We start from the raw sequence: 498,986 nt of genomic DNA, 5'->3' as shown, positions 1-498,986 counted from the left end.
AGATTTCACACTGTCCTAAGTGAGGAAGTCAGGACCACCACCAGAGCTCTGATTCAGAATCATCTCCCATCTCTATGTGCCAGCCACCCCCTGGGCACTTTCTTATAGGCATTGCCAGTGACTCTTGAACCCCAGTCTGTGTGCTAAGTAAGTGCTGAGTGATGTGGGAGATTGGAGTAAGCAGCTAGAAAGCAATAAGACTGGCAATTAGTATGATGTTTTAAGTGAAAAGATGTCTAGTTCATCAAAAACAAAACTATATAGAATTCAGTATTACTTCTAATACAGATTTCTAGACCATATAAGCAATGCATGGTCATTGTTAGAAGTTTGGAAAATATAATAGGCAAAGAAAATAAAAATCACCCACTCAGATATAAATACTGTTTTCTTTTTAAAAAAAAGCTTGTTCAAATGAACAATTTTAGTGTGTTAAAATATATGAAAGAAACCCAAGCATACTCATTGTGCAGCTTAAGAACAAGTCATTTTTAAAACTGCAGTTGATCCCCTCTGTAGCTTCTTTATTCTCTCCCTCTCTCCAGAGGTAATCAGTATCCAAATTTTGTGTTTATAAAATTCCCTGCATATCCTAATGTCTAGTACATATGAATATACTCATAAAAATATATAGCATTATTGTTCATGTTTTCAAATTTTATTTAATTGGCACCATGCTATATGAACCTTTAGAAACTTGTACATTTTTCTCTGAGCATTATGTTTCTGAGAGTTATCCAGGTTGACACAAGTAGCCCAAGCTCATTTGCTTAACTGCACAGCACATCACTTCTCAAACTTTTATTGGCATACAAATCGCCAGGGAATCTTATTAAAATATCAATTCTGGGTGAGTAGGTCTGGAGGTCTGAGGAGCCAAACTCGGACAGGCTGGTCAGGAATCACATTTTGGGGGACAAGGGTGTATGAGGCAGATTTAATTATTTGATCAGCCAAAGAACCTTGAGAATAGAGGAAAATTTCTTCCACAACAGACTTTTAGGTTATTTGTAAAATTTTTGCCATTATAAACAACATGACAGTGCGCATTCTTTTGCATATCTCTTGGTACAACTGTGCAAGAGTTCTCTAAGTTATAGATCTAGAAATGCAATTGTTGGGTCATAGGGTCTGCAACTCTTCAATTTTACTAAGTACTCCTAAGTTGCTCTCCAAAATGGTAGTTCCCATTGGTCCTTTTACCTGCCGTTCAGAATCCCTTTATTTCTGCATCCTTGCTGCACCTGGTATTTCCAGTGGTGGGTTTTCTTCTTATCTATTTAGTGGATATTTGACTTCTTTAGTCTTTTTCCTAATCTTATGTGATGAGTACTAATCTCAGTACATAACCCAAAAATATAACCTTTCTTCACTTTACCACAATGCAAATTAATTTTGAACTTGTATTTTGCTTGACCGATAGCAATGAATCTTGAGTAGTTTGGGTTTCTCTCACCACTGCTTCCGTAATGAAGTTCCAGAAGGTTTCTGTAGGTCTAAGGTGTTAGGCGGCAGCCCTGGGGTCTTCACCTCTGCACGACTCTGAGGGTCCCCTCACTCCTGCCAACCTGGCCCTTGTGTGTCAGCCCGGAGTGCTCTTCTTGCCACACTGGGTGAGAAAATGTCTGCAAGACTCTCTCAATAAAGCCCTTTTCAGGAAAAGCACGCTGTCCATCCAACAACCAACTGCCTCCTGGGACCCAGTAACTGCAGCCTTGTGTCTCCTTTCCAGCCCTGGAGGAAACTTTTCTTTGTGTGATGGAGGATGGGGTGGAGCAGAGTGAGGCACTGTCCCTCTCTACTCTCTTTTTGTGTCATTAAAACCTTTACTGGTCCCCTCAGGGTGTAGGCTTCTGGAAATAAAAGTCAGGAACATTCCTTTGTTTCTTCTTTCTTCCAGTCTCATCCTTCCTCTGAGGCAATGCACAAAGAAAGGCTTGGCTGCTTGAATGGAGGGGAGGGGTGAGCGTGGCAATATGAAATGGTGCAGCCAATTTGGAAAACAGTTTTGTAGTTTCACAAATGGTTAAACATAGTTACCATAGCAATTCTACTCCTGCATATAAAAACACATGTCCACACAAAAATGTTCATAGCAGCATTATTCATTGTAGCCAAAAGTGAAAATAACCTAGATGTCCATCAACTGATAAATGGATAAAATACTTTATATCCATACAATGAAGTGTTATTTGGCAATAAAAATGTATGGCATGCTGGTACATGCTACAATATGGATGAACCTTGAAAGCATTATACCAAGTAAAGGAAGCTTGACACATAAGACCACATATTGTATGATTCCATGTATATAAATGTTCAGAATAGGCAAATCTATAGAGACAGAAAATATATTAGTGGTTGCCTAGGTCTAGGGGAAAAGGGATTAGGAAGGAATGGGGAGTGACTGCTAATGGGTATGGGGTTTCCGTTTAGGGTGATGAATATTCTAAAACTGATTGTAAGGTTGGTTGCATAACTCTGTGACTATACTGAGAAACATTGTATTGTACACTTTAAAAGGGTGTATTGTATGGTATATGATTTATATCACAATATATCTGCTAAAAGAAGTGAGCCAATTGAAAAAATGCTGGTTACTCCCCATCAAACTATTTTCCAACTACATGCATATCATATATATTACAGATATTTGAAAAATTGGAAGCAGATCCTCTACACAAGTTATTCTACTTTCCATCCTAAATATGTATTAGGCACCTACTTTGATCAAAGTACATGGTGGATGGTGTGGAAATACAAAGATGGATAAGGCATGTTGTCCCTTCCTTTGAGAAGCTTACAATATGATTGTTTCCATCCGCTTGACTGCTAGCTGTTGTGGTCTGCAGGTGGTATCAATTATTCTTTTCACCTGTCCAAATTAACATCACAAACTTTAGTGAGCTGAGAGCAGCAGTTAAAATAATCAAAAGGATAGAAGGATTCTGTAAGAAGTCATATTAAAAAGATTTAAACTTTTCAGTCAGTAAGGACATGTGGAGAAGGGCTAAGTTGGCTTGAACTGAAATGTATGCTTGAAGTCTAGAGATTCTCAACTTTGAGACCTTTGAAGAATCCCTGTTGTACCTACATCTGTTAAGCCAGACTCTGGGGTTGAGACGTGGGCATAGGAAGATTTTTAAACCATCCCGGTTGATTCCAATGTGCAGGTTGGAAACTAATAGATTAGACACTTGAACCAAGTAGTTTGTTTTGAATAAGGAAATACGTTACATTATAAAGGGGAGAAGCTGTTAACCTAAGGAATGTTACCTATCAAAGAGTCTGTCTGGAAGGTTAGGCTGAACTCATTCTGATCTGCCTGGGTGAGGTGGTGATCCTAATACAGGAGGAGGTGGCTCTCAACATTCTGTCTAGGATAAAGAGCTCTCAGAGGGACATAGGACTTTACAAACCAAGAAATGGAACCTTGGGTTGGAATCCAGAAGAAGCAGTCATCAGTACATTAAAATGAAGAGGCTAAGCCAAAAAAATGTGTTAAGGATGTCTAAGGACAATTGAAAAGGAGGAAGTTAGAGTAGCAGAAAGTTCAGGAGTTAACTCCTTGACTACTGTGGGCAAAAAAGTTCTGTAGAAAGTAATCTCAAGGGTGATCTGATCATAAATTCCTCACTGGACAGGTCATAGTGGGTAGTCATGCCCCAGGCATATAACCTCTTTAGTAAAAGGTTTATCTTTGCCTTAAGCAAGCTCTGTCCATTGATTCTATGCATCTAGGTTAACACACTTTTGAAATGTCTCTTCTCAGACCCCTCCGGAATAAAAACAAAACAAAAAACCAACCACCCTCAAGAGAGCACATAATCTTGCTGAATGTCTTATATCTCAACCCCCACTCCCACCTTCATGTAATCTCCCCTTTGTTCCCTTCTTAATTCCAAATACACAAAAGAAGCTGCAAACTATCATTCTAGGGAGTATTTGAGACCTTGTTTCCTAGCAATGGTTGTCAGTTTTGGCTCAAATGAACTCATAAGAATTCTCTACAGGTTTAGATGTTTCTTACATTGACAAGGCTGAGTAATGACTTTTTATGCATGACCCAGTCTATTTGGCTGGGTTCAAGGTGGAAGTGTTATATGACTGAGTTAGGCTTCTCAGAACTTCTAGGCTACAATTATGGGAAATTAAAGATATTTGGGGGCCATAGATAGATTTTGGGCTTTATATCATGAAGGGAAATTATACTATTCCTTAAAACATTCATTAGTTTCCACTCTCAGAAGCAAACTATTGGGCTGAATGAATTGCCTTCAGGTCTGGCTCAGCGGCTCCAATGTTCTAATGTCTTATTTTTTCTTTTCTTTTCTCTTCTTTTCTTTTCTCTTTTTTTCCTTTCTTTTCTTTTCTTTTCTTTTCTTTTCTTTTCTTGGGATTAACTTCTCAAGAATGAGAAAAGAGTTATGACTGGGAGTCTTTGTCCACCATACAGCACAAGCAGGGACAAGGGTTTCTGTGTTAGCTCAAGGCTCTATGCCGAACAGGATGCACTTCAGATATCACCTTTTTTTTACAAAGCATTATTCCTTTGGTAGGAGTGGAATTAAACACAGAATGTCAGACTCCGTATGATCGTGGTGTTGGCATCGGAGTTATAGTCTTGGCACTAGGAGCTATTTCCTGGTACAGGAACCTAGAGGAACTGCTTTCCTGTTATGTTTCAACTGCCCAATTTGACTATCTTCTGTTCCAGAGAATCCATAGGTGCAGGCTAGCTCAGCTGTGGGGAAACCCCACCCAAGTTTTTTTGACTAATGGGCAGTACTTCCCATGGCAGAGAGGCTGTCTGCAAAGCAGGAGCAGAGCATGCACTGGAAGGGTCCAAGAGAGGATCAAGGCATAGTGCTACAGCGTACCCTCACATTCAGTGTGGAGGCACTCAGGGATCTGCTTTAGAATCAAGTCAGAAGCTACTCAGCATCTCTGAAACAACCCTCAAGTGCATTATCTGAGGCTGACTTACAGGGGAGCCATTTGATAGTTCATTTCCTTTTTTTTTAACTTGTTAAAAAGATTTTATTTATTTATTTATTTATTTATTTATAGGGAGAGGGGATGGGACGGAGAAGGAAAGAGAAAGAAACATTGATGTGGAAGAGAATCATTGATCAGTTGCCTCTCACATGCCCCTAACCAGGAACCTGGCCCGCAATCCAGGCCAGTGCCCTCACCAGGAATTGAACCAGCAACTTTTAAGTTTGTGGGATGATGCCCAACCCACTGCGCCATACCAGTCAGGGCCAATTTTCTTCTTTAATTACATTTTTAAAAGCACATTTTTACCCGTTTCAATTGTTTATAGAATTTAGCCCTGGTGCTTTGAAACGTCAGGGCATTTGAAATTTTAAAACCCATGTGCTGAGAAAGATAAAATGTTCTAGACTTTTACTTCTGCTATCACAAGAGAGGGTTGTAGTTTTTGTAAATGAAAGTGGGTTTTTGGTTGGTTTGATTTTTATTTTGATAGAATGGATGGATTATTGATATAAAAGTTGGAGAAATGGGTGAGATTTTTATATGAAAGACCCTGAACTTGTGTTATTTATTTTAATATTTTTTTATTTGCCTACTGGTCAAATTTCTGAATTGGAAAAGCAAAGTTGTTAAGGGTTGGAATTGTCTCAATTTTGTTTTTACTTTTATATGTCGACACTGTTTGATTAAAGCAGTTGCACATTCAGTTTATTTTCTTAAAGTTTGTTATAGAAGCCACCAAAGTTCTGTAGATTTGTAAATAAATTAAATCTAACTGTACATAACCTGGGTTACATTCTTGGGTGAATCATATCAACACTGGCAGAATGTTCAAATAAACATTCTAGAGAAGGTTAAACAGAGGTTAAACAGTTTATTCTCCCCTTCATACCAAGTTCCTTAGGCATTTGAATTCACCCTTAAAATTTCTATTTTATTCAACAGAAATTTCAAGAACAAAAAATTTCATGGTCCATCTTAGTAAAAACTATTAATATTCCTTGATATGAAAGCATGTTAGTATTTTTTACTTATCATTCACTTAAAAGAAACAAATTTTTAAAAAAAACCACTGCTCTCCAATGACAAAATATTAAAAAATGTTTGCTGAAGAGATTTTTCTCACTATAACACCAACAGGAGTTTTAACTTTTAACACAGTTTATGGGTGGAATAAGAAGGATAAATAAATTAGAGCATTGGAATTCCTTTCTGTTACTAGTGGAGCCCAGCACCCCTGACTGCTTTCTATGATGGAACTTATTTCTTTGAATACAAAGGTTGACATATGACTGAAGTTGGATCTTGTCTTCTTGGCCCCAGTGATTGGTCCAGGATCGACATGTTATCCAAGCTTGACCAATGTTAGTCCTTCTTTGAAAATTTTCAGCCTGGATTTGAAAGTAAATTTTTTTTTTTCCTCTCTGATCAGGGAGCTGTTGGGATGTGAGTCTGTCATCATAGGCATCCAGATTCCTCTTCACATGGAGAGTGAACTTTGGGAGTATGAGAGGGTGAAAGCAGCAGGTAAACAGAAAATCCAAGAGAAAGAAAGATTGCTGCAGTCATAGGGAATTATGAAAAATAGAAGACACTACAGTTACTGAAGTCCAGATTGTTTCTTGGTAGTAGTGTTAGCAATGGCAGGACACTCTTGTGTTTATTCTTTGGATGCTTTGGAGAAGCTCACCCAGTATATTCTTTGTAAGGGAGTAGATTCCCTACTCTTCCTGTTTCTTTGTGGAGAGAGATCCCTACCTTCACATTCTTGGCACCTTTTACCATTTCCCATTCCTCCCCATGGCAAGAGAGTGCCTGGTTTAATTTATTGTGTGGAGAAAGAAACTGGGCATGCTCAGCTAACCTTCTCTCTTTTTTCTCTCTTTAGGGATCTGCCTGCCACCAAAGAGTCTGTGTTCTGGCTGGTTTAATGATATGCATGCTGAAGTACTTGGGGAAAGAAAAAAAGTAAGAGGCTTCATGGATAGATAGGCTATATTGATGCATTATTGTAGAAAACAAAAGAGTAGTAAAATATTAATATAGAATTTAGGCAATGAGCATATGGAGAATTTAGGCAGTGAGTACATGGGTGTTAATAGTAAAATTCTTTTAATTCTAATGTATGTTTGATGTATTTTATAATAAAATATTGGAAAAAAAACACTGCATTATGATGGTCTAAGTTGACACAGGCATTTGATATATACTGGGAAGCATACAGAGGTATATTCCTTAAAAAGGGCCTGGTATCAGATATTGAGTTTAGCAGATCACATTGGAAGTACAACCAAGTGTAAGTCTAGCTGTACAGCTTCAAAAACTAACCAAACAGGTTATACTAGTGATTGTCTAGGAGCGGATTCTTCCTCACTTGTGAAAGCTGTTGCTCTATTCACGGGCAGGAATTTTGAAATGCTACTCTCCTTACCAAAGGCAAACTAATGGAAACTGGATATTTCAATAGTTGATGGGAGGTGGAGGGGTTGGGTAGGGAAAAGACATTTTGAAACTTAATTGAGATAATGCTTGTGAAATGCTGAACTTGATGCCTCAATAAATGTTAGCTATGATTATAATTAGCTCCTTATCTAAAAAGTAAGTCAGATATAAGTTGAATTGTGTCTCCGCCAAAGATATATCCAAATTCTAATCCCTACTACCTGTGAATGTGACCTTATTTAGAAGTAGGTTCTTTGAAGATGTAATTAAATTAAAGATCTCTTGGTAAGAGCATGCTGGCTTAAGGATGGTTTCCAAATTCAATGGCAGATGTCCACGAAAGAGAAAGGAGGAGATCTGAAACATGGAGGTGGAGGGGCCAAAAGGTCATGTGAAACTCCAGGTAGAGATTGGAGCTCTGCTGCCCCAAGCCAAGGAATGCCAGGAGCCTCTGGAAAGGAAGAGGCCAGAAAAGATTCTCCGCTAGACTATCAGAGGGAGCATGGCTCTCCTGACACCTCGATTTTGGGTTTTTGGCTTCCAGAATTCTGAAAGAATAGATCTCTGTTGTTTGAAGGCTCCACATTTGTGGTGATTCGTTACAGCAGTCCTAGGAAACTAATATAGATAAAACCAAGAAAAAGGATATGTCACGGTATTATGTGGTTTGTTACAACTGAAGAGTACAGATTAGGCTGTGAGTGTCTGGGGGAGATTTATGAGAATCACCTGCAGGAGGTGTCAAGTCTGCAAGTGTCTCTTTTCCAGGGAGGAGGCTACACAATGGGGAGCAGGTTCTGCTTTACAAATTACAGCCTTGTTGTTGGGAGTACATGGAATTGGCAATGGGCTGGCTCTGAATAAAAGTAGGTGACCCAGTAGTACAGATAATAGCTGTGATATATTGGATGGAGAGCAGATAATTCTCACCTTAAAGACCTGTTTCTTCATATTTTGTTGTGTAGGTCACATAAGAAAAGAAAAATAAATGATTGGCATTTAAGCTATGCACACGAGATAAAAACATTAAGATACTGGCTCTCATATTAATTCTCAAGACCTCTCAGTACCTGCTAAGAGAAATAACTCAGTCACTTGTACAGTTGTGCTATTTACTGAAATGTTGAAAAAATGCCTTTGTCATATACGAGGCATAACAAATGTCGGTCTTAGAGCTTATGATCTGAACCCTAAGAGCCTTTCCATTTCTCACTCTTATCATTCATCCAGGTCATGGTATGTTTTGGCTATCCTCAACTACTTTTTCTTTAAAAATAAAATAAAATTAAGAAAATAGTAACACAAATAATCCATGTCCATTGCAATAGTTAGAAAATATGGAGAATCAGTGGCTGGTAAAAATTCTGTATTCTGTGAGCTCATACATGACTGAGTTTTCGAGTCTATGTTTTACTCTTTAGGAAGCTGGCAAACCATGAATTGAAGGCAGGAATTGTGGGTGTGAGTGTCTCAGAGGCCAAGCTACTGCTACTGAATGAAGCTGGCACATGGGACCAGGTTAGGAGTGACAAGGATTGTGGCAACTGGGAGAGCCACACCCCTCCCAGGGGGCCTCTGCTACTGACCTTTGACAATGCAGGATTGGAGAGCCAGCCACATCTTCCAAGTTTTCAAGAGAAGTTGGAAATCTAGAAGGTTTTTTAAAAAAATTTTTATGGAGTTTTCTAATTTGTAGAAGTTGGCAACTAATTCAAGCATTGTTTCTAAAACACAGTACAGGCCAAAAAAACCATGTCTACAGGTCAGAGCTGATTTGCAGGTCACCAGCTTGTGACTTTTGATTCAAGATATCATTAACATTTTCAAGAAGCTCATAGAAATGTGGTCAATTTCAGAGTTTAAAGGGATGATGAAAACATTACACAAACTTTGTCCAGTGTAATGTGAACTGCTTTTAATATCCCATCTAGTCAATTTGCATTAAACATTGGTTAATTTTTTTTTTTTTTAAAGCTCACATGGTATATTTTAACTCCTTTCATCCTTCAGCAAATTCAGCACTGAGGTTCGATTAGATCTGTTTTCAATCATGACCTCCTGTGGAAACAGCCCAGAGAGTTCCTGAGCAAACTTCACTCTCCTAACAGGCCTCTGCATGATATTAGCTGGAGGAAGCCCTGTAGCTCAACAGGCAGATGGCAGTAAGAAATTAACTTGAACTTCAGCAAGGCTGAGGTTTCCATGGGAACAGAGGAAGCGCCATACTGCCTGGCATTTCAACTGAATAGGAAAAGGCTCCCGATCAGCATAGTTTTAGAAATGACCCCACTATTCCACCCCTCTCCCCACATATATTTAGTTTTCCCTCCTAAAGTGCTTTCACTTTAGTTAATAACAGGATAATAAATTATACTCAGGTACATACTTAAATAGGTTAATGTGTATATATCAGAAACTACAAAGGGCTAGCACCTAATTGCTGAAATCTGAAAATCATTAATAAGCTTTAGTTATCTCCATCACAAAAACCATATTCTTTACTAACTGAGCCCTTAAAATGCAGAATTTATTGCTTTAATCTTCTTTTGCTATCATGAATAGTCATTCAAATAAATTTGATTTTTTTCTGTCAATGTGTTCCTTTTTAAGGAATAAAATATATCACTATTATAGATATCTGCCTGAACTTCCAGGCACTCAACATGTGAGGGATAAGCAACCCTGGAGAGTGTTATGCTTTTCTAAATTAGTGGCTGAAGAGAATTCATCTCACTTGTGTCTGCCTCTCACCCAGAGGCAGATCAACCAGGAAGCTAAACTCCACATCCCTTCGCTCCCATTGACCTCTCCCAAGGCCCTGGGGCAAGCTTTCAGAATGTTTACACGATCATATATTTTTGTAAAAATGTTGTAATGTTTGTATATAAAAGATACTTTAACTGCAGTGGTTAAGACAGCCATCTCTCTCCACTCACCCCATCACAATTCCCTCCTCTTGAGTGGTGACGAAATAGCTGCAGTCATCTTTGGGGTCCAGGTAAGGGGAGGTTGAGTTGGGGATATGTTAAGCATGGATTTCATGGGTATATTTATATACTTATGTGGGTCACAGTTTTGTGAATGGATATGTTACTGTCAGTTGTCCTGTCATAGGAATAACTTCTAGTAATATTCCTCCTGCCCGCAATGTCAGTCCACTCAGCACCACGACACAAAGGTGCTGGACCAGAGATGAACTGAGATGTGACCATGGCCTCTGGTGCCTGGAATGTGGGTGTGGGCAAATAACCAAAATTAAGGTGGAGCCAGGAACTACTCTATGGAAAATTCTTTCCATCATCAGATGTGTAAAATTATAAAGTGGGAATTTGGTTCTCAGTGAGTTCTAGTCAAATTGGAAGTTCTAGGCGATCAGAAATAGTCTCAATGCAGTATATGTACGTAGTTATAAACATAGTGTGTAATTTATATAGGAATTATGTGATTCAGAATTTATCCAAATTCCTATGATTAATTTTCCAGCTGAGTTAACATGAAATACTCATGACAAATGTAACATAAAATTCAATACATAAACTACCAGAGGAATGTTGATGACAAAATGGTTAATGAGAACTGTCAATTCAAAGGGTACTTAAAATGGGTAAAAACCATGATAGAGGTTTTTTGAAATTTGATCACAATCTTAAAAATGTATACCATGTTATCAACAATAAGCTGTGCAGCTCAAAGAAAGTTTTGAACTATCAATAACAAAAATCAAGATTTTAATATTGTCATGTGCTAGCATCCCTCCCTCATCGTTAGTGATAGTATATCTCTCGCTCACAAAAACTTCTGTTGGTCTCAGTTCAAAACAAACTACTAATGTTACTTTGAGATTTTATTAACACAATATATGTGTAAGGTTTAAATTAGTCCATTTTTATTACTCATAATTTAATAAGCTTTGAATTTCATATGGGAGTTAAGTTTGATAAACTTGGTTTTTTGAGAGTAAGTTCATAATGGTTCTGAATCACTTTAGTTGCTTTCAAGAACAGGTGTATCTCTTATCCTTGTGATCATATGGAACCTGTATTTCAACAATAACCTCTAAATAAACAACAATAGTATAGTGATTATAAAAATGAAGGAACAGAACTTGAATTACTTCAATTCTATTATTACTAGTGCAAATCAACGTCTGAAGTTTGCAGAGCTTCTTTCTGGAAACTATTTTTTATGTCCCCTTCCTTCCATTTTAAAGAATATAGTAATGTAACTAAAAATATTAATCCACCCATTATTTTTGTCTTTTTGTATTGTTGTTGACAGTGTGATTTTTATTATTTTATTTTTCCTGAGTATGTACAGTCTAATAAAGGAACATTCAAGTGGATAAAAAAGACACAGATGTCAGTTTACCATGCCAGAGATGATACCGAATAATCTTTCTCATTCTCTCAGTAGAAAATGATACAAAATGTTGCCATATGAAGAGGTAATCAAAGTGGATGCAACCTCAAAAATGGTAGGAAAAAGAATTACAGAGATGTGTCAGGCAGTTAATTAACAAAAATAATTTTGTTATTTTTCTGAGTTTTGTAAAGGTTATGGTATTTGACAACTTGTTAAAATGTGTAATTTGTTTTATTTCTTTTATCATTCTAAATAAATATTCATTTTCAAACCCAATTTTGTATTTGTAATTTGTAAAAGCTTCAGGCCCAGCAAAACCCAGACTTGTTCTCATTCCTTCTATAATAGCAAAGCCAGTTTTTTTTTTTGTTTTTTTTTTTTTTTATGGTAGAATTTACAGACAGCAAAATGCAGGAATCTTAAATGTATAGCTCATTGAATATTTATATAACAGTATAACCACCAGCCAAACAGTCCATCACCCATAAGAGAAATATTTTAAACTTCTAAGATACTCAGTTTTAAGAAGTTAATATATCCACAAAACAAGAATATTTTGCTAAACAAAAGCAATACTCAAAGAGCATAAACTCCTAGTGATAAAATTACGGTTACTGAAATAAAAAATTCATTAGAAAGACCAGAAAATAAGGTTAAGGAAGTTATTCAGAACATTGAGCAAAAGGACAAAGAGATGAAAAATACCAGAGAAAAGGTGAGACATTGAGAACTGCCAATAGGAATGACTCCAACAAACAGGACTCCTAGAAGAAGAAAAAACAGAAGGGAGGAAACTTTGAAAGAAATAAGAATTTTTAAATTTAAAGAATGACATGACTTCATATTTTAAGGAGTCACTTATTGTAGAACCCAGAAAAATCAAAAGTTTAGACATGTTATCTCACTATAATTTTTACATGTATTTCTCTTAGGAAATCTCCTTACAATTTGGTAAAACAAATACAATTTAAAATTTTTAAATATTAAGAATAAATATGTTAGAAATGAATTTGACCTGTACTATAGATTGGCTCAAACGATTTGCTCTAGATTACATTTCGCCATTGTCATTCGTTCATTCACCCGTTCCACATTTACTTGGTGATAAGCCATGGCAGTGCCAGTCTCTATGAAAAGGATGGATTTCCACTATATATCTAACCACAGTACAGTATTACAGAGGTATAAATACACAGTTATCTCAGTGTTTTTCATTGTCATTAAATAATATCTTTTAAAAATAAGTAAATTACTTTATCCTGGACTCATGCTTTCTGAATGTAATGATTTGTGTATTTCATTATGTCTAAACAATTCTAGCCATTATCTTTTGAAACATTGCCTCTCCTCATTTTCTCCATTCTCTCCTTCTATAATTCCTGGAAACTGTTTTGTGGGGTGTTCATATTCTCTTAACCCCTCTTTAATATTTCTGCACTCTGTATCATTTCCAAAGATCTATCTTCCAGTTCAAAAATTCTCTCTTCACATGTGTCAACCTATACTTTAAGTCATTCTTTAAGTTTTAAACCTATGATTACACTTTTTTTAGTTCTTTATACTTTTTCATATCTGTATTTTTTTTTACTGTATGCTGTTATTTCTTCTGTTTTGATTCATTATTTGATGGCATCTTTAATCTTTTAAAAATTTATTTTATAACCCTTATAAAAGTGATATTCCTGTTAAATAAATTTCTGGGGAATCTAATATGGTTCTTTGTTGTGTGTCCTGAATTTTAAGTTGTATGGTTTTGCATGAATTTTGTACCTTTGTATTATACACTCATTGGCAGCAAGTTTGTCTGTGTGAGTTCTGTGAGGCTTAGATGGAGGGCATGTCTTCCAAAGGGATTTTATATTTGTTTCTTCTGCTCAAGAGGTCCTAGACCAAATTTTAAGTTAATTTCTTAGCTTGGGAGGCGGGGGCTGAATCGTGTGTATGTTTTTATAAAGAAGATCAGGCTTTTGTTTACATATTCTCAAGGGAGGTTCACTTATTACTAACCCCCACCCCCCCGCCCCCCAATCTAGAGTTGAGGTCAAGACAATGAAGCTTCCTGGTTGTCCTTATTATCTCCTTCTATAGTGGTGGTGGAATATTTTTTGTACATTCTTTCAGTGTGGGAGGTGTGTGTGTGTGTGTGTGTGTGTGTGTGTGTGTGTGTGTGTGTGGTGTGTGTTGCTGCTGCTCAGTTTCAGTTCTCCATATGGCATAGGCCCAGGGCCTGGACTTCTTGTATTAAAACCCTAGCTCTTAGTTTCTGAGTGTAGTAGCCACTACACTCAGAAATTCATGGGTCAATTCATGAGCTTACTGCTCTAGTTTTATGTTTCCTCCCCATCTTGCCTCCTGGGGGATTTCTGTTAATGTCTTTTGAACTCAGCTATGCATGCAAAAGATATTTTTTATATTTGTGTGGCATTTATAGGAGTTTTATAGCAGGAAAGTTATTTAGTTTGTCATAGTCTGGGAAACTAAAATTGTTATTTGCATTATTTTTAAATGGCTCTAAAACTCAAAGTAATGCTGAATTCAAAACCCTTCCTAAAGATTCTTATACCTACTCTGTTATGTTGAGAATCACAATGTTATGGTAACAGAGAAGAGGTGACTAATTTTGATTTGGTTGCTAAGGAAGTCACCCGAAATGTGACATTTCAGTCAGACTTGGAGGATGACAAATTTAGTATGCTTATCTACCATCAACCATAAGTCATCAAAGTATTACATACAATGAAATTTAAAGTTAGTCTTTGTGCAATTGATGTATCTCATGTTATACATTAAAAGATATAAATATTTTAATACACAATGTCATCAAGGTTATTTATAACCACTGATTACTAAGGTCCAGACACTTAGGAAAAACAGGTGCTTTATCAATTAAACTGAGATGCAGAGAGCTTAAATAACATTTTCCTTCATGCAATGTAATGAGTGATAGGGCTGGATTCAAACTTAAGTGTAGCAACCATGAAATGAACCCATTAGGGAGCTTAACTAACCAAGGGCCCCAAAGTCCATTGCCATGTTTGCATTGAGCTGTATGTACTTTCCTGATGGCTCCCAGCCAGTTACTAAATATAGCAGAGACCCAAAGCCAAGCTCCTTCTTTTGAGACCTGGGACATCTCTGGTGGCCTATTGCTCATGAACCTCCCAAAGGCCTTGCTGAATCTTCCTTGGACTGAAGGGCACCCTACATGCATCTACCTAATCTTCCTTCCCTTGCTTCACTACAGGTCAGACTTGCATCGTGTTCTGACTGCTTTCCTAGCATAATCTGGCTCCATCTGCATTTCTCTCATGGTCATTTCCCTAATGAAATTCTTGCATTTCTAAAATTTCGTCTTTCTCAAGAGACCCAGACTATCACACTACATTTGTCTGACTTCAAAACTTATGCTTTTACAAAAAATGACTAAAAATGGATTAAATATCTAAATGTAAGAGTGACCAACTATAGAACTGTTAGAAGAAAACAGGCATAAATCTTCCTGACCTTGGATTAGGCAGTGCTTTCTTAGATATGACACTAAAAGCATAAGCAACAAAAGAAATATATATATATATATATCATCAAAATTAAAAACTTTTGTTCTTCAAAGGACAGTATCAAGAAAGTGAAAAGTCAACACACAGAGTAGGAGATTATACTTGCAAATCATATATCCAATAAGGGATTCCTATCTAGAATGTAAAAGGAACTTTTATAACTCAATGATAAGAAATGACAATTAAAAATGGACAAAGGATATGAACAGACATTTCTCCCAAGAAGATGTACAAATGACCAATATGTATATAAAAAATGCCCAACATCATTAGTCATCAGGGAAATGTAAATTAAAACCACTATGAGATGCCATGAGGATAGTTATAATAAAAAAGTCAGACAATAACAAGTGTTAGCAAGGATGTGGAGAAATTGAAACCCCTATACTGCTGGTAGGAGTGTAACATGGTGCCGCCACTTTGAAAAATATTCTGGCAGTTTATCAAAAGGTTAAACATAGAGCTATCATATGACCTAGCAATTCTTCTTGGCATAATCCCAGGAGAAATGAAAACATATGTCAACACAAAATACATGTATGCGAGTATTTATTGAAGTACTATTCACAATAACCAAAAAGTTGAAACAACTCAAATGTCTATCAACTGATGAATGAATATACAAAATGTAGTATATTCATCAATGGCATATTATTTGTCCATAAAAAGGGATGAAGTCCTGAAAATTGCTGCAACATGGTTGAAAACATTATACCATGTGACAGAAGCCACACACAAAGGACTACATATCGCACGATTCCATTTATATGAAATGCCCCAAATAGGCAAATTTAGGAGATAGAAAGTAGGAATTCTGGTCAAGATGGCAGTGTAGGAAGACATGGCTCACCTCCTTGCATACCCACATCAAAATTACAACTAAAATATAGAACAACCATCAGCCAGAATAATCAGAAATCAAGTTGGAGGGAAGTCTGACAACTATGGAATTAAAGAAACCATATCCATCCAGACTGATAGGAGGGGCACAGATGCAGAATGGGTTGGTCCCACACCCACGTGTGATGGGTAAAAATTCAGGAGGAATATCTAGGGAACAAGGAATCCCAGCCCTACACCAGGGCCCCCATCCCATGGTTCCAGTACCAGGAAGATAAATCCCCACAACTTCTGGTTGCAAAAACCAGTGGGGATTGAGGCGGGGAAAGAAACTACTGGAGCCCCAAGCAGTTCCTCTTAAAGAACCCACACACAGACTTTCCTACTCAGACTTACTCCCTCTAAGCTCCAGCACTGGGGTAGCAGCTTGAAAGGGACCAGTGATATACAGGGAGAATCTGAAGTGTCTGACATCAAGCGTCTGGCAGAGGCCACTGTCCCTTTTCTAAACCCTGCCTCCACAGAGCCAAAGAGCCAGCTAGCTGGTGCCATATCTGAGACTCTATCAACCTAGCTAACACTGTTTGATCCAAGTTGTAGCTCCCCAGAGACTCTGCCCCATCCAACTTATTGCTAAGTTGCTTTTCCATATGAATAGCTGGTCTTGGCTCATGCTACACAACTTCATAAATCCTTTCAAACAAGCAACAGCTGACCTCAGTGAGCCCCAGGCCCAGCACTAGCAGCAGCCAGCTTAGATTCACAGCTTACTTTCATCCAGCAATCCCCAAGCCCAGCACAAGTAGCAGCCATCTCAGATTGCTTTAATGCCTCAGGCAGGGTGGCATAGGGCAAAACATAGGTTGGGGCTGACCTTGGCCTGCACCATCTGGGAAGCCCTAGGGCCAGTGCACCAACTGGACATCTACAGATCATGTTGGAGAACCACCATCCTGCCCCTGCACAGCTCATCCTCCAGACATGGCGGAAGTTGGTGGTAACTGGTCACAGTCAATCCTTGCAGCTGACTGGCCTGGGGAAATCTTTCCCATTGATCTGCCAACAGCAACCAAGCCTTAACTACAAGAGGAGAGTGTACTCAGTTCACACAAAAGGTGCATCTCAAATACCCAGCTTGGATAATAGGGGAGGCTATGCCACTGGTCCCTACAAGACACTTACTACATGCGGCCACACTACCAAGACACAGGGAAGCTGCTAAAATGAGGAGACAAAGAAATGTGGCCCAAATGAAAGAACAGCTCAAAACTCCAGAAAAAGAGCTAAAAAAGATAGAGATAAGCAATCTATCAGATGCAGAGTTCAAGAAACTGGTTATCAGGATGCTCAAAGAACTTAGTGAGGACCTCAACAGCATTAAAAAAATCCAAACAGAATTGAAGGCTACACTAATTGACATAAAGAACAATTTACAGGGGAACAACAGTACAACAGTAGAGTGGATGAAGCCAAGAATCAAATCAATGATTGGAACATAACGAAGCAAAAAACAACCTATGAGAACAACAAGAAAAAAAAACAAAACAAAAAAATGAGAATAGTATAAGCGGCTTCTGGGACAACTTCAAGAGGTCCAACATTTGCATTATAGGGGTACCAGGAGAAGAGAAAGAGCAAGAAATCGAAAACGTATTTGAAAAAATAATGAAAGAAACTGCCCTAAATTGGTGAAGGAATAGACATACACGTTGAGGAAGCACAGAGAGTCCCAAACAAGTTGGATCCAAAGAGACCCACACCAAGACACCTTATACAAAAAATGCTAAAGGTTAAAGATAAAAAGAGGATTTTAAAAGCAGCAAGAGACAGCGCGTGCGGTGGTTGGGTTGTAGGCTGTTCGGCCCTGGGATCCGCAGGGTCTCCGCGAGCAGTGGGCTCTGAGCCACGAGCCGCCGTGAGCTCTCGGGTTCGAACCGACACCTACGAGCCCGGGGGCACCGCCCGCAGCGGCCAAGCTCATGGACGGCTGAGCGGGACGCCGTCTCCGCCTCCGCCTCCGCCACCGCCGCCGCTGCCCCCGCTGCCGCCGCCTCCTCCTCAGCCGGCGGTGGCCCGGGCCCAACAGCCATGGCTGAAGACTACTGGGACGGGCGCCTGCGGCGTACAGGAGGAGGAGAAGGAGGTCGCGCGGTCTCATTCCGGGCCGCCGCCCCAGGCGCCTCCGCGCCGGCCCCGAGGCGCTGAGGCTGCTCGCGCGCCCCCGCCGGTCGCCATGGATCGGATGAAGAAGATCAAACGGCAGCTGTCGATGACACTCCGAGGGGGCCGAGGTGTAGACAAGACCAATAGTGCCCCTAAACAGATAGGCCTGGATGAGAGTGGCGGCGGCAATGACCTTGTTGAGGCCCCCACCCGTGCTGCCCCTGGGGAACCTTGCTCTGGACGCGGACTACTCAGCTCTGCACCAGAGATTGTACATGAGGACTTGAAGACAGGATCTGACTTGAAGATGGGGTCTGACGGGGAAAGTGACCAGGCTTCAGCCACATCCTCGGACAAGGTGCAGTCGCCTGTGAGGGTGCGGATGCGCAACCATCCCCCACGCAAGATCTCCACTGAGAACATCAACAAGCTCCTATCACTATCAGCTGACATCCGGCTGCCCGAGGGCTACCTTGAGAAGCTGACCCTCAATAGCCCCATCTTTGACAAGCCCCTCAGCCGCCGCCTCCGCCGTGTCAGCCTGTCTGAGATTGGCTTTGGGAAACTGGAGACCTACATCAAGCTGGACAAGCTAGGCGAGGGTACCTATGCCACTGTTTACAAAGGCAAAAGCAAGCTCACAGACAACCTGGTGGCACTCAAGGAGATCAGACTAGAACATGAAGAGGGGGCACCTTGCACCGCCATCCGGGAAGTGTCCCTGCTTAAGGACCTCAAACATGCCAACATCGTCACGCTACATGACATTATCCATACGGAGAAGTCCCTCACCCTTGTCTTTGAGTACCTGGACAAGGACCTGAAGCAGTACCTGGATGACTGTGGGAATGTCATCAACATGCACAACGTGAAACTGTTCCTGTTCCAGCTTCTCCGTGGCCTGGCCTATTGCCACCAGCAGAAGGTGCTACACCGAGACCTCAAGCCCCAGAACTTGCTCATTAACGAGAGGGGAGAGCTCAAGTTGGCTGATTTTGGTCTGGCCCGGGCCAAGTCAATTCCAACCAAGAGCTACTCCAATGAGGTGGTGACACTGTGGTACCGGCCCCCCGACATCCTGCTCGGGTCCACAGACTACTCCACCCAGATCGACATGTGGGGTGTGGGCTGCATTTTCTATGAGGTGGCCATGGGCCGGCCCCTCTTCCCAGGCTCCACAGTGGAGGAGCAGCTGCACTTCATCTTCCGCATCTTAGGAACCCCAACTGAGGAGACATGGCCAGGCATCCTGTCCAATGAAGAGTTTAAAGCACACAACTACCCCAAGTATCGTGCTGAAGCTCTTTTGAGCCATGCACCCCGACTTGATAGCGATGGAGCTGATCTCCTCAACAAGCTGCTGCAGTTTGAAGGTCGCAATCGGATCTCCGCAGAAGACGCCATGAAACATCCATTCTTCCTCAGTCTTGGGGAGAGGATCCACAAACTTCCTGACACTACTTCCATATTTGCACTAAAGGAGATCCAGCTACAAAAGGAGGCCAGCCTTCGCTCTTCGTCGATGCCTGACTCAGGCAGGCCAGCTTTCCATGTGGTGGACACCGAGTTCTAAGCCAAGTTCTAAGCCACAGACCCAGGCCCCAGCAGGCAGCAGCTGGAGGGATGCCACACCCCTCACAGGGCAGCCCCCAATTGCATCCTCCCTGCTTGCTGCCTGCCTACCTGCCTGATTCACTGATTCATGCTCACCTGCCCACATGTTCGCTGCTGCCCATCCAAACATCCAACCATTGGCCTGTCTGCTGGGTGCTAACAAAGCTCTCATTGCTCCTTCACCTGGTCTGTCTTGTCTCTCTTTCTCTGTGTCTTAGTAGTTGCCGGCGGACAGCATGGCCGTGCCAGCCTCCCACACTGAGGCCAGGCCTATACCCCTCCCCATAAAAAATAAAAATAAAAATAAAAATAAAAATAAAATAAAAGCAGCAAGAGAAAAGAAGTCAGTTACCTACAGGGGTGTTCCCATTCTACTGTCAGCTGATTTCACGAAAGAAATTTTGCAGTCTAGAGGGGATTGGCCAGACATATTCAAAGTCATGAAAAACAGAAATTTACAGCCAAGATTGCTCCACACAGCAAAGCTATCATTTAGAAGTGAAGGCAAATAAAGAGCTTCCCAGACAAGAAAAAACTAAAGGAGTTCATTGTCACCAAACCATTATTATATGAAATGTTAAAGGGACTTATTTAAGAAAAAGAAGATCAAAACTATGAATAAGAAAATGGCAAAAATACATATATGTCAACAATTGAATCTAAAAATCAAACTAAGCAAACAAGAAGAACGGAGATAGAATCATGGATACGGAGAGTGTTTTTGATGGTTGCCAGATGGGAGGGGGTGTGGGGGAATGGGTGAGGAGGTGAGGCGATTAAGATGTACAGATAGGTAGTTACAGAATAGCCATGGTACACTATAGGAAATGGAGTAACCAAAGAGCTTATACTCATGACCCACACACATGAACAATCATGGGGGATTGCCTGAGGGAGTGGGGGGTGCTGGTTGTAGGTGGCAAAGCGGGAATAATTCGGACAACTGTAATAGCATAATCAAGAAAATATAAGTTTTAAAAAAATGTAAAAATAAAAAAAGAGCTCATAGTATGGAAGTGATAATCTGTGAAAACGAAAGTAGGCATTTGGAAAATAGCCAATGTATTCATCTAGGTTTATTAAAGTAAAATATGTTTGACTGTTTACAGGACAGAAAAAAAAAAAGAAAGTAGATTAGCAGTTGCGAGTGCTTGGGCGCAAGGGAGGTTTGGGGGATGAGTACTAGAATGCATGGGATTTCTTTTTGGAAAGATGAAAATATACCAAATTAATTGTGGTGATGCTTGCGCAAATCTGGGAATATACTAAAAAGCACTAAATTATACACTTTAAATGAGTGGATTGTATGGTATGTAAATATCTCAATAAATCTGTTACAAAAAATCCATGCTCTTTGACTACACTGTATCTTCCATTTGGCATTTATCATAGAGTACCTTGTCTTATGGCTATTTTTTTCCCCAGTTAAAATGTTTCTTCATACTTCCCAAATAGTGATGATACTTGAATTGTGGGTTTTCTTCTGGATTTGTTTTCTTCATTACATATTTCAAATTTTCTCCAATGGATATATACATTACATTCATATCTGAAAACTGCATTATACAGAAATGAAAATATCATTTCACAAACAAAATTATTAGCTCTGAATGGGTAAAGTCTGTGTACCTTTGTGGATTCTTCTGATGCTATACAGTCCCTTACACTTAGTAGGTGCTTAACAATGCCATGTAAAATATATTGATGATGGCATTAGGGTTGAATTCTCTTATGGTTGTAAGTCTTTTGGTTGGTAACCTACATGAATTTGTTATTGGTTATAGGGTTCAGAAAAAGCAGATGTTACTCTGTGATTATAAACCTTAAAAGACATAAGTATTTTCACTGAAAGCAAAAAAATGTTTTAGTTTGAATGCCAATTTTGATAGCAGATATTTTCGAGATATCATAGATTTAATCTTAATGCTCATTTTCAAATGGATTCAGGTACGTCATTGAGATCACCTGGCTTCCCTCTCCTAGTTACTGCATGTGCCGGAACTTGCGTTAGTGCAGCCTCCTGTGCTAGTGTGCTGGAGTCAATCTGTGGATTACTTACTCTGCCATGTTTCTTCTTGAAGACAAGGTCATCTTCTGACTATATATTATTAGCCCTTTTCCTCCACTTGCCTTCTTTAGCTTTCTTTTTAACTTCTCCGTCCCCTCTTTTTTGGAAGGCAGGACAGAAGGGATGGTCATCTGACCTGCACTGGGCACTAACCATTTCCCAGGCCCAGCTTTCGTCCATCCACGTTCAGAAATACTGTTTCCTTCTTGCAATGATAATGCTGAAATGTTGCCATTTCAACCTTATGTGAGATGAGGAAACTGAGGCACAAATTGTAAGTGGCAGAGTCTGGACCGGGACTGGTGAGGCAGCTTGGTGTGAGGTTAAGAGCAGAGCTGGCGCCAGGCTGTCTGGGCTTGGATCCGGGCTTCACTGCTCACCAGCTGTGTGACACCCCTCTCTGCCTCCTGGTTTCCTCACAGGGATGATAATAGTCTATCTTACAGGGCTGGAATAAGGAATGAGTTAGTCAATGATCTGTAATGCACTTAGAATAGTGCCTGGCACCATGCAAGTGCCATATAAGTGTTTTAAAAGTAAATAAACTGAAGGCTGTCTGACTCCAAAGCCGGTAATGGTGGAATTTCAGGTCTGTTTTTTGTTCCATCCCCTTATTAAAGCAGCAGAATTGGACAAAGGCTGAACTCAGATTGTGAACAGGAACAGAGACTTCACTGCTGAGGCACCCATGGGACTTCCTGCCCTGTCCTACCCATCTTGCCAACAGCCATTCTAAAATGTGAATCCATTTGCTTTAAGTTAGCTGAGAGTACTGAGCCAGCGCTGGGCTCAGCAGAGGATGCCCACGCAATAAATTCTCACGGTGGTCTCACAAAACAGCCCCCCGCTCTCACCTTTCTGCGGACCTGGCCTGCCTCTCCCAGGCTATCATTCCCACCTGCTTCTTTGCTTTGTGAGCTCCAGCTTGTGGGGTCCCTGATCCCCCACCAAGTTCATTCCTACCTGAAGGCTTTCCCACCCATCTGGAAATGCTTCCCCAGATTGTTACATGGTTAACTTCTCTCCCATTCATGTCATCTCATCCCATCATCTTGTCAGAAAAACCCCCCTTGACCATCATTTGGGCTCTCATGCAAAACAGAAGGCGTGCTCAAATAGGGGCAGCTAGGAAGAGTTATTAAGCGACCATTAGGAGGAAGTGGGCAGGGTGGAAAAACCAGAATGGGATGGGGAAGCCTTTACCCCTGCCAGGATTGGGGAAGTGGGCTGTGACAAGAGGAGACAGGGAGCCACCATGGAACCCAAAAAGGCCCCAAACAGAGCTGTGTGCAACCTTGACCTGAATGGGGATTGTCTAATCCCCTGACTTTTGCAGTAAGGGGTGGGGGGTGGGGTGGGCAGCATAAATACCCACTTCCCTCTTCTCCACGCCCCCCCGCCCCATCTCCTTCCTGCCTCCCTCTACTTAAGGGAACTTGGACACACAGATTAGTCTCCCAGGACGTTAGCCAACATTCTCTCTTCCCAGGTCATACTTCTCTTCTATAGTCTTAATATGTACCACTCTCCACAATTACCTTCTTTTACATGTTGATTACCTGACCTCCCCCCTCCAATTCCCTCTAGAATGTAATTATTTTAAAGGCTAGGACTTGAAGTTGTTCTCTTTTCTTTCTTTTCTTATCACTGGGTTCTCAGTAACCACCTCAGTGCACAATACATATGGGTGGAATGCATTACTAGGCTGGGACGCACGCAACTTGCCTAGAGAGAGAAAGGCTTGTAAGGGTCGTTTTTCTTACAAAACGATCGGGTGACCGAACACTCCCTGGTGCCCGGTTAGAGGGCTGCCTTCTTGCCCCCGTTTCTGCAGTCGGAGGGACAGCAGGTGCGGCGCGGCCACTGCCCGCGCGACCTCTCGCCTCGCTGCGGCAGTGCCGGCTCCCCCGGGACGTGTGCGTCCGGCTCGGCGCGCATCTCCCAGGTGCTGCCGGTTTCACCCGGCCCTCCGCAAGCAGCGCGGCGCGGGGACGTGCGGGGCAGCTGACTGAGTCCTTCTCCCGCTCCCGATCCAGTTGTGGGCAGGGAGGGAGACACCCAGAGCTCCCTCTGCGTTATTTTTAGTCGGTAGCTGACACCCCACTCCTCCCGCCCCCAGCGGAGGCGGAGCGGCCGGAGAAGGTGGGGAGCAGGGGGAGCTCCCGGCGCCTCCGCGCTCGCTCCCGCGGGGGACTCACGGCGCGGCAGAGCCCGGGCGGCGCTGGGAACAGCTGCCTCGGCGTCCTCCAGCAGCGAGCGCCGCTCACCCAGGAGACCTGCGCCGGCGGGGGAGGGGCGCGCCGGGGACGGGGACAGCGAGCGAGCCGGCGGGCGGGAAGGGGCGGGGAGCGAGCTCCTGCGGCGGCGGCGGCGGCGGTTCTCATCCAAGCGGCCCAGCGCTCGAGTGGACGCGGGGCTTCGCAAATGGCTTGTCCCGCTCTCGGTCTGGAAGCTCTTCAGCCCCTGCAGCCTGAACCGCCTCCCGAGCCCGCCTTCTCCGAGGCGCAGAAGTGGATCGAGGTAGGTGCCCGCGGCTGGTGGGCGGCCTGGCAGGGGCTCCCAGAGTCAGCGACCCCCCCCACAGCCCCCCACAACACACACACAGACGACAGGTCCAGCCTCGCCTCCTCCTGTGCTTTCTTTTGCCAGCTGCTTCGGGTCGCCCCGCAGGGCCTCGGGCTAGCTTCATCCCCTGGCGCTTTGGCACTGGAGTCTCTGGCGAGAGTGGGCGCGAATAGGGGACACTGCAGTCTAGCTGTGCGTGTTGCGGGCAGGAAGCGGTCCCCTGCACCTCCATCCCTCCTGTCCGCCAGCCGCACAAATCTCAGCTCCCGCCGCTTCCAGGCGCTGCCACGGGAAGCGCAATTCGAGCAGAAGCGCCGCAAAGGCGCAGGAAACGAGAGCCCCCAGAGTCCTTGAGGACGCTGCATTTCGGGGTTCCTGCCCCAGGTCCTACCTTCCGCCTTTTGGCCCCCTACCATACCCTTCCGGAGCGGAGTTGCCAGTGTCTCCACGGAAGCGCATACCCACCGGGGCCTCTGGCTGTGTTCCTGGCACCGGGTCAGGTGTGAGGGTGGCACAGGGGACTGGGCCAGAGAACCTGCAAGACCCACCTTCGAGCCTGCCATCCGCATAGACGTTGCCCAGCCATTGACAGCCCCCGCTCCAGCCCAGAGGGAGCAGGCTCCCAGGTGCCGGGTACCTGGCCCCGTTGGCATATTTTACTTCTTAAATGACTGGGTGGCAGGCCAGGGAAATCACTGGAGCTCTCAGCTCAGTCCAGGAAGCAAGCACTAGCTAGCTGGGTGATCCTGATTCTCGATGGCTATCTGTAGATGCAGCTTGATGGCCCTGCGCTCCCGAAATGACATGTGTGTGTATGTGTGTGGGGGGTCGGGATGCTTGGAGGGCACGAGAGGGTAAAGGTGACCCCCCTGGGGATCTGTGCAATGAGCCAGTTTCTCTGGGCAGCCAATTTGGCCCTCTCCTCCTCAGTGGCAGACAACCCTCCTCGACTGGTAATTCAAAGGAAGAAATGTACCGCTAAGTCGTGACCCAGCAATGGCGAAGCCTGTCAGTGCTCAGACTGTCACTTAGTGATATCCCCCCACCCCGTGGCACTGCGGATGCTGCTGGGATAACGGAGCTACCATGGTACAGATTTAAACCTGTTCATCTGCCTGGGGAAACCACACTCCCTGAATGCTGCTCTAATGCTCCACCAAAGGCCTGCCCCTTAAAGGGTTAACCTGCTTCATGCAAGCAGGAGTGTTAGGCAGAGTTTAGAAACATCTATTTAAAAATAGGGTTAAATAAACAGAAGAATAAATCCGAGACCCTATTGCTAAAAGCCCTAACCATGTCCCTCATAATTTGATAGCTCATGACCAGATGAGAAAAAGACCTTGGCTTTTTATTTTTGATATGTGGCTGGAATGGCTTGGGGTGTGACAGGTGCTCTCTCTGTGCTGCATACTTGGGCTTACAGGACACACAAGAGACATTTGTAGTCACTGGCTTAGCTAAGAATTGGGGAACTGTATTTTTCATGTTCTTGAACTTGAAAATTCTCAGGAGAGATTTTGGGTGTGGATGATAGCGAGGGGAGGGTACAAGAGCTGAGCAATTTTATACTTCTAGAAGGCAAGTGGTTTATTTCCAATACCCTTAATTGTCAGTGACATTGGCACACTGCTTTAAAAAATGTATTGTGGTATAAGTTACATACGGGAAGGTGCACAAATCTCAAGTGCACATGTCCTATTGAATTTTGACATGTCTATATTACTCTAGCCCCCACCTAGATCAAACTCTAAAACATCTCCTTCAGCTCAGAAGATCACAGTCTGTTTTTAAGTGGTGGTATATTTCAAGCTAAACATTCAGTACAGATTATCAGCTTTTGTCCTGATTCTGTGGGTTAAAACTTCCTTAAGGGCCCCTCATGCCCTAGAGACAGTTTGGCATTATTCTTAATAATTTACAATTGGAGCATGTGAAAACCTGAAAACCGGAATGGGATGTGTGTGGCTTTAGGATAGGGGCCGTGGCGATCTGCTCTGCCTGTGCATTATTGAAGTGGCCTATCTGCTTTCAATTGAGGAGTTCAGTTTCACGGAAAGGAGAGCTTCCCCTCCCAGGCTGTATAAAAAGGTATTTGCTCCAGGGAGAGATAGAGACCTTCCCCCCTTGCTTCCCTGAGGTTCCTCTTGAAATGCAAATGCTGTGTCTGCAAATGGGGGGAACCCAGGAGCAGTAACAGATGGTCTGGCGGGCAGTTGCCGGGTGAACAGAGATTCCTGGGCTAATATGGCAATAATGTAGGACTTAGTGCGAGCTGCCTTCCCTCGGGGATTGTTATCTGGAGACAATTGCATCTCCTTTAGGGGCCCCATTGTCTTCGGCAACATCCTCATTGGCAGGGCTTTGTTTTCCACTTTTGTTCAGTTGGTGATTAAATTTCCCACAGGCCCTTTCTTTTTTCTTTTGAGTAGTCAAGAATTTCACCATTTCAGAAAAATGTACCCTTGGGTGCAGCAGGTTAATCAACAAACTTGGCCACTTGTCTCTCCTCGTTGGGCCTGAGTCTTCCTTGAGTCATGGGTTTTTGGGCTGGTGAGAAAACTAAAGGAACAAGCTCTGGGAGAGAACTTCTTAGTGAGGAATTTCTCAGCCTGCAGCCTTGGCTATTTGATGGCTGTGCTACTGGGCAGGAAATGGTGACCTGGGAACCTTGCTTGCACCTCACTCCTCCCCCACCCCCAGCTTCTGCCTTAACCGGCAAAGGTGAAAGCCCTAATGGAGGTCACAGACCATGTGGGAACAGTTCAGTAACACTTGCAGTGACTTTTTTATAGCTGTAGGAGCAGGCTGCTTGTCTTAATGTGGGTTTGGGGAGACTCCTAAAGGAAATAGCAAACTTCAAGTATTAACTCTGACACCGGCAGGCGGGGGCCTAACTTCCGTCCACATTCCTGTTCTAGAAGGGCTTCCTGAGCAAAGGGCCAGTGTACTTACAGTGTCCAGCACAGTGGTTAGGAGGACAGACTTTGTGGCTGGACAACCTGGGTTTGAATGCTGGATCTGTTGCCTTCTAGCTGTGTGACCTTGGAGGGGCGGCGTTTCCTCTCCTTTTAGTTCTAAATATTTTCTTTGAAAGCTAACTCTAGTTGTTAACAACAACAGAAGTAATAAAGAGATATTGTTGAAAGCATCTGTTAAAACAGGAATACTAATAATAGCTTATCTACCTCATAGGAGTGACAGAAGGATTAAATAAATTAATACTATATTTAATACTATATTTAAAATATTTGAATAGTACCTAGTACTTAGGAAGTACTGCATGATTAATGGTTAGTATTACTCTTACCATTAATATTACGGCTGCTATTATTTTCCTACAACCATTGTAAGTATTAGTACTACTACCATACTACCACCATCACCATGCCTATCATTGTTAATACTACTATTACTGCTATTGTTAATAATAACCAGAGCTGGCTTTGAAAGAAAAAATTCAGAACCCTAAGTTTCTAGTGTAAAGAAGATAATTTAATTACCCACTGATATCATTTTATTATCTTTCCCTTTTTAACTCTGGATGCCTGCACTAGAAGTTACATACATGCTATGTGTTACTCTAACTTGCATTAGAACAGAATTAGGAATCAAGGGAAAGCCTCTAATATCTACTCATAAAATAATCATGATAGTCCAGTGAGGCTTAGAAAATGGTGCCTTGATACTTGGTGTTGAATATTCAAGCTTAATGCATAGCCTTTGTTACCAAAGTTCCAGCAGAATGCTCCCTGTCTCTCTTGCAGACAATCCAATATGCAGCAGTGTATTGTTCACTGAAGTCTCAATTCCTGCAGGAAAAAGAATAATTCCCCCGTTTATTTTCATTCCTCTTCCCTCCTTCCTTCTCCTTCCCTTCTTTTTCTCTGATGGTATTTCCTGAGTTACAGGAGTTTGGAGACAGGTAGATGATTCTAGTTTTCTTGGTCCCCCCTCCCATCCACAACAATATTTATCTCCAAGCTGTCATTCTTCTCAGCAATGCCAAACACATAGAAACAGATGTTCTTTCCACTTGGTTTCAGTTGTGATTTGGAACAGGTTGCCAAGTCTTTAGGGAGGGGTTGGAAATTTCAACCCAACTCAGTCTTAGTTCTCAACTTGAGTTTCTGGACTCCTTTAACTTAATCATAGCATACTTGTGGGGCTTGGTGATGAATATAATCTTATTTGTGACCTAATCCATATTTCACATGAGTGGGAACTGGTTGCACTTTATCATTTTGGGTCATTTCCCCTGCCCACGTAGAACTGTTTTCTTATTCAACTGGGACCTGATTTTGAAGATTAAAAGCACTAAGGGTACCTAAACTTTCCAAGGTGAAAAATATCGTATTGTTTGGCAGTAGGGAGAATTTATGAGTAGGCTTTGAGAGAATCTAGCATTTAGTGGCCAGCAGCATATGACATTTGTGACGCGATGATGAGTGAGCGTATGCCATGAGTTATGTAGTCATTCTAATTCTCTATCTCTGTAGGAACTTGATGATTCATGTCTTTATACTACAACAGAAATATAACTTTGCATATGGTTCTCCAGCTCTGCATGGAGAGTCAAGGAAAAGGAAGAAAACTTTTTCTGGCAAGATCAAGAAAGGAGTAGCAATCTGAATAGATATGTAAATTAGCATAGGCAGCATCTCTCTCACAATGACATTTAAATAGTCTGGCTTGTTTGTATACAAGGGCTGCTGTGACACAATGCTGTCACGTGGTAGGAGAACAGTGAGGTCCCACAGATTTGGGGAAAGGGGAAATGAAATGGGAGGTGGAGCTGGCACTTCTTGCTCCACCATCTCCCTGGAAACCAAATTTGCATCAAGTGAGCTCCAAATGGCCAGACTGAGCTCTGGCCACCAGGAAGGGTTAGGGTGGGGCATGTGTTCCCAGCAACTACATCTCTCTGTCCCCTGCTCTTTGCCAACAGATGACAATGGAGCCATGATGCAGACATCTGGCTATGATTCTGAGGGTGGCAGTCAGTGAGGGGTGGGACCAGGCAGCTCCTGGAAATTGTCCTGGCAGCTTCTCTTTTTGCTTTGGACCATAGTTATGGGTAACAAGATAATGATAATGATGGCAATGAGGTTAATGATCATAGACAAAAGCTGTTATGTATTTTTAAAATTAAATTTATTGGGGTGACATCAGTTAATAGGGTTATATAGGTTTCAAGTGAAAAGCTGATATGTATTGAATTCTTACTATGTGACAGTCACTGGGCTAAAAAGTCTGTGTATGCATTAATCCCTTATAAATAAATATTATTATTTATCCCCTTCTACAGCTGAGAAAATGGAGGCTCTGAGCAATTTAATGTCTTGCCCAAAGTCACGTGCAAGTGGCAGAACTAGGACTTTAATTTAAAGCATTCTTCTACAAATATAGCCAAGATATCCAAAGTTTATAGTTGAGAAAACCGGACTTTTCAGGAGTTAGGAGACTGTCCAGGCTCATCTAGTCAGTAAGTACTTGTTAGAGTCAGGATTTGAACCCAGGCAGTCTTTGCAGTCTTTGCAATCCTTGATCTGAGCCCTTATATTGCTCCCCATATTTAAGACTGTGTGTAAACATTCCTGTAAGGACTGAATCTCAAATCCTGTCACTGTGCAGAAGTGCTTCCCTGCCCCCATATGTGGAGGCAGGATGTGGGTTTCAGAAGCTGTAGCTCCCTAAACTATTTCCCATAGTCCATCTCTTTCAGCTGCAGGACTGAGGGGCTCTCCTCACTTGGGCAGACCACCTCAGTGCTACATGGGGTGGGGAGCAGGAGACCAAGTAGGTGGTGCCACCCAGGCTCTCAGGCAAGAAGAATCAGGTTCCTCAGCTTTGCAGCCTTCAGATTTCACGTTGCTCAGGCGGATTGGGCACTGGGGTTGTCTGTAGTCCGGGGTTGCTAGAATCTGGCTTCTGTCTCCTGTTGTTACTGCCACGGCCCTCAATCACTCCACTGAGGTTTTATGAGGGCAAAGTAATTAGTTTTTAAATTTTTAAAGTTTGCTGATTTGTTAATATATGATTTCTTTAGAGGACAGATATTCTAGCATATTGTATGTTTATGGTATTAGAGACCATGACTCTCTTGTTATATATAGTTTTATCTCTAGAGCCTGTTTCATATGAGGATGAGTAAATGCATAGTCCATGTGTGCTTTTAAGATGTTCTAACAGAGAAGGTGAATTACTCTGTATTTTACATTCCCCAGAGAGTTTGAGTAAAGACCTAATACCTGTGTGGTCTGTTTTGTTCTGCAAATATGGGTGTGAAGGGATATCTCTTCTCAGTGCTGATGTGTTTGAGCATTGTTGGCACATCTGTCCGAGGCCTTTACCACAGCTCTGTCACCTTTACCTGAGAGTTCTCCCATCTGGACAAGATCACACCTGGGAACAGTTCTGTTGTTGAGTTCAGCCAAGAGGCAGGTTCTTTGCTCAGAGGAGCTTGGCAGCCTCCTCTGCAGGTCCCCAGGTCCCATCTGTAATACTGAAGGGTCTGAACAAAGCAGCTCTGTGACTTCTGGGAATCTTGGCTTGTAGGCGGCATCCCTATCACCTACATTCCAGTCTATCCCTAATCATTTTGGCCTTCATTTGCATGGTTGAGGACTGACTCACTTAACACTGTTTGATTTTTGGCTAAACTACTCTAATTGGAATTAGATTTTTTTAAAGCCCAGTTTATTACTCTGTGGTTTAGAAAAATGTATAATACAGTTTTATAATATTTCCCCTCATCTGTTCCTCAGGGTGTGTGTGTGTGTGTGTGTGTGTGTGTGTGTGTTTACATTTAAAGTAAAAGAAAGGTATCAGATATGATCTGTTTTTGGGCGGGAGAGTAGGGTGGGAAAAAGGATGGCTTCACTGTGATGACATGAGAGGAAGCGATAATAGACCGTTGTTTTTGATGACAGAGAAATATAAAAATAGCCTACACTAGGGGGTTACTAAATAATACAGGGAAAAAATAAAAAGGACGGCAGAATAACAGAGGGACTTCTGCCTGGACGGGAGGAGATGTTATATCTTTCTCTACAAGGAAGAATGATGTCATGGGTACAGTTCTGCTGTGGTAAGATTCCATGTGTCCAGCACTGAAAACAACACTCCCAAAGAGATGTCCTCATGCGGCGAATTGTGATGGGATGGCTGCCCAATCTCAGGGAATTATCTTTGGCATAAGGGGAAAAAATGAGGTGATGTAGTTTGATAATATGTACCTAAAGAATATCTTGGCTGACACCTTTTCCACTAAACTTATACCACTGGCTAAACTGTATCCTTATATTTTTACTGGGACCTTAAGAGTAAAATGTTGGGTAGGCTGAGAAAGCTCCATGTTGCCACAGCTCTGCATTCTGCCCGGGACGGTTACTCTGGCACCGTTATTGTAGAATGCAGCTTGGCCTCCTGGTCAACCTTAGACGTTCGGGCTGTACCCCACCCTTCCATCCCTAAATAACCCATTAGGAGGCCATGTAAGAATAGGCCTGCACTTATTTTTTTAAAATAAAGGTCAACGGCAGAAGGGCTTGTGGCTTTTTTTATTTTCATGATCCAATACTATTATAAAAAAAACCTTCTGTCTTCTATTTTACCAAGTGGGTGCACCAAGTAATTAATTAAAATTACATTTATTGTGATGAATACATAGCTCTCTTTTTCTCCCCAAGAGACATTTAAAAAAATGATATTTATACAATTATTTATTCTAATGGGTAACTGAATGAAGGCTAAGATAGGCTTAGTGAAATGGTTTAAAATATGAAAATTATTATGTGGGATGCTTGGCTACCACTTATTTGCTAACTCACTTTAGTGTAAACACTAAAAATAAGCATTAGTGGTGTAAATAATCATTAATATGTTAATTGTTTTAAGCAAATTTAAAAATTCATTTCCTGAAAAGTGTTTACGAAGCTGCAGCAATGTGCCAGGCATGCTATAAGAACCAGGTTTAGATGGTGAACAAAATTAACATAATTCTTGCCCACATGAAATGCACAATGTAGTGGGGGGCGGGGAGGCAGAGAGCTTAAATGATCAATGTGTAATTACAAATTGGGATAAGTACTATGAAGACAAAAATGGGGGAGGGGATTAAGAGAAAAGTACTTAGGCAGACAAGGACTGAGAGAAAATAATATCTGAGCTAGGACCACTGAAGCGTGCTGAGCAGGAAAATAAGATTGGTATTAGTTTATTGAGATAAGGGCTTTTGTGTGCATGCAACACATGCTTTTATCATGGTCATGCTTTGAGAAAAAGTGGAAACACTCCTGAAGTTCTCCAGGTGTGTTAAAGGTGTGTGTGGGGGAGGGGAGGAGGTGGGAAGGGAGCTGAGTCAGAAGTTCTCAAATATTCGTGCAGGCCAGTAGAAAAGGGTTTGCATGATGATCCACAGCACCTCTCAGGACAAAGGTGCAGAGAAATCAACAATTCTAGGAGAAAAGGTAGAGAGAACTCTGGGGTGAAAATTTTTATACAATGTAGGGCTGTAGAGAGTGCATTCCATTCTGAGGTAAGAAGGGGCTATAAGAAACCTGCCTGCTTCTCAGTGAGTGAGTAGAGCAATTTTGTGTGAGACTTTAGGGGGACCCACAGATGTCCTCTGATTGGAGAACTTGCCCCCGAATTCCTCTAAAAGAAGGAGCTTTATAAGTTAATAAAGTCATATGCCATCTGGGGGCCCGTAAGTTGTAACTTCTGGAGGTTTGTGATTTAGGTTTCTTTCAACACTCAGACTCATCATCTCTAGACCCCACTTCCTCATGGTCCAGCATGGCTGCTAGAGATTCATCGTCGCATCACCATTCCAGGAAGCAGGACGGAGGAATGGAAAATTAAGGGCCTGCCCTTCCCCTTTAAGAGGCCTTCTAGAAAATTCTAACAGACACTTCTGTTTCCATTTTATTGCCCGGAATTTTTAGTAACATGGTCACTCCTGAATGCAGGGGAGGCTGCCATGTCCCCAGGTAATAGTCTGGGTTCTGTTCCTCATGAGTCAGGATGTCAAGGTAGGGATACCTTGGTGTGTCCCTTCTCTACTTCTCCAGACACAGATCCTTTCGAGACAGAGATTAAATATGACTGCTTTTGAGGTGGACCCCTGCTTGCTAGCTAGGCCCATTAATCCTTCCTTCTCTGTGCACGCCTGCCATTTAGCGTTAACCTCAGTTAGAAAAGTCGTCACATTGCCCTGGGACACATGTATGTTTGTGTAGCATCTGCCTCCTTTGATACAGCTCAGAGCTCTTGTGGCCGAGGGCTGGGTCTTAGTCACAGTCCCCCTCATCCTTGCTTTAGTCCCCCTGCTCCCTCTCAGGGCGCCAGGGCCATCCTACCCACTGCCGGAGAGATTTCTTGGTGAGCCTGTGCCTGGCTATAATTGCCTGATTGGCACTTGGACTCCCTGTGGCAGAGAAAATAGACTCTGTTGCTGCCCTGACAGGAAGCTAAGTGTTGTTTTTTTTAAAGACTGATTATAAAAAGCCGTTTACCCAAAGTTGCCTGGAGATAGTCAGTGATTGGACAGTGCACTGTTGGCTCTTAGGTAGGTGTTATTAGTTGAGGGAATTATGGAGGAGGCCAACCTTCCTCTCAGGCTGGATGCACATAGGGCTCACTGCACCTGGAGGTCCCTTCTGCAGGGTGGGGGAGCAAACAGCTCTGTTTTGTAAATAAACATGCTGCAGGACTCCCACCTTCCCTTCCTCTCCTCACCTCACAGCAGCCAGTGAGCCTCCTCTTTCTCAGCTGCGGTGGGAGTTCAGGGAATTCCCATATATTAATAGGAGTGAAGGATCAGAGTACTTCCAGTTATAGGATATCTAAAAAGAAAAAAAAATGAAGAATTTTTACTATAGTGGTTACCTAGATGGGTTCTCATGAGGCATTTTTAGAAAGAAAACACCCCACCCAAACTACTGACTAGAAGCTGGTATTCATAAGTGACCATTAGCTGTCATGACCCAATGGAAACACTGAGAAGTAGCATCCTCTCTGCCTTTCTCACAGAAAATAAAAAAAGGGGCTTGTGGAGCTGAATGTTGTCATCCACCAACAGATGTGGTTGCCGCCTGTTTCCTCAGGAACTTTGCAAGATGTCATAAGGGGGGCGGTGACAAGTGGAAGCCTGATTCATCATGTCTCGAGAGTTGACAGAATGCGATAATATAAAGCAATAACATGGTTAGTTCACTGCCAAATAAAATAATAATAGTTATTATTACACATTTCTTGTGGGTCAGTGCTAGTCTAGGTGCTTGTTTGAGTGAATGACATGATATAAATATACATATACACACACATATAATTAAAAAAATATATATATAGTGATGATATATATCTGTGTATCTGTCTATCACTTGGTACACTGCCTGGCATAGGAGGTGCTTCTCCGATAAGCACCATTTTATGCCCATTTTACAGATGGGAAAAGTGGAGCACAGAAATGTTAACTGATTTGCCTGAAGTTCCATAGCCAATAAATGGCAGAGCTGAGATCTAAACCCAGGCAGACGTGTTCCAGAGTTTAAACTTTGGCTGGTGACTGCAATGCTCTAGAAGTAAATGCAAAACTTCTAAAAATATCATGATCCCAACCTAACTATCTAACTAAGCAGAAGACCTACCACCCTTTCTCTCCCTCCTCTTTCTCTTAACAGGAGTTTATTGAGCATCTTTTTTTGTGGTACCTCCTGGCTGCAGCTCCACTCTCACCTGGGATAGGCCCCTGGTGCTCTGAGCAGATACAGCTGGCTCTGCTATAATTTATTTTTCTGCAGTGTGATTATTGCGTATGCAATTAGAGAATAGGGAATGATGCTTTCTTTGTAAGGCACAGGTTGCAATGATTCACATGAGATCTTTCTCAGCACCTTAATATTTTTCATCAACTCACTTTGTCATGCATAGAATGTCTAATCACTGTGTTGTTCACCTCAAACTAATATACTGCTGTGTGTCAATTATAATGGAAAACAATGCATTTTGCATCACCAAATAGCAGCAGTTGAAGCAAAGCAGGCTGGTGCAGGTGAACCAGGGAAATGATCATTCAATGTTCTTGTTCTGGGCTCCATTTGGCTTTGTGCTGATTCCAAGGTCTAATCGTCCCAGATCTTTCTACATTTTTCTCTTTTCTTTGTAACGCAACAACCTGTCTTTCCTTGCACACTTTTCACCCTGCCCTCTTCCCACCATCCCACCTTTTTGGTAAAAGTCCCATATTTATTCTGTAATAGGAAAAGAGAAAAGATCTTTTTATCCATGCTAGTCATTTTCAGTGTTCTTGGTGTTTTTGTTAATGTTCTGGTTACAAACTTGAGCGGGATTTGCGCTTTCTGCCTCAACTCTGTGTTTTCCCTAAGCCCTGTTATTTTTTAGTGTGTGATTTTGCAAAATATGAGGTTTTTGGTTACTTGTCTTACTTGGAGACATTATTAATTTCTTTTCAGGCATGTACATGTTGTTTTATAGTAAATATACTTGGCTATTCATGTTTTGTGCAGACTTACTATCTCTCACTTACATGCTCATATGCACAAATGCATAGAACAACAGCTTGAAGATCCCTGACACTGGAGTCTGGGATCTTGAGTAATAAGGAAACTTTTTTTTTAAAGGAACTTCACATTTTCTATCTACTATCAGAAGACCTTGGACAACCTTTCCAAAAGAACTCCTACTGCCTTTGGAGAGATAGTGGAATATTGTCCTTTACTTTGCCTGTTCCCATAAAGTTTTTTCCTAAGGCATTTTTCTTTGAGATTTTGTGCTTTAGTAGTACTTAAAACAGCAGACTTCTCCAAAAGGAAACTAACTACAGCAGTTATCTGTTGTGGGTGAGACCCTCTTGGGAGGTGGGTTGGACAAGAGGAAACAGACTTGATGATAAATCATTGGTCTGAGGCTCACTCATTTCCAGGCAGTTGATGGTCGCTGTGGCCTCCCTCCACCAGTGTATGTGCATTGGCAGCTTTTCTCGGTTTGTGACATTCTTCATTCATTCATGTTTTTGTTGAGCACATGCTAGGAACTCAGTAGTATATGACACAAATGTGGCTTCCACCCTGGTGGGGTTACATCCCACCAAAAATCACAGATCCCGGACATCAAATTCTGTGTGTGCTGCCTGCTCAGAAAGGGGGGAGCAGGTTGTGTGGAATATGGAGGGGCCAGGACTGCCTTTGGTTTAGGGGCTTTGGGCACATCTCTCTGAGAAAGTGCTGTTTAAGCAGACACCCAAAGGATAAGCAGGGACTGTTGGTGTAAAGAGACTAAAGAAAGAGTCAGTGGAAGGTAAGAGCTTTGGGAGTCAGGGTGAGGGAGGTGCAGAATGAAGCTGGAGTGGGTAGCAGGAGGGCAGCTCAGTCCTCAGAAGGTCAGGGTCCCAGTGCTGCCTGGCCTGTGCCCAGGGCCATGGCTGGCCCTCACCTAAAGGAGAGCAATCAGATTTTCTCTAAACTCCTTTAAGTTACCATAAATCATGACAAAAATTTATAAGGGCTGATAGCTTGGCTGACCCTGTTCTAAACGTTTAACTTCTCAACCATCCTGTGAGCTAGGTACAAGCTCCTATTAGTCCCATTTTGCGGAGTGGTAAATAAATGGCCAAAGTCATATAGTCATTAGATGATGGAACATATCTTCAAATGCAGGCAGTCTGCCTGCATTTACCTGTGTGAGTAACCACCATGCTATGGGGCATGATACAGGCTCTTCACTAGAGGCATCCTTGAAGGGTATTATTGAGGGGGAGCAAGAGTTTGGGGATAGGGTTGGGAGTAGCCTAAGGATCCTGCAGATCACTGTTGATTTTCAATATGTTTCAGTGTTTAGAAAGGAACCCGCAGACTTGGGGTAGCGAACACACAATGCATTGTACAGATGCTGTGTTGTAGAGTTGTGCACCTGAAACCTGTAATATTTTGTTAACCAGTGTCACCCCTATAAATTCAGTAAAAAAGAAACCCCCCAAGTGAATCTCTTCACCCAATATATTGCTTGATAGCTGCTGCCACCTGGAAAGGAGAGAGATCTTCTCCAAAGGAGGCTCCAGGCACCTCTCCAACCCCACCTTCTGATGCATAGGGGGACTTGGGTTCCCAAGGGGGGCCTTAGGTTGCTCTGACATGATGAGCCAGTGACTTTACACTTCCATTAAGAGTTGTACATTGTATGTTGTGTTAACATTTTTTTTTATTCATTTAGTTTTAGGTGAGCATCTGTGCAATAATGTCTTTCATTCAAAATATGTGTGTGTGTGTTTTAGTATTTGATGATTAACAAATTCAATTCAAACTGGCTTTAGGAAAAAAATAAACATAACTCATTGACAGTCTGGCTGGCGGTAGATCCCCACTTCAGACAAGGCTGACTCAGCAGCTCAATGATATCAATAAGGACCTGATTTTTTCTCAGCTTTTCAACTGCATATTGTGTGGCTTTATGCCAGGCTTTCTGTAGTGTAGCCACACCTGTCCTATGCCATCCCAGAAAGTCCAGGAGTATCCCCTTGATGGCTGCCTTGGCAAGAACAAGTTTGGTCTTCATATTCTTTTTACATTCTCTGGCCAGAGAAAGGGGACACATCCCTCATTCATGATCCATGGGAGAATAGACAAGTTGATAAGTTTAAGCCAGCTAGGGTCCACCCTGGTCCATCCCTAACAAAGGTTCTGGCCGCTACCCAATGGAGAAGCAGTGAATTCCCTAAAGGAAAATGTGGGAGAGGTGGATGCTAAGGAGGCCACGAACATATGTTACCAGTTTTTAATTAAAATGTGATAACATATAGGAAAACATACATGGGTGGTAAGACTGTAGAGGAAAAAAAACCAAAGAAATAATTAAAATAAAAACTCAGAACGATGGCTACTTCTTTGAGTTGAGCATGGAGTTATAATCTGGGATTGGGTAAAAAGACATTAATAGATCATTTTATTCCTATTATTATATGACTAGAAAAGAGTCAGTGTTAGAGGCATGATTGAATGTCAGTTGTCCAATCCTGTACTGATTTTGGTATGTCTATTGATTTCTAGGTGTAAAAAAAATGTGATTGAGTGAATCAAGTTGACTTTAAAGTGCTAATTTAAAAATAGTGTAACTTATACAGTTAAATAGCAGAAAAATCAAACAATCTGATTAAAGGATGGGCAGAGGAACTGAGTAGACATTTTTCCAAAGAAGACATAGAAATGACCAACAGGAACATGAAAAGGTGCTCAATGTCACTAATCATTAGGGAAACACAAATCAGAGCTACAATGAGATATCACTTCTGTTATAATGGCTATCGCCAAAAAGCCAAGTTACAAGTGGCGAGGTTGTGGAGAAAAGGGAACTCTTGTGCACTGTTGGCAGAAAACAGTATGGAGGCTCCTCAAAAAATTAAAAATAGAACTACCGTATGGTCCAGCAGTCTCACTTTTGGGTATTTAGCCAAAGAAATTAAACAGGATCTCAAAGAGATATTAGCACTCCCATGCTTATTGCAGCATTACTCACAATAGCCAAGACATAGAAACAACCTAACTGTCTGTCAACAGATGAATGGATAAAGAAAATGCAACACACACACACACACACACAGAGGAATATTATTCAGCCATGAGAAGGAAGGAAATTCTGCTGCTTGCAACAGCATAGGTGGATCTTAAGGGCATTATGCTAAGTAAAATACTGTATGATATCACTTACATGAAGAAGCTTAAAAAACACCGTCAAACTTGGGGAAACAGAAAGTAGAAAAGTGGTTTGCCTAGGGCTGGGGTGGGGGAAAATAGGGAGAAGTTGGTAAGAGAACACAAACTTTCAGTTATAAGGTGAATAAAGCCTTAGGATCTAAGGTAAAGTGTGGTGACAATAGTTGATAACACTGTTCTGTATAATTGAAATTTGCTGAGAAAGTACAACTAAAATATCCTCTGCTCCACTAAAAAAAAAAAAAAAGTGAGGTGATGGGTTGATATGTTAATTAACTAGATGGAAAGAATCCTTCCACGATGTATATGTATATCAAATTACGGCACTGTACACTTTAAATATCTAACCATTTTGTCAATAAAGCTGGAAAAATATAAAAAGGTTTGTCTGGGTATTACAACTCTCCTTTCTTCCCAAGAAATGCACCTTCTTACTGAATTATAAAATAGCGGCTCTTAAAACATGTTAGACATGAAAGTACCCAGTACTAGAATCTGATTTGCTTTCCCTGTTGAATTTCATATTCCTCAGGTAAGGATGTAGTTTTTTGGAGCCTCATGCCTAGAAATAACAGCACCATGTAGTTGCTGCTCGCTGGCCACTGTGGGGCTGGAGAATGCTGGGCGCGGTGCCTGCACACTCCCCAGGCATGTGGGGCCCTTCTAAAAGTAGACAGGGCGGCTGTCACCCACTGATCCTCTGGTTGAGTGACCCAGATTGGCACAGCGCAGCTGGGTCCTGCACAGAGCCTGTACGGGAAGAGGGAGGTAAAAATAAAACGTGGTTGAATAGCTAGCTGGGTGGTGTTGGGATACTTGGAAGCTCCCTTGTTATTTTGCTAGTTTTTGGTCCGATTTTCACTTATTTTTTTGAAGAGGATAGTGGTGGTTAGGATAACAGTTTTCTAGATTTCTTAGACATGGTAAAATAGTTTCATACAGCACAGCAGAACAAAGTTCTGGGATGTTTTTTCTATATGTAGAAATTACGTTTTGTGAGCTTTTAGACGATTTTGCCCTCGATCTGAGTTCTTATTTTTCTCATTATACATTGTTTATGTCCTGACTTTCTGAAACAAGACAATTTCTCTTTCTCTTCAACCATTAATAGAATGAAATGAGCTTGTTATTATAGTTCTTTTGCAAAATATATTTTTCTTTGTTATCTCAAAAAAATAAGTAACAGGGTTTAAGTATGATACTAATTATCCAATGAGAATAGTTTTTCAATCCTGCCATTTTGGGAGATTTTAACATTTGTGTTTTAAAAGTGTGCGTTTTCTAATTTTTGAAGCCCTGGTCCATATTAATGGCAACTGAGATCTTATATTTGGTACTTGGCCAAGAGGTTTTTCTTTTCTTTTCTTTAAGGGAAGATCCTTTATCACATTTTCTTCAGTTGCTGATAGCTTTGAACTATGTGAGATTTTTTTCCCTCCCTGAATGCTTTGTGGCTTCTAATGTAAGCATCTCGCTGCAGTCTGTAGACAGAAAATTAAATCCCCAAAGGGCCTTTGTCTTGTAATATCAATTAAAAATAATAGTAAATGTTAATATTTCAAGTATATGGGAATGTCCATATAACATATTTTTAAAATAAAATGATTTTAAAATGCCTAGTGGAGATATATTTCTAAAAACTTTTTTTCTTCAACATTTACATTAGCACACTAGTTCTGATAAGAGTTCAAAGAATTTTCTTTCATTTTCATTCATTAAGTTACTCATTTACAAAAAAATCAACTAAGAGACTGCTAGTGGCAATGGGTTTCTTTTGAGGGTGAGGGAAATATTTTAGAATTAGGTAGTCATGATGGTACTTAATGAAAGTATTAAAAACGTGAAGTATATACTTCAAAAGGCTGAATTATGGTATGTGAATTATATCTTAGCAACAACAACAACAAAAATCTGTTAACAGCTCTTAATGCTCCAAGTATCATTCTTAGCCCTGAAGATATCTAAATGAACATATGAAATGAAAACTTCTGGGTATATATTAGTCAGCTCTTGGTACAATAGTACAGTGTAACGAACTGCTCCAAAAATGCAGTGGCAGATAGCAGTAATGTTTTTTTCCCCTTGCTCACAATTCAACGTTGGCTGGGGCAGTTCTGCTTCCGGCTCTGGGTTGGCTGTGGTTGGCTCAAAGTTGGGCATTGGGTTCAGGTCTGTTTCATGGGTCTTTGTTCTCCTGGACAAGAGGCTACCTGAGGGTGTTGTCTTCATGGCAAAGGAATGACAGGTGCCCCAGAGCCCAGCCAAATCATGCCACAGATTTCAAGTCTCCACTTACATCACATCTATCACATTCCACTGCCAAAGCAAGTAATGTGGCCAAGTCTAAAGTCAGTGGGACAGAGAAAGGCATTCTGCTTATAGTGGGAGGAGAGGGGAGTGAGGAGTGACTAGTTTTCAAACAATACTCCAGTCTGTCACAAAGCACTAGGGAACAGGTCTGTGCGGAGTTCCTGGGAAGAGTGAACATTTTTCCTTGGGGAGGGATCAGCATCTTTGAGGAGATAGACATTGGGTTGAGTCTTGAAAAACGAGCAAGTGTTTTAAGTTGGCTGGGGAAGATAAAGGTGAGGAGAGCCAGGGCTGGAGAAGCGCTCTGTGAATTGTGAGCGCAGCTGAGCAGAGGCATGGAGGTTTGCAGGAGCAGGTACCTTTAGGAAGCAGCAGGGCTGGCACAAAGCATTTGGAGAGGGCCACTGGGAGAAAAGGCTCTGGGGAGGCCTTGTGCCTTGGGGTGTGGTGCCAGAACTAAAAGGGCAGGACTCCGGAGTCAGGCAGCTTGATTCAAAACTTGACTGTGGGCAGCTTTGCTTAGCCTCTCTGCACCTTAAGTATTTTACAAATTTAAAAATGGTAAGGGTATATTCAGTAGCTACCTCATGAATTGTGTTTGGGATTAAAAAGTTAATACCCATCACCAAGTATAGCCCACACTCATATTTCAAAGGGAGGATCATCAAATAATTTGTGGATATCATTTAAAACCACTGTAAGTGGCTACAGAATCAACATGTACTTAGAACTGTATCTGCTCATGTATTATGTTTTGTATATAAGGGATTCAATAGTAGATATTCTGATCTATAATAATAATTTGTCCTAATCCAGTCTACTTGCACAAATAGTGAGTTTAAGGTGTTCTCTCTAGATATATTTTCCAAAAAAGATCTACTCTTTTAACTTATAAGATTCTAAACAACAATAATAATAGCAAACAATATAGGATTAAAGAGCCACCAAACCTCACTTGATACAGGCAGTCACTGGTAATGTGCACCTTTTATATCGAAACCCATCTTGCTCAAAATTTTACTCAATTCTGGAGCCTTTTGCTGAAGCAAAATCTTACAGAGATTTGGGATCTTCTCCAATTTTATTATTTATTTATTTTTAAAAGTAATCTTTACCTGAGGATATATGTTTATTGATTTTTAGAGATAGAGAAGAAGGCGGGGGAGGGGGAGGGTGCAGGGGGGGGTGGGGGGGTGGTTGGTGGAGAGAGAGAGAAAGAGAAACATCAATGTGAGAGAGAAACATTGGTCAGTTGGCTCCCGTACACACCCTATACCCTGACTGGAGATCAAACGCGTACCCTTTTGGTGTACGGGACAACACTCTAACCAACGGAACCACTGGCCAGGGCTGAAATTTTATTTTTTTTAAATAAGCATTCAGTAATCATTTCTGCCTCCCGCTAGTGGAGAGCTGCAGCTAAGCAGTGCTCAACCCTTGCTGCGCGCTTAAATCACTTGGGAGTTTTTGGTTTAAAATGATCTGGATCAAGGCCTGGGTATTATTATTCATAAAAGTTTCCCCCAAGTGATTGCAGTGTGTGGCCAGGGTGGAGAGCCGAGCAGATGACAAAACAAGTGAGTCGCACAGGATGATATTAGCAGATGTAAAATTTAAAACTTACTTTAATGATTACTTTCTGTGGGTGCGTGTGAAAGGATGTGCATCTAGGGAATATAATTATATTTTCTGCCAACAACATCATTCCTAGTACATATGATGGAATAAATATTCAATATTGGATGGTGGAATCTGAAGAACAGTATGAAATTCCAGATATCTGAGCAAATTTCACAAGTTTCTTTAGGAGAATCTTCCTATTTTTTATGTTGAAACACAGATGTCCTAGAGTATAAGTTCACATCATAGCCACTGTCCTTTTCATGAATGCCTTCATTTATTCAACACACAGTTCTTGAACACCTACAATGTGCCAGCTACTGTGCCAGGCACTGAATGCCCAAGGAAGACTCAAGTGATTATTCTCCATCTAGAGCGGGAGACCAGCAGGCACACAAATAAGATGAGGCATAGATATCAAAATGTTAAGAACTATTATTAAAACAGCTCAGCCCTGGCTGGTGTGGCTCAGTGGCTTGAGCGCCTGGTTCAGTTCCCAGTCAGGGCACATGATTTAGATGGATGAGGGAAAGGATGCAGATGGGGTTTGGTTATGTTGAGTTTGATGCTCTTTTTTCTGGTCATTCTGCAAATAGAGCATTATTTTCAAAATCCATTCTAAATACAACCAGGGATTACTTGCATTTGGCCAAAACTGGGGTTTCCCTTCAAATTTATAAGCTTGGGAATGTGATAGCTTAAATTTTAAAAAGTCATAAATCTAGGAATTTAAGAAAAAAAGGAATGACAAATTCTGTGTGTAAATGAATTAGAACCAGTGGAAGGGGGAACACATCCTCTTTGGATGAACAAGTTGAACTGCCTTTGTTATGGTATTTTCAAATTGCACAGTTGATTTTTCAATGCATTTGACTTCTCTTTCCTTTTGAAATCGGGAAAATTCAGTTGTACTCTGACCCAATGGGTAATTGTGATCTGGCTCTGTTCCACTTGGGCAAGCTTTGCTTCCTTAATGAATGCACTTCCTTCATCTGTTAGTGATAAGCAGGCAAGTGAAGAATTCTTATCAGCATATATGGGTTGAACATCTGTTTCTCTTCCACTGTGCTTCAGTTTAGACTTCTTTGCTAAGAAATTATTGCAAACAAGTAAGCCCTCTTTACATAAAGCCATTTTGGATTGAGAGTATTTGGTATCTGAACACCTTCTATGGATGAAATTGATCATTCAGAATTCTTTTTCTGATACTTGAGTGATGCTAAAATTATTGCCATGTGACAAATTTTTTAAAAATGTAGTTTTATGGATGATGACTACCAAGTTTATACTATGGATGTTAGAATAAATATGTTAGAGTGCTATAACACACTTTTGTTCTGCATATAAGGAATACTCCAAAAAGGAAAGCAAAAAATGACCATGGAAATGTGGTAGAACACCTTTATTTGTTTTTTGGAAAGGAAAACTATAAAACTGGGTAATGAGGTATAAAAAGAGCAGTGCAGACTGTGTAGCTGGCTTCTAGGAAGTGAGCTCAAAAAAGAATGGATTTCGTGCCCTGTGTGGATCATTATTAGTTAGCATCTCATGAGGAAGAGCTCTGAAAAGGTCCAGCAAATAGCCTGATGAATTTTTCTGTGTAATGCAACCTTTTGGGAGCTACCTGCAAATATCAGGGTCAAGGGTGAATGGAGAGCTGCAGAGATTGAAGAGAAATCTTAAGGTGCCATTAAACAATTTTTGGCATCTTGAACACTGAACTAGCGCTACCAGTGTGAGTTTGATTAGAGTGATTTTGAGAAGGGAAGATAAATGTCAAAAAAGAAACAACAGTAGTTAAGTATGCAGGACATGGAAAATTACATTTTTCACGAACTGTCCACAGAGTGCCTTTACCTTTCATAGTACAATGAAGAATACATTCTAAGGTAATAAAATTAAAGTTTTATAAAGAAAATTCAAAGTAGTTTTCAATTTATAGTGATTTTATGTAATCACAAAATTCAAGCGCATATTTCAAAAAACCTCCGGCTCCCATCATCATGTGTCGGCAAAAAACGCCCACATACAATGTGTTAAGGAACTGATGCATTGATGAATAAGAACTAAAATATAGAATAATCCCTGGAACCATTTTTGTAGAAAGACTGGTAGGCAAGACAATTGTCAATATGGCATACGGTGGCAACACCAAGTTGGTCATCTCAGTGCCTGACCTCCAACAAAAGGCTGCTACACTGGAACTGCTGTGACCCCTCTTGAGGAAGCACCTTCAGTCCTATAGGGGCATCAGTGCATGCATTCAATAGAGCAGGGATGAAATGTTCAGATGGAGAGCCCAACTCACCAGGTGGGAGTCCCAGGTTCACTATTAGTAGTGGGGGAAGCTTGGGAAAGTTACTTAACTTCTGCAAACTTCAGAGTCTTTACTGAATGGTTATGAGAATAGCACTTACTTCATAGTGCTGTTTTGAGAACTAAATCAGTTAGTATATAAGAAGCATTAAGAGAAATGTCTGGAACATAGTAAGTACCCATTATTAGCTCTGATTATTTGAAAATCCACAAGTAATGCTTTTTTTGGCTGTGACTTGTTTTTCTTTTTCCTTTCTTTTCTTTTTTTTTTTTTTTTTTTTTTTGAGTTGGATATATTTACAAAATGGCCACCCAAGAAATTACTTCTTGTTGTTGTTTTTTAGCAATTGCTTTTATTTATTTATTTTTTTTTAGAGAGAGGGGAAAGGAGAAAGAGAGGGAGAGAAGCATCACTGTGTGGTTGCCTCTCACTCATGCCCCCAACTGGGGACCTGACGTGCAACCTAGTCATGTGCCCTGACTGGGAATTGAACCAGTGACACTTGGCTTGCAGGCCAACAGTCAGTCCACTGAGCCACAGCAGCCAGGGAAGCAATTGCTTTTTGATGAGTTAAAATGGGATGAATAGAAATTAAGAGAGGAGATACTGAAATCCTGTTTTTATCATGCAGAACATGTGGCATCATGTGTAATGCTGGGATATACGTAGTTGACACAGAACATCCTAGTCTTAAGGATTTAGGAAAAGTGTGGCTGTTAGCAGAGATATGGCAAAGAGACAGTCTGGATAACCATCAGTTCAAGGGTGGGATTTCTGATGTGCATCATACTTAGGGGTGGGTCTTTTGGTGTGCACTAGGAAAATGAATTGTATACCTTTTCTTTTTTTTAAGCTAAAATGGCTGTTATAGTTCTGTGCTATTGTGGACTTTGCAGCTTTTGGTCCAAAAGAGACTTTTGAATTATCTGGGCTCTCATTTCTCCAAGTTCTGGTGAGTGATGAAGAACATCTATCAGAAGGTGCAAAAAGAATAAAACAGTATTTTACTTCTGAGACATAAATTTTTATCTGTGACAAACACGTATTCATGCATATTGTATTCTTTTTTAAAAGTTTAACAAATTTTATTTTAATTTGTCTTATTACAAATAGGTGGAAATACAGAAAATCAGAAACTATATATAAGTACAAAGAAGAAAAAGTGTTCATAATTCCTTTCACATGGAAATATACTTACCTAACCATTTTCTAGGTACATATACACACTTTTATTTAAAAGGGGCTCATATATATTTAAAGTAAATTGTAAACACATTTTTACAATCAGTATACATCTACAGTATCATTGAGCAATTCATAAAAAATAAAAAGGTAGACCAATAAAATTATTTGTTACTTATTATCAACATATGGGTTGTTTCCAGTTTCTACAAACATATTGTTAAATAACCAGGACTGGCAACTCACTCCTTTAACTTAAAGGGTTATTTACTTTAATAGAACAAAAGAAGCAGCAGCCCTCTGTGTATGTACCTTAGCTGGGCATGGTTAGTGTTCAGTATGTCAGTGTTCAGGGAGGATATAAGTGATGAACAAGTAAGAGAAGATAATTACCTTGGAAATCTACTCTACTCCAGGTAACTGTTTTACAACATTTTCCAATTACAACTTGATGTTTAGTTTTTAAAAAAACTTAACTACAGACCTAGCTATTCTCCTCCTAGTTATCTATAGAATAGAATTGAGAACAAATATTCACACAAAAACATGTGCATGAATGTTCATAGCAGCATAATTCATAATAGCCCCAAAGTGGAAACAGCCCAGGGGTCTATGAATTAGAAAGTGGATAAAGAAAGGTTGTATTGCCATGGAATGAATGCTATGCTATTTAGAAATAAGAAGCAGTGAACTACTGATATGTGCTACAACCTGGATGAATCTCAAAAACATGCTAAGGGAAAAAAAAAGTTGCAAAATACTGTATATTGTACTATGTCTTCTGTATGAAATGTCTAACAAAGGCAGATCTACAGAGACAGAAATTAAATCAGCAGCTGTCTGGGGCTAGAGTTGGGATTAACTGCAAGTGGGAGTGTGGAAGCTTTTTGGGGTGATGGAAATGTTCTAAAACTGGTTGTTAGTGTTGGTTATACAACTCTATAAATGTCCTAAAAATTACTGAATTAGGTATTTAATATGGGTGAATTTTATAGTATGTAAATAATTTGTCCATAAAGCTGTTTAAAAAAAGCTTGATGCTTAATGCTTGATTATCAATAGTTTAAAAAGGAAATTGATAAAACATCTTCAGCAGAAGTTCCCAACCTGTCTGCTTATCATGGTCTTTGGGGAAATTAAAAAAAAAAAAAAAAAAAGGCTCTGGGCCTACTTCCAGCCCTGCTTTCTATGGCCTTCCTAGGTCATGGTCATGGCCAGCTGGGTTGGAAATCACTGCTCTGTGGCTTGAGATCCTGAGCCGTTATAAAAATACAAAGACATGCATAGTCAATCCATGTTAAATAGAGGTCCCATCCCAAGCTCAGATTCCCAAGGTTTGCCTTGCAGCCTTTCTTGTACCTAAAGCAGATTTGGTGAATCTTTGGTTCACCACAGGGAATTGACTCACCTTAGAAGAATCAATGTCATGGGTTTATTTCTGGAAAGAAAGACAGAAAAGAAATATTAGCCACAGCGCAAACAACAATTCTGTTCCTCCTAACTCCTGGGTATCCTTTTCCTGTGGCCCTTCTGCCAATGTGTTACCATACTCTTCTCACTCCACTACCTTCCTGCTCCACCAGCTTCTCTTGGAGGGGGAAGGCCCCCCAGGCTGGGCAGCCTCTCTGCCTCCCTGGAATTCTGAAGAATATAGGTTTTCTTTATTTTGTTGACTCGTTGTTGCTTGTTCCTTTTGTCTGCATGTGTCCTGCTTAGTTCATCTCATGCCATCACAGAGCTGCAGAGGGCATGTGAGAGGTAGGGGGCTCTGTGTGTCACGGGGCGTGGTGCTGCCGTGCTGCGGGCTATCGGATGCTATGAAGGTAGCCGCACTTTGGTGTCTGACCAGGGTTGCCAGATTTAGCAAATAAAAATACAAGGTGCCCAGTTTCATTTGAGTTTTGAATAAATAACACATAAAAAAAAAGATTTTATTTAGTTTTATACAGAGGGGAAGAAAGGGAGAAAGAAAGGGAGAGAAACATCAATACGAGAGATACAGGGATTGGTTGCCCCTTGCACATGACCCAGTTGGGGACCAAATCCGCAACCCAGGCATGTGCCCTGACTGGAAATTGAACCAGCAACCTTTCACTTTGTGATACAACAGTCAACAACCTGAGCCACACTGCTCAGGACAATAACAATTTTTTTTGTATTTATATGTCCCTTTATCTGAAATTTAAATCTAGCTTTGTATCCTGTATTTTATTGGGCAGCCCTAACATCTCCATCAGACCTGGCTTCACTCAATTAATTAGGAATTCAGCCATTTACCTGACATTTTTAAACCTTGATTTCTTTAAAAAAAAATTATTTATTTATTTTATTTTTAGAGAGAGGGGAAAGGAGAAAGAGGGGAAACATCACTGTGGTTGCCTCTCACTCGCACCTCCAACTGGGGACCTGACATGCAACCTAGTCATGTGCCCTGACTGGGAATCGAACCAGCAACACTTGGCTCGCAGGTTGACGCTCAATCCACTGAGCCACAGCAGCCAGGCTTTAAACATTGATTTCTTTATCTGAAAATTAGGGTAATATTATCTACAAGAGTGGGCACTCTTCCTTCTCAATGGGCGCTAAGCTCATGGCGACAGTGTGGTTAGCTTTAGGTGCTGAGTTTAGAACTTCTGTCTATATTTTATTGTCTGGAACTTAATCAGATGACCACAGCTAGCTCCAAGGGTGGCTTGGATATGGTCTTCCTTCTGGGAAACCCATGTGCCTAAGCTACAGATTGAGGATTCTATTAATATTGCAGGAAGAACTTGGCCACGTACTTTGTTTTCTCTCTGCAATACTATTAAATAAATACTATCCATTACACACAATTAGTAGAACAAAGAGTATTACCCAGTTATAACAAACAAGAAATTGTTTGGATCATTGCCAAGGATACAGAATAGTGGATTTTTCTGGGATTCAACTCACTTGTGGTTTTATCCTGCCGTATCAGGAAACTATTTTAATCCTTTTATTTTTTAATTAATTTATTTTTTTGTTTCTCTGTTACAGTTGTCCCACTTTTTCCCCCATTGCTCCGCCCCCCCAGTCCACCCTATTTTAATCCTTAAATGCTCTACTTTTTCCACTTGTGTGGTCATATTATTATTTTCACCCTGGCTGGTTTGGCTCAGTGGATTGAGCGTCGGCCTGCGAGCTAAGTGTCGCTGGTTCGATCTTCCAGTCAGGGCACATCAGAGAAGGAAAACTCTGACTCCAAAAAACCTCCGCTGCCTTGCGGCATACCTCTTCAGGGGAAAGGCTAAGGGAGTAAACCCCGACAGAAAATCCGGAGCCGGAGTCCCTAAGGCGGTTTGACGTTGTAGTCAACACCGGCAACTCCTGCGGCGCACCTGAAGCCAAGCTGTATTGACTCCGTCTTTCCCTTGGACCCTTCAGCTGCGAAGAGAGGGGGGGTCTGCTGCATGGGCAACAGCAGACCCTCCATATCACCCTGCCCAGGCTCTGTAGCTTCAGCTTCACTGGAGAGGACACTCCAGCGTCATCACAAGATGTCGATTCAACACGGGAGGAGACAGATACCGTGTCACTCCTGAGTTGGACTGCACAGTCATTCTCGGCGGTGCAGATAGACTCTTAAGAAGCTACACCATCGTCTCTCGAGACGGACGGCTGCCGACGACGACGACGGTCATATTATGTCAAAAAGAAAAGCAAAGTCTATATTGATTTAGTCCACAGAAATAATCATACTATATGATCGAACATTGATTTGTTTTTGGCACATCACCCACATTTTATAGAGACCTCATCTTCACTGGTGACTGAGTGCATGCAAGTGGAGATGCATTTCGCAGGTATTAGATTCTAAACTCAGTACATAAAGCAAACATCATGTGTAGTTAAAGGCAGGCCTGAGTGTAGGCTGACCTAGTCATTCACTTCCAATGAATAGGATATCAAAAGGGAAAAACAGTAGCTTTATAGTGGAGAAAGCTGGCAGCACCAACTTCACCAACTATTCAAGGTTAATGTCACCAGTAACAATAATAATAATAATCATTAATAATAATCATGGTTGAATTCATATGCCCTCTGATATGATGCATTGAGGATACTTCATCTCTGTGTTATTTTTCTCCCAAATCCATATCCCAGATTAATCATGATCAGGCATCAGACAAATCCAAATTGAGGAGCATTCTACAAAATATATGCCAAGTACTTTCCAAAAGCATCAAGATGGTGAAAAACAAGAGTGTCACTAATTGGAGGAGACTAAGGGGTCGTGATGAATAAATACAGTAAGGACATTAATGGAAAAACTGGCAACTGTTAATAAACTCTGTAGTTCAGTTAACAGTATTGTACTGATGTTAATTTTTGAGTTTTGATAAATGCACCATGGTTAGATATTAGATATTAACATTAGGGAAAGCATGTGGAACTTCTTAAAAATTTTATTTTTTTCCATCACCATTAATCCCCCTATACTCTCTTCCACCTCCGCCCACCCGCTCTCCCCACAATCCCCACATGTTGTCTGTGTCCATGAGTTCTCTCTCTCTTTTCTTTTTGGTTCAGTCCCTCTACCCTAAAGTTATTTTTTGAACTTTGAAATTAATTTTATTTCTGAACTGTTTAAAAACTGATATCATACTACATCTTTTTTCAGTAGCATATTTTAAAATGAAACATTTTAAACATGTGCAGACCCGAGAACGTAGTATAATGATTTCTCAGGCACACTTTGGCAAGCCTCAGTTATTATTTTGCTGACCTTGTCCCATCCATCTCACACATTTTCCTATTCTCTGTCTCTTTATTCCTCTTTCTCTCTTCTTGGCTTTTGCCCGTTGTGGTTAGATTATTTTAAAGTAGCTGCAACCCTAACCAAGGAATTTTATTTTTTCTATAAGCACTACGTAATTCATCGGCAGCCGTCTGTCTCGAGAGACGATGGTGTAGCTTCTTAAGAGTCTATCTGCACCGCCGAGAATGGCTGTGCAGTCCGACTCGGGAGTGACACGGTATCTGTCTCCTCCCGTGTTGAATCGACATCTTGCGATGACGCTGGAGTGTCCTCTCCAGTGAAGCTGAAGCTACAGAGCCTGGGCAGGGTGATATGGAGGGTCTGCTGTTGCCCATGCAGCAGACACCCCCCTCTCCTCGCAGCTGAAGGGTCCAAGGGAAAGACGGAGTCAATACAGCTTGGCTTCAGGTGCGCCGCAGGAGTTGCCGGTGTTGACTACAACGTCAAACCGCCTTAGGGACTCCGGCTCCGGATTTTCTGTCGGGGTTTACTCCCTTAGCCTTTCCCCTGAAGAGGTATGCCGCAAGGCAGCGGAGGTTTTTTGGAGTCAGAGTTTTCCTTCTCTGATGTGCCCTGACTGGAAGATCGAACCAGCGACACTTAGCTCGCAGTCCGACGCTCAATCCACTGAGCCAAACCAGCCAGGGTAACTATGTAATTAATGCAACAAAATTAGCAATATTTCCTAAATGTAAGCTATGGTTTCCTAATTTTCTTGATTATCTTAAATATATATTTTTTGAATTATTTAGTAAGAATCATTATTTCAACAATATCTACACACAGCATTGATGTATATATGTTTCTTATGTCTCTGTAACATATAATCATTAATCCATTTCCCCCTTTTTGCTTGTTTATATTATGAATTAAGGTTTTAAAAAAATTATTTTGTTAACATTTCTTTTCTTTAAAGATTTCATTTATTTATTTTTAGACAGAGAGGAGGGGAGGGAGAAAGAGAGGGAGAGAAACATCAATGTGTGGTTGTGTCTCATGCCCCCAACTGGGGACCTGGCCTGCAACCCAGGCATGTGCCCTGACTGGGAATTGAACCAGTGACACTTTTGTTCACAGGCTGGTGCTCAATCCACTGAGCCACACCAGCCAGGGTTTAAGGTTATTTTTAATGCTTAAAAAAAATACTTCTGAAATTCTTTTGAAAATGTCCCACCTTGTGAATGAGATCCATGTGCTACCTTGAAAGATTTGTATGTCTGTTTTTCTTCCAGTATTAGAGCAGATTACTGTTTGATCAGTAGATAGTTAACATACCCCTTTCCCCATACTGAATACAAAGCAGTGAATAAAACAGTAAAAAAACATACAAGCAAGCAAACAAACAGACAAATAAAAATTAAAAAAATAGAAAAAGCACCTTTGCCCTCAGAGCTTGCATTCTAGTAGGGGGTGAAATAAGCAAAATGCATAGTACTCTATGTTAAATAGTTTTGAGTGCTACGGGAGAAAAATAAAGCAGAGAAGGAAGAAATAAAGCGTTGGAGGGTTGATAAAAGTTTAGATTTAAAGATCAAAGAAGACCTCACTGAGAAGATGACTTTAATATCAAGACATAAAGTGAGGAAATGAGCCAGGTAGACCATATAGATATTTTGGGGAAAAAAGCCTCCCAGAGAGAGCAAATAGCATGTGCAAGTGTCCTAAGGTATCGTATTCTTGTTATATTTGATGAACAGCAAGGAATGCAGTTTGCTTGTTTCAGCCTCAGAGTAACTGGTTTTCATTTGGGGGCATGTTGTAGAAAGAAATGCATATCCTGAACTCTTGAAATCACACTCAGCTTGGTGAGATGCTCTATTATGAAAGGCATATGGGAACTCAGCCTGACTGAAGGGGCAGTCTTCTTCAAATCTTATCCAGTGCTACATGCTTATCCAGTAAAATGTCCATACCATTCAAAATGTTATTTTTCTCTCTCTCATTTTTGGTCAAGCACATATGGTTTATATTGAATTTGTTCAAGGCAAGTTGGATGTGACGACATAGTACATTCATCATCAAGACGTTGAACGTTGCCAGAGAAGTATGACTTTCTCTTTGATGGCTACCAACCTCCTCTGACTTTCCTCACCTAGTGCCCACTCCCCTACCCTGCTTGTGAGAGAAGTGGCCGGGAGGAGGGTGCTCGGTCTTCATTCCCTTTGGTAGAGGCCGGGAGTGTGGCAGCTGCTGCAGGCAGTGAATTACGATGATTCTGCTCTGCTCTCTGTGAGTGTCGCTCTCGTTGGCAGTCACGTGTACATTAGTAGAGTCCATGGGATTGTTGCAGCTGGTTTTTGGTGTGCACTTTGATAAAGGATTGCTTTATTATAGGGTCCTAAAAAGCAGCCTCTTTAAACATGAGAAGTACTGGGCCAGTTATACAAATGTGTGTTCTAGTTACTCACTCATATCTAGCTAGTTTGTCCTATGAGGGAGGCTGACTGGCTAAAAACTTTGCTGGAAATAAAAGAAAATGAGAGTTTCTCCTATGGAAGAGAGAACCATTGTTTCATTTAGAGCTTTAATACTGTATAACAAATACCATGGCTCTAATACCATATAAGAAAAAGAAAAAACACTTTTATCTTGACCATGTCAACCAATAAACATGGGTCCCTTTCTGAGTCATCTAGACTTGTATGTGTGAATATAAACTTTAAACTTGGAGAGGCCTGAAGATGCTTGTACAAAAAGAAATAACTTCTTTTATTCAAAATGTATTTTTTTATCATCTGGCTCAGACTTTTTCATTTTTAGAAGCTGTATAAAGTGGAACCCTTTCAGCTGAATTATCTCAGCAACTATTTTTACTATGTCTTGCCCTGGCTGGTTTAGCTCAGTGGATTGAGCGTCGGCCTGCGAGCTAAGTGTCGCTGGTTCGATCTTCCAGTCAGGGTACATCAGAGAAGGAAAACTCTGACTCCAAAAAACCTCCGCTGCCTTGCGGCATACCTCTTCAGGGGAAAGGCTAAGGGAGTAAACCCCGACAGAAAATCCGGAGCCGGAGTCCCTAAGGCGGTTTGACGTTGTAGTCAACACCGGCAACTCCTGCGGCGCACCTGAAGCCAAGCTGTATTGACTCCGTCTTTCCCTTGGACCCTTCAGCTGCGAAGAGAGGGGGGGTCTGCTGCATGGGCAACAACAGACCCTCCATATCACCCTGCCCAGGCTCTGTAGCTTCAGCTTCACTGGAGAGGACACTCCAGCGTCATCACAAGATGTCGATTCAACACGGGAGGAGACAGATACCGTGTCACTCCCGAGTCGGACTGCACAGCCATTCTCGGCGGTGCAGATAGACTCTTAAGAAGCTACACCATCGTCTCTCGAGACGGACGGCTGCCAACGAACGAACGATTTTTACTATGTCATTAGGAAAAAAACAATGGCTTTGGAATAACATGAAATGTTCTCAACTCTGAAATACATGGGCTTAAATAGAAACTTTATATCTGAGGGCAGCTTTTTATTCTTGCTTTTGGGACTATATTCCTTGTCTATGTAAACTTAGTTCATGTCATTTTAATGTAACTACATAAAGAATTTTCTCCCTATTTTCAAAGTGTACTGCACCAGAGTGGGTTCTGTTTTATGCATTATTGACAGTTCGCGATTGAGTCCCAAGAACACTGGCAGGAGAGGGTTGGTGAGTCCCTTGTGTGGCTCATTAAGGAATGAACACTTTCAATAGGACCCTGATCGTGGCTTGCTGATAGAACCAGAAGAGGGATTCTTGGGTTACACTTAAACCCTCCCAGTGAAAAGACTTTTTTTAATACTATGAAATGAGAATGAAATATTCATTGGCTTGGAACCTGTTAAATTCTTAAATTTCATATAGGAGGTACAGAATAAAGACCTATTGTGGATTAACCTAATCTGAGAATCTCTGTCATACTCCCTGCAAGCTGGAAACGCCGTGCAGGTGCTCTGGGTCCAGGCATATAAAATCTTTGAATTTCCTGTGATGGGTAGTGGATGTGAAAATGCCAAGGAAATTACTGCGCTTCTCAATCTGCAATTGTTGAGGCTTCTGTGACCTTTAATTCAAGATTTTCTGTTATGAGTCACCTTCATATTGCCCTGGAAATCACCTGTGTCGGGGAACCCCTAAATAGTTTTCATTGGTCCTGTAATTGTGAGGTATTCAGGGCAGGGCAGATGATTCGGGGAGCATCTTTCGTGGCTGCAGGAATCTGAGCGCTTGAAGACCAGGAAGCAGGATGTGGTGTTGGTGTGCAGTGCTCAGAGCAGGGGCACTGCCTGAGTCCATGTCAAGAAAGAAATTAAGGACCTAGCATGAGTCCTCCTTAAAGTCTGTGTAGAATGAGCCATTAAACCTTCGTTAACACCCTTCTTCCTTCTCTGGACAAAGGGATAAGGACATTCTGCTGGACATCTGAGAAACCGAATGGCAAATGTATTGAAAGATCATATTAGAAAGCTGTCAGCATGAGACAAGAAATATCAGAAATGAATTCTTCAGTACCATTGCCATTCTAAACTAGTTTTCTGGGGGTGGGGTGGTGGAGGAGGGAGGAGGAGGAGAGAGGTGGGGTGACAAAGAGAGAGAGAGAGAGAGAGAGAGAGAGAGAGAGAGAGAGAGAGAGAGAGAGAGAGATCAGAGGTATGTGCTATGGAGAAAAAGAAAGCAAGGCAGCCAGGACAGTGAATATTTAGAATGGGAATATGCGGTGTATATAAGGTGGTCTCCCTGGGAGGTGACATGCAAGCATGGACCTGAAAGGAACCAAGGAGAAAGCCATAGCAACACCTGAGAAAAGAGCCCCCGTGATAATGGGAACAAGAAGGAAGCCAGAGTGGAGGGAGTGGAGGAAGCAATAAATAGGAGACCCCCTTAGAGAGGTCATGGGCCCAGATCTATAGGATCTCACAGGCCAACGGCAAGATATATCTTAATGTGATCACTGGCATGTCTTCTGCCCACTTTTCTGTCTTCTTTCTATATGATCCCCCATTGTTTCACCATCCAGACATGTCAAGGTTAAAAAATACCTGAATTCAACAAAAGCAACCTGAAGAACAATGTGTTCAATGCAAGCAATTGAAATCTAGGTATTTCGGTTAAAACCCTCTTCTTTATATGTATCATTGGCTGGGAAAAGCAACATTTGCTACTCCCCTACTTAAAATGCTGAGCTTGTGCTCTTGCCAGTCCAACCAAGTATACTTAACCTCTGCAGGGATAAAAGGCTGATGTATTATTTGTTTCATGATGGAATTGTGTGTGTTCTTGTTTGTGTGTCTGGCTTTGATGTTCACCTGCATCAGGACATTTTCAAAAAGTAAGCTCTGGGAAGACAAGTATGTTTTTAGTAAAATGGTTATTATGGTTGGCTCACCCCATCATGGTCACTGTGGTTGAGTCGCGTATGTCCAGTCCCTCCTGTTCTCCTTGCCAGGTATTGGTTAAGGAATGGTCTGGGGAGTCAGTCATGGTCAAGGCCAAAGTGGGAGGGACTTCTATGAAGGGTTTCTGTGCCTCTGAGAAAGACATAAAGGTTGCCCTTCTTACTCTGGCTGTTGCTGTGTCTGTATGTGATGCCCCGAACCACTGCAGCCATGATACTACCAGCCAGAGGAAGGAGTCTGTAGTTTTCTGAGCGATGGTGATATCCAACTCTGGAACCCACCCATGTTGGGCTTTTTATGGTGGGAGATATAATATATTCTTATTGCTTGAGGCAAGTTTGTTTCATTTATAGCTGAAAGCATCCTAAGGGGTAAAGATTTGTTAATTTCCTCCCTCAGCCCTTCTCAGAATATGTTATATGGTTTTACACTTAGTGTTTTCCAGCAATACCCAGCTTCCTGGACCTTCAAGTTACTGAAATGATTTAGAAGATTGCAATGGAAACTGTCTTTGTATAATATCTGGAGTTTGGTATACATGAAAGGGCTATGATAATTTTCTGTATTTGAAGAGCTGAAAGTACTCTTTAGGCAATATTAATTTATTTTAATGATCATCACTCTGCTCTTTAACAACATTGGAAATGACAATAATTAAAAAGAGAGGTCAATTTTAAGATACAAACCCATGCCCATAGGCCAGATTCACTGGGGGCTATTCTTGCATAAACCCAGATACTTTAAGAACTTAAAAATATCATTTATGGACTTTGGATTTATCCCTTTGTCCCATTCATTTATTAAGAGTAGTCATGAGCGCAGGTGGTACTGGCACATTGAGGCATCAGTATACAAGGGTTTTAAAGTGGCAGGAAGTGAAGTCTCATCAATGTCTGTACTTTTCCATCATCCAACTGAGTTTAGTGGGTTAAGGACATGGCCGCTTCCTTTCTTTTGAACCAATATTTTTGGTGTTTTGTCTTAACTCACATATCTCTTTTAATAGTTATACAGACTTGCAGTGGAAGCTGGTTTCTCAAAAGAGGAGTGAGAAGTGAGCAGGTAAAATAAAAAAGGTTTGGCCGAGACCCTGGGAAAATGCTAACAGTGAGTGTCTTTTCTGCATCAGAACTGAAATCTGAGAGGTTCAGAGGTTCTGCACAAGGTAGCTTTGTGCATATTTCTCGGATTGCTGAGTCTGGACTGAGCTACCTGACAGGCCTCTGATAATCAATCCCAAAGGACACACTGTTCTTCAAAATGTTCTAGGGAAGGAGGGACAAAAGAGTGTGAAATAAGTATTCTCTTCCCAAGTTCCCCATCCCAAGCATAGCATTGCTGTGGGATTCTGACAGATTTAAGATTACTAATCTCTCTTGTTCCTTCCCACCTGAGGATAACAACAAGCAAACAACAGCAAATGCCTCACAGAAAGATGGTTCCTTTCTTATTTTGGCAAAATCTAGGAACTGCTTTTGTATGGTGTCCAGAACATATAAGGAGAATTCTTTGAAAAGATTTCAGCTAATGAACATTTACAGGGTGCTCATTGCTATACTACTGGGTATATTACTTAAGCTTTGCAGAGATCAACTGAAATTTGTCTTTTGTCTCCTTGCCTGCTTAAAGGGAAAGCAGAAAGTAAGCAGATTGATTTTCATGGGGGGATTAGTACAATTCAGTCTCATTACTTTGTCTCATTGTTTATTCTGCAAATCATGCTGTTTTATGCATTACAGGTTTATTTCTTTGCTTGTTTCTTATAGTAAGACTGCTCAGTAGGGCAAATAAGAAAAAAAACATAAAAATAGAGATGATGAAGGGGGTAGAGAAGAAGGGAGGAAATTTAGAAGGAGAAGAAATAACATGACTTGCCTGAAGGATGCTGGGAAGTAAGGAGATGGAAAAAGTGGAGATGTGTTCAATTAAAATAAATAAATAGTTGATAGAAGCAGGAGGCCCTAGCACAAGATCTTCATGTAGTTGGTCAAATATGGTAGATTCTACACATACCTTTCAAGAAAAGAGGTAATTATAATAGGAGCAGTGGCTAATGGTTAATGAATACTCATCATGTATGTGCCCATATTGGTGGGAAGTAAGACTTCATATATGTTTTTCAGCTAATTTTACTCTTAATTATTCAATGAGGTAGGTACAGTTTTCATTTCCTTTTTTTTTTTTTTTTTTGAGGAGAGAATTGAAGATTAGAGAGATTAACTATCCTAAAGTCTCAGTTGATAGGTAATAAAACCAAGGCCGTGTCATTAAGGGCTACCCTATACTGCCTTTGAATACTTGAGAAAATAAAACAAAATGTACAACCACAATTATTTTGCATGTTTTTTAAAAAACAGTAGCAATAGAAACTATAATAGCATTTTTATTTCTATGACCTCTTTAGAGGTCAGTTTATAGGTGAGTAAGCTGAAGTCCAGGGAGAGTGTCTCAAAGTTCTTAAACTGGTCATGTGATACCTTGGAAGAACTTCCACCCTATATTTTGACTCTCTAGAAAGGATAAAATGCATCTTCTTCTGTGTCAATTTTTCCCTCCAGCTTGTTCATTATGAACATCAGGGCAGATATCTATTTTAAATTGGACTCTGTCATGAGTAATGCTTAAAGAATTACATGTACTTGGCAATTCATACTGAATGCAAAGCTGGGATATAGGACATTTTCTGTCTTGTATTATCTTTCTTATGCATAGGAGGAGAAGGACAGAGTGCTAATGTAGTTTATTTAGCACATGTAGTATACTAACAGTAATTAAAATTGTTATTATGCTATAATGCCAGAGGCTCTAGAATATAGTTTAAACATTACTTGGTGTTTTGTACCTAGATAGTAAAATAGATACCAATATAAAACAAATTGGGGTACAGAAAATTGATCCTAGAATATCAATTCTGGGACATATTTTGGTGAGAATGTGAGAAATTAGACACAAAATCGCACTTTATACCTTGAAATTTGTAATAGGAATTTTGAAGCAAGGTATGTTTAAGGTGTTCTTTGAGCCCACTTTTTGTTTTATTAAAAAAGACCTATCCAAATGTTGAAATGAGTAGGAATTATATAAAGATAAAATATTTTACATTGATGATTTTACATAATTATCATAACCTAAATATTTTTCAAGTCCAAAATCAAATAAACCTAGTGAATCAGATCTAGGAAAATAGACTGGATGCTGTAAAAATGCCTCAACTGCTTATTAGACATTTTATTACTGAATTTTCTCCTGGGGTGAGGGTGGGAGATGGAATTTCCTATGTGATTTATAACATGAAATTTAAGATGTAAAGAACTGTGCTGCTTTCTCTACTTTAAAAGACCCACCAGAGTTTTTTGTTTGGTTCCTCTCTAGTAGTAACCCTATAATTGCCACCTCGCTCCTGCATTTGATCATATATAGTTTTCAACCCAATACATTTCTTTTGACCTACCTGTATGTTGAATTCCCATGGCACACTTCATTGATGTCATAAATTCCATGCCCTTGTCAACTGCTGAGAAGAAAAGTTAGACTTGGGATGAATTCTTTTGGATGACAAGATGAAATAGTGGTAAGCTCCTCTTCTTTTCTTTCCCCTTACCTCCCCTCCCCTGTCCTCTCGCTCCCAAAATACTTTACTGTAAGGGAATATTATTATAAAAATAAATTGAATTTTCAGTTTAGTAGCCAGATTACTGACCAAGTTTCCATTTCAATAAACTCATTCAAACAAACTTATAAGAACAGTTTATAAACAGATTATAAATAATGTATTTTCTAGAAAAAAAAGTCTCTGCTTCAAGAATTAAGATGATTAGGTGATACGTGTCTCTTGGGTTTAGACTGAAAAGAAAAAGTGTATTGTAGTGTGAAATAAGTGGTTGGAAGATTAACACATGACTGAGCTAAGGTGAATTTAGCAACTATCATTTTCATTTGAATTGTAAATTTACCATATCAATAAGAATAGAAAAGACAGAATGATTATTGTGACACATTCCATAAGCCTACTTAATAAAATAATTTATGACAAAAAATTGACTTTAAATATTTGAGCTTTAATGCCTTGGGAGAACTAAGGAGTGTTTGATATGGGGTATAGGTACAGGGGAAATGAGAATGGTTTTTAGGTGTTTAGTAGTGTGAGCTCGAGTCAGGATAGGCTACATTATATCTCAGTGACAAATAACCCCAAGATCTCAATGGCTGGCATAATGCAAGTTTCTTCTCACTCATGCTATATATCCGATACGGGTTGGCATTCAGACTGACAGGGACTTCCTCTATATCTCCTACCATGATTGCCCTTACAATGGGAAGGGAAAGTAACTTTCTGCCAGTAAGTGATTCACTGGCCAAAGCAATCCTATAGGATGCCTGAATACAGAGGGGCCAGGTAAGAGCCATCCAACCACGTGTCTGAATGGAAAGCCAGAAACCAATGACAGGTAATACTTACTGCTCCCTGCCTTTTCCCAAGAAAGAGCAAGAGCAATAAAGTTGAAGTTGGATGCAGTGCCAACCACTTGAGTCAGGTTCCGCCCCTCTCAGAATCTTCTTTTTCAAAAGCTATGGACAGAATTTGATAAACCAATATTACATATGGAGGCAATGGTCAAATAAGTGATTCCAGGGTGTGTTTGTCTATTCATTCTTTTCTTCATTCTTTGTTCCTTTCATCCCTTCAATAAATATTTATTGAACTATCATATATCAAGTGCATAATGTAAGCCTTGATTTATTTATTTTCTTGATTTTCATTTTACTTGTATAATCTTTGGTGTTTGTTTCTTTAACACATTTTTTACTGTCTCGTCAATCTCTTGTATGTGTGTTTATTTTGAGTCTATTATTTTTTAACTTTCTTGGGGTATGAATCTGATCTGTTTTCTTTACCAGACTAACCAGATGTGTTCTTACTAAATATTTGAAAACCAGGGAGTAAGCATAGTGTATTGATTGTACTTTTTCTCAATATTTCTACGAAGCCATTTCAATTAAAAAAAAAAACTGTCCTAGTTTATTAACATTTTAATTAACATCTTAAAATTTTACCTATAATATTAGGATAATTTTTCCCATGCTGTTTTAGTTGAAAAGTCAAATGACTCTATTATATGTCATTCAGGTGACTCCAAAAACCTCTGAATAATGGGTAAAATTATTCTAAAGGACGGATATCATTTAGACGGTGAAACATGGCATGGTCCTGGAGTGCAACTAAAAATATATTTTTCAGTGATTACTGTCCCCTGGGTTAATCCTTGCTTTATCATCTACATTTCCACTGTGCATTCTGACTTGTAATGTGGTCCTCCAATTTCTTCTTCTTTAGAACCAGGCAAGCACAGGAAGTGCCTTATTTATCTTTCTAGCCTGCCTGCTACCCTTTAAGCCTCCCATTATACCTTGCACATAGCAGCAGTTCAATAAAAGCTTGCCAAATGAATTTGATTTTTATTCTCCATAATGATTGAACTTTTGAAGTGATACAGTGCTAAAAACGAAGCCATAATCATTAAATACAGAAAGTGGTTGTGGAACTAAGTCTGAGGAGAGATGAAACAAGAGAGACTACATTGAAGGTTCTTTGTATGAAATGTTCTAGCCTATTCAGATCATCTTGACATGTATTAAGGGAGCAATTTGTTTCACTTTGCCTATATAAAATTACTGTTTGGGAAATTTAAAATAAAGAAAGAAAGAAAGAAAGAGAGAGAGAAAGAAAGAAATAAAGCTTTCTGACGTAACAAAGCCTCCTTCAATCACTTGTATTGTACTTTCTTCTTACTAACTTTAGTATCTTCCTTTCAGGAAGGTTGTTGAAGCAAATTCTTCTGGGACCAACTCCAGTGTTTCTGCCTTGAAGAAAAATAATTAACTGACATTTTAAAAGCTACTTTATAGTCCTGTCCCGAGTCTGGGCAAAGATTATTACTTGATTTATAGTTTATGTAAAGTCTCCTTTCAGAATTTGGGTGTATGTTATGGTAGCTTTTTTAGCTGATTGCTTTCATTTTTATTCAGTAAATTATCTAGAACTGCTATGTGATGCTATCAGAAGCTTGACTTTTACTTCACTGTACTTGGAAGGCTGAACACAAGAAAATATTTCGCAATGAATGGGAAGGTTATGCTTATGTGCACAAGGAGAAGGGAACTGGGGGTGATAGCTACCAGTAATTGATTTCCCTCCTACTCAAAGCTTTGGGTATTATTGAGAAAAATTATTGAAACCTCAAGAATTTTGTTTTGTGACTTAGATTCTCTGAAGCCTTGCCCTAAGAGTCTAAAAATGGAGTACAGTGTAACATGCTAAAGATGTTGACAAGATTTTTGTCATAAAAATATTGTAACAAAGTACTGGGTAATCATACCTTTCTTTGGTACGCACGGTAATAATTATTCAAGCAAACTGAGGCAGCATATATATTCATTATAAAAGATCCCAACAAAGGTATTTTTTTTCTTTTTCAAGTGTCCCATCTAATGTTTTCACCCCTGTACTTCCAATCTACATTGTACAAAGTGATAAGGATATTATGTTTCCAAGAAAAGATTCTCCCAAAGTTACCATGCTTCAGAAAATATGATTAAGAGTTGGTGACATTTGTTCACAAGTCACAGGCATGCTTGGCAGTTTGAGAGCCTAGGCATGTGCTATCTCCATCGTTCCAAGCATATGTGACTGTCCCTGTTGGCTGTTCTAAGGTATTCAAGTCAACGTGCTGGTGGCTTTAGGATCCTTCAGTGGAGCCCAGCCCCACTTTCATGAAAACGGGTCCCTCCAGCTCTCTAATGAAGAGGCTTTGTGTTGGCCCTTGTGTTGGCTCTTGGGACTTAGGTAAAAGGAAAAAATGCTTTTGTGAGTTTGGATTCCATACTGGGTGCTTCCTGTGGTTCTTATCCTCCACCCCAGGAGTCCTGGAGGGACCAGTCAGTGTCAATAGGTGAGAGGCACACTGTTGTCATTTGGCCTATTATGCCCTCTGAGCAAGGTGATCAGCTAAGAAAAACAAAACAACATAAAACCAAACAGCCCCAGTCTAGACTTGAATATGTGAGTATTTAAAGGCATTAGCCAATTGCAGCTATTGAATACTTTCCCAGGTCCTTGTGATTCAAACTCCAGGCTACTTACTAGTGTTTTGAATATTTCAATCTGTCACTCAACAGATCTGCTAAGTACCTATTGCTGGGCTTAGTTTTTGTAGGTGTCATTTTAAAAGTTCCTGGGAACAATGCAGACCAGAATATTTATAAAGTTATCGGCCTGGTTTCATTTCATACTTTCCCTCACTCAGTGTCTTGTCTATAATTGGTGCTCAAAACGCCAGGTTGAATGGATGAGGAAGGAGTTCCAAGCAGATTTATTAATAGAAGGCAATGACGTGAACAAGGTACAAGTGGACAGGAGTAGGGGGACTAGCCTGGGAGTGCTTGAGGGAGTTAAGGAGAATAAAAGGCTCTCTGGGCTGGTGAGGTCAGAGAAGGCTGAACAGAGATGGCCGGGTTGGAGAAAGAAGTATATCTGAGGAGACAGAAGCATATCTGATATTCTTAAAGCTATCATTCTGTGAAATCTTCAGAACACAGCAATGCTGTGGAAAGGATAGGGTTTTGCTGTGCAACAGAATTGGGCTTTGTCCAGCCCTGTCACTTACTGGCTATGATCTCGAGCTGGCCACATGGTGTCTTTGAGCCTTATGTACAAGTTTAATAATTGAGATAAGATTATGTTTTTCTCAGCATTATCTTGAGAATTAATAATGCATGTGAAAGTGAGTAACAATGTGTGTTTATAGATAGATATAGATATATGTATATACATATGTGATTTCATTTTATAATTTATAAATGCTGCTTGGGGCTGGACAGTGTTCACAATACTTCCCAAGTATTAACTGATTTTGTCCCTGCAATAACATGTTAGGTTGGTGTTATTTTTCTTGCTTTTTAGATTAATACAGCTAATAGACTGTTTCCATTATGACCTTTCATATTTGAGTGATATACCATTTAGGTGAGTTAGAAAATGTATCCAGTGATAGCTAGTGATATCTTGATATTGGGTAAATATTGACTGATTTGATTAATCTTCTAAAAATTTGGACTTCTTTGCTATCATTAAAAAGCTATAATTTATACCTAAATGATACTTAGATGTTTTCTTGCTTGGCCAGCATCATGACATGCCCATCCAGCTAGTGAACGGTGGAGCTGGACTGTGAACTCGGGCAGTGTAAGAGGAGCCAGTACTCCAGATGCTCATAGCCCAACAGGACTCTCCACTGCAGTTCCTACCATGGGTATCAGTGTTGGTTAGACATTAGGGCAGAACTACCACAGTTACTGAGTCACTTTCATTTTAGTCAAAGCTGGCATCTATCCCCGCCCCCCCACCCCCTCTTTAAAAAAATACTTAGAGCATTTTGAGGGTTAAATTGTTAGTATTTACTAGCTATATTGCTATATTAGTCACTTAGCCTATTAGCCTTAATTTCTTTAAAATAAAATAGAAATGCGTCTCTCAGCAGATAGCTGGAACAGATAAATGAGAAAATGTGCATGAAAACAGTAAACTGTAAGACATCATGAAAATGAAGGGCACTACCACAGTGTTTAATGCCCTGGCTGTGATCAAATGCACCCTGATTTCCCTAGAGACAGCATATAAGAATAATTACATTGGCTAATGCTTGTTAAACATCTATGATGTCCTCAAGCACTTGTGATATTTTAAATTTACTTTCAAGTCTCACCTTACACAGGGATTAAGTTTTAAACTTGAAGTCAATAAATAAGATGAAAAACATATATAGTATCAATTATCCTTAAAACACCTTAATATCCACCCTTCCTCAGTTGAAGTTTAGAATGTTAACTCCAAGGTCTTTTTTGCTTTTGTCCCCTGCTGCATCCCAGGGCCTGAAACAGTGATCAGAACATATTTGTTGAATGAATTAACATTTGATTTGCACTGAAGGGCTCATTGTATAAAAAAGGTGATTCCTTTTAATGCTTGTATCCCATTCCTCATGGGAACTCCTTTTATGGAATCTGGATAGTTGGATTTCTCAAATTTAATGCAAATATAACACAACCCCACTGTGTATATTTTGTGCTTATGACAAGCTTCACAACAGCTATTACTATCCCATTTCAGAAATGAGGAAGCAGAGACTCACAAGAGTCAAGAAATTTGTCCACATTCTCACAGCCAGAACCTCCCTGCCAGCACTCATAACATGTATGTTCTCATGTTCAAAATGTTGGGTTTTCCCATCTTCCTCCTGCAGTCAGCTGTATAGTGTCTATTTGCCCTGAGCAAAAGTAGGGAGCAGATGAGCAGTAAGAACTGAGTAGAGCTGTTTCTTGTGCGATTCTGTGGAGTCAGAAAGAGTAGTCAAATCAATAGGTGTTGTTTCTGTCTGAAGTAACGTCTTCATTTTGTTTAGCCCTGCCTTAAACAACTGTGATGGTTTGACCTTTTGGGAGTTCAACTGGATTGTTACTGAGGGTAAGCTTCCAAGAAGGGACAATTATTGGCCCCAACAACTATTCCCATGAAATCTTCTAGTACTTAAATTGGTCCTGATGTTCTAATAAATTCCAAGGGCAATCAACGATTTGGTCTTGGAATTAAGGTGCTTTAGCTGCAGAAACCAATGACTCAGAATAATTTGTTGGCATCTGTATCCTGATTAACAGTATTTTACAATATTTACTAGCCCTGAGTTGGTCAGCACATGGGTTGTGTGCAGGTCAGTGTGGGAGAATGTGCTTACTTTATTTTGAGGACTTTTTATTATATAAGCTTGGAAACTGGCCTTGAAATTCTATGATATGACTGTGTATTCCTGAAGTGAGGCCAGGACTAGACCTGTTTTTTCATGCCAAATTAAAAATTTTTTTGTTTGTAAGCAATTGTATTTGACTCATTATTACTCACAAGCACCTGATGTCAGTGGCTTGCATTTTGAGTCAGCTCATTAGGAAATACTCAGCAAACAGCATTCCTTGAGGCTCTTCTGGGCATGGAGTATCGAGAAGATTAAAACAGTTAATAGACTGTTTCCATTTTGACATTTCAGATTTCAGTGATATACCATTTAGGTGAGTCAGAAAGTGTACCCAGCGGTAACTAGTGATATCTTGATATTGGGTTAATATTGACTGATTTGACTAATCTTCTGAAAATCTGGACATCTTTGCTGTCATTAGAAAGCTATCATTTATACCTAAATGGGGAAAGGTGATGATTTGATAGCTGTAAGCTGGTCTGATCTTTATTCAGAAATTGTGTTGAAATTAACTTATGGGTGGTTCTTATAAATGATGTCACAATACAGTAACACTGTATTAATCTTTTAGAAGTCCATTCTTGGCTCTTTTACTCTAATAATGTTGCCAAATTTTACAGCTGCAGTATAATTTGAAACTATGAGAAAACTTCCCTGTTTACCAAGCAGAAGAGCTAATGATAAATTAGTTTTCAGGTTACAAGTTGATGGAATTGAGGAATAGCCAACTTTATTCACTCTTCTCTGATCCTTTTAATTAAAGCCTTTCCTCAGTGCAATCATTCTGATTTGAGTGCTTTAAAAACAAAAGAGGAAAAAAATTCTAAAACTTACTTCTTTATTCTTTAGTTGCCTCAGAAGAGCAAAGGAAGAGTACTGTGGTAGGAATTCCCAAAAACGAAGTCATAAAAGGGCTCTCTTATGCTACCACAATCCTTTTATGTAAACTGGGAGGGAAAAAAGTCCATCAGATTCTGAATGAAATCCCAGGGGGAAAAAAAAAAAAAAAAAAAAAAGGTTGGACCTGATTTTAGCAGAATTACTAGAAAATGAATGCATTTTCATGGAATTACCTTCTAGAAATGAGGGAAGTGGTGATTCAAGGCCCACTTGACACCTGTATACCTTCCCAGGAGGCTGGGCTTCTGATTCCCAGGACCTGTAGATTGCATCCTTCCCAATCTCCTGTCTTGGTGAACCCAGTCTTCATATCTTCACTACAGCTCTTTGGCTCCACTGAAGATTTGCACGCATCTCAGTTTACTTCTCCTCCTCCCTTGGGGCCTGTGTTGCTGGTGCTGTACGAAAATGATTTCTTCCTGTCCCAGTACTGCTGTTTTTATCAATGGTCCTTCTTTGCCTCTCCCTGAAGAACCTGCTCTCAAACCACTTTACATCTCAACCTGGATGGGAGAGCTCTGCCTGGGTGCACTTAAATAAAATGTGGTGGAAATCAGCGCTCCTTGAGTCCCTGCAAAAACAGCCCCTCTGCCCCGTGTTGTCACTGCAGCAGTCCCCTCTCTCATCCTCGGCCATCTGTGAGAGGTATTTGGGCCCCACACATTTCTGGGGTTAAGTCATGTGCTGCTATTTCTGTTACACAATGGGTTCATTAGCCCACCTTCTGGCGTTAGTCAGCTCATCCCTGGGTTTGTTATTAGGTTTTCTGAATTTTTCCTTACTTGCTGCAAAAATTAAGAGTTACTATCATCTTGTTGTTGGAGCACATATATCTGAAAACAAAACAAACAAAACAAAAAACTTGATTTTTTTCTGCTCTGTAGGAACTGTCTTACAGCCCAGGTCCCTTAACCTGTTTTGTGCCCCGGGCCCCTTTGACTGTCTGGTGAAGTCTATAACCTTCTCTGACAATAATGTTTTAAATGTATCAAATTAGATATATAGTGTTACAGAAAAGCCAATTATGTTGCATTAAGTTATAAAAATATTAAACTTACAGTCATATATGTAGTTCTTTTTTTAAAATGACAAGATTCAGCAGTGAGTCTAAGCACTACCATGACTTTAAAGTATTGGTGACAGTAAAAGATGTTTTTGATATCTAAAGTTGTAATGGGACAAAAAAAATCTCTGATTTCTTTTGGTGACAAAGTCACAGATTCTGCGAATACTACTCTGGTTTAATTGGAAGAAATGTTGGCTTTCAATTAATTTAGTGAAATAAAATGTATTTTTTTCTTTCAAGTTCATGAACACTCTCAGTGTGATCCACAGACTCTTACCCGTTAATGTATGGTGCCCACTTGACCTTTTGCTTTAATTGACTTCCCTGTACCACAACCCTTATCTTCTTTGGACAATGGTATCACCTTGTCTGTTCATCTGTTTTCCTGGTCCTTGCTCTTCCCTGGCCTGACCATGCCCTGACCCTGGGGTCAGACAAATTAACCCCATTCTTTAGTCTTGCCTATTGTGGTTGTAGATGTTTATACAGCCCAAGAAATTCTTTGACACCTTTAGGTTATTTCTTTTCCCTTCTGTTCATTTAAGACGCCCAGTCTTCTCAAACTCAACCACAGAATAATAGCTTACAGTTGTAAAGCATTTTTACAGTGTGTAATTTCTCCTCGATGTCTCACTTGACCTTAAAAGGGAGGAAAGATATACATTATTATCTCATCCATCCATCCAGTATTTATTGAGAATCAACTATGTGCCAGGTATAGATACAGGTGCTTGGACATGATGGAGACATGCTATGTGACTGTACAGCCTGGAGACCTAGCATAGAGGGCCAGAGGCTGAGAGCTTTAAGAGAAGATCTGTATGATCTGGTGAAAGTGGTTGGGGGAGGAAAAGAAGGGAGTGTTCTAGGTAGAGTCAACAGTAGATACTTTTCTACAGACGAGAAAGGAAACTGTTTCTCAGAGTTAAATGGCTTGTCAAAGCCACATCACCTGGAACCTGGGGACTCTTCTCTCTTCACTCTGTGCCTTCCAGGATTACAAATGATATTATCCTCTGTATTGTTCTGCTTCTGTTGACTATTTCAGTTCATAGCTATATGGAATTAGCCAACCTGATATATCTGTTTCTTGTCTTTTCCTCTCGAGTTGGATATTCATTGAAGAAACTTATGTATGTGTATTTAAAACAAAACAAAACAACAAATCAGTTAAAATTTTCTAAACTCAATTGGCACCCAGGGAATATTTAACAATATATAATAAGTATAATGATGATAATATGAAATGGTAATAGTTAACATTTACTGAGCCTTCTGTATGTACCAGGCACTCTTTTATATACTTTATATATATTTATTACTTAATTCTCAGAACACCCCTCTGAGTACTGAAGTACACGGGGGTTAAGTGGCTGGAGCTTACAAATGTATCTAGGACAGTCAGGCTGGGATCTGAACCCAGATAATCTGGTTCCAGAGCCTATCTTTTAAAATTACTAAGTTTTATACTTGAGATAATAGGGTGATAAGAACTTGCACAAAATCCTTTGCTTGCATGACATTCAAACTCGTGATGGTAAAAATTATCATGGAAACTTACCAGCCAGAAATTACTATGTTGCTATTTTGCATTTGCTCAGTGAGTTGCCTTGGAAGTTGAAGAGATCGACCAGCCTCACTTTTCCTCTCTCCCTGCTTTGGCCACAATGGGATACATTGCCTGGTTGGCACATTCACCGCCTACCACCTGCCAATGAGCTCGGCTCCCAGAGAAGGAAAGGGTACCCCTCAGGCAGGGTGAAATACTTGAAAAATAAAATAAAATAAAACAAGCAAGCAAATTAATTAAAAAGTAGATTGCAGGGAATGTGCCTCTAAGAAAAACAACTCTACTGGCAGAGGTTATTAGCTATATTCAAATTAAATTCTTAAAAAAATTTTTTTTTCTTCTTTTCTTTCGAGGCTGTGATCCACAGCTCGCCTCACAGTTGCACAGTGGAGATGGTGCAGTGGGCCGCGATTCATTAGGCACAAACTGGCAATTTCATATGGAGCTTAGTTTTCCTCCTGCCCCATGTAGCCAAATATTTTTAATTGTGCCCAAGAAAGGGTCCAGTTGAAAATTAGAGGATATTAATATATGAAATATAATCATGTAGTGAAGATATCCAACAGCGGTTGTTCTAGGTGCTGAATTGCCTATCTCAATCCACATTTTTCCTCCTCTTTCTTAAATTTGAAGACTTTTAGATAATCCCAGGATATATAGAGGTTATTTAAGGATACTAAGGAACTTGAGGCTTTATAGTCATAGGGGGAAATAGAGGTAAAATGAGAAACTCTAAAATATTAATATGTAGGGCAGTATTTAAAAAAAGAATATGGTAATTGGGTCAGTTCTATATGTATGTGTATGTATGAGAAAGACTCATGCATTGGGAAAAGGAAAATTTTTTTTAATAGTCTAATACTGTCACATATTGTTTTTTTTTCAAGCACAGAAATACTCCAGTATTTATTTATTTAATTTATTTTTAATTGCTGTTCTATTACAGTTGTCCCATTTTTACCCTGTTGCTTTCCCCTGCCCTGCCCCTCCCCCCCAGTCAATCCCCACCCTGTTGTTCATGTCCATGGGTCATTTAAACTAGTTCCTTGACTAGACCCTTTCCCTTCTTTCCCCCCTCCCCTTCCCCCTCCCCCCTACCCTCTGGTCACTGTCAGTCTGTTCCTTGTTTCTATCTGTGGCTGGAGAAATGAGCCTTAGAGAGGTTAAATGAGTCGACCAAGAGGCTAGCAAGGAGTGAGGGCAGAGCCAGGATTGAAACACGTGCTTCTGGCTTCAAGTACACTTGGCCTTTGCCTTCTGGCTAAACAGATGGCAAGAAGGTTCTCCTATGTCAGGAGAAAAAAATTGAAAGAGTAGGTCTGCATCTTGGGGCTAATGTAGTACAGTTGATTCTGGATTTAAAAGTCTAGTACAACACTGGCATTACCAACTTTGTAAGCTGTATAAATTACTGGACCTGGAGCCTTGAGTTTGGAGCTCCTCACATCTAACCTGAAAGGTTTTTTGAGGATGAGCTTACCTACCACCTCTGAGATGAATTAAAATCATGTACATGATAATATCTGGTGCTTGATAAGTGTAAAATTCTCTTTCCTTCCTTTACATATTGATCTATAAGTTGTCTGATTTTTTCCTGATGACATTTGTTTCCTGATGAGTCCTCTTTGTTTTATAAACCTTATAGAGAACCATTTTGTTTTATGTAGCATCAGCATGTAGACATAATAAGTAAAACCCAACCAACCAAACAAAAACAAAACAGAGCTTTTGCGTGTTGTATGATGACTTCCAAGAGATTATTATCTGGTCAAATGGTTTGAAGTCTTGTGGAATCACGAAGATGCTCTCTACACGTTAACTTTTAAGGAAACAGCAAAGATGTACTGTACATACCAAGAGAAACAATGAAATGTTAACATCTTATACCATTTATACTTGTGGCTGTGGATATTTATGTAGCGTGGTTGAGATTTGTGTGTGGAGTGGTTAATGGAAAGCTGACCTCACAGAGAATGAGGATAAATGGGTTAGAGAAAAAAAGATTCGTAGAGATTGCTGTGGTTTATAAAAAGGAAGAGGCTGGGGCAGGAGATGGATGGCCGAGGATTAATAGACCAGCGAGAGCTGGTACCGGGTTTTGATGCAGACCTTGAGGGCAAGGGGTGATGGGGATGTGCCTCCCTCCTTCTTAGTAGAATGGGAAATATCATTAGAGGGTAATAAATATATTTAGTTTAAACTTCAGGTCTCTATGTTTATGTGAGGAAAGATTAGATTCCAGATTTATTATAATTCCTTCCCCCCAAATATCTGGGAGTAAATAAAAAACTGAATAATCCTCAATAACTCATATTAACAGGATGGGGGAGGCAGGAAGAGGGTGTGTGTGGATGATATAGAACAGTGAATAATATAAAAACCACTGATTGCTGACAGACTCCCACAGTATCTTCTCCTCTATCTTCTGCCTGACCTTGGCTGACAACTGTGGACACAGCTGAATCCTCAGCGTGAGGAAAGGAGATGGGAGGAGGAGACACCTCACATACTACTGATAGTGGATGATCTTAAATTTTAAGAAAACATTACTTCAACTTCCCCCTTAAAAACTATTTTCCTCTCAACTTCCCACACTCAGTGAAATATACTTATAAGCCTCTAATGCCTGACTTGATCCTCACTGTAATGATTAGAGTCAGATGTTTAGACACACTAGGCTAATGTGCTTTGACTTGGCCACGGCCAAGACTATAAATCCCTATGACAGATACTGGTCTGTTGCCATTTTTGTTATGAACATAAATTATGTGGGACCTGAAGCCCAGAGTAAAATTATTCATTATGGTGCTATGTCAACTAATCATCACGGAAGCCTTGTTTGATGTAGGTCCTGATTGTCTAATTTCAGGAGTATGAAATGCAATAAAGGGTGCTAATTTCAAATTCAGATGTCAGCCAGCCATGATGATAAGGTTTTATAAAGGTGTGTCTTAAAGGAACTTTAATTTTACAAATGATTCTCGATATATAAAGAATAATCTTGTTCAATGCTTTAAAGAGTGTTGTTTACTTATTGTACTCACAGTATAAAAAAAAAGAAAATGTCATTGATAAAATGGAGAGTGAACATAATAGAGTGATCAGGAACATGGGATTTGGAAGAAAACCTTAGTTTGAGTCTTGGTCCAGGCACTTATTAGTTGTTTAATCTCTGTCAACCTCATTTTCCCCATTTATAGTGGGGATAGCATAGTACCTGTCTCATAGAGATCGTGTGACAGTTAATTGAGATGATGCATGTACAGTTGTTAGCCTACTATGTAATGAGTGCTCGAGAAATGCTAGCTGTAATTAATAATGATAAACATAAATAATAAAATTATCACTGTTAACATCTTGAATTTATAGTACCTTCCTGAAAATACAGAGGGATTAATGTCTGTTATTGTTACTGATGTTGTCGAACATATTGATTTTTGTCTTTAGTGCTCTTTAAAGCAATGTGCAGAATGTTAATTGTGTGGCTGGAAGGTTTATTATTGGGAGGTGACCTGATACTGATGTTTTTTAAACATCTAGTTGACGTGAAATGTTCTTTAAGTTTTCCATCCCCACCTTTGCCCCCTTCCCTCCTTGAAAAGAATTTGGTAGCAATAGTGTGTACATGATTTTTCATTTTTGCTGGCATAAATGATCTAAATTCTTTGAGTTCGTGACACAGCATGCTGCCGGAGAAAGGAACAGTACTGGAGTGGGAAGTCTGAGACCCACCCTGGCCCAAGCATCTGTCTCGACCTTTGGCTCCAGTTAGTCTTTGCCCCCTTGGTCTTCATGTCTGGTATTGAATTTGTGCGCATATCTGCTCTCATGCTTGGAGCACCATATGGTTATTTTTGAAAAATTAGTAACTGCCTACCCACTAGACTGTGAGTTCTTAGAGGATATTTTATAAATCTTTACGTTCCCAGTGCCCATCATAGAGCCTGGCGCTAAATACTGATTCAGCAAAGATTTGTCAAATGAGCACACAGCCAGGTCAAGGCATGACTTCAGGCTTCTTCCTGGGTGGGCTTGAGCAATTGACTCACTTTTTAAACACACAGTTTCTTTGTCTCACAAATGAGCATTGCACCTGATTTGTCTCCTACAAATCATTGATGTGAGCTCAAATGAACAAATGTTTTCTGTGAATTTCAAAATGTTGGATAAGAGAAGATCATTAAAGAATCTAGTCATAATATTGTAACCTAAGCTATAATCTTCGTCGTGGTGTGGTTTCTAATGGTGAGAACTAGACACAACTGAAACTTCTATCACTGGGGCATTTATTGAATACGATGCTACATAGACACACAACCTAATAGTGGGCAGCTGATAATGCTATTGATTGAATTCTTTATTATGTGCCAGGTCCTATTGTAAGGATTTAAGAAATTCTGTCTCATTTAATCCTTACAGCATTCCTTTCAAATCTGGATGCCATTATTCTCAATTTGCAGGTGAAGTAGAACTATATGATCAGCATAGAAAGAACAAAACATTTTGGAAATGAACAGAGTAAGTTGAAGGGCAGTGTGTAGCATGTTGCGTACATTTATTAAGCAGTGAAGAAACAGCCCCGAGAGGCCATCCACCAAAGAATTAACAGTGTCGGTCACTGGGGACTTTTACTTCCTCTGAGTACTTTTCCATTTAATTGGAAAAAACTTTTTTACAAGCATGTATATTTTATAGTTAATAAAACAACGCAATAAAGCAATAAATGACAGTTCTAAACAAAATAATCTTCTAAAATTCAAAACAAAAGATACCCAAGAGTGCTTTTCTTTTTCTTCCCCTTTCCCCACCATTTTCCTTGTTCCTGGGTCTCAGCAGTTCACTTGCTTTGGACTTTCATCTGCGATCTTTGTGAGGGAGAGTGAAGTTTAAGCTAGTAAATAATATAGATTGAAACCTCAGTCACTGTGAGAAGGATTACAGCTTTCTAGCCAGCAAATGCCTCTTTCCATTAGGGAACAGACTCTTGAACTTTCAAAAATTTAATATACCAAACGATGCTATCCTAGCTTACATGGACGTTGTAAAACTTAATTAAATCTGCCTTCTCCATACCCAAGGTCTGAGATGGTCCTCATCTTGGGTGAGCCCCTGAGCAGCTGGTCACCCATGAACGTATGTAGACTGTAATAAAGTCCAGGTGTGCTACAGGAACGTGTCACTACATGTGTATGTGCCAGTGACTTCCCCGGGCTGCCAAGAGCCACACCAGCGCAGTGTAGCCATGGCTCCTGCAGTCGGGTTGGCCACTTTTCTAAGCATGTCACCTGTACATTGCTGCCCATGAGATTCTAACTCTTTTTTTTGCCTCTATTGCCGCAGAACTTTCTCACACTTACTGACCCAGATGTTCGTCGAACTCCGGGGTTAGTGCATGTGGTAAAGCAGCCAAATTCCAGTTTTAGAATGCTGCTTACAACCATGAAACCCTGTTAACTTAGGCTTTTAAAGGGCTGGAAGTGTGTGTGTGTGTGTTTGTGTGTGTGTGTGTGTTTGGGGAAGGGACAGTAATGAAAATCAATCAACATGCAATTATGACTGGAGAACAAATGTATATATTGGTTTACAGAGGTCTTGAGTGTTAGCAGTGAAAAACAAAGGTTTTTGAAAGGTCGAATGGCCATAGAATTTTAAGTTATCCGTATTTTACAAAGGATTGCAGTTAACTGTTGGTTTTTTTTTTTTCTCCCTGAAAGATATAGTGCTCACTTCACTTCTGAATTTTCAGTTACTTCACCACTTTCTTCAGTAATGTCTCAGAATTTGACATCATTTCTAAGTCACCAAGATTTTTTTTCTAATGTCTAAAATAAGCTTTTCTCCTTCTAAAATATAAGGAGGCATCTGTCTTCCCTCCCTCCCATGCTTAAGTGCCTGTTCTTTGATAGGTATTGTAATTGGCATTGAGGCTACAACCTTGAACCAGATGGATGAGTTCTCTTGCTCTTAGAAGCTGACCTTGTACTAGGGACAGACAATAAATAAGTTAGATAAGAATTTCAGATAATATTAAGTGCTATGAGTAAAATTCAACAAGATCATATAATAGAGAGGGTGTCTGGGGAGTGGGCTAGGGAGAGGTCTTGCTCTTTTAGATTGGGTGGTCTGGGAAAGCTTCTCTGTGGAGCTGACCTTTCAGGTGAGACCTGAAGGATGAGAAGTTATGGGAGAGACTGTGGTCGGATCAGGGGCTCTGTGTTCCCTGTGCATAAATGGTGGCAGGTGCGGCGGGATGATGATATCTCCCTCCTAGGTTGATCAGGATTAGCTGAGGTAACATGCAAGAGTACCCAGCAGTGTGCTTTGGTACATAATAGTCTTGAATTATAGTAATAATTGGGATTTAAAAAATACCCCCCATACCACTTTGCATGTCTATTAGTTGAAATAGTCATAATATTATCTCTATAAAAATCTGTTGGCCATAGAGCCAGAATAAAAGGTCTACCATAGCCATGCTTTGAATTTAGGGTGTAGGACCAAACAAGATGGTGCCTGACCTCTTGAGATTCCCAGAGGGGTTAATTTTGTCCCATTTTTTTGCCAACTTTACTTCAAGAGTTGGCTAGAACAGAGTTATTTGATAGATGAGTTGGACATGGGGCTTCACAATATGAACCACGCCTTAGGTTTACTTAACTAGATTTCTCCTCCCCAGGGAGGTGAGTTGCAGGAAGCCCTGAAGGCAGGGCCAGCATGCTAGCCTCAGGAGGCTCCTGAGATATGCTCAACTCTTGGCAGATCCACCACTGAAATTCCCCAGTTCTGCAGCGCAGAGCATGGAAGACATGGCTTTGGCCTGGGAAGATTGGACGGCAGGTGTTACATTGTGGCTGCCAAGTGATAGATGATAGAGATTTCTCATTGCAAGAATGCTGGAGAAAGCACATTTTACTGGACATGAGCCAATTTGAATTTATTCCTACTAGTTCATAATTTTTGTAGACTTTATTTCGAAAGCTGCATTCAAGTTTACTGAAATAACACAATAACTAGTGCTCACATTTTTATAGCATATACACTTCGGGTGGTGTGGCACATATCAACGAGGGCTGTTGATGCTGTGAGGCCAGATTCCTGGGGGCTGCGTCTGGGTTCTACCACCAGCTGTGAGACCCTAGTTGACTTATTTACTCTGTGGCTTAATTCTTTTTTAAAGTATATTTTATTGATTATGCTATTACAGTTGTCCCAACTTTGACCCCTCTACCCCTTTTCCCCATTCTCTGCAGCAATCCCCTACTTTAGTTCATGTTCATGGGTCATGCATATAAGCTCTTTGACTTCTCCATTTCCTAAACTGTTCTTAACACCCTCTGTTTATTTTATACCTATCAATTTGTAGTTCTTAATCCCTGTACCTTTTCCCCCATTCTCCCCCTTCCACCTCCCAGCTGATAACCCTCCAAATGATCTCCATATCTATGATTCTTTTCCTGTTCTGCTTGTTTGCCTAGTTTTTTTTTTTTTTAGAATCATTTGTCGATAGTTGTGAATTTGTTGCCATTATAATGTTCATAGTTTTGACCTTCTTTTTCTTATATAGTTCACTTTAACATTTCATATAATAATGGTGTGGTGATGATGAACTCCTTTAGTTTTACCTTGTTTGGGTAGCATTTTATCTGCCCTTTTATTCTAAATAAGAGCTTTGCTGGATAGAGTAATCTTGGTTGTAGGTCCTTGCTTTTATCACTTTGAATACTTCTTGCTGGTCCCTTCTTGCCTGCAAAGTTGCTTTTGAGAAGTCAGCTGACAGTCTTGTGGGAGCTCCTTTGTAGGTAACTCTCTGCTTTTCTCTTGCTGCTTTTAAGATTCTCTCTTTATCTTTAAGCTTTGGCATTTTACTTATGATGTGTCTTGGTGTGGTCCTCTTTGGGCCCAACTTCTTTGGGACTCTGTGTTTCCTGGACTTGTATGTTGGTTTCCTTCTCCAAATTAGGGAAGTTTTCTTTCCTTATTTTTTCCACTGAGTTTTCAATTTCTTGTTCTTACTTTTCTCCTTTTGGCACCCCTATGAATTGGATGTTGGTACGTTTGTAGATGTCCCAGAGCTGCTTATTCTATCCTCATTTCTTTGGATTATTATTTTTTCTTCTTCTTGCTTTTCTATTTGAATGTTTTTTTCTTCCTTATGTTCCAAATTATTGATTCTAATTTTGATTGCCTGTGGGTTTTTTTTTTAATTTCACTTAATGCAACTTTCATTTCTGCCTGTGTCTTTTTTATGCTGTTGCAGTACCCAGTGATTTCTTTGAGCATCGTGATTACCAGTGTTTTGAACTCTTCATAATATAGGTTGCTTATCTCTATTTCATTTAGTTCTTTTCCTGGAGTTTTGATCTATAATTTCATTTGGGCCATATTTCTTTGTTTCCTCAATGTGGCAGCCTCCCTGTGTTTATTTCTGTGTATTATGTAGAGCTTCTTTGACTCCCTGTCTTAGTAGGCACCTGTAAATTGTGTGGGGTGGAGCCTTAGGTAACCGCCAGGGTGGGACCATCCGTTTCACTGCTTTGTGGCCCTGTGTCAGGGAGAACTCAGAGAGGGGTCATTGCTGCTGCCCGGCCTGTGGAGATTGCCTGGGAGGAAGCTGTCTCCCAGCACTTGCCCTGTCGCCAGTCACTTTACTTTTCTCCCCTTCTCCCCATATGCCACTTGTGCCCTTCCAGGTGTTGCCCTGGTGCTGAATCCCAGAGGAGGTGGGTCTGCGTGAGTCCTAAGTCTGTTACAGGCCCTTTAAGAGGAATGTCTTGTAAATCCTGAAGTTTCTTCCACCCTCCCACCCCCCACTGATTTTTACAGCCAGAAGTTATGGGAACTTATCTTCTTGGTGCTGGAACCCTGGGCTAGGTGGTCTGCACTGGGGCTGGGATCACTCGCTCCCAAGGTATTCCTCCCGATTTTTACTCACCACATGTGAATGTGGGACCATCCATTCCACTGCCTCTCTGCACCTCTTCACATCTCTGTGCCTCTTCGTGCCTCTCTGCATGCCTCCACCCCTCCTACCCTTCTGGATGAATGTGACTTCTTTAAATTGGACTTCCATACAGCTCAATTTTCTGATAAATCTGGGTGATATTTGTTTTGTAGCCTAGTTATAATTTTTGCTGTAGTTGTGCATGGAGGCGACGGGTGTTTACCTATGCCTCCATCTTGACCAGAAGTACCTTAATTTTCATTGTAAAGTGAGGATTGTAGTACTCATCTCAGTGGAGTGCTGTGATGATTTAAGTCAATGTATGTAATCCCCTTAGAGTAGTGCTAGGTGTGAACCAAGACTCTATATGGAGGGAGACAGAGAGTCCAGAGGTCACTTTGCTGGTTCGAGTGAGCAGATTTACAGAGCTGGGACCCAACGTGAATCCCATGACTCTAAATCTAGTGTTCTGCCTACTTTTTCTTGTGTTGAACAGTTATTGGTTATCATTTTTAACACATAAACTCAGAAAATAGTATATTAAGGTATTAAGGTTATAGTAATAAAATAGCACACCATTAGCAGTAGTGGTGCTATTAACTCTGCTTTATATACAGAGGTACATAGTAGTTATTCTGAAATGACTTAATGTTACTTTTGTTGATATTTTTCCTATGCCACCAGTATTTACATATGTTGTTCCAAATTTTATAACGAATGTGAAAAACATAAGACTAAAAATGATATTTCCAATATTAAATGAACTTTCCTGTGAGGCAAAACTATAAAAAAAGTGATTTAAAAGATGAAGTAGAAATGTATCCATCACGATAAGCATTTTCCTTTCTAAAATGAGGTTATAGACTTTTCTCAGCGATTCTGTCATTCCTCAAATATGTCTCGAGTGTCTCTTTGGAAAGTGCCTGGACAATCAACATTGCCTTATTTTAAATACAACTTTAAGGATAATATTAATTTTTTATTTCGTCGGCAGCCGTCCGTCTCGAGAGACGATGGTGTAGCTTCTTAAGAGTATCTGCACCGCCAAGAATGGTTGTGCAGTCCGACTCGGGAGTGACACGGTATCTGTCTCCTCCCGTGTTGAATCGACATCTTGCGATGATGCTGGAGTGTCCTCTCCAGTGAAGCTGAAGCTACAGAGCCTGGGCAGGGTGATATGGAGGGTCTGCTGTTGCCCATGCAGCAGACCCCCCCTCACTTCGCAGCTGAAGGATCCAAGGGAAAGACGGAGTCAATACAGCTTGGCTTCAGGTGCGCCGCAGGAGTTGCCGGTGTTGACTACAACGTCAAACCGCCTTAGGGACTCCGGCTCCAGATTTTCTGTCGGGGTTTACTCCCTTAGCCTTTCCCCTGAAGAGGTATGCCGCAAGGCAGCGGAGGTTTTTTGGAATCAGAGTTTTCCTTCTCTGATGTGCCCTGACTGGAAGATCGAACCAGCGACACTTAGCTCGCAGGCCGACGCTCAATCCACTGAGCCAAACCAGCCAGGGTTGAATTTTTTATTTAAGGACACATTTAATAAGAAAAAAATGGAGAAAATCATTCAATAGTTATTTTTTTTTCTAGAAGCAGAAAGTGGCTCCAAAAGTAAAATAAAAAAAATAATAGGCGAGTAATCAATTTGGGGTTAAAAGTGGAAGATGTGGCAGGGTTGTGATTTTCCTATGTGGTTATTATAGTGGGTAGAGGAGGTTTTCAGTTGGTGTTCTCTGTCACTATGGCAGCCTCTGCAGGAAATGAGTCCCTTCCTCAGAGGACCGCTCTGAAAGCTAGTATTCATGGGGATGCTTGATAAACCTCATGAGAAACACTCTGTGTGATATGAAGAAGTAACAAAGAATCAGCAAATGTATCATCGGGCCTGAAGGAATAACCTTTCTTTCCAAGGATTATTGCTTAAGGGAAAGCCTTTTGGGTTTTTGACTATAGCCATCATGAAGTCTGGGGGAGAAGAGTTTTGGGTGGGATGTGTACTGATGTGGTCAAGAGGCTGTTAAAATGAATTTTTCAAAGGAGCAGGAAATGATTTGAATCACATGCAAGTATGTTGTCTGGGGGTGAGAATGAATCCCGCAGAGCTCTGATGACAGCACTGGCGTATTGATTTGGGAGTGCAGTGGGAGGTCAGGTGGTCTGTTGGGAGACACAGAGGAATGGATAGGTGGGGGCCTTCTAGAGAATTTCCTGAAAGAGGGAAGAGGCAGAACTAGCCAAGGGGGGGATGTCCTAAGAGTGCCTCCAGACCAGCTTGATGTAATTACCCAATTGTCTTCAGGTGGACCCACGGAGACGTGGACCCACGGAGACAGGAAGACAGGAGGTTGTCTATTTGGAGTTACAGACTGGGCAGGCACTTCCCTGCTTCAGTAGAAACTTATACAAAGTCACCCATTTTCATTAGCTATTCAGGACTGAACGCTGTCACTTAATTCACCTGAACCAGGAGACTGTGGACTTAGCAAATGTCTTATACCTTCTGCTAAAACTTTTATATACAAGTCCGGTGTTTGTTTTATAGCTGACTTAATCTAGGATTTCCAGTCATAGTTGGGACATTGGTTAACTTTGACGATAACTTATATTGTTTACATTTTAAAAATTGAGTCCAAGGCAATAATTTTTGCAAACATGAAATATGTGAATGCATGGTCGTGTTCAGGAAATTTCAGCATCAGGAGACAATTTTAACTTGGTTTGAGATGAGAATAAGTTGCTGTTTCAAGGTTGACATAATCCTGGAGAATACAAGCCAGGAAAATGTTACACAAACATCTAAATGGAAAAGACTCTTCCAGGTACCTGTTCTACTTGGGAAAGAGCATTCTTCCATCCAGGAAAAAATCGAGGAGCGTCATTCTTTCTCACTTAGACTGTAGCCTTAGCTGGGATGTGAGAAGGAAAAAGATCTCTGTGCCCTTCAGTTAGTACTCCGTTGCTCTAAGCTTTAATCTCCTCGTATCTGAAGTGAGGTTAATAACCATATTTATTTCATTGGTTTTTGTGTGAGAATTAAACAAAACATGTATAGCACCTGGCATATGTGCTCAGTGAACACATTTTTTAAAAAGTAATGCAAAGTGCTGTTCTCACAGTCTAGTGAAGAAAGTGGCAGTCACCCTCGTTTCCTCTGGGGAAGTGACAAATCCGAGTTCAAGTCCTGTTCTCATGGCCACATGTGTATGTAATGGCGGGGCTGGGATTCAGACCAGATGCCTTATGGCTGCAGAAGTGCATATTCTTCCGAATGAACTTATTTTTTTCTGATTATTAACCTCTGTTCAGTATCACTCGGCAAATAGTAATTTTAATTTCATGAGATTTTATTGAATATCATGCTCTGGGTGCACTGTTAGCTTGTGTTAGCTGAGTGAGCTTACACAAGTTATTTCACCTTTCTGTACTTCACTTTCCTCATCTGCAAAATGGGAGTAAGACTGGTTTCCACACATGGGATTGTGTGAGCTTTAAATAGTCAGAATACGTAAAGTGTTTACACCATGCCCCGCATACAGTGTATGCTCAAGAAATGCTGATTATTATCAACTTTATTCTCAGCACTGTTGTCCTTATTGGTTTAGTGTTGGCTCATGTACTCTGTTTTTACTTTCAGCTTCCAATACTAAATTTGATTTCTGCTTTGGTGGAGGGATCACACCCCCCTTTTCTGCTATCAGCCACCAGAATTGCAAAGTGAATGCTTGTGAAGAGCAGGCCAACATATTCACTTATGTCATATAGGTATATGCACTATATTAAATGTTTAAAGTCTCGAAAATCGTGAAAGATGAAACATATCTGGTCCCAGGGGTTTCAAACAAGGCTCTGTGGCCATGTACCTGGAGCGATTACTTTAAGCAGCCAATAAGAATCTTTGAAGCAGGACTCAGGATATTTTTTTGGACACAATTGTTAAATTAAGTACAAGACAGAAACCATGTTTGGTGAAGCAATGAGTAATGAAGTTTACCAATACACTGTATCTCATTTTTACTCAAGTTCTTTAATTCATTCAGCCAACATTTTTAAAAAGGCTCCACTATGTGCCAGATGCAGTGTTAGACACAGAGGTCCAAAGTTCCTGCCTTCCCAAAGCATATAGCCTGGGATTGAGTGAGCGAGAAAAAGAGAGAAAGAGAGAGAGAGAGAGAGTCTGTGTGTGTGTGCGTGTGTGTGTGTGTGTGTGTGTTTCTGTGTACAAGTCAGTCTTATAAACAGATATATTCCAATATATCCTGGTGGTGGCTGTAATCACCCCAAACTGGAAGTTGTGGTTGAAGGCTAAGGATTCAGAAGTTACGTTTTAAGCCAAAGTTAGCATATAGAGTTTGGTGGCGAGAAGGCGGAGGTAGGTTGGAGAAAAACTGTGAAGTAGCATGGTGATGTTTCCGGTTGTCAGGACCAGTCAGTGGATTACTCTAACCCTGTGAGTGATGTTCAGAGCCTCAGAATAATTAGGGTAGAGTCTGCCAGTAGTGCTGTTCTCTCTTTCCATCTCTCCCTCCCTCTCCCTTCCTCCCTCCTCCCTTTCATTCATGTCTTTCTCTTCCTACAAACTTGGAACTCTGTTAATAATTTAAGCAGCTATAGTGATGTTTATTCCTGATCTTGTTTTACATATAAGACAAAAATAAAATTGAGGCCTTTTGGAAACAGACCAATACCCAGTTTCAGGCACATAGCAAGTGCTTTAAAATGTTGGTTGAATGAAAGAACCTAGGTCAAAGTTAAAAACTCTTTCATACATTCTCATTGGCAGCCTAAAGTAAGCTCACCATGCACAGACCCACACATACTTACCCGAAACTCTTGGAGCCAAATATGTTTTGTATTTCATTTTAAGAAGTTAATACAGTGCATATAATATATGTTATGAAACATCTCCAGTAGCCACACCCTATATTTAAACACATTAATATTTTGTTTCTAATGAAATGTATGAATGTTTACATTGAATAAATAAAGGCAATTACGTGGTTTCAAAGAAGTTTAAGTCTGATATTATCACTAATTGAGTTTTTACCACACTTACATACTTTTGGTTTTCAGAGGTTTGGCGATTCTGGAATTGGAGATAAGGAACTGTGGGCCACAGTAGCTCTCTGCAGCTACTTCCTGCTTATGCTGCTGCACTGTCTGCCTTTAAAAAATTGTATTCCCCTGGGTCACTCAGAGTGGCTATCAGTATCATTTATCTTCTGTTTCCTGCAGGAAATCTGTATTTCTTTTATGCTCCACTGTCAAAGAGAAAATCAGAGGAAAACTTGTCCTTGGTCATCTCTCTGGGTGTCTGTGTTAGATCCTGATTAGCTAACTCTGTGGCTCAATTATGAAAATATTCTTCTTGGCCACCAAGTTTCTTAGTCACCCTCCTGGTCTCTCTCTTATCAGTGCTCGAAGAATATGACATTGTTCATTGCTTTTAACAACCTGGGTTTGGCCAGGTATAAATGGTTTCTTAAATTGAGAAGAGCATATCTGTTTTTCTTCTGAACCTTTAAAAAGATTTTTAACATGAAACAGATTGAAAAGAATAATTTACTTGTTTTCATAGAGAGAGATACGGACTTCTAATGGCTTCATGTCTGTAAAGGGTTGTGATCTCATGAACTGGTCCAGCATCATCCGTTTCTGCCTTGTTCCCCTTTCCGTGGGCTCAGTTCCCACCTTCAGTTTTCAGTACTTTCAGGAGGTCTTTTTCCTACCATCCCACCTCTGTTCCTTTTACCTGCTACTTTTTAACCAGTTATGTCAACCTTTAGTTATTTTCCCCTACAGACCTGGTGTCTGTGAGCATTGGATTGGAAAATCGTTTTCCACTGTCTACAAACAGTTGCCTAACAAGCCTGTTGCCTCTAACTTACTGCTGATGTCAGAGGCTTTTCTGGGACTCGGCTCACATAGGTAGACACTTAAACTTCAAGCTTCCCGGCTGCTTTGGAGACCTGCACAGAAAGAGGCATCCAGTTCACATTGGGTGAATCAATGAATGCCTGACCATCAGTACTTCTGGCTTCCATCGGATAATCAGAGAAAGAGCCCAGACCTAAGTTATTTGACATCAGAGCATAACCTGGGAAGTTTGCAGAGGGGCATGTTTTGAAACTGATGGCTTGACATAATTTGAATTTTTGGAGAATTTCCGTTGCTCCTCCTGCTCCTTTCCTCTTTCCACTATAAACTGTCCAGGGTCTCCCAGGCAGGACATCCTATTCATTTCTTCCCACTCGGAAGGTGCTATATCGTGTGTGCTTTAAGTACCACATGAAGTTTGCCTTCCAAGTAAAGCTTCCTTTGCCAAGCTCACAAATGATGGATTTTGTTTTTCTTCTGCCTGAGGGTCAAGAGAGTGGGCAGTTTTGTATTTATCAGGCACCATGGTCATTTCCTCCTTCCTACCCCGATGTCCCCCTCTCTGTCTTATGCAACCAATCAGTTGGTCCCGTGCAGTGACCTCCACTCAGTCAGACGCAATTCTGGAAGCCTTTGTGCACTCATTTCCTTAAATAAGTGGAAGGTAAAATGTTTGAAAGTAGGGCAGCTGTGGGGCTGTTCCAAAACATCAGTGTTGGCTGTTTGTTTTTCTGGATTTTAACAAAGGAGCTTTTTCCAGAAGACCTTTGCACTCTTGCTCATACACCACCACCCCCACCTCGGATTACAAAAATACATAACAAAAATAAAACAGAAGCCATACTTAAGGTTATCTTACCAAAACAGGACTCCTTCCTTTTGATTATACAAACAACTGAGCCCCCCAGTTAAGCTTCAATCAATCATTCCTGATGAATTCAGTGTACGTTTTGCTTTATCTTTAGCTTATACCACACTGTCTAGTCCTCAGGGCTTCGGTCCATTTCCTCACCTTGTTTACCCACTAAATGGCGAGTCTGTTTGGAAAAAAAGTTTATTGGTTTTTTTTTTTCCCTCTCCACATGTTCAGCAATTATAGAATTGTCCAAAATTTGCACTGGGGAATAAGCAGTTTCCCTTGGGTGGTCTTACATGTATTCTTTCTCTCCTGTCTCAAGCATTTGGTCCCTTTTCCTTTTCTGACTCTTTCTCAAGAAGCTAGGGTCATAGCCCCAGGCTTCTTGTCTGCTTTCTAAGCTGCAAGTGAAAGGGCCTTGTTGTCTGAAATCTCTCTCCTTGGGAAGGAAGTGGTATGCCTAAGACACAAGCAGCAACGTAAATAGCAGGTGCAAATATTCCGGATGAGCTCCAGCAGAGGGAGAGTGCTTAAATTGCTGGCTGAATTCTTTCTATGATAGTGTATTTTTGATTTGGTAGTCCATCTGGGCTTTAACTATTTCTATTCTATAAAGCAGCATTTTTTTTTTCTTTCCTCCAGTGCTCTGACCCCTGGGTTACTTGGATTTACCATGTTTAGCCATTGGATACTCATGTCTGAAAAACAAACCTGTTATTCTGGTCTAAGATACATTGAACAGACTGTTCTCTATAGATTTTAGTATCTTTGAGAGGTGTTGCCATCACCTTCCAAAGGTATTTGGCCACATGATGCTCTATTCAAACAAACATTCAACTTGGTTGTATTCCTGTTTGTATCAGGCTGTGGTAAGCTCAGTGTTCTCAAATTTGAACCTGGAAAGAAGAAAAAAGGACAATGAAAGACAATGAATTCAATGGGAATGGTCATTTTGCCTATAACCTTCAAGTTTTCCTTTCTTGATTTCTCTTCAGTTAAGTTCCATTCAGAGGTTTTCTTTGTTTGTTTGTTTTTATCAGTCAGGCTGGGCTAGGCTATGCTGCAGTAACAACTCAAATCTCAGTTGCATAAAATGAGAAGTTTTCACTATTGTTTATATTACATATCCATGTAGAGCTCATTCAGGGATGCAGGTTGATGGAGTCTTCCCCCATCTGGACTGTTGCAAGTTACCATAGTGAAGGAAGGATACACAATGAATTATATATCACATTTTGTGGGATTTGGCTTAGAAGTAATATTAATTCCACTCAAATTTCATTAGCCAGCAAGCAAGGGCATGTGAAGACAAGTCAAATGGCCATCCCTAACTTCAAGTGGGTAGGAAAGCATAATCTCGTGTCCTTGGAGGGAGGAGACTCAGAAATTTTAGCCAGATACTGTAATGAATGCTAGGGACACAAAAATGAATGGAGTGTGTCCTCATCCTAGAGAAATTATATTTTGGGCAAACAGCTTTATATGAGATTTCAAAATTATGATGAAGCTAAAATAGTTTTTAAATGATCTTTGTGTCAGAAGAGATTCAAAATGTCTTCTTTATCATCCCATTTCTCCAGTTTTCATATTTTCCAAAAGTTACAAATAGCTATGAAATAATCCTCAAAACTTAGAATCTGGTTAAGAAAAATTGGTTTTGTTTAATTTTCTATAGTTTAGGGTCCTCCTTTGAACCATTATGAAGCACACAGTTTTTGTGGTTTTACCATGCTTTTTCTGCAGTCTAAAAATTAAAATGTGCCTAAGGAGAATAACTTCTTTATTACATGCTGGCTGAAAACTCAGACAAAATTCCATTGAAAGCCTATTGGTTTTTTTTTTCCCTGTGTCCTTCAGTGCTGAAATTGGAAATAAACCAGCATTATGGCTTCATAACTCAAAGCGTAGCAATTCTACACAATGCACAAGCAAATTTGTCATTTAAAATATCAGACATCTGTCTGAAGTTGGTGCTGACCTTCTAAACTGCAACTGAAAGTCCAGACTGTTATTTCTTCATCCTCGTCAGAGGCATTTTCAAAGCTGGGTTCATAGCCCCATGCTTCTTGTCTGCTTCCTAGTGGGTTATGGGTTGTTTCCTAGAGTCTAGACATGAAATGAAAAAAAAAAAAAAGATTGCGTAATCTATTTCCCGTTTGTCTCTGCGAAATTCAGAGGAAGGTCTCAAAGCTTGGAGACAGACCACCTCCTCTTACTCGGTGGAAAGAGCAGACGTTTGGACTCTAGAGACTTGAGTTGAAATCTTGGCCTGCCTCTTGCTACCTGTAGAACCCTGGGCGAGTTGCTTAATCTCTTTAAGTCTCAGTTTCCTTCTTTGTAAAATGAGGAAATAAGAACTTTTTCAAAGGGTTGTGGGAGTTAAGAATATGGTTTATATAAAATGCCAACAATGTCTGACATGTAATAAGCACCCGATAAATATTCCCTGTTGGCACAGGGCTTACTGGTTTTCAAAGGATTTCATTGCACTTTATCTCATGGGACTAAATCAAGGAGGCGAAAGGCATATACCTGAATTGGTTTTCTATTAACTTGCCAAAAAAATAAATAAATAAATGAAAGACTTTGAATTCTCTTGGAGTCACAGCCACTGCTGACTTAGCAAAGATCTTATTTAATTATGACACGTGTCTGATTTCTCCTCTGTTCCCATTTCTCTTTATTTATCTTGTTGTATTCCATATAGACTGAGCTCCTTTAACTATCTTTCTTAACTTACAAATTTTTTCCTCATACGCTTTTGAGTTTTGAGTGATTACTTTAGTGAGCAATGATTAAGGGCTGAGGGATTGATGCCCATACTATAGGAAAAGAAAACAAAAACTTTGATAGTTTTAATAATAACTAACACTAATTGAATCTGTACCCAGCTTGTAATTAAAGTTTTCTTTTCTCATATGAAATCACAGTTAATGCTCCCTGTAAGGTGGCTCTGGGTACTCTTTGTATATTACAGATGAAGAAACTCAGTCCCGAAAGCTAAGTGATTTGCCCTAGGCAACATACTTAGTAAATGCTTGTAACAAGCACTGTTTCTGGAATTCGAATGCAGGACAGTTTAACTTCTAAATAGCCTGTTTTTCCTCCCTGAGCTCTATTGTACAGAGAAGTTTGAGTTCAAAACAGGGAGGTTATATTTCTGGCTGACGAAGGTTGTGTGAACACTACTTGAGTAGATGAATTGTGGAAACTAAAAATAACAGGGTGTACAGTACTGTTGCCTTGCTGTACGGTTGAAACTTGCTTGTCTGGGAGACTTTAAAATATAAGCATGGTTGCTGCTCTGGATTCCGGACAGGGAGTTTTCAGACCTAAAGCCTGTCTTTCGTGCAACTGTCCGTATGTAACCTCAGAGTTTGTGTTAGTGTGGGCCCCTCCTCTGCATCTCTAGTGGAAGGGTTGGTAATGAGCAGGAGACAGAGTAAAAATGGAAACCAGAAAAACTAATAGGCTGCACCTGCCTGTCCCGAGTGACTCTGTCATTCTTACCCCTGACAACTTTCTAAACAAGTTGGCCTGGTAAGTAAATCCAGGGGCTCTTCTTATTGTTTGCAACAGTATCGTTTGTGCATGGATGCAGTTTTCCATTTAGAAACATTTCCTTAGGTAAATGTTAAGAATTAGGTGACAGCTGTCAGTCGAGATTTTTAGTTTGAACAATGAGGCTGACTTGGTTGGATCTCATTCTTAAATGATAGTGGTCTCTCATGACTTAAAACCTGTTTGCTAACACACAGGACATTTGGCAGATCTTAAAAGGATCAAGGTTTTTATTATAATGCTTATTTTTTAAGTAGGCAGGGGAGGAGGCTGGTGCATAATTTTCTAATCTCATTTCATGGTCCTTTTGATCAACCCCAAATAAAATGAAACCAGACAGCATCTCTCAAAGGGTTAATACCCTGGAAGTTCACACTTAACAATTGGCACTATGTCCTCTGCATTCTTGAGGCATTTTCTCACTGATGTCAAAAGACTTTGGTTTGTTATGCAAGACAGTGGCCCAGTGATTTTGCATATCACATTCTCTTCAGGAGGGAAATCTCTGCATGCTAGTTGGGGAAGAAAAAAAGTAGTGTAAGTGGTTCTTTAGCTACAGGTGAATTAAATGAGTGCATTTAGTTAAAAAAATAAAGCACAACAAAACTCTTGCAAATGAGTGGGCATTCTGTGGAAATGGCTGCTTACCATATTTTTGTCATTACTATGCCACTGTTGACTGCATTTTTTTAGGAAACACTTTAATATATTTGTGTAGATTGTTTTTCTATTTTTATGACTGTGTTTGTTACCTATTACTGGGTGAGAAACCACTCCAAACTTCCTGGCTTAAAATACAACAATTTATTATTTATTAAGATTCTCTGAGTTTATTCTCAGGATGGTATTTCTGCTCCATGGGGTGTTGGCAGGTCATTGTATTCAGCGGGTGTCAAGGCTGGGCTGGGAGGTCCCACATGTCTGATACCTTCTTGTCATGGTCTCTTAACCTGACTGGTTCAGGGTTCCCTGATAGCACAGTGGTCTCTGGGTACTTGAAATTTCCTCAGGTAGTTGGCTTCCAGGAGAGCGAGAGCAGATGCTGCCAGGTTAAAGCATGCAAGTCCAAGAACATTATTCCTGTCATATCCTATTGGTCAAAGGGAATTATGACTCAAGTCCAGATTCAAGGGGAAAGGAAGTAGTAGACCCCATCTCCTGATGGATGGAAGGGAAGGAAGGAATTGACCAAATATAGATAGATAGGAGTAGTGAGGGCAGAGTGTCTTGTCTTGATGGAAACGCCAAAGATAGAGGCAAGTTTTGTACCACTTCCTGTTAGAGTTCTGGGTGGAGAATGTTACCTAGAGTAACATTAGGACAACGGGGAAGGGGTACACAGCACCATCAGAAGGCAGAATGGTAAGGTCAGGTGGAGTGAGTCCTCAGGTGCTCTCACAGTACTCTGCGAGCTCCTGTGTGGTGGCAGAAGGAGCCAGAAGTTCTTGAATTTATTCAAGAGAGGACTTAGGAGGTAGCTGAATTAAGAGGCAGAGGGTTTAATCCAGGAACTGGGTGGAGCATGAGGCCCAGAGCTGAGGGTCACCCTCCTGGAGACCAGCTACTGTCAACTCAAGGCCCTGACCAGAAGCTGTGGTGGGCAACAGTGGATGCCCACGGAAATATCCACGGCTGGAGCTCTAGCCAGTCTCATCTCCATAGTTCCCAGTCCCGGCGGCAGCCCAGATCAGCCGCTTTGCAGCAGTAGGCAGCCAGGACCCAGACAGCACCCCTGATTTTTGTTCTGGGCCTCCCATGTCACACCATAATGGAGACATGGCCCCTCTTTCCACGGACCTAGTTATTACCTTGGAGATAAGCAGGAAGAGGATGAGAAGTCTGAGCAATGAGTCATGATGCCTAAACATTTATTGTATTGGACTAAATATTTGCCAGATTTATCTACAATTAGGTCTCCCTCCTTCTGGCAGTCTGAAAAATGGGGCCCCTGATATGCTCACATCCTAATCCTAGGAACCTTTGAGTATGTTATCTCATATGGCCAAAGAGACTTTGCAGATGTGATTAAGTTAAGCATCTTGAGTTGGGGAGATTATCATAGATTATCTGAATGGGTCCAGTACAATCTCGGGGTCCATATAAAAGGGAAATAGAATACTAGAATTAGAAAAAGAAGATATGATGCCGGAGCCAGATGTTGGAGTGATGCACTTTGAAGATGGAGGAAGGGGCATGAGCTAAGTGATACAGGTGGCCTCTGAAAGCTGGACAAGGCAAGACGAGATCCTATAAAGCTTGGAGACAGAGTGAAGCCCTGCCAAGCCCTTGATATTAGGCTTCTGACCTTCAGAACCACACTAGAATAAATCTGTGTTGTTGTAAACCACTACACTTAAGGTGGTCATTTGTTCTAGCAGCAATAGGAAACCCTCACCCTTCCCACACCCAGGCAAAGTCACTTAGAAACACTGACACTGCAATTCCTTTGTCCTTGTGAGTGCAAAATAAAGCTAAAATTAGTTTTATTCTTTCCCCCCATTTATCCTCCTAGTAAGATATTATTTCTGTCTATTTGAGAAATAAGAACATCGAGGGGTCGGGAGTGAAGTTCAGTAAATTTGTCCAGATTGAGCGGTTAATGATTAAACCAAGATTAGAACTCATTTCTTTCAGAGCCATAGAAAAGCTCTCCTGATCACTCAAGAGCATGGTCTTGTATCAAAATATATCAAATATCATGTATCAAATAGAAATGTATACACAGAGTAAGCTTTCAGAGTCTCCAAATCCTATCTTAAAAGCTCTATATTGAGGCAGCTGACTGACATGATGCCTGCTAGAAATAATATGAAAGCAACTGTATGTATCTACGTGATTAAATGATCCATCCAGTCACCCTTACTTTTGAAGACTTTAACTGTCTCCTTAAGAAATAACCCGTTTACCATGTTTATTGTACTCTTAATAGTATAGGCAGTCTTCCATTCATTTACAGATTTTTACAAATTCAGTTGTTCTAATTTCCCTTGGTGGGGATGGTCATAGAGCCACAAGAAAACCTCTTCAAATTTTGTTTTTCTACTAAACAAAAAATGCATTCTGACTTCTAAATTAGGCTGCCGGGAATCCTTGCTTCATCTTTGGAGGTGACATTGGTGGTTGTGGTTTAAGCCTCTCATCTCTCAGCTTGAGCTGGATACCTGGGCACCAGGTTCCTTCCCTCTGCATTTCTCCACCTGTGTGGTACCACTGAACAGCTGCCTGAATGTGGGCACCCCTCCACTTCACTTGTCTCTGAGCTTTTCTGATTTAGGAAAGGTAGGCAGTTGCCCCCACTGGTGGATTGGGATTGTGGGTTTACTCAGGGCCTGCTCCTGAGTCTGCGTCATTCAGAAATACTATCCATATGTTGGGATAGCTTGTGTTAAGAATAATCTCTGTGAGCCAGTTAATACAGCGAGATTTTTTCCTCACATTGTCATTGTGCTATTTGCAGCACAAGTTCCAGCACAATAGCTTTTCCATTTTATCTTCGGGATTATGGAGGCAGTATGTAGAGTAATTAAAATGACGGCGCCAGGGCAAGCTGTGTGAGAGATGCTGTCAGAACTGGAAATGGAAGTCAGACATTTCTAAATTTTGGGGCATAAGCTTTAGTCATGCTCAGGGAACTTTAATATGTGTTTCAGTGCTTTGTTTGGGGAGGACGGGAAATTCAGATTTGGTCAGTATCCAGGTAGATATTGGAAGTGTGCAGCTGGTAGGAAAAAATCCATTAAGGAGATATAAAGTGGAAAATTAGGGTACAAATACATGATTTCTGTCTGGTCTTCTGCACTCCCTATCTGAAAAGTGAATTCTTTAATCTAAAAATGAAATCCATGTCCAGAGTCCCCTAGGTAACATGTCAAATACTGTCATGGGGCTTAGAGCCCTTTATTTATTTTGCTCTTTGTTATTTCTGAACATGAGCCTGACTTAAAAATCTTCCTTTAAGAAGGATTTCCAGAAGGGCTCTGGTAGCTGTGTGCATGCTTTAGAATAGAAGTAAATCCATTTCTCACTTAAAAACAAAAAACCAAAAACCCTAGTTTGTGTTCATAAAAAAATATCTTTGCATGTCTAGACAGTAGGGCCGATCAGTTGCTTTTCATAAGGAAGCGATACAGAAAAAGCATTATTCTCCCCAGAAACCTTGTAAGGTCCTATGTGACCCAGGTGACCTCTCCCTCAAGCAGTGAAACAGGAGCCAGGAGTGTGCAAAGAGCCTGAGCTGACGACTGAGTTAGAAATCAATCCGGGCATTCTGGAACTTGCCTGTTTTTAACCAGCAGCCTCTCAAGAACTCCTGCTGATTGTCCTGCAGATTGAGCATGAAAAAGTTTCAGAACCGGTGTGAGTAGTGTCAGAGGTATATTGTTAGGTTTCCATCCAGATGGCATTGATAACAAATAGAAAGGAAACTGTAATGATATTAAATTAAGGAAAGGAATGAAGAATGAAAGCATAATTTTACAGGCAAAAATTGCACAGAAGGGTCAAAAGGGAACATTTATTTGCTATCTGCTTTAGCCAGATATTGTACTTGGGGAATTGGGCTTCACAATAATGAGAAAAGGTTTTGGCTTTTCATTTATCAAGTGGCCAGAATGGCCTTACACATGCTAGTTAGAAGTTATCTGTGTGTTTCTCTTTATTTTCCACATAAGTTATATTTTTCCCTCTTGTTCTCCTGGACAGTTTCTTCAACGTTTGTGACTATAAGTCATTAAAGCCATTCCGGAAAGCTGTTCTTAGGTCTTCAGCTGTTGTTGGATGGGGTTGAGAAATTTTTGCTTTGACAATGGCCCAGGGTGAATTGTCACATGTGGTTAAGTCTGAACCCCGCAGTGACCACAGGATTATCATACCCACACCCAGTTCATTGTGCATAGAGTTTGTTGCCAAAACGTCTTCTACCTGGGGTATGAGAAAATGCTGGGCCACTCACCATATTATTGTAGGAGAGCCGATGCCCAGAACAGCTATCGGTTTGTTCACACAGCTGTGGAACAAACCACATCTGAAGCCTCTTTATGTGTGTGATTGACTCTGGAAGGAACATATTGAAATTGTAGTCCATTTCACGACATGGGGAGGAAGTGGCTCATTTAACAGAGACACGGCCTCCAACATCCAGATCTGCTCAGATAAAAGGACCCAGGTTCAGTGTGGTTAAGTAACCTATTCAGGTCACAGAGTCTGATGAGTGGTAGAGCAGGAGGACTCATTTTGGGGTCTGTCTGACTCCAATGCCTGTACTCTTTATTGCAGGGCTTCTCACACTTCTGTAGAGAAAGACACATTTTTTTGTTTTGTTTTAAACATTATTGTAATACCCTACACATTGTATTACACATTGTAATCCTGGCCATACAATTAGTATACAACTTGCATTTCCCACAACTCACCCAGGCCAGTTGGCCAACGTGTTTCTAAATGCTTGTTCTCAGTTTCTATAATTGTTGATGCCTTGGACTGGAGATGATCAATGCACAGATCACTCTTTGGGTAGGGCTGCTTTGGTGTAAGGGTGAGGGGAACATGGCAGGGAAAGGCTAGGCTGATGGAAGAGGAACATTGGGAGTAAAGCTTAGGGTGTGGGAGATCGGCCCTTCTGCTGGCAGATGGTGTGGTTTCCCTCATTCTCCCACAGGTCATGCTGTCTAATCAGAGAGGAAAACATTGCCACCTCCTCTGCAGGAGAAACACCAAGTGATTTCTAATACCTAGGACAACATTTAAATGTGGGGGTGAGAAGGGGCAATTCATAAGGGGAAAACATCAGAACACTATTTTTTGCAGTACTTGCTCCTAAAGTCCTGTGTGACTTGTTCAACTGATGTATGGAACATCTCCTGTATGCTAGGCACCTTGGTAGAAGCTTCCTGATTATAGTAGTGTTTCTATATTGTACTTTACTGCTGGTGGAGGAAGGGAAGAAGCAAGAAGACACTTCAAAAAATATAATTATCCCTGGCTGGTGTGGCTTAGTGGATTGAGTGCTGGCCTGTGAATCAAAGGGTCGCCAGTTTGATTCCCAGTCAGGGCACATGCCTGGGTTGTGGGCCAGGCCCCTGGTTGGTGGCATGCCAGAGGCAGCCACACATTGATGTTTCTCTCCCTCTCTTTCTCCCTTCCCCTCTCTCTAAAAATAAATAAATAATTAATTAAAAAATCTAATAAAAATAGAATTAAATAAACTTTAGTATTAATTTTATTATTAATTGGTCCAATATAAATAACAGTTTTAAGGTGATTGTGAGATGCAGGGGAGAAGAATGGGTGGAGATGGAAGAGGATAAGGGAGGATAAATGGTAATGGAAAAAATACAATAAAAATAAAATGTTTAATGCTTAATTCTATCCTTTATAGGTGATTAAAATGGTATTTGTGGTAGTAATTTTTTTTAAGGGTATTAGTCAGGAAAGTAACATCTGATTAGAACAGTATTTCTGTGGGCAACATCACATCTTGCTGAAATATTTTTGACTTTTACACTTTCCTCAAGAATAAAACCTGTCAGACAGAAGTGTGAAAACAGCCTGGATGTAGCAGAATAATTTATGTGAGCCAGTACTGGTTAAATAATGCAATATGGTTCCATTTGGGTTGCTTTGGCCCATGACGTTATAAATAATCTCCTAAAATTTTAGTGCCTACAAAATAAAGGAAAAATATTACTGTCTATCTTTAATAATATGAGCAGATCTAATGCTACCGTGACTAAGTCTAAAAAAATATTTAATGAAGTTTTTAAAAGCCTTTATAATGATATTGGATATGAAGTGGTAGAACAGTAAGTTTGATTTGAAGTCTTTGACTCTCATTGTTCACAAATTGTTTTCGTGCATATGAGCGGTCGCCCCGGCCTCGTGGGTGAGGGGTGTGTTTCACTGGGTGCTGCATGTGTAGGTGTTAATGACTTCAGTCCCTATTCCCACCACTTTTTGTCTTGGAAAGGCAAGGATGACACAGGCTGCTAGGTATTCTTGATTCAGCTGACTTTTTGAATTGAAATTAATTTACCAGGAGAAAATATGGAAAGGCATATCTGAATTCTTATAGAAATCAATGAAAATGAAGTTTGCTTCTGCTTTAATGAAAAATGAAAATTGAACAGCTTCTTCATGAATAAAATCATTAGTAATATCTTAAATAAAGATCTAATTAACATATATATTTTTAAATACTGGTATTTGTTTTGATTCTTTGGCTTAGTTCTTTCTCTTGCTCTTTCTGTTTTTGAGTTTCTGTAGAGAAAGACTTAAAAACTTAGGGTGTACTGTCTCTCAAATCTGTTACTTTTTTCCTACTTTGATAAAGGCATCATTGTGCCTTGGTTTTAATATGAGGGAAAATGAAGGTGGGGGCGGAATTTGTATTAAATATTTGGATATTTTCTGCCTCCCCACCCCCAATATCTAAAATGTGAATGCGGTTTGGAAAACAAATTAGAAATAGGCTCTTTCACAGATATTTAAAAAAAATATTTTTAAATGCTCAAGAGTTCTTATTTTTAAGTAGTGCTATTTTATTGAGGAGCTGCGGTTGCTGCACTGTATGTAATAATCTCTGTTTTTCTTTTCTTTGGGTTTTATTTTGACGTCCGAAAGAATTAACAGTATTTGATTAAAAATTAATATTAAATATCCACTTTGCTAATTTAAACTCACTTGCTAGTGTAAACTTATAATACTGTAAGCTAAAAATATATTAATATTACATTTTTTTAGGACCTCTGCTAAGGAAATAGAAAGAAGTTAGAATCAGAGATAGTTTTGCTTTGTTGTTTCTCTCTGTCCCTAAACTCTTGGATTAGCAGGAACGTGGATACCATACATGAAACAAGAGATGTGAGTCCTTCTCAAAGACATTAGTTTCAAAATAAAAGAGGACAGGTGGGTCAGAAACAGAAACCCGAAACAGTATTTTACAAAAGATACGAGTTTGGCCACTTAAGGTCAGTGTCTCTATTTGCTCACTATTATGTGCATGCCTAGCCTATTCCCTAGCACATCCGTGGCTCTCAGTATATATTTGTGGAGTGAATGAGTGAAGAAAGAAACTGGGTAGATAACTGACCAATTAACTAACCGACTTTAACGACAGTTGGGAACTTCATTTGTGTGGCTCAACATTGTGGGTCGAAATCACCCGTATTTCCCAAACAAGCTTCCTCTGTACTTATTTTGGTTGACTATGCCAATGAGGGAAGAGACTCTCTAAAACCCAGAAGTCCAAATATAGCTTTTCACAAAAGCACTCCTGTTATAGATGCAATATGGAAGTAGAAACAGAATGAGTTTTAATCATGTAAGCAGCACATGTCTCCTTTCCCTCCTTCCTCTTATTATTTCATTATGTTATTAGACATCAATGGTTTAAACAATAATTGCTGGAAAACTTCAGTTTTGAATTTGAAGAAAGGAACTGTTCCATAAATGAAAGAGGAAAACACAAATGTGTTGTGTTTAGCCATTCTTTTTGTGTAACTGTATGTTTAGCAATTCAGGAAGTGACTTAAATTTTGCCTGCAAATGTTGGATGCTAGATTTTTATCAAAGGAAGGTTCATATCATTTTTCCTGTGTGTTTAGTTAGAGATCTGTTTAAATGGAAACATAAGCTAGAAAGCAACAGTCTCGCTTTTGAGGGACGAGTCCTTTTATGAAAGCTTTGTGTCCTGTGCTCCAATATAAAGAAAAAAAAAATCACATTGGATGTCTTTTTCTTTATGCTCTGGAGAGTACATCAAATGTGACCAACATAGTGAGTTCAGACCACCTGTGAGACTCCAAATTGCTTTTCCTGAATCTATGTTGAATTAAATAACAATGTTTGATTATAGTATTTAAAGCAAATCAAGGACTATGTAGATGAATCAGTGGATAAACACATTTAATAGTAGTATGGACCTTGTTCATATTGCAGCTGGATTATTACCCAATGAAACCACGCTTCTTTCATGTAGTAAAGCTTTCCAGATTTCAGGAAGCCAAGGGTAGCTGTATATTTTGAAACCTCATACATGATCCAAAAGCACCATTTCCTAGGAGAAATGAAGATTTGTTAATGTACAGAAAGTAATGTGCTTAAAGTATTTGTAAGCAATGGCTAAACTCTTTTCTGGAAACATCAGAAATGCACCTGGTGGAGGAAAGCTCTCCTGCCAGATAAAACTGAATGTTTTTTATTAACCAAGGGAGCAGTTTAGAGGGGAAAGACTCACGGAGCAGGTGCTGCTGGACCTCTAATTCCAGTATGCAAAGGATGTGAGGAGATTTGTCTGGCCTCCAGGGTTGAGAACTATTAATATAAGCAATTCAGCAATTTCCTTCTACGTTGCTTGCTTTTTCTTGAAGGATGGGCCTACAGAAAACTCATTGACTCAAGGAAATGCAAGCTGACTAGACCTACTAAAGCTGTGATTAATAGAACAGGCTGCATCTGCCAGAGAAAACCCTGCAATCAGAGACAGTGCAGATATTTCTATGTGGATAGCAATCGTCAGTGGGACTGCAGGCAGTTGAAATGTGTGCAGGAGATGACTAAGAGACTAAAGAGCTCCTTCAGTTTGTGTGAGTCTGAATCGTTTCCAAAACCTAGACACGACACTCATTTACTTCAAGTTTAAGTTCTGGCAGGTTTTTTTTTTTTCGACGAAATTCTACTTGAGACTCCTAAAGAGCCACAGGGTGACTTTTTAGAAATACATATATATGCACATGTACATATACACACATATATATATATTCCTATTGTTCAGGGCATAGCGTTATATTTTTGGAGTTGAGAAGTGGCAATGATGACACACAATTATAGTTTGGGGGAAGATCTATATTAATGCATTTGGTTGGTGTCAGTCCAGTTCAGAGCTTGGGCTTGTGGCGCTTGCTTCATTGCCCACCACCATGCTGTCTTTGCCTGGCAATCTCTACCTCTCACCAGAGCAGTCAACATATCACAGCAACTCTTCCCTCCTCAAATAACCCCGGGAACAGAGGAGCTGACACAGCCATCGACCCCTTCCAAGTACAACAACATGAGGTCCCGTCTGCCCTAAGGAAGGTCACCCCTAGAAACCTCAGTGCCCTCAAGCCAGCCATTAGAGCAAAGGGATTTTCATTCTTGCTCAACACTGGAGATTTAAGTATCTCTTAGGATAATCTTCTCTTCCCTGGTGGTTAGGGTTACCATCCCCATAAAAGAAATCTTCTTGTGGACTATATTTTGCCTAAATCTTCCCATCCACAGTCTCTGATGTGATGACCAGACTACCAGACTGAGGTTAAAGTGCTGGGTGATTTATTGGTGTTGTTGCCAGTTTCTTCTGGCTCAAAGCGGCTTGCTCAGTAACCACTCTGTGCTTCTGCAGGCACATATTAGAGACTCTTCACCATTTTCCCATTCTCTTGACTTGTAAGGAGCATATTTAGACCTCAGGCCCCTGGGTGACCATCGGTTGATTGGCTGTGGAAGGCGGACTCATCGCATCCGGTGTTCCCTGACACAGTGTAGGTAGACAATGAGAGCAGTCTCCTGACATGAGAGTCCCTGTAAGGTAACCACAAAGCAGGGAGGTCGGCAGCACCTGTGAAGTTTGTATCCTCAAGTTTTTGGCAATAAAAATTGTGATTGAAGTACTTTTAATATTTTTAAGAAAAACAGGAGTAGATTTTTACAATTAGTTCCTTGAATTAGGTATTTAAGGACAGTGTAAAAGTATGTTAAAGTTTCCTTATCTGTTTGTCTGCTGACCTGCATCTTTCCACAATGCATTTCAAATGGAATTTATTTAGCTTAAAAATGGATATTAATTTTTCACCAATGGCCTCAGATTAGAGTTTTTGTGCATTCTGGAGATGGGCAGGTACTGACCTTTATATCTTGCTTTGCTGTCTGTTGGTCTTGGCAGTACCTATCTCTTCCAGGACACATTCCGGAATGGTTTGGTAGAACACATGCCATCTTTGGAGGACTTTGGCTTTTTGTGGCTGAGATAAACATATATCAACTAAGAGTGGGTTTTATTCTCCTCAATGAATGACTTCTTAGAGAAGTGCAATTGTGGAAAGAATTAGGAGTTCAAAAATAATAGAACAAAAGTTTCCCTGAAGAATTATGGTTTGAAGCCTCAGTCCATTGAGTACTTGTTCTAAAATAGGTGTTTCTTTTCCAACGGTTTGAGGGTTGCTGCCAGGCCATTTTCCAAACTGAAGATGAGGGGAACAATTCTAAACTGCAGCTTCAATTGGAATATAGTAAGCGGGAAAAGTTGCCATTCTGTCTGTCATTACTTGTTTGTTTTTTTATCTTCACCCAAGGACATTTTTTTTTTTTTCATTGCTTTTGGAGAGAGAGCAATGAGGGAAGGAGGGAGGGAGAGAGAGAGAGAGAGAGAGAGAGAGAGAGAGAGAGAGAGAGAGAGAGAGAGAGAGAGAGAGAGAGAGAGAAAGAAAGAAACATCGATTGGTTGCCTCCTGTACCTGCCCCAACTGGGGAACTGGGGATTACATGTGCCAGGACTGAAACCCAGGCATATGCTCTGACCAGGAATTGAACCTACCACCCTTTGGTTATGGGACAATGCTCCTACCAACTGAGCCACACCTGCCAGGGCTATCATTACTTGTTTGAAGGACAGATGGGACCTGTGAGATTTGGGCGCTATGGGGTAGGTGGTACAGCCTGGGTCTAGAGCATTTAGACTAGCATTCCTATTCCTGTTGCACTTTTGGAACCTCTGAGTCTATTAATGCCCCTTACCATGTATGTTAAAGTAGATAAAAGACTATATCCTTAGTCAATAGGGAAGGGAAGACTATACTAAGAGATTCCCAAATACACATACTTAATAGGCCTGTAAGTGTTGGAAGTCAGTATTTAGAGAACAGCATGGGAATAGCTGGGATGAAGTGAGTTTTGAATGCTGATTGTTTTATTTTCATACCAGCTCGTGAGTTAATGTGCCACACATCCTCTAACCTCCCTGGAATGGTGAGCAAATGGAGAGATGTGCTGAGTAAGTGCTGGACGACAACACGGGCCCCAAGGCAATTAGTGGGAAGTTAGAGGACTCAACCATGCGTTTATGATTAAACTAGTAAAAGCCTGTATATAAATCCGATTGGCAACACATTATATACAGACAAGTGATAAATTCCCTAATGCTTTCCTTGATCGTTCAAAGTTTCTTTAAAAATGGAAAGTGACTTCAGAAATTGAATCAGCCTGAGAGGAAAAGGAAGAATGACTTAAGGGCGTATGTGTGTGTTTCCGAGTTAAAGATTGTGATGTGGATCGGTGTAATGAAAACATCAGAGACAAATGTGAAGGTTAAGTTCATTCACTGTGTTTCAAGAGGAGCGAGGATTGTGAGAGAAGGGTACTGGGTCTTTGTAATTGGGGTTCTGCACCGACTTCTGCTTCTTTTGTGTCTATTTCTGGAAATGAGTGAGATGATTCTTATGCAGCAGATACTGTTTTTATTATTATTACAGGGATGTCAATCCAAACTGGATGAATATGATTCATGGAATCTTCAAGGAAAACCAGATATTCTTTTTTAATAAAGTCATGGAGTTGGGATTTGAACATCTGTTCTCAAAAATCTGTTTTTTATAATATGGAACATATGTTAATAGCTACATCTTTTGTTAAACTGAGGGAAAGTTCTTGTCAAGTGGATTAATTCTAGATCCTGGGAATGTGGAAAAATGAAGAGCCTATTGAGACACATACCTGTTTGTTTCACCTCTTCCCCATAGAGCAGTGGCTTTCAGATTGCTGGTTGTGACCCTTGTATGGATATAGAAAGGTTGTCACTAGCATTAAAAGAAATGAAATAGAACAGAAAATAGAGTATATAGAATATAGTACAGGGTAATACTGTTCTGTGAACTTTGAATCAGTGTTGTGTGCGTGTGTACACACAGGTGTGGGCAGTCATGATATAAGATGCATTTTCCCCCCTGTATTCTAGAGCTTTCGTTTGGGAGGCTGCTTTAGGTTTGGCTAGATCAGAAAATCCCACCCCTGATAGGAGAGGTCCGGCTGACTGGTCCAAGCTTGGGTGATGTCTGATTCTGAGGGCTGAAAGACTAAACCACAGCTTCTGAGTTTCCTATTCTGAAGCGACATAATACCTGCAAGCTCAGCTGCCTGTGCTGGTCTGTTCCTCCACAGGAGAAAAAATTCTCCCATTTATCATAGTGTTCCTTGCTGCCCCTGCTCTCTCCTTGGTCTGCACTGACCCAGAAACTAGATGCAATGTTTGAAATGTATAAAGAAGAAAAATTCATTAAGTTTTAAAAGATCTTTTTGGTAACAGCTTTATTGATAAATAATTCATATACCATGCCATACAATTCATCCATTTAAAGTATGCAAATTGTGTTTTTTAAAGTATATTCACAGAGTTGCACAAGCATCACCACCATCAGTTTTGGACATTTTTACCCCCAGCCAAAAGGAAATCTCCTGCCTCTGCAGAAACCTTGAGGGAAAAGATTAATTTCCACATCTAGGCTAACACAGTGGTCTCCAAACTTTTTCAATCACTTACCTATTCAGTAAAAGAAGTTTTTGAGTACATACTCCCAATTTATGTACATAGAAAGAAATTTATAAATGATATATGCCACTATTATAATATTGTATTATCAAACACATGAATGAATTAGGCATGAAGTAGAGAAGATGATATTTTCACACGCACCCCCATGGATCAATTGATACACCCCACCCTATTTCAATGCCCTCAGTTTAGCATACCCAGCCCAGTCTGGTTAGGCTCAGAAGACCTCTTAGCCTCTTTTTCTGCCTTCCAGCATCCTCCAGCCTTCTTCTCACAAACTCCAGGCAGCTTTTCTAGATGCTGAGTTTTTTCACAATGCCAACGTAGTGTCTTAGCTGTTCCTTGTGCCTTGAGTGGTCTCCCCCCACCCCACCCCCATTCACCTTTCTAGAGAACTCTTTCTAATTCATGAAGAATTTGCCTGGTTTATCTCCTCTACTGGTCTTCCTTAATAATCTCCTAAGCAGTTAGGTGTCCCAGCTCTACCTTCCCTTAACAGCCTGTGCCTATTTATTACTAAATAAATTTATTGGTCTGTGTCCCATGCTAGGATTAGAATTGTAGATTGCTTTTTTTGTCTGTTTACTATTATAAATGTTATTGTGAAGGACAGCTTTCCTTGTACGTGAATATTTCCTTTTTTCGCTTGTCTTCTGATGGATTCCTAGATTGTTGATGTCATTTTTTTGGGTCATAGTTTAAAAAAACAAACAAAAAAATAGGTTGGAATTAGATTGTGGAATGACTTGAATATCAGATTGGAACAATTTCAAGCATCAGAGCTTGCTTATAGCGATATTGCTGATACTAGTTTTCTAGGGCTGCTATAACAAAGTACTCCAAACTGAGTGGCTTTAACAACAGGAATTTATTGACCTACAGTTCTGGAGACAAGAAGTCCAAAGTCAGGATGTTGTCCTGGTTCCATTTGAGGGATTTGAGGCCCTCAAATCTTTGGTTTGTTCTAGGTCTTTCTCTTTGGCTGTGTTCATGGCATTCTGCATGGGTGTCTGTGTATGGATTCCCCCTTTCATAAGGACACCGGTCGTATTAGATTAGGATCCCACCCTACTCCAGTTTGACCTCATCTTAACTAATTACATCTATAATGAACCTATTTCCGAAAAAGGTCACGTTCTGAGGTCCTAGTGGGGAGGACTTCAACATGTGAATTTTGGAGGTAACAATTTAACTCACAACATTGATTGATACGAAATCAAATTTGTATTTTATCTAGGGAGATTTGATATATTTATGATGTTCAATTTTTCTAATGAGAAATAAGATATATTTTTTCTTTTAGTTAAGGCCTATTTATACCTATTTTATCAAATTTATAGATTTATTAGATTTGGGGCACTTGGAAAGTTACAATATTTGGAAAGTAACATCAGAATAGGAATATTGGGTAAACTGTATCAGGGAAATTAGGAAGTTATGAGAATGGAGTAGGGTACCTGGCATATAGTTGGCACTTCTTAAATGTTTGTGGAGTAAATCAGTTTAATAACTAGAGGCAAAAATTTAATTTTGCAAAGTAAAAGTTGTCACAGATATTGCTGTATAGTTTGGGAGTACTTGCATATTTGAATTCATCTAAAATTGTCCTTTTTCAGGATGGATTGGGTTTTAAACATGGTAACTCACTTTGTGTGTATACCCTATCACAGAGGAAGTATAGAAACTGAAATACTATTATGAGAAAAGAGTTTGCATAAAATAAACTTGTTACTATGAAGTTCTCCTTTTCCTCTTATAGTCCTCAGAAATATAGATGACTCAAAATTATTCACATTACATGAAAAAATAGGAAACGCCCTCAAAGAGGTAAGTAATTACTTAAAACATTTGTTCTTATGGTCAGTAGAAAACCCAGAGTCCACCTCCTGCTGGACCCTGTTGCATTTGCAGTTTTCCTTCTCCTGGGCCATTCCCTCCCTAGGTGAGCACTGGCTCAGGGACACTTGAGGATGGGCCTATTGTGTCCACACTCAACATTTCATCTCAGATCCTATAGATGAAAGCAGAAATATTTTAACTATTGACAGCATGGGAAGCCTTTGCAATTCACATATCTGCAGTTCCTGGTTTCAAAGAGTTGCTTGATGTTCCTGTCTTGTTACAGTGCTCAGTTAAAACATCAGCCTTCAGGGCAGTGCTCCATATTCAGTTATTGCATCCACCTTTTGGGAAGCCTCTACTGGCTTAGGGCCTGTTTCTGAAGGGAGGCTCCGCTTGTCACTCTGCTTCCTCATTAGCCTGAGGACACACTTTCTGGATGAAGTCCTTTCTTCTCAGGATCAAACAACCCAGACCCTGTTTGGTGCTTCCTCTGGGCTCAGGCACCAGTCCTCAGAAGCTCCCGCCCCCACCCAAGAACTGAAGAAAAGGCAAAAGTGTGCTTCTGCTACTATGGCAACCACTGCCTGCCCCATCTTCGCTTCCTTTTGAAGTTGTTTTCGTAGTTGTGAGGGTGAATTTGTATAGCTATCCCATAGCTGATAAATGCATATAACTGTTCTAATCCTCATTTGAGGGCAAGGCCTTGCTTCCTTGCGCAGCCCTTTGTTATAGCTGTCCGGCGCATGGATTCTCCACTGCACACGCCTAGGCTATTTTCCCAGCCAATGGCTACTAGAGCATTTCATTGTCTCTAGACCTGCAAGGGCCTGTGTGTGAGGTGGGCATCAGCTTGGTAGCACTCTCAGCTGGAAACTTATCCTCTGGCAGACTGGTGGATGGTGAATTGGCTGTAAACCTAAGACAGGGTGGTCCCTTCAAAAGTGCGGTCTTAACAGCACGTGATAGCTCACTTTGGGCCATTGTGAAAGTGAAAATTCTTTACTTGTCCTAACAATGGGTGGCCTACCAAGAGCTCTCAGGTACTGCTTTAATTTCTACCATTTGTGTGGGTGAAGATGTCCAGAAGATTGTGGGAAAACACAGAATTGAGTGCAGGCAATGAAGGAGAGCACACAGATGGCTTCTAATGACTTGATTAGGAATTTGAGGTCACTTCTTTTGGGTGATTATCGAAGCAAAAATCCTTAAGTCTTTGAGGTCACATGATTCCTGAATCCCTTTTGTATCTTTTGTGCCAAGGAGACTTCTCACTCCCCTACAAATACCTTCAGGGTCTGGAAAGTCCCTCTTTGTTAGGGGATCCCATTCTGTTTCTGGCAGTTTTCTACTAGGCATCTCTTTTGTATTAAAACTGTCTTTCTAAGATCTCTCATTGTGTCAGCTTAAATTCCCTGGGAAGTATGCAAACATTTGCGTTGTTGTTGTGTAGCTGGAAGAAACAGTTGAAAGGAATGATGTGGATAAGCAATGCATAGAGGCGAGCCTCTAAGTAACGCTCTGATGAAATGTTGACTTGTCAACTTACTCAACGGACTTTTGAGGACTGGATAGCTTGTAGGGCATACTGCTGGTTACTGAGGACTAAGCAATTAGTATTGCCCTGGCTTCAGGAGCTTCCAGTTTGCTCAGGGAAGGAAGTACATACAATACAGGGTGGGGCAAAAGTAGATTTACAGTTGTTCATATGAAAATAATACAACAAACAGTAAATAATAATACAGGAATAAACTGTTTTGTGGACTCACAACTGTAAACCTACTTTTGCCCCACCCTGCATATATTTGACGCCTACTCTATACCCCTCCCTAAGTCTATCCTCTTTCCATACTTAGAAGCAACCACTAGCCTGATTTGGGATTTTATCATTCCGTGTATGCTTTTATATTTTTTACCACACATGTATGTATCCATAAATTATGTATATGTTGTTCTGCATGTTTTCGAACTTTCTGGAAGTGGTAACACTAATTAGTAACTTTCTTTGCCTTTGAGTTTTATTCATATAATTTCTAATTCATAATTTTTGATATTGTGTTTTATTGTGTGAAAATTCCATTATTTATGCATGCCATCTGTTAATAAGTCTTTAACGTGTTTCAGTTTTTTTGCTGTAGCAAACCTTGATGGATTGAGCAGTTTTGCATGTGTCCCTATGCAAGAATTTCTTTAGTTCTATTTATGTACTTGTTGCCTCATATGATCTGTGTCACCCTCAGCCTTTCTAAATTTTGATCAGTTAGTTGCTCTTTAAAGTAATATGCCAACCTACTCTCTCACCAGTGTTGTATATGAGTTTCAGTTCGTTAGAGGCTCACTAACACTGGGTTATGTTGTCTTTTTTGGTAGTTTCCTTTATGATATTCTCATAACTCCCTGAAATGTTTTCTTCTTATCACACTTGTTTAATGTCTTTGCCAAATTATAGTCTCAAAGAAGCTGCTTATTCACCATTTCACTCTCAGGAGTTACTTAAATCCAGCTCTTTCTCCCTCTTGTACCACAAGGCCAATTTAAGATGTCATATTTTCCACAAAGCCTTCCTTGGTCCCTCAAAATCAGATGGCTCTTACTTCTTCAGGGATGAGCCTAAAGCACATTGTTTGTACCTATAACACTTTTGTTTGTACCCCTTTCATGTGTACCATTGCCTGCCATGTCTCGTACTTAAATGTGAAATTTTCTGTTGTCCCCAACGGACTAACTAGTTCTTTTTCTTTTTCTTTTTTTATTGATGAGAGAGAGAGAGAGAGAGAGAGAGAGAGAGAGAGAGAGAGAGGAAGGGAGAGAGAGAAACAGTGATTTGTTGTTCCACTAACTTATGCATTAATTGGTTGATTCTTGTATGTGCCCTGACTGGGGATCGAACCAGCAACCTTGGTGTATCAGGACAATGCTCCAGCCAACTGAGCTGCCCAGCCAGGGTGGCAATAGACTAACTAGTTCTTAAGGATAGAGAAGTTCTTACTCATCTTTGCAGCACCCACAACACCTATATCTTATATGTTTTTGGTGCTTGGTAAATATTTGTGCAAATACTTTAATGCGTGGTTTGTTCTGGGAAATCATCACACACTTTTCACTTTGTGATATTCAGTGGGCTTGCTGATAAAAGATATCCACTTATTGTAGGCCATTGATCTGTGACCAGAAGGTGGTCTAGAAGGACTGTAGAGACAAGAAAACTTTTCACCCCACACCTGACCTGGGGCTGGGATTACCAGTCTCTTCATATTTGTTAGTAGGACAGGGATAAATGGTATCTCTTCAACTTACTTTGAACATTAGTTAAGTTGGAAGTGTCACAAATAGTAGCACATATATATTTCCTTTTGTAAGATTTCTGTTCATGTCCTTTGTCCTTTTCTCTTTTGGGGTATTGTTTTATTGCTTTTTTGCCTGAGTGCCTCCACTTATATTGTTTTTCTGGAAGGATCTCTCTTCCTTTTTCCACAATTCTCTTCCTCTTCCACTCTTCTCTCCTTGCCCCAGCCCCTCTAACATTCTTAACCTGGCCAATTCCTACTCACCCTTCATAGCTAAATTTAAATACCACTGACACGAAGGCACATATTCCACCCTGCTCCCTTCCTCATGTAAGCCAACTCTCCCCCCATTAACCACGTCCATAATTGCCAGCATGCTCCCTTATGGACCCCAGCATCATGTGCAATGACATGCATGCTTCCTGTCTTTATCCATCACTGCCATGTAGACCTTGTCTTCAAGGGCTGGGTTAGAACCTGTATGGTAAATAAGGGAATGAGTAAATTAAACAGACAAATGCTTCTCTTTGATCGCTATTTTATTAACTCAAACTAAAATTTAATTTGTATTTCATCAATTGGTTTAAAGACTTTCATTCTGAAAAATACTTATATATGCTAAATGGAAATTAATTAAAATGGAGCTATTTCAAGTGGGTGGATGATCAAGAGAGAGAATGTGCATCTGGGAGCCAAACAGCTGCCTATCTGGGAGTAGGTGTGGCCAGCTGCTCACCCTGTGCCAGGATGCCACGCCCCTCCTGGTTTGTCTGCCCACGCAGGCTCTGGAGAAATCCACAGCATCCAAACAGCCCTCTGAGTGTGTGTCTCAAGGTGGTGTCTCTAGTGGCAGTGCACATTTTATAGCTCTTTCTAAAAGATAAGGCAGAGAAGGCAGTTATGCAAGGCACGGCAACATTCACAGCAGGCTATATTTTCTCAAGAGCACTTGTGAATCTGATCTGATTATTAGGCCATTTTCACACATGGTAGGTGTGTTTTAAGGGCAATTTCATGCACATGGTGTAAAAATGAGAGATGTAAATCTTGACCCTCTCTGATTCTGCATGAAATGTTTTGGTAGCACAGAAATGGATTTCTTAGGGTGTTACAGCTGTGTGAGTACACATACATGGTTGTGTACATATGTGTATGCATGTGTGCACATGTCTGTGGTCAAATTTAATGCAAACCTGCTACTTTGATTAATTGGGGTTACTGACATGAATACTATAGATATAGCCCTGAGATATACTATTTTCTCTGAGGGTTTGACTGTTATAAATATTTATGTGTAGTTTCCTTTCTAGAATACAATTTTCCCAAATTAGCAGGAAAACAATAGCTGAGTATTCCGAAAGATGAAGAAGGGGAGGCTGCTATCAATTATAGTGTTTAAAAACATGGCTTTAGATAAAAGGATAACTTGTTATTTAACATATCAGACAATATTGTGAGAAAATTCTGGTTGACCCCCTCTGGGTGTGTTCCCCTTGACCCTAAGAAAAGAGGAGGGAGTCAGGAGTGATGTGGTTGGAACCGGTCCTTGGGCAGAGCAGGTGGGGCTGGATTTCACAGAGCAGAGAGCAGCGCTGCTTGGATTGGTCCTTATAACCGAGCATGGTATTTGTGTCCAGCTGTGTGCAAGGTTGAAGCACCTGATCTTGAGTTGTTTCTTCAAGTCAGCTTCTAAGAATGTGGCTTAAACTCTCAGCTATTTCCAGGTGGTTGGTAGCATCCATTTAGTTATTTTTTTTTTTTTTAAAGATTTATTTCATACAAAGCCCAAAATGATTTTTTAAAAACAGCCATACTCTAAATGTGCTGATACGGACTTTTGTATTTGGTTGCTTTGACTCAGCACACAGATATATTTAATACTCTGAGTTTGGTGAATTACTGCTGTGGTTAGTTTATAACAGCAAGAGTTTTGTTGATCATTTTGGCTGCATTTACCTTTGCTCAGAAGGAACTCTTAGGCTTCAGACAAGATATCCAATGGTAGTGCCATCTCATTTGGTGCTGAAACATAGAAATTCCTTGTTCCCTTAGATCTACTAGCATCATACTTATCCAGTTAGTGAGTTCATATTTTAATATTCCTTTATTTCTAATTTTATTTAGCTACTAGATCAAAGACACCAGCTTTTCTTTGCTTTTCTTTTTTTTGGCCTGCATGGGTTCTTATAATATCAGTGAAACAGCTAGATCAATATCTTTTATTATGATAATAACGATTTTGTCCATGAGAATATTTGGTCTGTGGGAGTTTATAAAACTTATGACTCAATAGCAGCATGACCTTTATCAGCTATATTTTGAAACATGGGTTTTTGATCCACTCATGTACTGAAGGGCACTTGGGCTGTTGCCGGATCTTGGCTATTGTAAATAACACTGCAGAGAACATAACGATGCATATATGTTTTGAATTAGTGTTTTGGGTTTCTTTGAATGTATACCCAGAAGTGGAATCATTGCATCATAAGGCAGTTCCCATTTTTAATTTTTTGAGGAAACTCCATACTACTTTCCACAGTAGCTGCACCACTATGAGAAAATAAATAATCCAATTAGATTCTCTGCCTTTGTAGTTTTTGGAAATCTGTACCATTTTTAAATGCACTTTTTCATTTCTCTTGTTATGTTTACTTGATCTTTTTTTGTGATGTTTTCTTGGCTAAAAGAGCAACCGCAAATTCTCAGGTTCAGCAAGTGATATGCCTTGTCTTAAGCAATTAATTAGACAAGTAGTTTTAGCTAATTTTAGCTAAAAATGAGCTTTATTATCAGATTGTTGTAGCTTTAAAACCATACTGTGTGTCTTGGACCATCTTCTTGGACCAGGGTTGCAGTTTTGAGGGAGATACACCAAGGCAGAGGCAGGTAGAAGGTACTGCCTTTATCAGTTACCTATCGCTGCATAACAAACCCTCTGCTCTGGTTACTATGCCTGCTGAACAGATCACCCCAAAATTTAGTGGCTGAAAAGAATGACTGAATTTATTTCACTCAGAAACCTGCAGTTTGGTCAGAACTTGCCGAGATAGCTTGTCCCTGCTCCATTCAGCGTCAGCTGTATCAGCTCATAGGCTGGGGGCTAGAACTGTGTGATACTCACTTGCTTGCACGTCTCATGGTTGATGCTGGAGGTCAGCTGAGACCTTAGCTAGGACTGTCGCCATAGTACTACATGTGGCCTCTCCATGGGGCTTGGGCTTCCTCATGATATGGGACTGGGTTTCAAGGACAAGGACAATATTCTGTTACTATGTAAGAAGAGGAGGCCAGCCAGCACTCTGTTGCTGATGCTAAGACCATCCGAGCTAGAACACACGAAGGGTCAGTACTCCTTGGAAACTGGGTATAGCAAACGTAAAAGTCCAGAATCCATGCATTGCTTAGGTATAAAGAAACTACATATGTACTCTCTACAATAGGCATCATGCAACAAATCTGTTGGTTTTATTGGACACATAACTCTCCACTTATGGATGTTTTATAAAATATTCTAACTTCTCAATGGCCAATTAAGTTTATCTTGCTTTCCCAGGTTTATTGACATCATTCTGCTTACAATCAATTTGATTATCTCGTTTAACAGTATAGACTGTTTGTTTGCTGGAGACCAGAATGAGACTTCGAGGGTGATTATGAATCTGAGATTTTTAGTTCCATGACTTTGGGAATTATGTGCATTTTAACTAGGTTCATCGTACCACTGATTTGAGAGGTGATGTTATATTCATGAGAACTTACATTTATTGGGCACTTGGTATGTTCCGGGCACTGGATGCTGCATCTGTGAAGAGTTATATCAATGAATTGAACAAATATTTGCAAATCATCTAAGAGTGATTTCTGAAAGTCACTCAGATGCTAGTGGGAGATTTTTTAAAAAGTCTTTAAAACTCCATCTTTTCCCTCAAGGACTTTACAATTTAGTAAAGATATTAAAACAAGAGCATGACTAGAAAACAAGCCAAACAATGGCTAAATGAATGAGAAATTATGCAATGGTGAACCTCAGAGAAAGGCAAGAGGACAAAGTTTTGGAAACAGTAGGCAGTTAGTTAATATTTATTATGCTGAAATTTCATCAGATTTTGAGTAGGTCCTGAGAAGCATCTGAGACATAGAATAGAGGTGGGAAGACACTAATCAGTTATGTGAGGGAAAGAGCATACAGTCAATCTGGATATGGGTTAGGACGAAGTAGGGCCAAGGCTGGAGAGCCGAGTTTAAAGCCAGCTTGCCGAGAGTCCTTTTGGAGATCAGGCTGAGGAAGTTGAAATTATCCTGAGACAATGGGCAGTAATTGACAGTTTCTGAACAGTGTACTAGAGTGGAAGGAGTTTGCATGAACTTGCATGAACTTGGAGGCATGCTGAGTCACCTAGTTGCTGTTTAACCAGTGTAAGTTGCTCTCTAAGCCTCATTATTCTCAGTTATAAAGTGGGGATAAAAATACTGGCCTCATAAGGTTTTATAAGAAACGAAGAACTATGATATGTAAAACTCCCACTGTAATGCTTAGCATGTGCAAGCACTGCAGAAAGGAGGCTTTTGTACTTTTGTATCATATCCTATTTTAATGGTGAAAGTGATGGTAATGTCTGGCCTGGCCTCGTGGCAGCAATTTTCAGGATGAGTTAGAGTTACAGAGGAAATGCCAATTAGGATGGGGTATCAGTTAGTTTTCAGTGTGGAAAACAAAAGTTGTACTAGATATTTCAGTGGAGGGGATTTAATAGAGAGAATTGGTTACAGGGATGCTTTAATGGCTAAGAAGCCAAATGCAACATCCCAGAGATGAACAATGACAACTACCACTCCTCTTAGAGCTGAAGTGACACAGGGAGAAGATAGGGTCACTTGAGCCCAGAGATGAAGGCCACTCAGGGGAACTGTCAGTGTGGAAGAAGGGGCTGACCTGTACAAACTGGAGGTAAGGAGGGGAGGTGGTCACTCTTGGCAATGCCACCTGAGGCAAAGCTCCCTGGCTTTTTCCTTCCTCCTGGTCTTTACCGCAGCCTCTGGCTGATTGAACTTGGCTGGAAGGCAGTTGTCAAGAGAGCCTGGGAACTGGAAGTCTCCTGTGATATAAAGCTGATAAGAGGTGTGGGCAATAGAGAATGGAGCTGAGAGCAAACAAATGACTGGTACAAATGACATTATACTTGGCTTTCTCTGTGCTTTCCAATATGAGAGCCACTGGCCCTATGTACAATAGCTCTTTAAGTTACAATTTAAAGTATGTTAAATTCAGTTATGCTGGCTATATTTTAACTGCTCAGTGGTCACATGAACGTTCCCATCATCGCAGAAAGTTCTGTGAGACAGTGCTGGTCAATACACTGTCATGAGGATGCATTAGGGTTGTATAAATGGAAAGGTAGATTCAGATTCAGATTTGAGAGGCAGTGGAGAAGATGAACAGACCTTATAAAGTTATGGGGGTGGTAGTTGGACTAAAGAGAAGACAGGTACTGGAGTTTGTTTCTGTGGCAAATGCATTGGTAGTAGTTTTAGGAACAGCAGGGAAACTGGGAGAGGAATCTGGGGAGATACTAAGTATGCTTTGGGCCATGGTGGGTTTGAGGACCCAGCAAAGCTGTATGTTGTGAAACAACCTAGGTAGTTGTGTCTTTGGCTGTGGTTACAGATTGGGCTAGAAATATACATTTGAAAGTTGCTCCCATAGAAATGATAGTTGAATGTTTGGGAAGAGAGCCACCACTAAGGATCTGTGACTTTGTTTCAGGGTATAGATGCAGGCAATGTAGACCATGTGGTCCATGCCTTGGTGGATCAGAAGATGGTGATTCCACCTGAAGTTGTCAGTCGTGCAGTCCAGGTGTACAGGATGGGCATCAAAGCTAAAAGAGAAGTGACATTAGGAAAATGAGGTGATTGGAGATCTTGATGGAAATGAAAAGTTGATACATTAGGTAGGTGTGAGGTAGTGTCAAGAGTGAAAGGATGGTGGGGAAGCAGATACTGCCATTAGGAAACCTTCTGAGTTGAAGATAATTCAGGAGATGCTGCAGGGCAGGTTGCAGATGAGGCTTGAGGCGAGGCAGACAGGGAATGGAGGGACCTCTCACTTACAAAAAAGATGTGAAGAACTAGGTTCCTTCAGAAGTTGAAACTGCTGTGGATTTGTCCATTAAATAAATGTTTTTGAGCATGTACTGAGTGCGCAGCACTGTGATAGGCACTGGACATAGCATGGAAAAGATACAGCCCCACCACTTCAAGGGGTGCATAGTCTGAACTAGACCAAGAATCTTCTGGGGAAGGGGAGGTCTTGTTTAAACTGTGGGGGCTGGTCCCATCCGTAGAGTCTGAGAGATGTGGTGGTTGGAGGAAAGAGGGCGTGGAGTGTGGGCTGAAGCAGAACGGAGAGCAGCAGTGATGCTGGTCCTGAGCGCAGACGGTTGCCGACCCATGCCTAGGCCACAGAGGTGGTTAAGAAGGAGGTAGGAAAGAGACAGCAGGCAGGTCCTTCACCCATGTGAAGGCAGGAAGAATTCCCAGGAGGCAGGTTTTTGTTTCTGGGGGAGTTTACAGAACCACCCAGCCCTAAAATCCTATGCATCCTTTTTCTACCCATACTTTGAGCTAATATTTAATAAAGTTAAATATTTCAATCTACAGAATAGATGTAAGGTGAATTGATCATGGCACTCAAAAAATGAGTTGGCTGTCCTTGTAGGTTGGTCATGATGTTGTAGCTGTGACTAGCAGGCTTGGTGTTCCTCCTAAACAGGCTGCCAGTTTTGATGCCCTGTGTGCCCAGCTAGGTTGGACCCATCCCACCATATACTCCTGCTCAACTCTGTCCTGGGAACAAGCTATCTACTTTGGTCACAAGTGCCTCTGCCCACTGGCCCTCCCTTGATTTATTTGTGTGCTGTTACAAGTGGTTAAAAAGGTGTGTCCTTTGGGCTTTTCCCTTTGTAGATAAGACGTTTATTTCAGTTTGTGACTGATGTTTAGAACCAAAGTGACAGGCGTGGTGGCAAGGAAATGCCTGCTCAGATGAACTTCCTGCTGTCCTCAGTTCCCCCAGGACCGGTGTGTGGCAGGCCATGCACACTGGCCATTTGGAAGTTGCTTGGTTTTTGTTGTTGTTGTTTTAAACAAACAAAAAAATCATTTCTGAGTGGCCGTCTTATTCCTAATTCACTTCTATTTGTTCCTGACCAAGACATAATAGTCTGTTTTGATTTTAGTTTTGTGGAAATAGGAAGAGCAAACATTTATATAGTGGTTTTCCTATGTCACGCTCTCTTCTAAACACTCGTACCTGCTAAGCACTGCAAATTCATTGAATCGTCACAAAAAAACATGATGATAACATTATTGTTATCTCCAATTTACAGATGAGGAAATTGAGGCAAAGCATGTTTAAGGATAACAGCTAGAAAGTGGGTGAACGGGGTTCCAAACCCCGGCAGCCTGGCTGCAGGACCCATGCTCTTGGCCACATCTCTCACTGGAGGCCTAACGATGCTACATGCGGTTTGTTTGGACTTCTCTCTCTGACTGCTTAAAATGACTACAGATATTTTGCCTCACTTGATGTACAGTTCTTTCATGAGTTGCAATATTTTTTTTTATTGCCTTTTGCTTAAAAAAGACAAAGATGAAAAGCGTAAAAGAAAATAACAGATGGTTTTTGAGAAGCTGAGGGTCCGTGGTTCTATTTCATTGTATTGGTACCTAATCTCTGCCTCAAATCACAAGAGCAAGAAAGTACAGTCAGAGCTTACAGACATACTCCCTTCAGCTCTGACAAACTTAGCGCAATAATAACAGAAACGGGAAGCAGACTTTGCTGGGGTTGCTTTGGGGGCCAGTGCCTGATTTCTGTTAGGTTCTTGAAAGCCTGGCAATGTCTTAAGGCCTCGGAGGCCTTTAACATAATCTAGATTTTTTTTAGAATCTTGAAAGCCATCAGCAAAACATTAGCCCAAGTGGCATTTCCCCTCACATGCTGTCCCTTCGCTTTGCATGGAAATGATTACCTTAGTTTAAAAACATAAAGGAGAAACATCCTCAGACATAAGGAAGATCCTAATAAAATGAACATGTGCAGACCCCGGCTCTTCAGCGGGGCCTAGACCATGATTGATTGTTCTGCAGAACTGTCTAAATCAGTAGCATGTTTTTGGACAGCTAGCAGAAGACCAACTTATTTAGCATTTTGGCCAGTAAGCCAAGGGGGTTGCTGCTATGGGTCTGTGCAATTCTCTTTGTATGATAAATAATTATAAAGAGAACTGTCAACTTGAGCATCTGGATGGAAAGACTGACTTGAAAGCATGTTGAACTTTGGGTATGTATGCAGCCCCAACATCTGGTGTGGGGACTCAATGGGTTTGGGAAGGGGGCAGTATCTTTGGCATCTGTGTAGTAGGTCCTCGGATGTTTTTTTCAAGTTGTTTGTGCTGGTCCCAGTTGACTTGTACCCTGTAGGCAACTGCAAAAAGGATTAATTAGGTTCTGTATCTCTAGGAAAAAAATCTTTGTTGGTAACTTAAAGTTTGAGATGGGAGTTTTCAATGCTGATGTAACTTCTCATGGGTTTGACCTCCTCTGTGGTAGATTATAATCCAGGAGAGAGGTTCAAGCAGAAAAAAATTCCTAACATCGCAAAGGTAAAAAGACAGAAGAGAGAAAAAGAATCCCACAGGAATCATGAAAGCATTTGGCACAGTAAAAACAGAAGTAATTCAAACATAAACTTTAAAAAAATGCTTTGAATCACATGGAAAAACATAAGTAAGTCATCAGTTTGTGCTGGATGCATCTTGAAATTTTGAACTTTTGTATATAACATAAACTAAAAAGAATACAAGTTTTATACCAGTGACCCAAAACCACGGAGTAATTTACTTTTATTAACATTGGAATAAATACCAGTGTTTGCTGGCTTGTGGCTTGGATGTGAAAAAAGAGGAAAAGTGTGTTTGGCTTTTTTTCCCCCCCAAAAATGAATACAGCTGGCAAAGGCAACATTTTACCTCACTTGTAATTGCCCGGAAATTTAAAATAGACCTTTTTTACTTTTTCAGAGTTTATATTGAAATTCCATCTTTACATGAAGTCAGTGAACATAGATTTAATAGCACACACTGGTCTCTCCTGTGTAGTTTGTATTATGTGAAAGGCCAGAGCAATTTTGAGCACCAACATGGTGTAACTCAATTCTCTGGGGACGAGGCTGCTTGGAGAGCATCCAGGATCTTGAACCCCCCGAATGCTGAACCAAATACTGAACCAACTGAATGCTGTCTTCTGTGTGGCTACAATCATTTACCCCCTGGAAGGTCTCAAAGGAACTTATACATACAGAGTAGGAGTTGAGGAAAATTCATACGTTTTTTTTTTTTTTTTTTTTTTTTACTCTTAAGTTCTTTCCCCCAATCCCAAAGGCCCTCTGAAGATCTTGGGCAGGTTGACCCAACTGTCAATTGTTTAAGATAGAGACACAATTGACTTCGTAGAGATCACTTTTTCTTTTTATGATAAACCCACATTTATGTTACCAACGATAGCCTAGAACAAAGGCTATATTACAGGTACCCCCACTTTTCAAAAGTTTGCGTTAGCCCCTTTTATGAAAGACCTGTATTAGTGCCTATTTTCACTAAGTGAAAGAAATCCAAAGAGGATGTTTGCTTTTACAAAAAAAAAGATGGGGGGGCAAAAAGTGAAAATAGCATTCAGCATGTTTTGCAGTGAGCTGTTGCAGAGGTGGCAGTACCCTGGGCAGTGGGAGGGGCCCCGCCGAGCTCCTGCCCCGGGAACAACACTCAGCATCTCGGCATCAGGCCGCCAGGACTGCGAACGGTGTCTGTGAGCATCTGCGCTTTATCTCCGTTCATTTTGTGCAACCTCAGCAAGCTGTGTCCTGAGGCAACGGCTTCTTCGCTTTCGCCACTTAAGTTAGGCAAGGTTTCATAGGAACGCTCTGCTTTTGGGTAGCGAGAAGGGGCAGCGGAACCTGTACCTGTTTTTAGGGCTCAGACAGCGCAAGAGAGAACAAGAGAGGCTACATGTTACCTTTGCCAGTAAACCTTTGATATATGTCTAGAATCTAGGTCCCGGGCATTTTGAGTTTGTCGAAATCTGCCGCTATTGTGTTCATCACGGCATGGTTTCTGGTTAGGGGTCTACAACTGAAGCATCCCCGCGCTGTTCTGTGTCCTCTCCCCACTCCCGTTCTCTCAATCCTTTCTCTTCACAATGGGATCTTCCTGAGACACTAATCTGACCTGTTAACCCTTTTCCCAACTCTGCTTAATGTGGGTCCATGCTGCCTGTCATTCCCACGCTCAGCTGACATGTCGTCAGTGGCCCCGCAAGACTTTGTGCTGGTCCTGTTCAGCCCGCGTCTCAGCCCAGGTGTTGGCTCTGCTCGCCTTGCTCCACGAGCTCCTGCTAGAATTTTCCTCCTGAGTCTTACTCTTGCCAGGTCCCCCACCCCCACCCCAGGCTGTGCCCATGCCATTTCCCTCTCTCTTTCCTTCATTACCGCCTCCTTATTCTTTCCATCTCAGCTCAGGAGTCATTTTCTTGCGTAGGTCGCCTCCTCATCCAAAGCTATTTTAACACCATGTGTTTGTCCTTTCTAGAACTTGGAGCGGTTGGAATTTTACATGTGTGCAGTTCAACAGACTGTCTTCTCCCCTCTACATGCCTCATCAGTGTCTTTCCCATATCTAGCACAATGTCTCTCTCACAGTAGGTACACACAGTTATTGTTGACTCAGTGAATATTCTGCAGGGTAATGTCACTCCCAGATCACAGTGATCAGAAGCGTATTCATCTAGGTGAAGACTTTAGAAATTCACAGTGGTGGCACCTCTCAATTCTGCATTTTCTGGGATCTCAGTCTACCCTTTGGTACATGTTCTGTATGTTCAAACCTCAAACTTCCAAACTTTTCTCTTGGACTGCTACATTCATGGAACCCAGGACGAAGTTGAGCAGGCTACTCCCAATTTAGAGGGACTTCTCCAAGAGGCTTGCCCTGGCTGGTTTAGCTCAGTGGATTGAGCGTCGGCCTGCGAGCTAAGTGTCGCTGGTTCGATCTTCCAGTCAGGGTACATCAGAGAAGGAAAACTCTGACTCCAAAAAACCTCCGCTGCCTTGCGGCATACCTCTTCAGGGGAAAGGCTAAGGGAGTAAACCCCGACAGAAAATCCGGAGCCGGAGTCCCTAAGGCGGTTTGACGTTGTAGTCAACACCGGCAACTCCTGCGGCGCACCTGAACCCAAGCTGTATCGACTCCGTCTTTCCCTTGGACCCTTCAGCTGCGAAGAGAGGGGGGGTCTGCTGCATGGGCAACAGCAGACCCTCCATATTACCCTGCCCAGGCTCTGTAGCTTCAGCGTCATCACAAGATGTCGATTCAACACGGGAGGAGACAGATACCATGTCACTCCCGAGTCGGACTGCACAGCCATTCTCGGCGGTGCAGATAGACTCTTAAGAAGCTACACCATCGTCTCTCGAGACGGACGGCTGCCGACGATCTCCAAGAGGCATTTCACACCATCCTTCCTCCGGCTCATTTCCCTGTTTTCATTCTCAGCAGACTCCCCAAGCTTTCCTATGCCAGGGCTGCCATTTGTTTCTTCCTCTTTGGAACTCGGACACCTGTGAGCCAGTCTCCTGGGGGTGCTTCCTACCTGCCCCACATTTGCTCCCATCTGATAAATTAGCTTGTTGGGTTTCTGAACTGGTGGTGCTCTCGGTAGAGATTCCTATGTCACTGCTGCCAGCACACCAGTGAGGTCCAAAATGTCCTCAGCCAAATGGTCACTCTCCAAGGCTTGCCTTTCATCTGACGTTATGCCCGTCTATGACCTTCTCTGCAGCCTGGACCGTAACTCCTCTTCTTCCCGTGCTCCATGTCTGTTTTCCTCTGTAGCACTCTCTTTTAAAGAAGGACACAAAATTCCCACCTGATTCTTAGGTTACTTTGTTCCCATCTACGTGTCACATGTGGAACTGGGTCAGCATGGTTTCCTCCCTTTTTATTTTCTTCCCCACAGTTTGTTATTAACTTCAAAACTAGTGTTTTATATGGACCCTACTCCTCTTTGTGTTTGAGACTCTCTTTCCAAAGCCCACATGATAGTTTTCTCCACTTCGAATATCTGAAGACATTTTCCCCTATAAAGCAGAGATCAGCAAATTATGGCCCACTTCCTGGTTTTTATAAATAAAGTTTTATTGGAACACAACCATGCCTATTTTTTAATATTTGTCTAAGGCAGTTGATAGGTGTGACAGAGATAATAGTGGCTCACAAAGTCTAAAAGATTTACCTTCCTGCCCCTTACACAAAAGCTTTGCAGACTTGCTTGAGATTAATGGTTATCCACCCTGTCTGCACATCAGAATTACCTGAGAAGCTTAGAGAAAAAGTCACCGACCAGGCCCTGCTGTGGAACAATTAAATTAGCGTCTCTGGCTGGGGCAGTGTTTCCAGTGATTGTAGAGTACAATCAGATTGAGAAGCACTGCTAATAGGTTCCCCTTTCTTCCTTCTTGGTTACTTGATGAACTCTGCTTCTGGGGCCTCCCAAATTTATGATCCTTATCAAGGCTTAGAAACAGTTCAGTTGCTTAGCCTAAGCTAAGAGAGAGAATGGGCCCATGCTGCACATCAGATTGAAAGCCACCAACCTGCACACTAAAGGTCACGGCAAATTCCCAAGATAATTTATTCAGAGGCAAACAATTCAGTCTTTTCTTCCTAGCCTTCTGCATAGCTTTCTGATTTGTCACTGTACTCTTTTCCTTGTAATTTTGAACTCTTTTGGCTGCTTCTTGTATAGTTCTTGTGTCACTGTTTTCAGAATATGCCTTCTTTTACTAGTGAATTCATCATCATCCTCACCATCATTATTATTATTTTTAATTGTAGTATAATATACATAACACAAAATTTACTGCTTTGACCATTTTAAGTGTAGAGTTCTGTGGCATTCAGTGTATTTATAGTGTTGTACAAACATCCATCTCCAGAGTCCTTTTCATCCTGCAAGACCGAAACTCTGTCCTCATGAAACAATAACTCCATCTTGCCCTCTCCCTCAGCCCCAAGTAACCACTGTTCTACTTTCTGTCTCTTAAGAATTTGACAATTCTAGGGATCTCATATAAGTGATATCATGCCATGTTTGCCCTTTTGTGATTGGCTTATTTCACTTAGCATTATGTCCTCAATGTTCCTCCATTTAATAACATGTAACAGGATTGCCTTCCTTTTTAAGGCTGAATAGTATTCCATTGTATGTATGTGCCACATTTTGTTTATCCATTTATCTTTTGATGGACACTTTGGCTACTGTGACTAATGCTGCTATGAACATGAGTATGTAAGTATCTCTTCGAGTCTATGAAATTCTTTTTTTAACTTGGTATATCTGATCCTGTCTATGGAGAATTTGGATCTGACCCATGGTCCTTATTATTCTCACATAAGAGATGATGTTCGGGGAAGGTCAGTGGTCAATAAGCAGTTTACATCTTACAGCTCTACAAACAAAAAATCGAGTATCAACATCATGTGTACAGGTACCATTGAACCCAGAGGCCAAATACTGTTTAGCAGTGTCCATCACAAGACACTCAGAAGCACTGACACATGCTGGGCTCTATTCATACAGTGTCACAGATCATACTCTGAAGATGGTGCTTGCCTGGTGGTATCCAACAATTTGATAATCTCCATTTTTTAAAATTTACTTTTCATGTGGTAAGTGATAGCCCTTTAGGAGCCTGGTAGTCCAATGTAGCAAACTTACAGGCCAAAGCTTGCATATTTGCTTTTATTCTTACAAGTCCACAATCATTCTGGGCCCAATTACAAAACCAAAAATCTTTGAGTAGTGGAAGTTCTCTTTTTAATTTTAGGTTCTTAATTTTGGGAGTTTTTCTTCCTTTCTTCTTCCCTCGCTCCCTTTCTTTCTTCATTTTGTAACTCATTTAATAGCAAAACTTTGACCTGATCTGCAATGACTTCAGGTTATTCATTATTTTTATTTGTTCCCTTTGATGTGACATTTCAAACATTTTACCACATAAATATTGTGTTTGATTACAGGGTAGTTCCCTAGACCCCTTGGAAGTGTTACATAATAAACAATGCATATATTTTATTACTGTTCTGAAGTCTAAAAAAATTATAAATTCAGAAGTTTTTGGTAAGGCTTGTAGCCTGGCAGTGTAAGGTATCTTTTTTCCTCTCATTCAGATAAGATCAAAGTTGGCAACCACACTCCAGCTAACTTTTGGAGTCTGTTTACTTTTATACACTGTCTGTGATCTGGCCAGTGTGGCACGTAGGTAGCAGCTCAGATTGCTAACTCTGGGCTTTTGTCTGTGGGGAATGTGCATGAAGCTCACTTGTGGAGAGACTCTTATTTTTAAGAAGCTACAAAGTTGTCATATTGCCCTAGGAAACCCAGGCCAAGGTATATATCTTAGTGATTTTCAAACCTTTCTTCCCAAGACTCAGCAGAGGATTTCACAACATGGGTCCACTTAAATATAGTCAAATAGGCAGCTTTCACCATAACATTTGTAAGAATGTCAAAGGGTCATCTTATTATTCCATTTGGCTGAAGACCATGAAACTTCTTAGGAGGTGGAAATTAGCAAGCTGTACATTTTGGTAGCTGGGCATTGATAATTTTAAATCTCCTCCCTCCCAACAACAACAGCTGACATGAAGCTGACCACATGTGGCTGAGAGTCATGCACCTCTCTTAATTCTGCTTCTTCATCAGGAGAAACAGGATCCTTTATATTACTCCAAAATGTACATGTGTGGTCACAACCAAAAATCATACCGTGCTGGTTTATTTCCTGCCTCTTCTAAGTCAGTATAAATTTCCCAAGTCTTCAAAGTGTTGGTCCTCTGGAATTTTCCACTCATCAGTGACTTCCATGTACTTGTCAAAATGAGAGACGAAGGTGACTCTAAATGTGGGCTGCAGGCCACGCTTCTGTCCTAGGCTTTTTTTCATAGTGTCCAAGGCATAGCTGGCTACACATATTTCAGAAAAAACTTTTCTTTTAGTTTTAATATCCTTTTTCAGGATAATATCATTCCTAGTTTTGGAAAACTTGCAAAAAAATCTCCTGGCTTTGAGTTTCTTTTGGCTTTCGGGTTTTGAGTTTCTCAGAGAAGTTAGGCTCATCTTTAAGCACAAGGCCCAGGATTCTGTGCTATGGATAATGGCTGCAAAGCTGTAGACATTCTTGAAGGAGAGCCGAAGGAGGGGATGAGGGAGGAATGGACCATCAAATGGTAGCCCACACTTTTTCACCACCCATTTATCAGTTTACTTCCCCCCTTCACGTTTTTCTTTCCTAAACCTCCACCATCACTCTCCTTTTCTCGTCCTCTACTGATGGCTTCTAAAATGCAATCTGAAGAGAACTGCTGATCTTCCCACCATCCAACCTAGCATCTACCCTACATCTGTACCCAATTATGATATATGATCTCTCTCTAGGGTCATTCCTTACCCTTGTGATCTACATCCCCTCACATACTCAAAGATTTACTCTTTGCTCCCTCAGTGGTCATCCCTCTCTTTTCTACATCATTGACTTCACTTTTTTTGGTGGATAAATCCATTAGCATGTGCCTTTTTTATGCTGCATATCCATTTCTGTCTACTTCTCCATATCTACTCATTCAAAGAGTTGACTATGTTTTCCTTCCTTTATCCACACAGTGTACTTGTATCCTCACCATTCTATGGAGGTTACTCATGTCGAAGTCACCTGTGTCTGTCATTGCCGACATCCAACAGACAATTCACAGTTCTTATATAACCTCTCAACATTATTGGGCCATTAGCCACTCTTTCCCTTTTCAAACATTTTTTCCTTCCTTGGCTTCCATAACATCCTCATTGGCGTCCTAACTCATTAGCCTTTCCTTCTTGTTCTCCTCTGCTGGAGTCTCCTCTTTATTCTGACTTTTAATTGTTGGCTGGCCCAGGGTTCAGTCCTTAGACCTGCTATCTTGCACAGTCATTGGGTGATTTTATCTTGTGGTCTACATCCAAATATGTATCTTTAGCTCTGTCCTTTCTTTTGAGCTCTCATATATCTGTTTCTCCAGGATATCACACAGTCCTCTCAACCTTAGTAGGAACAAAATACAGCTCTTGATTTCCCCCAAAGTTGCCTCTCTTCAAGTCTTCCCTATCTCAATAGCTGTACTACTATGTAACCAATTGCTCAAGGTCAAAATGTACCAACATTCCCAACTCTTCTCCTTTACTGATACCTCACATTTGGTTAGTCTAACAGCAAACAATTTAGCTTCTACCCTCAAAATAAACTAGGACCGACCATGTCTCAGCGTCCCTTCAGCCACTACCCTAGTCCAAGTTACCATCTTTTTCACTTAGGCTATGCAATTGTGTCCTCAATGGTCTTCCTGTCCCCAGTCCCACCTGCTCCCCCCAAGTCAATTCTTCATTCAATGGCCAGAATGGTATTTTAAAGTGTTAGTCAAATCACATCAATTTCCCAGCTCAAAACTCTTTTCAGCGGCTTTGAACAGCACTGAGAAGAACTTCCAAGGTCCTGATTACTGCCCATAAAACTATTAGCTGCCTCGCTGCCCTCATCTTGTCATCCTGTCACTCTTGGCTCCATTTCAGCTCCACTTGCCTTTTTCTTTACCAGACAGTCCATGCTCACATCCATCTGTGAAGCTTTCCCCATAGAAATGAGCATCGCTCACTACCCTCTTCATTCAGCTCTGATTGTGTGTCACCTTCTTGCATAAGCCTTTCCAATCTAAAATATCTCAAGTGGCAACCTATTCTTTGCCACTTTTTATCCCCTTGTTTTGCTTTATTTTTCTTCATTGCTGTCATCACTATCATATTATGTGTCATATTGTTTATTATCTATCTTATCTAATAAGTGGGTCCACAATCCTTGATGCTTAGAACATTATTAGGGACAAAACATGTGTTCTGTAAATAATTGTTGAATGAATTAATCTCAGGGACACAGGGACAAAACGTACAGATATTAATAATAATTCAAGGTAAATTACATTAATAATTTTCATGTGCGCTCAATATACATAATCTCATTTAATCTCTACCTAAGATCAGTGTTATCATTTTCCCTCTTTTACAGGTAAGGAAAGAGCTACATTGCTAGTTAGTGGTGGGGGCAGGACTTAAGTCCAGATCTTCTATTTCAGACAATAAGTGCTTTGGGAGTTGGAGAGAAATTTGGGTTATTAAGAGATATAGAGGCTAGTGGGTGCTTTGGGGAAATCTTATCGTATTTGTATCTTGAGATTTGAACATGGGATTGGACATATAAGTAAATAGTGAAGGCATTCCAGATATGGCAGTGGCATGAGCAAATGCAAAGAGGCATAGATACATGCGGTCACTTCACACATGAGTTGACCCATATAGTAGATTCCTTGATCAGCAGTCTTAAGGAGTTAGGACTTGAGCTCAAGGATGCAGGAAACCTTTAAAAATATTAGAATCTAGACTGCCATATGCAAAGGGATATTCTGAAGATCGCCCAGCTTGATCAGCAGTGCAAAGAGGAGAAGGGGTGGAGATCGGAGGAAGGGGAAGCAGGAGCAAGGTTCTGGCTTGGAAGGATTTGCTCAGGAAGAAAGAGAGGCAGTTTTTGCTTAGAAGTGGGAAAAAAAAGAGTGCTGAAATTGGGGAAGATTCTGGTAGTTCCCAAGATTTTAGAGAGTAATCTTTTTTTGTGTCTGAAGATGCCAAACTTTTCAAAGCAAGGCATTATTTTGAGAATATAGATAGAAGATTGATCAAGTCTGAGGGTTTGGATTTTGAGTTCTTAGTAGGAATCTTGGAAGAGTCATTATGTGAAAAGTAACAAATTACAGAACAGCAACAGTTTAACATTAACTCAGATTAAGAACCATGTTTTTGAGCTCCTACCATAGTTAAATCTAACCTCTCACTATGAAAATATTATTTACTGTTTGTTTTTTTAGAACATGCTAATCACATTGCGGTGAAGTTAAACAGCTACGCATCATGACTTCAGGCAAGGTGAAGCTTTATTTTAGAAGCTGACTCACTTGGAACTAGTTTTTAATAAATGTTCTAGGATGTTGGAAATATATGGGTGGAACAATACTTAATATTTCAAAGCGAGCACTTGAAAATCTATTTCTGCTTCTTAGTAATAGGATCTCTGAGGTTTCAGAATTATTTTTGAACTGGTTTACTGGTTCTTGGAAGCCCCGCTATTACAGGTCTGTGGAACCGGTGAGGATTTAGATGTAATTCCTTTCACACCTGGCATCTGATGGAAATTGTTTTGGGAATTACTTCGTCATATCGCTAAGAAATATCTAGTGTTTATCCTCTTAGAGATTATATGTAACAGCCAAATGGCTTGACTTGTCCTTATCTATGGCTCAGAGCTACTTAATTGTTAAAATTCCTAACTGCTATATTCCTCAATTAAATTGGAAATTTAAATCAGACATGTTTGTGTCTGTTTCAAAGCAGCCTATGATTTATTTCTGACATTGATTCCAGCCTGTGCTTGTGTTCTTGGAGCTTCCTTTAGCTCTGCACGCATCCCTCCTTTCTCCCTGCCAATCAGAGCTCACCCCACCTGTTCAGAAGGCCTCTTACTATCCGACTCCCACTTGCCTTGTTTCACATCTCTGAACATTTACACACAAGTAAGTGCACTTGTAATTGTTCTTTCCATAACTTTACTATAACCTAGATGCCTTATGTGGTTTGTTTTTGAATTTCTTTATGGTTTAAAATAATCTACACAAAGAAGGCAAATCTCTGAGCACAATGTGCCCCATTACTCTGCTTTTTTTAAAAGATAAACTATAAAAAAAAGTGTTGTTGTTTAAATATTAGTTTTCTGATTTTTAAATTGTGGTAGCTTATTAAAATTATTGACAGTGCGAGGTGATCCCGTCGATAAAAGCCAAACAACATGTGTGAGGACCTATTAGTCCCCCCCAAGCAAGGAGTTAACCAGCTCTGCAAAAAGCCAGCATTTCCTAATGCAGGTTTCCCTGAACACTGTTCCCACTCACCAGAGACTTTCCTTGAAAATAGGTCTTGGTTAGACACACCAGGAAACACTATTTTATCCCCCACTGGAGAACCTCAGTGTACAACGGCATATTACTGGCTCTGAGTAGCTCCAAGTTGAGAGAAAAAAAACACACACCATATTTTTAGAAAAAACACACAGCATTCTCCAAACTTACTTGACCATGGAGCCTGTTTTTCACATCACATCTCTTAACATCCTGTGGAACTAAGATTCTATGGGACACTTTAGGAAATGCTTCTGAATTTCCTCTCTTGGGTGGGCCAAAGAGTAAATATGAAGGGCAATTCCCATTAAACAATAATTTAATCCTCGAAGGACATAATCAGAAGAACAAGTATTGTCTTTGCATTTTCACTGCTCCCAGTGCCATAAAGTGGTGACTCAATAAATTCCGATGTGAGTGAATCTTTGGAGGACCTGCCCCCACCCAGAGTGGGAAGAGGAAATGTATCAGCCATTTCCTGCCTGTTCCCTGAGATTTGTGTCTGCTCCTTTGTCTTTCCTCAGGTTTGTCATTGTGTGCAATGGCATATCCCGGTCCCATCACCACCACTATGTGGCATAATGGATGAGGCTGAAGAGACTGAGGCAGCAGGTGTCCTAGCAATTAAAAAAAAAAAAAAAAAAAAAAAAACAGAGCCTTTGATTGTTGCAAACAGCATTAGTCTTCCCTCTCTTCCTTTTGCAAACAACAGCTCTCTGTGTCAATCAGTGGTAAAAAAGCAACTGGTCTGCCTTGCTAGTTCTGTGTACTTATTACCTTCTCAACAGTGCAGTCAACACTCCGGTTTGGACAGCTTTGTGTCCTTATGTTAAAAGTAGACTGTGTTTTGTTTTTTTTTTAAATGGGTGTTGTACTTTATCAAATGCTTTTTCTGCATCTATTGATATGATCATGTGGTTTTTGTCTTTCATTTTGTATATGTGTTGTATTATGTTTATTGATTTGTGAATATTAAACCATCCTTGCATCCCTGGGATGAATCCCACTTGATCATGGTGTATGATCTTTCTAATGTGTTGCTGGATCTGGTTTGCCAATATTTTGTTGAGGATTTTAGCATCTATGTTCATCAGTGGTATTGACCTGTAGTTTTCTTTCTTTGTTGTGTCTTGACCTGGTTTTGGAATTAGGGTAATACTGGCTTCATAGAATGAGTTTGGGAGTCTTCCCTCTTATTGGATTTTTTAGAATAATCTGAGGAGGATAGGAGTTAGTTCTATCCTAAACGTTTTGTAGAATTCACCTGTGAAGCCATTTGTTCCAGGGCTTTTGTGTGCCGGGAGTTTTTTGATTACTGCTTTAGTTTCACTAGTTGTTGGACTGTGTTTTTCTCTTGTCCTCTAAAAGGCTATTACAGCCTGGTTAATTGCCTACAAACTTACTTAGTTAAAAATTATATCACTGCACACTAGAATGCATTAGGGACAATTGTAAGCTTTGCTATACATAATTCTTGGCTCCCCTCTAAAGGGAGGAAAAAGCAGTATGTTTTCAAATTGAGGACTAGAGAGGGTACAGTCTTTTGAGAACCTGAGCATATCCTATAGCTAGGAAGTATTTACTTCAGGAGGACAAAAGTTTTTACATTTGATTTTAAGTGCTTGAGAAAGACCTCTCCTTTAGATTGTTGTTACTGCTCCAATTTTCAGGAATTTAGTAGAGACCTTTTGCTTCCTTAGCCAGGAAATTGGAAAAAGCAATCTGAAAGCATCACAGGTTTATATTATCATATTAGCTATGTCTTTCTGTAAGATGTTAACTGTTTATAAACAAGAGTACATGAATGTTTAGAAACCTTTAACTGTTTACATAGTTGCATGCTTTGTTTTCAATTATTTGATAAATTCTCCATGTCATGGATATTTAGAAATTGTAATACACTTGAAACACTGCATTTAAGATGTAAGCCTCATAATGTATAGCAAGTCCTCACTTCCTATGCTGGGTAGGTTCTGCCACTCTAGGCAAAACAATATACAGTGAAACTATTTTTACCATAGGCTAATTGATATAAACAAAAGTTAAGTATAAGGTTGGTGCAAAAATAATGTCCGATTTCTACGTCTATTTTAAAAATAAAAAAGCCCATGATTATGAAAATATTTATTCATTAACATAACCTCCTTTGCTTTCTAGAACCTCATTCCATCTGTCAACTAGCTTATAAATGCCACGCTAGTAAAAATCTTTAGGTTTTGAAGCAGAATATGAATCCAACTCATTTTCAACCTCTTCGCTTGATGTCAACCTAAGACCATCAAAATGGTTCTGTAGTCCCCGAAACAAGTGATAATCAGAAGGAGCAAGGTCAGGAGAATATAGAGGATGAAGCAATATTTCTCAACCAAGCACTTTCAAGAAATTTTGGGTCAGTCGATCTGTGTGAGGATGAGCATTATTGTGATGAAAGATGACACCCTTTCTGTTGACTAAGGAGGGTCGCTTTCGGTTCAAAGCTGCTTTCAAATGACGAAGTTGTTCACGGTAAAGATGAGCAGTAATTGTTTGATTGTTGTCCAACAGTTCATAATGGACAATTCCTTCCATACCCCTTCATACACTCAACATGATCTTCTTTGGATTAAGGCCTTCTTCCTGGTTGTTGAACTCTTTTTCCTCCTTGACTGATCCACGATTGGTGACAGTTAACGTTATGGTAAAAGATCCACTTCTCAGCACCTGTAACAAGCCTACCTAAAAATGATACCTGGAGGTGTCGTGAAAGCAATGATTCACAACAATCAACATGCTGTTGCAGATTCTCTGGAGACAGTTCGTGTGAGACCCATTTTCCAACTACTGAAACCTTTCCAATCCTTTACAGTTGGTGTAGCACGGTTGAATGGGCTACGTTAAATTATTCTGCAAGTTCCTTAGAGGTAATGGTTGGGTTTTCTGTGACAACAGCTTCCAACACTTCGGAATCAAGTTTTTTTGGACGACCCTCTTTTGGCTCGTTTTCCAAACTGAAATCCCCACTTCAGAAATGGGATAACCACCTCCTGTAACTTCTTTCAGTCACTGCATTATCCCCATAAGTGCTCTGAATAGACTTTGCTGCTGTATTTGCATTGGCACCTTTATGAAACTCATAGAGTAAAACATTTCTAATGTGGTCTTTAGATGGGACAAACATGGGTGCAAATATTGTGGACGATTATGAACAATACTTTGATAATCTGAAAAAATAAGGTATAAATTAGTCACTGTGACATCAAAAAATTATAAGAGGCACAAATTTAATAAATACTATCTAAAACTTCCTTTTTAAAAAGTCAGACATTACGTTTGCACCAACCTGATATCTACAGCATGTCATCATGTCATCAATGTTTTAATGAAATGATACTGAACAACACAAGACACAATATTATTCAAGGATCTGATGTATATGTAACACAGATTGCAAGTCTACAGTGGTATTTTGGAGTCAGTTTATGGCTCAGGAGAAACATGGGTGCACATCTCCTCCTCATTCTGGGCTTAGTGACATCTGGGTGAGCTTGAAATCGCCAGCAGTGGAGTTTTTACACCACAAAGATTCTCAAATGACACGTCAGGGTTCCCCTCCCCCCATCACTGAGAATTGATTGTTAAGCATTTAGCAGAACCTTTGGTTTACGCCATCTTGCAAGATGACTTGATTATAAATGCTTTTAAAAATAACCAAGGACCTATTAGAATGCAACACTTGTTCTAACAACAACAGTTACCTTTTCAACCTTTTTCCTTTCTTTCTCTCCCCTATCTTTTCGCTAACAAGGTGTTTCAACATGATGGGTGGGCAGAAGAGTCCCGCTGTTGGTTTGGTTTGGTGTACCGTGGCACACACCTATTAGGTTTATAAAGACTCGCCTTCCTGCTTTTTCTTTTTGTGTAGTCCAGGGTTACACTGTTCTTTGTAGCACCCAGAAGACTGGACTCCTTCTTTGCTGATGTGCACATTGCGCAGGGAGAGGTAAGGAGAGTTAAGTATTCAATAGAAGGCTGAGCTATGTTCCACCGGGGCAGGCCAAGATGGCGGCCACGTCCTCAGTGTGGGGAGGAGGGAGAAGCAAGGGGAGCGGGGAAGGGCGAGAGGAGGTGGGGGTTGGGGCAGCCACCACGCTGCAGCGATGAGGCCCAGTGAATGGCATTTCAGTGCGCTGGTATTACCACCCGCTGTCTTCGTTACAGACCAGCCAAAAGAATCAGAGGAAAATAGGTCGGGAACTACTTTGTTGTAGAAATGCCTGTGGCCTTATGAGACATGGTGTCTTCCTTTCTTTTTGTCTCCTTCACTCCCCATTACGGGACATTTAGTTTTCATTCCACAGATGGTCAGGTTGTATGTAGGATTATTTTAATTTGGATTGTTTGGATATTTGTGATGATTATTAAAATATAGAGATAAAATCCAGTGACATCACAAAGATTTTTAGTATTTCACCCCCATGGTATTGAGTGAATTGATAATAAATGTATAGACATTTTGTCATATTTCTGGAGTTGGGGGTTTATTTTCTATTCCTCAGTTTAAGGAAAAGACTCATTGAAGAGAGCGTGGCACAGGCAGTGGGAAGTCAGGTTTTTATTTACAATTCAGCCAATAATAGGGGGAAAATCAATAGGGACACAGATGTATTTGGCAGCATAGCATATTGGTTAAGAATGTAGGTCAGGAGCCAGACTGTCCAGCTTAGAGTCCTGGTTTTGCCACCTAGTAGCTATATGAAATTGGGCAAATTACTTAATGGTCTGTATTTCAGTTTATCTGGTAACCAAGAATAATAACTGTACTTACATCATGGCCTCTGATAGCCCACTGAGCACCTTTGCATAAACTGAAAAAGACATCTAAAGTGGCTTTATGGGCATGAGTGCAGAATGGGGAGAGTGGTTTTTTGTGAATTAGGGAAACAGAACTCTTTCTTTAGGAGTCTTCATGGTTTGACAAAGGGAACTCAGGTTGGCTTTTAGCCATAACTGGCAGCGAGACGTGGACCACCTACGCAAGGCACGAAAGGAAACTCAACAGCTTCCACATGAGGTGCCTGCGACGCGTCCTGCATGTCGCCTGGCAGGATAAGGTCCCCAACACCGAGGTGCTGAAGCGAGCCAATATGAGCAGTTTGCATGCAGTTCTTAGCGAGAGACGCCTCAGGTGGCTCGGCCATGTCAAAAGAATGGATGCAGGCCGTATCCCCAAAGACCTCCTCTACGGCGAGCTAGCAGAAGGCAAGAGGATGACAGGGCGCCCAAAACTGCGGTTCAAAGACATCTGCAAAAAGGACATGACACAATGCTCCATCAATCTCAACACATGGGAAGTTCAAGCAGACGACCGCCTAGCCTGGAGGCTCGCGGTCAGGCAAGGTACATCACGCGCGGAGGCTGCGCGCAACGAGGAGGCGGTCCAGAAAAGATCGAGGCGGAAGCAGCGTCAACAGCAGCAACAACGGCCATCTGCCTTCACCTGTAACAAGTGTGGCAGGGATTGTCACTCCCGAGTCGGACTGCACAGCCATTCTCGGCGGTGCAGATAGACTCTCAAGAAGCTACGCCATCGTCTCTCGAGACGGACGGCTGCCGATTCGATTTGTCTCCTTGGCTGGGGGGCCTTGTCCAGGGCACAATCTGTGTGACCAGCTGTGGTAGCTTGACTACCACGTTGGGGAACTGAAAAGTAAATGAGTCGATTAAGGTTCAATAAAGATGCTAGGGTGGAAAGGGTTCAGAAAGAGTCTAGTTTTGAGTGGAGCTATCTCAGACTTAGAGTGAAGTGATTTGCTGGAAGCCCTTGGTTATTAGCAGAAATGTGACTAGAACCCAGTTATCTCGACTTTTGGCCTCTTACCAGTCCTAACAAAGTGTCACTAGACAACTGTGTGATTCAAACCAAAGAACTGTTGATAGAAGATGGGGGTGAAGGGGCACTCTGACCATTCCCAGTCCCTACCTAGAGCCACTTAAGTGACAAACTCTCTGAAGACTACAGTTCTTTTAGACAATAGGTTCCTGTGTTCAATATTCAAATGTTTGTTTTAAAATATACTAGACAGTGGGCATATGTGGATCCCAGCTACCACTTTAATTGTGGACGTGAGGAATATTATTAGATGGAAGTATATTTTACATTTGAATGAAAAACCTTTTAAAAGTGTAGTGTTCTCACTACAAAGTCTTTTCTGAGTAAAACAAATGGAAATGGCTTTAATTACTAATGAGAGAAAAAAAGTGACGTTGAGCCACTGTGGAAGTTAACCTATGTATTTACCTCCCTCCCTTTAAAATCTTTTTAACTATAAAATATAACGCAGTTATAGAAAGCCACATAAAGCAAATACATTCCTCAATTTATTATTTAAGGTGAACAGTCTTGGAATCACTATATCAAGAAGTAGATACAGAAGTAAAATTTTGCCGCCCTGGAACCCCATCCTTGGCCCAATCATAATTCCTTCCCCCCTTCTGAAAGTCACTCTCCTCATCTTATGTTAATCACTTCCTTGTTTTCCTTCCTGGCTGTGTTGCCCAAGTCATACAACTGTTGAAAGGATACGCTGTCTAAAATGTCATTGTCCTATCTGTATCGTAAGCATTTTACCATGGTTTATTTTTGTTTGGTAATGCAATAACTTGTTTGGGTGAATTCTGGTAGTTTTCTAATTTGATTTTGATGCCTTTTAAATGCCAAGTACTGGTGAAGTACAGTGGTTTTGTGGTTACTTTGGATTCTTAGCTAAAAATTATTTAGTTATTAGAATATCAAATGGTGAAATTGATCAGTTCTTAAGACAGCTCTCCTGTTGTCACTGGACTGTGTGTACTTGGCAGAGCCTCTAGTTCCAGTTCTTTGCCCAAAATCAGGAAGCCAAGGGGCTTGACCCTTCCTTCCTTCCCACCCTCAGTGCTAACGTCATGCTGATCTGATGGCTGGCAAGTGCCATTTGTGTGTAGTAAGAAGTTGACGGAATGGGTTGAATATAAATGAAATGACCGATAGTGAACTGGTAAGTGACTGTCATCAGTGAAAACAAATATGAGCAGATGCTCCTAGAAATAAATGAGGAGGAACTGGACAGGTTGACTTGAGTACTTTATCTGGGCAGCTGAATGACCTTCAGCCCTAGCCCCAGCCAACATTTTATTATGAAGATTTTGGAATATTTAAAAGGAAGGGTGGGAGGAAGGAATTGAATCAAGGAAATCCACATACCTACCACCTAGTTTCAATAATTGCTAACAGTTTCTGTATTTACTTCTTACACACACATACACACACACTCACACATCCCCCAGGATTTTTGCAACCATTTAAAAATAAATTACAGACATAAGACTCCTTTCCCTCTGTATACTTTGGTGTGTATTTCCAAAAAGCATTCTCCCACATAAGCATCATGTCATTGTCACCGTTAATAAAGTGAAGCCCTAATATTATCAAATGACTAGTGTGTATTCAGATTCTACAATTGTACCCAAATTGTCCTCTGTAAAGTTTCTTTTAAGCTAAGATTTTATTAAGGAAAATCCAGTGCAGTTGGTTGTTATATCTCTTTTTTTAATTATATTTTATTGATTATGATATTTACATTGTCCCAATTTTTCCCCATTCACCCCCCTCCACCCAGCACCTCGCACTCCCTCAGGCAATCCTCACACCTTTGTTCATGTCCATGGGACATGCATATATGTTCTTTGGCTTCTTCATTTCCTATCCTATACTTTATATCTCCATGATTATCCTATAACTACCAATGTGTGCTTTTTAATCCCTTCACCTTTTCACCTATTCCCCCAAAACCCCCTCCCGTCTGGCTGTCATCAACCTGTTCTCCATCTGTTCTGTTTCTATTCTGCTTATTGCTTAGTTTGTTTTTTAGATTCAATTGTTGATAGATACGTATTTATTGTCATTTTATTGTTCATAGTTTTGATCTTTTTCTTAAATAAGTTCCTTTAACATTTCATATAATAATTGTTTGGTGATGATGAACTCTTTTAGCTTTTTCTTGTCTGGGAAGCTCTTTTTCTACCCTTCCATTCTAAGTGATAGCTTTGCTGGGTAGAGCAATCTTGACTGTAGTTTGCTGCTTTTCATGACTTTGAATATTCCTTGCCAGTCTCTTCTTGCCTGCAAAGTTTTTTTTTTTTTTTGAGAACTTATCTGACAATTGTATGGGAACTCCCTTGGAGGTAACTACCTGCTTTTCTCTTGCTTCTTTTAAGATTCTCTCTTTACCTTTAACCTTTGGCATTTTGATTATGATGTGTCTTGGTATAGGCCCCTTTGTGTCCATCTTGTTTGGGACTCTCAGTGTGTCCTGGACTTGTATGTCTATTTCTTTCATCAAATTAGGGGAATTTTCTTTCATTTATTTTTTCAAATGGATTTCCAATTTCTTGCTCTTCTCCTTCTAGCACCCCATATGATGCAAATGTTGGTATGCTTGAAGTTGTTCCAGATACTCCTTATATTATCCTTGTTTTTTTGTATTCTTTTTCTTCTTGCTGTCTTTCGCTTGGTTGTTTTTTGCTTCCTTATGTTTCATATCATTGTTTTGATTCTCAGCTTCATCCACTCTACTGTTGATTCCCTGTAAATTTTTTTTTTATTTCAATAAGTGTACCCTTCATTTCTGATTGGATCATTTTATGTTGTTGAGGTTCTCATTAAGTTCCTGGAGTATCCTAATAACCGGTGTTTTAAACTCTGCCTCTGATAGATTGCTTATCTCCTTTTGTTTAGCTTTTTTTTCCTGGACTTTTGATCTGTTCTTTCATTTGGGCCATGTTTCTTTGTCTCCTCATTTTGGCAGCCTCCCTGGGTTTGTTTCTATGTATGAGGTAGAGTTGCTATGACTCCGTGTATTGGTAGTGTTGCCTAATATAGTAGGTGTCCTGTAGGGTCCCACAACTTCCTCTATCACCCAAGCTGGGTATTTGAGCTGCGCCCTCTGTGTGGGCTGAGTATACCTTCCTCTTGTAGTTGAGCCTTGGTTGCCATTGTTAGGTCAATGGGAGGGATTTCCCCAGGCCAGTCAGCTGCAAGGACTGGTTGTGACCATTGAACACCAACCTCTGTGCTCTGTGCAGGGCCCCACTCCACAGAGCAGGACTTACTTCTGCAGGACTCTAGTGCCCACTTGTGTTCTGTCTGGAACCACTTGGCATAAGCTATAAAGCAATCTTAAGCTGGATGCTTCTTGTGCTGGGCTTAGAGGTGACCTCGTGAGGCCAGGCTGTGAACCAAGACCAGCTACTGCTAGTGCCGGGCCTGGTGCCTCTTAGCAAGGTACAGGGGCTCACTGAGGCCAGCTGCTGCTTGTTTGAGAGGATTTAGGAAGATCAGAAGCATGGGCCAAGACAAGTTGTTCAAAGGATAAGCCACTGTTAACCACTTGGGTGGGCCTGTAAATTGGGTAGGGCGCAGTCTCAGGGAATCACCAGGGCAGATCAAACAGTGTGAGCCAGATTGATGGAGTCTCATACATGGTGCCTACTATGCTCTGTGGCTGTGTTTGGGGAGGGCTCAGAAGAGGAGCAGTGGCCTCTGCCAGCAGTTCTGTCTTGGAGAAAGCTGTCCCCCAGCTCACGCCCTGATGCCAGACACTTCAGTTCTTCCTCATATACCTCTGGTGCCTTTCAAGCTGCTGCCCCAGTGCTGGAGCTCAGCGGGAGTGAGTATGAGTAAGTTAATGTGTGGGTCTTTTCAGAGGAACTGCCTGGGAATCCAGCAGTGTCTTCCACCAACTCAGTCTCCACTGGTTTTTATGGCACTAGAACCCTGGACTGGGGGGCCTGGTGTGGGACTGGGAACCTTTCTGCTTTTTATCCATCACATATGGTATCAGACCAGCCCATTCTGTGTCTCCACATCTCCATGTCTCTGCCCCAGCTACCAGTCTGGATGGCTGTGGTTTCTTCTTTAGTTCTGTGGTTGCAGGATGCCCGGTCAACTTGATTTCTGCTGGTTCTGAATGATTGTTGTTCTATAGTGTAGTTGTAATTTTGATGTGGTTGTGCCAGGAGGTGAGCCATATTTACCTAGGCCACCACATTAGAGGTAGCATCTTGGGTGAAATCACAGCCCCCAGCTTCTACATCACTCATTTGAAGGGAGACTATTCCAGGTATAGGCACCAGCAAGCCCAGAGGTCCTGAGGAGGGAGTGTGGTGGAGCAAGCGGGTGGGGGGCGGTGTTTCCCTCTACTCTCCAGCCTCCCGTGCTCCATGAGGGTGAGCATGCGGGGTATCCCTGGTTGTTATATCTCTTAGGTCTCTTATTATAGAATAGCAACCCTCCCCCTTTTGTTACATTGGCATTTTGAAGGCCAATTTTCTTCTAAAATGTATTATATTCTGAAGATGCTCAGTTGTTTCCTCGTGGTCTCATTTAACCTGGACAGTGTGTAGGATTCTGTACCCAGCACTCACAGGCCCGGATCCATTGTGCAGCAGCAAACCTGCCTCAGCTCTGCTCTCTTCGTCTCGAGCAGCATTTCTGAAGAAAAATGGCAACTGTGAAGCTTGGGGGAAAAAAAGTAATAGGTGTTCCAATCAGTAGTGAGTGTCTTACTAGGTGTTTCCAGTCATGATTCCTAACCTCTAACCTCATAAAACAGACTCGTGCAACCAGCTTCTGAAGATGAGGGAGCAGGCTCAGAGAAATGAAGCCATTTGCCGGTGCCACATAGCTTCTCGGTGTCAGACCTGAAATTTGGATCCACATTGGCCTAATTCAAAGGTTTTATATCTCACTGTGCTGAGGACTAGATGGCAGTTGCATAGGCTGATCTGCCAAAACTATCCCAGAACTGAAATGTGTATGGAGCTACATGACACCCAGGTAAAAACCACACCATCGCTGATGCATGTGTCTGCTCCTTGAATTGGAGAAAACACACTTAGCCCAGAACTACTCCGCTGGATCATTTTCTTTCTGGACCCTTCTTTCTCTTTGCTCTCATATCAGTTGCTAACACTTTATGTTGTGTTAAAGCTCACTTTGCGTGTTGTCGGTCCCTGCAGCTTCTGTGCTGTCTCTTTGTGAGGCGAGAACAGCTTGAGGATGTGCAACCACAGTTCCTGCGAAACCCACTCACATGCTGCTGGGCTGACCCACTTTCTGTGTCTAGCGCATACAATGGCTGGATCAGAGGATTTACTGCTCCCAGGGTGCTTTTGAGCCTTGCCTGTATTCTTAATTAGATTTTTTTTTCTTTTTTAGTGGAGTCTGTCAATGTGTGGCTATAAACAGTGCCTTCTGGTTTTCTGATGACATGATGAAAATATAAATGGATTCTGCAGATTGCATTCTATTATCCTCGCTATTAAGCACTCAGAGCTAGTGCTGGATAGGATCATGGTCCGATAACGTTGATTAAGAAACCTCAGGCCTGGACTTCTGTGCTGTTTGTCAGGCCAAACCGAATAGATGTAAGGGGCTGTTGTTGTTAAACAGAGAGAGTGTCGCAGTAGAAGTGCCACCAGAAGACAGGCCTTCAGAAGGCAATGTTGAGGGGCAATGAAACCCTGGCATAGGTGGAGGGAGACCTGATTTTTGTCTTGCTGATAGCTAGCTGCATGACCTTGAGAAAATCTCTTAATTTGCAGGACATTATTTATCTCATTTATAAAGTCAAGAGTTTGAGAATATACTTGGACTTATTGTGGTGTAGTGAGAAGGGACACGAGATGGATCGGTAGAAAGATTCCTGGATGCCATGTGAGAGACAACTTGGGGGGGGGGGGCTGGCATGAAAGCAGGGCCACCACGAAGGTGGCTGCTGCGGTTGTTCCTCTGAGAAGTGATGGAGGCTGGACTAGTGTGGTCATGTTGGGACAGAGGAAAAAGGACAGATCTCAGATACATTTGGGAGGGAGGAGCGTTGCTCTTCTTGATGGTTTGAATGCATCTCTGTGCTATTGGGGATGGAAATGGTGATGCCCGTCATTGATATAAAGAAGACCAGGGAAGTGGAACAATATGTTGGGTCAGGGGACAGAAATCATGAATTTTGTTTTGCTCTTAAACGGGAAATATTTATTAGGTACCCAAATGGAGCTGTTGAGTAAGAAATTGGATATTTGATTCTGGACTCCAGGGAAGAAGGATCAGAGCCATATAAAAAATGTGTGAGTTATTATATGCAAGGTATTTAAAGGCAAGAGATTTAAATTCATAAAAATGTATGAGTTATCATATATGAGATATTTAAGGGTATGGGACTACGCAGGGAAGGGGAATGTGTACTTGGAGAGAGAACAAAGGAAAAATGAAGAAAGGAGAAAAAAGAATCATGTTTTACATTAGGAAATGAATGAGGTATAGGAACCTCAGGCAGCAGGGAAAGGAGTATTTATTGAATGAGGTCAGAGGAAAGCCAGGAGTGTCTAGGGGTGGTGGTGGAGGAGGCCTAGGAGAGGCACGTGATTGAAAAATAAGGAGTGGTTGACTCTCCTGCTGCTGAGACCTTGATTCAAGTCAGGGGAGAAAATGTCTTTTAGGTCAGGCAGTATGGTGATACTGGAATTTAAGAGGAGAGCCAGTAAAGCATGGCATTAGGGAGGAAAGGCCTGCAGAGAATCTTGGAAAGAGAAAAATCAAGGGTGAAATCTATGACAATTCTAGTATTGTTGCCAATATTGACATGGAAATTTACTGAGCTCTTACTGTGGGTCAGGTATTGTGGGAAGGGTTTGACATACACCAATTCATTTACTCTTCATGCAAACCTGGAGTAGAGACAGTTACCATTTTGTAAGTAGGGAAGCTGAGGACTGGTAGAAGTTCATTAATCTACTTATGACTTAGCTTATGCTGGTGGAGCTAAGAGTCAAAATCACACATCTCAACTCTTAACCCTTTAAGAATTTTCAGTGAATTAAAAGAGGACAGCTTGTAGGTGGCTGGGCTATGAAGATAAGGGTAATGGGTACCAGATACTCACAGAGGGAGTTCAGACTGTGAAAGGAAGGATAGAGGTTAAAGGAGTTGGATTGAATGAGGGTTTTTAGGAAAAGAAGGGACTCATTCTACCAGCAGAAAGATGAAGGATGCTATGAACCAAGAGGTAAGGTTGAGATAAAGGCAGCACCTGAATAGAGGAAAGAGAAGGTATATTTTTTCCTTTTGAGATGGCAGGAAAAAATGAAAAGATAGGTGTAGATATGGTAGATAGAACGATGTGTGCAGGGATGGGCGTGGTGATGCTAATGGAAAGCCGGGCCAGATGGTTTCAGTCTCATTGTGATCCCAACAGTGAGGTCATTGGCTATGTTACGGGGCTGGGAAAGCCCAGGAGAAAGTAATTGTGAGCACCAAGCAAAAGTCATTTTGGGATTTCTCTTTAGAAATGGGGAAATAGTGGAAAATGGGGAGAATGATTGGAAGAATCCTTCTCTTACCCGCATCTTTTGGGAGACCTGTTTTGTTTCAGGATCAAGTACAAGCCATAGTTCTAACACACAGGTTCTTTTTTTGTCTGGGCCATGCCTAGTTGGCACTTCATTTCCTACCGCCCTCCTGCCCCTCCCTGCCTGCTCCCCATGCTCAGCCCTTAGAACTTTTCCTCTTTGCTCAAAGAAACCTTTGTACAGGTCTTTGTGTCTGCCTGGAGTGCCCTACTTTATCTCCTTCCTTTGGGGAATCCCTTCTTATCCTCCAGAATCAACTCAAATGTCAGCCCCTCAGAGGCTTTCCTTGACTCTCTTGGGCAGAGAGTTCATTCCTTTGCTCAGACGCTGCACAGAATCATGTTTAGGAGCAAGAACTCTGCAGTCACACTGTCTGGGGTTAAGTCCAGATTCTGCTATTCACTTGCTTTGTGTCGTTGCACAAGTTACTTAGTCTCTTTGTGTCCAGGTTTCCTTGACTTTAGAGTGGATATAATAATAATCTGACCCACCTCATTGGGTTTTTATGAGGATTAAATAAATTAAAATGCAGCAAGCATTTAGAAGAACAGAGAGGGCATATGGTATGAATATTCATATGGCGTATGAATGTGAACTGTTATCATTCAACTATTTCTTCAGTTATGCAACTTGTGTTAATTGCTTCCTCCATACTCTTGTAGATCTCTGTCCATATTTCTCTATCAACACCTACTGTATTACAGTGTTTTATCTTTCCCTTGGATTGTGGATTCTTACAGGGTAGGCTCCAGATCTTGTTATTTTGGCTTTACATCTATTACACTGCCTGGCATGAAATAGGTATTCAGTAGATGATTGATTGGTTGATTGCTAATTCTGGCTCAGATGCATATGATTTATAATTCTTTACAAAAAGTTTCAATAGAATCTTGATTTGATTTTTCTAGAAACCCCATAAAGGAGACAGAAATAGCAGTGAATTTATTCTCAATAAATGTGAAAATTAAGAGCAATTCTGTTCTGTTTTACTTTACAATTTAGGTTAAAAAAAACATGCAGAAATGTTCTTGTTAGGTAAACCAAATATGATCAGGAGATACATGAACATGATAAGCTACAAATAATTGTCTCCAGTGAATTAAAGAGGTGTTATGTTCATTTACTGTTTATAGGAAGAAACCACAACCTTCTGAAAAATGTACCTGTTGTTGTACAATTGAGAGAAAATATCCATGTCTTTCAGAAGTTAAGTAAAAAATCTACTAACCTTTGTATTTTTTCAATTGTTTGAATCCAGGGACCAGTATTTTGTCAGCCTATAGAATCTCCTCTTAAGATCATTATAATAAGTTTTCCAAAATTTATATAGTTAAAATATTCTTCAAGCCTTCAGTTTATTAGTAGACTGTAGTTTATCCACCAGATTGCTTTCCAAAAAAAAAAAAGGAAGAAAGAAAGAAAGAAAAGAAACTAAGCTTAATGAAAACATATCTAAAATACAATTTGTTTAAATGGTAATTATCAGGCTGAGACTGATTCTTGGCAGTCTTTGCCTGTTCATGGCAATTACATAACAATGGTAACAAAATAATTAGTGAAGTATAGCATTGTGATATACAATGTGTTACATTATAAACACATCATAAAGATGTTATCATAAGTTGTGTGGTTTTATTAGAAAGAAAGTAGATTTTTTTTATTAGTCCTTCATATTTCAATTATTTGAATGGTTCAGAGCAGCGCCATTAACATACACAAACTCAGAAACATAATAATCTTTTAGTTCTATGGGAAAAAAATTAAAACACAGATGAGCTTACTCGGTAATTACTTGCATAAAATAGTGTGAGAAGACATCATAATGTCCTCTTGTTTCTGCTTTTGGTTTAATTGCTAAACTACATGAAATTTTTTTTTTCCTTTAAAAACAGTCAAGGTTTTGATAACTCATCCATTCATTGAATATTTTAATCTGACAAATGTCCCTTCAACAAACATATTGGTAGTCAAGAAAAGGAATTAACCCTAACCCATAGGCAGAAAAAAAAATCTGAAAGGCACACAGGACATAGTTGGTGACATAACTGCCACCGTAAGTACTTCTGAGGATCCCCTTGAATGGCGAGATGTTCACAAGCAGGTTCATTATGCCCGCCCTTCAAATCATGGTGTTATTGAATAGTCTGGTCCATGCGCTTAGTTAGTTTTTTGGTGTTTTCTTGTTGCTGTTTGGGTTTTGCTTGTTTTTATGTTGAATACTTTTAGGGAACTTCAGGACCTTTGGCTTTTGCTGCATGAGATGGAAAGGCATTGGGGGGTTTGGGTGCAGTGGTGGCAAGATATAACTTTCCAGGATCACCCTGGCTGCTGTGTTGAGGATAGAAGGGAGACAAGGTTAGAAGCAGTGAGGCCAGCTAAGAGACTTACCCAGGTCTGAGATGGTGGAGTAAGGCACTAGCTTGGAGGCAGTGAGAAGAGGTTGTGTTCTGGCTAAATTCTGAAGGGATAATCAACAGGATTTGTGGGTGTGTATGCTTGGGATAGATCAAGGTCAAGCAGGACTAAGCTGAACAATTGCAAGGCTAGAGTTGCAAGCATTAATTGATCAGATGCGCGAGGATCAGCAAGGCATGGAGAGCAGAATTTGGGCAAATGACATAGTGCTCCTGACATTTCATGCTGCTTGCTCTTCCCTGCTAGCCCCTGAATGCTCCTGAACCTGCACTCTCTCCCCACCATGTCCTGTCCCAGCTACCCATCTCAGGCTCCTTTTAAGAGCTCTGCTAATTTTCCCATCCTGCTCTGTGTCCTTGGAGAGTGATCCCAAAGTGATGGCTTGGCCAGTGTCTTGTCTGAAAGGTTCCCGAGAGTCCTCCATCAGTCGGGATTCAGGTGGGAAGGTTAGTGAGAGTTTGGGGAGTCATTTTTCACTTCCCCTGCTCATGAACTTGGATAATGATGGTTGATTCTTGGCAGCTATTTTCTTTTTTATAGTAATGGATTATACTGTCACAAAGGGAACAGTAATTAGCAGTCTTTATAGATAAATATACAATGTGTAATACTGTAAACACATAATGAAGATGTTGCTGAGAGGGGTTGATGAGACAGGTCATCCAAACTCCCAATTCGAAAGGAAGGTCCTGCCTTTCTGATTTGCAAATGCTGGCTTAGTTTAAGCATGCTATAGGTCAGGGCTTTGGAAAATTTACTGCACCTGTGAATCACGTGGGACTCTATTTTAAATGCTGGTTCTGATTAAGTTGGTCTTGAAGAGGGTGGGAGGAATGAAAGTTTGTTTTTTAACACCAGTTTTATGTAAAGATGCTGCTCTTGCTGATCTAAGGACTGAGATTTTAGTGGCAGGGTCCTCGTTGAGTTCTGGAGTGTATTCAGCTGTTGACCTTCCTAACAAAGATCCATGTGCCTCTATACTCAGTAATTTGGACTTGGAAGAATGGATGGCATTTGATCAGTGACAGCAATGTGAAGGCTGTGCTGGGACCTAATTCAACACAGGAGAGAGGGGAAGGAAGAAAAGGATGGGGGACAGGCACAGAAATGAGCACCTTCCTCCAAATGCATGGTACCTATTTCTGTCTCCAGAATTGGGAGTCTAGGAAAGTGAATTTAATCAAACTGCATCTTGGAGGATCTTGATGAGCACGCTGACATTGGATTATTAATAAACTCTACTTGAAATTTTTTACTGCCTATGCATCATATGCAAGATAATCTTAAATGGTTCATGGGCCTTCTAGGTGGTCTATGGGCCACCAATATTTTCTTATAATCTCAATAGTTATGTTACCTTCGATTTATGGTAGGATTTTAGATATCTGCTTTCTTCACCAGTCTGTGAGCTTTCTGCATGCAATAGTCATGTCTCATTTGAGTTTCTATCACTAGGCCTTGTTCATCATTGCTACTTAATAAATGGAGATGGGCCTGTGATAACCTAGCCAGAGATTCTGTAAAAAATGGAACTGAACTGTCTTGGGTTCTCAATGTTAGCACCATTTGCATTAAACATAATACTTTTAACAAAAATGTAAAGAGCTGAGGGGGAAATGTTTTAAAAACTTTCTAATCACTTCTTGGTGAATGAGGTTAGTTTTACAGAAAATGTTAGTGATATTTTGAGAATATAAGTAGGACTAATAGATTCATGACAGGTGTATAAAGTCTATGTTTAAAATCTTAGCTTTTAAAGGGCATCTTTCTTAATGTCTTTATTTTGGGAATAAGCTAGATATTTGTAAATAGTAAACTATTTTAAAAAAAAATTTTCTCACCTTCTCTCAAATAAGCAAAAGAGGATATTAACAAAGGGATTTCCTTCCTTTCTCCCTCCCTCCCATCTACCCTCCCTCCCTCCCTCTCATCTCCCCTCCTTCCCTCCCTCTCTTCCTTCCTTCCTTTTCCAGGGAGTAGGTATATTGGCTTGTGAATTGCATTTCTGGTATGAGTGGTAATGAGAATGTTTTGTAACAGAACTGGAACTCTGGTTTACAAGGAAGATTGGGACCACTTAGTTTCCTTATACTGTTCTTTAGAAAACAAACAAACAAAAAAAAACTGTTTCATTAAAGTAACATGTATTAATTGTAGAAAGCTTTAGGAAAATAGAAAATTTTTATTATTTTTAAAAAAGATTTTATTTATTTTCAGAGAGAGGTGAAGGGAGGGAGAAAGAGAGGGAGAAAAGCATCAATGTGTATCAGTTGCCTCTCACACACCCCCAACTGGGAACCTGGCCTGCAACCCAGGCATGTGCCCTGATAAGGAATCCAACCAGTGACCTTTCAGTTCTCGGGCTGGTGCTCAACCCATTGAGCCACACTAGCCAGGGTGAAAATAGATAAAATTATAAAGAAGAAAATAAAAATCACATCTGATTCCCACCATGAAGTTGTAACATGTTGACATATTTCCTGTGTGTGTGTGTGTGTGTGTGTGTGTGTGTGTGTGTGTGTCTGTGTCTGATAATGTCTTTGTCTGGTTTTGGAAGCAAGGTGATGTTGGCCTAATAGAATGAATTGGTGAGTATTCTTTCCTCAATAGATGTCTGGAAGAGTTTGTGTAGAATTGCCTTATTTCTTCCTTAAATATTCAGTATGTTTTACCAGGCAAGCCTTCTGGGCCTGGCATTTTTGGAGGGGCTGGGACGGAGATGATATATTTCTTTGTTGAGTGAACTTTCATTGTTTGTATCAAGGAATTTATCCTATTCATCTAAGTTGGTGAATTTGTTACAGATGACAGGAGAAAGAAACTCAGGTCAAGAGGCTCCTCTGCCCCCCACCTCGCCTCAGTTCTTGTCTCACTTGCAAGAGAATGATTCAAGTGACAGACGAACACCTATAGTGGAAATGAGATAGCTAGTTTATTTATGAAACACATACAAGCACGGAGCTGCAAGCAGGCACCCAACAAGTCTAAATGCCCCACAAATAGAGGAAAGGAAATTGTTAGTAAGTTTTTTCTATACACTTGAGCCGAGGCTACAAGTGGGTACCTAGCTAATCTAAGTATGCCAACTATTGGGGTCCAAGGGGTATATACCTTACTCAACTTCTAGGTTCTTCCCTGCCCCCTTCTAAATCTTGGGAATAATCTTAGTTAGTGAAATTGTTATAGAGGCTCCCTTTCCCCGCATAGAATCTCAAGGACCCCCCTATCCCCTCCAGTGCTATTTTGTTGCCTTTATTCCCCATCTGGTTGCACATTCCTAGCTGCTACCTAACAAATTTATTGTCACAAATTTATTTATGCTATTTTATTGTTATCCTTTTAATGTCTGTGAAATATGAAATGATGTCATCTCTGTCATTCCTGATGTTGATAATTTGTGTCTTTCTTTTTTTGGCTAAAAAACAAAGGTTATCAATTTTATTAGCTAATGGTTTATCAGCCTGGCTGAAGAGTTATCATTTTATTGCTCTCAAAGAAACAGCTTTTGATACCATTGATTTTTCTATTTGATTGACTTCAATTCTAATATAAAGTTTTTTTTTTCCTTTTCCTGCTTAATTTGGGCTTAATTTACTTAAGGTGGAAGCAAAATTCACTGAGTTGAGATTTTTTTCTGATATAGATGTTTTGTGTTATACATTTTCCACAAATACTACTATAGTGTCTCTCTATACATTTTTATATTGCCACATTATTTCACTAAAAAATACATTATAATTTCTTTTGATTCCTTTTTTAATCAAAGGGTTGTGTAGAATTATGCTGCTTAGTTTAAAATTATTTGCGGATTATTCCAGAGATATTTCTGTTGTTAGTTTCTAATTTAATTCCATTGTGGTCAGTCAGATAAAATACTTTTTAGGAACTGAATTCTTTTAAGTTCCACGGTGGAAACTTGTTTTCTAACCCAGGAATTGATCTATTTCAATCAATGTTCATTGTGAACTTAAGAAGAAAAATGTGTATTCTGCTGTTATAGGTTGGAGTATTCTAGAAATGTCAATTAAATCAACTTAGTGCATAGCGTTGTTCAACTCTTCTTTATCCTTATTGATTCTCTGTCTGCTCACTTTATCCGATTTCAAAGAGAGATATTAAATATTTGACTCTAGTTGTGAATTTGTCTATTTCTCCTTGCAAGTCCATCTGTTTTGGCTTATGTATTTTGAAGCTCTTGATTTTCTGCCTGCTTATTCTGTTTTCAAAGAGAGAAATTAAATCTTTGACTCTAGTGGTGAATTTGTTATTTCTCCTTACAAGTTCATCTATTTTGGCCTATATATTCTGAAGCTTTTAAAAAATAATTAGGTGCAAAAGTGGTTAGGATTGTTTTGTCTTCCTGATGAGTTAAACCCTTTGTCGTTATGAAATGACTTTCTCTGTCCTTGAATTATTTTTTGTTCTAAAAGTTCCTTTGTCTGACATCAACGTAACTACTCAACTTTCTTTTGATTAGTGTTAGCATGGTGTATCTTATTCTATTCTTCTATTTTTAACCTATTTCTATCTTTATATTTGAAGTGTAATTTTCATAAGCATCACATTGTTGAATCTTGCTTTTTTTAATCCAATCTGACAATCTCTGTCTTTTAATTAGGGACGTTTGGGCCACTTATATTTAATACACTTACTGATATGCTTAGATTTAAGTCTACAGCATTGCTATTTCCTTTCTATTTATTCCGTCTGTTCTGTATTCCTTTCTCTGTTTTTGTTCTTTTTGCCTTTCTTAATTGTTAGAGTGTTTTATGATTTCTTTTTATCTCTTTCTTGGTCTGTAATTTTTTAAAACTTTGCTGTTTTAAGAAGTTGCTTTAGAGTTTATAGTGTGCATATTTACATGGCATTTTGTAGATGATCAAACAACATGTATTGAATGAGTGAATGAATGCCCTAGAGCCTAGGCCAGAGGGCTGCTGAGAGGCATTAGGATAGGCCCATGGACCTGTGCTGTGAAAGTTCATTCTTCCCCAGCCATTATTTTCCTCTCCTACATCATGTTACTGTGGATATTAGCTTTAACCTTTCTGCTTTAATATTAGTCTCTCAAGGTTAGGGGTCTGCCTTCCTTTCCCTCCTGCCCCCTTAACATTTTAACAAATAGATACTTGATCCATAACTGGTATTTCCTACAGGCTTTTTTGAAAGTGTATGGATGAAAGAGGCTGTCGTCTTGACTTATGGCCAAACCCAAAAAGTAATATTCTTATCAGGAAGAACAGATATTTTTAACAGTAATAGATAGGGAAAAAACCTTCAAAAAAATGGTCTAAATTTAATATTAGCTGATCTAAGCAAAACTACACATGGAAAGGAAATTCAGAGCTGATTTTTCCCATTCTTAAAATGCCACCAGTTATTTCAAAGCTCTTAAGTATATATAAATATATGATCACTGCACTTCCCGATTAAAAAAAGAAAAACTTATGCTCTGTTTTTTTCTTCTTTTTCTTTTCCAGCAAGTAACCGGCAGGAGCTTTGGTGATAAAGATTTTCGGACAGGGTTGGAAAACGGAATCCTTCTCTGCGAGTAAGTATAGCCTGTATCCAGTTGGTTTTCATTTTAAAAAGTTATTATTGCTATTCAGTTCGTAGGTAAAACTTCCAGTATTTTGTTTTGAACTTAATCAGTTTGAATCTGAAGTTAAAAAAAAAAATCACGGGGCTAAGCAGTAAACACAAGTAGGTGAGGGAGTCAGCGGTCAAAGGGGTGTGGCAGGCACCGTGGCAGTTGCAGGCCAGATGTGGAAGGAGTGTCTGGTAGCTGCTACTTCTTTCACTAGGTAAAAGTTCGAGCCCAGGTAGTTGGAAGGATGTGGACTGAATTGTTGTAAAAGTAGCAACTTTTCTCCCCTTGTGCCCCCCCCCCACACCGCCCAACAAAAGCAGCTTGTGCCAAGTGCAAACAGTGCTTCTATTTACTCACAAGCGTGTCACGTAATGTTCCTCACTGGGCCTGCTTCCCTGAACTGGTTTTATAGACTTAATTTGTGCTGTTGGCAAAATTCAAGTATGAATATTAACTGCAGTGTTTAATTTTTATGTTTTGAACCTGGGCTTTGTCATAGACTGCCACTTGTTCAAGAGCTTTCTGTGAAGTGGTTCTGGACACAAAATAAACTAGAACCTTGATACTTATAGGTGGATAGATATAAACTTCAAATCAATATTTCAAATTTTGAATTTATTTAATAGGTTCTTTAATTGCAGTACTGATTTCTTGTTTTCTTGAAGTGAAATGTCTATACATGAAATCTATAGCTCCAAAATTTATGATCTAAATTGTTTTGGAAACAGTGTACATGCATGTAACCTACATCCTGGTCAAGATATAGAACAGAAAGTTCCCCCATGTCCTTCCCCAGTCAGTCTCAACCACCTGTAGAAAGCATTGTTCTGATTTCTGTCATCATAACATCTATTTTATATTTTCTTAAACTTTATGTAAATGGAATCACATAAAATGCACTCTAATTTTAGTGATTTTCAGAATGTTTTTTGGGACCCACCCACCGATGTAGCTGAAAGAGCATGGGCTTTGTAGCCTGAGAACTAGATAGTCAGGTCCCTACTTCACCCCTTAAGTAAGTTAACTTCCTCTAGTTTCTTTTTTCCCCTTTCTAAAATGATAATAGCCCTGGCTGGTGTGGCTCAGTGGACTGAACACCGGCCTCTAAACCAAAAGGCAGCTGATTCGATTCCCAGTCAAGAGTACATGCCTGGGTTACAGGCCAGGTCCCCAGTTGGGGGTGTGCGAGAGGGAAACACACATTGATGTTTCTCTCCCTTTCTTTCGCCCTCCTTTCCCCTCTAAAAATAAATAAATAAAATCTTTAAAAATATGTTTAAAAAAATGATAAAACGTTTGTACCTATTGCCTATTCCATACACCTTTTTTTTGTTTGTGTGAATTTCAACAAGATCCTGTGGCTAATGCCCTAAAATGTACATTCATGTACAGATGTTGATTTTTATGCAGCATCTTTCAACACATTTCATGTCAGCCTTTTTTTTTTGTTTTGCCCCCTGCTCCCATTTGGCCCCTGCTGTCAACCAACTGCACCCCTGGAACCGTGCAAGTCCCCCTCCTGGCCAGATTGGTCTCTGGAGACAAGTCCCAGAAAGTGCACCTGCTAATCTCAGTCTGTAGCAGCCCAATGTGCTCAGATCAAACCTAGCTATGCCCCAACCAAAAAGGAGATGGAAAATCTCCTTTTTGAGAGAAGTTTATATCCCCTGCTAGCTGATTTCATGCTTTCCTTCTTATGAAGTCTTCTCCTATTTATGTCTCTCACCAGATCTTTTTTCTTTATTAAATCTAAGTCAGATCTCATCTCATAGGTGAATCATAACTGGTTTAGCATCCCACCAGAGACAAGTCTGGACAGACTCCGACCACTTCACTTGTATTCTAGCACCTGCTTCTCCAATGATTCTGGGCTTAGCCCTCTCCCGGTGATAACAGACTAGCCAGAATATAATCTCATATATTCCCCTAATGCTTAATCTGTGGAAGTGGGTCTTTGATACCAATTTTTGTTTACCTAACAATTACTCCAAAGATTCTTGTAGGCCTCTGCTTTTCCACTACATCCCCACGAATAGATCTATCGGGGGTAATGCCTGACTTTGGATTGAGTAGGCTCATCTGAAGGTAAGGCTCTTGATGTAAAGACATTTGCACACACAGAATTTGATTTTTATCTAAATGAAGATGTTGAGGTAGGAGATGGATTCTGTCAGGTGTGCAGTGCTGCTATCTTTTGGCCTTTTGCAAACACATAAATGAATGTTAGGGCTGTATCAGAGCAGAGGGATAGGGTTTAAGTCCAGCCCATGATTAGGAAGTAGTATGGTCAGAAAACACAGAGGCACAGATTATAGCAGAGGTCTCTTTAGATAAAGGGCATGGACAGCAGACAGCCTGGTGATAAAACTGAGAGAACCGGCCAATACAGGATGTGGGCATGTGTTACTGTCTGGATAGGCAGGATACAACCCAAGATAAATGAGTTATGGTCTAAGTGCTGTAAATATGGGGGATTTGAAGGAGTCTGAGGACCAGGGTCAAGTCCAGTGGGCAGCCCTGGCACAGAGTTTGCTAAGGTGAAATGAACTGCCTTGGCAGCCAGAGACAAGGAAAGCCAGTAGCATGATTCCAGCCAGAGCCTTGGAGAGAAGGCTGGGTCAACAGCCAGAGAAACCAGATGAAAACAAACTCATAAGCTCAAGACCCACAGAGCAATGAGACACAAAAACATGGCCCAGGAGCTGCCTGCACTGAAGGCTGGTAACAACGGAGGAAGATTTTCCCTCACCTTTTTGGTCAGGGCATAGCTAGGTTTGATCTGAGCATATTGGGCTGCTGCGTTTTCTGGGAATTGTCTCCAGAGACCAATCTGGCCAGGAGGGGGACTTGCACTGTTTCAGGTGTGTGGTTGGTTGGTGGCAGGGACCCAACGACAGGAAACTCAGCTAGGAGGGTCTCAGGAAAGGGAGGGTTCCCAGACAGTGGATCCATGCAGGTTTTAAACACCTGTCTTTGGAAAGTAGAGTACACTTGAAACCTATATAATTTTGTTAATGTCACTCCAATAAATTTGATAAAATTTTAAAAAATGCTCAAGGCTGTGCCACTCTCTAGAATCAGAGAGTTTCATGGATGCTGGTGATTAAGGAGTTCTAACTCATAGACACCATTCATGTAGCCTCATTAAAAATATAGGACCCTAGCTGAAAACTATTCCTCCTTTTATTCAACAAAGTCCTATCTCCTTGTCTGAGTTGGACTGGCTCTAAATGTTGGTTGCAACTGTGGAGGGACACCATGCTTTTTGTTCACTAAAAATTTCCTGAGTTTTTAATGAGCATGGAATAAATTAATAGTTCTTGTCAAACTAAATAAAGGCACCATCAGGGGCTGGGGCCTAGTTTTCTTCTTACCAGCCTGGTTCTAAACCTAACCACAGCCTGTGAGGACTATTACCACACCCATTTTACAGTGCAAGTAGCTGAGGCACAAAGGATTACCTAACTTGGCTAAGGTTATACAGGTAAGAAAGATTTGAATGCAGAAGTCTGATTTCTTAGCTTTTGCTGTTCCCTACTGCCCTGTGTCTAGAAATGGGATTTTAGTGGGAGAGAAAAACAAGATATTACGGGGTAGTGTTGGAATGAAATTGGGGCCAGGAAACCTGGAGCGCAGGGAAAAGGGTAGTGCAGAGAATAACTGCTGGGTCTCACTGGGTTGGCTGTCTTGGAAGATGTAAGCATCAAGGGCCCGGTTGTTCTTAAGATACAAAGGCAAGTCCAATAAGAGTGAGGGCATGAAAGGACAGGAAGCCGTGGTCAGTGGAGGATGTAGGTTTCAGTGTTCTTAGGTGGAGCCATCAAAACTAGGCGCAGATAATGGAAGTGGTGGACCTGCACTAAAAATAAAAACTACGTCAACAGGAGAGGAGAAAAGACTGGCACCTACAGGCAGCACAGCAGATGGAAACTGACTAGCCTCCAAATCACCCTGGGAGCTCTATTACTTCCCCTCTGAAGTGCAATGCCTGTGACTTCGCATATGCACCCCCGCATATACAGTAATACTTATGCATAAATGCATAACTTACAGTAATAGCAAGTATAAAAGAGAGTGCATATGCCAAATAGAATTGTCGTGGATGCGTTCTCTTCCTCTGTTACTTTTGCCAAGTTTGAGAGGTTAATGCTCAAATGACATGAGCCCTCCACTGAGTATTAAAGATCTGGGGTCAAAGTGTGACAAAGCTGCAAATGTGTGACAGTTGTCATGCTGTTAGAAATGTTAATTGAATGAGGCATTGTGTCCTTGAGGACTCCAAGGTTCAAAAGGAAGGCTACAAAAAAAAAAAAAAAAAAAAAAAAAAAACGTTCCCTAAGGAAGCTCTTCTCCCTACAGAGTCCCTGATGATGGTCATTCACTTTTCTGTACCTGGATCAGACTGTCTTGAAATCATTCCAGAAAGCAAAGTTTCTGACTTGTGTTCCTGACTAGGACTGTACTATTTAGCTAGAACTCTATGAAATTCCATCTGTATCAGGGGTTGGCAGATCATGACCCTTGGTCTGTTTTTGTACTGGCCTTCCTTCTTGCAAAAAATGGCTTTTACGTTTTTAAAGGATTGTAAATAAAACATAACTAGAGTTTGCACGGGGATCATAGAGCCTCTTTACTATCTAGTCTTCCACAGAAAAAGTTGGCCAGCCCATAGTGCTATGGAATTAATTTTAGATGTAAATTGTTTATTCTCATAAAGGAAAGTAATTGTGTTTGGGCAGTGCAAAAATGCTCTCTGGGTAAATGAAGTAATTTTTACCAAAAGTTTTCTCAGGAATTTCTTTATAATTCCACCCCCATCCCCAAGCCCTGACTTTTTACTTTGAAATTTTCAAACTTATAAAAAAATGTTACAAGAATAATGCAAGGATTACCCATATACCCTGCAACTAAAAGCCATTATTATTATTATTTCACCACACTTGCTTTACATATGTTACATATATAACCAAAGCCAGTGCAAATCCGTTGATGAGAGAGCATAGTGAAAAGTGAATGGATTTGGGGAACCTTAGGTTGAATTCCGTGAAAATGTATTAGTGGACCAAATCAGTCAGAAAAATGTGATTTTTATATGGTTCAACCTCGTGAACAGTCCAGAACTTGAATTTGCCCTCCTGTATGTCCTTGGGCAAGTTACATAACCTCCCTGAGCACCATTTTCCTCACCTATGAAAACAGATATTATTGTACCTAATTCATAGGGGTGTTCTGGGGATTAAATGAATTGAAAATATGTATAAAACTTTTTGTTTAGTGCTGGGAACCTAGCAGACATTCAAATGGTAACTTTTCCCCCTCTGTCTGTGAAATGGGGAAGTTACTGCCTCTTATGGTCCCTGCAAGATTCCAGTGAGAGAATACCATGAAGCGCTCAGCAGTGTCTGGCTCTTGTTGGCACTTTGGATCACTAGCTATTCTCATTATTATTGTTAGGAATAGGCCCAAAATCAATTACAGATATGAAACAGTCAGTGGAACTCAGTGTCACTGTGTGCCCATCAGCTCTCTGCCTAGAGCTGCCAACAAGCCACAGGATGAACGAATGGAGATTTTACTTTCTGGCTTCTCGTGCCCAACCTATGATCAAAAACTGGGCAAGACAGTTTGGGTCCCTTACAGACTTGATCATCTGTATGTAATGAGCTTTGGCTGGCAGAGCTGGAGGCCTAGAGGGATTGTTTTGAAAATAGTAACCTTGACCTCTGTGGTGATGTCATTTCCTCCTGCCCCCCACCCCCCAAGTCTGTTGCAGTCTCTGTCTTTAAGAAGCTGTTCCAGAATGCTCCAGGCAGAGTTAGTGGGTTCCTCTCTGGCTTCTGAGCACCTCTACTGCTGGCACTGAACTTCAGCTCTTTGTCCCACATCTGCTTCCTGTCCCAGGTGGAAAACTTCCTGAAGACTCCTTCTGTTTCCCTTTGAGTTTTCCTCACTGGACACACATGTAGCACATAGTACATCTGTTACTAACACGTATTGACTAGCAGTAAGATTTCTACCTAGGTTATCTAATCATAACTGACCTTAACTTTCTCCCAGTCTTAACTGTCATCCTCAATATTATCTGCTGTCTCTGTCCCCTCTCTTCTTCTGTCTTCCCCTTCCTCTCCCCGTCCCTCCCCTTCTCCTTCACACACACACACACACACACACACACACACACACGCGTGCACACGCGCACACACACACACACACACACACACACTTTTACTCATCTCTGAAAACTTGGAGGTCAAGGGCTGGAAATACCTGCTTTCTTTATGTGTAAGATGCTCCTTGACAGCGCCATCTTCTTTGGAGTCACAGAGGTGAACTTATGGGTTTGTTCTGCAGACATGTTTTCATGGAGTGCGGTGTCTGAGTATGTTACTCTGCAAATAAGTAACCAATAAAGAATGCCTTAGTGGGTTTTTGTCTCAGTTCTTATGTTGCTGAAATGATTTTCTGAAGATAAGAAATCTATTGGCAAACACTTGTTTATATCATCGTTGATGAATGAGCTGCTTATTCTCAGAAGGAGGGTTTGTCTTGGATTCTTGTCCTGATTTCAGCATAAGATGTGGTGTGCACAGATATGTACAAGTCTCTAGGACAGGCTGGGAGTGAATGGTGTAGCTTTCCATGGATACATTTTGTCATTTGGAGAAGGTTTTGTTGGATATCGACCATGTTCCGCACAGCCCCAGATTAGGCACTTGGGGGCGTAAGAAGGAAATACAAGGCTTTATCCTTGATCTTCAAGAGTTTTATAATGTGCCGATTGAACACACACACAAAGCAGTGATTGAAGTGTCAACTTGTGTATGACTAAATGCAAAAGTTACTAAGATTTAACTCCCCAAATTTAATAATTTAAACAAGGGGAGAATTTTATAATTTGGGAGATAGTTATTGGGGAAAATGTTACATCAAGTGAATTTTACATTAGGTGAAAATAGAGTAAGGGAGAAACAAGGATATCCTGCCCAGGAACACATGCAGGAGGAGAGGTTAGGCTATCATCAATAAATCAACAAAAAACAAATGTTGGCAAGAATGTGGAGAAAAGGGAACCTTAGTTGGTGGGAGTGAAGATTGGTGTAGACATTATGGAAAGCAGCCTGGAGGTTCCTCAAAAAAATTAAAAATGGATCTGCCTTAGACCCAACAATTCCACCTCTGGGAATATATTCAAAGAAGCCTAGAACATTGATTTGAAAGAATATATGCACGCCTATGTTCACTGCATTATTGTTTACAATAGGCAAGATTTGGAAGCAGCCCAAGTGTCCCTCAGTAGATGAGTGGATAAAAAAGCCATGGTACATTTACACACTGGTATACCACTATGCCATAAAAAAGAAGGAAATCTTACCTTTTGCAACAGCATGGATGGAATTGGAGACTATTATGCTAGGTGAAGTAAGCCGGTCAGAGAAAGACACATACCATATGATTTTACTTATATGTGAAATCCAATGAACAAAATAAACTAACAAATAAAATAGAAACAAATGCATAGGTACAGAGAACAGACTGACAGCTGTTAGAGAAGAGGGGCCTGGAGGCTAAATGAAAAAGATGAAGGGATTAAGAAAAAAACAAACAAATTTATAGTCAAACAACAGTATGGTAATTACCAGAGGGAAAGGGGGGTGAGGGGAGGTAAGAGAGGGTAAAGGAGGACTAAATGGTGATGAGAGCAGACTTGACTTTGGGTGGTGAATACACAATACAATATACAAATGATGTATTATAGAACTGAAACTTATGTAATTTTATTAACCAATATCACCCCAATAAATTCAATTAAAAATAAAAAATTAAATTAAATTTGAAAAAGAAAGAACAGTAGAACAAGGTCTTAGTTTGAGGAAGTCCCAACCCTGGGTGAGAGGTGAAAGAGAAGCTCGTGAAGAGTTATCAGAGAGAGGAGAAGAAACCAGGAAGTGTGGTGTCATGGAAACCAAGGGATCTAAGTAGAGCTTTGAGAAGCTTGAGGTCACCTGTATTTCATAGCCCTGGTAGAGGAAGGCACTAGAGACCTTAATAACCATCTCTGGAAACTGCCAGTCAACTGATCATGATCTAACCTAATGATTTCAGGTCTGGTCATGCTTTTGCATCATTTCAACAGGCTATTGTTAAGAGGCCTTATCTAATATAAACTACACAAGCAATATTTTCCTTAACTGTTGAAAAAGAAATGAGATTAGTCTGACCCAGTGACCTATAATAGTTTGTCATTCAAATAAGACTCTTTTGAGAGTGAGTGGGGGAATGAACCAGCCAAGATGCTGCAACAACAAATGAAATCTGTGACTGTCCTTGGCTAACCGGGCTGTATGGTCATTACAGTTATTGGCGACTCCAGACTGGTGCCTTTGAATCAGCATTGCTTTCTTCAGTATTCAGAAATCCCTTTTTTACTTCTCTCAGCAACCCTGAGGGGTGAACAATCTGGATCCCATCTTCCCACCTACCTTTGCAGGTGATTAGATGAAGACCCAAGATGGTAGATCTCAGTGTGTCTAGAGCTCTTTGTTGAGAGCTCCTTCTCTAACCCTGGTGCTCACTCAAATCTCAGCAAACTTGGGCCCTTTTGCTTACTGATTTTGGCCTTAGCAGGCTGCGAAGAATTTGATAGGCCTTCTATGTAGGATTCTCCCTTGTCTTTCTGCCAAATCACAATTGGCCTCCCTGACTTGGCCTGTCTCCAGCTCTTTGGCACCAAGGCTCATTAAGCTTTTAAGTTCAAGTGAGGACATTTCAACCCACTCCTTTTTTTTAGAGGTCTCCAGTGAAAAGTTGCTTTTTGTTTGAAGATTGACCTGGCTTAGGCGGGAACTTAGGCAAGAACTGAGTATCCTATCCTCGACAGCCTTCTGTTAGGAAAGATGAAACAGATGAAGAACATGGAAGGCAAATCGGTGGGACTCAGAATGAACAGAATGGACTCCCAATGTTACCCCTTTAAAAAAATCCTCACCAAATAAAGAGCCCTTGCTTCCTATTCAAAAGGACTCTTAGCACAGTGTGTGTGGGGTTACTGTTCCCATTCAAACTGCACTTTAGCATCAATTAGAAGAGACTACACAAGACTCTGTGTGCATTTGAGCATTGTGCATTTGAAACATTCTCAAGTTCATCCATCTTTGCAAATATTTTATCTATTTAAAAGTATGTAATTTTTGTTACAACTTCTTTTCGCCTAACACATAGTTTTACATGGCCTAGACCAAGTAGAGCTATTACAGAGCATGTTTTGATGCTTCCAAAGAAATGTGTTTGAAATTTATTTTAGCAAAATTATCATTCAGAAACCACTTCCCTCAAAATGTGCAGTAAAACCACTTCCTTCAAAATAGGTGATTTCCTTCCATTAATCTGTGCCATAATAAATATTAAACTTCTGCTTATTAAAATCACAGGCCTAATCTCTTTTCTCCCGAACAAATTTATTGCACATTTATTAGAATGACTGATTGAGTTTTAAAAATGTAACAGCAGGTTTAAATATGGGCTGCTTGAGTGGTGGAGGAGAAACTGGCCTATCCCATTGCCTGCCTGTGGGGTTACATGTGGGATTAGGATTTGCTCGCATTTGAGAGGATTTGGTACCTCCTTAACTGTATTTCTTTAATGATCCATTTTTTAATTGTGTCTGCTGGGCTGTCAGGCTAGGTGGGCTGGCTTCCCACAGAGAAGTGTGCAAAATTCCTGTCTCAGGTGCTCCATTCCAAACGTTTCCTTTGGTTATCCATAGGAGAGGATCTTTCCTTTTCTTTTTAAAGTATATTTTATTATGTTGTTACAGTAGTCCCAATTTTTCCCCCTTTGCTCCCCTCTGCCCAGTAACCCCCTTCCCTCCAGCAATCCCACCCCCCCTTAGTTCATGTCCATGGGTCGTACATATAAGTTCTTTGCCTTCACCCTTTCCTATATTATTCTTAACACCCCCCTGTCTATTTCATACCAACCAATTATGCTTCTTAGTTCCTGCACCATTTTCCCATTTCTCCCCCTCCCCCCTCCTAGCTGATAACCCTCCAAATGATCCCCATACCTATGATTCTGTTCTTATTCTGATTTGCTTAGTTGGACTTTGTTTTTATTTCTTAGATTCAGTTGTTGATAGTTGTGAGTTTGTTGTCATTCTTGTTTTCATTGTTTTGATCTTTTTCTTAAGTAAGTCCCTTTCATATAATAATGGCTTGATGATGATGAACTCCTTTAGCTTCACCTTGTCTGGGAAGCACTTCATCTGCCCTTCCATTCCAAATGATAGCTTTGCTGGATAGAGTAATCCTGGTTGCAGGTTGCCTTTCATCACATTGAATACTGCTTGCCAGTACCTTCCTGCCTGCAAAGTGTCCTCTGAGAAATCAGCTGATAGTCCTATAGGCACCCCCCTGTAGACAACTCTCCACCTCTCTCTTGCTGTCCACAGGACTGTCTTTATCTTTCACCTTTGGCATCTCAGTCATGATGTATCCTGGTGTGGTCCCCTGTGGATCCAGCTTGCCTGGGACCCTCCGTGCTTCCTGGACCTGTATGTCTATTTTCTTTGTAAAATTTGAGTTTTCCTCATTTTTTTTCAATTCTTGCTTCCTCATTCTGCACTGGTTGACTGCTTTTTTCTTCCTTACATTCCAAATCATTGATTTGAACCCTGGTTTCCTTCCCTTCACCATTGGTTTTGTGTGGATTTTCCTTCGTTTCACTTAGCATAGCCTTCACTTCTTCTCTTATGCATTTACCATACTCAAGCATATCTGTCAAGCCTGTGAGCATCTTTATTACCAGTGTTTTGAATTCTGCATCTGTTAGGTTGTCTTATCTCCTCATCTGTGAGGTTGGCTATCCTTTGTCACTTAATTCTCCCACTGGAACCTTCATCCATTTCCCCTTTTGGGCCATACTTCTCTGTCTCCTCATTCTTAGAGGCTCCTGTGTTTGTTTGCCTCTGCCTCCCAGGTAGAGCTGTCGCTCCTGTCTAGATGAGTATTTCTTCTTTATATCTTTGTTTGCTGGATTTCCATGTAGTTTGATTTTCTGGGACTTCTGGCTGTTTTTAGTTTTGAGGTAATTGTATTCCTTCTTAGTTGTGGAGGGAGATGCAGTGTGTCTGTCTACGCTTCCATCTTGGCCGGAAGTGAGGATCTTTTCTTAAATATCCCATCAAGGACCCAGTTTATAAAATATTTCTTTTACCAGTTAATTGTGCAGAAATAGACTTCCCTCTTTACATTAAGGGGAAGAAGAATTAGTGACTGAAAGGCACATAGACGGTTGAGACTTTATGGCTGAATGATTAGCTCTGTACCTGCCTCTCCATAAGCCACTGTAGACTCCGCCACGGGGCTAACGTTCCCAAACATGCTTCATTGTTCCTGGTGCCCCTGTTCACAAGACAGGATATAACTAAAGTTCCTTTGCATAGCCCTCACTGTCTGGGAGCAGTGTTTCTATGTGGCTTATCTGAACCACCCCTTCGCACTGCCCACAGAGAATGATTATTGTTCCTGTGATTCTCTTTGCATTGCCCCACTTGTGCTCTAGCCATTTGAGTGCTCGCTTCCCTGTCCATTTCCACCATTCTAAATCCTAAACCCGCACATTGGGCACCTTTTCTTCTATTAAGGTGTCCACTACCTGCAGCCTGAATTCAGTGCTTCCTTCTTTTTCTTTGTGCACATGGCAGTGATAACAGAACATCTTGGGGTGGAGGTGACACTGTAATTTCAAGTCCTCCCTCTTTTTTCTGATTTAAAAGTATTTTGGCTTTGTCTAGAGCAAGTAATTTGTCTCACACATGGCACTACTCATGAGGTTGTCTGTTTTAACTCTCTATTAGATTATAAATTCCTTGACATAGTGACAGTGACTCATACAATTTTCCATGCTTGATGGTACTTGTACATGGCAGGAATGCAGTAAGTTGGAGGAGAATGGAAGAAGAAAGATTATTCCAAATTTTTTAAAAAATTGAAATTATTAACATGTTTATAATCAATCATTGTGTATTCAGACAATGCTGTATTAACTCAAAATGGACTGTAAACCTAAAAGTAAGAACTAAAATGGTACCATTCTTAGAATAAAATACAGGAGTATATTTTTGTTACCTTGGATTAGACAATGATTTCCTGCATATAACATCAAAAGTACAAACCAGAAAAGAAAAAGTAGATAAATAGGACTCTATCAAAATTAAATGCTTTTATCCTGCAAATGATATCATATCCCAGCCCACAGAATGGGAGAAAATATGCTATTTGCAAATCATATACCTGACAAGGAACTTATAGATAGAATACATAAAGAACCCTTACAACTTAATAATAAAAACAGAAGCAACCAAATTAAAATGGGAAAAGATATCTGAATAAATATCTCTCCAAAGGAGACATAAAAATGGCCAATAAATATATGACAAGATGCTCAACCTCATTAGTCTTCAGAAAAATGCAAATCAAATCTACTATGAGATACTATCACACCCACTGAAATAGCTATAATTAAAAAAGACAGTAAATCTGTCATGGATGTGGAGAAGTTGGAATCTTCATATATTGCTGGTGGGAATGTGAAGTGGCATAACCACTTTGGTAAACAATTTGGCTGCTCCTCAAAGCTTTAAATGTTAAGTTACCATATGACCCAGCAATTATACTTCTAGGTTCATATCCAAGAGAACTGAAAGCATATGATCAAACGAAAACTTGTACACAAATATTCATGACAGCATTATTCACAATAGTCAAATGATGGAACCAACCCAAATGCCCTTCAACTGCTGAATGGATAGATAAAATGTGGTATAGTCATACAATGCAATATTATTTGGCCCCCCAAAAGAATTAACTACCAATACATGCTACAATGTGGATGGAACAAAACCATTAAAGCAGTCACAAAAGACTGCATATTATATGATACCATTTATGTGACATGTCTAGAATGGGCAAATCTACAGAGACAGAAAGTGAAATCTGGGTTGTTATGGCTACAGGCTTGGATGGGTGGGATAGGGGGTTAGAGTTAATGGGTATGGGTTTCTTTTAGGGGGAAGGGAAACTAAGATGAGTTTGTAGTGATGGCTGCATAATCCTGTGAATGTACAAAGAAAAATCAGATTCTGGTTTCAGTGGGTGAGCACTATGTTCTATCTCAAGCTGTTAAAGCGCGCACACACACTCACATTATGATATTTAAAATTTCACTTCAAGATGTTTACTATGCCCTTTGGGAAACTCATTCCAAATGGCATCTCAGTGCATTTCTAGATGTGCTAGTATCACATTGTAACATGCTGCCAGATGTAAAGGAAATAACACAATTAAATCTAAAAATCAAAGGCACACTCATTAAAATCGGGAAGCATAACAGATCAAGAAAGGACACAGAATGGTGAAGTGAGACTTTACTGCTTAAATACTGCAATTGTCCTTTACTTAAAGCCCCTATTCTGCCACAGATGAAAAGGCTTTGCTTTTAGTCTTAGTCCTTCCCTGTCCAAGCTTCTGGCCTCAAGAACACATTCTGCATTCCTCTGAATAAGACTGCATTTTGTATTTCTGCTGCCGCAAGTAGAATGATGTGTGCTGCTGAAGAGGAAGCAGCCATGGTGCCTACGACCCCCCTGCCCCCCCCTTCTCATTTATGTGTCCTGTGCTACATCAAAGAGAAGAACCCAGAGACATCACTGCCTCCTTTGGAGCCAGTCTGCTCACAACCGTCCTTCAAAGAGGAACACAGTGACTCAATTAATTCCCATCCACCCCCCATCCCCCAGACTGGCAGGAACTTAATGAAATGACAGTAATTGGTAGGAAGGACCTGGAAGCCTGTCAGATGATCCTTATGTGGTTACCTGAACCCACCTTTAGTCTTGGTGCTGAGAAAATGTTTCAGATGTGATTCACAATCACAACAGTTGCAAAATGGCCAAGGAACCTGAAGTCCATTGCAGTTTCAAGACTGATGTTTTCGGCTTCCCAATACTTTGTGATTGTTGTTTATTCTATTATCAATGTATTCACCAAATGCAAGTTTAGGCCCTACCAAAGACTGGCCTTTACAGGAGAACTGGGCCTACGGAGAGGACTAACCCTTTGTCTGGTGGGGAATTGGGACAGTTTCAGTGATGTATGATAAACAGAGAAGCCAAAGAATGTTGGGACTTACAGGGGGGAGATATACTACCTTCCTAGGAAATGGTCCCAAGACAAGGGTAATATTTAAGCTCAGTTTTGAAGGATGAGTAGGAGTTTGCTAGGCCACAAAGGGGTGGGGAGAGGCTTGTGGGAAAGGCAAGTTAGACGGAGGGAGCAGCAAGCTTGTGAAAGTGCTCAGCAATTTGCATACTCAAGGGAAGAATTGTGGCCAGAGCCTAGGATGAAATGGACATGAAAGATGAGTGTCAGTCTGAGAAAAGTCAGTTTGAGAAAGACCTTGAATAGCATGCTGAAAAGTTTCAACAGCATCCAGAAAACAACAGGCAGCTAGCACAGTCTCTGTACGTAAGGGCAATGGGATTAAGTTTACTTTTGAGGAAATGACGTTTGTTGGCAGCAGAGACTTTTGATTATCTTTTGCTGTGCACCAAACGCAAATATTTGAGTAAAATGCCATGGCAAGGAGAAACAGAAATGCTTCTTACACTTGTTGTGCTACGTCTGTCCTTAATTTACAACCTTACTATGCAGAGCCTGTGTTTCCAAAGTTCTTTTCCAAGACACTTGTTTAGAACCTGGACGTTATCTCCCCGTAGAACTGGTATTCTTCACAAAGCCTGAGGTAACCCATACCACAGCTGAGATTGTGTCACTCCCACTGTAGAAGCCAGTCCCCGGAGAGGGTGAGGGCGTAGCGCGGCGCCCAGTGGGGTGTGTGATAGCAATATGTGAAATGGATAGGAACTCAGTCTAAAACTCCAACTAGCCACGTTAGAAGCTGGCTTACCCTTTCTAGGATAGCCAAGGGTCTCTTAACCTTTCCCTGTCACCTTCAGGATGGCAGGTTAGGTAGGGAGCCAGGACCCTTGGCGAGGGATAAAGCTAGATTTTGGCAGGGAAGCAGGACCAGAGGTAGTGCGGGCACAGCTGCAATGTGGCGGAGATGGTCCTTGGAGCTTCTTGCTGTGTTTGCTACATCCCTGTGAGCCTGTCCTCCAACAGGACTAACGTTATCTCATTTCCTCATTTCCGTTCTTTCACCTCTCCCAACTCCCAGCCTAGGGAGAGCCACAGACAGGATGCTTAGGAGGAGACGTGAGCCAGTAGTTGACACATCGGATTTCCACCTGTGGGCAGGGCTGGGGTTGAAACCTTCCTGGAGGGGAAGAGAGGATAACAATGGCTGCCATTTATGAAGTGTGTGCTCACCCCAAGCCTTGCCAAGTGCATTCCCTGAACGCGTCACACTCTCATGCCGTGGCTTGGAGATGTTACTGTCTGCACTTTACAGAGGAAGGGACTGAGGCTCACAGATGTTGAATACTTCTACATAACGTGCCTAGTGAGTGGCAGAGTTCGAGTCAAACCCAGGTCTTTCTGTATCAGGAGGCTCTTATTACTCTTGAGATTTTATGGGTCCCAATTCTGGAACTCTTGGCTTTGAGCACTTGCTCAAGGAGTATGGAGAGTGAGGGGCTGACTGCTTACCCCTCTCATGTCTGGATAAAGAAGTGTTCAGAGCCACGTGACTGCAATTTCACTTTCCAAGATATCTGTCCACCCTCCTGACAGTAAACTCAGCAACACCATGTTTTAGCTGTGCAAAAAGAAATACTAATTACAATAATTTATCTGTAATTACCACATAGCACAATGATGATTGCACGTATCATTGCCTGTGTCACAGTAACTTGAGTCTCCAGTTTTTTGGGTTCTTCTTTGTTTGTTTGTTATACTAAATTCTGTTTTCATGGTTCATGGATCTTGTGTCATCTTAAACTTGTAGCTTATAAGGGTGGGAGGCCCAGTGGGAAAGGCAGTTTGGGGGTGATGGGGCTTGCTCACCAGGTGAAGGCATCAGGAGGACCGCCATGGAAGTCATTGGGCAGGAGCTGCGTGGGTGGGTGGAGGGAGCAGCACAGCCTAAGAGGTGGGTTAGGTGGGGTCAGTTTGTGTGTGGTGGGCAGGTCGATGAAGGTGACAGAGACTGGTGGCTGGAGATGAGTTATTGAAATGCAAAAAGTTAAGCATCATGGGAAAGCCCCCTTCTCAAACATAGAAACCTCAGATGTGTGCCTGGAGACAGGTTCCTTATCTAGATTATTTTATTAATTTTTAGGCTTCTAATCCAAAAATCCTATAATTTCCAGACAGCAAGAATAGTCATGCAAAGATTGGCCTGTGACACAGATTAAAAATGAAGCAAAAAGGACTCCAAGATATCAGATAATTGCTGTAGGTGCCCTTCCATGCTTAGAGATTATTTAGTTAGTGTTAGGGTTTTTTTTGTTTTTTTTTTTTTGTTTTGTTTTAGTATAAAAAAACAAGTGGTATGTAAGAAGGACAATAAAATTGGGTCCATTTTTCTGTAATGTCCTAAATTTTTCCTCCTCTCTCTCCTGCTGCCTTCCCAGCAAGACCCAGGGGAAAAGGCTGGGCCCAGGTGTTTAATTTTGCACTTGGGAACAGGGGTTTTATGGGAAAAGACCATATGGAGAACTCTAATAATTAAGGTAATGCTGGGTGCTATGTATCTCCTTATCTCTCAGTGGATTGATACAATAGAAGTGTACTGCTCATTCTCCTGTAGCCCAGCTTTGGCAGCAGGGAAAGGTGGCAATGACTCTGCTCTAGACAGTTGTTCAGGGACCCCAGCTAACAGAGTCGCCATCCTCAACACCTGACTTCTGAGGTCTCCCTTGGTGCCAGTGGAGGAGGAAAAAGAGAATGAAGAATTGCCTGGGAAAGATTTTAGGGGCAGGCCTGGGTGAAATTTATTACTCTGCCCACACCCCATTAGCCAGAAATCTCAGTTATATGGCTACGGAAAATTGCAAAGGAGGCTGGGAAATGTCGCCTACCTGTGTGCTCAGGACAGAAGGGAAAGTTTGGTAAGTAGTCTCTGCTGCAAGAGCTATATTGAATAATAACAGCACTGCTGAGCCCTAGAACTCACAAGAGTTAGGCCCAGTTTCTTGTAGTTTCAAGTCTGCAAAAGCCTTTTAAAGCTCTTACATCTCTTCTTTAGGTATGTTCAAGGCAAGTGGCTTAAATAGAACTATACTTCACACATTCTGGACAATGCGTAGCAGCCCTCAAACATTTGGTAGATATTAATGATGGCAATTTGCATTCCATCGCTATTTTGTTCCAGGTTTTTACTTTTGGTCCAGGTTTCACTTTTCCCCTTATTTTAGTCAATTTTTTCTTGACCTCAAAAGGTTTATTAAGTTTTCTGCTTTTGCCAAGGCAACTCTAAAAAGAAAGCTTTAAAAATGACATCTGTAACAGGTTTATGGTCAAGGTTAAATTGATCTCATGCTTAGGTTAAAAAATAGTTGCCATGTTAGATTATATGTAAGAGTATATACATTTGTCTAAGATACCTAGTCAAACCCAGAAAGTGATCAAGGAAACCACATAGAAAAACACCATTGAGCCAAATTAAAAGGGATACAAAGTAGGTAATTTTGTGATCACAGTTGCCTATTGCAGCTGTATAAACCAAGCTAAATGACATGATGATGTAATCTTTTGTTGCAAAGAATAAAGTGCTTTCCCATGAGATTAAGCATGAATTCCCCACCCTGTGTTCAAGGTCCAGATAGTATCTCTGCTCTCCCCAAACTCTAGAATAGTTATTAGACTTGAATTTCTGAATTGAATGACTTCAAGAATAAGCTGAATTTTGCAGTCCTTTAAAAAAATATACCTTTAATATGTATATTACCGTCCAATAACAAATAAGCTGATTGTTGGTATAATGCCTACTATCTGGATGGTCTTGTAACATACCCTTTGTAGTGGTATTCTCAATGTTGTGCCCTTTGAAAAGCTATTATATTGGCTGCTGGAAGAGTCCGTTTGAAACAGAGCCACTCTGTTCCAGAACAGGCATCTGAGACTTTTAAAAATTGCAAATAGAAACAAATGTCTTTAGTTTGTATTTTATAACCATTAACGAATGATTGAGAGGCAACCACGATGCGTTCCAAAGAGTTATCAAATGCAGCCTGTGGTCTAGTCAGAACATCAGCTTCATTCCTGGATGTCTCAACAATTGTTTCTTTAAGGAATCTAGTCTTTAATCTTTTAAGAACTGTATTCCATAAAATGCGTTCAGAGCATGTCTTTAATTCGCCTTCTGAGAAACTCAAGATGGCTGTGCAGTAGGTGGTAGGACAATGAGCCATGTGTGTGCACAGTTCTGGTCTTCCTGTGGGTTTTGAATCTGTTAGTGAGCGTGCCCCACGAGGGAGAGAGCTGGGGTCTGCCTGCCTCCCCTTGGGTCCCCCATACACAACTTCGGGCCAGAACATTATGCAAGCTCGATAAATATTTGTGGAGCACATGAAGGAACATATGGGATAGCCTTTTTGGAAACAGGTCACAGTATGTTTTAGATTTAGAAGATTTAGAGTATAAGAGTTTAGAAGACACCATTTAATTTGTATCGTATAAGAAACACATGTATTTTTGCTTACCTTGAATGCCATTACCTTTTTTCATAATCAAAGCTTATCCAAGATCATAACATTTTTTTCCTGTTTCTAGATGTTTCTCACCAGACATATTAGGCAAACTATATGGTTTGTTGAGGTGATTCATTTATGTGAGATTTTTATCCAAAAGTGGCCAGAAAAAGAAAATAAGGGAAACTTATTTTAGTCTTTGGCAGCTGGCCAATGGAAAAGTTGGAATTAAAATAACTTGCACTTACCTAGCAAAAAGGGACATGCTCAGTATAGTAAATGAGTGTGAGTATGCAAGTTTCCGTTTACCAAACGCCAGCAACATTGTCCCACTCTCTTCTCACCACAGTCCTAGATGGAAGATGGTGTTTTTTTTTTTTTTTTTTTTTTTTTTTTTTCAGATTTAATGTGTTTTATTGATTAAAATATTACATTTGTGCCAATTTCCCTTCCCTCTGCTCCCCTCCACCCGGTGGCCCCCCTCCCTCCAGTTGTCCCCCCCTTTTAGATTATGTCCATTAGTTGTGCATACAGTTCCTCCCAACCTCTCTCCGTCTATTCCATTCCCTCCTACCTTGATCCCCAATTCCTATATCATCTCCCTCCCTTTCCCCATTCCCCCTCCCTGTTGACCTCCCCCCAATATGCTTCCCGTACCCACAGCTCCTTTTCCGCTCTCGTTGCCTATTTAGTTTGCCTTTGTTTCATCTCCCTAGCTTCTGTTTTTTTTTTTAAACCAGTCCCTTTAACATCTCATATAACAGTGGTTTGGATCTAATGAACTCTTTCAGTTTTATTTTGTCCTGGAAACACTTTCTCTGTCCTTCTATTCTGAATGACAGCTTCGCTGGATAGAGTATTCGTGGTTGTAGGTTTTGGATTTTCATTACTTTGAATATTTCTTGCCAGTCTCTTCTTGCCTGTAGGGTTTCCCTTGAGAAGTCAGCTGATAGTCTAATTGGGACCCCTTTGTACATAATTCTTTTCTTCTCTCTTGCTGCTTTTAAGATTCTCTCTTTATCTTTAATTTTTGACATTTTGATTATAATGTGTCTTGGAGTGGTTCTCCCTGGGTCCAGTCTCTTGGGAACTCTCCTTGCTTCCTGGACCTGCAAGTCTATTCCCTTCCCTAAGTCTGGGAAGTTCTCCTTTATTATATTTTCACTCAATTTTTCAAGTTCTAGTTCATCTTCCTCATTCTCTGGCAAACCAATGATTCTTATGTTGGGCCTTTTATGGCTGTCCCAGAGGTTTCTGATCCTTTCATTGTTGCTTCCCATTTCCTCTCGCTGCATTGGTTGACTGCTTGTTCCTTCTCCATATTCCAGTTTGTTGAAATGAACTCTGGATTTTATTTCCTTTCCTTCTGTCTCGTATGCAGTTTTGTTCCTTTCGTTATGAAAGTTTTTCACTTCTTTCATATCTTTTTCCTGCTCTTTTGTGAATTCTGTAAGCCATCTGATAACAATGGCCCAGAACTGAGCCTCTGACAGGTTTCTTATCTGTTCATCTGTCAGGTTCTTTATCTGCTGTCTGGTGAGTTGTGTCACCGGAATCTCTATAGTTGTCTGCCTCATTTTGACAGATGCGTTTTGTTTTCTTGGGCCGGCTGTCGGCTGTCGGGGGCAGTGCCTGTGTACGCGTCACAAATCGGCGACCGGCCGGCGCCTGTCCGCGACCTATTTCGCAGCCCTGTGGTGCTTTCTTTGGGGGCGGGGGTCCAAGATGGATTCACACAGTTATTCAGCTAGGAGACCGGGATCCGTCCTCCCGCCCCCCTGGGCCTCACTGTTCAAGGCGATGCGGGGGCCGCTCTCCCCAGCGCCGGAGTCGCGCACCGGCAGGGGCTTGGCCGCAGCCTGGATTCCCCGCCGGGGTTGCGCACCGCCAGGGGCTTGACGGATCCGGGATTCCTCGCCGCCCGCCGCTGTCCCAGGTGCGACCGCAAACAGCACTGCCCTCTTTAACTCTTACCTGCCCAAATGGCACCGCTGGTTTATAACTTCATATGTTGGACTTCCGTGTAGTTTTATTTTCTGGAATTTCTAGTTATCCTTTGTTTTGAAGTAGTTGTATTCCTCTCTAGTTGTAGAGGGAGACCTAGCGTGTCCGTCTAAGCCTCCATCTTGGCCGGAAGTCCTGGTGTTTTGTTTTTTAATCTTCATTTTATTCAAGGGAAAACTGTGGCTCTGATCAAGCTGCATCCCAGTACAGTAGCTTATAATTAATGTATGTTGAACTTACCTGTTAAAACCGTGACCACTTAATCCAAATTCACTGCACCTTCCTCTTCATTAAGCTGTTATAAGTTATTTGTGATATTTCCTTTATCTATGTTTTCTGATAACCCTATTTTTTATTTTAATTTTTTTTATATTTTCAACATCTTTTTAAAGCATATTTCATTGATTATGTTGTTACAGTGGTCCCAATTTTTTCCCCTTTGCTCCTTTCCACCTAGTACCCACCCCTTCCCTCCAGTAATCCCACCCCTCCTTAGTTCATGTCCTTGGGTTGTGCATATAAGTTCTTTGGCTTCCCCCTTTCCTATATTATTCTAAATATTTTAAAAGTTTATTTATTTTCTGAGAGAGGAGAAGGGAGGGAGAACGAGAGGTAGAGAAACATCAATTTGAGAGAAAAACATCAGTTGGCTGCCTCTCGCACGCCCCCATCTGGAGACCTGACTGGCAACCCAGGCATGTTCCCTGACTGGGATTTGATCCCTGGACCTTTCAGTTCACAGGCTGGCGCTCAATCTACTATGCCACACCAGCCAGGGCTAACCATATTTTAATAAGCAAAAACTTCCTACAGAAATCTAATTGTAAATTTATGTTTGATCTGTTTGCATATAGTGGTGATTTAAAGTGATAAATCAGAGTATCTTGATCTCTGTCTTAAAAATCTTTACATGTGCTTCTGAGTGCATTGTATTTAGGAAATAATTAGACACCTTACTTAGCCCTGGATTTTGCTTACACCTTGGCTCTCATGCCATATGTCTCTTCCTTTCGCTCTCTCTGCTTGGCTACATCGGCCCTTGAGTGTACCGAGCCCACTCCTTCCTTCAGGCCTTTCTACTAATATTCAGTCCACCAGAAACTCTTGCCTTCGATCTCTCCTTGGTTAAGACCTTTGTATCATTCCATTTTTTCTCAAATGTTACCTCCCAGAGCAGCCTTCTGACCACCCAGTTGAAGTATCACCTGCCTGATCTTTGCTATGCTTGTCTTCCCCAGTGCTTATGCTATCTGAAACTTTCTTCAAAGATAAGCTGTTAACAGATGGAAAGAGCAAACTACTCCTTCAGGCCTCCTAGCTATAGGTTTTGGGGAGCACAGACCACAGGTGGGAAATTGGTGTGGGGTTCTACTCAGTGGGAAGTGAATGGCCATCTTGTATTCTCTGAAATCCCTTATGATGAGGTAGATCATCCATAGCCAAAACTTGGATCTGATGTGTCTTATACTTAACTGTCTCCCAGCGGGCACCCTCTTCCATTTTCTTTTACTGTTGACATTATCCCTTTATATTAAGACAGTTTTTGTTTGGGTGTTTGTTTTTTGTTTGGGGTGTGTGTGTGTGTGTGTGTTGATTTATCTTTTGATTGCATACTAAAGCTGATTTTCTAAAGAACCAAGTTACAGGTTTAAACGACCAGCCTAAGACTTGAAGACTGTCTCTATGTGCTGTACACTAGCTGTGCACGTCTCTGGGAAAGTCTTCACATCCGATCAGGGCTTGGTCTTTTCTTCTGTAAAAATGAATACATGACCTGTCTGCATAGGACAGGGCAGTTAAGGACAGTGTATCTCAAAGGGTTCATAAATATAAAATATCATTGCTTCAAAGTGTGTTATCATTAAGTATTTATTAAAAATATTTATACTTTAAGTTGCACAGGAAGGCAATAGTGGTTTTAACTAAAATTGCAAGTGAGTAGCCTTGACTCTTACTCATAGCTGTTTTGTTAAGCTTTCTCACTTGACTCCCATTATATATGGGAAATGCCCTCAGTTTAATGCAGACTGCAAGACAAGCAGGTGTTGGACATTTCTGCAAATGTGAATTCAATGTACCTTTTATTGTTGTGTATTGTAAACTATGTGTGAAACTGGGGCAATGTTTATATGAGAATTACAGCTGTCTTGATCTTGAAAGTATTCCAAATATTTAAGAACACTTAGGCTTTTTTTTTTAATTTGTGCTTAAAATTTTTGACAGATATCATAGATTTCTGTTGCTCTTTTAATTACAGTCTAGCATTATAGTTGTTTGATTTTTTTTTTTTTTTTTACAACTTCATGTGACGGGAAAGATTTCTGCCATATAAGAATAATTCTACAAAGGATGAATATAATGAAATATTTAAGACTACTTAAACTAAAAACATGTATAAAAGAGGACTTGGTGGAGCCATCATACTCAAAATTCTAATACAGTTTTAGATACAGATGACCAAACTAGTGCCTCTTTAAAAGGCGATTTTTGACTTACTATTATTATTTTTTTGGTAGAGTGTTATTTTTTCTACTTTGGTTCATTAGCAAAAAGCTTGGGAATATCTGGTGGCAGTGGATTAGAGTTTGCTGATCCCTGAATTATAATAAATCCCTGCTCTAAGATAAGTTACCCGATTGTCTGTCCTCGGATTCCTGAATGTGGGAATAAATGCTTTCATTCTGCAACCCCTTCGTTACCTTTATGAATAGCCTAGTTTGCCAATGCTACATTCCACCACGTCACCCAGATGCCAACCCTGTTTTAGTTTTACAAGTTGCCCTTTCTTCTTTCTCTTCACTCTGAATCTATATTTGCTGAAGACAGGTAATTATAATTTTTTCTCTTGCATTCCCCTTGCTATTACCATTTTTACGTGATTTCAACCTTTATCCCGAAAATGTTTTTCTCACATATCTTTTGTACTTAGGGATTTGTGGTCAGCCTTGTTTAAAATCTTCAGGACACGATTGGTTAACCTCTTACTAAATGTATTCTTCCCTTTCTTAAGGGAGGCTCAGCCACATTTAACAAGCTACTTTCCTCAAAGAGCAAGAGTGTCTAGAGATAGAATTAGTATTGGCAAATTATTTGGGAAGATAGATGTCAGTCTCTGAACTCAGTGCATCCCTGGAGAGATCTGCCTTAGCCAGGAGAATTGGGAACAAGCCTTGCCTGTATAGTAATACCTGGTACCAGTCCTAGCCAATTCCCTCCCAACCTCCACCCAGCTCCATGTTTGTCCTTCCCCTTGAAACATCTCCCAGCCTCCATATTTTCTTCTCTCTCAACGTTTGCAAATTCCAAAACTTCACCTGCCATGGACAAACTTGATATTGGCAAAGCTCTTCACTTGTATGCACTAAGGCTCATAGGTTATTGAGATTTACCACATGCTTTAAATTCTCTGCTTTTCCTATTCAGCAATTTAACTGTAACCCCAGATAAAGGTGATTTGTGGGATCCATCTTGCTTTATGTCTCCTTTGACATTCTGCCTTTTCCATGACAGGTTGCTGAATGCTATAAAGCCCGGACTTGTTAAAAAGATCAATAGATTGCCTACCCCCATTGCAGGATTGGTGAGTATTCAGAATGGAGATTTATTCTCCAATATTCTTTTGCTCTAACCTAAGGGTCATGACAGTGCCATTTATTACAATTCTCTCCTGCAATATATATTACACTTGAATGAGAATACATTGAAGCCATTAAACTAAGAGGTCACTTAAAAATGAAAGGTTGCAGTTATGCCTAAATGTCATCTTAATCTTTGTGTGTATTTTTCCCATGAGTGATAAGGGCCTTTATTTTTAAAGAAGTAAATTTGTTTTGGGTTGAGAGGTGGATAATTAGATTGACCCCAGGGCAGGAATGTGATTGTAATTATGGTTTCTTATTTCAGTGTTTCACTGCATTCCCCTGGAATTGGGGGCTGGAGAGGTAGAGAGAAGGAGAATTTCATGATTAACCAGCAGCACTTTCATGATAAGTTGCTGTTTTCAGTCTTAAAAATTTACTTGTGTTTGAATACCACACTTGTGAACCAAGTCTTTTAAAGACATAGTGGACACTAAGATGATCCTAATGTCATCTGGAGAGTTGTTGAAGCAAAGCTGTTGCCCTTCTGAACCTCTCCATCCAAAACAGAGAAATGCGTGTGTTCACATATGGTCAGAAGCAGGATTGTTTTTTATGCATTGACATGTTTCAGAATTCTTGGCAACTAATTTTAAATATTTAATTGATATTGCCTTTTGTGTAAAAGAAGGGGAAAAGGTGGAAGATCAAGAAGACAAACACATCTTAGTTCTGGAAGGAACTTGGCATATGCACATGTAAACGCACGTGCACACACGTGTTCACAAAAAGCTGAGAATGTATGTGCCCTCCTAACAACTCACTGACTGTTTCGACTGTGACCGCTTCCTATGTGTGTGGTTTTGCAGAAAACAATTAGAAGAATGTCAAGAATTTAGGCAGGCTCCTACATAGACCTTACTGATTGTTGTTAAAAAGTTTTGTAGCCATATCATGATGACTAATTGAAAATAGATGTTAAAAAAAAACAATTGTGTTTGAGAACTGTGAGGGTCACGGTAATAAGTACATGGTTTTAACAGATTGAATGAAATGGATTTTTTTTTTCTATTGTAAGAATTTCTTTTTCTGTGAATACATTTTATTTTCCATACTGGCTAGTAGTAAGTTAATGATTCATCATTAAAAATCCTTCCAACTCTGTGTGTCAGAATCATGTAACCAAATAAGTTAATAGATAGGTAGATAAATTTGAAAGGAAGGAATTTGAAACTTTTATGAATAACCCATCTATACATGTGTATTATATGCTGCATGTATTAATATATAATATATAATTTAAAAACCTTATATTAAATCCTTCTCTTCCAAATGTTAAGGCCATAGTCTTAATGATACTAACAAACTTCTGTTTGGCCCCAGGCCTGTGATGGCTCCAGACCTTGGAGCGCTGTGATTTAGTGCTACAGTAGCAAAGCCTGAAGGGTGAAGTCAGGAAAGGGGCCTGTAAAATCCATGTGGACAGAAAGAAGCAAACTGCTCTGAAAGCAGAAGCTGTGGGGGAAAGGATTTTGAACCCTAACTTTAAAAAGTGAATCGTAAATAATTTTAGTGAGACTAAGGGTTTGGGACATGCGCATTGACCTTTATATAATTTCTTATTGTAGATCCAATGTTGTTTTTTACGTATTGCCTCTACTTTGGAGCGGCAGGCAATTTGATTCAAGATTATAAGGGGGCCTCGGTTGCTTACCTCCATTTATATCCTTCACTTTTATTCTCCCTCTTTCCTTCTTCATTTGAATTTCCTTTCCATCATTTTTCCTTTTCTTTGCCCTTTTCCAGCTAACACTTTCCCACATACCTTCATCTTTATATTCTCCATACCAGTTTGTTAATGTGATGCTGTGATTTATAATGAGAAATATATATTTGCTCTTTGTTCACTCCTGGCTCTTAAAAGCCTTGGATTTCCTAAGCAATAGGAGCAATGGGAGCTTTTTCTAATAATATTTATTTTTTTGTCATTGGTTCCTGAAGTAGCTTCAGTTACATGAATGTTGAAGGCATGTCTTTTTTATTCATAGCGAACCACATTCAACCACACCTGAGTTTATGTTAATGAGATGACTTTTGGAAAGCCCTCCATCCCCCAAGGCTGAGGGCTGGTTGCCAGGGAAACCAACCAGCTGACTAGCGAGTTGGAACTGTCAGTCCCACCCGACACCCCATCTCCAGGAAGGGGGTCACTGGAACCTCTGATTAATAGTCAGCTGGTCAGAAGCACAGGTGACAATCTGTACTTATAACTGCTGTTTGAAGTGGGGGCAGTCTTGTGGGACTGAGCCCTTAATTTGTACAATCTGATACTATCCCCAGGTAAATGGTGTAAGAATTGGGTTAATTGCTTGATGTTGCTTAAAAAAACACACAATGAAATTATCTTTAGTCTAAAAAATCCTTACCTAAGTATAGTTAATTACTGCCCATATACTGATGTCCTGAATCTGCAAATCTGGTCAAACCTTCTCCTGTCTTTCAATTACCTTCAGATCAACGTCTCCAAAAATGAGTGCACTAGTTGGGGTCTTGGCAAGAAACAGACTTATCCCCCTTCTCCTCATATCCCATTCTGTTAATGCTCTTCCAAACTTCTCTCTTCAAACCTATTGACTGTCTTCTTTCTACATTCGTATTCTTGTCTGTCTTCATGACTTCAACTCATCATAGCATTGACCCAAATCATTATTTCTCACCAAGTTTTTTTCTCCTGAACTCCAGACCTCTTGTTCTGTGCTTTGGACAGCTCCATCTGAATGTCCTACCAGCACATCAAACTTAACATAATGACCGCTCCTGTCCCTCCTACTTTCCTGTATCAGTAAAGGCATCATAGACATGCAGTTGTCCTAGTTCAGCTGTCAGAGACTTTGGCAGCTTTCCCTTATGTGTCCACATGTCTTTGGCCACTAGACAAGGCCCAGAGCAGGATGTTCTCATCTCTCGCCTGATTGACTATAGTCAGCTCACATTTTTTTCAAACATTATTTACTCTCACGTATGATGCCTTTCTCATGATACTTCTTATCAATATAATACTGGGCCCCCTGCTCTTCTTCGCAAAATCTTATTTATTTATTTATCAAGATCCAATGCAGAACCACCTTTTTGGTAAAGCCTTTAGTGTTTAAGGTTCATGTGATCTTTTATTATAGAATGGAGTTAGCACTTCTGGGTTTTGGAGAAAATGAGTTAATATGTTAGCGAGATAAAAGAGCTGTGTTGAGTATGCTATCAGGGAGTAAGAGTTTGAATAATTGTTTGCAGTTTAAAATAAAGGTTTGCAAATGGCTTAGTACTCATGTTAAAACATTATAGCTTTAAGCAGTAAATTTGCCATGATCAAACTTGTCAACACCCTTAATGGGTGCAAATGATGCGAAGTGTCCTAGTGATACACTAAGAGGTCACAGCATCACCTTGATAGAATGTCTGCCAAAACAGTTAGCCTAAATCCAATGCTGAGGAAAGAGACAAATCTAAATAGAAGGACATACTGTAAAACAGCTGGCCATCATTCTTTAGCAGTGTCAGTGTCGTTAAAGATACCTTCCCATCCCTAAAAGTCTAGAGTGACTAAGGAGATAAAGAGGTAGGACAGCCAAAGGCCATGTGTGATCCCTGACTGAGAAAGAACATCTGTAATAGACATTATTGGGTCAATGGGGACATTTGAGTGTGGATTGAATACTAAATAATAGTATTTTCTCATTGTTGAATTTCCTTCATGTGATAATAATCTTGTCAAAAATAGTTGCCCAGGCTGGTGTGGCTCAGTGGATTGAGTGCCAACCTGCAAACCAAAGGGTCACTGGTTCAATTCCCAGTCAGGTCACATGCCTAGGTTGCAGGCCAGGTCCCCAGATGGGGATGTGCGAGAGACAACCACACATCAATGTTTCTTTTCCTCTCTTTCTCCCTCTCTTCCCCTCTCTCTAAAAATAAATAAATAAAATCCTTTTTAAAAAGTTGCATATATAGGGGAATACCTTTAATGTTGGGAGATGTGCAAACTGGAGAATTTAGAGACAAAGTGTCACAGTACATCGGAAGATAGCAGAGACCACCTTGTGTTAGTAGAGATGCAGCCTTTTATGTGAGTGTGTTCTTCACATGACATTTTCTTCCTCCTGCATTTGTAACTGTCAGGACCTAGGTTGGTTGCTACTTTGTCAGGGGGTTGGCAGGCCACTGGCCATACACTGATCAAGAGTCCTCAGTAGCAGGGACCATGGAGAGCTAAGAAGCATCATCAAAGGGTTTTTCATGCCTGGAATCCACACCCATGTGTCCTAATGGCCTGGTGTTGAGAAGAATCCATTAAGGTGGCCCAGCCGCTTGACTTAAAGATAAGTAGAAAAGTGTGTTTTCACATAGACATCCCAAATTATAAACATGTGTAGATTTTACAAAGGCCTGAATAGGTGTATTTTAGCCCCTGAGTTGAGCTGTGGTTACAAAGAATTCAGGGGTGAAGGTGTTAAAACAAAGTAGTTGAAAATCATTTCCTGGCAAGAATGCGAAGACGCTGGATCCGGGTCTGCATTTCTTCTGTAACGATTGCTGACATATGAAGCCGTGTGGTGACTGCCTGCAGATGCTTGCATTCTTTTTTAGGTGTTAGTGATACTCTTAGCTATTGCCAGAGAGAAAGACCTCAAATTTAGGGTTTGGCATACCAAAGACTTTAAAAAATGCTGCCTGCCCTTTAGTCTGCCAGTTCGTTAGTATTGCACAATCAAGCCACATCCTGAAATTCAATTTAATGGTCATCGGAGATCATACTAAACTGCTTCATTCCAGAAACGTTAGACGCTGTGCAAGAAACATAAATGTCTGAAATTCTTGCTTACAATATGAATTTTGAAATTAAGCTTGCTTTTGCCCAGATTTTAATTGTAATAGCCATTGTATGTGTATGTGTTTGTGCACACACGTGTAAAGTATAATTGGAAATAGATGATATTTAGGGATTCTGCCCTCGGGGGCTGAATCTTCCTAGAGCTATCATTAAATATTTGCTTGATCTTTCATGTGAGTCCAGGAGCATAAAAGCAATCTGAGAAAAAGAGGATGCTACAGCTAAAAGGGCATCTTAGATACAGTCATAAACAGGAATTATTTGCTCAACACCATAGGAATCGTAAAAGCTAAGATAGCTCCCAAGCCCTGGCCACCCTTCTCCTTGGTTGTGTTACTCACAAGCGTTCCCAGTTGACAGTGGAACATGTGTAAATGACAGATTATTTTACCTCTTGCGAGAAAGAGGGGGAAACAGACTCACTTTTTTAGTTCATCACTTTCTTTTTTCCTTTTGGCCAATACCTTCAAAATATCTCTCCAAGCTCTGTGAAAGGCCTCCCTTCATGGAATGTCTCTTTGCCTGATGAATTTTGGAAATCTGATTCTAGCTGAAGTTCAGCAGGATGTAGCCGGAATGTATCTGGTAGAATTATCCTACTATTTAGTTACTCTAACCCACGCAAAAGCATCTTCTTTAGAAAAAAGCTGTATTTTTCTTTCATCGAAAGATAAGATTTCAAATATTTTTAGAGATGAGCTTCCTGAAATGGATTAAAAAAAAAAAAAAAGTTAACTTGTTATAAACTCTGCAGATTTTAGGAAGCTTTCAAAAGGTATCTGCTTTATTTTATGAAACGGATACCAGAACAGTTTATGTTTCCTTGTTTGAGGGTGATCTGAGGAGGGAAAATGATGAAAAGGCAGTAGAGATTTCCACATATGAAAAGATAAAATATATTGTCTGGATAAAAGGCAAATATATGAAGCTGTTGAAAACCGAGTAGCAGGAGCAAAAAGCCTTTATGCAAACTTTATGATTTTAGGAAGGTAGCAACACAGTGCGTTTGAGTCCCATGTGTTTGGGGTATCTCCCTGCTAAGAAGTGGCTTCATGTAGATCCTAACTGGGGATTGGCACTGGTGTGTCTGAGCTCACACTTATCAGTGTGTTATATTTTAGGGTTACAGCCTACAAATTCCTTTAAAATTTCTAGATCATTTATCTTTCCTTCAACAGTTTATCTTATAGGTTCTCTTAGAAAAAGCTGGTCCAGAGTTCTGCTCTCTGCCTCTGTATCTCTTCTAGTTAAAGCTATTGTTTTAGGCCAGGAGGGAGTTCAGAGCTTTTTGTCATCATTACGTTACCATAATGATGACTATGATGTTTTAAATACCTACCATGTATCAGAATCAGTAGATTATCCTTATAATCTTTACCATTGCCCTGTGATGTAGTTACTGCTATGCCTTTACTCTATTTCAGGAAACAAAGGTATAAAGAAATAAGTTACCAGTTTTCAAAAAATAAGAGACAGAATTGAGATTTGGACCCAGGTTTGCTCAGCTCTGGAGTCTGTGCCTTTCCTGCTGAGTTACACTGTCTCCATTGGCCGCTTAATGCATTGAACCTTAAACTCCTGAACATCTGTTCGGAGGGGTCGGCCTCTAAGGAGTTCGCATATGCCTTTTAGAAGGCAACCTCACCCCCCTCTCAGTTAAAATCTATTGCTTTCACTAAATTGGCCGATTTTAAAAGGCAGTAGAATGGTAATATTTCTATTGTCATCCCTATAAAATTAGTCTCCATGTGGCCACATCTCAGCATCACAAGCAGGGATGTACCAGTTCAACAACCACAGTAATAGGAGGACATTAGAAATCTTTCCTGCGGTCTTTCAAATATCATAGAGTGGGTCCTTTCATAACATGGAGCAAAACTTCCTAAAATGCACTCCTCTCTCTCTCTCTCTCTTCTCTCTTTCTTTATTCTCTCTTTAATCTCTCTCTGTCTCTCTGTCTCTCTCTCTCGCTCGCTCGCTCTCTCTCTCTCAGGAGTCTCACACTTGCAGGCTCCTTTCAATCCCCCCTTTACCGGTAATGCTGATTCAAGACAACAAAGACTTGGGAAGAAGCAGATAAGGAATTCTCCTTCATTGGCAGACTGTCCCTCCCAGTGTATTTTCCTGCCACACTCTGCTCCTTGTAATAACTGCATGGACAATCAGGGACCTCTGGAGGTGGTCTTGCTCTTCTTTGAGAGACAAATAAAAACCAGTAGCTGCGTGATGTTCTGTGTGAAGGAGGTACATTTCACTGAGGGAACTGAATGGACCTTGGGAAGAATCTCATCCAAAATTGAACTTAATGACACGCTTTCCTTTATCCTCATCCTGGCACAGTGAGAAAAGCCTCGGTTGTGTTCCCACACCACACACAGGAGAAATGCTCAATTTGCTGCTCTAGAGTTTGGTGCCGAAGCTGAGACAAAGTAGGGATGGTGATTAGCATTTTAGTAGGCTGAGATGCACAAGAGCACAGACTGTGGGGAAAAACAACAACAAAACACGTGAGGTCTTGAGGACACTCAATCTTGCATTTGGTGGAATGGGGGAAGATGGACCTGGATGGTGCTGAGTGTACCTGATGCCTGTTAAGTCAGAGCAGTTTGTGCGCTGCTGGTTGTAACAGTTTTCATGGGTAGTTCCTAAAAGTCCAGACTATCTCATGTCCATCATCTTTACATGGCTGCCCAACACCTATGGAAAACAATCCAAACACCTCAGAAATGCATTTACAGCTTTCCCTGAGATAAGGTTACATTCTAGGTTTATCTCCCACTACATATATCACTCTTAGGAAAGAGGACTGTAGTTCGCTTACGACCTAAACTGAAAGATTTGGCCATATAATGAATACAAAGATAACAGTGTGCCGTTTGGTGAGAGCCATTCTCACAGTGGGGCGGACCAGGTTTGAAGGGGAATTCTGATGCCCACTGTAGCCAGCAAGAAGACTCTTGAGTTTTTGGTCCTTCCCACATGTCCTGTGTTTATTATCTCCCCTCGGATTTTCTACTTTAGTGAGTGTATTCATTATCGATTGCTGTGTAACAAATTAGCCCAAAACTTAGTGGCTTAAAACAACATTTATTGTCTCATGGTTCCAGTAGGTTGAGAATCTGGGCATGACTTACTTAGCTGGGTCCCTAATTCAGGGTCTCTCACAAGGCTGCCATTGAGATATTGGCCAGTGTCACCTCAAGACTTGAATAGGGAAGAACCTGACTTTAAGTTCACTCATGTAGATGTTGGCAGGATTCATTGCCTTGCAGGATGTAGCTGAAGCCACCCTTGGGTCCTTGCCATGCAGGCCCATCCACAGAGAACAGTTCACAGTGTGGCAGCTTGCTTCATCAGGAATGAGCAAGCAAGAACCCCGGAGAGAGAACAAACAAGTTGCAAGTCCCTGTCTTATATAAGCTAATCTCAGAAGTGACATTCCATCACTTTTGCCATAATCTACTAATTAACAGCAAGTCCTAAGTCCAGCCCCACTTAAGGGGTAGAGATTTCACAAGGGCCTGAACAGGAAGAAGAGATCAGTGAGAGCTATTCAGAAGCTGCCTACCACAGCGAATGAAATGGTTATGCTAATCTGAAAATGTGTCCCTTATAGTTATAGGACATTAAAGATAAGACAGTTTTCCTTGGACCTCCTCTTTTGCATGACACTAAGGTCTGTTTCCCAGTTTTCTTTTGCGCATATGCACTAAAAAAGAGATATATGTTCTCTCTTGCTTTCCAAGTGAAAGTCTACTTACAACTCGACACAAGTCCTGCCTTTCAGAGGATCACCTTCTAGGGGACCAATATACAAATAAGATCTAATAATGGTAGCCTGTGAAATGTTGATGAAATATAATATGCAGGGAAGAAATGTCTATGAGATGAAAACTTTGGATGGTGTGAGCTCTGCACTGGGCATCCACAAAGAGTGAAGACCACTGGATTTGGGGGAAGGACGTGCAAGCCTCACGGGATGGTATGGGAAAGGCTCTGAGCCCCCAGAACCTGGGTCTTGTCTGGGAGCAGCTGTTACTTGCATATGGCTGCAGCTGGAGCCCCAGGGTCCCTGCGAGAAATCAGTGGTGTGGAACGTGGACCAGGGATAGTAAGTTGAGACCAGAAATGCCATCTGGGGGTGTTTGGACTAATTTTGTATGCAGTCAGAGCCACTGAAAACAAAGGCATCTTGTGTTCCAGATAACTCTGGTGCCCATATGGAAAGCAGATTGTGGGAAAAGACCAGCAAAAGTCAATTAGCAGACAAGTAGTCCAAATAAGAGATGATGAACATCTAAACCTTGGTATAAGCATTGGAAATAGAGATGAGGAAACAAGATTTTTGTTTCTATGTTTTTAACTGAATATAATATTCTATCAATTATAAGACACCATTTTTTAAAGTATAACTAATGAAAAAAAGTTGCCAATTAAGTTATGGCACCAGCAATGGAAAGATGTGTTTTTATTTCAGAGGTTAAAAATGTACATTGTAGAATTAATGAAATATTATAAATAACCATAGGAAGGTGACACCTACATTTTGGACTTGAGCAATTTGGAGGATAGTGGTGCCATTAATAGGCGTCATGGGAACAGCAGATGAGACATGGGTTCCAGGAGAAATGATGAATTCTCCTTTGGACACATTTAAGAGATATTCATGTACAGATGTCTGGCAGGCAATTGGAAATGTTGGTTTGGAACTCAGGGAAAATATTATAAAAAATTGGAGTAGGTTAATGAATGGATAATTTTGAAGTTAAATCCTTATGCTTAAGGATATAGAGAGACAAATTATTTCTCTTTCTATAAGCACTAGCTTTAAAACTCTGCTCCCCACCCCCCCCCCCACACACACAAAAATTGTAGTCTTGCCTTTGCTGTGTTTGATCGGCACTGGTGGGGATGGGGTAGTGGGTGATGGGAACGGGCAGGTGATGGAAAGAATCTGAGGCGTCATTTCCAACTGCGCTTCGATATGAAAATCATGACAGATAAAGACTTAGAAAGATCTTCATAAAATTGACAATTGATTGAGATATAATATTCAACTAATCTCTTACCCTCTAGTCTCTTTTATACTCCTTGTTACTTTACTGTTACTATGATACTAAGTAAGTGTATTAGTTTGCTAGGGCTGCCATGACAAAGTATTGCAGATAGGGTGGTTTAAGCAACAGAAATTTAATTTCTCAGAGTTTTGGAGGCTAGAAGTCGAGAAGAAGGTATGAGCAAGTTTGGTTTCTTCTGAGGCCTCTGTCCTTGGCTTGCAGGTGGCCATCTTCTCCCTGTGTCTTCACATGGTCTTCCCTCTGTGTGTGTATCCTTGTTGTAATCTCCTCTTCTTATAAGGAGTCCAGTCACATCAGATTAGGGCCCACTCTAATGACCCCCTTTAATATGATTACCTCTTTAAACACTCTCTCTCCAATATAGTCTCATTTCTGAGTTACTGGGGGTTCTGACTTCCACATATTAGTTGTGGGGAGCAGGGGGCCACAATTCAGTGGGAGAGCCAGCCAAGCACAAATTCTTATTCACATGTGTTATGAATGCCTAGATTTGCTAGCTGAAGTCTAATATCCTCTTCATGCACTACAAATTATTTTTCCCAGCTTGTTGCCATAATTATTTTGCATCTCTGCAGAGGTGGAAGGTTATATATAGCAGTGCTGTAAAACTTTTTTTTCCTAGCTTTTTTTTTTTCCTTCCTGTCCTGGGGGGTGGGGAGGAAAGAAAACATTCTTTGAAGAAATAAATGACTTGTTCTCCCTTATCTTTCACTGAACAGCATTCAAGAGTTTGTGACATTACATCAGTTCCTTACTTTTTTCCCCATAGGAACAGACCTTCAATTAGGAAGTGTGAGGAAAAAAAATATATAATAGCAGGAAATACATATTTCAGTTTAAGTCTCACTTCTTTCTTTTTTATAGTCATAGCTTACCTAAGGAAGAATTTTCTGTAAAACTAATTTTTAGTGTGTACTGCAAACCCAGGGTTATAAGAGTTCTGTTGTCTGGCAATGTGAAAAAATTTCACCAAATATCTGAAAGCATTATATGAAAGAGTAATACCATGCTAGGATGAACCAGTACTTCTGTTAAAATGTACTATAATCTGAGATTGTTTTTGTAGGAAATTTGTCTTGGCAAGCATTTCAAAAGCAGTTGCTAGACACCTTTCTTGTAATTAGCTGGCTTCCTGCTAGAATCTTAGGCCTCCCCTCATCTCAGTGGGTACAAAAATTAGTTTCCCTCTCTATCATTCTCTCCACAAAATAAAACATTACATTTCTGAGTAAATTAGTATTTAATCTACCTTTTTATAAAATTTAACTTTATTCAGTTTAAAGTTCTGATTTGACAGATATTTTCCTTATTTTATTTTATTTTTTTAAGGATTATTGATAGGATGTTATGAAAATAGTACTTTGCCTCAATGGTCTTCCTTCCAAAAACCCACAATGCTAGTCTAACGATGAAGAAAATATCAGATAAACCCAAAATCCCTGACCAGTATGCCTCAAAACTTTCAAGATCATCAAAAACAAGGAAACTCTGAGAAATAGGGGAAGTCCATATAATACCATATCCTGGATGAGATCTTGGAACAGAAAAAGTGCACTAGGGAAAAACTAATGAAATCCAAATAAAAGATGGCGTTTAGTAATAGTAGTACACCAGTATTTATCCATTAGTTGTGATAAATGTGCCATAATAATGTAAAATGTGAGATGTGAGTTATACCAGAACTCCTTGTACTATCTTTGCAATTTTCTGTAACCTAAAAAGTATTCTGAAATGAAAATTTTACTTATAAAATAGAATGATTAGAGATAAAGATAAAAGAGAGCCATAATGCAAGGAAACGATAACATAGGTGAAGAAACAGAAGTTATTAATAAATATTAAATGTCAGCCTACCAGTTGATGTATTGGTATCAATAAATGGCAGGATACCAGTGAGTTAGTTGGCATGTCGATCTAATAAACTCTTCTAAATGATGAATTGATTGTAAACACTGTTTTATAGCATTTGGAAATTCCAAACAGTAAATCCAGCCACGAGGTTTCTGCACACATATTTCAGGATCCCCGTGTTTAGAATTTGCACAAAGAAATATTTCATGTCCTTTAGGGAGGTTTAATAAAAAACAACAGGTGGGAAATGGGTCTTGCAGTAGCATGAACGGTCATAACCATAAATACTAGTACCTCAGAATTATACCGGCAGAGGGTTGTAAACACATTAATCACCCCACAGTGCAGAAATTCCATCCGCAGATATCATCTCAGTTTCAGGCACAGAGTCCAAGAGCCTCCATTTAAATTCAAAACACTGAACGGATATGATGATTTTTTTATTTTCATGAGGATTCATAGAGGGAGTTCACCAGTTTCCTCATCTCTAAGATAGGGTAGATAAACCTCATCTCAGTATTGTGAATTAAATGAGATCATATATGGAAAATGCCTAATATGGCAGATAGTACATAATATTTTTCAACCAGTTATAGATGTGCTTATTATTTACTTATTCATGATTATTATGATGGCTTTAGCATTTCAGAACTAGGAGCTCTTCAGAGATCAATTTCTGAGACACCATCATTTTATAATTAAGGAAACTGAGCCTCAGCAGGCAGTAACTTGTCTGGGGCCATGAAGCCACTTTGTTTCAGAGTTGGGACTTGAATTCTTGTCCCTCAGGTCCTACTGGGTGGCTATTCCAGGTCCAGACTTAGCTATAATATGTAGGACCTGTCTTGCACCAGCAGCTGTCCCAAAGCTCTCCTGCAGAATTACATTTGGACGTCTCTTCCTCCCAGGGATTCTGTTCCCCTTTCTCAGAGGGAGCAGAATTCTCCGCCTCCCTCCCCAATAGGTGTGGCAATACGCTCTTTTCCAGTGAGTGTTCTTTCACTGCATCAGCATTTCAGGCTGCTGCAGCCTGCTGCTGGGCAGAGCAGGCTTTGCTGCGCTGAGGACCGCTTGGACAAGGGAATGTAAGGCAGTGTTCCAGCTGCTGTGCGGGGCTGCCTATTGGCGCACACAGGAGAGATGCCCCACCCACCTGCCGGCAAGGGGATGCTGGAGTGTAATGCTGAATATGAGGATGTGTAGGGGTAAGTCAAATCCATCATGAAAACATACATGTTTATAGGTGTCTATGAGGGAAGGAAGGACACTACTGAGATGTTAATACTTTTTTTGTTTATAGTTACTTTTTATATACTCATGGTATGGCTAAAATAATCTCGAAATTACTTTCCTATGGAATTCACCTTGTCCTCTGATATTTCTACCACCTGTTGCTTTTACTGTTCTCTTTTATTCTCTAAGAAAATGATTTTTTTTCTTTGGGGGTGTGTCTTGGAAGACACATTAGTTTAGTCAAAAGAAAGAGGATTTTCAAGAATTTTATGAGTTATTCCAACACTCCTCTGTTCTTCAGAAGTCATGGGAAATGTGATGGCATCCTTCTGAAGTAGTTTCACCTGAGCCCCTCTGTCTCCTTTGTTTCCACCACCTCCTTTACTTCCTAAAGACAAAAATCAAACAAACAAGACCCCCCTCCCATTTATTCAGGTGAGAAGGGGAAGAATTGAGGGGAACATTGGGGAGAGAATGAGGAAGCAGTGAGTCTGGGTTCAAGGGCTGCATCCCCCAGCGCAGCCTGCTTAACGGAACAGTGTCCTTCAGAGTCAGTATTTATTGCAGGCAGGGGAAGGAACGGAGGTTAGTTCTGGGCTATCCCCTAATAAAACTCTGTCAGACCTGTCCAAATGCTAAAGGCCTCATGGCACTGGTTATCTAGAAGAAGGAAATTTTCCTTAGTCAAATTTATGAGGCTGGGTTGAAAACCAAGCTGAAACCGAACCTAGCAGATCCCTGTGGCAAAATGATTCATCTTCGTAGAGTCAGAAAATCTATTTTTATCGCCTTTATTCCGCCAGCTCCTCATTTTTATTCCCTCCCTGAACGACTGCTATTTCCTTCATGGTGCTGAACAAACCAAGTGGCTCGGGAGTCTGACACTTCCCTTTGCGCTGTTCCCAGTGCGGCTGTCTCTGCATGGGTGGGCACTGCGCAGTGAAGGTCACAGCAAACAGGGGCTGCGCCCTTCAGCAAGCAGCCTGCCTTTCATTCATGACTTCTGCCTGGGGCTACGTGCTGCCCTGCTCTCCTGACTTTTGTGTCCGGTGTGGAGAGGGTCACGGGGTGACCGTAAGTTACTCCTGTAGCCTGCAGGACCTTGACGAGGGTGGAAAGAAGGGGCAACGGTACTCTCCGTATGGCTGGCCTTTTTCGCTGTTTAAGCAGGGCATGGACCAGTTGCCAGTGCACCTCCTCAAGCTAATTAGAGAGCAGAGAGGGACTCCCAGAACATTTATCCATTTCCTTTGTTCCCCTGTTCCACTGGGGTCTAGATCTATGGGGTTTTGGGTTGCTGCATATCGCCACGGCCTCTTGTTAAGAGTCCCATGGAATACTGAGAGGAGTGGTAATTATTTTCTACTAGGAAATAAAAAAAAAAAAAGTTAAGGAAGAGAACCCATTTTCATTGAATTTCCTTGTCTAACAGATTCAGCATGCTTACTGATTGGTAGATATGGCTACACAACTAGGAAAGCAACAGGAACGTTACATACATAGCAACAGTCAGTGTTCATGGCATCTGGTATATGATAAGCACTTAATTGATATTTTATTAAATAAATGGCCAGAATACCATTCCTCATAGCTCCCAGAAAATCTTCTTAATGACTATCCTTCAGGAGGAAGTGTACTGTGGGGGTGAGGAGCTGGCATTGTAGAATCAGGTGGCCTCAATTCCAACCCTGGATTTGCAACTTTTTAGCTGTGCATCCTTTGGAAAGTTAATCATCTGAGTCCCCTATTTCCTTATCTGCAAAGTGGGAATAATACAGTAACTACCTTATATGTTTTTTTGTGGAGAGTAAATTAGTTAATATAGGTAAAGACCCTATAGTTTTTCCTGTAATGTGGTTCAAGATATAGAGGTGGAGGAGGAGGGGCATTGGTTATTGGAATGAATTTGGGAACTTTTGACTGCCTTTCAGTGTAATGATTCCCTTAAAACCATGATTCCAGTGAGTTACAAATCTTCCTTTGTTCAGTAGAGAGAATAATTTAAGAATAAAAGAATAAGATGGAACTTAGGGAAAAAATTACTTCCAATCTCTCAACAAATAGTTACTGAGCACCACTCCATGCCAGATCCTAAACTAAACAAGGAGTGTTTAGTGTTGAAACAAACAGTCATAGCCATAGCCTTAATGGACGTTACAGTCTCAACTCTGCTGAGCACTATGAATTCACTGGTTCAGTGAACACAGCTGCTACGTTCCTTTTTCTCTATTAAAAAGGTATTTGAGTAGATCGAAAGGATATTGCTTTCAAACTAAGCTTCCATCAGTGTGAATGAGGGGTGAGGAAGTCGGAGGAAGTTGTATGTGTGTGCAGTGGCATACGAAGCCCAACTCTGCAGCAATATATAGGCAGTGGAAGATATGTTGAGCTGGGCATTGGATTGACCCATGAAACTGGAGAGGGATCCAAAGCAAGAATGTGTATAATCAACCTCTGCAACACAAAGGAGCATGGGTAGATAGTATTAGAATGAGAGAACCAAAACAGTTGTTATAATGCTATGGTGTAAGAGCCATTAGACCCTGAGAGTCCCCAAGTGCAGCTTTGAGACTATAGATTGAAAAAGGCTGGATATTTTTGAAGCCTTCCCCTCTTTTCAGTTCCAGGTACTACATTGGCAGGTAGGCTTCTGTTTGATCCTTTTCAGAGCCCAGAGCCTCACATCTTTTGGAAATACAAAGATGTATGTGAGCTACTGATCTTCATCGGTTTTGCTGATTTGTAGAACATTCTGATATATTAATTTGGTGAGTCCTTTTTGTCTTTGGAGAACTTCAACAGTGACATGTAGCTGCCCTTGCCACCATTCACTCATCTTTGCCAGCTCTGTTTTTGAGTGGCAGTTTTGTCCTTAGATATCTTCTAGGCCAGACCCTATAAGTCACCAGTGTGAATTGTGAAATGGAGTAATTAATAAATTTTTACTTTCCTTTCATCCCAGTGGCTGGATTAACTCCTGGGGGCTCTGTTTTCTATAAGCAGTCATTTCTTCCACAGCAGCCATCTGTGAAGAAACAGAGCTTACGAAATGACTGGGGCATGTTTTACATGGCTACATTCAGTTCCTTCTGTTTAATTCCCATGTAAGCTTTGGCAGTGATTTCTCTAAGTGTTTCTCTGGGTGGTGCTGGGTAATAACTTTAGTAAACAGCCCCCTGGCTGTTGTTGGCCGGTCCCTGAAAATACCATAAAGGATACAACTTGAAAAGTCACTGAGGTTTCCTTGCCCTTCCTAGAGTTGACCCCAGGACTGACATCTGAAAACTTGACCTCAGCCATATTGCGGTCTGAGCAGCGGCTGGGAACTGGTCTGTTTGCTGGCTTCTGCTTGGTTGCCCTGTGCTGGAGTGGACTTCTGACTGCATCGAATTTCCTCTCCTCTTATTACGCATCCTGGTATTTACACCTGAGACCTAAATCTGCTGGAGTCTTTTTTTCATAGACTTTCATTTCATCTTCCTCATTTCTGTTTCAATTTTTTCCCTTTTTTTTTTTTTTTACTCCCAGAATAATTCACCAGCCTTAGAAGTTCCAAATTTATTGATTTCCATCTAGGCTGCTGCTGCTTCATTTTGCTTTTAGGATGGTGGACAGCTTAGGAAATTCTTGGATATATATTTTCCCTGTCTCTCTCTTCTTCCATTTCTGTAAAACAAATATTTGTATTGCATGTCCATTGCCACAGTTGTATCTAGAAATCCATGCCCTCACAGTAGCTTGCACTCTGTTATACTGGGAGCAAACCTGACCTCAGTGCTGTCTTAAGTCAGAGGCCAATCAGAATTAGTGCAGGTGTTCACAATAAGAGACAAAAACTCGCCACAGTGTACATATATAAATTACCTCAAACTTACTGAAAATAGGACTAAAAGATTATAAAATATTCCTCACATTATTGCTAAACAATTAATCCTTTTAAAAATGCTTTTTCAATTAGTGTATTTTGATGCTGGCAAAACTGACTACTAGATATAATGGTCAAGTGATCAGTTAATTTTCTTTGGTACCATCAACATGGTTTTTGATAAATGGTGTATTGGTCCAATGAAAGCTAAAATTTGTGATTTGTGAGGGAGAAAGTAACATGTGAAACTGCCTAAGAAATGCAGCTGTTAATTTATTTGGTGGATCCAGCACTGTCCCTAAAGCACCTGTTGTCCTTGTTCAAGGCATAGAATGTCTAAGTCGGCTCAAATTTTTACTGAGTCATATTACATATTTTTATGAATTTTAATAGGACTATGTTAACTTACATTTATAGATTTAAATATAAAAATAAAACATATGGAATAGGTTTGAGTGTGGTATTAGGGACTTCGTTGAACTACTGCATAGACAGTGTTTAGTCCCTATAAGAACTTGGATTTGAGAAAGTTGGATGTTTTCATGAAATTTACTCAAGGACAAGAGCATGCCAGGTTTACTATATATGTAAATTATACTTTTGGTCCATTCTGTCCCAGATTGAAGCTTTCTTTTGCTTTGAGTACAGGCATCAAGGCTAGCCAGCTCTCCAGTAGACTGAAATGTACCCTTGTGTCATTCTGTCTGCATTGTAAGCATGATTGATTGGATGACATATGAAGGAATGTTGTCATCATCTTAACTTTCCTGTCCAGGAATCGGTTCCCCCAGCAGGGCCTCTGAGACCCACAGCACTGCTCCAGTCTGAGGTCCTGACGTCTTGGCCAGGTTTTCGACGAAAAAACAAAGGCGCTTCTGTGTCATGTGTTTATAGAAAGCATGTGGTATGTAATTTTTGTGATGGGTTTTTATCACTTGGTAGAAAGATGTTGCTGTGTCTTAAGTGAATGATCCTAGTTGTGTCTTTTTTTTTTTCTCGCACGAGTGACAGATTTAGGGGACATGTCGACAGGGCTGCTGTGGAAATACTCCTTCTCCAGATGTTTACTTCTATATTGTAATCCAAAATCCCACCTCTTAACCGAGGGACTTGCTTTCCTACAGGAAATAACACGGTGAACTGTTGGGCTTGTATCTTTGACTCCTCAGCCGTGCCCCTCTGCCCTCTCAGCTCAAACCCATGATCATACTGGATGCTTCTGTGTTCTGCTTTGGCTTGAAGTCGGCCAACTGGAAGATAAGCTGCTATTAAGTAAATCTACGACCCTTTTGAGAACAAATAGAACTGCTGAAAGAGTTTAAGAACATAGTGAGTCCTTAAAAGACTGTCAACATTCTTGAGCCCTTTGACTGAAAATGAATTTTCTTCTGTTTGTGTGTGTGTGTGTGTGTACTGAGACTTAGAAATAGGAACCGCAATAACAAGACATCTGAAGCCTTTTTATGTTTTTAATCTTGCAAAGTTTTTCTTGGCAGGACTTGAGTAAAACTTTGCTGCTCCCGTTGAGGGGTGCATTTGGGACTGGGAGACTGGGGTGGCAGGGAGAAGCCCGCAGAGGAGAGATTAGCCCAGGCTCTGCTGGGTGTCAAGTGCTTACCTAGTTATTCCATTGCATTCACCCTGTTCCCCAAGGCCGAGCCCTTTCTTTTCTTTTTCTCTTTTCTCATGTGTCTCCACTGCTTTGAGCCTGGAACATTGGAGCCTACCCTGGACCACACACATCTTCTATTGCCACCAGGTTCATCTCTGGACACTAGATCAGCCCTACAGCCATTAGGATGGTTATGCTTCCTAGGGGACCTTGTTTATATGTGCTGGGGCAGCTGATTAGGACTATGCAGGCTTTGCTGTCATGCATTTAATTATTCTTGTGAGACTCTCCAACTTAACTTAGTTACCTCTTGGGTCCTTGATCTAATCGCTGGTTGCCAGGTAACAAATATGTAGTGATTTTAATTGGTCTCTTTTCCTCTTTTGTCTTTCTTGTTTACATCTTGAAAACAAATGCTCTGAACTGGCAAATGCCTATGCGGACTTTTACTATCATAATAGGACAGGTTATTTTACCCCTTCTTATAACCTCAGAGTTTCTGCCAATATAAGGTGAAACAGATTTTATTTATTATCCTGAATTACAGTGTGATGCGAATTGGAATGTGAAGACCAACTTAGAGATATTTTTAGCAAAATGAAATATTTTGATGCATATCTCTCACCTGAAATTTTTCCCAGATTTGCTATTTCTAGATTCTTAGAAACTTCACAAAGGGGTATTGTATTTGAGTAGGAAGAGAAAAATATTTTTATTTCCTGCCCTTGACGTTTAGTAGAATTGATAAAAAGCATCAAGGCCCTTTGAGTTCTGGATCTCCCACACACACAGAGAAATAATACAAACACATTATGTAAGAAAGAACTTGAGTGGTTTTTTCCTGTTTGTCAGTATGAGGGGAGATTTACTGTGGAAAGTGAGGGGTAGTCATCAGAAGGAGTGGAAAGCAAAGAGCTTTGCAAAGAAAATCATAGCAAGCGTGATTGGGCAGCTACCATGTCATCTGGCTCTAAACTTAACATTGACCTTGACAAATGGCTCCGACTTTCCATCCCCAGGCTAATTCAAAGGTTCCTTTACTCATGTATATTCCCAAAAAGAAACTGTTGCACCTTGAGTTGCAGGGTGTTGGGGCTACACTATGTTTTATTAAATAATGATAGTCTCTTACAGTTGATCAGAAAAGATTCATTTAAAAAGTCATGAGTTTGACTTCACAAAAAGTTAAGTAAACACAGAGCTTATGTACTTAAGCAGTTGGAAGACAAAAATGCATTCAGTCAAAAATATCCATTTCATTGCATACTTATTTGGCATTTAAAATTTTTTGGCCATAGTTTAGATGGTTAAATTTGCCAGCATGAAGTAATAACCATTAACTGAGTGCTTTACAAAAACCAAGAAATGATTCTTGCTTGGCTACCTATTTTTTCATTCACCGAGGTTTCCCAGACTTTGTCAATAGATTTCTAAGCAGACATTTGGTCATATATTGTTATCAGTGCTTAGAAGACTGCCTTCTCTGTAGAGAAGAAAGAAGCCCTTGCCCATCTCTGTTTTCTTTTTAATTAAAAATAAATCCTTGGAGACATTGTTTATGTTCTTCTATTACACTTGTCTGTCCATGAAAGGAAACAATGTATTGATCTTGTTTATCTCTCAGCTCTCTTCATTCTTACTCCTCTTTCTTTAACTCCTCTAATTCAGGTTTTTGTTTGTTTGTTTTTTGTTTTTTTAATTCCTAAGTCTTTTAGGCACACTCTTTTCTTGCCTGATTTACTGTTCACTTAACATGGCATTCCAGGCAATGAAGGTATTGCTTTTCCTGTGACAGATCATGGTACTAAAATAGTTGTGAGCTTTAGTACAATTGGCCCCATTTTTCCTCTAGCTCAGCTCTGTCCTCTGTTAGCCAGAACTGCCAAGGGTTTCCCCTCTACCCATTTTTGGGAATTCCTTAAGATCTTCACTGTATTTATATCCCCCTATCAACTTGGATCTTTACCACTGGAAGAGTCCAAAGATTTTCAAATGGAATTTTTCTTTGCAATGTCTCCTTTGTATTAGTCTTGAAGATGTTAAGGACAGAGGCCCAGGTTCATCTCCTGGCTTAGCCATGTTCCAGCTAGGTGACCTTGGGCCGGTTTTATAACTTTATGCTTTAGCTTAGTCATCTGTAAAATGAGGGTTAACTATAGTACCTATCTCATAAGACTGTTGTAAGGGTTAGATAAGCTAATGCAGGTAAAGCAACAAGAATGTATACCTGGTGTATAGCATGGTGCGTGCTCAGAAAAAGGTAGGAATGGTAATGGTGCAGATGCAAGTGGTAATGTCACTCACACCCTTCCTGAAACCTCTAGTTCCTCATCTGTAAAATGGCATAATAATAGTACCTAACTCATTGATTTGTGAGGAATAGAGATATATGGGTCAACTTAGTGTGCCGTCTGGCATCTGATAAGCTCTAAGTGATAGTGGAGACTCCTGCAGTGCTGTTGGTTCATTACACTTCTCTTTATCTCCACTGTTTGTTTAAGGCTTCAGCAGTAAGCCATTAACCTATCCATGAGGCTTTAAACTAATCAAGTCACTTTGAGTATGCCACTTGCCCGTTCTGTTTCTCTCCCTCCTTGGAATATAGTAGTGTTGAACTAAATGCTCTGAATAGTCCCTTCCTTTCAAGTATTTATAGCAATGATCACCCCCTCACTCAACTGAATTTTGAAAATGCATGTTAATGAGAAACTCATCCAAAATAATTTCTTTGCCCTCTACCACTAATGGCCTTATTAAATTAGTCTTTTAGTCCATTTCCTCTTATTTAAACTACCAGGTTGTTTATATGAGTAATGATTCCATCAACCAGCCCTATCCCAAAGTGTAACTGATTAGTCTATAATTCCCCAAAGCCATTCTTATTTCCCATAGTTATATTTTTAATCTATAAACCCCTTAGCCTGTTTCACCAAAAATTAAATCCTGAAGCCTTCCAGATACGTATGTCCCATATTGAGGAAGAGTATTCTATCTTATCTATTTGCCAGTGGCTGCTTTCACTTTATCTGCCAGGTCCCCAACCAGTTTTTTTCCCTTTGGAGAAGAGAGATGAAAAACTGGTTTCCATTACAATCTCATCACCCTGAGGCAGGAAGACTCGGTATGCAGTGTGGTGTCAGGCCAAGAACAGTGGGCTAGAACTCCAAGAGTTATAGTACAGGCTTTATCCCCAGAGTTGAGGGACTTTGGACAGGACACTTACTGTTGCTTTAGTCCTTAGTTTTCCTATCTGTCAAGTGAAATATAGACTGATTCCTAAGACCTTTCTACCTTTGAAGGCTTGTTGTCCCCATTTCTTTCTCTGTGTCGAACACTTTTAACATTAACTACCACTTATTTAGTACCGACAGTATTTCAGACATTATTCTGATAAGTTAACTTTAGTGCTCATTGTATGCTAAGCCCTTTACATCTGTTATTTACTCCCTACAGTAACCCAACAAGGTAGAAGCAACTAGTTACCCTCCTCTTATAGACAAGGAAACTGAGACACAGGAATGTCAGGTGCCTGCTTAAGGTAAATGATGGATCGAGCTGGAATTGGAATCCGAGAGTCTCATGCCATATCCTTGTCCTTAGTCATTTTATTATTCAATGTTCCTAAGCACTTTATTTTTTCTCTTTTTCTTCATATAACGACACTGGGAAGGATATAACAGTACCATCATTTTATACATGAAAGAACTAAATACAGAGAGATTAAATGTTTTGCTAGAGTAACCAAGCTAGAGTGGCACAGGGCTGGTTTCAAACCCAAGCCTGCCTCTTAATCACCACATGCCATGACCAGAGTGGATTTCTCACGACTCTAATAGGTACCTTGGTGCTTAGTGATAAAACTAAGTTATGCTACATTTTTAAAAGAAGGATACTTTTGTTTTTGGTTTTTATTTTCTTAAACATGTAAGGTAGAGGATGTTAAGCATGTAAATTTTTTTAAGCACATAATCTAGAGGCCAGATTTACTTGAAGAATCAGATCCAAAACACTTGTAATCAATGCATTACTTATTTACAAATAGATTATTTTGGTTTAGTAAGATATTACACTTTAATCTAGCTCCTGTATAATTTGTTTTAGATTCCAAATAATGGTATCTGAAGTAAAAAAACTTCACCACATACTCAAATTGTAAGAGATGGCAGGCTTCACCCCGAACATCCTCAGTGAAGCTCTAATTACTAATGTCCTCTGTTCTTCACTTTGCTGTTTAAAATCCATTTTCTGTTTATTGGAAGATGAGAACAAAAATTTGATGTCGAGTGTAACTGGTTAATTTTTGTTGTATGTCTGACATATAATAGGTGTTCAATTAATGTCTGTTCACTGGACCAATAAGGAAAAATCATTTGATATCTTTATTTCATTTTACTCTCCCAGGCAGTAAAAAAAACGAGTCTTCTACTTTCCAAGTGACCTGGAGCAAACAGCTCAAGGCCACCACATCTCACCACCCCTGGGTGCATCAAGTTGGAATCAATCACACACCACTCAGCCTGACATGCTAAGAGTTGACAGGAAGTGGGCAGAAATTGTTACTTTGCTTTTTTATTGTTTGTATAAATATTAAGTGCCATGGCAACAAAAAACTAATAGCCAGATGAAGAACAGAAACATATGGGGAAGTGGAAGACAGTCTTGAAAAGGAGGATATTTGAAAGAAATGCTTCATTTGGCTTATCCTCATATGAATGTATTGCCAGCATGCTTTATTCCATTCCTGAGGGAAATGAACATATCTTGGGGATGGGGAGCAGAAGTGTTGACCATGGAAAATTTCAGTATAAGAATAAATATCTTATTTAATTTTTATAATTGGAGCACAAACTTGACTTTGAATTTCCTGGCAGCCACAATAAAAAGGAAAATGTCATTAGTTATAAAGGTTTTTAATTCCTTGGGACATAGTTATATTAATTTCTTTTGAGGAACAAGGCTATTTTTAACATCTATATTTAAAAGAAATTTCATTTATAAGTCTACATATAGAAGGCTAATACTATGATTCCAAAAACTCAAAGTGTTCTATCATTCTACCTTCATGATAGTAAGATGAGAAGTATAATTCTAAGTCATTGTCAGGTCAGTTGTATAATTACATAAGAATAAGATGGCCTGGGGGGGGTTGGGGGAGGAATATAGGAATATGTATCTTTCATCCCTATTGCACTGTCTGCAGAGTTCATGATTTCAGCTGAATTTTTATAAACATGGTTATTTATAACAACTTTATCTTAATTGCTTGCCCCGGCTGGTTTAGCTCAGTGGATTGAGCGTCGGCCTGCGAGCTAAGTGTCGCTGGTTCGATCTTCCAGTCAGGGTACATCAGAGAAGGAAAACTCTGACTCCAAAAAACCTCCGCTGCCTTGCGGCATACCTCTTCAGAGGAAAGGCTAAGGGAGTAAACCCCGACAGAAAATCCGGAGCCGGAGTCCCTAAGGCGGTTTGACGTTGTAGTCAACACCGGCAACTCCTGCGGCGCACCTGAAGCCAAGCTGTATTGACTCCGTCTTTCCCTTGGACCCTTCAGCTGCGAAGAGAGGGGGTGTCTGCTGCATGGGCAACAGCAGACCCTCCATATCACCCTGCCCAGGCTCTGTAGCTTCATCGCAAGATGTCGATTCAACACGGGAGGAGACAGATACCATGTCACTCCCGAGTCGGACTGCACAGCCATTCTCGGCGGTGCAGATAGACTCTTAAGAAGCTACACCATCGTCTCTCGAGACGGACGGCTGCCGACGACGACGACGATCTTAATTGCCAAGCTCATTAGAAACTGTGTAAAACAGCACTTGATCCTTGAAATTTCCTAAAGGAGTTGCTTGGAACAAAGTAATCCTCCTAAGATTTGCTTTTCTTTATGCAGCTGTATCATGAAATTAAAAGTTGTTTTTATCAAATCAAAATGGGAATCTCCTGGAGCAGTCTGTGTCACTCCATTGGGTAGTAGGAGTGCTCGTTCTCAAACAGCAGGGGTCAGCAAACTCTGGCCTCAAGGCCAAAGCTAGTACATTGCCTTTTTCCCCCATGGCCTACAAGCTAAGAATGGTTTTTACATCTTTAAATGGTTAAAAAAAAATAAAAGAGGAATATTTTATAACACATGAAATTAAGTGAAATTTTCATTTCAGTGTCTATAAACTTACAGTGGAATATAGCCAAGTGCATTCATTTAGGTAATATCTGTGGCTACATATGGCCCACAAAGCCTAAACTAGGTACTTCTAAGAAAAAGTTTGCTGACTCCTATTGTAGTGAAGAGGGTACTTTCTGTGTGTTCATGAGCTGTGTGAAGAGTCTGTAAACCAAAGAGCTGTTCTCTCTAGGGGAACCGATCTGATTTTTAAAACATGGCATCTGCTAAGCCTTCATCAGGATCCACCAGAGGGGAAGCATGCTCAGAAGGCTTGAATCACGAGCCCAAAATCCAATATGTTTAAAAATACCATTACCTTGGCCCTGGCCAGGTGGCTCAGTTTATTGGAGTATCGTCCCATAACCTAAAGCAGTGGTTCTCAACCTGGGGGTCGAACGACCCTTTCACAGGGGTCGCTTAAGACCATTAGAAAACACGTATATAATTACATATTGTTTTTGTGATTAATCACTATGCTTTAGTTATGGTTGGGGGTCACCACAACATGAGGAACTGTATTAAAGGGTCGCGGCATTAGGAAGGTTGAGAACCACTGCCCTAAAGGTTGTGCATTGGATCCCCGGTCAAGGCACATACTTAGGTTTTGAGTTCAATCCTGGTCAGGGCGTGTACAGGAGGCAACCAATCGATGTTTCTCTCTCGCATCAATGTTTCTTTCTCTCTCCCATCCTCTCTCTTAAAAAACAAACAAACAAAAAACATATCCTTGGGTGAGGATTTAAAAAACATATACCATCACCTTGTTCTTGAAGCCTTTCTTTGCCAGCTCAGTGCCTTTCCCTTGTCCCTTGCTTCTTGTTCTCCTAGGGTGCTTCTCACTAATCTGTAAAAATTATAAACATCAATATTTTAGAGTAGAGTTTTGGGTCACAAAATATTCAATTCTACCTCCCCTAGATGCTCAGCCTGTTCTTTATTACTTCCATTCCTTTTCTCAGGAGCTGGAAAAAAAATAGCTTTTATAAATATTTTCTAAATATTTGGTTAGATTTATGCGGCTTTTAGACTCACTTTTAGCAACTTACTCTCTTGGATTCAGGGACTAGGGTCCAACCTTGCTCTCCTCCATTCATTTTTGGTTTAACAAATATCTACTGAATGCCTACTATGTGCTAGATCCTGTGTTATTACCTGAATGTGCACAGGAGAAAACAAAACAGATAAGGTCTCTGACCCAGCTGAGTTCTCAAGCTCTCTAATATTTAGCCAGGGCAGGCCAGATCCAGCAGCCTGGGCCTGGTAGAGCTGTAATGGGGTGGTCAGCTTTGCTGGTTTCCAAGTTCAAATTCGGTAAAGCCTATTCATTAAAGGGATGGCTACAATCCTTATAAAGATCCTATTTCCTAAAAGCCAAAGTTTTCTTCTTGAGAGACACTAAGGATTTAAATCAACTCTTCTATTCTTATCTTTGAAGGAAATAGAATGTTTGCTTCCTCTTACATATGATAGACCTCCCACTATTTCTCTGTGTATTAGTTATGTGTTGTTGCAATTAAGCCTTGTAATAAATTATCACAAAACATCAGAAGGGTAAAGTAAGTGTTTATTGCTCATGCATCTATGATGGTCAGGTTTGGTGGGTCTGCCGAGGTTGATGGGGTCCTCCTGAGTGTCAGGACAGTGACCTGCTATCAGCCAAGGTGACAGGGAGGTGATCCAGTGCTGCCCACTTGCCTTTCTTGCTCTAGTTGAGTACCTAGGCATGTTCTCACACTCCCCAACTCCCTCCACTGTTACGTCTGAGACTTAGTTCCTGGAGTACTACTAGTCAGAATTTTTCTTAAAATGTGTATCCAGACCTGGGCAACTCTTTTCCAAGTGGGGTTTGACCAGTTAAAAATGCAGGAGAACCATTATTTTTTATCCTCTGGACACATGGCTTCTGTTAATTATTAATTTGGGCTCAAATGGCATTACGTAGCTTATTTAACAAGTTAGTTGCACGTTGGTCCTCATCTCATGTCTGCCTTGAAAAAAAACACAACCTCTCAGACCTATTTTTATATATATATTGCTGCCAAATCTCATCCATCCCGTTGAACAAAATCTTTGTCTTTAATCTCTAGTCCCTGAGTCTAGTAAAGGGGCTTTAAAATATGTATTGAATTAACTAAGTTCATTCATTCAGGACGTATTTATTGTTTGCTATTAGGTGCCAGGCACTGTGCAGGGAACAAGATATTGACATAGTCCTTGCTCTTGTGAGATTTATGATTGTAATTGCAGCTGGGTAAGGTGGATGCTAAAGACAGAGCAGTCAGGATTAAAAGCCATCATCAACTTTGTAGCATCTTTTTTGCTATGGAAGCCTCTCCATTCTATTTGAGAACTGCTGTAGTCTATTAAAATTCCAGTCATTGCTCTTTGATTGATATTTTGGTGCGAAGCTGACACATCTGCTTGAACAAGGCTCGAATAGTTAGCGGATGTGGAAACTGTTCACAAATTACAAAAAAAGCAGGTTTCTGCTGCACATTGTGAACTTGATCGACATCACACTGATGGTGATGTTGATTTAGCAACAGTTTCCTACTGTTTCCATGGGAAGCTCCGACATTGTTCCTTTGTGCAGCTTGATGGGCTTAACGTGTGAAGGATTCCAGGCGAGGGAGTACATTGTGAATACTGAAGCTGATCTCAGGAAAGCTCTCCGTTGCTCACACAGCTCAGCGTTCTGTGCTAGAGCCAGTTAAATGCCTCCCTTTTTCTCCGGGAGCCCAGTTAGCAGCGCCCTCAGACTTGCCCTAACTCTGACCTGAGAAGTGAGTTGTACTGTGAGCAACCATTACTCCTCTTTGACGGGCCCGGCATTCAAAGACAAAACAAACCCAAGCAAAGTTCTTTCATTCCTTTAACAAATATCAAGAACCACTAAGTGCCGGAAATGCATCAGTAGGCCAAACAGACAGAACTCCTGCCCTTGAGGGGTTTATGTTCTAATGGGAAAACAGATAATAATAACAACAACTAATACATAAGAAAATTATAGTGCATGTTAGGTGACCATGAAATGTTGGGGGGAACACTATAGATTGTCCTGTTAAATATAGTGAGTGAATGGTAAGTGTAGGGCTCTTTGAGAAGGTAATATTTGAGCAAAGATATGAAAAAAGTAAGAAGATAGTCACGTAGCTTTGGGAAAATAACATAAGGTGCAGAGATAACAGCCAGCATCAAAATCCCTGGTTCCACTTTTTTTATAGTTAACTGATCTCTCAGTAGCTGATAATATTAGCCACGACTTTTTCAGTGCCCATGATCTGCCCAGGCGTTGGGCAATTCATATTTATTGTTTGCAGTCTGCCTAGGAGGTAGGTTATATTATCAATCCCCATTTATATTTAAGGAAACTGAGACTCAGAAAAAATTAAGTAGAGTCCCATATCGTAAGTATCACCTGAGATGGGATTACAGTCCATATGACTTTGAACTCTGACTTCCCAAGCCTGAGCATTTCCCCTTTGCCATGTGGTTCTCCTCATGTATATAACCCTGGTGGGAACAGACTGGGAAATTACCCTTTGAGTAAAGCAATTTTGAGAGTTTCCTTGAAACTAAGAGATCAGGTTTCTAAGAGATACAATTACATCCCTCACGCATTCTGCAAAATTCGTCTTAGGACCCACTTTTTCCAGGAAACCTCCCTTGAATAAGGCGAAGTGTTTGTTTTGATCATCCATCTAGGTTAGTAGAGCCCTTTGTACAACCCGTCTGCCATAATCCCTTAGAGGCTTCTGTTTGCCTGTCATTTATAACTATTGTTGGCGTCGATCTCTGACTAGTGATTGCTTGGCAGTCTTGACACATGATAAACACAGAACTTCCTTGTGCTCTAACGTCACAAACTGTCTCATCATGTGGACTGTTGTCAAGTGGTTCTCATTTTTTCTGTCAATGTGAGGACGGACAACTTGAGGACAGAGGAGTCACCTACATTTACAAGGACTAGGCACTGAGTTGCCGTTCATGACCACCAGCGTCCTGAAAGGAAAGACAAATGTACAATTATGTTCCAAGCCCTAAAAAGAGGGGTTATACGTGTGTGTCCCACGTACTACTTAGTTTACTTCTAACACATTATAAAATACAGCTCCAGTTTCTCATACGTTTAAAATTTATAAGAGTCTGGGAGAATGATTTGGAAAACCCAGGCCTCTTTTTAAAAAATATCCAAGGACATTTAAAGTGATGCTTTTGTTTTTTCAATAAGTAGCCCTAAATCAAGCAAAAATCATTAAAATATTTATATAATATTTTATATTTATATAATATTTATAATAAAAATTTATAGCTGTTCTGTGTTGTGTGTGTGTATGTGAAATGGTGGTCAGCTCCTTAATAAGACGTGATCCACTGGGCAGAAGCAATACAATTTTAGCTTCCAAGGTGCTAAAGTACCTCTGGAAATGTCCAGCAATAAAAAAAAACTTGGTTTAGTGGAATTCTCTCCAGGGACTTCATGCTTGGAAGTGATCCTTAGGGAAGCCCCATTGGGAGAAGATGGAGTGGCAAATTGAAACCCCCAAGAGAGGTGCTAAACTACACCCTAGTGACAGTGACTCAACCTGTGGGAGGCTTTTGTGGGGGCTTCCATTGTGAGCTTAAGAACTGAACAGGAACCCGGAGAGCTGAACTTGGTGTCAGCATGTACCCCTTTTTAACTCTGTCCATGTTGAACTTAACCTCTGCTACAAATTGATGTTCACCAGATAGGTTTCAAGGGTTGCAGATTCCTAGCCTGATCGTGGTGCCTGCATGTGCCAACTTGATGGTTTGAGTTCCTCCGGGACTCCTCACAAGCTTATTTAAAGCTTTAGCATAGCTGCTACATACACACTGACCAAACAGAAGCCACCCTTGTCCTGGCCAGTGTGGCTCAGTTGGTTGGAGTGTCGTACTGTAACTGAAAGGTTGCAGGTTTGATTACCAGTCAGGGCACATACCTAGGTTGCAGGTTCTGTCCCCAGTCTGGGTGCCAATCTCTTATGGGAGGCAACCAATCAATGCTTCTCTTTTGCATCGATGTTTTTCTCTCTCCCTTATTCTCTTCTCTCCCCTCTCTCTAAAATCAATGAAAATATGTCCTTGGGTGAGGATTTTTTAAAAAGCCAGCCTTGTGCCATATATGTTTTTAGGGTACTCTCTGACACTCTGGTGACAACTCTCAGGCCATTCCACTCTTCTATAAAGAGTCAAAAAAAGGAATAGCAGCATTTTAAAAAATAAAAGAATTTCAAAAACCAGCTTTCAGAGTTGTAAAGGCAGGAATGAGATGGAATTGTCTTGCCTTAAATCTTGTAAGAAGACCCTAAAGAAAAGAGGGGGAGGTGCTTAGGCAGGTTTCAGTTAAACCAAATCAGAGTTATTTCTGATGATGCTCCTTTTCAGGTCAACTTCTTTTAGTAGTCCTGTCCCTGGCAGGATACAATTCATATTCTTTCCATGGCTCCCTTTCCTGCCCCTTCATTCCCACTTTCCCACCATCCAATGCCATTCCCCATCACGCCCCATCCTCCTTCAAAGAGGCAAACGTAAGTCAGCCTTGGAGACCCCGCTCACATCACTTCCAGGTGGGTTCCCGTACCCTGTTCACAGTTCTCTATGATAGCATCGACTACAGCTTGTGGAAAGATGTTTTTGTGTTTCTCCTCCTTGAGACATTAAATTCTATTGATTCAGGGACCACTTTCAGAGTGTGGCGTAATTAATTCTAACCCATGAATGATTGAATTAATATTATACATGCTGTAAAGAGGAGGCTTCCTGTATACAATCTCAGTGCAAGCAGCACTTCTTTCTTTATTAAAATTACTGGATTTTTTAAAACTTTAATACCCATTTCAACAAACATGTCTTTGCCATCTGAAATTATGATAAACATTTGCCTCACCAAACTAGAAATTCAAATTTGTCAAACACACATAGGCTTTTTGGATTTTTTTCTTTTCTTTCTTTCTTTTATTTTTATTTTTTTTGTATTAACCCCAAAGCACCATCTTTCTAGATGAAGAAAAGTAACTCTTCTGCCTTGTTTGGCAGGCTAATTTTACAAGGCATGGAGAAGGTTATGACAGTATGTGCTGGAAGACAGGGTTTTTAAAAAATTTACCTTTTGAATACAGTCCTCTAAGAATAGCAGATTTTTAAGTAAAACACTTCCTATTATTGCCACTAAAACATAACAAAAACAAATCGTAAATCCAGCCTGAAGTTATTTTACAGAAACACCTGCAATGTTCTTCCTCTCTCAGATGTTCCTTGGAGACTATATCTGTTCTCCTTCCCCCAATCCTGTCTTGATCGTGCTTCCTCCCAGAACCTTCCTGAGCCAAGCCGCACTACTGTAGCCCATCCTGCCACATTTCCCATCCTTCATGTCACCACCAGCTCCTTCCCTTGAGTCTACATACCTACATCTACATCATCCATTTTCCCAGCGTATTCGAACGTCTTCAACCTTTACTGACTTTGCCCCCACCTCTGCCTTTTCTGGGTCACTAGAGGTCACCAGTTAGCTACTTTCCACATGACCGACACCATGGATTCATCCCAACTTGGAGTTCCCTTTCCTCTCGATGCTGCAGCACTACAGCTTCGCGTTCTTCCTTATCTCTTTCCCTTGTCCCCTGCCCCCACCCAGTGCAGGCATCTCCTCAGATCCCTTCCTTGTCCTTTTTGCACCTCTCTCTACCTCCTTTCCCTCGATGGCTCTGGTTCCTGCCTTCATTTCAACCACTGTCTCCCTGCTGAGCTCCATAGGCCAAGAGTCCCAAGTATGTATTGGTCACCCCAACCTCTTTCCAAAGCTTCATCGCCTTATTCTCTGTGATTCTGACAATGTCCCGATTTCATTCTGTTGCCAATATAACTGATCTCACAACCGGTCCCTACCTCAACAGCCTTATTTCCCTTAATAATATTCTTCCCTTTATGACAACACGGTCTCTTCAGCCATTGTGCTTAAACGCATTCCTAACACTCGCCCTTCCATCCAGTCATTCCAAAGTCCTATCGTGCTACCTAAATCCTCTTTCTCACGTCCATCTCTTCCTTTCTGTTCCTCCTGGCTTGTGTCAAAGCTCCTGTCATACAGTCGGGGTTACGTTCCTCTCCTGCCCCTTCAGTACAACACTGAAAGATTTCACATTCCTATACAAGACTTTCAAGATCACACAGGTCTGACTGGAATTTATCTTCTATACTTAAAAGGGCACAATGGAAGGCAAGAGCCTGTTAAGGATAAAAGTCCAGGCTTCTGAGGCAGAGAGACAAGGATGAAAACCTTGGTGCTCCCCTCCCTCAAATCTAGTTACTTTCTGCCAAGCTTCATCCTCGCGTACTTCCCTCTCTACTGTCTCTCCTGGGTTTGAGTACAAAACTATCCTGACTCTTTTCTACCCCAGGATATTTCAGAGTCCTGAGAAGACCCAAGTGGTGAGCTGGATCTGGAGAAGTTGCCAGGCTCTTCCTGACCCTGGATTGCTTAATCCAGCCAACGCAAATGCGAAAGGAAAAGAAACAATACTGTCCTAACACATACTTAACTCCTTTGTAAGTTGTTCTCCCTTCCTGTCTCTCTCGCTGGTTTGGAAATGCTACACTTAAATTTAGTCTTGCTTCCTTGGCTGTATTTTTCTTTTTTAGAACTGCATGGATTTTTTTGTAGGTGTCAGAAAAATCTAGATTCCAATTAACTTTGCCACTGATTGCTTTGTAAATCTTGGTGAGTCAGGGCTTGTTTGTGAATGACGATGAAAAATTTAAAGTTCCTTGAGCGTGGCAAGGCGTGAGCAGAATACAGATAAACTAATTAGAATGTAGAGTCACTGCTGTTGTATGTGTGGTTTTGAGAAGAAGACTGTAAATAAATGTGGGGCTTTCAAGTCTGGTGTATGGATTTCAAGGGGAGGTTTATGTGTTTTATCCTGGATGACAAACTAGTCTATAAAGTTCTCTAAACCTCTCCTAATTTTAATTCATGTTCTTGGGCATTAAAATATGGAAAATGCATCACAAACAAAAGAGAAAAAAAAAAGGATATTCTTTAAAAACTTCACTGGTACTGGCTAACTAAGCTCCTACCAGAAATTTGATCAACAAGAGACTAAAGGCATAGTAGAATCGGGAAAGTACTCAACAATTCTATTCTTTATGCCTCCTAATTATACAGTGAGTATCTAGAAAGATGTCACAAGAGCATGCTCATCAATACACATTTGCTTGAAATGGTATTTAAGAATCCTCAGAAATGTCCCCAAAGGCCTCTAAAAAGCCTTCTGTCTGGAGAGAATCTTGATTATAAAACATTTTCTGAATGCCTCATCCTCTTTTATAGGCAATATTGCTTGTGGGTTTGGGGTTTGATTTTGCTTTTGCTTCTGTTGGGAGCCTTGAAGCAGCACTGAGTGGTAGCCAGAGTGCTCTTTTCTGGGCCTGGGCACAGAAGAATCAGAGTCCAATCTCATTTCCTTTGAATAAGAGGCCCTAAACACCCCCCTTCACTTTGCATGGTGGTTAATAAAGCACTTCCTTACTTTTTGGCCAGAACTTTCCAAAAACTCTTTGCTTCCCTTTAAAATTTTTCTTATCTTCACCGCAGGTTGAATGATTGGGATATGTGGGGTGTTCTCTCTTTTTCAATGTGGTGAGAGTGAGTCAGGCTTTCGGAGTTGTTATGTCAGCAACTGTACTTTTTCTCTAGTCACATGCAAAGAAGTCAGCAGAATGTCCTTAGCAAAGGTTCTATTCAAAAGTGAAAGTGTGGTAGTAGAATAATAGTTTTGGTGAAATGCTTACATTTTAAAAAGGAAGTATTTTTTGACCTGTCATGGAAATTAGCATGGGTTCAGTCATTCTGTCCTAAAAGGAATTAATTTAGACTGAAAATAATTTTTGCAACCAGAAGTCAAATCTCTAGCAAAATTTATGATCATTACCTGAGTATCCAGACTGTTCCATATTACACTATAGCCGTGATTATTGGTGTGGGAACGTTTAAAATTGGAAAGTTCAGTCTAGAACCTGGCAATGAGTGTTGATCCCTTCTGTAGGGCTAAGTGTTTGACAACAATTACATGCTTATTAGATAGATACCTGAGTACCTGGACCAGGGAGAAAAGATCTCTCTCTGTGGGCCATTGGCGGGTTTTGTTGCTTTCCCTTTTACCAGAACTGATAGACATTTGATAGAAAAGACCTTCAAAAATGACATGGGCAGTGATATTACTCTACTAGAGTATTAGGAAAGAGTTTAATTGCTTAATTACTGTATTCTTAACCAGATTAAATCGAAGAGCGCCAATTCTCACGAGGATGGATCGTTTTTCCTCTCCAAATGGAACACTGGAAAGGATTGTCTTGTAAACCTCAAACAGTGTGTTTAAGTTGGGAAGGTCATCTTCCACCTTTAGTAGTTGAAGGTATATAGCATGATCTATGGACCATAGAGACCTTGCATCAAATCTTAGTGCCACCATCTGGGACAGCATGCAAGTCATGTAGCTCACCAACACTCAGTGCTCCTGATCTGTGAAATTTAGTAGTATTACATTCAAGGGACTATTGTGTGGATAAAATATGATATATATAAGGTGGCCAGCACGATGTGGACACATAGTTCAGTATCCCGATGTCCATATTCCATGTATGTGATTCCCTTCCAGGGATTTGTTGGGAGCGTAGATAATCATGGTCCACAAATAGCTTGTAAAGTGAAGGGAGTATCTCTCAAAATCAAGTAACCAGCCCAGATATTAGCAGATGGATTTTACTGTTTTTCCTATACTAAGCGGCAGAATAAAATTATTTGTAGTGATTTTACCAAGAAGAGCGTGATTTTTTTTTTTTTTTTTTATTGTCCTGAATCTATATAGTTTACTGAGAAATTCTGGGAAAGACAACAAGCCAATGGCTTAAAAAGCAGCTGTGCTTTGGAGAGTAGCACCGCCCTCTATCCCATCCTGCAAAAATGCATGAACATCGCATGGGAATGCCTTGGATAGCAGCGCTCCAACTTTCTTCCTTAGAAACCACCCAACTCCCAGTCAGGTTTAATACATAGCAGCTTTCCTCATACCAGCCAGTTATCATCAGATTTTATGACTTAAATCCTAGGATAGCTGTATTAAAGACGAAAACATTCTTGAACCAACACTTGGAAACTTTTCAATCAGGGGCCTCCTGCCAATTCCCTCCAGGTCAGGAGTGAACGGAGGGGCCTCCTGCCAATTCCCTCCAGGTCAGGAGTGAACAGTGTTTATACTCTTTGTGTTACACATGAGGACATGGTGAGGCAGCCTGGCTAAGTGCTTGCCCCAGGCTCTTTGACCTTCACATGATAAAACAATAGCTGACATACTGAGTGCTCATTATAGGCCCAAAGCTCTCCTTATACTTTATATATTATTTCAGTTACTTATCATGACAAGCCTAGGAGGTATAGATAATATTATCATCCCCATTTTACAGAGAACGAAGGAGTACAGCGAGCTCAGATAACTTCCTCAAGATGGTAGAGCTGAAATTAGAACACGTGTGGCTGACTCCAGACACTTTTCTCACCCACGTGCTCTGCTGGAAGAGCTGGGAAGAGCATTCAGACCAAGACTATTTCTAGCTCTCTGTTGAGAGGACTCCTGGTTTCTACATAAGCCTTAGTGCTCAAAATTATTATAATGGAAAAAAAAAATGGCCTGTGTCTCTGAAGTTCAGAAACACTTATTCAGAAAATATTGAGTACATAATATGGCTAAGGGGGAGGATCCAAATAGAGAGAGTACCCCTGCTTTGTCCTCAAAGAAATTAAAGTATTCTCTTCCTGAAATGTCCCAGTGACTTCAGTAAAGTTAGCACAGCTGTTGTCAGTTTCTACTCTAAGCCTTTGAGTCTTCAGGGAATCTGAATTACTTACAGGGTAAATTGTTCCTATTAAAGACAATGAAGAGAATAATACGTGAATAAAGAATGTCCCCACACAGGGGGTGCTGTGTTGCCGGTGCCTAATGCAATGACTGTTTTTGAGTTGTCACCATTCTGTTGGTGCCGAGATCCCCGTGGTCTCTGCATCAGGGTTTGAATGCTCTTCGTCATGGGTTGACATCTGAGGAAAAAAGGTTAGAAGTGACTGAAGTCCCAGAAGGAATTCAGTCATTCTGCAATGTTTTTTCTGAGCTGGTAGTTGTCTGGTGTCTGTTTTAACTGTACCAAATGGAGTCCTGGTTTTCAGAATTTCACTTGTCTCCCAGTAAAAAATATCACTTAGCTTTATATCTTTCACTAAAAAGAATTCCATGATGTTTTACAAGATCCATATATCTGTTACTACTCGTATACTGGGAGTGGTAAACTATTAGATTCTCCAAATCCCAGAGAATTAAGGCTGAGAAAAGGAGAAGCAGGAGTTTTGGCTCTCATTGCTGGGAATGGAGTTATGACTTGTGTTGTGGGAGCTTGACAATCAGAGTGTCTTTCCAGGTCTGCCTGTATTGTGCTGCCTCTGCACTAGAGTAGCTGTCACATGGCCATCTGTGTCCCCACACTCTCCCAACATCCAAGATGAGGATGACAACCACCTACCACAAACAACCAACATTTGTGGACATGTATAGTAGGTGCACTAAGTTCTTGGGAATTTCTTATTTAATCCTCACAGCTTGTCATTTAGATATGCTTATTCCTGTTTCACAGGTGGAAACTTATCTAATGTCACAAAATTAGTGAGACAAAGCCAGGGTTCAAACTGACGTCTGTCTCATGCCATCCCTGCACTCCTAACCACAAAAGTAGTGATGGATCTGTGGTGCTGTATGGATGGAAATGATTGTGAGGCTTTGTTTATTTTTAAATATTTTATTTATTTATTTTTAGAGAGAGGGAAAGGGATGGAGTAAGAGAGGGAGAGAAGCATCAATGTGAGAGAGAAACATTGAGTGGTTGCCTCTCGCATGCACCATGACCAGGGACCGAACCCGCAACCCAGGCATGTACCCTGAACAGGAATCAAACTGGTGGCAGTTCATTTGCTGAACGATGCCCAGCACTGAGCCACACTGGTCTGGGTGCTGTTGTGAGGCTTTGAGTGTAGGAGAGAGGAGCCTGAGGAGAGGCATGAGGAAATAACAAAATATTGAAGGACAGTTGTGTGTGGATGGCAGCCTCAGCATGATGTAGGCAGTTTCATGAAGGTGAAATTAGAAGCAATAAGTAGAAAGATTTCGGATCACCATGTTGATGTAATATAAGAAAAGAGATTTCTGTCACATTCAAAGTTATCCAAAAACAACCTGAAATGCATCAGAAATCCATCTCTTCCTCATCACTGAGGCCTTTCAAGCTCAGGCTGGACAGCTCCCTGGTGAGGACACAACCATTGTCAACTCTGCCATTCATTCTCTGGTTTCAACAAGTAATGATCTTAGAAGTGCCCCCAAAGTGCCCATCAGAATAGTTGCACAATCTTCTATCTACTCAGACTCCTCTGTTCTTAAATCTGTTCTTTCTTTCACCAAGTTCAGGCAACTGCCAAAGTCTCTGTGAAGTGATCTGTCATGGCACAGTACAAGACTGGTAGGTAGGTATGCAGGGAGGCAGAAGGGAGAACGCTGAGGGTAAGGGTGGGGCCTGCCTGGGTTTGGACCCCGGCTCAGCCACATGCTGTGTGTACATGGTGAAGTTACTAAACCTCTCTGTGCTTTGGTTTTCTCATATATTGTGCTGCAAATAGGATAATATTAAGATGGTCCTGGGTGGTGTGGCTCAGTGGATTGAATGCCAGCATGAGACCCAAAGGGTCACTGCTTCGACTGCCAGCCAGGGCACATGCCTGGGTTGTGGGCCAGGTCCCCAGTTGGGAGTGTGTGAAGGGCAACCATACATTGATTGTTGTTTCTCTCCCTCTCTTTCTCCATTCCTTCCTCTCTCTCTCTCTAAAAATAAATACACAAAATCTTTAATTTTTTTTTTAATATTTAAATGAAGGCTTTTCAAAATTAATGAGTTTACATTTAAAGTCCTCAGAACAGTGCCTGGCATGTTCAGGGTGCTCAGGGTTAGTGTTAGCTTTATAAATGAGGTGTGCTTTTGACTTGCTTTTAGCCAAGTAAGTGAAACATTTATTCAATAATAATCATGACAAGCTCAACAGTGGTGGCCACAGTAGTTATATGCTATAGTTATAAGCCAGAATTAAATTCCAGAGCCCACATTTTTAACTATCTATTCAGTATTGGGTACTAAATTAAGTGCTGTGCCTGAATTATCTATTTATTCCTCAGAAAAACCTGGTAGATACATTTTATTGCATTTTACAGGAACCTGGGACTTAAAGAAATTATGTAGCTTGCCCAGTATTATCAGAAAGTGGGAAAGGTGTGATTAGAACCCAAGTCTTTTTATGTCTGTTTTTGGACATATTCTAACCCTGGGTGGTAGTAGTAAGACATTGCCCTTTTTAAGAACTTTATAATTGAGTGACATCAGAAATGATTACAAGTTTGTTTCACTTCATAGGTAATGTTCTTAAGATTTTGAGGTCTGACATCTACTTAATAGAGGCAGTATAATGGCATTTGACAATAATGGTCAATATGATCCAGTATTTACAACTAAAAATGATAGTAGAATTACAGACTCAGCACAAAGCAGGCTTTCTTATCACTTTACAGTAAATCATGAGATCTGAAAATAATTTTTTAAAAAGATTATTAAGACCTAGCCTTGGGCCTGCTAAGGTTACACGCGACTTGAAGCACCAGAATGACAGGACAAGAAGAATTTCACAGTCCCTTGCAATGGAGTGTCATGGAATTTGACCCATACGAACACTGAGTTTGTGGATTCAAAACTGTGGTAACATAATGTTCTACTTTATTTTTGGATCTAAATTTCTTCAAACACCAATGCTAGAAAAATAGTCTAAAATGGATTATTTCTTCTGGCTTTCCTTCAGAAAGACTGAGTAAGGAAAATATGCTGCTAAAATGGGCCAAAATGTTGATGAAATGTCTATGGATGTTGTAAGACATAACCAAATGTAAATTATCTTCTTTGTCAGAAAATAGAGCCAGGCAACATAGTCTAGGTGCTGGCACTTCCTATGAATAGTGACGAATTGTTGAAAGAAGATGCTTGACTTTGAAATTGATTGCAAGGATAAACATCTTAAAAGCATTTCCCCACATTCTAGGTCTTTTAGACATGTTATTTACTTCCCTCCTCAGATTACCCTGCCTGTCTTTGCTCATTGGCAATCTCGCTAAATTTTTCTTCGCTTTTTGTCTATTTGTATTTTGCAGTTCCAGTTTTCCATCCCGCCGCCCTTCCAGATATGGGTGTAATGAAAATACACACTGAATGTAATAGAGAAATGTTCTGAGTCATTAAAAAAACAATTTTGTGCTTCTTAACATTGGACCATAAAAGAAAAGAATTATCTACCAGGGAAAATAGAGAAGAATTGACTATATAAAAGTCTAAGCCCAAACTAGCATAGGTGTTGTTTCATAATTGGTCTTGTTTGTCATGATTCTTGATGCCCTGTCACTTATTAGCTCACTTGAGAGATGCAGGAGTTAGACACATAAAAATCGAAATGCTCACTTTCCTACTGATTAAAGCTAGGTCAAAGACCATGGCTTTGGTCTGGCAAGTGTGCTTGCTACTGTTTGAGCCCTGATTGAGCAAGATTTACCCAGCCAGCCTTAGGGAGAACTCTCAATGCCAGCCTCCGCTGTAGGAGCTGTGCCTGTAAAACTTACAGTACGGAATGGGAGAGAAAGCGCACTTCTTGCCAGCAGCTGCACGAAGAGGCTGGGCTGAAAAGACTGAGTGGCTTTACTCAGCACTCAGATAACTTATGAGCAGCAGGCAGAGAAATACCCAGGAGCATTGCTCTAATGGGACTCCCTCTACCTGGAAATATAAAGCAAAGAAATAAGAGGTTCTGCTCTCAAAGATAAATTATGAAATAAGGTGCAGCTAAAATCTAAGACATTTTTTAAAACCCTGGCTGAACAATTAACTACAGTACATTGTGCATACTGAGCATTATAATTAATATATCATATGCACCCGAGTTACTAGAGGTGGGTTGTCAGGGTAACAAAGTCCAGAGCCATATTCAATACCAAGACAGTTTCAGATATAATGGTCCATAATAAGAAATCCAGTAATGCCACTAAAAACAGATTCCTACTTCTGGCTGTGCATTTAAGTCACCATTGTAAAAAAAAAAATCTGTTACCTAGAGCAAAGTCTTGTTCCTCCTCATCGTCAGGAAAGGGTTCATGCATAGAAGTCCCTACACCATTTAATCTGTTTAGCATTTCTCTCACTGTGGTGACAGAATCTCTCTTTGATGAGGAAAGAAGAGTAAAAGCAGCCATCAGAGCATCGTGGTTGAGAGCACAGTCAAGGGTCACATAGCATTAGTGATATATTTGCAGAATGGTGGAGTGGCATTAGGTCCCAGTGTGGGATATTAGGCAAAGGAGTCACGGTGTGTCTCAGGAACACGCAGCAGTGCCCTTGACAACAACATACTCTGTGACCCTGGGAGACATTAGATAAGCTGTATCAGCCTGAACACTGGAAAACGGTAAGCCTGCCTGGCACTCCCATACTGTAGCCTATTCCACGCTTTAAGCAGTAGTCCTAAAGCAAAACTCTTAGGTGATGCATTCTGCTTATAACTCTAACAAAACTTTGTCTCCCAAAAGGTTTAGTAAATGATCTCAATACATATGACCTCACCTCTGCTTAGTTTGTGTAGGGAATCCATAGTTTCAATAGGAGCTGTTGAATCTGAAATTTGAGACCTCTTTTGTTCCATTCAGACCTTTTATTCTTAGGTGATATGGTTCGCATTGGTGTTGCAGTGGAGTAGATATAAACCCATGTTAATTTTTGTTTGTGTGCTTATGCTTTGTCTGAGGTGTTCATGTTTGAGACAGACTGAATCATGATTTTGGACCCAAGCACCAAGGCACCACCTATCACAGTGGTCATTCTCTGGTCATTTTGTGACATAAAAATGTCCTGTAGGCAGTTCTGGACAATCTGGAAGGATTCATGAACCACAAATGTTTAGGCAGAGGTTAAAACCACAGGATGAATGGCATTGCCCATTATAGGAATAGAATGGGAAGAGTAATCAGCCATGAGGTATGACTTGGGGAAGCTGTCATTAAAGAAACAGGGAAGAAAGAGGAACTCAGGAAGAAGATTGAGAAAAGGAGGCAAAGAAATATTGGGAAGGGGAACATTATAGCATCAATGAGAAGCAGACTGTCTCAAGGAAAAAAAAGTAATGAACTGTGTTAAATGAAGGTAGAGAGTTGGCCCTTTGTACAAACTGAAAAGCCCCGCTTGGATTGGCAGGTAGGGGAGGATTGTTGATAAGAACATTTGTACCAGATGGTATGGTGAGAACTGAAGTCAAATTGTGAATAGGATCAAACAGAAGGAGAGAAATACAGACTATGGGTGGGAATAACTCAGGGAGCAAATGGGTGTGGACCTGAGGGTGACATATGGTCCCTGGAGGACTTTTCAGTAGACTGGGAACATTGTTTATCTTGATTATAGGACAAGAAGAAATACTGGTGAGAAAAAGATGAAGAGCTAGCGGGAGGATGAAATGGGTAGAGTGAGGTCTTGGGAGACAGGAATGGATGACCTCGACAGGAATGTCTTGATCTCAGACCAGGTGAAAGGAGGTGAACCTGAGGTATGTAAGTGAGGACTGGAGTGTTGATAGTGTCATTCTTGAAGGCCTCAGCTTTCTCAGGCAAAGGTACATATCTGAAAATATGTGGAAGGAGTGTTGCAGAGAAAGCATGGAGACAGATGTGGGAGGTTGGATTAGTTGCTGAGGGAGATGGAAAAAGACTGTGGTCTCAACGAGGACTTGCTGTTTGGAAACCATGAATTAATATGGAGCCAACATGTTCCAGGGGTTAGAAGTTTGTTAGGAGGTCTAAGAACTAGTGTATTTTGAGGGCAAGACAGCTGGATGGACAATATGTTTGACCATGGAATATGGTACTGGGTTTTCTAAGGTACCAGTGCAGGTAATGAAAAGGTTCATGGTGGGTCTCCGAAGTGGAGCAAGCCTTACAGGCAGGTGAATTAAGTGGCTCTTGTGTGGCTTGATGTCAAGGATGTTGAAAAGCTGTATCACCTCAAAAATTCACCTGTACAACAAGTAGGTTTTTACAGGAGCCTGAATTTCTATAGGGGTGCTTTATACCTGCCTTTATAGAAAACTAGAAATAGAGCGGAGACTGATAATATTTTAATCTGTAATGATTTCCCCCTAAGCATGAACAAAAGATGAAAGGGACATTTCTTAGAAATCTTGACTGATTGATGGGGAAGGAGCAAGCGGACAGTGTGACTGGGAGCTTTGACTAGAGAGAAACTTCTGTTGCTGAACTGAATCCAACTCTGTTGAACTTTTCCAATCACAGCTCTATCTGCAAATACAGCGTAATTAACAAAACCTTCACAGGTGCAAGAAAACAATCTTGCAAATGCTGCACTCAAATTATTATAAATCATATAGAGGTACATAACAGTTTTGGGGATTAGAATCACAAACAAACAAATATTTGACAATTAACAATACATTAGATTTAAGTATTGGGTTGACCAAAAAGTTTGTTTAGTTTCTTCAGTATGATGGCTCTGGTGGTGTTTAGTTGTCTTTAACTTCATTCGAAATAGTTTTGTTATATTGTATTGTGAGAACTGTCATATCAGCATGCATTTTAAAAAAATATCAAAATTGGTATATTTTTGTACAACCATTTTAATACTGAAGATGGAAGAAAATATGCAATATTTTTGACATAGTATGCTTTATTACTTCAAGAAAGGTAAAAATGCAACTGAAATGCAAAAAACAAAAAGATTTGTGCAAAGTATGGAGAATGTGCTGTGCCTGATTGAATGTGTCAAAGTGGTTTGCAAAGTTTCTTGGTACTATTGACATTTTGGCCAAATAATTCCTTGCTGTGGAGCTATCTTATGCATTGAAAGATATTTAGCAGCACCCCAGCCAATAGCAGGAGATAGCCGACATACTCAGAATATTCAAATCAATAAAGTAATCAGTGAAAATGAAAATGTGTCATTTATTTTATGAAAAAAAAAAAAAACTATACAGATGTTTCGGCCAACCTGGTAGATTACCGTTGGAGTTGGTTTTATAGTACATCCCAGTGACTCAGATTGCATATTCCATAACTTTTTACAGTCTTCATTTTTTACTTAAGAAAAAATAAATATGCATGAGACACCTTAATTCCTGGATGAAAATTAAGAGTGAAGGTGAGTGATATGGAATTCTGGCAAAAGAAAGCAAGGCTTTAAGTAGCAAATTTTAAATGATCTTGGTTAAGAAAAATAATGTGAAACAGATTCTTTTATAAGCAAAGAAGAGAAAACACAGAAAGGAATAATGCAAGATCAAACTAGAATTAGTTTGTGATGGTATAACCAGAATATAGCCACACAGATATTGTGTTTTGATCTCAGTATATTGACAGTTACCCAAGACTTTGGCTGAGAAGTAGACAAGGATCTAGTTAGTGAATCTGTGGTTAGTTAAGGACTTTCCAGTTATGAGGCATCAGGAACGAGAACATTGAAGGAAGAGGCAGACAAGAAGGTCCACACAGCAGGAGGCAAGCATTTCATGGGGGCTGTTGCCATTCAGTGACATCAGGGAAATTCTTGGTTTAAAGTTTCTTATATCCTCAGACCAAGATATGGTTGTCTACAGTAATGAAAAAAATTCTATATCAGAGGTTATATAGATAAGGGAAATCTCAAAGTAACTTTAGCCAGTATGAGACTTTCAAATCTTCTTCAAACAAATGTATGACAGTTGGTCTCTTCTACCAAAAGGATGGCTTTGACTTTCACTATTGCATTCCTTCTTTCTACACCAGAGGTGATACCAGTAAGCAGTGAATTGCTCAGACTTATGTTCCTTATGTTCCAAATCATTGATTTGAATCTTTGTTTCATCTCCTCCACTGTTGGTTCCCTGTAGAGTATTCTTTGTTTCACTTAAGGTGACCTTCATTTCTGTCTGGGTCTTTTTTATGCTGTTGCTGTACTCGATGAGTTCTTTGAGCATCCTGATCACTAGTGGTTTGAACTCTGCATCTGATAGGCTGCTTATCTCCATTTCATTTAGTTCTTTTCCTGCAGTTTTGTTCTGTTCTTTTATTTGGGCCGTATTTCTTTGTCTTCTCATTTTGGCAGCCTCCCTGTGTTTGTTTCTGTGTACTAGGTAGAGCTGCTATGACTCCCTGTCTTAGTAGCGTGGCCTATTGTAGAAAAGGCACCTGTAAGTTGTGTGGGGTGGAGCCTTCGGTAATTGCCAGGGTTGGGCAACCCACTTCACAGCTTTTTGGCTCTGTAGGGAGGGAGGGCTCACAGAGAGGACAATGTTGCTGCCAGTCCTCTGGAGGTTTGCCTGGAGGAAGTTGTCTCCCAGACACTCACCCTGCTTCCAGTCACTTCACATTCTCCCCATATGCCACTGGTGCCCTTCAAGCTGTTGCCCTGGTACTGACTCCCAGCACTGGTGGGTCTGCATGAGTCCTAAGTCTGTTGCGGGCCCTTTAAGAGAAGTCTCTTGAGAACCTCACAGTTTCTTCTGCTGCCCCAATCCCTACTGGTTTTTTTCAGCCAGAAGTTATAGGGATTTATCTTCCTGGCACTGGAACCCTGGGCTCTGTGGTCTGGCCTGGGGCTGGGATCCCTCACTCCCAATGTATCCCTGCTTATTTTTATCCCCCACAGGTGAATGTGGGACCACCTGTTCAACCACCTCTCCATACTACATGGCCTCTCCACACTTCTCCACCCATCTCTGTGTCTCCACCCCTCCTACCTGTCTGGATGAATCTGGCTTCCTAAATCCTTGGTTGTCAGATTTTCATACAGCTTGATTTTATGATGATTCTGGGTGATATTTGTTCTGTGCTCTGGTTGTAATTTTTTCTGTAGTTCTATGAGGGGGTGATGGTTGTTTACCTACACCTTCATTTTGACCAGAAGTCCAAGGACATGCTTATCGATTTTAGAGGCAGGGGGAGAGGAGGGAAACATTGATGTGAGAGAGAAACATCAATCAGTTGACCCTCATACACAGCCCAACTGGTGACTGAACCTACAACCGAGGCTTGTGGCCTGGCCAGGAATCAAACCCGTGACCTCTCGGTTTATGGTATGATGCTCCAAGCAACTAAGGCATACCAGCCAGGACAAGTTAAAATATTTAAACAGCAAAGTGTATTTAGGGTGTGTGGGAGGATCCTCCGGGATTTCACTAGTGTTTATGAGGGTATATCTTTTTTTTAAGTATATTTTATTGATTATGTTGTTACAGTAGTTCCAATTTTTCCCCCTTTGCTCCCCTCTGCCCAGTACCCCCCTGCTCCCAACAATCCCACCCCCCTTAGTTCATGTCCATGGGTCCTGCATATAAGTTCTTTGGCTTCACCCTTTCCTATATTATTCTTAACTTCCCCCTGTCTATTTTGTACCACCAGTTATGCTTCTTAATCCCTGCTCCATTTCCCCATTTCTCCCCCTCCTCCCTCCCAGCTGATGACCCTCCAAATGATCCCCATATCTATGATTCTGTTCCTATTCTTGTTTGCTTAGTTAAATTTTGTTTTTACTTTTTAGATTGAGTTGTTATTTGTGAGTTTGTTGTCATATTAGTGTTCATAGTTTTGATCTTCTTTTTCTTAAGTAAGTCCCTTTGATATTTCATATAATAATGGCTTGGTGATTATGAACTCCTTTAGCTTTACCTTGTCTTGGAAGCACTTCATCTGCCCTTCCATTCCAAATAATAGCTTTGCTGGATAGAGTAATCCTGGTTGCAGGTTGCCTTTCATCACATTGAATACTGCTTGCCAGTCCCTTCCTGCCTGCAAAGTGTCCTCTGAGAAATCAGCTGATAGTCCTATAGGCACCCCCCTGTAGGCAACTCTCCGCCTCTCTCTTGCTGCCCCCAGCACTCTGTCTTTATCTTTCACCTTTGGCATCTCAATCATGATGCATCCTGGTGTGGACCCCTCTGGGTCCAGCTTTCCTGGGACCCTCCATGCTTCCCAGACATGGATGTCCATCTCCTTCACAAAACTTGGGAAGTTTTCCTCATTTTTTTTCAATTCTTGCTTCTTCATTCTGCACTGGTTGACTGTTATTTTCTTCCTTATGTTCCAAATCATTTCCTTCCCTTCACCATTGGTTTTGTGTGGATTTTCCTTTGTTTCACTTAGCATAGCCTTCACTTCTTCTCTTATGCTTTTGCCGTATTCAAGCATATCTGTCAAGCCTGTGAGCATCTTTATCACCAGTGTTTTGAATTCTGCATCTGTTAGGTTGGCTATCTCCTCATCTGTTAGGTTGGCTATCACCTCATCGCTTAGTTCTCCCACTGGAACCTTGATCTATTTCCCCTTTTGGGCCATACTTCTCTGTATCCTCATTCTGACAGGCTCCTGCGTTTGTTTGTCTCCACATCACAGGTAGAGCTGTCGCTCTTGTTATGTTGTAAGGGGCGGAGCCTTAAGGACTCGTCAGTACAGGGTGATCTGTTTCACCACATTGTGGCACTGTGTGAAGGGTATATCTTTATATTGTATGATCCAGACCCATCCTGGGGAGACTAGTACAGGCCACAAAGCTATCTGCTTAACCATCTCTACTATTGTTTTAATTTGTTGAATTCAAGCTATCAAGACTCATACTGTGGCTTGAGTTTTCTATTCAGCTCTTTGTTTTGTGCTTTTGGGGAAGGCTTCTATGAGACTGTGTAAAGAGAGTGGAGTGGGTAGGGCATTTGGCATTAGGTTTGAACCCCAGCTCTACCACTTACTGGCTGAATGACCATGGGGAAATCATTTCATCACTCTGAGCCTTAGATGTAATTTCCCTGTCTGAACCCATCTTGCCGGGGCTGTTGTGTGAATGAGAAGAATGTCTTTGAAATACTTAGCACAATTTTACTTCTAAGTTTTTTTATCCTACAGGTATATTCCCACTTGTGTGAAGTCAGACACCATTTTTGGTAACATATTTTGAAGTAGCAAGATTGGAAACAGCCTAAATGTCCATCAACAGAAGACTAATGTAATTCTGTTAGGGCTAGTAGCTATTGTTGCTATTTTAGGTATTAAGACACTGATTTTTAAAGGCACTGAGAAAGTGCAGTTTTGCCTGTTAGCTGTGTATTACATCATCAGGTGTGGTTTAAATAGGTGTCTGTCTCACCCCAAATTCAGTCATTCAGAAAGTATTTATTATGTGTGAGCATTATGCTATAGTTTTACCTACTCATTACAAGCTCAAAACACAAAAATTGTATTCATTTTGGTGTGTAGTCTTTTGGAAATAATTTTCAAATGCTGTTTTATCATGTGGATATAAAATTCTTACGAAAGAGCTCATAGAAATCCTCCCTCATACATTTGAGAATACTCTGTTCTTGGTCTTGTAAGTTCTTGGCATACGAATTTATGTGATAAATATAAAGCACATATTAGGAATGTCTTGTGAACAGTAGGAAGATGTTTAAGGTTAAGGCCAGAATATATGAGATTATTAAAACATATTTTGGCAAGTATGGGCTTCATTTTATAGGTGCAGGAATCTGTGGCTTTTCTCCCAGAGCTTATATCCACAGAGCAAGAATAAGTCTGTCTCGGAGGCAAAGGATATTAGCTTGTTGCAGCATTGAGATGACACTCCCAGCCTGGTGGCCCTCACAGGAGATGTCCCTCCCACTTTGGGCTTCAGGTCCGGCAGCTCTAACAGATACCATTGGTACTACAATAGCTGCCCTTAATGTAGTACAACTGCCTTTTTGGAACTGTTCCTTCTCTGAGAAGAAAGAAGGCAGGCTTCTTCTGTCGGCCATTTGTTGTCACTTACTGACTTCAAATGAAAACTAACTTGCTTCATTGGACAAAAAGAAGAATGTATAAGATCCAACATCAAAGGAGGGTGAGGGATGCACAGTGACATTAATAAGCATTATATTTACACAGAGCTTTTGAGTTCATCCTCTGACTGCATAATCTGTTCATTTGCAGCCATTCTTGTGGGTTTTATGTTTGTTTTTTGAAACTTTTATATAGTCTAAATACCCTCAACTTTAATTATTTCCAGTCTTCTGTTTCTATATGCGTTTATGATTAAGAATGCTTTAAACTTTCTAAATCTACATTTTTCACATTTTTTAAAATTTGAAAGTAACATTGTTTTATCTTATTATGAAAACAATACTTTTTATTTCAGAAAAACATGAAAATGCAACCTTTTTGAATGACAATCTGGAAATACCTACCAGACAAAAACAATGCAGATATCCTTTGACTAAGCAATTTCACATCTAAGGATTGTATCCTACAGATGCATTCCCATTTTTCTGAAATGACACATACAAAAAGATTTTTATTGAAGTATTTTTTGTTCTAGAAAATAATCAAAAATAACCAAAATTCCATCAAAGGGGTACTGGCTAATAAGGTGTGGTCATTTATGGTTAGGACAATGGTTCGGTCCAGGTTTGTCCAAGACAGTCCTGGTTTATGCCTGGTATTCCACTATAATTAATAATAACATTGCTTTCCTTTTCAGAGTGTCTTGATTTGGACAATAAATTGTATGTTTACCCCAATTTTTGCTTACTCATCCCATGGAATAGCATGTCATCATAAAAAAGGAATAATGACACTTTTTATTGACTGATAATAAGTTTTAAAAAGCAAGATGTGCCTACTTTGCATCAATAAAAAGGTGGGAGAGGATGTAGAATATACGTGCATAGATTTGTGTTCACACATAATACTTCTGGGAAAATATACAAGACATTGGAACTATTAGTTGCCGTGGGACTCTGGGTGACTAGAGGACAGAAGTGGGAGGGAAACTTCATGCAATAATCTTTTGTGTATTTCTTAACCACGTTAGTAAACTACCTACCCGAAACACTCAAGGGAATTTTACAAAGGGAGGAAAAATTATATATCTACATAAAAAAATCACTTAAAAACTATACATCCTCATGCTAACAGTGCTTATTCTGAGTAGTTCAATTGCAAGTAATTTTTATAGTCATCTTTTAAAATATCTGCATAATTTGGACTTCAGGATTAAACTACATAGATTCTTGAAATCACTTTAATGCTTAACATCATATAGACCGATTGTACATACACAACAGTTTATAACATAAGTATATACCACAATTCTATTTAAGTAATCCCCTCTTGTTGAACATTTATGTTGTTTCCAGTTTTTCATGTTACACAATATTGCAATGAACATTCTTTTAAAAAAATCTTTGTAACAATCCATGTTGATGTATTTAGAACATATTCATGAAAGGTGAATTGCTGAACCCAAGAAATGCAAACTCCTAAGGTTTTTCTCTCTAGTTTCTAAAACACTCTCTGAAAGGTAATAGAGAACGAATTCACACTCTCATTAGCTAAATATGAAACTGCTAACCTCTTCATGCCTTCCCAACACTGGATCTTATTATTGGTAGCATCTTGGCCAATCAGATGGTAGAACTGTTTGTATGCTATTGTTTTAATTTGAATTTTTCAAACATGTTGTAGGTTAAAATTTCCCCCACGTATTTATTGGCCACTTGTATTTCTTGTGAATAAAATTTGACAAAAGAAAAACGAACAATTATTTTAAGTGGGGAAAAACGCCTTGAAGGAATGTTCTAGAAGGATGGGCTTGTGCTTTTTTTTTTTTTTTAATTATTTTCTGCTTGTTGAGACAGATTAAAAGCTGCTTTTAGAAATATCAGATCTAAAATGATTATGTCAGCCTCCAGGTCAGCTGCTGGGTTGTGTCTGTCTGTGTTAGGGCTGCTCACAGCCTGTTGCCTGTCCTAAGAGCCTTACCCAGTCACAAAAGTTGACCAGACATAATTATACCACTTCTGATTCTTACATAGTGGTATTGGCACAGGCAGGAGAGGTCTTAAAAGCTAATTATAATTTGCTGAATTATTGTAACTAACAATAGAATGCTGTACCCTTAAACATGGGGTGGGGGGATTGTTTGCGTTAGAATGGCTTTACCTTAATCTGCTTTTCCAGTGGCCCTGAGTCAGATGTCTCGGCACAGTCGCGTAGTCCATCTGGTGTACAGACGGTCATCCTTAATCCAGCAGTTATCCGCATCGTGTATATGGGTCCAAACATCAAACAAATCAAACTCTTTTGATGTCCTTCTCAATCCGTCTTTGGTTTCAAAAATGTTCCCTCCAGTGCTGCCTATGATAGCAAAATTGCTTTAAGACCTCCTCCTCCTCCCCCCACCACACACTCACACCATGGTTGAAGGGAATTAAAACACTTGACTGCTTCAGAGGACATTTGGTCTGGGAGATTGCCTTTCTCTAGGATCCTCTCGGGCATGTGTGACACGCAAGAGTGTGTGTAGTGTACAGGCAACGTTGTGTCCTTTATTCCACACTGTGTGGTTCAAGGTGCCCTGCAAGACCACAGTCTCCATTTGAAGGCATTTCTGTTGCCTACCAGGGCTGCAGAGAGCTGCTTTTCCAGGGCTGTACAGTATTTCAGCAGCTACCTGGAACTCACAGGAGGGTACTGCATGAAAGGGAGAGCAGTCCAGGCTCAAAGAATTTTCTCACTAGTAACATTGTGAGGCAGGTAAGCATGATTTCCATTTTATAGGTAAGGTAAGTGAGACCCAGGCCTATGAAGGGAGAAGACAAGATTTTTCGGTTCCAAATCTCATGCTTATCCTCACCATATCATACTAGGTGTCCTGTAAAATAATTGTTAAGTGAACACATTTCATGTCAATTTTCAAAACCATAATCAATGGATAAAAACAAATAGGTAAATGTCCATGGAACGTTTAATGCCATACCTCTTCTGCCAGATCGAGTACTTGACCACAGACAAAGCCTTCAAAAGCTCAGAGAGAGGGAAGAGATTTAATTATGATGCAATAAGAACAGGGGGGGAAAAAAAGCAAGAAAGCAATTTTTAAAAACCTTATCTACTTGCAAATTATGGAACACACTCACTGATATTCCTGGAATAAAAAATGAAACCAAAGAGAAAGGTAAAGCTATTGGGAAAGAAATAGAAAAAAGAACATTTCATTATCAAAACTTCTAAGCACAGTGAAAGTTGCACTTATAAGGAATGTTTTATTCTTTATTAGGGAATAAAAAAGAAATACAGCAACTTATTACTCAGTTTAAGAAATAAAGAGGAACAAAATTAACCTGAAAAATTAGCAAGAGGGGATTAATAAATATAAAAAGGATAGAAGAATGGATAAATAAATCCAAAAGCTCATTCTTTGGAATGGCCAATAAAATAAACAATCCCCTGCAAGCCTGACTAATTAAAAAATCAAGATTGCAGAAGAATACAAAACAAAGAAAAAAATGAACTGGCAAAACAAAAAATACAGAATAAATTAAAATCATTTTGAGACTTGTGTAAATAAATCTGTGGTAAAAGGCTTGAAAACCAGTAGAAAAAAAACGATTTCTTAGCAAAATATAAATTATCAAAGTCAACCCCAGAAGCAGTGGAAACCCTGAAGGTACCAATTACTGTAGAATAGACTAAAAAGGTAATTAAAGAGTCACTGCAGAAAAGGACTCTAGGACCAGAGGGTTCAAGAGCAAATGTTCAAAGAACAGATAATAACATTGTGCGTAGAACTATTCCAGTGAGTTAAAAAAGACTTACCAAAGGTATGTGGTGTACTAGCTAATTCTAAAAGAAGGCATGCATGCAGGAATATGAACTCCTGCATGAGAACTTAGGGTGTAATGGGGGAAGTTAAGTCATAGACTCTAACCACAGTGCAGAGTGGAGTGTGGATATAACTGCCCCTGTGGTTCAGGCAGTGCAAGGGAGCGTGGCCCAGAGCTGCGTGGGAGACTTTATGGAAGGTAATATTAAGCTATCTTTAGAATATCCTCAGAGGCCAGATGTGAACTAACATTTATTAACTCACCTAAACATTATTTATAACCTACGGAGATTTTTGGTCTGTGCATCATGTTGCAGCTAATGAGGTTTATGTCTTTATATGCTCTGTGCATGAATTTACACACAAGGCAAAGCTGTGAGGTAGTAAAGAATGAGGGCTCTGGGATCTAACTGCCCAGATTTGACCTCAAGCTCAATCATTTATTAGCTGTGTGCCCGTGAGGAAGCTACACAGCCCCTGTGTACTTGACTTTCTCGTCCGCAAAATAGGGATCCTGAAAGTACCTCCCTAATAGGGTTGTTGTGAGGATCGAGTATATAAATAGACATAAGCTGTTGAGAATAGAGTCTGGCACAAAGTAAGTACTGATGATGATGATATTTATAATTTTCACCATCATCTTTATCATTATTTTTGAGATAGTCAAGAGGACTACGGGTTTTGAGTTAGACTGACATACCTCTTAGCTTTGTCACAGGCACACTGTTTAACTTTGGGGAGTTACTGAATTTATTTTTTTATTGTGGCAAGATACACATGACATAATATTTACCCCTTTAACCATATGTAAGTATACAATTCAGTAGCATTAAGTTAAATTTTCCTCAGATATTGTGGAACCATCACCACCATCCATCTCCAGAACTTTGTTGTCATCCCGAAGTAAAACTCTGTACCCATTAAAAAATAATTTCATTGAACTTAGTTTAAACATCATTTTTCTCCACATCTGTTAAGGTGGGCATACTTAGAGCTAGGTTGCTAGCATTAAATGTGGTAGAAATGCAAAGCCCTACACACCTTATAGGGTCTCAGTATTTTTTGTCCTTTGGTTCCACCCCTGTGGATACACCTTCAAAGCCCTGAGTGTACACAAAAGGGACCTTTGCAGCCACACTGGTGGCCCTATACATTCCTATGCTCACCCCCTTCTCTTGTGATTTTTCTCCTCGGGTATCTTGTTTTGTGAACGTGAACAGCATATGCAACATGTTAACTCTTTTCAGATGCCAAGAATGTGCTAGGTGTTATTTGTGAGAGATAACTTACCCATTAGATTTATTGTATAAATTAGGCCAAACACTAACTTGGAAAAAGGAAGCCAATATCCATGGAAAATTTATTGTTTTGAATATACTTAAAAACAATCTTCCTTGAAGATGAAATGTGGTTTCCACTTATGCATGATTACAAAGTAGAGATTTCTAGAGTTATTCGAAGACAGTCTTTTCTTCACACCTTTTTTGAGTTACATAGAAAAAATTCAGAATAGTAAAGGCAGCCCCAAATTGGATTAAGAACCTGATAAACTTGAGAGAATGAGAGGAGTGGCTGCAACATCTCTTTTTTCGCTTCAAATTATTCTTCTGCATACCACTTCTTCCTTCTTACCTACGTTTTAATATCAGCAGAACATTTGCAGTGAATTTCTCCCCAGCCCCAAATTTTAAATACTATAATTACTTCAGGCCACAGTAGATGTCGATAAGGGCAAAGGGTGCTTTTGGTTTTCTGCTTCGTGGTATTTCCTTTCTCTCTGGCTTTCCCCCCTTCTCAGTAGAGAGGCTGTGACCTCTCAATATGACAGGGGTAATGGTATTTAGATCTATCACTATCGCCCCTGCTTTGCACACTCATTTGCCCTCTAAAAGCCTGTTTCTTTTTCTAATGTCATCCACATGTCTGACCTTGACTATGAAGTGCTTTGTTCCTGGGGTTACCCCTAACCAGTAAGTCGTCGTCTTAACTTGCAGTCCTGTAAAACCAACTGTGAAATGTATTCTTATTGTGAAGCTGGAAGGATCCAGAGATCAGCCAGATCCTGGCTGTGTGACTCCAATTAGCCTCGCTTGCCTTGGGGTTGGCATTGCCAACACAGGAACTGATTGACGGGTCTCACCAGAGGTTGACAGTGTTAGGTTATGAGCTGCAACCTACATGTGACAACTATTCCACTCTTTATTGGTGCATGATGTGAAATTATAAACCATGTTTTGGTAGTTCGCCTGGCTTAGCCTTTCTTAAACTGTTTTATGATATATTAGAAGGTGTATGAAGAAAAAGGTTCTGAAGTCCAATAAGTTTAAGAAATGCTTGGGAACTGTAAGTCTAAGCATTATGATACTTGAAGGGGAGGGTATTTTATGGAGCATTCTCCAAATTTCATTTGATCCAGACCTCATTAGGATGTGTACTCTAAGACAAGAATTCTCAAGCTATTGTAATGAAGAATAAATGTTATTGTAGTGGTAAAATATATCTAACATAAAATTTTCTGTTTTAACCAATTTTAGATACACAATTCAGTGGCATTAAGTAAATTAACAATGTTTTTGCCATTGTAACTTGTAACTACTATCCATTTTCAGAGTGTTTTTATTATCCCAATTTGAATTGCCGTTCTACTGGGTATAAAACAGTATCTCATCAAGATTTGGGTTTGCGTTTTGTTGTTGTTGTTTGTTTAATTTCCAATACAGTTGGGACTGGTATGTGATCCTATTGCCATTAACTACACAGTTCAAACAGTATGCAGTTTGGACACCGTCCACAGTGGTGTATGCCCTATTCAATGAGATGTGTCCATTCATCACACATTTGGATGTGGTTAGAATGCCAGACTGGAGAACTTCTGGTCAAGATGGCAGCATAGGTAAACATGGCTTTCCTCCTCACACAACCATGTCAAAATTACGACTAAAATGTAGAACAGCTGTCAATCAGAAAGATCAGAAATTGAGTTGAATGTAAGTCTGACAACTATATAATTAAAGAAACCATATCCATCCAGACTGTAGGAGGAGTGAAGACACGGAAGGGGCTGCTTCTACACTCACATGTGGATGTGGTGGATAAAAATTCGGGAAGGATATCTTGGGCATGAGGAGTCTCAGCCCCATACCAGGTCCCCAGCCCAGAGTTCCAGTGCCAGAAATACAAGTCCGCATAACTTCTGGCTGCAATAACCAGCAAGGACTGAGTCAGTGGAGAAGGCTGCTGGAGCCCCAACAGTTCCTCTTGGAAGACCCACACAAGGACTTGCTCAGACTCACTCCTTTTGACCTCCAGCACTGGGATAGCAGCTTGAAGGGCACTAGTGGCAGACAGGGACAAGCTAGGGAGTCTGGCATTGGGACGAGAGCTGGGGGATGGCTTTCTCCCAGGCAGAAGGGTGGGCATAGGCCATTGTCCCTTTCCTAAACTCTCCCCCACAGGGCTCCGGAGCCTGTGGGGTGGTGCCATATCTGAGACTCCATCAGCCTGACTAACACCATTTGCCTCACCCTGGAGATCCCCAGAGACTCCATCCCACCCAACTTACAGGCCCACCCAAACTACTTTTCCATATGAATGGCTGGTCTTGGTTCATGATTCACAACTTCCTAAAACCTCTCAAACCAGCAACAGCCAACCTCAGTGAGTCTCCATCCCTCATACCTCTTGCTAAGGGGCCCGAGACCCAGAACTCGCAGCAGCCAGACTAGATTCACAGCATGGCCTTACCTGGGAATCTCTAAGCCCAGCACAAGTAGTAGCCATATCAGATTGCTTTATAGCTCAGGCAAGGTGGCCCTGGGAAAAACAGAGGTGGGGCTGACCTTGGCCTGCACTACCTGGGAAACCCCAAGGCCAGCACACTCAGTAGATAGATACAGACCACATAGGAATACCACCTCCCTGCCCCTGCACAGCTGATCCTCCAAGGAGGGCAGAGATTGGTGGTCAGTGATCACAGCTAATCTTTGCAGCTGACTGGCCTGGGTAAATCCCTGCCATTGACCTGTCAACAGAAACTAAGGCTCAACTGCAAGAAAAGGGTTTACTCAGCCCACATGAAGGGCACACCTTGAGTATCCAGCTTGGGCGATAGAGGAGGCTGTGCCTCTGTACCCTACAGGACACCTACTACATTAGGCCACACTATCAAGACAGGGAGTCATAGCAACTCTATCTAATACGTAGAAGCAAACACAGAGAGGCTGCCAAAATGAGTAGACAAGGAAACATGGCCCATATAAAAATAGAGAACAAAACTCCAGAAAAAGAACTAAACAAAATGGAGGTAAGCAATCTGTCACAGGCAGAGTTCAAAACACTGATTATAAGGATGCTCAAGGAACTTAGTGAGGACCTCAATGGCATAAAAAAGATCCAGTCAGAAATGAAGGATACACTAATTGAAATAAAGAACAATTTAAATGGAAAAAGCAGTAGAATGGATAAAGCCAAGAATAAAATCAATGATTTGGGACAGAAGGAAGAAAGAAAAAAAAAAATCAGAACAACAAGAAGAAAAAAGAATCCAGAAAAGCCAGGATAGTGTAAGTGACCTCTGGGACAACTTCAGGCATTCCAACATTCACATCATATGGATACCAGAAGGAGAAGAGAAAGAGCAAGAAATTGGAAATCCATTTGAAAAAATAATGGAAGAAAACTTCCCTAATTTGGTGAAGAAAATAGACATGCAAGTCCAGGAAGCACCAAGAATCCCAAATAAAAAAAAAAAAAAAAAAAAAAAGAATCCCAAATAAGATGAATACAAAGAGGCCCACTCCAAGACACATCATAATTAAAATGCCAAATGTTAAAGATAAAGAGAATATTAAAAGCAGCAAGAGAAACAAAGTTAGTTACCTACAGGGGAGTTCCTATAAGACTGTCAGCTGGTTTCTCAAAAGAAACTCTGCAGGCAAGAAGGGGCAGGCAAGAAGTATTCAAATTCATAAAGAGCAAGGACTTATAGCCGAGATTGCTGTACCCAGTGAAGATTTCATTTAGAATGGAAGGGCAGATAAAGAGCTTCCCAGACAAGATAAAACTGAATGAGTTCATCATCACCATTAATATATGAAGTGTTAAAGGGGCTTGTTTAAGAAAAAGAAGATTAAAACTATGAACAATAAGATGGTAATAAATACATATCTGTCAATAATTGAACCTAAAAAACAAACTAAGCAAACAAGAAGAACAGAGACAGAATCATGGATACAGAGAGCATTTTGATGGTTATTAGGGGTTTGAAGGAATGAGTAAAGAGGTGAGAAGATTAAGAAGTACAAACAGGTAGTTACAGAATGGCCATGGGGATGTAAAGTACAGCATAGGAAATGGAGTAGCCAAAGAACCTATACACAGGACCCATGGACATGAGCAATGGTGGGGGATTGCCTGAGGGAATGGGGGGGGGTGTGCCAGGTCAAGGGGGGACAAAGGAGGAAAAACTAGGACAATTATATTAGCATAATCAATAAAATACAATTTTTAAAAAAGAATGCCAAATTGTTATAAATATTTCTGAATATTCATTTTCAGTTCTTCATTTATCTAATCATGTACTAATACCAAACCCACAGTGGTCCACAGACCACAGTTTGACTATCCATGCTACAAGAAATGCTGAAGCCATACTCAACATGTCAAATATATGAGTATCGTGTAATGAAGTATGATAGATGGTTTAAGCTGTTTTATTCTAACATAACTGAAGGCTGTGTGTCATTCAATTCCCAAAATGCAATTAGCAACTTATGCTGGAAAACAATCTGGCAGTATAACATAATACTGCTTATGATGAGTTTTAGGGTTAGTCTGGGTAATTGGGAGAATAATTCAGTAATCTTTTGGAGGGATAGAAGCTTTGGAATCTAGACAGTTTTTCTGATAGGCTCCAATCCCAGTTCTTCTGAGATAGCATTATGGTATTGTCCCTCCAGTGGGCTTGAACGTCAAATCTGTGAAAGGAGAAGCAGCTGCTGCGTGGATGGTCATAAGTCTGGAATCCAGAAAGAGATCAAATCAAGATGTGGGAGCCTTTAGAATTGGACACTATTTCCCTAAATGTCCTGAGGGAGGAAGAGCTCCAACTGCTGTACTGGTGTGGAATCACGCTTGAAAAAGCTCTCCCAGCAGTTAGTTAAGTAACTTTTGCTTCCTGTGGTTGTCCTTTTGACACCAGGCCTGCTAACTTTGAGAAATTGAGGTAGCTTCGCAGCTGAGTGTACACTCTTTTAGCAAACATCTTTAGAGGAAAACTAAACTTGACCAACTGCTTAGAATGCTAACAGTGGTGATAATAATTCTGTATTCTACTCCATAAGAACTTTGAGAGGAAAACCCACACCTGGTCCACTTTTGTGAACGTAGCCAGTGGTGCTGGTTTTGTCTGCCCTGGGTCCCCTTCCTAGGGAATCACATTCTTAATTCTTTCGGAAACTGTTCCACACCCCTCTTCCTCCCTCACCACTGATTAAAATGATTCATGGTCTTTTTTACCCAGTCCCATTAGTCACCGTGGGAGGGAACCTGACCCTACGCAGGCCAATAAGGGTCTTTCCTTCTGGGATTTTTTCACACTGTAAATGAAAAAGAGAATTAGTCCTCTTAGAGGTGACAACCTTGGCTATGAACTGTGGGAAGTGAAGTGGGGGATCCATGTGGAGGGAACCTATGTGCAGTGAAAGCAATAAGCCAAATGCAGAGCAAGCAGACAAGAGATGAAGTAATTGCAGGTTCCAAATGCAAAGGGCCTGGTCCCCAGTTGTTTCAAAGGGTCAGCTGCATCCCCACCCTCCCTGTGGCTGGGGTGTACTGAGCTCTGTAATCCAATATAGGCCTATTTCCATCTGGGCTTCTCTCACTTGCAAATAAGAGTCCCAACTCTTACCCTGACCCCTTCCTGTCCAAAGCACTTAGCACATTGCCTTTCATACAATAAGTATGCAATAACTATCTTGGAAATTTTTTGAAAAAGTTAAACCAAAGTTAATAGAGCAGAGCTGCTGGCTGTTTGATCTCCACTCTCACAGAGTCACATTTTGCTCCCATTGCTGAAAAAATGTTAACAGATTGTTTTCAAAGGCCTTGAAATATCCAACTTTAAATCCTTTTTAAAAAGGTTATTAGATACAGAACTTGGTATGGGTGAAATGAACAGATTTAACTCTTGGGGGCTCGTGACATCTGTCTGTTGATGGAGAAGAAGGGGAAGGCATGGCAGAGAGATTGAAGAAAGCAGAACAGGCTTGTAAAAACCCGGGCAGGGACTAGGAGAGGGCTGCCTGAGGGGACCAGAAGGATTCCCAAGTGGATCCAAGGGGCCCACTGGGGTGGCAGCTCATACATGTGTAGCCCCCATAGCAGCACCATTATTTCCAGTAGCACCAGGAGCAGAGCATTAGGGATTTAGGGTGTTCAGTAAATAATACTCCTCTCTGCCCCTCCCAGCTGAGACATAAACACAGGAGTCAGATCGAGATCAAAATATCAGCTTGACTTCTCATGAAACAAAGAGGACAGCTTGGGTTTAGAGCTGCAGCCAAGTGGGTTTGCTAATCCTCACTCCTGAATTAAACAAATTTATCCACCCATTCCTTGTACAGCTGGTCAACCACAGGCCTCCCCCACAGAGAGAGGCCTCTTACCACATGGCAGAGACAGGACACATGTGGCCTACAGACAGGCCGTCTTCCACGGGGAGGAAACCCATAATGGCTGAGCTGAGCATGTCCTGTTTCTTCTCCCAAACCAACCTTGGGGAGGAAGAGTTGGGGGCCAGGAGTGTTTTCCTCCATGTAGAAATATGAGGAGTGGGTATACCTGATTGGTTGGGTAAGCCACCAGGCTCATTTCCAAAGCTGACTCTTCCACCTATGCTATTTCCTTTTCCTAGTCCTTGCTCCCTAATAGAAAGACAGAGAAAATGCAGGCAGTGAGTAGGTGAACAGTCTCATTGGCTTGGACAGGATCATAAAGGAAATCAAGCAACAAGGGGAGAGGAGAACCAGTCTGGGGGAAAAAGGGCAAAGCCTGGAATGGAAGAGCAGGTGTTATGGGGAGAAGTAATGACAGGCCTGGGAGGAGAGGGGCTAAGTCCAAAGCATAGGATGTTGGTATTCAAGGCTCCACAGGGCAGGCTTGGGTGATGATGATGATCCTGAAATGGAGTGTGTAAGTAAAAACCATTGGAATTGAGGAAGTCAAAGAACTGTAAAGCCAGGCTGTGGAACAGGTTGCCTGGGGAGAATTTAAAGTCACCTAGAATGTTGACTACATTAAGTTGTTGGTGACCCTGGTGCCAGAGTCCTCTGTGATTGTGACTGAAATAATGAGTAAGGTCGAAGGCTACGGTGGGGAGGCCCTGGGGGCTCAAACCTCCGATGAAATGAAGATAGTTTATGAGGCAATGAAGGGGCATGGGAGCCCTTGGACAACCAGGCTGCCATGGTTCTCCGTACCCACAGCTTTCCTGAAAGAAACCATCAGCCAGCCTTCCTTTGACCTGCCACTCCTCATCTCAAAATTCTCTCCTCTGCTAAACATCCCCAAAGTGTCTCTGTGCGTTTTCTCCATCATTTGTATTCTACACTGACTTCTTAGTTTCCTGCAGTCTCCATTCCACTGTCATTCCACTGAAATTCTCCCAAAAGTCAGTAATATCTTTTAAATCGGGACGTCTACTCATTGATGACTTAAGTAGCACAATGGAGAGCATTTCTTGTGCTAATTGAGGACAGGAGACCTGGTGGGCAACTTGCCCGACATTATTCAGCCAGTCAGTGGAGGAGCTAGGGTCCTAGATGTGAGGCTGCATTATTTGGCACTGACACATGGTACTCCATACACAACCTGGCTTCCCTGGCAACCTAGCCTGGTTTCTCTCCTGTCCTCATTTGCTTCTTGTCAAGCACAAGGGGCTCCCCATCCTCGAACCATCCTTAGCTGTCAGTATTCCGGATGGCCCTGTTGTAGTCTCTGTTGTTCTGTCTGAACTCTCCTGGCAATCCCATGCCCTCCCCTGCATCTGCTATGTGCATGTCCTGGTGAATTCCAATCTCACATATTCTGCTGGGGCCTCATTTCTGAGCTCCAGACCAGAGCTCCCAATAAGCTATGGCTCTTTGAATATGCAATGTTCCAACCTTATTATTTCCATTTCTCAAAAATCTCCCTTTTCTCCCGATGGGTCTCAATGGCTGAAAACCTCAGGCTCACCCCAAAGCCCCTCCTTCTCATCCTCTGCTCCCCAATCCACTCAACTGCCAAACCAGTGAGAGATGCACACATCCTCTCCCTTTTCTCTGCTTGTACTGCTTCTGGGTAAATGCAGGCTTTCCGCATCTCTCCCAGACCTCTTGTAATCATCTCTTGGACAGACCTTCTCAGCTTTTGGATCTCGCTTGCTAACACCCAACATATTCCTCTGAAATAACAGTCCAGTCCCAGGACTCCTTTCATCTTCATCAGCTGGCCTTGATCCCCCGCTGCCTCTCACAGCCCTCTTCTAGCTAACATCTTGTAATTGCCCTCACCTCCCCAGTCTTTCGTCCCCTCTGCAATGGCTATGCTCCCACTCATTGCCCACCCATAAAAGTTTCTGTCTCCTTCAAGCAGCCACCCAGCTCCCACCTTCTGGGTTAAACCTCCCCAGATTCCTCCAGGCAGAACGGGCCACTCTCGCCTCTTGCCTCTCGATGGAAAGCCTGGTATCCTCATTAACGGCTCCCGGCAAATACAAATGCATTGCAAGTCTGGCGAGGGCTGACTGTGGCTGGGCGTCGGCCAAGCTTGGCTGGAACCCGTACAGGCTGGGAGAGCAACCATGAACACACAGGCAGGTACAGGAAATCCCCAAATTCTGTTAATTGTGGGGGAAGTTCCTGGAGATATTTTGAAAACATATTCCTTCAGTTCCGAATTTCATAATTGCATTTCTGTTAAAGGGAGTTTGTTTGCTTCGGATGTAGGAAATCTAACAAAAACTCTTAAAAAAAAGCCTTAGAGTTCAAACAGAAGAGGAGCATTGCAGTTAGTTACCGATTTTCTAAATAGATCTGAGTCTTCTCTGATATACTTGCAGATCTTTTTGAGAGATCCTAATTCTTGTTAAGATTTTAAAGCAAATATTTATTATAGAAAATGTATTAAACCAATAAATTCATCAGATGTGATTAGTACCAGTTTACATTTTGATATTTCCACCCAGTCTTCTCATTTATAGAAATTATATGGATGTTTTATATATACTTCATTTTAAATACCTGACAGTATAGGCATCTGGATTCATTTGAAACTCAAATGAGCATTACCTTCATTTTCTGTGAACGCCACATCCACCATTGGGTTGAGATTTCCCTACTGGCTGCAAAGAGGTCAGGCAGAGAAGGGGACTTCTCACTACCTGTCCGGTTTCCCTAGAGAACCACTAAGTGCCTGTGCCTTCCTCGGAGACGGAAAGCTCCGTGCTACTCTGCAGTGAATCAAGGAAAGAGAAAAACTCCTTTCCAGTTGGAAATGGCAGCTGGAGAAAGGAAAGGTAACAAGCAGGTCCTTGCTTGCCTTCTGAAGACAAGAGGGAGAAAGGCCTGGATGAGGCAGTGATGTGTCTCGGGGGGCTGCATGTGAATGAGTCGCTGGCCCACCATCCTCCCCTCTCATTCTTGCCCCTTCCTCCCACGGTGCTGCGTTGGGCCAAGAGAGCCTTTTCTCTACAGCTGCAGCCGAGAGGGACGTGTGGTTTGCATTTCTGAATACAGTTTCCCAGTGAAATGTTGGTCTGCTCAGCGGTTAGGTTCCATAATGTAATTACTACCCCGCTTCAGGGACACTTTGGATTAAGTAGGCTTTTCTGGTCTAAACAGGGAACCACTATGTGAAGATTATTTTTCTGGGATAATTACAAATGATGACTTACAAGCAGCTACCTTACAAATAGGCTTTTGGTACATAGCCTGCCCCTAAGTTTGAGGCTGCCGGTATAAAGGGACCAAGCTGGCAGTTAATAACAGTAACTGAACAGCAATAACAGCAACTACTTTTTTTTTCTTTTTCTGCCATCTCCCATGTAACTGGCAAGGGCTATAAATACACACTGTGTCTGTTTTTCAGAGAGGATAAACTGTTCTTCATTTCACCTTCTGTTGTCCTTTCATGACCTGAGTTGACAATAATATCATAATAATAGCTTCTATATAATGAGTATCCCAGAAGGTACCAGACACTGGGCTGTGTTCTTAACCTACATTTTCTGTAATTCTGATGTCCCTATCAGGCTGATGGCAGAATAGAAGTTTGAGGATCAGAAAAGTCCGAGGAACTATGCCCAAGGTCACATAACTTAGAAGTGGATGAGGCTGGGCTTCTAACTAGAGTCCTTCTGACTCCAAAGCTGTTGTGCCGTGTTCCTTGATATATTTGTTGTCCTCTCATTTTCATTGTCTGATTTGAAGTCAGACCTCTGTTTGTGTGTATCTTAAACAATTCCAGCTATTCGATGAATCATGAAAATGAATTGTGAAGACAAGATACTTTTTTTGTGAGTTCTTACTATTTTATCTACTAGAATGTCAGCTCCATGAGGATAAGGAATATTGTTGGGTGTTTTTGTTTTTGTTTTTTTCATTCTTATGAGTACCTAGAACTTACTACTTACTTTATTATAAATATTGAGTGAGTTCCTACCATATGTTAGGGACACTGCTACACTCTGGGAGCAGAGACCATCCTGGGCCTTCCTTCATCTTGTCTTTGGAGTGAGAAGGGAGGGGAGAAAAATACAAGGACTTATTCAGAGAAGAGGTCCCGTGAGGGAGGGGGGCTCAGGCCTCAGCCCAGGGCCCCTGGGGAATGTTTTCATATACACAGCAGGCCCACGCATTAATGAAATGGGAAACCACAGGGCCAGGAATAAGGAGGATGAATGCCTGGTAGTTACATGAACAGCAGTATAAATCCGTACATTCATATTAGTCCAGCACAAAATGGACTCTGTTAGGAACTTTATGTTACGTGTCTATGTTGGATGCACAGAGCCTCATGTTACGGTACTTTCCAGTTAGCCAGAAATGGTAACTTTCCTTAGGTAGGACCTGAACATTTACCTCAGTGGCTTGGCAATAGTTGTCTCTGAGGTGAGTAAGCTTTTTCCTTGAATTTTATGAAATTGGTTTTGCCAGTGAAGTCATAACCCTATGTAGTTGAATACATTTCCACAAATTTAAAAACCTTTTTTTTAAAAATGTTTTGAAAAATTTCAAATGTACAGAAAAGTCAAAAGAATGGCAGAGCGAATTGCCTGGGTGATCATTTACCTACAACAGGGCCTGTGGACTACAGCTCTGGGCCCAATCCAGCCCAATGCCTGCTTTTGTAAATAAAGGGTATGGGGTTATGGACACTCCCATTTATTATGTATTGTCTACAAAACAGAGGTGAGTCATTTTGACAGAGACCACCGCAGGCCCACAAAGCCATGTTTACTCTCTGGCTCTTCACAGAAGACGTTTGCTAATCTTTGATCTAGATTCATCAATTGTTGATATTTTGCTATGTTTGCTGTATCTCTTTCTCCGTGACAGGCAAACACATTCATTCTCTCTGTGTCTGTCTGTCTGTCTCTCACTCGGTCTCTCTCTCTCTCTCATATGCATGTACACAAATGCATTTTTGCTCCCTAACCATTTGAAATTGTTATAGACATTATGATAACTCATCCCTAATAATTCACATATTTGCTTAAAAATAAAGACACTCTTTCATTTACCTGTAATATCATCATCAACATGTCTAAGAAAATTAACATTCATTCAATAGTATCATCTAACATATAGTTCATATTTAAATTGGACTTTTATAGCCTTATTTACTTTTCCTTTTTGCATCAAGGATCCAATCCAACGAAACATAAATCATGTTTGGTCATCATGTCACTTCAGTCTCCAATTTTGCTTTTTCATGACATTGACTTTTTAGAAGAGTCCTAAAGAACTTCTTTTGAAGCCCTACACAATCATAATAGGTTTGTAAAACTACATTAGTGAGAGCTAAATATAGTGCTCATTGTTCTAAAGCAGTGTCTTCCACTTCTCCCTTGGAACTGAAATGCTGTTGTGCTGCTTGGCTTCTGAAGCTAAAACATTAATATGTGAGTTTTGCTTGGAATTATAAATGTGGAAAAAATCTCAGTGTGAAGAGCAAAGCAGATTGGAATTTGCAAGTTGCATTTTATATAATTAAAGGCACAGTCCTTCCTGCCCACTCTGGTGGCTGCCCCTGTTAGCTCTTGGCTGGAGGGTTCTTCCTTCTGGCTTTTCTCCTGACTGGGGTCTGGCTTCCCTCCAGCATCATTAGGTTGCAGCAAGGAGCTGGAAGGAGACCTGCAGTTATTTAAATCTCCCAGCCCAAATTGTCCAGCCTGGCTTGTAACACAGCGCTTTTGTGTTTGCAGTCTGTGTGCTGAATACAGCATGGACCTCAGGCACGCATCTGGGCATCTGAGCATCTGGGTGTGCATACAAAAGCAGGCCTCCTTGTCCTTCTTGAGAATCTGGGGTGCCCCAGTCATGTGCTTCTTGTGGGACTACATGGTAGTTACAGGTCTGGTCCTTTTATTGAGGTCCCAAATGATTCCTAGAGAGACACAGGGCACATCCTTGGTTTTCCTCTGGGCAGGAAGCTCTCAGAGCTCACGGACCAACCAGAAACATAGTTGAATGCCCAAGATAAAGCTTACCTGAACATCTATAAAACTCTGGAGATGGGAGGGAACATAGAAGAACTCCAAGGAGACATTTGATAATTTTAAAACATGTCAAGTAATTGTAGGAGAGACTGGCCAGGGTGTGGATGACTTCAGGCTATGACCAGCTCCTTGTCAGTCTACAAGAGGCCTTGTGAATGACACAGGTCTTGTGAATGACAGCACATCTTGCCTGCTGAAAAAAATCCAGGGATGCAGGAAAGAACACATTCCAAGAAAGGCTGTGGTGGGAAAGTGAGATTGTAGTATCTCATTGGTCCCTCTGTCTCCTATCTTGTTCCCCTTAAGTCTTCCTTCACTCCATTTGCTACCCTATAAGCCTACCCCCAATTGTCTTCTTCTGCTGCAGGTCTGGGTGTTCATTTCCAGACTGCAGCCCCTCTGTGGCTTTCACAACCTGCCTTCCATAGCCTTCAAGGCCCTCTGCGAGCAGCCCCTGACTCCATAGCATCCTCTTTCTTTTGTGCTGGCCTCAGATTTGATGCTCAGGTTCCTCATCTGTGATGTTATTGTCCATCCTCATCCTTTGCTGGCTGTGTGGCCTTGGACAAGGTGCTCAATTGTTCTGTGCCTCAGCCTGCTTGTTTGTAAATGGGGATGAAGGTAGTACCTACCTCACTAGGTCGTGCAGGGGTTAAATGAATTAGTAAATGTAGAGCTCTTGGAAGAATGCTTAGCATATAAAAAGGGCTAAATAAATGTTAGCAGCCTATTGCTATTTTTCATGTTGTTTTGAGCCTGGGTGTATTAATTTTTTTTATTGCTGCAGAGAAAATTACTATAAATGTAGCCCCGTTTAAATCAACACCAATTTATTATCTTAGTTTCTGCTCAGGATATCATAGGGCTAAAATCATGGTATTGGGTGGGATGCGGGCTGTGGTCCTATTTGAGCTTCATCCAAGCCTCTTCCAAGCTCATGCGGTTGTTGACAGAATGCTTCTCCTTACAGCTTTAGAACTCATGGCCACCAGGAGCTCTGACTTTTCCTTGTTTAAAAGCTCCCCTGGTTAAGTCAGACCCAATCAGATAATCTTGCTTTTGATTATCTGAAAGTCACCTAGTTAGTAACATGATCACAGAGAGTGAGCCCCTCACATTCATGGTTCTACTGGAGCTCAAGGGGAGGGGATAATCCAGGATGTGTACACCAGAGGTGGGATTCTTGGGGATCATCTTAGAATCCTGCCTACATACTGAATAATTGAGAAAATCTCTGCTTTCTGTTCACTTTGTTGAATTGCACTCAGGTAAATACACAGTTCAGTAAACACCACCATCATTTCAGATTCTTTAGCATCTTTCTTACAGTATTCAGATGGATTCACACTGACATGGCTTCTGGAGCCGCCTTTTATCATTCCCCTCCTGTAATTTTAACTACATGGTGGGGCCAGCCAGCTCATCAGAAGTCTTTTAAGAAGAGGACAGAGACTTGTAACTACTGAGCCTGCTGTTAAAACCCTGGAGTTCCAAAAGGATGAGCCACAATTGCAATCCCTTCCAGAGCCATTTGTTTATTTTTAATGGCTCCCAACAGATGAATACCAGAACCCTTCTTAACTGTCAATCGTGCCTGCTACTCTGCCAGTTCGAAGTATATTCTTACCTGCTAGAGAAATGTTTGCTTTGCGGAGGGTCTTTCGCATTATTTTTTCAAAAGCTTTCCTTGCCCCTCTTTCCCTTCCCAATTAAGTCTAGATTTTTTCCCATTTAATTCAGTTTATAGCCCAAAGAAAGATATTATCAGGGAAAACCCACTGATAATGAATATATTTTAGAAGATCAATAAAAAAATTTACTGAAGATGACACTCCGGTAGTAAAACCAATTTTTTATGTAAATTTTCAACCAGATTCTAGGCAATAAGACATGGACAAAACTTTACAATAGGAGTTATCTAATTTAGGAGTGTGTTCCACCAGAAGATGCTAAGTTCTGCTTCTCAATGATATTTTACTTGCAATTTTACAGCAATGTGTAAGGTTAAGGGAAAAAAATGAATCCAGCATGGCTGTGGGTTTAGAAGTTTGAAGTGTCTCTTTACTCCAGCCTGTCCTAACAAAGTATGACCTTTTTTATTCAACAAGCTGTGATTTAGACCTGAGTCTTGCTGCCTTAATGATTGACATCCATCCAGTAATTGGACTATTAGAGAAAGGGCTGGTTCATAAAGATAATATAAAATAATACAGACTTGGATTTCTTTTCTTCCTTCCAGGATAATATCATCTTATTCTTGAGAGGTTGTAAAGAGCTCGGCCTTAAAGAATCTCAACTTTTTGACCCTAGTGACCTACAGGATACATCCAACAGAGTAACAGTCAAGTAAGTGACTCACGATTTATGTTTAAGGGAAATCCATTTATGATTGGAGTTGCAGTTTTGTGATGATGTTTTGTGGTTTAAGAGGCAGACAGTTGGGCATGCCTAATAAAATAAAAATGTGAAGGGGAAAAAAAATCGAGCTTTCAAAACAAGATGCCTTGACCTTCCCTCTGTGTACAGTTCTCATTCTGGTCAAATACAATTTTTTGAAATGCAACCATCACTTCTATAGAGTTAAAATGTTAATGAGAAGGAAAAAAATTTTCAGTGAAACTTAAAGGAGGGAGAGGCAAGAGAGAAATATGCACAGAATCTGTGTGTGCTGACAAAAGGCTTTTATTGGCTCCATTTGGCCATTGAAATAGGCTTTTGGAAGACTGCAAACTTGGTAAGCAGATCTGAAGTCTGTTTATTATGCAAAGAGAGGAATAGGTTATGGAGAAGTCTTGTTTTCATTTACATTTGTAACTGTTTTCTCATATGTGTCAATGATCAAGTTCTTTGAAGATGGATCATTGGCCATTTGGCTATTGTTGACTGTATCTACTCACTGAGCCATGTTTGGGACCAAGGAATTCTAGGGAAAGAATGTCAAAGTAAGAGAAAGGCAATGTGCTTCTCTGTAAAGAAGTAGATCTTGACTGGAGTAATGAAGAAAAAAAGTCCTTAATGAGATGGTAGACATAACTTTCCTCTAGTTGAGAAGTCCTTTGGACTCTACAAATTTCATATAAAACATTTTCACTTTAGTCAAACAATGTTTGGCACAAATATACCTTAATAATAAGCTTAATTACATGAACAGGGTCTGTGAATTGGCTACACTTCTTTTGATTACTTTTGAGTTATTTTATCATAGAAAAATAGAAAAGGGAGAGATGCCAAAAATAAGAGCTGTTAATTTTATATTATTTGACAATATTGATTTTTAAAAAATAATCGATGGGGAAAAATGATTGGGGGGGGAAATGGAAACTACTGAATGAAATCAAGTTATGAGTCTATATTGGATTTTATGATTTGTGACGAAATAAGAAAGGGCCAGCCATGACTGATTATATAAAATTACTTCTCTCTTGTTAATGTGCCATTCTCTAATATTTCTCATGGAAAAATGTTGGTTAAAGGCAAAAATAACAGAAAAAAAATTATGATATTTGAATATGGAAACCACTGTAAACTTCATTTTAGTCATCACATGCTCCATTTATTATTTTACCCAGCCTCCATAAATTTTGTTTATTTTAGGAAATTGTTTCAGGTTCTGCCTCATCTCACATTTGTAGTTTCACTTGGTGGCAAGTGACCAGAAACAATAGTAGCTAGAAACTATGCAACATCATAATTAGTCATACATATATCGCTTGGAAAGTGGGGGAAGTTCACTTTGACATATTCATTTACTTTTTAGAGCTACTTTAAATCAATATGTTACTAAACCAGGAGAACGCTGAGATTGGTTTTCGAAATCCAGAACTCTTAGCACCTTTCTCACTTATCTACAAAAATACTGGGTACCAGGAAGTTGGGGGCCCTAGCCTTCCATCTGTATCTTTCTAGGTCTAGGCAAGTCCTCTCATTTCAGTAGGGTTTTGTGTCTTCAGCTATAAAATGGGATTGGACAGACTGTTCTCTCAGGTGTGATTCTAACTAAAATCTGATCAGTGTAGATCTGAGAAGATGACTCTAAACCTATTCCTGAAAAAAAGAGAGACTTGAATTAAAGGGGAAAATGTCACTTAGACCAGTGGCACACAGACACAATCACTTCTCAGTTAGTGCCCCATCTTCCCCTTCTTCTACTCTTTTCTGTCCTTTATCTTTCTCTTCTGCTGCTTTTTCACCTCTCCTTCTCTTCCCTGTGCTTCCATTCCCTTCTTTATTTTGTCTTTCTATCTTCCCTTTTGCATTTCTTTTCCTCATTTTCTTCCTTTTTAATTTTTCCTTCACTTGAGCAATATTGTTTTCTTTAGGCAATACTTTTCCATCATCTTCCCCTGTGACACTATCATTTTTGATTCATTCATTCAATAAACATTTACTGAGCAGCTACTATATGTCACATACTTCCCAGTCCCCAGAGAACCAGAACACTCTAAGATAGCTGATGCCTCCTCTTCACAGGGAATTTACACCTGGGGTCAACAAATGAGAAATAACTAAATAAATAAAAAAGAAATTGTAGGAATGGGTAAGTGCTGAGAAGAAAACATAGATGATGTGAAAGACAGTGACTATCACACTAATGGATATATCAAACCATTGTGTTGTAAACCTTTAACTTATACAACACTATATGTCAATTGACTCTCAATAAAACTGAAAAAAAAAAAAAAAAAGAACATAGTGACCAGTCCAAAGGTGGTCAAGAGTAGCCCCTCAGAAGAGGCAGCGTTTCAGCTGAGGGCCAAGACATGAATGGGAAGCCAGAACCAGCCAGACAGCGATCTGTAACGCATGCAGTGCAGCAGAAGAGCATAGAAAAAGCTGGGGAAGACAAACCAATTTGATGTTTTAAAAGAAAAGTAGCTGGTGTGGTAGAAGGGTAATGAGCAAGGATGAATGGGGTGGGAGGGGCAGTCCACAAGCATGGTAGGATGTTGAACTTGGAATAATTAGGAAGAAAATTTTTTATATCACTGTAGGAATATTTAGAACATAAATAACTTTATATTAAAATTATGCCATGAACTTATTACAGTACAGAGAAAATTGTTTCTAGTTTTAGTGAGAGTGGGGCACAGATGAGGTTTCTGCTTATAACCTTTCCGTAAATGTGCTGGTTAATTTGGCACTGTACATCAGACATTTGTACCATAAGTAGGTTTTATAGCTCTCGTAGATCAAAGTAGAACTGCTGTATATCTCTGCCTTTTCCTCTGAGAGATGAGCAGAACTTTAGTAGAGACGGAGAACACCCCACTGACACCAATGAATACCATAAGCAATAAATTATAGGGGTAGATCCCACAGAGAAAATTTTGATGCTTTTCTGAAATTGTTTTTAAAAAAACACTTGTTTCTTTACCTTTCATTGTAGGTGTTTTTCTTACATTTTTTTTTTTAGAAGTAACTTGAGTAGACTTAAAAAAAAAAAAAAAGGAAAAACCTGCAAATGATTACTGCCTGTGTAATTTAGTGAGCTCTACCTGTAATGGATGCCAGACAACCTTGATGGGGAATGAAAGCGTAGTGCAGAGGGCACGCGGCAAGTATCATTCCAGGGATCAAAACAACTGGATGAAAGGGAGCAAAGGCTTTGTGTTGCTCCTGAGTGTTTCTCTGAAAGACTGGGAATATTTTCACAAAACGAATTGCTGTGTGGAAGTCATTCAACAGATATTTTGTGAGCTCCTACTATGTGCCAAGCATAATTTCTTAGAACTGGGTCACAGTTTTAATCAATGAACTTTTATTGTCAATGCAGAAAAAGGTTTGTGTGCCCTGTCCTTAATTGCTTTATAAAAATTTTGAATCTTTATATTTTCTTTTCATCTGTTTGTTGTTGTTGTTGTTGTTGTTAAATTTTTTAAAAATCCTAGCAAATATCTAATGGCATATTTTTTCTGTTAAAAGGGGGAAACATGAAAACACTCTTAATCAAATCCAAATTGGACCAATAAGTTTATCTTAGTATGTACTACATTGTTTTCTATTTCTTCAGACTTCAATTGACTTAAAATTGTACACCTATTCATTAATATGTATATTGGATCAGAATATGCAGCAATGAGGTAGTTGGAATCTAAAAGCTTAAAGGAATTCTTGGCTGGTTCATATAATTGTTTACACTCTCCTTCCTGTCTCCCCACCTTAAGTTACTGTGAACACGCACACACACACACAAACAATATCTGTTTTTCCTAGTATTTATTTGTTGACATATTAAAGGAACTTTGAAATAATTTTGGAAAAATTTTTATATTTCACTGCCTGAATATTTAGAAAGTACCACCAACTAGCTTATTTGTTTATAGTTTGAGAATAAATATTTATGTATATATAAGAATGCACATGTGTGTATTTAAATATAACATGCATATTTTCTTGCTTATAGCCAATTCCGAACACTAATTTGTGTCCATGGCAGAAAAGAACAAATATTTGGATAGTATTTATCTTATACATATCTTTTCAGGCCTATTTAATTAAGGTTTTAGACCTTTGTTAAAAGTACATGTATGAAGCCCTGGTTGGTATGCTCAGTTGGTTGGAGCATCATCCTGTAGCCAAAGAATCATGGGTTCAATTCCCCATCAGGACACATGCCCAGGTTGCAGGTTTGATCCTAGGTTGGGATCCAATCAATATTTCTCTCACATTGATGTCTCTCTCTTTCTCTCTCCATCTTTTCCTCACTCCATCTCTTCCTCTCTTTCTCTCTAAAGCAATGAAAAGAATGCCCTTGAGTGAGGAAATATATATATATATATATATATATATATAATTTGTATGAAAAATATTTGAAAGTACAATCAGATTTTCATTTGTTAGCGGTTTATAATTAAGGCAAAATTTAACTTCCACAGTTAAAACTTTGGGAATACAAATATAAACAGTCTTGGGTTTAAATGGAATTTTTCATTTTCCAGATGTTACGAAATCTTCATCTTTTCGTGGTGCACTATAAACTTCTAAGCCCACCTTGTGTTGTCTAACTATTTTCACTTAGTACCTGAAATAATCATAAGCCTTAAAATATTATATTTTCCTAGTTTCATTATATTAATTAACTTCAGGTACATCTGAGAAGTGTTGAAGGGAAGATCATAGTGAAGAAACTGCTGTTCTGATCATATTTTCTCTTCTTTTTCCTTAATTAGGAGCATTGATTATAGTAGGAAGCTGAAAAATGTAAGTGTTTTTAACTTTACTTTCCAAACTTATTCCTTCTCACTTTGGCGGTTCAAGTGTAAAATTTAGTTCATACACTCAATGCCTCTTATATGCCTTGAAAGAAAGAGTCCTAGAAAACTAGTATATGTGTCTTTGATAGAATAATTAATGGCCAAAATTGAAATAAAAATGGTAGGTTGGGGGATCTCTTTAATTAAATAAGTTCTCAATCCAGAAATAAACAAATAAAAGCCTGTGCCCTGTTGTTGATTCAGTTTCTTAAATACAAAATGATTTCTCCGCACTGATGTTAGTTCCTTTCTGTTGATAGGCACATTTGGGATTATTAAATTATGCAGTTGGGCAAATCGTTTTAGGGAAAGAGCAGCACAGTGTGAATAGTGTTAACTGTCATAGATCTGTACTTTTTTTCCTATTAATCTTTTGAATTTTTATTAGTACTTCCCCAAATTAACTTTCTTGAGTTACATCTCATTTTCAGAAGGCAACCATATTACTGCTCTTTTATTTTAAGGTTAGATAGAGGGAGGTAAGAAATGGCCTTCCACATATAAAATAGAAAAATTAGCTGTGACACCCACGTTTTTAAAATTTCTAGGGTGCTATTATATTTGATTACCAGTCTCATTCTTATCTCATTTTTCTTCTTCTAAAAAACTAAGGCTATATGCCATTTTTTCATCACACAATTTTAAACAAATGAGAGGACCAGTCATCTAAAACAGAACACAATTATGTTTTCCTTTCTCTTATTACACCTTTCAGGAAAGCCTCATACTCTCTTAGTTACACATCAGTTATTTTATGATCCTAGTTAATGTCCTGACATTTGCAATTGTCTGTTCTCTGAAAAATTTTTTGTAAGTCATCAGTTAAAAAATAAAAAAGACTTGTTGGACGTTTTGAAGGATTCTTAAAGTAAAATTTTCCCACAGAGGTAGAAAACCAAATCACATCAAAGCATTGATGGCACTTAACCATATTTTGGGCCTGTCATCATCTGAACCCATGTCCACATAACATTTTCTGAAGCACTGTCTGGCCTAGTGAGTGAAGAGAGGTACATACGTACTTTGCAGCCTGGCTGAAGAAACAAAACCATATGTGAAAATAAAGTAATAGTCTTAGCTTTTCTGTAATCTTCGGATCCCAATAATTCAGTGTTAGGGACTCATCTTCAGCCAACCCCTGCTGGGTTTTATTTGGGTTTTATGGGAATGTTGCTGTAAAAGCAGTTGCTTTTGTGAACAGTTTCTTTGGAAAGACAGAACAAAATCTCTTAGGGCTGTAGTTTCAGACCACTGAGCGTTCACAGACATTCTCACACATGTTAAATCTCTACGACTATTAAGATAGTTTAATTGAAAGTCACCTTGTCCAGGCTAAATAGTTCTTTTCTCAGATTAATGGGAGTCCACCTGTACCCCAACACTAGATATCTGCACATCATATTCTTCATTACATTGTTTACTTCTGTCTTTAGTTAGATGTGTTGTGTTGATTTTCTGCTGGAAACCACTAATTAACTTTTATCACTTCTTTGGGATTTTTGCCATTGGTTTTAGCAGAACTTCTGTGCCCACAAGTAGCAAGTGTAGGCCTTTGAAAGCCCCTCTCTCAAAAGGAATTGCCAACTTATTCATTGCTTGGCTAGGTAAAAACTCCAGAGTTTCTGAAAAATGTTACTTCCTAATTTTGAATATTTGAATATTTCATTATACAAAAATAATTGTAGAGGATTTATTTTTTCTTCTTGTTGTCTTATAGCTGAACTCTTCCTAACAATGGAGTCTTATTTTACTGAATCATGATTGTGTTGACTGATATAGCATTGGGTTCTTATTAAAATGATTTTACATTTAATGGATACCTCATGGGTGGTGGTTCTTGTAAATCAGTATTGCACAGTCTCACCTTTCTGTTTCCCTGTTAGTGGAACATTATTGATTCCTTAGTTTGAAAGTAATTCTTAAGGGAAAATCCTTCCGCTCTTGTGCATGGTTTCGTTTCACAGGTATTGGTTACCATTTACTGGCTGGGAAAGGCAGCGAATAGCTGTGCATCCTATAGCGGAACGACACTGAACCTGAAGGAGTTTGAAGGCTTGCTGGCTCAGATGAGAAAGGTAACTTGACTTTTCTTCTTTAACCCATGAGGTTTAGACAAGGTGGGAGAGCAATGTATTGGCTTGTTTTTAAGATCATTCCAGTTCTACACAGTGGAATCAACCAGGCCAAAGATGTCATGCATTTAAGGAAATGACCACTTGTTTTACCAATGATGTACTTCCAATCACATCTTTGCCTCATGCTTTCCACGCTTACCTCAACTCTTATACCCTTTGGAGAATGAGAGATCTTAGCTCATCCAACTTGAATTCCGAAAGAGCAAATTCAATCCATCAGTATATGGCTTTGTGTGCCAAAGAGCTCAGTACTTGTTTTCTCGGGGGAATAATGCCTGAATTAAACAATACAGCATTATACAGAAATGAAGACTTGTTCTGCGCTTTTGTCCTAAAGGTCATTTTGCTTACCCATCAGGGCCTTCGTGTGGGTGAGGTCACATCAGTCAACTCCTTGCCTGGGCATCCACCCTGGACAGGCTCTGATAATTAGACACATTCTCTTTTAAGATGTGCCTTTCATGGCCATTGTATTTGAATGAGCTGGAAATTTTGAAAAAAACATTTTTTACAATATTTAAAGTTTTGTTTATTTGATTATGGAAAAGACCTATAGTAGGGATTTGTCAAAAAAACAGGGGGACGTTTTATATGTGCCTGCCTGTGTGTTCCTTTTTAAGGTTCAGAAATATAGATTAACTCACTCAAAGTACTAGGATATAGTATTACCTGAGAGAAGCCCCACCCAGCCAGCCTCAGTGAATAGGTAAGGCTCATTCGTAATCAAGAGCATTCCTGGGTTTTGGATAAGGCCCACATTGTGGCACAAATCAATGAAGGCCTTGCTCTTCTTTGCTCTCTAACATGCAAACTAAATGCACTAATGAGACCTCATTGAGAGACATTTCTTGCTTTAAAATTTTTCTTTTAATACTGAAAGCAAGAATTTGCTACAACTTTCTAATAATTTAGTCTTTTTTCCCTTAAATGAAAGCTAACGGCCCCACCATTATTCTTATTTGCCTTGAGCCGGTCTGGCTCACATATTTATAAATGGACAAAGCTTCATATTGGTCATAATACATGTAAACAAAGTTTTAAAACTAAATTCTTTAAAAAAAAAACAAAACATACCCACTTCATTAAGCACAACACATTGTTTCTTAGTGTTTCTTAATCCTTTTTTATCCTTTAATTTTTTTCATCTAACTCTGTAGTTAGAGAAAGTATGAATGCAGTACAGGTCCAGTCTTGATTTGTGAAATCTAAACTTTTTGTATTATTAAATTTGGACTTGAATAATGATACACAGGCCATCTCTTTTAAGCCACATATTTAAAAGCTCTGCCTCACAGTTCCCCTGCAGGATTTATTTCTGTTATTGGAATTTCTAACCATTATTAGTACAGCTCCTCCGCAGTCTGAACAGTTAGTGGTTTCTTCAACTTTCTTAGCTTAGCTTTCTGTTGAGACAATTGGTTATTTCAGCTGCTTTGAAATTGGCTGTTATTATGAACAGTGTTGCCTTTTTAATGAGTATAGATAACATCACAGGACATGGGAGAGCAGTTATCCCTGGACAAAACACGACAACTAAAATGGCCGGCTGTGGCAGTCCCATAATGCAATAGAAAATGAAGAATAGTTGACCTGAACTTCATAGATCTATCCAATACCTGGAAATATTAGTTAATCTGGAATACATATTATTTCATTTTCTCAATTAGGATTGGGTTCAGCTGGGAAATGCAGAAAAGTCAAACAGTGACTTCAGTAAGATAGAATTTTATTTCGAAGTCACATATTATAAATGAGGCCTTGACATGAGCAGTCCAGGGCTGATAGGAGTTGATGATCATTGAGGACCAGACTCCTTCCATCTTTTTGTTCCATCATCCTCAGTCCATGGCTCTTTACCTGCTGGTTCCTGATGACTGTGTGATCTTTAGCCCCATGTCCACATCTGAGTCAGGAGAAAGGAGGGATGAGGAGAAGAAGGGCCTATGTCCTTCCTTTAAACACACTTCTGGGAAGTCATACACTACGCCTCTGCTCACGTTCTGTTGACCAGATAAACTTGGTCACACATCCATACCTCGCTGTAAGAAAAGCCGTGGGAAAAGTAGATTTTGTTTCAGCTAAAAACTGGGTATTTTCACTGGGAAAAGAATAGAAAACAGATATAGAGGAACCACAGCCATCTCTTCTGCACGTATACAGGCTGAAATAAATTTGAAATTAAAATTTTTTTCTTTCACAGAAGAGATTAGCCATAAATTTTTTATATTAATTTTTCTATTGGGAGAAATGTGCATACAAGTTTTTAACTATGGTGCAACTTGTTAAGTTCTGTAATACAAGTAGCACATGCAGAGTCCTTGGCATAAGTGTCTGGCACATTATAAATACTCATAGTATGTTGCTATTGCTATATCCAAAAAAGATCCCTGAAGGCATGGTGAGAGTGGCCTTTCACTGAGCCTGGGCATGTCAGAGGAAGTCTTCCAAAAGAGGGAACAGCTGAACTGAACAAAGGGGAATTACTATGCCAATAGAGATTAAAGAGAGAACCAGGGGGCAAGGTGGCCTTTGGGATCTCAGAGACTCGAATTAGAAAGTGAGCTGTCTAGGTTCTTCTTCTCTATGTCTTTCCCTCGTCTCTTCCTATCTCTCCTTGAATTCATTCTCTCCTCCAATAGGCAAACATTCCCTCACATCAGAGAACATGGCTAGCAGCACCCCCAGGATTGTCTTCTCTAACTACTTGCCCAGAAAGTCAGGGAATTCCTCCCCTTGTCCCAGCTGTAAAATTCCTAGGGGTGTACTTTGACCCAATGTGGGTCATTTTTGTGAACTAGCCACTGTGACCAGGGGCAAGGGAGACCATGATTGGCCTAAGCCACTACTGTTTCAGGAAGGGAGGATTGTTAACCAGAGATAAAGAGAGGGAGCGCAATGGAGAAGCCCAGACATCTGCCCACCATAGAAACCCCCATCAACTTTTCTTCCCTTAACCTGCTTGATTTTTCAATGGTATTTACCACCCAAATTTGTATTCATTTATCTTTATGTCTGTTTATATTTTGTCTTCCTAACTCGAACATGAGGTCCATGAGGATGAGGTGTTAATCAGATTTATAGAATGTTGTGTTCACAGCACTAAGACAGTGCCTGGCACATACATGGTGCTCAGTAAGTATCTGTGGAATAGATAGCTTCCCCATCCAGAGTGTAGTAGGTGGGGATGGGTCATCAGACTGGAAAAGTAGAACCTGAAACCCTTCCAGAATACTATGGAGCCACATTATAAAACACAAAAGAAGCAGAAAATGTTGGGTGGTAAAGCAGAGGCATCTGGAGTTTCTCAGATACCAAACGTCATTCACCAACATTCACTGGTTCTCATTATCTCTGACAAAAGGCAATGAGAAGTGGACAGATGAGTGAAAAAATTCAAAATGCCATGGAAGCTGGTTATTTTCACCCCATTCACTAATACACTTTGACTGGAACTACTAGCTATTAGCACAGTGGACAGATTGGAATCTCTTTTATTTAATTTATTGGGGTGACAATGGTTAATAAAATTATATAGGTTTTAGGTATGCAGTTCTGTAACACATCACCTGTATATTATATTGTGTGTTCACCTACCCGAATCAGGCCTCCTCCCATCACCATTTATCCCCTCTTTACCTTTTTCTACCTCCCCTAAGCCCCCTTCACTCTTATAATCACGATCCTGTTCTCCATGTATGAGTTGTTTTTCCTCTGACTAATCCCTTTACCTTTCCACCCTGCCCCCAACCCCTTTCCCCTCTGACAGCTGTCAGCCTGTTCTCTTATATCTATAAATCTATTTCTATTTTGTTTGTTAGTTTATTTTTTCATTAGATTTCACATATCAGTGAAATCATGTGGTACGTGTATTTCTCTGACTGGCTTATTTTACTTAGCATAATAATCTCCAGCTCCATCCATGCTATCGCAAAGGATAAGATTTCCTTCTTTTTTATGACCAAGTAGTGTTCTATTGTGTAGATGTGCCACAGCTTTTTTATCAACTCATCTACTGATGGGCACTTAGGCTGCTTCCAAATCGTGTCTATTGTAAATAACGCTGCAATGAATGTAGGGGTGCATATAGTGTTTTGAATTAGTGTTCTGGGTTTGGGGGATAAATTCCCAGAAGTGGAATCACTGGGTCATAGGCCGTTCCATTTTTAATTTTTTGAGGAAATTCCATACTTTATTACACAGTGTCTGCACTAATCTGCATTCCCACCAACAGTGCATGAGGGTTCTCTTTTCTCCACATCCTCACCAACATTTGTTGTTTGTTGATTTTTTTGGTGATAGTCATTCTGACAGGTGTGAGGTGATATCTCATTGTGGTTTTAATTTACATCTCTCTCTGATGATTAGTGACATTGAACATCTTTTCATGTGTCTATTGACCTTCTGTATGTCCTTTTTGGAGAAGTGTCTATTCAGGTCCTTTGCCCATTTCTTAATTGAATTGTTTGGGGCTTTTTTGGTGTTCAGTTTTTGTAAGTTTTTTATAAATTTTGGATATCAAGCCCTTATCAGATGTATTGGCAAATATGTTCTCCCATTCAGTAGATTGTTTTTTCATTTTGTTGATGGTTTCCTTTGCTGTGCAAAAACTTTTGAGAAAGAATAAAGTTGGAGAAATCATGCTACCTGATATCAAATTAGACTACAAGGCCATTGTAATTAAAACAGCATGGTACTGGCATAAAAACAGACATATAGATCAATGGAACAGGACAGAGTGCCCAGAAATAAACTCACACCCCTACAGTCAATTAATATTTGACAGAGGAGGCAGAAACATACAGTGGGGGTAAAGATAGTCTATTCAATAACTTGGGAAAATTGGACAGATGTGTACAAAAATAATGAAACTAGACCACCTTCTTACCCCATAAACAAGAATAGATGCAAAATGGATTAAAGACTTAAATGTTAGACCCAAAAACCATAAAAAACCTAGAAGAAAACATAGGCAGTAAAATCTCTGACATTTTTTATAGCAATAATTTTTTCTGATATATCACCTTAGACAAAGGAGTCCAAAAGAAATAATAAACAAATGGGACATACATCAGATTGGAGTCTTATCTTCCTTCCCTGGAGTGCTCTCTGTAGAAGAGCTGCTGGGCTCCTAGGTGAAAAGATAGGTGACATAACTAGACCCCAAGAAAGAAGAATTTAAACCATACTAGCCTTTGTGTTGCTTTATATCTTTTACCCTGTCGGCGAAGCTTAACTCCAGGTGACTTGACAGAATCCAGTATGATCGTCCATCTACCTATATCTGCATTTTTATTTCTGCCTAAGAACCAGTTTCTTGCTTCACCTCGAGGTTTCATGGGACCGGCATGGTCAAGGTTGGCCATGGGTGGCCTCGTTTTCACTTTTCAAGCTGGCCATACCATTCAGCTTTCAGCTCTCACTTGATCCAAGGTTTTATTCTTGGCTCTCTATGCAATCACGAACAGGGCAGCCTTCCTGTTTTTCTTTCCCATAACTAGCTGTGAGAAAGAGCTGAAGTTCCAAGAACCATGTCGACTTTTTCTTCCTTTCTCTTCTCCTACGGTTTGTAGACTAGGAATGGGGGAAACATTTGGACCTTCATGCTGCTGCCCAAAGCAGCCTGTAAAATTTGTCATTTCTAGATGTAACTACTGGCTCAGCTACCTAAGTGTCTGCCCGCCCTATTGGGAAATTGCGTTAAAGCATCTAGATATGGGATATAAATGAAGATGGAGATAGAAGAGCTTCAATGTACCTATAAGGTTGTGTTTTAAACTATATTTATGAATTTTGTGTGATTTATATATTGCTATTTACATACACAGATGACTACATAGTAGTAATATAACCATAGCTAACACTTTGAGCACTCACCATAGGTCAGGCATTTTTCTGAATGCTTTCCATGGAGTAACACTTAACCTTCCCAGCAATCCTGTGAAATAGATGTTACTATTAGCTCCATTTTAAAGATGAGAGGACTGAGAGTGGACAAGGTAGCATAACTTCGCCAAGGTCATACAGCTGACAAGGGGTGGAGCCAGGATTTAAACCCAGTCAGCCAGGCTTCCAAGACAGGCTGTTAATCTACTCTAAATTGCCCCAAACTGTGTCTCCTTTGTAATATTTATAGTTTGGTGATCTGGGCATAAACAGCATTTAGTGAAGGGACATTATCCAGGCTAGCATCATCCACAGAGTAAGGAGGCAGTGTCTGCTCATTGGAAGAGGTGATGATGCTGATGGCGGCAGCTATAACTACACCACAGTTGATCAAACGTTATTAGGTTTTACATTGGTATTTAAAAGCAGGGGCCTATGTTGGGATTACAGTTTTGGTGCTTACTGTGTGACCTTGTTCAGGTTACTGCTTCTCTCTGACTCTTACTTTTCTCTTCTTTAAAATGGGGACAATTTAACCATATCACTGGGGTGGGAGGGTGTGAGAATTAAATAATAAATCATATAAAAAGCATCAGGCATAGCTCCAGACATATAGTAAGTATTCAATAAAAATTATGTTCATTTTTAAGCATTTGGCTTATAATTTGGATAAATAATCCAAGATAATTATTTGCCTTTCTGGACAAGTTAAATATGAAACCATATCCAATTTAGATCTGTACTGAAAAAGTCATGAGTTCTTCTTTTTCCAGGACCGACATTGGTTCAAGTCCTGGTTAACTTCTGACCCACGAGTAAACTACCTTAATTTCCATAACTGGAATTTCTGCCCTCCCCTGGAGACATGTGTGGGCTGTGCTCAGCCAGGCTATTTGACAAACTGTTCTTCAGGGGCACGAATCAGGTCCTCGGGTGGAGGCTGCAGGATGCCCCTCTCATCTCAACCCTGGCCCTGCCCTTCTCATCTCTCCCTTCCCTTCTCTGGATGCAAAACCTGTGTGTGCCTTGTGAATTACAGCCACTCTGTCCCCTCTGAGTGCCTCCCACTGGGGATTCTGTCACAGGATCTGGATATAATTGATAAAAGCAGCCGGCGAAGGCGCTTCCTACAAAGGCATTGCCTCCCTTGGGCATGTTAGCCAGTAGAGATCGACAGTTTCCAACATCTCGACTATGAAGGATTTTTTTCTTTCCTTGGGAACATGGAGTGGACTTTCCTGAGCATCCCAGGAAATCCACAGTGTGACATTCCAGTCTCTGCAGATGAGAACAATGTCATCCACAGCCCCAATTTTAAACAACCGTCTGGGGGAGATTAAATTGAGGTTTATCTTTGAGTGACCAGAGTTATTTTTGTTTTCGTCAGCCTGGACTATTGTAATTAATGCTAAGACACTGGCGGGAACAAGGCTTTTATTATAATACGAGGGTGAGGATGGCTTTGACTGACCTTTCTCCTGCTGGAATTTCAGTGTTTTAGTATGTGCTGCTTGCGCTGAAAAGAATTTATAATCACAGGCTGTCAAAGACAGCCATTGTTCTCACTGCTCTGAACATGTGGGTCAGCCACAAGTGCTTTCAGCTCCCCCAGCGCCAGGAGCTGGCTGAGAGTGAGAGCATGCCTGGATTCTTCTGAGGCATCAGGAAAAGCTTTTTGCATATTTTTCATTGCTTTTTTTTTTTTTTTTTTAACTTTTTGCCTCAGAAAGACAGCTCCCTTTCAGAGCAGGAATTTCCCTTCAAGGTAGCAGGAGATGGAAGCCCGCTGCTCCAGGATTTTACGGATCTGATTCTGTTGCAACAACAAATGCTGGGTGCATTTGCCAGATCGCATAAACAGGAGCAGTTGCACTGCTAAACTCAGGGCTCCGTCCCAGAACAGACATGCAGTTATGGATTCCGAAAGGCGGGTCAAGGTTAAGGTTTTAGTTTTCTCTTTCTTTCTTTCTTCCTCCCCCCCCCCCCATCTATCATTGTATTCTTGTGAATCCAAACTATGCTCTTCTATTCTTCCTTCCTTTTTTCTTTCTTTTAACATTGTGGAGTAGAAGTTCCTGGGAGTTGTTTTGTTTTTTTTTTCTTGAAGTGTGTGATTTTCTGATTGGGAAAGTTGCAGCAGGGGAGGGTTGGAGAAAAATATTGGCTTGTAGATGATAATCCATTCAATAACTGGTTGCTATAACCTGTCCATACTGGTGCTAGATGCAGGGTTTTCAGGAGACCATGGAAGACTGATTTTCCTGAGATTGAAGGCTCAGCATCTGTTGCTGTATGTAATGTCTGTAATTTTATTTTATTTTTGGACAGGAGACCGATGACATTGAGAGTCCTAAGCGTAGTATCCGAGACAGCGGTTACATCGACTGCTGGGACTCTGAGCGCAGTGACTCCCTGTCTCCCCCTCGCCACGGCAGAGATGATTCCTTCGACAGCCTGGACTCCTTTGGCTCCCGCTCCCGGCAGACACCTTCGCCAGATGTAGTGCTCAGGGGAAGCAGCGATGGTAGGTTGGAGCCTTCATAAATTGCACATCTTAGAATTAAACATGAACAAGGGCTGCCTTGTGACCAGCAGAGGGACTGGCACTGGGAAGGCGGAACCCGGTAACTCTAAACTTGTAGAAGAAAAGTCTTTTAATGTTGTTTTTCGCAGTCCTTAGAATTTTGGTTGGCTTTGCCAGCAGTTCGTTTGAACATTGCCTCAGTGAGTATATCTTCGGTTGGAAAATGTGTGACATCATTTCTCCCCGGGTCTCAGTGAATCAAGACGCTGTGCAGACCATTAGCTCATAAAGTGGGCCAGAGGTTTATATCTTCCGGGTATGAGGAAGGGAAGGGTTTGAGTGAGTGCCACACTGTGTAAGAGAAAATGGATTGACTTGTAGCAGACTGGAAACATACTGCACACACTGAGGAAAGTTCTGAAGCCTGGAATTGTGAAGCTTTAATTGTCACAACTTTGGCAGCGTTTGATAGGTATGACACCCAACTGTCAACAAGAGCAATGCAGGTGGCCGTTAATGGACAGGAGACAACCCAAACTGCCTGTTCTGAACCCAAACTGCCTGTTCTGAGGCTGGGTTTGATTTAAATCCTGTGGATTTTATATTCCCTGTAAGGAATGATCATCTTTCTTTATAAAAATGGATGGTCATGCAGCCTGATATCAACTTAATGCATATTATCCAAAATCTATTTACCTTAGTATCTTGCACTTTTGTATGTTTTAGAAGGGGCCATGGCTTGGTTCTGCCTGTATAAACTTGCAGAAAGACAGTAAGGCTTGTGGGGAATTTTTTGTTTGTATTTTTTTAATGTATCTCTTGATGCTAATGCTTCTAGAGATTTAAGCCTACTCTCCAAGGTGAACATTATCTTTGATAGCTAAAAGATGCCTTTCAGTTATAAAATTCTGTGTTACTAAAATATGTGGGTATTTAGTGTGTCCAGGTTCTGAGCTAATTACTCAACTGCTAGTATCTCATTTAGTCCTTGGCACAGTTTATGAGATACTCACATAGTATCTCACATAGTCCCCCCACAGGGCCGTAAGATAGTCCTTCCTATCTGAGAGAGGTTAAGTAGCCATCCTAACATTGGAAGATGACAAAAATTACTATCAGTAGTAGTGTAACATTAGCCTCTAGAACTGTGAATCCAAATCCTATACTCTTAAGCTTAATTTACCCACATTTCTTTGTTTACCTAATAGATTTTTTAAATTCTAGAATGTCTGAACTAATGCTTTTGTTTAGTACTTGAACTGCCCAACAAATAGATTAGCCTCAGGGCCACATAGTATGTGACTCCTAAAGAATTCCATGGTGCATTGTAAGGTGCGTGAAAAGATTTCTAGAATTTCATATGACCTCAAGTAGCACCTACAGTTTTAGAAGCTGCAGTACCAGGAGCATGATCTCATTGAGCTTTAACATAACTAAAAGGTAGATTTACTTTTACAAAACCTATCTTAGCTGAACTGTTTTATCCATATTTTTATGATTGTTTAAAAAAAGTTATTATTTTTCTCATCTTGGTTCTTTATAACCAGTATGTAGATCTTTTATTTATTCTGTCACCAGCTTCTAGGGGTTCAGAGTTTATAAAGAGCCACATCTTGAAGGGATTCGAGATAGTGATTACTAATATTGTAGTTGTGTAGAGGCACAATTTAGTTTGCAACAATTAAGATTGATAAGCTCGCGTCTTTTTATAAATGGCTTTTTCCCATCCTAAAGACTGACATGAAATTGAGCTACACAAAACACCATTCATGAAAGAGCATCTTACACACAGATTTCGCCAATCAGCCTGATACCTTCAGGCTCATGTTCTTATAAACTAATCAAGACCTAATGAGGTTTTTAAAGAAAAGCAATACATTTTTATGTGCTTAAAAAAATTAGTATAATTTTATCCAAGTAGATGTTATATTGCCTTAGAGTTTATGGTATTTTTTAAGTGATGCTAATCAAGAAGATTGCTAGTCTTAATAAACACTTGCAAATTTAGAAGAAAAAATTTTTAAGTCTTGCAAATTTATTTCCTAGGACTCATAATCAATTAAGGAAAGTCTAACTATAAAATTCTCCAACTCCACATTGAGTCAATATAGAGAACTTTTGTTTTATTATTATTGAGGCCCACTGACCCTTTCAATAAGGACAATCAAGAGACACACTCAGTAGAGGTGCCATGATTCTATGGGCTAGACACAAGAGCTATCTGGTAGGGATGCTGTGGGTCCCCAGGGGCCATTCAGACAATCTGTCTTGCTAGATAGGTGCCAATTCGTCCCTTACCTTCACTAGCATTTCTCCTGAGGCCATTTAATGAGCTACATTGAGGAGGAAATGCAAATGCTTCCACTCAGTTACCTTTAAGATTAAGAACACATTTTATGAATATGATGCATTTTGTTAAATGAATACTCTTATCATTTATATAAAAGATGAGTTATGGGAGAGAAATAAGAAATGAGAGGAATTTAGTGCTAGAAGATTAAAGAGGGTTAGGGGTGTGTATGGCAAAGATATGCAACAGAAAGAAAGACCCCCCCCCCATTTGCTATTAGGAAGAGAAAGTAGCCCCATGGAAAAGAAGGATCAGACTTTGATAAAAAAATTTTAAATTTTTAATAAATAAAAAGGTGATATCTTTATGTGTTAAACAACTTATTTTGAGACTTTCACTCAGTATATTACAGATAACATACATTTTTTAGATATTGTACATAAGGTTCATAGATTATAGGGTTTTAGAATTGAGACAGTTCTAACCTATTACTAAGCCTTCATAGTTGATTGAATAATAATTTTCTTTCATTTATTTATTCAACAAAGTGCAGTGTGTCCCGTAGTCAGCTGTTTCAAGCAGAGGACATTTTTCCAAGAGAAGTATATCCCAATGGAAGATACTCTGAGCTGAGAGTCCGAAAAGCAGAGGTTGGAGTCCCTCCCTGCTCCTAACCAGCATCAGAGAGGGGGCTCTCTTGTCTCCTCTGAGCCTCTGTTTCCACCTTTATAAAACAGGGATAATATTAAATAGGGAAACAAATCTAAGAGCTTAGCAAGATATTTGCTTATAAAGCACTTCACAGGGCTCTAAACATTTTATTATGACAATGAAACAAGTCTGCAGTATTTGATAAAAGACAGGATAGGAAGGGGGCTAAGTTACAAATTAAAAACTAACAAGTAATCAAAGAGTCAAAGCTTCAGAAGGGAGACTTGAAAGCATGTGGCATGAATAATTAATAAACTGAATATTTTATCTGCAACAATGAACAACTTGTTTAGGTCAATGCTTTTGACTTTTACAGTCTTTTTTAAAGATAGATTATTTATTTATTTATGTATGTATGTATGTATGTATGTATGTAGGAAAGGGAAGGGAGGGGAAAAGAGAGAGAAACATCAATGTGTGAATCTCGCAAGTCCCCAGCTGGGGACCTGGCCCACAACCCAGGCATGAGCCCTGACCGGAAATCAAACCGGCAACCTTCTAGTTCACAGGCCAGCACTCCAGCCCTTGAGCCACACCAGCCAGGGCTAACTTTTATAATCTTTTAAAAGCCATTAAATCATTTCATCTCCAGGGCAAATCATTTCATTTCTGTTTTACAGAAAAGGACAGTCAAATGTATTAGAGACAAGCAAGGAGCCCACAGCTCATTATTGACAAATCCAGAACTATTAGGACATAATGAGCAGTCAGCATTTATTAAGCCCTTGCTGTGGGCCAAGTACAGTACCAATAATTTCACATGTGTCTGATCCTCCCAACAGCCCTATGAAGTAGATGGTACTGTTATCTTCACTTTACCAGTGAGTGGCAGAGCACAACATGAAGGGGATCTGACTAAACACCCTGTACCCGCCACCCACTGTGCTAGGCCGCCATATCTTTTGACTCGTGGTTTAAGGCTCTCTTCACAAGTATAAATAGGAAATTTTCTATTTGAAATGGAATGGCCTCTTAATGCTCTCATTGATTAAGAGTTTTCAACCAGCATGAAAATGGCAGTTATCTATAAATAGTCTATTTTTTTGAAAAAATATATTTTATTTATTGAGAGAGGGAAAAGGAGAGAGAAGGGGGGTACATCAGTGTGTGGTTGCCCCTCATGAACCCTCAACTGGGGACCTGGCCCGCAACACAGGCATGTGCCCTGACTGGGAATCAAACTGACAACCCTCTCTAGTTTGCAGGCCAGTGCTCAATCCACTGAGACACACCAGCCAGGGCAGGTTGTATTTGTTTTAACGACAGCTTTACTCTATGGATGTTAGAAATCTAGTGATAGGAGACTCAGGAAATAAGGGTACAATATAATTAATTATGCAGGCTCTTTCCCAACAAAAGACTGATATTGGCAACATTGAATTCCTTCACCTTGTCTAAAACACTCTTTAAGCCAAAACAATTATATTATTTATAGGACAGTTTGAGGATACCCACTGGGTGCAAAGATGCTGTAATAAGTACTGTGAATAATATAAAGCCCTGTTTGCAAAATGCAGGATAGAAAGTAAAATGTGCAAAGGAAAAGAATAGGTCATCAGGCCATAAGGTTCACACACATACACACACACAGATTTCCTCTAGCAATGGGTACCAAGAAAGGCTCTGATATAGAGGAATATGCATTTATTATAACTCAGATCATTTCCGGGAAGGTAAACCCTTGGTTATAATCCAAATCGGCCACTTTTCTGAATTCCTATATTTTCCTACATTGTAACTAATATTCTCCAGGTGTTTCATGGGTTGCTTAAAGGTACTGCAAAGACAAATGCTTTATAATTTTTATTTGTCAATATCTAGCACAGTATAAGATGTGGAACAACAGGTGCTCAATAAAATTCCATTGGTTAAGTTTCTTTTTTCTTTTGAGAGTTGCAGAATCTCTGATCAGACGTATAGTGCTATTGCACATGTGTTGCTCATTGCAAGTTTCAGATACAGCTGGGCTTACCTCTATTTTTTAAAAATTTCAATAATTATTTAAATTCAATAATTTATTGGGGTGACATTGGTTAATAAAATTATATAGGTTTCAAGTGTATAATACTCTACTACATCATCTGTATATTGTATTGTGTGTTAACCACCCAAAGTCAAGTCTCCTTCCATCACTAATCATCCCCTCTTTACATCTCTTCTACCTGCTCCCACCACCCTTTCCCTGTGGTCATCACCATACTGCTGTCTGTGTCCATGAGTTTTTGGGTTTTTTTGTTGTTGTCGTTTAATCTCTTCACCTTTTTTACTAGCGCCCTAACCCCCCTCACCCCTGACAGCTGTCAGTCTGATCTCTGTATCTGTAAGTCTGTTTCTTTACACCCCCCCTTTTTTTTTAATTTGAAGGGTGTTTTTTTACTGATTAAAGTTGAGAGCTCTTCCCAGAGTAGGCTAATTTAGACTGATACTTTAGATTTGTTAAGTGAATAATTGAAGGAAGGAATCCCCAGAGCCCACAGATTTAACCACATCCCTAATACTGCATACTTGCCTTTGGGAACTTTTCTGCTAGCCCGGCACACTGCTCAGCACCCGGCCTCTCTTCCCCAGGGAGAGGAAGTGACTCTGAGTCTGACTTGCCACATCGGAAGCTGCCTGATGTGAAGAAGGATGACATGTCTGCAAGGCGGACTTCTCATGGTGAGCCGAAATCAGCAGTGCCTTTTAACCAGTACCTCCCGAACAAAAGCAATCAGACAGCCTATGTCCCTGCTCCTCTGAGAAAGAAGAAAGCAGAGCGAGAGGAATATCGGAAGAGCTGGAGCACCGCCACCTCCCCGCTGGGAGGGGAGAGGCCCTTCAGGTAAGGCCCTCCTGTCCTGACGCGAGCACCAGTGGTGGAGCATCTACAGCTCCTGGGCACGAATTAGCTCAAATGACTGTTTCAGAACTTGGGTGTAAGATTACAAATGGAGTGGGCAGGACGGATCTTTGGAGAGTGATTGTGGTGCTGGAGTACCAGCTTTATGAAGCCACCTAGGACAGTGCTTGGCATACAGTAGGTATTCAACAAATACTTATCTAACCAGCAGATTTTTTAAAAAACCAGTCCTGTTGACAAAACGTCGAGAACAGATTCGTTATCCATGTCCTTCCGTGGAGACTGCCTGACTCCCACTCCTGTTAGATTCGGTGCAGAAAGACTTGTCTTTATGCAAAAAGACATTTTTTATTGAGATGCATGCTTATCTAGGCACAAGCTCAAGTATGTAAGGGAAGCAAGGAACATGCTTCAGAATGACATGTAGAATCTCCTACTCAATGAAAGATACATTGGAGTGCTTCTCCCGTTAAAGTGTTTTTCCTAATCTCTGATTATGTTTTTCTTCTTTCACTTACTCAGCAAGTATTTATTGAGCATCTACTACATAGTAGGTGCTGTCTTTTAGGAATTGGGGACCCAATAGTAAATAAGATAGAGTCCCTGCCTTCAGGAACCTTATAGTCCAATAAGAGAAACTCATAGTCCAGTCTAATACTTTCACCAAAAACCCTCTGATCATTGCATGGTTATTTCTAATAGTCTACCTTTATTATCTATGGTTTTCCATTGAACAAGCATTTTATTAGAAGTTTTAATTATTGAACAAATAATGGTATTTGCCCTTCAATATCAATTTTGAAATAGCTCTTAATCAATGTTGAGATTATGATGCGTTGTGTTAATTAACAAATGACTACATTTAATTTTTGTTACATTGCCAGGATCATATTGCATGCTATAACTTCTTTAAAAAGTGGAAATTAATACCAGAATGACCAGATGATGACATGTGGTCTACTCCCCAGGCCAGTCTATTAGTTTGGTAAACCATATTGTCCAACTCACTAGCTATCCTGAAACAATAGAGGAAGAGGGAAGTGAAGCGGGGTCTCCTTGTGAAGAGAAGGAACCAGCTGGCCAGATGGATCCTGATGGGAAGCCTTCTGATGGTGGGTTAGAATTACCCACTGGCAGTGGTAAGGAGCAGCCTCCTGCAGAGGGGGCTGCGGTAGCAACAGCTCCCAAGTCGGAAGAAAAAGATGCTGCTGAAATCCAAAAGCGCAGAAGGCTAGAGCAAGCTGGGATCAAGGTCATGCCAGCAGCACAGCGCTTTGCCAGGTTAGCTCTGCAGGCCAAGGGCTGGTCTGGCTGGCTTTGTGCATGCCTGGGGTTGGAATCTGTCTGGAGTGTTGGAGTTTCCATCCTTTCCCTACTCCCTGCTTTTCGCTTTTCATTGCATCACTATTCCCTACTTGGAGCAACTGGAAATAGCGAATAGTCTCTGCTTACGTTGTTGGTTACTTTAAATGAAGGCAAAGTGTAAGCTTCTTGCTGCTTGATTAGACCTTGTCCTAGTCAAGAATTGTGGTCAGTCATTTGTGGGCTGGATTTACCTAGCAATAACATTTTATTTTTCAATGGTTTATGGCCTGTTGATTTTCACACTACTCCTAAATGGCTCTTATCTTCCTTTACACATCACTAGAAAATAATTCCTTTGAAATGGGGAGCACTCTCTTTAGAAAGAGTGGCTGGCTTACAAAAATCCACTTACTTCCTTTGTCCCAAGGGAGCAGCAAGAAAGACTGGGTTTATTTGACTCCTTTTCTAAGGCATGTTGATTCAAAAACAAAGAATGGAGTAATTACTTCTCTTAATTGTAACAAAGGCACTAGTATACAGTGCTGATGGCTTCATATTACAAGTGAGATGGAGACTTTCAGCAATCAAAGGCACAGAAAATTATAGTTTTACAGTTTTAGGTGGTGTGTTTGAGAAGCTGGTTAATTTTTCTCATATAATAACCACAAAGATCCTAACAAATAATAGTGAGACCAAAACTTATTGGACAAATTGGAGTTTGACAGTCGAAATTCCTCTGCCACTTGCTGTTCCATTTAATTCTGAGACAGGCAACATACCCATTTTCAAGCAGGGTAAACTGAGGATCAGTGATAGGAAGTGACATCCAGGTCTCCCGGCTGGTTACTGCTGGCCTGATGGTCAGATGCAGAGATTGTGATCCTAGTACCATGTCTGCCTCCCACACATGTCATGGCACATTTTCCATTTCTCTGTACAATTCCATATGTAGTTATTGCTGTGGTCTAAGTCTTAAATGAAAGTCCCAGGACTGATTTCTATAGATTTCATTTTAGAGTAACTTTGCATTGATTAAAAAAACAAAACAAATCAGAAAAACAAGGAGATATTTCTTCCCTGTCCATGGTATTCCTAAACATACATTTGCTTCTAGAAAACTCTAACATAAAATCGTACATATGTTAAAAGCAGCTCTCTGAGCTTTGGAAATAAGGAAGAGTAATGTGGTAAAAGCCTTAAACACAAAAACAAATTTTGTCTCAGAGACCTTGTGAGACATATTTTTTCCACATAATTTGAGCATCTACTTGTATGAAAGAGCAGGCTAGATACTGAGAACACAAAACTGAATAATATCTCCTTCCCATGCACCATTTTTCAGGCTGGTCCTGTTTCTGTCTTCAAATCGGGGGCCCAGTGAAAGTAGGTCATAAGTGATACAAGTGACAATATGATTTATTTAAAAACTTAATGTCCTTGACATATACCTTCATTTTAATAACATCTATGAAGCCTTTAAGCTAAAATGTGCCAAAGACACCATCATTTTTATTTTTTTCTGTTTTATGCTTTTTAAAAATTGCCACTCCCTTGTTTAAAAAAAAAATCTTGTCTTTGAAAATTGATTATTCCATGATTACTAATATGGTTGACTATCATATTATGTGTATTGGACACTTAGGTTTATTCTTCCATAAATTGTCTCATATTCTTTGACACTTTTATTCCTTTTTTTAAAAAAATTATTTTATTGTGATAAGAACACTCAGCATGAGAATTCCCTTCTAAACAAAATTTTAACCATACAATTCAGTATTGTTAACTCTAGATACAGTGCTATGCACCAGATCTCTAGAATTTATTCTTCCTGCTTAACTACAACTGTGCTCATTGATTAGCAACTACCCATTTCCCCCTCCCCCAGCCCCTAGTAATGACCCTTCCACCCTCTGATTCTATGGATTTGACTCTTAGGCACTTCTTATGAATGGATTATATAATATTTTTTCTTCTGTGACTAACTTATTTATTTTAGCATAAGGTCCTCAAGGTTCATCCATGCTGTCATAGATTACAGAATTGCCTTCTTTTTAAAGGCTGAATAGTATTCCATGTTTTCTTTCTTTATTCATCTGTTGTCAGTGGCCCTTTAGGTTGTTTTCATGTCTTGGCCATTGTGAATAGTGCTGCAGTGAGCATGGGAGTGCTAATATCTCTTCGGGATCCTGATTTAAATTCTTTTGTAAAAATACCTAGAATTGGGATTCCTGAATCATATGGTAGTTCTATTTTTAATTTTTTTTTTTTTTTTGAGAAACCTCCATATCATCTTTAGAGTATTCCAAAGAGTACAGAAAGATGAGTGGGAAGTGACATTAAGCTAACTCTGCATGCCCAGGAATCATGGTGACATAGGGAAAGAAGAGTTCGGGCAAAGTCTGGGAATTCCTCTCAGTAACTGGGAGCTTTATTTTCTAATAAACCATTGAGCTCTTTTATGACAACATGACTCTGTGTACAAACCAGAACCACGGTTAATTTACAAATGTAATTCTGATTGATGAACATTATATTTACGTGGTAATTTTTACTCCTGTCCATATTTCCTGTTATCTGGCTTACTTTTTACATATGTTGCCCAACTTAGGTCTATTAAGCGGCGATTTGCAGGTCAATTCATGCCATCACACCCTAGATCATCCGCTTTAACATTTAAAGTTGGGTTCAGGAAAAATTACACATATTCCCGGAGAATGTCCCCAATAGTAGTGTGACACAGCTGCGCCAAACACACAGAATTCATTTCTTAGTCCAATTTCCAGCTGTTAGTGCTCTCATAAAGATTTTATACATACCGTGCCACTTGCCTGACATATGTGTCTCTGCCACTTACTTTGGCAGGCCACAGCAGAACTGAGAGTCATTCTAAGTTGATCCACATTTGGGATCCTGCTTTTAAGGTGGCAGAAAATAACTTGAATGAGATGCCTATCATGAAGAAGAAAAGGATTCTTGTTGTCTAGAAAATATGAATATAAAATATTTAAATATGCTGATGTCTCTTAAAACATTTTAACTTTTGTCTCCTGTCTTTGCCATCCAGATGAATTCTGGCCACCGCATATCTGAACTCACTAAGGGGCACACGTTATTTCTTTCTCCCATTTTTTAGCTGGGAAAGTCTGTGTTTGTAGAGATGGGTGAGTGTAGAGGCATGACTTTACTTTTTAGACTGTTTTTCCTGTTGATGTCATTCTTTCCCAAGTATTCTCAAGCACCTCCTTATATTATTTTTAACTCTATATATAAAAAGGAGGAAAGGTGCATGGTATTCCATTTTCACATGAGTTTAGAAGCCTGGGAGTCCCACGCTTCCTGTCAAACAATCTATTAGGAAGTATCTTAGCATCAAGAGACAGAAAGTAGGGCTTCTTAATAAATGTGTGGAATTTAATCTTTATGAAAGTTGCCATTGAAGTAAAAAGCATATAAGCCACTTTTTCTTCTCTTTTAGTTTATGACTCAGTTAGCTTAATTACCTCCCAAATATGAGACTCTGCTAAAGAAGCCAAGATTTCTGTTTTTAAGGGGATAAAATAAGAACCAAGATTCACTTCCCCTGAATTAAAATACTGTGGAGATTTGAGTTCTCTGACTTGGTGTTTCCCATTGGAGAAGTAAACTTTTTCTGAACTGAATTATAGGTTTCACGTGATTGTACTTCTTTTCTAATTGTTTTCATATGTTTCAGCACTCAGTATTTTCTGCTAGTCTGTGGATCTTCTCAACCACGTAGTAATTAATTACAGAGGGGAAAGAACCTCTGAGGAACAATAGACATTTTAAAAGTTTTTAGAGGAAGAGCAGACACAGCTAAGGGCCAGACATGTGTTTCTCTCCGTCCCTCCTTACCAGATGCCCATGTTGCTGGCTTGCTGAGCAGACCCTCGGGGATCAGGAACCAGGCAGATGTATAACTTGCAGGAACTTTTGTGATTCTGGATGGAGCGGCCCTGTTTGGACTCTGGGTGAAACAGGGATGTTTTCGGTGTTGCCCGTGACATTCCCCGGAGGCCTAACAGGCTTTTCTGGAGAGCCCAGTTTCTTTGAATAGAACAAACTGACTGCCAGTCTGAGCTGGTTGCTTGTGTGTTGCCAAGTCAAAGGGAGTGAAAGAAAATGCCAGCTCTTCCTCGGTTTAAAGCATTATCTCATTCACTTTGAAATATATAAGCCTCGGAAACTTTGAGACAAGAGCTTTGTCTTCACCCTCACCTGCTTGGAGCCCAAGATCTCTGCTACCAAGATAGCCTTACTTGTTTTAGATGAAGCTGGACAGGGTTGCCAGGGTGGAGGCAGGGCTTGGCATTTCCCATTCACGTTGAAATGTGTTCACTCTAAGTGAAGCAGTGAGCTGTGCCCACGGGGCCTCCTCTTCTGCCCAAAGCAACTCATCTATGAATGACTTAGAAAAAAATTAAAGTGCCAAAACTTCCCATGAATATCAAGCCAGACAGCCTGAATCTGCCCCTTAAATTGACTTAATTTACCGAAGTACGAAGCTAGAATCTCAACATTTTCCTCTGCAAAGTAGGTACCAGAATTCTCATCCTGCATTTTGTTATCATGAAAGTTAGTAAATCTGGCAGGTACTAGCTGTTCAGGGAGTTGTAATTATTGAAAAATAAAGTAGATTGTACTGAAGCTTTACAATAGACTGCCCTTAAGGTCCTTCAGGGGAAAAAGAAAAGCACCTTATAAAAAGTCACTTAAATATTTTGATAACTAGACACCTGTGAACACAATTGTATATATCTACCTGGTACATATGATTTATTGCTTCATGACCAACAGTGCCAGCCCTGAATTAGTGTTATTATTATTTTTTCTTTCCCTGAGTCTACCTTAAAGCTCTGAATTTACAGGATTCCAGCAATTAGTGGAAAACCAGTCTCTGTGGCCAGTGGGGAGGGACTGGCTTTAAGTGGCCAGTGATACGGAAAACTTTCTCCCCCATCCCTTTTTTGAAGTCCACATATCTAAATTGAGATCATTTGAAGTGAGTCCTGCCATGCTGGGCATTTAGCCTAAAAAGGAACACCCCGGGGAATTTGTAGTCTGGCTGGGCTCACATGAGGCAAAAGGTACCAGATTCCCTCTGCTGAAATTGGCATCACAGATTGGCATGGCCATTTGCATAACTGCATATGTTTTATTCCAAAGAATTCTGCCTGAGTTGGGGGAGATTGAAACCCAGGACCCCTGGCCATGAAATAGAAAGAATGCTACTCATGGACTTAAGAGGTTCAAGCTAGGGGTCTGCTCCCATACTGGCATTGGAGTTGGATCAGCAGAGATGAGATAATGAGTGTGAAAGCCCTTGTACACTGTAAAGTGCTGTGCAAGCATGGTAAGGTATGATTAGCTAGCATTCTACTTTCATTAATCCTGGCAGAACATTGTTCTCTGTAACCAGCAATGCAAATCACTGCTCCATTCTAAGCACAACTCACAGGATCCTTTTATTTAGCAACCAAAATACTTCTCTTTCCATAGTAATGATAATCCCTTAATTTTTGTATGATGCTCTGCTTTCAGTGCGGTTTCTGCCCTGGTCATTTGTTTAATGAATAGCACAGTGGTTAAGGACAGGACTTCTGGAGCCAGATGGCCTGGGTTTGAATTTTAACTTGTGCTCTGAGGCTTTGACCTTGGGCAAATTTCTTAACATGATCTGAGTTTTCACTTTACAAAATGGGGATGCTAGTAATGGTAACATTGCAGGATTAGTATTAGGGTTTAATGAATTAACACTAAGAAGAAACTTTAGCACATAGTGTGCCCTCAATAACTGTTACTTTCTTTGTCTTCATCAATGTGCTTTTTAAGTAATGCCTTTTAATAAAACTTTTTATTGTAGTTTTTCCATTACCATGTATAGTCCCCTTATGTTCACCATCCTCCTTGCAATCACTGTTGTCTGTCCATGAGTCCTTTTTTGTTCTTGCTTGATCCCTGCAACCTCTAACCTCCCTGCCCCAATTGCTGTCATCCTGCTCTATATCTATGAGTCTGTGTCTGTTTTGCTTGTTAGTTCAGATTGTTCATTAGGTTCCACATATAAGTGAAATCATACAATATTTGTCTTCCTCTGACTGGCTTATTTCACTTAGCATAATTCTCTAGGTCCATCCATGCTGTTGCAAAGGGTAAAATTTTCTTCTTTTTTACAGCTGAGTAATGTTCCATTTTGTAAATGTCCCGTAGTTGCTTTATCCACTCATCTCTACCGATGGACATTGGGCTGCTTCCATATCTTGGCTGTTGTAAATAATGCTGCAATGAACATAGGGGTGCTTATGTTCCTTAGAATAAGTGTTTTGGATTCCTTCTGATATATTCCCAGAAGTGGGATCACTGGGTCAAAAGCAGACCTATTTTTAATTTTTTGAAGTGTCTCCATACTGCTTTTCATGTCAACCAGCACCTGTTGGCACTGGACCGACACATTGGCAGAGGAGGCAGGAAGGAGTGTGAGCACAGTCCACGGCGGGCCAGCAGGACACTGAGAGCCGGTGTGCAACACCAAGGGCAGGGCTTCATATTTCATGAAATAAATTTATGTAGGGAGGAAAGTGCCACCAACCACCTCTCAATAGCACATTTAAAAATTTTATGGAGAACAATAGTCAGCAGTGAGAAGGAGTTTTCTGGGCACGGCTAATGATGATTTGATTTTCCAAAAGTCAGATGGAGTGAGGGCCTGCTGTGGTCCTAGGACGATGACCTCCTCTGGAGCAGTGTGGGGCAGGGCACCAACAGCAGGCCACCTGGCTGACCAGAGAACACAGCATTTCACTACTCATTTTACTCTGAGCCAGGCTAATCCCCCCGTCTTCATTTCTGCGATGAGTTGTCCTTTGAGGATGAAGAACTTACCCTTAATACTCTCTCAGAAATCGGATACAAAGTAGGTGAACTTTCTTTAGAAATCAAAATATTTTATTTACTTATCATCTTTATGAACTGAGATGATAATAAATGACTTTTAAAAACTTTTAACAAGTATGAATACCTAGAAATAAGGTGATCATATGAGTAAGGGGAGAGGAGTTTATACAAATATCAGCGAGGCACAATGCACTGTATTTCCACCACACTCACCTCCAACAAAAACAAAAAACAAAGTAAAGTGAAAATATCCTGATACTCTACCAGTAAACTACATTTCTTTAAGAACTTAATGTTTGGGACCCTCAAGATATTTTTTCAAAATAGAAATAACCCAATGTAATAATGATTAAGCCATTCTGTGAAAATGTCTTCCCTGGCATCCAGCACATGACAGAGAGCTGGTGATGGAGAGTCATGGGGGTAGAAGTTGGAAGAGAGGGGTTGCTGATGGGAGGGTGTGAGGCAGGGTAGCCTCTCGTGCCTTCGATCCATCCTGTGAATGGTCATAAGCACTTCCAGACATTTCAGGTTAGCTCAGCTCTGCTGAAAGACCTTCCTTATGCCTTGCAACCTGGTACATATCCTAGATGTGCTATCACATAGCTGCATTCATTAGCTTTCCCCAAAATCAGTGTCTTGGTAGCTCAGGTTTTTGCCCTGTCAGTCAAAAACAAATTGAGTACCTATTTGGTCATTACTAAGGTGCTAAAGAAGAGTGAACAAGAGCGGAAAGTGAACAACAGTAAAAAGCTTCCTACTCTTCCAAATTTGTTGAAAAGAATTGGGATTGTCACTTTCAGAGCCATTTAGGAGGACCCTGCTTTTCTGATGCTGGTGGACCCTGTAAATTAAATGAATTTTTAGTGTTGCTAGTAGCTGGCTAAATTCAAAATTTTAAAACCCACACTAACTATGGTGCAACTCTGGACTAAAATAGTAAACCGATGTCATCTAAACTAACGATATTGAGAAGACCTTTCACTAACAACACAGTTGCCTATATGGAGATGGGGATTTAAAAAAATTTTTTGGTCTGATCACATATGGAGTTTCATTTAATTTTGCTCTATCAGTCAAAAGCAATTAAGTGATGAGAAAGAAGCTGTTTGTGATATTATGCTTCGGAAAGAAAACCCTTTCCTGACCCACCGACGTGGCAAGACATCCAAGTCAGAAGAGGAAGTTGCGTGTCGACTGCCTGACCTTGAGAAAGATGACTTTGCTGCGAGGAAAGCCAGGATGAACCAGACCAAGCCAATGGTGTCATTGAATCAGCTCCTCTATGGGCCTTACCCGAAAAAAGATGCAGAGAAATCAGAGAGCAGCAAACAGCTTCCAAAGGGAATCTCGGAAAAGAAAAGTCTAGAATATAAAAGGTGTGCACTGTGTGTGTGGAGTGTAAGAGAGAGATAACATAACTAAGTAAAAGCAATTTGTATCCTAGCCCTCCCCACTTATTCCGCTCTTCCCTGCCTCAGTTATGTATAATTGGTAATGGTGGTTTATTCTGAGGTAGAATTCCAGGTATTCAATCTCCCTGAATGCAATGGCAGAGAGTGAAAAAGATCACGCCCCAAATAGGGTTGAATTCACCAAATAAACTTGGTTGTGCTGTATCTGGGCCCATTACCACATATAGACACTGGTGTCATAGACTGGCATTATTGGCACAAATAGGCATGTACCATTGCTATCAGGGAACAGCCACCTCTCAAGGCTGCTCCAGTGCTTTCACAGGATGCAGAAAACATAGATATTCCTTAGCTCTAGGCCCTTCTCTCCTATTAGCTCCTTTTCAATATTGGAAGGGAAAATAACTGAGACTTGCTCTTTCTTCCCTCATGCTAGCAGGATCACGTACACATTTGATGATAGGTATTTCTCATTTAAAAATGATTCTCAAACGTATAATACACCTCTATTGTTCATAGAAGTTGTTTTTAAATGTTTCCTTCTTTCAGCTTTTCTCCCATCCTCTTAATTTGGGAAAGAAAACCTGTAGTAAACTTGGATTTGGCAAGTGATTTTTATCATTAGAGGGATATGATTTCATTGAAGGTGTCAGGTTGCTGAATTTCATAATGTAGAGTTGACTGGTCTGTATTTTTTGCTTGTATCAAAACCAGTTAGAGTTTGCATCTTCAGTATTTCACTGCCATCTTTTTGTATATCAGTTAAGAGATTTGCAAATCTTTTGCACTAGGAATATAAATATCTCAACTATGTATTATTACACAATGAAAGTGGTTCTTTGGGCAGAGTCATTGAGTAGTTAGTGATTTTTTTGGTTCGTTTTTGTTTTTGTTTTAGGAAGGAATAGGCAAAAAATCCCTGAAAGATCCCCAGATGTAGAACAGGTATTAGAGTACAGAAGACCTGGCACGATTTTTTTATAGGACACATTATAGCTCAGGGGCTCAGCCTTTGCGGATCTTGTTGGCATGCCTTGTAACAAGCCATTCTAGGAGGGCCTTGTGGGAGGGATCAGTTGTTGCAGCGAAACAAAGGCTTCTGGATAACTGACTAGCATCAGGCATATTGATGGGGATCAGCAACTTGAGTTAGGAAAAGGAGTAGCTTTTGTATCTCCCTTTTTTCCCTTTCTCCTGCATGCAATTTTAATTCCTGATATTTCCAGCTTCATTTGTCTGTTGTCATCTGACTCTACAAGGAGGGACACAGTTCTGGGTCTGGAATAGCCCATGACCTCTCGAGAGAGCCTCAGAGAACTGATGGAAAAAAGAGGGCTCCTTGGTAGCTTTTTGCTATGCCCTTCCTTATCCCCTCCCCCAAACTAAAAGTAAATAGAAAATTCTGTAGCCTTCCTACTTGCATAGACTCTGTGACTACACAAAGTCATCCAGGTAACAAAAGAATACCTCTTGGTTTTCTGGCTTGGATGATATATTTTGAGAAAATAAATAGCCCTATTTATGTACAATTTTGGGGTTTTCTTTCTCAATAAGCATATTTAGTTGGAAACTGACTTTTAATGTTTATGCAGATCAATGCCACAGCTTTGGTTTAAATTACAACATAGTCAGCATTAGACATCAAATGTTCACTTCCTAGGAGAACAACTGGAAATATCACTTTTAGCATCACTAAAAGTAAACAGTTGTTAACACAAGGAAGATATGAATATTGACTCTATAGATCAAGGAAAAGAGAATACACTCTATTTGTTCAAGTTGACACTAGCCAAACCTAACAAATGCTATCAGGAAGCAGAGACTGAGTTCGAACATTGAAACTTCCTGGTCAGAATTGATTTAAACGTATTTTCTGGCACTTGTGGGTTTATGGTTGAGAGGTTTTAGTATGTGAACAACATTCCAGCCATCTCCAAACTAATCCTAGACTTTGGATCATGCAGAGCTCATTACTAACATTTTGCTGGTACAGTAAAACACATTCCAAGAGGGCTCGGGGATTCAATCAGAAAACTTGAATTCATTATATTAACTTGAATAGTGTGGGAATTGGGCATCATTACTGACAAACCAAAATCTCATTACAGTTCTTAATAGTCTTTCAGTGAGCCCCGGCTTCTCTTCGTAAACTAAACTAGAGAGTGTATTCTGGTGGAAAAACTTCCTTCTCATTACGGTGTCAAAGAGGTAACATAGGCAAAAGTAATCAAGGCTCCAATTGACTCCCTGTTTTTTGAGAAAGGGAAAGTACTTCCATCATTTCATTCAGCCTCTGAATTTCCATGCTTGACCATCTGTTTATCTGCTCCCTTTCCTTGAACTTTATTTTTCCGATGATGTTGGGGCCTGGATCAAACTGACAGAAACCAGGGCCAAACGGAAGAGGTGAAGTCAATAGTGACCGGTATCACGCGGGCTCGGGGGAGTGAACCTACAGAAGAGGGATTCAGGAAGGTGCCAGATATTTACAAGGATGACCTGGCACAGCGGAGAATTCAGGGCAGCCTTGCCCCTCACCGCGAGGCTCCAAGCTTTGTCAACGTCTCCAATATAACAGAAGCTGACTTGGAGACGTGGGAGAGACTGAAAGTGTCAGGAGAGACGAGGTGTGTCATGTTTTCCCCTGGCAGTGGTGCTGTTTAATTTTGAAGGAATTGACTGCTTATCCTTCTATCAGTGTTTTTGTTTTCATGCTGGAAATAATTAATGCCTCTCAAAACACAGAGGATATTCTGCATGAGTTGAAACTTACACAAAAGTTACAAGCCACGTGGATAGAAAACTTCCTCTTTAATTCAACCAACTAATTGTGAATGGTTATTTTGATAGGTTTGTTTGCTATAATGAATTTAAACTTAATTTTTAATTGTAATATTTCATCATACCAAAGATTTTCTTATGCCGCTATTTATGATGTTGGAAATGATGTTTTGAAAGCAATAGATGCTTTGAAGTCCTATTTACCCATTTTGATTAATGGAAAAGTAATTCTGCTCTAACCATAAAAATATTTTTTCATATATCTAGTACTTAAAAATAAAAAAGGAAAACCTCTTATTGACTTGTACTTGCCTTAGAAACCTTTGGAACTAATTTCTGGTTATGACTAGGGATGAAGATGTTGTGCACATCTGTGCCCCTGAGCCTTCACCAGAAATTAAAGCAGAAACTGCCATCCGGGATGACTTTGCCAGCCGCAAAGCAAGGGCCTATAAGAAAGCTTCCAGCCCCAGGCAAAAGTTTGTGCACTTTGGACCCGTGACAGAGATAGATCAGCAGAAATGGAAGCGGCTCAGCATTGGCAAGGCTGGGCCTAGGGAGGATGTAGAAGTCATCAGTCATAGCAGCAAGATCCAAACGTACTCTGTGTCTCGTGCCTCAGCAGCCACGTCCAGCTTAGAGGAGAACCGAATGCTTAATCTGCAAAATGACAACAGGTATTTTTCGCCAACCATATGCAAGGAGACCTGCATGGGATCCACTGCTGCTTGTAAAGAGTTTGCTGAAGCTCATTAAAGAACCTCCAGAGATGACATACGTAGTTTCAACGGGCTCTTTTGCTTGTTAGTGGAAAAGTAATGTTAGTGTGGCACCCTGGGGGTGGGGAGGAGCATGTGTGTGTAGTTAAATGGCAGGCATCCATTTTGATTCTGTTGTCACCAGAATCACAGCCTGGGAATGCCAAGAATCTTGCCAAATGACCCTTTTCCTTCAGCTGCATTAAGCACTATTTTATTAGTTGGAAATACTGAATGAACTCAATGGAATATTTTAATGATATCGCTAGGGTTTCTTCTAAAGATGTATTGATAAAAATCAGGTTTACCTATCAATTCCCTCTTTGCTATTCCCCAGAGGGAGTTAAAAATAGTTATCAGTACTGTAGGTTCAAAATTTGAACATCTAAGTGGACATACAAAAAAGTAAAGGTCTCTTCCCTCCCTGACTTTAAAAAATTATGTGAGAAATCTTGAGTGAAAAGAGACTCCTCTCTCAGGGGTCCCTAAGGGTCAAGAGTTTCCTTGGATGAATCACCACCCCAATTTGTGAGGAGTCGCCAGGGAAAACTTCTAGGCCTGTGTCTGGCTCTTGTCTTCAGTTGGAGGCCTTCCAGCTTTAAATTCCCAAACCCTTTTTGGGGGATTCAGTTCTGTGAGCTGGTCTCTCTTCCATTAAGCAGGAAGAGGGTATTTGTAAGGCTCTGGATCTCCTGGGAACCATCGTTCCACCTGCATGGTGGGATCAAAGTGAAGCTCTCTGCGGCAGGAGGAAATGCTCAAGACATTCTCCTTGGTCCTTGAAATCCAAAGGAATGAGAATGAGTTAGATGATTCATGACATACAGAGAATTTCTTTGGTTCTATACTGTGGGTGACACCATAGAGGAGGGCAGGCTTTAGGTAAAGTAACCCCAGTATACCAGAAATACACAGCTGGGGTTCCCAAAACTGATGGGGACCTGACGTGGAAGAGTGGGAGTAAGTAAGTAAGGAGAAATGCATCTTTGAGTCCTTGACTCCCGAGGAGGCCATCACTCAATCCCATGGTGGCAGTCATGCCAAGCATCCTTGATTTTCTCAGGTCCTTGCCAGGGTTTCCATTGTGTTTGCTCAATTTGCATATGTCATCCTTACTAACTGGCTCCTGCAATGAGAGCAACCAAATTCTCTTAATCTTTCAGTCTCCATGACTTTCACTGTCTCCCTTCATAACTCTTTTTCCTCTTTTCTCTTGACACCAATGCTACTTGATTATCAACAGCTTAGTGAATTCTGGTGCAGATGACGATGGCCGCAGGGTCTCGCAGTGGGCTCCTGTGCTGGAGTCCCAGGAGGGGCCCGTCAGCAGTGTGGGTGCATGCCCAGCAGGGACAGAGGAAGGTGAGGAGCTACACTCCCTCCCTGGGAGGTGAAGGATGACAGGCGGGGTCAAGGCCTCTGGTGTGAATTCTTTCCTAGTAGTAAAGCTGTCCTCTCTGGCTTTAGTTACATCCAAACAGCTGCCACAGGATGGCAAAGAAGAGAAAAGAGGTGCCCAAAGGGCTTCAGAGATGCCGCGGCAGGCTGAAAGATCCGAGGAGAGTGGCCAGACACTGTGAGCGCCTTGCCTGCCTTCCAGGGTGTGCTGCCTCTGCTGTGTGTGGCTTTTGTGCTCCCAAAAAGCAGCTTAGAGCCACAGTATGCACTTGGTGACTGACGTGATGTGGAGCTAAGTCACTTAAAGGAATGCGCCCACCCCAGGGTCAGAGCTGCGCTTTCAGTGGCCCCTCTGGGTAGAGATCTTAGCCTTTGCATGTGGCTGGGCGCTGGCCAGATTTTCTTCTCAGAAGTTATGAAAGCCAGAAAGGGAAACCTCTTCCCACGTGAGTACCAGTTGCATGATGGAGGCCCACGGTATTAGTCCTCAGTTGCTATGCGTGCTGCTGCCTCTGTGGACATTGGCTCCTTCTGTCTTGAGTTAATGCCAAGTGAGTGATGCTACTGAAAATATCTTAGCAATAAGTGGACTTTGATTGGCTGGATTGAATGTTGCCCTAGTTCCTGTCCTCTGGCCTCTGAATGGGAGGCTTCAGGGAAAGAAGGAAGCTCAGAGAAGACGACAGCTCCTGCCTGGAGTGGCAGCAGACTGAAAAACCAAAGAAAGTTGTATGATTCACAAAAAGATGACATGATGGCCAGGAGAACTGGGATGTCTCTTAGACACATTGGATCCAAGCCAAACCAGTTCCTTCCAGTTCCATTTGCAAAGCAACAGGATGTGGAGGAATCTGCGAAGGGCCCACCAATGAAGGATAAGAGGTCAGAAGATTATCCTGTGCCCTGTTTCTTGTGACTTTGTTTCTCCATTCTGAGCCTGGATATATGATTTGAATACATTATTAATGCATTATGGTACCTCAATGCCACTTACCCGCTATTGCTTACAGAAACAATGTTGAAAATTGGCCCAGTCTGCCAAGAATTTTTCCTTTTTTTGCATGTAAGCAGGTGTGGAAAGAATAGTTCAGTTGTGAATTTTTCTGTTAAACATTCTTTTTGACCCTCATCTGTGGGCACCCTGAATGAGAAGCACTTTTGTTTCTTCCCTGCTGACATAGGAACCTCTGGGTAAAGGGGTTGAACTTCTTTCTGATCTACTTGATTTCACTCTGATTCCAGGAGGTTCTTCCAGTCCACAGAAGATATATACCATTTAAAAAATTTGTAATTTAATTTAATTTCAACGCTAGGAAATAGTTAGTGTTCTCTAGACATGGGAGTTGTGTTTCATGCAGTGACTTGATTTAAAATGAAGAATAGGGAGTCCTGGCAGGTATAGCTCAGTTGGTTGGGTGTTGTCCCACAAACCAAAAGGTTACAGGTTCAATTCCCAGTTGGGAGTGCATGCCTGGATCGCAGGTAAAGGCATGTATGAGAGGCAGCCAGTCAATGTTTCTGTCTCACGTAGATCTTTCTCTCCCTTTATTTCTCTCTCCCTTCCACTCCCTCTAAAAAAATTAAAAATAAATAAATAAATAAAATACTGTTTAAAATTAAGAGTAAGAAAATAATAAACCTTCTGTTGCTATTTAATAAGAGTGATATATTTGTGGACTTCCTGATCAGTGTAGAGCAAAAGAGTGGGGAGTGTTTAGCATGATTTTAAGTTCCACCATCAAACAGGAAATGACGGAGTTCTGCTTCCTGGAAGGTCCGTGATGGTAGTGGGCCAGAGGGTGGAGTGGTGAGCAGGAAGAACCTTCAGTAAACCTGGAAATTTAAAATGAGTGTCCTAGCCATCTTTATCTTGTGGATTTCATCTGTTTTACATTCTTTTGAATGATAATAATAATGCTATAATATGGCCTTATTGTAACACTGGCTTCAGGGAGTATGGGTATTATTCATGCTCTACTTTATAGCTATAGAGTGCTCTGTAGCCTTTTCAAAGTGTGTCTGCTTCCTCTAGCTTGCCTTCCAAGAATTCACGGGTAGTTTAGAGAATGTCAGCCCCATTTCACAAATGGGATGCCTGATGCGGAGAGAAGTGAGTGAATATCACTTGGATATCGAATGGTTAGGACTGATCTACAGATGCCCTTGACATAGCTTGGCCCTGGGTGCATGGGCTACTGTAAAGCAAGTTAGCATGGAAGGAAGATAGGAATGGAGGCCTGCAGCTGCCTATGTTCTAGGTGCTTTCCCATTTACTTACTACTCACACAACCTTTGAAAGTAAGAATCAACATCTGCATTCTGCATTGAGGAACTGGAGGCCCATGTCTGCACAGCTGCTAAGTACACATCCAATATTCAAATCCAGCTCTCTTTGGGCAAAAGCCACAGTCCCACTGCAGTGCATTGCCAACACAGATTACTAGAGGAAACCGGAAGTCTGATGAATTCCCTGCCAGGACTATCTGTCCCTCTATTTGTGATTCAGAAGAAGTCCTCTTTATATTCAAACGGGAAGGGATGGCTAGTCTAAGCATAAGGTGATATCGTCAGATTCACTGTGTGACACCATTGTGTGACTGAGCAAGCACACACCTTGGGAATTCATTTTCCTTTCTACAGGTATTTATTGAGTTATTACTATCTGTAAAATACACTGTTCTGGGTGCTGGGGGATAATCTTAAAGGAGCAGTAAACCCATTCCCCCCTCTCACTTCAAATAAAGCTTGTGTTAGTTCACAATATGGAAATGTATAACCAGCTAATTAATAATTCTGAAGTGCAAACAATAGGTACACAGGATATTTTATTTATCTTTCTAAATACCCCTACTCTCACAATGAAACTATTAATTGCCTTTTTTTAAGGACACATGCCAACTGTGATTTATCTGGCTAATTTTGTACCGCATAGCTTATTGACTCACCTACTTTGCATTAAAAACATCTCTTTATTATTTTTTAACTTACCTTTACATTTCAATTTCCCATAGGACCACTGGGAAACCAATTTGAAGCCCAAGCTCTAATTATCTTCCACTTAACAATAAAGGCAGTTCTGCTTAAATTGATGCCCTCCTAAAGCTGATAAATTAGTCTGAGAGGAAATTCCTTAAATCCACTAGTAAAGGAATAGATTAAATTTATCTTCAGAGACTATGCAACTCTTTTCTTTTCAATTTCCATACCATCCAATAAGAACTCAATAAACACTTACCAAGGGCCTAATCTGGTCACTCTTCAGGAAACCCCAAAAGAAGAACCCCTGCATTTGTTGGCAAAGCTCATTGTGAAAGGCTGTATTTTGGTAGAAGCAATTTAAAAGCAAATATATTCTATACCAACAACAGCTGAATCTCAAACAAAATATGCTAAAGAAGTCAAATTCAAAAGCATACGTACTGTATGGGTCATTCACATAGCACAAAACAGTCAGTGGTAATCTACAGGTGTGTTCGGTTCGTGAAAAATCATTGAGGTGTGTGCGTATGGTCCATGCACTTTCTGTATGTGTGTTATACTTCAATCAAACATTAACAGAAATATTCAAAAAGAGATACAAAAGTACATAGCCAACTCTTAATTGGCTATTTCTAGATTAATCATCCATTAGGAATAAGTTCTTGGCTCTCTTCCATAGATAATTTACAACACACAGTATTTGAATAAGTCTATTCCAATAGACCGATTAATTAACTGGGAAACAGCTCTCTGGTCTTCAGAATTAACGCTGCTTATTCATTCTCTCAATGTGCAGGAATCCACTGATCATCTGCTTCAACACGATGGTATTTTTGGAAAATTGGGTGTATTGGGTTAAATGTTAGCACCTTCTGAAACTACCTACTGGAAAAAGAGAGAGAGAGAGAGAAAAAAAAAAAAAGAGTCTCGCTACCAGAAGAGAAACATCCACAAACCCTTTCCTTGCTTTGGTTTTGTCCGTGTCAACATTTACTTTGGGTTTTACTCTGGTGTGGTTGCCTTCACTATGAATGAAAATAACTTTCAATGAATGCAGACTGTTCTAGAATGATAAAAACATAGGAGGAAAGGGTGTATGTGTGTGTACACCCATATATTCTGAGGTGTTTTCTCTGAGACTGCAGGAAGAGATCTTTAGAAATTGCTCTTTTCCCTGTAGGAAACTAAACATGGGATCAGGTAATTTTTGCTGAAAACCCCACAATTTAATTTATTGGAAACTGAAAGCAGGACATTTTTTTTCTTGACTCAAATAATTCTTTACCCACCAAGCAGAGTGCATAAATGAACAGCTTTACAGGGCATAAGAAATAAGAGCCTTCTCTTAAGATTCTCCTTTGCAGAGGAGAGGGAGCTGCATTTTTAAAATGTGCTTAAAATATGCCCTTCTGAAGTTCTAATTTTGTTTTCTAACTTGACCTTTTCCTTTGCTTTATCAGACACATTAAAACTTAAAGTGCCTATATCGCAGAGGGTACAGCTTTGTAGATCAAAATAATCAGAAGACTATAAAAGATTGTTAAAAAAAAAAAAACTTTGGTGTTTCATGTGATGGAATATCATACAAGTCTGGTTTGGATTAAGGCTGCCAGTTTTCTAGGAATTGTGGTTTTTCTCAAATGCATGCAGAAGGCACTGATTGGGGTTCTGGTTGGAGTTCTGGTTTGCTTTCGGAAAACTGCAGAATCACTCTTTGATGTCATAAATGCATTAACACGTCAGGGAAAGGGCCAGTAAGCACATGCTTCTATGTTAGGTGTCCATTACAGCTTGTTATGGCAAACATAAAGCATGAGCAGTTTAACTGTTTGTGAACAACCATAATGCAGGTTTGAGTTTTTTAAAGCTGCCTTCTCTAAATTTTGTGGGTTGTACCTAAGCCTTTTTGTGTTTATATTGAACAGATTCTTTTTTGTGTGTGTAGCATGGGGATTATTTTCATTTCTCCTTTTTGTCTTAATATACATTTTGCATACTTTAGAACTGTCAAGAACTTTTGTTTTTAGCAATTAATGAATATTGTTAATTGTATAATGACACTTCTCTTCCAGTATGGTCAGCAAAAAAAGGGCGGCACACATACATTTCACCAGCAGTTTTTCTTTTCAGCTCAGTTACAGCATTAACCTTGTCTTGCAAATCCTCTAATTTTGTATTTGGTCTTATAGATACGGTCCGAGAATTCCTGTGTCTGATGACGCAGAGTAAGTTGTCTTGTATTCGTAGGAATATGTTAATTACTAGCCTAAACTGCATGCCTTCGGTACTTACCACTAATGGAAATGCAATTGGTGCAATAGTGAACTGAATAGCTAACCGACTTGTGCAGCTTCAAAAAAGCACTTGAAGTTGGAATGCAGAACATATGTTCTGTGCAAGAGAGATGAATGAAAAAGCAACTGAAGCATGATTCTAATATGCAGCTGCTGCTTAAAACTTAACATTTGCTTTCCATAGATGGGGCATGTTAATGTTCTTGTTACCATTTGGCTGTTGGTACCTTTTCTGAACCATGAAATTATTAAAGCAGAACTCTGCATTTGCATTTCATTCTTTTTCTTTGTATTCTTCTTTTTTTAAATAAATAAATGATTAATTAATTATTTTAACAATAAAAAATAATAATCCCTCCCTCTCAGATATTAAGACCCTTTATAATCTTACAAAGGACAATGGGCGAAGGTCTCAAGCTTCTCTAGCTGCTTCAAGCTGGACATGGTCATTGTCCTATCTACCCTTGGGTCCAGAAATCCCTAATAAGAGTGGGGGTGTGGAGGGGAGGGTGGCCTTCCCACATGGGAAGGATCGTGCAGACTCCAGGTCAGTTGGCTCAGTTGGCACACAACGGTGTGCTTGGTTTAACAGGCTGGCATCCTTGTTGTATTCTGGGGCCTACAGATTTGGCAACAAAGTTAAAAGACATCATTCAATCCATAACCACTAGATGACAAAAGGCAGGGATTAATTTTTCAATGTTCCACATTAAGGAAAAGAAGGGCTTCTTTGGAGGAAGGTGTGCCAGGCACATCTCACCTGTCCAAAACCCTTTTGCCCATTATACTTAGTTTGGGCTGAGGGAAATATTTTAAGTTTCCCCCCCTCTCAGACCTCTGGGCCCTTTCGGTCCAAGCAATTAGGACAGAAAAGAGAAACCAGCTTTAAAATGAAGCCCACAGACCACCCCATTCTTCACCAACCCAGCCACTTAGTTCAGCCAAACCATTGAGTGTCAGGAGGCAGCGCTTGCATTTCATTCTTGATATGTTGGGTCTTGGAGTTAACAAAGATGCAGTCATTGTCATGACCACATTTTTTTCAACTAAGAAAATAAATCCTAAATCACTAATTATGGATTCAGAAGCCCGAGTTCTTCCCAGGTTGGAGGAACTTGACACCAATGTGTTGGAATTCCGGTCGGGCTCCATGGCATACGTAGAAAGGTGCCACGATTTAAAACAGGGTGTGGGCATTCTCTCCCTGCTGCTTAGTTTCCGCTCCTCTCTGACTCTCACTACCCATGCCCGCCTCACCTCTAAATTTGAGAAAAATTCACTCTCTCCCATTTGTGACCACATTAATTCCATTTGAAAAATGGGTTTCCTATGCACAGTGCATTCTGAAACAAATATCTAAGGCATAAGTTTTCTTAGCAGAATACTAGTGTCCTCAGATTGGGGTAATCCACATGTTAAGAAACATGATTAATACCTAATTCTGCCTGCTGAGCCTCATGTCATTCCTCTGTGAGAGGCATTCTGTGGCCTTGTGGGGGGCTGGCTCTTCAGAAGAGTGAGCACCACTGTTCTTTCCCTGGTCTTCCTGCTCTGAGCCCTGGTTTCAAGGCGTATCTTGAGAACCTGAATAATGGTGTAGAACACACCACTGTTGTCTCCACCGGTGACAATGAGAATTAGACAAAATGCATTGTCTTCAAATTGTGCTTTTTCCATGTTCATGCTCCAGTTGTCAGCCTAGTTTGTACTCGAAGCTCTAAGCAGTCTGACTCCAGCACCAAGGGAATCCGTTTCCGATGGGTGAGCTCTGATTGCTTTGTGGCCGGACACACAGAACAGTCATGTCTCAAATCCAAAGGCAAATTCAGCCTGAACTGGGCTCACTGTGCAGAGTTAAGTAGGCTATAAAAGTGAGCCCTGGTTACTTTTAAAATCTGCAGTGGCAATATTTAACATTCACTGAAAAGAGAGATTACATAAGATTGATAGGCAAAAACACAACTTTGATTTGATTCAAAAAATATTTTGATAGAATGGATTCATTCTTCATCAGTGCAAAGACACCATGCAATTTGCCTGAGATAAAAGAGCTCTATTACAGAGCGATTTTGCCTATACCCGAATATGAAAGCTCACCCACAGGAGAAGTTAATGACTTTTTTGAAGGGGGTGGAGCTGGGGACTCCCTTAACTCCTTCTCTAAATTAACAAAAAGTCGCCTTATGGAATAAAGGTAAAAGGAGCTTCTTTTCCAGACATCTTATCTAGGAATATCAAAAGTACCAAATTTCCTTCTTGGAGTAGACACAATTTACATGAAACCACGTGAGGAACAAAATGAAAAGTTTATATCAGGAGTTTATTTTTTTAAATAGAATGCCATACTATATTTAGTTTACTACCATGTTATCTCCTTTTTTCAAAAATCTTTAAGGGCATTTGTTGGCACAGGCTCTATTTATGCATAATTGACACATTCTTACAATACAGCCCAATCAAAAAAAGATGTGCCCTTTAAGGAAAATGCAGGTCAGGGGCAGACCTACCACACAGGCAGACAGAAATTTCCGCCTCCTGGCAAGCCAAGAACATTTCCGTAGATTGGGTTTCACCTTCTTGCCCTTTTCCTCTCTTGTCTACTCCTCCTCTCCCACACCCTCCCCTGCAGTGGATCCTGTACACTGTGAGAGCCACAGGCCATCCTATCCTTAATTCCCTTCCCTTGGACTTGGCCCAGGAACAATTTCTAGGCTCCCCTTGGAATAATTTAATCCTGGCCCTCAAAAATGCCAACCCACCACCAAGAGAGATTCCCAGGCTCTGCAGCCAGGGTCCCTGTCCCAACAGCCCAAAAGCACAGTTTATTGTGTTGAGAAGCCCAGGTTATTAGTGCATCAGCACTGAATATTAGTGCAAGTCACATTAATATGTGAAGAACCTGGGCTTCTTCAGGATCCCCCACCCCACCCCTAGGCACACACTTCTTCATTTTGGAGACTGAGTCCAACCTCTGAACTAGGGCACATTTTCCAAATGGTGACTCAGCTGATTTTTGTCTAGTATTTTCAGTTTTCAACTTGCTTAGTTCCTTTTTTTTTTTTTTTTTTATGGCCTAAAAATATTGCTTATTGTTTTGTTGTTTTTTTTTTACTGGTATTTCTTTTTTAAAAAAACTGGGAAAAATAGTACTTCCTGGTATATGAGAGGGCAAACAAAAGTTTCTCTTTTTATTTCGCTAACCAGCTTTTGGCCACATTTGGGCTGAGACAGTTAGAACTTCATGATGGGATGGAGCTAGGAACTCAGGACAGAAGTCAGATCTGAAGGCCTTGCTCTTGTCTTCCTCATGTCTGCCAAGTGAGATAACCAATTCCCAATTTTGGAGAAGGCTGCCAGTGTCTTTCTGGGGTCCCAGAAGAAGACCCAGCTGTATGGCCACCCGCTGTGGCCTAAACCAAAACCCTGCCCTTTAGAAATGATGTAGATGGCAAAGCTGAAGGAAGGGACCGTCTTTCTCCCCCACAATCTCCAACTACTGAATAGCTTACACAAGAGTCCCAGCTCAGAGAGATTTTTATCTGCTAAGATCTTTGCAAACACTGAATTGCCTTAAAAAAGGAACTGACTGAATTGAATATATTTAAAAGTAGGTTTTTTGTTTGTTTTTTTTTTAACTCTGAGAGGAGGAATGGGATGAATTTCAGTCTCCTTCCGGAAAGCCTACTTAAGTGAATTTTGATCCATGAAGTTCAAAAAACATGGGTTAGACTTTTCTACCAAATTCTGCAAATTCCTAACCCTTTCCTAAGCATTAATAAATAGTCTACAATCAGTGAAAAATTGCAGTCCCTCCTGCCTCTTGAGGACTACACTTGGTCTGCAAGGCACGGCACCCACACCAGCACTACCCACTGACACGTGGAGGCGGCTTCACACCGTGGTGTGTCATATCTGAGTTTAGAGAAACCTCAGATAGAAGTTCTTCCACACAGTCAGATTATTAGAACAGCCTTGGGGAAGTCAGATGACAAGTACTGTCTTCAGTTTTCACTCTCTCAGGTCAGATTTAAATTGTCCAATATCTAGAGAGGGGCGAGGCCCCACACACCTTGCTGATTCATTTTGAATTGATTGGTGGGACAGTGGGCAACCACTGCCTTCACTGTATTGGGGGTCATTTTCCCCTCCAGAGACTCGCTGTCTGCTGAGGGACCCACTAGCATCCAGCGACACTGCTGCCATTTCACTGTCCGGCCGTGGCAATGACTATTTTGGACATCACTGATGGTGTCTGGAATTAGTTGGTGTCTACGTGCACGGCTCTTCTTTTTCTTTGTGTTAAGCTGGCTTCAAAAATGGACTATCACAGTCTTTGGTTCTTGGAGTGAACTTTAAAGGGCCCTCCATTTCTTGATTTGGGGACTATATAACCCACTTTGCCCCAGAGCTTATCATTTCTTTGAGAGAGAGGAAAAAAAAGAGGATAGGGATTTGCTTTGTTTTTGTTTTTTGCTTTTTTGTTTTCCTGTTTTCGTCTTGCTGCTTAAGCAAGGTCTATGTGAGCATCATAGAAAAAAAGCTTATGGTCTTGCCCACCATTTAGTAAGCTCCTATAGAATGTATCAATTGTATGTACAGCCTGAGGGTATTACATTTTTTTCCCTATATTTTTCTTTTGAAAGAAATTCAGAGATATCCTGACAAAAGTAAAGAAAAATGAGTGTAAGAATATTAGGATATAATGTATATACTGATTTGCATATTTTATTCCTTAATCTTAATATAAAATACATTATTGTTTTTACTCCGAGATACCATCAACCGCACTATTGACTTACAGTTTTAGAGGAAATAGAAATAACCATATCAAACATATGCATCACTAATGGATAGTTGTTGGATGCACCAAAATTCAGAAAATAGTACAATATGAAAAGGTGGGTGTCTTAGACTTAAGACCATGTAATATTGTTTTGAAAATGGAGAGGTTGACTCAGTTAATGTAGAAAACATTTAAGCCCAGTCTTTACACAAAGAAGCATTTACTTCATGGAACGCTACCCTCCTTCTCCACAAATTCTCCCCAAGGTAGATCTTTTAATTCTCTTTTGTATTTTCTAATACATTTCCAAATTAGAGGAGCCCAGAGTGTCATATACCTTTTCTAGCTCTTTTCTTTAAACATACTGTGGCACCTACATGTAAAATTATATTGACCTGATGCAGCCACCCCTGAAGGCAAAGATGGTCACATTCTGGCTTTTGCTGCAGAAGGAGAAGAGGTGGGGATGCTGGCGTGCACGCTGCTGGCTGAGGGAGGGACAGTTTTTTGAACGCGGTAGCGCCCCCACGCGACAGAATGGCCCCAAATGCACACAGAAAACGGTTGCTGATCCTGGTCCATTTTTGTCTCTGCTCTGTCCACACTCAGGAGCACGAGTATGTTTGACATGCGGTGTGAGGAGGAGGCTGCAGTGCAGCCGCACAGCAGGGCCCGCCAGGAGCAGCTGCAACTGATCAATAGCCAGCTGCGGGAAGAGGACGACAAATGGCAAGATGTGAGTGCCGGCCAAGGCCATGGGCAGCAGGGAGGCTGCCCAGCACCATGGGTTAGAGGCTCTTCAGAGCAAAAGATCTCATGGGGTGGGCAGTCCTGGACTTGAAAGAGGTGCAGGGGAAGGAATCCCCTAGAGGATTTCCAACAGTGGCACAGTAAATGTGGGAATTAAAGGAAGGTTAGTAGCAGCATGAAGGGTGAGGAGTGAATGACAATCTGCAAGTATCCCCCAAGGTTGGCCACACAACAGGGAGGAGGTGGGGGGAGGGAGCCATTGGCATGAGATGTAGAATTGAGGAGGCACTGTCTTGTGAGATTATATGTTTGAAATGAATGATGAAGACAATAATAATGGCCAACACTGAAAGCATACCAGTAACAGGCACTATTCTAAGTGCCATGCATAAAATAATTCTCTTTAATCCATTTAGTAACTCAGTGAGAGAGCAACTATGATTGTCCTCAATTCCACAGATGAGTCCCAGAACAACTAAGTAACTTGCCCAGAGTCACACAGCTAGAGAGCTAGGGAAGGGAGGCTCCAGAGTCTACTGAGGGCTTTAGGATTGTCTGAGTGCTGAAAGCAAAGATCCAGTGTCCAGGAAGAGCTTGAAGACAGGGCTGAGCTATCTCTCTTTTTTTAAAAGATTTTATTTATTTTCAGAGAGAGGGTAAGGGAGCAAGAAAGAGAGGAAGAGAAACATCAATGTGTGGTTGCCTCTCACAGGCCCCCAACTGGGGACCTGGCCTACAACCCAGGCATGTGCACTGACTGGGAATCGAACTGGCGACCTTTAGGTTCACAGGCCAGCACTCAATCCACTGAGCCACACCAGCCAGACTGGCTTAGCTCATTTAATCCTCACAGAGCACTCCGAGATAGCAATTGCAAACTTAACTCTCCACTAATTTAAAAAGTTAACTTCTCCAATGTTGATAAAATGTTATAATAATTATCTCTGCACTATATCGAGCACTTACTATGTGCCTGGTACCTTACATGTACTATCTCATTTAACCCTCACAGAAAGCTTGTAAGAGTGAGTGTTATTATCATCCCCATTTTAGAGATGAAGAAACTGAGGTACAGAGAGTCTAAGAACTGGGCCTGTGATTCCAAAGCATGGAAGAGACAGAGCTGGCTGGGATCACTTCCTAAGCTGCAGTCCCACCCATCTGACTTCAGAATCCTAACTCTTTGTCCTTATGCTATAACTGCCTATAGGATTTGTGGGGAGGGTGTTGTAAGGATCAGAAGAATTAATATGTATAGAATCATCGATTCTGTGAGAGCCCAAAGCCAATGTTTTCCTTCCCTGAGGACATTGTGTAGGTCTGTGGTTGATTCCTGCTCTTGTATTGTCAACAAGTCCACTCACAATGCACAAGTCATAAATAGTAAGAAATGAAGTCTTACAATCCCCTGTGAGGCAATACTTTACAATTTGGCAACTGACATGGAATATGATTGCAAATTTCACATTGCCATATTTAAATAAATGTGCTGCCCTGCTGTGAAAGGCTTCCTGCCTTTGAGGCATTCCTGTTCCCACCAGACTTATATGGGAGTGGGTGGGAATGCCTTAGCATAGTACCTGATCCATAGTCAGTGCTCACTAAACTCTGAAGGGTAGAAATGGAGTTATGTGCAAGCCTGAAAAAGTATGTTCTGTCTCTGCCAAATCCACCCCTGCAGGACCTGGCTCGTTGGAAGAGCCGTAGAAGAAGTGCTTCTCAGGACTTAATCAAGAAAGAGGAAGAAAGGAAAAAAATGGAGAAGTTACTGGCTGGAGAGGATGGGACAAGTGAACGAAGGAAAAGCATCAAAACCTACAGAGAGATTGTTCAAGAAAAGTGGGTTCTTTCTGTTGTTATTGCTTATTGTACAATATTATCTAGATGTGCTTTTTCTAAAAATTGTTGCTTATCACAAAGGCTCTGACACCAATATTACACGCAGCATGTGCTGTCCTTTCAGCCCCACCTTGGTTCCTACCGAGGTCTCCTTTGCAATTTTTGTGACCGTTGTTGACTTTGGTATTGCTTCTCTGTCCCACGCCCATGCTTTAGAGAGCGGAGAGAGAGGGAGTTGCACGAGGCGTATAAAAACGCGCGGTCCCAGGAGGAGGCGGAGGGGATCCTACAGCAGTACATCGAGAGGTTCACCATCAGCGAGGCTGTTCTGGAACGCTTGGAGATGCCAAAAATCCTGGAAAGAAGCCATTCAACAGAGCCAAACGTATCCCCCTTCCCGAACGAACCCAACCCCATGAAATACCTGCGGCAACAGTCACTGCCTCCACCCAAGTTCACTGCCACTGTGGAAACCACCATCGCTCGTACCAACATCCTGGATACCAGCATGTCAGCAGGCAGTGGGTCTCCGAGCAAAACTGTCACTCCCAAAGCAGTGCCTATGCTGACACCCAAGCCTTACTCCCAGCCCAAAAACTCTCAAGAGGTTCTGAAGACCTTTAAGGTAGGATGAGTTCCTTCAGCAAAACTGAAGTCCAGGGAGTTGATGGAAAGAAGCATTTTGCCTCAAGAAAATGCAATTATTTTCTTTTGTCCGAAAAAGAAAATGCAAACAAAAGCAAAATGTGTTAACATTTACAATTGCAAAGTTTACATGTCCAAGATTTGGTTTATAAATGCTTAGGGAGAGATGGTTCCCCTTAATTCCTGCTGTTAATACTGATGGACTCCAATGAGATTGATGGTTGAGTAATTTCCATGCGCAAAGTCTGTTTTCTAATTTGATTCAATGGCATGGTCTCTGTATTTGTGGTCATAAGCCCTAACTTAGTAACACCCTAGATATCTCCAACTATCTGGAGGTATTGCAAACTTTTCAAAAAAACTTAATTGCCATTGTTTGAATAGAAATGTATACGGCTTTCTCTTTTAGGAAGTAATTGACATTTCAACAGTTGAAAAAAACATACAGGGAACATATGGAAATACAGGATGTTCTTAGTCCTCAAATGAAACAGATTTTTGAAATATGTTTAAGTGGAAAGAAACTAGGTTGTCTTTTTACCAACAAATGTGTAAAATAATGTTTCAGAACTAACCTATGTCAACCAAACATCTTTTCACTTTCTCAAATTCCCGTATTTTCCCTCACATTATGGGGAGGCACTCATCCTTTGTGTTAAGCTCTGTTAACTATAAAGCAAAATCAGTTCTCATTGTCCCTGCACACCACATGGGCCTGTAATAGAAGACAGAGGTGGAATTCATCATTGGCAGTCATGGACATGTAAAGAAAGTTTGCTTAAGCAAACTAATTGAGCAATGCGATGCCTGGTATCATTCTATTGAATTTCAGAGGGAACCAAACCACACTTCCTGACTTCTGCTTAAATAACTCTGAATGCATCTTTAAAATCTGTGCCTTAGGCTTTGATAAAACAAAAGAAAAATGTTGAGCCTGTCTCATCTGGGTTGAATTGAGATGTTTGTCCCTTGAAGGGCCAGGGCTGTGTCTTTGTTGTTCACAGCTGACGTAGGCACCCAGGACATGATAGGCCATCAGCAAGTGTTTATTGAATAAATACATGAATTTTTCCTGAGAAGATAAGCTATTCATCATGCAGACTCACGCATACACAGATATACATGAGCCTCTCCGTGCTTGGCAGCTCACCCAGGTACTGCCCCACTATCCTTCACCTAGGACCCATGACAATAAACTAACTGCCTATAATATTTCCTGAGGAAAGGTTTGATGTTGGGATGACTCAGAGCAGGAGTAGAGAATACATTCATTTAACTTGTATCCAAGGCATCCAATCAGATTAATCTGGATATCCACTTCCCCTCATTTACATAAGCAGTGCAGTGTAATCATTTCAACAGAACAATTAGGATAGTTGACTTCATGGCAAGGCCTAGGCCCTGAGAAAGCCCAGGTCCTTACCACTGTGGCAAGACAGGGTAGAGGCCTCAGGAAGAGCATTCATGGGGACGTGGATTGAACAACTGCAGGAAAGGTCCATTTAACGCAAGGGCTCACTCTTGACCACCAGTGAGCCCTTGACTCATCATTGGCCTCGATGACTATCAGCCTTATTCACAGCCCCACTACTGAGTGGATGGGCCCACTTGTGGTCAAGAGTAATATGTAAATAAACAGCTGTTACCAGGCAATGCCAGGACAGAAGCTAAGGGGTGGGTGTGTGGATGAGTGTATGGCAGGGGGCGTTGGGGGGAGTTAGAAGGCAGGCGGTATGGGCTCAGTTTCGAAGCACAACAGAATTAAGAGTAAAGGAAGATCAAGTGAAATAGTTTAAGGCAGTGTTTTTCAAACTGAGAGTTACCAGCTCTTCCTAGGTTGTGAAATCATTTGAGTGGTTTGGAATCAATATTTTTTAAAAAATGAAGTAGAATAGAATACAATTTTTAAAATGCCTAGTACATCACAGATAATAAAGGTAAATACCGTTTTACAAAACTCTGGTTTCAGCTATATTTGTGTGTGCTTAATTGTGATTTAAATTTCTTCCTTATGGATTGTAGACAACAGAGGTTGCAAGCCACTGGCCTAGGTACATAAAGTATAACTAATATCTGCCCTTCCATTATTAGTAATAATAACTAATATTTACATATTTAAAATGGGCCAGGTACTGTTCTAAACTCTGTATATATATTCGTCCATAAAATCACCATAACAGCTCTGTCCAGGAGATACTATTACTATAAATTTTGCAGGTGAGGACTGAGGTTTAAGATTACATGGCTAAAGCTGTAGAGCCAGAATGCACTCTGCGGCCGTGGAACTACAGCGCTTCCTCTCGTAATTATTTTATGTACTGGTGCAGACTTCAAGACAGAGATTTCTGAGTGCATTTCAAGTAGCCAGACCAGCCATTCTCTCTGTTCCTCCTTTCTTGCCCTTACTGCCTCCTCTAGACATGTGTACAAAACAAAAATACTGTAATGTGCATGCCCTTTTTCCTTGAAAAATGGGATTATAAAATTAACTAGAAGTAGGGATTTACCATAACATAGCAAGCATTAAGTTCCTTGCCATCCATGACTGCGTCAAAAAAGTACCCATTTCCCTACCCCCACAGAATTACCTGTAAAATATTCCTATTGTGAGGTGGGTTCTACCTCATTTATATGCTAACCAGTAACAAAACAAAACAAAAAAATCAAAATTGTGGAATAACAGAACTTAAATTAAGAATTACTGGAACCCAAATATGTGGTATGTATTATACATGTTTCCTTGAATTTCTATATTTTAAAATAAAAGTGCAACCTACATAAGGTGAACATGAAATGTAATTTAATGTGAAGTGGCCAGAGAAGGCGGAATACCTTTTAAAGGGACCCTCAAAGATAACATTTATAGGAGCCCTCCTGTCTAGAACCAATCAAAGCATATAACAGATGTGATTCTTTGACTATGATTATTGAATGATAATGTTTTAAGACGATTCTGAATGTGTTCTCTTGTTACAGTCTTTCTTTGGGGAATAGCATGTTTTTTGTTCATTCGGGTTTCTATAGGTAGATGGGAAAGTCAGTGTGAACGGAGAAACGGTTCATGGCGATGAGGAGGAGAAGGAACGAGAGTGTCCCGTGGATGTGCTTACACCCTCCTTAACAAAATCCCAGATGTTTGAAGGTGTGGCCAGAGTGCATGGGTCTGCCCTGGAGCTGAAACACGACAAAAATAGCATTGAGATCAACATAAAGAAGCCAAATTCTGTTCCCCAAGAACTGATGGTAAGAACCAAACTGCTTTTTCTTCCTTGGTATAATTCCATTTGTGAAAGAATCAGCTTTAAAAAATAAGTAGATCTTGATCATGGCCATTTCTTTCCATGTGGGTTTATTTGCGAGGGCGGCCCTGACAGAGTACTGCAAACCGAGTGGCTTAAACAACAGAAATTGTCTCACAGTCCTGCTGGCTAGAAGTCTAAAATCAAGGTGTTGGCAGGGTTGGTTCCTTCTGTTGGCTGTGAGGGAGAATGTGTTCCATGCCTCCCTGCTGGCTTCTGGATGCTGCCAACCATCCTTGCATTCCTTGGCTTGCGGATGCATCACCCTGATCTCTGCCCTCATCTTCTCCTGGTGCTCTCCCTATGTACTTGTCTGTGTTCTCATTTCTCCTTTCTATAAGGACATGAGTCATATTGGAGTAGGGGTCACCCTTTTGACCTCATCTTAATTAATTACATCTGTAACAACCCTATTTTCAAATAATATCACATTCTGAGGGACTAGGTAGGGGTTATGACTTCAACATATGAATTTAGAGTGGGGTAAACAGTTCAGCTCTAATGGTGGATATAATAGAAGGTGTAATATAACTTATGAATAGAAAAACTTGTCTTCACACTATTGATGCCCAGTGTTGCAGAAAAAATAATAAATCTTTCAAAACCTTTTTTTTCTGTTTGTTTAGGACCCCAACAGACTTGTTAATACAATTTGAAAATGACTGCTGCTTTCCATCCTTGATGATATGTGTAAAAGGGCAGCTTTCTTATTAATTGAAAAAAAAATCACTCATTTAAAGTCAAACTAATTTTTACTAGTTTAACCCCTTAAATGCAAAGTACTTAGAAGCACCATTAAATGGCCAAGCTGAAAAATGTAAGATGTTTCAAGAACAGCAGAAAAGAAAACTCAAAAGAACATTCTCTTTGCGCCTTTGGAGGATACGAGGCCAATGGGAAGATTATGCACCAGAAAGGCTCAGGCTGCTCTTGCTGATCAAAAGCAAACTCAGTCCCACCGTGCAGCCCAGCTTTCAGGGTGCAAGCTGGACTCGGTTCAGCCCCATTTGTTCTCACCAGAGGCTGATGTCTGCGGTTTTAATTTATAGTATTTGGCCTGAAATTGTAAAGAATGGGGAAAACTGTTACGGTTTTCCCCCCAGCACCTAGAAAAGTTTGGTTCTGAGGAAAACTTGTCTGCCAGCTCCTGGGCTGAGTTCAATCACTCAGCTAGCTAAACCCACTCAGCAGATGGGATATTCTTTTCCTTATCTCTGGGATTTGTCTTTGGAAGAATAAATAAGTTTTCTTAGAGAAGCTGAGAGGATGTAATTCTTCCCCACAGAGCTCAAGCCCTGTGAGACTCCAGTTGGAATAGACCAAGATAATTTCCTCACCATGGTAACATATTCACTGGTCTCTGGCAGGAAGGTTTTGTGATCCAGGCAAATGCTGAATCTCTCAACCTGGAATTTCATTTGGCTTTTCATGTGCCTGATAATGCTCTCTGAAGAGTTTACAACTTATCATGAGATGAAATATTGAGTTCTGCTAGCAAGCGTGGAAACTTGACTAGTAGAGTCACCATTAACTTATGCTCTTAAGTTTAAATTAGAACTTCCCCAAGTTAATTAGACATTACAGTATTGGAATTGCTTTTCTGGGACAGTTAGTAATTCTCTTCTTATTTCTCTTTTGCCACGCTTATTGATGGACATTTTCTAAACTCTCTTTATAAGCATATTTCCATTCCTCAATTTGGTTACTCTGTCAGGTCGTTTAATCTCTCTTGTTCTAAGCTTTTAACCCTTTTGGGGGAAAAGCTTTACTACCTATCTTGCTCAGAGACCTGTGGTGTTAAGTACAGGACTCCTAAAACAGAAGAAAAGGGGGTTTTGTTTGTGTTTAGACTGGTAAAGCTCCCTTAAAAATATGCTCATTCTCTATAATGACTAATTTTCTTATTTTTACAATGATCAAAATGAGAAGAAAATAGTCTACTTCCTTTTAGTGCAAGACATTTTCCACTTTAATGGTTGTACTGGTAAACTCCCTAAAGGCAAAGAGAATATGAATTGAAAATTTTCACAGTACTGCATATTCCCCAAAACATCTTATTTTAAGAGAAGCACAATTAAGTGACATGAAAAAAAAATCAGGTTATTTGAGGAGTTTATACAGTGTAACGAGGAAAACATGAACAAAGGTGACCTTGTGAATTTTCCTCCTGGAAGCCAGCCTGATCTTGGGCAGATTCTAGATAAAAGTCCAAACTGAGGGAACAGCCTAAGCATCTCTGCCTCTATGTGTCTCTTCCTGCGAGAAATTGCCTAGTTTGGAGTAATTTCTAGTTTGATAAACCCTAGTGATTCTGAATAGGTCATTTATTTACCCCACCTCTAGAATTTGGGGCTCTTGAATAAACCAATAGGGCAGGGACTCATACCTTAGTTTCTAGGTAGATAACTACCTGTGCATATCTATTAGACTCTAAGCCAAGTTGTTAGCTGTCTACATGGAATTTTGGCTCATTACTGAAACACTCTTCTTACTTGCTTACACTTGACACCACAAGTTTTCCATTCAGAATGTGTTGTCCCAAAAGTCATTCTAAAAGAATCTCTTCTTCAATAAACCTGCTCCTCATACTTCTCTCTCCATAGTCCAAGGAAAGCATTTCTTGACTATGTTACAGCCAGTGTATTATTCCTAGTGAAATGGTCGAATCGGTGATGGCAAAATACGGTGACCAGTTTAAAACATGGGGCTGCACTTCAGAGCCTCCCAGAGCTTGATACCAGCTTGGAACCTGATTTTCTGTTTCTAATTCATCTGCCCCATTCTGTGGGGTTGTCAAAGGAATAGTGTTCTTCTTTTTAAATAGTGTCTTTCTTCCAAAAACTGCATTCCCAACAGATACACTCTTTACAGAGGAGTAGCCTCACCCACCACTAAAATGTCACAGTTCCTTCAGGGCAAGCTGGAACTAATCAAAGGGCACAGAGCAGTAGGCAGGGGCATGAATTCAGACCGTGCTGTGGAGCAGCAGAGAAGGCTGACCCTGAGCCTCCCGTGGGACAGGAGGAGGGTGGAATGTCAGCCTCTTGTGCCAACACAACAACTTTTCTGCAACATTATGTCATCTCTTCGGTTTCCTTCTACCTCACCTTTCTCATTGGAAACTCTTGGGATCATGGCTCTCTTACTTTAGGAATAGATCCTAAATTAAGTTAAGCTGTTTATTATTATTATTATTATTATTATTATTATTATTATTATTATTATTATTTTAATATTCTGCTATATCTACTGATACCAGCAACTCCAGATGATCCTCCATGGAATCATCTCTGAATAATGAGATTGGGTGGAATGATCTTGCCAATGTTTGCCTGTTAACTGAGAAGCATGAATTAAGGACCTACTCTGCACCTCATTATTGAAATAGAAAAAGGATCTTGTAAATTTGCTGGGAAAGCAATTTTCATAAAGCAAGTAAGAAAGTATATAAACTATATTGAATTAAGTGCTAGGTAATAAGATCAAAAGACTAGAAGGATGTAAGATTTCGAAGAACAGGTAAGATCACTATAGGTTGGGGTTAGTCAGGAAGGTCTTGTGTGGGATATGGATTTTGAAACTTGACCTTAATCCTTTGAGTGCCATGCATAATTGCTAAAATTTGTGTGAGAAATGCCAGGCTATTATGCTGAGAAATGCAGAGTTTATGAAAAATGTCTATAAAAACATTATTATTCATAATAACTTGCTGAAAATTTTATGACATATAATAAATACATTCTTCTTTTGTAAGCAGTGTCCTTTGACGTAATTTAGCAAAATATTTATTGCATTAAATTATTTTATTATAACAATTATTTTAGAACAAATAAATTATTTCCTTCAATATGGCTTTTGAAGTATAATATATGGAATAATATAAAACCTATGATTATAATTTGAAAAAACACATAGCAACATGGATAACAAGCAAGAGGTATGCCAAATATTGCACAAATTTTTGAAAAAAAAGAAAACTTCATAACACCCCCAAAAAGTGAATACAAATGGCTTTCACACTAGAGACATGTATCAATAGATATCAACAGTGAAAAACAGTTTATAAACAAAAATTAAATGCAAAAACAATACAGTAATAGGAAAATGTTTAAATATTAACATTTGTGGCTATTGATGCATCTTGGCTGCAGCCCTTTGTCACATCTCACACATACTGTTCTTGACCTGGTTTTTCTTTCCAGTGTTGAGCATTCCTTACACAGTCTTAGCTTTCTTTCTGGAAGCATCTTTACACCATATACATGAGAGGGACCAGGTGGATTTTCTTCATTGCTGGATCTGTTAACAGTGTCTCTAAAGTCATGCCATTCTCTGGTAAGCTCTTCTATTATGGAGGTGTTGAAGTTCAGTCGAGACATTGGTTTGTTCCCACCTAAAAATTTTTCCTAATAAAGAATGTATGCGTTCAGCAGCATTCTTGATAATACATTGAACACAACCTTCTTCCAATACCTTAGTGTTCTTCTTTCATCGATGATTATTGCAAAGATAAGTGAAATTAAAAAGACCATTTAAAATTAAGTAAAAATTATAACAGAATTAATATGTCAGTATTTGAACAAATGTAAAAAATCAAAATTTGGGTCAATATGAGAAAAAGTTATATCAGTATATAACCTGAGGTACAAAAAAAAAAAGAACAAAACGTAAAATACAAATTATTCCATTGTTATTTACATTTATAGCCATCGATAAAAGAGTCGCTGGCACTTTTGGGAATATTAAGTGCAGGCTTTGCATTGACAAGGTGGAGGGAAGCAGACTCTTCTACATGTTAGAAATATTCTCATCTTCCGACCCTCCACATGTTGGGCACAGCAGACACTAATGCATGGACAGTGGTGAGGAGCCCTCAGGAGGGTCCCAGCAGGGATCACAGAGCTAAGAGGTCATGTGGGTGACTAGATGCTATATACTTCAAGCAGAGGGACAGGTCTCCTCTCTCTCCTCCTGGTGATCTCTGAGATATTTCCCAGTGGAAACCTGACACATAAAAAAAATCATGTCATAGCACAAATACAGACTCCTAGAATCCAGGACTGGAAGAGAACATGGAAGGTTCTCATATGAGAATTAATTTATCTTGTTCAGTGGCCTATGGAAAGATGTTTGATGTCTCCCTTAAAGCTTTCCCAGTGTTTTCTTGATCCACTGTATGTTATATTTGTATTTGAACCTCTTCTTTCCTTGATGGTACTAAAAATGACCCTTTCCTAAAATCCCTGAAACCCCTCATGCACTAGGTCAAAGATCAAAGCCCTCCTGAGCAAGTTCAACTGTCTGAGCCTCAGTTTATATTTAAAATGAAAATAATAATATATGCATCCAATGATTATTGTGAGAATTCATGAATATAGCTCATGATATTAAGGCAACTGATAGACAGCAATGCCCTCAAGTTATTCTTAATATTGTCATACAACAAATGAGAGAAAGTTACAATATATTTTTCAAAAGCTCAGGAAGGTGATAGGTGTAAAGTTTTTTGCATTAAAGTATGATCATCAAAATTACCCTCTTGAGCAGATGTGAATTTCCGTACAGACGAGGTGAATTCCTTGTCAGCTTCCAGCTCCGCTTGTCAGTCATTCCAGCTATAATTCTCTAGCACACATGCAAATGTGAACAGCTTTTTCCAGATGATTGCCCTTGCAGATGTTCCCATGATTCTTCCTGCAGCTCTTTTTGCTTCTCTTATTATTCACATTTCCCCACTTCTGGCTTCTCTCTGGCACCTAGACCCCAGGAGCCCCACCCATCCATCTCTCGGTCCCTCCATTCCATGGCTGTTGATCAGCTCCCTCTTGCCGACTCATCCCAGATGAAGCCACGCATCCTCCCTGCTGGCCAGGCCTTTCTACCAGCTTTTTGGCAATTCCCCCTCACTGACCAAGGGCCAGATCCAGCAGTTAGAGATACCTAACCTCCTTCACCTGCTTTTCTCTAACTAGGTAGCTAGGTCTGTTTTCTCCACCATGATAAAGATCCAAGCCTTCCTCTTGAAAAGCCAGGACTTTCCTAGTGTCTTCTGATCCAGGAAACATTTCATTTTGCAGTGAGCGCAGCGTGAAGGCATTTGAGTAGGTGCTGTTTTCCTCACAACGGAGACCAACTGCAAATTCCTTCTGGACGTCAAATGTCAACAGACATTTCTTTAGAAACTGTTTTTCTCCATCTAGAAGTAGTTGTAAGAGCTAGATTTAGTGCTCTTTAAAAGTCATTAAAAGTCTTTAGGAACAGAAGCATTTACAGACTTCAAGAAAGTATACATTGGGGACGATTTAAAAAATATCAAATGCAGCCCATCTTACCTGGATTGGAGCCTTACATTGCTGGTTTGAAAATCTTAAGGAAAAAGGAAAAAGTTTAGGGAATGGAGTGGCTGATTACTCATGTAGATTGCCTCTCGTCCAGTGAAAATACACATATATTTGGAGGGATAAAAGTGAAGGGGCAAACACATGCATGGTGTATGTGGCCATAACATAAGTAGACTGATTTTCCAAGCTTGTGTCCAGATAACTTCTTCAAGACTGGAGCCAGGAAATCGCTGAGTCACAGAATGGTAGCTCAGCAGAGGACTTTGGACATTACATCTTCCAACCCATACAGGTTAAATGACCAGTCCAAGTTCTCCTAGTTCCTGTGTCCTAGAAACAGGACCACCCACACCCTAGATCTCAGGATGGTTCCTGGTCTCCTGCCTCTAATTTCCAGTGCATTTTCAATGTCACCCTCTGGGCCAGTCCCCCAATAAGAGTCTTGTCAAAATAAGCAGCAAGATACCTAATAGATTTTGTGGCTAGACCTTGTCCCTCTCAAGCCAGGAAACTGCCACCTCCCACCCATGGCCTCAGGGCTAAGCCTGGCATCAGAGCCAGTTTGGGTCATGTTCTCCGTCAAGAGGAAGCCAGCCCCTGGCTCAGGCCCCTGTAACTTTTCTATGCCCTCATTCATTGGTGTCCAGGGATCTGTTTTATTTACTTGTTTTCATTCTCGAGAAGGGAAGGCCTCTCCTCTGTTTAGCTGTAACCAAAGAAAAGGATGGGTCAGAAAGTTGACTTTTCAGCAAGGTGGGTTTGTTTCAGACAAATCTCTAAATCGATCAGGACTGGTTAAAACTGCCAATTTTGAATCCATGGCCTTCGAAATAATGATGTGAGTACAAAAGTAACAAACGTTCACGGTAGAGCGTCCAGACACAAGTTCATTAAACTGGCTTTGGTGATTTCCCTTTATTGCATAAAGTCTATAAGATATGGCAGAATACAGTAAATTATAAAGAAAATATAAACTACCTATTACTCCAACCACTCAAAAATTAATACTAAGATTTTTTAAATGTGTATTCTCTTTTTCTCTTTTTCTTAAGTGGGCTCGTGTTATTCAAATAGTATTGAAGCTTGCTTTTCCTCTTCATTTATCCTGAATATTTTGCTAGTAATAGCCTGATTTTGTTGACTGATATGCATTTAAACTAAGCTTGAAAGTTTACATTCCATAAATGATGCATTTAACGTTTGCTTACCTAACATGGATTACGTACCTGATTTGAAAGCCCTAAAATGGAGTGATGGCAGGGGTCAGCCTGGTCTCAAGCTGCCCTGGGAAGTGGAGACTTAGCTAAATTGCCTCCTGAAAGATTCCAGAGAGTTCTCATCTTTTGAGAATAAATGGATGACCTGTAGAACATAACAAAGGAGGTAGAATGGATGACAAGGAAAGGGAATGGAAAAGGCAGTTTGAATCATTTCAGCAATAAACTTGGGACCCTCAGGTTCTAGGTTGCTTCTTACCAATCAAACCTTGAAATCCCCAGGGATAGATTGGAAGTGGGCATGACTGCCAGCCCAGATGATGGGGCATTGAGGTTACCAGCGTAGGAAAGGGTTCTCACCTCCCCTACCTGCTAGCAGTGTGACCCTGGGTAAGTCACGTAGCTTCCTGGGCCTCAGTTTCCTCAACTGTGTAAAGGGAATCATATTGGTACATACCTTATAAGCTTCCTCTGACAATTAAGTAAGATAATCCATGTCAAGTAACCCAACGATATTGACATATGGTAAATGCAGGAAATACTGATCATGGCTACAGCAACCACAGTATGTAATCTCAAAAGCATCACTTTAAGGGAGGATAAATTGGACCATCTGGGAGCTCAGTGTCCGAGTGTTAAGCCATATAGAAATACATTCAGAAATGTGAGAATTCCTGAAAGTGGAAGGTCTCCGTTAGTTTCGCATAAGTAAAATATTACTGGAATGTGATGTGCTAGTAAAAAATTCTCAATGAAGTAGAGCTTGAGGATTTTGTGTCCTTTGCATTATAAATGATATCTAAAGGACTTGAGTTGTCTTACTTCATTGATTCCAATTGGAACACTTGCCACATTTGAATATCTCTAAGTCAAATGTCTTCTAATCAATAGCATGCCATATCTAACAGACAATGCGTTTTTTTTCTTAGTAGTACCTAAAATAATACAACCTGAAATTGATGGCATCTGAGATTTAATAAAGTATGTGCTTTCTTTTTATTGTTGTTTATTTGGGAGCTGGGAAGGCTTTGGCCTGGTTTTTTTAATTATTTAATTTACTTCTAGTAATTGGAAACAGCAGAATTCTCAATATTTAATTGCTAATTTGTTTCCTAACCTCAGATAGTTTTCTATAACCTAATCCATTTTATGGGGGAAACCTAAGAATCAATATTTCTGACATATTTTATATATTAGCATCATAAAACATAAAATACTATCGGATATTAAAATTTCTGTGTGGGGGGGAGCAATTTAACTTACAAAACCCAACTTATTCTTTTGTAATGCTCAATTGATTGATCTTCAGATGCTACTATCATATCAATCATTAATATAAAAATGTAAACACACATACACAACATATATATATATAACTTAAATATAATAAGAGAATCTTCAGTTTAACTATTTCACTCATTAAATCTCTTAAAAGGATTTATTATTAGGCTTGTTAATATGTTAGAAAAGTTATAAAAACCATTAAGTAAAATAAATGCAGTGCTTATTTCCTACTTAGGGTTTTAAAAGTGCATTTTAATTTAGTATAATGTTCTTTCAGAATTGCTACATGGCTATCCATCATTAGAAAATGCCAATCTAATTATGAAGATTTCCTATCTTCCAAAAAGCACCATTTTGCCATTAGATGCTATTGTAAAATCTTTTAGAAACTCGAAGAGCATGTTACTTTATGTTATTTGTATATTTTTAACTTAAAATTTTGTAAATTTTTATTTTTCAACAGTGTTTTTTTTCCCTAAGCTTTTATTGTGGTAAAATACACATAGCAAATTTTACTATCTTAAGCATTTTTAAGTGTACATTCAGGGGTATTAAGTACCCCTGAATATTTTTGTGCAACCATTACCACCATCAATCTCCTGAATCATTCATTTTATAAACTGAACTTCTCTACCCATTCAAAAATAATTCCCATGACCCTCTCTCCCAAGACCGCGACAATGACCATTCTACTTTTTTCTTCCCCTTTTTTTCCATGCCTCAGCTTCTGGGAACTACCATTCTACCCTCTGTTCTGTTCTGTTGATCTATGTGTCTGTTTTTATATGAGTACTGCACTGCTTTGATTCCTATAGCTTGATAATATAGTTTGAAGTCAGAAAGTATGATGTCTCCAGCTTTGTTCTTCTTGCTCAAGATTGCTTTATCTATTTGGGATCTCTTGTAGTTTTAGGTTTCTTTCTTCTAATTCTGTGAAAAATACCATTGGAATTTTGATAGGGATTGCACTGAATCTATAAAGTGTTTTTGAGTAGTTTGGACATTTTGACAATATTAATTTGTCCAATCTATGAACACAAGATATCTTTCTATTTATTCATGTTTTTTTCAGTTTCTTTCATCAGTATTTTATAGTTTCAGTGTACAGATCTTCCACCTTCCTTGTTAAATTTATTCTTAAGCATTTTATTATTTTTTATGCTATTGTAAATGGGATTGTTTTCTTAATTTTTTTTTTAGACATTTGTATATTGATTTTATATCCTGCAATTTTACTTCATTCATTTACTTGTTTTAACAGTTTTGTTTTGTTTTTGTTTTTTGTTTTTTTGGTGCAGTTTTTAGGGTTTTCTACATATAAGGTTATATCATCTACAAAGAGATACAGTTTTACTTCTTCCTTCCCAATTTTATTTCTTTTTCTTGCCTCATTGCTCTGGCTAGTACTTCCAGTATTACATTGAATAGAAGTTGTGAGAATTGGCACCCTTGTCTTGTTTGTGAGTTTAGAGGAATAGCTTCTAGCTTTTCATCATTAAGTGCAGTGTTAGTTGTGAGCTTGTGATGTTTAGGTATATTCTTCCAAACCTAATTTGTTCAGAGTTTTTACATGAAAGCACATTAAATTTTATCAAATGCCTTTTCTATATCTATTGAAATGAACATATGATTTTTATTCTTCATCCTATTAATATGGTATATCACATTTCTTGATTTGTATATGTTGAACCATTCTTTCATCCTTGCATAAAGTTTTACTTTATAAAAAGAATTGATGGTCACTTCCATCAATGTATTCACTTTTTTAAATCTTCACTCAAGGACATGCCCACTGATTTTAGTTATAAGGGAAGGGAGGGAGAAAGAGAGAGATTGGTTGCCTTCTCAGAAGTACCCCTACCATGGACCAAACCCACACCTACGCATGTGCCCTGACCAAGAATCAAATCCACAACCTTTCAGTTTATGGGATTACACTCCAAACAAATGAGCCACACGAGCCAGGACCCAATGCGTTAACTTTAAAGAGCTTTTATTTTGGTTACTTGAAAGACAAATTTTGACTTATGGGTAAATGTATATACTTATGAGAGATCATTAAATCCATAGCTTTTTGAGATCCCGTGGGGATATTTTATAAAGTAATAATGCCTTATCTGAAACCAATTTTAGTCTTTATCTTAAAACCTTTTAAAATTTATAAAATATTTTTACACACTTTAAAATTTTAACTTTTGCCTTTTATAATAAAACACTATTACTAATAAACATGATAGTCATTAACTTGTCCTCTTTGGTTGCTGAGGTGTATTTTAGCAAGTATTTAATTCAATTTTCATGTAATTTTATCATGCAAATGCTATCGTGTCAGTGGGAGAACTTTAGAATTCACTCTGTTGTCAATTGGCTCCCAACTAAAGATAATGTAAAATTACATTGATTTTGTTTTACGGTTCTAGAAGCAATACATAGTCATTGTAGAACATTTTGTAATACAGAATATATAAGCAACATTAAGAATAATCACTATTAACATGTTAATATATTTCCTTAGTGTCTTGTATATGTATTAACAGGAATATTTGTACCTTCCTAAAGCATATATAAACATTAAATAATATTTTCACATATCATTAACTGTTGTTCAACACCCCTTATGATTGCATGGTATTTCTTGTTTTGAACATACAGTAGTAATTAATTCAACCATTCCTCAATTGTTGGACATTTAGGTTGTTCCACATTTTTAGTGTCGTAAATTCCATCAATCATTAAACTGATACACTTGAGGTACCACTGAAAGAGATGAACACCAGCACGAAAGTGATAAACTTAGGTGCTACTGAGAGAGAGAAACATCGTGGTGATGTGCCTGGTGAATTAATTACACAACAAGATCCAAACTCAGTGGGAGAACAAGGGATTAAAGGCAAAATTCAGCCCTAGCTATAAAAACAGAAAGGAAGAGATGGGTTTGAAAACTATTGTGTTAGAACCCTGGCAAGACTTGGCAAATGATGGGCACTCATGAGGTCTGAGTCAAGAGACACTTCCAAGTTTAATTTGTGTGATGGGGGAAATTAATGCCATAACAGAAATCATCAGATTTGGAAGAGAGACTTGTTTGAGCGTAACATTTAGCAGCTGAGTGTGAGCTGTTTACCATGACGATGATGGTAGGTCAACTGAACTGAAGCTTTGATGGACTCTAGAGGTTAGAGATGAAAGTACAAGTTATAAATAGGTAAAGAACGTAATGGTGAACCCAGGGGAATAATTGATATTATACATTTGAAGGTGCTTCAGCACAGGTGGAGGAAACTAGTTGGAGGTTTTTAGGAATCACCTCTATTTTTATGAAAAGAAAAGGAATAAGAACTGGTAAAAGTCAAGAGAGAATGAATGAGAAAATGAAAACTCAGGTAATAGAGTTGTCAGGAGCCCAGGAAGGAAGAGAACATCACGGATAAATTGCACAATGCTAAGAGCCACGGGCTTCTGCTGAGGACAAGCTACTGGGAGGTTAATATTAATCTTAACAGCAAGAATTTAAAAATTCCCCACTGTTGTTATGGCCTTAAGCCAACTTGAAAGGCATTTGGAAGCAAGGGGGTAGTGGTAACTATGATTTTGAGATTTTGGTGGTGAAAGGAAGGAAAAAATGGGGATGTGCATCCAACACAGTCAGAGGGTGTGGGGAGGTGGCTCGTGGGTGTGGCCCGAGCTGCTGCTTCCGCACCTCGGTTCTCATTCCCAGAATGTCTCTTTCCGACCAAGCCAGCCCTTCACCATAAAGCTGCCTAAGAAATAGAAAAGAATGCATTCCTATAGGCAGCTCTCCTTGTTGGCCTAAATAGTACTATTTGAAAAAAAAGAAAGAAAGAAATCCTTTACCTTTTGGAATCTTCAAAGGGATCATCTATTCATGGGGACATTAAACATCAATCTTTCAGGCAACCACTGAGGAAATTGAACGGAAGAGTCAAGAAGATGAGAATGATGGTCAAAACCCAGAAAGAGGGAATACAGAACTTGCCTCATCAGGTTTGTTTCCTAACAGATTAGTTTTGAGGTAAATCATGATAACTCTTAAATTATTGATATAACGGAAATAGAGTCAAGAACTGCTCCTGAGTGGCAGAAAGGGAATCAGGTTTGAAAAATGGTGGGGTTGTGCTGCCACCTAGAGGCTTTTTAGGGAAATTCTGGCTATGATTTATCTGGCTTTGTTTTGACTTTTTAAATCTCCATCATCATAAATACGGTTATATTGCCCCAAATAATGATAATAACTGAGGGTCATATTTTAACACATAATAACAACAATATATAAGGTATATATATTAAATATATTATAAAATAGACACTGAAATAGTAAAGCTGTTGAATAGTTTGAAAGAATAAAGTAATATGGAGAGTAAGCATGAAGAGACCTAGTGTTTCCTGAATTAACATTTTTAAATATTTATAACACATTTCTTCTTTTGACAAGCATAAAAGTCTCTCACCCTCTTCTAATTCCAAGTTATTTTAAAATGACCTGTTATAGTAAATTAAATGTTATTACTAAAAATTTCAAACTAGATTACACCTCCTTGTTTTGATATGCCCCCTCAGGTGGTGCCTTTTCCACCCACTCTAGAGTGTACCTTATTCTTCCTCTGTATATCAAAGAACACTTTGTTCCCGTTGCATCATATATACCATGCAATCCTTAACACATTTCAGTTACGAAAATGTGATGATGAAAAGGAACAAGGAAATACAGAAGGAAGAGTCAGGTGGCCCCTCAGTCCTTTGGATGGAACTCCTCCGGAGCTGTTCGTCCATCCAACCCACCTATCATAATATTTTGTGTCAGCATTTTGCTTCATGTAGTGTTAGTCATCTGCAAACGCTAACTCTTATTAGGAACTTAAGTTTTTGACAGTGGGGTTCTTTGATGTGTGTTATCTGCTTGAATTTTTTTCATAATATCATGAAAGAACCTAGAGAGTTCTGGCATCTTGGGCTCTTTTCTACATCTCATCACACAAGAATTCAACGTCTTCGTGTCTCTGAATGTAACTGCATTTCAGAGCCACAGCACTTTACAACAACGGTGACGCGATCCAGCCCGACCGTGGCCTCGGTGGAGTTTCCCTCCAGCCCCAAGCTGAAGGACGATGTGCCAGAAGAAGAAGACCGGAAGAAACCGGAAAACGGAATGAGTGGAAAGGTGGAGCTGGTGCTGTCACAAAAGGTGAATTACACTATGGATTAAAGCGATTACATTTAAAGTAATGTGGCTTCATATGGCAGCTGCTGTGGCGCTTGTTCATAGAGAAAATTTATTTTCTCTTCCCATCTTTTTTCTGTCTTTAATCTGAATTTTTGTCTAAATAGAAATGCACTACATGTTTATTGTAAGCAACTTAAATACATGTGGAAAGATGGGTGTATTCATCCACGTGGGTTGCTATAACAGAATGCTGTAGGCTGGGGGGGCTTATGAACAACCGGAATTAATTTCTCACAGTCTGGAGGCTGGGAAATCCAAGATCAAGGCAGTCTGGTAAGAACCCACTTCCTAGATCACAGATGGACATCTTCTCCCTGTGCCCTCACTTGACAGAAGGGGTGAGGGAGCTGTCTGGGTCTCTTTTATAAGGGCACTAATCCCACTCATGAGGGTTCTGCCCTCATGACCTAATCACCTACCACGTTTATAATACCATCACCTTGGGGGTTAGGATTTCAACATATGAACTTGGGTGGGGGAGCACAAACATTCAGCCTATAGCTATATATTTTTAATTTATGGTGATGTACACATAAATATGTAACAAACCTATCAAGTTATATATATACACACACACACACACACACATTTATTTTAAATGATATATAAATAAGCAAACATAGAGCAAGAGTGAGAAAAAGTCACTGTAACCTACATCTCTATTACTAATGATTGGTATATGTATATATATATTTTTCCACATCTTTTAAATTTTGTTTTAAACTAAGTTTAATTATGAATCATTGACTGTATTTTTTAATGGGATGTTCATATAAGTCATAAAGCTTTGCAGTTTGGTTTTGGTTTGTTGTGTATGAGCTTGCTTATTTTCAGCTTACTAAAATTTCTCTTTCCCATATTTAGCTATTTCATAGCAGCATACTTCTGATGCCTCAAGATCTGAATAACAAGGAAACTAGAAACGTATTGTTCTGCTATAATAATAGGCTTTAACATCTTGTTTTGATTAAATTTCTTCCTTGCATGGAGTGTCATCCTCTTCATAATAATTTGGTTTGTTTTCAGGCATAAAGTCTGAAAGTATTGATTTTTTATACCAATTGTTCTCAACCTTGGCTACCCTTTAGAATTTAAAAACATACCAAGCACAATCCAGCTCAAATAAATCAGAATTCCAGGGGGTAGAGCCCAGGCATCTGTATTTTTAAAAGCTCTCCGAGTGATTCTAATGTGTCACCAAGATAGAGGAGCACTGAACTGTATATGGGCATACTATTGTACATGTGGTGATATTTCAACTTTAAAAATTAATCCTATATTTGGATTTGGCTTTAGAGTTAAAAATTTACCACATCTACATCTGATCCATCCCTCATTGAGTTAGCCGATATTGACTGTGTACCTACTATGTGCTGGGCACTGTATTAGACACTGGATATTCACCAGTGAACAAGACAGGCCCCAGTCCTCGGGAGGTGAGAGTGCTGTGTCTTTGTAGAGTCTCAAAAATGCCTCTTGCCTTAATGACTTTTAGAAATTTCAGGCTCTAGCTATTGCTCATTTTTATACAGAGAGAATTAAAGAGTGCTCTGCAGATCTGAAAAGAGTAACTAAACTGTAGGAAAGACGTTGGGGGCAAGCAGACTTTCCTATCTTTGCAGGTTTTGCCTTATCTATGTTATACTTGCAACCATTGTTCATTAGTCTTTCAAATTGACTTTTTGTTCCGTTTAAATCTAAACTGAAAGGAGAACTCTATTTCATAGCTAGAATTTTTTTAATCAAACAGAATGAATGCCACAACTAAAAAGTGTTCATCTGCAGACCTCATCTGTAAACCTCACCTGCAATCCATCTTTGGACCACCAGTGTCACATCTACCCTGTGGAAAAAATTGTTTTCAGGTGTTCACTGTGTGTACATGCGTGTGCACATGGACAAAAGGGTCTTGGACTCTTTGGCCATCTGATAAACCTTATTCTCAGAAAAATATTTTAAAAGTATAAAATACACAGAATTACCCAGTTTTCCTTGGTATCAAGTGGTACTAAGTACATACAGCCCCTGAATTCTGTCTGGTGGATTCCAGGTTAAGACTTTCTACTAGCTGATTAGCAAATGTAACGATGGTCTTTGAACCCACTGCTTCTCTCATGTCATGTGAATTTTCCCCCCTCCTTTCCCCACTGTACAATTAGCTCTTTCAAAAAGGGAGAAAGGTGGTCGCAGTGGTCTCAACAACTTTAATATTCTGACTTCACTTGAGAGTGTTGCCAAGTACCTGTCCAAGCAAATTGACCTTTCCTATATAATGGTCATTTTGAGCATTTCTGCTGACCATCAACTGCGCATTATCTGGAACATGTTTCTATCAGACTCAAGTATAGAGGAAATAGTATGAGATCAAGATGTGAGGGTTGTCAACTTGCAGCATGTTTAATTAACAGTAAAGTTTATTTGAACATCTGGTTGAACTCTATAATGCAGAATGAAGTGATTAACTGTATTTTCTTCAGGAAAAATAAAATCCCACCCCAGAAGAAATTCTAGACATTAAATCATCCTGAGGACCAAATCATAGATCCGCTTATGAGGAAACAAGTGTGCTTTCTATAACCTCATTTGCCTTATTGGCTATCAAATTAATTTATTGGGAACACAGCCACCAATCAGAGTGAATGAGGAAGTCCTGTAAGCAGCTGAAAGGACATGAACTGATCCAGCCCTGCTCCTCATTCAGATCTTTGCTCAGAATCCACTGATTCTCACTTTAGACATTAGTTTGGTAATCTGTTCTTTCAGCAATCAGTTGATGAGAAACAGCAAATCAGATAAAAGGTGCTTCTACCAAAGGCCATTCAGATTAAGGAAAAACAAAATAAAATTATACAGCAATAACAAGGAAATTCTATTTTTACAAAGCAAACATAAGAATTTGTAAAGCCTGTAATTCGAGGACTATTTACCATAGGACAAGTAATCTAACATGCCTCAAAAATCCCCAGAGGACATCCTTGCTATGGTGCTGTTTGGTAATGGCTATTTATAATAATGCTTTTATGTCAACAGGCAAAATATATTATCTTTAATGAGCTTTGCATAAATTTGTTGGGTATGTGTAGTATCTCGAGAGTAATGTTCATTAGAAGGTACTATTACTTTAGTATTTAACAGTTACATAGTAAGATTTTTAAAAATCTTATATGGAACATCTCACATCCTGACATTATAATTCCAGCATTATGTAGTATCAGGAAGAGGATATGTGATCGACCAATAAGAAAATGAGACAGAGTAATGTATAATCCCAAAGATAGAATTATAGCTTCTGGGTTTAGAGAGAAGTGATCATCAAGTTTTTATGCTCTCACTTGATTTCTCTGAAAAATTGACCTCTACATTAAAGTAGAAAAGCACAAAGAGGGACAGGAACATGGGGAAATTTTTCTATTTTAAAGTTAAACCTTTGGGCTTATTGACTTTTGTAATAGCCATGAATTCTTTAATTTTATTTCGCCTGTATATTTATTACTAAACAATACTTGTCATGTTTATGTCTGTTGCTCATGATCCAGGTGGTAAAGCCAAAATCTCCAGAACCAGAAGCAACCCTGACGTTTCCATTTCTGGACAAAATGCCTGAAACTAACCAGTTACATTTGCCAAATCTCAATTCTCAAGGTAAAGAGAAGGAAATGTTTTATTTTAGTTCTACATGTTCCCCTGGGGGCCCATCTGTAGTAAAATATTCTTTAATTTGAAGAGAGGTCACCTCTTTTATGTTGAAGTCCCTTTTGCCGTGGTGTTTGCCAGAGTCCATGATGGCTGAGTTAATAATTTCAGAGTAGAATTTGGGGGCTGCACTCTCTCTTTGGCCCAGCCAGTAACCCCAGCTGCCAAGGCCATTTTGTCATCTGGGCACTCTGGACACAATAAGGCCTGCACAAATGTTTGATACCTTAAAATAATTTTACTGGCTCCAAAATGTTTTTAAAAATACAAAATCAATACCTTTAACAAAAATTTTGTTATCTTGATATTCTATGAACTTCATTAATTGTTAATTATCTAGTCTTTACAAAAGATCCACTTGACAATGATTTTAAAAGAAAGTTAGACTTTCTTACTTCATACTGATTACTGGGTGTGCGCTGAGGAATCATTCAACATCATAGGTTAAATGTATTACTCATAACCAAAAACTTTAATCTTTCCAAAAATTTGTATAGCAAGAATAGATATGTGTATACATACGTACATGTAGATATATATGTATGTATGCTGAGGATATATCTTACTATGTTTCTTATGTTCTGTGTAATATGTGAAGGGGTGGTCTTAAGAAATATAGGAGTTTAGGGCCTATGGAGGTTTTTAATGGCACTGGCAAATTCCCAAGTACCTTTTGGGCCATGTATAGGTTGTGAATTTACCCCCTTACTCTTTAGGAGCCCAACTTGAACCCTTTTATCCTGGCCAGAAACCAAGGTGCCCACGAGCACACCAAAAGGAGCCTTAGGGATGTGAACAGTGGGGTATGGGTCCTGAGAAGTCTGTGACCCATAGGGACTATTCTTCAAAACAGACCACTGGGCTTTACCAGTGTGAGTTCTCTCTTTACGTATGAGAACAGCTAGAGTGTGGGAGGCAAGAACCATAAGGTTTCTCGTTGGTCTTTTTTTAATATACTTTACCTGGTTCATTTTCTAGATTTATAAGTCTAGGCAGAGAGGATGGTACAGGTTCATTGTGGCTGGGGATTTATTTTTACTTTTCTTTAAAGGATGGTCAGCTATTTGGGGCAGAATCTGAGTTGGCTTCCATTACCCTTTGTTGATGTCTAGGAGATAAGTTGGGCTTTCTCTACATACAGGAAGTACTTGGGAGGGAATTAAATTGGTACATACACTGATGATCATTAGTTTCTTAATGTGGAAACAAGTTCTATACTGTCTTCAAAACATTTGTTTTAAATTTTTCAGTCCTACTGCTCTGAAGGAAATTAACAAAACCAGTCTTCTAATTGGGTCAGCAGTTGGCCACATTTAGACAAATTTAAATTCTGCCCTATTTCTAGCACTTTGTAATTGTATAGATAAGTAATGTAGAGAGGAAATAGATATGGTAAGCCATATTACTTTGTTTTGTTGTCTTCTATATTTTTACATTCCATTGTCTGTTGTAAGGCATTTAGATTGTAAAATGTGCTGTTGAATAAAGGGACTTCATGCTATATCTAAATTGAGTGATTAGAAAATAAAATTTGGTAGCACTAGAGCATTTCAAAAATTACTCCTCAGGATTGAATTATATTTGGCATACACATACACATTCTGTACGCTGTCTGGTTCATGGAAGCTTTCATTACAGTTGAGGCTCTGGAGACAGAACACCTCGGTTCTAATTCTCACTCATCTAGTTCTTACCCACCAAATTCTCCCTAATTTATAATCATCACCTGTAACCTGGAAATATAATAATAGTACCAACGTTAGAGGGGTATTGGAAGAATTAAATGAGATTTTTAAAAAAGTGTTTAGCTCAACACCTGTCGCAGAATAAGCATTAATAACAATCTAGCAGTTACAGAAGAGTAGCAATAGAAGTATAGAGCAAAATGCCAGGCAGAAGTAAACTATTCTAAATGCTTTCATTACAATAAAAGTGTTTATATGTGGAGATAGGGTTTAAGCAGTAATTTTCAAACATGAGTGAATATATACATACCAGTGACCCAGGCGGGATGGGTTAAAGCACAGATGGTTACCCACCACCACCCATCCCTGCCCCGACCCCCCACCCCCACCCCCAGTGTCTCACTGAGTTTGTCTGGGCTGGGCCACAGTGTTTTCATTTTCTAACAACTTCCCAGTTGGGACGCTGATGCCACGGATCCAGAGCCACACCCTGAAAACCACTGACTTGAAATATACCTTGAATGTTTAATTTATGCTCCAAAGACATCACCAACAGATATTTAAAAAAAAAAAAAAAAAAAAAAACAGTGATACTTGTTTGGAGTGTATAAATTTCCATCTTTCAAGAAGCCAGAAGCGTTTAATAAATGTAACCTTAAAAGATATTATTTGTCTTTAATTGGAGGGACAGGGAAAGTATGGGACTTTGCTCAGATATAAAAAGTGAGTGCACCTTTAAGTGACTAGTCTGAGGTCGCACATCAAGTCCAAAGGAGTTATGGGGTTAAGATGGGGAAACCTGGAGCCATGCCCAATACTTCCTCTCCTAGACAGTGTTAGCTCCACCATTCCCATAAAGCCATCTGTTCACAGACTGATCCTACCAGCCACTGCAGGTCTGCCTGCTGGTGAGCCCATACACTTCCCTTTAACATACACACATGCATGAACCGCCTTTAAATACTCTGAAAACCTTCATAATGTACAGTTAAAGTTCACAAATTTCCTTTTCTCAATGGTCTCCCAACAGTAGAAAGGTACCTCATATTGGTGCTTCCGAAAATATGTGCACATTTTAAAAACTGATGTCTTTATTTGCATTGAGAATTATGGCAGATGGGCACAGTGCTAATTTAAGGATGCACATGAGCTTCTGTGTCTGCTTGATACCATCACATAGCATATGGACATACACATCCTTTTGTTACACATATGTAACTTCTGCCAGACTTCCATATGTAATCTTTATCAGGTGTATAAAATAATAATCAAACTCATCTCAGCTCTCTTTTGTATTTTCTAGTGTTCTTTGAAAGCAATGCGTATGGTGCATTGGCTCTTTGGTAGCATATCATCTTATTATTTTGAGATTCAACATTTTAACAATGTCACCATTAGGTATGAGCCTATTGAATTTCACCTAACACCAAAGAAGACAGACAACAGAATAAACTCTCATTTCTGTTGACTTTCGTCCATGTCTTCAGGTTTTGTATGAGTTTTATGAAGATATTTTATACTTCAGGTTCTTTCACTCTCCGTTCTCAGATAGCCAGGCCTGGACCTGGGACACAGGAGCTTGGTTCTATGTAACTCTCAGCCTCGTTTTTATGATTTTCTGTTTGTTCTGTTCTGCCATCTGATCTAGAGTCGCCTGGCACTGCCAGCGTTCCGCTTAGAGTTCAGAACTCTTGGCGACGCTCCCAGTTTTTCTCCCAGTCAGGTAAAATGCATACTGGCTAGCTGTCGTCCTTTTGTGCAAAAGTCCGTGTTGCCGGCAACCAATAATGTTTGGTATTTTTCTTCATTCCTGACTTCAGGAAAAAAAATGCTTGTTTCTGGCACACAGTTAGCAAAGAGCTAGTTCTTTGATACCGGTTGTGGTAAAATTGGGGGGAAATTTACAGAATTTTACTTCGATTTTGAAAATCCAAAGAAATAATAATATTCACCTCTTTATTGTCCTCTTCTTATTTTTTTAACAAAGATTAGAAGCATTTACCAGGAACAGTTCTCTTGTTAACTGTGTCACTCTGTTTACTTCCTGGGTGCCGTCTGGCCTCTCTCTGTATACTTCTCCATGTCAGACAGTGAGGGAACTGTCAATCAAGCCAGATGCAAGGTGCATTAAAAACCAGCACTATTAGAAATAGATTTTGCTTCCTTCCTCTAGTCTAGTACTTGGCGCTAATTGATGTGATCAATCATATTATGCTGGTCATGACTACTTTTGGTGATGGGTACCAGCTGCTTCAGGGGTCTGCTTTATTATGATTTTCTAATGCTCTTGGCTTACAAAAAAGAATGGTCTGAAGCTGACATAGGAACCACACTCCACTGAGAGGATCAAAGAGAAATACGGTAAGAAGCTACTCACATTGTGATCTTTTTCTCCTTTCTTTCTGTACAGTGGATTCTCCAAGCAGTGAAAAGTCACCTGCAACTACACCTGTAAGTAACTCATTTTAAGGAACAAGTTCATGCATTTAGTGTGATTTTAATTATAGGGTAGTTGATTCACTTAAAGAGGATTCAGTCAAAAATGGGCTTCAAATAATTGATTGTAAAAGAATAATTGAAAGTCATGTGTAATGCTGCCAGGTGAATTATGAAAATGTGGGTTATCATTATGTGGAGTCGTGATCTGGAAACAAAATGGTGAGTCAGGAAAGTAAAATCTGAAAGAAGCAATTAAAATGCATGTGACAATAGGAATTAGTATTAAAATATGCAACTTCCGTAAGCACTCAAAATCATTTTTTTAAATGAAGATGATACTTCAACATAGTGTATGTTGGCAACAGGGTCAGCCTGCACTCTTTCTAGGAGACCCAAGCTGTCTTTGTTCCACCTCTTGTCACAATCAGTATCTTGAGTAGTAGTAACCACACATGTAGTTTTATTTCAGTGAAATAAAAAAAAGCATTTGCTAATTAAAATGTCAAGACACATGATACTGTCAAATTCCACACCACTCAATTTTATCTGAACACACTATCAACGGACCTGACTGTCCTCTAAACTGGCTGTGTGCAGTGCTGACCCTGTCCCCCTTGCTCACCCTCTGAAGTTCCCACCAGATCTGTAGAATTCCTCTGACACAATCAGCTGTAGCACAGAGACCCTTGGGTGCAGCCGCATAATCACTGTTGTGCCTTTGATTCCAAATTTACTAACAATATGACCCTGGAGGTGTTGCATACCTTCTCTGGACCTTGTCTTCCTTAACTGCACAATGAGATAATAATGCCCTTCTATCGGGGTGTTGTGAGCCTTAACTTAAATAATTATTCAGAAGTCCCTAGCACAGTACCCAATATGTGTACTAATTGTCCCCAGTGGCTGATCCAAGAGGCCCACCACCACCAATACCAATTCTTACCTATAAATAAGTGGCCTCACTTTGGGAATTCCTAAGTGCCTGTGCAGAATGGAGAAGGGACCCTGTGTCACATAACCCTGAATATCTGCAGGCACATTCTAGAACTAGCAGCATTTATGGAGGCTTTGTCTCAGCCCATGCTGGGAATCTTGAGTTTCCTGGGAAGCTGAGTACAACCACAGGGGACAGGAACCCAGAAGGACCCCACAGCTGACATTCATGGCACAGTACAACCTAGCCCATTGATTTCCATTTAAAACTACATGGAAACAACAATGTCACATTGTTCTTGTACCCCCTGGGCAGGGGTGGAGAGGAAGGGCACCTAAAAAGATACATTCTTATTTCTGTTTATGGAAAATAGAACAAGAACAAATTACTGACCTATTATAAGAATTCTCTGAAAATACCCAAATTTGAAATTCTTTTGGTGATAAATAGCTCTTCGTAGAATAGAAAAGTAAAAGAAATTTCAAAAGAGAGAGAGAGAGAGAAGCTGAAAGAGAAAGTGCGCATTTGATTATGCTGAGCTCAGTAGACACAGGCCATTTTCGGTCAGACTAGGAGTGGCCTTCAGCTGTAGGGTCAGGTCTGTGAAGAGGAGATGCATCACCCAGCATGGAGTCCATTAATTTATTCAGCAAATATTTATGGAAGGCCTGAAAATGCAAGGTCTTGGGATACTTCGTGGGGTGGGGGCGATAAAGGGCCCTCCCTGCCCTTTAGGAACCCCTAAGGCAAAGGAAGACACTTATCTATAGAAAGGCCAATTAATCAGCACAAAGTGGGCTAAATGCTCTCTATTCCAACTTTCTCTAGCGCCTTTGATATCTCTTTTATGATTGTTTTCCCCCTGTCTTCTGGTAATCATTTATGTATTTGGTCACAAAGTCCTACTCCTGTCACCACACCACACACACACACACACACACACACACACACAGCTAGTTGTAAGCTCCACAGTTCTGAGACTCTTAGCCAGCTAGTATCCCCACCTAGCCCATATTAAGTGCTCAGCAAATAATTGCCAAGGAACACAATCACTGTTCTTTCCCTCTTGTTTACCACACTTGTATCTTCTGAAAATGCTTATTTTTTTTCTCTCTTGCTTCTTAACAAATATTCTGTATTTTCTTCTAAGCTCCATCCCCTACCCCACATCTCCTCCTCTTACCTGCTTACTCCTTACTTGACTTGCTCTTGCAATTACTACCTCCAGACATCTGGAAATTAAATAATTCCTCATTGTTTCCCTTATTTTCCTACCAATAGATTTTTCCCCATTGAGCTCTTTAAGGCTTTATTTACTTAACCACACCCTTTTTCCTCAAGGCATAAAGGGCCGTGCTCCTGAGGTTCTGACCATTTCAACTGCTTGAAAGTCTTTGGAAAATGCTGCCTAGAGCAGACATCCTACATTATTAATCCATTAGAATTTCCCATCTGGGATTCATGGTTGGATGATATTTTCTGGTCATCCAAGGAACTTTGGCAAACTTTTTTCTTTTCTCTTTTGTTTTGTTTATATTTTTTAATTATATTTTACTGATTATGCTATTACAATTGTCCTGATTTTTTCCCCCCTTTGCTCTCCTCCGCCCAGCAACCCCCACTCCCTCAGGCAATTTCTACACCATTGTTCATGTCCATGGGTCATTCATGTAAGTTCTTTGGTTACTCTATTTCCTATACTGTATTTTACATCCCTGTGGCTATTCTGTAACTACTTATTTGTACTTCTTAATCCCCTTACCTCTTCACCCATTCCCCCACACCCTCCTCTCATCTGGCAACCATCAAAACGCTCTTTATAGCCATGATTTTGTCTCTGTTCTTGTTTGCTTAGTTTGTTTTTTAGATTCAGTTGTTGATAGATACGTATTTTTTGCCATTTTATAGTTCATAGTTTTAATTTTTTTCTTTTTCTTAAATAAGTCCCTTTAACATTTCATATAATAATGCTTTTGGTGATGATGAACTTCTTTATTTTTTCTTGTCTGGTAAGCTCTTTATCTGCCCTTAAATTCTAAATGATAGCTTTGCTGGGTAGAGCAACCTTGGCCATAGGTCCCTGCTCTTCATAACTTTGAATATTTCTTACCAATCCCTTTTAGCCTGCAAAATTTCTTTGGAGAAATCAGCTGACAGTCTTATAGGTACTCCTCTGGGTAACTAACTTCTTTTCTCTTGGTGCTTTTAAGATTCTTTCTTTATCTTTAACCTTTGGCATTTCAAATATGATGTGTCTTGGAATGGGCCTCTATGCATCCATCTTATTTGGGACTCTCTGTGATTCTTCGATTTGCATATCTATTTCCTTCACCAAATTAGGAAAGTTTTCATTATTTTTTCAAATTGATTTCCAATTTCTTACTCTTTCTCTTCTCCTTCTGGCACCCCTACGATGCAAATGTTGGACCTCTTGAAGTTGTCCCAGAGGCTGCTTACACTGTCCTCATTTTTTTTGTATTCCTTTTCCTTCTTGTTGTTCTGATTGGTTATTTTTGCTTCTTTATGTTCCATATCATTGGTTTGATTCTCAGCTTCATCCACCCTACTGTTGATTCTCTGTAAATTGTTTTTCATTTCTGATTGCATCATTTTATGCTGCTGAGGTCCTCATTAAGTTCCTTAAGCATCCTTACAACCAGTGTTTTGAAATTTGCATCTGATAGATTGCTTATCTCCTATTGTTTAGCTTTTTCTGGAGTTTTGAGCTGTTCTTTCATTTTGAACATGTTTCTTTGTCTCCTCATTTTGGCAGCTTCCCTGTGTTTGTTTCTATGTATTAGGTAGAGTTGCTTTGACTCCGTGTCTTGGTAGTGTGGCCTAATGTAGTAGGTGTCCTGTAGGGTCCAGTGGCACAGTCTCCCCTATCACCCAAGCTTGGTACACAAGGTGTACCCTTTCTGTGGGCCGAGTACACCCTCCTCTTGCAGTTGACCCTTAGAGTGCTGTTGTCAGGTCAATGGCAGGGATTTACCCAGGCCAGTCAGCTGCAAGGATTAGCTGTGACCACTGACCACCAAGCTCTGCCCTCCATGGAGGATTAGCTATGCAAGGGCAGAGTGGTGGTGCTCCTACGTGGTCTGTTGCTGTCCACTAGGTGACCTGGCCCTGGGGTTTCCCAGGTGGTTCAGGCCAAGGTCTCCCCCAACCTGTATTTTGCCCTGAGCCACTTTGCCTGAGCTATCAAGCAATCTGAGATGGCTGCTACTTGTGCTGGGCTTGGAGACTCCCAGGCAAAGCCAAGCTGTGAATCTATGCTGGTGGCTGCTAGTGACAGGCCTGGGGCTCACTGAGGCCAGCTGTTGCTTGTTTGAGAGGATTTAGGAAGTTGTGAAGCATCAGCCAAGACCATACAGAAAAACAGCTTGGGTGGGTCCATAAGTTGGATTGGGCAGAGTCTCTGGGGATCTCCAAGGCAGATCAAACAGTTTAGTCAGGCTTATGGAGTCTCAGATATGACACCAGCTTGCCAGCTCTGTGAGGGGAGAGTTGAGAAAAGGGACAATGGCCTCTGCTCACCTTGATGCCAGACTCTTCAGTTGCTCCTTCTATGCCACTGGTGCCTTTCAAGCTGCTACCCTGGTGCTGGAGCTCAGAGAGTGAGTCTGAGTAGGTGAGTCTCTGTGTGGGCTCTTTAAGAGGAACCGCTTGGGGTTCCAGAGCTTTCTTCCACCACCTCAATTCCCGCTGGTTTTTGCAGCCAGAAGTTGTGGGACCTATCTTCCTGGCACTGAAACCCTGGGCTGAAGGGCCTAGTGGGGACTGGGACTTCTCAATTTTGAGATACCCCTCCCAAATTTTTGTCCACCACATGTAGGTGAAGGACCAGTGCCCGTTCTGCAGCTGCACGCCTTTTACCTGTCCGATAGATGTGGTTTCTTTAATTCCATAGTTGTCAGACTTCCATTCAATTCATTTTCTGATAGTTCTGAATAACAGTTGTTCTATATTTTAGTTGTGATTTTGATTTGGTCATGTGAAGAGTGGAGCTATATCTGCCTACACTGCCATCTTGACTGGAAACCCTCTGGGAAATTTTGTATTATATCCAATTAATAGTTTTTACCCTACATAACTTGTGGGAGCTTTTAGTCTGCTGATGTGCAGTATGAATCCCAAGAGGGGCCTATAGCAAGTACATTTCCCCACCTCATCTGCCCTCTTTTCTGTGATTTTTTATGGCCCTCCCAACATTTGTAGGAACCACAGCAAGAATACCAATCATATGTCTAAATATATTAGAGTTATCAGTCTTTATAAAGTTATAAATCAAGCAGCACCCATGGCCCGGCCTGCATTCTCATCCTGGAGATGCCAGCCAAGCGGTCATGCACCTGAGTATTGTGTAGATCTGTGGGGACAGGGCAGCGCAGAGGATGGGATCACCCAGGTATCCTGGGCAGTAACTGGACCTATCTAAACCTTGGACTGGGCAGCCAGTGTATGTAGATTCTGCCTGCTCCCTACCCCACCCCAGACTCTCCCCTTTCTCCCTAACTCCCCCACCCTTACCTTACTTTTTATTTCAAGATTCCCAAGCAGTTGTAAGTGTCTCCCAAAATTACCCCATCGGGAAAGAGATGAAGTACAGTTATTGGAGAACCTGGTTTGCCCTGGCACCTACTCTGGGTGATGAGGACGCCAACTTTAAACACAGCAGCCCCCCTCTTGCCGGTTTCCCAGAGGCCCACTGATTTCTCTTCACCCCTGGACCCTCTCAATCTTATACCCTGTGGCCTGGGTGCCCACATTGACTCATGAATTTTTATCCTATTATTTCCATTCACTGACTTGGTTCCCAAACTGACAAAAAAAAATCCTTAAAAGAAAAAACCAAAGTCTTTGGGTTTGAATGTTTGCTCTATGTGTGGGTCCCAGGGCAGGGACTCCCCATGGCCTGGATGTCAGGGAATGCGGGTGGGCAGTGTTGAGTTAAATAACCCACTTCAGAGAAGGCTGGTGTGGAAAGCAAGAGCAGTGTAAAAGATGACATAGTTCTACAGTGTGGCAAGCATCACCTCTTACAAAATGCAGTTCTGCTGAAAGAAGCGTGCCCATTTGCTTGGACCCAGGATCGATATGCAGAATGAGTGTCTTACGCTCCAGCACGTGAATACATTTAAGAAATCACTTCTAAAAGAAATGAAGCAAAAGCCTGCCATGCCAGGGGCAAATTACTTCGTGTTTTCATTAGCTCCAAAAAGGTTCACAGAATCCTATCAGCCTCTTGGAAGTAAACCAAAGAGAGACTAAGATGAAAAAATCATTGCTGCCAACAAAGATAGATGAAGATAGATGGAGATATGTGAAGGCTTCTGCATCTGCGTGTCCATACGAGAGCCAGCCGTAGGGTGTGTCTCTTCCCCTGGCCAGGCCTTGAGGACATGGCTCCGTGCTGATCATGTTTTTATTTTCTAAGCAGTTTAAGTTCTGGGCATGGGACCCGGAAGAGGAGCGCAGGCGACAGGAGAAATGGCAACAGGAGCAGGAACGTTTGCTCCAGGTAGGACGGCTGGGTTTGCTGCCCTTTTTTTTGATGATGCTCTCCTAATTCCTGTTGTACTAAGTAGATTTTTAGCACAGGAAACACATGGAATTGAATTCCCCTCAGAAGTCAGTGAGTCTGTTGGTTCATTTTGTGTCCATGTGATATGATGCCCTGTGCCTTATTCCTCCTGCCAGAGGTTGCAATGATGAACACAAGGAAAAAACATTTCACTTTTAAAAATGTGAAAACCTCCCAGTATTGATGAAGGGCCAAGTCAGGCATTCATCACCTCCTTGGTTGCCAATGAAATCCAGTCCCAGTCGCAGTAGGAATGAATTGTCAAAAAGCTTTTTGAAAGCATACATGTGAAATAAAATTTGGCCCGGCTTCTTGCTTCTTAAGGAGAAATGTTTGCTCCCTCTTTGAGTAAAAGCTGCTAATTTTCAATTCTAGAAAAATTTTGTGAGTAAATGGATCATGTTTCTAGTTGTTTCAGGTAAATTTGTGGAGTAACAGGATTTCAAAAAGGAAGCTAATAAGCTTAGGAATTAACCTATGCTGAGTACTTGGGATGTGCCAGGACTGTGATTAGTGGTTGACATATTTTATCTAATTTAATTCTCATAAAACTCTTCCAAGTATGTCTTATTAGCCCTACTTCACAACTCAAGAAACTAAGGCTCAAAGAAGTTAAATTAACTGCCCAAGGTCACACAGCTAACAAGGGTTGAGCCTAGTTTCAAATCTAAGTCTGGATGACTTTAAAACTCATGTTCTTTCCATGCCCTGACTGGCATGGCTCAGTTGGTTGGGTCTCACCCTGCAAAGCAAAAGGCCACCAGCTCAGTTCCTGGTCAGGGCACATGCCTGGATTGTGGGCCAGTTCCCCGGTCGGGGCGCATGCGAGAGGCACCCCGTTGGTGTTTCTCTCTCACGTCAATGTTTCTCTCACTCTATTTCTTCCTCCCTTCCTCTCTCTCTAAAAATAAATAAAATCTTTTTTTAAAAGTCATGTTCTCTCTACTATATCCCCAATAGTACTGATTTTACCAAAAAATCATAAATAAGAAAAATTTCATATCTCATTAATTTTGATGGCTTTCTGCTGCTGTGTAGAAAGCAATGCTTAATGCAAGTTTATTTTACTTTTTCAAAAAATCTTTTTGCTCTAATCCTTTTGGCTTAATTCCCAGGAGTGGGGCACAGGGATCAGTTTAGACAGCTAACGGTTTGCGGTGTGGCTTTAGGTCTGCCAGTGAAATTTGACACTCTTCAAAATTGCAGAGATAAATCTTCAATATCAAAACATTAGTCAGAACTGGATTCAACAGAATCCAGGAGCTGCTGGGACGTTTATGTCCTTGGAGAGAGCCCAGACCAGCCCTGGCCATCTGCTGTTCTCCTGGGGATCAGACGTCCATTTTCCAGCTAAGTGGTGAGCAGCCGGGAGTCAGAAATGCCACAGAGTAAAGACAACAGGCAAGGCTGCTTACCACGGTGGCACTCTGTCTGCTGCACTCTGGGAGACAGCCACGGTTCCCGGTGCAGGCATACATCTTGTTCCTGTCTCACCAAACTGTTGCCCGGTGTGGTGGCGCAGGGGGCCAAGGGCTTTGGGGACGGTGTTTGTGGGGAAGAAGGGGGATGTAGACATACATCTTTCACCCCCTGCATTTCCAGTCTTGGTGCATCCTCTTGGTGATGGGAGCACAGGGCGAGAGCTTCTAGAACCAATTAACCTGAAACACTGTGCTTGGTTTTCAGCTTTTGTGAAGTTTTGAGGTTCATTTTCTCTATTCAAAAAGCCCCTGAAGTCCCTCCCTACAACTTTAGGATATTAGGTTTCGATAACAAAATCCTCACCCGGAATGAAAAGCTGGGGGCAGGTTAAACAAACAGCCATGGCATTGCTGGAACAGTCTTAAGAACACCAGACTCTAGACAATCCCAAGAAAGCCGATTTGCTCCTAAGATAAGGACGTAACAAGTGAGACCTGGAGGATATCTCAGTGTCTCCCCAGGAAGATTAAAAAACAAAAAGCACAGACTTGTTTTAGCCTCAGAGAGAGGATTGACAATGATCAGTGTAAAATATTTGACCGTATGTCATAACCCTTCAGTGACCCCTGTGTCTCTGTCACATCAGGGATGCCATTCCCAGGGCATCCAGGGGTGTCAGTTCTCATGTTAGGCATTAATTTTAATCTCCATTTATTCATTTCTTCTAGTCAGCTGTCAGGAGCTCCAGTCACATTTTTAAAGCTGTTCTTATTCAGAGTATTTTATTCCTTTTCCCCTGAAGTGGTGACTAGTGTTATATTATTTCTGGAAACAGTCATGGCACTTCTGATATTGAAGCCTTCTAATGGGCCATTTCAGAGCTACTCGTACTTCAGAAGTTACTTAAACTAGGGAGATTCCACTTTGGTTGGATGGCTACAGGCAAAGTGTTATTCAGCTACTTAGCTAATTATTATCTTGTCCACTTCGGACCTTTCTGCAAGGTGTTTTTTTTTTTTTTTTAAATTTGTTATTAAACTCTCCCAGCAGCAGACATATTTCTGTTAGCAGAATGGCAAAATTCATCTCTGAAAGGCCCAGTAAAAAGCAAACGATTGGGTTAGCCTACCTCCTAGGACAAAACCCAAGTGAAGGAAGATTTTAGAATCTTTCGATCTTTTCCTCTTTTTTCTTTCTGTGCGCAATGCCTACTTATATATCTGAACAACAATTCTATAAAACAACAGCAGAAAATACAGGGCGAGGCACAAGCAGGTTTATAGTTGTGAGTACACAAAACAGAGATTATTCTTATATTGTTATTATTTATTAATGGTTATATTATTTTCTATATGAACAACTGTAAACCTACAATTTTTTTGCCCCACCATGTACTGTTCACCTTTGGATTTTTAGGTCCCTAACGTGTTTGAGTACCACAAAATAATACTTTCCTTGTGCTCCATGAAGGGATTAGATTCAGAATGTTACAATAGGAAGATAGTCTCACAGCATGTGGCACATAGTGGTTTAGAGGGGGCAGAAGTCCCAGTGATGCCTTCAATGGTCAGTTCAGAAGAGTCTCTGGAAATTCTGTAACAGGAGAGATACCAGAAGGAGCAGGACAAGCTGAAAGAAGAGTGGGAAAAGGCCCAGAAGGAGGTGGAAGAGGAAGAACGCAGATACTACGAGGAGGTAGGAAATTCTCAAGAAGGAATTTGACCTTGTGGTCCTGTTTCCTCAGTCTGTCAATACTTTTTGTGTCTGTGGTATGTGTGTGCATGTGACTGATTCTCCTTACTCACAGCAGAGCCCGTTGACCTCTTTAAAAGGGTCATATCCTATAGGCACTAAAAGACCACAATTCCCCCAAATTTAGTTTGTGATAAGGGTATGTTGAGCCATGGTCAAGAGAAACAATATAATTATATCTGATCTCTAGTCAGAGAGTCAGATTCTTGGTTTATCTTAGAGAGATGATATGAAAGTATTGATTTATTAATGTGTTTGAGAAAGTATGTTTGGCAGTGAATTAATTTTATGAGGATAATTTTGACATCAAGGCCAAATGAATCCTTACCACTGCAATCACTATATGCTACTAAAAAGACTGAATAAAGAGATTTAGTACCATATGGTGAATACAGTGATGAGGAATGGGGGGGAGGAATATTCGGTTGTATATGTTTCATTTTTTTAGGTAAACAGATCACATTAGAGAATGTGAAAGGAGCTACATTTTATGTATATTATCTAAAATTTGTTTATGATTAATATTGTGAATTTTATCTTCAACTATAATTTTTGTGCATAATCCAATCCCTATAGCATTTCTAGTAAGGCTTCTTGAATCTCACTAATTAATTTGTGAAGACTTTGTTTTTCTATGAAATCAAATGCTAATTTCTAAATCATTTTTCATAGAGAGTATTATCTGATTTACATGCTTTTAGAAAATAAAACTTTTTTTTAATGCCCTGCTTGTTTGCATATAATACTGATGTCTTTCTTCTAAACTTCCTTAATGAAATTTTTCTCTTGACAAATGTGATATTTGATTTTTTTTTCCCCTTTCATTAACTCCTGTTCCTGCTCTTAGGAGCGCAAAATAATTGAAGACACTGTGGTTCCATTTACTGTTTCTTCAAGTTCTGCAGACCAGCTGTCTACATCCTCCTCTATGACTGAAGGCAGCGGAACAGTGGTAAGACCATAGATTAAAAGCAATTAGTGAAATAAATAAACCTAATTAGAAGTACAAAACCACAAGGCCAAGTTTTCTACAAGTTAAAAACCAGGACTGGCTATTTCCCTAGAATCATGTCAGCTACCACACAGCCATTGTACCCCATGGTATTGTCACTGCTATGGCCAAATCGTAGAGTCATTACTGAAGCCAGGTCTGCCCCCACAGGCTAGCAACCAAAGTGTCTCTGCACTGGCTGGCAAGGTCCTGATTCATGAGCCATGTATTGGAATAAACTTCTTACTGCCCATTATTCCTTCACTCAACAGTAGGCTCTCCACCAGCCTCCATTAAAGTTGCTTCTAACCCATTCTTAAAATGCCAAATGAAATGTACATGTGTCTCCAATGGCTGGAGAGAGCCCAGAAAGGCCAGTCTACCCCCATATCCTCCAAATACAATCATGAAGGTAGTGAACAGAAGTCATATCAAACCCTGAATAGTCCATAATCTGCATTTTAAAAAATGTAACCGGTGGGCACTAGAAAGCCATTTGTGTTGAAATGAGTAGTTCTATGCCCATTTAATTTTGAAAGGTGGGTTTTCAAACTAACTCCCTTTAATGATAACTCCTGACAGAAATCCTGATGACACATTTATTTTAAATCATTAGCACTCAGGTACTATTCAGTTAATTTGAACAACTGTTCTTTAAATTGTAGGCAATGTAATTGGGGCAAAATAAGCTTCAAATATCCCATAGCCAGAGATAAGTGTTGCCCAGTGGGTTTAAAAAGTTATATTTAAGAGTATCCTTGTTTGTCCCATTAGAATAAGATGGGCCAGGAAAACAATAGTGAAAAAGAACAAGACACAAGACAGAAGAAACCATTCCAGGAGGACAACCATGACCTGTTGCTGAAGACTAGAGAAAGCGAGCCACGGGAGGAAAAGGGCAGGTATGAACCGTGCCAGCCTGTCCGTTAAATACGCAAAACCAGGCTCTGCCTGTTCTCTCCCAGGAAGAGTACTCATTGCTGATGCAAATCATATTCGGCTTTGAAATGATCATTCCAGTAATACATTACATAGTGCCTGAACACATTCTAATAACCTGAAGTCGGTGACCCTACGCTATTGAATATAAGTGGCCTTATTGTTCAATAGGGGAAACCTTTTTTAAATAAGGGGAGACAGTGGAGATCAGAAAAGGAGCATGTGATCAGTTTAAAGCCCCAAACCTAAACATCACTCACCTGCAATGGTTAATGTGTCTGGAGAGATATAGGTTGAAATGATGTGCTGGGGTCCCACCCACTGTGGTTTTACTGTGGACCTGAACATTGCCATTAGTATCCTCTGAGCTGTGAGAAGCCATGTTTACTCTGTGTGAAAATAGAAAGAATAACTGACAAATCGATTGGTTGTGGGGAATCACCCTACCCATGGATTCCAGTCTGTTCTGTGGGCTATCAGAACAGGGCACCTGGAAATCCCTGCTGCATTCAGAGCCCTCTCAGACAAGAGCATAATATGGTTGTAGCTATACAGGGTTTATTCCCTAACCTGGGAGGGACCCATAAAAACCCAAGAGGCTCTGCCACCAGCACATTCTTTATGAAACAGATGTTTGCCTCTGGGGCTCTGAGATACCAGATTGATATTGGTAAGTGTGCATGCTTATCCACAGGCTGCACACACGCACATGGGCGCCATCCTCAGAGGGACCTGAGTTTCAAAGATTGGCCAAGTGAAGGGGTGGCTGAGAGCTGGCTCCTCTGGCAGGATTCACTCTGTGAATCCTCCTCTGCTCCTCTGCTAAAAGACTGGCTGAGTTCAAGAGTATAGGGACTTGGGGCCCACGTCTAGATTCTTCAGAGCCCTTAGAAGAGCACATCTGTTTCCAGTGTATACTGTTTAAAGGGATGTCCCAGTTTTATGAAATGAAAGCCACCCATCAGGAATTTTTGAGAACCACTGATAAGCCTTTCAGGAGCATTTTTGCTAGTTCTCCAGACAGTCCCTGTTGTCACTGGAAACTTTTAAAAATCTCCTCCACCTCTCCTTTCTTGGTCTGCAGAAGCTACTGAAAGGCTGGTAGGTTACCATAGGCTGCCAAAGTCCCATGTGGCCCAGATGATTTCTACATAAGTCTACGCATGAAAATCTGGGAGAGGGCAGCAGTTAGCTCTGGCAGCCCTTGAAATTATTAGAATGAATTGCTTTGTGGACAGGGAGGTGGAAGCATATCCGAAACGATGGTTTCTCAAGCTTGTTAAATTGTTGGATAATAAAAATGAGTAGCAGTTCAGAGTTTTAAACCTAGTTTAAAATAAGAAGAATAAAGAATAAGTAAGAATTTAGTTAGCCCCATTAATTTTTTTCATACTGAAATTGGTACTTCCATACCCTAAGGGATAGGATCTGTAATTTTACTTCAGTTGCTTTAATCTCTGTTCTGAAATATGTTTATTTATTTTAACAGCCTTACTCAGGGGGCCTTGACTGATGCTGAGAACCTCGGATCAAAAGGAATCCATCAGGATGATCAGCTGGTCACAGAAGCTGGGGCCCCACACTGTGGGATGAACCCGCAGCTAGCTCAGGGTAAGGATGGAGAAGGCCAACCACGATGTTTAAATTCTTGTAAGATGGCCCCCCCTTACTGCCCAGACAGACATGATTTCTGTTGGCTGCAAGCTTCCAGCTTATGCTAAATAGCACTGGCAATAAAGTCCCACCACCCCAGAAAATCACCTTGAGACCCTAGTAGGCATTAGCACTTTAAAGAAAGGTGTCTCACTAAGCAAAGGTGATGTTACTGAGCACTAAATTTATGTTCCTTATTTGGCCTAGATCCATCCCGGAATCAGCAGGTATCAAACCCACCAATGAACACTTTAGAAGATGTGAAGCCAAAAACTCTCCCCTTGGATAAAAGCATTAACCACCAGATTGAGTCACCGAGTGAAAGGCGGAAGTAAGTGACCAAAGATGGATGTGGAGTTTCTTTTATTTATTTATTTATTTTAATGTGTTGACTCCCCTGGTTGGAGCATCGTCCTGTAAAGCAAAAGGTGGCCGGTTTGATTCCTGGTCAGGACACATGCCTGGGTTGCCAGTTCAGTCTCTGATCAGGATACATATGAGAGGCAACCAATCGATGTTTCTCTCCTTCTCTTTCTTCTTCCCTTCCCCTCTCTCTAAAAATAAATAAATAAAATCCTTTTAAAAAATGTATTAGCTAAGAAAGGGGAAGTGAAAAAGCATGTGATGGCAAGATATTAGCAGCATTTTGTGCTTTCTCTCCATTGAATCTCATTGACAAGGTAAGAAATATTTATGGAAATTTAGGACACTCTTTCAAGCAAGTGATCCTACACACTGAATTTATCAATTTGAGAGAGGCAAAGTAGTGTTTTTAACCCACAAATCTAAACGTTAGAATTTGTAAATATGTTGTATTAACAATCTATTTAAGTGAGTTAAATTGTCTCAGAATCCATTGACAAATTTTTTTTTCAAGGACAAAATATTTTTCTCTCTTTATCAGTCTCTTCCTTTAAGTAGCTACCCCAAGCTATATTCTAATTTTGTAAGATTTGTATCATCTGACAATAATAATAGTTCCTAACATTTTGAAACATTCCAATATAATAGGCACTGTGTTGAAGGATTTACATATCTCTTCTCTTCTTTTCCTAAAGTAACGCACTGAACTCTCCCAATAATTTCATTTGGGTTACTGTTCTCATTTTCCAGATGAGGAAATTGAGGCTCAAAGAAATTAAATAACTTATTCAAAGTATTGACTGGTTAAGTGGTAGAGGAATTCAAAATGAACCCACAGTTCCATGATAAGATCATGTTTGAACCAGAGGTTCCTTGTAATCAGTTTTTTAAATATAATGTTCATTACACTTCATCTAGTCACTCTAACTGGGGCCAGACCACCTGGATTCAAATTTTGACTCTGCCACTTACTTGCACGGGGCTTTGAGCAAGTTGATTAATCTTTCCCTGCTTCAGTTTCCTCAAGTATAAAATAGAAATAATAATTATACCTACCTATGAGGTTTTGTACCTGGCAAATAATAGGAACTATCTAGTATAAGTGATGGTAGCAACAATGACAATGATGATGATGATAATGATGATGATAATGATAATAGCTTGTTTTATAAGTTTACCTTTTTACTCTGTTACATTTTTTAAAATATAGCAATTGAACCATTTCTCCCTTTTCTCCTATATCTATCCAATCTGGTTTTTATTTGTCTAGATGATAGAATCAATAAAAGCTGAAGTCACATAGAAGTAATCATTATTGTTATTGATTATTGCAGTGATTTTCAACCATTCTTTTTAGGTAATGGTATTTATACATTAGGATATTGCATGAAAATGGGACATTTTGGAGAAAACAACCTCTGCCTGAGGAGGGAGGTCTGGGTGGGCAGGGGCTCAGGGAGTTCTTCTGAAAGCATTCAGAAGACAGGTAGACTCACGCCCATTCACTTCTGTGCTGGCACTTCTCTTATCCCTGTTTTTTGTTTTTTTTTTTTTTTCTTCCTAAGTTCTAGCCCTGTCTTTACAAATGAAAATAACTGTTATAAGCAAGATCCTGGAACTGCTAGCTTAATCACAGGCAGGGCTTGTGCAACCAAAGGCATCTGTAAAACCATTCTGCTATAGCTTCTGGCTGGGGCCATTGTGCTTTGTAGGTGCCCGTGACACAGCAGTTATTGAATGTTTTGAACACCACCCCCCAAATCACATGAGTTTATTGACAGGGATGGAAGCCACTTCACAGAAAATTACCTCCTTTAAGTTCCATCCTTTATTTCTGGACTCTCTGTATGAGCTTTTCCCTCTGTCCTTACTCGTCTCTCCCCTCCCACCCAGTCTACAATTTTTATATCTAACTCAGCATGCAATTTTAAATAAGCAAAGAACCTGACAAAAATAAAGATTAGAAAAATATTCTGTCTTTTCTGTTCAATGGTGCCAGCCTGGTTTTGATATTATGCAGCCAATACATGCATAATTGTGGCTTAGACAGAATTACTATTTTTGTCCTTTATAAAAAATTACCTCTTATATTTGTTTATCAAGGAAGGTTTTTATATTCTTATCTAAAATGTCTTTTCTTGTAGGATTGGGCTTCTCTTTACTTGTCGTAATTTTTGGCTCCTTTACCATGTTACAGGAAAAGCCCTCGAGAGAACTTCCAGGCGGGACACTTGTCCTCCTGTCCTCCCACCCCTCCTGGCCAGTCACCAAACAGGTACAAGAGGTCAGAAAGCCTTTCTGGGACAGCCCTGTTTTGAATGGAGCCTGCCAAGCGTAATGTTAACCAGATTAGTGCTTGCCAAATGATTTTGAGGGGCTTGTCCATCAAGTATCTTTTGACACACACACACCGGCAGGAGGAAAGAACACATTCCCCATCAGTCTGCAGCCCGCGACAGAAGAAGCCAAGTGTGTGACGTTGGCACGGCTGTGGCCATAAGCCTTTAATTATATTGTGTGGAACCTGCAATCTAATAATAAAATCCACCAGACAGTTGCTGGGCTCCTCACTCAGCCCCTTGCCCTCCAAGATGGCTCGGTCCTTCTAGGCTGATGGCTCTTAGCAGAGAACCAGGCAGGGGCTGAGCCACAGAACCACCCCCTTTCCCCGCCCTACTCAGCCTCTATGAGGATTGCTTCTGGACATTCAGTGGGCCCCAGGATATTCTTAAAAGCTGCCCGAGTTCCCATTCCCTGGAGAGACCAATTACTGATGCTCCAAGGTTTTCTTTGATTTAGAAATTTCATTTAACTACAGGATAAGAGGGAAATCCTAAGAAATAGGGTTTGCTTAGGGCAACTCTTCCTCTTTTGTCTTCCTTTCTGTTTCTGCTGTCCCTCTCTACCCCCTTGGCTTCTGAATGATCTGGCATATTTTCACATTTCTTGTGTAATTTCAAGAGCTTTCCAGACGATAGGCATCAGTGCTACCTGATCTGAGTCATGAGAGTGCTGCCTTAGCGGGCAGTCATCCAGTGCCCTTGCCTGGTGTCGGTCTGCTGGGTTTGGTTCTAGTCCATCGGTGGGCACTGCACTAGGGGCTGCCGGGGAACAGAGATGGATAGTGTGGCCCACACCCTCAAGGGGCTTAGAACTCAGAGAGGATGTTGATCGAGTGCCCAGATCATGGAGTCACAGAGTGTTTACACTGGAAGAGGAAGTAGAGATCATCTAGTCCAATCCTATCGTTTCGAAGGTGAAAGGGAAACCCACTGTGAATTCTTTACACCAGATCACAGAACTTGGTGACAAAGCCAGGATTTAGATCCCATATCTGCCTGGGCCCTGTTGTACTGTATCTTAATTACCTCTCCATTTTTAAACAAAAAAAATTTTTTTTTCTTAATAGGTAAAAGAACTGCACTAGTGGGCCAATGAATCAATTATGTAATATTTTAAAGCAACTTTGAAACCTTAGTAAAGCTAGACTTCATTACCTTTTAGGACTTATGTAAACATATGATAAATACGCTGCATCATTTCAAGGCATTTGGTCACTGTGGTTGCATAAACTATAACACAAACTCTTGCAACAAAGAACTAAAACACATGTACACATGCAAGCCAAATCCTATACCACAATGGAGGCCTATTGTATTTAGTCTAACACTTGTTTGCAAATTATATCTAATGCTTACTTTATGCTCATCAGTTCAGTAATTGTCATTTCACTCATGATATAAACATTTTTAAAATCCACATTTTCATTTTTTTTTTTTGCATGAGGCTACATGTTTGTGTATTTAACCAACTATTCTAAATGGAATACTTCATTATTATATATGGTTTTAAACCTAGGTCTATAAGTGGGAAGAAGCTGTGCTCCTCCTGTGGGCTTCCTTTGGGGAAAGGAGCTGCGATGATCATCGAGACCCTCAATCTCTATTTTCACATCCAGTGCTTTAGGGTATGTATTCATCGCGCTTCTAAGTACAATGTCCTAATGTCTTTTGGCATCGTTCTGCTGAGAAATACCTCCTGGAAATCATGATGGCGTCTGCTCGTGAGGCACTCCCTCCTCTACATTGTACAGAAGTGTGTGTGGAATTCATCTGATCACGCATCCCTCTGGGATGTCGGGTTAGGAGAACAAAACAGGTTTGTGCAGTGTACCTTTACAAACCAGGTTTTGTTGCTAAGGCGGAATGTTGACTCTTGCAGAAAGCTGAGAATGCTACCCTGGGAAGACAATGTTACTTCTGAATCTTTTAGGGTATATGTGGATTTATTTGGCATGTAATATCTTTGCTGCTCCTCAAATTCTTGTGACTCAATGTTGAAGATTTTCTGTCAGTTAAGTGTGGTTATAGTGAGTTGCTAAGCTGTAGGTCTGTGATCCCAAACTGAATATCACTTCCTTCGAGAAGCTGCCCTGCTCACCCAGACCCAGTCACTTGCCTTTGTTACAGGTCTTCATAGAACCCTCATGGCCCTTATCATTCACTATTGATTGCTTAACAATAATTATCAGCTCCTCCAATAAACTGTCAACTCCATAAGGGAACCATGTGTGTCTGGCTCCCCACTATTTCTTCTGCACCTGGCAGAGATGGTGTCCATAAAATTTTTAGATGAATGAATTAATGAATACACTGAAAATGAGGAGGCCTAGATTCTAGTCCCAGAGTTCCTGCTCATATGTAGGTGAGCTAACCACTTACAACTGATTTATTATAAAATTTATAAGTTAGCCTCTTACAGCTTTTCCCAACTTTTTTAATTTTGCTCATAGGCATGTTTCAAATTAATATATAAATTTTGAAACTAAACCCTCTAGCTCTAAGTAAGAGTCATTTCTTTCTGTTTATAATTCTGACATGCTCTCTTTGTCCTTCTTGAATTATGTCCTCTTTCTCGTTGGTAATTTCATCAGCTATAAAGTATACTTGCACGGGTTTACAATAACTCCCACTCTACCTATAAGCTAAGGAAAAGGAAGTGAAGTTGTCCCAAAATTATTCATTTCATAGTATCAGCAATCACTGGGAGCAAAGCTTATCATGGACAAAACACAATATGGAGACCTCATGAGACTCAATTTATCAATACTCTCACTGGAAAATTAATGAAGATAATGCATGTCTTAAGTGGTCGAGGAGTGTTTTGAGGCTCAAGGGAGGTACTTTTTAAAATTTCATGGCTATGCCAAGATAATATGTTCCAATACCTTACTTCGTTCTCCAAAACTTTGCCAGAATTCAAAATAATCAAGGTGGCAAAGAGTCTCTGCTGATTCTCAAGGGATAGGAGACTTGCTTTCTAAGCTGTTCTCTCTAATATTCACATCCTGGAGCTGACCTGATGCTTTAAGATTCATGGCCTCTTAGGTTTATCCCCCGCCTTTGTGATATAGATGCAAAGGGATGAAGACTTGCTTTCTCCTGGGTCACCTTAAAGCATGAGTCTGAGGCTGGCCCTCTACTTCCGGGCTGAGCCCTGATCTCCTGGCAAGAGGCTGGCATCAGAACCACCCCTCCTGCCACCTCCTCTGGCACCCCCAGTGCAGTACCTCCCACGGTCCCCTGCATGTGAGCTGACTTGGCTGAAAGGAGCCCATTCTCAGTGGGTTTGTTACTCTGGGCATCAGTGCCTTTAATGTGGAAAGATAAGGTGAATAGCTATTTCCTAGTAATTCTAACCTGGAAAGCATTTAATGATTAGTCACAGGCAAGTTTTAATTGACAATCTGTTGACTAAGTGTTTATTTAAAACCACCAGCATTTAATTGTTTAAACTTGTACTTAGGTCAAATATATGGTGACAGAAGGAGATTGCAGTTTGGGTGGTAAACACACAATGCAATATAGGATGACGTAGTATAGAATTATATACACTTGAAATGTGTATAGTTTTATTAACCAATGTCACCCCAATAAATGCCATTAAAAAGTAAAAAAAAAAAAAAAAATGGTTTTCCACATTTACTTAGAAATGGCATGTGATAGAGGTTAACAGCTTTGGGATTAACCCAACACCACTTACCAGTTTTACAGCCTCGGACAACTCAGTTAACGTCTCTGAACCAGTCCCCTTCTCTGTAAAATGCAAGGAGTTACCATAAAATACTAAAAGTATATTGTTGCTCTAAGTTAGTTCTTAAGTGCTGCATCTAACACACAGCAGATGCTCAACAAATGTGGAGGTTGTATAAGTGATTTATATTATTGTGCTATTCATATAAACAGTGACTACACATTACAAAGCAATTCCTTATGTGCCTTATAACTTCTGTTCTTTCTCCCCTACAGTGTGGAATTTGTAAAGGACAGCTTGGAGATGCAGTGAGTGGGACGGATGTTAGGATTCGAAATGGTCTCCTAAACTGTAATGATTGCTACATGCGATCCAGGAGTGAGTACAGGCTGAACCACCTTGAGATGAGTGTGTGCGATCTTATGCCTTTTGTGGGACCCGTTTGAGGGATTCAATGATTTCTGCCCAGCTGTTGATCCTCCTACCCTGAGGGAAAGATTTATTAGCATCTACATAAAGGAAATGATAATGAAATAACCTTTCATTTACCACTTGTTTGTTACTGTAAGTTACTGCTTGGGTGTGGCCAAATCCTTGTCACCTAGAAGTTCATTCATATACCAGCAGATTAAAAACTGCAGGCCAAGTGTGGGACATCGCCTGAGCTCGCCATTGAGATTTTGGTGAGACAGAAGGCAGATAGAAGGTCTGTAAAACACTATTCCCTTGCTGAGGTATATCTTTAGAAGACCAGCACCATTTGGGGGTAGAGGGGAGTTAAGTGTAAAGAAAGGCTCTCCATCGTTCATCAAATCAAGCACCAGCTCCTCAATATCTTCATGCTCTATATTCAGGAGTTTCATGACATAATATGTTGTTGCTCCCAACTAAATTGAAAGTCCTTTGAGAGACCCAGTGGTGGGTTCCGCTTCTTTGTGATTCCTGTCCCCGTCCAAAATACCTTAGTACATAATCAGCTTTAAAAATATGTGCTGCCTTAAAGCTGCCTTGAGCAGCCTGCCCTCTGATCTCTCTGGGTTTCCTGCCATAGAAGGTTCATGATGGTTTTGGGGGCACCAGGGGGTGCTGTTGCCCAGCTTCTGTTTAGAAAATGTGTAAAGAGTCAGTGGCTAAGCCTCTGAATCCTGCCTCACTTTCCATCATAAATAGAGTCCTTCTGGTGGATGGCCTAGACAAGAGACTCTTCTATGCAAACTCATCAGTCAGAAACTCTTTCTTTAAGAAAAAGGGGGGAAGTGAAGAAATGGTGTTTGAAATTCAAGAATCATTTATTACTTCTCCAAGTAAATGCAGTGACATTTTTACAGCTTTTTAAAACATGAATCTCTAAATCTGAAAGATTAAAGACTTTAAGAGTTAAAAAATGAAGTTGTTATTTTATAGCTATGGATTTAGTATATTCGGCGAAATACATGCATTTTAATATTTTGATCTATGATAAACATTTGACTTGAGGTCAGAACAGTTCCAACTTAGAGCAGGTACCATCAAACTGGACTATTTATATTATGTATTATATTTATATTTATATATTTGTACCAGGTATTATATATAATATGCACATGCAATATATGTGTTATATATTATACCTTTATACCATGTATATATTATATATGTGGTATAACATAATATGATGGTTTTTATACTGTGTATTAAATATATAAAATATGGTATAAATAGTGTACCATATATACATGCATACACAAGTACATATACACATGTATAATACATAATAATTATATTTTTAACTAAATTTTTGTTTTGTCTTTATACATTAGAAATGAGAACTAAACTTTTTTCCACCCAGCTTTTAAAGTGATTTTTTTCTATCATCTTGTATAAATTATACTTTTTCTCAGTCCAACTGAGTGTGAGTCACAAAACCAGAAGAGGGCACTGTTAGGTGGCAGGACTGTCGGGCCGGACTTGAAAAGCGCCGTAAGTCTGAATTTCCTTCATAGTTTAAAGTGCGTGAAGGATGCCAGCAGAGAACAAACATGAACCCACTTCTGGGAGACAGTAACCTGTTTTCATCCAGATTTTTATTTTAATCGAGAAGTTGGATGGCTCATTGTCATTTCTTTTGGAAATTAACTTTACAGATCTAGGCCAGGAATTTTTTTTTCCTATCTGTACAAACACAAACGGGTAGTAACTGCTTTTAATTCCAAATCTAAAGACAAGAACTGTCGAGTTTCAGTAACAGTCTCATAAGATGAAAAATAAGAAAGTGACTTGCAGGTAGACTAAAGATAGGATTATTTTCTTTGTTTATTTTATATTTTAATGCAGTATTTTACTAGGATTGTTTTTTAGAATACTATGATACTAAGAAGAAAGCAAAAAGTCTTATCTCTGTGCTGAGATAACCTCTATATACATTCAAAAGAACAAATAAATAAATGTCACAAGTGATATAAGGTTAGAAAAACTGGATGTTCAGAAAGATACCAAATTAAAAGTAGAAAAAGGCACTTTCCAAGGGTAACCACTATAATCACTTTCTAATAATTGCTTGGGGAGAGAGGCAGAATGCATGTTTGTATAGGTACACACACATACACACACACAGGTGCATGGGTTGGTTTTTAGTTCACAAAGTTAATCACATAGTTTTCTGTACTTAGTCTTTGTTGCTGTTGTCTTTAATATAAACATATATCTTGGCAATTTTTTTTCATATAACATGTTCTTTCTTCTCATTCTTTTCAGTGATTTTTTAATAGCTGCATACAATCGCATTGTATGGACTTACCATAGTTTTAAAACTAAATCTCCATGAATGGGCACCTCAGGCGTTTCCAGTTTTCTAATATTATTTTTTAAGTGCTCCAAAAAACATCTTGTCCCTGTATCCTGGTGAACATTTGAAAGCATTTCCCCAGGGCAGCTTGTGAGCAGCAAGACTGCTGAGTAAAAGGCATGTGCTTTCCGAATTTTCAGACAACTTGCCTAACTCTCTTCCAGAAAAGTGCCCTCTCCCTGCACAGTGCGTAAGATCTGCTTCCCCTCCATGCCCATGTCAGCTCCGGATATCATCAAACTTTTTACTTTTCCTCTCTGCTAGCTGGGTTCAAAGGGGAGGGAATTCATTGCTTTGATCTGTGTATCTTTAATTATAAGTGAGTTTGAACATCTTTTCATATGTTTATTCACCATTTACATTTCTTTCTCTTAAAATTGTACTTCTTTATCCTTTGCCCATTGTTCTATTGGCACTTGATTTATATGAAATTTTTTGTAAGTTAAAGAAATTTTCCTTTTATTTTATATTTGCTGCTTGTTGCAGTTATCATTCATCTCTCTACCTTGTGATTATTTTTCATAGAAAAGATTTTCATCTAGGGAATTAAACATATCTTTTTTTTTTTTTTTTTTTTTTCTTTTTTGGATTCTGTGTTTTACATCCTACTTAGAAAAACTCTCACTGCTCCAAGGTCACAAGTTTAGCTGAGATTTCTCCTAGAACTGCTTTTGGTTTTCTTTTTCACATATAAATTTGTGACATCAGGAATATATTTTGGGATAAGAAATAAGATATCCACCTTTTTTTCCCCCAGTTAGCCAATTGTGTGAATATAACTGAATGAATAATCCTTTTTTCCTCAATTTGAAATGTCAGCTTTCTCATAAACTAAGTTCACATATACATTTGGGTCTATTTCTGGATATTTTATGTGTTACTAACCTATTTACTCTCTAATGTCAAACAGTTTTAATTATTATAGCTTCATAATATGTTTTAAAATTGAGTAATAATGGCCACCTTAACTCTAAATATTTTCCCAAATTTTCCTAACTCTTCTATCATATTTAGTTTTCCAGATAAATGTTAATAATCATTTTAGGCTAAACTTTGAGGCATGACATGACAGGGAGAATGACCAGCACATCTGAGAATACTGTTCATTTCTTTTCTTGGTGTCATCAGAAAAAAAAATGTGTTAGGAGTAAATAGGTGGAAGGGATAATAATGAGTTGGAGAAGTATAAATACACTGGAATTGGTTGCCTATATCCCAGATGCAATAAAAGAGTCAGAATGGGAAGAAATAGCAAAAAATCATTTTTCTTTTTTTATTTGATTTTGATCTGAGTTGAGAAAAGGGGAGATGGATGGATATGAGGGGTGGTTTACATCATAGGCATTCTAAGTGAAACAAAATAATTTCATTTTGTGGAATAATAAAACCTGAATATATAATCCTATTTTCTTCAAGTAACTAGTCACATTTAAATGAAAATTTTCTCTTGCAGAGGAAAAATAGCATAACAGCATATTAAAATGCAATTCCTAAAAGCAGTGTAAACAGTTTTTAAGTTCGTATGTAAATGGCAATGGAAGTGCAAAACAAATTACCTGTCACGAGTCGAGCCATCACATGTTCCACTTGTGCCGTTTGTGCCTGGGTGCTGGGTGACTGTGTCTCTGTGTCTGTTCCATCATTCACTCACATGAAATGCACTTAATGCAAAATCCCTGGGGTCTTTTCCAGTGTTGCTATTGCCTCATTAGAACTCTGGTGCCTAAAATGAGAAATTCTGTGAAGGTTCAGAAGGAAATATGGAACCCAAACCATCCTTCCTAGAGAGGGTTGCCGGATAAATTACAAGATGCCCAGTTAAATGCTTTTTGCCCTGTTAAGTTTGAATTTCAGATAAGCAATGAATTTCTTTTGTATGCCTGTGTTTCAAATATTGCATGTTCAGAATTTAGCACTACTATATCCCAAATATCGTGTGGGATATATACTTATGCTAAAGATTTTATTTGTTGCTTCTCTGAAATTTAAATTTTACTGGGTGTTCTGTATTTTAAATTGCTAAATTCAGTAATTCTGTTTCTAGGTCATATGTCAAATTCCTCCTATTGCAATGTATTTATTCTTAGAGATACCAAAACATAAAGAAACTGAGAGAGAAGAGAATATTTTCTTGCTTATTTGCAAAGAAGACGAGGTAGAAAACTTGGAGATCATTTGGTTGGTGTAGGATGAAATCCAGAGGGTTTCAACCCAGTTTTACAGGACATGTGAGTCACTTCGTCTCCTTGTTAAGTTCTGAGATCAGGCTCAGAAGTCCATATTTCTAACAAGCTCCAGTTAATATCAATATACGTCTCCTGGGACCACACTTTGAGTAGTAAGATGGGACAAGTTTTCCTGCCTAGAGGGAAGAGACAGAGGTCATAGCTAATTTGGGAAGTTTTTAAACATCTGAAGTAAGAAGCGTTGACTCCTTCAACCAAATGTTGCTCTGATTTCTTCATTCCAGGTGCTGGCCAGCCCACAACATTGTGACATGGTTTTCAAGCTTCCAGATCACTCACCATTTCTTTCTTGCGAGTGTCTCCTGGCAGTTGTTGAACAGAATCTCAAGTTCAGGGGCTTCTCCGCACTCATCTAATTTCTGAAAGGCTATTCTTAAAAACAAAAACAAAAATGGTATCTGTTCTTTTATAGTACAGTATTCGTGTTTTTCCTGGTGTTTTTTTTTTTTGTTTGTTTGTTTGTTTTTGTTGTTGTTTTTTTGCATTTGCACAGTATATACAAAAGAATATTGAATTGTAATGATTCTGACTAGCTCAGAAGAAGGTGTTAGTGTGGTCATACAGGCTTACAGTTTAAAATGTGTTATCCTCTTCTTTTGGGACTTAATGAGATCAGTGATTCAATAAACCTGTTTTGTTCTAGTATTTCTAGGAATTAAATACTTTGTGTTTACAAAATTCAGCTGCAGAAAGTGCAAGACATGCCAATTTGAGACATGTGGTCTTTTAAGGCAGGAGCATACAACTAATGCATTTCAGAAACTAAAAACCACATCATATAGCTCTGAGCTATAACTTGTTTTTAATGCAAAGACACTAATCTGATAATATATGCTGTAATCCTGAAACATTGGTTACTTACCTTTTGAGGTAGAAGTCATACCAATAAATTATTGCACCATTAGTATTAGGTTTTGTATACTTCGAAGGTTATGTCATTGATAGAGCCTGGTCCATCAAATAAAGAGAATCCTTGCAGTATCAGCTGGACTTACACTCTGGACATTGCTCAAGGGTAGGAAAAAAAAAACAGAGGAAAATATTTTAGTCATCATTTCCAAAGTTATTACCCAAATATATGAGGAAGTTTGATCTTCAAAAGAGTGGTGGGCCATTGCTAGCCATGAGGACTTTGTTGCTTGCTTCTCTTCAGACTCTCCATTCAATAAAAGACTCAGCATAAGGCATATGGAAGCTCTCGTCAAGATCAGTCCTTCATTAAGGGAGACCACTCACTGCTCACCCTTGCCTGCAAGTTCTCCTTCAGGGCCTGAAGCACAGGTGTCTAAACAAAAACACTAAATGCATCCTAATAGAATCCAAGTGACATACAATGTGATAAGCCACTGGCGGGTGATCAACAAGAACCTACAGGTCACATGTGCGCTGCCCACTCCAATGGACATCTGCTCTTCCTCATTCTCCTGCACCACCGGCTCTCTTTACTAACTAGAATTCTGGACCTGGCTCTTGGAGACTTTGAGAGAGGAACTCTTGTGGAGAGCTGGTTATTTCTTGCCCCTGTGTGGTGAGTTTCAGCTGGCCAAGAAAGGAATCGAGTTACTAAAAAGCATCATGTTTTAAACCTCCAAGCTGTTTCTTTAAAACTGGGGAAAGGAGAACTATTTATTCTGCCTTAAAATGATGGCAAATAAGTGAAGATGACATTTTGTGAATGTAGACTATGGCGATCCTCCTGATAGGTTAATGTAGTCATGAAAGGAGATCAAGTAGATGTTTTTCTGTTATGTAAGCAATAATTTTTTTCTGTCTTATTGAGTATGGCTAGCACTTATTTATTTACATGCTAGATGGTTCTCTGCATGCGGGTTCCATGTAAGTGCAGAAATTTCCTCAGCCACTGGAGGTATTTTGACCATTTTGTCATTTGGATGAGCTGTTGTTAGACTGAAATTTATACATCACTTCATTAAAAATTGTGCCTTAGAAAATGCAAAGCTGTTGCACACAGTGATGAATTATGGATGCAGTACATTGAAGAGATGAAGTCACTTCCAGGTTCCCAAGACTTCGCATGGAAGTGTTCGCTGTTTTACAGGGAAAAAAAAATTTGAAAAAATAGAAAAATAGAAAAAATTAAAAAGAAAAAGTTTTGCAAATGTACAGATTAAGTTCAATATTTTGATTAACCACCTGCATGTTTTATTAACTATTTTGATAATGTGATGTTTACACTTTGCATGATATTAGCAGAGTCCTTTACCAGAAATAATGCACAAAACATGTACAATATGATCATTCATAACCGATTTTTATAGAATACTTTTTACATGTGGAACTCCATCCGTTATGTAGGAATTATATGAATATTGCACATTCTCTTCTGGTTTCACAAACCCATTTATACATATTTCTTAGTGAGACTCATTGTACATGTATTGAAGCTAGAATTGAGTCAAGAAAAATAAAGCCTATTCTCCAACTGCGAAATGTGCTTTCCCATAATGAACAATAGTCACCAGCACAGAATAATCTCCAACATTTTCTAAATTCTAATTGCCAACTGTTTCTATTTATATTTGATTTATATTTCATTTGGAGTCTGTTACATGGCAGACTAGATCTTGTTTTTCCAATGCAGCATAATGAGTATGATCTATTTCTTTTCAAATAATCTTTGAGATTCCAGGAAAAAAAAATGCTCTGCTCTGTTGAGCTACATTGTAAATGTGTTTGCTTAAAAAAACAGATGAGGCAAGTAAATGATTTATTGTTCCTGAGGAAGTATATCTGATTTTTTTCCTCATACTCCAAAAGCGAATTTTTTCTCTTCTTTAAGAGAAAATGAGTGACTCTGTTTTTCACTAGCAAACTTCCATGACATTTTCTCATTCTTTCTATGTAGTGCTATTAATGCAATACCTATTATAGTTATCTATACACAGTGTAAGACCTAACGAACTGAAATGATCCACATCATGTGTGTGTCCATTCAAAAGATGTTACTGTTCTGGATGGGCCAGTGTTCTATATCAGTTACACTAACCTTCATTTAAAATATTTATTCTAAAATGCCTCTGAGAAATAGTAAGAAAATAAAATTAAAAGTTGCCTAAAATGCAACAGCTTTTATAGCAAATGTACATTTATAAATAAAATACTCAAATCAACTTTGTTTTCCATTGATTTTTGGGGGGTGTGGGAGAGGTGCAGGTTGGTTTTCTGACTTGGTGAAGAGAATCAGGCTCTTCTGTAGCCTTTGGTCCAGGGTTCCATAGTCAAGTGATGGCAAGGAGCCACTAAGGAATGAATTGCCTTCCACTGAAGAATTCGAACACCTTGAGACGAGACACACAATAATGAAGACCAGGCAGATGCCAGTGGAAGTTATCTGAAAAACCAAATGATGGTCAACTTCCAGCGCTGGCTAAAGAAGGCCAGATCAAGCCCTTTAAAGTGTCTGTGTTCTGCCTCTGTCCCTGACATCACCCCAAGGCTCCCTGTCACTGTACACATACAGTTGATTCCCCGAGGGTGTTTTTTTCCATTGTTCACCCAGGGAATAAATGTTGCAAAAAGCTTTCCAAAACACACTTGATCTTTCCTGGCACTCTGTCCCAAATTTGCAGGTAGTGGTAATAGCAAGCCAATTCCTTGAAAGTTTTCGTGGCTTTATGATGCAATATTCTAATTGCCACTGAGTTGTATTCTGCCTCTTTTTGCAAAGTCTGGTAGGCAGTGAGTAGTTGCTGCTGCTTCCATAGAAAAATGAATTCTTTATCTTTCTGGAATGAGTTCTAGTAGCTACCAGAGCAGGTTAATATATCCATTGTTATTTGAATGAAAATCCATTTAACTACAGTACATTTCAAAACAAAGTATAAGATTGTTATTCTAACATGTGATCTACAAAGAATTTCTTGATTAAAAGAAAAACATTTTACTTCTGATATGCTGAATTAGCTTTCTTTCTATTGACTTTCTACAAGACGTAAGGTCCCTAATCTAGACCACAAAAGGGTCTCTCCTCATGTTTTGGCGTTATATAAGTCAAGGGCTACAAATTCAAGTGACTGGAGGGACCAGTTAGGCATTGAAAATGAGAGCCAGGGGAGATATTAAGAGTGGTGTGTACAACAGCAAGCAAAAAGAACAGTTCTCTCTAAAGAAGAAAACAGCAATCTGGCTCCAACCAATGGTCTTCATATGAAACCTCCAGCTTTTTAAATGTTGACAACAATTCAAAACATTTTCCGACACAATACCAGTCAAAATTGTAAGACTTTACAAAATATACCTGCAAGTCTAATTTTATTCTCAGGACACCAGTTTGCAACCCATAGCTAAATCTTCTCCTCGCTTTTCCATCAGCTACTACTAGCTTGCTCTGCTGTGAGTCCTTTCATTTGACAAATATGTCATGAATTGGCCTTCCAGAATATTTGCTTTCTGAGTGTCTTGGGTCATGAAGAGAAGGGAGCTAAAATTCATTAACACTTTTATTTTTTAAAAGGTTTTATTTATTTATATTTAGAAAGAAGGGAAGGGAGGGAGAAAGAGAGGACAAGAAAGATCAGTGTGCAAGAGATACATCAATCGATTGCCTCTCACATGCCCCTAACTGGGGACCTGGCCTGAAACCCAAGCATGTGCCCTGACTGGGAATCAAACCAGCGACCTTTCCAGACGTTTCCAGACATTTCCATTCGCAGGACAGCACTCAATCCACAGAGCCACACCAATCAGGGCCATAACACTTTTAGGTAACATCATTTGTATGTTGTTATCAAAGATGCTAGTTTACAAGCACTCAGGTTGTTTGTTTTGCCCTTCCCCTTAACAGTTTCCTTCCTTCTTCTAAGTGACTCAAAAAGGACAGAAATTGTTTTGACCGATTTTGGACCTTTACTCTTCCAAATGATTTTTAGGATAAGCTGTAAAGCTTCTCTACAATGCCTCTTGGGATTTTGATAAAAATTGAATGTATACACCATAATTTTCTAATTGGCATTATTAGTATACAAAATACCATTAATTTTTTTGTTAGCTTTGGACCCAAAAATGTTGTTGGCACTCTTATTAGTTCTAAATACATTGTTTATTGTTTCTCTTGGACTTTATATAGTCAATTGTCATCTACAAAAAAGAGAGACTTTATCTCTTTGCAGTTACGTCTTCATATTTTCATGTCTTATTGTGTTGTTATTTAGTAAATGATGATAATGGCCATCCTTGTCTCACATTGTTATTTGATAGCCAAAGAGAAATGGCAGACATACTAGATGTCTAACTTCATATGTGTTGTGTTAGATATGTAATTCAAGTGTCCCCAGTTCACAACACTTACAAGACTGAGCTGCTCATACTATCCAAATATTTTCTATTTCATTGTTCTGCCCCATCCTATAGGACTATAGGAAGTCCAATCCTCTCAGCAGTTATTTTGGACAATCTTCAACACATTCTGGTTTTCATTTTCCACCTTCCATGCCTGACTGCCAACCCAGATTTCTTCAAATTGACCTATTTCTAAGCCTCAAACATGGGTACAACCCAACACTCATTTATTCTTTAGAGATCAGCTAACAGAGAACTCTGTGGTTTAATATGGCTTGAGAATAGCATAACCAAATTACAAGGCAAGAAAGAAAAACATCAAATTGGACTTCACGTATTATTGCTCTTAAAATCTATTGGCTATGCCTGTTCCCAGGAGCCACATCCTTTGTGCCTCCTTAGCTCCTGGGCCCCATCCTGCTGCTGCTTTGAGGGACACACACCTCTCAGCTAGAGTTTCTCATACATTCTCTCTCGCTCTCTCGCTCTCACTCTCTCTCTTGCTCTCTCTCTCGCTCTCACTCTCTCATTCTTGCCTCCCCTCATGCCTCACCCCTGCTCCTTAGAGTGCATGCACCCTTGTATCTGAACGTGCTGGGGGTATCAGAATCAAGCCCACTAATATTCCAAAACTCAGCCAAAAATGAGGGCAACGTTTACCTTACCAAAACATCTTGGTTAACATCTCAGCTTAAAGAAGGAGTACAGACTCCAGAGTTGAAATGTCCAGATTCAAATCCCAGCTTCACCGCTTAATATTTATGACCTTGGGCAAGTAGTTTATCTTCTCTTTGCCTTGGTTTCCTCATCTGCAGAGTGAGGATAATAATAGAACATACCACATAGTGGTTAGTAATAATATAGTGTTATTGTGAGATCAATTAGGATAATGCATTTAAAACAGGATATATTCTAGTACATTGAAAATGTTAGCAGTTCTATTAGCATCGTGGTCACCATGTGTTAGGAGTAATGTAGTACAAGTTGTAGTGGTAGAATGACTTCACCAATATTCATGGCTACAGTATGAAAAACTCTTGCTGAACTTGTACTTCTATTGCTAGACAGGCTCACCATTGTAGCTCTTCTGGGAAGAGACAATCTGCCCCCAAAATAAATTCTAGCTTACAGCATTAGGACCACAGAGAGTTAAGAAGCATTCTCAAAGCATCCTGCAAAATAAGTATGTACCATCTTGAAAGAAAATATTTAAATAGAGAAACCAAAATATCAATAGTGGGTATTTATAATTAGTGGGATTATGGATTATTTTTATCCTATCTGCATGCTTTTTGTATTTTGCCCATACTTAACATTTATTGCTTTTATAATATGAAAAAAATAAATTATAAAATATGAAAAGGCTTCTTCTACATCTATACCAGACATGACAGTTTATTAGAATTTATTTGATTATCAAAATTCTACAGTGAAATGTAGTATAGGCTTGAAGAAAGAAAGAATTCATCCTGCAGAGCCTTGCCACAGAGCCCTGCCATTGCGTGCGTGTTGCTGCCCTGGGAGTGGCCTGTGAGCTTTTCAGCTGAAGCCCCTTAAGATAATTTAGAGTTGTGTTCCCATGGGCTAGAGTCGGATCTTAACATGAACTTGTAGCTGACACCAGACACTCATCTCATTTGCAGTTCACATGCGCCACATTCACCCTTGCCTTAAAAGCGGGTTACAAAAAAATGCTTCCATAAAACTTAATGTCAGATGTCTAAAACCACAGTGTTATCACTTTCCAAGTTTATTATGACCTCGTACTTACATAGCAGAATGTACTTTAAGATGGGAAAAGGGATCCAGTAAGCAAATGTCTTCTGCCTTCAGAAATACAATGGTTAAGATGTATAGGAGGCTTCTGGTTTTGAATCAGATCTGCTGTCCTTGAGAGCATAGCTTTTGAGTCTTTTTCCATTCTACTTCTTGGTGAAAATGACAAAGCTGTCCTTACTGGATTTTGTTATGGGCTAGAATCCTAGGAACATTGAATAACAAAGGTTAACGAAGGGCAAGCAAAGAACAGACACCCAGAAAACATGGTAATTTGACATGGATGAGTATCACACAAAGTGTATGCCTCAGATATGTTCTATGACATGCTTGTCAAGAAGAGATTGCATGGTCAGATATGTGTGGAAAGCACTGAGTATCTTTTCTTGGAGATACAGAATGCATCTTAAAGACCTGAGCTGTTTTGCAGTAGTCCATTTAAATTCATTAAAACCACATTTTCCTAAATATATTTTAAGAACTCTATTACAGACCCTTCTCAACATCTTCTGTCACTTGGGTTCCACAGAACAGACTTCGAGAAACATTAATTGAACAATTAATATACATTTGGGAAATCCAACAAATACCTTGGTAATATCTAGGCATACTTTTTTCATTCTTGTTGCCGAACCAAAGAAAATAAAATCAACTAGTATTCTTACATCTAGAGCTATGAAAGTAGAAAGTGGAGACACATGTGAGGTAAGCATCAGGGCATCTGTGGGGATGGCTGGAATGTATTAGCATTCTTTATTCAGGGCCTAATGCTAAGAAATTTCCCATGCAAAGTAGTGCTTTCATTAGGAATACCCCCCTGCACACTCAAGAATATGATTTTAGTACTCATTTCTCAGTTCAGGAATAATACCCCCAAATAAAATTTTTGTAGCATCTCAAGAGACTACTAAAGGAAAGAGAAATTTGCACAGCTAACATATCTTTCTCCTACCTTCCCCCAGCACTCAGGAAGGAAAGTTCTAAAACTAGTATCCAAAGATCTCAAGCATTGCACCATGGGCAAAGATTTCCAGAGGGCCAGTGGACCCTCACCCATCTTTAACAATGTATAACCACCTTCAGCCATGACTGGTGTGGCTCAGTGGGTTGGGCATCATCCTGTGAAGCAAAAGGCTGCCAGTTTGATTCCTTGTCAGGGCACATGCCAGGCCAGGTCCCCCTTTGGGGTGTGTGTAAGAGGCAACACATCGATGTTTCTTTCTTTCTCTTTCTCCCTCCCTTTCACTCTAAGAATAAATAAATAAAATCTTTTTGAAAAGAAAGAAAAAGTATAACCATCTTTAGCTGAATTTGGAACAGTCAACTGGCCTAAGTTAGTATTGAAAGCAGTGGTACCAGACAATCTATGGGGCCAGGCAAATTAATGAATACACTGCCTTTAGAAAGCTGATGAAACCAGCCTTGTAAATTCTTATATTGGTTGTCAATTTGACCCGCTAAACCAGATTCTATTCTGGACCCAAGGGTTATCTTGTTTGGTATTTCAAAAGAGTATTTAAAATATGCCATTGTTTCTTCTATTTGGGGAATCTTTTGAATGGGATAGCTTGCCCTTGTCTAACTTCTTAGTCTGTCTTTGTAAAAAGGTTTTTTTAAAAATGTAAGGTAAGATAACATCTTTTTTTTTAATATGCTTTGTTAATTATGCTGTTACAGTTGTCCCAATTTCTTTTCCCTTTGTTCCCCTCCACCCAGTGACCCCCCTCCCTCCAGTTGTCTGTCCCCTTAGTCCATGCCCATTGATTGTGCATATAGTTCTTCTCAACATCTTCCTATCTACTCCACTTTCTCCTGCTATGCTTAATTCCTGTACAATCTCCCTCCCTTTCCCCTTCCCCACTGACCTCCCCCCAAAATGTTCCCCATACCTATAATTCTTTTCCACTCTCCTTGCCTATTTAGTTTGCCTTTGTTTCAATTCCCTAGCTTCTGTTGTTGGTTTTTGTGATACAGTTTTCATTTTAATGTTTATAGTTTTGATCCTCTTTCTCCTAAACAAGTCCCTTTAACATATCATATAACAGTGGTTTGGATCTAATGAACTCCTTCAGTTTTACTTTGTCCTGGAAGCACTTTCTCTGCCCTTCTATTCTGAACGACAACTTCACTGGATAGAGTAATCATGACTGTAGGTTTTTGCTTTTCATTACTTTGAACATTTCTTGCCAGTCCCCTCTTGCCTGCAGAGTTTCTTTTGAGAAATCAGCTGAAAGTCTTATTGGGACCCCTTTGTACATAATGCTCTTCTCCCTTGCTGCTTTTAAAATTCTCTCTTTATCCTTAATTTTTGACATTTTGATTATAATGTGACTTGGTGTGGTTCTCCCTGGGTCCAGTTTTTTAGGAGCTCTCTGTGCTTCCCGGACCTGTAATTCTATTTCTTTCCCCAAGTTAGGGAATTTCTGCTTCGTTATTTTTTCACATAATTTTTCAATTTCTAGTTCTTCTTCTTCACCTTCTGGCAACCCTATGATTTGTATGTTGGTCTGCTTATAGCTGTCCCATAGGTTTCTGAGCCTCTTCTCATTTTCCTCACTTTTCATTTCCTCTTTCGGCACTGGTTGACTGTTTGTTCCTTCCCTATGTTCTGATTTGTCGATTTGATCCCTGGTTTTTCTTCCCTCACCATTTGTTTTGTATGTATTTTCATTCATTTTAGCAGGACTAGCCTTCATTCCTTCCCCATCTTGTTTAAGATCTGTTGTTAGGTCTGTCAGCTTTCTTATAAACAGAGCTCTAAACTATGCCTCAGGAAGATTTCCTATCTGCTCGTCTGATAGATCATATACAGTATTCCCTCATTTATCATGGGTATTATGTGCTAGACCTCCCTGCAATAGATGAAAATCTGTGAAGTAGGAACCTTATATTTATTTTAGTATTTATATATATTTTAAGCTTTATAAACCCTTCCCACACACTTATAAACCGTTTCCAGTCCCTTATTAACCTTTCCACACTTTCATGAACACTACTTATGTTCTTAAACATATTCTACACTCTTAAACCTACATAACTTTAACAACATATGTATACAGTACCTCAAAATCCCACGATATAGCGAAAAATCCACGATAAATAATTAAATATAATATTTTTTAAAATCCCACAATACAGTGAGACTGCAATAAGTGAACCGTGATATAGAGAGGGACTACCATATTTGCTGTCTGGTCAGCTGCATGATTGGGATCTCTATCATGATCCCTGCCATCCTGACAGTTTTGTGTTTACCTTTGCTTCCTGGGCGGGGCTGTCACACCTCCTACACTATAGGGGGCAGAGCTCCGTGCACTCCTTACTATCAGGCCACCCTTCTCACCACACTGTGGCACTTTCTGTAGGGGTGAGGGTCCAAGATGGATTCCTGCTGTTCACTCTCCACTGAGAGACCGGGAGCCTCCTCCTCCATCTCCATGCCATCTGGCCCCCACAGTCCGAGGCAATGGGGCTCTACCTTCCCCGGCATTGGAATTGAGAGCTGATGGGTTTTGTCTGCAGCCAGGGGTGCTCCCCAGGTACTTCTTGACTCCCCTTAAATACGGATGTCTGTGCTTACCACCATCCCGCTGCCATCGCCGCAGCTTTCACCACCAGCACGGCTTGACCTCTCCACCCCGGCTTCGCCCCTCCTACCCGTTCGGATGAGCACCACTTGTTTATAACTTCATACGCTGGACTTCCATGTAGCTTTATTTTCTGAAACTTCTGGTTATTTCTGGTTTTGCAGTAGTTGTATTCCTTCTTAGTTGTGGAGGGAGACAGAGCATGTCAGTCTAGGCCTCCATCTTGGCCATAAGTCTGCATCTTTTGTTTTAATAAGTCACTTAATACAGCACTTTGGTAATTTTGGTAAAACGTTTGTGGTAGTTCTTCCCATCCCCACTGTCATTGATTTCCATCTTCCGGTATAGAATTTAAGAATTATTTTTGACTCTCTGAATTGAGCCAGTAGGTGGATTAGTATACTTCTATGTGATTCATAGAAGAAAAGTATGAGTACCATAAATGAGATCTGTTGAATAACTTCATGATCTCACTTCCTCTAATATCTCTCAGAAAGGAGCCTCAATAAAAACATTGAGATTTCCAACAGCTTTAAAGTTACTATTGTATCATTCCCTGACTATCATAAAATACAGCCCTAGGATGGGGATTCTTGAGTTCACTGTTCCCCAGAGTATGTATGGGAGAAAGTCTGTTGCCTTCCCAACATGGATTCTACAGTTGTTATGTTGTTTAGGTGGCACTAACCCCTCCATCAGCTGCAAGGCTGGGGTCTGATTGCTCTAAGCCATCAGGATAATCTCACCTCCTTGCCATGGATATTGTTTCAGGTGACCTAGGCTTAAGCCAATTAATGGTTCAATCAGCAGCAATCTCAGAACAGTAGTTAGATATTAGAGGAAAGCACCCTATCTCTCTCTGGATGAGAAAGAGGAAGCATGTGGACCCAATTGTACTGATATCTATCCTATCACCTCAAGGGGCCTGGCCTTAGGGTAAAGCCCACTTTGTAAATGCAAAGGTGGATGAAAAGATGACATCATTGAGTTGTAGACTAACCAGTTCTGGGACTCACACCACTGCAGTTTCACAAAACCTATCAATTAAATTAATATTTAATCCTATATGAGTTGATTTTTCTGTTACTTGGAATGGAAAGTTTCCTAATTGGGGCAGAAATATTAGGCTATGGCACAGCCATAAAATCACATTAAAATGAGCATAGGTACAGTTCTACCCCTGATAATTCTAGGGATCCTTTAAAATATTATTATTTTGCTTATTTTAAGTCACAATTTAATAGGCTCCATAGTTTTGCCTTAGTAATGCCTACCCTGCCTTTCATATCATTGGTCTACCTTTCTTTTTGTTTATTCTTCCTCAGCACCAAACCCCTCCTGACTTTCCCACTCAAGGGAAACAGAAACAAAAGGAGGACATTTGATGTCTCTCTCTATTTTTTTTTTATGTTCAGTATGTAATTTTTATTTGCGTAAAATAGCCATTTTCCAACACCATTAAAAGTTATTCAAAAACATCCTATGAAAACTGCGTGAGTTTATTTTATGAATATTGAGCACCTTGGTGGACGTTCAGGTGGTTTCAAATTTCTAAAAATAAATCACACTAAAATAATCACTTTTGATCATATAACATTGTGGGAAGATATATATTGTATATTTTTTCCTCAAGACTCAATGCCTAGGACTTCCCGCCAAGATGGAGGTCTAGACAGACATGCTGCATCTCCCTCCACAGCTAAGAAGGAATACAACTACCTCAAAACTAGAGACAACCAGAAGTTCCAGAAAACAGAGCTACATGGAAGTCCAGCAAACAAAGATATAAAGAAGAAATACTCATCCAGACAGGTAGGAGGGGTGGAGTCAGGGCAGAGAGGATGAGGTGTGGTGGTGGCAACAGCAGCGGCACTGGCAGGCAGGCAGAAAGCACAGTCAAACATTTAAAAAATGATGTCTCTTTTTAAGTCAACACAGTTACTTCTACTTCACTGACATTCTAGAAAGGTGGCTTTATTCACAGGGCACAGCAGCTCTCCTGTTGACAAAGGGCCTACATAAACAATAAAGTCCAATTACTCCTGAGGCTGATCAAGTAATGGGAAACAGGTGTCCCAGCACAATTTTGTTAAAAAAACAAACAAACAAAAAGATGGCCAGGTGTGGTCAAATCCAAAGCCATGGTTTCCCACCACAAATCTAACATTGTGTTTCTTTCATTTTCTAAAAACCCTATCATTTCCTCCATTGACCTTTCCTGGAGATTTAAGGCTAACTGATATGTAAAAATATGAAAATGCTTAATATTCAAATATTGAAGCCTGGGTTGAAGAGCCTCTATAGACAGGTTTCTTGCAGTCCTTTAAAAAGCACACTGTAGTACTCCTTCTTTAAGTCACAAGGCAAAGCACCAGAAAAATGAATTGTGGGTATAAGAAGACACAGACGTACTTAACCCAGAGAGATTCATACTATCTATTTCAGAGCCAAGGTGATTGCCTTTAGCAACCTGTGCAGCGGGCTAAAGAGCAGAGTTAGTGAGAAGTTAAGAGTTATTTCTACTTGGTGACTAACCTCATTTGATTGTCTTAAGTGTGGCTTCTAGAATGTGCTTTTATTTCAGATGATTATGAATGTTCCGAGTGGAGTCATTGCAGCCACCTGGCTTAAGGACTGTAAGGCACTTCGGAAATCAAATTTCAGGAGAGAAGATTGGTTTGAGAAACAATGAACAAGGAGAAATCTTCTCTTTGCAGAGCTGCTGCGTGTCAAAGTTTATCCTCATTATATTACGGTAGGAAGAAAAGAACAAATTAAGACATTTAACTGCTTAAAATTTGAGACCCAATTGCATTTAACACAGCAAATCTTGTTACTGGACCTGTGGGCTTACCTTTTGCCTGTGTGAAATCTGGTGTGTGTTAGCAAATAATAGCTTTTTAACAGCACAGAAATAGATCTGGGCTGAGTGGGTAATCACTGCTATACAATCTCTATCACATAAGAGAAGATTCTGCAGGATTCAAAGAGTTTCAGAATAAAAGCAAAAGTCCTTGAAAAGAAGAAAATATTAAAATAACCTTATCTGCCTACCATTGCTAGTGCCAGCATGCTTTAAATTAATAGCAATTATAGAACTGCCCAAGTTCTAATTTTTAACGTAAGTGGTCATTCAAACATTCAAACTACCCTTTCAAATTGGCTCCCACAATTAAGGAACCATTAAGAACTTAGTGAGGTTCCAATAACTCTTCCCAAAAGAGAGAGAGAGAGAAAATTGGCTCCTTTTCTTTGGCCACTAAGCCATGGTTTAATTGAATTTTGATGAGATGAGAAATGTACTATATTCCAAATCTATATGTTAAATTAACAGGACTGTCTGCTTAGTTTCCTCTTTTGAAGGCACACTGAGATGACTCTCTGATAATTTTCTTACATAAAGCATGATGTGATGTCTCAGATTCTTGTTTGGTGCCTGGAATCACCATTTTCTCCAAGTTGGTTCTATGCTGGAGCATAAGCCCTCTGGTCTGAGGAAGAACGCCTAGCTGCATAATGTTCAATCAGCCAGGAAGACTGTATCTCAATATTTCAAAGGCATCCACTCAAGCATTTTAAATCTCCTAACAATATTTTTAAAGACTTATTTGTGCATCTTTTTACAGGAAGAACATGTTTCCAATGCTGAGTATCGGTAGTTGGTATTGTCTATAAAATAAGAGTGATGAATGTAGTGATCAAGAAAAATAGATAATTTCAGCAAATTCTGGTGCATGATTATTCATTCAGTTTTCAAGTTTGTGCTTTTAGAAAACTTAGTGGTTAAACTCTAAACTCATTTTTCTCTTTATTCTGAATAGTTTTAAAGCTGCAGTCTTGAAAGTTGACCCATTCTCTAGAAATATGGAGGCTTAGAAAGGGGGAAGATTATAGGAGTTTTGAGAAGTTTTTTTTTTTTTTTGAACTTTGACCATCATGGTCAATTTAATTTTTTAATTTCTTGATACAATAGGGCAACCAAATTGTAAAAATAAAAGTTCACTCACCATTGTGGTACAAAAAAATAGCATACATAATGGTGACTCTCCACCTCTTACAAGCTGGAGGGGTCATATACACAGTTCTCCACTAGAAAAGCCCTAACGATGTAGTCTGGACTTGAGCATGGCAGCCACAAAATTCCCAGGTGGCCATGAACAGACATAGGACATGGGTGTGCTCTAGAAGGAATTAATCCTGGGCATCCTGAGAACCTGGTCCAAATTTCAGGCAAACTCTTCATCTATCTTGGTCCAGACTTCATCCCTCAAAATAGACCAGTTACTAAGAGTTTTGGCAGTTCATTTACACCATGATATTCCCTTTTCTATGATACTAACTCTTATGGGTTGAATTGTGTCCTCCTCCAAAACTCATGTTGAATTCCTAAAGCCCAGTACCTAAGGACATGACTTTGTTGGAAATAGGGTGATTTCAGGGGTAGTTATTTAAGATGACATCATATTGTAGTAGCTGGACCCCTCATCCAATATGACTGGTGTTCATACAAAAAGGGAAAATGTAGACACAGCCATAAGCATGCACAGATAGGACACCTTGTGAAGATAAAGGCAGAGATGGATGCTGCTTCTACAAGCCATGAATGCTATAGGGTGCCAGCAAACCATCAGAAGCTAGGGGAAAATCATGAAACCGAGTTTCTCTGATAGTCAAGAGAAGTAACCACTCCTGCCAACATCTTAATCTCAGACTTGTAGTCTCCAGAACTGAGTCAATAAATTTTTTTTTGAGCCACCCAGTTTGTGGTACTTAGCCATAGTGACTTTTGCAACCTAATATTATAACAAAAGCTCTTTTATTCAAATTCCCCAGTAGAACCATGAATACTCCAAGTTTGACTATGGATGTCAGACATATTTATATTCAGTGATGAGCCAATTTTTCATGTTTTGGATGAAAGGAAAGTATAAGACAGTATGGCCAGAAAGAGAAAGCTTTCCTCTATTCTTGATGATATGAGCTGTTGTTAACAATTAATTGAAAATATTGAACAAAAATTCACTTGTGGATAATGTTTGCATTTACCACCAGAATTCAATTAATTACATTTCTGCTGGGTCTTCTATTCCTCAAGTATATGATGATAGGCTTAGATAAAATAGTTAAGATCCCTTCTACCTCTATATTCTATTGATCATTATTTTGTTACTTATTATAAAATAATATTCTCAATGCAAAGGATTTTTCAGAAACCAAAAAAAAAAGAAAAATGAAGTTCACACATATTCCCAGCACCAAGAGAGACCACTCTTTGGTTTCATCTTAATTTAATAAATGACTGTTCCATGAAATATTTATTTGCATCCAACATATTTTCAAAAAAGAACTTGAGGTGGCCTCCCATAAATACCTAATATTCAAAAGGACTACTGAAATTAGAAGGGCTTTGTAACAAATACAAGGACCTCTTTGACCAGCAATGGTAACACCAACAAGAATGGCTGTGGATGGCCACTAATATGTATTCCATGATCTCATGGGCTTTGCTTGTTTGTCTGCCCCCATAACCTTTAGTTGCTACTCCAGGTTTCTTGCAGAAATTTCCCTGAAATGGGGCTAATAACCAAAGACAGTTATCTGGTCTACCTAGCATTTTTCAGGTTACCTAATGGCAGTCTACCCAATGGCAGAGTCATTGCTGGGGGTGACCACAGTGACCTGATCTGAGCACCCTAAGAACCACTCATCTTTGAGGCATATTTGGTCTTCCAGAATAGATGAAGATATTCTTACCACCACATCTTTTTGTAGCAAATATATTCAAGGTGTCTTCAGGGTCCTTGGACCCTACTAGGGCTCTCTGTGAAATAAATGATGTATGACTTTGGGGGTTAGTTTCCTATCGAGAATGTTGTTTGCAATGGTCCAGAGTCAAAGCTGCTGGTTTAATGCTGAATGGTCTCTACTACAGCCCTCCAAGAGGACTATAATTTCAGAAAACCAAATTGGACTTTGGTTTTTATTGTAATTTGTCACTGAAAATTGTACTTTGTCTCAAATAAACCATGAACTTTTTTCTCTTATCAAATAGTTACTAAAATATAAGGTGATATCAGAACTGAGTATCTATTGAGGAATAATTTCCTTTCACTAGATATACCATCTATCAAGACTAAGTTTAGTTTCATGTTTTCATTGCTTAGGCATTGAGCAACTATGATGTGTTAAAAACTGGAGGTACAAAGTGGAATCAGATAAACATGTTTCTTTCCTTGAAGAGCCTACAAGATAGTGCCAAATAAAAAATTATAGAGGAAGTTGAGTGTTATTGTAGGAGAAGAAGAATACAGTGTATGACTCATAGTATAAGTCATACTATAAATTTGATGAATGAAGGCACTAATAAATGACATAGGAGCACTTGGTAGGGATAACTAACTAATTCAGGTGTGGAGGATCAGAGAAGGCTTCTAGAAGGAAATAATATTTAAACTGAGATTTGAGCCCTGGCTGGTGTGGCTCAGTGGATTGAGTGCTGGCCTGCAAACCAAAGGGTTGCTGGTTCAATTCCCAGTCAGGGCACATGCCTGGGTTGCAGGCCAAGTCCCCATAAGAGGCAACCACACATTGATGTTTCTCACACTCTCTTTCTCCCTCCCTTCACCTCTCTCTAAAAAAAAAAAAAAAAAGAAATAAACAGATCTGAAAGATGACTAGGAGTTTGACAGAAGACAAAGGGAAGGGATGATGAGGAGAGAAAGTATTTTAGGTGGAAAGAACAAATAAAAGAGCAAGGAGTCAAGAGACAACATGACACAACATGTCGAGAAACTGAAACAAATTGAGGGTGGTTGGAATGTAGAGTCACATAAGATAAGGCTGGAAGATAGACAAGGGCCAGAGGCTTTACAGATTTGAAAGCAATGTTAAGAAGATTGAATTTTATCCTAACAATAGAAATTCTTATTAGGGTTTTAGGTGGCCTGCAAAGATGGTAACTGTATTTGCATTTTAGATCAGCCTTCTTGCTACAAGAGGGATTTAGTACTAGACAAGGAGGGTGATGGTAATTTGGACTAGGCAATGGCATGTAGAAAAAAAAGAGGACTATTCAAGAAATATTTAAGACGTATAATCACAGAGGCTGAGAACTAGAGATGAAGAATGAAGAAGAGAAATGGAAAGACGATATCCAGGTTTCTGGGGATATGGTGTTTAGTTATCTATATTTCTTTATAACAAACCACTCAATATTTAATGACTAAACAAATAATTGTTTTATTATTTTTCATGATTCTGTTGGTGGTTGGTGCTCAGCTGGATGGTTCTTCTGCTGGTCTTGCTTGTGCTGTCTCATGTATTTGCACTCAGCAGCTTGGGCTAGAACAGCCAAGGTGGCTTCGATCAGATGTCTGGACCTTGGTGCAAATGGCTGGGAAATTGACTCAGCTAGGATGTTGGGAGATTTGGGCTTCTCCCTTCTTTCTATGTAGACTCAAAACCTCATTGTCTCCATAGGAACTCTCCAGAAGAGTAGCTGGACATCTTAGGTGGTAGCTCACGGCTCCCACAAGTGCAAGGGTGAAAGCTGCCAGGGCCAGGTCTCACTTCCACCACATTCCATTGGTTAAAGTGGGTCACAGTGCCAGGCGGACTCAATGTGGGAAGGCCTAAACAGGAGTAGTATGAATAGGGAGACATATGGTTCATTGGGGCCATCTTCAGAGAAATGGGTACAATACAATACCATTCACCGAGGACAGAAAAACTGGAAGAGGAACAGGTTTGATGAAAAGAGAGCTTTTAAGTTAAATTTTGAATGGATTGAGTTTGAGCTGCATATGAGACATCCAGTAGGTGAGTTGATATGCATAAGGAGCTATAATTTAGGACAGAAGAGTAGGCTAAAGATGTAGGTTTTAGAGTCCTTATCATATGGTAATTGATACAGGAAGACTGAATAGAATAAGAGGAGGAGAGAGCCTAGGCCAGAAAACTAATAAACTCTAAGATTTAAAGACCAGGACTGGGAAAAGGAACTTTAAGGGCTGACTGAGAAGATGAAGTTAAAGAAGTAGCAGGAGAATCAGGAGAGCTTTGAGTCCGTAATCCAAGAAAGGTTGGCAGAGTCAGATGCCTCCAAGGAGGCTGTGAATCAGAAACAGCTAGGTGATGTGGCATAATAAAATAACCACCACCCCCAAGTCACAGTGGCTTCTACATGTTTATTTCCCCCTTTCACCCTGTCTGCTGCAGGACTCCGAGGAGCCTGACCCTGAACCCAAGGGTCCAGGCTGGTTCCATCCTATGTCTCTGCCCTCTTCAGCTAAGGCCTCAAAAACCACAGCTGGGGAAGAGAAGGCATGGAGGGCTCACCATGTTCTTCCATGCTTCAGCACAGAAGTGGCACATGTCACTTTCCTGAAGAGGTTTGGCCAGAAATAGGTTTCAAATTAACTAAGGTAAATGCAGTCCTCCTGTACATCCAAGAAGGAAATAAAATAGAACTTAATGAATTCATAATATTGTCTTTGCCACAAAGATCAAACAGGGTGAGGACTGAAAAGTGTCTTTTAGATGGAACAACAAAATTATCTTTGTATCCTAAGCATCTTACCATTACAGGTCCTCAAAAAAGCTGTTTATTGGGATGCTTAAGCACCTACTGCATGCTTAAGTGCGTCTAAATTTCATTCTGAAATAATCCCTAATAACTCTTCTAGACCCAAAGGCCTTGGATTTTAATAACCATATCTCCCAGTCTATATAATAACACCCATCAAAAATGAAACATGTGTAAGGTGTCTTCCATCATGATAAAAGCCAATTTGGATGAGCGTATGGTCAATCTGGCTGACTTTGCCTTTTCAGACAGTCAAAAAAGTGAATCAACGGAGACAGTGGCTTGCGTGGAGGCTCTAGTCTAAGCCAGAAACTTTAATTGTATTGTCTTCTCTTATAATAAGTAATTAGAAATGACTGTTTCCTACCAGTCTGAATTACAAGATGATTATTTCCCTTTAACATTCACTGACTGCTTGGCATTGCAAGGCTATGGTATTACTAAAAATACACTGATTATTGGAGAAAGTGGCCAATGAGGGGCACTTTTCTAACTTTCAGGGTCCAGGGCAGTCACAAGGAATAAAATAAGTGGGAAGTACTAAAGGTTCCATGAAAATCCCAATTGGTGGGGTTTTCAGAGAGTAGTCCTGAGGATACTGGAATATCACTGTCAAAAAAAACAAGCAGAAAAAACCCTTCCTTTCAGACCAGTTCTCCTCCTTATGTCTTAATTAACAAAAAATATAAAACTATCAAAAGATGAGATAGTGATGAACAAGAAAGACTATTCTGCTTCTAACAAGAAGAAACTATCCATCAGTACCAATTGGAGAGTGAGACCACTCCCTTCACCAGGAAGCAAGAATTTCAATCTTCAGTAAATGAAAAGGAAAGGAGTCTGGAGAAAATCAGCTAAAGGAAGTGTTTTAGGGTGGTGGGTAAACATCATGCTGTCTTGTAGGCACCATTTCCCCTTAATGACAGAAAAGAATTAATTATTTTAAAAACATTAATGTGGAGACTAAAAGATGCATCCAAATTACTGGTCTGCTCTCCCTCTGGCAAGAATCGATCTAAGTTAGAAAAATAATAATGCCCAAGACATAGGAGTGCACAATATAAAGAAACTTTTTACAGGACAAATTCTTCACAGTGGCAACTTAGAATTACTGCCACTCATAATATGATGCCTTATCCTTCCTTTGTTGCTCGTCTCAGAAGGAGAAAATTGAATTAAAAGCCTACGATTCCAACGTATTTAGGTTTCAAAAGAGTGAGACTCCACAAACTTGGCAATTTCTTTGACATAGGTGTCTGAGCAGGCAAGAACTAAGATAGGTGAGTTTGCACAGACAACGTGGTTGATCTCACTGGGTCCACAGAAGGACAGACAAAGCAGCTGGATGGCCTCTGCAGACCATTTGCAAAACCATATGTAGAATGAGCAGCACCAGAGAGAGGCAGACACATTTGGGCATTTTATTAGCATGTAACAAGGGTTTGCAGATGGCCTTGTAGGGGTCATAAACCATCCTGGTAAGCATAATCTGTGATTACCAGGACAATGAAGAGGTGGGATTGTAAAGAACAACCAATGAAGAAAATGGGTTTTCTCTTGGGTAAGAACTGAACTGGCATCTGAAGAATGAAATTGGTGGCGTAACAGAGATCTACAAAGGTGAGGTGACAGAGGAAGAAGTACATTGCAGTCTTGAGTCACTTCTGATTAACAAAATCATGCTTACATGGATGATTTCAGTAATGAGATAGACTGACAGATCACGCAACAAAAAAGACAGGCTGGAACTCAGCTCCATCTGCCAGTCAAGGAGAAGAAACTCAGTCATGGCTATGTAGCTTAACAGTGTATTCACTTGACGTCCAACAAGGTCTAAAGAGAAAAAAAGAGAAGTGCATTTGTCTTTTGTCATTTATGCATTATAAAAGGCATGTGGCTACTTTTAGCTGTCTGTAGTCTAAATTGTTTCTAGACCTGATGAGTGAGATAGCATTTACTATGAAGAGGTGTTAAAATAAAATTTAGTGAGCTTTACCGGATACAAATATTTTTTTTGAGTGAGAAACAAACTGTCAACAAGGCGACTTCAAAATCAAAATTGGTCAGAAGCTGGCTCTCAGCAATTACAGCTTAGTTTATAAAGCATGATGAGAAAGTACATCATTTTCATATTTTGGTGGGTTACTAGAAGCTTAGATTCCTCTTGGGTTGGTAAGTAGCACAGCATAAACTGATTTCTTTGTAGCTGATTGGATAAAAATCTGCAAGGTCACACTGACATGAAGAAAGCTTAAATTTTAAGGTAAGAGTCAGCATTTGGGGGAAATCAGGACACTTGATTAGGCAGCTGTAAGAGGCTGGATTAAGGGTCTACTCAAACTATGGCTTCCACTTTGGTTTTTCTTTAACAGAGGTAAAAGTGTGTGGATTTGCACACTGTGAAAATTTATCTTGAGAATTCAGAATGTTGAGCCACAGTACACATGAAAATGTACACTTATTACCTGTTTTATTATCATAGTCAAGTATATTCTTTAAGAAAAGAAAGTACTTTAGTCCTGGCTGGTGTGGCTCAGTTGGTTGCGCATTGTCCTGCAAACTGAAAGGTCACAGGTTTGATTCCCAGGCAGGGCACATGGCTGAATTGCAAATTCAGTCTGCTGATAAATGTTTCTCTCCCTCTCTTCCTCCCTCCCTTACCCTCTCTCTAGAATCAATAAAAGAAAAAAATTAATAAAAATTAGTAAAAATAAAATAAAATTTTTAATAAAAATAAAAAGTACTTTCAAAAAGAAGATATTATTCCTTTAAAGTTTGGTGAAACCTACATAGTTTGAACTATGGTTCTCTGAACCATCCGTGAAAAATTATTGCTTCAGTTTCCTACCTATGCTCTAAGCAAGTGAGTTCTTACCTGCAGAGGTGAGCAAACTTTCCTTCTGTCCACCCTACCAGTTTCTGGCCTCAGATGCACTGGCGTCATATGTATCCCCTATTTTTTAGCAGAAATAATTAAGTATTTAACAAGTAGGAAATTTTAAATTATTTTTCCTTTTATCTGTACACCAAAGATGCCCATAATGAGTTTTTTGTAAATTACTAGAGAGATAGATACATATTTAGATAGAGAAATACATAAATTTCCTCACTCTCAAAAAAAAAATAAAAATAAAAGAGCAAGAGAGAGAAATTTGCTTGTGACTGGATAGAAAAAGAAATCCAAAAGGGAATATTTCAAACTCTTGACTATTTCTAATGACAGGTGAAAAAATGTATACCCCATAAATAAATATATAAATATATAAATAAATATACAAATAGAGTAAGGGGCGGAACTTTTTATTTTATCCACTTCACTATTTTTTTTTTCCCCTGTGAATACTTGCTACTTTGGTAATTGCTTAAGCACTTAATTTTTTAAAAAAATAAAGATACTTAACCATGGTAATTCAAGGCAGGGGAATTGTGAGAAACTATCTCTAAAAGACAGACTAAACTTCCAATCAATAGCTGTATACATCCTGCAGATCAAAAGCCCAGCATAGTGATTATAGACAACAACACAGCATTATAAAATTCAAAGTTATTTAGAGACTAGATCTTAATTGTTCCCAGCACTAAAAATAAATTACAACTATGTGATGTGATAAATGTGTTAGGTAATTCTCATTGGTAATTATATAGTAATATATAAATGTATCAAATCAGCAAATTGAACACATTAAAGTTACACAACGTTGTATGTCAATTGTGTCTGTGAATAAATAAACAAGACAAACTAAATTTTTAATATAAGATGTCTAACTTCTAGAATATTGTGACTAAAAAGTTAATTCTCTATAACGTACAGCACACATAGAAATAATGTGAACCTATTTAATGGACCTGAACTACCATAAATGTGGGACTAAACAGGGAAGAAGTTATTCACTTTAAAATTAATGATTCAACCAAAAAAATATTGAATGTAAAATAAATACAACCTTAAATGGCTTAATTAGAAGTGACACTGGGAAGCAGTAGGGAGGGGTCATAGAAGGAGGCAATGATAAACGATAAACAACGTATGATGGGATTGGCTGAGAAGCTGAATGTTTCCAGAGCATGTGGAGTTATGGGCTAGAAGGTTTGAAATAAAAGAGGAGCTTTTGGGCTCTCTTTCTGGCTTTCTCTGGCTCTCTTTTCCTCAAGGATTCCTGGATGATGGTGTTGCAGCTGCCTGTGTTTCCCAACAGACAGTATTGTGAATGGGAAGGAACTCTGGGCACAGCCTAGAATCAGGTGGGCACAGCAGAGGGTGGCAGGTTTATTCTTTGGGTGGTCTAGAGGAACAGTAGCTGAGGTAGAAGCCTGCTATCCTTTCAAAAATATATAACTTTTGTATCTTATGTTATTTTAGTCTGTAAACTAACCCGATAGAAACAAGAGAATTAAAACCAACAGGGGGAATGATCAAACTCAGGTGTTAAAGATTTTAGCCTTAATTGATAGGCTTAAGTGATTAAAGGTGTAACTAAAGAGTTAGAGTTTAGCCTTAACTGATAGGCTTAAGTGACTAACTCTTGTAGAAAGCTGTTACTCCAAAATTGTGAAGACTTTGAATAAAGACTCCTCTCCTTTGTCACCAAACCGTTGCCTCTGGAATTTTGCCAAGAGGGAGGTGGTGGGCAGCAAAACGTCAGTTGCTGTTCAGTAGCAGAAGTAGATAATTGTAGGGTTTTGGGTAGAGACTCTGAAGGAAACTTCTGAGTGTGAGTACAATAAAGGGCTTGACAATGCTGATCCCATGTTATGTTATCTACAGTCCCAGTGTTTGACTTGTTTTTCTTATTATAGCCAGCACTATCCTTACATATATTAGACAAAATAAAGGGGTATTTTGCCATATGGTGAGAAAAAGTGATGGAAGGTGAAGTAAGTTATAAAAAAGGAGGACATCACTCAGGAAAGAAAAAGATTTCTGAGGTAATGGACAATGTTTTAAAAGAAAGACAACAAGAGAAATGTGCTTAAAGAATATCTGTGTGTAGGGACTTCTGGCCAAGATGAAGGCGTAGACAGACATGCCACGTCTCCCTCCAGAACTAAGAAGGAATACAACTACCTTAAAACTAGAAACAACCAGAAGTTCCAGAAAAGCAAACTGCATGGAAGTCCAGCAAACAAAGATATAAAGAAAAAATACTCATCCAGACAGGTAGGAGGGGAGGAACTGGGGCAAAGAGGACATGGTATGGTGGCGGCAGCAGTGGCAGCAGCAGCAGTTTGGCAGAAAGTGCAGTCACATGTTTTAAAAAGTTAGTAGGGACACCTGGGGAATGTTCCCAGCTCCTCACCGGAACTCGCAGCTCAAGGTCCCAGCACCAGAGAAAATCAAGCTTCATTGCTTCTGACTGTGCAGACCAGTGGAGGTTGGGGTGCAAGCAGAAACTGTCAGTCTCAGCAGAGTCCGCAGTCCCCTACAGTCCTAGAGTGCCCACAGACCCACCCACTCTGGGAACGACAGCCAGGGCAGCAGCTAGAGGGGCACCAGTCTGGTGAGGAAGTGGGAGAGGTGCCTGGAAAAGGTGCTGGGCTGGCGGCATTGATCTCTCTCGGACCCCTCCCCCACATCAGCGCCACAACGTGGTGAAACTGATGAATCCCTAAGGCTCCACCCCTTATAACATAACAGGAGTGACAGCTCTACCTGGGACACAGAGGCAAACAAACACAGGAGCCTGTCAGAATGAGGAGACAGAGAAGCGTGGCCCAAAAGGGGGAACGGACCAAAGTTCCAGTGGGAGAACTAAGCGACGAGGAGATAACCAACCTAGCAGATGAGGAGATAGACAACCTAACAGATGCAGAATTCAAAACACTGGTGATAAAGATGCTCACAGGCTTGACAGATATGCTTGAGTATGGCAAACACATAAGAGAAAAAGTGAAGGCTATGCTAAGTGAGACGAAGGACAATCCACACAAAACCAATGGTGAAGGGAAGTAAACTGGGGTTCAAATCAATGATTTGGAACATAAGAAAAAAAGCAGTCAATCAGTGCAGAATGAGGAAACAAGAATTTTAAAAAGTGTGCAGAGGTTTAGAAACCTCTGGGACAACTTTAAACATGCCAAACTCCAAACCATAGGGGTGCCAGAAGGAGAAGAGGAAGAGCAAGAAATTGAAAACTCCCCAAATTTAGTGAAGGAAACAAACATACAAGTCCCGGAAGCACAGAGAGTCCTGAACAATCTAGACCCCAAAAGGACCACATCAAGACACATCATAATTAAAATGCCAAAGGTTCAAGATAAAGAGAGAACCTTAAAAACAGCAAGAGAAAAGCTGAGAGTTACCTACACAGGGGTGCCTATAAGACTATCAGCTGATTTCTCAAAAAAAAAACTTTGCAGGCAAGAAGGGACTGGCAAGAAGTGTTCAGGTGATGAAAAGCAAGGACTTACAACCAAGATTACTCTATCCAGCAAAGCTATCATTTGGAATAGAAGGGCAGATAAAGTGCTTCCCAGACAAGGTAAAGCTAAAGAAACTCATCATCACCAAGCTATTATTATATGAAATGTCAAAGGAACTTAAGAAAAAGAAGATCAAAATCATGTACATTAAAATGACAACAATAAAATACACTTTAATATCTGTGTGTAGATATGATGGGGGAAATTAGATCAATGGAAATAATTGAACTGTAGCAATTTAAAAAGAGGGGTGTGGGAGTAGGGTAGACCCAGTATGTTCACTCTTCAGGGGAAGAAATGTAGCTACATGGGTTCAAACAATTTCATTGTTTTGCCAGAAGGTGGGGCAACTGTCTTAGTGTAGCTTTGTTGATTGGTTGCTGTCCCTACAGACCTTTGAGGAGGTAGAGAAATTTAAAAAAAAAGAAAAAGAAAGAAACAGAGTGCAGCAATCTATTTGCATTATGCAATTCTGTAAGTAAGGATTTTGTAATCTGAGGAGTCCTTGTAACTGATTCTTTAATAGCATCAACCATTTTGGATATGACTGTAGAAAATCTCTATTCATCACCTCATATAGACAAGATGACAGAGAAGTTGACATCCTAAAATCAAGAAGAAAAGACTCTCAAACCCACCCAAAAACTGTAACGGGAAAACATTTTGATCAATTATGAAAGTAACTTTGGACAATGCTTGTTGCATCAAGAATCTTCAGATACTGAAGTTGGTTATTTATCAGGTCTTATATATCCAGTAGATATAGCTTCTACAAACCACAGTCTTTAAAATTCATTCTTATTGACTGATACTCAACAATATTGATTCTACTGTATTAGACTGAGTGGTTTATTTTAAACTACAGTGCAGAGAGCAGTAGTTTGCTCGAAAACAATAAAATAATAATGATAATCATTTTTCCTCTCCACCTCTTTTAGGCTTTGACCAGGAGAGAATAACTACAAGAAACTACTAATTTACAAAATGTGCAGATGACCTAGTTTATTCATAACCATAGGAGTTTTAATTTATTAAACAACAATTTAATATAAGGAGTGCCTAGTAATTCTAGTTCATTGTGTGTTTTGTAGGAGAATAATGTATTACTTAATGGGGAAGATAAATCTATTATTGGAAAATTTTAATAATGAACAAAATTATGTTTGGGTATTTTCATGGGAAGTAATTAGTTGCAAACTGTCCTTCCCTGAAGTGTGGCAGTATTACTGGCAATTGCTATTTAGTGGTGAATTTTCTACTAATCGACTTACTCACATCTTGCTGCAGTGGAGTGGAGACAGGACCAGGAGTGGGAGGATCAGTGTGGAAGGTTCCAGGTCTGAAAGAGAGAACATTAACATCAATTCCTGATATCCATTAGCTCCAACCCCTGTTCCCAGCCACCACAGAAGGCATCTAGACAGAGGAGAAGCTGCAGGCGAAGGGCTTGGCTTCATGGCCCCAAATGCCTTGAAGAGCTGCAGAAATCCAGGTTCCCCATCAAATCTCTCTCCCTTCAGCTTGTTAAACTGCCTAAAACTTGTTCCCTGCACTGAAAGTCTCCTTTGCATCAAAGCATTAGTTCTACAAGGCCCTTGGTAAAATGCACAGGTTAAACCAGATAAGGAACAGATCAATTCATGTGACTCTGTGAGCACTTGGGCATTAATTAGTAATTAAGTTATAGGTAACTTAATGACCCGGCATTATTTGAACCTTGCAAGTGACAAAAGCCTGATTCAAGCCAACTTAAAGAAATAAGGAATTCATTGGTTCATAGAGCCATCAGATGAAGGGGAGAGCTTCAGGAATAAGGCTATGTGGTCTAAAACCAACAATTCAGACACCACCAGAACTCTCTCAACCCATCTCCCAATTCTGTTTCTCCTTGGTGTTGATATAATATTCTGTTACTGAAGATGAGTTTTCTCCATACAGCCAAGGAAGATTAATACAGACACATCTGTACTTCTCATCCTAGCTTAGCAACACCAACAAAAGAGAGATTCTATTTTTTGTCTAGTGCCTATATCCATCTCAGAGAAGACGATGAGTGGCCCAAAGGGTTACATACCCATCATGTGGACCAATCACTGTTGTCAGGAGGAAGGAGCACTACGATAGTTCACTGCCCATCCCTGTAGCCTTAGGAGTAAGAAAGTTAGTAATGAACACCCTCTCCAGGACTCAGTATTTCAAACTTAGCAGAATCCCACACATGCCTGACTTCCAGTGGCTCAGACAATCCATAATATCTCTCCCCATTCCATTTGTTTCCTTGAATAATATCAACTGTTATAACAATGTTGTGAATCAAAGGCTCTGGTTGACTTTTAAGCAATCCCAAGGATTCTCTGAGGTGGGTAGGCAATACAGGCACCCTCTTGTGATTGTTGTGGTTTCTGAAGTGAAGAATGATGGTATCTAATTTACAGTGGGCCTTGGACACGGGTTCAAAGTGATGGACACAAGTAATAGATACATTCTTTTTCTAGGAAAAATAAAAGGTCTAAAAATGGGGGGTTCATGGAGATTGCCTCAAAGGACTGCTCAGTGGGAAGTTTGGAAAGCCACCAATGAAGGGCATGTCTGGAGAAGAGCAGAAATAGATAAGGTCCATAGCGAGGACCTTGGGGGAGAAGTCAGCAGGGAGAAAGGGTGTAAGATGAACAGAAAGAGGCTTCTACAAGGACAGTGGGACACTGCTGCAGCCTAGCTGCATTTACTTTCTATTTCTTCCCAAGATACCCTCTTCTGAACACCACAAACCGCCACACAAACCAGAAACCTGGGTTTCAAACTAAACTTCTCTCCCTCACCAACATCCCTCGCTCATTTATCTCTAATCTCAAGAATCCCACCTCTACCTCCTAACGTCTCTCCTTTTGCCTACTTTTGCTTAGTTTAGGCCACTGGTTTTCACCCAGTTTACTACTAAAGCTTTGTACCTGCTATTCTAGTCTCTAATTTTGCCTTTCCTCCATTTTGTTCTTTACACTTCAGAACAATCTTTCTAATATAAAAATTGGATTATGTTACTCTCTTCCTCAAAACTCTTCAGTGAGTCTTCCTGGACTCAGAATGAAATCACTGAACATAGCCACTAAGACTGATCACTGCATCCTCTTCTCTTGACAGTTCCCCCATACAATCCATCCTTTGTCCATACAGGATCTCTTTCAGTTCTCTTAAGGAACTTGGTGTTTTTCCATGTTGTTTGTGTTTTTATCTTATACCCTTTGTATATTCTGTGCCTTTTGTACAGACCCAGTATCTCCCTCCTGTTTTCAGAAGTAGTAAGTTATAGAAACCCAACCAACTAATGACTATCAATGAGTAGTATTTGTTACGGTAAAGTCTAAGCTGCTGTGATAAAGATTCCCTAATATTGTGTAGCTTAAACAAGAAGGGCTTAACATTTCTCTCCTTTGTAATGGTCCAGAGTGAAGGAGTCCAAGATAACAAAGCAGATCTGCCATCATCAACAGGTGGCCACCTTCTAGTCCAAGGTGGCTACTTTATCTTTTGCATGCACCCCAGCCACCACAAGAATGCATGGGCAAGGGAAATCACTCATTTTTTTTAAAGGTATAGTTTGGAAGCGGTATAATCCCATTGTCTAGAACAAACAAATGATCACCCTGAGGTTCAAGGAAGGGTGGAAAGTAGAGTGTCTTGCTGGGCAGGCATGTGCTCAGCTGAAATTCCAGAGTTGGGTTACCATAGGGAGAAAAGAATGGATATTGGCGAATGTCAGTTACTGCCATAGAGCATGATTCCACAAGGGTTTCAGGTGAGCTAGAAGGCCAAAGAAAGACTGAACAACTCCTCAAGTTTGCCTGTAATCCCTTCCCTCTCCCTCTTCAGAAGCAACACCAGTCCAGTATAGGGATGTCATCTCTCTGGAGAAAGTGGGATCAGGAGCTCTAAGGTCAGGAAGAGGGCCAGAAGCAACGCCAATATTCAATCAATAAGCATCAATATGGCTGCAATGTTGTTTAAATGTCAAAAAATAGCTGTTCCATGTGGTAAAGAATCACTCCTCTAGCCCTGGCTGATGTGGCTCAGTTGATTGAGCATCGTCCTGCAAACTGAAAGGTCACCACCAGTTCAATTCCTAGTCAGGACACATTCCTGGGTTGCGAGTTCAGTCCCCAGTTGGGGCACATGCAAGAGGCAACCAATCAATATTTCTCTCTCACACCAATGTTTCTCTCCTCTTGCTTCCTCCCTTATCCTCTCTCTAGAATCAATTTTTAAAAAAACTTTTTAAAATTGCTCCTCCTTGAATGCCTGCCTGAAACCCTGACAATCTCAGTTCCTCTTTTGGGACCTCAGACTTCTTCCATGATCCAGCAGCTAAAAGACTGGTGTCCAGCACAGAGAGGGGCCCTATGGATCAGAACCCCTCTGATGGTGGCTCCATTTGATTGGTCAGTGCTGATTGGTGATGGTTTGAATATCGCCTCTGTCCAGAAGCCTAACATCCAGGGACCTTCCTCAGCTCCTGAATCCACTCCAAAATAAAGACAGAAGTGCAACAGACAGAGGTTACTGAACCTCATCCTTATATTCCATTTGAAATCTTGCTTTAGATTCAGAAAACATGAAATTGAGTCAGATTTCTATGACCCATATCATTGGCAAATATGACCCCTGTGGGCGATGTTTATTTTTCTAGAGGAGAAAAAAGCTCAGCTCATGAGTCAGAGACTCAGGCATGGTATCCATAACAATCCAAATAAAACTTTGAGAATTCAAAATGTGGGGAACACAGAATTAATTTGATAGCCCACCCAAGGACATCCTCAGACCACTGAATCCTTTCAACTTGTCAGAAAGGTATGATGGAATAGAAAGAACCCTGGATTTGGAGCCACAAGGCCTGGGGACTAGCTTAGAATGGTGGAAATAACAGGTTTTTAGCTGTTCCCCTAACTACAAACTATGCACTAGTCTCTGCATCTGTAAAATAGGGGATAATAATATTTACCTCAAAGGGCTATGAAATATGAATGAACTAGGGTATGCTGAGTGCCTGACATGAAGTAAGCACTCAATAAAAGTAAGTCAATCCTTTCTCTTTGTTTTGCTGTCCTTTCTTGTCCTCTTTTTACCCATTCCTTACTCCTACCCATCACTCACACACACACACACACACACACACACACACACACACACACACACACAGGAATTTGTAGTGGAACCACAATCAGGTCACATAATATATGTCTTGGTTTTGCAAAGGCAGGGATCATGCTGGCTGTCTTGCATGGTGAGATTATTAATGTGAATCAGGATACAAATGTAGAGTACTGCTGGTTGTCAACAGGAGCAAAAGAAGGTGACAGATTTACATGATGTCCCATGCATATCTCCATAGTTTCTATAGCTTAACTTGCAAGCCCATCTATACAGTTTGCCTCTGGATTAAAGCCAACCTCTGTAGTACTGGACATGCCAATCATTTCATCAAATGATCCCATCCTTCAGAATATATCTGGACCCTAGTAGATACTCCTTAACTATTTGTTGAGTAGAAGAGTGGATTTGTGATGAATCTACTGACTTTGTAAGGCAAAGGCAGCCTAAAGTACAGTGTACTTAAGGTATGTGTGGGCTGACTTCATACCAAACCCAGACTAACATGTGAAGAAAGAAAAATAAACCAGCTCATGATTACGTTGAAGTTGACACTTCTCCTCCAACTGGTGATTGCTTTAAGAGCCTTCTGCCTCAGTCATCATCAGCTAACAGATGAAAATGTATGCTTTTCTAAGTGTATATTTGAATTTCTAAAATCTTAGGTTTCACACCAAGAACCAAATTTCAGTCAACATTTCTACTTGTGAAAAGGAAGTAATCAATGAATAAACTTTGTTTTTAAAGAATTACCTTCAGGAAGTAGAAATCTATGCATAATTCATGAATTGACAAATGATTTTTCTATTTCTGAAGCATTGCTCACATAAAACACCTGGCCCAGAGGTGTGCAACTCCCCTCCTCTCTGCAGATCCATCAACAAGTACTGAGCAGCTTCTCTCAACAGACTCTGTTAGAGAAGCTCAAGGTGATGGTACGAAACCATTAGGCAAATGGAAGGGATGTTATCAAGAGTTAAGTTATAATGTCATAAATAAAACACGTCCCTTTAAATTAGATGCTTTGGGGTGGTAAACTGTCAAAGGTTGGCAAAAAGAGGGGTAGGTGACTATTGCTTCATGAAGAGAGCTACATTAAAGAAATTAGACTTTCTCCTACACCAACAAGGAGTCTTTAAATATGTTCAGTGGTATGTGTGCGGTGATGGACATATGTGCTTTGGAAAGGTGATGCTGGCACCCTGTGGAGGATGAAGTGGAGAGGGTTAGCCTGGAAAGAAGAAGCTGAAGAGGAGGACATCATAATTGCCAGGTAATCAGCATGGGGTAGGATGGGGTGGTGGGGAAGATGCTGAGCTCAGACCATTTTCAGTGAGGACACTGATTAAAGGAGGGTCCAGGGACTGTGAGGGGAGGGAATCAATAAATGTCTCAGCAGGCAGGGCAGAGCACTTATGAGTCAGGGCTGACAATAAGACCTAAATTGATCTTAAACAAATTTAAAGGGTAAGTTAGCCTCAGGGCTGATGTTAGACACTTTCCTGTTAATCCTTGCTTCTCATGGCATTTTAACTAAAACGTTAGTTAATTTCTGTTTTGTATGCCTGGAACACTGGTCTGATTTTCATTTGTTTGAATGACAGAAGAATTATTTGGAATTTTTAAAATCTATTATTCAGGTGCCAGGAAATCTGTTCACCCTTCCCAGACACCTTCACTCACCTGGGGGGTGGGGTGGGCAAGGCCAGGCCTCTGGGAGCAAGAAGGGAGAAAAAACAACTTCTTTTGCTCTAAAACCTTAAATCCAAAGATTAAATTATACCTTGTTTTAACCATTTTGACAAAAATAACTGTTTAGTTAAATAGAGTTCATGTTTTGGGCTCTGAAAACTTAAATCACTGCATTCTTATTCCCTCATAAAAGCCCACAGTATCATATGGTGTTCACAAAGTATGGTCTACATACCACTGGTAGAACTAATACGTAGATAGACACGGTTTTTTCTTTTTTAAAAATCATGCAATTCTTTATTATTATTTTATTTATAAGTCAAACTTTATAATAGTGATAAGAATTTATTTTTATTTATTTTTGGATGGAATCAGAAAGATATGGAGCGGAATCATTATTTTTATTATTATTTTGCAGGGGGAATCAAAGAAATGTCACATTCTATTATTTAAATAAGATTAAATCAGGTTGTGAGGTTTATTTCCTCATTCTTAGTTACATTTGGGGGAACTCCTTCCCCTTCCTGAGGGACAAGTGGGGGGTGGGGGTGATTCTATAGTTAAGGACATTAGGGAATAGGCTTTTTTTTTTTTTTTTTTTTATCACAATTAAAATTCTCTTGCCCTGGCTGGTGTGGCTCAGTAGATTGAGAGCCAGCCTGTGAACCAAAAGGTTGATGGTTCGATTCCCAGGCAGGGTACATACCTGGGTTGCGGGCCAGGTCCCCAGTTGGGGTCATGCAAGAGGCAACCAATTGCACATTGATGTTTCTCTCCCTCTCTTTCTCCCTCACTTTCCTGCTCTAAAAATAAATAAAATAAAAACCCTTCTTGTCCAAGTGTTGCAGATGGGTGTATGGCTATGACTAAGTGGGGACATAAGGGGCCTACAGAGTTGACTTCTCCTCAGGGCCTGGTATGTAGCCCTCATCACATCCTTGTTGGTGCCCCCATAAGAATTCAATGTTTCTACTCAGCAAAAGACTTTGGGTCTTTATCGTTCTTGAAAACCAACCCCTTCTCAATCTATTAACCTCCTCTTGCGCCCTCTTAAAGATCTGCTCCAGGGTCTTCCAATCCAGGCTGTCAAAAACAAAGTTCTGTTATTTCTCCACTCTGAGCAACAGTAGCCTTCAGGATGAAACTCCTTGGATTAAAAGCATAAGGGAAAGAGAGAAAAAAATCTCACTCTATCCTGAATCTTACACAATAGGAAAAATATGCTAGAATTTAACATTACTATAATTTATTCCGCGTTTATTTTATTAAAGCCCCAAGTCTCACTACAGCTTCTCTTTCAAGCCAGACTCAGAATTGTGGGCAGAATGGCCTGTTTTGAAGAGACAATTGGGCAGCATGAGAGCATCAGCTGGACTTGTGCCCAGAGTGCAGCTGAGAGGAGTTGACAGAACCCTGCTTTTTTGAGACAATGGAAACCTCCAAGAGACTAGATTATGGCCAATATCTAGATTCTCCATGGGGAAGGTTGCGTTTCTTCCATGAGTTAGGTCCTAAAACAGCCAAGGAAGCCTAGATTCTGGTCCTTCTCACTGTTGTTGTGGAAAGTACGTATGTTAGCCAGTATTTGATGTTTGTTTACTCTTTATAAGGAGTAACAGAGCAGTTCCTGAGTCAGCCGCTGCCTTTTTGAATCAAAGAAACAGTTTTTTTTAATGGACCCATTTTATTGATAATATATTTAGAGCAATAATCTTAAGTTTTAGTGTCAAACTACTGATCTGGCTAATGCTCAGGAATGACCATGATTTTTTAAAAAGTAAACTAGAAATTATCTAAAATTATCTAACTATATTAATCTCCATTTCAAGCATTAACAACTTGAACTAATAAAGTAATGCCAAATTCAGGTTCTTAAATTTTTTCTTTAAAAAATTAAGTATAGGCCCTGGCTGGTATGGCTCGGTGGATTTAGAGCCCAACTGAGAATCAAAAGGTCACCAGTTCGGTTCCCAGTCAGGGCACATACCTGGGTTGTGGGCCAGGTCCCCAGTTGGGGGTGTGCAAGAGGCAACTTATTGATGTTTCTCTCCCTCTCTTTCTCCCTCCCTTCCCCTCTCTCTAACAATAAATAAATAAAATCTTTAAAAAATAAAATAAACAATTAAACATAGCCATGACTGATGTGGCTCAGATGGTTGGCCATCGTCCCACAAAGAGAAGGATCATGGGTTCAATTCCTGGTCAGGATACATGCCTAGGTTGCGATCGGGTCCTGGTTAGGGTGTGTATGAGAGGCAGCTGATCAGTGTTTCTCTCCATCTCTGTCTCCCTCCCTTCCCCTCTCTCTAAATATAAATAAATAAAATCTCTTTTTTTAATTAAACACATTTATAATTAGAACCTGAACATTTGCAAGGGTATTAATTCTGAGAATTAAGACCTAATTTGAATATCACTGGAAATTTGGGTCAATTGAGCTTATGAGAAGAAGAAGAAGAAATTACATGGGAGGATCTCTGATGTGTCAAAAAAACTGTACAGGTGGTAAGAGAATAAATATGGTTTGGGGGACACTAGACAAATAGAACATGAGGTTCCAAGTCAGTAGAGTCAAATCCCAGCTTGGTTATAAATAATCACATTGGACAGGTTAGTTTTACTGAAATTCATCTGTGAAATGGGGACGGTAACATCCACCTTGTAGGATCTCGATCAAAAGAGACAGAGTATGTGATGGAACCTTGAAACCTGCCAAGTGCATTGAGAACGTTAGCTTTTATTGCTGTGACAGGTGCCACAAGCACCAATGTTCAGCCGCTAATTTACAATTGCTTTTCCAGAGAGACATGTAGGCCAGGGAGCTCACCTCTCCTGCATGGTGTACTGTGCCCTAAAATGCATCTGTTGCTTCCTGATGATGTTATCAATCTTTAGGGGAAGGAACGTATTGATTTGTTTCCCTTTGAAGTGCTTCTGCGAATTGATCTGGCCATTTTGATGTTGCAGGCTTGCTAATGCCTCTGCCTCCCTGGCTGTGGTTGGAAATGATCCTGTTGTAGGGAAAAGGCCGGATCCTTCTGACACTCTTGGGTCTGGCCTGGCTCCTCCAGGTCTGAACAGCCTCAGAGCTGATGTGTAACTACAGCAAAGTTCTTGTTATTTCAATAACAATCAGTGATCTCAGAATGTGGTTCTGCTCCCAGCAGTAGTTGGGGCTGGAGGCTGTGGATATTTTTACAGGTATTTTCCATGTGTAAAATAGCAAAAGGGAGAGGAGCAAAGAATGTCATATATTCCCTGAATAATTAAGTCATGTCCATAATTTTTCCATTCCAAACACAGGTTCAATGGAGACAAAAAAACCACTGAACAAAGTGTGTGGGGTTTTGAATCCAAGTTTCTGCCACTTAACACACCAAACAATTTCATTTAAGTTATTCATCTCCCCTCCATGCCTCAATTTCTGCATCCATAAAATGGGAACAATCATACATACTGGGGACAAAATGAAATAACTCATATTGTGACCCTCTGGGGAGCACAACAGGTCTGGACCTATAAGTTTGTTTCTTAGGGCATTGTTGGGCTTTGGTTAAATACAATCTATTTATCACCTGCAACAGATGTCCCCAGGCTCAGACTGGAAAGTGTCACCCTGAATCAGCCTACTGCATATATAGCCAATATGAGATGGCAACTTGGACACTGTGCTGTGGAAGAGATTCTGGCCCTCTGCTCCTAGGAAAGTCTTAGTTCACGAAGAGGGAGCATCTAATGGGGTAATCCGTGTCATTTGAGGCCAACCTCCTATTCTAAACCCCACAAGGCTACTCTGGCTATTCTGTGAACTGGGCTCTAAGGAAGGTTGCCTGAAACAGAGTGATGGGCAAGGAGAAGAGGCTGCCCTCTCCCAGAGCACTGTGGAATCCTTCCTGCTCCATCTGCAGGAAGGATGGGTTCAGTAGGCACCTGGCACAGGTAAGCACTCAGTAAGCATTAGCTGGTGGAAGGATGTGATTTAGGATCTAGAGACACATGCATGCAACAGTAAAAGGCTCTTGACTATTTAATCACACACTAGACTGTGTCTTTTCTGTTTACCAACTATGAGAATTCGAACAAGCTATTTAATATATATTTTTAAAATTCTATTTATTTTTATAGAGAGAGGAAGGGAGGGAGAAAGAGAGGGAGAGAAACATCAACATGTGGTTGCCTTTCACACACCCCCAAGTGGGGCAGGTGGCCTGCAACCCAGGCATGTGCCCTGACTGGGAATCGAACCAGCGACCCTTTGGTTCATAGGCCAGTGCTCAATCCACAGGGCCACGCCAGCCAGGGTGCTATTTAATATCTTTAAGACTTGGTTTTCTAATCTCTAAAATGTGGACAGTCTTAGTATTCATCTTATAAGGCTATCATTGCTAAGGTTGAATGAGATAATGCATATAAAATGCTTAGCACAGTTTCTACCACATGATAAATCCTGAATAGAAGTTTATTATTATTGTTGTTGACTTTAGTAGTGGGTTTCCTTTTTTGTGTAGGCAAAGCATGTTTGTAGACCTGTTGTAAGGAGATTATTTACTGGGCATCTAATCTCCCTAATCAGGTCCTTGGAAAGTTGGCTTCACATTTCATTGTAAGGAATTTTGAGAAGTATAGATGATGCTGGCATATGAGCTTTGCAAGAAGACACAAGTTGAATTTTGAGAAATTGATTTTTTTCTTTCAACCTCAAGACAGTCCTGTCCTTTTGTTAACCCACTGTACTGCTCACAAAGTTTCTACGTAGAAGGAGAGATGGTAGCCCCATAGCTACTTTTCCCTGATGAGACTGTCCTTCAGCACTGTTAGCACTAGGATTGGTTCAGACTGGCTTCCATGTCATTCTAGTGAAAAAATCTGTTCTGGGATTTCCCAGTGAATCACAAACAAATGAAACAATTCATGTGAGTAATATCCAAGCCTGTCAACATTTTCCAGGGGAATAAAAATCTTAAATGAACATCATATTAGTGGTGTTGTGAAATGATTATGAACTTTGATGACAACAAACCTGAATTATCTAATCTATCTGACTGTTACCAGCTCTTTTAGAAAATCATTTAAGTTTCTCCAGCCTTGTCCAGCAGCCTGGAATGTCATTCTCACACCTCAGTCCTTCTGGTGAGTCCTACTCAACATTCAGTCCAAATGTCAACTCTTCAAGAACACTTCTTATATTTATTAAGAGAGCAGTTCAGTTGTTTAACATAGACCAAACAACTGCCAGTAAAATAAATTTATGTATTTCTCTGTAAGAGTAGTAGGTTGGTTCTACTCCAAGGAGTGGTCCATGGGCCCAGGCACCTTCTATTTCACCACCATGTCTTCATTCAGTCCACAGCAAAAGGAAAAGAAATTGAGGGCAAGCAGCTTTCTTTAAAAACCATGATCTAGAAGTAGCACAGATCACTTCTGCTCATATCCCATCAGCTAGAACTTAGGCATATAACCATGCCTATGTTCAACGGCAGCTGGGAAATATAGTCTCTATCTGGGTCGCCATGTCCCAGCCAGTCAAAAAGTCAAGGGGCTCTTTAACTAAAAGAAGGGGATAATACTTATTAGGGAGCAGTTAACAGTCCCTTCTCCTCTCCCTCCAAGGCACTATTAAGAGTATAAGAGACCATTTGGAAACCAAGAACTATGCAACCATTAAAAATAAGGAATATCTACAGGTTTTGGCAGGGAATGACCTTTAAGATATATGTTAAGTTAAAAAATGCAAAGGGAGTACATTATTTTCTAACCACTTTGCTGTATGTACATCTAAAACTAACACAGAATAATATTGATGTAAACTTCAATTTTAATTTTTTTTAAATACAAAGTATGGAAACTGAGTATAATGTAATAATTTTCATGCTCATATATATTGATTATCTTAAAGATACAAAAGGAATTATGAGCACTGGTTAATTTGAGGGGACAGAGGTAAGAGGCAGGTACTTTCAATTATTTGAATTTTTACCCTGTGCATGTATTACCTATGCATTTTTTAAAAACTTTAAAATTACTGAATTACTCAGACATATTTCTATTATTTATTACAAACTACTTTTTCTACAAGTAGGTGTGAATGACACAGAAACTAGTCCTAACCAATCCTAGCACTAACAGTGCTGAAAGCTATCCCACTGAAGAGAAAGTAATGGAGCTATCATCTAGATATTGTTCTCTCCTTTTGAGTACAGTAGCCCCTCCTTATCCTTGTGGCATATGTGACAAGACCACCAATGGATGCCTAAAACTACAGATGATACTGAACCCTTTAAATACAAGGTCTGTCTGGAAAAAGCCCAGCCATTGTTAATGTAACCAGCATGATTTGCATGACATCGATGTAACCTAGCAGCCCAGGAGAGTGAACTAGAATGCACATGCATGAACAATGCCAACTTCACTGTACTAGTCAGTGGGGGTGGTAGATGCAATTGAGTGAGCATATATACTATGTGGCCATCGCATTCAAAACAGGTAAGCGAGTAGAGCAACAAATTTGCATCAAATCTTGTGTTAAGTGTGAACATTCCTCCACGGAAACTATTTGGATGATTCAGGAAGCTTTTGGGGACATGCAATGAGTGCAGCACAAACAAAATTATGGCACAAATGCTTCAAAGATGATCGAGAAGAAGGGGCAGCAAAGTGACAGCAAGATCAAGACCATGTTAACTGTGCTTTTTGATTGGGAAGGTGTTGTCCATCATGAGTATGCCTCTCCAGGCCAAAAAATTAATAAGGAATACTGCCTCAATGTTCTTTGTCAGATGAGAGATGAAATAGGATGAAAATGGAGGCTGCTATGAGCAACTGGTGATTGACAGTTTCAACACGACAACATACCTGCCCATGCATCATACCTCATGCAGAGTTTTTTTGTGAAACATCAAATAACCCAAGTGACTCAGCCCCATTACAGCCCAGATTTCGCACTCTGCAATGTCTGGCTTTTCCCAAAACTAAAATCACCATTGAAAGGGAAGAGATTTTAGACCCTAGATGCAATTCAGAAAAATACAGTGAGGCAGCTGATTGGGAGAACTGTGTGAGATCTGAAGATGCTTACTTTGAAGGGAATTGAGGTGTCATTGTCTTATGCAAAAATTTTTTTTTCTTCTTCAATAATGTCTCTATTTTTTATATTATGTGGCTGATACTTGCTGGACAGATGTCATTATGTACTATGTTTTTCCTAGATGTTCATACCTTTTCACTTAAAGAAAGCACTTTATGGTTTCTCTTTGGCATATCTGAATTGCCAGCATCACTACTCTTGCACTTCGGAGCCATTATTGGGGAAAATAAGGGTTACTTGAACACAAACACTGTGATACCGTGACACTAGATCTGATAACCAACACAGCTACTAAGTGACTAATAGTTGGGGAGCCTCCACAGCCTGAATACCCTGAACAAAGGGATGAGTCATTTCCTGGGCCAGATGAAGGAAGATAGTGCAAGATTTCATCGGCTACTCAGAATGGCACAACTTAAATCTTATGAACTGTGTATTTCAAGAATTTTCCATTTAATATTTTCAGACTATGGTTAATCATGGGTAACTGAAGCCGAGGAAAGAAAACAGTGGATAGGTGGGGGGACCGCTGCAGAGCTTTCTGAGCAGGAGAATCCTTGGTTAGCAAAGAGGCACAATTGTCTTAGTCAGAAAGTCAGCCCCTCAAAATGCAGCTCATTACCCTGGCATCATCTATACTTCTCAAAGGACCTTGCAACAAAACATGAAAAACTTACATGGGCCACCCCAGTGTCTGCTAATAAATATGTGCTGAAAAGTTAGTCATCTGAGAATTTTGAAAGAAATGGCTTATGGATGTTTTGATGGACCTCAAGAAAATCTCAGCAGTATATTTATATGTAGGCACAGACAACAGTGTGGGGCCAGCCAGAGGGAAAGTGGGGTGAGGGAAAGTAGAAGAAGGTGAAGGGGAATAAATGGCGATTAAAAGAGGCTTTACCTCAGGCGATGTGTGCACGATGCTGCATGCCGATGATTTTTGTTCAATGGTACTCTTGAAAACTGTATGGTTTTGTTAACCAAAGTGTCACCCCAATAAATTCAATTGTTAAAAAATAGGAGCATTTGAGATTTTGATCCTTGAACTATGTCTTCAGTTTGACTCAAATAAACTCATAAAAATTCTAAAATAAAACAAAAGAAAATCTCAGCATAAGTAGATGAACGCCCTCAGGCATTTAAAAATATCCTTTAAATTTAACTTCTTTTCCTTCTGTAGAAGACAAGAATGGCCAGGTACAGAAACAGTTCAAATTTGTGACCATTTTAACATCACTCTGGACTTCCAATGAATTTTTTGCCCACTTTGTTTTAAAATCGATATTGTAGAACAACATTCACTAGTCTAAAATATATAGGCAATTGGTTAAGAAAACAGTAATACTTTTCACTCTCTTGTCTCTCTCTTAATTTATGTCGCTCTAACTTAAGACTAAGATGAAGGTGTATGTGAATCATACCTGCTAGAAATCAAGGAGATCACAGAGGAAGACAAAAGGGTTCTGGGTTTTCCACATTAGTCTGTGCTTAAAAAAAAAAAAAAAAAAAAAAAAAAAAACTGAGTTATGACTCACAATCATAAAATTCACCCCTTTAAAGAGTACGCTTCAGTGAGGTTTAGTATATTCACAAGGTTGTGTAGCCATTACCACTATGTAATCCCAGAACATTCCATTGCCCTCTCCACCTTTTTTTAACACTGGCTTAAGGGTGTGAGCAGGCAGGCTAAGGCAGTGCTGTGTTATCTCAGTGTCTCTTCTAGGCTCTGGGACCTCCTAGACAATGGGACTTTGGGATCACAGAGACATGGGTTCAGGGCTCAGCTCTGGTACTTACCAGCCACTTAAGTAAGTGGCTCAGTCTTTCTGTTACTTGGGATTTTTCACCTGTTAAAATGAGAACAGTAATATCTACCTCAGGAGACTTGAAAGACTATATATAATACATAACATGTGCAAAACAGCTAGCAGATTATCTACACATATAGTAAGCACTCCAGAAGCACAAAAAATCCTATGCCACAGACAAACCAGGTTTGCATTCCACTTTTCCCTGAGGTGGCCATGACACTGGAGCTTAAAGAAATTAAGTTTTACACCCAGGCTCTCTTCCTGTTCTGGAAATTACCACTTAAATCATTGGATAGCAAGTGGCAAACAGTCATCCACTTGGATCCCTAACGACTTTATGTCCAGGTAAGAAGCCTTCATTTCCCCCTTGATGTCTAATTTTCCCCAGAGGAAGTTCTTTGACATCAAACACATGGCTAAAATAACATCATTGCTCAATCACTTGGCCTTGGGGGTATTTGAACAAACCAAATAGCTGCAGGTTCAGACAAAATATAACGGAGTGACAGCCAGGCAAATAAAGAATTCTTTTCTCTTTTTCTTTTTTCAATTCTTTAAGCATATTGGTTAAGAGGCTGATTTTGAGTTGAGTTCTGGCTTTGCCATTATAAGTGGTGTTACTTGGACAAGTGACGTAAGAGAAGGAAAACATCTCCTTTGTCACAGAGCAGTGCTCTGTGGTGCACTTAGCACTGTGCCCGCCTCATGTAAATACTCTGAAAATGGTATGAGGATGTTCAAATCTTGTTGAAAACTTTAAATCACCTCCTACTTTCCCATGCTGTCTCACTATCTTTAAAATCCTGGAACTTTCTTAGTTCAGCTTTGGGAACTTGTTTTATCCTATTTTGTCCTTTGAAGGAACATGTGACAGGTTTAAAACTTCTCTAAGATTTTTTCCACCTGTAGAATAAAATGATCACATGCTCTGGGCCTAATGACAAGTTCTTAAAGTCATAGCTTCGCAGAGAGATAGGACACCCTGCTTTCATCAATTAGCCAGGAGCTCTCTCAAGATAATAATTTTAAGTGCAAAATATAAAATGCATAGTATTATAAAAGAAGTCAGTTAAAATAGAGTTATAAAAAATGTTTTAAGACAAATTTGTAATATAGTCATGTATGTGCTTCTTTATTAATGTATTAAATACTAAGACCTAGTATCTGTTTTAAGAATTATCATAATTTCAAATTAATCATGAATGTAAATGATATACTGATATAGCTCAAGAGCTCAAATGTAAAATAAAAATATCTGTGATTGGTACACCTAAAACTAATTCAATATTGAATATCAACTGTAATTTAAAAGGAAATACTTGTGAATTCCATTGGTGACAAAGTTACAGGGACTAATAAAACCATGGCTTTGTTGCCTACATTTATCATTGAAGAACATGCTAAATTTCAGATAGAGATTAATAAAACTACATATGTATTTTTTCCTGTCTTCCTTGAATTATATCTGTCAACTCAAGGTTAAGAACTCCTGAGTTAAGCCAAAATTAACACAATCCAAAATTCCACTGTGGTGATGATGACTTGTCGTAAACTGTTTTAGGATCATCTTGACTATTGGCTGAAGGAGGCTACAGGTCTTTTCACTATACTTTGCTTTCCTACATGGAAATACTGTTGGGTGAAGAAGGCCTTCAGTCATTATTTATCCATGCAGATTTGTGATGCACTCCCTCTGGAGTCAAGGCTGGAAAATTAAGGATTCTGGTGGAGCTTTGCCATTTGCACCACCCATCGGTCATGGTGGTGATAGATGAGCCTAGAGGTTGACGTCTTTTCCTGTCCACCGACTGATGTCCGGCACTTCCTAGATGTAATTCTTCTTTCCTTGTCATATTCTTTGCCCCTGGCTACTTCTTGTCTTGTTCACTTACCAGAAAGAGGCTGTGAGCTGTAACTATGTTGCCTTGCAGAAAACATTCTCTCTCCTCCTGGGGATCCCAAAGCAACTACCTTTCAGACCTTGGACTTTGTGCTGAATCTGGCTGGGACTCTCATCCCAGTACTGTTCCTCCTATTGCCCTTTCTAACCTTCACCTAGCTTTCTGCATCGTTTTTGCAACATGAGAACTCCTCCCAAGTTGGTAGTGTATGATCTCATGGGCTAAAATGAAGTCTTCTAAAGAATAGTGGCTGAAGAGTGTGTGTTCTGGAGATGAACCGGAGTTGGATTTATGCTGCAATACTACTATGTGGCCCTGGGTATGTTACCTACCCTTCTATGGGAATAGCACTATTCTTATAGGGCAGTGATAACAACTAAGTGCTTTAAAGCCTGTAAGCATAAAAATACCTGGCATATAATGAGCACTCAATAAATATTAGTAGTTATTACTTGTCAGCCTGTAGCTGATTCTAGGCTATTGTCACCCTCAGCAAAATTCTTCAGTTCTAGCTTTTGCATATTCTCTCACATTCTGTGTTCCTGGGCAATTAACATAAGTGACAACTGAGGGCTCTTTTTAATCTTATGAGACCTGAGCTAAAGAGATAAAGAATCTAGAAGTTATATAATAACATCAATGCCATAATAGCTGACATCTGCTGAAAATTTCCTGCTACACCAGATACTTATTCTATATCTTACCTAATGCCCCTAACAACCCCACATGTCTGTATTATTATTCATATTTATGATTGATGAATCAAGCTTAATCAGGGAGGGTTAAATTATTTGCCATCCAAAGTCACACAGATCCTTCCCTTGAAATGAGGGGCATCTCTATCTCGCTGTCTTCCTAAGAGAAGCATCTGGGGTGAGTTACAGACAGCTACTATTTGCTGGGTTATCAGTTCCCCTCTGAAACCACTCGAGGTTCCTGTACTTGGTCATCTTGAAGGAGACTTGGCATAGAGGTGGTCATCTGGCATCAGCTCATGCAGCTTTTGTGAAGTCACATGTGGTCCCGCAGTTGCCAGGAAAAAGGATGCCTTGATGAGCCAAAATGCAAATTCCTTAGGAGAGGAAAAGTGAAAGTGAGCTTGTTCACACTGTGCATGACTCCAAGGAAATGACACAACTTGAGAGACGCAGTGTCCTGCCCCTAGGCTCCATCATATTACACGGGCATTATTTTGCATTTGATCATAAACTTTTCTCTGAGCAGACAGTGTTGCTTCTTTGGGCAGAGGTGACCCAAATTAAAAAGAAGGTGATATTTGAAATACTAAAGTGGGGTGCCTCCTGACATTTTAAATGCCATCCTCTGGAAAACTGGAACAGGTGGGGGTGGGGAGTATGTTTCCCTCACCAATCCCCAGAGTTTCACTTGTCTTGGAGATAAATTGTTCAAAGCAGGCCAAGGCCAGGAGGAGGGAATTTGGGGATCCTCATCTAGTGTGTTCATATCTGAAAGGATTTCTAGGGCCTTCGTGGGGGTTTCAAAAACCCTTCTTTCTCTGTTTTCTTCTTTTTTCCTCTCTCTACTTCTTGTTTTCTTCCTCTCTCCTGGCCTTTCCTTCTCCAGAATGCCTGTCCCCACTGGCCACGCACCAGCTCTCAGAGGCTCCTTTTCCTCTAGCCAAGCCCAGGACTGGGTTACCTGAGCTTTAAATGCTCTTTTCATCACTAAATTCCTGCCCCCCCCCCTTTTCTGTTTCTCCACAAATTTTCTAAGTTATATTTACAATGAAAGATGGGTCTAAGGGATCTGGAACTGCTGGCATTTTAGACCAGCACAACTGAAGCCGTTGTTTATAGAAGGTTGTCTTGGAGGGTTTACTGAGATACATTTAGACACAGGTTTTTTTTTAATGAAAAGACTATTTAAAAGCCCTTTAGAAAAACTATTAAAAGTTAGATTCAAAGGTTTCAAATTTCTGAATGAAACCTGCATGTTCTGCTGCAAGCCATATTTTGGTGCTCAAGGTGAGAAGTCCTGATATATTCCAGCCAGATCAGCTGCTAATCCTCAGACCAGAGAAGGCAGCATGTGGCTTCCCCTCAGATGTCAGATGAGGGGAACTGACTTGTCTAAGGCCTGGCCACAGAGATTCCAAGTGAGTACCAGAAGTGCTCACAGGCTTATCCTGAAGAAGGTGGCCCAGCCAAACAGTCCAAGATAGAAGGCAGAACTTCATCTTGGAGATGTGGTGATGGTTCCTTCCTTCCAAACAGGGTTCATTGAAGCTTCCAGAGACCCCCCCACACACACACATACATACACATACACATACACATACATACACATACACACACACCTATTCCCAATGTAATCCCAATTCTGGAACTTTCTCATTTGGATTTTTTATAGTATAGTACAGTGGTTTTCATATCCTCTACAGGGCTTGTTAAAAACACGGATAGCTGAGCCCCACTCTGTAGGTCTAGGATAAAGTCTTAGAATTCCTGCATCTAACAAGTTCCCAAGTGAGCTGATGTGGCTAGTCCTGGGACCACACTTTGAGAACCATTAATTTAGTTAATCTTCAGGCTCAGAGGTCAGGTTTCCTGGGTTCAAAGACTTGTCCCATCACTCATTCCCAGGGCTCTTGAACAAGTTAACCTCTCTGTTGCCTCAGCTTCCTTGTCTGTAATAAAAGAACATGAGGATAAGAATGGTATCTGCTTCATGATGTTATTTGGAGGAGCAGATGGGATAATGCATAAAAAGCATGATTTGGTACAAAGTATGTTTAAGTGCTTGCTAATGGTGTTTCTTAAAACACACCAATGTTACAAGCACTGCTATGCACCCAGTGCCTTCCTGATCCACCTGCTGATGCAAAGACCTTCTAGTGTCCCAGGGTTCAGGTGGTCTTAGGGCTTAAGGAGGCTGGACCATGGGGATCCATGGGTCCTGAAGGCACCTTCGCTTAGAATCCACAGTTGAATTCTTCTCAAAGTCGGGTATTCAAATCCTGTCTTTGCTGCCAGAAATCCATGGGGCCTCAGCCTAGGCACTGATTTTTATCAACACTCTGGTGTTTTGTTTTGTTTTGTTTTGTTGCTCCATGACTGTGCAATAAGCACAACCAGAAAAATATTTCCTGCTGTCCCAAGCACTAAATTTTATCCTGGCTGAATTTGGCTGCATGAATGTCAGCTCCCCAAGCAGCTTAGATTTTCAGAGCCACTGTGGCTTTTAGAGATTTTATACAATTTCCTCTGCTTTCCCTTATCATTTTTAAATTAAATCAAAACCAAAAACAAATCAAGGAAAATTCAGAGGAATTCAATCTCTAGACTTGCTTTTTGTTTTTATTATCAACAATCAAGTTAATGGTACACTCTTGGAAAACTATATGCACATGTAGAAATATTTCCCTTTTAAATAGAAGCATCCATTATAACACATATAAATAAATTTGAAAATCTGAAACATAACTTATGATGCTTATGTTCACAAACAAGGTCCAACAAGAGGAAAAAAAAGAAATCAGACAAACATGCACCTGATAACAAAAATATATACCATTGTCTGAACCGTGGTCTCTCTAAACACAAAGGAATTGAACCCGTGAGAACCTTAGTACTCCATAAAGACACGCCATAGAGACTACAAGAAGAGGAAAAACATTATACGGTCACGTAGAAGAGACGGTCTGTACTGATATTAACACGATACAATTGAGTCACAGAACACAGTTGTAGAAAGACACCCCAAAAGTTAAAGCCTCAACATTCAACTAATATCTATAGTTTGTGCCTTTTAAAATAAGAAACAAAAAAAAAATCTCAACAGAGATGTCTAAACTGCGGGAAGAATGGAATCATCAATATACAGTCCATCCATCATACAGGATGTGAGTCCATTTAGGATCAAACAGAAGTGCAAACCCAGACACTTCTGCAAACTGGTGTGCGCGCCTTTCCCTTGCTCTGTAGATTTCTCTGCAGCCAATTGCACGGGCTGCAATTGACTCTGATCCAAAGCAGTGCCAACAAGTTCAGTAAAAGCTGGTGGAAGAAGAAAATGCCGGTGGGGGTGGCGGGAGAGAAAAAAAGAGGGAAGAGTTTCGAAATATGAGACACAGTTTGCAGTTTGCGGATGAAAGGCATCTCATGTATAGGGCATCTTTCAGGGCCGAGTGGCTGCAAAGATTCGGGATTTGGGAGTTGCAACGGTGTTGGGGCTCGGAAGCGCTAACGGCGGGATGGTATTCAGCGAGGTGGGACAGGCAAGCAGGCACGAGGAAGTCATCTTGGCCGCGGTGACAATCTGCAGGAGTCTTCGCCGCAGCAGCCCGAACCCGAGGACAGGAGGGGAAGTGAGACTGGAAGGCCCCCTAGTCTCCCCTGAGGAGGTGCCCCAAGGGAGTCGTGCTGTCAGGAGGGCGCCAGTTTAGGGGTTCACCAGATGGAGCCCTCAGACAGTGCCAGCTGTAGCCTCCCCTCTTTCCCCCTTTAGCTTTGCTCCCCTTCGATTTTAAAACCATTTTTAAAAAATGATTACTGCCTTCCTGGTTTACTTATTTTTCAATTATGGGGGATCTTTTGCTTATTTTTCTCTTTTTCTAAGCAAGACACTGAGTTGGTTGTGCCCGTCACCCATCTCTACCTGCCACCTGCTCGGGCCAAACACACATTCCCAGAGACAGACACACGCGACACGCAGACACGGCCCCCTGAGAGCGCCCCCGAGTCCAGGCCGCATGGCCACGCCGCCGGTCTGCGCGGCCCTGGGGCAGGTGCGAAGCCAGGGAAGGTTTTGTTTCGCTTGGGGGTTCAGGATGGGGATGGCAGTGGGGTTGGCATGGGGGCGACGCCGTTTTCTCTTTATTCTCATCGCGATAACTTTAGGCTCTCCAGGAAAAAGCCTCGGCAGCAGCGACGACCACAGCCTTGGGCCTACGCGCTCGCCCGCCCGCCCGCCCTCCCGGGCCCCGGCCGGCCGCCGTTGCCGCCCAGTCCCCGATCAGAACATGCTGCTCTTCACTAAGGCGGCTTTGGCACCGTTGGGTCTTTGGAGCGAAGATAGGACGCTGGCGAAGGGACCCCCGAGTGAATCCGGGATGGAGGTGATGGGGCCCGGGCCGGGAGCCCAGCCTTGTCCGGGGCCCGCGGCCGCGCCCAGGCCTCCGGCTGCCGCCAGGCCTCCGGCCGCCGCTGCCGCCGCCGCCGCTGCCGCCGCCGCAGCCGCCGCAGCCGCCGCCGCGCCGCCCTTTCCGGGCTCGCCGCTCGGGCCCCCGGGCCCCGCCGCCCCAGGGGCTCCTGCCGGGCTGGGCCCGCCGCCGCCGCCGCTTGCGCCGCAGCTGGGAGTGGGGTTGGGGTTGGGGCCCGGGCCCCCGGTGCTGTCCGGGTCGGTGCTTTTGGCCTCCTTGCTCTCGTCGTCCCGGGAGGAGTCGGACTTCTTCCCCGAGGAGCCATTTTTGGCCGCGGCCGCGGCTGCGGCTGCCGCGCGCTCCTGCTTGCGGAACTTGGCACGGCGGTTCTGGAACCACACCTGGCCCGGGAGCAGAGCAGAGGAGAGGCGGCGAAGCACGGGGAGAAAAGGGGAAAACGGGAAAGAATAGCGCGAGTGAAGAGGGTGAACGTTCCATTTCAGTTTGTTTTAAACCGCGAGCCGCGGGGTTACCCCACCTCCCCCACACTCCTTGCGCACCCAGCCCACCAAGCCTGCCTCCACCCCCTTGTCATTAGTGCATATTCGGACAAATTTTCTTTGGGTGACTTGAGCATGCCGAGGAAATGGCACCTTGCAGGAGAGGTAAAAAGGGCGCAGGTTCCAGAAAGGCGCTAAAATGGAAGCCCTTAATTTGGCGGACCTTTGCTCTGTCTGCTTCTTGAGCAGCTCCAAACTGGTCATCTCCCCCTAGGCCTGAAGTTTAAAGTTAAATAAACCCTAATTGGAAGAAGGAGCAGGGTATCTCTGGGTTTGGTGCTTGCAGCACCTCCTGACTTTTGGGCCTAGAGAAGTAAGAGATGGTGCGCACTGCCCCTCCACTGGGGGGCTCACCTGGAGCCGCGCCACGTCCCTACAAGGTTAGAATGAGCCTTGGTTCTTGACCTTCGTGGAGTCAGGGCCCCTTTGCTATGCAAGTCATAGCTCCCGGGAAAAATACACCTGTACGCTACGGTTCCACGTTAAAAGTCCTTGAAGTAGGAGACATTTAGCAAAAAATATTTATATTGCTCGGGCAAAGTCTGCACTCTTCCGGAAGAGCACTTCCCGAATGCTTCTGCAACGCTGGCTGTGGTGGAAAAAGCTTCGCAACTGTGACTATAAATACCCAAGAGCGCGGGCCCTAACACTTCCTCCTGCACACAACCACTCCAGACTTGGCCTCTGTTCATCCCTGAGCCAAGGGCCCTTCTCAAGGGAGGCCCCTAGGATTCCGAACCTTCAGCAATACGACCCGCTGCCTCGCCCACCGCACCCCTCCAGGACCGGGGGCGACCAAGCCGGGTAGTTTTCCGGGAGCGTGTACCTGGACTCGCGCCTCGGTGAGGTCAATCTTCAGGGCCAGCTCCTCCCGAGTGTAGATGTCAGGGTAATGTGTCTCCGCGAAGACCCTCTCCAGCTCTTTGAGTTGCGCACTCGTGAAAGTGGTGCGGATACGCCTCTGCTTGCGCTTTTCATTGAGGCCGCCGTGGTCGGTGAAGAGTTTGTATGGAACTGGGGACAACAGAGAGGACAGAGTGTGAGCAAAACGGTCTGGAGAGCGCGGGCCGTGGAGACGGAATGTGGGGACTTCAAGGTCAGGTGTCCCTGGAGCCGCTACCGAGAACAGAACGGGAGAGTGGCCAAGAGGAGCTGCCGAGAAAAACCGAGTAAATTAGTTCTGTACAGAAACTGGCGCAAACTTCGGGGTTTGGCGAGGTCCCTCCTGGCACAAGCGCCTTTGGGTGGCTTGAAATAGAGCATTGGAGACTCTGAGAGCCGGGACCAGGGATAACGCTCTGATGAGGGAAAAACACGAGAGAGGAAAAAAGTCCGAAAACATCCGTCGCAATATCAGGGAACCAGGGAAAAAAGTTACCAAAGACTCTCACTGTTGGAACTTTTCAGTTCTCAGAAGTTGATCCACCTCGAAAGTTGGGGCAAAGTGTTGCAAAATAATAATAAATTAAAGAAATAATCATAAAAATGACCAGCCAAAGAGGTGTGAGCCGGATGTCGGTTCTTTAAAAAAGAGACACTGCCAGTAATGAGCTTTACTCTTTGTTATTTAATTATTTTCTAAGCTTTACGTCTCATCGCAAAGTAAATAAATTATGCCTATCATTTTGGCAGCTTAAGATAATTTTGTTGGCGGTTCGGGTGTGACTAGGATAGTGTAACCCTGTAAGTGAATTACCCCTCCCTGCAATCGCTTCTAACGTGATAAATTCTTTCATTTGTGTAAGCAAATTTCGTTTGGTAAATACTAAACACATTTCCATTTTCAAATGCAATCAAGGCTTCCTATATACGAGAGGAAAGGCAGCTTCCTCCACTGAGAAAGCCGGCGGTCCTTACCTGCGGCGTACGGACTGCTCTGGTGGTCCCTGAGGGTGCCGAGGCTGCAGGATCCCGGCGTGAGGGACGGGCAGCCGGACGTGGCCCCAAAAGTGGTCCTTATCGGGTTATACTGGAAGCCACTGGCCTGGCTGCAGGAACTGAAGTCAGCATAGGCTGAAGCCAGGCTCGAGGTGTCCATCCCAGCCATACAGGACTCGTAGGCAGAGGAATTGAGGTAAGAATATTCCATTTTATACATTGAAAAGGCTCTGGATGGCTCAGCCAAGTGGAAAAACGAAATAAAAGATGGGTATGGAGAAAGTGGCTGGAGTGGGGAGATGTGCACAGCTCAACGCCTGCCTCCAAACTGGCCTCCTTACTACCAGCAGAGCCTAGTTTTATGAAAAAGCCTCCTATGAGATGCCTTGTCTGAGGTCTCTAGAGCATATAGTCCTCATAATAAACTTGGCTCTTTCCACTTGGACAATAGCAAAGCGGTTGGTCTTATTGCTGGCGCTTTTTACATGACAATAACTCATCCGTCTATTGGGCTGGCACTGGGGAACTGAGCTGTCCAACCTCCCTATCATTGATTCCTGCATCTCTAATTAGAATTTAATACCACACCATTACGCACTGAGCCCCTGATCCTCCCTTCTAACCAGCTCCCTGCCCTTTAATTCAATCACACTACTTGGAAATAATGAAAGTTGGGTGACGATTCTCCCTGATCCAATTTCCCCAAGCTTTTAAGCCTTTTTAACTGATCATATACCTTAGGCATAAATGGAGATAGTGTGTGTGTTTTCCTCCATTTTTGTCCTCTTTTCCCCCCCTTGGTTAGGAAGAAGAAACCTTGATGTCATAGAAAACCTGTTTTGTAAGAGCGTTACACGCTCAATTTAACAACAAGCCTACCCCCTGAAGTGCATGAAATGTTATAAAGGACTGGGACATTGGCAAGACTCAGGCGCCCTGTAACATAGAGTAAGTGGGCCAAGGGGGTTTCTGTGAACGATAAGCGGATTTCTTTAAAATACACCTGGTAGAGGGGGTTAAAAAAAAGATCATCTTATAAATTGCATTTCTTGTAGCGGCTTAATGTGCTTTTCTAGAGACTCCTCTTACACAGCCGCTTAAAAAAAGAAAAAGAAAAACGCTCTTGAAACATAAAGCATCTGGATTTTCAGCCGATTGCTTCTTTGCGCTCAGTTCTCTTTCCGCCTTAGTGCGAGGTTTGCATTTTGTTGCTTTGGAGGTTCAGTGCTGTTGCTCGTTTTAATTATGCCATAACTAGCAAGTGGGCTTGAAATGTCCCCAAATGCGCCTCTTCCATCCCTCTGGGGCTCTCTCCCTCTCTTTTGTCACCTCCACTTTTTCAGGTGTCCACATTTCCCCACAGACCCCAGGCTTCGAACAGAGAATTGCTGTCTGTTGCTTTTTAGGCTCGCTGACTGCCGTGAGCCCAATCCTTACTCTTTAAATGCCCAGGCTTCAGGTCGGGCACTTCTCTTGCCCAACTAACTCCTCTCGGGCTCTTGGGTGCTAGAGCGAGGCACAGACAAAGAAGGAAGCGGTGATTTGTGGACCTCGGTGGCCCCATGATTTAAGCGAAGGGTAATTTTCATTTGGTTCGTTAGGCTCTAGCAGAATAAGGGAAACTATTTCATTAAATCCTTCCTGTAGGTGGACAAGAGGGGGAATGCTTAGTTGAATCGCCGTGTGGTGTAAACAAACCCTGGATATTTTATATGAATTAAATGTGTAGATAATTAGTTTTATTGCATTCATTACCCCCTTTATGTGCTCTGTAACAAGTCAGTAATTAAAGTAACAAACTCATAAAGTCTTTATAGGGGCATTTAGGCGTTCAGTGTTTGCCAAACTAAGTGGTTTAATTCGATGCTAGTGCCGGGGAGTGGATGGGCGCCCGCTCTCCACTGCCACCGTGTTTTATTGCACGCTAAACTGCAGCGGACGCCGTAATGGATTAAACAGAGACAGCGGTGCCCCAGCCCCGCGCTTCTCCGCTGGGTGAGTTTCAGGTTGGTTTCAGGTGACGGCGCGTCCTCTGGACCTGAGGAAGCGCTCTTGGCGCGAGTACAGGCAGCGGGACTCGCCGAGGAGCCTGCTGATAGTTTTATGGGGAGGGCTGATAGTTTTATTGCAGTTGTATGTTGTACAATGCGTATTTGATAAAGAAGGGCCCTTGGTGACCAGTGTGTACTTTTTTGTGCACGGGGGTGAAATGAAAATAAATGTATACAAGGTTTTACTGCGGCGAGAAACAAATTGCAACGCTCTAAATGGTTTTTCTTTATGGTCACCAGACAAGAGGAGAAAAGAGATGCAAACATCTGTCTTCAGTCCCCTAAACCTAAAGGCCAGCAAAGACGGATGTGAATCCAAGTGTTATTACAGTGGGGATTTATCTTTATTTATCCCGCTCTCATGAATATGAATCTGCTTTTCGACCGGGAGGCGGCTGTGCCCCTTCCGACGCTACACAAGGAATTTCCCCACCCTTACTTATCCTCCCCCAACCTTCAGGGAAGCGGGGGATCGGCTGTCAGGCACAAGGCTGAGATTATCCAAGGTTCTAGAATCCCTCAGACTTGGAAGTGGGGACCCCGCCACCCAGGCCTGCACTCGGGGGTTGAGGATGTGGGGAATGGGCCTGAGTGGGACCCCCTAGCCTGATCACCTCCCTCCCCGAACCCCGCTTCTGTGGAGTTTAGGCGCGTTTCTCTATAGAATACAATGACGTGCGTGTCCGGGAGGGGATGCGTCTTGGCTTCAAGGCCCGTGCTTGGCAATAAGCAGGCCCACACCCCTCCGGCGCCCACTCCTGCCTGGATGCACCCGGGGCTGTGTCTCTGCTGGGTGTAGAGCATGCGCTCTGCCCTGGAAGCCTCATCCCGGCCCCGCGCCTCTGGGGCCCTACTCTCGAGCCAAGCGCGGGGCAATTGCACCAAGGGTCCTAACCGGCACTGTCTTCAAGCCCAAAAACCATTGGGGCGGAGGCGGGCGGTGGAGCTGGAGTGTGTGGGCAGCTGGGAGGAGCAAGATTTATTTGCGCAGGTTTTGAGAACGCTCTTAGGTGATGATGTTGAACTTTGGGATTTAGTCGGTGCTGGAGGAAGTTCCTGTTTGCAGGGGACTTGGGGGGTGGAGAGTGCGGTGTGCGGCTCAGGAAAGCTGATGTTGACGAGGCTTTTGAAGATGAAACCGGGATAAGCCGTAGGGCAAGGACTCCGCCACCTGGCCCGGGTGAGGGATGTGCTAGGCCGCGGCGCGGGGCCCAGAGAGGTGCGAAGAACAGCCTGGCCTAGGCTTGTGTGAGCACCGCCTCGCCGGTCCCGGGCTCCCTCTCTCCGCCCTGCACTCTGGTTCGTGATGGCCTCGGCTCCCCGCCTCCCTCATCCACCATGCCAGCCCTCTCTCAGGTGACCAGGCCGGCCCGGGTCTCCGGTCTCTCTCCAGGCGCCCCCTGGTGCCCGGCCTCGCCCGCTCGGGTGCCTTCTTCTCTTTGTACCGGGAGACCGCTCAGCGCCCGGGGCCACACGGTCCGATGAACAAATGCGCTTGACTTCATTTTCCCTTTGTAGGCCTTGTAGGTTTATTTTGTTCAGTGTCACCGTCCCTCTCCCCATCCCACCCCACCCCCTACCATCCATAGCCCGTTGTCCCCTTTGCCCGTCTTTTGTGGCCCGGGGTCCTGCTTCTGCTCCAAAGATGAAAGGCATGTGGGGCCAGGCCGGAGCCCCAGCCCCAGCGCCCTGTTTTGTTCGGGTTGTGCTTTCTACACGCGAGCTCTCCCCTAAAAGTTGTACCAAATGGTTAATTTAATTATTCCAACTATAGACCAACTGCTTCAGTAGCCTCCACCACGCGTCTGGGAGGAAAAAAGAACCCATCTATAAGAAATAATCTAATAAAAGTGAAGTGTAGAAAAACCCCTCCTGATTTTCAACCGGCACAAATAGAATTAGAGCTTCAGCATCCTTTTCCCAAACAGACCTTTTGTCCAGATCACAACTTCAGCCAACCAGCAATGTGTACAGTGCCTGCTATTTATTTTAATAGAGGCGGGTGGGTAGCGAGGTGGATTGATAGATAAATGGCCGCATGGATAGATGGATGGTTGATCCATCTTCCTCTGACTTTCTTTCCTTAATATGTGTACAAGGCTGATTTTTTTTTCCCCTGCTGATTTTTGAATCAATAATGGAAAGGCAATGTTATGTGGTTAAAGAAAAAAAAAGAAGGTCAGTTAAAGTACAAAAAAAGCGAGTGGGGTGAGGGGGGAGACTACCAGCCTATATATACCATGAGAAAAAAAATGTTTACATGCTACCCAGTACCAAATGAAAAAGGTTGAAAGTTTAAAAGAAACTTTTCTTTCTTTTTCTTTGCCATTCATAGGATGGTTTCTTTTTCTTCTTCTTTTTTCCTTGAAAGTCAGAAAGAATGTTAGAAGACAAGGAAACAAAACAGCAAACAAAATGCCATTGTATTGTAGTAGCAATTCATGGGAAAACGCTTGTCAGCCTCCTAATGCCTCAATCCTAGGAGGCTGTTTTGCGGCTGTTTTACCGCAGGCAAAGCACAATAACATGGGAATGAATAAAATATTAAATACCAGTGAGAGTTTCAGAGGAATTTTCTTTTTGATTGCTTTATTTGAGGCTGCATCCAAATTATTCCCCCACAGCGAGACCACTTCCTGGCAAAGACTCAACTCAGAACCAACAAACAGTTCTCTCAACTGCAGAATTAAAAGACAAGATTTTTCCTCGGGTTTCTTATAAAAAAAAAAAAAAAAAAAAAGCAAAAACAAAAACCCTTTCTGCAGATAGCAGCCTTTTTCACTTACCTGCACTGAGAAAATTATCTGAATTTATTGGGACACCATTTCCCCAAAACATAAAGCAAACCAACCACAGCATCCCCAAGCATGAAGATCACTGATATAGTCATTCTCCTAGCATTTTAGAATCTTTACCACATTTTCCATTTGCTTAGCAACCATAATACACACATTTCATAATAGAGACTCTTTGTGTTTCTGATACCTAACCTTGTGGCACTGTGAGACTAGCAATTATTAACTGATTGACAATAGTGCTTGCAAAGCAATTAACACAGTGCTTGGCACTTGGAAAGAATCCAGTGAATGTTAGACACCAGTGTTATGATCATGGTGATAATGGTGATGATGATGTTGGTAGAGTCTCTTTCAATTGCATTTAAGATGCTTAACTTTGGAATTTAGACAGTGCATGAACACCCTCTTTCCTACTGAATGTTTATAATACCTGTGAAGAAGGGAGACAAATCAAAGAACAGCCTCTAAGTTACCAAATGGGAGAAAATAAAACAACCAGGCAATAAACTTCTACCTTTTAGGAACTTACCAGAAAGCATGTGTATATATAAATTAATTATATGTTTTATCTTACATTATACACAGAATTTATGCATGACTAATGTGGTACTTTACTCCTGTATGTAAATATTGTATGCTCAGGGTCATGTAACTTTAAAAAGCATTTGCTCTGGTTTAGCTATGTGGACTTGGGTTATAGCATAGATGGTGTTTCTGCCTTTGGATTAACTTCAGAGGTACCCCAATATCCTCCTTTTAAGGACTTCATTGTGGAAAACCCCCATTCTACTCTCCTCATTCTCTCCCCCCTCCACCACCCCACCAATGCTATGATTAGCAGAAGGGGCTGCCTGTTACCTTTTTTGCAGGAGTTTGGCTAATAGTAGTAACATCTGCTGAGCCCGGGTGTGGGAGACACGAGGCACTTGATCAGAGGCACAGATGTAAAAGTGACATCTGCTTGTAACAAAGAAAGGAGAAACAAAATTAAATTAGGTAGGGGGGCCTCTCTGTCTGAACCAAAGGGAAGAAAAAAACTATTTGAAAAAGGAGGAGCCAAAATAATCATGAGGCCTGACCAGGCTTGCAGGGCACAGAAGAGCACTTGCAGAGAGAAGCATGATTTTTCTGGGCCAGAGCTGCTGGAAGACTTGGAGCAGCAACATCCAAAACTAGCAATGTCCTGAGACCTTGAAGTCATATGTTTATGGCCCAAAGTAAAGAGCCAGGTGAGATTATCCTCCTCAGATGAGCAATGTCCCAGTGAATGCAATATAGTATGAGTTGAGAAATCACTTTCAGGTAGAAGACAGGAAGAGGGTAAGCCTCTGGGGTTACTGACCCAGTATGTTTTGGGATTAATTTGGGCAGAAACAAATTTTTATTTCATAGCTATATTAAAAACTCCAACTGCCAACTACTAAGAATGAGCCATTTTTACTGGGCTCTTATGTGTGTTTAGAAGACTGTATTTGGCACTTAGAACCTACATGATACTTGAAAGGGGGCTCAATGGGATGTGGAGGCATGCAGAGGCAATATGCTCACCATCCTCCCAACCATTGTGTTAGGAAACCACATGTGTTACAAAGGGGCACTCCTTTTTTCTCCCCTCTATAAATTTCTCCAAGTGGAACAGATTATGATAGCTTAATATAAATTCATTTCACAGTGATAACAGAAACCAACGGACCAGATTCCCTCAGCTTCCTACTTCCCAATCTATAAAGTCAGTATCTGTGCCCACTTATTCCTCTGCTTGCCTGCTGCATGCAGAAGGGGAGCCTATTCTTACCTAAAGTCAATCCCTCAACTGTGCTTTGAAGTCTGATCTCCTCCACTGGCTCAGGGACCTCTCCTAATTCTTTCTCTCATTGGATCTTCAAACTCTCATGCTCATCTGGACATAATCTGTTGTCATCTAAACACGATCAAGTTGTAGTCATATTAAAAACCAAGCAATGAACACTATTTTCTTTCCTGGCTGAACTCCCCTCTCCTTTCTCCCCTTTGTAGTCACACACCTTGAAGGAGTAGTCTCTTCTCACTGTCTTTATCCTTTACTTCTCCGATACTCCATAGCTTCCTCCAATGCGGTTTCCACCCTCCCCCACACAAATTTAACATTTCTCATTAAGATTACCAAATCCATTTAGGATTTTCCTGGCCTCAACTTACCTGAATGTATACATCACTAAGGCTGTATAACAAATATGTACAGTTCTTCCCATTTCTAGGCACATAGTAGAATTTTACTTTCCTACACCCAAGAGGTTACATGTGGCCACGTGACTTGCTTTGGCCAATGAAAATTGAATAGCAATGTAAAGTGTGATTTCCAGGTGGAAGCCTTAAGAGTTAGTGTTCAAGTATCTACTCTCTCTCTTTTGCCCTGTCTTATTGCAGCTGACAGAGCTCAGGTGGTGGCTGCTTTGTCAGTCTGAGTTTCAGAGTAAGGAAGCCATGGAGAAGAGGTCCCAGCAAACCTATAATGGACATGTAGTCTCTTAGAGTGTCACAGAAGAATACTGAAAGAGAGGACATACTCTATGCTGGGTATTAAAGGAGGATTAAGAGTGAAAAATAATTGGTGGTGAAGTGGGAAAGGAGGAATTTACAGGCATAGGAATCAGTGATAGAATCCCAAGCCAGAGAAAGCATAGTGTGGTTGGGAATCTGTAACTACAGTAGTTCAGTTTAGTGTCTTGTCAGAGCAAGAGAGATGAAGGAATGGAGTGGATAAACAGGGAAAGGTTTGATGAGATGGAAGATAGGAGAGATAGGATGAAATCAGGTCCCATAAGACTATGGTCACAGTATAGTATCATTTGGGGGGGGGGGAGGAATGAAGGAATAGGGAAGCCAAGAGATAAATTAGGAGGATGTGGCCCCATTCTAGGCAAGAAATGGGAATAACATTGTAGGATGAAGAGAAGTAAAGGAATTCAAGACATGTGAAAGAAGTCAAGTCTTTGCTCAAGCAAAGTATACAATTCTGCCCAGTGCTGGGATCTCAGGGGGTAGGGGGTGGGGAGGTCCAAGAGAATACCTCGGAACAAAAACTCTCCCATATCTGCTGGCAAGACCTTCACTTCTATAACTCGAGTCTAGAGATCCTCATTAACATGCTTACTCTCTGAGTTTGGTAGAATTTGATGGTATCAACCATGCATTCATTCACACATTCAATCCATAATTATTAAATACCTACTTGTCCTAGAAATCTGCACTTTGGAGTACAGTGGTTCAGATATTGTCTGGAAAGTTGATTTTGAGATGGAACAAACCCAAGCACTGTAGGCTTCTGAGTGGAGCACTCCACAGTGGAGCATGGAGAAGCTTGCATGCTGAATTTGCAGGGAATGAAACACCACACTGGACTGACCACCGGATCTGTCACTGCTCAATCTGGGGAAGACCTTAGCTGCTTCTGGTGTTGGTATGAGAATTAAGTCCTAACATTGTATTAATTGATTTGGGGGGCAGGGGCTGAGAACCTCTTCTACATATATTTCTGAATGAAAGAAAGAACATAAGGGACAGTAAGTCTGGTGGGAAGTCAGAGGACGCATTTGGAGGTTAGGGAACAGTGCAACATAGAAAACAGAGAGGGGAGTGACTGTGATCTGTTCCTCCATCCTTTATGTTAAGGTCTTAGGGTTTTGCATGTTATTCTGCTGGGAGTATTTCACATGAAGATGACGAGAGGCAGGTGTCATGGAGGAAAGAAGTGCTGATGGTGAAATAATAGGCATTCTAGAAGTGGGGGTGGGGAGAGGTGGCTATTTTAAGTGATGCTTCCCTATGTCACTTCTGTCACACCCGCTAGGTCCCCATTTCCTCCACCCTCAAGGAAAGCATCGCAGTTCCTGGTAGTCAGGAGCTTTATCTATGTTGCCTCCATCATATGCAGAATTAATTCCAATAACATGGTCTTGCATGTGAGTCAGTTCCAGGAGCCAAATGAGAGGCGTATTGGGAACACGAGTCATTCATTGTCTGAACTGCTCAGCCTTGAAATACATGTAAAAATACATGAGAATTCTAAAACTTCTAAAACTATTTTCCTCTCTGTTTTTTCCAAAGATCCTGCTGCTGCTGTTGTTGTTTGTTGGTTTGTATCATTTTGTTTTACTTCGGAAGTTTGTGGGTTTTGCTAATAATATGCTGCAGCATCATGCATTTTAATGTGAATTTCAGCTGATTCAGAATCTAGAAGCAAATGTAATCCAGCACTCAGGGACAGGCACCACGTGTCCCAGACCTCAGGAGCCAGAAGAAAATAAAATGGTTACAATGATGCATGTTTGTAGTATTTCCCCAGTTAGATGTAATGGAGAATATTTGTTTTCTTTTTAAACACACAACATTTTCTCTCTCTCTCTCTCTCTCTCTCTCTCTCTCTCTCTCTCTCTCCCTCCCTCCCTCTCTCTCTCTCTCTGTTTACTGTTCTAAGTTACACAGCAGCCTAGAGAATTATGACGCTAAGAGTTCTAATCACAAACTCACTCCTAACTCTCTTGCTTATTCATAAGCCTTCACCATTTGAGATTGGGCATGGAAACAGGAGAAAGAAGAGAGTTGTTTTTTTTTTTTTGTTTTGTTTTTTAAAGAAGAGGCAGAGAGGCTGCTAGGAAGGAAATGGGACAAAATAATGGACAAAACAGCACAGTGAGTCACATAAGAGATTACAGAGCAGAGGCCAACAGTATTAACCCAAACCCCAGGGAAACCTCTGAATGGACAGCGCTAACTGCTGAGAGGTGAGGCGTAAAGCACCAAACTACCTCAGTGTGGGGTCAGACCATGCCCTGCCAGAGACTGAGCTGAGGCCAGACTGGGCTTTTTGAGCTTGCCTTGGCCAGGCCCGAGTTCCTGGTGTAAATTCCTTACTTAGCAATTATTGCACAGTAATCTTCTCACCATCTGCTGAGACTCTCTTACATCTGAGGGAGTCACTGATTCTGACCCCTCATTTTTGTGCACAAAGAGTGGGCAGCAAAAAACCTCCAAGGAGGTTAATGCCGCTCCTGGGAGATGGTCAGGCCAGAGCAGACTGCACCCAGCAGAGAGAGAGAACTATGAAGGAGCCAGAGCTAGCTCTTGGCGCCTGCCCTCTCCTGCTTTTATAGTTAATGATGTCTTTCTTCTTTCAAAGTAGTAAATAGCTATGATAGAGAATACCTTCAACTTTCTTATATAACTTTTCAGCCTTTTTTCCCCATGTGTGAAGATGAATTTTTAATGGGTAACCTTCCCTATGGACTCTTTGTAACCTCCTTTTCACCCTTCAATGATGTATCATGAACATTATCTCAGATCATGAAGCGTTCTCCTATCACTTTTGGTGGTTATATGGTATTACACTGCATGATAGGTCAGAGTTTACTTATTCAACTCTGTTCCCTTTGACATTTAGCTTACCCCTGATTATTAAAGTATATTAAAAACTCGGCTCTAGACTTCCTGTTAGCTAACTCTCTGGGCATATCCACATGGCTTGCTTAGAATTAAACCCTAAAAATGGAATTCCTTAATCAAAAAGTACACATCTTTTATTTTTTTAAAGATTTTATTTATTTATTTTTAGAGAGAGGGGAAAGGAAGGAGAAAGAGAGGGAAAGAAACATGAATGTGTGGTGGCCTCTGGCACTCCCCCAACCGGGGACCTGGCCCACAACCCAGGCATGTGCCCTAATGGGAATTGGATTGGCGACCTTTTGGTTTGCAGGTCGGCACTCAATCCACTGAGCCACACCAGCAGGGCAAGAGTACCCATCTTTTTTAAAATTATTTTTTAAAGATTTTATTTATTTATTTTCAGTGAGAGGGGAAAGGAGAAAGAACAAGAGGGAGAGGAACATCGATGTGCAAGAGAAACATCAGTTGGCTGCCTCTCGCATGCCCCCAACTGGGGACCTGGCCTGCAGCCCAGGCATGTGCCCTGACTGAGAATTGAACCGATGACCTTTCGTTTCACAGGCTGGTGCTCAATCCACTGAGCCACACCAGTCAGGACTAAGAGTACCCATCTTTTAAAAAGGTTAGGACACACGTTGCAAAAGGAAGGCAGTGTCAGTTTACATTTGCAGAGCAGAATATGACTCACCAACATTGGGTAGTACCAGCAAAAAGTTTTGCCCACCATTTTCTGACTGTGCTATCGTAAATGAGCAAGACTTCTTAAGAAAGGAAAAGGAGCAGTTGCTTAAAGAAACTAATAATCCTATGCAAAAGAAATGAATCAGGAATGGGTAATTTTTAAGGATAACAGAGACCTATAAGAATAGAGTCAATAAATGGGTTAAGAAGATATGGTACATGTACATATACAATGGATTTATGTAGCAATATAAAAGAATGAAATCTTGCCATTTGTGACAACATGGATAGATCTAGAGGGTATTATGCTAAGTAAAATAAGTTAGACAAAGAAAGACAAATACCATATGGTTTCACTTATGTGGAATCTAAAAACAAAACAAAACAAAGAAACAAAAATAGACTCATAGAAACAGAGACCGAAGGGATGGTTACCAGAAGGGAGGGGTTAGGAGGATGGGTGGAAAGGGGAAGGGGAATACAGTCAACAATATTGTGATATCTACATGATGTCAGACAATTGCTAGAATTAGGGGTGATCATGACATTATAATGTATAAAAATGTTGAATTACTATATTGTACACCTGAAACTAATATAACCAATACAAAATTGTATGCCAAGTATACTTTTTAAAAGAATAGAGTCAAAATGACAACGTCTAGCTTTATTTACTTTTTTAATTTAATGATGACAAGGAGGCCTTGTTCTTATGTATAGAACTAGATGATAAAAGGGAGAGTCACTATTTGGGACTGATATTTTGTTTTTCAGAAGTGGTTAAGCGTTTGCTCTTCTGGCTAACACCTAAATTTTCAGAAAGGAAAGGAAAATGGGTTCTGAAAACGACAGACTGGTGAACTCAACAACAATTTCAGGTAGAATTCTAGATCTCATTTAAATATAAATATGGCCCTGGCTTATGTGGCTCAGTGGATTAAGCACTAGCCTGAAAACTAAAGGGTCACCAGTTTAATTCCCAGTCAGAGCACAGGCCTGGGTTGCAGGCCAGGTCCTCAGTTGGGAGCGCACTAGAGACAACCACACGTTGATGTTTCACTCACTCCCTTTCCCTCTAAATAAATAAATAAGTAAACAAACAAATAAATAAAATCTTTTAAAAAATAATCATGGAAAATTTCCACATATACAAAGGAAAGAGAATAATATAAGGAAAGCATCATGAGCCTCTCATGGTCAACCTCGTTTCACCCTTTCTGCCCACCCTCAACCCTGCCATGCTAACCCCCACTGCATGCTGTGGCCACCTGGTTTGTTTGAATCAGACTTGGAACAAGGTTCACACACTGCATTTGGTTTCTATGTCTCTTCAACTGCTTTTGATCTATGGGCCGCTCCTCCCTTTTTCCTCTTTGCAAGTTATTCTAGACAAAAATAAGTCACATGTGCTATAGAATTGCTCACATTCTGGATTTGGCTTGTTAACTCCCCATGGTGTTGTTCAATTTTAACTCTTATTATTTTCTGTAAACTGGTAGTTGAACTTAGCAGCTTTATCAGGTTCAGGTTCATTTTTTCTAACATGCATACTTCATATAGACAGTGCTGTGTGCTTCCTTTTATACTACGTCAGGGGGTTGGTTGTGTCTCTTTTTATAATGTCAGATTTCTGTGGGGTTGGGGTATTATCAGCTGGAATTATCCATTATAAACTTTCCCATCAGCTCTTTACCCAATAATTTTAGAAGCCATTAATTATCATTGCCTAGATTACATTATTTTATACATCATATAGTAGATGCAAAATAATAATACCCTAATTATATAATTTTTATTAATTTATTGGCTAAAATACTTCTGTAAGAAAAAACCTTTATCAGTTATTTAGTGCCTAAGGTTGGTATGGTAATGTATGGAAAGTTAAAATAAATGCTGAATCCTTTTCTTTATTTACCAGTTTTCAGAATAATGAGTTTACTCTCTGGTGTACCCTTCCAAGATCATGGGTGGGTTTGAGGGGGTTAAGGGGGGAAAGGGTCAGCATTATAAACTTAAGAGTTTAAATATATTTTGTGCATTTTCTTCCATTGCAGTAATTATTCTTATTCATTCTCAGATTACCCAATCTCTGACCAGTGGGAGCCTCTTGAATTGGCTCCTCAGTTCTTTTGACAGGATTCTAATGGTCTTTGATAGTTTTCTTTCTAGCTGGTGTGACGAGAGGTCCCAACCCAGGCTTATCTTTTACACTTTTTCCCTAGACCTGGAAACAGCCATTTCTCAAAAAATCCCTGGTTATTTTTAGTGGAAATTGGTATTAGAGGCCATATTGTGGGATCCTAGATTGGATTTTGGAATGAGTGATTTATAAGTATTTGGAAAGGAATTGATGGCCACTAGGCACCAGGGTCTAGTTGAATTAAAGTCATCATACACTTATTAAATAAGACATGGTTCATTCTAGATGAAGGAGAGGAAAATAGGCATAAACAAGCAGCTGGACACAATACTATGTATCAAGAGCTTCGGGGAAATAAATCGGGTATGAAATAGTTATGCCTGGAGTCAAGGACTAAAGTTCAGCAAGGAGGTGACGCCTGAGCAATAGAAACAAGCAGGCAGGCAAGACAGAATAGAAGAAGATTCTAGGCAGAAAGAAGAACACGAGCAAGGCCTCAGAATCATCAAAGTGCATGGCATGTTTGAAGGAGAGTCAGGTTTGCTTCATTTCCTCTGACAGGGATAGCAGATTCAGAGAAGAGCCAACTGCAGGAAACATAATGCATCTGGACTTCAGCAGGGCATTTGTCCAGGCCTATCATGATATCATTGTGGACAAGATGGAGAAATATGCACTAGACGAGAGGACTATTAGATGAATTAACAACAGTTAGGTGAATAAATGAACCCAAAAGATACTGATTAGTAAGTTGACGTCAGCATAGAGGTGGGTCTCTAGTGGAGTGACACAGGGCTCTGTCTAGACATTTTTATCTATGATTTTGATAAAAGTATAGAGCAAATACTTAACAAATCTTCAGAGTACATGGAGCTAAGTGGAATAATGAGGAGTCTTAGTGACAGAGTGTGGATTCAAGAAGATATTGGCAAGTGGAACTTACTGCGATAAAAATGTAAATGTAAACTTCCACAGCTGAGTGAAAAAACAAGCAAACAAACAAGCAGACTCACACAGGAGAAGCATGATCCGTAGAGCATCTATGGAAAGGATTGGGAGTTTAGATCAGCACAATGTATTATTAGTGTGCATGGAAAACAACAGAGTGCACAGAGCGTGCTGTAGGGGTGCTTGTCAACCGTGGGTTGCTCAAATTCTTCTTGGAGAATACTTCGAAAGAGCAACTGGGAAACAGATTTTCATTCTACAGAAGAACATTATAATAGTTTCCAAGCGACGAAGCAGGCTGCCCCACAGATCAAACCTGCCATCATAAAAACAGAGACAATTAGTGGAGAGGTTCTTGAGGAGAGCTGAGCATCATAAAGAACTATTCTCTTCTGTATCAGAGGGTCCATGACCCCTGTTCTCCTTAGCAGCCACCCTTTTAGGATCTCAAATACTAGTGCTACTCACCTGGGTGCTTAAGGTTCACGCTGAAATGTTCCGCACTGACACAATGCCCCATACTCGGTCTTTTCATCCTCCTACACACCACTGTCAAAATCGTCATACTGCACTCAGAGTCAGGAGAGATGGATTCTGATTTCAGTCCTTCTAATGCTAAATCTAGGACCTCAGATATGCTTGATTAAAGATGGCTGTGAATTATTAGACGTCCCTCCCATTGAGAGATGGAGTCTAAGTTCCCTCCTCTTGCATTTGGGCTGGTCTCAGTGACTTGCTTGGACAATCAAATGTGGTAGAAGCTGTGGGCTTCTTCCCAGGTGAGGTCATATGAAGCCTCCCTGTTTCCACCCCAGCTCCTTGGAATCTTCACTCTGTGAGGAAGCCCCAGTATCCACCAGGGAAGACCAGAGAGAGCTGCCTGGAAAATCCCAGCTGTCCCAGGCCTCAGATGTGTGAAGCCCCAGATGTCATGTGAGGCAGAGATGTCATCCCTTCCAAGCCCAGTCCAAGTTTTACTATATATGAGAGCAAAAGGAAAGATTGTTGTGTTTTTAGCCACTAAGTTCTGGAGTGGTTATAGCACAGCAATAGGCAACCAAAACATCAGGTAAGTCATCCCAATCTTTGGGGATCAATTTTCAACCTGTAAATGGGGCGAAAAGATTTAATACTTCCTAAGGACTCTTCCCATTCTGACATTCCCTATAGCGAGTATTTGTGGTCCCAGGATTTCTTCATATTCTTAAATATTATTCAGTACTCCAATGAGCTTTTGTTTATGTGGATTACATCTATTGATATTTTCCATATTAGAAATGAAAACTGAGAAAAATGTTAGCTATTACTTATTACTTTATTTTGAAAATAAAAAATAAAAATCCATGAACTGTTAATACCAATAAAATATTTTGAGAAAAAGAATATTTTCCAAAACAAAAAATTGTTAAGAGTGCCACTGTTTTACATTTTTACAAATTTCTTTAATATTTAGCTTAATAGAACACAGCCAGATCCTCATACCTGCTTCTTTATTCAAACTGTTGCAATATCACCTGTCATGTAACTTCTAGAAAACTTTAATGTACATGAGAAAGAATGAGAATAAACATTGTATTACTATTGTTATGAGAATAGTTTGACCTCACAGATGCCCCCAAATGAATGTTGGAGATTTTTGGGGAGTCCCCAGGTCACACTTTGAGAATCACTGTTCTAAAGAAATTATGTGGAAAATTAATCTACACTCATTCATTTGTAGCTTATAACACTTAAAAGGGACAAATTTTTAGAGTAATTTGCATTTTAACAATGAATAAAGTCTATCTCAGATGGATCAATCGCTAGTGGAAGAATGTCCAAAACAATGACAGCCTTTTGTCTGGTTAAGGGTCTCCTCGCCTGACCCACTTCAGAGGCCACTGCCCACCCAGCTTCCACTGACACTGGCCCTGACCACAGAAAGGCTGTGGCCATAACACTAGGCCCATTGGAGACTTAGAAGAGGCAATCAAGTTCCATTCATCCATGGCTCCTTCCCTTTAAGAGAATATATCTTGTTTTGTGTACAGAGAAGGGTTTTATGAGTACTAACAAAGAAGTTGAATTGCAAACTCTCATTGTGCCCACTTGAAGCAATCAGGCTGAGTTTTTCATCATGTTGGAAACTATGAGAAGAGACTGTTGTAACAGAGGTAATATGCTTATTTATTTTAATTAAATTGTTGAAAATCAGAAATGATATCATATCTAGCCTTTCCTAGCAATGTAGACATTTCCCAGAACTTTTAACTGCAGATTTTTAGTAATTGCATTGTGCTAATCAACTAAAATGTTAATAAATAAACATAATCATAATCATAATCCTAGACATATTCAGTTGCCAAGAACTTCAAGAAATCATTGACTCCATCCCTCTGCCTCCAGGCATGCTTTTTCTTCCCATTAATTCTCAGCAGAAATAATGTCAGAAGTTATATTTTATATTGGGTTACTTCTTCCCACCTTCTTTACATTTTTTTCAGATATCCTAAACCAGAAAGAAATGACAATTAATTTAAATTACTTTAGAAAACATTCAAAAAGACTGAGACACTGAGAAATTTGTTACAGATTTAAATTATTAAATTAACCTTTTTTTTCTTTTTTTTTTTTTTTTAGAAATGAGATGATGAGTATACTTCACCAAATACATGCAAACCTACTGACTCTACACATGTTGAATATGATTTAGGTTTTTAAACAGCTGGGTTAGATGATGTTACTTTTTATTTTGGTAACAACCAAATTTAATAAATGAATAATTGAGCATTTTCCACCTAGTCCCACGAGGAGTTAAATGTGTTTTAAATGTGCATTTAAAAGTTTTGGGATTTGTACAGCTATATAAGCTGTATAAGCTAGCTCATACTTACCTGGAGAATGACTACAATTATCTAAGATTTATATAAGTATCTATTTTTTAGTATCTATTTTGTTACCTTTAGGACTAAATGATTTAAGAAAGAAAGTCAAATGACAACATGTCAGATTATGTCCTTTAATTTTGGCCCAATGGAATTTTCTAAAAAGGTAGTTTCTGGTTTATCAAGGACTCTAATAAAATAACCTCTTGGTGAGCTCTTCATATGCTCTGAGACCTAGAGAACAACTTCTCTTTGCTGGTGTATAAATTAAGCTCTGACCCAAAAGCCACGAAAGTAAGCAAAATGCTTAAGTTTCCAGAGCTCTACCACCACCAGAGAGGGAAATACACACCTTCCTCTCCTTTAGCATGACAACGCCCTTTGCCCAGGCCCTGGACACTCAGGGACCGTCTCCTCCTTGACCCCCACTCCCCTTCACTATGATCAGTTTTGAATGTCGCAGCTGAAATCTTCCACCTCAGCAGTCTGGAAGTTAGTCCTCAAACCCTGCACAAAGCTCAGCCCCATTTAATACTAACAGTGCACTTTAGATACCTTACTCTTGAGGACTGAGAGAGAATCCTATTGTAGCGCCCGAACGGAGTAACATGATGCAGAAAGCACCAACTTTGAAGTCTGATTTTAAGCTTGCTTTTCCATACTGGTTATTTAACCCAGAGCAAGTTATTTACCCTCTGTAATTTAAGAATTTTCATGTGTAGACTGGGGTTGTTTTAGTCTTCTGGTTGTAATACGTAAAACCAAATCCAAGATGGCTTATTAAACACAGACGCGCGCACACACACACGCACACACTGGGATTTACTAGCTACCATAACTGCATGATACTGCAGGATGCAGCAGCAGAAGCACAAAGATGAAGAGCTTATTTCCTACATGGCCAGTTTGAGGTTCTCAAACTCTGGTGTGCAAACAGTTTCTCCTTGTCTGAGTTCTGCTTTTCTCCATGCTGGCCACAGTCTCCACCAGGATCTCTCCAGGATTGCCCAGGAAAAGGCAAGATGGTCACAAGAGCTAACTCCCAGTTTCCATCAAAACAGCTGTAACAAACCTAATGGAAGAAGTGTCTCTTTGCCAAAAGTCCCAACAAAAGACCCAGTGTCACTCACATTGCCTTTGATGGGTCCAGCCTAAGTCTCAACCCGACTTTAAACCAACTGCTGTGGCCCGGAAGGTGCATGTGCCTACTGCTGGCGTCGGGATGAAATCAACCTCACCCGACTGCAAAGACTGCAATAGTTCTTGGAATAAAAACAGTTCCTGCTTGCAAATAAAGAGGCAGTAGGTGCTGTGCAAGACCAAACACACAACAAAACTAATCTGCAACTGTCTCCTACAGTGGATAATAACATCTACCTTTGCGCATGGCAAGCACTCCATGACATTAGTTATGATATTAGTTATCGTATTCCTCAATAAACCTTTACGGAATTAGTGGTGAATGTTAGTAAAGCTTCAACAGTAACCAATCTAAGTTGATGGCATTTCCTATATTTAGTGAAAAATCTTAGAAGAGGGGTGGCATCCCACAAGACAGGTCTAATAATGACTACTTGGAGTGCTGTGTTCAGAATGATTCTGAGGTTAAGTCTCAACTTACCAAGAATTAGTGCATGCTCAATTAGGAATGCTTATAGGCCCTCAAGTTCTCTCTTCTAAAATATCTATGTCATAGGTCATGATATTATAATAGGTTACTAATGATAATATATAGCTATATATTATAATACTTAATATATGAACTATAAAATAATAATAGGTAACTAAAAATGATAGCATATAATGCTCTTAAAGAGTGCTTTTACTTAACATAGGGTTTGGGAATTAGTAAAATATAGAATTATGTGTAGATTTTCAATTCATATTAGAAAGGTTGTTAAGGACCATATTATGCATAGTTAGAGAAAAAAAGAGGGCAAGCATATGTCTTATTCATTTGTGTAGATTCAGTACCTAGCACATACATAGTAGAAGCTTAGTCAAATTTTTTTTTTTTTTTTGCATTGAACTGAAAATAATTATGTTATGCTGAAATTCTTCCCATGGAACCCAGGAGATATTGGTGAAATTAAAACATGTGGAACTTGAGTACTGTTATAATTTTGTTCATAGGTTTCATGTATTTTTGCATATATTTTATGGCATTTATATTAAATTCATAAATAAAATATTTCTCTGTGTGAACTCAATAAAGCATTTAAAAATAACAGTAAGAATGTCCTCCTGCCCTATTATATATTTACTGGCAATTTCACTGATTTCTCAGCTCTTTAAAACTTAATGGAAGGACTCTGCAGGGTGGCAAGGCAGTGACAGCAAATGTGGTCTGGCTGGTCAGACACAGAAAAGGCATAGGTGATATGTGTGCAAGGCTCACATTGGCTTCAAGAAAAACTCCTTCTGACCTTCGTCATCAGCCACTTCATATGTGAAATGATGATCATGCACATTGTCATGAGTACGGGTTGCGTTTTCACTACACACTTTGGAGAACATATATTGGAAACGACTGCATTACTAAAGATGAAATGACTCAGGTATGGCTCTCAGAGCAAGTTGAGAATGCTGGGTACAAGAGCACGGAGAAACATACCCTGAGCAGTGTCAAGGTCATGGATTTTGAAGCCAGACTTAAGTTCAAAGCCCAGTTCCACCAGGACTATTGGTACGTTACTTCATTTCTCTAAGTCTCCATTTATTCATGTGCAAAATGGAGCTCAAATACATTACAAATAAAGAAAAATCAGCCTCCTAGGTTATTATGAAGATAAACAAGATTGTCATAAAGGTCTTAGCATATGATAAGTGCTTAATAAATGGTAGCTATTATTATTGTTATTGTTTTGATTTTAAGCTCATAGGATGTTAGTTGGTAAAACAATACATTGGATTTACTCCTATAGATTAAATTAAATATATGCATAAGCATGTGTGTGCACGTGTCTTATAGCATAATATTGTGAATTACCTCTTGCTACATTTCATTGAGGTAACAGTCTCCAAAATCTCATGCCAAGAAGTTTTACCCTCATTAATACATGATACAAAAAAAAAGTCCACTTAGTTCTCTTTGGAATTTTTTTTTTTTTTTTAAGATTTATTCCTTCTTGAATGTCCTCAGGAGTCCCGCTTAGATGAACTGGGTCAGGATTGAGCAAAAATTCAATCACATAATAGTATTTTGTAAAAGGAGATAAAAATATATATATAATCACACTACACAGAATGCTCTGTACAAATGACGTTACTAAGCCCAAGAGAGGTCAATATAATTAAACCACTGAAACTCGGCTTTGTTCTCAGTTTTCCTCTTTTATGTATTAGATATAATATGATATAGTGTAAGGAGAATTCACACTCCCATTGCCTGACCGCAGAGGCCATAAGTACAGCAGCTAGCCTTTGGTCAGAGCTGACAAAGGTGACATATAGAAACAAAAGAGAGAGAGAGAGAGAGAGAGAGAGAGAGAGAGAGAGAGAGAGAGAGAGAGAGAGAGGGAGAGAAGAAAGCATTAGATGTTCCCATGGAAGAACAGGAAAATTTCCCATCCTGCAGGGTGAGAAAAGCAGGGTACTGCTCCTCTTCCCCCCAACAAGCTGCATGCCCCTGGACAAGTCATTTCTAATAACCCACCTTCGTAACATAAATTGTTCAGGAAGCCTTCAAACGATGGGTAACTTACAACATATACACTCAAACTAATCCTTTAGGTTTCATATTGTAATGTTAAGCAATCTGACTTTCCATTACCAATTATTTCACCATTCAGTGTGTGCAGAAGTCAGTTACAGAGCCCAGCATTCAGCCGACATCCACTTTGCCGTAAGACTTGAGACCATCATCAGGCCCCCTAAGTATTGGAGGCTGAAACAGTTCAAATGAAGAGGAAGCCGCACATCACTCCTGAAAGCTCAGCAACCATCAGGCAAATTAAAACAGGTTTGAAGATTTATACTCTGGAAGAAATCTGGTCAAACTGAGGTAAAAAAAAAAAATGAGGTCAATATAGATACAATCTAAAATTATTCCTCAGGCAACTGGTATTTATGTCTCCTAATACATTTTCATTATGACACTGGAAAAAAAAGAAAAACTGGGCCAGATTTTTACTGGTACATTTATCTATTTTTAATTGATAAGACCTACATGTGGGGAGCACTTCCTTTGTGCTAGGCTTTTCACACATTACTTAATCTTCATGACAATCCTATGACTAGGGTTGTCCCCAGTTGACAGAAAAGAAACTGAGGCCTAAAAAGATTATATAATCCTCCATGGCATCAAAGCACAGTTTTTCTTTAACCACTTGATTACTTACATTTTCACCCATTTCAAAACACTGTAGTCTAGATTTTGCAATACACACACAGCATCACAAGCAAAATTTTGCCTTTAGAAAAGAAAAACAAGTAATATAGGTGGTCATTCATTCTCCTCACTTTGTTTTACCATTAAATAAATTGAATTTTGAATGTTAATTATTACCTAGTTCTTCGGAAATATTCTAGGAAATACAAAGATGTATACAAGAGGGTTTCTGCCTTCTGAGACCTAACCAAACAGTTGAAATGAGTAATAGATTTGAAAGATCTAGAGAAAAATAAAAAAATAACAAAGCAAAGTAGTAAATTAAATTAACTTATTAAAATTTAACTGAATTTTTGAGGCTAAAATAAAATATCCAATAAAAATTTCCCACTGAAAAAAAAATTATATAATATGTCCAAAGTCATACAGGAAGTGGTGGTGTGTGGGCAATGGTAACCTATTAATCACTTTTAAGATCAATTAAAAAGGGAAACTCTAAATATATTTTGCACTATATTTTAATCTTGTGCCACTAATATCTATTTTTACCAGATCCCTAATTCTGATTTTTAGAAATTCAAGATTGACTACAAATAATCATAAAATAGGGTTATATTAATTAGGTATTGCACTTGGCTAAAATATTGACCCCCCGAAGATATCAGATCTAATCCCTGAAACCTGTAAATATTAAGAGTATCTTTGCAGATATGATTAACATAAAGCTCTTGAAATGTGGAAATTGCACTGTATTATCCAGATATGTCCTAAATGCAGTCACACAGGAGGCAGGGGGAGACTAAGGAGGAGGGGACAACATGCCCCTGGAGGCAGATTGGAGTGATGTGGCCACAAATGATCAAGAAGGCTGACAGCACAAGAAGCTGGCAAAGGCAAGGAGCTGACCCTCCCTTAGGGCCCAGAGATGGAGTACAAAGCTGAAGACACCTCGGTTTTGACCCAGTGCTAATGGTTTCAAGTTGCTGGCCTCCAGAACTATGAGACAATAAATTTCTCTTCTTTTAAACCACCAGGTTTGTGGTAATTTGGTAGGGCAGCCCTAAGAATCTAATCCATGTGTGGGCAAAGTGTGCCCGTGTGAGTGTGTGTGTGTGCCCCTCACATTCATTCTGTGAAATAAGTATTGTATGTTTTCAAATGGAGACGGTGAAGTGGAGAGAGGTGACATGAGTAGACTAAAATCACACAGCCATCACATCGCAGAGCTGGGACTTGAACCCTGGTCTGTACTCCTTCCGCTCCACATGCCACTTCTCTCATTAGCCATTAGTATAGTTTAAGTGAGTTAGGATAAGCAACTGGGAACAAATATGAAAGTACTGTTGAAGTTCTACTTATAACAGGAATTTCAAAACACTTGGAAGTACATTCTTTATGATCCCAAAGTATCTGCAAAGTTGACCAAGACTGCTTCTTCTACAGTGTATGATACACACTTATCCTCCTAGATCAAAGGCCATAGGAAGAAATGCTCTCTAGCAATTAGCCTTCTTGGGCCAAGAAGACTCCATTCCTGACGCAGAAAATGTCTGCAACCTCCTAAAGGGAGTGAGTACAAAAGCTCAGCTAGATCCATCAGCAGTATTATCGAATGTAGAATTTTTTTGACTTGTTCTTTGACATGGCCTCAATTCTAAAACAGTCCCAAATAAAGAAAGAAAGGATAATGTTAACGCTGAGTAGTGTTGGTTTCAGGTGCATATTAAAAACTGTATGCTAGTGGCTCTTGTTAAATGCTATTTCAGCCTGACTCTTCCTTTTAAATAATTTCTTACAGTTGGTAAGAAATGAAAGTACAGAAAAGAAGGTACCAAATAAGGAATCGATGGCTCTATAATAATCATCTCATCACTGGTGTTTATTAAAAAAAAAAAAATCAGTCTTCTGTTTCATCTATGACAAGATTCAATACACATTTTGAGGGCCTATAACCTGCAAAGCAGTGTGCAAGTTTCTGCATTAAGGCAAAGACAAGCAATCCGAGAGGAACTTATAGGCTGGTTACAATCATCACAATAACTTGCTGGGTACCCGTGTTCCAAATGCTGTACATGTGTTCATCATTTAATCCTCACAACAACCCGATGGGGTATGTTTCATTATGACCAACCCCACATTACAAATCAAGAAAACAATGTTTAGAGTGATTTAAACCTGTAAACTTGTCCGTCTTCCAGCTAATTAGTGATTGAGCCAAGATTTAAACTGACGGTCTGGGTAAGAAACCCATGCTGTGCACTTTCTCCAATACTAGAACCAGGCAAGAGTACAGTTGACCAGAATATAAAGTGGAGAGAGAGAATGGACATAAGAAATGTACATGAAAGTTACCTCAGTGTTTGAAGAAAATTGCATCTTGCCATTCTCCCTTCAGCCTTCTTTCAGTTCCTCAAACACAGTAACAAAACTGAGCTCTTGTGCTCTCAGGGCCTTAGAATTACTGTTTCCTCTGCTTGGGATTTTAAAAATTCTATTAGAATAAATTTAATTATACTTGATTTTATAGAATATGATTGTATTAATTTTGTTATAATTACTTAAAATTATCTTACGTGCATGTTTAATATTTATCTGTTCATTTTTAACCATTAGATTCCACCTCTGTCATGTTCACCATTGAATCCCAAATAACTGCTACATAGTAGACAACCAGTTTGTGTTTCTTGTTGTTGGACGACTGTGGGGAATTTAGAAAAGTCTTCGTACAAGTGGGGGTTTGAGGCTGGCTTTGAAATTTTGCTAAGATTTTAACTCGTGGAGTCGAGAGGGAAGGAGGTTGGGGCTGGAGGAAGCACCTGCAGTGTAGCTCTCCGGCATGGTTACTATTGGGCTTAACTAAAGACATGTATGGGAAACACTTCATAAAGAGTTGTGCATTTCTGCAGCAGTGGCCTGGTAAGGCTGAACAGACAGGATGATGTCTCCTGTACACGGCATTTAATCCTCATTTACAGAAGAGGACACTGAGACGCCACAAGGTGAAGTCCCTTGTCCAAGCTTGCCACATGTGGGGAGTGGCGGAGCCAGGATTAGTACTGAAGACTGGCTCGCTCAAGGCCCATGGAGTGAATCATTAAACCATGCTCCCTCCCATGTCAACAGTCCTGACATGCCAGGAGGAGGAATTCGTACTTGATTTGATGAACCACTGGGCAGGGCTGGCACCAGGGTGAGAGGGAAGGGGAGCATGCGCCTTAGGTGCAAAATTTAAGGGGACACCAAAAAACTCAGTAATCAAGATAAATATTATAATGCAATTTAAAAAAAAAATAAACTCATTAAACTATAGTCCCCAGTCCTTATTTTGCTATTTTTGTAAATTAAGTTTGCTTGAAACCAGGAAATGGATTAAGATACAGTGAATGAGGCAGGGCTGTGCAAACTCAGATTTAAATCTTGTTCTTCATTTAAATTTTTTCTATTTTGTTCATCATAGATTTCTTTGACATTCATTTTGATTTTTAAAAAAACATTGTATTGAAATAATATTTCTTTTGATTACAGAGTACTTTGGCACCCCCTTAAAATTTACACCCAGTGTGAGTATGCCCCTAGTCTCACCTCAGTCACAGCCCAGTCTGGGAGTTGGCTTTTAAAAAAAGTAATTCATTGTAACATGGGATGGTTCAGAGTGGGGAGCTGGGAAGAGTGGGTTAAATCAAAAGTTGTCCAATTAAAGTTTTAAAGGTTTTAAAAATAGCTTCTGTGTTATTCTAGCCAATCACACTTAGACCCATTTGGTTAATTCTGCTTTTGAATCTTAGCTTTGTTTTGACATTTATTTTGCTTTCTAATTATGTAAAATATTTACATGTTTCCAAAGTTAAATCTAGAAGACAAGATATGCCTGAAGAAATCTAGTTTCTAATTCTGTACCTTCCACCCTGACCTTTACCTACCGCTAGAAGTAACCAGGATGAATAACTTTTCTTTATCCCTCAATAAAAAAAAAAAAAGTCAAGATCCAAATGAGGGTGTTGGGAGTGAAGATAGAAAACATGGAAGACACTTCTCAAAATTAGAGTCTGCATGACTTAGCATTTGGCTACATTGTGAGAAGGACAAGGACAAGTTCCCCAAGACAGCGCTGTGATTTGAGGAGTTAAAGATAACTCAGAGTTTCAAACCTGTGCTACTCTAGTCAGAACTGGGAAGCCAGGAGAAAACCCTGGTTTGAGAGGGATGCTGTCAGTCTCAGGTTAGGGGTATGCGACAGCGTGCATTTGAGTTTTTTGTCCTATTGTTGGCTATTGACATTGTTACGTAGCAGCTTTGAGTATAAAACATCTGAAGTAACTGGGTCAATGATTAAAACCTGGAAATAGTACTGTTTTAGATTTTTCGTGATATACTTTTGCTACTTTGGTAATAAGGTTTCGGCTCTTTGAAGATAAAACGACCATAATGTCAGTTTCTCCTCCCTTTCATCGAGGAGAATAAAGGCCGGATTTATTTATTTGCTTAATATCTAAATTTGCCTCTTTTGACCTCACATCAGGCATCTTATATGCTAAATATCTTTTCTATCTCTGGGGGATTTTCTGCTTTCATAAACACTCTCCCAGCTACTATATTAGCTAATTTTTCTTTCTTGAGATCTCTTTTTACCTGAATTATTTAAACTGATCTTTTCTGAATTCCCTCTACATATTTTGCTACTTCATAAAGCAAAGCATTTTAGAATGTATCCATTTACTAGAAATATCTTTGGGAGGCCTTTCAGCCCAATGTGGAATACAATACCCTATTGTGTATATGTAACCCAAACTAGTCTCAGGCTATTTTTACCACACACACTCACACTGGTTTGAGCATGTTAATTAAATCAAACAACCAATCGCTAACTTAGCCAGTAACCAGTCATTCAATGAGAACAGTTAGACAGCTTGTGTCTGTAGATACAGCCTCAATCTTTTTGTTAACACAGCCATTTTGGTTTTCTCCACTTAATCACATTAAGGATGCTCCCTCCCTCCACCAGACTTATGACTTTCTGGGTTTCTTTGGCCCAGTGAATGTTTAGGTTTCCAATTATGCATCCCCAGATGCGTTTGCTCTTCCTTAATTCTTTTTGTTCTTTCCCTTAAATGCATTTAATATATTTTGACCCATTGTATTTTTCGTTTGTTGTAACTAGTTTTTATACCAGTTCCCAGTTTAGGGTCTTACCATTTTAACATTAGGTATGCATACCATCTGTGTATGTTTGGGCATTATAATATCCTTATCTTGGCTTCCTTTCATCTTTCCCTGGTTCTGGGGATGGACGAAGGCCTTGTGTCTAATCAGTCATTTGCATCAGCATGTCCCAAATGACTCAAGAGATGAGGGTAGGAGAGATTAGCATGGTAATCTCATTCTGATGGATAAAATTAGCAAAGATATTCCCCACAAATGGAGATCTGCCATTGGCGAACTGCTGTGCTTAGAATCAATTACTAAATTACTTTGAGCTCTAAGTTGACATTAACAGAAAAGAATTGCCATCGACCGAAGGGAAATAAGATAAAAAATATGCGATCATTAAATCTCTCGCTACTATTCACAAATGTGACTCACAAGAATGGTACACAAAATAGGGCAGAATTTAATTTCTAACAGTGCCCCCTGTCAACATTTCATCCCAAGGCCCTCCATGGCCTTTCCCATTCAGTCTTTGCAGAAGAAGAAGCAGGGAGGGGAGGAGAAAACAGGTGAGCAGGGGTCCGATTCAGTTCCTTCCCTTTCCTCTACCTCTCAGCAGCCAGTTGAGGAGACCCAGGGGTGATTTCTGATCCCGCAGCTACCCAATCACGTCAAGCAAGCACTGGCAGGCTGCCCCTTTGTGTTCAAAGAAGAAGCACATCAGAGAAGTCGTGTTGATGTTCTGACTGCCTCCTGATCCACACCCACAACAGTAATGTGAAGCTAGCATTTTCCCCAGTTTTGACTAACCCAGCCTACCAGGGAAATAGTGACTATAAACATTTCCTCTGATCATTAATTACCCTGCTATCAGCTGTTCCAGATGTTCAACTCATCCAGCATTGCTCCTTAGTTCAAAACACCAACATTAAGGAAAGCCTTTCCCCATTAATAAACTCATCTTCGTCTCAATAGGGAGACAGTGCTGATGACAGGTATAAACAAGGAAATCGGCTCATATAAGGAAAGAAGCTTTAAAATCGCTTTTTTTTTTTTTTTTTCCTAGAGCCTGGGGAATCCCTGTGGCATAGTAATTGTTAATATTATTAGCACAGTATACATATCAGCTGTCGAGATATTATGAGGATTTGAATTCAATCTCTGTTGGGGGAGTCAGGGTCAACATCATTAACTATACATCTTGTCTCGGTTTCCATATAGATGCCTCAGGGCAAGTGTCTGCCAGATACATCTCTATAGATGGGCATAACCATAGGACAGACAAGGGGCCCATCACACACATCAGTAATAGACAACAAGCTTTTGTTTATCTGAAGGTTTACTGGAATTAACTGATTAGTGTCAACTTGACACAATAACTTTTGTCTACAATGCAGTAGATCATTCTGATGGTTTTATTGATGGAGTGTGTTGTCTAATGTAAATTGTAGGGGAAGTGGAATTTAGATAAAGTCAGGCACATTTTTCTTAAGAGGAAACTGAATGAGCTGTTTGTAAATGCACCCTTGACAGGACACCTTCTGCAGTCTTATGGATATTGCAATAGTAATTGTGATATTAATAACAATAATTACGAGGGAGAGTTGTAATTGAAATGTATGCAATTCAGTGGTTGGCAAATGCATCTTTAAGGGGACACATTTTGTGCTCTTACAGATATTACAACAAAATTGTGATATTAATAACAATAATTAGAAGGGAGATTTGTAAGTGAAATATAAGCAATCCATTCTTAAATTAAACTTGGAACACAAAACCATTAAAGGAAAATTAGAAAGTAAGGCTAGGTTGTTAAGGGTGACACAATTTCCATGTAAAAATTGCCTATGAATATAGCAGAGAAATTAAATGAGAGTAAGTTAGAGTTTATATATATACACGGAATTTTAAATAGTAACTGTAAACAAATTTTATTCAAAAGCTAAATTCCAATTTGGGGAGAAAATTAAAAATGGATCTTGCTCTTTGAAGAATCATTTGTGGTAAACACCAGCAATATAGCAATCCTAGCAAACTGCACGTAGTCAATTCAGAGACTTGGGTAAACCCAATTGCCTCTAGAATAATTAACTGTGAATATTACTGGTGATTTAAAATGTCCTAAATAAAATAATTCCTAGAAACAATCTAGAACTTTAATTTTCTTGTTTTGTCAGAAGATTCTATACTAAAATTGTCAATAATTGCAGCTTTCTGAACTCACATTCTAGAAAGACAAATGGTGACTTGTTATAGTCACAGGAGAAATAAGAGAATTTACCCTTGAATGTAGAAATAAGGTGAGTGTCTAAGAATTGAGGAACTTAATGTAATGAAAAGAAGAAGCAACACTTAGCAAATGGGCACTGTTTAACCCTAAAATCACTTCCTACTTTTGGGACATAACTTTTCTTCCTCCATAATAACATGCTTTATTGAAATCAGGTTAATCAATACAAGACACTGTGAAGTGCAAAATGGAGACTTTATATTTTGAGTGTCTCTCAATGGTGTTTCCCAAAGGCTGCAATTAGCCATCTCAATCTTGTTTTCAGAGAATTATTTTCTGGTCTCCATTAGAGAATAATACTATCCTGTGTAGTGTGATTAGATATTTTTATCTCCTTTTACAAAATACTATTATGTGGTTAAATTTTTGCTCAATCCTGACCCAGTTCATATAAGAGAGACTCCTAAGGACATCCAAGAAGGAATAAATCTTCAAAAAAAATTCCAAAGAGAATGAAGTGGATTTTTGGGGGTATCGTGTATTAATGGGGGCAAAATTTCCGAAATGCTTTTTTCTTCTCTTCCTTCCCTTCCTCTTTCGTTACTTCTTTCTTTCTTCCCTTTTTTCTTTCTTTCTTTCTTCTTGTCTTTCCTTCCTTCCTCTCATTCTTTCATCTCATTGTTTTAAACCCTTTGCAAACATGTTACTGTTCTTGTATTGCAAGTCACAACCACACAGATCACAGAGTATTTATTAATCCCCCTCCTGAATTATTGGTCACGCCTTCCTTCCAGGGTTCTCAAGACTAGAAAAAAGTGAGAATGCCAGCAGAATTTCTTTTCCTGAGAAAGGAATATTTTACTCTCTCACCTGCAAGTCCTGGGATAAGCTTCTGCAGACATCCTACAAAGATTAGCACATGCCTTTAGATACTCATAATCAAAAAAATCACAAACAATTCCTGTGACTCCTACACACTTCCCTCCAGCTAGCTTCTCAAGCTAGAACAGAAGGTCACCTAAGGGCTACCTCAGGCGTTGGTATCCTTCAAACAAAAAACACCTGCATCTCCTTTCTCCAAGCCAGGAGCCTAAAAGAACAACACTTTGGGGGAGGGGAAAGAGAAGAGAGACTTAGTAAGTGAATCCATCCAGACATAAATGAACCAATTTAACCAAGTAGAAGGTTACACCAAAATAGAAGTGTTTTCAAAACAGAAGAAAGAGTAGTTCCTCTGGACATTCAGACAATATCAGTATCAGTGAACACGCATGAACTGGCAAGCACAATCACTCAATTTCATTGCATCCTTTCAGCAATTCTGTAAGTTAGAGATTATCATCACCGTTCTATAGATGGGAAACTGAGGTTCTGCCAGATGATGTCACAGAAATCACATTACTCAAAGAAATGGCAGGGCTGTAGTTTGCACCCAGACTTCAAAAACACTCTGATTTTAATGGTGCTCTCCTGCCTCCTTCTTTGTGCCCCATCCTGTGTTGGGTTCACTTGACCGTCCACCCCTATCCCACCAGAGGTGGGCAGAGACAGCTGGGGGGAGAAGCTGAAGGGTTTTCATTGTTGGTGAGGCAGTTCTGAGCTGGGGGTCCAGCGAGTTGCCCCTGGGCAGTGTCTGAAACAACAGCCCACCCGGCCTCTCTAACAATCACTGACAGGGCCAAGGTTTCTGAGGGCAGAATGACCCAGCCCTGGGGCAGGCAGGGCAGGGCAGGCGTGGGGGTGGAAGGCAAGAAGAGGAGCCTCTTTTAACCCTTGCTAATCATCCTCCAGATTCCTCACATAAGAAAGAGAGTTCATAGCAGCAGATCAGAATTGGGCGATATTTCCTGCCTGTGCTCCAAAGTCTCTGATGGCCAAGTCCTTGTAACGTGCCGTGTAATTCAGATAAGAGCAATTCAGCCCAATGAAGTGTCCAGCACGACAAAACCTAGATGTACAAAAATGTAAGTCTAGAACCCTCTCTTCTGCCCTTCTATATCGCCCTTGTTCAGTGTTCCTGTTATTTTCAAGCTATGGTCTCCTAGCATTCAGCTTCCCTTTGGTCCCTTTACACAAACAGGCTTTTATTTTGCCCTCCCTATCACTACAAGGGCTCCACAATAGGATGCTCTTCCTGACCCTGAATTTCAAGTATTGGGGATCTCTGCTATGACATTCTCTACGACCCAGGTGTTCAACAATGGTACATCCACTTGGAATAGTATTTACTTAGACATTTCAAATTGTGATTCTGAAGATAATGTAATAGGTTGGGTGAATGCTTATAATATGAAGCTAAATATAGAGAATAATATGCAAATACACATAAATTCTGATTACAGCATATCAAGATGGTTAAAGCATGGAGTTTGGAGTCAGGTCCACGTGCACTAGAATCTGCTACTTATAAGCTGTGAGACTTTGGGCAAGTCACTTCTCCTCCCTAAGCCTTCACTTTATTTTCATCTATAAAACAAGAATAGTGATAGCACAAAGAATTGTTAGAAGGATTAAATGAGATAATGCCTGATTGAAGCTTAGCATAGGATCAAGCCTATTATTAAGTATTTAATAAGTGGTACCTATTATAATTTGAAGGAAAGTTGAATTGGAATGGAGGAGGAGAGACTAGTGCTTGTAAAATTATCCAATGATTGAAAGTAGAGTAAAAACACCCTCAGGAGAAGAGATCTCTGGGTGGGACCAGGCTGAGGGACCCACTGGTCCTGGGAGCCTGTGGAGGAGAAGTTGGGGTAGGACCCACCAGCTCGAAATCAGCCTAGTCAACCTCAGGACCCATTCATGTGAGCCCTTCTTGGGCTGTGGACCACCAGATGGACCAAACAGGAGCCTGTGATTATTGGTACACTTAGGAAATATTTATACTCACTGCTGGCTTAAAATTAAATATTTTATGAAGGGATAGAGCAAAAAAGAAAAAAAAGGAAAAAAACTCATGGACACAGACAACAGTGTGGTGATTGTGGGGTTGGGGGAGGGGATGGGTAGAGGCAGAAGAGGGTATAAGGAGGATAAATGGTAATGAAAAATACAATAAAAAATAAAATTTAAAAAAATAATAAAATAAAAATTTTTTTTAAATTTAAAAATCCAACATTTTAAAGGGCCCAATTAACAACAATGAAAAGAAATCTACCTGGTAATTATAATCCCCAGTGGGGACAAAAATACATTATTACACAAAATTATATGTCATTCATCCAACCACTCCTTACTGAGCACTCTTCTCTTCCAAGCATTGTCCCCTGCTAAGGTCCTAGAAGTGGGCCAGACACAGCCTGGCTTTATGCTGCTTACCCATCTCGTAAGCTCTACAGAAAATCTTGTAAGGGGCAATTTCTGGGCAGCGGAAAAAAACATGATTTGCTTCTTGTTCTATGCTTTCTTGTGTTTCTATAATAAAAACTTATTATTTTTGTTTTCAGGGGGAAAGTGTTATTTAAAAATCTACCTGCTACCAAATAATCAGCTCAAACAAATTTTTAAAATTTCAGTTGATTGGTGGGTTTCAGGTAAGCTGACTCAGAGTTTCCTGAATTTATCGTGCTTGTGAGATCAACTTCACATGGTTCCAACAGTGAGTCTCCCAAGGGCACTGGGAGTCTACACTTGGCAAGAAGGCAGGAGCCGTGAGTTTCCTTTCTTCCACTTTACCTAAAATGCTCTGGGCAGCCCACAGAGTGTGGTTTTGGTTGCTTTTGAACATGGTCATTTTTAAGAACTGACTTCATTAGAAATTCATTTCCATAACTTAAAATTGTTGCTAGCATTTCTTGATCTGCTTCATTGTGCTAAGCACTTCATATATATTGTCTCATTTAAACTTCACAACAAACCTAAGGAATAGGTCACATTATCATCAAAGTTGTCCATGATTACTGAGTAACAAGTGCCAGAGCTGGATTCAAATGCTGGCAATCAGACTCCAAAAGCTAAATCTCCCAGCACACTACCTCACTGCATCCCGAACTACTGCTTACCCGGTGAAACAGGGTTTGGAGAGGGAGTCAACTTCTAAACACCGGAGAGCCAACAACAGGCTTCTTGCTGCTGGAGCCAGAAACCAGTAATGAATAATTCCCCTTTCCTTGCTGCCCCCAAGGTGAATACCAGACCCTTTGCTTTTGTAACCATTCATTAACAGTTGCTACCAGGTTTCTGTCATGTGGCCTCCGAATCTTGGGCACAGAAGGGTTAAGTAGCATGCTCAAGGTCACTAAGAACCTGGATTCCGATTTAGACCAACCAGAACCCATGCTCTTAATCAATGCATCTGCACGGCTCTCTGCCAGCACAGCTCTGGAGTTAAGGGTAGGAGAGAAAAGGATTTCAGCCCTGTTCGGGAACAACCTTCCAGAAGCTTAGAGCTGTCCAACATGGTGAATCACCTTAATCTAAAACAGTACTGGGTCCCAGAAAACATAGTCAAGGCTAGGTTTCCACACTTCGGGATGCTGGGCAGAGAATTCGTGCATGTGTGAGAGGCTGGAATACGCAGCCTCAGAAGAGAAGTCGGTGAGATGGGGAGCTTTCAGGTTTCGTGCTGCCTCACACCAGGGCCCAGTCTCTGCCCTCAGCTTACTAGTGTGAGACCACTGGGAATCCAAATGAACTGATATTTATTGTGAGGCACCAATGTCATCCTTATCCACGCTCATCAAAATTCAAGACCCTGCAGGTTTGAAGACTGAGCTGAATACCTATGTTCTCACTTCTCCATGAGGTATCCTGCCTCTACGGGCCCTTCCAATTCTGAGGTTCCACCCTTCCTTCTGTAGGATATTAACTGGTGAACTAGACCTTGTATGCAAGAGAGGGACTCTCATGACATTGCACAAGAAGCCAGCAGTTTTCAAGAATCATATAAAGGCCTTCTCTCAAAAAACATATCCAGAGTTAATAGTCTCTACCTTCCACTGTTACCGCCTTGGGCCAGGCCGCCATCTTCTTTCACCTGGAAATTGCAACAGTCTCATCATTGCCTTCTTGCTCTCTTGTCCCCTGAAGCAAATGCCTACATTTCAATCAGTGATCCTTAAAATACAAATCAAATCATGTAACTCCTCAGTTCAAAACCCACTGCCTACTTTCTGTTTCCATTAAAATGAAAGACAAAACCCTTACAATAGTCTCCAAGACCTTTGTGATCTGCCGTCCTCCACCTCTGACCTCGCCTTCAACCATCCGCCCCTTCACTCATTCTGCTTCCATCACTGGCCTCGTTCCTTTAACACACCATGAGCTGCTCCTGTTTCACAGCCTCACACTGGCTGTTTCACCTGCCTGAAGTACTCTTCCCCTGAGAGCTGTGACTCACGCCTCCCACCACACACACACACACACACACACACACACACACAAATACACATACACTAGTCCTCAAATACTTTGGTTCCAGCTGTCAAGAAATGTCCTCAACCCTGAGAGAAAGGCGACCCTTAAAGTTGTGTGCAGACCATCACAAGTGGCAACCGCAGAGTAGAGGTTCTCGGACCAGTTCATGTAAAAAAGCAACACCCACAACCCTGTGCAGGACTCCCATCTTCCTTGCTCTGCACCTTCTTCTCTCTAATACTTATTTCTATCAAATATAGTACTTATCTATTTGTTTATTTGTTGACTGGTGCCCCCGGCCACTAGAATGAAATAGCCAAGGACTTTGTTTTGTGTAATGTACCCCAGCACCTACAATGGTACCTGCCACATAGAAGACACTCAAAAAGTATTTGTTTAATGACTAATGACTGAAAGACCCAATTCCTTCAGGAAGGAAGAGAGTGCAGAGTCAGATGTAACTAGACAGTCATGAGAAATATGTGACCAGGAGTGGAGAACCAGAAAAAGTGGGGGAAAGTAATAAGGTTAATGCACAAACTATATAGGAGTGGAGTGATTATACAGATCTGTGCAAGTGACTGAGCAAATGAAAGAAGAAGAAGCAAGGAGGGACAGTTTAAATAATCTTGTTACCTGTGAGCTTCTCTCGCCAACAGCGAGAGTCCTGTCTGTGGAGACTGGATGAGAAGCGATCACATTCTAGAGGCGTGTGCATGATTCGGAGCTGAGGCTGTGAGTGTGAACGTGAAGGTGGCAGAGGCAGAAGAAGAGAACCAGCCCTCCTTCAATGTCCCTCTTTGTCTTTCCCTCCACCAGCCCACGCACACCCCTATCAAGGAGAAGGAGAAGAACTCAAGCCCCAAGATGTATCAGAAACTTTCATCCATTTGGGGACAAAGGAACAGCACGAGGGTTCTCCAGCAGAACTGGAGTAATGTGTGCTGGGCGGGAAATCACCCTGGTGGGTGATGAGCAGTTAGACGGCTCCACTTACTACGATTTCACAATCTAAAGGGTGTCTGAGGAATCACATCAAAAGGAACATTTGTGAGCAGCTGGTTGTTCAAAACAAAAATCAGGGAGACAACTGAACACAGGCAGGCTCCTGGGGAAGGGGGAAATATTGAAATCTATTTATTCCAGTTATGTGCCCCTCCTTTGTGGAAACGCAAAAAAACACGGAGCTTAATTTGGACCCCTTCTGCTTTAATGGCTTGTAAGGAAAAAGGGTTTTCTGTTTTAGCCAGAAGCCCCCCAGAGAACAGTGAATAAAAGGCCTCCTGGACAGAACCCTGGTTACACACTTTCCATGGAACATAAACACGCACTGGAGGATTTGGGGTGCTCAGTGACAATGTAATCATCTACATTTGACGCTCCTCTTCAGAGAAAAGGATGTAAACTCTTCCAAGGTCACAACATATACCATTTAGAGAACAATATCTCATCCATTTCTGAGGCACATACATTTTGTTCTGAAATAATTAAGACATTGAATCCCAGAATTCCTTTTCTGCCCCTAAATGTGTCATCTCATTAGCCAAGCTCGTGTGAGCAATAGAAACTCATGGAATTGCATTAACAATTTTTATTGTAAAACAATATCTGAACTGTATGTGATTTAGTAGAATCCATTTTCTGTCAAGCATTTGACTTAATGATATTTCCTCTTCTACTTATGCATTTCATTATCTGTTTTTGTGTCTCCGGAAACACAACAAAGTATAAGCAACATGGAAAGATTGATACGTTTTTCAGAGCATGTTTCATTTTTCATCTTTAATGGCTCTTTTTGCAGGATTCTTGCTACCAATTGAAAGAGAATGAAACATTTCCTTGCCTCGTACCCAAAGTACTGCTTACACGTTGGGCAACCTTTGGAAGAGATGCCTGGCTATTAATGTTCAGGAAAGAGAGTGGTAGAAGAAAAAAGAGTCCCAGTATTTTGAAGAGTGACCCCCCCACCACCACTGCCCTCTCCAGCCAGAGACACGGTAATTGCCACACCCCTCCTTCCTCCTTTCCACTTCCTCCCATCTGCCTTTTTTCCTAGGTACACTGCTGTTTCAGTTCAATTCTAATTGCATTTCAGTTGCACACTAGAGCACACAGTATTCTCTGTTTCAACAGAGATTATTTTTGAGGTTATAAAGCACAATTTTCTTTCTTCACTTCTTTAAAAGTATTTTTGCTTCTCTCTTTTTAGAAGTTTCCTTAGGGAAATGAAAATTTAAGTACAGCCAGGCTCTTTGACCATTCGCATCACCTGGGAGCTTGTTGGAAATGCAGAAACTCAGCCCTCATCACAGACGACTGAATTTGAATCTGCATTTTAACAAGATCACCAAGGTGACTCCTTGGCACATTCAAGTTTAAAAAGCACCGACTTAGGTCAAAATGAGTGGAATAAATAAAGTCAGGTGTAAATGTTTAAATATGGATAGGTAGTAACGCACAAAACGACTTTGATCTCCTAAGAATGTAGTATAAGAAAAGAGAGGCGCACACAATTGAAATACTTGCTCCTATCTTATCTCTTCCCACACATTTCTCAAGTGCCTACAAGTGTGCAAATGGAAATACAAAATGCCTTAAGAAATATTTATAAAATCTGTCTTGCTTTTTTTTTTTTTTTTTTGCCTTATCAGAAATTGAGGCCCCAGAAGAAAGATTAAAACCTTAGAGAGTAAATGTCCGCATGGGGCAACTCAGTGTGGTAGACTAGATGCTGAGCTCCCGCACCTGCCAGACCTCACCGAGTTTCTCTTAACTTTTGAATAAACAGACCTCCCTCATCGCTTTCAGAAGATCCCTTTTCAATCTGTACCCCACTAAGATTGTAAATGCAGAAACTCATAGTTTATTACGTTGCTACAGTTTCGACCTCAGTAGGACGTTGCGATTAGTTGGAAGACAGAGGACTTGGTGTCGTGACAAACCATCCCAGTTTGTCCAGGACGCAGGATGTTCAGTTTTACAACTGGATGACTAGAATGTTCAATCATCCTATGCTAACATCATGTATGAAACCCAGTTAGTCTCATGAAATTGGTGCACAAAAAGACTAACTTGTTTGAGGCAAACAACTTTCACAGAAATAATTTACTGCAGCTGCAAGCTCATTCTGAGCCCTCACACTTGAAAGACACAGAATCGAACAGATCATTCAAGGAGATTTCTTTAAATTGGCTGGAAGTGCACAGCTCTCATTTCAGCATCAATAGATGTGTTCAGTTTCAAGTAAGCAGTTCACTAACTGCATTGATTTTTCAGGCTAGGCTGCAGCTACTGAGGAAGTATCCAGTGGACAGAGAAACTGGGATGTTTGGGAAGCCTATGGGCAAAGGAGAAATTGTGCTCCTGTAGCTCATTGCTGGGATCACCTCCAACTAGGTGCAGGTATCCCAGGGCCATTAGTAATTCTAACCTTTGGCCACTTGGTGATTGAACGTTTCTGGTCTATCCCTGTGCCTAGGAGATCACAAAAGACTTCATGGGTACAAGTTCTTGCTCAAGGTTCAACAGCTGTCAGAGCAGATGGCTGGGGATTTGTTTATCATGGTCCTAAGTATCACCCTTTAGCTCTAAGGCACTGGGAACAATTTGACAAATTTGATTAACTGAGAACAATATGATGCTTGCCTGGGAAGCTCATTCTACACTTTCACAGAGTTCCTTATGTTCTTTTCATGGTCTAAGGATATAGGATAATATGAGCTACCACCTCAGTCCAATGAGACTATCACAGAAAACAAAGAGAGTCACCCTTGGCTACCCCTTTTGTTTACAGCTGAAGGTTTAGGCCAGTGAGGTCTGTGACTCACACATGCAGCCAGCTGTGCTATCAGAGGGGTGTTCAGAGCACCCCTAAGCTTGCCTCCAATGCATGGAAATGTGGCTTCATGTTCCACACCGCTCTATGCATATTCGTCATTTATTCAGGAAGCATATCTGCTTCGTAAAGTTAAAAATAACCAGTCGGTCTGTTGGAAAATTTTATCCACCCTTCCAAGCTGCTGCTGCTTTTCCTCCTCTCAAGGTATTGGCAGTTTCCTTGGTGAGCTCCCAATGGAAGGTCTGCAAAGCATTTTGTGCTTTGAGGTGGCGTGTGTGTCCTTGGGCCTGTGCAAGACCGAGGCTGCTGGGTGGAGAGACAATAGTCGGCCCCGGCAAGTCAGTCTGTGGGAATTCCTGAGGGAGCTGCAAGTTGCTATGAATAGCCTGGCATTTGGAGGAGAAGATTCGCAGAGGAGACTCCCGCTGTGCCCTCTAGCTCTCGGCTTGATGAAGGAGACAGGCCCAGAGCCCGGGGAGGTGGGGAAGGGCTCAGGGAGGAGGCCCATTAGGGGACAGGCTTTCTTGTGTCCAGATTCCACTTGGGTGACCCTGGGGAGAGAGGCTGCTGGCTCTTTTCTGGGGCCACAATGCTCCATTTACAAGCTGCAATTAGTTGCAAACAAAATTTGTGCATCCACCACTAACTGTCAGCTCAAGAGGTTGAAAGTTCAGTCCTGGGGAGGTCAGGATGCCTTCTAAGGGGCTGATGACTTTGCTCACAGCCTCCCCTCCCCCACTGTGGTGCTTGGGGACCCTTGTGGGGGCAGGGGAACCACATTCCAGATTCGGATGCCTGCAAAGCTGAATGACCAATGTCAGAGGGGCTCTGGCTCTGGAACTGTTGGGAGAGTGGGCAGATGCACCCGCTAGACAGTGACCTTTCTGCGGCAGAATGTGGACTTGGTTGATAATAAATGTAGCCATTTGAAAAGAGCAAGGCAAGAAATGCTCCAGTGATTATTAGAATTTAGCTGATGTTTGAAAGTTCAGCCAGTTTTGCTTGCATATTCCATGTGGAATAAGAAAGCCAGAAGGGCCCAGAAAAATGAGCTTAGTCTTTGCCAAATCAAAATGTATAAATTGTTCTTCTGAGAGCATAACAAAGAGCCTATTTTGTCTTTAAACACCAGACCCAGAAACAGGAAAAGGCTACAATTAACTAACTGAAGCACAATGTGAAGTTAATCAATACTGGAATGATTATTACAAAGATGTCATGCATTAACTATACCTATTGTATGAGTCCTTCTTTCAAGAGTATGAATGTTCTCTCAAATTCCAGATGTATTTCTTTTTCTTGGTGATGATACATTTGCTTTTTCTATCATCTCCTTAATTTTCATTAGGGGTCCTCTGAAATCTCAGCTCAAACTGTGACTAATTCCTCCCCCCCCCCGCCCCCCCACTCACCAGTGTGGTGTGTGATGTTGAAATCCCAAAGTTACAGTGCACTTCGGAGAACTGGAAGACATTCCTTGTTGGAGATTGGGCTGGCAAGGATTTCATCCTTTATTTTCTTAATAAGCATACAGAAGCCACTCATTACATGGTGGGCGATTCTCTCGGATGAAAGTAAAATGAATGAGTACATCTTCGTTGAGTATATCACTTCAGGGATCGCCAAACACCAACATCAGGGCCAACCCAGGGACGGGCTGGTGGCTTTGCAACCATGTAGGCAGTACTGAAGCAGATCGACCCAACAAGCTACCCGTCATCAGCAGAAGGTAGAACACGGCCCTGGATGGAAGGGAGGCTGACGTGCCACCCTATCTCTGGCACCCAGGAACCACACAGCGAGGAGGTGGGCAGAACACCTTTAGACTTCTTTTCCAGGCTCCCAACCCATGTGTCCAGCTGTAAGACCATCAGTGACAGTGGACATAACGTGGCAAAACTATACGCTCAGAGGGCCTCACCCAACCCTCAAAAGAACTTTTGCCTCCTTCCTTCTTCCCTCACCTTGAAATCACCAACCAGCGCCACACACTGATGGGCACTGCTGGCACTCAGAGGGAGCTGCAGTGGGTCCTGCCTCCAAGCGCACTGCTGTGGGAAACAGTCTCTCTTTTTGCTTTATATCACCTCCTGTCCCTCCCACCCTCCCTGCAACACATCACCTGGAGCCAGCCTCAGAGAGCACAGAAGGAACAGTTTCTCAGTCGGCAGAGATTTTGAAGCCAGACTATGAAGCCTGGTGATAAATTAATGAGAAACCTCCTGTCACCTGGTAGGTAATTTTTTTCTAATTAAGTTAATCGGATATTTTTATTATAAAAAAAATTTGTGCTCCTTATTAAACATTTGTAGAATACAGAAAAGTAGAAAGTTGGAGGGAAAAAAAATAAAGCCTACAGGTGGGTAATTACAATCCCAGAATTATTAGTCATTTTGACTGGGCACTGGTTAATCCATAAATTAGGTTCTTAGAGTCAACTACAGTCTCACCTTCTAGTTTAACTGTTTGTTGTCTCCCCTGGGTCAACACTGTGGTTATTTATCACAGTTCCCTTGGAGAAGGCAAGAGTTTTTCTGTCTGCACTTCAGGACCACCAAAAATTTCTAGGCAAAACTGCCCTCCCCGGAGTCCCCTGAGACTCCCCTCCTGGAAACTTGCCGCTGGGGTCCAGGGCCCTCCGCAGGCCAGCTTCCTGGACAGCCACTCTCACAGAGCACAAAAATTCTCATTTACCTCCTACAACAAAACTTTTAAAATGTCTCTGAAATTTGCTGGTTTTATAGAGTCCCATGTTTAACAGAATTTGTAGCAACTAACCTTTTTACTTCCCTCTCTGCAAGGCATGGACAATTCTCCTACAGGCTGAGAGCAGAGTAATGAAGCAAACAGCAGGCAAGGTTTTGGCTTGGGTGAAAAATCATATATGCCTCCACCTCAGCTGCCTAGAACTCAGCAAGGAAGCAAAAAATGACCAGAAAAGTTCCCACACAGCCAAAGCAGCATCACAAAAGCAAAGGTCCCAACAGCCCTCCTTCTTCATCCCTCCATGAGAATCCCATTCAAGAAAATGTAGAATTTCAGTTCTTTTAGCTGTGAGAAGCAAATTGCAAGGTGACAATGGATTCTGGTGGGAGGGTAATAACAACCCAAAGGGATAAATGAAGTAGAAAAACTATCAAACGTAGACACAGAATTCAAAATGCATAGCAACCCAAGGCCATTTTGTATTGGGCAAACAGTTCTCTGCACTTCATTGGCCCTTGGCGTATTATTGCATTACCATATAATGCAATTATAATAATAATGAAGTTAAATTGTGTTCTGTACACTGAGTCTAGAAAAAAAGGGAAATTTGTGACCCATTTTAGAAATAATTTTTAAAAAACTTTCAGTGAGGTATCTTTTTTAAAAAATCCTCACCAGAAGACTTTTCTTTCCTTTTTTTTTTTTTTTTTTTTTTTTTTAGAGAGAGAGGAAGGGAAAGAGAAACACTGATACAAGGAACTATCATCAATCCATTGCCTCCATCACCCAGTCATGGGCATACCTGTCCCCTGGTCCAGGAACAAACCCACAACCCAAGCATGTGCCCTGACCAGGAATTGAACCTACAACCTTCTAGTTATTGGGCGACACTTCAACCAACTGAGCCACACCAGCCAAGACAGCGGAGTATCTTGATTACATGGTAAACTCAACTTTTAGAACAAGTTTCTTATCCATGGGGCAGGGCAGGGGTGGGGTAGTGTCTGGACTGCACCAAAAGTGACTGAGGCTAACCAAGAGGCCTCCTGAGGCCACCACCTCCTTTAAACAGTATGAGGATGGGCTTGATCTATGTTGTTCATTGACTTTCAGCAATGCCTGTAACACTGGTTGTACATAATTGATGCTCAAAGTGATGTTTGTCAAACAAATGACCAAGTGCTGATGGGAAGTCTCAGGACAATCCAGGCATACTCTGAAAATAGTTTAGGGCTTAAGACTTGGAATCAGAAGATACATAGGATACCATGGCTATCATCTTAATCTTGAAAATGCCCCAACAGAGAGAAAAGTATTTAGTTCTTTTTTGTAGGCATAGAGTAACATTAAATTTTTTGAAGCATCTTGAAAAACATAATGAAAGCTAGTATTATAAATGAATTATTGTGAAAAATAGACCCATACCAGACAATGACTCAAACATCAAGTTGGTTATGGTAATGGGTGGGTGAACAGGTCAGCCCTAACCCACCAGTTGCCCATAGACACATGCTGATGAAGGCTCTGTCATCTTCAAGGTCACTCTTGACCTTCTTTCAAGGTCACTCTGGGGAACTGTCTCCATTCCACTCTCATTTCATTGGCTAGAGCACAGTCTCAAGGCCACACCTAAGTATTAAGAGTTTGGAAAATGTAGCTCTGCTGTGTGTCCAGAAAGATGAAAAAATGGGCTTTTGAGGACACCTAGCAGTTTCCACCATAACTTGATTAGCTGAACTTAATCATTACCCTCTCTTAACTACCTAACAAATGTTATATACTGCCATCTATAAGAAATAACATAATCACAAGCAAACACAAGAAATTTATGCATAGAGGGCATGTCTTGAATTTATTACAGATATTGTCTAATTTCCTGTAGTTTTTATAAAACCATTAAATCATAGTATCTTAGAGCTGGAAATAAAAATTGAAATCATGTACCCCACATCCCTCCACTTTGTGGATAAGAAAAATGAATACCAGAATCCTCTGTGATTTTTCCTAAGATAATAAAACTAGTTAGCTCGTTACAGAGCTGGGGCCAGAACCCAAACTTGATAATAATGGAAATGAAGAACAGCAACACTGAGTTTCTGAAAGACCTTTAATCGTTGAGAAGACTATGTCCATTATAACATACTTGCAGGACTAATAATTATTTTTAGAAACATTTTCATTAACAAGGGTTGAAACTCAAATGGTTGTCTTTCTGATATGATTAAAGATGATTGGTTAAAAATGACTACAAATTCATTCCCAATCTTCCATTGAAAGGTGGAGTCTATATCCCCTCCCCCTGATTCTGAGATGGCCCTGTGATTGGCTTTGTCAACAGAATGCAACAGAAGTGACAATGTAGACTTCCAAAGGCTGAGTCTCAAGCAATTTGTAGCTTCTGAGTTCACAGACCTGGAAGACTCCTTCCTAGAGCCCAGCCACCATGCTACAGAAATCCTAAACTACATGAAGAGGCCAGTGGAGGTGAACCAAGCACTTTCATGGAGCCCCCTGCTTATAGCTACACTCACTTCCGGCCATGCGGTGACCCTTCATAGACCCTCCTGCTCGGATTGTGGAATCGTGAGAAGATAAATTGTTGTTTTAAGTCACTATGCTTTGGGGAGGCTTGTTGCGGAGCAGTAAATGGTTGAAACAACTCGCTCAACCACTAAGTTAAAAGAAGCTTCACAGTAATTAACAATTTCAACAACTTAGACAGAAAACAAAATTTAGTAAAAAGAACTGCACTATCTTGGGCATAGAAGAAAATGGGGCTGAACTATTTCCTCAAATTCTTGGAAATAAGTGATGGGGATAGCTATTTGATTAAGAGTGGTCAGGGTAGTCCTGTCTAATAAGGTAACAATTGAGCAGACCCCTGAGGGAAGGAGGGCGTAGAATATATGAAGTCAGGAAATGTAAAGGTCATAAGATGAGAAAAGGCTTGATAAAACTGAGAAGGGTTCCCTTTATCTGTTCCAATTTGGGTTGACATGGGGATGGCAAAGTAGACTGGACTTTTTTTTCTCAGACTACTTATTACTCACACATACATTCAACAGTTATTTGTCAAATACCTGCAATGTGCCAGGTATTGTGATAGCAACAATAAACCAGGGACATAAGAGTTAGGATTAAGGTTAGGGTCAAGGAGTCCAGAGAAGAAAAGACTTCAAATGAAAAAGTAAACCAATATATGGACAAGATAGGTAAGCGGAGATAGAATTTACAGATAAGTAACTGCTGTGAAGAAAGCTAAACAAAACAAAGGATAAAATGACAAGAAGTGACTGGGAGGGGGCTGCTTATATTTAGAACTCAGAAAAGGCTCTCTAAAAAATGGCATTGGTATGAGAACAAAATAACAAGAAGGTCATAGCCATGCAGACATCTGAAAAAGACTATTCCAGGCAGAGGGAACAACAAATGCAAATGTCTTAATCCAGGAATGCATTTAGCAACATCAAGAAACAGAGAGAAGGTCAGAGTGATGGGAGAAAAAATAAAGGAGGAGAGCGATATCAGATGAAGTCAGAGATAGACAAGGGCCAACTACATGTAAGAACTTGTTAGCCATGACAAGTCTGGATTTGACTTTGAGTGCAATGGAAAGTCATTGAAGGGTTTCAAACACAAGAGCTCCTCAATCTGATTTGCGTTCTTGGAATATCCCACTAGCTGCTGAGGGAGAGCGGGAGGGCATGTCTTAATAAAAGCTGATGGTAGCTTCAAACAGGGTGGTCTCTGCAGTGAAGCAGGAAGTAGAAATATGTTTTGGACATAGAATCATTCAGACTTGCCAACGGGTTAAAGGTGGGGGTGAAGGAAAGACAGAAATCACGCATGACCACTGTACTTTTAGCTTGAACTGCGATGATGGTGATTCCACTTACTGAGATGGAGATCATTGTAGTAAGAGTAGGAGTGGTGGCAGAAAATTAAGAGTTTTGTTTGGGTCATTTTAAAATTGAGACTCCGCCCTGACTGGTATGGCTCAGTGGGTTGGGTATCATCCCACAAACCGAAAGGTCACCAATTTGGTATCAATGTTTCTCCTGAATATCTATGTCTCTCTCTCCCCCACCCCCCCCAAAAAAAATAAATAAATAAAATCTTTAAAATAAAATTGAGAATCCATCAGATATAGACATAGAGATGTCAAGTAAACAATGGGATTTTTTCATCTGGGACTCAGTGGAAAGGAAGCAACTGGAAGAATATGCATCATATTTAAAATCTTCACAGAGGCTAAGGATTCTAGTGAGAGGTTGCAAACTGAAAAGAGAATGAAGCCCACAGTCAAGCCCTGGTTACTCCAAGATTAAGAGCTTGAGCAGAGGGTGTGCCAGCAAAGGAGAATGAAACAGATCAGTTGGTGATGTAGAGGGAGAACCAGGTTCAAAGCCAGGAGAAAATATTTTTCTAAGGCGGTAGTGATTGAATATGTTGAATAATTTTGAGTGCCCAAGTAAGAGTCAATTTTACTATAAATCTATTTTTCACCACTTTCGTGTTACCGCCTCAGGTGGATTACTGAAATAACCTCTTGCCTTCTTGGCTTCTGCTCCTGCTCATTAATTAGTGATCTATTGCTACATAGCAAATTACTCCAAACGTTAGCAACTTAAAATAAGCATTTATTATCTCACAGTTCCTGTGGGTCAGGAATCCAGGAATGGCTTAGCTGGGTGGTTCCAGCTCAACGTCTCTCATGAGATAGGCACTAAAATGTCATCTGAAGGCTGAACTGGAGAATCTACTTCCAAGGTCCTTGATGACATGGCCCAGAACTGTGCCTGACACAAAGTCACTGCTCAGGAAATATTTGCTCTATAGAAGACAAAAAAAAAAAAATGTTTCTAAGCCAGATTACACCCGTATTTCAAGTAATGTTCAATGCAATTATTTTCTCAAGTGTACAAAATGTATTGAAATCTCTTGGTGTTCTCAATAATAGGATATGACCTTCGTCAGAGAGTAGCATAGGAAGACAGCGACAGGGACAGAGAAAATGGACCCAAGTTTAAGACTCTCCAGCCCCAGTTCTGGTTCTGTCCCTATATTCACCATCTGAGTATGTGTGTATGAATGCACATAAGAGAGGGAGGCAGATTTTAGAAAAATCTAGATATTAGGCTTGCGTACATATTAACAACGACAATAATAGCTACCATTCACTGAGCATTACTGGCTTCCTGATACTGTGCTTTGAGTTTTTACATACTCAGATATTTAATTCAGTCCCCTTTTTATTTCATTCAATCAACCCCATTTTACAAATGAGGTAAAGGCCCAATGAAGCAAAGCAAGTTGCTGCAAGACACACAGCTAGCAAGTTGTGGCACGGGAGTCAGAACCAAGGCCTGTGACCCTGAAACTCATCTTGTTTAATCACGATGCAAACACCAAGTCCAACAACACCTGGATTGGGAGAAAATTTGCAAATGACAAAGAAGCATTCCAAAAATGTGTTTTTCTTCCTTTTGTTCTCTCTTTTTCTTTTGTTTTGAAGTACATAATGTTCTCTGATAATTAATTCTAACCATTCTAATTTTACAGAACCATACAAAGAACTTTGGAAAATTTTATCAAAATTGGTTTTTAAATAGTACAATGTACTTTTAAAACTAATCATTTTACAGATTGCTTCCAATGTGGGAGAAACTCTGCCAAATAAATGGGATACTCTCCCAGCTGGAAATTGCTCCCTGGAAGGAGAGACCTTGTTACTCCCTTTGGGCTCCCATGATAGCCCAGGGCCCAGCACAAAGCAGGAGCTTAGCCAGTGCCTGGGTCTCCCTCTCCTGCTACTCCTTCCCCTCCACCTATGAAATGAGGGCCCTGGTCTTGAAGGCCTCCTTCCAGGGTATATGTTCCCTGAGGTAAGCACACCATCAAGCTCGGTCTTGGCCCCTATTTTATCCACCTTTCTACCCACTTAGAGACTGGAGCTGCTGATCACCTAACCCTTAGCTCCTTGGCCATCCCAAGGGCTTGGATTAAAATGAGCTGCCCTCCAAAACATAGCTGCTTCTATGATGTGGTTTCTGCTCTGGCATTTCTAACCAGGTATGTGTGATTTTAGCTTCCCTTGGGGCCTTGTTTGACTGTTTCTTCTGCCCTAACTGTTTCTGCTGTGATCTTCCTACAGCTCCGGAGAAGAAGTTGACTAAAACCCAACCTCTCTTTTTACTACCAAGGCAAAGATTAGTCAATAGGAAAATTCTCTCTGCAGAGCTCCTTGGGTCATGCACAATTCAGGAATTCCAACTTGAACTAATTTTGCCAAAAATTGCAATTTGTATAGACCTCACAGTTCTCCTTTTTACCCTCTGGTATAACCTCAATGCCATTTTCAGGTCACTTAATTGGCCATAATTATTGGACTGATTGCACAGTGTTCTACCCACACAGGGCTTCCTAATGTCTCTAAATCTCATCTGGAAATCAAAGCATGTCTTCTTTCTATCTGGAAATTATAGTATGTTACTTTTTATATTGCCAAGGTGCTTTGTGCTTTTCAAAACTGTTTCTTATACTCATCTTAAAAATAAGGCAGGAAAAGACTGTAAACTGCCCAAGAGGAGGGACTATCTCTATCTTATTCATCAAAGAGTAGGTACTTCCAATATATTTGCTGAATGAATGCTTCATCCTGGATTAGAAGCCAGGAGTCCTGGTTTCTTGCACTGGTTTGTTTTTAGTCTAAGGCAGCACTGACCAATAGAAAGAGAATATAAACCATAGCCACTTAAAATTTTCTGGTAGTCACATTTTTTAAAGTAAGTACATTTTAATAGTGTTTTACTTAATATTTCTTCCTATCATATAATCAACATAAAAATTGTTAATAAGGTATTTATATCTTTTCTTTATACAAATCTTTGAAATGCAGGATCTATTATATAGTTACAGCACATCTCAATTTGGACTACCCACACTTTTTAAAAACAGACTTTAAAGTACACAGCAAAAGCAAGCAGAAAGCACAGAGAGATTTCCCATATACGCCTGTTCATCCATCTCTCCCTGCCAATCCCTAGCAACCACTGATCCTTCTACTATCTCCATAGTTTTGCCTTTCCAAAATGTTATACAATTGGAATTATACAGTGTGTAGCCTTTTCAGATTGGCTTCTTCCACTTAGTAATATGCATTTAAGCTTCCTCAACTTCTGTTCATAACTTGGTAGCTCATTTCTTTATCATGTTTCATTATCATAATATTCCATTTTTTGAATGTAGCACAATTTATGTGTCTATTCACTTACCGAAGGACATCTTGGTTGCTTCCAAGTTTTGACAATTATGAATAAAGCTGCTGTAAGCATCTGTGTACATATTTTTGTATGAACTTAAGTTTTTAACTCGTGGGTAAGTACAAGGAGTATAGTTGCTTGATCATAAGGTTTGGTTTTGTAGAAGCTACCAAACTGTCTTTCCAAGTGTCTATGCCATTTTTTGTTCCCACCAGCAATGAATGAAAGCTCTTGTTTCTCTACATCCTCACCAACATTTGGTGTCCTGAGTGTTTTGAATTTTAGCCATTGTAATAGGTGTGTAGTGATAACTCATTGTTATTTTAATTTGCAATTCCCTAATGACATACAATGTTGAGTAACTTTTTGTGTGCGTGTTTGTCATCTGCATATCTCTCTTGGTGTGGTGTCTGTTCATGTTTTTTACTCCCTTTTTAAATTGGGATGTTCATCTTCTTACTGTTGAGTTGTAAGAGATTTTTGTATGTCTTAGTTAATAGTACTTTATCCATATATCTTTTGCAAATATTTCCTGCTGGCCTATGATTTGTATTCTCATTTCTTGGTGGACTAGCCAGATTTCAAGTACTCTGCAGTAATCAGCAGGAATAGTAGTACTTAACAGTACTAACAGTTACCGTACTGGACAGCATAGCTTTAGATAGGTTCCCCTGGTAATAGGATGCAGTTACTCAATGTCTAAGATAAGATACCCAAGAGGAAATACCTAATTGGTGGTTGGATCCAGGAAGTCGGAGCTCATAAGAAAGATTCTGGTAGAATTTTAAATACCTAAAGAGTTATCAGCAATTAGATGGAAGCTGATGTGTGAGAGCAATGGTACTGCTCTAGGAGAGAGAATTGGTCAGAAAGAGAAGAAGATCTAGAATGGATTTCCCAATAACCTGCTGACCAAACATCTCTACTTGGGATGATAGTGAAGAGTCTCAATTCAGAATATTCTCAACTCAATTTATTATTTTTCCTCTCTCTCTCAACTCTTCTTCTTACTCATTTACCAACTTGTACAATCTGGACATCTCGAAGTCATCCTCAAGTTCTCCCTCTGCTTCCAGTGCTTGTCCGTGGCCAACTCCTCCTGCTAATTCTATATCCTAAATTGCTCTTGTATCTGTCCCCTATTGTCATCCCCATTTCATCATCGCTCACCTGGATCACTGCCATAGTTCCCTAACTGGCCTCACTGTCTCCCGTCAGGCTTCACTCCAATCTCTTCTGCACACTGATGTCATGGTGATCATTTAAAAGGTAAATCCGATCATGTCACTGCTGACTTAAAATCCTTCAGTGACTCCCCATTACATTCATAACAAAGTTTAACTTCAGCATGGCACGCAAGGCTGTCATGCTTACCTCTCCCGCCGCATCATGCACAGGTACCCTGAGCTCTGCCAACACCACGTGCATACTGATTTTCCAATTATTCTCTCTCCAGCTTACTCTCTCACACTTTCCTGTTCTCACACTCACATCTTTGCCTCTGTACACGGGCTATGCACTGAATGTTTGTGTCCTTCTCAAATTCATGTGTTGAAGCCCTAATCCCAATGTGTTGGTATAAGAAGGTGGAGACTTTGGGAGGCAATTAGAGTTTGATGAAATCATGAGGATAGAGCAAACCCACTCACCCACCCCTATTTGGATTAGCGTCTTTATAAGATGAAGAAAAGACTAGAGACTGCTCTCTCTCCACTGAGAGAGGATACAGCAAAAAATTGGCCATGTACACACCAGGAATAAATGTTGTTTAACACCCCCGCCGAATCTACATTGTTTTATTATAGCAGCCCAAACTGACCTAACACGTTCCTCGATGTCTTCCCTCCACACCTCGTTGAGGTTATCCACCTCTCAACTCCAGCCTTTTCTTTTAAGACTCAGCAGTGCCTCCTGTTCTATGTGCCTTTCTCTGAGTTTTTCATACTGAGCTAAGCATGCCTCCTCTGCTCTCCCACACTACCCTGTGCACATCTTTAGTATGTATTATTCTGTAAGTGTTGTATATTCATGTCTTTCCACTCAGCTTGTGAACACCCTGAGGCCGAGGATTGTATCTGTCCTCTCCGTTTCCCTAGAACTTGGCCCAGAGTCTGGCAGAAGGTATTTGATGACTTTTATGGAATAAAAGAGCAGAAGTGCCAACCCAATACCCTCAGAAGGATCAGATAAAGTTATCTGGTAACATTACCTGGGGCATTTCTTCAGGATTAAACTGTCAAGTGATAGAAGGAGGTAATCCCAGAAGTATTGTAGAAGTGAAACATTTAATGCTAAACAGTAATGGTTAAGATTTTTTTATAGCTTTATGATGACTTAATGACCAAATTAGAGAGATCATATTTAAGGAGTTAACGTTCACCATCAAATGAACCCAGCAAAACTCCTTGCTCATTCCTGTGTACCTTCCCACTCCCTGCTGTCCCTTTATTTGCATTCTAGTGGGGAGTCCCACGTACTTCCAGTGGGGCCTCTGCCCCACTTGGTGGACTCTGTATTTTGACATTGGGCATGCCATCAGGAACCCTGAAATCTACAATAAATCCCTTTCTGAGGTTTCAGAGACACAGGGTTTTAGTTTAGTATGAACCTAGAGAATTCTCCAGAACTGAGGGAGGCCTTTCTGCAGAGAATTTATCTCAGTTCACCCTGGGCAACAGGGTAGGAGAATCAAAACAAATATTTCAGACTGACCTGGTAGGGATCTGGCCTTCAGCCAGCGTCAGGGATTAAAGAAGGATATTAGTGGGTTGAAATGGATTGACGGGAATCTGCTTGGTGTGTCCCTCAGGGTAGTGGTCCATCTCACACAAGGGCTTCCTGGTGGCCACTGAGTAATAACCCCTCTCCGGGCAAGACATCCTCTGCCCTTTACTTCTGGACACCCCCCTCTTTCCATTATAGTCTTTACCAATATCGGCTCTGAGTCCTTGCTGAGTGATCTGCCTACTCACCAGGGCAGGAACCTTGCCCTCTTTACTTGGAGAGGAAGCAAAGCATTAAGAAATTGAGAATTGGAGTCAGAACAGAGTTGGAATGCCAGCTTTGCCAGTTACTAATTTTAGGACCATAGGCAAATTATTTGAGCTCTGTGCACCTCAGTTTTTATTAGTTTCCTTTGGCTATTGCAACAAATGAACCACTAACTTGGCGGCTTAAAACAACCAACATATATTCTTTCACAGTTCTGGAGGCAGGAGGCAGAAATCAAGGTTATCAGCAGGACTCTACTGCCTCTTAGGCTCCAGGGGTGAATTCTCACCTCTCCTCTCCCAGCTGCTAGTGGCTGCAGGCAGGCAGTCCTCCACTTGTGATCACATCACTCCAGTCTCTGCCACTGTGGTCACCTTGCCTCCTCCTATTCCTTGTGTATCAGATCTCCCGCTGCCTCATTACAGGAATCATATCTGAGGATAAATATAATGACATTTGGAGGCCATCCAGATAATCCAAAATAATCTCCCATCTAAATATCCTTAACACACGGCAATGACCCTTTTTCCAAATGAGGTAACATCTACAGGTTCCAGGCATTAGGACTGAACATCTCTGAGGACCACCACTATATTCCTCAAGTGTTAAAATAGAAATACTAATTTTTTTGTTGTTGTTTGAGTTCCTTCGTGGAGAGCAGGCCTAAAAATGAGGACTCGTGCAGCAGCATTTTGGGAGAAGGGATCCCAGGGAGCAAGACAGGGAACTAGAAAGAGTGAAACCAGCAAGGAGGGAAAGTCACTCACTATAAACATGTATATTGAGCTGGTCACAGTATGCAGCTGAGGCTCCATCTTGCTGGGACCCTCTGAGGAACTGTGTAGAATGACTTCAGAATTGTCTTTTTGAGGGAGGGAAGAGGGAACACTTACCCACCATCACCAATCTCTCATTGGGCCTGAGGGCAACTCACTCAAGTCTGAGCTCTGCATCAGAATGGCTGAGAAGTTAGTTCCACAGGTGAAGTTCTTGGCATGAGAGAAGTCCTGTAAGTGCGACAAGGTTATACCTGTAGGAAACTGGTTGTCATAGCAACAGCTGGACTAAAAAGATGAGCCAAGAAGTTGTAAGGGGAGGAGTCCAATGGTCCTGTACATTAAGGGTTGTTGGAAAGATTAAGCGCAGCAATGTGTGTGTCTATCACATGCTAAACACTCAAGAAAGCAGTAGCCATTATTCTGGTTGCTGCTATTAATAATATTTGTTCTTATGTTACATGCCTAGAATAGTGCCTGGCATATGGGTAACTCTCAATATATCTTTGCTTGTTAGAAAGAAGGAAGGAAGGGAGGAAGGAAGGGAGGGAGGGAGGAAGGAAGCACGCATGAACAGATAGAAGCAAACAAACACACCAATCCATGTTTGGAAAATTACTCTGGTATTTGCTCAGAAAAGAAACTATGTTTCTCTCTCACTAAAAAGCAGATAGTCTGATGTGGGTGGCTTTGAGGTACCAAGTGAATACAACAAAGCACAGGACTAGCACCCAAGATTAATGTTCCTTGAACCTAACTGGTTAAATGCGTTTCCTTCCACCACAACCAAAGCTAAGATACTTCTTCCATTCACTCACAGTTTTCATTGCCCTGGGCAATTCTGAGGTTGAGATCTCAGCTATTTCACTGTGGCTGAGAGTAAATCAGAGCCTTCAAGGTGGTCAGTGCCTCTTTGCTTTGTGCTGGAAGGACTGAACTTCCAACCCTGGAGTGAAATGTTTTCTTAAGACTCAGATGCACTCTGTTCTTGCCCTAATTCTGGCATACAGGATGGCAGGTTAGCAAGGCTCCAAGTCTTCTGGAAGAGAATAGACGCTTCCTTATGTCATTATCATCATCACCATCTTCACCATCCTAAACAAACACTCTGTGCTTCACTAGATGCATACAAGGCAGCACACCCTGCATTAGGTGCTAGGAATGAAAGATTCATATTCCTGCCCTCAATGAATTTATATTCTATTTGGGGAGAGACTCTAATTACATAAAAATAAATAACGTTGCTAGGCAATTTATCCTGAGGACCCATGGAATGTTTCTGACAAAGCTCCTGAAGTTTGGGGGAAGGAGGAGATTACTCACAAGTGTAGCTCATCAAACCATCCTAAAGAAGATAGAACAAGCTCAGGCCTTGAAGGGAGTGAAGGACTCAGATACTGTGAAAGGGGGGAAGGGAGGTGATTTCAGGCAAAAGAAACCATGTCGGATAAGAGCTTATGACCCTTTAGGAGAGCTCAGACCAGAGGCAGTAAGGCAGAAAGAAGGGACTGCAAACAAGAGAGGAAAGTACAAATGCTCTCCCGTTGATCTAAGCTCAAGAAAGAAATGCTGCCACTCAGAGGTGAGCCAGGCCACCTATTTTTGATCTGGTGATTACAGTGCCGAGAGCAGTCTAATTTGGGATTGAGTCTAGTGAGAGCACATTTGGTTAACTTTCTTCTAGCCAGATCACAACTGGCTGATGCTCACTGGCAAGAGTGTTAAGAAATAAAATCACTCGTCTCTTAGTGTTTTATTCATTTGCTTCCCATCTTTTCTGCCTCTGCCTGGTTCTGCAATGGAAAGGAAAAATTATCCTCTTTAGTTTATTTATATATTCATCCATTCACAACAAATATTTATTGAGCACCTGCTACATGGTTGACTCTATGCTAGGCACTGGGGAATCAATGATGATGAAACAATCACTGGCCTTCCTCTTTTGTAGCTAATGATCTAGTGATATAGACAACTGCTAATTAGGTAATCATCCCAGCATATGAAAAATCACAACTATGATGAATGCAGAGAGTTTCAAGATGTTGAATAGGGGAATTACCTCATTAGAAAGGTCAGGGGAGACCTGAAGAAGAGACAGCCGAGCTCAGATCTTAAGGACAGCAGAATGAGTTAGAGTTCACCAGGTGAAAAATGGGCAAGATTATTCCACAGAAAATAAACAGTTCATACAATGACCCTGGGGTAGAAGAGAGCCTCTCATTTGATGAACCAAGGCCAATGGGACTGGGGCAGAGAGACCAAGTGGAGCAGAGAGAGAGCAGGATAAGGTTGGAGAGGCAGATGGTCCATGTCATGGGTTTTGCCCTTTAGCCTAAGAGGTACAGGGAGCCGTCAGAAACCCAAGTTAGTGTTGTCCTTGTGAATCAATGTGTTGGCTGCCAGACTCTAGTAAACTTAGTACAAGTTTTGCTGGAGTTATTGAGCTCAAGTATCAAGCTTTATAATAGTAAATTATATTTTTTTCAAAGAAGTTAGGCACTAAAAAAAAAAAAAAAAAAAAAAAGAAGTTAGGCACTAACAGTTGAGTGCTGTAAGAGAGACCACAAATAATAGTGACTTTGGTTTATGTCCTTCTCAAGGGCCAGCATGATGGCTCCACATCAGAGATCAGTCCCTTCTATTCTGTTACTTTCATCCACATGGTCCATGATGACCCACCACCACCAGCTCATCATCCCAGCCAGTGGGGAAGAAGAAAAGAGGGCAAAGAAGGGGATGCCTGTTCTTTCTGAGGGCACACTCAGAAATTGCACACACTATTTCTGCTCACCTCCCATTGACCAGAATTACTTTCTTGGCCTCTCCTAGCTACTAGGTAAGCTAAGAAATGTGGTCTTTATCCTAGGCCACCCTGCATCTTCAGCTAAAAATTTTACCATTGCTCCCATAGAGGGGGAAATAAATATTGTCAGCAAGTTGGCAACCTCTGCCACAGAGCCCTTCATGATCACCTAGGATTGGGCCAACTAATGTAAATATACATTCATTCAATGAGCCACTACTGTTTGCTATGCAATGTGCCAGGGGCAGAGGTTATAACAATGAATGGACACAATAACTACCCTCCTGTAGCTCACCATCTCGTGCAGTGGAGCTCCATCTTAGCTCCACGTTAGAGTCCCCTAATGAGTTATTAAACCTCTCAGTGCTCAGGTCCCACCTCTTCCCAATTAGACCAGAATCTCTGAGGGTGACACCCAATTATTGGTGTGTCTTTAAACTCCCTGGGTGCTTCCAATGTGCTGCCAAGGTGGAGAAGTACTGGCTTAGTGGAAGAGAGAGATGGGTTAACAGCTCCAACACAAGGTAATATGTGCTCAAACCTCTGTGGGAATGCAGGGAAGCATGTGACTCCTTTAATAGACAAGGGTCATCAGAGATGGCACAAAAGAGGTGATGCAAGCAGCGTCTTAGAAGACCAGTGGCAGTTTGACAGGGGAGCACAGTTGGGATGGGCATTCCCAGTAGAATAAGACGTGTATTACAAAGGCATGGATCTGTGAAACATTCTTGAAATTTAAAAGTAGGTAGAAATCTTTTCTCCAAATGATACTAGGCTCTAACACACATAGTCATAGATGAGTCAGAGTCCTGCTCATAGTATCTGAAGGCAACTTCTGATCTGCAAATAACTAAATATTTAACATTGTATATTTATTCCTCTACTGCTGCCTATAAACACTTGGCCTTGTAGGTTCCTAGGGGTACCTTGAGAGCATTCTGAGCTATAGGCAGAGTGTCTCTCTAATGGGAATGGAAAATGCACCAACCAAATAGAATGGAGGCAAAGTAGATCCCCTGCTGAGCTAAGCTTTAACCCTTTAGTTCTTGAAACATAGGAAGTTGGGTGGGGGGGCGGATCCTAAGGGTTGGGTTGAGAAAGCCAGGCTAGCAGAGATGCACTCTAGAGCCTCGGACATTTTAAAGAATGATATGACCATATAAGACAGAGAAAGACAAGTACCATATGATCTCACTTATATGTGGCTATCAGATGGGAGAGGGGTTGGGGAAGGATGAAAAAGAGGAAGTGATTAAGAAGTACAAATTGGTAGTTACAGAGTAGTCATGGAGATGTAAAGTGCAGCATAGGAAACATAGTCAATAATATTGTCATAACTATGTGTGGTGTCAGATGGGTACTAGCTTTATCGGGGTGATCACTTCGTAAGTTATATAAATGTCTAATCACTATGCTGTACACATGAAACTAATATAATTACTATATGTCGTATGTAATTGAAAAATTAAAAAAATTTTTTTTAATGATATGACTATACCATTGCATATTAGCTTTATGTTAGCCCCAGGCAAGGTGCCCCAAGGGGCATCAGAAGGCGACCTATTACCCCAGTCACATGCAGGACGTGTGATGCTGAGGTGAGTGAGGCCACCAACGAAGTAGAGATGAGGCAGAAGACAGGGTGGCAAGATGGAACATTAAGCAAAGTGGAGTGGGAGAAGGAATCCAGATGAAGGAAGATGGGGCAAGAGCAGCAGAAGAAAGGAAGGTATCGTGGAGTCAAGAGACAAAACAAAGACCCATAAAATGCCATAGCCTCAAGCTCCCTGGCATCAGATCATTGGAAGATGTTGTTCTGCTGCCTTTTCGGTCCCTTCTGGTCTTTGACCCAGGCTGAGGTTTTGCAAAATGACAAGAACCAGATTTCCCAGTATGGCCAGAGTTTTCTAGTTCCACCCTTGATTACTTGGGAGGGGAGAGAAGTGTGTGAAGAAGGAATGTGCCCAACACGGCTGTCACCATGAATGCTCACAGCTGGCCCAGGAGAGGAAGGTCCAGGAAAGAGCTACTTATGTCAGGCTTGGCTTTGGCCCCTCATCCAAAATCAGAAGTGGACAATAGCAGGCCATTGTGTAGCCAATCAACTCTCAATTATCCAAGGGCAGAGTCGCCACTCTGTGGGTTCCCCCTACTCCCTTTGAGTTCCCTCCAGCTGTCTGCCCTTTGACCGGTTCCTGCCCATCAGAGCCGCAGTCAGAGAGAGGGTGGGCAGGTGGAGGAAGGGCGAGGATGTAAAATTCAGATCAGTCATTTTATAGCTGTTCCTTAGACGTTTGCAAAAGGGGAAGTATCATTGGTTAAACCAACATTCGGTTTATTTGGGGTTTTAATTTATCAGGGCTCTGCCTCATCCTTCATTAGTATGGATAATTGGTAATTGGTTAAGTGATATTTATTCAATCGGTGGCGCCTCCACTATTGTATTTGCCTTGTTTCATTTTAAAAGTCGTCTGCATTAGTAAAAGCTATATTGAAATGATGTTCTTAATGCACTTAGAGCTCTGCTTTTTTAGCATAATATCTACATCTGCATTCCCTATTTAGGGGAGGGGGAGTAACCACAGATATGGGGGGTTCATATCCATTGAAATGTTCAAGTAAATGCTTTGAAGTTACATTTATCTCGCTTTTAAAAACAAGCATTCCAAATCCAAAACAGATGTGCTGGGTGTTTTTAAACATCTCCCTTGAGGTTTTGCATGGTCAAGGTGAAAGTAGATCTCTCATTTCTCTGCTATTACTGCCTCCTTCCTTTGGACATCTTAGTTTACTCACCTGAGCAAAACAAAGGTCATTCTTTTCCTTACTGAAAATTTAAAAAGTTGAACTAACTTAGGTCTGTACAGAAAAAATGTATTAAGTTTGGAGGCATGATTAGGTGTATAGTAGCATTTAAAATGAAATCTTATAACTAAGCAAACTAGGGCAAGGTAGGTTTTATTACCAGGCTACAGCATAAAAGGAGCAGAATTTACATTCTAGAATTAGAAATAAAAATTCCATTAAAGTTTTATGTACTTTTTATTATGGATGTTCCATAAGGTTTTGAAGTGTGAGTGGGTGTGGGTGTGTGAGTATGTGTGTGTGTGTGTGTGTGTGTGTGTGTGTGTGTGTTTAAGAGTGGAACCAGCCACAATTAAACACCAGAGTTAGGCTGAGATATGGACAGGTTAAGTGCTAACCCTTGAAATTCAGAATAGAGAGGCCTGGGTGTGAACATGGCTGGGCAGTTGTCTATGAGCACAAATCTGCTCTCTGAGGGGCGGACAACTTTTTACAGGGGTCCTGATCTGTTCCAAGAAACTCTGGGTTTGACCCTGAACTTTGTCACTTAGTTGCCAGCTGTTAGTAACCATCTCTACACTTCAGTTTCATCATCTAAGAAAAAAAAAAAAGAAAGAAAATGGGAGTGATAATGTTTTCCACCTCCTAATGTTTGAGAGAAGATTAAATGCCTGCAAGATGCCTGGCATATAGTTAGTGCTCAATAAATGTTCTACATGATATACAAGACTTTCCTTAATAGCAATGTTTTGGTGCCCTGAAAATTATGAGTAGTTGTGAAAAGAACGTATGTGTGAAGCTGAGGAAAAAGTGATGAAAAGAGAGGATTTCAACTGCATAAAACAATATCCTCCAAGACAACATACTTACGCATTCATCCATTATTTAATAAATATAGTTATAGAATGAATGAGCTTCCAGGTGAAGCAGATAACTTTATTTTCCTTCAAGCAGAGACATGTCTTAAGTTAAGCTGGCTTGGAAAAGTATTTGTACTTTACAGACAGATTTTGATCAGGGTCCTGAAATAATTTGTTGAAACCATAAAATATTCCCAGTTTTCAGCTGGAGCAGCCTGATAGATCCAAAAATGCAAACGGTCTGGGTCAGCAGTCTGAGCAGACACGCGCCTGGTCTCTCACAACGTATGGAACTGCCTTCTCCTGTTTGGGCATTTCAGAAAACGTTTGGATTGCTTTAGAGGTCTTACCATGCTAATTAAATAAAATATGACTAATTAAATGTCATAAAGCATGATGTAAACTTGTTAATGTCAGGGAAGATCTTGAAAAACAACTATCAAGATGAGAAAATTTGTCACATGTCAACATTTTTAGTTAATTTTCAGGGTAAATAAGCAAATTTTATTTCAGAAATGGGAAAACTGTCTGGCGATGTGATTAGGGTACCCTATATTTTGTGCCTGATTAGACTATGGCATATATGGGGGGCTGGATAGTCTCTCCTGAATAAGTTACCCACCCATTTTTTCAATTAAACATAATGTTATGTTAACATCCTTAAAGAGGTAAATGATGGCAGAGTAAATCCAATTAGAATACATACTTACAACTGGATTCTCGTGCAATTTTCCAAAAGCTGATTGCATTTTACATCTTCCCTGCTATTGTCAGAGCGGCTTTAGCACAAGTTGCTGCACCCCCGCCTGGTGTCTGTGTCTTTTCGTGGTGACCTTTGCTGGGAAAGCTGCTGCAGACATCACAAACTCTCACATCAATTTGCCACAATTGGATGTGGCATCTTGCAGCTAATTTGATTTGGGAAGAAATGCACCTGGCTCTGTTTTTTCCCTATAGAATGTGGAGGGAGTTCTGAGTCCTCACAGATGCCATCTATCCGAGGAGCCCATGTGCTTTTCAAGGTCTAAGCAGTTTGTCTTCATCTCCCCAAATACAACCCATTACAAAGGAAAAGGAGCTGAATTATTTAATGCAAAAATAAATTAGATTGGAGTCAGAGAGAGAGAGAGAGAGAGAAACCAAGTGAACTGAAAAACACAACTGTTGATATAACTTCCAGCCTTCTTACTTCAAAGAGAAGCAAATCCTTTTTATTTCGCTATTCAACTCCATCTTATTTCCCTTTGTTTTTATCACATCTATTAAACACAATTTCCCTCATCTCAGAATTCTAAGGAAGTGCCAACCTGTCAAATTCATCCTATTTGAAAGACACACAAACCTATAAATATAGCTATCTTTTTTTAAGTTTCCAACTGATTTGTGGTTGTGGAAAGTAGATAAAATGCTAATGTGCTTAATCTATTATTGATGGGTTTAAATAGATCAAAAGGCTGCTTGTTGAAGGAAAAATACAAGTATCAGGCTTTTTATTCAGTGACCCACATTTTATCTTAATTATACTCCAGATATTGAAAAACAAAATAATCAACAACAACAACAAAATCTACCTTGTAAATATGATTTACATTGAACACGTGAAGATGCTCTGAAGGTAAGAAGGAGAGAAAAGATTACTGTGTACAGCTGATCCATGAAAGCATGAGTTTGAACTGCATAGATTCACTGGCATGCATATTTTTTTCAGTAAATACAATCAGCACTGTAAAGATGTTTTTTCTCCCTTATGATTTTATTTTTTTAATTTGTTGATGTGGCATTGGTTAATAACATTATATGAATTCAAGTACAATTCTATGACATGTCATCTGTATATTTCATTGAGTGCTCACCCCACAACATCTAGTCTCCTTCCATCACTTGACCCAATTTACCCTCTTTATCCTCTCCACCCCCCTTCCCTCTGGTAACCACCATACTGCTATTTGTGTCTATGAGTTTGTTTGTTCATTATTTGCTTTCTGCTTTGTATCCCACATATGAGTGAAATCACATGGTTCTTGTCCTTTTCCATCTACTTACTTCGCTTAGCATACTCTCAAGATTCAGCCATGTCTTCCCAAATGGCAGTATGCCATCCTTTCTTATGGCTGAGTTGTATCCTACTATATATGTACCACATCTTCTTTATCCAATCATCCATCAAAGGACACTTATGTCATTTCCATGTCTTGGCCACTGTGAAGAAAGATGCAATGAACAAAAGGGTGCATATATCTTTACAAATAAATGTTTTCAAACTTTTTGAGTAGATACCCAGAAGTGGGATTCTTGGGTCCTATGATAGCTCTGTTTTTAATTTTTTGAGGACACTCCATACTGTTTTTTCATAGTGGCTGCACAAGTTTACATTACACCAGCAGTGTCAGAGGGTTTCTTCTTCCCCACATCCTCTCCAACACTTGTTATTTCTTGTCTTGTTGGTGATAGCCATTCTAACAGGTGTGAAGTGGTAACTCATTGTGGTTTTGATTTATATTTCCCTTACAGCTATCTTTATAATTTTCTTAATAACATTTTCTTTTCTCTAGTCTACTTTATTGTAAGAATACAGTATATAACACACATAACGTACAAAATATGTGTTAATCGACTGTGTGTGTTACTGGTGAGGCTTCTGGTCAGTAGTAGGCTAGTAGTAGTTAAGTTTTGAGGAAGTGAAAAGTTAAATGCAGATTTTCGACTATGAAGAGGGTCAATGCCCCTAAACCCTGCATGGTCCAAAGGTCAACTGTATTTGCCCCAGTGATGTTGTACATTAGATTTAATTTGCATGGGGAAGATGACATCCTGGAGAGGTAAATAAATGTTAACTGTATAGAACTCTCCACAGGCAGCTCACATCTTATCTCTATCATATTGGCATTAGAAGACATAGAACATGGCTTATGTAAGGTAAAGTTGGGGGCATTCTTTGGAAAAACAAATCTGTTATTTTTAAGAATGAGTCAACACTAGGGTAAAGGTGGAATTGAGGCCAGTTTACACATAACTCCAATTGCAATGGTCTAACTCCAAATGATATACACGCATGTTTGAAGAAAAAATGAGTGGTAATGGGAATGATATCTGTTAAGGAAAGGAAGGGATTGTGGCTAATTCTAACCAACATGAGGGCCAGAACTATTCTGATTTTCCTGACCACCCCCCATCCCTGCTGCCAAGTTTGCAACTGATGCTCAATAAATATTTATTGAATGAGTGCCTGAAGGTTTATAACTTCAACACTCAGTTTGCTTGTGCATAGATAGACCTAACTTTACTATGTCTATTAATAACAGCCTGACCTCCAGAGATAAGTGAAGGGTTTACGTGCCTATTGGATTGTCTGGCCAATTTCACTTTAAAGATGGAGAGTATAATTACTGTCATCACAATTCACCCATATACTTTTGCATCCGCTTCCCCTGCATCTTAAAGACAGAAGCTTTACAGGAACATTCATGATTGTAGCGATAAAGGGCAACTCATTTTGGGCTGGTGAGAGTGAGAGGGGATGTCATTTCCCACAAAAGGTGGAAGACAGGGAAGAACTCAAAGCCAAGGGCAGGAAGGAAAATTAAGTTTCCAGAACTCTCCACATCTTACAATTACTGTCCCCAGTGGTCTTTCCAGTGCAGCTTTCTTCTTTTCCCTGAGCTTGTGTGAATTTGAAGATCATTAGAGAGCTCCATTTTCAAAAGCAAAAAGACACTGTAACACAAACATCATCATTTTGTATAATTTTCCATTTGGGTTTATTAGAACCACAACTCATCTCCTTGAGACACAGTGGCCTGGAGAAGAAAATATTCCAAGAGGCTGCTTTAACTCTTCAAGGCCTACCACAGACTGAGGACTCAATAAACATTTTGAATGAATAAATAATCAATTAATTAACTAATGAGTACAGAAACTAGCAATTATGAATCAGGAGAGACTAGTTGCATATGGCAGATATCAAACAAGTGAAAGTACAGTGGCTTTACCAATAAAAAGTTGATTTCACTCTCATGTGAAAGAATTCTGGCCCTGACCAGTGTGGTTCAGTGGGTGGGGTATCATTGAGCAAAGTGGCAAAGCAAAAGGTCACCAGTTTGATTCCCAGCCAGAGCACAGGCCTGGGTTGCAGGTTAGGTCCCTGATAGGGTCACATGCAAGAGGCAATCAATCAATGTTTCTCTCTCACATTGATGTTTCTCTTCCTCTCTTTTACCTTCCCCTTCTCTTTAAAAATAAATAAAATCTTTAAAAAAAAAAAAAAAAAAGAATTCTGGAGTCAAACCATATGAGGCCAAAACAGACAGCAGTTCCATGCTGTCTTCAGAGACACAGGCTCCTGTCTCTCTGCAGCTATTCTCAGAGTATGGCTGTGCCTTCATAATTTAGGATGGCCTCTGGAATTGCCATCATCACCTCCAAGTTGAAAGCTGAAGATAAGAAGCCCTTGTAAACCAAGGCAGAAACTGTTCAGAAGCTTGGATGCCCCACAATTTCACTTATCTTACCATCTAAAGTGTAAACATATCTACCTTCAAGAGAGATTTCGAAATGTAGTCCTTTGTCTAAGCTTGAAATTCAAGTTCCAATACTAAGGAAGAGAGGGAAAACAGATACCGGGTAAGCAATGTCCATTATGTTAACATATGCTCTGCAATAAAGGTTTATAAAGGTAAATAAATTGATTCCTTCACATACCTATCTGGGGTAGAAGAGAAAGAGGTAAATGATTTTCTTAAGCATAAATGTCAAGGGCACTGGATAATAACATAGTGCTGCTGTTTGCCAGGCATGTTTCTAAATACTTTATTTATATTAATTCATTTAATCCTCTCAACAGCTCTATAAGGAAGAGAAAGATGTTCTTATTATCTTATGTTACAGATAAGACTTGAAGACACAGAGGGGTTAAGTGACTTGCCCAGAGTCACACAGCAAATATATGACAGAGGCAGGATCAAACCCAAGCAGATCAAGCCCAGGCAGTATGACTCTTATAATCAACTGATCAAAAGTTGGCAAATAAAGATATAGAAGCAACTTAAGTGCCCACCAATAAATGAGTGGAGAACGGAATATTACTTGGTCATAAAAAAAGAAGGAAATCTTCCCATTTGCAACAGCATGGATGGACTTAGAGGGTATACGCTAAGTGAAATAAGTCAGTCAAAGATTCATCGATACAGAGAACAGAGTGATGATCACCAGAGGGGAGGAGGTTTGGGGGACTGGGTGAAAAAGGTGAAGGAATTAAGTACAAATTTAAGTCACAAAAAGTCATGGCAGAAACACTGTAAAGTATATGATTGTCCAATCACTATGCTGTATACCTGAAACTAATGCAAAATAATACTGAATGGAAACTATAATTGAAAAATAAAAAAATTAGCAAATAAATACTGAGCAGTTAAATATAAAGTTAAAGTCCAAATTCTTAGATTTTCACAGAAAGTAACATCATCAAAATGAGACTGTTGATTCCCATCATATCCTTTTATCCTCCATTTTGTGGTTAACATTTTCTTAAAGTTCCTAAAATGCTATTTTTGTATTAGGTTTTCATTTGTGTTAGATCTTTCAAAGGAATAGACATAAGGAAAACTTAAAGAAAATACACTTTTTGGATGCAATAACTCAAAATATAATTTTATTCTGGTTTTAGCCATACACTTATGAAACTCAAAACTAAAAATTTAGAACATTAAGAACATTATTCTATGTGAAAGAGGCCAGACCAAAAAGAACATATACTGTATGATTCCATACATATGAATTGTCCAGAATGGGTAAACCTATAGAGCAGAAAGTAGGACCGGGAGTGGGAGGAAGGAATGGGGATTGACTGGTAATGGATATGGAATTTCTTTGGGGGATGAGGAATATATTCTGAAATTAAATTGTGGATGGTTAGACAACTCTGTGAATATACTAAAAACCATCAAATGTTCAATGTGAAAGTAACTGACATTATTTAAATGGGTGAATTTTATATATGTGAACTATATCTCAAAACTTTTGGTGGGGGGGGAGGCTAAATAATTAATGGTGAATTTAAAGTCCTAAGGATTCATTGTGCTAAGGGCTCTGTGCTGCTGGGGCTGTAATCTGTAACACACGCATCCTAGTTGCTCCTTCCTTTTCTATTCACATCCTCACTCCAGGCAGACTGGTGGATCCACTGTCCCCTGCACACAATTGTAGGGTGTTGTGGGTTTTTTTTTTTCAATGTGTTCTTTTGTTGACTTTTCTTTGTTTTAATTCATCCTTCTACTTGCTTTTCCTTCATCCTGGAATGCCCTTCCTCACTGTTCTCTGCCTGTCCTCCAAGGCCAGCTCAAATCCTACCACAAAACTTTTCACCAACAAACGTGCTCTTCCTTCCATGCTATTCACAGCAGTAGGTGCCACCACCATCCAGTTAGTTAGTTCCCTGTTCTCTCCCCTCCTCTAATCCTCTGCATGGAGCCCTATTAACTTTAACTTCAAAGTGTGCCTTCAATCTGTTGTCCTCTCTTCATCTCTACTGCCATGACCTACACTAGGCTACCACAAGAAACTTTCTAAACTGAGCTTCTCACATATATTCTTGTTCTTTGGGTTCTTTGTCAATATATTGTTTCTTACTTTCTAAACTCTAATTTGGATTGCTGCAAACTCCATTTCTACAAACATTTCTTGTTGGGCGCTACCAGCAGGGGAAACTAAACAGAGATTTGAAGGTAGAAGAAGTGAATCAAAGGCTTTTACTAAAGCTTTAACCAATGAAGCATTAAACAGAGAACCAACATGATTGAGGTGGTTATTCTGTATAGCAGAGGTCAGAAAACTTTTTCTATAAAGGGCCTGAGAATAAATATTTTAGACTTTGCAAGCCATATAGTCTCTGCTAGACTCTGTTGTAGCAGCACAGAAGTAGGTAAAGACGCTATGTAAACCACTGAGCATGGCTGTGTGTTCCAATAAAACTTTATTCACAAAACAGGCAATAGGTTGGATTTGGCACAGAGGCAATAGTTTGTTACAGAACTGAGCTCACCAGTAGCATTGAAGGTGAATCCTTAAATAATAGAAACAAGATAGTGGCACTTAAAAATCAGAAACAAAGTGAGTGCAATGCTCACAACGATCAGCAAGTTTAGATTAACAACCAGGAGAACCTGAGCTTAAAGAGGTCTGGATATGGTTAGTAGAATATAGCATACCTAGGGGCAAGGTAGATGAGTAGCCCACAATGGTTTTGATCAATTTATACAAGCAAAAAAAAGTATCAAAAATAGATAATCAAGAGGCTAAGGGGAGCTACCTTAATATATAACCATAATCCTATGCCCACTCTCAAACCTGATACAGTCTTCAGATCCAAAACCCATTGACTAAAGATGTAGGTCCCATGAAGAAGGCCTTGCAACAAAATGGAAAGATAATACGGTAATGATTCCCTTAATCTTACCCAGAAGGACCTATGCCCATTTAGTTATGTAACCATATACTGGGGAAAGATAAAAATCCAGGTTTTTGAAAACCATTAGACAAGGGGACCACATTTTGTGGACTATACCCGTGGACCTGAAATGTTGCCATGGCTGCCCTGGTAGAGTAGGATTATATAAGAACCAAGTAAGTTTGCCCTACATCTAGGTACAGTGAGGCCAATGAGTCCACAGATTCATCTGATGGCCATTCCCCTGGTCTTCAATGCATATTTGCAATGGACATACATGGCAGTTGGGAGAGTTCTACATGAATTACTCAGTCAATGTTCTAAGACCTACCATAGAGGGGAAGGATACAACTAACCTGTGAAACTGGAGCACCCAACCAAGGTAAAAACAAATGGTAAAATCAATTTCAAGTCCCAGGAAAAATGACAGAGGTTATGCCAACCCTAGGTCATACCCGTCTTGTCTCTACCAAACCAGATGAATCCCAGAGAAAAACAATGGACAGTTGCAAACTCAACCAAGTAGTAACCCCAATTAAAGCTGCTGTACCAGATGTAGTACCATTGCTGGAGAAGCTTTATGGATGTGTTTTCCCCACCCATATAAGGAAGGAGGATCAAAACTTGTTTGCATTTACATAGAATAAACAGTGGTATATTTTTATAGACTTGCTTCTGTGCTATGTTAACTCTCCTGCACTGTCATAATATATTCCAAAAGGATCTGGACCATCTTCACATTCTACAAAGCATCATAATGGTCTGCTATATCAACGACATCATGTTCTTCAGACTGGATAAACAGGAAGTAACAAGTATGTTGGAGGCTTTCATAAGATCCATGTAACCCAAAGAGTGGAAGATAAATCTTATGAAGACTCAGAAGCTTAAAACATCAATAAATTTTAAAGAGTCCAATTATCTAGAACATTTAAAGAAATCTTCTCCAAAATACAGTTCTTGTACGTCCTCCTCTAGGAAGAAAACACCATACCTTTTTGGGTTCTGGAAGACGCATATTTGACACATTTGAGTATTACCCCAATTGATTTACCAAGTGACATGGAAGGCTGCAAACTTTGGCAGTCCCCAGTGCAGGACAGAGCTCTGAAGTAGGCCCAGACACTGGTGCAGGAAGTTCTGCCATTTGGACCATATAACCTGGCAGATCATATGCTAGGGGTGTCTTGTTTTGAGAGACAATTCTTCATGGGTCTTTTGTGCTAGTGCAGGTCTTCTTCTGAACAATCTTTTCAAGAATTTATAGAAAATAGCCTTTGAAGGTAGAGATAGTGTCTTCCTCCAGAACACAGGGCAGTTTTGCTTACATCCATGGAAGATAAAGATAGTACCTCCTTCTGGAACAAAGGCAGGCATACTTACTGCCCATTATAAAAGATTTGGGTGTTCTAAGTTCAGGGTCCCTCAACAGTAATGTAACCTACTGTGAATTCAGGTGTGATGTGAACCACTTTACATCACCTTATGATAATTGGAGCTCAGGGAACCAGTAAAAATATGCTGATACTCTGGCTGTGGCTAGAGCTGTGAGTAAGAAACTGTTCTTCATCTCTGACCCAGGAGCCTCATGTCTTGTACCAGCATCCATAAAACTGGGGCAGGCTACCTTGTTAGCTTGCAAGAAAGATAAAACCTCAGACTCTTCACAGCTCCTGACACTGTGATGGGAACATCCCTAGGGTCCTGGACTGATAGCAATAGAGATTTATTTTAACAAATTGACACATTGCCCTGGCTAAGTAGTTCAGTTAGTTAGAGCGTTGTCTTGATATGCCAAGGTTGTGGGTTCAATCTCCATTCAGGACACATACAAGAAGCAACCAAAGAATTGATAAATAAGTGAAAAAACAGGACTTCCAGCCAAGATAGAGGTCTAGACAGACACTATGCATCTCCCTCCACAACTAAGAAGAAATACAACTACCTGAAAACTAGAGACAACCAGAAGTTCCAGAAAATAGAGCTGCATGGAAGTCCAACAAAGATATAAAGAAGAAATACCCATCCAGGCTGGTAGGAGGGGCAGAGCTGGAGCAGAGAGGACACAGTGTGGTAGTGGCAGCAACGGCAGCAGTGGTGGCAGTGGCTGGCAGGCAGAAAGCGCAGTCACACATTTAAAAAAGTAGGGAGGAACACCTGGGGAGTACTCCTAGCACCAGACCAGATCACACAGCTCACGGTCCCAGCACCAAGGAAAATCAAGCTTCATTGCTTCTGACTGTACAGAACAATGGGGGTTGGGGTGGAGGAAGAAACTGCCAATCTCTCACTAGAGTCTGCTTGTTTAAAGGGTCCCCATGGTCCTAGAACACCCACAGACCCACCCACTCTGGGAATGACAGCCAGAGCAACAGCTAGAAAGGTGCCAGTTCCATGCGGGAAGTGGGAAAATGTGCCTGGAAAAGGGACAAGTGCTGAGCAAGCGGCATTGTTCCCTCTCAGACCCCTCCCCCACATACAGCACCACAACATGGTGAAACAGGTGACCTGTACTGACAAATACCTAAGGCTCCACCCCTTACAACATAACAGGTGCAACAGCTCTACTTATGACACAGAGGCAAACAAACACAAGAGCCTGTCAAGATGAGGAGTCAGAGACATATGGCCCAAAAGAGGGAACAGATAGGGTTCCAGTGGGAGAACTAATCAATGAAGAGATAGCCAACCTAACAGATGAGAAGATAGCCAACCTAACAGATGCAGAGTTCAAAACACTGGTGATAAAGATGCTCACAGGCTTGACAGATATGCTTAAGTAAGGCAACCGGATAAGGGAAGAAGTAAAGGCTATGCTATATAAAACAAAGGAAAATTCACATAAAACTAATGGTGATGAGAAGGAAAATAGGGTTCAAATCAATGATTTGGAACATAAGGAAGAAAAAACAGTCAGCCAGTCAACAGAAGGAGGAAACAAGAACTGAAAAAATGAGAAGAGGCTTAGGAACCTCAAGGACAACTTTAAACGTGCCAACATCTGAATTGTAGGGGTGCCAGAAGGAGGAGGAGAAGAAGAAGAAATTGAAAGATTATGTGGAAAAATTATGAAGGAAAACTTCCAAAATTTGGTGAAGAAAATAGACCTACAAGTCCAGGAAGCACAGAGAGTCTCAAACTAGCTGGACCCAAAGAGGACCACACTGAAACACACCATAATTAAAATGCCAAAGGTTAAAGATAGAGAGCATCTTAAAAGCAGCAAGAGAGAAGGAGAGAGTTATCTACAAAGGGGTGCCTATAAGACTATCAACTGATTTTCAAAAGGAACTTTGAAGGCAAGAATGGACTGGCAAGAACTATTCAATGTGATGAAAAGCAAGGATCTACAGCCAAGATTACTCTATCCAGCAAAGCCATAATTTAGAATGGAAGGACAGATAAAGTGCTTCCCAGACAAGGTAAAGCTAAAGGAGTTCATCATCACTAAGCCATTATTATATAAAATGTTAAAAGGACTTATTTAAGAAAAAGAAGATCCAAACTATGAGCATTAAAATGACAACAAACTCACAACTATCAACAACTGAATCTAAAAAATAAAAACAAAAAACAAACTAAGCAAACAACCAGTACAGGAACAGAATCATAGGAGTGGGATCATTTGCAGGTTCTCAGCTGGGAGGGGGAGAAATGGGGAAATGGTTCAGGAACTAAGAAGCATAATTAGTTGGTACAAAATAAACAGGGGGTAGTTAAGAATAATATAGAAAAATGTGAAACAAAAGAACTTACATGCACAACCATGGACATGAACTAAGGGGGGTGGGATTGCTGGAAGGAAGGGGGGTACTGGCTGAGGGGAGCAAAAGAAAAAAAAATGGGACTCTTGTAACAATATAATCAATAAAATGTGCTTAAAAAATTAAGTATATAACCAATAGGTTATTTCTCTTTCTCTCCTTCTCCCTCTCTCCCGCCGTTCTCCAAATAAATAAACAAACAAACAAACAAACAAGTAAAAGATCGTTTTAAAAATTCACACGTGATTGTGGGAGCTGTCAGGTCTGAAATCTGTAGTGTAGGCTGGAAATTCAGGTGAGAGTTAATATTGCAGTCTTGAGATTGCATTTCCAGCAGGCTGGAAACTCAGGCAGGGTTTCTATGTTGTCATTTTAGGAAGTCCTTCTCCTTCAAGAAACCTCAGTCTTAGCTCTTAAAGTCCTCAATTGATTGTACAGGCCCACTCAGGTGAAGGAGGGTTATCCGTTTCACTGAAAGTCTACTGATTTAAATGTTAATCACATCTAAAAAATACCTCCACAGCAACATCTAACTAAACAACTCGGCACCACAACCTGGCCAAGTTGACACATAAAATTAATTGTCATACCATCCAAGCTCTAATGCTCCCCATCAGAACTGCTGAGACCTCTGTTGCCATTGCCTCTCAGTCCAGTTTCTCCCTCTGCTCAGTCCTGTTTCCCTCAATCTCTCGCTCATGTTGTTCCTGAGAAATCCCCCCAATAAGTCCCCTGTACATACAGCTCCTTCTGGGAGTCTATTGCCTCGGAATCCTGTCATAAGACAAAGATACCATAACAAACAGTATATGCTACTCAAAATTATTACCAAGTCTAAGTTAGCAACTAAGTCCCAAAGGTTTTGCTGTTCCTTTTTAAAATATTTGAAATCATATAGTCCATTGTCTTTGAGAGAAATGGGCCTGTTTTATCATTATTAGGTGTCAGAAAAGCCATTTGACTTCTAGAACAATTCAACAGAAAGCAAATAATGGTTAAAAAAGAGTTCTTTAAAAAAAAACTCTCTAATGTGTTTTTTCTTTGTCTGGTTTTGTGCCTAAGCAGGAACTGCTCACAGTTTTAGAGCTCCAAGCTGCGGGTCTGTTACTCCTATCGATGCCCAGGTTTTGGGAATGTGTGCTCACAGACATTCAGCAGATGGTCTCGGGCTGGACATCTGGAAGTCTCATCAGATTATGGGGCACAAATTTGTGATAATAGATTTAATTTAGCTTTTGCTTAACATTTTTTTGGCTGGCTTAAAGACCCTGGGGTCAGTATGTAACTTGGCAAGAGTTTTACAAAAATTGTTCTGAATTTACCATCCAATGGGCCGATCTTATACAATATTTTGTTTGTGCAATTCAGACCAGCTGGATAAAAGCTAATGAAAGGAATGCAATTATGGGGTGGTGGTGGGGTAGGTCCATGGAAGCCTTATTAATGCATTAGTCATTCTCTGTGTACCCCTGACCATCCCACATGTGCTGCTGCATAATGAGTGAAAGATAACCTTGGGGGAGCATGGCTATCTTCCTTCATTTTCTGATTCTAGACTCTAGAATGCATGTTTTATCTAAACAATTAAGGCACAATACAGCAATCATTGTACCCATGTGATTTTGTATTTTTATTAGAAATAGTCTGGTAAAATCTTAGGAACAAAAATATAAATGAAGAAAAGGTTCATCCTAATACAACAGTTATGTAATGTTGAAAAAGCTCCCTCTTTCTACCATCAAAAATAGTTGAGTATTTGTATATAAGAGACTATGCTTTTTTCATATTCTTTTCATAGCACCTAACACCCAATTTTCACTCAAAAAATACGTTGAGTGAATGGCTGGATTTCTTTTTCTTACTTTTTAAAAAGGTAAGATGAAAATAAACCAAGAAGAAAAAGACTAATAACCTGCTAAGAAAGTGACCAAAAGATATATAAAAAGTCATTAATAGAAAAGGAAACATGAATGGCCAAAAAACATGGAAAAATGGTTAGCTTCAGTATTAATTAAGGAATGAAATTAAACAACAATAAATCATTTTACACCCTTCAAACTGGCAAAAAATCCAAAGATTAACAGAACCATCATACATTTAGGGTGGAACTGTGAGCTAGTACAACCACCTGGAAGAGCCATTGACTATACCTGGTTAGCAGATAATGCACTCTGCCTAGGACTCAGGGACCCTACTTCTACGTACACCCTAAACAAGGATACAGGTTCATACGTTCATGGTAGCATTGTTGGAAATAGCAAAAACAAAAACAAAATTGCAGACAGCCTAAGTGTCCATCAGCAGCAGAAGAAATAAATACATTGTGCCTCATTTATACAATGGAATACTACACAACAGTCAAAATGAATAAATTTCAGCCACATTTATCAACAGATGAATCTCAGAAACAACAATAACTAAAAAAAGCAAATCGCAGAAGTCTAAAAATAATACCAAAAAATGTTAGCAAAAGTTTACATGTGCATTGATACAAAATATGTAGAGAAATTACAAAACACGCATGGAAATGATGAACACTGAAATAATTAGTGGGGAAAAAGGATTGGGGAGGTGGGTCACAGATGGCGTCAACTGTATTTATAATATTTATATTGGGGGAGAGAAATGTCTGAAGAAAATAAGACAATTTCTAAAACTGGTGTTTGTTCTATAATGTTCTGTTTTTAAAGTATGTTTAAATGTTTAATTTTTTTTTAAAGCACAGTATGTAAAGTAAAATAATCAGCTTTTATTTGGAAATCTGTAATTAGGGATCAGCTCTCTTGACCTCCATAAACTCAATGTAAGTGAGGAGAGATGTGAGCTAACTCCAACACCAGCCCTACCCTAGGCCTAACGGAATAGTATCCCTGCAAGCAGTTTTACTAGCTGCCTGTTTTCCATACTTCCAATGAAAAAAACGTCAAAGATGGCAAAATTTGTCTAAGAGAGCTGAGCTCCTTGTCTCTCTGCGAGTGTTCTAAATTTACATTAATTTTTATTGTGTGCATAAATTAAAAATTGAAGCTGCCTGTTCAATAGGCTTAGTTGGAAAATTCTATATCAGTAACAAATCCCACCAGCCACTTGATCTTATGTCTTTAATTCTGCCACATAATGTAAATTGTTTTTACTTGGAATCATTTTCCTTCTTTGGGGTTGGGATGACCTGATCCAGACTTATTTGTTTGTTTGTTTCTTACAAAACAAAACAAACAGAAGTCACAAACTCTTCCTCACCACCTTGATTATGATAGTAATACATGTTCTTTGTAGGAAATTTTTAAAATGCTGAAAAGCACTCCCCAAGTTGCACACACACATACATACATGCACACACATACACACAATTGGGATCACGCTGTATCTACTGTTTTGTATTTTTCTCGCTTAGCCGCATATTCCAGTTCATTATTTATCTAGAGAACCATCTTTATGGTTTACACAGTACTCCCTTGTATGACTGTTCCATAATTTATTTAAAGAATCTCTCATTGTAAAGCATTTACATATTGCCAGATCGCCATTCCTGAAAGCCTGACCCAGTTTAGTTTCCTATCAGCACTATCAGTAGTGCATGAGAATGTCCATTTTCCTGTCCCCTTAACAACACTGCTGACCAAGGGTTTTTTCTTCCTCCACAGAAAGATTATAGGAGATACTCATTATGACTCATGAATTTGGAGAGAGGGATTTACTTAGTTAACAGTGCTCCCAGAGAATTTTTATGCCATTTTTTTCTATTTAGTGTAAGATGTGAAATTTCAGAATAATGTTTACTTTAGCTGACCTCTCTTCCCAGTTTGTAAGCTTCTTAAGATCAGAAACTATGCCTTACTTATTGTTATATCTCCAGCATCTCACACATAAAGGGTTTCTTTCAATAAACATCTGTTGAAGTAATGGATAAGAGGTTAAGTCTTTCTCAAGCAAACCAATGGTCATGCTTTGGAAATCAATTTATGTGTTAAAACTGAGTTTCAGAAATAACATGAAAATTGGATCCAACTTTTCTAGTTCAGAACCTTCAGTTCTTGATGTCAATCTTCCCAACTGCTATCTTTGTTTTAGGACATTAGCCCCTGACTACATCCATGCGGGGTAGTGGGGAAACATAAGAGTGAAATAGTAGGAAAATATCTCTATGAACAATGAAGACATGCTTTGTCTAGCAGTTTAACTACCCTACAGACTAGCAACATTTTCAAATGACTTAAGGTGTTGCCCTAGGTTTTGGTCTACACTGAGAATACACATCTCTGCAGTAACAAGAACAGACTATTTCAGCAGCCAGGACAGATTCCAGTCGAGAGAGACCAAGGGCATTAGCTTCATGCTCTCAGCCTATGCACAGGCAGTGAGAAGCTCGAACCTCAGACCACGGCAAGCCGGCCTGAAACACTCACCAGTCCAAGAATGGTGCTGTGTCTTCCCAGCACTCACAGACATGCACAATTCCAAGAATTTCTTTTGGGGTAGATTTGTCATAAGCTTCGGAATGACTATAGAAACAGCCACAATTGGAGTTCTATAGTAAGACATTATTTTTAGATTCAACTTTCAACTCTGGTCACACAGAGCACGGGCTCTGGACATTGTCTTCCACATCCTCTTTCCCAGGATTTCTCAAATTGCTGGGGAGGGGCGGAGCAGGTCATGACTCCTATAGGGTCGCAGAGAAGAAAAGCAGCAAAGCAGCAAGAAGAGTTTTCTTGATGTTGCTGTGGGGGAAAATTCTCTTGTCAGTGATCCCACTGATTCTTCATTGCCATCAAAACTGCTTCCCCAGGAGGTGGGGTTGCTGGGAGCAGGGGGTTACTGGGCAGAGGGGAGCAAAGGGGGAAAAAATTTGGAACTATTGTAACAATATAACCAATAAAAAATACTTAAAAAAAAAAACTGCTTCCCAGTCCCTTCTCCTTCTCTCGGTAATGACAGCAGCTTCTGGTTTTAAGACTTACCAAGGGCCAGGCACCATCTAGGCTTCCCTTTCCGGTGCTGCCAACATTTCTCCTATAAGAGCACACAGAAGCTGACCTTGTTTGTGCAGTCAGCACCCAGGCAAGACCGCCGTGGCAGAAGACTGCTGGCTGAGGACCTGGAAGGCCCAAGCCTTGCCCAGCTGTCTGTGGGCTAAAAAACACAGCATCAGAACTCACGTGTAATCCAGTTGTGGCATGCCATCGGGACACTCTGCTCTATAGGGATTATCTCATTTAATGAACACCAGCTTACAAACTTTACGTTTTATACCTATCTATAAATAGGCTCAGGAAGGCTATGTGCCTTGCCCTTGATCACAGAGCTGGTGTAGAATTCAAACTCAGGTGTGGTAGACTATATTATTTGTTCATAATTATTCACAATTATTCCTTTTCTGCCCTTGCAGTGCTTACATGTGAGATAGAAAATACTTCTTCATGCCATTAGCTTTGGGCTGGGTTATATGACTTTGTCAATGGAACATGAGTGGGTCTGCCATAGAGGCTCGAATCTCACAGAGCTAGCTTCACTCCCAAGTTCATTGCAGCATTACTCACAATAGCCAAGATAATGAAATAAACCTACGTATTTGTCAATGGATGAATGAGTGAAGAAGATGCGATATATATATATACTATTCAGCCATGAGAAAGAAAATCCTATCATTTGTGACAACTTGGATGAACCTGAGGACATTATGTTAAGTGAAATAAACCAAACAGAGAAAGACAAATACCATAGGATATCACATATATGTGGAATCTTAAAAAGTCCTCAGAGAAACAGAGAGTAGAATGGTAGTTACCTGGAGTGGGGAGAGGTCAGAAATGAAGAGATATCAGTCAAAGGATACAAACTTCCAGTTATAAGATTGACAAGTTCTGGGATCTAATGTACAGCATAGCAATTATAGCTAATAATATTGTATAATATATTTGAATGTTGCTAAAAGAATAAATCTTAAATTTCCTCACCACAAAGAAGAAATGATAACTCTTTGGTAGGTTGGAGGTAGTAGCTAATGCTATGGTGGAAATTATTTTACATTATATATAAATGCATTATATCAACACATTGTACACCTTTAACTTGCACGAGGCTATGTGTCATTTTTATCTCAATAAAGCTGGAGAAAGAAACCAAATAGAGTGTTCAAATGCACTTGCATGATGTAGCCTGACTTCTTGAGCTACTGCCATCTGCCACAAGACCATGGCCTAGATAGAAGGACCAGAATGGAAAGTTATACAGAGCAAACCTGAGCACAACCAGGTAGAACCAAGCAAAGCTATTGCTAACCTATACATCTGAGAGAAAGAAATACTGTTGTAAACACTGACTTGCACCCTGGCTGATGTGGCTCAGTGGACTGAACGCTAGCTTGTGAACCCAAAGGTCACTGGTTTGATTCCCTAGTCAGGGCACATACCTGGGTTACAGGCCAGGCTCCCAGCTGGGGGTGCATGAGAGGCAACTGATCAATGTCTCTCTGGCACATTGATGTTTCTCTCCCTCTCTTTCTCCCTCCTTTTCTCTCCTTCTAAACATAAAAATAAAATCCAAATTAAAAAAAAAACAAAAAACTCACTGACTTGGGAGTTACTATAGCATGAGTTAACTAATACATTAGGTCTGTGCTGATCCATAGTCCAACCTGTTCCCATTTTTCTCTATTGTTTCTCACCTCCAGTCCCTCAAAGAGCTCTCCCCAACAGCCTTATTTTCCTTGTATTTTTATTTTTCATATTCTCAGTAAAAATCTAACTTTTTCCTTTTTTTTTTTTTAAATTGTGATACAAGGCCCTCAGAAGATCCCAATATTAAAGTAAAAAGACCGATCCCTTGCAAGTGAATAATAATTTTCAAAGCCCATCCATGTATGTTGCTATTGTTTCCATACTTACATACTTACTACCTGATGAAATAGGAAGGACACTTGCCACAAAATCAGGACTCAATGTCTGTTTACAGAATGGAACAATCAATTAATATTCATTTTCTTAAGAAAACAAAAGACCCAGAGATTAATAATAATAATAGTGACTTTGAGTTTTTTGTTTAGCCATGGCCCCAGTTCTGTGCTGAATAGTATCATCTAATCTTTACAACTAATCTAAGAGTCTGGTGTTCCAGAAATGGCTAGTTGTGCCCCATAACCATTTCCCCTGCCTTCCTCTAGGACCAGAAGCCTAGAGCCAGCACACAGCTACCAGCAAATACTACGTTCCCATGCTCCTTTGCAGTTGGTTGTGGCCATGTGGCTAAACTTACTATGTTCCCATGCTCCTTTGCAGTTGGTTGTGGCCATGTGGCTAAAGTCTAGCCAATGGAATTTAAACAACTTCCAAGTCATGACCTTCAAAGAAAAGTAATGTGCCTTCCCTTTTCCTTCCCCCACCCCTTCCTTCTGGCTGGAATCAGACATAATGGCAATAACTGAAGCAGCCAGTGAATCAGAATATGGGAGCTCAGTGCACATGAACTGTTAAATGAAAAAGAAATAAAATTTTATCTTTTTAAGCCACTGCATTTTGCCCGCTCTCTCTTCCTCTACCCCTCTCCCCCCTCCACCTCTTTCAGAATTTAATATATACCCTAACTAATGCATTAGGTAACATTACTTTTCTCAGAGGACAAAATTGAGGTTCTGATTGATTAACTTACCTCAAGTTCACACAATGAATAAGCAATAAAGCCTGGATGTGGACGGAGACAGACATCCAAGGCCAGGCTCCTGGGGTCAGGCTTTAAACCTGCTGCTCAGTTTTCTCTTACTCTATTGCTAAGGTCTCCATTAAAAATACTATTATTACAGAATGTAAAATTCTCTTTCCCACTAGGAAAGCAACCTTCTGCAGGCCTGCCAGAGGTGGAAGAACACTATTCTCTGGCGTGAAAGGAAAACATTCAACTACCTCCCCAGCCAGAAAGTTGCAGGAGAAGAAAACAAGTTGTCCTACACCACGTGCTGACCAAAGGGAGCTGAGGGCCCAGTGGGATCCTCTGTATGTACAGGAAGAAAATATGAGAACTTCTGCTCATGTTGATATTTTTAGCTTCAAAAGTCAGAAACTTAAGTAACATGTGAAACAGGCAGTGACACTGCTGCTTGCCCTCAGTCCCTCTACCAGAGATTCAGGTGTCCCGGGAAAGGGCAGGAGCAGCCTTCGGCTTCCTCACATAACTGGCCGCTGGTGGCATATTGAAGCATATTGCAATTTAGAATGTGTCCAGTTTAATGAGAATTATATTTTCTAGTATTAGCTAAGCCAGAGAAGTAGACATGTAGCATAAAAGGAGAAACCATGAGCTGAAGATGGTAAAAATGAAGCAAGTACAAACAATTTGAAAATGGCAGAATTTATACTCTACCCCCACAAAGATTCTTCACCGGCTCCAATATGAGCTTAAAAGAGAAGGTGATCTAATCAGATCTGACATAAGTCAGCTAAACAATTTTGAAATTATCAAGAAATTATCCTGCCCTGGCTGCTGTGGCTCAGTGGATTGAGCATCGGCCTGCAAACCAAGTGTCGCTGGTTCGGTTCCCAGTCAGGGCACATGACTAGGTTGCACATCAGGTCCTCAGTTGGGGACGCAAGTGAGAGGCAACCACACAGTGATGTTTCTCTCCCTCTCTTTCTCCTTTCTCCTCTCTCTAATAAAATAAAATAAAATAAATAAACAAACAAACAAACAAATTAATTAATTAATTAAAAAAATTTTTTATCCTATTTAAAATATGATTAGCACGCACATTAACCATGAGCCTCACCCCAAGTATTTATTGAGCCTTGAGATATTGGCTAATGATAAAATTAAGGCCATCAGAATTAGAAATATATTTTAAACTATAAGTAAATTCCTTAACTTCATCATGTTAAATTTTTTACTTTGTGTAGGTATTATTATTTAATACTATATAAGAATAGTAGCATATAGTATATAAATATGTATACTTATATACCATATGAATACTAAATGCAGAGCACTTACAAGTAAATATATATGTGCTTATTTTGAAAGAAGATGCTTAACAATGTTTTACTAACAAAGGACACAATCAAAAAGGATAATCTCTTCTAGGTGGAAAATGATTCTAGCAATATTCCCAGCTAAGGGAAAAAGCATGTCTGGCCTTAATCATAAGACTTCGGTGTACAGAATCAGGTGTACAGCTACATAGGAGAAAGGAACATGACACATAAGCTCTCACATCTTTTTTTAAGCCCTTAAGTATTGGTCTTGGGTAAGACAGATTGCTTTCTCTATGCTATATTTTTTCCCAATGTAATGTGGTAAATCATGGAATCAAATTATTTCACATTGGACAAGCACATATTGGATAAACTGAAATGTGTTAAAATGAAATTTCTGGGTGATAGGGCATTGTGCATGTGGGAAGTGGGAGACTAAGATTCTGTCATTTTTATGTACAGACAAGTATTGCCAGATATATCTTTGAATAATGCACTATTACCATTTAATGAGTGCCTACAATGTGGGGAAATTTTTGTTCATATTCTAGTTAGGGCTTACAGCAATAAGAATAAACATTTAAACATTTACATAATCTTTGTGACAGGCACTATTCTAAGCACTTTGTATGTATTAACTCATTTCATTCTCTCATTCACTCTCCAAGCTGGGTACTGTCATCCCCATCTTCTGGATGCAGACACTGAGCAGAGAATTTAAGCCTCTTACCTAAGCTGGTGCATGGCAGTGCTGGGATTCAGCTTAACCCCAACTTCATGCTTTTAGCCCCTGTGTTTTACTACTAACAATCTAAGTAGGTGCCTATTTTTAGCTCCATTTTACAGATGAGAAAATTGAGGCACAGAGTAGTAAAACCTGGACTCAAACTCAGCCTAACTGAATCCAAAGTCTCTGCCATTTCTCCTAAACCCTGCTGCTTTCATAATGCCAATATTGTAATGACTGGTCCACTCCTGGAGACTATCGGGAGGGCAATACTTACCTTGTTAGTAAACCTGTTCTTAATAGAAATATTATGAGTAAGAAAGATGTCCACTCTGCTATTTTCTTATTATTTGCCTTGCTTGCAAAAGTCAGAAATTTAACTTAACTTTTTAGTAAAAGTATAGTACACATTCAGAAATCTACAGACATCATAAGTGTACTGCTCAATGAAGTTTCACAAACTGAGAATTGGTATTCTCTTCAACTTGCAGTTTCTCTCGGTCAAACATATTTTGTGAAGGTTTATTTAGTTAAATGTACACTAGTAGTTACAAACTCAAACCATATAATCTATCAAATTTGACAGATATTTACTTCCTTTCTGTAGAAAGATTAAAACAGGTATTCCTGATTGATCAGCAGAATAACTGATCAATAAGTGATATAACTCAGGACCAGAATCCCTTTCTTTACCTTGGAGCTTTGCTATCCTCTGCAATACATGAAGTTTCTCAGGTTATGATGCTGCAGCCGAAGGGAAAACCTGGATGATGCTGGGCAAGAGGTGTTCAGGGCCAGGTCTGGAAGTGGTATCAGCCAAACACAGCTGACCACACCTCACTGTAAGAGAGGAAATAGAGTCTAGCTGTGTCCAGGAAAAAGAGAAAACAGGCTGCCTCTGCTAGTCTGTCTCTGCCACAATGACACTTCTCAAAATGCAGAGGAAAATTTAAACAATGAATATTCTAATGTCGAGTCCTTTTAACCCTTAATCAAGCCCCTTTAAAAGACTTCTAATGAGCAACATGAAATTTATCATAAATAGTACTGTATTTTGTTACTTTAAAGTAAACAAAATTATCTTTCTTTTTTAATGATTTATAATTCATATATGTAAAGTTACTCAAGTCAATTTTTCCTACAGTTAGGTAAAATAGCATAGTTATAGACTTTTAGTTTTGAAAGAAACCCAATTCCTGTTTCTCATTTTGCAAAGGAGAAAATTGGAAACGGTTGGAAACAGAGAATGGGAGGCTTGGTCAAGGTCACACAGCTACTTACTGAAGTTTCCCTGCAGAGCTGTAACATTTTTTGTTAGAAGCTTTAACTTCCTCAAGTAAAATGTCCTTCAAGTCTAAGTGTAATGTGAACTTTTCTAAAGATTTTTTTTTTTTCTGTTTCTTCCCATTAGGGAAATTACATGTACTCTTTGTTCAAGGAATTGACATCTCAAAGGGCAAAATATCCACACACGAAAACTTAAGAATTCCTTTCACCCATACCCAAATCCTAGGAGCATCTGTTCTTTAAATTTTTTTCTATTTCTTTGAGAGAGAAAGACATTCATTTGTTATTCCACTTATTTATATATTCCTTAGTTTATTCTTGTATGAGTCCTGACCAGGGATTGAACCTGCAACTTTAGGGTATCAGGACAATGCTCTAACCAACTGAGATACCAAGCTGGGGCCTATTCTCTTTTAAAATGAGAAACAATTTGAGCCTCCTTCCCTCACTTGTCTCATAACTTCCAGATTAAATAAAGTAGTATAATCTGTTCGGCCCACATTTTTTTACACTAATGCAGTTGTACTTCCAAAGTATGTGCCAGTTGTTTGCTGTTGTTTTTTTATGAGAAAGCCTGGTCAACTGATAAATGTGTGTTTAAAAAAAGTAAATTCCAATGTATGGCTTCTACAAATAGTTATTGAGCACCCACTATGGACCAGGTGCTGTGCTAGATGCTGAAGATATAATGGCAAGCCAAACAAACAATGAATTCTTTCATTACCCGCAATATGGCAAGCCACTTATTCGGACCATGGTTTTCACTAGACAGAACTCAAAATGATGTGTAAAGTATTTTTCCTTCTTAGAAAAGTACATATAGTTACAAAATACAACTATCTTAGGTGTACAGCTTAATGAATTTTTTCACAAGCTGCATAGACCTGTGTAACCAGTATTCAGAATAAGAAATAAATTTTCATTGTCACAGATGCCTCTCTTGTGCTTCCTTCCTGTTATTAATCTCCCAAGAGCAATCACCAGCATCACTTCTAACAGGATAAATTAGTTTGCTTACTTTGAATTTTATATAAATGAAATGAGATGGGATGTTTTCTTTTGTGTCTGGATTCTTTATTTATGCTTGTGAGATGTATCCATATTATTGCACATAATTATAGTTTGCTCTTTCCCAACCTTCATATAGTAGCGTAAATATGCCACAATATATGTCGCCATTCTCCTGGTGCTGGAGATTTGTGTAGTTCCTAGTTTTAAGGCCATTGTGAACAGTTGTTATGAACATTCTGTAAGTGTCTTCAGGAGAATTGATATATCTATTTCTGTTGGTTATATAGCTAAGAATACAATTATTAGGTCATACATAAGACGTACATATATGCCATCAGTTTTCTAGAGTGGTTGCACCGATTTACATACCCCCAATCATCTAGAAGAGTCATTTTAGGAAGATTTTTTTACTTTATTTTAAATGCTTCAATGAGTTAGTAAATTAAGTATGGAAGTTCAGCAGCATAAAATTAATTAATAAAGCAGGAATTCAAAAAGCACTTCAAGACCATGAATGTTTGTTAAGCCCACGTGATTCAGAGCTGGGAAATTTCATGACCTTAAGGGAAACGAGGGCTGAGAGACAAAGTGCCCAAGGGAGAGTGGACCAACTAAACTTATTTTCTAAAAATACAGCACGAAAACTGCCTTTCTTGGACCTTGGCACTGAGTGGAGGCGGGAAGAAAGAAATCCCTCCTGATAATTCATGATCAAAAGCTGGTTCTCACAAAGGTTTGTAGCCCAAATTCATAATACCTTAGAGATTTGAAAAACCTCAAGCCTAGAATTTAGTTTAAATTAGTTCTTAATGTGCCAAGTGGGTCCTAGAATTATTAGAGGGATCACTTTGTAAATTATATAGTATAGTCTAACCACTATACTATGTACCTGAAATTAATATAAAATAATATTGAATATCAACTGTAATTGCAATATTATTTTAAACTTTATTCTTCCAAACATCTTCTCAATTCCCCAAATCTTGTTAACATAGAATAGAAAAAAAATAAACAAAAAAACTAGTGCTTACTAAATGGAGAACCTAGAAAAAGAAAAAAGGGGGGTAGGGTACATTTTCAAACCAGACCTCAGAGAAATTTCCATAGAATTGAGTAAAGAGCAATGGTTAAAAAAAAAAATCATAGAACACACAAGAAACCAAGACACTATGAATAAGAACTAGCAGAAACTCTAGACAGCAATGTTGGAATTACCACACAAAAATAAACAGAATATTCATAATATCATTGGAGTCCCAATAGCAAATAGTTCCCATTTCTATCACTAAGGCCACTGTTATTTCATGATTTTCTCTTACTTGGAGTAGGTATAAAGCTCACTAAATGATTTTCTATTTCTTTAGCAAAAAATTAATCTATCCAAACTTTCCCAATTTCAGTTTTTGATGTACCACCTTCATGAGGTTTATTCCATATTGTGGTATCATTACACTATTCTATACTCAATATTTTATTTAAATTGACTTATATTGAGAAAATGCATATTCCTGCCTTAACCTAGCCTTAAGTGATGATATCCCAGAATCACAATTGTTGTTGTACAAATCGTGTTCCTATATACAATTTAAAATAAATAGTTAGCTATTACATTTCAAATATTCATGCAGGTACTATCCAACATAATCTTGAGCACTACCATGGTTACATGAACTACACCTTATAAAACTGGGCTGGAGTAACTACATGGAATAGGTCGATTTCATTTTAAGGAAAGAAAGAGGCAAGGGCACGGTGAAGGATGAGAATAGAAACAGAAGAAATGCCATACATATGTATATGTGGAAAGAGCAAATGAAATGCCAAAAAGGTAAAGAGCAGGGAAATACCAAAGATGAGCTCACCTAATCTACAGATGTATCCAGGAACTGACCCACACCCACTGATTGCCAGATGGAAGGTGCCTTGTAGTCATACTGGCTCAGAAGTTACCAACTCTGTGCGCACTGCCACATTCTTAGTGGGTGATACTCCCGTGGCTGACACAATTCCATGCCCAGGGCAGTGACTATAACTCACTATTATCTCTTCCCAGCTCAAGAAAGTGTAATTGGAAATACATGAGGGCAAAATCATTCTGATTTATTTTTCAGATGCAATTAAAGTTCACAAACTTCTGTATTTTGACTATTATTAATTTCCAATTACTTTCAACACACTTCATAACTCAAGACATAATCTAATTCAGTCACTCCATTTTACAGATGAGGAGCGTGAAACCCAAGGACGTTGATTCTTCTGATCTGCCTTCTATATGCTCTTTGTCCCATGTCCTCTTTTCCTAACTAGAGGTGTAAACATAATGGACCTGGGTTTTAAGCCAGATGTCACATTTCCTTAGGTAACAATCTTCTCAAATAATGAACTAATTCTTCTAATAACCCAAGTCTCCATGCTAGGAATCAGATTTTTCTGGACTGAATATGTCTATCAGAGAGTAAGAAAGCCTCTGTTTGACTCAAAAAGAGTCATCTTGAGAGGATACATTTGGGTCCCTTTGGCTTCTGGATCTCATCTCTAATGCCAGCACTGCCACTCAGACTCTTGAAGAGATGCCCATCTGACTTAGCCACCTTAGATCCTCTAACTAGTTGAAAGAGGTCAAAATGAGAGCAAACTTCAAAATGCAGCCAGGCTCCCACTCTCTCATTTAGGCAAATCCAGACCAGTAATAAGTACCTCTCTGTAGTGGTTTGGAAAAGTCCACATGGAAGGGAAAGAAAGTTAGAGGCTGTGCTTGAGGGAATAAAACTGAAACCCAATGGCTCATTCCTGTCTTCCCATTGCTGTCTTCTTGGCAGAAAGAATCACAACAGAGACCATTCAACAATGACTTTCATGGTGCCCACGACACTAAAGGGCACCATTCCCACTGTGTTTTATGAAAATGACCCCAAGAGCACAACTTTGTAGTATTATATAAACTATGCAATGTATGATAGTTATGCAATAAAAGCAATGTAGTGGCCTCTCAATTATGTGAGCAAGAAATTAAAGTTTGTAACTGAAAGCTAGAATGCTCCCGCCTTGGAAAAATGGTCCATCACAACAAGGCTTTAATTTTTCTTCTTAACAGCAACAAAATTCTTGCTCTATTAGAAATACGTTAGTCCTTCTACAGTGTAGACATATAATTAATTGCACTTCTTCCGCAGCTCAGCTTACAAAGTTTGAAGTGATTAGGCTACTCTCCAGCATTGGAAGCCAAAACTCTACTGCCAAAGGCACCCAGCCATATGAATACTCCCACAAGTCTCCATCCTTGTTTAAAACTACCTCTATGATAGCCCACAGGAGCCTCTTACTTCAATCATAAATTATACATTTCTAGGAATGCTGCTTTTCACTTCATTGACTGCCATTTCCAGGAAAGAAGGTTGTTTTTTTTTTTTTTTTTTTTTCTTTTACTGCACTCAGTGGAGGTCTTTCTGCTGACATTGTCCATAATTAAAAATCAAAGTAATAAAGTGACATTCTCAAATTTGAATACTGGGTACAAAAAGCTTAATTGCCAGTATTCCTTGCCAAATAGAACAGTGGCTCCAACATTAAGTCACAAAGATTTTCAAGAGCGTGATTAGATAGGACTTTAAAAGTATACACATTTAATTTTATTAGAACAAGTTTTGGAACCTTAAGACAAGCTGCAAATACTGAATTACAATTTTTTCCTGCACTTTATTTATTGGAAAGTTATTTAACGGCTGTCACTAATAACCAAATGGATACATAACAGTTCAAAGGTCTAAACTAATGGGAAAAATGTCATTAAAGTATTCCAGGTTTAAGGATCTTGTTTTCATGATGACATATAAAAGTGAAGACACCATGGAAACTTCTAGCACCCCAAGTAACGAACATCCAGTGTCTCACTTCACATATGAGAGAAAAGGGTGACTAAGCAAATTATGACTTCACAAAATGAAGTTGCCTTGAATCAGTTCAGTTTACAATGTCATTCCTTTCCCATAGTGTTAATTCAATTAAACAAGTGGAGGGAAAAATAGAATCCAATGTGTTTAATTATTCCTCCTGATCACTGACATCTTCAAAACTAGAGGGAATAAATCCCACCTATTGCATCAAAAGATATAACTATAATACATTAGATTTATAAAGTTCTTGTGCCTTTTTTTCCTAAGGTATTATTGGTAGCAGGCAGTGGAGTTCTGAATATAGATGATTGAGCCACATGTGCTATTGAAATTGATTTTAAGGAAGAATTGAGACTGTTATATAGCCACTATTAGAATATGGACAGCAAAAAGTTCAGAATTTTCATAACCTGGGAAGTCAAGTTATTTCTCTAGTGTGACGTCTTTTTAGTAAGTGTCTTGTTGTAGAAAAAAGATTTAGGTTTGTTCTTAATGTACTTTTTAACTGCAATGCTGGAAGAATGAATTTATTGAACTATGTGATATAGTGGTTGGAATTTTTTTATTTCAAGCACGGAATCTGTATTAAAAATAACACAGTTTCATGTCCTTCTTTCTGCATTTTCTCCTAGCACAAGGGAAAAAAACACATTCCCTAATATATTTTATGAGTGCACTCTCTTTGTAATATTTCCTTTACAAAGGTCCTGTTCATATTTGTATCTTATTACTTTTCTTATACTGGATTTATTGATAGTTTCTAACAAAAATATGATTTCAGTATATTTACTGAACAAAATTCAATATAACAGACCCCAATTCAATTTTTTTTTCATCAAAATGGAGAACAATAAAGAACCTAAAGTCCTCAGCTCAGACACATAGCATCAAAAAAACTTATATTGTTTAAAGAAATAACTCAATAAGGAGGAAGTGATAGATATTACTTAAAGAACAACATTAGCTTTGTTTATTTATCTATGTTTCTGATAATCCTGCCTCTAACTTAGTAAGTGACAAACATTTTTGGTGTCCCTCAGTTATTGACTCTCACACAAATACAGTCATGTTCTAAAAATAGGGAAAAAATTGTGATTACGTAACGTAGTTCAAGGTACCCATGATCCATATTTACTGTTAATCGTCATTTTGTGTATTCAAATTTAATTTGAGAATTTTTAAAAAACCTTACTGAGACTGTTTCCCAGATTATTTTGCTATTGTGCCAGTATTTTTTATAAGTTAATCATGTTTATGCTTTTGCATGTTTACAAGAGTCTGTATTCTGAATCTCTAATGTCCTGCCTTGGAAGACCGATTACAGAGGGTTTTCTTCATTGACCATTAGGTAAAGGGTTGAAAAATAGCTTTGGTTTACAATAGATTTTTAGTTTAATGGATGGGTGTATTCATTATTTACCTGTTTTCAGTCTCTTGTGTATCGCCTAGTGATGATTATAGTTGTTTTAAAGATGATCCTCATTTAGGGTCTATTGCATCATCCTGAGATTTAGTAATGATTTTAGATTTTCCACCTAAATTACAGGGCACTTTCCACTGAAAATGGTAAACAATATTACAAACTAAAAAAAAGAAGTAATCCGATTTCTGGGAAGAGGGAGCCCAGTGAAAGATGTGTGCTTTTATAAGGATGGACAATGGAAAGCAAAATAATAACTCCTAACTTTGATTGTTCAAATATATTCTGCAATCCAGAGAGCTGCATGCAGGCTGGAGCAGGCATGGGGCAGGAAGGTTAAGTAGAAGAGAAGGCACAATACTTCAGATTGGCAGTAGACTGCAGCAAGAATAATCTAATCAAAACAAAATTAAATTATCCAGTCCCAGGGCAGGCTCCTGGGACTGCTGCATTGAATGCTAGCAGAGCTCCTCCTAGATATTTTTCCCCAGTCAAACTCACATGATGAATGCAGATGAAATTTGAAATATGAAAATCTGAAGTAATTTATGGAAGTTGTCAGAAATTTGGCCTGCTTGTGGTGTAATTTCCTCTGAGACGAGGCAGGCCGGCTCACTGCGGCAAGACTCGGAGCGGCTGCCGGCCTTCCAGTGGATGGCTCAACCCCTTTAAAATGCTCTTCCAGACAAATTACAGCTCATTACACACAGCCTTGCACCATGCCATTATGTCAGAGGAAATCTTTTTTCATTTGCACAAATTTGCTTGGAATTCTCATATTTATTTGAGCATCCATTATCGAATCTGAACATTGAATTATCCACAATTATTTTCTGGGTACGTGGATGTTTGTGTATATGGAATAGATGGTGACTGCGGGGCTATAAAAATATTACAGTGTGGCTGAAAACCCCACGTACTTTGCAGCTATGTTACAAAGAGCATTCTTTGACTGTTGAAAGAGTAGTGATTTTTGCGGAGATCTTTACAAGATTCTTTTTTTTTTTTGGACATACTCCGAAGGAGACTAACTCTGCTTTTGGTGACTCTTTCTCTGCTCTGTGCTATATAAGAATTACAAATTATTTGTCACACCTGGGTCAAGATCTTCTCCTCCCTCCCCATGCAATTTGTTTTTGGGTGGCCATTTTCATATTAATCATATACCGGCATATATTCTTGAACAAAGCATTTCTTCTGATTGCTGAGAAGAACACCAGTCTTCTGAAACTTATGCCTTTCGTTGTCATTGTACTCATAATGTCGCCATGGCAAAAGTGGGCTCTGGTGCTCAGAAACACGGCAACATAATTGCAAAATTAAATAATTGACTAAAAAATTAACTAGCTTCACACAAATCCTAATCACAGGAGTATTTTAAGTTGTCACTATTGTTTATCTAGTAATCTCTGCTTTATGTAGTATTTCTAAATTGAGTTCAGTACTTCTCAGTACTATTTTATTCAGTCATTTAGGCTTATATCTAAATGCCTCATCAACCTTTCCAGTGATTAAATAATTAAATGTTTTCTTTTGACTTGACATTTCACTCCTTACGGGAGGGTGTAGATTTTTTAAAAAATGCAATCATTCTCCAAAGCCAACTTTTTTATTTCTTAAAGGCTTTCAATGCATGGATAAAATATAACAAAATATGATGTACTTTTGCAATATGGGATACATTTGGGTCAAAGAATTAGTAGTTCTTAAAATCAAGGTGAGTAAATGACTTTATATAATCTATTATTTTTCTAGTCACAATATGTAAATATTATAACATAGTACACTTCTTAAGGTAAAAAAGAAAAAAGAGTCTACAGAAGTAGTTTTATATTTAGAAAATACGTAAGAATTTAGGAAAAACAACGTTAGTTATCGATGTAATGGAAAAGCTGGATTCTTGCATAACAACAGCAAAGGAATCACATATACTTCAGTCCTCCAGAGCTTTGACTCTTCTAAGATTCACTGCGGGACTGGAGCATGTCACAGCCTCCCCAGCTTCTCCTTACTGCAGGAAACTTTGTAATAACACTCAGATAAATAAAGAAACTGGGTTGGAGATTATTGCTTTCATTGTGCTATTGTATATGTGTATTATATAGTCACTCCATAGTTTGACACAATCAGTTGAATGTGAGACAAGACAAATGTTGTATATGACAGTGGGGTAGTATTGAAAGATGACCCCATATCTAGAGGGCTAAGAGTTATGGATGCATTGATAGCTGCTACTAACATTTTGAAGCGTGGCTGTTAAATTTTGCCTGCTGGCTTCTGGCTGGAGGCCGGCCTGCCTGGGCAACGGAGCAATTGAAAGGAACGGCAGGCAGCTTTTTTTTTTTTTTTTTTTTTTTCAGTTCACATCAAGGAACTTTGTTCTTCCTTTATTATAACTGACCACTGACAGGAGTGGCTTCTGAAGAAAGCAAGGCAAACAAGGCACATTGAACACTTCCCAGCTAATCTTTGTTATGCATTTTATTCACTTCCAGTGGGCACTTTTTTTCCTTAAATAACTGTTTAAATTTTTTAAGGGCATGTTCCTAAACCAGACTAGATAATGAAAGTCACAGAAAAGACTGAGGATATATAAAGAAAGCATTTTTCATTGATAATGTTGGATGTACTGAGAACAAAGTTTATGGAGAAAATGAGGTAAGTAATGTTTATTATCAAGACCTGTGGGAAAATAATATAACAAAAAAGAGTCACACAAAATTGTACCTGGAATATTTGAAAGCTAGATTGTGAGTTACATTTATTTTCAAAAGTAATAAATAAATTAATGGTATTTGAAAATATAGGTCACATTTTATATGTGCAAAGGAAAATAAATTGTATAAACATTAAGCTTCTAAGCTTGAATGAATGATATATTTAAACAATTGCATAGCAAAAGTCTTTGTACTATATTGCTAATGACCAACCTCTTTTATATAAATGAATTTGAGAGTACATTTTTAAAGCTAGGAAGAAAGCTTGCTATTCACAATATGGATAAATATATTTGACTGTAAGAGCCAAACTTCTAAATCTTGCTGGTGTGTTTAATTTAGTGACCTTAAAGTTTTACCAAGAAACCCAAGGAATTTGGATCTGAGTTAAGGCCACGAGGTTTTGTTGTTTTCATTTGCTTTTACCATAGAAGATGGAAAAAATAAAAAAAATATATGAATGCAACTACCTATAGCCTCATTTAAATATACAAACAAAAGCCACTTGCATCTCGCTATCAAACAAATGTACTAAAACTATAGCCATGTAAATATCAAGCATCAATACTTCCTGCTTGTGAAACTCTATAGTCATATAAATAGTTATGTAAATCCCAATGTTTATAAATTCCACCCTACCGCTTGAACAAATGCAATTTTTCAGTCACTATAGCTAGTTATTTTGTCATTTCTTTCCAGATTTCCCTAGAGATCCAGTGAGGACTAAGCACACAAAAAGTTTTATCATTTTTATTCCACAGCCAGCCAGTTTTCAGAAGAAGAGCAAAAATTTTCATGACGCACTTTTAAGCAAATACAATATTCCTGGAAAATTCTAAGCATAAAGGAATGGCTATGCAAATATGTGCATAACCCTAGTAATGATGCTTGGATGGCCTAATAAAGTAATATTTATCATGAAAAGAAAATTAAATAAAAATTCAGCCCTTGCAAAATTTAAATGTAATTTTAGGCTTATTCCCTTGACCTTCTTTAAAATAAAGTAAATGAAGAGGTAATAATCAACTGTTTTCTTTTTTAATGAAAAAACAAAACTTGAATTAAAGTGAGGGAGGAAAGGGAATAGAGACATATTTTTAAATGGCTGGCAGAAGTTTGTTTTTTAACTCAATTGCAGAAAATTCTTCTCACCATTAACATATTTATTATGATTACAACAAAAGATTCTCTAATACAAATAATCTTATATATTTAAGTTAATGATGGGTTATTTTCCTATATCTTCTCCCTATTTTAAAATTTCTTCACCTTTTAACATTTAAGGTACAAAAGTGCTGATTCACTCATTTGCACAAACCTACTTTTTAATTTTTCTTGAAATTCAGCTTAACAGTAGAAACTTGAAACTGTAAAAAAGACAATAAGAGCTTTTCCCCTATAGCAGCTTATTAAAGTTCACCTGGTAGGTGCATCTATTTCCAACCTGAATTAGAAAATAATAGCATAAAGAGTTAATGGCGCTTTGTCTTGGGTGATTTCTGTGAACACATTGCCCTCAGGAGTCCCATTATAGCTGTGGGAGTTCCTAGGACCCTCAATCAGAAATGTAGGCCAACTTTCAGCAAACTTGATTTGTTCTGGCCTTAGAGTAACAATACTGGACACTTCTACTTGATATTAAGGACCCCGAGACACACAAATGACTTTTTATTCCAAAAAGTTGAGAGTTTATTTTGTTTATAGACAAAGAGATAGTGAGAGCAAAGCAATGATTTAATCAACAGAATCAATTTCGTTGAATTAATTCAAGAATTGGGGCTCTAAATCCCTTCTTTTTTTCTCTCAATAACATGCATAGAGATGCATGCTTTACAATATCTAGTCACTGTAAAAATACTTTTAGGAAAAATTTTTACATTCACCACAAATCTATTCAACTGATTTATATGGGTAATTATAGTTCTACAATCCAAGTTGATCAATGATATGGCCAAAATATTTTTTACATATGACACTGACTGCAGTTAAACATTGTTTTTAAAAGATTAGTGTTCCCCTCTAATCTCAAATAAGCCCTAATTGTGTTCAAGATTACATTTTTTTTCAGGCTTGGTCTTATCTTCTTCCCCAAATGATTTGTGTGAGCATATAAAATTTAGGAGCTCAAGAAAGAAAGAAAAGGATTCACTTTAATACAATAAATTGAGGAAAGTTTTCAAGAGAATTGCCAAGGAAATATTATAAAAAATTTTTTCTAAAGAATCTTGAAACAACATTCAAAAAACTTTTAAAATAATGTCTTTTGCTTTTCAATCAGGAAAAAAACTTTTTAAAAATATCATTCTTCATCTAAAGGTGCTAAACCATAATTTTCCATCTTTTCTAAATGATAAACTCATATGATTTATTTATTAAGTTCTCCTTGCTTGGAATACAGTATACAACTATTCAATAGACAAGATACCTATACTTCAGGAGCTTGCTTTCTAAGTTCAAACAAAAGAAGTAGGAATAACCTGCACTTAATAGGAATAATAGTAAAAATGGACAGAATAAATTATTTTATTATAAAAATGCTACTTGATATGGCAGTAAACTGCTGCCCAAGCACGTTTCTTTTAAAAGAGGAAGTGGGGAGTGGGGGCTGTCTTAACCACCTCATCTCCAGGGCTCTCAAATCTTCATGGAGACCAGCACCATTATCATATATAGCCTTTGAAACATGGAATATAATAAAATACAGCTATGTCCACAAAAGAGAACTTGAAGTCAAGTTTTAGCAAGTGACTAAAACATACTGGTAGAAGTTATTTATATGAACAATTGTGTCAAGATTCTGTTCCTACTAAAACCCAAAACTTCGATCCTATGGATGGAAATGTTCCTTAACCCTTTCATACCTACAAGTAAGTGCTTATGAATTGACATTGGATTGTGGAAAAAAGAGACTGTGTTTATACACCAGCCCCTGAGGCCCAGGAGGTGGAAAGGTCACATTTCTTTCTACTCTCATCCTATTTCTTAGTTAGCCTAAGCAGTTGGAGAGTGTCACCTTCTATCAGAATATTTATGTTTATTTTACAACTACTGCTTCTCCAAGTCACGGTGCACTCTAATTCCAAAATTATCCCTAGCCAAGTGACTACCTTCTTAATTTATTTATTTGTTGTAAGAACTATAGTACATTATCTCTTTCAAAAGTAACAAGTATAGAAAATTAATTACTTTTTTTTTACCCTAAGCCAATGACTTTTATTTTAGTTGTTTGTAACAAATATTATAGAAGAGGTTTTTTTGTTTTGTTTTGTTTTGTTTTCCATTGAAATCCCTGAACAGATTTGAGACTCCCCACCCCCACCCCTCTTTTGCTCAGCATGACCAGAACCTATTATTTTAATAATTACATTCTAATAGCTAAGATGAGAACCAGCAAGTGCCCTAACACTAAAAGCTGCCAAGTGGTGGAGCAGTTACTTTTGCTCTTCCTGGTGCCTACACTATCTCCCTTTCTATGACCCATAGAAGGGAATGTCTTGGTCCTGGTCCCACGCTGAGTACCCAAGCATCTGGGTTGGCTGATGCTGATCTGGCTTTTGCTAAGCCAGAAAAGAGAGTGGGAAGCAGCCGTGTTGTGTGTGTGTGTGTGTGTGTGTGTGTGTCTGTGTGTGTGTGTGTGTGTGTGTGTGTCTGTGTGTGAGAAAGAGGGAGGGAGACTTGCCTTTTACCCTCCCCACTTCCTCTGCAGCCCTCTTCTGCTCTCTGTTGCTGGTGGCTTAGTGCATGAACCGATTAGGTAACAACAGAGCACCTTCCCTCCCTATTTCCTCTCAATGCATTTGGACCACAGCTTTTGAAGGAGCCCAGCCCTGCCACTATCCTGCCTTTATCACGGGCTGTATGGGGCTTTATCTAGAGCCTGGGCTTTGCCCCTGGCATCATCAATCATTTGGACCAGTTCACATCCCCTTCACGGTGTTCCGCCTCATTAAACCCATCAAGGGCGATGCAGAGGCAGCAGGGCCAGGGAATGCCTCAGCACTTCTTCCCACTGCCCCACATCTCAGGGAGGAAAGAGGCCCCACAAACGTTGGAGACAGGGTGCGCAGGACAACTTCTATGGCCACCAGATGCTTGGGCTTCACCTTTTTTGCTGCTCCAGATTTCTTAGAGCTGCACTTTGGAAATGAAATGATCAGCCCGAGCTGACAAGCATACACTTCCCAATCTTTGTTCTTAAGGAACTCATTTATTTGCTGGTGGAATTGGACCCCACAGCTTCATAGTAAGTGAAGTGTTTTAAGACTGATAGATGCAAATGCTGCTTATAAAAAAGAAGTCTGCGGGACCCAAAGTCAGGAAGGAAACTTGGCACTGAAGTTAGGGCCTTCAGAGGTAGAATGAAACATTAAGTGCCATCTGGGTATCTACACAAAACCCAGTTCTATACTTGGGGAACGGAGGTGTCTACAATTTTCCAAAGTTCTAGTGACTCATATTTCTATTTCTAGGCTTTCATAATGATAATTTTATTTTTATATGTAAACATGTTGGGGGGCGTGCACACATTACTTCAAAACAGCCTTTGGAGGTAGGGAGCTACAGCAGATATTTCATTTTCAATGTCATTTTTAAAGCGAAAAAGCCAAGAATAAGAGATTGAATTTAACCATGATCATACTGCTGGTAATGGGTGGGCTTAAGCCCCATCATTTCTCTTACACAAGTTTGTTGACATGGTAAAGAGAAGTTCAGGGAGGCGCTATCTGTATATATTTTTGTAACTATCTATGATATGACATCAGATATCTAAATACAAATGTACTTCCATGAAGGTCTTTCCCAGCTTATTAGGAAAAGGAAGAGAAGGAAATAAACAAAAAACATAGACATATTATTTCTCTATTTCTTCTCTATCAGGAGTAAAGGAGGATATGAGTTTAACTTATAGGAGAGAACTAGGTGTAGGGGCTTGGCAGGGGGCAGGGGACAGAGGAGGAAAGAAGTCACAACTTTAGAAAGGCCTCTTAAATCCAGTTTGTATTACAAAGAGCCAAGTTGCCAAGTTTCATTTTCTTACAGCACCACCCAAGCCCCAGAGTAATAGCTTCAGGACCACCTCATGCAACCAAACAACAGTTTTACGAACCAGGCCCCTGCAGGTACTGTGCTATAACTTTTGAACTTTGCTAGGAATCTAAGGTGGGAGAGTGAAAACTTCTGGTCAGCCCTGGCCCCTCCCACTAGCCTGCTACTACCAGGCACCAGACAGCTTCAGCTTCCTGTCCCTGGGCGGCCCCTGTGGGAACCCTGGGTTAGGGTTGAGATTAGAAACCCTAAACCATTATGGTCTTGAGTGGGGAGCAACCCCTGCACACCCGGACCTTTGCGTCCCGGCCCTGCCCAACGCCCCCCGCCCCCGCGCTAATTTGCAACCGCAACAAACACTCCCTGGGCTGATCTCAGAGCACTGCGGGCATTAATAATCTTTTTTTTTTTTTTAAGTGCAATTACAAAAAAGAGAAAGTGCTAAATGTCAGAAACTGGGGCAAGATTTTTAAAAGGCAACGCACCGAATTCAAGTCTGTACTTTAACTTTTTTAATAACGATTTTTTTTTTCTGGGCTGGAAGCTCGCACCGAATCCTGGAGGAATTGCTAAATCAGATTAAGGTTATATTTTGCAACAGACTGGATGGAGCAATAAAGGAGAGCGCGCGGAAATGGGACTTCACCCATCAATTAGATCTCTATTAGCAGCCAATGCAGGCTTCACCACAGGAAATGGCACGTCCCTGCCCAAGCGGACCCTTTCGGTCCCCCTACCCCCAGCTCTCACCTCCCCTCTTCCCTAGAGTTAAACTCTTCGGGCGCACACATTGAAGCCAAACAAATCTCTTTGTTTGCACGAGCGTTTCTGTTTTGTTTTGTTTTGTTTTGTTTTGTTTTGTTTTTTCTTCCCAGTCTTGTTTTGGAACGGCGCCACCTGCCTCCCCCACCAGCAGCGCAGCTCGCTAACCCCGGGACACTCCCGCCCTAGCTGGCTGAACAGGTTGCAGCGCGACACCTGCACTGTCTGCTGGGTCGCTCTGGTTCGTGGTGCGGGGGCTGGTGCACTGGGCCTTATTAATATTAAAAGCTCTATGACGGTCCTGAGCAGTCCATAATGAAAAGTGATTAACAAGACAATGGACAGGGATCTGAATGGTGGGACACCTCATCTGCTATAATAGATCATACCCGCCCCGGGGCCCCAGAGTGCGAGTTCCGCCCCAGGATCCCGCGGAGTCCGAGGGGACCCCTCGGGAAGACTGGCGTGATGGAGCCTGCCTAGGAGTTAGCCTTCCAAAGTGGCGCAACCTGCAGTCCGGAAGGAGGCCCTTATGCGGGGTTCACTCTGACCTCGTCTTTGTCCCTGATGAGATCGCAGGTGTTTGCTTCCTCACTGGAATTCAAGATGCGCGCGGTGTCTGCCCAGACACCGGTGGCCTGCGCCCAGATTCCTGAGCCTAGGGGTGTTCACCCTCACCCACTCCATAACTCTAGATACAGGGGGATCCGAGCTCTGATGGGAAAACACCCCGATAATGGCTACTCCCGCTTGGCACACTAGCAAAAAGATAGAGGACGACCCCACCCCCAAATCCACTCCCTTCCAGCCTCGGGCAAGTGCACCCAGCCCTTGACCCCCGATCCTCCGGTCCCCAGCAGAACAGAGATTTCCCTGGGCCCCAGAAAGCCTCATTTATCATTCTCGTGGGGACCCGAATGACAACGCTCCTTGTCTTAGCCCGGCTGTGAATCGGGGGCCCCAACTTCTGCTTCCTTATGCACCCGGTACCCCCACCTCCACCCCCGCTCCACACCCTTGCCCATTGGGAGACAAGGTGCAACAGTCCGGGAATGAGCAAGCTGGAGAAGTGGCCGATTGGATAAAGGAGGCACTGTTGCAGTTGCCGCCGCCGCCGCTGCCCCCATTCAGGGGCCGAATTCAAATGGATATTTCCCCCCTCCGCCCAGCTGAACGAGGCTCAATGCCTCAAAGGTGCAGAGCTGCCTCCGTGGACATGCTCTGCGGCTGATATTATAATTTTCATAATGCGCTTTTATGTCGCTCCAGACTCCTCCGGTGAGTAGCCCGCAGAGCTGCTGAAAGGGGCTTTGAGAGGTCCGGGAGCGCGACTGCTGCGAGCTGCGCGCCCCCCGCGGGCCTGAGTGGCACCGCGTGCCCCGGCCGGGGCGCGGCTCTTGCTCTGCGAGCGCGCCGGCGGCGGCGGGCGCTGCCCGCGCTCCTCATTAGCATGCACCCGGAGTGCGCCCGCCAGCGCCCGCCTGCTCCCAGCCCTCCCCGGCCCCTCCCGGGCTCCTCCATCCGCCCGGGGGCGACGGCCCAGCCTCGCCCCTGGTCAGACTCCAGCTCCAGCCTAGGGGATCTGTGGCCAGCCAGGCCTAAAGAAGGTCAAGGTGTTAAGATGTGAGCAGATCCCGGAAGCAGGGGGTACTGGGATAGCCTTCTGGCCCGGTGCAGATAGCTTTCGCACGGATCCCGAAGCAGGGAATACTGGCTATGAGGGGTTCGTGGTGAAGGCAGGGATTGAGTGGAAGCCTCATCACTGTAACGGGTGAGATGTACTATTTTATTCTAAGCACTTAGCAAGTATTAATCATTTAACCCTCGTTAACGACCCAATGAGGAAACTGAAAGGTTGTTTGCCCAAGGTCCCACCGTTGTAAGTGGGCGGGCTGATTCAAACCAGTTAGTCTCAAGAGTCCTTGCTTTCAACTAAGTTAATGGCTACTATCCTGGTATTTGCTGGAAGTTGGGGCTACAGCAACCAGTCCACATGCAAACCCATTTGCCAGTTCTGTAACGTCAATTACGGATTAATCAAAACACCTGGTCCTCACCAGTACTCAGTCATTAATGATCACTGCTATTGGATGATAGCTCTTTACCTCCTTTATGACTTCTTTTCAGACTCACACAAAGAATTTGCATTCAATACTTAGGGCTTCTGACAGCCTAAATCAAACAAATATGTTACCTTAGTCACCAATAAACATATTAAAAATAATAAATAGGTACCGTGGCAAAACTGTAAAAAGTGGAAAATTAAAAATGAAGGCAAAAGTACTGAATTCTAAAAGAACTTCCCAAATAAACTCACAATTGGTGTTGGTCCTGGGTGAAGATTTTTAAATATAACTGTAAATCAACCTTAACGTATATTCCAGTAGGCCCCATTATAGCATATTCAGGGCTCTCATTCTTAAATGATTCACTTCACCAAATTTGGAAACTGTTCACAAGAAATATCAGGTAAAGGTTGTAAGGCTGTAGTTAACTCTACCCTCAAGGCCAGAATTATAAGAAGGTTCTCAATTGCTCTCTAAAGTAGAGACTATTAAAGTCACCAAATACCAACTTTATTCATTTTAAGAGCCCAACCCTATATGTTGATAATGAGAGACAGCAATCAGTATATGTCCCCCCAATTCATAGTTGTTCAAAAGACAGACATGGCTAAAGAAATAAATACATTTACAAGGCCCAAATCCCTAGGAGAATTTGCTTTAAACAGGAGCAAAATGAACAATACATTCACAGCTAAATATACCTGCTTTAAGAATGTCTATACCCAAAGCAATTACCCCATAAACTCTCTGGGCCATATCATAGCCCATTGTCCATCACTTTTCTCTTTCTTGGTATGGTAAGAAGGATATTATGGTATTGTCAATGCCTACCATACACTGGGCAACAAATATTAGCCCAATGTGTCCATCTGCAATAATACCACAAGGTCAGTCAAGAATCAGAGTCAGATTGGATTTTTATTTATCACATAAAGGCCTTTAAGGGTCAATCTGAACTGGAAAATAATTTTATGACCTAGAAACTAAGCAATAGATCTGAAATAACAACCCCCAGATTCCATCCCCAGAGTTGTTATGATATTTAATTTTCTTTCTTAAACTAACCTCATTGTTCTTGTTTATGAATCTACTGATATAGCCTTGCCAGTCTAATGGCATGATCCCAAATTACAGCTAAAAAATCTGTTCTTCCTCCTGAGTTGTTGCAGTGCAATGAAAGATAACTACATCTCAGATTGGGAGACAGCAGCTGCTCATACATTTCTTCATTAAATAAACATCAGGATACCTGCTGATTGAAACCATTTTGGGGTTTTGATGTGAATGGCTCTTTAAAACCCTTTGCATATGTTAGCCTCTATTAAATTCAACAACTTTGCTCTAGCTGCCTCTAAATCAGGTTATTAAATCCTTATTAAAACTTGAAAATGTTCTAAAGTAAAATTGTATTGCATGCTTGCAAAGAAGTGATAAAGTGCCATTTTAACAAACCATTTTTCTAAATGATATATATGGTAGATGGGATCAGAAGGTCAAATTACTCAGAAAATCCATGACACCCACCTAGGTGACTTTTGTTTGAATTACCCAACTAAACAATTTAGTTTAAATAGTTTACTTTATATTGCCTTGTTAACCCCCCCCAAATTCTTAGTAAACCACATCATTTTCAGATACTGTAAGATTTGATAATAACTACCAGAGAGGAGGTGATGATTGCAAGTTAATAAATATCATTATTGAAAATAAGAAGAATGTTATCCCTCTTTATTGTGCATGTTAATATAAGCTTAAAAGAATTTTGAAAAACATAATTGATAATTGTCAAATTACAGATTTCTATTAATGGTAAATTTAAAATGTTATAGTACTGGGAAAGACATAAATTTCATATGGATGCTGAGGATGTGCCACCAGTATCTAGAGAAGTGAAGGGTAGAATGATACAATGAATTCAAGACTTATCTGCATGCAAACTAGACAGTTGTGGTTCCAAATGCCTTCTTTTCCACTCGCCTGGGAGTATTTTTCTTCTTTGTATATACAAGTACAGCCCTTTTTTCTTTTCTTTTTTTCCCTCTATTTGAAGAATTTTTATTTTCTTCATTTTGCAAGTAGGGAAACAAAAATGGGAATGCTGAGGAACTATCCAGGTAATTCTCAAGAACAAAAATCTTCCTTGAAAGGAGAGCTCCAGTAGCCCAGCTCTCTAAGTGGGCTGTTAGCATTGATTTAACTTAACTTGTGTTTCTTTTGGCCTGTGCAGACACTAGCTTATTAAAGGTGCAAGTAGAAGGTGGATCTTGTAAAAACTGAATATAAATGCCTTCTGGGTTTCTTCTTTTTCTTTCTTTCTTTCTTCCTTCCTTCTTTCCTTCTTCCTTTCTTTCTTTCTCTCTCTCTCCCTTCCTTCCTTCTTTCCTTCCTTCCTTCCTTCCTGCCTTCCTTCCTTCCTTCCTTTCTCTTTTTTGGATATGGGAAAGAACATTGGAGAAATGTGTCCCAGATTTAGTAAGGGACAGGATAGCATGGAGGGAGAAAACTCAGTTGTATTCGTAGTCCTACCACAAGTAAACATTGTGACCACCATTTTTTCTGCACAGGCCTAGTTTTCTATAAAATGGGAAGTTAAATTGATCCAGACATTCCCTCTCCGGTCTACACTTCTGATGCTTAGGAAAACCAGTAGCTAACAAGGCCCAAGTTATTTTATACCTGGTCATAAAATCAAGTACATGTTTCCAGATGTAACTTCTGAAGCCTTAAGTCTATACTTCACCATTTGTCCTTTGCTCTCTACATTATTTATAGAACACAGTGCACTACATATAACTGCTTGACATTTTTCTCTTAATCAATAGGACCTGTGCCTTCATCAAGGACAATATTCAAATGGCTTTCACTGTATGTACAGAACACATTAAATTACAAAGTAAAAATTTTATAAGTGATTCTTTGATGTGGTAGATGAATTCCTGAAAGAATATGTATCAAACAGACTTCAGAGTGAACAAAATTCTGCTATTCTATGTATTTATATAATAATTTTAGATATGCTTTAATGAAATTCTGATTGAAGTGACTAACAAAATTTCAACTTTTAGTTTTTCTACTGTACTTCTCCCCTTGTACTTTCTTCCTAAATAGATCTCATGGATACCACAGATAGTCTAAAATATATATATATTAAGAGCAAAAGGGAATGAGAGCAAATTAGGGAAAATATAAAACAAGATAAATAATTACGGTTTTTTCCTTCATAAATTTGTTATTTTCAATAATCTTTATGAATTCAAGAAAATACTTTTTAAAATTTAAATACCACTTAATAAATAACATTTTTCACCACATAAAATGTAAACTTAGTAATAAAATAGCATGGCAAGAGTGAGATAAAAGGTCATTCAGATAGCTATATATTAAGTAAAAATGTTTACTATTTGGAAGCAAGACTTATTAAAGACAAATGAGAGGTGGAGTTTTTTCTGACTCTCCAATTGCTGTTTTAAATTTTACATGGCAAGAGTGTGTCCAAAAATTGCATTTTAGCTAATAAAGAGTGCTTAAATAACTGTAGCATAGTTATGCGCTTCATTCAAAACTAATAAAGCCAGTAAGTTAATAACAGTAATTAATTTCTACTGTACCATATTCCCTTCCATAGATGCTTTGTAACATACATTTGAGATTTAGTTAGCAAGTATAGAAAAGCAAAGTACAACAAGGAGATGATGCTCATGTGGTGGATATAGGAAAAATTCTTATAGCAAGAAATAGAAATGTATTTGCTGCATAATCTCGTGTATGGCCCCCACAGGATCTACGAGCTCATGAGAACACATCAGATAATGAATTCATAAATAGCCAAGAATGGCAAACATGGTTTCTCCATGAAGAATCACTACTATTCTTCAAGAAGCTTTTTAAGTAGCTGGTTAACTTAAAACATTAAGTGAAAATATTATTAAAATAAAAACATTTTGAGGTGCAGGGTCAAGAAGATTTAAAAGAAGGAGGAATTAACCTGAGATGATCAGCAAATAGGAAGTGACATGTCATTATGCTGAATAAACAGATCATTTTTTAGCAATGAAGAGGAAAAATATAAAATGTTGTTATTCACTTAGAAATTATATCGACTATCATCTTGAAAGGTCTCTGGAGATAATGAGTTAAATACCCTTTTGGGGTTTTCTCTTTGCTGTTTCTTTTAGAGTTCCCTTTCATTCACGTTATACAAAGAGCCATTTGTCAAATCCAAAAATAAGAAGGACACAGTGCCAGTGGATATTGTTGTTGTTGTTGTTGTTGTTAGGAAAATTAGTTTATATCCTAGCAAAGTGCCTGAAGTGCCTCAAGAGCAACCATTGAGCAAATGGAATTTTCACACCAACTCATAGGCTTCTGCAACCAGTCTATTTGTGAAGAATTCTCCAGATCAGACTCATAGTCTATTGATTTGAGCAATAAAAGAAAAAAACTGTTCTTGTGTGTTTTGGGAAAACACACACACACACACACACACACACAACAAGGATGGGGAGACACCCAAGGCAACTCACTTAGCAACTCAGCAGGGAAAAGGTCAGGCTACTATTGACGAGTATGTAAAGACACCTCCGAAACCATGGGAAAACATGGATAAATCGGTTCGACGCACTGCATTCAGAACCCATGGAAGAGAATCACAAAACTGCACTTTGGCATTGTTGGCCTGAAAGGATATCTATTTATCATCTTATAAGACAGCTGGAATGATCTTTATCTACTTTGGCCACTTTCTGACCCAAATTCAGGGTTTTTATGGAAAATTGCAGTCAGTTTGATTGATGAAATCCAAAGATGTCTAAAATGGCACCAAAGATCTCCAACTGTGCAGACTCCAACCGAGGGCTTCAATGTTGGCATTGTTCCTGAAGGAATAAAAAAAGAAAAAGAAAAAGTCGAGAAAAACAGGCAAAAGTTCGGGAATTTCTGCTTTAAAACTTCAAATTTCAATGAAGATCCCCAAAGCCATTATCCCTGTTCACACGTGCGAACTGGGCGGACATCAAAGTATTTCCCACACATCACAACAAAACCGGGTTCCTCATGAACCATAAACCTTCTTTGTAACCCGTTGAATGGCTGTATCTACGGAGAGAGCAGGTTTCAGAAAGGCGCTCAGAAGGCGACGTGGAACAGGGAGCTGGGAAGCCGGGGAGCCTGGCGCGCCTGCCCGGGCTCAGGAAGGAGAAACTGATCTACGCATTCGCCCCTGCCACGAGCCGTTTGGGGCTTTAAAATACCCTAACGAAGAGTCCGAGCCGCCACCGAAAGCATTAGTAATCTGGGGCAGGGCAGCCAGAGCGCACTCTCCACGCCCTTCACTACCAGGCCCGCCGATGGCGCCACCGTTAACCCAGAGCCAGAGCCAGGCGGAGGCCCCCGGCGCCGCGGCCCGAGGAAACAGGAGACACAGCGTGATAGGCTGTGAAACCTCGGTCCCGTTTTGGGGACGATGCATTATAGTGGAATATTGTCACCTGCCTAATTGTTCTAAGGGTGCCTTCTCCCCTCCCCCATTAGTCATAATAGCTGGAGCACGCCTCCTACCGGGTTACCAGGCCCGGGAGCTGATGAATGAAACCCCTCGTAGGGTAAAATCTTGGGAGCTGTCTTCTGTCGTATTACCCAAGGGGGCCGACTATAAATCTTCCTTCATTTTAACCACATTTACCCTCATCCTCCTCGGGGCTAGGGATGCTGCGTTAAGATTGCACTGATGTGCCAACGCTCTGGACCAGCTGCTCCTAAATACAGACAGGTCCTTGTCAATTAAGGCTTTGAGAAGCAGGTCCTCCGGGCCCTGGGGGCATTGGAGCAGCCAGCAGCGTGCAGCCCCCACAATTAGTATCCATTTGGAAGGGACCTTCAGGGCACAAATGCACAAGCAAAGGAAGAATCAAAACACCAGGCAACTTCAATTCTGGAAATTGGTCGTGTAAGTGTTGTGAAACTGAACAGACGGCCCCCAAGAAGGGAACTAAGATTTCTGGTGCAAGATGGGCCTCTCCTGCCCCCCCCCCCTTTCCAGTATTTCCCCTTTGTCTAGTTTCAAGCCAGGCAGTGGATTGAGTTTGTGGATAGGCTTGAGGGAAGAGAAAGATAAATGAATACATTCATTTGCCTGCTCCAAGCTGAAGTTGTCTTTTGGTGTCTTTTGTGGTCACCTCAAGCAGCTGGTCAATCCTGCCAGGACCCTGGCCTTTGGCCCAGGGAACGCTGGACAAGGCAGGCATTCCAAGGAGAAGAGCTGCGATGTATCAGGTCAGGGAGGCCAAGCGGCCAGTGGGCCAGGCAGAACATTAGCAGCTCAGCTAAACAAAACCCAAAAGGCTCAGGGGGGCTGGGGCACCAGGAGGGAAGGTGTTTGTTTAACTGATTAGGAGCAGTTGGTAGTTAGGGGCGGAGAAAAGGGCAGAGCTTGTGACACAGGGCAACTTAGCTGGACAGCAAGGGTGGACATTCAGAGGACATCACTGTTTAAGACTGTGTGACCCCACCAAGTTCAAGAACAGAGCAAACAGCACAGGCCATTAGGGACAGCCGTCAAATGGATGGCAACAAAGCCAAGAGGGACATTGAGAAAAATGTTTCAGTATTAAATATGGAAAAGTATTGGGGACCAGGGCAGGGAGTCAATAAAAGTCAACAAGAGTTTAGGCTTCATGAGAGAAAGAATTTAATATCAAAAATGCATAAATCTGCAAATGAGCCAGCCCCATAATAGAGATAAAAGAACCAGTTCAGTCAACATGCTGTGATAATGGCACCATAATAGATAGCATCAAGTTGTTAACATTTAACACAAAAGTTAAGAGAATGAAAAGAAAAACAGCTCCCTTAATGGAGAACCTGCTGGAAGATTTCCACATGCCACAAGGGATGAATATGTTGCTAACTAGCTGCTTTATCAACATTCTGACTACCGTGGAAAGGTGGGCCCGCTCCTTCTGGGGGTTGCCCCCGCCCACTTCTCCCCTCCCCAAGGATTTTTTCTCCGAGCCACGCTCTTTCTCTAAAGAGTCAGAGTCCTTTCTCTCAAAACCCCTAGCGAGTTTCTACATCGCATTTCAACAGAGATGAAGTTTGGTTTTGATTTTATTTTTTTTCTGCTAAGAATAAAAACATCTGTTCCTTCAGAAGGAAGGGTCAGACAAAAAGCTTCAAAAGAATTTCTCACTTTTCTCACTGCTTTCCAATCAATAATAAATCATCTTTTCAAGGAAATTTCCAGTAGTAGAGTCTTTAAAACGCAGTGAAATTTACTGAAGCAAGTATTTCTGCTCTGTTCACTAGATCTCTGGGACTTTGCCTCTATATAAAAAAGGACCTTCTCCTTAACAACCACAGGTTGATGCTGAAAATCAAGGAGAGACTCTCCTATCATAACAGCAACACAGCAAATGGTGAGTCATTCAATTGTAGGCAGCTGCTGCCCAAGACTCAGCATCCTCCCATTCCTGCAGAGCCAGAAGACAGAGCCCACGTTTCAGGCAGTCATGGTGGATGGGGTGCCTTCTACCGAGTGGAGATGGCTCCCTGGTCTGTATCCTTCAATTCCATGTCGCTTGTTAGTTTTCAAAACACATGTGCATGCATTATTGGAGTTGATCCTTCCAACTACTTTGTCTAGTGAATAGAGCAGATATTATTATTCCCACTGTATAGGTGAGAAAACAGATTTAGAAAGATTAAATTAGGCAATTTATTTCACACAGTCAATGACAGCCAGATTCCTAATCTAATGTGTGTTACACACTTCCCCTGTATTTTTGTCCTCCACAGTTTGGAATGCAAAGTTCAGAGGCATGGTTAGAAGCTAATGTCTTCCACCAGCATGTACATGCACATTGGTGCTTATTCAAACCTGGGCTGTGAATATGACTTACGTGTTTTAGAGCACCTAGAGAACTTAGGGGGACTTTCAGAACATATGTCCAAATACGTTCACTTCACACATGAGAAAACTGATGTTCAAAGAGAGATATTTCAGTACCCAAGGTAGGTACCAGAGTCAGAAAGTGGTAAGTCTAGTGTCAATCTGAGTCCTGTGGTTTCCCCATCAGAAACCCTTCAGTATCCACAACACTTGATTTTTCTTTCAAGAAAACTGCATGTTCCTTGAGTGCAGCATTTTTTATTTATCTTGTGTCTTGTATGAAACTATCTGTTCAGAAAGCATTTGCAGAAGTTATTAAAGAATAACTAATGGCTAGGAAGTGAATGGATGGGATAGAAAACCTAATTAAAGAGATTCCAGTTTGGGCCTACCTCCAATGACAACATAAAAACCATACTCCAGATATTTGGACATTTAAACTATCCTTTTTCATGGGAAGAAAACACATTATACAAAAAACTGGCCACAAAGTTTTGGAATCCAGAGATTACTGTGTATTTGTTTTGTTTTGTTTGTTTTAATAACAGCTGTTAAGTCAATGTCTTGTTCCTGCAATTGCCACTTCCCATCACTCTTGAGTAAGGAGAGCCAAGGCCATAGGACCTGAGCTCAACAGAGCTTACTCTGAAAGGCCCAGTCTCAGCACGTCTACAGGTGGGGAAATCAGAAAAGGTCAGTAGGCCACACCTGGACTGGGGTGGGTAAGACCTGCTACACCTTCACACTTGGAGGTTATCTGACCACCCGACCTCTGAGAGCCCTTCCATCTGTCGATTTCTGAAATGCTGTCCTGATCCTCTGACTCACAGCCAGCTGGGCCTAACTAGGCCAGAGATGACTGACAGGAAGTCAGTGGCACCCACCCCTCACCCTCACCCACAGGAAGTCTGGGAGAGCAAGGTTGGCTCTGGCATCTCCAGGCCATTCCTGCTGGGGATCCACGCTGGACACAGGCCTGGCAAGGCGAGCTGTGGCGTCTTCGGAATCATCCTCCTCCCTTCCCTACCATCGGCTCCCTGTTGTCTTGGCGCCTGTGACTGCAGCCGGTGGCGCCAGCAGGGGCACTTCCGGGGCCCGCCCCCCACCCTTGCTAGATCAGGTCAATGGCAAGCACACGCCAGGCGCCTGGCTGCTCTGGCCGGCTGGCCTGGCCCCTCAGCTGTGGCCTCAGACCAAGCAGGGGGTGGACACCCATGAGGGTTGCTCTTCCCTCTGCCCCCTCCTAGGACGTCCAGGGGAGGAGATCTCAGAGGTGGGACCACTGCCTAGAGCTCCAGGTGCATTTAAGTCACCTAAAAGCTAGGGGTACCTGGAACTGCGTAACCAATGCTCCAGACAGAAACAGGGAGGAGCCAGCCTGAGCAGAACGCCACTATTTTGTCTTGCATGAATGTTAATTCCAAGATACACCAGAACCCTAGCTAGAGGTGGACAAGGCAGGGGACCAGAATTTGCAGTTTTAACGCATTTTTCTAAAGAAAAATGTAATTTGGCTTAATGCAGCAAAGGTTTTTCGCGGGTTCAGAAGGTCAAGCAGATGTAGACAAGCGCGAGGGAGTTATTTATGTCAAGTCGGGTTATTGTAAAGGCGAGAGAGCGAACCGCCAAGGCGGCGTGGGCAGCCAGTGGGCCCGCACGGCGGGGTCAGGGTGGCGGGCAGTGTGTCCATCCTGGCGGGACAGTAATTGCCCCAGGGTCTGACACGACGCCAGGGGCTCGGGGCTTCTCCATCCATCTCCATCCAGTTAGCAAAACGCCCCCCGACTTGGCGGGAGACCGGGCTTGGTTGAGCCTTAGCTCTGAATAATGGGAACAATTGTCTCCACGCTTAGTGCTGCCCGTAACTGCCCTGGATTCGCTGCCCCTCTCCCTTCTCAAGCCCCAGTTGTCCCCCAGTCTTGGCGGTGAGGTTGGAGTGGGAGGTCAGATCTAGTCAGGTGCACAGCTGGGTGAGCACAGAGCTGAGTGCGACCAGGGTGCCTAGGAAGCCTCTCACTGCCTCCACGCCGCCTGCTCCTGCCACTAACCTGCTTCCTCCACCAGCCTGCCCAGCAAACCCAGCCACCTGGACCCTCTCTTATCCAAGACCCTCCTGAGCCTGCCTCTAAAATTTTCCATCAGCGCTGGGTGCTGGTAAAGAGTCTTCCCCCTCTGACAATTTAATAGTCCCAAGTCATCATCTGCGTGACACTGGCCATCCATCTTCTCCCAGGGGAGGACAAAGCCAGGCCTCCCCGGCTGCAGGCCTCTCCCTCCCCAGCTCTTTCTATTTTGGGATGGCCTCCCCACAATGGCGTCCTTATGAACCATAATGGTGATGTTTATGAAGGCCGCAATATCAGTGTATGAAGACAATTTTATGCCTAATTAGAAAATGATGTAACCCGAGAGAAGACAAAGAGGAGCTGTCCCCCCTCCCGTTTCTCCCTCTTCAATCACACCCCCAAATTTCCTCGGGCCAGTCCCTGTGCGAGTGCTGTGGGCTCCTGGCCTCGGTTTTGACAGCAGCTCGGCTCCCCACGCTCAGCCAGCCTCGGCCGGCTGCAAGGCAGGCAGCGGCCTGCAGCTCCCCGGGCCGGGGGCAAAGGCTGGCGGACTGGACGCCGCGGGGAGGGGGGTGGGGCGCAGAGGCGAGCACAGAGGCTTAAAGAGATTTAGGACGCGCGCTCTTGGCACTTTCTCTTTTCCCCATGCGCCCCCATCCGAGGGGACGTCACCCCTGGGAAGACTCCAATAAATGCAACCCGGCGCCACTCGATTCCGGGATAATTTTTAATATATATGCAATAAATGTTCACTTTGTTAGATTGAATGACAGACAATAATATCGGCAAATCTTCATATCCATCCATTACCAGCAAATGAGCCGCACAAAGGACAGATTTGCTTTTGATTAATTTATTTGCAGACTCGGGTTGATAAAGCAATAACTATTTGGTTAAACTTGACATTTGGTCTTCGGGGGGTTATCAGACAAATCCCTGTCGTTCGGGAGAGATAATAAAGCTGTTTAAAGGGGATTAATTATTAATTGGCTGCAATTAATTTCCCCCCTTTGCTTGGCTGTTGCCCCAATGCGATCCCTCATCCACAAACAAAAGGCAGGGGTTTGCCACCACCATCGCCACCACCGACTTAGGGGTGAGTAGGGGCTCCCCAAAGCCCCAAGCGGAGATGCGGCCTTCTGCACCCCGGTTACTCTTGTGCAGACTATTTTTAATGAACTACCTCGCCTAGCGAAATATGTTCGTTTCTTTGGGGGGGCCATGAACTCCGCAGCTTTTCTGGAATCCAGGGTCCTACTGCGAATCCATTTGAGGATTGTGGCTTCTAAATAGATTCTTCCGTCTAGATATTTTCGGGAATAGCAACATCAGCTCATAATCGTTGTTCTATCTAAGCCCACAACCTCTAATTTGTCTCCCAGGTGCGGCAGCTTGAGGGTTGAGCTGGACGCTGGCGCATGCAG

The 498,986-nt window shown here is 40.3% G+C and overlaps 2 protein-coding genes and 1 pseudogene across 12 annotated transcripts; 2 read left to right on the top strand and 1 right to left on the bottom strand.

The window, feature by feature from the left end:
- The first annotated feature begins 18,337 nt into the window (after positions 1 to 18,337).
- On the top strand, positions 18,338 to 20,158 carry LOC150020196 (cyclin-dependent kinase 16 pseudogene; annotated as a pseudogene).
- A 4,231-nt stretch (positions 20,159 to 24,389) lies between these two features.
- On the top strand, positions 24,390 to 340,122 carry LIMCH1 (LIM and calponin homology domains 1). 11 transcript variants are annotated; one of them, XM_090266941.1, is made up of 34 exons: positions 24,390 to 24,564; positions 148,650 to 148,720; positions 172,923 to 172,992; positions 240,484 to 240,590; positions 245,414 to 245,444; positions 247,462 to 247,572; positions 255,844 to 256,039; positions 261,609 to 261,861; positions 262,891 to 263,160; positions 271,173 to 271,475; positions 273,896 to 274,138; positions 274,643 to 274,969; positions 276,294 to 276,412; positions 276,518 to 276,626; positions 277,070 to 277,330; positions 281,617 to 281,652; positions 287,114 to 287,240; positions 288,936 to 289,093; positions 289,310 to 289,718; positions 292,763 to 292,981; positions 305,794 to 305,884; positions 306,919 to 307,082; positions 310,658 to 310,763; positions 314,910 to 314,950; positions 321,313 to 321,393; positions 324,481 to 324,573; positions 325,478 to 325,582; positions 326,396 to 326,523; positions 328,050 to 328,171; positions 328,421 to 328,544; positions 330,774 to 330,851; positions 332,435 to 332,543; positions 334,885 to 334,987; positions 339,904 to 340,122. In XM_090266941.1, the coding sequence occupies exons 1-34, from the start codon at positions 24,469 to 24,471 to the stop codon at positions 339,927 to 339,929; spliced, it is 4,887 nt and encodes a 1,628-aa protein (XP_090123067.1). In that variant the 5' UTR covers positions 24,390 to 24,468; the 3' UTR covers positions 339,930 to 340,122. The 11 variants fall into 11 exon arrangements, with proteins under 11 accessions (XP_090123067.1, XP_090123069.1, XP_090123070.1 ...); XM_090266942.1 differs by lacking the exons at positions 24,390 to 24,564; positions 148,650 to 148,720; positions 172,923 to 172,992; ... (1 more) ...; positions 245,414 to 245,444; positions 247,462 to 247,572 and adding an exon at positions 255,329 to 255,452 and having other exon boundaries at positions 321,310 to 321,393; positions 330,774 to 330,860; XM_090266943.1 differs by lacking the exons at positions 262,891 to 263,160; positions 271,173 to 271,475; positions 273,896 to 274,138; ... (3 more) ...; positions 277,070 to 277,330; positions 281,617 to 281,652 and having other exon boundaries at positions 24,393 to 24,564.
- Positions 340,123 to 387,948: 47,826 nt separating this feature from the next.
- On the bottom strand, positions 387,949 to 390,890 carry PHOX2B (paired like homeobox 2B). The gene is made up of 3 exons (XM_090268183.1): positions 390,493 to 390,890; positions 389,462 to 389,649; positions 387,949 to 388,476 (listed from the first exon to the last, which is right to left on the bottom strand). Exons 1-3 carry the CDS (start codon positions 390,731 to 390,733, stop codon positions 387,949 to 387,951), a joined length of 957 nt encoding a protein of 318 aa, XP_090124309.1. The 5' UTR covers positions 390,734 to 390,890.
- Positions 390,891 to 498,986: the final 108,096 nt, after the last annotated feature.

This window comes from Furipterus horrens, unplaced genomic scaffold (assembly GCF_987537825.1).
Source record: "Furipterus horrens unplaced genomic scaffold, mFurHor1.1.pri manual_scaffold_2, whole genome shotgun sequence".
NCBI lineage: Eukaryota > Metazoa > Chordata > Mammalia > Chiroptera > Furipteridae > Furipterus > Furipterus horrens.
Note: the sequence above shows the minus strand (reverse complement) of the source record. Positions and strands in the feature narration are given on the sequence as shown.

Coding starts and splice junctions, on each gene's coding strand:
- PHOX2B (XM_090268183.1), bottom strand. CDS start 390,733: ATGTATAAAATGGAATATTCTTACCTCAATTCCTCTGCCTACGAGTCC. Junction 389,650..390,492: donor GAGCAGTCCGTACGCCGCAG/GTAAGGACCGCC, acceptor TGTTGTCCCCAG/TTCCATACAAACTCTTCACC. Junction 388,477..389,461: donor TCACCGAGGCGCGAGTCCAG/GTACACGCTCCC, acceptor CTCCCGGGCCAG/GTGTGGTTCCAGAACCGCCG.
- LIMCH1 (XM_090266941.1), top strand. CDS start 24,469: ATGGCTTGTCCCGCTCTCGGTCTGGAAGCTCTTCAGCCCCTGCAGCCT. Junction 310,764..314,909: donor GCCAAATCTCAATTCTCAAG/GTAAAGAGAAGG, acceptor CTTTCTGTACAG/TGGATTCTCCAAGCAGTGAA. Junction 334,988..339,903: donor TTGCTACATGCGATCCAGGA/GTGAGTACAGGC, acceptor TCTTCATTCCAG/GTGCTGGCCAGCCCACAACA.